This window comes from Canis lupus, chromosome 4 (assembly GCF_003254725.2).
Source record: "Canis lupus dingo isolate Sandy chromosome 4, ASM325472v2, whole genome shotgun sequence".
NCBI lineage: Eukaryota > Metazoa > Chordata > Mammalia > Carnivora > Canidae > Canis > Canis lupus.
In genome coordinates, this window is record NC_064246.1 from 19,396,204 (window position 1) to 19,875,468 (window position 479,265).

A 479,265-nucleotide genomic window follows, 5' to 3' on the forward strand; every position below is an offset into this window, starting at 1 on the left:
TTTATGCAGAGCCACATAATTATCAGTAAAGCTCGTACAGTGAAGATTTACCAAAAACTCCACAGATGAAACCAGTATTAAAGTTACCAAAAAAGTCTTCTCCAACAGAATCTTTTTCCTGTGGCTGTTCTTTTTCACATTCCTCCCCTTTTTTTTTTTTTGAAATCCTTTTCCTCGATAGCCTATCATTCACCGGAACACATCCTGCATATCCCTGCCTTAGGCTTTATCATTTCATCAGTTCCTTTACTCCCCACTTGAACTCATACCACATTTCCTTACACATTACAACTTCTGCAACTTTTTTCCAATAGCTTCTAAAACAATAGGTGGTAACTTAAAAAGAACTACTCCACTGTATGTTAATTATACTGGAATTAAAATCTTTAAAAATATATTTAATAAATAAATAAAAGAACTACTTGTTTGAGTTTTTGGCATTCTTGTTCTTAAAACGCTGAATTCAAAATAAAAAGAAGTAAAAAAATACATTAAAAAAAGAAAAAGAAGGCATTCGTTTATTAGCTCCACAGGCACTCTTAGAACAAATATTAGGGAGCCAAGAGAAAACGCAGGGTCCTGGGACTGTCAGAATCACTGATGAAAGGGGCTTAATTTTATATTATTTCTAAGGAAATCTGCAAATAATTGTATTTTCATGTAGCTTCCTTTAAAATGTGCATAATTGGCATTTCATTTATCTAAAGATTCTTAGTTGCTGACATACTGTCCTCCCAGATTTTTTTTAAAGCAGCTCTTTCCCCCCGGAGAATCTAGGAATAGCCTCTTTTCACACTGAAAACAAAGAGTAAGTTTTATGTCTCTCAATCCATCTTTTCTTGAATAAAGAATTCACTTGACACTTGCAAAATAGAAGTTTTTGTTTTAGACTCTTAATAATGAATGTTTTCCAAACCCAGACTGTTGAACTGAACCCAAGATAAGATATCCAAATTCTATTACGAGCCACTCTGCCCACACTGTAAAACCACAAATAAGTTACTTACCTGCTCTGTACCTCTCTTTCCCATCTGCAAAATGGAAATGAAAACCCATACTCTTTCTGTTTTTCAGGGTATATGTGAATTAAATGGATACAATCTGAAATGCTTCAAATTATATTGAACTTCTCATAGATAAAATACAAATACAACTACAGTATTCGGTGTTATCAAAACAATTAAATATTATAAGTATCTGAAAGATACTTTTAAAGAGCTCTGTAGAGGCTTTGTCTTGTTTTAATTGCCTCATTAAAAGGTAACCTCTGAGATAGGCTTCAGTTGAAGTATTTCCCACTACGGCCACAAGAGGTCCTCGTCCTAGCAATTCAAATCACGTCAGATTTGATGGGCAGAAACCTCACAATCCCCTATATTTATATCAGCTGGCTGAGAAAAAATACAGATCACCTATGTCAAGTTTCCATGGCTAACTATAGAGCAGCAGACAAAACCGGCGAAATCCGGCTTTCTCTGGGTGATCACTGAAGCATGCTGAACACTAAATAGTTTCTGTAAACTACATAGCCACCGTGTTTTGCACCCTGGCCCCCTTCCAGGTTTTTTAATTCCTTCTTGTAACCTTGCCCAGTCTTGTTCAGTATTTATTCTTCTTCCCTATTGACTTGTTTCCTTTCTTTATACTTCTCAAACTTTAAAATTTTGGCTCACACTCTTGCAAGCAAACAAAGGTTAGGGGTAAAGGAGATGGAAAAAAAAAAGAGAGAGAGAGAGAGAGAGAAGAGAGAGAATAAACCAGACCAGTAGTAGCAATCATCCTGAGGTAATCAAAAGTGTGTCTTTGGCCCCAAAGTCACTCAACTACATATACTGAGAAACCCCTTGATGTGGAGTCTATGTTAGGAGCCAGCTAGAACATCAGAGGCACAGAAGGGAGGCCTCCAAAAGAAAATATTTCCATCTGTATCAGCAGCCCCTCTTGGAAAATAAGCCCTCCAGGATACAATCAGTTCTTCAACTAGAATAAAATACCTTTTCTTCTTTTCATTAAAATACCTTAAAGAATGAATTTAGCTTTTGCATGAACCATGAGTCCATTTTATTCTATACATGATACCTTAAAATGTTTCAGACAATTTCAGGTTGAGGTTTCAAAAAATTATGTGATTTTCTGAACAGTTATAACACTTTTCAGCATGCGTTTTAAAGCTAAGGATGGGACACCTGGGTGGCTCAGTGGTTGAGCGTCTGCCTTCGGCTCAGGGCCTGATCCCAGAGTCCTGGGATTGAGTCCCACAGCAGGCTCCCTACAGGGAGCCTGCTTCTCCCACTGCCTATGTCTCTGCCTCTCTCTCTGTGTCTCTCATAAGTAAATAAATAAGAATCTTTAAAAAATAAAATAAAATAAAGCTAAGGATAATTTGTCTGTGATACATAAAATTATCTTATTCCAAAAATGTGTGATAAATAGTTCTGGCACTTTGTCAGGTGTTTTAGATGAAACTAAATGAATCTGCTCCTGTTTCAAAGGTATTTTATGCTGCAACAACAACAACAACAACAACAACAACATGTTTCTCAACTCTCCCTTCCCACTTACCCTGTAATTAGCTACTAACCAACTCTCCTGTTTCAAAGACAAAAAACAGAAGCCACCTGGGAAGATGCCCCATTGCCTTCTCATCATCAAATCTACAAAACCACAAGCACTGAGTCCCACCTTCTCTGGGTTCCCTCCTACTACAATGTAAGCAGTACCCTTGCTCCTATCAAAGACTAATAATCTCTTCTCTTCTGGATCCCTTCTCCCCTGCCCCCCACAAGGACTCTGCTCCTTCATTATCACTTCATGTACCACATTATCACCCTTTCTCTAATGATCCACACAAAAATATGCCACAAGACCTCTAACTTAAAAATAGCCAACAAAAACATTAGCTTCACTCTAGGGCTCCTCCTAGCTTCTGCTACCTTCATCAAAATACTTCCCAAATAAGCTACTTACCGTAATTACCTACATTTTCAACTGTCAATCACTCCATAACTCATTTCTGTCCCCTTCCCTGCCCTGAGGGCTATTTTTAAGTCTACTACCAAGTTCTGTGTGGCCAAATCCATACTGTCACCTCAGGGGTATCTCATCCAATCCTACAGCTTTAAAAGAGATCTGTAATAAGATGCCAAGTGGGATTTCTCAATTGTGCAGAATTGGCAACTAAGCTCAAAATAAAAGAGACTTAAGCCATCTGTGTACATTGCATGCTAACGAATTTCCAATATTTGAAGACAGACACCTCATTTAGGGCTAAGACGCAGTTAAGAAAAGAGCTACATGATCTTGGCCTCCTGTCTCTTCTCCTAGCCCTAACACTACAGAAAAAGTCAGGGGATTGAAAAGTTGGAGGAACAAGGCCGACTAGATCTCTCCTCTTGAGAGATACCAAATACAGAGATACCAGAACAGGAGCAGTGAAAAAAATCAATCTTGTCCCGTCCCATTTCTAAGTCTCTTGAGAAGATATCTGGTCAGTGCTGAAGGAAAAGGAGATGAGATTTAAACTGGAATAAAGTACAAGTTTTAAAATGGACTACACCACCTTTAAAGCACTGTACTAAGTGGTAGGAAAATTATGGAACCTACTCAATATGTCATTCAAGAATGAGAAAGGGAGAAGCAACAGACCAAAGTGACATCAGACACTGGAGAGGCAAATTAGCTCACCAGATATGCCAATCATACATCCATTTGCTAAAGAATTCCAAATTTGTATCCCCAATCTGGACCTCGCTCATGAGCCCCAGAGGTATACATCCAACGGCCTTCTCCATTTGTTTAGCTAAAAGACATTTCAAACTTATTATGTCCCAAAAACGAGCTTTTGATTATGCCTCTCAAATCTACTTCTGTCATTCATATCCTAGTAATTGGTATCATCTCCTAAATGCTTAAGCCAAAACCTAGGAATCATCATTCATCCATTCTTTTCCCTCACAATCATCAAGAATTTCCACTAATCCTACTTCCAAAAGTTATCTTTAACATATCCACTTCTCCCTATCTCCTCTGCCCCTACTATTTTAAGGCATCTGCAATCTATTCTCCACAAAGTATTTAAATGATCTTCCAGAATACAGCTCAGCTCATGTTATTCTCCTGCTTATTATCATACAATGCCTTCTTACTACTCATAGTAAAAAAAAAAAAAAAAAGTCCAAGTTCTTTGATAAATCTAAAAGGCTCTCCGTGATCTGGCTCCCGTCAACCTCTTCCAACCTCTTCCACTTCGACTTTCAGTACTCTCCCCCATTCATTGACTTCAATTATATTTTTTTTAATATTTTATTTTATTTATTCATGAGAGACACAGAGAGAGAGGCAGGGACACAGGCAGAGGGAGAAGCAGGGTCCATGCAGGGAGCCCGATGCGGGACTCGATCCCAGGACTCCAAGATTACGCCCTGGGCCAAAGGCAGGGGCTAAACCACTGAGCTACCCAGGAATCCCCTATTTTCTATTCATAAGATACCCAAGCTTATTTTCCTTAGGACTGCACTTACTGTTCCTCTGCCTGAAATAATTTCCTCCCAACTATTTATATGTCTGGCTCATTTTCATCCTTCACCTTCTCAGGGAGGTATTACCTGATTACCTTATCTCACTACCCCTGTCACTTAACACAACCTTGCATATTTATTTGTTTGTTTACTTATTCTGTCTTCACTTGAGAATAAAAGCTAAGGGCAGTGGCATAGTCCCTAATGGTACAGCATTTGCAAATTAATTTAGCATATGCAAATTAACTTAATAAAATGTGAAGCATCAATAGCTATGGGATTTCAAAGGATTGAAAGATGCTCTAGAAGAGGACGATCCAGGAATTTTTCCTGGAGTGAGTTACATTAGCCTTCATGCAGAAATAAAAAATACCAGCAAAATACAAGAACAATGTTTTATTACTTTTATTTATCAAATATCCCTCAAATCCACTGCACCTCCATCTTTACAGCTACTACCCAGCCCTAATAAAAACAAAGCCTCAGGGCACCTGGGTGGCTCAGTTGGTTAAGTGTCTGCCTTCAGCTCAGGTCATGATCCCAGGGTCCTAGGATTTAGCCCCATACTGAGCTCCCTGCTCAGCGGGGAGCCTGCTTCTCCCTTCACCCTCACTTCATTCATGCTCTCAATCGCTCAGTCCTTATCTCTCTTTCAAATAAATAAAATCTTTAAAATAAATAAATAAGATAAAATATCTCAATTTAACTATTTCAGAACTATCAAAATTGACACATCAACTTCATTGCCTTCATGATAAGAGGGACAAAAATGAATGTTTTCTCATTAATTTTTCTTATTTAATTTTCTCAGAGTGCCATGTTTCAACTTTGACAGCCCATCTTGCTGTTAGTCAATAACCTTAACAAGCACAGTAATTACAGTCAATCATGTCTGCTTTAGTACATTGATTACTTTGTTATTTCTTTTTCAACTTGTTAATGAAAATTCCCAGCACAGACCTTCTTGGTGACATTTCTTTTATTAATTAACCATCCTATCATCCCTTGAATATATTAATCAACCACAGGATCTAGTATTGATGGTTCTAAGAACAACTTGCTCTTGCAGCTTTGAAAATCACAATCATTTTCAGAGATACAGAACATCTAGAAAGAAATCAACATTTACTGTCATTCAACTTGCCTTTTTGTTTCATATTATTTAAACAGATGTAATTATTGTATGTAACTATTGGTCAAATTATTTAATACAAGAGATGTATTTAAATATACTTAATTTTTACTTGATATAGCTTTTATTTTTTAAAAGATTTATTTATTTATTTATTTTAGAGGGAAAGAAAGCGCATGAGTGGGGGATGGGGCAGATGGAGAGGGAGAGACAGACAGACAGACTTTGCACTGAGTGTGGAGCCCAATGCCAAGCTTGATCTCACAACCCCAAATCATGACCTGAGCCAAAAATCAAGAGTCAGAGATGCTTGACTGAGCCACCCAGGTGCCCCTTTGATACAGCTTTTTTTTTTTTTGATACAGCTTTTAATATGCTAGAGAAATTGTCTTATCTTTGTGAATGTAACATCAAAAGCTAATAGTAAATAATGTAAATAACAAGTAATATAGCATCTTAGCCTAGAGGCCCTCAACAAGGAACACAGTAATATTGATATCATTTAAAAGATAGAATCATTTCTGGCCTCCTAAGAGTACTAGGTTAAATCTATCTTTGAGGCAAATTGTCTCTCTGTTCTGAAAAAAAAAACAATATGGTAAATTTTCTGGTTGTACAAATACACAAAAGCTAGTCTCACCTAAAATGTGAAGAAGAAAATGACTACTGTTTTATTTTTTTTTTAATTTTTACTTATTATTTATGATAGTCAGAGAGAGAGAGAGAGAGAGAGGCGCAGACACAGGCAGAGGGAGAAGGAGAAGCAGGCTCCATGCACCAGGAGCCCGATGTGGGATTCGATCCCAGGTCTCCAGGATCGCGCCCTGGGCCAAAAGCAGATGCTAAGCCGCTGCGCCACCCAGGGATCCTGAAACTGTTTTTTTAAAGAAGCAATAAAAATCTGTAGCGACATACCTTAATGAATTTCTCTGTATAAAACAGTAGTCAGGGATCCCTAGGTGGTACAGCGGTTTAGCGCCTGCCTTTGGCCCAGGGGCGATCCTGGAGACCTGGGATCGAATCCCACGTCGGGCTCCCGGTGCATGGAGCCTGCTTCTCTCCCTCTGCCTGTGTCTCCACCTCTCTCTCTCTGTGTGTGTGACTATCATAAATAAATAAAAATTTTAAAAAAAAAGAGAGAGAGAACAGTTTCTTTTCCCTTGATGGATTTTTATGGTTCTTAAACCCATCAGAACACCCTCTTTATAAAATAAGTGTTTTCCATGTCCTTTTTTAATATCTAAAATGAAATTCATAGTTACTAACTACACATTAACCATCTATATTGAATCTTTAAAAACACATTTAAAAAAAAATAAAAATAAAAACACATTTTATATAGAAACTTAAGTTCTATACATTTTAAGTATTTACATAAATTATATATTTGTATTTCATTACACAAATGCTCAGTCCCACACTGGAACACATGATGAAAGTCACTTTTCTCCTTAAGCATAGAATCACTGTGAATGTGATACTTAAAAATGTAAATTGATATGGATGTGCTGTGTTGGTAATTCAAATATCTACAGCTGCTTTGCAACAGTGACAAGATTTTTTCTGAAATGGTGAACAATCCCCCATATAATACAGAACAAAACAAGAACAATCTTCCTTTGATATACCCAAGCGCAATCTTCCTTAGATATTCTCAAGTGCATTCCTAGAAAAATCAGTATATATTAAAACTATGCAAAAAAAGTTAGTGTTTAGAAGTTCTACCAGAGTTAAGTTCTAGGCTTAGAAATTTATAAATGGGACCCACATGAAGTCCAGTGGGATTTCTGAAACTTGCTTGGGCTGTGGGACAATTCATTTTAGAGGAGTTTCACACATTGCAAAATCTGTAAGCTTCTTTGGCTCAAGCCAATTAAATGCCAAATGAGCCGGACACTACATGACAACCAAAACTACCTGCCCTAGGGTGAAGGTGAAGAGACGGGACTTGAGAATCACTGCTGTAAACATTCCGTGTTTATAAGAGCCCCAGGGCTGAAATGAATTTAGATAGATAGATAGATAGATAGATAGATAGATAGATAGATAGATAGATAGATAGATGAGAGTAGGTAGGTAGGTAGGTAGGTAGGTAGGTAGGTAGATAGATGATAGATAGAAAAGTAAATTTTGTAAAAAGTCCTAACTAAAATGGCATTGCACAACTTAGAATGGACTACTATAGTCCCAAACATGGTCTTAAAAAGAATAAGTCAGATTTCTAAAAAATGTATTGAAGACAGTTATGGTAATTGCCTAGAGGAGAGGAGAGAATGGGCAGTACCCACAAGGCCAGACTTTATCCTATAAGTAAGGGAGTGAGGTTTCTGTGAAAATACTGGATATTTCCACTGTTACTTACTCTGGGGAAGAAGTTGAACCTAGGACAGGAATGAGAACTGGAAAGTCAAGTTTTTAGCTGAAAATGCCAGGGGAGGGGAATCCCTTTCTCTGGGAAGTCCATGATTTGGGAGCCTGGACTCCAGATAGAAAGGAAAAGCCCGATAGTATCCCACAGTGAAAAGACAAGCTGACATGTTCATAACTGGTAGACAGAAACAAGGTAGAGAAACACTTTTAAGGATGCCTTAAAAATGACTCAGAACTTGGACCAGAGAATACTGAGCATAGCCCCAGTAATTATTTATCTGTATGTGTTTTTACCGTAATTATTGTGTTATCTTTATCATGCCTCTTTCTGTTAAACTCTGGTTAAAATGCTAGGCTGTGGAAAATTAAGAAAAGCATCTGTTTTCTAATTCAGAGCTTTGCACAGTGGCAGTATCATAGCCAATGAGGTTTTTCCGAGGCGCGATTATTGCTAATTGTTTTCTAATTCAGATGGAATACTGATCTGGAGAACATGAGCAAAAGCAACAATGCAACACATGACAAAGTGTCTAACACAGAAAAACATGGTAGGGCTCTTCATAAATATAATTGAGAGAGTTCTGGGGATGACTCAGATATAGCCAAGAAAGACTTTAAGAGGCTGATTTCTGGCATTAAAACAATGGGGACAAGGTGGGCCTGGCTGGCTCAGTCCCTATAGTGTGCAACTCTTGATCTCAGGCTTTTAAGTTTGAGCCCCCCGTTAGATGTAGAGATTACTTTAAAATAAAATATTTCTTAAAAAGGTGGGGGGAGCTGCCAGGGTAGCTCAGTTGACTGGGCTTTAGACTCTTGATTTTGGCTCAAGTCATGATCTCTGGGTCCTGAGATCAAGGCCCTCATGGGGCTCCAAGCTCAGCAGGGAGTCTGCTTGGGTCTGCCTGTCTGTCTGTCTGTCTCTCTCTCTCTGAGTCCCTCTGCCCAGTACATGATCTCTCTCTCTCTCAAAAAAAAAACCTAAAAAAAAAAAAAAAAAAAAAAAAAAAAAGACAATGGAATCTTGAGCTATTGAAATCTAGATATTTAAAAGAATATGTGACCTTATCTTATAAAACATGGTAATTCGGACATATCGAATAACATACAGTTAAGTCTTCAAGAAATGGTAGCTATATATACTCATGTTAACTATTAGTAAATGGTATATAGTTCACGTTGTATTTTAGGCAAACTCTACCTCAACTTTAGCAGTGAGCAAGCACAAGAAAGAGAAAGGACCAAGCAACAATATTGAGCAAGCAAGAATTAAGGCTAGAGGAACTGACCAAATGATAGGCCAAATCCCAAAGAGACCCAGACAGCAGCCCAACAAGTTGTTTGGGGGTGAGGAGGATACAGCAAATTTGTACTTAGCTAGGACCAGTTACAATGTCCAACAATCTAGAAAGTGGGGCGCTGCAGCAGAAATCTTCCCCAGCAGTGTGATTCTATGCTAGGTGGCAGTGATGCCCTATTTCAGGTGGTTCATCTGGGAACTGCTAAGTATTAGGCAGGGAATTAGAGCCCCAGCCAAGTGCACGGGGTCAAAACTCAGTCACCCAGATTGAATAAACATGGTGGAGACTTAGAAGGAAGGTTGTCATTCAATGGATACATCAGATATGGGAAATTCCAGATTCCATCTATGAATAGGATTTGTTTGGGAACTGGGATGGATCCGACCAAGGCCGTGGATTGCAAATGTCAGTATCAATACAAGTGAAGAAGTTTGAGATAGACATTCTTTACATATTGCAGGTTTAGTTTTTCTCAAATAATACATGCAAACACTTATTATGTCCAGAGCTATAAGAACCCTTTTCATATATTCTTGAGGGTAGGCATCTTAACTGACCAGCGAGTCAGCTCGATAAACAGAACCTTTACTATACAGCCCCTGGATATGAATGATCCTTATGGGTTTTTTTTCAGTATGCTATTCTTTTCAATAACAAAAACATAAGAGTTCAGTGTTTTATTACTAGAATTCATGTTATCAAATATGTTAACATGATGTTTAAACCAGGAATTTTTGCTTCAGAAATTACGTGATAGCAGCTAAGCATTAGAGATTTTAAGGTACTTATTAAAGGACCTAGTTAGTACCATGGATTCAAAAATAAAGAAAATCTCAGTAGCTGAAAAACTAAAGACCATAACTCACAGACATCTTCTAATTCTGATTGCTAATTGTGAATTTAAATAAGTTAAAACTTCTGGGGCACCTGGGTGGCTCTGCCAGTTAAGGATCTTCTCTTGGTTTCAGCTTAAGTCATGATTTCAGGGTCATGAGCTCAAGCCCAGAGTCGTGCTCTGTGCTCAGTGCACAGTCTGCTTGAGATTCTCTGCCTCCTGTCTTCCCTGCCCCCCCATCCCTCTCATGCATGCCATGTGTGCTCTCTCTTTCTAAAATAGATTTTTTAAATCTAGCCAAGTTAAAACTTCTATTAACAATCTTAATTGTTTCCTCTTGTTAATAAACAGAGTTAATATTTTATCTTGGAAACTAAGACAAACACTAAGAACTAAATTTTTAAAATTCAGTACAGGGCTTTACATCTAGCAGCATTTCTCAGAATCTCAGACTATTCACTAGTTTGACAAATGTTCAGAGAAAAAGAGTGACAAGGAAGGTTAGTAACAGATAAAAGAGGTAATGAGAGAATTCTTTTCTAGTAAGACTAGACCAGTTCTAGTTTTTGTTCCTCTTTTTCTAAAGAAGGTGAGGCAAAGCATGAATCATGTCATATAGTTTTTGCTATCCTCCTTGCTCTCTTTGAATTTTTACAGATGCCTCAACTATACAAATAATTCACAGCTACCAACCTCAAAGGAGGAAATAATGTAAGGATGCTATCTATCCCCAAATAAGAAACTGTCAAGGAGAAAGAGGTTTAATTAGAGATGTAGCTTTGAGACTATTATTGATATTTTGTCTTTATTCCTTTACCGAATGGAAAGAAACCATAGCAGAGACCTATGACTAAGTAGTAGAAGCACTAAAACTTCTAGAAATGTTCTCTCAAGGAAATAAAAATAATGAATACCTAAATTTCATCAAAGTTGTTTTATATGATCCCTTATCCCTTATAAAACACCTATAAAGACCTTTTAAAGGACTTCATGGGGGCAGCCCCGGTGGCACAGTGGTTTAGCACCTGCCTTTGCCCCAGGGTGTGATCCTGGAGACCTAGGATCGAGTCCCACATCAGGTTCCCTGCATGGAGCCTGCTTCTCCCTCTGCTTCTCTCTCTCTCTGTTTCTTGTGAATAGATAAATAAAATCTTTAAATAATAATCAAAATAAAATAAAAAAGGACTTCATGGTTCCATTATTTAAGTTTATATTTTCACATTTCTCACCAGGACACCTGTACCCCAATGTTTATAGCAGCCATGTCCACAATAGCCAAACTGTGGAAGGAGCCTCGGTGTCCATCGAAAGATGAATGGAAAAAGAAGATGTGGTCTATGTATACAATGGAATATTCCTCAGCCATTAGAAACAACAAATACCCACCATTTGCTTCGACGTGGAGGGACCTGGAAGGTATTATGCTGAGTGAAATAAGTCAATCGGAAAAGGACAAACATATGGTCTCATTCATTTGGGGAATATAAAACATAGTGAAAGGGAATAAAGGGGAAAGGAGAAAAAAATGAGTGGGAAATATCAGAAAGGGAGACAGAACATGAGAGACTCCTAACTCTGGGAAATGAACAAGGGGTAGTGGAAGGGGAGGTGGGCAGGGGGTTGGGGTGACTGAGTGATGGGCACTGAGGGGGGCACTTCGCGGGATGAGCACTGGGTGTTATGCTATATGTTGGTAAATTGAACTCCAATAAAAAAAATTTTTTAAAGTTTATATTTTCACATTTCTAATGTTAAATATTCATTGAATGAATTCACATATTTGATCATGTCTTTTCAATGTTTATGAGCTTTATTAAGATCTTTTCTGTGGGTTTCTTATGACACAAAAACACTACATAACCCAGAGTTTTACTTGAAGGAAGAGAAGCCTACCTGGCTGGCTCAGTCAGAAAAGCATGTGACTCTTGATCTCAAGGTCATGAGTTTGAGCCTCACACTGGGTATAGAGATTACTTATATAAATGAAACTTAAAAAAAAGAAGAAGGGAGAGAAACAACTACATTTGCCCCCTAAATTCTTAAACAACTAATGCCACAAGGCCCACGATCCAAAATAGTAGCTTCATTGTGAATAAATGCTTTTTAGTCTATTTTTCAAAATACTATAAACCAAGTATCACTGTATCAGATACTTCCAGTGCCCTGCCCACACAAGTTCAGCTTCATTTGTGATTCCAATCACAGTGGGGAAGATAGTTCCTGGAGGGCCACAACAACACCACCTCATCACTATCACACTTCATATCTTTCACTGGCTGCCCCAGGGCTTTTACAATGCCACAGATGATACAGGGAGCCCACTCAGTATATGCATATCCCTACAGATTTGGAGGAGTGAGTGCTCAACCAGTGAGGGCCAAGAACAACTAATAGACTATTGCTCCTTCTAGTTGACCCATAGGTTAAGAACTCTAAGGGGCATCAAGCCCCAAACAGGGCTCAGCAGTGAATTTGATATTGCAGGCTTATCCTACATTACCCTTTCCTCTTTTCATCACTCTGCCCGGTCCCTCATCCCTACTCCCTGCTGTAGGAGTAAATAAACTACCTAATAAACTACTTAGACACAAGTCTCAGTCTTTTTTCTTTTGGGAAGAATCTAAGCCAAGACCATTTATACCAGGAGTGGGCCTAGAAAGCAGACCCTTAGGATGGTACTTTTGAACAGGATCACTCACAGTCCAGATGGAAATGAGAGCCCTTTGCTGGTGATAAGCCCTAACATATGACAGACAGTTCACTAGTGTGGATTAAGACATAGTACAAGTGAAAGAGCTGATTGTGAGCATCTATTCCCAATTCTGCATTCAGTGACATCACACAAGTAATTTAAGAACAGCCATAGTTGTAAGTATTTACACCACAAAAACTGGCAGAAACTACAAATCAAGGTTTCCCCACCATTAGCATTCTACTGAAAGGCCTGGATAGTTGAGAAAAGGCACTAACTAGCAGATTCCTTGCTGTATAGAATTTTGGCCGAGACTCCAGTTTTCTGCTTCCTTCTTTCCATACTCCCATTTTTAGAGGTACCTGGTCAGTACCCTTTCCAGATTCTATGCCCAAATCACGAAATCCCAAGACTATTCCTGTTCCTATGGCACAAAGCAGAAGCTTCTAGTATGAACAGCTCTTATCCAAGTACACAAAGAATACTTTTAGCAATTAGAAAATTCCTTTAATAGTAAGGCTTGAGAAAGTTTCTAAATACGTATTATATTGCAGTCTGCCAAGGCTCAGGTGAAAATTCTATAAACACAAAAGGGTAATATAAATTAATCATATTCTATTTTTTATAAAATTTGTATCATCTGTACTCCCACTACAACCTATTTTCAACTTTTTACTTTCTCAGGGCACATACTATTTGATACGACATGGATTTATAGCCTGCATGTGTCATTTAACTATACACTCACCTAATAGAAATATTAATTTATTATATTGTTCATATATAATAAGATCTATCTGATATACTGTAAGAACAAGACACTTATCATTTGTCACACATCAGAGTACTCTAAGTCCAGAACAGAAAACAGTGATAGTTAATATTTTAACAGAACCATGATAACCAAGGAGGGGAGAAAAGGGTGGGGATGGGAAATGGCAGATGAGAGAGGGGAAATGAGAGATGTGGGATGGAGATGGGAGATGATAAAGATGCAGATGATGGAGATGGGAGTGGGAGATGAAGGTGATAGAAATGTAGTTTTAGGAAAACTTGAACTTCATAAGAACAAGACTATCTTTATACATTCAAGTTGTCTTTCATTCATGTCAGCTGAGCTTTAAAGTTTTCTTCCTTAGTGGACTCTACATTTCTCACTAAATTCATTCCAATTTATTTCCTCTTTTGTTACAATCTAAGTTTGATTTTTATCTTTCTTCCCTTTACAATCTAAGTTTGATTTTTATCTTTCTTCCCTTTACAATCTAAGTTTGATTTTTATCTTTCTTCCCTTTACTCTCAGGTCAGTTTACAGCAAGTATCACTCCTGGTCTGTGCACAGCCTCTCTCTTGTTATTTTCTTTTTAATTTTTTAAAAGATTTTATTTATTTATAGAGGGAGAGAGGGCACATGAGTAGGAATGGGGCAGAGGATAGAATCTCAAGAGACTCCATGCTGAGCACAGAGCTCGATGCAGGTTTCGATCTCAAAACCCTGAGATCATAACCTGAGTTGAAATCAAGGGTCAGATGCTTAACTGACTGAGCCACCCAGGTGCCCCTCTTGTTACTTTCTTTTATAACTTGAGACCCTTCTCTTTCCCCACATCCTCAGAGGCAACTACCCTAATATACCCAAAGTATATCTTTGTGTTTGTATTTGTTCTGGAAAAATGTGCATTGTTTAGTATCAATATATTTTAATTCACATAAATGGTATTGGTGTCATATATCTCATTATTTCATGAGATATATGGTTCTTGGCATCATAATTTTATCATTCGTTTCTGTATATGTGTTTTTCATTTCTAATTCCTGTATAAATCTCCATGGTGTGCATCTACCATATTTAAACTCTCTACTTTCACTGTAATAGACACTCAACTTGCCTTCAACTCCCCTACCATAAAAAACGTTGCAACAAATACTCCTGTGGTAGTAATTAGGAGAATGTTATGTACTATAACAAACAAACCCAAAATTTCGTGCTTAACAAAATAGATTTATTTCTTGCTCTCATACATGTCCGATATACATGTTCCTGGAAGGTGAATCTCTTTCCTTCATGTGGTGGTACAGACAGATTACAAAATTTGCCCAAAATCACACAGTAAATAGTATAGCCAAAATTCAAAACTAAGTTGTCTCATTACAGAATCTGAGCTTTTAATCACCCTGCTATGCACGTTTCTTCATGGACATGTGTGAGAATTTGTAGTGATATCTTTTTTATATATTAAGATCTCATATTGCACCAGATATTAAATTATTGTCCCTCGGATTCAAATCTACTGCTCCTTTACTTTGCTTTGTGATATTGTAGCTGGAACCCAGCTAATTATTACCCTTTGTCAGCTGGCTTACTTTTAGGTTCTTCCAAGGACACTGGAAGGCAAGAGAGTACATAGAATTCCCTTCTCCCTATTTCCTTGCGATTTATACAGCTCAGCCCAGCAATGGTTCTTCATTCTATCAGCAATGGCTCTTCCAGTGTCAGCTCCTTTATACTCCCAGAGGTGACCTCTCTGTAACCCCTCTTCCTGGCAGTACTCTCCCATCAGATGACTGAATCCCAGCTCCATCAGGACCTGCTCCATGCCTGAGAATTCTAAGAACTCCAACCTCTTCCCTTTGTTCTCCCAGGGGTGTTTCCTCTCATTTGGTCTGTTTTCTAGCCATCCAACACAATATAGCCATTGCCCAAGAGTGAATTATTTTTATTGAACCTCCTAGTATGTTTTCTGATTTCTTGACTAGACTCTGACTGATGTACATATGCAGTCGATTCTTGTTAATTATGCAATAAAGTCACCACAAACACTGAATTAGCAATACTGAACCATTGATCCTAGGAGAAATATGGTTCCTATAAATCTGCAGTCACAATATTTCTGGTACAATCAATACTTAACCTAATTTTGTGTGTGTCTCTGTTTAAAGATACCTTAGTTAATATATATTGTTAATTATGAACATTGAGCTCTCAGTTAACAGCACCATATAACATGTCTGAATGAAATTATATGACACAAATATTTTTCCAGAAAGCACATCACAACCTCCCTGTGCTTAAGAACACTAGACAGCACTTCAACACTATGCATCGAGGCCATTTTAAACAATGAGGTCACCATCAAAACACACAAAAATGCAGAAAACTTGGCTCTAAACAGACTGCAAATAGGATACATGTATAGTATGAGCACTGAAACAAGAAGAGCATCACTTTGTTCAGCTGGAAACATGCTTCTGCTCATCAGGCAACTCAAATTCTTCTCAATTCTACACACATTGGTGAATGACTGCAGAAGCACTGTGAATATCGATTTAGGTTTAAGAACAAGTTTTAGCAAGCCGATGAATTTGCAATATAGAATCTGTGAAGAGTGAGAATCAACTAACATACATAGCCTATCTCCAAAATCTCTAAGCTGTTTCATTGTGTAATACTGTGGCTTTTAAATATGTCTTAATACTTCATTTGATTTCATCTCATAAATCTTCACCCTTTGCTTTTTTTTTAAGGCTAATTTAGTTAACATTTATCAAATCCCTGAAAAAATACAACTATAATTTTAATTGGAATTGCAATTAATCTGTACACTCTTTTTTTAAAAGATTTATTTATTTATGATAGACATAGAGAGAGAGAGGCAGAGACACAGGCAGAGGGAGAAGCAGGCTCCATCCCGGGAGCCCAATGCGGAACTCAATGCAGAGACTCTAGGATCACGCCAAAGGCAGGCACTAGACTGCTGAGCCACCCAGGAATCCCCAATCTGTACACTCATTAAGAGAGAATTGACATATATTTATTAAGTTGTCATATCCAATAGGGGACATCCCTCCATTTATTTGGCTAATTTTGTCTTAGTGTTTCAAAGTTTTTGCCATTTAGATTTTGTATATTCTAGATACTTGAGAGATATTTTATATTGCGAATGAATTATTTAATTACATTTTCTAGTTGGTTATGACAAGTGTAAAGAAAACTATTAATGTTTAGAAGCTGATCTCACATTTGGCAATCTTGCAGGCCTTTCCTTCACTTTCCATTTCTCAGTTTATTTCTATGTCATCTATAAAGGATGTCCCTCCCTTTCTCTCAGACATACTAGCCTGGACCACCCTGCTAAATTTGTTTCCTTTCTTCAAAGCCAGATCAAACACTACCTTCTTGACAAGTCTTACCTAATTGCCTGGCCTCACAAGCAATCATCAACCAGCCCTCCTTGCTTTCCACCCAAGTTGAATGCCAAGTTAAAGGTCCTACCACATGCTTCTACAGCACTTTCTACATACTTCTGTTAAACTACTCAGCACACTATTGAAATTACTTGTTTCCATATTTCTCCCCCAAAATATAAACTCTTAAGAAGATATACTCTATCATAGCTTTCTCATGCTTATACACCTAGCACAAAGCATGGTACCTACCACTAACACTCATGCAACAACTGGGTAAGTGAATCAAGTGAGTAGGCCAAAATGTTGCACACTTCCCAGCATATGTAGAAAACAAATCAGTATTAATATAATCACTCATATGAGTAACTCATGTTAAACAGGTTTCTCAAATTCAATATATATATATGCACAAAATCCCTAAAATTATGCACAATGAAAATAAAACCCATCATACTTCCTTTTTTTTCAATTAGTACCTTGAGTTATGATGCTTAAAGACTAAGCAAGTTCGCAGATTGCAAAGGAAACACTGAATGTGCTTATAATCAGGGATCCCTGGGTGGCTCAGAGGTTTAGCACCTGCCACTGGCTCAAGGTGTGTTCCTGGAGTCCTGGGATCAAGTCCTGCATCGGGCTCTCAGCATGGAGCCTGCTTCTCCCTCTGCCTGTGTCTCTGCCTCTCTCTCTCTCTCTGTCTCTCATAAATAAATAAAATATTTTTTAAATGTGCTTATATTTAATAGCCTACTAATATATACATTTCCCCACAAATTTCTAGGAAATCTGTATTATAAAAACAGTGAAAATACAAGTATTCTACAAAAGACAACTTTCTCTGAAATAATTTTCAATTCTAAAACAAAAAAAATAAATATGAATCTGAGATAACATCTTCTTAAAACATTTTTTCCATAAATATTTAAAATTTGTCACTTTAAAGTTAAATTTAACTGTGGGATAAAGTAAAGCAAATTTTCCACTAACACAAAATATAAACAATAAAAAATTATTAGTCACAAAAATTAAGGACTAAAAACTAGGAGTCTCAGCAAACTACAAAAATGGTTGTAGACTTAAACAAACACTAATAGTACATTGTAATTGTAATAACTGATAGTTATTGAGGATTTATTATGTCAGACACTATACTAGCACTTCAGATATAATGTAATGCTCACATCTATAAATTATAAATTGTATAGAATGCAATGTTCATATCTATAAATTAGATACTATTAGACTATTAGATGAGAAAACCTAAGCTCCAAGGGATTTATTTGCCAAAGACACAAAGCTAATAAGTGGAGATGTGGTTTATCTGACTCTACAGATCCTCTATTAACCGCTAAGCTCAAGTAAGCAAGTGCCTCTATCCTGAGATTAAAGGCAAGGAAAGCTTTCTGCCCCTGGACACTGCTGAGTAAGCATCATTAAAGTCTCCCCTCCCACCACTGTCATGTCTAAGTCAGAGTCTCCCAAAGAGCCTGAGCAGCTGCGGAAGCTCTTCATCAGAGTTTTGAGCTTTGAAACAACCAACAGAAGTCTGAGGAACCCTCTTGAGCAATGGGGAACACTTACCAACTGCATGGTCATGAGAGATCCAGACACCAAGTGCTCCAGAGGCTTTGGCTTTGTCACCTATGCCACTGTGGAGGAGGTGGATCCAGCCATGAATACAAGGCCACACAAGGTGGATGGAAGAGTTGTGGAAACAAAGAGGGCTGGCTGTCTCAAGAGAAGATTCTCAAAGACCTGGTGCCCATTTAACTGTGAAAAAGATTTTTGTTGGTGGCATTAAAGAAGACACTGAAGAACATCATCTAAGAGATTATTTTGAACAGTATAGGAAAATTGAAGTGATTGAGATCGTGACTGACCGAGGCAGTGGCAAAAAAGAGGTTTTGCTTTTGTGACATTTGATGACCATGACTCTGTAGACAAGATTGTCATTCAAAAAAATTATACTGTGAATGGCCACAATTATGAAGTAAAGAAAGCCCTATCGAAGTAAGAGATGGCTAGTGCTTCATCCAGCCAAAGAGGCCAAAGTGGTTCTGGAAACTTTGATGGTGGTCGTGGAGGTGGTTTTGATGGGAATGACAACTTTGGTTGTGGAGGGAACTTCACTGGTTGAGGTGGCTTCGGTGGCAGTCGAGGTGGTGGTGGATACAGCGGCAGTGGGGATGGCTATAACGGATTTGGTAATGATGGAAGCAACTCTGGAGGTGGTGGAACCTATAACGACTTTGGCAATTACAACAATAAATCCTCAAACTTTGGACCCCTGAAAGGAGGAAATTTTGGAGGCAGAAGCTCTGGCCCCTATGGTGGTGGAGGTCAATACTTTGCCAAACCACGAAACCAAGGTGGCTGTCGCATTCCAACAGCAGCAGCAGCAGCTATGGCAATGACAGAAGGTTTTAATTACTGCTAGGAAACAAAGCTTAGCAGGAGAGGAGAGACAGAGAAGTGACAGGGAAGCTACAGGTTACAACAGATTTGTGAACTCAGCCAAGCACAGTGGTGGCAGGGCCTAGCTGCTACAAAGAAGACATGTTTTAGACAATACTCATGTGTATGCGCAAAATACTCGAGGACTGTAATTGTGACTAATTGTATAACAGGTTATTTTAGTTTCCAGTTCTGCGGAAAGTGTAAAGCATTCCAACAAAGGGTTTTAATGTAGATTTTTTTTTTGCACCCATGCTGTTGATTGCTAAATGTAATAGTCTGATCATGACGCTGAATAAATGTGTCTTAAAAAAAAAAAGGCAAAGAAAAGCTCATCAGACCCAAAATATCTTCTTCGATTGCTTATCTTAGTCCCCAAATTCCTGCTTTTAAAGGGCTTCCCAGTAGAGTCTGTGAAAGACTGAAAATATTTAAAGGAAGGAATCAAAAAGGACCAGAATGAAGGAGTGCCTGGGTGGCTTAGTGAGTTAAGCATTCAGCTCTTGGTTTTGGCTTAGGTCATGATCTTAGGGTTGTGGGATCGAGCCCCACAGTCATCAGGCTCCTCAGGCTCCTTGCTCAGCATGGAGCCTACTTAAGATTCTCTCTCCTTCTCTCCCTCTGCCCCTCCCCTCACCCTGCACTTCTGTGCTCACTCACACATCCTCTCTAAAAAAAAAAAGACCAGAGCAGCCAAGGCCAATAAACTGAGGTGATGAAAAAGCATGAAATGAAAAATAGAAAATTCTAATAGATTAACATTCTTAAGCAGCCACTATTGCCTGATTTACAGTTTTAATAAATTTGTCTATGCCTCTGGACATAGACATGACAGGACATTAGTAAGTATATACAAAGATAATATAGTAGGCAAAAAACTGTTTCCCCATACTTTCTTCTAAAAATCCACAAATGTGGAAAACAAGAAGATGAAATTATGAACTATTAAGCAGTCTTTCAATATTGTTTACCAAGTATTTTTAATGACATGGTTTTTCCATAATATTAAGTCCAAATTCTTTTGCCATAATGTTAAGGCCAAAAAAGACCAAAGTTTAAAATTGTATAGATATTTTCTAAAATTTGCAGAAGTATATACAGAAAAAAGGCTTGAAAGAAATGTTGAGAGAAGGTAAATTTTTTTCAGAGGGGAAGAAGAGAGAGAAAAGGAGAAGGAGAGAAAGAATCTTAAGCAGGTTCCACACTCAGGGCAGAACCCAACTCGGGGCTCAATTTCACAACCTGAGATCATGACCTGACCCAAAATCAAAAGTCGGATGCTTAACTGACTGAGCCACCCAGGTACCCCAAGAGAAGGTAATTTTAATTTTTTTTCTTTCATTTTTATCTTTACATGCAATTTTGGCCAAAAAAAAACACTAAAGGACACCCTATTACACCTAATATAGTGGTTTCCAAACTAAAATTGGGTCCTACATCAGAACCACATGGAGGGCTGCTGGACGTTACCCCGAGAGTTTCTAAATTAGTACACAGATACTGCATTTCTTTTTTTTAAGATTTTATTTATTTATTTGAGAGAACGTACATGCATGCAGGAGGGAAGGGCAGAAAGAGAAACCCAAGCAGATGCCACACTCAGCTCAGAGCCCAACACGGGGCTCGATCTCATGACCCTGAGATCATAACCTGAGCTGAAACCAAAAGTCAGACTGCTCAACTGACTGCACTATCAAGGTACCCCAGATATTGCATTACTAACAAACTCCCAGGTGATGCCAATGCTGCGGTTCCAGGAACGGCACTTTGAGAACCACTTATCTAAATAATTACATATGTGAATATATTTATATACATACATTTAATTAACATGTAATTTTATTTTATCATTTTATTTATTATGTTATCTGTTATTATTTTCTATTTATTTACACTCTGTAATTATTAATAATTACACCTGTGTGCTAATTTATAACACTCCATAGTTAAATTTGTTAGATCTACCTGTTGTTACGTGGTATTTTATTCCACACTAAAACAAAACAAAACAAAAAAGATAGGCCATGTTTATATGTGACTGACAGAATGGGACAACAAATCTGGCTCACCTACTACCCATGACTAACCTGGCAAAAGCTGGCAAGAGTGTGCTGAGAGAATGTTTCTTCCTTTGAAGTTTCATTATTAATATCTAAATGTTACCAAATAAACAAAGAGTTTTTAATATGAAAAGCAGGAATGCAAAGGGACTCTTAATTTTTAAAATAGGGGGGAAATGAAAAGATAAAAGGAGTCTCTGGGGGATCCCTGGGTGGCGCAGCGGTTTGGCGCCTGTCTTTGGCCCAGGGCGCGATCCTGGAGACCTAGGATCGAATCCCATGTCGGGCTCCCGGTGCATGGAGCCTGCTTCTCCCTCTGCCTGTGTCTCTGCCTCTCTCTCTCTCTCTCTCTCTCTCTCTCTCTCTGTGAGACTATCATAAAGTTTAAAAAAAAAAGTAGTCTCTGGCAGTTCTCCTACTCTTTTTTCTCACTGCCTCTCTAAAGGTACCCAGAAATTATTCTCCAAGAAACCCCAGCCACTTTAAGTTCTATTCAAAAGAGAATCTCACTGAGTGAAGTAAGTCAATCGGAGAAGGACAAACAGTGTATGTTCTCATTCATTTGGGGAATATAAGTGACAGTGAAGGGGAATATAAGGGAAAGGAGAAGAAAAAGACTCCTAACTCGGGGAAACGAACTAGGGGTGGTGGAAGGGGAGGAGGGTGGGGGGTGGGGGTGACTGGGGGACGGGCACTGAGGGGGGCACTTGACGGGATGAGCAATGGGTGTTATTCTGTATGTTGGTAAATTGAACACCAATAAAAAATTAATTAATTTAAAAAAAACAAAAACAAAAACAAAAGAGAATCTCCATCACAGAATGACAAGATGATCATCCTACAGCATGTGACAAATGGCAGCATAATGTGCTGGTGGAAAAAACGGAAACATTTATAGATCTATTAACTTATTGGTTAAATGAACCATTTCTTCATGAGATTTACTTACTCTAAAGTTCTTTGGCAGTACATTTCTAAATATTCTAAAACAAAAACAAAAAATACAATCTAATTTTCCGAATACTATATTCTAGTTTAACTCCTACATTGTAATTCAAAAAACATGATAGGCAGGAATTTTGTGATTTTTCTGGTAAGAAAACTATAAACTGTGTACCGTGTAATTTGAAGGAACTGAATAGTCAAAATATAATAATTTGCCTTATTTCCTAAATGACTACTGATATATTAAGACTAAATATGAAAGCCACCATACAAGTTTATGTTCTAAGAAAAGAATCAGTATCAATATTTGGCAATCCTTTCGGGGTGATGATATGTTTTGGAACTACACAGAGGTAGTGTTTGCACAACGTTGTAAATGTACTAAATGCCACTGAATTGTTCACTTTACAATGGCTAATTTTATTTTTTGGACTTGCCTGTCTTTGCAATAGCTTGCACATCCCAAATTGCAACTGTGATTCTCTGCTACTCCCAAATAAACCCATTTTACTGATTTAAAAAAAAAATTACAACAGTATTGACCATATTCCCCATGCTGTACTTTTCATCCCTGTGACTTATTTACTTTTTTTTTAAGATTTTATTTATTTATTCATGAGAGACACAGAAGGAAAGAGGCAGAGACATAGGCAGGGGGAAAAGCTGGCTGGCTCCATGCAGGGAGTCTGATGTGGGACTCCAGGATCACACCCTGAACCAAACACAGACACTTAACCGCTGAGCCACCGAGGCATCCCGTGTGACTTATTTACAATTGGAAGTTTGTTCCTCCTAATCTCCTTTTTCTATTTCACCCATCCCCCATCCCCATCCCCTCTGGTAACCCACTTGTTCTCTACATTTATGAGTCTGTTAATCTTTGTTCATTTGTTTTGTTTTTTAGATTCCACATATGAGTGAAATCATATGGTATTCATCTTTCTCCATCTGACTTATTTCACCTAGTATAAAACTCTTTAAGTCCATTGCATTGTTACAAATGGTAAGATTTCATCCTTTTTATGGTTGGATATTATTATATTGTGTATATGTACCACATCTTCTTCATCCATTCATATATTGATGGATACTTAGGTGTATCTGTACCTTGGCTACTGTAAATAATGATACAATAAGCATAGCAGTGCTTTTGTCTCTTATACTAGTTTGCATTTTTAAAAAAAGATTTTGTTTATCATTTATTTTAGAAAGACAGTGTGAGCTGAGGAGATGGGGAGGGACCGGGCGAGAAGGAGAGACTCTCAAGCAGACTGTGTGCAGAGCATTAGGCTCAATCTCATGACCCTGAGATTATGACGAGCCAAAACCAAGAGTCAGATGTTTAAACCGACTGAGCCACTCATGTGCCCTATATTAGTTTGCTTTTAACAAGTGTTTCTATTGGGGGGCCTGGGTGGTACAGTGGTTGAGTATCTGCCTTTGGCTCAGGTTGTGATCTCAGGGTCCTAGATCGAGTCCCACATCAGGCTCCTTGCAGACAGCCTGCTTCTCCCTCAGCCTATGTCTCTGCCTCTCTCTCTGACTCTCATGAATAAACAAAGTATTAAAAAAAAAAAACAACAAGCATTTGTATCATTAGATAAAAAAAGTAAAATGTATTTACAGATTTCTATGATACCAACCATTGGACTTGTATTTTAAAAATCAAACAGGGGTCCCTGAATGGTTCAGTCAGTTAAGCATCTACCTTCAGTTCAGGTCATGATCTCAGGGTCCTGGGAGTCTCATCTGGGAGCCTGCTTTTCCTTCTCTCTCTCTGCCCCTCCCCCTACTCATGCACACACACATACCTGCTCTCTAACAAATGAAATATTTTAAAAATAAAATAAAAATCAAACAAAAGTAGTATGTTATATAAAATAAGTATCTAAATGTGCTTAAATTAAAACATGCTTATAATACTTAGTCATTTAAGTTAAAATCTTGTTTGAGAGGGGTACCTCGTGGTTCAGTGGTTGAGCATCTGCCGTTGGCTTGGGCTGTGGTCCCCAGGTCCTGGGATCAAGTACCGCATGAGGCTCCCCACAGGGAGCCTGCTTCTCCCCCTGCCTGTGCCTCAGTCTCTCTCTGTCTCTCATGAATAAATAAAATCTAAAAAAAAAAAAATCTTATTTGAGTATCTAAATGGGATGTGGTCTTAGAAAAAAAAGTGAAAAGAAAAGAAAAAAGTGTAATAAAAATCACAGTTTTTCACAAAATCACAAAAATCATAATCCTTACACCATTAATCCTCTGATCAGTAAAAACTTCATGTTAGTAATTTCACCTAACCTGAGAAGTCCTTTTAGCATGTTATAAGCACTTCTCATTGACATAACTTTCTAATTAAAAATGCCAAATGCGTTTTAGGATAAAAAAGAAATGCAACTCTCCATTTCAAAGCTCATCAGCAACAGAATGGCCCTAAATCTTACTATATATTTACTTGAATAATGAGGCAATAACACAAAAATGGGCGGTTTTGTGATCAAGATAGAGCATGAAATTAGATAAAATATCTTTTAACATACTATCTCACAACATATAACTTTCTCATTATTTTTTCATTTGTCCACATGACTCTATGAGACCTGAGTGTTAAAACTATGCAACATGACTTAATAAGAAAATATTAAAAATTAGGCTAAAGATGACAAATTGAGCACAGCCTTATCTTGTCTTCCTCTCAAGTCTCCATTAAAATTATAGAATTGGACAAACAAATTGAGCTCCTAAATGATCAGACAGCAAACACACCAAACCTGGAACACTGTTTATGGGGGAAATGCTCAGATATAGTAACAGTAGTAGGTTCACAGTCGCCAGCTGCCCATTACATAACTGAAAATATAACCCATTAGGTATACAGTGTACGTACTCTTTCAAGAAGAAAAAAATTAAATAATGCAGAAAGGATTGTAATGAGTTATCCATGTACCTATATGAGTTTTTTTTATTTAAAAAAATAATAAAATAAAAAAATAGTTAAGGTCAGCTTTAGAAAAGCAGAGATTAAAAAATAAAGTGGCCCACATAAATTTTCTTTGAAAAATTGCTACCATAGTTCCAATTGATAAGATTTGATTTTTCCCAAAAGGGTTCCAAGTCAAATCATGATAAATCTATTTAAAAGTATCAAATCTATCTGAATGTGGCATTTCAAATATAATACATCTATTATAGAATTCTGGATTCCTCAACACTCACCCTCCATTCCTAGATCTCCTATCCTCCTATTCCTAGATCACACCCAAATCCCACCTTTGTGCCTTTATTCAACATTAAAGAGGCTGACCTCCAAGAGAGGAGCCACAGGGAGAACTTCTGGTGGTACGCATCCCCTTCTATTCAAAACAATTCAATTCTGGCCCTAAATGTGTACTTGCCACTCAGCAAAATAAGAACTGGACTCGCCTTCCTTGGGAAGTACGTAATTGGACACATCTTCCTTAGGAAAGAGTTTAACAACAACTTTTGTTATTGGAGCATGTTCCCCACAAATACCCTACTACTAGCCCCTTACCACTCCAAGTGTCTTATTCCTTCCTACCATATTTACTTTTCTTCCTGAGAGGCATTCTGGAAAATGGACGTTCTCCATCCTACTACACTGCCACTGATGTTTTATTAACACTTATAAGTAAACATTCTGCGCAGCTCCATGGTGGCCAGAACCTAAATTTGGTTCTGGTCTTGAGAGATTAAAAATATAAAAGAAGCCGTGTGCAAGCCTTCAGGAACTTTCTCTTTCCGTGAAAAGGCTGCACCTGGACCATTCAGAGGGAGACAGATTTTTCAGAAAATACTTAACTTCCACCAGAGAATTTATTTTAACATCTCATAACAACCACACTGAAACTCCTTTTATTATTTCCTAGCTTAAACTCTTCCAGGTGCAGGAACTCTTTCAGTTCCTTCTATCCTCTATGTAATATCCACGCAGAGACCTGAGACCTTATTAAATAACCCTTTCCCTTTCTCTTTTTCTGGCCAATCAATTAAAAACTCACTTAACCTTTGTTCAAATATTAAATCTACATTTTAATTAATTCAAATTAACGTTCCTATTTTTTTTTAATTTTTATTTATTTATGATAGAGAGAGAGAGAGAGAGAGAGGCAGAGACACAGGCAGAGGGAGAAGCAGGCTCCACGCACCGGGAGCCCAACATGGGATTCGATCCCGGGTCTCCAGGATCGCGCCCTGGGCCAAAGGCAGGCGCCAAACCGCTGCGCCACCCAGGGATCCCGTTCCTATTTTTTTTTAATATGAAACTAAGAACCACATGAAGATGAAACACCTGATTGTGGTCAGAATCAGTGCACAAATGGGACTGAAATATGAACAATCATATTACATGTTCTGAATCTGGAAGTGAGAGTTGAATAATCTGCTGTTGTTGGAAATTCAAGTCAAATATACAAAAATTGAGTACTTATCCAGGACAAGATTCCAGCAAGGACAAATAAAAGAAAAAAAAAGAGTCAAAAACTATCTCCTGAAAAAGTGAATAATCTAGCAGAAGAAAATAGTATGAGGGATTTTACTTATTACATTAAAAGATAATTAACACTGACATTAAATAATTAAAACAATAAGAAGATACTATTTCTTGCTTATTGTTGAAGATTTAAAAGAATGATAAGAGTGTGGGCATAAGAAAGTCAAGAGTAGGGGATCCCTGAGTGGCTCAGGGGTTTGGCGCCTGCCCCTTTGGCCCAGGGCATGATCCTGGAGTCCCAGGATCAAGTCCCACGTCAGACTCCCTGCATGGAGCCTGCTTCTCCCTCTGCCTGTGTCTCTGCCTCTCTCTCTCTGTGTCTCTCATGAATAAATAAATAAAATCTCTTTAAAAAAAAAAAAAAGAAAGAAAGTCAAGAGTATAGAGATACAGATACTAAGACACTTTTGGTGTAAATACAAATTTTGTGTGTGTGTGTGTGTGTGTGTGTGTGTAAATACAAATTGAGAAAACATCTCTCAAGGGCAACCTGGCAACACATACCAAATCTTGAATAGACCAGTTACCGCAAAGAAACTGGAATCAGTAATCCAAACACTCCCAACAAACAAAAGTCTAGGGCCTGGGACACCTAGGTGGCTCAGCAGTTAGCATCTGCCTTTGACTCAGGGTGCAATTCCAGGGTCCTGGGATCGAGTCCCACATCGGGCTCCCTGCATGGAACCTGCTTCTCCCTCTTCCTGGGTCTCTGCCTCTCTCTGTATGTCTCTCATGAATAAACAAATAAAAATCTTTAAAAAAAAAAAAAAGCCCGGGGCCAGATGGTTTCACAGGTGAATTCTACCAATCATTTAATGACGAGTTAATACCTATTCTTCTCTAACTATTCTGAAATATAGAAAATGAAGGAAAAATTACAAATTCATTCTATGAAGTCAGCACTACCCTAATACCAAAACCAGAAAAGACACCACCAAAGAGAGAGGGAGACTACAAACCAGTATCTCTGATGAACATAGGTATAAAATTCCTTAACAAAATATCAGCAAACCAAATTCAACAATATATTGAAAAAATCACTCACTACAATGAAGTGGAATTTATTCCTGAGTTGCAAAGGTTGTTCAATATTGGCAAATCAATCACGTGATTGATACATCACATCAATAATGGAAAGGATAAGAACCATATGATCACTTCAATTTTCAATGGTGCAGAAAAAACCTTTAACAAAGTACAACATCCATTATTGATAAAAACCCTCAACAAGGTAGGTTTAGAGGAAACATACATCAACATAATAAAGGCCATCTATGAAAAACCCACAGCTAACAGTCATCCTCAATTGGGAAAAAACTTTCCCCTAAAATCAAGAACAAAACAAGGACATCAACTCTTAGCACTTTTATTTCACATAACACTGAAAGTCTTGGCCACAGTAGTCAGCCAAGAAAAGAAATAAAAGGCATCCAAATCAGTAAGGAAGAAGTAAAACTTTCACTATTATCAGATAACGTGATGCTATATATAGAGAACCCAGAAGACTCCACCAAAAAACTTACCAGAACTGATAAGCAAATTCAGTAAAGATGCAATATACAAAATAAACATACAGAAATCTGTTGCATTTTTATATACCAATAAAGAAGCAGCAGAAAGAGAAATCAAGAAAACGAACCCATTTACAATCACACCAAAATAATAAGATAACTAGGAATAAACCTAATCAAAGACCTATTCTCTGAAAACTATAAAATGCTGATGAAATAAATTGAGTGCAACACAAAGAAATGGAAAGACATTCCATGTTCATGGATTGGAAGAACAAATATTGTTAAAATGTCTGTACTACCAAAAGCAATCTACATAATTTAATGCAATTCCTATGAAAATACCAATGGCATTTTTCACGAACTAGAAACAACAATCCTAAAATTTGTATGGAACCACAAAAGACCTTGAATAGACAAAGCAATCTTGAAAAAGAAAAGCAAAGCCAGAGGCATCACAATTCCAGACTTCAGGTTAAATTACAAAGCTGTAGGCATCGAGACAGTATGCTACTGGCATATAGATCAATGGAAAACAGAAAAGAAAATCCAGAAATAAACCCCCACATATATGGTCAATTAATCTTCAACAAAGCAGGAAAGACTCTCCAATGTATAAAAGATAATCTCTTTGACAAATGGTGTTGGGAAAACCAGACAGCTACAAGCAAAAAGATAGAACTGAACCACTTTCTTACACCAAACACAAAAATGAACTCAAAATAGATTAAAGATCTAAATGTGAGACTTAAAACCATAAAAATCATAGAAGAGAGCAAAGGCAGTAATTCTCTGACAGTAACCATAGCAGCTTTTTTCTAAATAGGTTCCTTACGGCAAGGGAAATAAAAGCAAAATAAATTATTGGGGACTACATCAAAGTAAAAAGCTGCTCAGCAAAGGAAACAATCAACAAAACTGAAAGACAAATTATGGAATAGGAGAAGATATTTACAAATGACATATCTATGAATGAATGACATCTTAATGAATGAATGACTTCATTCATATACATCATTTAAGAAACAAAACAAATAAGCAAAGGGGGGAAAAGAGCAAGAGAGAGAGACAAACCAAGAAACAGACTCTTTTTTTTTTTAATATTTTATTTATTCATGAGAGACAGAGAGAGAGAGAGAGAGAGAGGCAGAGACACAGGCAGAGAGAAGCAGGCTCCATGCATCAATTTTATTGACACTTTTTTAAAAAGATCTTATTTATTTACTCATGAGACACAGAGAGAGAGAGAGAGGCAGAGACACGAGTAGGCTCCATGCAGGGAGCCCAACATGGGACTTGATCCCAGGTCTCCAGGATCACACCCTGGACCCAAGGCAGCACTAAACCGCTGAGCCACCCAGGCTGCCCAAGAAACAGACTCTTAACTAGGGAGAAAAACTGATGGTTACCAAGGGAAATTGGTTGGGGGGACAGGTATAATAGGTTATGGGTATTTTTTTTTTTTTTTAAAGATTTTTTTTTTTTAATTTTTTTTTTTTTTTTTTTTTTTATTTGTGATAGTCACAGAGAGAGAGAGAATGAGGCAGAGGGAGAAGCAGGCTCCATGCACCGGGAGCCCGACGTGGGATTCGATCCCGGGTCTCCAGGATCGCGCCCTGGGCCAAAGGCAGGCACCAAACCGCTGCGCCACCCAGGGATCCCAGGTTATGGGTATTAAGGAATGCACTTGTCATGATGAACATTGGGTGATTAAAAACTCTAAAAAACTATTAATATATCAAATTTATTGCATACTTTAAAGTCTAATACCATTTTTAAAAATCCTGATGCCACCAATAAAGTTCTGTTCTAATAAAAAAAAAAAAAAGAAAGAAAATGAGGGCAGCCCAGGTAGCTCAGCAGTTTAGCACTGCCTTCAGCCGAGGGCCTGATCCTGGAGATGGGGATTGAGTCCCATGTCAGGCTCCCTGCATGGAGCCTACTTCTCCCTCTGTCTGTGTCTCTGCCTCTCTCTCTCTCTCTCTCTCTCTGTGTGTCTCTCATGAATAAATACATAAAATCTTTAAAAAGAAAAAGAAAAGACTATTCCATTTGTCTTGATTCTATTTCTTAATTCTTAATTGGCATGGCATTAGGGGACCAAGTAGGTAGGAAAATCCCATAAATAAGTTGTGCTATGCTGAGTAAGATATATATCTCTAGTCTTCCTCAAATATATATGTGTAAGTAACATAATGACTATAAAGCAACCCCCAATTAATTGCTTAGGCTTCAAATGTACAGTCATTCACAATGCAGCAATTCCATATTTCCATTATTTTTCATGATACCTGTAGCTTACCAGCTAAACCTTCATTAGGGTTTTGTTGCCAACAACTTAGTAAATTTTTTTGACCAACCTGAATTAAGTCCTCTTACATAAATTGTCTAAAATGGATAGCTAGAGTTATTCTGCAATCAGCACAGGATTAAATTCAAGAACCCTGAAGGATGGCTAAGACTAAAAATTCTGCAGTTGTTGCCAACTCTATTTCTTTCAAATGAGGTACAAAAGCACATAAGGCAGCCAAAGTAAAATTTCCAGACTCTGATCACCTCTCATTGATTACTATGTATGTGTTTGGTGTGGGATGTCCATAAAAATACAATTGTGTAACAGAAAGAACGGGGATTTAGAGATGATGGGATTGGCCCAGCTTGAGTTATGTGGTAGGCAGGATTCTAAGATGCCCCCAAGATCCCTGCCCCCAGCTAAATGTATTCACCCTATAAAATCCCTCTTACTTGAGCTGGATTTGTGAACATGGTGCAATAGTCACTTCTGTGATTACCTTATATTTCATAAAACTCCACTGGAATAAACTAGAGAGTAATTCTTATGATGGCCACATGATAAGGGACAGCCTCTAGCAGCTGAGTGGTCCTCCACTGACAGCCAACAAGTAGTGATCTTGGAAGAGGACCCCAAACCTTAGATAAGATCAAAGTCCCTGTCATCACCTTGAGATCTGGTCAGACCCTGAACAGACAACCCAGTCAACCCATGACCACACCCATGAGCACATTCTTGACACACAGAAACTGCGATATAATAAATTCATGTTGCTTTAAGGCACTAAACTTGTTGTAATTTGTTATGTAGCAACCAAAAAACAATGTAAGTCACATGCCTACCCCTACCCCTTGACCAGAAGAGGGTGAGATATCTTGATTAACAGCTGAAGAAAAGCTGTATCCAATCGAAGAGGAGCGGTCCTCTTTAAGCACAACTGAAGCATCATCGTCAGTTGAGAGGATGGATACTGGAATAAAAAAGAATCAGAACTCACCTGCCACAATATATGCGATATCTGACATCTCATAGGCCTTTAAATTTCAACTCACAACTCTCCCCTACTATTGCCTCTGTCTACGGCTATATATACCCACTTCTTTATCTACATGCCACTGGGCCAGAGACTTTTTTGTTGTTGTTGTTGTTTAAAATAATTTTTTATTGCCCAAGATATTCTTTTTCTTGTGTCTTATTTTGTTTGTTTTCTTTTCCTTTTTTTTTTAATTTCTTTTCATTGGGAGTTCAATTTGCCAACATATAGCATAACACCCAGTGCTCATCCCATCAAGTGCCCACCTCAGTGCCCGTCACCCAGTCACCCCCACCCCCCACCTACCTCCCTTTCCACCACCCCTTGTTCGTTTCCCAGAGTTAGGAGTCCCTCATGTTCTGTCTCCCTCTCTGATATTTCCCACTCATTTTCTCTCTTTTCCCTTTTATTCCCTTTCACCATTTTTTATATTCCCCAAATAAATGGACCATATAATGTTTGTCCTTCTCCGATTGACTTATTTCACTCAGCATAATACCCTCTAGTTCCATCCACGTCAAAGCAAATGGTGGGTATTTGTCATTTCTAATGGCTGAGTAATATTCCATTGTATACATAGACCACATCTTCTTTATCTATTCATCTTTCGATGGACACCGAGGCTCCTTCCACATTTTGGCTATTGTGGACATGGCTGCTATAAACATTGGGGTGCACGTGTCCCGGCGTTTCATTGCATCTATATCTTTGGGGTAAATCCACTGGACCAGAGACTAACAAAGAATACATGAAGGTGTCCAAATCTAGTAAGAACACTGCACTAATACAACTAATTACAGTCTTGAATCTACCATTAATTAGTTACATGACCTTGGGCAAACCATTCATGGACCACAGTTTCCTGTCTGTCTGTATTGGACTAGCTTTAATGTCTCTTCCAACATTAAAACTATGATTTTTTTTAATTCAAAAATAAAACCACCAAAATAATTCAAAATAAATTGTGATTGCTATAAAAAGAATCCATCTGCTCCTAAACACATGCCCCATCCCCCTCAGTATTCTGCCTCTGAAAGCAATACCGAGAAAGGTTTTTAAAGAAAGCCACAAGATACTTGCCTTCCACACCAAATTAGCTTACTATAAACTACCATATAAAAGAATCTGAGGTTAGTAAAGAGGAGAAGGCAATCAGAATCACCAGGGGATCTTTACAGAGTAAAATGTTCATGGTTGAAAATCAATGTTTTATGATGTTACTGTCATGAATCATAATACATTTGTTATAATTACATTGGACCCATGTATTTTTTTCCCTTAGCTGCCACTCACTGCATTACACAGTAATGCTAAAGACCTAAGATTGCATCTAAAAGAATTCATTTGTAAATTCACACTTTTTGAAAACCTATCATAATTTTATCTCTTGGCTCATTTTTGCAATATGATAAATCAGAAAAAAAGGCAATTTCATTTATTAGCTCAAGCAAGCTGAAAATCAAACATTAATGCAGATGTTTCACTTCTGAAATTTTGCAAAAAAAAAAATTAATCACGGTCATTCTCACCAAATACACATTTACTTTATAATAGATTCTTTGCCTTTGCAGTCTTCCCCTTCCCCCAAAATTAAACCAGAAAATGAGCATGAAACCTTCTGAGATTTTTTTTGGTTAAACTATTTTAACCATAATCAATTCCCATTACTATCAAGCTTTTTTTTTCTTTTCTTTTTTTAAAGATTTTATCCATTCACTCATGAGAGCCAGAGACATTGGCAGAGGGAGAAGCAGGCTCCCTGTGAGGAGCCCCATGTGGGACTCGATTCCAGGACCTGGGGATCAGGCCCTGAGCTGGAGACAGACGTCCAGCCGCTGAGCCAGCCCGCGGTCCCTGCTGTCAAGCTTTTAAGCAAATCAGGAGAATTCCTAAGAGGGGAAGGGGGGTTAAGGAAGAGAAACAACTTCCAGTGAATATTATCATTCAACTCCACAGGAAAAAAAAAAAAAAATTTAAAGATTTCCAAATCAAGATACAACTAATGAAACAGTATAATTAGATGATAGGTTATCTCAGAGTACATGTAGAATCCAAGAAAAGGATTAAAGAACAGAAATCTATTTCTTCTTGGATAGTCTCTACTGGAAAAGTGCTAAATAAAGTTCACATATATGATAAAATTTATGCCTGGGATCGTTGGAAATAACTCTGTTCCCGTATGGTAGTCATAGAGAAACTGGGACCGTTCCTGTGGCCTTGCCAAAATGAAAAACAAAAGATAAAAAGTCTAAAAACAATCCCAAACCAGATAAAAAAAAAAAATCATATAATTCTTAAGTATTTTGTTCCCCTTCCGCAATTAAATCAGTTTAGACCCTCAGCACCATAATTTCGGTCTGAGAAACGGTGTTGAAAGGTCTCAAGAAGATTCACCCATCGTGAGTCCCTTGCCATTCAGGTTTCCAGAAGGCAAGGATTTGCCTACTTGATTTCTTTTTTTTTTTTCTTTTATTTTTTTAATAAATTTATTTTTTATTGTTGTTCAATTTACCAACATACAGAATAACACCCAGTGCTCATCCCGTCAAGTGCCCCCTCAGTGCCCGTCACCCATTCACCCCCACCTCCCGCCCTCCTCCCCTTCCACCACCCCTAGTTCGTTTCCCAGAGTTAGGAGTCTCTATGTTCTGTCTCCCTTTCTGATATTTCCCACACATTTCTTCTCCCTTCCCTTATTTTCCCTTTCACTATTATTTATATTCCCCAAATGAATGAGAACATATAATGTTTGTCCTTCTCCGACTGACTTACTTCACTCAGCATAATACCCTCCAGTTCCATCCACGTTGAAGCAAATGGTGGGTATTTGTCGTTTCTAATGGCTGAGTAATATTCCATTGTGTACATAGACCACATCTACCTGATTTCACACTGGGAGATTAGATGGTGAAGTTTCTTTCCAGGAACAGTTTTAGAATTGTAAAAGTTTGAATTTTAAAAGAAATTTAGAAATGTTGTGAAAGGTTCCTTTTTTTTTTTTTTAACCCAAATCGTGCATCAACAGCTAGAACTTGCAGGGGGGAGGTGGGAGGTGGGAGGTGGGAGGTGGGAGGTGGGAGGTGGGGGGTGGGGGAGGTGAGGGGTGGGAGGGACGGGAGGGTCCGCGCGCGCGGGGAAGCGGCTGCGCATGCGCCCCGGAGCCCGCCGCGCTGAGCCCGTCTCCCGAGTCGTACTCCGGACCCGCCGGTTCTGAGAACGTTAACGGAGTTAGCTCAAAAATAGGATCTAGCGCTTGCAAGGGAGAAGACTCATGGTATTTAAAGGTAGAAAGCAGACCTAATACGCAGAACTTGATTCTCAAACCACGTGCAAGGCTCCTCAATACTTGAGAGAGCTGAGACCACACCTAGAGCCCGGTTTCTCGCCGCAGGGCTCAGCAGGAAAAGGGCCCTCGGGGGAAGAATGGAAGAGGACCGCCCGGGAGGGGCTCGGGCAGCAGAAGCCACAGACGGCGGCCCGGCCCCTCGCGTCTCCCTCCCCTGCGCACAAAGACGACGGCTCACGGCCACCCCCACGGAAAGGCGGAAATTTTCCAGAGCGCAGGCCCGCAGCACTGAATAGGATAGGTCTTTGTTTCACGGCTAATCTCCATTACCTAACGAGGAAGTGGGAGGGCAAAAACCAGGTCCGCCACCACTAGGCAAGCAACTTTGCGATTTTCGGAGCTCAGCGAAGGGAAGAAAGGTTTCCCAGACCTTCTACTTAGAGGAGTTTAAACTACTTAAGGGAGTTTCTGTTAACTTCTGTTTTCACGGTATTCCTCACGCAATTCGAGCGGACGGCCCCTGACGGCTCTGAACCGAGCTGGGGAGTTTGGCGGCTCCGCCCTTTGGTGGCCGTGGCGCGCCTGCGCGCACGCATTGCACTAAAGTGTCTCTGCGTTTCCCTCGCCTCCGTGGCAGCGATGGCCGAGTGGTTAAGGCGTTGGACTTGAAATCCAATGGGGTCTCCCCGCGCAGGTTCGAACCCTGCTCGCTGCGGAAGCGGGTGGCTTCTCTTTTCCTTTTTCAATATATGCTATTAAGTAATAGTCCTTGCTCTAACTGCTGCATTCCCTTCCTGCTGGCTTAATGGCTCACCTACAGAGACGTTTAATATGTTAAAGAAAAAAAAAAAAAAAAAGAAAGAAAAGCCATTAAATGTGAGTGCTGCAAAGGTACACAGTTTACGCTAAAGGGAAAAAACAAAAATCCTCCTTTGTCCTAACTGGCAAGGTGATGGTTTTAGAATTCTGTTCCTCAATGTGAAAAAAAAAAAAAAAAAAAAAGTTGGCAAAATAAAAATAAATACTGGCGCAATTTTTGTAGCTATCACAGCCCAAACAAGCTATCATATTAAAACTGATAGCAAATGAGGGGATGGGTTAAAAAGATGAGCACAGGGTGATGTATGGAAGTGTTGAATCACTGTATCGTACACCTGAAACAAAACACTGTATGTGGACTATATTGGAATTAAAATAAAAACTTTTAAAAATTTAAAAAAACAAACCTGATGCCAAGGCTAAAGCTACTTCTTCTACAATGCCAGAATCAACATCAACAGTTCCCCCCACTGTATCCAAAAGTGGTAGGAAGATGGGAAATAAGAATGTTTAAAAGTGTGACTTCTAAAGCATGACAGATACATCCACAGAATGGAACACTGCATGTGGCCACTAAAATGACAGTGATGACCAGAAAAGACCTTCTCAGTTTTGCCAAATGCAAAATGTTGCACAGACTGGAAAACAATATATAAAATCACATTTTTGTAAAACTATCTATAGAATCATTTTTGTGGAATGAATGGGAGAAAAGACTGAATGGTGGCTGGAAAGAAATAATCAAAATGTTAGCATTAGATATCTCTGGGTAGTGGAATCTGGGAAGATTTTAATATTTTTAACAGATACATTTTTGCTTAACTGAGTTTTCTAAAATTTTTATTTTGACTGAGTGTTTTTTAATAATAAAAGAATGTAGGAGGTTAGTCTTTGAGACTGTACACATCCCCTTCCTGCTCCTTTTCACCCACTTTCACAATCTTCCTCCCACTCCAGGCTTTCCAGGTGCTCTTATGGAGTTCCCTAACATCTCAATGCTGGGGATAGTTTTCTGTGGTGCCTGAAGGAGATTCCACACACATTGCCCCCATCCCATGTGACACCTGGCTGAACATATACACTTACCATATCCACATCTTCAATCCATCCTCTCTGCCCAATCCTACCTCTTCTGGCCCCCTCATCGAAGTCACTTCTCAATGGCTGTATTGGCTTCCTAGCTGGTCTCCTTCCCTCTTTCAGTCAGGATCACATTTCAGCTGCAAATAACAGAAAATCCAACTCTAGTGACTTAAAAACACACAGGGCGTGTCTCAAGAAATCAGGAAGTAGGCAAGTCTCAGATGACAGAGGGAACAACGCTCTTTCTATCATCTTGTTCTGCCATTTTAATGCATAGGCCTGGTCCCCTGCTTGTTGTCTCTTCACCCTAAGATGGTTGCTATACCTCCAGAGCTCACATCTGTTCAGCTAGGAAAGGAAGAGACAAGAACCCTCAGTTTGTGTCTCGTTTACTTGAACTGTGTAACATGGCTGTCACTAGCTACAAGGAACTCTAGCTGAGTATAGAGCTACCCAAATCAAAATTGGAATTTTCAGAGGTAAGGAAGACACATGGATACTGAGTGGATAACTAACTGAATCTGCCACACCCACACCCCTCTAACTGGGAAGTCAAACATGTAGGCATAAAGCCTTCAAAACAAGTCCCCCTCTCTGCCTTCCCAGCCCCCTTCCCTGTCTCCCTTCTCCTTTTGAGTTATTAGCAGGCCTCCCAGCACTGCATGCTAGGTCATGCCTTTGAACCTTTCTACATATTCACATACAAGTACCTGGGATATTTTTCTCTTGCCTTCATCCTTCTCCCCTCATTAGGAAAATAGGGCCGCCCATCATTTGAACTCCCCTTCTAGTTAGAGGACTTTCTCTCTTTTTGAATCTAGGTATGAGGCTGCAATCCATCCTCCTGCCCCATCATAGAAGCTGAAAAAAACACATATTTACTTTTCAGGATTAACCTCGGAGCTAGGGAAGCAGACAATCAGATGTGCCCACCTGCAACTTTCAACCAGAGACCAGAGTCATTAATGCAAAGAGGCAGGGAGGGTGAGGATCCAACCTGGTGATAAGCAGAGGCCTTGGTGGCAACCACAAGCATTACTAACAGCTGCAGGGCCAAGGTTACAATTGGTTCAGCATCAGTGACACTACTGTCTATACCAGACTGGTTTTGTGGTGTCATTCTGAAATGATCTTGGACTGTGCCTTACTCCTCTCCCATTCTCCAAAAGTAGCTTTGCAGCCTCCCTGGTAATTCTATGAACTATTCAAAATCCTTACAGTAAGTTTTCTGCTTAAATCAGCCCCAGGCTTCCCCTTCCCCCCCAACCGCAGATATATCTTCCCTCCTCACCCCACCATCACCTGATAGAAACTCATGTTTTCTTTTCAAGTATCATCTTGGGGGTAAAGCATTCCTGCAATCCCCCAGGCTGACTCATAAGACCCTTTTATATTCTCCTATTCCCTATTATAGCAAAGACCATGTTGAAATATTTCTGTCTGGTTGCCTGTCTCCCCACTAAGTGCTATTTCCCTGCAAATATATAAAGGGGTCGTGTCTCTCATCTTCATAGCCTGCCTGGCACAGAAAAGACACTCAATAAATTTGGGGTGAAGAGCTAAATAAATATGCAAGTTAAGCACACAAAACCACCCTCTGCCCTAAGAATCTCCCAGAAAAGGGGATGGAGGAGGACAACAGCCATTTTCCTCTTGAGAGACATTAATCTTTGTCTATGAGTTAATATATAGTATCCTCCTCTCAGAAAATTTTTAAGAGAAGAGAGAACAGAACCCCAACAATGGGGGCACCTGGGTGGCTCAGCAGTTAAGCGTCTGCCTTTGGCTCAGGTCAGTAATCCTGAGGCCTGGCGATCAAGTCCCACATCAAGCTCCCTGAGGTGAGCCTGCTTCTCCCTCTGCCTTATGTCTCTGCCTTATGTCTCTGCCTCTCTTTCTGTGTCTTTCATGAATAGATAATAAAATATTTAAAAAACAGTATATCCCTACTTGCCTTCCCTTTTCTTATTTTTGCCTCACCTTCTTTTACTTTTTCTTCCATTCCCTTGTCTTCTAGCACTAAAAGAGCAGATTTGAGCCAGGAAGCAAAAGCACCTGCACCACCTTCCTCTCCATGGGTCAACTCCCATGCCCATTTCCCTGAGAGTGGTTCACTTTCACTCTGGCCTCCATATAACCCGATCTTAGCTCTCTCCATGACAGAGAATCAGAGAGAGGAAAATCCATGGCGGATTTTAGAGGGGAGATGTGGCAGAGGTTCTGCAGTGCATTCCTCAGAGGAAGGACACTACTTTGACTTCTCTTTTCCATGTTTCTCTTCTCCCGAGTCCTCTAACCCCTTCACATTCCTGCGTGTCCCCTGGAGCCTGCTTTCTCCAATCCAGCTTTACAAAATGCATGATCCTGAAATTGCCCCTCCAGATCTCAACTTTTTCACTTTTTTATGGCACAGAGCAATTCTCTGTGCATTGGCATCAGTGTGCCCAGCCATCAAAGCCTCCCCTTAGAAGGCAGAGGAGGTTATAAATATGACACCGAAGTCTCCTTTTTCTCTAAATGTTTCTCTACTCACTTGTATAAATAAAAGATAAATCCTGAAACTTCCCAGAATCCAAAGGTTTTAAATGTAAATAGACTAAGGTGAATTTTTTCAAATGCAGAACTCATAATCATTCCTTCCCTTCTATTTTTTTTTTTTTTTTTTTTTTTTTAATTTTTATTTATTTATGATAGTCACAGAGAGAGAGAGAGAGAGGCGCAGAGACACAGGCAGAGGGAGAAGCAGGCTCCATGCACCGGGAGCCCGACGTGGGATTCGATCCCGGGTCTCCAGGATCGCGCCCTGGGCCAAAGGCAGGCGCCAAACCGCTGCGCCACCCAGGGATCCCCATTCCTTCCCTTCTAAATCCAAGTCCTTCTCCATGTTCTTCACCCAGTTAGTGGCATCTCCAGCCATGGAGCTGGACACACCCACTTGGACTCACCCTGATACTCCCTGTTCTTCACCACATTTCCTATCCTACTCAAATGCCAGTAAGTTTGCCCAGAGTATACTCAGAATCCACTGTGTTCCAAATCTACCTCTATCACCCAGTCTAAATCAAATGACCTCCCCCACTCCTTCCACTACTTCTCAGTCTCTTGTCTTCCATTCTTCCTCTCTTTCAATCTGTTGTCCATTAAAATTTTTTTTTCTTTAAAATGCACATTTGATCTTATAACCTGCCTCCTGAAAACCCTTCTGGGGATTCCCATGTGCTCTTAACACAGACTAAAATCCTTAGCATGAATCCATGCCTTCCAGTGATCCAACCAGCACACCTATTAGGTATCTCCCATTCGTTCTCTAGCCAAATGTATTGTCCTTTCTTTTAGTTCCTTGAAGAAACCAAACTCTTTCTCAGCTTAGGACTTTAACACATGTTCCAATGTCATCCTCCCCTTTAAATTGGTCAGGTCCCTTTCTTATGTGATTCCATACCATTTTATTCTCTCTTTTTTTTTTTTTCACAACACTTACCATACTATGTATTACATTAGTATGAATATTTGCTTGGTTTCTCCTTGCGTGTGAACATGTGTATGGGGTGTATTGTGTATGTGCATTTAACCACTAGATCTCCTTATCTTGTATTTAATGAGCCCTCAATAAATAATTTTGTTGAACAAATTTTGTGTCTGGGAAAGTCAGAGAGCAAGAGGTCTCAGAATACCTGAAGTACTGGGAAATAGAGTCTCTAGTGAGGGTGGGTAGACTCTGCTTTCCTTCAACTTTGGGAGATGAATCAAAACTGTGCCTGAAGAGATTTGTGCTCTGACTGCATAGATCAGTGGGAATATTGCAGCTAAGCCACCTGATATATTGCAGTACTGTTTAGTGTGATTTATGAAGCTGTTATTTTGTTTTAACACATCATGTTCATTGTAAAGGAATTTCATCCCCAGAGGTTTCATTAATGGAGGCATTGTTGTGTAGTGAGGCAGTGGAAAAGGGATTGAGAGACACGGCTGGCATAGGACACGTATAAAGCTTGTATTCCAAGTCCCTCTGGTTTTGACAAGCCCTCCAGGTCCACTTTTGGAGGTCTTGCTCTCCAGTGTTCCATGTTCCCAAGAACACCTGCTCTTGGGCCCTCTCTACATACTAGAATACAAACAACTAGTAGAGATAGCTAACCCTAGCCCCTGCAGAGTTAAAGAGATGGAAGTTCCAATACTGGAATTTTCAGATGACGTGTTCTATTTGAAGCACTGATGGAAAAAAAAAAAAAAAAAAACTTAGGAGCTTTCAGCTCTTATTCTAAAGACTAGATTCCTTCCCAGCCTACACAAAATTGATCAGTCAGGTTCACCCAAGCTAATAGATTGGATGTCATGGGAAGTGAGTTATTTCCATTTCCTCTCCACTCTCCCTGACATCTACTGATCTGTGTTAGGTCTGGGGACACACTTTCAGAGATTGGACTCTGAGACCTAAGGATGGGATGTGATAGACTTAGATTTACCTTCACTGCTTTTTCTGGCACTGGGCTGCCTCAGGAGGCATGAGAGTAAGGCCAGGTCTCCTTTGACATCTCTAGGCCATTCAGAAGACTCCAGTGACAGAGAACATCGCCCATGGGCTTTATGCTCTTTATACTCTCTGCTGTTTGGATAGAGAAGAGTGAGGGTTGGTAAGTTCACATGGGTACTGAGGTAGTCCACAGCCTTCACCTGGTTAACTCATAAGTCCCCTGGTCCCATTCCAGAGTCCTTTGTTCCTTCACACCACATTTGTCCCCAAAGACTTTTAGGAAATATCCCAAACATATTCATCTAAGACAAGATTCTCAGAATATTTGTCCAGTGAGGGAACTTTAGACACAATTTACCTGACAGCACAAGTCATTCCAAGAGATGAGAATATACAGTGTCCATATAAAAGGTACTAATCTCCCAGATGTTAAGACACATACATTAGTGGAGACACTTCACGCCATTTTCTGAGCTCCAACCATAGGCCAGGCACTGTGATAAGTGCTTGACATACATTATCTCACTTAACTCTTAAAACAGGTCACAGCTAGTGTGCTGCTGAGGAGCGGAAGATGAGATCGCAGGCTGTTACTTAACTTCCTCTTTACCCAGAGCAGGTCCTTCATAAAGATATTTGGGATTATCCTGAGGGAGCCACTGGACAGAAATAAAAGAGGCTATTTAATTCATGTTACTGGAGTGGAACTTTCTATGCTTTATTGTGTCTCTGAGCTGGACTGTCTCTCTGAACTGAGCAAGTTCCCTGGGAGTTGATGTACAAAGCTGCCCAGAGCTGGCTCTGGCCAGGGACATGTTCAGGACTTTATGAGGCCCTTCTCTCGGAGGCTTGGGGTTACTTTGACATTCTCTCCTAGCGGGGCTTTATGCCTTTTATAGTTCATTATTGGTTTCACAAATATCATTTCCCAGCCTGTGTTACATTCCTTCTTCCAACTCCAGTTCATCCCAGTTTTTTTTAAGATTTTATTTATTTATTTATGAGAGACACAGAGACACACAGAGAGAGGCAGAGACGTAGGGAGAGGCAGGCTCCCTACAGTGAGCCCAATGCAGGACTTGATCCCAGGACCCCAGGATCACACCTGGTGCCAAAGGCAGATGCTCAACCACTGAGCTCAACCAGGTGCCCCATCCCAATTTTTAATTATATCATATTAATTTGCTTACTGAACAGATAATATATTTTCATGATTCAAAATCACAATGACTCCCTCCTCCCCCTGTCCTCCTGCCACCAACGTCTGGTGCACCACCAATTACCAGTTTCTCATCATTTATTTCTATGCCTTCTTTATGTACATGCAAGAATATACATAGCTTTTATACACACGTTAGCATACTATACAAAATGTTCCGAACCTTCCTTTGTTATTTTAAAATATATCCTGAACATCTTTCTGTATAAAGAGCTTTCTCATTAAAAACGGCCTCTGCTAACTGAAATGCCCTCAGCAGCTAGAGCTCACTGCCTCAGAATAAAAAGACTATGACTTATTTAACCAAATCCCTATTTATGATAATTAAAATTATTTCCAATCTTTTGATTTTACGGGAAAAAAATGTTTCAAAGAAAATCTTGTATCCATGACATTTTCTAAAGCAGGGATCTTAGTCCCAGTCATCTACCGTCATGCAGAATTGAGAGAAAGGAGTCAGGCCTTTTGTGCAAGTATCAGGAATTGGGCACAAGAAATCACAGTGGCCGACCACTGTGATCACTAAAAACATAAGCTAACCTCAATAAAACTGAAAAGGATAATAAATAAAAGTATAGTAGTATAGTACAAACAAATGCCCTAGAAAGAAAGAAGAAGCTCTCCTCTCTGCTAATCTATTCTATTTCCAGGAAAAAGGAAGGGGCAAAAGTGAAAGTGCTCATTGACCTTGTATCATCTCAAATGAGTGAGTTCTTGGAAACTCTTTTCTTCCTCTTCCTGTCTCCTCTCTGTCCTTATCTCCATATTCTAGAAACTACTGGACTTCATAGAATTTTTATTAACAGTTCAAGATGCTTCAGTAATAATTCCTGTGACCACAGCCTCTGCTTACTCAAATGCTCTTAGGGTGTAGAATTCACTGCCTTTGGCCATAAAAAAGAGCAACAAAGTCTGGATTACAAGGAATGCAGGTATGGAACCTTCGCTGCATAATGACAAAGGTTACTTATAAGGAAAGAGAATGATGGGAGGTCCACAGGACCAACTGTCAGTTAGTTACTGCTTCTACTTGCCAAACCCTTCAGGGGTGAGATGTATGACTTGGATTTTTTTCAGTACTTACGTTAATATGGCACAGTCCCAATGCCTTTGCAAGACTGACTTGAGGGTGGATTCTTGTTAGAAATGAATTTATTTCTAAAATTCAGGCAAAGAGGTTCACAGACACTCTTATCTATTACTTTCCTTGTTCTTCTTTTTGCCATGAAAATTAGACAATATATCGTTCAGATCTACTTGTGACAATTTGATTTTCATTTACATTCATCCAGGCTTGAAAAATGACCGCTGCTCAGGCAGATTGATGCTTCCTGAGCCACTCTTTTCTAACATATATTAATATATCAATACCACCTTCACGTAGAATGTCTTTCTAAATTATTCTTTGTTTTCCCCCCAGTGCTATTTAAGCTTCATTTAAAAACAAAAGCAAAAACAAAATCCCTCTAACCATTTTTCTCAAGATTGTCTCTATAAAACATCCAGCCTGCTGCTGACGAGGCCATATCTTCATATTTCAATTTTTTAGTCGCTCTTTTTTTATTATCTATTATTATTACTACAGCATTTGAGAATTTCTCATGGTGGGGGGGGATGTTTGGCCACTGGAAAAATAGAGATTCTCATCTTTCCAGCTTAAACCCACCACACAGCTGTAACATTTCCTAGTTATGACCCTTCTGCAATGTCAGATTCCGGTGAGCACTAGTCACTTTATAAAAATAATAAAAGTATCAAAACACTGGGATCTGTTTTAAAATGTAGGTTTTATGCTTCTATCTCATGAAAGAAGATGTCAATTGAAAGACACTTTCCCCAATAAAAAATAAATAAATAAAAGAATCTTTGAAAAAAAGAAAGAGAAAGAAAGAAAGAAAGAAAGAAAGAAAGAAGAAGAAAGAAAGAAAGAAAGAAAGAAAGAAAGAAAGAAAGAAAGAAAGAAAGAAGAGAGAAAGATGCTTTCCATAGTGTTCTTTCTTTAAGTTAAGTATATGGCATTTCCCCTATGCTTCTACATATGCATATGAAAATGCTTCCAAATGGGCACCTGCACCCCAAAATGTTCATAGCAGCAATGTTCACAATAGCCAAACTGTGGAAGGAGCCGAGATGTCCATCAACATAAAAATGGATAAAGAAGATGTGGTGGACCATTTGCTTTGACGTGGATGGAACTGGAGGGTATTATGCTGAGTGAAATAAGTCAATCGGAGAGGGACAAACATTGTATGGTCTCATTCATTTGGGGAATATAAAAAATAGTGAAAGGGAATAAAGGGGAAAGGAGAAAAAATGAGCAGGAAATATCAGGGAGGGAGACAGAACAGGAGAGACTCCTAACTCTGGGAAATGAACTAGGGGTGGTGGAAGGGGAGGTGGGTGGGTGGTGGGGGTGACTGGGTGATGGGCACTGAGGGGGGCACTTGAAGGGATGAGCACTGGGTGTTATTCTATATGTTGGCAAATTGAACACCAATAAAAAATAAATTTATAAATAAAAAAAGATGTGGTGGATATATGTAATGGAATATTACTGAGCCATCAAAATGGATGAAATCTTACCATTTACATCAATGTGGATGGAACTGGAGGGTATATGCTGAGCAAAATAAGTCAACCAGAGAAAGACAAATATATGGTTTCATTCATATGTGGAATATAAGAAACAGTGCAAAGGATCATAGGGGAAGGGAGGGAAACAGGAATGGAAAGAAATCAGAGAGGGAGACAAACCATGAGAGACTCTTAACTGTAGGAACAAACATAGGAAGGGAGGTGGGTAGAGGGATGGGGTAGCCGAGTGATGGGCATTAAGGAGGGCATGTCGTGTGATAAGCCCTGGGTGTTATATGAAACTGATGAATTACTGAACTCTACAGCTGAAACTAATGATATACTATATGCTGACTAATTTAAGTTAAAAAATAAAATGTAGGTGTTAGGGGTGGCTGGCTGGCTCAGTTGATGGACCATGTAACTCTTGATCTCAGGATTGTAAGTTTGAGTCCCATGTTGGGTGTAGAGACTACTTAAAAATAAATAAATAAATAAATAAATAAATCCATCTTTAAAAAATAAATAAATAAAATGTAGGTTTTATTATTATTCAGGTATGAGGAAGTCAACAGATCAGAAGATTGCCACTGAAAGGAAAGTCCGTTAGTCACAGCTCCCAAGAGGAGAGGGCATGCCACACAGCAGAGGCAATGCAGGAGGCACTGGGTCTGTCTGGAGCAAGGGGGTAATACAGGCTAGAGTCTTTATTTTGGTTTCAAAATAAAGTGGGTTTAAGATTGGCTAGTTTGAATGATTTCTGCAGGCTCTGAAACCTAGGAGCTGTCTCTTTTTATCTGGTACCTGTCCCTGGGGCAGGGCGATAAGGGCAGGGGAATAGTGACCTTGAGTGTGAGAGCTTGAGGAAGGAGGTGGTAGGGTGCGGGCTCAGGATTGATTTAAACACTGATAGTATTTACAAGAGGCACAAGAGCAGGTGAATTGTTTCCTGTCTCTAGGAGTTGGCTAGCCAAGGGAGGTTTAGTAAGGTCTCATGGGCCAAAGCATCAGAAATGCAGAAAATAAAAAGGCGTGATTAATATAGCATCAGTCATTATCTCAGCAGGAAGCAGAAGGCACACTCAATTTAGGACAATTCTACGTGAGTTTTTCTTTTTTTCTATATGGGTTTAGTGAACAATCTACAAAGGAATGGAGAGGGTATAGAGAACCCACAGGGACAGAAGAGCTGTCACCATTCCTAAGAGAGGAAGGAGCAGCCACTGGAACCCAGAAGAAAAGTTCTGAAAAGAGGGCTGCCCTAGAAGAGCAGCGACCTCCTTTTAGGGGACACAAGTGGTTCAAGGTGATCCTGCAAGGGGGTGGTGCATCTCCCCATTCTTCTCCCTCCCTCTGCTCCCTGGCTGGGCCTACCCATTAACCAAATGCAACTGGCCAGCCTCTGCAGCTCAGGACAGCAGAAGGTGGGTCTGAGGGACAAACAGAAATAGCCAGGACTCTGCCTTATGTAAAACTTGGAAGCAGTGTGAAAATGGAGAGGCAAAGAAACAACCAGGTCTAGAGTCTTTTTTGCACCATCACGGCAACTAGCAAATGCTTCTTGGGAGAATCTTTCTCCTACATTAGCCCAAAGCTGCCATCTTGTGGCCATCTGAGGAATGGTGACTTGGCCTTACAGATTTGAAGAACCATTTTTTAGGGGTCATGCGAATGTATTGCTGGGAGGAAAACTCTACATTTCATTGTCATACTTTCCAACACTTTTTAGTCTGGGTAGAACACAGTTTGAATTATTTTGGAAGTGGAATAGAAAAGATTCCACTCAAAGAAGCATAGAAGTTTAGAATAGAAACAATCCTAAAAACCACCTTGTAAAGAAATAGCCAGGCAATTTGTAAGACTAGTCCACCAAAATGCCAGTCTTAATGTCTCATTCTGCAAAAGTCACTGTATATCAGATTACACGTTTGTCACCTGATAACTTTGCATCGTGAAACCCTCCTTGTTCCTGAAATGGAATCACCCCCAAGGAAAGACCTCACTCTATAGTCACTGCAAAAACCAAACTGCATGCGTTTGAAGTGCTTCCTCTGGCTCATTTTTCTTCAGGGCTTCAACTGTTACATGCATATCTGTAGTTCTGATGTCTTCCCTTGAGCAAAGAAAAATCCTTCTTCCAAGTCCTTGTTAAACATCGATAGTACTCTGTCGCTTTCTTGTTTCCTCTCTGAAACCAATTGTAAGGCTTAACTCTCATCACTAAAAAGCACAAAACTTTTGACACACTCAGAAAAATCGACCCCGGGGAAGCACTTTCGTTATCCTCGACACAGTTTTGGGCATTGTACCAAGTGCAGAACTAATGTCAAGCACCGTGAGATAGAGCCTCTGGGAGGGGAGACACTGATCCCCAAATAGTATATGGAAGAGAGGTACCGGCCAGAGTCCAGAGAAGAGTTAAAAACAGTTACATGCAATCAAATGACTTCTTCGGTAGCCACTCTGAAAGATTTACTATAAATGCAATATTGTTGTGGCAAGCTACTTCTGTTGAGCATTTACTAAGTGAGAAGCCAGAAGTTCAGTGAGGGGATCCCTGCTGAACAAGAGGGTCCCTGCCTCAAGGAGCTCATGATTCTGTGGCAGTGACCAATGGTAACCAATGGCAAATGGGATAAATGCCTGCTAGAGTAGGAACAAGTTGGTTCAGGTGCTAAAGGAGCCCCTGAGCCAGTGTAAGGTAAACAAGGAAGGTAGGTTTACTGGAGTAACCCAGCCCCCTTGCTTTACTGAGAAGAAAAGAAGTCTGTCATATTTTACGACTCGCCCAGTAATATCTCCGGGTTAGATAATGGTATGGCCAAGACCAAAAAATAGGTCTTCTGGCCTGAAGAAGGAACTCATCATCCCCCAGAGAAGTATGGTTTATTTGGGGCCCCGCAAGGGGGCCTGATGAAGCAGCATAAAATTGGTGAGGTAGTTTATGCATTTGTCTAGTTTTCTGAAAATCCATCCTTCTTTACTTCCACCTCAACCTCACACTCTTGGATTTTTAGTTCTGAGTTGTTCTCTTTATTCAGAGTAACTGAGCATCATGCCCAAGGTGGACACATAGTGAAGGTATTTAGATGAAGATGGAAGAGGAAGCAGAGAAGGAAAAAAGAGTTTAAGAGAGGGAAGTGGGTGATATTTATTATTTTAATTTTTTATTAATTTCCCAGGACTTCCATAACAAAGAACCACAAACTGGGTGACTTGTCTTAAAAAAATTATTCTCCCACAGTTCTGGAGGCTAGAAATTAAAGTATAGGCAGAGTCATGCGCCCTCTGAAGACTAGAAAGGAGACTTCTTTTTTTTTTTTTTTTTTGGAAAGGAGACTTCTTCCTTGCCTCTTCCCAACCTCTGGGGTCGGCTGTCCGCGTTCCTTGGCATGTACCTGTGTCACTCCAGTCTCCGCCTCTGCCAGTCATGTGGCATTCCCCCTATGCATCTCTGTCCAAACTCCCCTCTTCCTCCCTGGTCTTCATGGAGATGTAATTGCATAAGATTAAGGTGTACAATGTGTTGATTTCATATACCTATATGTTGCAAAATGATTACGACCAGGGTGTTAACTCACACCTCCATCATGTCACATAATTGCCATTTCTTTTTCGTGGTGAGAACCTTGAAGATCTACTCTCTTAACAACTGTCAAGTATACAATACAGTATTATTTTTTTAAGATTTTATTTATTTATTCATGAGAGACCCAGAGAGAGGCAGAGACACAGGCAGAGGGAGAAGCAGGTTCCTCCCATGCTCAACGCTGAGCCACCCGGGGGTCCCAATACAGTATTATTAACTATAATTACTTGTGGTATATTAGATTCCCTTTAACTTATTTGTCTTATATAAGTTATATAAGACAAACTGGAAGTTTGTACCTTTCGACCAACATCCCATTTCCCCCACCTCCACCCCCAGCCTTGGTAAACACTCTCTTACTCTGTTTCTATGAGTTCAGCTTTTTTGGATTCCACATATGGATTATATCATAGAGTATTTGTCTTTCTTCATCTGACTTATTTCACTTAGCATAATACCCTCAGGTTTCATCCATGTGTTGGAGATGGCAGGATTTCCTTCACTTTTATGGCTGAATCATATTTCTATGTTTGTGTGTGTGTGTGTGTGTGTGTATCATAACTTCTTTATCCATTCATCTATTGACAGACAAGTTGTTTCCATATCTTGCCTGTTGTGAATAATGCTACAATAAATATAGGAGTGCAGATACCTCTTTGAGATCTTGTTTCCATTTCCTTTGGATATACACCCAAAAGTAGCAGGATTGCTGGATTATATGTTAGTTTTATTTTATTTATTTTATTTATTTTATTTATTTTTTATTTATTTTTTTGAGAGAGAGAAAGTGCATGCGCGTGAGTGTGCAGGGTAGGAGGGGCTTGCAGAGAGAGAACCCCAAGCAGGCTCCATGCCCAGTACAGAGCCTGACCTGGGGCTCAATCTCACAACCCTGATATCATAACCTAAGCCAAAATCAAGAGTCAGACATTTAACCGACTGAGCCACTCAAGCACCCTGGTAGTTTTATTTCTAATATCTTGAGGAACCCCTGTACTGTTTTCCATAGGGCTGTACCAATTTACATTCCCAACAATGCATCAGACTTTCCTTTTAACCACATCCTCACCAAATCTTTTTTTTTTTTTTACATCCTCACCAAATCTTGTTATTGCTTTTGTCTTTTTTATAATAGCCATTCTAACAGGTGTGAGGTGATAGCTTATTGGGTTTTAATTTGTATTTCCCTAATGATTAGTGATGCTGCATACTGTCTTGTGTTAACCTGTTGGCCATTTGTATGTCTGATTTGAAAAATTGTCTATTCAGTTCCCCTGCCCATTTTTAGCAGAATTATTTGGGTTTTTGTTTTGTTTTTAAGATTTTATTTATCTATTCATGACAGACAGAGAGAGAGGCAGAGACACAGGCAGAAGGAGAAGCAGGCTCCATACAGGGAGCCTGATGTGGGACTCGATCCCAGGACCCCAGGATCATACCCTGAGCCGAAGGCCGACACTCAACCGCTGAGTCAACCAGGTGTCCCTATTTGGGGTTTTGAAGTTATAGGAGTTCTTTACATATTTTGAATATTAACTCATTATCAGGAATTGCCTTGCAAATATTTTCTCCCATCCTATAGGTTATGTTTTCATCTTATTGATTCTTTTGCTGAGCAGAAGCTTTTTAGTTTGACATAGTCCCAGTTACTATTTTTGATTCTGTTGTTTGTGTTTAATGTCCTATCCAAAAAATAATTGCCAAGATCAATGTTAAGGAGTTTCTTTCCCATATTTTCTTTCAGAAGTTTCACAGTTGAAAGTCTTATGTTCAAATCTGTAATCAATTTCAAGTTCATTTTTGTGAGTGATATAAGACAGAGATCCCATTTCATTCTTCTGCATGCAGTCATCCAGTTTTCCCAACACCATTTACTAAGAAACAATCCTTTTCCTATTGAGTATTCACAGCTTTCTTGTCAAATATTAGTTGGCCATATAAGTTTCCCCCTTCTTATAAAGACACGCCAGTCATATTGCATTAGGACTAATGACCTCATTTTTGCTTGATTTCATGTGGAAAGTCCCTATTTTCCAAATGAGGTCTCACTCAGAGATTCTAGGAGTTATGACTTTAACATACCTTTTTAAGGACTCAATTCAACCAATAACATAGAGTATTTCAAACAAATACATATGCAAACATATTAAGAAATAGAGTCTAGCATAATGAAACCCCATGTACCTACTACCTGGGTTCAACAATTTTAAGTACACAGCCAATCATATTTCATCTGTACCTCATCCACTCCCTCCCTTCCTAGGTTATTTTCAAGCAAATCTCAGACTTCTTAGCATTTCATCCATAAATATCTGATGCACCTCTAAAAATAAGGATTTATTTTAATGTAACCAAAATATCATTATCATATCTAAAAATGTGAATTATTAATATCCAGTTAGTGTTCAAATTTCCAATCCTTTCACAAATCATCTCAGTTTTCTTTAACCCTAAGTTTGAATCAGAATCCAAGTAAGGTTCTGAGTCATTGATGTTTAAACTACCTTCCTAGGAAGTGGGTTAACAATCTCAGCATCTTTATTCTCCCTCTGGTTGGTTGAGCACTGGGTGATTTTGAATATAAAAAGAGAACTGAATTTTAAGTAGATGGAGGGAGATCTAAGCAGGGGAGAAGAGGGAATGAAAAGACAATGGGGAGTAGGAAGAGATTCAAGAAGAAGATTTAGATCCAGGGGACACAAGACTAGGCAAGAGGAGCCTGGGGATAAAGGAAAGTGGCCCAAATAGTGGTGGGAAGTGGCTACCAGACAGAGTATGAGAACAAGGAAGTCTGATAAATAACTTTTTATACCTTATACATAAGCTATCCAGAAGTTTTCTCTTTCTAAACACAACAAGCATTGTCAGGTCTCTAACCTATTCCTCACACTACTCTCTCTCACTCCTATCCCAGCTCTTCAGCCTGGAGAACTCCTGCACATCCTTTAAAACCCATCTCAAATATCCATATATGTGTGACAACCTCTCTGACCTTTCCCCCCCTCAAAGTTGATTCAACTCCTTTATATACCATTCCATAGGGCTTTGGACACACCTCTACTAGAGCACCCCACAAATTATACTATCATTACCTTAATTCATGTCTGAGTGTCCCACCAAGCTGTGGACTCTCTGAGGCAGAGGAGCAATGTTGCTTCTCTTTGTACCCTCAGTCCCCGGCACAGAGCATTCAACAAATGCTTACAGAGTGAAAGAAAAATTAGAGGACAAGAAAGAAAAGAACAAAAGGGAAGGGAAAACAAAGATAAATCGAAAAAAGAGAAGAAATAAGAAATAGTGACAAGAAAGGGGGAAATACACAAGGCAAACAGTTGATCTGGGCAAGCCAGAACCACACAGCTTGATTTTCAGGTCACAACACCAAGGTCAAATCAGATGTTCAGTAATGCTGAATCAGCTGTTTAGTAATCAAAATTTAAGACACATAAAAATCCAGAATTCTACATTCTTAACAATAAAACTGTCTAGTGTAGCCAGGGCCTAACCATGGTACCCATTGGCTGGATGTGAACATGCTTTCCCAGTTTACACAGAGCCCAGTACTCCCCACAGTAGCCCCGGCATGGAGGCTGAGTCTCACTGGCCACTTGCCATTGTGCTTGTGCTCATTGCTCTCGTATATATGACATACTTCATTATTTGCTTTACCTGCCTGGCCCTTTTTTTATTATTTATTTATTTATTTACTTATTTATTTACTTATTTATTTAATTTATTTGACAGAGAGAGAGAGAGAGAGAGAACACAAGTAGGCAGAGCAGCAAGCAGAGGGAGAGAGAGAAGCAGGCACCCCATTGAGCAGGGAGCTCAATCCAGGACTCGATCCTAGGACCCTGGGATCATGACCTGAGCCAAAAGCAGACGCTTAACCAACTGAACCCCCCAGATGCCCTGTCTGACTCTTTTAAACATTAGTTTGTCACCCTTATCTCAGGCAATGCGCGCCATCTAGATGCTCTGTGGCTACAAAAAAAAAAATACAGTAATAATTATTCTAGAGGGATGTCTGGGTGGCTCAGTGGTTGAGCGTCTGCCTTTGGCCCAAGGTGTGTTCCTGGAGTCCCGGGAACGAGTCCCACATCGGGCTCCCTGGGAGGAGCCTGCTTCTCCCTCTGCCTGTGTCTCTGCCTGTGTGTCTCTCATGAATAAATAAATAAATAAAATCTTTTAAAAATAATAGCCATTATTATTATTGCTCTAGAGATGCACTATCCAATAGAACTTTCTGAGATGATAGAAATGTTCTGTAATCTATACTGTCCAATACAGTAACCACTAGCCACATATGGCACTTGAGCACTTGAAGTATGGCTAATGTGACTGATGAACTGTATTTCTAGTATTATTTCATTTTAACTAATTTAATTTTAATTTTTAAAAAATATTGTATTTATTTATTTGAGAGACAGAACACGGATGCGGTGAGGGGCAGAGGGAGAAGCAGTCTCCCTGCTGAGCAGGGAGCCCAATGCGGGGCTTCATTCCAGGAGAGTGTGATCATGACCTGAGCTGAAGGTAAATGCCCAGCCAACTGAGCCACCCAGACACTTCTAATTTTAATTTTAATAGCCACATAAGGCTAATAGCTACTGTATTAGAGATGCAGTGCTAGGGCAATGCTTCTCAAGATTTACCATGCATAGAAATACCTGGAGATCTTGTTAAAACATAGGTTATAATTTAGCATATCCAGAATGGGGCACAAGATTCTTCATGTCTATGTTCCCAGGTGATGTTGATGATTCTGGGCTTTAGACCACACTTTGGGGAGCAGAATTCTAAAATGGTATTGCTCAAACTTTAGCATCCACAGATCCTGTGGAAATTTCAGAAGGTTTCCAAACAGCTTCCTGGGCCTTATCCCTCATAGGTTCTGATTCCATAGATCTGAGGTGGGGTCCAGTAATGTACATTTGTATCAAGTTCCTGAATGATGCTGGAGCACTACTCTAGAGATTGGGAAGGTGTTGGGAAAAAAGTTTTAGTCACTCTGATTTTCTTTCCCAACTGCTACTGTTATTAGTTAATATTTTTTAATAGTTAATATTTGTGTCCTAAATCAAGGTAGCTACTATCCCATTTTACTGATGAGGAAGAGACACACGGAAGATAGTGAACTCGTCCAAGGCTTTGTTTTGTTTTAAGGATTTTATTATTTATTCATGAGAGACACAGAGAGAGGGAGAGGCAGAGACACAAGCAGAGGGAGAAGCAGACTCCCCACGGGGAGCCCAATGCGGGACTCAATCCCCAGAACCCAGGATCATGCCCTGAGCTGCTGAGCCACCCAGGAGTCCCTGACTTGTCCAAGGTTATACTGATGGTTAAGTGGTGTCTCCAGAGCCACCATCTTAACCACATATTTCACCAAGAATGACGTCACCATGAATGTCTGCCAGTGTAGTGTCCTTGCCTTGATGCATAGACTCCCTGATTCCTTGACTTTAGACCAGAAGAGAAGAATTAAAACCAGAACAGTCTGGCTTGGGTTCATAATTTTCCTGGGTTCATTTCATTTCCTGCATACAATGAGGTTTATATTTCCTCATTTTACAAAGGAGGAAATAGGCTCAAAGAAATAAAAGTGAAGGACCTGCCTTGGGCCACATAGCCAATCACATCTCTGAGTATTATCTGTGAACAACCTTCACATCAGCTTTTTTTCCTGTATCAGCATTTCTTTCTAAATTTTTCAGTCCCACATTTTGATTGTTTAAGCACTGATGGAATTTCTAGAACTGAGCATTTTTGCTGGCTGCTACTGGTGGAGACACATCACTCTCCCCTCTCCACATCCCCCACCCCTGACAGAATCTGTCCTCCTCTGCCCACGTGATCCTTTTTCCACAAGTGGGGGAAGAAAAGCATTTGGATGAGCCAATGTGAGAAAAGAGAAGGACTGGTGAGGGAGCTAGGTCTGTGCTCCACGTTAGGTGGGTGAATCAAGATCTGTGACAACTTGGTTCAGGGGGAGTCCCAGGTGCTAGAAGACTTCTAGACAAGCCTAGTGAGAAGGTAAACTGCAGGCTCTGCAGAACTTTCTTTCTGTTGGCAGGTGCTCAAAGCCTGGTGGGCGAAGATGAAGACAAGAGAGCCTAGGGGAAGTGGAGAGATGGCTGTAATCACAGATCTGTTTGGGAGCCCAAATGGAGTGCCCTTGGCATCATGGGGAGCTCCAGAACTAACTAGGGGCATGGAACGGAGAGCTACAGTGTCCTATATATGGGTAGAGCCATCAACACATTAACCATTTCACCTCTAATCCGTATGTGTTTAAGCTATCATGGCTCTCAACCTTACCTGCACTTGAGCATTACCTGGAGTTATCAAATCCCAATGCTGAAGGCATGCCCAGACCAATTAAATCCAAACCTCCACGATAGGACCTAGGCATTAGGTCCAGTTGACTTCATGTTTCCCAGCTGACTTCAAGATTGAAAACCAACAGCTTCAGAAAAAAATACAATAATGTTTTCCATTCTATTGCAGTTTTTAGAATGTAACAAAAGCTACAATTTCCTCAAGAAAATGAGGGTAGTTGTGAAATTCAAACAAGAATCATAAGAAAAGGCTCTGGACACTGTCAAAGGTGGGAATCACTATTATTATTGTTATTATTATTATTATTAAGACTCTAAGGAGCTGGCAAGTATTTAATATATTAAATATAAGAATGTGTAACATACTCTACTCTGAAGACATATCAGCGTTGTCTCCAGAGGTGCAATGGTATCAAGAATGGCATGAAATTTAGCTGAATGTAGAAAGATAACTGAGGTGTGTGGAGCTGGTATATGCAGTGATACACCTACTTAACTGTAATCTCTCCCTTTTTATCTCTGCCCTTTTACTTAAAAGAACAGTAAGGAAGAAATAATATTAGAAAGAAGGATGGAGGGGCAGCCCAAGTGGCTCAGCGGTTTAGCGCCACCAGGATGGAGTCCCACGTCAGGCTCCCTGCATGGAGCCTGCTTCTCCCTCTGCCTGTGTCTCTCTGCCTCTCTCTCCCTCTCTCTGTGTCTCTCATGAATAAATAAAATCAAGGAAGGAAGGAAGGAAGGAAGGAAGGAAGGAAGGAAGGAAGGAAGGAAGGAAGGAAAGAAGGAAAGAAGGAAAGAAGGAAAGAAGGAAAGAAGAAGGAAAGAAGGAAAGAAGGAAAGAAGGAAGGGGCACCTGGGTGGCTCAGTTGGTTAAGCGGCTGCCTTAGGCTCAGGTCACGATCCTAGAATCCTGGAATCGAGTCTTGCATTGGGCTCCCGGCTCAGCGAGGAGTCTGCTTCTCCCTCCTCCTCTGCCACTCCCTCCTGCTTGTGCTCTATCTCTCTCAAATGAATTTTTTTTTTAAATCTTAAAAAAAAAAAAAAAAAAAGAAAGAAAGAAGGATGGAGAAGACACATCCTCTTCTACACATCCTCTTCTCTGCCTTCCTGGTCCTCACTAGTCCGTGATTTTTGCACCACATACTCCTCCTCACTTCCACTGTCCTGGCCCCCCGGTCCTGGGCAGAGATCCTGGGTTCTACAAATATGGAGAGATTCATATTTTCAGCCACAGGTAAAAGAAACTGGATCAGAGAGCTCAAGTGATTTTCCCTAAATTCCACAGGTTAGAACAAGAGAAGTATCTAGTTCTCCATAAAACCTAGCCTAGATTCCACTATGAAAACATTCTCACCAAACAGCTAATTAATACAAGAAATTGTCAAAGCAAAGACATTGGAAGAAATGAAAGAGCCTGGATGGGAGGAGAAAGGATGAGAAGGAGCTGCCTGCTACAAAATATTCTGCCTCAAGGAAGGTGAGACGACACAGGCAGCTGAGAAGTAATAATGCTGAAGACACAGCCATACTGATGCATATCACAAAACCTGAAATTGAAGGGAACTGAAGCCTTTCATTGTGACACATTTCATCATTTTCTCAGTAATTGCATCAGTTTTATAATTTCTTCCATCACTGACTCCCCAGTGGTCCTGGCATCTCCTCGTCCAGGATGTGGAGGTGGCGGGTAATGGTGTTTGCCTCCAGGAAATTAAAGACCCCTCTCAATAACTGCATTAGTCATCGGCACTTGCTGCTGTGATTGATCTTGTAACCACCATCAGATCTGGGCACAGAAAGGATATGAAAATTCATAAGTAGGAAAACAATGTTATCTTCCCCTGAGCCAGCTCGATCTTTGTAAGAAGTGTCTACAAGTGGTTTTTTTGGTGGTGTTGTTTTTTTTTTTTTTTTTTTTTTTTTTTTTTTTGCATTTCTAATTTGCTCATCAAGGGGCATACTTTTGACAGGCTGGGATACAGCCATTCAGGACTGGAAACTATTTGGGATCACAGGAAATTGCGAATTCTGTCTAGATTTTCCAGAGTTGCTCTGTTGAGTTCCCTGTTGCTCCATTACTTAAAGGAGCAAAATATTTCAGAATTATATTTCAACATTCCAGGACGCCCAGAAGGCAGGGAGCCATAACACCAAAAAAATACTCTGTTCTCTCTCTGGCTCCGTGAGAAGTTACTGGAAGAAAAGTATACTCTGGTTTTCTTACTGCTTTATATGTTGGTCACCCCCTGATAGCAGGGGCTTGGGGAGGTGATGGGTACACTGTTCCATAAGCAGAATGCCTCAAGCTGAGCCACTCAACAATTGTGGCCTAGATTAAAAAACAAAACAAAACAAAACTGTAGGCAGCAATCCCAATGAACAAACACTGTTTTCTGGGTTTTCCAATCCAATGGCCCTAAGAAACTTGACAAATTGCATCAGTTGTTTGTTTAAGAACATGATAATCAAATTCTAAATATATCTACTTATTCTTTGATCCAGTCCAGTGCTCACTTTTTACCCTACAGGTGTACTTCACATGCAAGAAATACTAAGTACAAAGCAATTCATTACAGAGTTATTTGTGATTGGAAAAAAAAAATGTAGGGGCACCTCAGTGCCTCAGTAGCTGAGCATCTGCCTTCAGCTCAGGTTGTGATCCCAGGGTCCTGGGATTGAGTCCCGCATCAGGCTTCTTCCAAGGAGTCTGCTTCTCCTTCTGCCTATGTCTCTGCCTCTCTCTCTCTCTATGGGTCTCATGAATAAATACATAAAATCTTAAAAAAAAACAAAAAAAGAGAGAGAGAGAGAGATGGCCTAAGAATTTAATAAATTTAATGTAAAACTATCTTTTAACCAGTTTGCTAGGCCATGAAGTTGTCATAATCCAAAATAAATGGCTTTGAAAATATGCTGCTATATATACATCTGACTGTGGTCATGCTAGACACACTGGAGAATTCAAACAAATTATTGAAGAAAACTTGTCCAGTTTTCACCTTGTTTTTCCTTCAAAGAGAAAAACTATATTATCAAAGCACTGTCCCCTCACTTTATAAACTTTGAGCTGAGGAAAATATGTAATTGTTTAAGAATAAAAGGCCTCCTACTAAGTTATGTGGGATCAAGTATATAAAGTTTTATGTCAATTGTGACCCATCATAAACCCACATCCAAGAAGAGCTATTTCCCATTTCTTATTGGAGGTTTCAGGCCATCACGGGAGAGAAAAGTAAACAAGAGCTGGTCTCGATCTTGTCAATAACTGGGAAAATGCAACTGTAATAAAAACAAAGTGGACTGTAGGAGTAGGGGTGATTTTCCCCTAGACAAGCACTAAAAGTCATCAATGCTATAAATTAGTCTGGTGGAAAAAGAGAAAAAAAAATGAATACCCTGATTCTTAGATTCAAAAATTCTCTTATTTGATCTCTTATCTAGTATTTATTTGAGGGCCCACCTAAGCCATACAGACCTATGACAGGCAATTGTAGTCCAAAAGCTCATTTTATTGACTTAACATGCTATATTTTTCACCACAGGGACATATCTGGTGAGCTGCTAAGGCTGTAGAGGCCAACCACCACCCCTGGCCCCAGCAATGCACTGTGGCCTGATGTTCTCTGACTGCTTCCTGACCTTCTACCAGACCCAGGGGTCCCCAACCAGGCCTCCCCTGAGACACTAATTCTGTGGAGGAGAGCTCCATGGCCAGCTTGGCTGAGCTTGAGATTCATTCCTCCTCATGCCACCTCCTAAACAGGTCCTTAGTCTTTCGGGTGGAGCGCAGAGCAGAAGGAGAGGGCAAAAAAATAATCCTAAGCAGGTTCCATATCCAGTGCGGAGCCTGACTCAAGGTTCAATCTCACAACCCTGAGATCATGACCTGAGCTGAAACCAAGGGTCAAATGCTTAACTGACTGAGCCACCCAGGTGCCCCTGACCCTTAGTCTTTTAATGTTCTTTGAATAAACACTTTGTTTTCCAATAAAACTACAAAAAGAAAAAAAACCCTTAAAAAATACTTCATTTCTATTTTTGAAGTAAAATTTGCAGATCTGTAACAATGCCAAATCACATTTTACTGAGGCGGTAAAAATGTTAATAGAAATAATTCTCTAAACAGCTGGCCCTGATTTTTTGGATTTGACAAAAGGGTAAAAATTCAAATAAAATTTAAGGAACCAACACAAGGTTGTATTTGTTTTGTTTTGTTTGGTTTTGTTTTGTTTTGTTTTGTTTAAGTTTTCATCCAAAAGAAAAAAAGTTTTCGTCTATGTTATGGACTAAATTGTATTCCTCCAAAACTCATATGTTGAACTCCTAATCCCCCTTACCTTAGAATGTAACCTTATTTGGAGATAAGGTTTTAAAGAGGTGAATATGTTAAAAGGAAGCATATAGAGTGGGGCTTTAATCCAATATGACTGGCATCCTCATAGAGGAAACAGAAGTACCAGGGATGTGTGTGCACACAGAAAAGTCATGTGAAGACACTCTGAAAAGGCAGCAAGCCGAGAAGAAAGGTCTCAGGAAAAAAACAAACAAACCTGCAGACACCTTGATCTTGTACTTCTAGCCTCCAGAACTGTTAGAAGCATTGTTTAAACCACTCCATCTATATATTTTGTTATGGCAGCCCTTGCAAATTAGCTCTATTTACCATGATACTATTTCATAAAAGGAAGCACATTTTAAACCACAAAGGACATAAGTTCTAATAATGAAGCTTTAATTTTTTTTAAAGATTTTATCTATTTATTCATAGAGACACACAGAGAGAGGCAGAGAGACAGGCAGAGGGAGAAGCAGGCTCCACGCAGAGAGCCTGACGTGGGACTCGATCCAGGGTCTCCAGGATCACGCCCTGGGCTGCAGGCGGTGCTAAACCACTGCACCACCAGGGCTGCCCAATAAGGTAGCTTTAAAAAAAAGTTCCCATATTCTTTTTTTTCTCATTTTGCTATATACACCAGTGAAAACTCTGTCACTGACTAAAAAACCCCTGCTCTAATATTATTTTTCTTTGGGGTACCTGGGTGGCTCAGTCAGTTGAACGTCTGCCTTTGGTTCAGGTCATGATCAAGTCCTGCCTCAGGGAGCATGCTTCTGCTTCTCATTCTCCTGTAGCCTCTCCCCCTTGCTTGTAAGCTCTCGCTCCCTCTCTCAAATAAATAATGTTTTTAAAAATGAATGAATAAAATAAAATTGTTTTTCTTCTTAATTTTTCATTCACTTGTTTGGAAACTAAAAAATAACCACAGACTACACACGACCATCAATAACTTCAACCTAGCAGATATGTTCTCACTGTGAGAACATAGTTTATAAACATATCACTTGCTATATATAACAAAAGAAATCTTATAAAAACATATTTTCTCAAATAAATAACCTTTTCAATTTATGATTATTAAAATTAAAATAGAAATATCTACTGAAATTATTTTCAAAATACAGTTAATTTTTAAGTTCATCATGAAATTTGGGAAATTATTTATTTTACTATGGGATTTAGACAAGTAATTTCACATTTCATTTTTTTTTTAAGATTTTATTTATTTATTTGACAGAGAGTACAAGCAGAGGGAGAAGCAGAGGAAGAGGGAGAAGCAGGCTCTCTGCTGAGCAGGGAACCCAATGCAGAGCTCAATCCCAGGACCCTGCGATCATGACCTAAGCTGAAGGCAGATGTTTAACTGACAGATCCACACAGGTGCCCCTCACATTTCATTTTAAGTCAAAAGTCAGAAAATATTTCTTGTACATCAGCACTGAGAGATTACAGTATATTTAAGAATTATTTAAATACAGAGAGAGTTTTTTTTAATGGAATTCTATAAATAACACTAATAGGAAAACACATACCATACAAGCTACTTTGGATCTAAGAGCCTTAATTCATTCAAATATTGAAAGAAACTAGTCTGAAATTTTTCTCATTCATAAAACACATTGTGATAGAATGGGTTCAAGGATGGAGGAATCAATCGGTACTGATACACAAACATGACAGAGAAATATAACATTGTTAAGACTTAAAGACTTGCTGGCAGCACAGAAGATGGTCTTGCTTTCTCTCTCTCTCCTATTGAGCAGGCACTTTTCATATTTCATAGTTTCTGAACTTCCTCAGGAGTTCTGAGGGAGCATCCCCAGACCAGCGGAAACGAAGGTGCCAAGAGTTCACATTTGAAAAACCTTTAAAGCACAGAAGAGAAGATTTTAAAATCAGAGAGGTAGGAAAAGAAAAGTCACAGTGTCATGTCAAAATAGCTTGCTGATAAGATTTCACTAAAATAAATAAAATGTAAGGGTAAGTCTTTAATATGGATTATTAGTATCTTATATAAACTGATTATCTTAAGCAGATTTTTTAATCCTTTTTCCTGCACACACATACTTTTATTTGGTGCACTCATTCAGTCATTTGTAAAGAAACACTTATCTAGCACCTATTACGTATTGCCAGGCTCTGTGCTGTGTACTGTGAGACAGCAGTGCATATCTCCTGACAGGGGTAACAGAAGAATCCACCAAACTATTAATGTAGAAAAAAAAAAATGGAGGGAAACAAGAGAATGGAAGACCAGAGAAAGGCATTCAGTGTGGACTAGAAAGAATAAAGGTAAAAATTTCTGGAAGGAAATCACATTCAAAGTGACCATGAGTAGGAATTAGCTAGACCAGGGAATCTCAAACTTCCATATGCATAGTAATTATCTGGAGATCTTGTTATACTGGAGAGTCTGATTCTGGACGTCTGGGGTGGAGCTTGAGATTCTGGATTTCTATGTTGATCCAAGTTGATCTGGACAACTTGATTCAAGTAGTCCCCAATCTCCACCTCTATCCCACCCTGTCCCCTTACCCTACTTTTTTTTTTTTTTTTTGCTTTTTTTTCTATAAAACCCTTGTGAATATCTGATATTAAATATTCATTTATTTATATATTACATATGGAGAGGCCCCACTAAAAAAAAAAAAGAAAGGGCACTGTTGGTGGGAATGTGAACTGGTACAGCAACTCTGGAAAACTGTGTGGAGGTTCCTCAAAGAGTTAAAAATAGAGCTACCCTACAACCCAGCAATTGCACTACTGGGTATTTACCCCAAAGATACAGATGCAGTGAAACACCGGGACACCTGCACCCCAATGTTTACAGCAGCAATGTCCACAATAATGAAACTGTGAAAGGAGCCTCAATGTCCATTGACAGATGAGTGGATAAAGAGGATGTGGTGTATATATACAATAAAATATTACTCAGACATTAGAAACAACAAATACCCAACATTTGCTTCGACGTGGATGGAACTAGAGGGTATTATGCTGAATGAAGTAAGTCAATTGGAGAAGGACAATCATTGTATGGTTTCACTCATACAGGGAATATAAGAAATAGTGAAAGGGATTATACGGGAAAGGAGGGAAAATGAGTGAGAAAAATTAGAGAGGGTGACAAAACATGAGAGACTCCTAACTCTGGGAAACAAACAAGGGTAGTGGAAGGGGAGGTGGGCAGGGGATGGGGTGACTGGGTGACGGGCACTGAGGGGGGCACTTGACAGGATCAGCACTGGGTGTCATACTATATGTTAGCAAATCAAACCTCAATTAAAAAAAAAGGAAGGGACTTCTTAGTGATCACAAAATGTAACTAAAATGAGGAATAGATCTCAGATTTCTTTTTCCTTTCAATTTATCTATTTTGATTTTTATTTATTTTTATTTTTTTCAGGGGTTGGGGGGGCCTGGGTGGCTCAGCCAGTTAAGCATCTGCCTTCAGCTCAGGTCATGATCCCAGGGTCCTGAGATGGAGTCCTACATCTCTTCTCCCTCTCCCTCTGCTCCCCCTGCTGGTGTGCTCTCTCTGTGTGTCAAATAAATAAATAAAATCTTTTAAAAAAAAATAAATAAAGTAAAATTTTATTTATTTTTTGAGTAGGAAGTATATTCACATGGCTACAATTCAAAAGGCACAAAGAGTACATGCTCCAAAAGTCTTCCACCCTTCCACTCTTCTGATGTTTCCAAAAGACAAATTTGCTACCGGTTGCCTGCCTATCTTTCCAGAGATAGTACAGGTATATACAAATACATGCATACATTCTCCAACACCACCTTCTCATCCCTTCTTTAACCTAAATCCTAACATATGGTCCCCTATTCTGTTTTTTCACTTTTTGTTTCTAATATAGCTTGATGTTTGCTCTTTATCAGTATATGAAGAGCTTTCTCATGCTCTCTTACAGCAGAGTATTCTGTTGTATGATACACAAAAACTCAACCCTACTGAGGGGCATTTATTTGTTATTCTGCAGTGAATAACATGGCACACATGTCATTTGGTACATAGGTGGTCTGTAGGATAAAATTTGTGGAAGTAGCATCAAAGCCTTTGTGCAGGGGCACCTGGGTGGCTCCGTTGGTTGAATCTTGGCTCAGGTCCTGAGATGGAGCCTCACATCCTGCTCCCTGCTCAGTGAGGAGCCTGATTCTCCCTCTTCCTCCGCCCCCTTCCCCAGCACTGCTTATGCTCTTTCTCTCATGATCTCTCTCAAATAAATGGATAAAATATTTTTAAAAAATCATTGTGCATTTGTAGTTTTAATAGACATTGCCAAACAGTTCTCCATAAAGCTTGACCCAGCAGCAGTTGTTTTCCTTCACCCTCATTAACACCATGTTAACAAACTTAGTAACCTTTGCCAGGCTAATGAACACGAAACAGTGTGGTTTTAATTTGCCTTTCTCTTAGTATGAGTGAGTTTAAGCATCTTTTCATATGTTTCAAGGCTATTTGTGTATTTTCTCTTCTGTGAACTATCTGTTCATTTCCTTTGTTCATTTTTTTTACTGAATGGTTGATCTAATGTCTCACTGATTCATAGGAGCATACATTAAGAGAATTGCTAATTACATTTTGCTAATTACATTGAGATTAAACATCTTTTCAGATGTTTAAGAGCCACTGTATTTTCTCTCCTAAACTATTTATAGAGTTTCCCTCCTATCAACAAGAATTAATTTATATATGGATGAAAGAACCTCATGTGCATAAATGCTTAATAATAAAAGGATATTTATAGATGCCTCTAATCGTGGGAATTTGGACACTTCACTTGAAAGGAAATTGGAAACAACTTTCAAACAGCTGTCGTAAGGAAAAGGTTAACAGTAAAAGATCTCTAGAAATACAAATAATTTATTCCACAAGAGTAAGGTTTCTTTCATTCTAAACAACTTTGTTAAAAACTAGAGAAAAGAAAAAAATAATAAAATAAAATAAAATAAAATAAAATAAAATAAAAAAATAAAAAACTAGAGAAAAGGTCATTTTTCTTCTCTACTAGAGGGAAGGTAAACTGACAAAAGTTTTCTTGCTGGCAATTTTGGCAAAATTTATCAAACTCATTAAAAAGTTTAAACCTTTAACCCAATAATTCTACTTCTAGAAATTTATCCTAAGGGAATAACCACTGATGTGCTCAAGGGTTTAACTATAAGAATATTTATCATGACATCATTTATAAATGTTTTTTAAAATCAAGAAACAATCTAAATCTCCAGCAATAGGGCAGCCCAGGTGGCTCAGCGGTTTAATGCCTGCCTTCAGCCCAGGGTATGATCCTGGAGTCCTGGGATCGAGTCTCACATCGGGCTCCCTGCATGGAGCCTGCTTCTCCCTCTGCCTATGTCTCTGCCTCTCTCTGTGCGTCTCTCATGAATAAATAAATAAAATCTAAGAAAAAAAAATCTCCAGCAATAGAAAGTTGGTTAAAAGTCTTTGATATAGTCATTAATAATTTTTTAATATTTATGGAAAAATAGAAAAATTCTTATAACATATTGCTGACAGATAGTTACAAAACAGTTTATACAGTTTGATCTCATTCCTAAATTCATTATTGCATAGATATTTACATAAAATTTTTGGAAAGTCTACAAGGAATTTTGGAAAGTCTAACAAGGAAATAGTTGGAATAGATGTTTTTCATTTTTGATACTTTTTAAAAATCTATATTTTCTTATTACTCTGCAATGAATTCCTTGTGTCTTTTTTTTTAAGATTTTATTTATTTGAGAGAGAGAGAGCATGAACAGGGGAGAGGCAGAGGGAGAAGCAGACTTCCTGCTGAGTGCAGAGCCCGAGGATGCAGGCTCTATCACAGGACCCTGAGATCATGACCTGAGCTGAAGTCAGATGCTCAACTAACTGAGCTACCCAGGTGCCTCCCTTGTGCCTTTTTTTATGTTAATACTATTGTATATTACAGAATAATATACAAAATATGCTTCCATTGATATTTTAAAATATTATCTAAATATCTAGTCAGAAAAATACACACAGAACAGTTGTCAATGATTGTCTTAAGAAGATGATCTGTTGGGCAGCCTGGGTGGCTCAGCAGTTTAGTGCTGCCTTCAGCCCAGGGCCTGATCCTGGAGACCTGGGATCAAGTCCCACATCAGGCTCCCTGCATAGAGCCTGCTTCTCCCTCTGCCTGTGTCTCTGCCTCTCTCTCCCTCTCTCTCTCTGTGACTCTCATGGATAAATAAATAAAATCTTAAAAAAAAAAAAAAAAGAAAAGAAAAGACGATCTATTTGTACTATCTTTAGAATTATCAGAGAAAACAAATTTTAGAATTTCCCTTTTGGGAAAAAGCAAAAGGAAATTTCTGACAACTGTAATTGAAATACACACACACAAACACACACAATATGTACAGTATGATCCGCTTAGTTTTAGATATACTGACAAATATAAAAATATAGCAAAAGATCAATAATAGATATGTCTCTAGGTGCTAAGATTACAAGTTGTATTTTCTACCTTTTATTTGACCACATTTCTCACATTTCTACTGTAAATATACTTGTTATTTCATAGTTTGAAAAATGGCATTTTCTAGTTTAGGTTCCAATAGAAACAGACCCCCAAACAAGAATTCAAATGTAAGTGGCTAGTTCGTTTTTTAGTAGGCTCCACATCCAATATAGGGCTTGAACTCATGACCCCAAGATTAAGAGCTGGATGCTCTATTGACTGAGCCAGATAGGCTCATAAGTGGCAAATTTAAAAAAATGATTCACGGAGGCCCTGGTAAAAAAGTAGGGAAAGGAATCAAGTTTATAAAAGGTACATTATCATGCAAGTTGCTACCCTGGGCAACTGGAGTTTGATTGCACTAAAGACCCTTGGAAGACAACATAAAAACCCCTCAGAGTTATCCAGTTGGAGAAGTTATCCAGTTGGAGAAGTAAAGGAGCCTCCCACTGGCATTCATCAATAGCTGATGGCTACATCCAAAGGGTGTTTATTTTTTTTTTTCAAAGGGTGTTTATTCCCTAGCACTAAAGCCAGGGAATAAACCGGCTCAATTGCCAGAGAAAGCCCTCTGGTAGAAACTAGAGAGTTGACAAAGGGAAGGTAGATGTCCAGAACCTATAGCAGCACACGTCTGCAACATATGATCTTCTTTTTTTTAATTTCAGAATGTTATACAAACTATTTTATTCTAGAATTGCATTTATCAGAAGTTATATTTATTGCATATTTGAATAGGAAGAAAGGAAAACTGAGATTGTTTCAAACATCAGTTTTCAGAGACTGTGCTCCATATTTTACTGGTTGTAGTGAAGAGTCAGAAGAGGATGTGGAATATTTGATAGATGTTCATCACAGAAGAGGCATCAAAAGGCAAACTCCAGGGAGCCCGGGTGGCTCAGCAGTTTAGTGCCGCCTTCAGTCCAGGGTGTGATCCTGGAGACCCGGGATTGAGGCCCACATCAGGCTTCCTGCATGAAGCCTGCTTTTCCCTCTGCCTGTGTCTCTGTCTCTCATAAATAAATAAATAAATAAATAAATAAATAAATAAATAAATAAATAAATAAATAAAATCTTCAAAAAAAAAAGGCAAACTCCAAAGTAAATATCAACCACTGCTTGAGGAAATTATTAAAATATGCTGTAAAGGTATGTGAGAAGTCACTCTGGACTCGGTAAAGCTGACATGAATAATATTTCTTAAATGTTGATGTTACAGAAATTTACAGTAAAATAAAGTTACAAACAATCACACAATTGCAGTTTGGTATATAAACTCCAAATGTAAGGTGCTACTCATTACACCCAATAATCTCTTAAATGGCATTAAGAAAATACTGGTAAATGAAGCTTTTCGTAAAATCTCATAATTCTTCTCCAACAACAGCTTCTCAGAACAATGATCCTCCTGTACCACTCCCCGACCTCATTCCTTGGTCACAGTAAGAGAATACACCTCACCATGTGAGGGCATCCAAACTGACATCACAGGGGCACCTGGGTAGCTCAGTTGTTGAGCAACTGCCTTTGGCTCAGGTCGTGATCTCAGGGTCCTGGGATGGGTCCCGCATCTGGCTCCCCACAGGGAGCTTGCTTCTGTCTCTGCCTCTCTCTCTGCCTCTCTCATGAATAAATAAATAAAATATTTTAAAAAATAAACAACTGACATCACACTGTATTGCACACCTGAAACTAACACAACACTGTATGTTAACTACACTGGAATTTATAATAATAAAATAGGAGTAAAAAAAAACTGATACCAAAATTTATTCTGAGTAAATTATAATAGATTTATCCTCTGGAATACTTATCTGCTATTTAAAAGAATGAGTTAATTCTAAATGTAAGAGTCTAAGGAGAAGCCCCATAATAATAAATGCCAATACCAAAAAAAAAAAAAAAAAAAAAAAAGCACCTACCATGTACCTGGTCTAAATATCTTACATATTTTATTTACTACTCAGAAAAACCCTTAGGAGGTAGACACTAATATTTCGGCCATATAATAAGAAAACACAGATACAGAGAGGTTAACTCACTTGCCTAGGGTCACACAACTCATCAGTGGAAAAGCAGAGACCTGGTTCCAGAATAACATAGAAAAATGAGCACAGTATAATGCCATTCTTTATTTTGAAAGCCCTCATAAGTGAATGTATATTTGTATATGCTTGTTTTAGCATAGAGAAAAATGTGGAAGGAGACGCACTTGGGCATCTGCATTGGTTACTTCAGGAAACAGAAGCAAAGAACTATGGGAGGCTGGGGTAGACACTAAGTCACTGTCTATATATGAGTCTTTGAATTTTCTAATAACAGCTCCTATTACTTTGGGGTGTTTTAAATATAAAAATAATTAATTTTTTAAAGGAAGAGAAAATTTCATGGAGTCTGCTGGGAGGGATTCCAGTGGGGCTCCCAGCCTCATGCCTGAATCTCTGACATAATCAGCTGCCCCTACCCCTCCAGTTTGGGTAAACTCAGTCTAGGTCTGAATCTGAAACAGAGTCAGAGGGAGGCCCCAGGGGTTCAGGAAGCACAGATCTGAACATTCCAGGCTGAATAGAAAAACATTTTTATGTTTGCCTACGTGTGCCTGTGCGTAGGTGTTTGTTCTCGTGTATTTGCTTAAAACTGTTTTTTTTTTTCCGAAATTCGGGCTTCTGCTTTGATCAGTTTGTTACATTATAACCATTCCCAGTTATAAGGCTGATGCAACCAACCATTTGCAGACTCCACAAAAGGAAATCTTGAGTAACCAGCAGAGACACCTGAACCACACCCTAAGAATCTTTATCCTAGCAAGTAATGAGCATATAGAAGTTCTCCCCAAAGAGAGATTTCAAGTGACTATTTCTAGAAAGACTAATTCACCATAAATTAACTGTCTTCTTTTTCTTTTTTCAGTAAAGATTCAAGGATTCAAGGACTTTCAGGAGCCTTTGGTTTAAAGGCTAAATTCTAAAGAGGTGTGGAATCACAACCCTGAGAATCAAGCAAGAATCTGCAGGACAGTGACAGGGTGTGAATATAACACATCTAGACGAGATCAACACAGTGGGATGGCTAGAGACACAAAGAAATGATAATCATGGCTGACATTAACCCAAGACCTGCTTGGTAGGTTAATCACTGTGCTACGAATTTTGCACAGATCTCAACTACTCCTCATGATAACTCTATGAGAAGGTACCATTATGATCTTGATTTTATAGATGAGGAAACTGAAATCTAGAGAAGTTAATTAACTTGTACCAAGTAATACAGATCATAAGTAGTAGAGCTAGGATGTGAACCCAGGTGGTGTGTAGCTTGGGAGCTTAACCTCTATAATGCTCTGCTTCAGTGGATCTGTATATCACTCAGAATGTCTACAGAGCTACTTGCAGATAAGGTACCTTCTCCAGCTGGTGCAATGCCTTACAAAAAGACTCTGAAGCCAAAATACCTTCATTCAGGTCCCCCCCCCCCCCGGCTGTATACAACTTGTACAGCTTTGAGAAAATTACTCAACCTCTCCAGATGTCAGTTTTCTCATTTGTAAAATAAGAATAATATTGGTACCAACCTCACAAGCTTGTAGTGAAGATTAAATAAATTAACGTATATAAAATGAATATTAAACAAGATAATACATGTCACGTAACGTACACAAAGAACATTCCTATACATAGGAAACACCCAATAAATGGCAGTATTATTTCAGAATAACAAAAATGCCCCAAATCTTCCCTTGCAAGGAATGTATTGAGGAATGTGTCTTCCAGTTTCTGTGTCAGTGCTAAGTAAGCAATCCTTAAATTTGGCACTATTGTTTAGTTGGAAAAGGTTGAGAATAAATACAGTATAAACCAAGCCCTTTAATTTCAGAAATTCTTTGTCTGCAAAGCTACATGACTTGACTTACTTGGAGAATCAGGATTTTGTGGGGAGAATGACTTCTCCAAGGACTTGGATTCTTCTTGCTCCATTTTCTCTGTGGTTGAGCCCAGCTCCTCTTTCTTGATTTCTCTTTGCTTGTTCCATTCCTCATTTTCAATCGTTTTGGTAAGACTCTGGTCAGATTCTTCCAGCATCAGGTCTTTTTTACCTCTGACAGCCCAGTGCATTGACTACATTAATTAAAGCAGACACATAATATAAACATTATATAGTATTCCATATTTAAAGTTCGATATGTGATAAAATCTGACATAGTATTATGAATTTTTCTGTAGGTTTTATTTCAAAATAAAAATGTTAATTTTGGGGTGCCTGGCTTGCTCAGTCAGTGGAGCAGGTGAGTCTCGATCTCAGGGTGGTGGGTTTGAGCCCTGGGTTGGGCCAAGAAAGAAAAAGAAAAAGAAAGAAAAAGAAAAGAAAAAGAAAAAGAAAAAGAAAGAAAAAGAAAGCCCTTCTGTTGGCCGGGAAGGAAAGAAAAGAAAAAAAAGAAAGAAAAGAAAAGAAAAGAAAAAAGAAAAGAAAAGAAAGAAAAGAGAAAGAAAAAAAAAGAAAGAAAAAGAAAGAAAGAAGAAAGAAAGAAAGAAAGAAAGAAAGAAAGAAAGAAAGAAAGAAAGAAAGAAAGAAAGAAAGAGGTGCCCGGATATTCCAGTCGGTTAAGTGGCTGACTCTTGATTTCAGTTGAGGTCATGATCTCAGGGTCCTTGGATAGAGTCCCATGTCAGGCTCCAGGCTCAGCCAAGGAGTCAAGTCGGCTTGTGGATTCACTCTCTCTCTCCCTCTGCCCCTCCCCCTGCTTGTGCTGGCTCTCTCTCTCTCTCTAAAAGAAAAGAAAGAAAGAAAGAAAGAAAGAAAGAAAGAAAGAAAGAAAGAAAGAAAGAAAAGAAAAGAAAAGAAAAGAAAAGAAAAGAAAAGAAAAGAAAAGAAAAGAAAAGAAAAGAAAAGAAAAGAAAAGAAAAGAAAGAAAAGAAAAGAAAAGAAAAGAAAAGAAAAGAAAGAAAAGAAAAGAAAAGAAAGAAAAGAAAGAAAAGAAAAGAGAAGAGATACAGAAAGAGATGGTATGCCTGGCTGGCTCAGATGGTAGAGCATGCAACTCTTAATCTCAGGGTTGTGAGATCAAGCCCCAGGCTAAGTAAGGAGAATCCTGAAAAAATAAAATCTTTAAGAGGCACCTGGGTGGCTCAGTAGGTTGGTTGTCTGAATCTTGGTTTTGACTCAAGTCATGATCTCAGGATCATAGGATCGAGACCTGGGGGATCCCTGGGTGGCTCAGCAGTTTAGCACCTGACTTGGGCTTAGGGCGTGATCCTGGAGTCCTGGGATCAAGTCCCGCATTGGGCTCCCTGCATGGAGTCTGCTTCTCCTTCTGCCTGTGTCTCTGCCTCTCTCTTTCTCTGTGTCTCTCATGAATAAATAAATAAAATCTTTTTTTTAATTTATTTTTTATTGGTGTTCAATTTACCAACATACACAATAAACCCCAGTGCCCGTCACCCATTCACTCCCACCCCCCGCCCTCCTCCCCTTCTACCACCCCTAGTTCGTTTCCCAGAGTTAGGAGTCTTTACATTCTGTCTCCCTTTCTGATATTTCCCACACATTTCTTCTCCCTTCCCTTATATTCCCTTTCACTATTATTTATATTCCCCACATGAATGAGAACATATAATGTTTGTCCTTCTCCGACTGACTTACTTCACTCAGCATAATACCCTCCAGTTTCACTCAGCATAATACCCTCCAGAATAAAATCTTTAAAAAAAAAAAAAAAAGGATTGAGACCTGCATGGGGCTCCACTCGGCAGGGAGTCTGCTTGGGATTGTCCTTCTACCTCTGCCCCTATCTCCACCTCACTCTTTAAAATAAATAAATCTTTTTAAAAATAAACATGAAATCTTTTTTAATGTTAATTTTAGGGGTGCCTGGGTGCTCAGTCGGTTAAACATCTGCCTTCAGCTCAGGTTATGATCTCAGGGTCCTGGGACGGAGCCCCATGTCAGACTCTGCTCCCCAGGGACTCTGCTTCTCCCTCTCCCTCTGCCCCTCCCCCAACTCAAGGTTGCTCACTCACTCATTCTCTTTTTTAAAAAATGTTTATTTTTGAAAAGGGCAGTAGCCTCAGCTGATGCAAAAAATAATCTGCTTTTGGTCTGATTGGTTTGGTTCTGCTGTTGGTTAGTTTGGTTTCTTCCTTTTCCTGCATGTGCACAGAGTAAAAGAGGCTGGCCAGTGGCTTTCTCTGTAGAGGGAAAGGATATTGGAAAGGTCAGTGAAAAATAGAAAGTAAGAAACTCAAGAATTCAGGGCCCAGAGAGCTGAAAATGTGGTCTGTAAACATTACAGGTCAGTTAGGTACAGGTCTTGTACCGTGTATTTACTTTGTGCCCTGGTACTTTTGTCTTGAAATAAAAGTGCCTGCTATTTTCCTTAGATGGTGTTGAGGATTAATGACTTACCTACAGTAAATGCTTTGATAACCATCAAGCAATTGTGAGATAATAGTTTTACTCATCCATCCACTTTATAAGAATAAAATATTTTATCATCAGACCTCTGTATCTGCTGATCCCAATGAAAGAAATACACAAGGGAAAAATCCAAACTGCATCTAACCTCATATACAGGCACCTCTCATGCTTTGTACTTCAATCAAAGGACTAATATAAGAGCAATGCTAAGCAACCTGATTTACAGGGACACAATTAGGGCTTATTTCTGTGTTCACAGATTGTATTTCTCAGATTCCCTAAGATACTGATTTAACAACACTCAACATCAAGCAAACTAGTATGGAATGACTCGGTTCAATAGAATGATCATCAATAGAGACACCTGGGTGGCTCAGTGGTTGAGCGCCTGCCTTCAGCCCAGGGCCTGATCCTGGAATCCCAGGATCGAGTCCCACATTGGGCTCCCTGCATGGAGCCTGCTTCTCCCCCTGCTGTGTCTCTGCCCCTCTTGCTCATGAATAAATAAATAAAATCTTTAAAAAAATGATCAATAAAAATATCAAATGATAGTAGTTGACAGAGACTGAGAGGGAGATTAGGAAGAGGACAGTCTGTACAGCAAAATAATGAACTGCACCGGACAGAGTACCATTGTGTGTAGGGGGTGAACCAACACTAAACAGACACTAAGCCTGGGGGCAAAAGCCACTGTCCTACAGTCCATGAAATTGGTATGTTGTCTATTCTATCTTCTCAATTAACTTGTTTACCAGCTTTCCCTGATGTGTTTTTTCCCTTAGGAAGTTCCAGTCATTTTTTTAAAATTCTGGACTTTGGGGCACCTGGGTGGCTTAGTGGTTAAATGTCTGCCTTCAGCTCAGGTCATGATCCCAGGGTCCTGGGATGGAGCCCCGCGTCAGATTCCCTGCTCCTTGGGGAGCCTGCTTCTCCCTCTCCCTCTCTCTCTCCCCCTGCTCATGCTCTGTCTCTCTCTCTCTCTCTCCCCAAATAAATACATAAAATCTTTAATATAAATAAAGTAATTAATTTAATATAATTTAATTCTAGACCTTGGTTAACAATAAAAAATTGTGCCTACAAGCCAGTAAATATTAAGTAGACAAATAGAAAAAATAAACAAATAGAAAAAAATCAATTGACTCATGTGAGCCATGGATCAGTTGAACAACTATTCAAAATTGATTAGTTGTTATTATTCTGGATCAATAGAAGTAAATTATTTGCTTGTCTGGGTGATCTTTGACCTGCTTTTGGATAACATTCAATTAGGACTGACTGCCTTCTGAACAGGTCCAGAAGGTGCTTCCCATCTGACTGGGGAAAGTGCAACCACACAGGCATAGTAGGAAGCTTCCCTAGTCATTTTTAGCCAACTGGACTCACCCCAAGGACACCTCACCAAGCCCAGGAACCAAGAAACAATCAGTAGACAAACAGACCCATATGAGGGTAACTGGCAGTCCCAACAAGCCCTATAAGAAGCAATCAATTTGTCAAACAATCAATTCACCAAAAATGCATTTCTATTAACTCTTTTTTAAAAGATTTTATTTATTTGAGGGACAAAGAGTGTGCATGAGCAGGGGGAGGAGCAGAGAGAGAGGGAGAAGCAGACTCTCCTCTGAGCACAGAGCCTTATGTGGGGCTCAACTCGGGACTCCACACAGGGACTCAGGGCTTAGGGCTTGACACCAGGACCCTGAGATCACGACCTGAGCCCAACTCAGACGCTTAACAACTGAGCCACCCAGCACCCCTCTATTAATTCTTTATAAAATGTACAGCAACGGATATGACATGACAGTTATAACAGTTTATAAGAATTTTTCTCAGCACTTTATTTTAAGATTTTATTTATTTGTTTATTCATGAGAGGCACAGAGAGAGGGCAGAGACAGAGGTAGAGACAGAAGCAGACTCTCTGTGGGGAGCCCGATACAGGATTTGATCCCAAGACCCTGGGATCACCACCTGAGCCAAAGGCAGACACTCAACTACTAAGCCACCCAGGCGCCCCAACCAGCACTGTGATTGTGGCTTTGCTACAACCATTTTCTCACAGGCATCCTAAAGCCATTCTGCCACATATTTCAGAACTAGAGAAAAAACATTTCATACCCTGGATCCTTTGGGGTAAAACTATTTAGCATGACAGCAGTGAATTTCCCTACGATCCTTTTAGCTAGAAAGATCTCTGTTTTCAAACTATCCCAAGACTCAAGGGCCACAGTAACTGAAAACCTCACTCCATATCTCTTTTTTAAAACCAACATCACATATCTAAACTTAAATTTCCAGGACGCCTCGGTGGCTCAGTGGTTGAACATCTGCCTTTGGCTCAGGATGTGATCCTAGGATCCAGGGTTGAATCCCACATGGGGCTCTTTGTGGGGAGCCTGCTTCTCCTTCTTCCTGTGTCTCTACCTCTTTCTCTGTGTCTCTCATGAATAAATAAATAAAATCTTTATAAATAAATAAATAAATATTTTTCAAATTAAAATGTCAGGAGAAGGGTGCCTGGGTGTTTCATTCATTAAGCGTCCAACTTTTTTTTTTTTTTAATTCACGAGAGACCGAGAGAGAGAGAGAGAGACAGAGAGACAGAGACAGAGACAGACACAGGCAGAGGGAGAAGCAGGCTCCATGTGAGGAGCCCGACGTGGGACGTGATCCGGGGACTCCAGGATCAGGCCCTGGGCTGAAGGAGGCGCTAAACCGCTGAGCCACCTGGGCTGCCCAGAGTCCAACTTTTGATTTCAGCTCAGGTCTTATCTCAGGGTGGTGGGATCAAGCCCCCTATCCACACCCGTGCCCTCGTTGGCTCTAAGCTCTGTGAGGAATCTGTTTAAGATCCCCTTACTCCCTCTGCCCCTCCCTCTCTGTCTGCCTGCCTGTCTCTCTCTTTCTTTCTAAAAAAAAAAGAACTATCAAGAGAGGGGGATCCCTGGGTGGCTCAGCAGTTTAGCACCTGCCTTCAGCCCAGGGCATGATCCTGGAGTCCCCAGATCACGTCCCACATCAGGCTCCTCACATGGAGCCTGCTTCTCCCTCTGCCCATGTCTCTGCCTCTCTCTGTGTGTCTCTCCTGAATAAATAAATAAAATATTAAAAACAAAAAAGAACTATCAGGAAAAACTTCTAAAAAGGAAAAGGAAAATAAATAGCTAGTAAAGTGACAGAGACTTGGTGTGGGGAAAAAAATACAGTTTCATCACTCTGGGATCATAGAAATCTGTCACCCCTGAAGTTGTGCCCATTTGAAGAATTCTCCCAAAGGAAATTCCTGTGATATGAACTATATGTGATGCTGCAAAAGTGCATTAGGATTTGTCCTGCCTTGAAGGTACAGAGACTAATATTGTTCTCACCAATTCTTCTCCTTCTAGAGGGATTATACTGCTTCAATAAAAAGCAGAAACACAGAGTTGGTGATGTAAAGGGTAGGATTTTAGGAGATTTAACAATCTACAAAGGTATAGGGCAAACAAACATGCATATGTGTTTCAGATAAATGTCACCTAAAATAAATCCTTTTTTAAAAAAAGATTTTATTTATTTATTCATGAGAGACACAGAGAGAAAGAGGCAGAGACAGAGGCAGAGGGAGAGGGAGAAGCAGGCTCCATGCAGGGAGCCCAATGTGGGACTTGATCCCCGGACTGCGGCATCACACCCTGAACTGAAAACAGATGCTCAACCACCAAGCCACCCAGGCATCCCTAAATTCTTAGTTGTAATCATTTTAGTCAGATGGCATATGTAACATACCTCACCCAAACACCCTAAGAATGATGTTTATCTACAAAAGGAGAAACAACGATCTCTTTAGATGATGAACAATGTTAGCATCATAATTGCTATTAATTTCTCTAAGTGGGGACGGTGAAAGGATGAGCAAATCCACTCACACAGAAAACAATAACTCAATGTTATAGACAGAGGTGAGGCTTTCACTTGTAGGGCTTAGAAGAGAAAGGAATGAGAAGAAATTTACAGAAAGTCTATTTAGGGGGATCCCTGGGTGGCTCAGCGGTTTAGCACCTGCCTTTGGCCCAAGGCGCAATCCTGGAGTCCCGGGATCGAGTCCAGCGTCGGGCTCCCAGCATGGAGCCTGCTTCTCCCTCCTCCTGTGTCTCTGCCTCTCTCTCTCTCTCTACGTCTATCATAAATAAATAAATCTTTAAAAAAAAAACACAAAACCTGTGAGACTTGGCATCAAGGATTCAAGTCCATGGAGAAAGAGAAACAAAAGCAAATCAAAAACAACAAGATTTTGCCCAAAGAAGCGTGTATGTTTAAAAAAAAAAAATCACTGCTGATTTAAAGCATAAAAATGCTTCTTATCATTTTTGTACCATTAATAAAAATAAATCTCAAACCAAATGCTGGCCCAGCATACTATTTCAATTTTTTTTTAATTTTTATTTATTTATGATAGTAACAGAGAGACAGAGAGAGAGAGAGAGGCAGAGACACAGGCAGAGGGAGAAGCAGGCTCCATGCACCGGGATCCCGACGTGGGATTCGATCCCGGGTCTCCAGGATCGCGCCCTGGGCCAAAGGCAGGCGCCAAACCACTGCATCACCCAGGGTTCCCACTATTTCAATTTTATTGACAAGACAATTGGTGCAGACAGTAATATCTAAAATATTATTATTGTAAGACCTCAAACAGTCCGTAGTTAGGCTAAATTCAAAGCAGAAATGGCATGTTTGGAGACAGAAAATTAGCATTTTTTTTAAAGATTTTCTTTATTTATTTGAAAGAGAATGTATACACATGAGTGGGGTGGAGAGCCAAGGGAGAGGGAGAAGCAGACTCCCCAAAGAGCAGGGAGCCTCATGTGGGGCTTGATCCCAGATTCCTGGGATCATGACCTGAGCCAAAGGCTGATGCTTAACCCACTGAGCCACCCAGGAGCCCCAAAATTAGCATTTTAAGGAAAGACATCAGCCATTTATATTAGAAGAGAAATTTGGAGAAAAGTTTTTGAGAAATCCACAGCAAATTTGATATTAGTGGTTAAGATTAGGTTCAGTGGGTCATCGGGACACCTAAGTGGCTCAGCGGTTGAGTGTCTGCCTTTGGCTCGGGGTATGATACTGGAGGTCTGGGATCGCGTCCCACATTGGACTCCCTGCATGGAGCCTGCTTCTCCCTCTGCCTATGTCTCTGCCTCTCTCTTTCTGTGTCACTTATGAATAAATAAATAAAACTTTTAAAAAAAAGTTCAGTGGGTCATCAAAAAACAACAACAATAACAACAACAAAGTATAAATCAAAAGACATTCACATAGCTAAGGTCACTAATTCAGTTGCAGTTACAATGTGTCACACTCAGAAGAATGGAAATATGGTGATTCACATCTCTTAAATTATAGCCCTTCAGGTTTACATTTAGATTTCCTTCTTGGGGATCCCTGGGTGGCTCAGTTGGTTGAGCATCTGCCTTCAGCTTACGTCGTGATCCTGGGGTATCAAGTCCCACATCGGGCTCCCTGTATGGAGCCTGCTTCTCCCTCTGCCTATGTCTCTGCCTCTCTCTGTGTGTCTCTCATGAATAAATAAGACCTTTTTTAAAAAAGAATCAATTTAAAATAATTTGCTGCTTTCTTTAATTAATCAGGCTCTGTTTTTTATGGAATTTACAAGCCTTGAGAAGAGAATATGACAATATGAACTAAAAAGATGGAAGAGATGAATTTGCCTTGGTTCAAAATTCAGCAGTATTATATGAGCAACATGAGAAGCAGTTACCAGAATGTATAAAATAATAAATGATAACAAGAAGTGAAGATATTGAATCAAACAACCAAAGAGATTGACAATTGTAGTCATGAGCTCTTCTGGTGCTGATCCATTGAATTCTCTTTCACAGGATTTATGAACAAAGTTGTATCCAGATTCTAACAGCTTCTTGGTCTTCTCCCTCCTATTGCCTACTAATTTTTTAAGCTACTATGTGAGTCGAATACATGAGCAGCCTGAGCTTCATGAATTCACTTCATCCCAGGGAGAAACCTACCGTTTTCACCGATTCACTCAAAGCTTCCCACTGCTGAAATGGCATCGATATCTGGCTCCTCCGCCAGTGGTCATAGCGGGCACGACTCTCTGTATTAGTCAGAATATCCTTTGCCTTCTGCAGTTTCTGAAAAGTCTCCACTGGAAAACAAATCAAAGATGAGCACTTCTTTCTTGAAGGACTTATTTTAAACTCCTTAAACTCCCAGGCAAAGTGATTTCACTGAAATATGTCTGTTGTTTACTCACTATGTGACCTTGGGCCAGTTCACCTCTTCAAGCTTTAGTTTCCTCACTTGCAGAGTGAATCACAAGGATAAGTGAGATCACATATGTAAAGTGCCTGGCTCACAGTTTATCCACTCTTTTTACTGAGCTCCAGTGATATGCCACATGCTAGTCCAGGTGCTGATGATACAGGTGAGAACAGTAGACATGAACTACTTAGGTATTAACATTTATAAAGAACAAAAAAATTTCAGTTTTGTCTCCTAGGGAAAAAACTACCTTTGCTAGTGGTAATTGTGAGCAAGGGTAGTGATCAGTCTAGAGGAACAGTGTAAATGAAGATTCTAAAGCAGGAAGGAGCATAGTGATTTAGAGAAAGTAGAGAATGCCATTGTGGGGATCCCTGGGTGAGTCAGTGGTTTAGCGCCTGCCTTCGGCTCACAGCATGATCCTGGAGTCGCGGGATCGAGTCCCACATCAGGCTCCCGGCATGGAGCCTGCTTCTCCATCTGCCTGTGTCTCTGTCTGTGTGTGTGTGTGTGTCTTTCATGAATAAATAAATAAAATCTTTTTTAAAAAAAAAAAGAATAAAATACTAAGAAAAAATGTTAATAAAAGAACTGCAAGACTTACATACATTGAAAACTATAAGGGGATCCCTGGGTGGCGCAGCAGTTTGGCGCCTGCCTTTGGCCCAGGGCGCGATCCTGGAGACCCAGGATCGAATCCCACATCAGGCTCCCGGTGCATGGAGCCTGCTTCTCCCTCTGCCTATGTCTCTGCCTCTCTCTCTCTCTCTCTCTATGTGACTATCATAAATAAATAAAATAAAAATAAATAAATAAATAAATAAATAAATAAATAAATAAATAAAACACTGTTGAAAGAAATTAAATATCTAAATAAATAAAGAGATCTCCATTTTCATGGATCAGAAGACCTAACATTGGTACTCCAACTGCACTATAGATTTAATGCAATCTGTCAAAATCCCAGGTGCCTTTTTTGCAGAAATTGACAAGTGGATCCTAAAAATCCATATGCACATGCAAGGGACTCAGGATAGTCAAAACAAACTTAGAAAATAAAAACAAAGTTGGAAAAACTCACACTTCCCAATTTAAAACTTTCTACAACACTACAATAATGAAAACAGTGTGGTACTGGCATCAGAATAAACATAAATAAATAGGATATTGAGAGTCTAGAAATAAACCCTCAAATTTACAGTCAATTGGTTTTTTCTTTTTTTAAAGATTTTATTTTTAAGTAATCTTAACACTCAACATGGGGCTCAAACTCACAACCCCAAGATAAAGAGTTATATGCTCCACTGACTGAGCCAGCCAGACACCCAAAGCCAACTGGTTTTCTACAAGATCATTCAACTGGGGGAAAAAATCATCTTTTTGGAGTGCTTGGACAGCTCAGTTGGCTGAGCATCTGACTCTTTATTTCAGCTCAGGTCATAACCTCAGGGTTGTGGGACTGAGCCCAGTGTCAGGCTCCACACTCAGCACAGAGTCTGCTTGGAGTTCTCTCCCTTTATCTTCCTCTCCTCATGCACTCTCTCTTTCTCTCTCTCTCTCAAATAAATAAATAAAATCTTCAAAAAAATCATCTTTTCAACACGTGGTGCTGGGACACCTATAACAGAATGAAGTTCGGGGTGCCTTGATGGCTCAGTCAATTAAGTGTCCAACTCTTGATCTCAGCTCAGGTATTTTTTTAAGATGTATTTACTTATTTGACAGAAAGAGAGAGAGAGAAAGCATGTGCGCATAGGGAGAGGCAGTGGGAGAGGGAGAGAATCTCAAGCAGACTCCCTGCTAAGCATGGAACCCAACATGGGGCTCAATCCCACAACCAATCTCAGCTCAGGTCATGAGTTCAAGCCCCAAATTGGGTTCCACATAAGGTATAGAACTTACTTTTTTAAAAAATGAAGTTGGATCCCTACCTCATACCATATACAAATATTAACTCAAAATAGATCACAGATCTGCACTTGATCTTAACCAAAATGCTGAGAAGTGATAAAATGGATCACAGATCTAAATGTACAAGCTAAAACTATAAAACTCAGAGAAAATATACAGGAATAAATGTTTATGACCTTGGATTTGGCAATAGCTCTTTATATATGACACCAAAAGCAAGAGCACAAACGACAAAAGAAAAAAAAAACAGAAAATTGTACTTCATCAAAACTGAACATTCTGTACTTCAAAGAACATCATCAAGAAAGTAAATAAATAAATAAATAAATAAAAATAAAAAATAAATAAAAAAGAAAGTAAAAATAAAAGCTATGGAATGGAAGAAAATATTTGCAAATGATAGATGTGATGAGGGATTTCTATCTAAAATTATAAAGAACTCATAACTCAATAAGAAGACTAATAGCCCAATTTAAAAGTTAGTAATGGAGGGATCCCTGGGTGGCGCAGCGGTTTGGCGCCTGCCTTTGGCCCAGGGCGCGATCCTGGAGACCCGGGATCGAATCCCACATTGGGCTCCCGGTGCATGGAGCCTGCTTCTCCCTCGGCCTGTGTCTCTGCCTCTCTTTCTCTCTGTGACTATCATAAATAAATAAAAATTGAAAAAATATAAAAAAAAAAAAAAAAAAAAAAAAAAAAAATAAAAGTTAGTAATGGGGGATCCCTGGGTGGCTCAGCAGTTCAGTGCCTGCCTTTGGACTGAGGTGTGGTCCTGGAGTCTTGGGATCGAATCCCACATCGGGCTCCCTGCATGGAGCCTGCTTCTCCCTCTGCCTGTGTCTCTGCCCCTCTCTCTCTGTGTCTCTCATGAATAAATAAATAAAGTCTTTAAAAAAAAAAAAGAATTCCAACCCTAAATATATACTCAGGAGAATTGAAAACATATGTCCACACAAAAACCTATATGTGAATATCCATAGTAATATTATATATACTAGCCATGAAGTCAAAACAACTCAAATTTCCATCAATTGCTAGTTGGATAAACAAATGTGGTATACAGATATAATGAAATTATCATTCAGCTACAAAATAAATGAAGTACTGATATATGCAACAAAATGGATGAGCCTTGAAAACACTCTAATAAATGAAAGACAGCACTCACAAAAGGCCACATATTGTATGATTCCATTGATATAAAATATGCAGAATAAATGAGGGGCACCTGGGTGGCTCAGCTGGTTATCCATCCAACTCTTAATTTCAGCTCAGGTCATGATCTCAGGGTTGTGGGATCAAGCCCCAAGTCAGGCTCCATGATCAGTAGGGAGTCTGCTTGAGATTCTCTTTGTCTCCCTCTCCCTCTGCCCCTCCTCCTTCTCTAAAATAAATAAATAAATCTTTTTTAAAAATAGATGAATCTGTAGAGAGTAAGTAGATTATGGTTACCAGGGGTTGGGCAGGGGGAAATGGGAAATAATTGCTAATGAGTACAGGGTTTCTTTCTTTTTCACAACAATCGTATAAGGTGGATATTATTATTATTATTATTATTATTATTATTATTATTATTATTCCCATCTTACAGAATCCAAGACTGAAGAAGTTGATGTAACTTTCCCAAAGTCTCAAAATTTCAAGGGATGGAGCCACAAATCAAACCAAGCCTGCCAGGTTCCCCGGCTGGTGCTCTCCACTTGACTGCCTTTCTCCTCCTTCCATTTTCCTGCAATGGATATTACCTTCCAACCCCCACTTTCTCCTCCACCTCCAGGGCTAATAAAATGTAATCATTCACCAATAACATCCAATTTTTGCCCTTGAGAACCTCAGAGTCTAGTAAGGAAGCAGACATATAAACAAATCATTTCAATTACAAGGTGATATCGAGGCAAGACTAGTTCTGTTTGGGAAGTCAGAAAATATTTCAGTAGTTTTCTTGGAGTCATCCTTGACTTTTACTCTCACATCTCACTTCTAATCCCTTAGCAAACTCTATTGGCTCTACTTTTAAAATATATCTAAGATCTGACCCGTTAGGGCCACTTCCACTACCATCATTCTTGTTCAAACCACCATCTTCTCTTGGTTGGAGTATTATACTAGGTTCTCAACTGATCTCCCTGCCTTTGCCTCAGTCTGCTTACTACACAGCAGTCAGAGAGATCTTTTAAAAAACAACATTGCTCTTCTGCTCAAAATGACTTTTAATGACTTCCCACTTCTCTTAGAGTAAAAGTGAAAATTTCTACCATCAGTGGCATGGCTAATAGTTCTGACATGCTCTGCCACCCTCTACCTTCTCTTCCTTCTCTGACTTCATTTTCTTCTACTTTCCCCATCTCCTCTTGCTACAGCTATAGGATCTCCCCTGATACATCTTGAGTACACCAAGCGCACTCCAGCCCTAGGACCTTGGCACTTACTGTCCTTTCTATAAAGAATACTTTTAAACTCAGGCATTCATATAGCTGACTTCCTTCAGCTATCATCTCAAATGCTGTCTTGTAGAGGGGGTCTTCCCTGACTATGCTATATAAAATGACTGCCTACCAGCCCCACGCCTTTGTCTCCCTTGACTTGCATTACTTTTCTTTATAATACTTGCCCTCAGCCATTGTGTAATTTTTTTATGATCTGTCTCCTCAACCATAATACAAACTCTGTGAAAACAGAGGCTTTATCTGTTTTGTTCTCTGTTGTATCCTTTGCACAGAAACAGTATGGGATGTGCTCAAAAAAGTCTTTGTTCAATGAATCAATGAGTGAATGCTTCCTATTTTGAATGTGAATATATCTTTATCTTTCTATACAGTGCTACTCCCTTGAGTGCCAATCACCAAAGAAATGACACATATCATTTAAATATTTTGTGAATTAGGAATATTTTAATACCATCAATGGGAAAACTAACTTAAATTGCCCTGATAGTGTTCAAAAATACCTCATGGTGAAGGGTGCCTGGGTGGCTCAGTTGCTTAAGCACCTGAATCTTGTTTCCAGCTCTGGGTCATGATCCCAAGGTCGTGGGGTTTAGCCCTGCACCCTGCTCCATTGTCAGTGTGAGTCTGCTTGAGGTTCTCTCTCTCTCCCTCTCCCTTTGCCCTTCACCCTGCTCGCATGCACTCATGCATTCTCTCTCTCTCTCTCTCTCTCTCTCTCTCATTCTCTCTCAAAATAAATAAATAAATAAAATCTTAAAAAAAAAAAAAGAACCCTTAGAAGTAGTCAAGAGTCTCTCAAACCATTGTTGTGGCAAATGTTCAGTCGGCACTGACAGTATTGAAAATACTGAAGTACTTCTGTACCCCAGGTGGTAAAGAATTGCTATTCCTGAACCCCAGTCCTCCGAACACCACCATTTTAAGTGTTTCCCCAGCAACCAGAGATACTCCTTGCCACAGCAGGGTTTCTCCAAGACCCTGCTTCAAAGCTGGACAGCACAGTATCTAATAGGCCATTAACTATTTTTTGAAAAAAATATTTTATTCATCCATTCATGAGAGACACAGAGAGAGAGAGAGAGAGAGAGAGGAGAGGTGCAGAGACACAAGCAAAGGGAGAAGCAGGTTCTGCGCAGGGAGCCCAACGTGGGACTCGATCCCAAGTCTCCAGGATCAGGCCCTGGGCCGAAGGCGGTGCTAAACCACTGAGCCACCAGGGCTGCCCCGCCATTAACTATTTAATATGACCACTGGAGGTGGTAGTGATTAGTGGGTTAAAGAGAAGACTTTAAAGATGGAGCTACTGAAAGCTATAGGAAACTAAACAAACTAATAAGCAGCATCTTGCCATAGCAGCTCACTCCAGTGACTAATCCTTCCTACTGCTGACAACAATTAAATATCCCACTTACAAATAAGATGTCACTTTTTCCAACAGGAATAAAAAGCTCATTAAATTATCACCATGGATGCACACGCCAGTTACTATTACAGCAGCATTTATAAAGATTTACATATTTATCTATGAGTCACTTTTTCTTTGCACATTATTCCTAGCCTGTTTTCCAGAGTCTCCAGAATGAAAGAAGCCTGCTTGGGATTATTCTGATATCAATCCCTCAACAACAATTGATAAGCAGAAAGCTAAAATACTTTATCTTTCCTGATCAGTGGCCTTTCCTTGTTCCATCCTCTCTACCACCTTTAATAAAAATGAGATTGTGTTTATATTTGTCCTTTAATATATCAGCTAACCAAATGAGTCACACAAGATAAACATTTACCAGTTCTGGGAAGAGAGATCTCATTTACAAGCTTATATGAGCAAATGATGCTAGGACCTCTGAGAGACATTCCTTTTTAACTCCTAGGTCTACTCTGAAAATACAGAGGTTCTTTAAAAATCGTATTTCACAATAGAATTTGTATTATTATAGTCGTACCTTAAATGTAGGCCTCTTACAATTACTTGAAAAATATTAATAAAAATATGATGTCAGAAAAATGCTTTGAAAAAAACCTGGAGGAAAATATACCACTGTTAATAGTGGTTCTCTGGCAGGGAATGATAAGAACAGACTTTCACTTTCAAGATTATTTATTACTGTATGCTATTTTTATTCAAAGGGGAAAAAAGCAATAGTTTTTAAAGTGGGAAAGCATAGAGACATGGAAAGGTATCAGTTAGCAAGGACAAGGAGCTCTCCTTCAACTATCCACATGTCTTTGAAGCCTACAAATAAATAACAAAAAATACCATCTCACAGATCCTTATTTTAGTCTGAAATCCCTTTCTTCCAGGTCGGAGAGAAGTTACTAAAGCATTGGCCTGAAACAGTTACCATCATGTGTACACACAGGACTGGCATGAGCAGGAGCTTTTTTTTTTTTTTTTTAAAGATTTATATATTTATTTATTCATGATAGACATAGAGAGAGACAGAGAGGCAGAGACACAGGCAGAGGGAGAAGCAGGCTCCATGCCGGGAGCCCAACACAGGACTCGACCCCGGGACTCCAGGACTGCACCCTGGGCCAAAGGCAGGTGCCAAACCTTGCTAAGCCACCCAGGGATTTCCAATCAGGAGCTTTTAACTCAGTGACACAATTTCTACAGCATAGAAAGTAGTCCTGCCTACATCACTGACACCTGAAGAGAAGAGATTTCTAAAAGTCTAAAATCCTAGAATTTAGAATTTTTTTTTAAAAATGAAAAGGATAAAGAGCTAATGCTTACTTACAAAAAAGAGAATTATCCCATTTTATTAAATTTTTCTGTTGTGGGGGCCTGGGTGTCTGTCGTTTTAAGCCTCCAACTCTTGATTTTGCCTCAGGTCATGATCTCAGGTTCATGAGATTGAGCCCTACTGTGCTCCATAATGGGTGAGGAGCCTGCCAGCAACCCCTGCCCGCCCATCCCACTTTTGTGCATAGATACACATATGATCTCTCTAAGAAAAAAAAAATGTATCTTGGAATGCTGCGTAAAAATAAGAAAAGAAAATGGATCCCTGGGTGGCGCAGCGGTTTGGCGCCTGCCTTTGGCCCAGGGCGCGATCCTGGAGACCCGGGATCGAATCCCACATCGGGCTCCCAGTGCATGGAGCCTGCTTCTCCCTCTGCCTGTGTCTCTGCCTCTCTTTCTCTCTCTGTGACTATCATAAAATAAAAAATAAATTAAAAAAAAAAGTCCACTGATTCATAATTGCCAACATTCATTGAGCTACTCTTGCATGCAAGATACCTCATTTAGTCTTCACATCAGATGCATGAAGCAATGTACTACTAGTCTACCACTTTTCCTATGAGAATGCTGAGGCTCAAAGAGATTGCCCAAGGTCAATTAGCTCATCAATTGGAGCTAGAAGCAATCCAGACAGACAAGACTGTGTTCCATATCTACCACTCCATCATGCTAACAAATTAGTAATTTCATTGGAAATGACTGAGACTACACTTAATGGACCAAAAAGGTATACATACAAGTTTAATTTCTCCTACAAGCAGTTGCTCTATAAGCTTTCACTTCGATGAAATATGTTTCAAAATCTGCCCAACATATTCTGGATTTCTGCCAAACTAAAATTCAGCATCTGGGGACACCTGGGTGGTTCAGTGGTTGAGCATCTGCCTTCAGCTCAGGGCATGATCTTGCGGCCAGGGATCGAGTCCCACATCAGGCTCCTTACTGGGACCCTGCTTCTCCCTCTGCCTATGTCTCTGCCTCTCTTTCTCTGTGTCTCTCATGAATTAAAAAATAAAATAAGGGATCCCTGGGTGGCTCAGCGGTTTAGCGCCTGCCTTTGGCCCAGGGCACAATCCTGGAGTCCCGGGATCGAGTCCCACGTCGGGCTCTCAGCATGGAGCCTGCTTCTCCCTCCTCCTGTTTCTCTGCCTCTCTCTCTCTCTCTCTCTCTCTCTCATAAATAAATAAATCTTTTAAAAAAATAAAATAATAAAAAATAAAATTTAGCATCTGGGTGAATTTTTAATATTTTATTTTTTAAAAGATGTATATATTTGAGATGGCTGAGTGGCTCAGCAGTTGATGGTCTGCCTTCAGCTCAGGTCATGATCCTGGGGTCCCAGGATTGAGTCCCACATCAGGCTTCCTGCATGGAACCTGCTTCTCCCTCTGTCCATGTCTCTGCCCCTCTCTCTCTCTCATGAATAAATAAATAAAATCTTTAAAAAAAAAAAAAAGATGTATATATTTTACCTGAGGAGAGAGAACACACACACGGGAGCAGGATTGGGACAGAGGGAGAGGGAGAGGTAGACAATCTCAAGGACTCCCTGCTGAGCGCAGAGCTCGAGGCAGGGCTTGATCTCACAACCCTGAGATCATAACCTGAGCTGAAATCAAAGTCAGACATTTAACCAACTAAGCCACCCAGGTACCCCATTTAATATTTTAAAATATTGTTATCAGTACCCTTAATCCTTCTTCAAGTGTTATAAAAAAACACTTAAATTTTCAGAAAGTCATATTAATTCAAATTGAGTAAATGGGTGCTTAAACAGATTTGAAAATAATTTCTACCCACAGGTTGAATCCTCTATCAACTGCAAGCCTGACAGGGGAGGATATTGATGTCTGTGTACCTATCATTTTAAGCAATATTTACAGTTCAGTGTTTCTCTGAACAAGAAGCCATGAGGTAGCCCATACATGAAAACTCCCATCACTATGGCAACCAGAAATGGCAATGATTGCCCAGTGATTCATTGTGTATCCCAAATAGAAATTGTTTGCCAAGGACAGAGAAACAACTCACAGCCATGCTTTTCCTGGAAAAGAATCCAGTTAAAGAATAACCTGGGGTAGTGGTTGTTTTTAAGTGTTTATCAATTTTCTATACATTTATGTTAGGGCATCTATCTTTTTTTTAAGATTTATTTATCTGAGAAAGAGTGCAAGCTGGAGGAGAAGAGGCTGAGAAAGGACAGAGAGATTCCTCAGGCAGACTCCCCACTGAGCTCGGAGCCCCATGCAAACTTAATCCCAGGACTCCAAGAACAAGACCTGAGCCAAAATGAAGAGCTGGCTGCTCAACCAACTGAGCCACCAGGTGTTCCAGGATGTCTACCTTAATAGTAACTCTAGTTCAAAGAGGTAATTAATATGTTTCCTAAATAAATGTTCAGGAACTCATTCATTAAGTCATTCAATAAATGATGTGCACAAAGTAAGTGTCCTCCATGGTAGTAGGTGCTCTATGAGGTGTCGGGCATATTACTATGAACAAGATAGCAGGAAGCCTGTCTTACTGACTTTTCATTATGACTAACAAGCAAATACGCAATAAGGAGATGACATGATACACAGTTTGCTGCCTGTCGTATAGGGTGCTCTGGGTAGCTGGGCCACACGATTTCCCAAAGGAAGTGATGGCTAAGCTGAAACCTGACACAGGAGCATAACCTAAACAATCAAAGCAAAGCAGCGAGGTGTGCAAGCCTCAGAGGGAGCCAGACAGAGGAAGCAGCAGGCATAAAGGTCTGAAGTGCAGGGCACCTGGGTGGCTCAGTTGGTTAAGTGTCCATCTCTGGACTTTGGGTCAGGTCTTGATCTCCCAGGGTCATGGGATCAAGCCCTGCATCAGGCTCTGTGCTAGGGGTTCAGCCTGCTTAAGATTCTCTCTTCTTCTGCCCCTCCCCTCACCCCCTAAGCCCCTCAACAGATGTGCTCACTCTCTCTCTGTCTCTAAAGAATAAAAGTTCTGAAGAGTAGAAAACAGAGCCAAGGCTGTGTGGCAGAAACATGGGGTTGTGGGCATAGTGGTGGAAATGGAGAGATGGGGAGAGGTAGAGAGCACATGAAGGGGCTTGTATCTATAGGCCCAGCAATGACAAAGAAGGAACTATTACTACATGTACAAAATGGGCAAATACCACAGACATAATGTAAAGCAAAAGAAGTCACACCCAAAGGAGTATATACTGTATTCCATTTGTGTGAAAGTCAAAGCCACACAAAACTAATCAATGATAATAGAGATCCAAAAATGGAAAGGATGCTGACTTTGAAGAGGATGTGAAAAGGGACCTCTGGGGTGCCAGAAATATTCCACATATTCCTCTGAGTAGTGGTTAAACTGGTTATATAGACAAAAATGTATCAAGTTTATATTTACAGTCTGTTCACATTGCCTTAAACAAACTATGCCTTAATAAAAAGAGTAAAAATCCAATGAGCAAAAGTAATAGTTAAGTCTAACAAAAAATGACTCCATATATTAGAAAATGACCTGGTTCTACAAATCAAAGGGATAAATGATTTCCAGAGAAAATTTTTTTTTTTTTTTTTTTTTTATTTATGATAGTCAGAGAGAGAGAGAGGCACAGAGACACAGGCAGAGGGAGAAGCAGGCTCCATGCACCGGGAGCCCGACGTGGGACTCGATCCCGGGTCTCCAGGATCGCGCCCTGGGCCAAAGGCAGGCGCCAAACCGCTGCGCCACCCAGGGATCCCGATTTCCAGAGAAAATTAATAAAGAGCTTTAATGCTACAGATGACTTTTCTAGTGAAGAGGAGTTTGGATCTTATCATTTGTGCAATGTGGATTAAGACAGGGCTTAATCAGGGCAGCCCTGGTGGCTCAGTGGTTTAGCACCACCTTTGGCCCAGGGTGGAATCCTGGAGACCCAGGATCAAGTCCCATGTCGGGATCCCTGCATGGAGCCTGCTTCTCCCTCTGCCTGTGTCTCTGCCTCTCTCTCTATGTCTCTCATGCATAAATAAATAAAATCTTAAAAAAAAAAAGATGGGTCTTAATCATATTTTCCTTATAGAAAAGTCACATACATATACATACAACACACAAACCTATAGTATGCACATATAGTAAATACAATCATCTAATTTAAGATAGTATTACCCACCCTGAGGATAAAATCAGAGTAGAAATACACAAAAGACTTCAACTGCATTCATAAAGTTCTTGTTTGTGTGTTTGTTTGTTTGTTTGTTTAGAGAGACAGACAGCATGCATGTGCAAGTGGAGAGGGGCAGAGAGAGAAGGAGAGAGAGAATCCTAAGCAAGTTCCATGCTCAGCACAGAGCCCAATGTGAGGCTCAATTCCCCCCCCCCCCAATCTGAGCCAAAACCAAGAGTCAGAGGCTTAACCAACTGAGCCACCCAGGTGCCCCTGCAGGAGTAAAGTTTTAAGCTAGGTATACATATATGGGCATTTGCTGTAGTATTCTTATGCCTTTTTGTACCTATTAAATATTTCATTTTTTCCATGATTAAAAAGAAATCCACTACCTGCAGTGTGAAGCTATTAGAGGAGTGATGTAGAGATCCAGGCATGAAATGATAAACTCACTACTCTTGGGACTGTGAAGATGGAGGGAAGAGGACCTCCAGGAGAGAAATGTGGAAGGAAAATCACCAGGATTTGGTAATTGACCGGATGTAGACATAGGGGAGAGAAAGGAGATAGGTTTCTGCTTGAACAACTGAATGGATGCTGGTGCCATTTATTAAGATGGGGAAACAGGAAAAAAAAATAAAAATAATAAAAAATAAATAATAAATTTTTAAAAAGATGGGGAAACAGAAAAATAAGCAAGATTTTAGAGTGAGAGGAAAACAATGAGTTCAATTTCTGACAGGGCGACTTTGGAACATCTCCAAATGGAGATGTCTAAGAAGCAGTCAAAACTAGAATCTGAAGATAGGAATGAGAACCAAGTTAAGGACAGATTTGGGAGCCATTAACAAAGATCCACTGATTGAAACCACAGATTTGGACAAGACTCCAGAGAGAAAGTGGGGAGTAAGTCCAAAAGAGTTTAGGAGGGAAACTTAGGGCAAATTGAGAAGGAGTCACAACAAAGAGCAGCCCAAGAGTTTGGAGGAAAAGTATGAGCATGTATGTTGGTATCTAAGAGAAAAGGGTGATTCAAAGAGGCATGATCAACAGTGCCAATTTCTGATGCAAACACAGGGAAGATAAAAACTAAAAAGTAACTGTTGGATTTGGCAGCCAGGAAGTCCTCAGTGACTATTAGAGCCACTTCCAAGAAAGGTGAGGAGGAAGTCAGACTGGGATAAATTGAAAATTGGTAAAGGAAAATAGAGATATCAACAGTGAACTTCTTTTTCAGGAAGTTTGGCTCTAAAAGGAAAGAGAGAAATAGAAGAGGAGCAGGAGGGAGACAGGCTGATTCGTATTAATTCAAGCCAAGATACACAAAAGCCTTTATGTCAAAATTCATGTTTTCCTTTAAAGATTGTATTTATTTAGTTGACAGAGAGAGAGAGATAGCAAGAGAGAGAGAGAGAAAGAGAGAGAGCATGAGCAGTGGGGAGAGGGAGAAATAGGCTCCCTGCTTAGCAGGGGGGCTCAATCTCAGGACCCTAGGATCATGACCTGAATCGAAGGCAGCTGCTTAATCAACTGAGCAACCCAGGCAAACCTTTGATGTCAAAATTTATGATAATGGAACTTAAATTATGATAAAGAAAAAAACAAAAGTATGAATATGTTTTCAGGTTACATATTCAATTCCCCAAGAATGAAGAAAATACAACAAGGTTCTCATTAAGACAATCACTTGGTTACAAACATACTTAAGATATGTTAACATCAAGAGCTGGTGAATTAAAGCATAAAATGGATAAATTTTAAACCAGGAAGTAGCACGTTAGGGCAAAGAAAAATGGATGCTAAATGCTATTGGAGAAAAGACCCTATAAGGTCCCTCCCCTCCTGCCACCCAATAGTGCAAAAACATTCTTTGGTATTGAATGAAAGAATAAGTTTGAGCATAACATACAAAAGGAAATTAAGTTACTATTCAGTAGCTTTTGGTTCTAGATGCTATTCATTTTCGTGGAAAACAGATATTATTAAATATTTACCAGCTTTGGAGTTTTCAGGATGCTTGTCAGGGTGACATTCCAAAGCTCTGACTTTAAATTCTGCCAGGATTTGTTCAACCTAAAACAAAAATCGATGTTTAAAATAAGGAATCCAGCTTAAATGGCATAAAGGAAGAAGTTGGGCATCATTCCTTCTCAAAACAGCCATGATCAACCCAACATTTTATTTTGATCCTTATATTTGTATTTTGACTTTTTACTCTAAGAAATAATTTCCTCCATAATGAAACTCAGAAAGCACCCAGTAAAAACTTCTATGCAAACAGCAGTCCATGATCACAATTTAATTTGCTGCTGCATTTAGATGATAGCCCAAGACACCTATGAGCTTAATATATTTAAATGTCAAAAATAGAACGGTTTATCCTAAGAATACATAAATTAGACATATTCACTCATCTGAGTTCTTCATGTTTTTTCATCATCTGACTTCTTCAAAAGATGCTTAGCCATCATTCATTATTCAAGGATGCCTGTCTAGTTTATAAATTATCCATTATAAAATTCCCTCTTTCTGCCTTTTGCCCCCTCCATTTTCTTTATTAAGAATTTCATGATTTTTTAAAAAGGACAGAATTCAAATCTGTTAATTATGTTACCAACTAACAGTGTGGCTAGAGATTTTGACTGGGGGGAGAAAGAAACTTGAGCCCAAACTAACATGAAGCTTGAGAGGCATTTTGATTTGATTTGATTTCACTCAGCCCTCTAATCTTTGTTATACTTCATCATCAACCTGTCTTTGTTACTTGAATTCCAATGACAGCAGCAGAAGACAACAGTGGTTATGTGGCTTGTTTTATTTTTTTTAAGATTTTATTTATTTATTTGAGAGAGAAAGAACACCAGCGGTGGGGAGGGGTGGAGGGAGAAGCAGGGAATCCAATGTGGGGCTGGATCCCAAGACCCTGAGATCATGACCCAAGATGAAGGCAGATGCTTAACTGACTGGGCCACCCAGGCGCCCCTGATTGCTTCATTTTAAAATCCAGTTCTGTCCCAAGACTTTAGGCAAGTTATGTAACTTCCATGTGCCTTGGTTTCCTCATCTTTACACTATATGATCAATAGAAATAAGGCATTTAACACAAAGCCTGATCATAGTAAGACTTCAATAATAATAGCTAAAACCAAAAGTCAGTGGTTAACTAACTTGTCTGAAATCATTTAGCTAGTTACTTAAAAAAATGAATTTTTTGTTAACCAAGCAGTTGGACTTCAAATCCAATAATCTCAACCACTCAACTGTTTTATATGGCTGAATTCTTCAGGCTTATGGACCTATTATCAAGTTCCATATTTACTATCCACAAATTAATGAAAGCAAATTACCTCTTGTTTGAGAAACAAATTCTCAAGCAGCTCAGCTTAATATTGTCATAAGACTCATGGAAAAAACATAAATTTATCAGTTCCGTGTTATTTTTAATTTTCAAAAAAAAATTCTTCACATTTATAAGGCCAGGCTGTATTAGATAAGCGTATACATTAAGTACCCAGACTAATAACTATTCTTTTCTGTGTTAAGCATCTACTGAGAATCTCTTGGGATAACAGGAAGGGATAGACTTCCTGTTAAGAACTGTAATTAAGGGGCAGCCCGGGTGGCTCAGCGGTTTAGTGCCTGCCTTCAGCCTAGGGTGTGATCCTGGAGATCCGGGATTGAGTCCCACATCAGGCTCCCTGCATGGAGCCTGCTTCTCCCTCTGCCTGTGTCTCTGCCTCTCTCTCTGTGTCTCTCATGAATAAGTAAATTTAAAAAAATCTTAAAAAAAAAAAAACTGTAATTAAGGGATGCTGGGTGGCTCAGCGGTTGATCATCTGCCTTCAGCTCAGGGCATGACCCTGGAGTCCCAGGATCGAGTTTAAATTTTTATTACTCAGACATTAAAAATGACAAATACCCACCATTTTCTTCAACGTGGATGGAACTGGAGGGTATTATGCTGAGTGAAATAACTCAATTGGATAAGGACAAACATTATATGTTCTCATTCATTTGGGGAATATAAATAATAGTGAAAGGGAATAGAAGGGAAGGGAGAAGAAATGGGTAGGAAATATCAGAAAGGGAGACAGAACATAAAGACTCCTAACTCTGGGAAACGAACTAGGGGTGGTAGAAGGGGAAGAGGGTAGGGGGTGGGGGTGAATGGGTGACGGGCACTGAGGGGGGCACTTGACGGGATGAGCACTGGGTGTTATTCTGTATGTTGGCAAATTGAACACCAATAAAAAATAAATTTATTATTAAAAATAATAATAATAAAAAAATTAAATAAAATACTAGGGCAGCTGGGTGGCTCAGTGGTTGAGCTTCTGCCTTTGGCTCAGACTGTGATCCCAGGGTCCTCGGATTGAGCAGGGAGTCTGCTTCTCCCTCTGCCTATCTATGTCTCTGTGTCTCACATGAATAAATAAAGAAGATCTTTAAAATAAAATAAATTTTAAAATATTAAAAATCCTAAAGATTCTAGTAGTATAAGCATTTTTTAATTATTTATGAATATTCACAATCTCTCTTTGATAAAGTTTATATCAATACAGAACAAAAAGTAAAAGCCACTTTACTACTTATCCCCCCCGAAAAACAGGTTTCACTCTTCAAGATACATTTTTTGCACACTTATATACATATGTATGTATATATATGTGTATATATATATATTGGAGGATTTTAATAAGATAAATAGGTAAAATTATACATATATATCAAAGGTAGAAAATTTGGAGAGTGTTTATTGTTGTTATTTTCTTTTTTCATTCCTATCACATTAGGAAACATTCTAGTATTAGCCCATGGAAGCAAATGTTTCAAAATGGTTCATTCTCAACAGTGCTAACGTATGTGATTGTTAGTTTCTTCTTTATATTTTCTCTTTTTTTAATTTTATTTTAATTTTTTATTGCAGTTCAATTTGCCAACATATAGCATAACATCCAGTGCTCATCCCTCGAAGTGCCCCTCTCAGTGCCCATCACCCAGTCACCCCAACCCCCCACCCACTTCCCCTCCCACTACCCCTTGTTCATTTCCCAGAGTTAGGTGTCTCTCATGTTTTGTCACCCTCACTGATATTTTCACTCATTTTCTCTCCTTTCCCTTTATTCCTTTTCACTAATTTTTATATTCCCCAAATGAATGAGACCATATAATGTTTGTCCTTACTTTGCTAATTTTATATTTTAAAAAATTAAGAATACTCCATAACTGTCTTTCATTACTCTTTATAGTTTTAGTATCACAAAATTTATCATGAGTCTCCTATATAGGGCTGGTTCTGGATAAACCAACTAGTAAAGTGGGTTAGTTTGTCTTGTGAATGTTCTATTTATCTCCTGGCATCCACCCCATGTGCCTGTGCCGACTGCAGCCCATGGACAAATGAGGCTCGCCATGTCAAGGTCCACTGAATCCTGCCTTCTTGATCCAATGCCCAATGGTCTGGAAAACTGCCTATTATGCTGGCCAGTAAACATACAAACAAATGTTCAACTTTACTCATAATCAAATAAATCAAAACATCCAAGTCATGAGAATGACCAGTGTCATTGAAAGTGCAAAGAAATAAACATTTCTATATTCTCCCAGTGAAAATGCAATTTCTTGGAAATATGTGTGTATATGATAGAATTAGATATATATCAATACATATACTCTTCAATACAGCAATTCCAATTCTAGGAATTTGTCTAAGAAGACAGAGGTGGGAAAATTATTTAGTTATAAGAAGGTTCAATGAATAAAATGTTCTAATTTTTTTTTTTAGATTTTATTTATTTATTCATGAGAGACACAGAGAGAGGCAGAGATATAGGCAGAGGGAGAAACAGGCTCCATGCAGGGAGCCTGATGTGGGACGTGGGACTCGATCCCTGAATTTGGATCACACCCTGAGCCAAAGGCAGCCGCTCAACCGCTGAGCCACCCAGGGGTTCCAAATGTTATAAATTTTAAACAAAAACTTATGTGCCCAGTAATAAGACTTAAGTTAATTGAAATATTGCTATAGACTAAGATATCTTGCAGTCATTAAAAAATCATCTTGTAGAAGACTTTTAACAATCTAAGAAACATTATGTAACATATTTCTAGGAGGAAATATAAACTACAAAGCATTAAATGATAAATTTTACCTTAAAAGGGATTATGTAATATATATGTATATAATAACAATAATAATAAATAGCTAATATTTATTGAGACTTACTATATGCCAGGCACTGTTCTAAGCACTGTGCATATAGCATCTCATTTAATTCCCACAACAACTCTGAGGTGGACACTGCTATTATTCCCATTCTACAGATTAGATAACACATCAATACAGCATATGTGCACACATAGATATGTCATACTCTCAGATTTTAAGCATTTAGGTTAACATTTTTCTCTGTTTTCTCTTCATATTCCACATTTCTTATTGAAAATATATTAGTTTTAGAAGTTAAACTTGAAAACTTAAAAACTTATCTTTTCCAGAGTCTATTAGCACAATATTTTGATCTATGTTAGGAAATACTCTAGTACAGAATAACCACTAATCTGATTTCCACTTAGATGGATCCTTTCCAACTTTCCCTGGCCACACAAATGCCTGGTCTCTCCCTCCATGTGTCTAAATTTTGACCCGGTAAGATCACTTCAAGCCTCATCTCTTCTCTGAAATCTTTTCAGATATTCTTCCTTTAATTCCTGTTGCGCTTATAAATAGCATCTCATAGCACCATACTTATTTTTTCTCAAATTATTTCCTTTATATTAGCTTTGACTCCTCAGCTGGATGCCAAGTTTCTTACACACTATTTCTCACCTTTTTGCTTTGTTTTGTCTTACTCCCATTACTTCCAGTACTGGCCCTATGCCAAGTGTTGAATAAATACTTGATTATTGACTGACAGATATTCTTTAAATAACATGATTATAGCATAATAGGACCTTTCTGAAAATTATGATTTATTCATCAAAATAATGAACTGATTCTAGTGATGGAAACTGATACGCTGTAGAAAAGAGAAGATTCATTTTAATAAGTGAGTTAATAAGTATCCATCATTTCAATTAACTTAGCATGAAATTGGATTTTTCCCATAAAACCCCCAATATTAGCAATATCTCTGAAATAAACTCCATAAGATGATCCTACATCATTCTAATCAAAAGATAATTAAAACATGAGCTAGAGAACCAACTTGAGCCACAAAATATATAACGGCAGTATTGTGTTACAATCCATAAAATACAATAACTTTAATCCATGGTGACAAAAAATAGTTGAATAAATAAATGTGGGAGAAAAAATAACTTTTCTTTACAGAAGAATTCTGAATAATAAATGTAAAATGAATGAGGAAAATAGGAAGTCACCATTAGGCAAACACCATAGTAGTAATTGTTACGGGCAAGATATGCCAAAGGATGCTAACTAAAATCAGTTGGTGAAAGTCTGCGGAGACACACTACAGTCTCAAAAAATGACCATCAACAATATTTTTTCATGACAAAAGGGAAACTAACAACTCTACAGGGCAAAAACAAGGCAGAAGAAACATGACAGACACCACCTTGACTATGTGTTCGGGTCAGTAAGACATATCAACATCATGTAGCCCAGATGTGATACACTGACAAAGGTATAATATCACTTCGGCAGTCTTCTTTCCAAAAACACATAACTTCAGTCTAATCAGGAGAAAACCTGAGACAAACCAAACTGAGGGACTTTCTAAAAAATAACTGATCATTACTTTTCAAAGTGTCCAGATCATGAAAGACAAGGAAGGTGTGTGAAATTGTCACTGTGGAGAAAAATCAAGGAAATGAGACAACTAAGTGTAAGAAAGGATTCTAGCTTGGATCTTGGAAGAGAAAACGGACACTAGTAGAGAAACTGATGAAATTAGAATGAGACCTATCCTTTAGATCAGAGGTTGACTAACTCTGGCCCGAAGGCCAAAGCTGGGCTGCCCCTGTTTTTTTAAATAAAGTTTTATTGGAAAATAGTCATCATCATTCATTTTACATATTATCTATGGCTACTTTCTTGCACTACTAGCAGAACTGAGTGGCTGTGATAGAGGCCATAAGTCCTGCAAAGTCTAAAATGTCCCCTAGCTCAAAAAAAGTGAGGGTGCCTGGGTGGCTCAGTAACTTAGGTATCAGACCCTTAATCTCTGCTCAGGTCTTTTTTTTTTAAGATTTTATTTATTTGTTCATGAGAGACACAGAGAGAGAGGCAGAGACACAGGCAGAGGGAGAAGCGGGCTCCACACAGGGAGCCTGGTGTGGGACTCGATCCCAGGACTCCAGGATCACTCCTTGGGCTGAAGGCAGACGCTAAACTGCTGAGCCACCCAGGGATCCTCTGCTCAGGTCTTCTTGATCTTGGAATCATGAGTTCAAGTCCTGCACTGGGCTGCATGCTGGGCATAGAGCCTACTTAAAAAAAAAATAAATAACAAATATAACATAACATAACATAACATAACATAACATAACATAACATAACATAAGATGTTTGCTATCTCAGGACTAGTACCGGGGTGAGACAAGCAGAACACCTAGATTTAAAGAGGTACTCTCTCTTTCTTAGGTTTCTGCACGTGCACAACCCTAAGAGTTAGTGCCTCCTTAAATGTTGTGTCCTAAGTGCCTTGCATGCCTCACCCTAGTCCTGACTCTATCTGGTCCTTTACAAAAAAAAAAAAAAATGCTTGCTGGCCCATGGTTAATACTATTGTGCCAAAGCTAATTTTCTGATTTGTATTCTTTTACTGTGCATGATAACTCTAAATATAATGTTAATATTAAGGGAAGCTGGATGCATATATATACACATATAGAAACTCTGTAATATTTTTGCAACTTTTCTATAAATCAAAAATTACTCAAATAGATGGAGCACAGAGGATTTTTAGAGTAGTGAAACTATTATGTATGATAAATGTCATTATACACTTGTCCAAACATATAGAATGTACAACCCCAAGAGTGAACCATAATGCAAACTATGGACTTTGCATGACAGTAATGTGTCAGTGTAGGTTCATCAGTTGTAACAAGTGAACCACTCTAGTAGAGATGTTGATAACAGCGAGGCTATGCATGAGTGGAGGGAAGAAGTATAGGGGAAAGCTCTATGACTTTTGCGCAATTTTGCTATGAATCTAAAACTACTCTTAAAAAGTCTATTAAAGGGACACCTTGGTGGCTCAGTCAGTTAAGCGTCTGCCTCCAGCTCAGGTCATTACCCCAGGGTCCTGAGATCGAGCCCTACATTAGGCAACCAAGCCTGCTTCTCCCTCTACCCCCTGCTTATGCTATCTTTCCCAAATAAATAAATTAAATATTTTTTAAGTCAATTAAAAATCATTTAATGGGGAGGCCCCTGGGTGGCCCAGTCAGTTAAACGTCTGTCTTGGGCTCAGATTGTGATATTGGGGTCCTGGGATCCCCCTGTGTTGGGCTCCCTGCTCAGCGGGGACTCTGTTTCTCTCTCTTCTCTGCCTGCCACTCCCCTGCTTGTGCTCTCTCTCTCTCTGTCAAATAGAAAAAAATATTTATTAATTTTTTTAAAGATTTTATTCATTTATTCATGAGAGACAGAGAGGCAGAGACATAGGCAGAGGGAGAAGCAAGCTCCCCAGAGGGAGCCTGATGCAGGACTTAATCCCAGGACCCAAGGATCACGACCTGAACCAAAGTAGATGCTTAACTGCTGAGCCACCCAGGCATCCCAATAAATAAAATCTTTTTTTAAAAAAAGTAATGTGCAGTCCAGGTGGCTCAGCAGTTTAGGGCTGCCTTCAGCCCAGGGCGTGATCCTGGAGGCCTGGGATCAAGTCCCACGTTGGGTTCCCTGCATGGACCCTGCTTCACCCTCTGCCTGTGTCTCTGCACCTCTGTGTGTGTGTGTGTGTGTGTCCCTCATGAATAAATAAAATCTTTAAAAATAAATAAATAAATAAATAAATAAATAAATAAATAAATAAATAAATAAATAAATAAATAATCTTTAAAAGTCATTTGGAGAAACCTGACTGGCTCAATTGGTAGAGCATACGACTCTTGAGCTTGAGGTCATAAGTTCAAGCCCCAGGTTGGGCATCAAGCTTACTGCACAAAAAAAAAAAAAATTTAACAGAAAATATTCATTGATATGTCAATTATAGAATAGTCCAAATTTACAAGGTTCCAAGTCTACAATTACTGTGAGGCCAAAATCACCCACATACACAACTTACTATGTCCCAGGCACTGTTATAAGCATGTTATTTATCATATATCATTTAATCCCCATAACAACTCTATGAGATGGGTACTATTATTACCCCCATTTGCAGATTAGGAAACAAAGGCATAGAAAAGTTAAACCATTTTCCCAAGGTTACATAACTAGTAAACAGTAAGACTTAAACCCAGGTGGCCTAAAAAAAAATAATAAACCCAGATGGTCTGAAGTCAATAAGAAAGAGAACTAGAAACAAAAAATAAGTATCTCCATTTATCAAGTTTATGCTCAATTTTCAAGTCTGTGAAATCTTGAAATCAAGATGCCTTATCATTGCTACTGAAATGGTGACCAAATATCAAAAAATCAAGTAAGATATAAACCAGAGAAGATGCTTTACACCACTGGTGTGTGGTGTATGCATTAGTAAAGACTTTAGATTTTATAACATGTGTCTTTTGTGTAAAATCTAGTTCAAGGCAAAAAAAGCTGACTAAGGATCCCTGGGTGGCGCAGCGGTTTGGCGCCTGCCTTTGACCCAGGGCGCGATCCTGGAGACCCGGGATCGAATCCCACATCGGGCTCCCGGTGCATGGAGCCTGCTTCTCCCTCTGCCTGTGTCTCTGCCTCTCTCTCTCTCACTGTGTGCCTATCATAAATAAATTAAAAAAATAAAAAAAAATGTTAAAAAAAAAAAAAAAAAAGCTGACTAACTTGAAATCAACCTTCTCCAGTAAATGTTTTTGAAATGAGGGTATGTTGTTTTCTACTCAACAGTGTGGAAATCCTCATGGGATTTATATATGTCATTTCTTCAATTTTCAACAGAAGCTTGAAATTGTAAGAACTAAAAAAAAAAAAAAAAAAAAAGAAATTGTAAGAACTATATACTAGAGGAACCTGGGTGGCTCAGTCGGTTAAGAGTCTGCGGTTAAGAGTCTGCCTTCAGCTCAGGTCATGATACCAAAGTCCTGGGGTGAAGTCCCGGGTCTGGCTCCCCATTTGGCTGGAAGTCTGCTTCTTCCTCTGCCTCTCTCCCACTCATGCTTATTCTCTCTCTCTCTCTCTCTCTCTCTCCCTCTATTTGCTCTCTCAAATAAATAAACAAAATCTTTTTTTAAAAAAATCAGAAAAAAGAACTATATACTAAAGCAAAAGTATTATATGTGTGTGTGTCTACACAGTTGTTATAAATAGAATCAAAATATTAAGTTGCTTTGAAACTATAACTGCTAAATTGCTTTTGAGTATGAATAGTTCTGGTCAACTTTTTAAAGCATCAAATCAAGGAATATTTGAAGTAAAAGAAACCATCCAATACAAATCAAGTAAAGGAAATGTCACACTAAATATTCAAAAAATGGAATTAAAATATTTTTAGGGGGGCTGGCCTGACTCAGTCAGTAGAGCATGTGACTCTTAATTTTGGAGGTGAGTTCAAGCCCCACACTGGGTGTAGAGATTACTTACAAATAAAAAAATTTAAGATTTTATTTATTTATTTGACAGAGAGCACAAGAAGGGAGAGCAGCAGTCAGAGGGAGAGGGAGCAGCAGGCTCCTTGCTCAGGGAACTCAATTGCAGGGTTCAATCCCAGGATGCTGGGTTCATGACCTGAGCTGATGGCAGACACTTAGCTGACTGAGTCACCCAGGCACCCCCAAAATAAAATATTTTTAAATGGGAAAGATATATATGAAAAAAGGGGAAAGATACATATAAAAGGAATTGACAAAATTGTGACAGATCATTTCATTTTAAATAACTGATTGTAATCCTAAACATGCTATGTCATTGACAGAATCAGTAAAGAAGGAATAGCAAGACAATGCTTTCATTCTCCTTTTACTATATGCCACAGTACATACATGGAAGTATGACATAATTGGTAACTAAATTGCTGGCTATAATGAAAGAGACTGTTATAAACATTATTCATAAACAATAGGATTTTTTTTAGTCTATTCAAAACTAATCCTCCTTCTTTGTAGACTGAGTAAACAATAATATAACTATAAAAGACTGACTAAAAGGGTCTAGAGATTTATTATGGGGATATAATGACCCTTATTTTATAACTCAGCATGACAATGGTTTTTAATCCAAATTGTGAAGCTTATCAAGGTAAATTACGTTTCTTTGATTTTAAAAATCTTCAAAAATTATTTGGCAATAGTACAATTCATAACACAGATGGTAAAAATTGTAATAAATGTTCTCCATTGCTATAAGTAAATCACCACCAAAGTAAACAAGAATAACATATTATCCTAAAGAAGAAATATGCAACTAAAAGAGTATTATAACCTGGGCTGTGTGTGTGTGTGTGTGTGTGTGTGTGTGTATTTACCTACAAGATACTTAATATAGGGCAGCCCCGGTGGCACAGCAGTTTGGCGCCACCTGCAGCGCAGTATGTGATCCTGGAGACCCGGGATCGAGTCCCATGTTGGGCTCCTTGCATGGAGCCTGCTTCTCCCTCTGCCTGTGTCTCTGCCTCTCTCTCTGTGTGTCTCTCATGAATAAATACATAAATTCTTTAAAAAAAAAAAAAGATACTTAAGATAACTCCCTCAGTGTGATGAAGATAGAGATTTTAATCCTTTACATCCAACGTCACATCCTATTTTCCATACAAAATTAAGCACATTTTGTTACTAAACTCTAGCCTTATGAAACAAAGATAAATAAAAAAGTATTTTGCTTTAAAATATTTTAATATTAATAGCTGGGAGTGGCCAACGGCCTGCAGAGCAACATGCCTAAGTTTTATTGTGACTACTGCGACACATACCTCACCCATGACTCTCCATCTGTGAGAAAGACACACTGCAGTGGTAGGAAACACAAAGAGAATGTGAAAGACTACTATCAGAAATGGATGGAAGAGCAGGCTCAGAGCCTGATCGACAAAACAACCGCTGCATTTCAACAAGGAAAGATACCTCCTACTCCATTCTCTGCTCCTCCTCCTGAAGGGGCAATGATCCCACCTCCCCCCAGTCTCCCGGGTCCTCCTCGCCCTGGTATGATGCCAGCCCCCCATATGGGGGGCCCTCCCATGATGCCAATGATGGGCCCTCCTCCTCCTGGGATGATGCCAGTGGGACCTGGTTCTCAGCATGGGCCTCCTGCTCACCTTTCCTACAACTCTGAACAAACGCTTAGTGCTCCTGGAATGAGGCCACCTATGGGAGGCCATATGCCAATGATGCCTGGGCCCCCAATGATGAGACCTCCTGCTCGTCCCATGATGGTGCCCACTCGGCCAGGAATGACTCGACCAGACAGATAAGGAGAGACAGGAACCTCTTTATATTCATTTTATATTACTTGTTCTACTTCACCAGGAGATCATGGTGCTGTGACTCTGGGTGTTTTCTAACAGCATGACAAGGAAGACTTGCTTCCCCTTCCTATTGAGAATAGTTTTTGCAGGGGAGTAGTGAGACAAAAAAAAAGGCAATTTTCATTTGTATTGTGAAATGTGAAAATAAAATTGTCAACTGTTTTAGTTAAAAAATATATATTTTTTTAATATTAATAGCTATATTTTAGTAATAAAATAAAACATTTTAATAATTATTATATAAAATATATCTAATAATTGAAATGTACTTCTTACTCATCTCAATAGTATTTAAAACATTGAAAAACTAGGAATAAATGAAATATTTAACATTAAGGGAATAATCAATTGTAATACAACAATAAAGTGAAATGTTTAGCATTAAAATATTTATGAAGAGTGTTTAATAACATGGAAATGTTATGATGTTATAACATTATAAATGTTATAATGTTATAATGTTAGTGGATAAAAAGCCAGAATCAACAAGTAACATATGTTATCTTCCCAAACATGTCTTAAAAAATATATATATATATAGGAAAAACACTGAAGATTAATAAACAAAACATTAATTAATAAACAAAATATTAATAGTGTTACCTTTGGGAAATAGAATTATAGGAGTTTTCCATAATTTAAAAAACTTTAGCAACCTTCATCATTGTCTATGTGACCCTTTAAAGACATTATTTCAATGTAGATCAAGTGAACAACTACAGCATTTTCACGCATTGTGTTTCAGAAATCACCCTTTTAAGTAACTTCTCTCACATGATTTTAAAATGTTAACATAAAAGGATGTTTCTTGATTTATATAATTTAACTGCTCATATAAAAATACATATTTTAATTAAACATTTTAAAAACACTAATTACTATAAAATTATATTTCAAAAAAAAGAAAATTATATTTCATCTCAATTTTGGTATAAATTACCATAACAAAGCTATAGCTTATGTATTCTGTGAAATATTGCCAACAACATTACAATAAAATTTCAAATACATATTTTTTAGTGTATTTGAAATAAGTCTATGGCCATGTGCCAGAATACACATACTCAATCAGAAACATCTATAAAATCACAAAAGGACATTATCCAAATAAAGACCCAAGCTTTAAACCCTTAACTGTCTCTAAGCCAAATGTGCTTTAAAATAATATAAGGTTAGGTTTTTAGGCAATGTGACTAAAAGTACAGAGTTACAACCTTAAATAAAAACTTGAAAAAGAACATTATCCACTGTCTTACCGAAGACAGTTCATCACATCCTAGTAGCATGTAGTAATCTTCAGTGTCTTCTGACCTGTAATTCAGAATTGCATCCATTTCGGTTACTAAATCAGCTTCTCTTCCCTCTGAAATAAGAGACAGAATAAGCTGTGAATTAATCAGAAAAGCCTTTTTAAATCTGGTTCTCAGCAGCACGTTCCAAACAGCAGTAACTAGATTTAAGGCTGGCCACAGTCAATACACCATATGTCATCCTAGACCTTTGTAAACTCTACCCTTCATTGGCTGTTTGCAGAAGAGAAAAGAACAGGCCACGTGCCTACCTGTTGCAATGCTGTCTGGGATCTGTAGTTTGAGTTTATGTAAATAATGCATTTGAACCATTCTTTTTTTTTTTTTTTTTTTTTTTAAGATTTCATTTAACTTGAGAGCGAGAGAGAAAGCACAAGCAGGGGGGAGCAACAGAGGGAGAAGGAGAAGCAGACCCCTGCTAAGCAGAGAGCCCGACACAGGTCTTGATCCCAAGACCCTGAAATCATGATCTGAGCCAAGGGTAGACACTTAACCAACTGAGCCACCCAGGCACCCTGAAACATTCATTTTATGGGTTGACAAAGTCTGTCCATTTTTATGTACTCCCCAAATTAGCCATTTCTCCATTTCTTTTTTTTTTTAAGATTGTATTTATTTATTCATGAGAGACACACACAGAGAGAGGCAGAGACATAGGCAGAGGGAGAAGCAGGCTCCTCGCAGGGAACCCGATGTGGGAACTCAATCCCCGGAACCCAGGATCACAACCCGAGCCAAAGGCAGCTCAACCACTAAACCACCTAGTGCCCCTCCATTTCTTGTATATTTTTATCTTTTTTCCTTTATTTTTTTAAGAGATAGAAGAAAATTCGAAGCAATACAATAAAACTCTCAGAATTTGTTAAATCTGGGTAGTGGGTGTTTTTCTGAGACTATTTTAGACTATTTCATAATGTTTTAAATAGTTTAAGCATAGAAGGAAGTAGACAAGGAGAAAAAATTCTCAATCATTTGATAGTGTGTTCATTAAACAAATATTTATTGAGAACCTGTTCTGCGTCCAGTGTGATTGTGGGAAAAGGTGTGGTAAGTCAGTTGGTTCTTAACAAGCTTACATTTTGTTGGAGGAAGACAGACAAGAAACATGCAAACAAACAAGATCAATTAAAATAGTGATTTATACTATGAAGGAAATAAAATAGGGCAGTAAGAAGAAGAACTGTATGATGACCAGGTTTGGTTCACTGTACCTTTGCTCCTGAGCTGGTTCTCTCCAGACTCAAAAGTGTGTCTGGTGCAAAGTGTGTTCAGGGAATATGTTTCAGTTCACTGTGGCCCTAGGATACACAGGTCAGATCTAGGATTTAGAGAAGGTGAGTAGTCACAGACGGAACATTTTAACCATCTTAACCCTTTAAACATTACCTTGAAAAAAGAAATGTTTTCATGGAGCTCACCTATATGCATCTTCTTTAAAATTTATTTTGGAAAAGAAATAAAGCACTGAAGCACCATTCTTACAAAACCTTCATTATATATCCTCTCTTACTAAATTTCTGTATGGAATTTTAAAATAAAGGATAGCTATTTCTGTTTTGGAAACTTTACATCCCTTGGGGTATTTAGACGCTTATTTGGAAATCACAAAATGCTGATTAGAATAACTAACAGCTGAGTGAAGTAAGTCAGTCGGAGAAGGACAAACATTATATGTTCTCATTCATTTGGGGAATATAAATAATAGTGAAAGGGAATATAAGGGAAGGGAGAAGAAATGTGTGGGAAATATCAGAAAGGGAGACAGAACGTAAAGACTGCTAACTCTGGGAAACGAACTAGGGGTGGTAGAAGGGGAGGAGGGTGGGGGGTGGGAGTGAATGGGTGACGGGCACTGGGGATTATTCTGTATGTTAGTAAATTGAACACCAATAAAAAAAATTTAAAAAAATCTAAAAAAAAATAGAATAACTAACAAACAGCCTTCAAATAATGTAAAGTTGCTGCTATGGAAAATAGGGTAGTAAGTCCTCAAAAAATTAAACCTAGAATTACCATATGATGCAGCAATTCCACTTCTGGTTATTTACCCAAAAAAATTGAAAGCAAGGACTTGAGCAGGTATTTGCACACCCATGTTCATAGTATCATTATTCACAACAGCCAAAAGATAGAAACAACCCAAGTGTCTGAAACAGGAAAAAATAAAACACAATATAGCAGTGCCTGGGTGCTCAGTCAGTTCAAAAGCATTTGCCTTCGGCTCAGGTCAGGATCCCAGGGTCCTGGGTTCAAACCCCGAGTCGGACTCCCTGCTCAGAGGGGAGTCTGCTTCCCCTTCTCCCCCTGCCGCTCGCCATGCTTGTGCTCTCTCTCTTTGTTAAATAAATAAATAAAATCCTTCAAAAAATAAAATGATGTAGAAACATACATAATATCTGGGAAATGTTCATATTCCAATTTTTTGGTGAAAAAAAATTACAAACCAGTATGTATTATGTAAAAACTCACTGAGCACGAAGACTCAGTGGGTAAAAGTCTTACCTCAATCTAAACAGGAAAAATAGGGCAGCCCAGGTAGCTCAGTGGTTTAGCGCCACCTTCAGCCCAGGGCCTGCTCCTGGAGGCCAGGGATCCAGTCCCACGTCAGGCTCCCTGCATGGAGCCTGCTTCTCCCTCTGCCTGTGTCTCTGCCTCTTTTCTCTCTGTGTGTATCTCATGTATAAATACATAAAATCTTTAAATAAATAAATAAATAAATAAATAAATAAATAAATAAATAAATGGAAAAATATAAAATTAAAAATTTTAAATATGTATGGTACAATATCAGTTTTATAAATATGTTATGTATATTGATAAAATATGAAAAAGCATATATACCAAAACAGACCATTATCACTACATAATGGGGTCACAGATAGTTTACATTTTATTCTTCTTACTCATCTCCATTTGCTAAGATAAACATGTATTATTCTTTTAATTAAAAAGGAGCAATAAAAATAAAAATTAAAAAGGAGCAATAAAAAACAAATCAGTAAAAACTGCAAAATGCCAAACATCACACAGCTATTTACAGACTTAATAGAAATGACAATTCAGAGTTTGTTCTTCAGGTGGTTTGATTTAGTTTGGTTTGTTGCATTCCCCACTGCAGCTATGTAGTTAGTCAATTTACTCATCCTGGGAAGCTAACATTGTGCTGTAGAGTTGACAAAGAATAAAATGATCTCTGCCATCACAGGGCGGCCCCTCTCTCAGGTATCTGGACTACTATCCATTCCAACCGGTACGTCCAATTGTTGTATCTTGGGAAAGACTCCTTGCTTACAGGAATCATAATGCAAGGTAAACAATGCCAAACCCTTCTCCTTATTCCTAAATGATATTTATACTCCAGAACTTCTTTTAAGGGTAAAGTATTGCACTGCTATATCCACACTAAAGCTGTGATCAAAAATAGCAAAATAGCATGGGGCGCCTGGGTGGCTCAGGTCATTCTCAGGGTCCTGAGATAGAGCCCTCCATTGGGCTTTCTGTTCAACGGGGAGTCTGCTTCTCCCTCTCCCTCTGTGCACTTTCTCTCTCTCATATGCATGCGCTCTCTCTCTCAAGTAAATAAATAAATATTTTTTAAAAAATAACAAAATGGCAAAAATATACCATGTACTATGTAGAATACACCATATACCATAGACCTCAATAAGCCAACTCTAAGTTCCATCAAAAGACAATCCAAAAAAATTAAGTAAGTTTGAGTCCAAATATGTATATATATTACATACAATTATTATAGTGCCTATATTATAATCAAATGCCTACACATAATACTTTCATTATTTAGTTACATACAAAATGATCAAATGATCTCACAATTTTTTTTTTGATCTCACAATATTTAACTTTTAAAATTTCCTTTAACTTACATGTTTTAAATCATATATTATGAAATAAATGTAAGTTTACAAGTACAAGGCATCTACCTTTTTTTCTAGAGGATGATATTGGGGGCAGCCTGGGTGGCTCAGTGGTTTAGCGCTGCCTTCAGTCCAGGGTGTGATCTTGGAGACCCAGGATTGAGTCCCACGTAGGGCTCCCTGCATGAAGCCCGCTTCTCCCCCTGCCTGTGTCTGTGTCTCTCATGAATAAATAAATAAAATCTTTAAAAATAAATAAATAAAAAATAAAGGATGATATTTGGAAAAACTTTGCCTTATATCTGAACATACATGATACTTTTTCAATTTGGGAATCCTACTTCAATAATTCTCATGTTTTAAAATCATTTTCATAAATTTTTTCTCTTAAGTTATATATTATTTAGAAAAGTTTTCATTCCTTATTTTAATAAATATTAGCAGTCTTTTGGGGCATTGTTCAGAAAAAGTAATAATACAAGATAACCAGATATTCTGAGAATAGTTGGAGTGCCACTTATTTATTTCTACTCTTTCCCAAAATTAACCTCCAAACCTGCCATGGCATCTCATTATAGGGTTTGTTTTTATTTTTTTTAATTTTTATTTATTTATGATAGTCACAGAGAGAGAAAGAGAGAGAGGCAGAGACATAGGCAGAGGGAGAAGCAGGCTCCATGCACCGGGAGCCCGATGTGGGATTCGATCCCGGGTCTCCAGGATCGCGCCCTGGGCCAAAGGCAGGCGCCAAACCGCTGCACCACCCAGGGATCCCTAGGGTTTGTTTTTAATGTTCATTGGGGTTTTCTCCCCAACAAAGGTAACAAAAATCATGTTGGGACCTCTGGTTAGTATTTGGAGAAATGATAAATGATAAAGCTAGAACCATTTCTCCTTATGCCAAAATAAATTACATACAATCAAATAACCCAGAAGCCATAGAAAAATTAACCAATATGAGTATATCATTTTCTTTTTAAGTAGCCTCCACACCCAGCATGGAGCCCAACTCGGAGCTTGAGCTCACAACGGTGCGATCAAGACCTAAGCTGATATCAAGAGTCCATGGCCTTAACCAACTGAGGCACCCAGACCCTCCAATGTGAGTATATCAATAGTAAGTGCATTTTTGTGGCAAAAAAAAAAAAAGAAAAAACCAGCAAAATCAGAAAGTTAACAATGTGCAAGGAGAACAATTTCATAATTCTCAGACAAAAGACTAACTTCCTTAATTTACAAAAAGTGCAAACAAATTAGTAAGAAAAAAACTAACAACCCAGTAGAAAATTGGGCCGAGAATATGGATACTTTTAGAAATATAGATGGCCAATATACGTTAAGAGTATCACCTCATTTATAACTATGAAACTGCTAATCAAAAGAAAATAAATTGTTCACCTTTCAGGAAAGTGGAATTTGTAAAGTTTGATAATACCCAACACTAGTGAAAAAGTAAACACACTCATACATTAATGGATAAGAGTGTATATTGGCACAATTTGGCAAATTGGTGGTAATTAAGATTTATAAAGCTGTATCTTCTTAACCAGGCAATTTTGTCTCCATGAATTTACCCTGTGGATTTACACCAAAATATGTTCAAGGTGATCACTGCAACATTCTTTGCAACAGAAAAAAATCAGAAACAACTAAAATGTCCCTCGATGGACCGGAGAAGAAGATGGCAGTAGATGAATAAATTATGGTATTTGCAGAATAAACTACTATACAGTCATTAAAAAGAGTAAGATAGCTTTCTCTGCAAGTACGGAAAGATCTTCTAAGATGGATTATCAAATGAAAAGGGAAGTTTGAGAAGCATATTATAGCATTATCACTTTTGTGCAATTATACATATTGCACCTTATATCTTCTTTTAAAGCTGGTGTTTGGGACGCGTGGGTGGTTCAGTGGTTGAGCGTCTGCCCTCCACCCACGGCGTGATCCTGGAGACCCGGGATTGAACCCCACGTCGGGCTCCCTGCATGGAACGTGCTTCTTCCTCTGCCTGTGTCTCTGCCTCTCTCTCTCTCTCTCTCTCTCTGCGTATCTCATGAATAAATAAATAAAATATTTTTTTAAAAATAAGAGAAATAAAAAGCTGGTGTTTTTCTTCTTAGATGGGCAGGTACAGAAGAGAGGCTTTTAGTTTCCGTTCATACCTTTCTGAACTGTTGGTACCAAGTCCAAGTAGCCACACCACCAGTTTTGGTTTTTTGTGCTTTTTAGTATTCTAAAAGAGCAACTACCATTTGTTTTATTTACATATAGTTACTGAAAAAAAACTTTCAAAATACATACTCCAAAACACATAGTAGTAATTATGTAGAACTTGTTAACAGACTTACAGTTCTTTGCACCTCAAGACTCTGAGTCAGACGCCCAACCCCAGAACCAACCGCAGAAAAAATACCCAATCTCCTCTGGCACCTGGAGGCGTCGCCCACCCCCGGGACTACAACTCCCACGAGGCACTGCGGGACTGGCGTAAAGGGCGTCGCCGGAAGTCCCAGTTACGTCCCGCCTCCAGGAACCATCCCTTCGAAAGTGTTTTTGGTGTTTGTTTTGTTGGGAGTTGGGGGGTTAGTTTGGGGGGAGGTTGTTTGCTTGTTTTTTAAGATTTTTATTTATTTATTCATGAGAGACACGGGGGCGGGGAGCAGGGACACAGGCAGAGGGAGAAGCAGGCTCCATGCAGGGAGCCCGACGCGGGACTCGAACCCGGGTCTCCAGGATCATGCCCTGGGCCGAAGGCGGCGCCAAACCGCTGAGCCAACCGCGGATCCCCGGGTTTTGTTTTTTGTTGCTTTTTTTTTTTTTTAAATCAAATGCTCTAGTCTTTAAGTGGCAAGGGGAAAAGGAGCTAAAGGTCGTGGAAACCAGAGGAAACCTAGAAGTTCTGACTACAAGCCCCAGAAGCGCCGAGCGAGAAGAGAAATTAGGCAGCAGATCGGCGGGCTCCGCGCAGCCCCGAGCGCTTCTCGGCCTGGCCGCTCTCCGGCCTCGCGGCTTCCCTCCAGTCTCGCGCCAGATTTCTGTCGTGCTAAACAAAATCGGCACTTTTCCATGGCGGTTTTTGGCGACCCGAGCTTTCATCTTAGGTTTAGTAACCCGGCTTCCAGAAACTGCCTTTACCCCTTCGTCTTGATTTCCCACGACGCCCCGCCCCGCCCCCGGCTCAGGCTCAGGCTCAGGCTCAGGCTCAGGCTCAGGCTGGGATCCCGCGCGCCACTGGTGCGCTGTTAGGCCTCCGCGCGGCCAGGCTCTAGCCTGCGTGTTCCCGCGGGAAGGACCGAGCCCGCCAGGACCTTAGCCTCACCTGTGTCCGCGTCACCTGGTCGTCCCCTCCTGGCTGTGAGAGCGAAGCGGGCTTTGGAGAGCAGTGCAGGATGTTGAAAGGAGTCTTTCTGTTAAATCAGACATACAGGGATCCCTGGGTGGCGCAGCGGTTTGGCGCCTGCCTTTGCCCCAGGGCGTGATCCTGGAGACCCGGGATCGAATCCCACATCGGGCTCCCGGTGCATGGAGCCTGCTTCTCCCTCTGCCTGTGTCTCTGCCTCTCTCTCTCTCTGTATCTGTCATAAATAAATAAAATATTAAAAAAAAAAAAATAAAAAAAAAATAAATCAGACATACAGTCGAATTTGTGAAACATCCTTTAAAGGCTGTTGAAAAAAAATTAAAAAAAAAAAAAAGGCTGTTGAAAAAAATAATAAAATAATAAAAAAATAAAGGTTGTTGAAACATTGCTTTGAAGCTTTAATCTGTGATCCCATTCCTTTTTTTTTTTTTTTTTTTTTTTTAATTTTTTGTGATCCCGTTCCTAATAGTATAGGGAGGGATATGGATAGTGGGAAGGTTATGCGTGTTGGGGGAAGAGGGGTATGTGGAAACTATACTCAATTTTGCTGTGAACCTAAAACTAAAAAGGAAAGCTTTTATTAATTTAGGAAAGTAAAAAAAAAAAAAAAATTAGAAAAGTAATAGCAAGAACAGGTAATGTAGGGCAGCCCGGGTGGCTCAGCAGTTTGGCGCCGCCTTCAACCCAGGGTGTGACCCTGGAGACCCCGGATCGAGTCCCACGTCCCGCTACCTGCATAAAGCCTGCTTCTCCCTTTGCCTGTGTGTGTGTGTCTCTCTCTCTACTCTGTGTCTCTCATGAATAAATAAAATCTTAAAAAAAAAAAGAGAACAGGAAGTGTAATAACCCATATTGAGCTCCTACTCTGTGCTAACAGTAAAGCTGGGGTTTGAGCGCTGCTGTGTCTGACTCCTGAGCCCATAGAGAAGAAAATGCATAAAAACGCTACATTAAATTATCCAGCCAGAATTTTGGTGTATTGGAAAATGCACACGACAAGGCTGTTAGGAGACCTGATTTCTAGCATCAGCTCTCCACTGGCTCCTTGTAGAGCCATACTTCCTTGATTTGTGCCAGAGCAATGATTCCCAACCGTAAAGGCTTCCCCTGAATCATCTGGTGACCTGGTTCAAGGCCAGCTTCTGCTTCAGGATATCTGGGTGTGGTTTGAGATTCTCCGTATTTGACAAGCCCCCAATGAGGTCCCTGTTGATCCAGGGATCACACTCCAAGTAGCAAAAGGACTCGCTCTAACACTGGAGCACTCTTATACTCAGTAGTTCTTTCCCCTTTAACTTTATGGCCTTTACTCTCAAGGAATTATGAAAGGATTGTCAAAAAGGAGAGTAAATAAAAATGCCTCTCTCAAGACACAAAAATAAAAAATAACTTTTTAAACTATGGTAAAAATGCCTCTAGAAAGATACACAAGAAACTCATAAGAGCATCTGCCTTCAGAGAGGGGGACTAAATGCCCAAGTATAGGAATGGTAGGTAAATTTTACTATATACTTTTATATCTGTGGAATTTTCACTATTCTGTATGTATTTTCCATTTTTAAAAAATTATTTATTTTAATGATCATAAAGTGGTTAATATGCCATTTGTTAGTAAACAAAGAAGTCATCAAGTTATTGGTTTCTATTACTCTAACAGATTTATTTTAAACAATAAAATTCATTAAATAGTCACTTGATAATGTTTGGGAAACAAGCACTTAAATATGTTACTGAAGGAGGTGCCTGGCTGGCTCAGTCAGTGGAGCATACAACTCTTTTTTTTTTTTTTTTTTTTTTTTAGATTTTATTTATTTACTCCTGAGAGACACAGAGAGAGAGGCAGAGACATAGGCAGAGGGAGAAGCAGGCTCTTCACAGGGAGCCAGATGCAGACTCGATCCTGGAACCCGGGGATCACACCCTGAGCCGAGGGCAAATGCTCAACCACTGAGCAACCAGGCATCCTATGAGCCACCTGAGCATCCCAGAGCATGCAACTCTTGATCTTGGGGTTGTGATTTTGAGCCTGCATTGGGTGTAGAGATTACTTAAAACATCTTGTAAAAAAAAAAAAAAAATAAGTCCCTGGTATTTCAGCTTTTTTCCCCTTCTCAAATAGAATTGCATTGGAGGGGCAGCCCCGGTGGCGCAGCGGTTTATCGCTGCCTGCAGCCCGGGGTGTGATCCTGGGGACCGGGAATCGAGTCCCACATCGGGCTCCTTGCATGGAGCCTGCTTCTCCCTCTGCCTGTGTCTCTGCCTCTGTGTGTTTGTGTGTGTGTGTGTGTGTGTCTCTCACGAATAAATAAAAAAAGTCTTAAAAAAAAAAAAAAGCATTGCAATGGAGCATACAGTAATCAAATCAGATATGATGATCACTTTAAAAAGTAGTGTCTTGGGGATCCCTGGGTGGCTCAGCAGTTTAGCTCCTGCCTTTGGCCCGGGGCTCGATCCTGGAGTCTCGGGATCGAGTCCCACGTCAGGCTCCCGGCATGGAGCCTGCTTCTCCCTCCTCCTGTCTCTGCCTCTCTCTCTCTCTCTCTCTCTATGTCTATCATAAATAAATAAACAAATAAATAAAGTAGTGTCTTAAGGACATGAAACTGGGCCAAATCATCCATGTGATAACTCCTGGCAGTAAGATCTGTGATTCTCTGACCCTATGAGTCCTGACTCCCAGAACATACACAAGGATCTTCTAGTGTGGCTACACATCAAAATCACTTTGTGAATATATCTATACACACACACATACATATGTATACAAATATACAGGGCAACCTGGGTGGCTCAGCGGTTTAGTGCTGCCTTTAGCCCAAGGTCTGATCCTGGAGACCTGGGATTGAGTCCCACATCCGGCTCCCTGCATGGAGCCTCCTTCTCCCTCTGCCTGTGTCTCTGTGCCCCCCTCTCTCTCATGAATAAATAAATATACATATGTGTATATACATATACCTACACACATACCAATGCTAGGACCATCCTGTAGTCTGAATTAAAAAGGAGGTTCTGTGGGTATGGCATGAGTATTTTGCAAAGTTTCTCTCAGTGATTCTAATGTGCAGCGAACCTACACTGAGGATATTAATCTGAGGATTATTACTCGGGCAAATTAATGGAATAAAAACAAGAAACTTTCATTATTTTTTAAATTTTATTTATTTTTTAAGTAATCTCTGCACACAAAGTAGGGTTGAACTCAAAACCCCAAGTTCAAGAGTTGCTTGCTCTACAGACTAAGCCAGCCCAGCATCCCCAAAACAAGCAATTTCAATTAATATTTTCTATGTCCTAGGCCCCCTTCTCTTTGGTGAATTCAGAAAATCATTTTGGTTTTGTAGTAAATTCACAGACACTATGTGATTCTGTGAAAGCCCAAGCTGCCAAATGAATGTTTGCCAAAAGGAATTGAAATCTAAGTATAGAGTAATACTCATGAGCAGCTTCATGGCTCAGCACAAATTCTTTGAGTACATGGTGTGTACCTACCACTGTGGAAGATCTAAAAAGAATCTGTTTTAGTGGTTCCTCACAAGAAACTTGCATTGCAATTAAAGAGACAAGATTGGCATCCCTGGGTGGCGCAGTGGTTTGGCGCCTGCCTTTGGCCCAGGGCACGATCCTGGAGACCCGGGATCGAATCCCATGTCGGGCTCTCGGTGCATGGAGCCTGCTTCTCCCTCTGCCAGTGTCTCTGCCTCTCTCTCTCTCTCTGTGACTATCATAAATAAATTAAAAAAAAAAGAAAAAAAAATAAAGAGACAAGATTGAACTTGTGACTCACAGATCAAGTCAGGCCTACCAAACCATGTACCTAATAATACATGAATTAGCTGCTAACATTTTAAAATTGGGCAGCTAAATATTTAAACTTTACATAAAACTCTAGGCTTCTGTTTCCTTTGAGACATTGGAAGATCTGACAATTTGGGGTTCACTTGGCATTCCCAGTGGCAACATTTGCCTGGAGCTAAACTGGGACTACCCCCTTTAGATGGGGCCTATGCTATGGTGTCAAGGTCTCCTGACTCCTTGTCATTTGTTGACACTGAAGCCAAGTGTGAGTTGCCAGGCATTATTCACTCACATTTTTATCATAAAGAGAAAAGAAATATTTAGAATAAGGAAAGAAATATTTTAAAATATTTCTTGATCCCTATTTTTATCAAATGTGGAACAATGAAAGATAGAGAAAGAAGGCCCTATTTCAAGAAAAACAAGAGGAGGGCAGCCCAGGTGGCTCAGCGGTTTAGTGTCGCCTTCAGCCCAGGGCATGATCCTGGAGACCTAGGATCGAGTCCCACATCGGGCTCCCTGCATGGAGCCTGCTTCTCCCTCTGCCTGAGTCTGTGCCTCTCTCTCTCTCTCTCTCTCTCTCTCTCTCTCTGTGCATCTCTAATGAATAAATAAAAATCTTTAAAAAAAAAAAAAAGAAAGAAAAACAAGAGGACATAATCCTTTGAGAAAATACAAAGTGTAGTATCAAGTTCTCTGCACTCACATTCTGATCCCTATACACATCTGAGTTTATGACCCATGATCTACACTGATTAAAATATATATGTAATATCTATCTAAGTAAACAATATATTCAAATATAGGTAACTGATTAAATATATGTGGTCTAGAGTCAGACAGGGATTCAATATCAAGCTACTATTTACCAGCCATGATCCTACAGTATGGGCCTGTGTCTTAGGTAGCCCCTCTCCATCTTTCTAAGGGTAGTGATGATAGCAAATACCTCACAGTTGATTTGAGGATTGAAAAAGGTAACATGAATTAACATGGTATCTGGTACCCAGTGACAGCTCCCTAAATGTCAGCTATTTTTATCCTGGCCAGGAGGTACTAAGGGGTGAGCAAGAAATGGACAAAGCATGTTGCTGGGGAACATGTGTAGAAGGGGTGAGCTGACCAAGATGGGGAGAGAGACATAACTTATCCAGGTGGAGACAAGACAGGGAAGTATAGGCCTCAGCAAAGGCTCAGAAGAGATGCTGACCAGGCCCTGGATGTTTAAGTTATACAGTTGCAAAACAACTGAACTGCAGCATTTTCTTCACGTTTTAATTTTAAAATCTGAAGGTTTTGCTGGATCCTGCTTCATTATGTACAATAAGTGACTGTAACAATCACTGTAGAGATTTTGGAGTTTTTCTCCACCCACAATTTGTCAAGAATTACACAATTTCAAGAATTTAAACTCTAACTTTGTCAGAGTTTTCCTTCAAGATTTTTTTAACTCTCACTGTAGGATGCTTGAACCTGGACACCGTTACCAGCAGTACCTCAGGACTACCACTAGAGGGACCAGAACCAAAGGAATCATCAAGCTTCCAGGTACAGTATTCATTTTACTAGATTTCTACTCAACATTCTGCATTAAAACAAAACAACCCACCTTTTTTTTTTTAACCCACCTTTTTTTGAAGCACCTTTCTTATTTTATTCATTTTTATATACTTTAAGAAATTTGGACTCCTCTTGAAGATAGAAAATTTAAAGAATCCCCAATACCCACCCACAAAACAGCCACTTAATAATGTTGAGATTCTTGTGTGTCCTTCAAATATTTGCAACTTATGTATAAACATAAGTTTTACATAACATAATACATATGTATTATTCTATTATTTCAAACCATGATTTGTCCCCTGACTACCACTCTGACTTCATCTTCTACCAACTTCCCCTGTTACACAGACTGTATCCAGATCTTCAAACTTGCCAACGTGTTCCAGTCTCAGGACCTTTGCACTCACTACACTATTTTCCTAGACCACTCTTTTCCCACATCCTCCTTATTCAGATGTCAGCTCATTTGTCACTTCCTCAGGCTTTTTGTGACATCCATCAAATAACTATTTCTCAAATCAGTCTCTGTTACCTTTGCTTATTTATGTGCTTGCATACCTACTCACTACTAAAATGTAGTCTTTATGTTAGCCAGAGCCTTGGCTGCCTTGTTTACTTCCATATCCCTAGATTCTAGAACATGTATTAGGAACTTAAAAGTATTGTTAACTAAATAAATGTAAAGGTGTTATACATACTATCCTGCAACTTGTTTTCTCACTTAATGTATCTTGCATAAGTTATTTTTACATTTGTGGATGAACTTTATTCTTTTATTTCAGTTATCTTAATTTTAATTTAATTTTTTAGGTTAGATATTGACATGGCTCAAAAATAAAACAATATAAAAAGGTATTCAGCAAAAAATCTCACATTCACTTCTATCATCTACCTAGTTCCCACTTAACGAGATTATCATTTGCATTCGTTTGTTGTGTATCCTTTTTTAAAGATTTTATTTATTTTTATTTTTATAATTTATTTATTTATTTATGTTTGTTTGTTTATTTATTTATTTGACAGGGAGAGAGAGAGAGCACAAATAAGGGGAACAGGAGCGGAACAGGCTTCCTTCTGCTAAGCAGGAAGCCCAAGGTGGGGCATAATCTCAGCACCTCAGGATCATGACCTGAGCTGAAGGCAAGTGCTTAATGAACTGGGCCACCCAGGTACCCCTATTGTGTATACTTCTTTATGCAAATACACATATTCTTATTCATATTCTTATTTTTATTTTCTTCCCTTTTCACACAAAATAGTAACATGTTATGTATACTCTTTCTATACTTTCATTCATTTAACCAAACACAAACCCATAATTTACATGGATTTATTTTACTTAGCACTCTATTAATGGACTTTTAGTTGTTTTCAGTTTTTAATGATCTTTTTTCAATTGTACTGTTACAATAATTATTTTAATGCTCAATAAATGTATAGCAGAATCAATCCCTGGAAGTGGAATGACAAAATCAAAAGGTGTTTGTATATTGAATCATAAATGATCTTACCAAACCTCCCTCCAGGAATATCACCTCAATTTATACTCCCAACAGTGTACAGGAGTGCTAACCTCCCCACACTTTTGCCCGTGATAACTATTGACTTGAAAATGTTTGCCAAAAAAAAAAAAAAGGAAATGTTTGCCAATCTGATGGATGAAAAATGGTTGCTCACTACTGTTCTGATTCTCATTTCTTTATTTACGAATGAAGTTGAACATCTTTTGTATTTTAAAAATAGCTTTATTGATGTACATCTTACATATCATATAATTCACTCACTTAAAGTGTATTTAGCATATTTACATTAGGCTCCCTGTTCAGCAAGGAGCCTGTTTCTTCCTCTCCCTCTGCCCCTACCCTGGCTTGTGGGCATCGTATGTATTCTCTCTCTCTCTTTTTTAAAGATTTTGTTTATTTATTCATGAGAGACAGAGAGAGAGAGGCAGAGACACAGGCAGAGGGAAAAGCAGGCTCCATGCAGAAGCCTGACATGGGACTCCGGGATCACACTCTGGGCTGAAGGCAGGTGCTGAGCTGCTGAGCCATCCAGGGATTCCCTCTCTTGTTTGTTTGTTTGTTTGTTTTTTAAGATTTTATTTATTTATTCATGAGAGACACAGAGAGAGACAGAGGCAGAGACACAGGCAGAGGGAGAAGCAGGCTCCATGCAAGGAGCCCAAAGCTGGACTGGATCCCGGGAATCCAGGATCACGCCTTGACGCTCAACCATTGAGCCACCCAGGCGTCCCTCTGGTGCTTCAAATTAATAAATGCCAGTTGTGGTCTCCAGTTAGTGTGACTATGGAAAATTCTCTCCTGTATTTCCAAGTGCTGCATGGAGGTGAGGTGGTCCTGACGAAATCTTCTATAGTTTATAAATGAGGAAACAGGGGCAGCCCGGGTTGCTCAGCGGTTTGGTGCTGCCTTCAGCCCAGGGTGTGATCCTGGAAACCTGGAATCAAGTCCTGCATCAGGCACCCTGCACGGAACCTGATTTTCCCTCTGTGTCTCTGCCCCTGTGTGTGTGTGTGTGTGTGTGTGTGTGTGTGTGTGTCTCGTGAGTAAATAATTTTTCAAAAAAATTTAAAAAATAAAAAATAAATAAATGAGGAAACGGGTACAGAGAAGTCACTGAGTGAGGAGCTCTGACTTCTTCCCATGTTCTTTCCATTGTTGCTCCTTGCTCTCACTACTCAAGGTTAAAGAAGTAGCAATTCTCCCTTGGAATCTATCCTTACTGCCCACATCTTTCTTGCCTTTCTTTTCTTTTTAAGATTTTATTTATTTATTCATAGACACAGAGAGAGAGAGAGAGGCAGAGACACAGACAGAGGGAGAAGCAGGCTCCATGCAGGGAGCCGGATGTGGGACTCGATTCTGGGTCTCCAGGATCACACCCCAGGCTGCAGGCGGCGCCAAACCGCTGCGCCACCGGGGCTGCCCTTGCCTTTCTTTTCTATCCCTTTTTTCCCATTTGGCAATTCAATAGGCTCGAGTCCAATTAAAACATTTCATCCACTTATTTTATTTTTTTTTTAATTTTTATCTATTTATGATAGTCACAGAGAGAGAGAGAGAGAGGCAGAGACACAGGCAGAGGGAGAAGCAGGCTCCATGCACCGGGAGCCCGACGTGGGATTCAATCCCGGGTCTCCAGGATCGCGCCCTGGGCCAAAGGCAGGCGCCAAACCGCTGCGCCACCCAGGGATCCCACTGCGCCACCCAGGGATCCCCATCCACTTATTTTAACACATATTTATTGGATCTCTGATATATTTCAGGCTCTGGTCTAGGGTCTAGAAACAATGGTGAACCAGACATGGCCGTGACCCTGGTGGCCAAAGTGAGGGAGATGAACAATTTTGTTTATTTTTTTCAAGAAAATATTAAATCGTTTATTGATTACACATGATAATGGACTATACACAAGCTTTAAATTTTTTATTTATTTATTTTTTTTATGATAGGCACACAGTGAGAGAGAGAGGCAGAGACACAGGCAGAGGGAGAAGCAGGCTCCAGGCACCGGGAGCCCGATGTGGGATTCGATCCGGGTCTCCAGGATCGCGCCCTGGGCCAAAGGCAGGCGCTAAACCACTGCGCCACCCAGGGATCCTTATACACAAGCTTTAATCCCATCTATCATTTTATCTGATACCATACTTCAATTTAGATATATTACATAGGATGTGCCAACAATCATAATAACCAGATAAACTCCAGGACTTTTCTTGGGTGACCCTTTTAATGGTGAACTCCAGGTCACAACACATCAACTGTCAGTTCAACCACACCAAGGTTTGTGGAGACAATGGCTTCTGTGCCCAAGCAGGTGGCAAATAAATTTCGAATGGAACCTGGCATCACCCTGAAGGAATTCTAACTTCACACTGTTGGGGTAGTTTACCAAGATGGCTTCAGAGTAGACTAACTTTACGCAGCACATTTAAAAAAAGACACATTTATTCAGCGTCATGATCAGACTATTACATTTAAATTTTTTTTTTTTTTTAATTTTTATTTATTTATGATAGTCACAGAGAGAGAGAGAGAGGCAGAGACATAGGCAGAGGGAGAAGCAGGCTCCATGCACCGGGAGCCTGATGTGGGATTCGATCCTGGGTCTCCAGGATCGCGCCCTGGGCCAAAGGCAGGCGCCAAACCGCTGCGCCACCCAGGGATCCCCAGACTATTACATTTAGCAATCAACAGCACGGGTGCAAAAAAGAAATCTACATTAAAACCCTTTGTTGGAATGCTTTACACGTTCCACAGAACAGAAACTAAAATAGCCTGTTATACAATTAGTCACAAATACAGTCCTCAAGTATTTTGCGCATACACATGAGTTGTCTAAACCATGTCTTCTTTGTAGCAGCTAGGCCCTGCCACCACTGTGCTTGGCTGAGTTCACAAATCTGTTGTAACCTGTAGCTTCCCTGTCACTTCTCTGTCTCTCCTCTCCTGCTAAGCTTTGTTTCCTAGCAGTAATTGAAACCTTCTGCCACTGCCATAGCTGCTGCTGCTGCTGCTGCTGTTAGAACCGCCACAGCCACCTTGGTTTCGTGGTTTGGCAAAGTATTGACCTCCACCACCATAGGGGCCAGAGCTTCTGCCTCCAAAATTTCCTCCTTTCAGGGGTCCAAAGTTTGAGGATTTATTGTTGTAATTGCCAAAGTCGTTATAGCTTCCGCCACCTCCAAAGTTGCTACCATCATTACCAAATCCGTGATAGCCATCCCCACTGCCATCATATCCACCACCACCTTGACTGCCACTGAAGCCACCTCGACCACTGATGTTCCCTCCACAACCAAAGTTGTCATTCCCACCAAAACCACCTCCATGACAACCACCAAAGTTTCCAGAACCACTTCGTCCTCTTTGGCTGGATGAAGCACTAACCATCTCTTGCTTAGATAGGGCTTTCCTTACTTCACAGTTGTGATATTTTTCACAGTATATTTTTTTATGACAATCTTGTCTATAGAGTCATGGTCATCAAATGTCACAAAAGCAAAACCTCTCTTTTTGCCACTACCTCGGTCAGTCACAATCTCAATCACTTCAATTTTCCCATACTGTTCAAAATAATCTTTTTTTTTTTAAGATTTTATTTATTTACTCATGAGAGACACACACAGAGAGAGGCAGAGACACAGGCAGAAGGAGAAGCAGGCTCCATGCAGAGAGCCCAATGTGGGACTCGATCCAGGGTCTCCAGGATCACGCCCTGGGCTGAAGGCAGGCACTAAACTGCTGAGCCACCTGGGTTGCCCTCAAAATAATCTTTTTTTTTTTTTTTTTTTTTTAAGAATTTACTTATTCATGAGAAACACAGAGAGAGAGGCAGAGACACAGGCAGAAGGAGAAGCAAGCTCCATGCAGGGAGCCTGATGTGGGACTCGATCCCAGGTCTCCAGGATCACGCCCTGGGCCGAAAGCAGAGGCTCAACTGCTGAGCCACCCAAGTGTCCCTCAAAATAATCTCTTAAATGATGTTCTTCAGTGCCTTCTATAATGCCACCAACAAAAATCTTTTTCACAGTTAAGTGGGCACCAGGTCTTTAAGAATCTTCTCTTGAGACAGCCCTCTTTGGTTCCACAACTCTTCCATCCACCTTGTGTGGCCTTGTATTCATGGCTGCATCCACCTCTTCCACGGTGGCATACGTGACAAACCCCAAGCCTCTAGAGTGCTTGGTGTTTGGATCTCTCATTGCCACCCAGTCCGTAAGCGTTCCCCATTGCTCAAAATGGCTCCTCAGGCTCTCATTGGTTGTTTCAAAGCTCAAACCTCTGATGAAGAGCTTCCACAGCTGCTCAGGCTCTTTGGGAGACTCTGACTTAGACATGACGGCGCTGGGAGGGGAGACTTTACCGATGCTTATTCGGTGGCGTCCAGGGGCAGAAAGAAAGATGAACAATTTTAAAGTTGAATAAACACACATAGGTAATTTTTTTTTTAAAGATTTTATTTATTCATGAGAGACAGAGAGAGAGAGAGAGAGGCAGAGACACAGGCAGAGGAAGAAGCAGGCTCCATGCAGGAAGCCTGATGCAGGACTCGATCCCGGGTCTCCAGGATCATGCCCTAGGCTGAAGGCAGCGCTAAACCACTGAGCCACCAGGGCTGCCCATGGGTAATTATTAATGTGATAGTGGCAGAAATGAAAAGGACAAAGGAGAACATAATTTAGAATTGGGGCACCAGGGAATACCTCTGAGAGGAAGTAACATTTAAGATGATGCCCAAAGGCCAATAGGACTGAAGAGGAACAGAGATGAGCAAAGACTCTGAGTAAGAAGATGCTGGGAAAGACCAGTGTGAATAGAACACCATTATAAATGAGCACAGCCTAGAGCCTGCAGATGGTGTTAAGAGGACTAAGAGGGATACAAGGCCTTGCTAGCCACAAGGGGGAGTCTGGAGTTTATTCCAGGAGTAATAGGGAGCCATTAAAGATTTTGAGCAGAGGATTGACAAGATCCAATTTGTGTTTTCGATTTTTAAAGATAAGGGGCACCTGGGTGGCTCTGTCTGTTAAGCAGCCAACTCTTTGTTTCAGCTCAAGTCTTGATCTCAGTGTCCTCAGATGAGCCTCCCTCTAACTCGGAGCTTAGTGGGGAGCCTGCTAGAAAACACTCTCTTCCTCTCCTGCTGCCCCTTCCTCTGCTCTATGTGCTCTCTCTCTCTCTCAAATAAATAAATACATAAATGAATCCTTAAATTTTTAAAGATCCGAGGTGCCTGGCTGGCTTAGTTGAAAGAGCATATGACTCTTGATCTCAGGGTCATGAATTCAAGCCCCACATTGGCTGTAAAGATTACTTAAGTAAACTTTTAAAATAAAAAATAAATTTTAAAAGAGCACTGTGAACGAGTGCACGATGGGAGATTTCATTTCAGCGAAGTTCAATAACTGATCTAGGGTAATGAAAGTCAGAAAAGCAGGTCCTTATGGGGAGAGTGGCAGGGCTGACTATGAGAGCATAAAGAAAATTCTGGGGTCACAGCTACACAGGTGTATTCATTTACCAAAACTCATCAGAATGTTAATATCTGTGCATTTTACTGCATGTACATTTTACCTTGATTAAAAAAAAAAAAATCATTCTGGCTGCAGTTTCTTAAACGAAGCAGTTTTGTCAAGAGCGAGTCTGTTTCCTGGCCCCGGTTCTTGAGCTCGGTCAAGAAAGAATTCGAAGACAAACTCTTAAGCAAGCTAATGTTTGTACAGCAGTTATGTGAAGGTATCCTCCGGAGATAGAAGAGTGGGCAGGTCAGGGGAGGGTGAGGGAGGAGCTACACCAAGGGGATCAGGCCTGTCTTTCCTTTTTTCCCCCTCTTTTTAAAGCAATCTCTATGCCAAACCTGAGCTCAACCTCACAACCCCCAAAACCAAGAGTCTCAGGCTGTACTGACTCAGCCAGCCAGGAATGCTCCTTTTTATGTTTAAATAGGTTAAGGGTCATAGCCAGGACAGTTCCTGACCAAGGTTGCAACCAATGATCTGACTCCTCCTATCGGTTGGGAGGGGCAGTTCGGGGCCCTACAGGATCCTCGTCCCAACTGGGACCTTACCACCGCTTTCCCTTCCTACCATGCTGGGGGGGGGGAGGGGTCAAAACCACAATGTAAACATATTATAAGGAAGCAATATATTACTTTAGGGCAGTGGCCATAGGGAAGAGGGCAGGCATGTCCCCTAGGGTCTGCCCCAGCTGCTTGGAACTTGGTTTCTGCCCTTTTATCAGAGGGATAGCGCTTGTTCCCTGCTTGTATCTAATTACCTACTCTGTCACTGTCAGGGTTCAAACTACATAAAATTGAGGTTATAGAAATTGTTTTTAAACCAAGGCCCAGAAAGATTAATAACTTAGAGTCTCCCAGGCCTCAAAGTACCATTTAGTTCATTTAAGACTACTATGCTCTAGGGGAATCCTTGGGTGGCTCAGCGGTTTGGAGACTGCCTTTGGCCCAGGGCGCGATCCTGGAGTCCCACGTCGGGATCCCGGCATGGAGCCTGCTTCTCCCTCCTCCTGTGTCTCTGCCTCTCTCTTTCTCTCTGTGTCTATCATAAATAAAAATAAATAAATAAATCTTAAAAAAAAATAATACTACTGTGCTCTAGAAGCAAAAAGGAAGAGGGTAAAGTCAACTACTAAATATGAAGAAATGCTTTCTACATAGTTCCTAAATATTGATTATACTCTAATATCATATCTACTCCTAAATTTTATTGCCGACTAAAGCATATGTTTTGACTTCTAAACAGAATATTTTAACTTAAATTCAGTGAGTGTCCAAGAGCTGGGCTTCCCAGCTCTCTAAAAGTGGGGCTTCACACCGTATTGGGATCAGCTGAGCAGCTTTAAAAATATTAACACCTGGACCCCTCCCCAGAGATTCCAATGTAAACTAGTCTGGGGGACGACCTCGGCATTCAGATTTTTAACCACTCCAAGGCTGAAAGGTTGCCAAAGTTGGAAATCCCTGCCTACCCAGTTCCACCTGGATTCCATTCCTCTATCTTTAAAATGACTCCCATCAAAGATTGCCTGAGCGTTTTTGCATAATAAGGGCCCTGGAAACTGCCATTGACTTCTTTTGGATTATGTAAAGATAACTTTAAGACCTTACATTAAGATTTAGATTTTGGTATTTTCTCAATCCCCAAGTCTCAAACGGTTTTATTGCGGACCTGAAATCGGCTCTCCAGCGCCCCACCCCCATTTTTGGAGCTCTGAGGCCATGATTACATCTACCCTTCTGGATATCTTCTTGTGGTTCATTCAGTGCCCCATTCCCCTTGGCAAAGCAGAGTTTGCTTTTGAGTGTGTTTTCTGACCCTCTTCCAGCTTGCTGGGTTAAAATTTTTTGTCTCCTAAAAATGAGTGGGAAATATCAGAAAGGGAGACGGAACATGAGAGACTCCTAACTCTGGGAAACGAACTAGGGATGGTGGAGGGGGAGGTGGGCGGGTGGTGGGGGTCACTGGGTGAGGGGCACTGAGGGGGGCACTTGATGGAATGAGCACTGGGTGTTATTCTATATGTTGGCAAATTGAACACCAATAAAAAATAAATTTATAAAAAAATTTTAAAAATTAAAAAATTAAAACTTCTCTATAATAAAGGGAAAAAAATTTTTTTTGTCTCCTTTATCCAGTTCTCTCAGGTCTAAAAGGGATGGAATTAATGAGGGAAGAATAAACCATTCGTCCTCTTTCCTCTTCACCCAGAAGGCTAGATGGGAAAGTAGGAGAACTGCAAATCCCAATTCAATGGGGGCAGTACAGACCAATTACATTCTAGCCTCAGGCAAACCAAAACTACCTCCTTCCATCCTATTGTGCATTTTTTTTTAAGGTATACTAATGTTTTCTCCTACACTCCCCGCTCAAATCTCCTTCAACTTGTTCAGGATTTCTGAAATTGCCTCATTTCCACCATGTATGTACAGTTTCCTGACAATACTTATTTGTCAATCACCTTCCAAGTTCCAGATGAAACATCTCCAAGTCCCCATGTTTAATTTACAGAATACAGTGCTCCCCGTAAAACACAATCAACTGTACTACAGTACTTTTCTTCCTTGGGCAGTGCAGTTGCATTGTTTAAGAATCCGTATCATAGGGATCCCTGGGTGGCGCAGCGGTTTAGTGCCTGCCTTTGGCCCAGGGCACAATCCCGGAGACCCGGGATCGAATCTCACGTCGGGCTCCCGGTACATGGAGCCTGCTTCTCCCTCTGCCTGTGTCTCTGCCTCTCTCTCTCTGTGACTATCATAAATAAATTAAAAAAAAAAAAAAAGATTTAAAAAAAGAATCTGTATCATGAAACGGTGAGATCCTGTGACATAAGAATATTAAATATTCTTTTGAATATGTAAATATGGAGATAATACAAACTTCCTAAGTTAAAAAATTCAATAATACATGATTTCAGAGTCAGGGAGCTGGGTCAATTGCAAATATTGTTGGTACATAAGCCGCTAAACAAAGATCATTTTGCTGTAGATATTTGTCCAAATTAGTCTTAAAAAACACAATGTTTGGGGCACCTGGGTGGCTCAGTGGTTGAGCGTCTGCCTTTGGCTAAGGTTGTGATCACAGGGTCCCGGATTGAGTCCCATATCAGGTTCCTTGCAGGGAGCCTGCTTCTCCCTCTGCCTATGTCTCTGCCTCTCTCTGTGTGTCTCTTATGAATTAAAAAAAAAAAAAAAAAAAAAGAACCATGATGTTTGAATTGATGTGAGATCTTCAGGAGCATAGAAGATGTTATTTATTTTATTTTATTTTTATTTTTTTAGAAGATGTTATTTAAAACGAAATGATTCTGTTTGAACTTTCTGTACATGAGTCCATTTTCCCAACTGGACTGTGAGTCCCTGAAACTCAGGAACCTGGCCTCTCATATCAGCAACCCCTTCCCTCAAAGAACCACAGAACTTTAGCAAGGTGGATGTTCAACAAATCTGTGTTGGATTTGTAGTGCTTAGACGATAGTGGTTCTATTCACATGGTAATTTCTGAAGTAATGTGGTGATAAAAAGATGGCCTCTGGGAAATAAATGTAAGGGAGAATTATGAAGCAAGAATCGGACTGGTTATCCCACTCTCTCCAGGCAGAGGGACACTTTCTAGCAGACCAGAGTCTCCTGTGCCCAGTGAAAGGCCATTGTCTACTTTTCTATTACCTGCCTCACCCAGTGTTAAGGGAGGACTGGAGGGAATAAAGATCATAAGATACAGTCACTGACCAGGATTAATTTACATTCTAGGGCCGAGGTCTTCAAACTGGAGTACTGGGAGATTTGCCAGGGGATATGTAGGTGCATATAATGTAAGAAAATTGTATTCCCAATAAAATCTTTACTGTTTTTTAAATATTTTATTTATTTATTCACGAGAGACACAGAGAGAGGCAGAGACACAGGCAGAGGGAGAAGCAGGCTCCTTGCAGGGAGCCCAATGTGGGACTCCATTCCAGGACCCCAGGATCATGCCCTGAGCCAAAGGTAGATGCTCACCGCTCTATTACCCAGGCGTCCCCCCAATAAAATCTTAAAAAAAATAATAAAGGTACCTCGACTATACCCTTCAGTAGCCTGATTCAGACTATCCTTATCCATATCCTTTCATGACAGCATTTCTCCTACCTCACAAAGAGGTCACTCACTACCCATCTCTGTCCCAAATACTACTGCCCTGTAACATCTCCAATGTGACAACTTCTTAAGATGCCATACAAATGGACAATGGAAAATGGCCCAATTTAACGTTCAGTCAAAATAGCATAAACCCTCCGTAGCTTCTTGCTATTCCCAGACTTAAACATATTTCTGCTAAGGGTGGATCACTAATTTATAAAAGGGGTGTACTGGCCTTGGCCTTGGCCTTGGGATGTTCTGAAATCAGTGTGGATGGTGGAAGCAATGACGGTTCTGGTTTAACCTAATTTCTTTCATCCTTCAACTATTGTCCAATAATGCACTGTTCATGAAGGAAAGCCTGGGAAAAGCAAAGAGAACTTCAGTTCTAGAACAATCTAGACTATTGAAAGGCTTAAAATAACTTATTATGAATTTAAGTTTGTTTTTTGTTTGTTTTTTGTTTTTATAGAGGGCAGCGCAGAGCCTGACCGGAGGCTTGAGCTCACGACCCTGAGATCAGGCCCTGATCTGAAATCAAGAGTCAGATGCTTAACCAACAGCCACCCAGATACCCCTGAATTTAAGTTTTAAAAATTATCTTCATCTGTTACAGCATTAATCCCCAGGATGTGTCATTAGCTGGAAAGAAAATACAATTGAGTAGTTGAAGTAGTAGAAGTTAGTAAGACTGATTCTTTTATTTTTTTTTTAAGATTTTATTTATTTATTCATGAGAGACAGAGAGAGGCACAGACACGGGCAGAGGGAGAAGCAGAGGGAGAAGCAGGCTCCATGCAAGAAGCCCGATGTGGGACTCAATCCCGGGTCTCCAGAATCATGCCCCGGGCCAAAGGCAGGCACTAAATCGCTAAGCCACCCAGGGATCCACAGGACTGATTCTTTTATTTTATTTTATTTTTTTATGATAGTCACAGAGAGAGAGAGAGAGAGAGAGAGAGGCAGAGACACAGGCAGAGGGAGAAGCAGGCTCCATGCACCGGGAGCCCGACGTGGGATTGATCCCGGGTCTCCAGGATCACACCCTGGGCCAAAGGCAGGCGCCAAACCGCTGCACCACCCAGGGATCCCAAGACTGATTCTTTTAAATGAAACTAGAAAGTTTCCTTGAAATACCAATTTTTTTTTTTTTTTTTTTTTTTAGTAAATATTCCACCAAGGTAGAGCTCAGTAGCATGACCCAGAGATCAAGTCACATGCTTTACTGACTGAACTAGCCAGGTACCCCTAGAGTACCAAATTCTTCAAGTTTTTGACACTGGATAAAACCCACAGGTGAATATTTTGCATAATTTATTTTAGATTCTGTGTGGATTATTAAATACCATAGTTACCACGTTAAATCACATCAAAAATATTTCGCATTAAATCACATCAAAAATATTTCTTCCCTTACTACAGGCCATCTGGGTAAGTTTCCTATGTTTCATGAAAAGTTACTATGAGAGGCACCTGGGTAGGTCAGTCATGCCTTCAGTTCAGGTCATGATCTCAGGGTCTTGGCATGGAGACCCACATTGGGCTCCCTGCTTAGTAGGAGTCTGCTTCTCCCTCTGCCCCCTTCTCCTGCTCCTGCGTGCTTGCTCTCTCTCTGAAAAAAATAAATAAAATCTTTAAAAAAAAAAAAAAAGAGAGAGAGAGAGAGAAGAAAGGTTATCATGAACCACAGACTCCATAGCTCTAAACAGCATAGTTATTGCTGCAGTTTCCATAGGTCAAGAGTCCTGGCAGGGGATCCCTGGGTGGCGCAGCGGTTTGGCGCCTGTCTTTGGCCCAGGGCACGATCCTGGAGACCCGGGATCGAATCCCACATCGGGCTCCCGGTGCATGGAGCCTGCTTCTCCCTCTGCCTGTGTGTGTCTCTGCCTCTCTCTCTCTCACTGTGTGCCTATCATAAATAAATAAAATTTAAAAAAAAAAAAAAAATTAAAAAAAAAAAAAAAAAAAAAAAGAGTCCTGGCAGGGTTTGACTGTATCTGCTACTCAGGGTCCCACAGTCCACAGTCAAGGTGTAGTCAGGGAGTCTGATCTCATCTGAGGCTTGGGGTCCTAAAGCTCACCGTTTGTTGGCAGAATTCAGTTTGGTGGTTGTAGGACAGAGGTCCTAGATATCTTGCTTATGTCAGCTGCTCCTAGAGACCCCTGCCGTTCCCCATCAGGTGGCCAGCTCACAAACTCCCTCACTGCGGGAGAGCTTACTTCCTGGAAGCCAGCAGGAGAATCTCTCCAGTGGGCTACACAAGGTTTATAGAAAGTGACTTAATCAAAGGAGTAACCATCCCATTGCAATTACAGGCCCCGCCTACATGGGGGGTGGGGGGAGCAGGGATGATAGATGCTGCAGGGCAGGAATATCTTTGAATGTTTTGCCCACCCCACCATTTTCATCTCATTGCTATTTTTGAAATGTTTAAAATTTTTTGCTCTCTATTACCAAAAAACAAAATTATATTTTACTGGCTAGAGCAGCTGATTAATTTCTTGCATTATATCACTTCCTCTTTTTTGCTAAAATACACAGGGAAAATGTGATGATGTGTCCAGAAAAATTAATAGAATGATTTAGGATCCATCTTTAAGTAATGGAATTCTTTAATAATCCTTATTTAATTATTCCTTAAAAACAATATCGGAGGGATGCCTGGGTGGCTCAGTGGTTGAGCATCTGCCTTTGGCTCAAGTCGTGATCCTGTCCCCCCCCCCCCCCCCCCCCCGTCTTTCATGAATAAATAAATAAAATATGTATATAGTGGATACTTTGTAAAATTGAAGACCTAATACACAAAACCTTAAGGGGCACCTGGGTGGCTCAGTGGTTGAGCGTCTGTCTTTGGCTCAGGTTGTCATTCTGAGGTCTTGGGATTGAGAGGTCCTGGGATCAAGTCTCACATCAGGCTCTCTACAGGGAGCCTGCTTCTCCCTCTGCCTGTGTCTCTGCCTTTCTCTCTGTGTCTCTCGTGAATAAATAAATAAAATCTTTAAAAAGAAATAAAAGAAATCTTAATATCCTTACAAAGCTTATCACCAAACAGGCGAGATAATACAAATGCACAAATAACTATTATAATGCTGGATGTGTAAAATAAAATAAAATCACACCAGTTTCTATAGAAATATTCAAAACTGAAAATAAGTGAAGATTTCAAGGTAGAATTAATATGACAGGTAAAGCTAAAAACCAGGGCCCAATAAGGCTTTTTTTTTCCCCCAATAAGGTTTTAAATCAAACATATTTGATATTACTTAAACCGATAAAATTAGGTAGAAATATCAGAGGGCTTCATACAAGAGGTGTAAGTGGCAAAGATGTTTCCAAGAAAACATCATGACCTGGATTTCTGTCTATTTCTTAATACTTCAGGAGCTGGCCTGATAATCATGGCATACCTTGATTTTGCCCAGAGGACTTCGTTATCTTCGAGGTGAGCCAGTGCTCTCTTTGGAAACCTAAAAGGTAAATACAAAGCTCCTTCACCAGTTCTTCCTCAGAGGGTTTATGCTATTAGCACAGAATCTCATGTACTAATCTGAAGTTAGCTTGGAATATTTATCATTTAACCCCAAAGAAATTTCTGCCACATGAAGCCCAGGACATGATCAATAGACAAAAGCAGATCATTTTGCTCTCTACTATTATCTCTCAGGTATGGGGTAATATTTGGAATGAGTAAATACCATTCAAGGGCTTCCCACCATTAGGAATTGGGAGTGATAGAAGAGAATATTACTCATCCTAGTTTCCTCTGTTGAGTTTCATCTGGCTCTTCTTTGAGACACTAGTACCAAAACTTACTCGGCTAAATAAAGTTACATTGTATTAATGATTATGAAACTTTTGATTCATTAAAAAAAACATTTCTTGAACTCCAATGCTAATGCTAGACATTGGGTCAAAAGTTGAAGCCGAAAGTGAAAAAAAAATAAGTAGTTGTTGACCTTACATAGTGGAAAAGAGGAGATACTCATTCAAGTTCTTTCTTTTTTTTAAATTATTTTTTAAGATTTTATTTATTTATTCATGAGAATACACAGAGAGGAGAAAGAGAGAGAGAGGCAGAGACACAAGCAGAGGGAGAAGCAGGCTTCATGCAAGGAGCCTGACATAGGACTTAATTCCCCGTCTCCAGGATCACTCCTTGGGCTGAAGGTGGCGCTAAAAAAGCCATCCGGGCTGAGCCAGATGGCTGCCTTTTTTTTTTTTTTTTTTTTTTTTTTTAAGATTTTATTTATTCATGAGAGACACAGAGAGAGAGGCAGGCTCTATGCTGGGAGCCCAAAGTGGGACTCAATCCCGGGACTTGATCCCGGGACTCTAGGATCATGCCCTGGGGCGAAGGCAGGCGCTAAACAGCTGAGCCACCCAGGGATCCCCACTCATTCAAGTTCTTGTGACATTATTAATTACATATCTTTTGGGGTGTCTGGGTGGCTCAGCAGTTGAGCATCTGTCTTTGGTTCAGGCCGTCATTCTGAGGTCCTGGGATTGAGAGGTCCTGGGATCAAGTTCCACATCAGGCTCTCTGCAGGAAGCCTGCTTCTCCCTCTGCCTGTGTCTCTGCCTCTCTGTGTGTGTCTCTCATGAATAAGTAAATAAAATCTTAAAAAAGAATTCATATCTTTTAAAAAATACGTATCTTTAAAATTCTACTTACACATTAAATTATTTAGAGAAGTAACAGTTTGTATCTTAGTAATTTGTGAATTGATCTTATGAAAAATGAATGATTAAGTATTTTTTTGTTTCTTCATTTTTCTTTATTTTTTATTGAGGTATCATTGACATATTAGTTTCAGTTATATAATATAATGATACATGTATATATTGATACATTGTGAAATAATCATCATAAGTCTTGTTAACATCTGTCATCCACACATAGTTACAGATATTTTTCTTGTGATGAGAACTTTCAAGATCTACCCTCTTAGCAACTTCCAAATATATAATATAATATTGTTAACTATAGTCACCATGCTGTACAGTACATTGCCCAGGACTTGTTTATTTTATCACTAGATGTTTGTATTGACCACCTTTAAAATCTTATTTGGCTGCTTTTAGTAACTTATTTTATAGGACAAATCTTTATAAATTTTTTTTCATTTTTCATTTTTTAAAAATTTAAATATTAAAAAAAAATTTAAATATTGTTGATATGCAATGTTACATTAGTTTCAGGTGTACAACATAATGATTCAATAAAATTAAACGTTACATTATGCTCACAACAAGTATAGCCCTTATAAAATGTTTTTATAATTTTATAAGTTATCACACTGTGTATTAACATCATTTCTTGTTAAGAAATGAGGACTTGGGGGGCATCCCTAGGTGGCTCAGTAGTTTAGCAACTGTCTTCCGCCCAGGGCATGATCCTGGAGTCCCAGAATTGAGTCCCACATCGGGCTTCCTGCATGGGGCCTGCTTCTCCCTCTGCCTATCTCTCTCTCTGTCTCTCATGAATAAATAAGTAAAATTTTTTTTTTTAGTAAAATCTTTTAAAAAAATATTTAAATGTGGGATCCCTGGGTGGCGCAGCGGTTTGGCGCCTGCCTTTGGCCCAGGGCGCGATCCTGGAGACCCGGGATCGAATCCCACATCGGGCTCCCGGTGCATGGAGCCTGCTTCTCCCTCTGCCTATGTCTCTGCCTCTCTCTCTCTCTCTGTGACTATCATAAATAAATAAAAATTAAAAAAAATATATTTAAATGTAAAAACCAAGACAGCGTAAGTTTTATTATATTGATTATACTTTGAAATGATATGATATTTTAATATGTTAATCTAAATGAAATACATTATTACATTAATTTTGTCTGTTTTAATTTTTTTTAGTATGGCTACTGAAAAAATTAGAATTATGTATGTGACTCACATTCTATTTCTACTGGACATCATTACTCTGTACATTGGGCTAAATTTGGAATTTCAAAGTTTTGACAAATATATTCAAGCTGCTTAATAAGATAGAAGAATGTTACAAAAATGTATTGACTTAACAATATTTAATATTCTAATCTTTTTTTATATATATATTTTATTTATTTATTCCTGAGAGACACACAGAGAGAGAGAGGCAGAGACACAGGCAGAGGGAGAAGCAGGGAGCCTGACATGGAACTTGATCCTGGGTCCCCAGGATCACACCGTGGGCTGAAGGTGGCGCTAAACCACTGGGCCACTGGGGCTACCCATAATCTTTCTTTAATAAACAAAATGTCTCCTATAGAAGAAAATTGGATACAATTATATATTTATTTGTCAGTCTTGCTGAATCTTCTCACAAAATGAGAAAGTGAATGACACTAATCATTGAGTAACAAATCTTTTTGAAGATCAAGTAGTTTCTAATTCTTTCCTTCCAAAATCCAAAGGAAGAACTAGTCAAATTGTCAGCTATTAGATCATTAAGAATAATTTTTGAAAATAGAAAGTATGTGATTTTTGGCACATAAGTAGGAAGAAGTTGAAAGAATTGGGTGACAGCAATAACAAAATTCCTTTCATTTTCAACTACTTAGGTATGTGGACAAGGTTTTTCAGAGCTGATTGATGCTGAACCTCTCTCATTCTAGTCATAATATTCATTCTGTAGATGCTTAAATTATTTTTTTAAAGAATTATTTATTTATTTATGATAGACATAGAGTGAGAGAGAGAGAGAGAGAGAGAGAGAGAGAGGCAGAGTATGTCACAGTCAGAGGGAGAAGCAGGCTCCATGCCGGGAGCCCGATGTGGGACTTGATCCCGGGACTCGAGGATCGCGCCCTGGGCCAAAGGCAGGCGCCAAACCGCTGAGCCACCCAGGGATCCCCTAGATGCTTAAATTAATTGAAAAAAATTTTCTTTTTTTTTTTGTTTTTTTTTTTTAATTTTTATTTACTTATGATAGCCACACACAGAGAGAGAGAGAGGCAGAGACACAGGCAGAGGGAGAAGCAGGCTCCATTCACCGGGAGCCCAACATGGGATTCGATCCCGGGCCTCCAGGATCGTGCCCTGGGCCAAAGGCAGGTGCCAAACCGCTGCGCCACCCAGGGATCCCGAGAAAAATTTTCATACTGATTTGTGTCATTAGGTATACAATTCCAATACAAATTTTTTCTTAATAATTATCAGAATTGGGTAGCATGGGTGGCTCAGCAGTTTAGCACCTTCAGCGTGATCCTGGAGACCCAGGATCAGGTCCCACGTCGGGCTCCCTGCATGGAGCCTGCTTCTCCCTCCACCTGTGTCTCTGCCTCTCTCTCTCTCTCTCTCTCTGTGTGTCTCATGAATAAATAAACAAATTTTAAAAAATCTTAAAAATAAAAAAATAAAAAATAATAATTATCAGAATTATATTGTTATTTTGTTAAATTGCATAATAATAATGCTAACAATAGTTCATTCCAGAAGAAATGTTTTTAAAACTCAAGTGTTTTTTTTAATGAAGTGTGTGTGTGTGTATACATATATATATATATACACACACACACACACACACATTTATATAAATAAATAATACAGACATACAGAGATGTGATATGGGATCAATCCATAAAATACTTCAAGAGTTCTGGTTTCTGGTCCTGGCCAAGATAGAGTAATCCCACTACAGCCCATCTTTCTCAATGATTACAACTAAAAATTCTGGACAAAATATAGAAAGTAACTACTTGAGGACACTTAAAACATAGTAGCAGGTAGATTGGGGAGGAGAACCAAAGGGGAAGGACATACACAGTTTCCAATATTTCTCCTCTTTTATCTCTTTGCTTTGACTCCAAGATGGCTATAGCACATAACAGCACAAGTGGTACAGGCATCAAAACCTAGAGAAATCCTGTATTTCTGGTCAGACTACCAGGAAAGGGGGTTCCTGCAAGCAAGAGAGTGTGGAGGAATCTTTCTTGTTTTTTCTTTTTTTTTCTTTTGCCTGACCCCAGGACAACCCCAGTCACAGAGCTGTATTGCAGTGGCAGTGGCACAGCCTTTTAAAATGTCCAGCAAGAGGGGTGCCTGGGTGGCTTAGTTGGTTCAGTGTCTGACCCTTGATCTCAGGGTTGTGAGTTCAAGCTCCAAGGTGGAGCCTACTTGAAAATAAAAAATAAAATAAAATAAAATAAAATAAAATCTCAGATAGGATGCCATCTGGGTGGCCCAGTGGTTGAGTGCCTGCCTTTGTCTCAGGGTGTGATCCTGGGATACCGTATCTAGTCCCACATTGGGCTCCCTGTGGGGGAGCCTGCTTCTCCCTCTGCCTGTGTCTCTGCCTCTGTGTGTGTGTGTGTGTCTCATGAATAAATAAATAAATCTTTAAAAATAAATAAATGAATAAAACTCTCAGTGCACCTTGGTAGCTCAGTTGGTTAGGCATCTGCCTTCATCTCTGATCATGAACCCAAGGTCCTGGGATAAGGCTCCCTCATTAGTGGGGAGTCTGCTTCTCCCTCTCTCTCTAACCCTAAACCCTGCTCATGCTCTTGCTGTATTTCTCTCTCAAATGAATAAATTAAAAAAAAATCTAAAAACAACTCTCAGCAAACTAGGGATAAAAGAAACTTCCTTCTTCTGAGAGAGAAAGTCTACAAAACATTGCAGCTAATATTACACATAATAGGAAAGACTAAATGTTTCTTCCTAATATATGAAGAAGACAAAGATGTCTGCTCTCATTACTCGCATTAAACATTGTATTGGAAATTATAACCCATACAATAAGGCAAGAACAGGAAAAGGCATACTGATTTGAAAAGAAAGAATAAAACAGTCTCTAATCTCAGATAACGTGATTGTCTATGTAGACAATATCAAATAATCTACTAAAAAACTGTTAGAACCAGAGGTTCCGGGGATCCCTGGGTGGCTCAGTGGTTTGGCGCCTGCCTTTGGCCCAGGGTGTGATCCTGGAGTCCCGGGATCGAGTCCCACATCAGGCTACTGGCATGAAGCCTGCTCCTGTGTCTCTGCCTCTCTCTCTCTCTCTCTCTCTCTCTGTCTATCATAAATAAATAAATAAATCTTTAAAAAAAAAAAAAAGAACCAGGGGTGCCTAGGTGGCTCAGTTCATTAAGCATTTGCCTTTGGCTCAGGTTGTGATCCTGGAGTCCTGGGATGGAGCCCCGTATCAGGCTCCCTGCTCAGTGTGGAGCCTGTTTCTCCCTCTCCCTTTGCGCCTCCCCCTGCTCATGATCTCTTTCTCTCAAATAAATAAATAAAATCTGAAAACAAACAAAAAAGCACCTCCTAGAACCAGTGAGTTTAGTAAAGTCATAGATTACTAGCTTAACATTAAAATTCAAATGTTTTTTTCTTTTAAAGATTACTTACTTCTTTATTTTTATTTAACTGAGAGAGAGAGCACGCGAGTGCGCACCTGCACAACTGGGGGTGGGGGGTGGGGGGACAGGGAGCAGCAGGCAGAGGGAGAGGGAGAAGCAGGCTCTCTGTTCCTTGGGGTCATGACCTGAGTGGAAGGCAGTGGCCCCATCAACTATATTTTTATATTCTAGGAATGACCAATTAGAATTTGAAATTTTAAAAAGTACCCATAGCCCACCAAAAATGAGATATTTAGGTTTATCTAACAAAATATGTGCAAGATCTATATACTGTGGGACGCCTGGGTGGCTCAGTGGTTAAGCATCTGCCTTTGGCTCAGGTCATGATCCCAGGGTCCTGGAACTGAATCCTGCATCAGGCTCCCTGCAAGGAGTCTGCTTCTCCCTCTGCCTATGAATCTGCTTCTCTTCTCTGTGTCTCTCATGAATAAATAAATACAAATCTTAAAACAAACAAACAAACAAACAAACAAAACTAGCCCAAATGAAGTGGACTTAAATGTAAGTGAACAACTACAAAACTTCTGGAAGAGGGCAGACCGGGTGGCTCAGCGGTTAAGCGCCACCTTCAGCCCAGGGCCTGATCCTGGAGACCGGGGATAGAGTCCCAAGAGTCCCACGTCAGGCTCCCTGCATGGAGCCTGCTTCTCCCTCTGCCTGTGTCTCTGCCTCTCTCTTGCTCTTTCTGTGTCTCTCAAGAATAAATAAATAAAATCTTAAAAAAAAAAAAAAACTTCTGGAAGAAAAATGTAAGAAAATATTTGTGGCCTTTGGTTAAGCAAAGAGTTAGATATAATACCAACAACAAAACTCATAAAAGAAAAAATTGATAAATTGATCCTTAGTAATATTAAAAAGTTCTGCTCCATAAAGAGATCCAGTTAAGAGAATGAAAGACAAACTGCAGACTAGGATAAATATTTGCAAATCACATATCCAACAAAGGACTTTAATCCGAAATATATAGAGATCTTATAAGACACAGCAAAACACTATGACAAAAAAGCCAAGAATATACAGTAGGGAAAGGATAGTTTCTTCAATAAATGGTATTGGGAAAACTGGACAGCCACATGCAAAAAATAAAACTGGACCACTATCTTTTACCATACATAATTTCAACTCAAAATGGATTAAAGACTTGAACATAAAACTTAAACCATAAACTTCCTAGATGAAAACATAAGGGGAGTAAAGCTCCTAGACAACAGTCTTAGAGATGATTTTTTTAAAAGATTTTATTTATTTATTCATGACAGACAGAGAGAGAGAGAGAGAGAGAGAGAGAGAGAAGCAGAGACATAGGCAGAGGGAGAGGGAGAAGCAGGCTCCATGCAGGGAGCCCAATGTGGGACTCAGTGTGGGACTCGATGTGGGACTTGATGTGGGACTCGATGTGGGACTTGATCCCGGGTCTCCAGGATCACACCCTGGGCTGAAGGTGGCGCTAAACCACTGGGCCACCGGGGCTGCCCTAGAGATGATTTTTTAGATTTGACACCAATAGCAAAGGCAACAAAAGCAAAAACAAACAAGTGGGACTATATCAAACTAAAAGCCTTCTGTATAGCAAGGAAAACCATCAATGAGATGAAAAGGTAACCTATGGAATAGAAAAAAAATTCATAAATCATATATCTGATAAGAGGTTACTATCCAAAATATGTATTTAAAAAAAGTAAAAAAGGGGATCCCTGGGTGGCACAGTGGTTTAGCACCTGCCTTTGGCCCTGGGTGCGATCCTGGAGACCTGGGATTGAGTCCCACGTCGGGCTATCCTGCATGAAGCCTGCTTCTCCCTCTGCCTGTGTCTCTGCCTCTCTCCCTCTCTCTGTGTGACTATCATGAATAAATAAATAAAATCTTTAAAAAAAAAAAAAGTAAAAAATAAACTCATACAACTAAAAACCCCCATAATTTATTTTATTTTTATTTTTTAAGAGAGTTCATTTATTTATTCATGAGAGACACAGAGAGAGATGGGGCAGAGACATAGGCAGAGAGAGAAGCAGGCTCCATGCAGGGAGCCTGATGTGGGACTTGATACCAGGACCCAAGGATTATGCCCTGGGCCGAAGGCAGGCGCTCAACCGCTGAGCCACCCAGGAGTCCCCTCTGCCCATTTTTAATTTTTATTTTATTTATTTTTTTTAAAATTAATTTATTATTTTTATTATGTTTTAAGATTTTATTTATTTATTCATGACAGACACAGAGAGAGAGAGAGAGAGAGAGACGCAGAGACACAGGCAAAGGAAGAAGCAGGCTCCATGCAGGGAGCCTGACATGGGACTCAATCCTGGGTCTCCAGGATCACGCCCTGGGCCAACGGCAGGCACCAAACCCCTGAGCCACCCTGGCTGCCCCACCTCTGCCCATTTTTTAATTCAATTGTTTGTGAGGGGACATCTGGGTGACTCAGCGGTTGAGTGTCTGCCTTTGCCCCACCATGTGGTCCCAGAGTTCTGGGACTGAGTCCCACATCGAGCTCCTACATGGACCTTGCTTCTCCCTCTGCCTATGTCTCTGCCTCTCTCTGTGTCTCTCATGAATAAATAAATAAAATCTAAAAAAAAAAAAAAAAAGAGAGACTGGACAGAGGATCTGAATAGATATTTTTCCAAAAAAAAAAAAAAAACCATACAGATGGCCAAGAGGTACATGAAAAAGTGTTCAACATCACTCACCATCAGGGAAATGCAAATCAAAACCACAAAGAGATATCACCTCACACCTGTTAGAATGACTATCATCAAAAAGATAAGCAATAGGGATGCCTGGGTGGCTCAGGCAATAGGGCCACCTGAGGGTCTGCCTTCGGCTCAGAGCAAGATCCCAGAGTCCCAGGATCGAGTCCTGCATTGGGCTTCCTGCACGGAGCCTGTTTCTCCCTCTGCCTATGTCTCTGCCTCTCTCTCTCTGTCTCTCTCTGTGTCTCTCATGAATAAATAAATAAAATCTTAAGAAAAAGATAAACAATAATAAGTGTTGGCAAAGATGTGGAGAAATGGGAACCCTTGTGTACATTTAGGAATGCAGCTACAATAGAAAACATAATGGATGTTCCTCAAAAAAGTGAAAATAGAACTAACAAATAATCTAGCAATTCCACTTTTGGATATTTATCCATAGAAAACGAAATCACTATCTCAAAAGGTATCTGCACACTCATATTTACTGAAGCATTATTTACTGCAGCAAAAACAAGGAAACAACCTAAGTGTTCACTGAGGGATGAATGGATAAAGAAAATGTGAAAATATGATATATGTGGAATATTACTCAGCCATAAAAAAAGAAAATCCTGCAACAACATGGATGGACCTTGAGGATGTTATGCTAAATGAAAGAAGTCAGAAAAAAGATTAGTATTGTAGGATTTCATTTACATGTGAAATCTAAAACCAAACCAAATTCTTTTTTTTTTTTTTTAAGATTTCATTTGTTTATTCATGAGAGACACAGAGACACAGGCAGAAGAAGAAGTAGGCTCCCTGCAGGAGCCTGATGTGGGACTCGATCCCAGGACCCTGGGATCACGACCTGAACCAAAGGCAGATACTCAACCACTGAGCCACCCCAGCGCCCCCAAACCAAATTCATAAAAACAGAACAGATTAATGGTTACCAGAAGCAGGGGGTAGGCAAAATGAGTGAAGGTGGTCAAAAGGCATAAACTTCCAGTTATAAGTCCTGGGGATGTAATGTATAGCATGGTGACTATAGTTAACAAAACTGTATTATATATTTGAAAATTGCTAAGAAAGTAAATCTAAAAGTTCTAGGATCACACGCTGAGCCAAAGGCAGATGCTCAAATGCTGAGCCACCCAGGTACCCCTAAAAGTTCTCATCACACACATACATGCAAAATTTTGTGACTTTGTATAGTGGTAAATGTTAACAAAACTCATTCTGGTAATCATTTTGGAATATATGCATATATCAAATCATTATGGTGTACACCTAAAACTAATACAATGGTATATGTCAATTATAGCTCAGTAAAAAAAAGAGAGAAGAAAACAAACAACCCAATACAAAGAACAAGACTGATAAATTAGCCTACATAAGATTAAGGCTTTTGTTCATCAAAAGACACCATAGAAGAGGTGGATCCATTCCATTGAAAGCTAGATAGAAACTTTTTTTTAACTTTTTTTTTTTAAGATTTATTTACTCATTGTGAGAGAGAAGGCAAATGGAGAGACAGAGAGAACCTCAAGCAGACTCTCTGCTGAGCATGGCACCGGATGCCAGTCTTGATCTCATGACTGTGATCATGACCTGAGCTGAAATCAAGAGTCAGATGCTTAGCTAACTGAGCCACTCAGGAGCCCTGGAAACTCTTTACAAAGTTATAATGAGTGGACTTTCCCCTACATTGACTACCTGAGTCACACTATAAGAAGCAACAATATCTCCACCATCTGCTCAGTAGCTACAAAGCAGCAACCATGTGTGAATGTATCTCCATCCATGTTGGCCAGGCTGGTGTCCAAATTGATAATGTCTGCTGGGATAAGACCATTGTGGGAGGAGATGACTCTTTTAACACCTTCTTCAGTGAGATGTTTGCTGGCAAGCATGTGCCCAGGGTGATATTTGTAGACCTGGAACTCAAGAGTCATTGATGAAATTTGCATTAGCACCTACTGCCACCTCTTCCACCCTGAGCAGTTCTTCATTGGCAAGGAAGATGCTGCCGATAACTATTTCTGAGGGCACTACATCATTGGCAAGGAGATAATTGACTTTGCCTTAGACCAAATTTGGAAACTGGGCAACCAGTGCACAGGTCTTCAGGGCTTCTTGATATTCCATAGCTTTGGAGGGGGAATTGGTTCTGGGTTCACCTCCCTGCTGATGGAATGTCTCTTTTGATTGTGGCAAGAAGTCCAAGCTGAACTTCTCCATTTACCCAACTACCCTGGGTTTCCATAGCTATCTTTGAGCCCTAAGATTCCATCCTCACTGCCCACACCACCCTGGAGCACTCTGATTGGGCCTTCATGGTAGACAATGAGGCCAACTATGACATGTATTGTAGAAACCTCCATATTGAACTTCCAAACCACACTAACCTAAATAGGTTGATAGGTCAAATTGTGTCCTCCATCACTGCTTCCCTCAAATTTGATGGGGCCCTGAATGTTCATCTGAGAGAATTCCAGACCAAAGTGGTGCCCTATCCCCACATCCACTCCCTCTGGCCACATATGCTTCTATCATCTCTGCTGAGAAAGCCTACCATGAACAGCTTGCTGTAGCAGAGATCACCAATGCATGCTTTGAGCCAGCCAACCGGATGGTGAAATGTGACCCTTGTCATGGTAAATACATGGCTTCCTGGACATTGTACCATGGTGAGGTGGTTCCCAAAGATGTCAATGTTGCCATTGCCACTGTCGAGATCAAGCATATCGGGATCCCTGGGTGGCGCAGCAGTTTGGCTCCTGCCTTTGGCCCAGGGCGCGATCCTGGAGACCTGGGATCAAATCCCACATTGGGCTCCCGGTGCATGGAGCCTGCTTCTCCCTCTGCCTGTGTCTCTGCCTCTCTCTCTCTCTGTATGACTGTCACAAAAAAGAAAAAGAAAAAAAAAATCAAGCATATCATCCAGTTTGTGGACTAGTGCCTGCCTGGCTTCAAAGTTGGCATTAATTGCCACCCTCCCACTGTGAGACCTGGTGCAAACCTGGCCAAATTACAGTGAGCTGTGAGCATGCTGAGCAACATCACAGCCATTGCTGAGGCCTGGGCTCATCTGGACCACAAATCTGACCTGATGTATGCCAAGTGTGCTTTTGTTCACTGATATGTGGCTGAGGGCAAGGGGAACGAAGAGTTTTCTGAGGCCTGTGAGGACATGGCTACCCTTGAGAAGAATTATGAGAAGGTTGGTGTGGATTCTATAAGAGGAGAAGGTGAAGAAGAAGAAGAATACTAAAGTTAAAAATGTCACAAAGGTGGGACACTTGGGTGGCTCAGTCTGTTAAGTTTTCAGCTCTTGATTTGGGCTTAGTAAGTCATGATCTCAGGATTGTGAGATCAAGCCCCAAGTTAGGCTCTGAGCTCAGTGGGGAGTCTGTTTGAGATTCTCTCCCTCTCCCCTCCACTTGTTTGCTCTCTTTCTCTCTCAAAAAAATAATTCTTTTTTTTTTTAATTTTTTTTATTATTATTTATTTATGATAGTCATACAGAGAGAGAGAGAGAGGCAGAGACACAGGCAGAGGGAGAAGCAGGCTCCATGCACCGGGAGCCTGATGTGGGATTCGATCCCGGGTCTCCAGGATCGCGCCCCGGGCCAAAGACAGGCGCTAAACTGCTGCACCACCCAGGGATCCCTTTTTTTTTTTAATAATTTGGCACTTGACTATCATGGTGCCCTCTTTTTTTTTTTTTAAGATTTATTTATTTATTTATGATAGACAGAGAGAGAGCGAGAGAGAGAGAAAGAGGCAGAGATACGGGCAGAGGAAGAAGCAGGCTCCATGCTGGGAGCCTGACAAGGGACTCGATCTCGGGACTCCAGGATCATGCCCTGGGCCAAAGGCAGGCGCCAAACCGCTGAGCACCCAGAGATCCCCAATAATTCTTGTTTTTTTTAAATATTTTTTTCTCTCTCTTTTCCTCTGCTGCTCACCCCACAACAACCACAACAACAACAAAAATATCACAAAGGTACTGCTTTTACAGGGAGACTTATTCTGTTTTGAACATTGAAAATTTATACTCCAATCAGTTAATTTGTATGTGGCAGCATGTACTCTCATATACAATAACTGACCTATACTTTAAAAAATGATGATTTGTTATGGACGCAAATTGTGCATTTCTCTGGAGGGTTTGAATAAAGTATTTCATGTCTTAAAACTTATAATGAGTAGATCCTCATCATCGTCTTTTTTTTTTTAATTTTTATTTATTTATAATAGTCACACAGAGAGAGAGAGAGAGAGAGGCAGAGACACAGGCAGAGGGAGAAGCAGGCTCCATGCACCGGAAGCCTGACGTGGGATTCGATCCCGGGTCTCCAGGATCGCGCCCCGGGCCAAAGGCAGGCGCTAAACCGCTGCACCACCCAGGGATCCCTCATTGTCTTTTGTCTGCCCTCAACTTTATTCTGTCACCTTGAAGGATATAATTTCCCAGGATTCCTGGTTTGTAGCCACTTGACTCTTTTTAGGTAGTTGAATGGGACAAGGAGTAGTGTCTATTCCAGGACTGGCCCATAAAACCTTTCAACAGATATTAGTTACTTAATTTCCTTTGCCTGTCCAGTGGTAGAGCTATAAGATAGAACTCTTGCTCACTTTTCAAAGGAAAGTTGACCCCAAAAGCCACCTGATGAAGAACAGTGGTATAGGATTGTTATATGAATGAGAAGTTTTGTTGCATGTAGCCATTGGAATCCATGGATTATTATTATAGCAATTAGTCTACCCTAATACAAATCTAACAGTGGCTTTCTTACTATGTTTTTTTAGCACCCTAAATCTTCTTAGTGATGTCTTGAGAGATGTTGTGGTGGGAACTTGGGTCGTCTGCTTCAAAGAGAACAGCCTTCTTTTTTTTTTTTTTAAAGATTTTATTTATTTATTCATGAGAGACACACAGAGAGAGAGAGAGTGAGGCAGAGACACAGGCAGAGGGAGAAGCAGGCTCCATGCAGAAGCCCGATGTGGGACTCGATCCCGGGACTCCAGGATCATGCCTTGGACCAAAGGCAGGTGCCAAACCGCTGAGCCACCCAGGGATCCCCGAGAACAGCCTTCTGTTTATGTATTTAAGATATGTAATATATGACATACTAACACACGCATGTATGATATTTAGTGATGCACATGGTGAAGGCTTCAGAGCACACAAAAGATTTTACAGTAAAAAAAAACAAAAACAAAACTCCTTTATACCTTTGCCTTTCAGTCTCCCATTTGCCCCCCCGAAGCAATTTCTGGGAGTTTACCCATTTCCTGAGTTTAAGTGATAATTTACGTACATATAAACATATGTACTGGTTAAATGTTTAACCAGTCCCTCACTCGTGGACAATTAGTGTATTTCCAACTTTTTGCTAACAAACAATGGCACAGTGAATGTTCTTGCATATATGTTATTTTACATGTATGCAAGAATATCTCTAAAATACATTTCTAGAATTGGAATTGTCAGATTAAAAGGCATATGCATTTTACATTTTGATAAATAGTGCCAAATTGCCCTCCATGCGGTTGTACCAATTTGCATTTTTTTTCGAATTTACATTTTTACTATTACTATACAAGTGGGCCTGGCTCTTCACATCCTTTTTTTTTTTTTTTTTAAGATTTTATTTATTTATTCATGAGAACACAGAGAGAGAGAGAGAGAGAGAGAGAGGCAGAGACACAGACAGAGAGAGAAGCAGGCTCCAAGCAGGGATCCCGACGTGGGACTCGATCCTGAGTCCCCAGGATCACGCCCTGGGCTTAAGGCAGTGCTAAAGTGCTGAGCCACCCGGGCTGCCCACTTCGTATCCTTTTCAATGTAACATATGGTCACATTTTGATTCCTTACTACCTTGATATGTGAAAAATAGCATTTCATTGTGAATTTATAAGTGAGGTTTTACATCTTTCACATATTTATTTTCGTCTTTCCTTTCTCTTTCACATGTTTAAAAGCTACTTGCGGGCACCCGGGTGGCTCAGTGGTTTAGCATCGCCTTCAGCCCAGGGTATGATCCTGGATACCCAGGATTGAGTCCCACATCGGGCTCCCTGCATGGAGCCTGCTTCTCCCTCTGCCTGTGTCTCTGCCTCTCTCTCTCTCTCTCTCTCTCTATGTGTCACTCATGAATAAATAAATAAAATCTTAAAAAAAAAAAGCTACTTGCATTCCCTTTTCTGTGAACTCTTTATCTTATTGTTTTTTTTTTTTTTTATAGAGTTTCATTTTTTTTTTTTAAATTTTTATTTATTTATGATAGTCACACAGAGAGAGAGAGAGAGGCAGAGACACAGGCAGAGGGAGAAGCAGGCTCCATGCACCGAGAGCCCGACGTGGGATTCGATCCCGGGTCTCCAGGATCGCGCCCTGGGCCAAAGGCAGGCCCAAACCGCTGCGCCACCCAGGGATCCCTCTTTATCTTATTGTTGAAAGTCCTTTAATACATATTAAAAGAAATGTATCTGTATTTTGTAATAGAGTTAAGATCATTGAACAGATAAATTCTGCTGCTAAAAACCAAAGTTTGAGAATCACTCTCTATGCTACTTTTCTTTTTTCTTTCTTTCTTTTTTTTTTTTAAGTAATCTCTATACCCAACATGGGGCTTTGAACTCACAAGCCCAAGATCAAGAGTTAGGTGCTCTACCAACTGAACCAGCCAGGCACCCCACTGCCTATGCTACTTTTTAACCCAACCTTGCTAATAAAAGCTTGCCCCTTCATCCCCTTGGGAATCTTTGTCCCTTAGAGTCTCGACCAGTACTACTTGTCCTTATGGTTGAAATCCTAGGACAAAGTTTCTCAATTGTGTCACTGCTCTCATTTTGGCTGGAAAATTCTTTGTTGTTGGGGGCTGCCCTCTGTATTAAAGAATGTTTAGTAGTATCATTAGCCTCTATCTGCTGAATGTCAGTAGTCCATCTCTCCCTCCTCCATGGAGTTATGACAACCAAAAAAATGTCTTCAGATTGTCAAAATTCCTCTGGAGGATAGGGGGCAAAATTACCCCAGTTGAGAACCACTGGTCTAGGTCTTTATATTGTTGGAGGAAGGCAGGCTGCACTACTGTTACTATTTGCTTTAGTTTGGATATCCCACACATCTACCCAAATGGTATTTGATAATGTATAGAATACTAAGTTTTGCATGGAAGTACAATACTTATGTTATAAACTAATCAAAAAGACAAAATAAAGGGGCACCTGGGCGGTTCAGATGGGTGGGTGTATGCCTTTGGCTCAGGTCATGATCTCCAGGTCCTAGGGTCGAGCCCCACAGTCAGGATCACAGCTTGGTGGGGAATCAGCCTCTCCTTCTCCCCCTGCCTGTGCTCTTTTTGTCTATCTGTCTCTCAAATGAATAAATAAAAAAAATCTTTTAAAGAAGACTAATATACACGAAACCATCAATAACATCTGCCAAACTTGTGGTTATACCTAGCAAATTTAAAAACAAGCAATAGAAGACAGGAAAGTCAGCCACCACTTAAGCCTCAGAGGGTAGGAGGGGCTTGATGAAATCTCCAGAACCCAGAGTGTAGCACTCAGGTTGTAGGTTTGCTTTGTTTTGTTTTAAGATTTTATTTATTTATTCATGAGAGACACAGAGTGAGAGGCAGAGACACAGGAAGAGGGAGAAGCAGGCTCCCTACAGGAAGCCCAGTGGGGGACTCGATCTTTTGACCCCAGGATCAGGGCATGAGAGAAGGCAGACGCTCAACTGCTGAGCCACCCAGGAGTCCCTAGGTTGTAGTTCCAAAAAATGGTTCCATTTTTCTTTTAATTATTATTTATTTTAAATTATTATATTGACTAGTAAATCAGTATATATCATACTTATTATCATATATTACACAAATTATTATATACTATACCTTTATTATATCTATATATTATATTTATTAAATTAAATATTTCATTAAAAATCATTTACTTATATATATGAATGCTCATTTTAATGTGTGAAATTTTAGCAAGGAACATTTATTGACGTGTCCTCGATTCTTTTATGCCTACCCTCTCTATCAAGGATATTAAAATGTTAACATTTTGACAAGTAACTTTCCATACTTTTCCCAAGCCTCTATACCCATACTTATAGAGCTTATAAATAGGTGTGTGTATAGGTATATAGAGGTTTTAAAAATAAGGGGTAATTATTGAATAAAAAAAAGATCAGGAGCAGCCCGGGTGGCTCAGGGGTTTAGCGCTGCCTTTGGCCCAGGGTGTGGCTGGAGACCCGGGGTCAGGCTCCCTGCATGGAGCCTGTTTCTCCCTCTGCCTTGTGTCTCTGCCTTTCTCTCTGTGTGTCTCTCATGAATGAATAAATAAAATCTTAAAAAAATAAAAAAATTAAAAAAGATCATAATATACACATTTTTGTACAACATGCTTTGTCATATAAACATTTCTCAAGATCAGTTATAGATCTTCTCAATGATTGCATAATAGGCCATAGTAGGTGTACACCATAATTTGATCAAGTTTTCCTATTGAAGACATCTGGATTGTTACTTTACTTTTTTCTCTGCAACATCAATACCATAATAAACATTCTTGCAGTCATAGTCTTACATTTTTATTTTGTTAAGATAAATGGGATTTTGGATTGAAATGTACGTGTGTATTTATAATTTTAATAAATATTCCAGATTACTTTCCAATACTCTGATAGCAATGCATACCTATGAGAGTATCAGTTTCTCCATAGCTTGGTAAACAATAGATGGTAACAATAAAATTTGTTTGATTTACCTATTAAGAAGTGAAAAATGGTACCTCATTTTACTTGCATCTCTCTGACTTCTAATAAATTTGAACATATTTTAAATTTTTGGATAGTCAAATGTATATTTTATTTTTTTAGATATTTTATTTATTTATTTGAGAGAGAGAGACAGAGATAGCTAGAAAGAGCAAGAGCAGGGAGCAGAGCTCCACTGAGCAGGGAGGGAGCCTGACATGCGGCTAGATCCCAGGACCCTGGGATCAGGACCTGAGCCACCCGGGTGCACTCTCTCAATTTTTTTAAACATAAACTGTTTTATTTTGTAGGTTTTTGTTGTTCTTGTTGTTAAGTAATCTCTACACCCAAGCTGGGGCTTAAACTCAGAACCTCAAGATTAGGAATGCCTGGGTGGCTCAGCAGTTGAGCATCTGCCTTAGCTCAGGGTGTGATCCTGGGGGTCCCATGATTGAGTCCCACATCAGGGTCCCTGCAGGGAGCCTGTGTCTCCCTCTGCCTATGTCTCTGCCTCTCTTTCTGTGTATCTCTCATGAATAAATAAATAAAATCTAAAAAAAAAAAAATTCCAAGATTAAGAGTTACATGCTGTTAACTGAGCCAGCCAAGTACCCCAAATTTTCTCCCAATTTTGATGGGATACTGACTCTAAACATTTCATATATTACATTCCCACCAATGTGGTTGAGAATCAATTTATGAAATATTTTATAGGGTAAGGAAGAGAAAGTAGAGGGGAGAACATGTACTGAAGAGTATCAGCCAGGAATGGTGAGGTGCCTATGTAGTTAGGAATTGGGGAGAGTGTTGGAGGGAAGGAAGGACAACAAGATTCAGTCACCAATTGGTTAGAAGGCATCAATCTGAAGGAACACTTCAAATATGATTCCAGGGCTTCAAGAACAAAAGGGATCACTGTTGGAAATGAAAAGTGACTAGTATGGAAAGTTTCTCAGTTTAATTTGAAGTGCAACGACTTTTGGATTTAAAGATTTTTTAAAAATTTATTTATTTAAAGATTTATTTATTTTAGGGAGGGAGAGAGAGAGAGCGCACAAGCAAGCACATATGTGAGCACCAGCACCAGTGAGCTAGGAAGGGGCAGAGGAAGAGAATCTCAAGCTGCCTCCAACGGAGTGGGGAGCCCCAGGTAGGGCTGGCTGTATCTCACCACCCTGAAATCAAGACCTGAGCAGAAACCAAGAGTCAGAGGCTTAACCAAACTACCCAGGCATGCCCAACTTTTGGATTTGGATGGGACCTTAGAGATACATTTCCAACATTCTTTTTTTTTTTTTTTTTTTAAAGAATGAAGAAACAGGGTGCCCTGGGTGGCGCAGGTCATGATTCCAGGGTCCTGGGATCTAGCTTCCTGTTGGGCTCCCTGCTCAGCAGGGAACCTGCTTTTCCCTCTCCCTCTGTTGCTGGCCCTGCTCTGCTCCCTTAAGCACACGCCCTCTCTCAAATAAGTAAAATCTTTTTTTTTTTTTTTTTTTTTTAAGAAAGGAAATAAATTGCTTGCCTAAATTTTCACAATTGGCTCAGTATAGGCAGGCCCCATGGTTTACTATAAACTTGGAGAGGTCCTTTAGGCAGTTTTTAAAAAATTTTTAAAAAAGATTTTATTCATTCATTCATGATAGAGAGAGAGAGGGGGGTGGGGTGGGGTGGGGGGGCAGAGACAGGCAGAGGGAGAAGCAGGCTCCATGCAGGGAGCCCGATGCAGGACTCCTCATCCCCGGGCCCCAGGATCACATACCCTGGGCAAAAGGCAGGCGCTAAACCACTTAGCCACCCAGGGATCCCCATTTTTTTTTCCTTTATTTTTATTTATTTATTTTTTTTACCCACAGTTCTAGAATTTAATTTTATTGTAGTACATTAAGAGTCATGTATGCCAGGAAAGCCAGTAATATTCATAAGCTTAGTAGTTCACCACAGTTTTAGAAAGCACATAATACATTCAAATAAGGCATTACAGAAAGTTTTGTAAAGAATTAAATGTGTCCTGCAATCCTTTTTAAAAAAAGCCTTGGTCCATTCTGAAAGATCAACATTGAATTTTTAAAAATCAAAAGAAAAGTTTTTTCCCACAAAAATACACGAAGAACCACTTGCTGGCATTTATATTTTGAGTGCCTGGGATAACAGGCCGGTGTTCAAAGGCAGTTCATAACAGGTTGTACCAGGACTCGTTGCATCTGATTTAGCACCAAGTAAGAGTAAATATCCCACTGAAGATGTAGCTGATTTTTTCATCCACCTCTCATCGCCCCACTCTTCCTGCCTTTTTTTCCTTTAGATAGTTCTAATGCCACACTGCACAGGTGGTAGATGCCCTACCAAACATTGGCTCTAGATCTGCCATGTATTATTGGAGTCTTTAGTTAAGACTAGATGTAGAGTGACAGTGCTCTGGAATTTCAGGAAAGTGGAAAGTAGAAGGGCTTCTAGTATGCAAGGAACTTCATTCATTCATTCATTCATTCATTCATTCATTCATTCATTCATTCATGGACTGGTATTTTTGAGCTACTCCTCACTTTACATCTATCTTCTAGCTTATCAGTATAGGTCTTACAACCCTACAAATGTTACCATTTTAAAGATGAGAACATTGCCTATAGAAAGGCTAAATTGCTCATGCTAGTAGGTGAGAATCTCAAATTCCAACGCAAAGTCCCAAGCGTAGACCCGCCAAGTCATCATGTTCGTTCTGCTCTTTGCGAATGGCCCACTTGACCCGATGCGTTCAGAAGGAATTCAAGACACCTTTGCAGCCCAGGTGGTGCCAGAAAACAAACAGGCTGATCCCCGGCGCCCCAGGTCAGGGGTTTTCAGGGGGAACACATGCCTTTAAGGATGACAATTCACATCACCCTACAAGTGATGGGGCTGGGGGGGGGGGGGCAGTCAGCTAGAGACAGGAGCAAGAAGTAGGAAGAGGAGCCAAGAGGAGCTGTCACACTGGTGTGAGGATGAGGAGTGAAGTCTTTTATCCTCCACTTAGGCTGGTGGACACGACTATCCAGCGTGCGAAGCTCGGCCTGGGCCAGCTTCATTCCTCATCGTTTCTCAGGAACTAAGTTTTAACCCTTTACCTTAAACCTGGAAAAGACTAAAGCAAGCGAGCCGTGCGCTTCAGACTTCAGCGGAAACTCGCAGGGGGAACCAAAAACTTGGGCCGGCCGGGCGACAGCGACGCGAGGCCGGTTTCGAAGAGCGGCCGGGAGCCGGGCGAGCGCGGCGGCCGGACGCGCCTGCCGCAGAGGGTGGGTGGGGCCGCGCTTCCTCCCAGCCCACGCCGCCTCCGCCCGCCACGTGACCCGCCGTGTTGTGGTCCGGCCCGCGTGGGTGGCGGGAGCGGCGGGAGGGCGGGAGGGCGGGGGCGACGGGGCCGGGTCACGTGACGGGGTTTAAATCTCCCGCAGCCGGAGCCGCGGGGGCGCCAGTGCCGCGAGTCGAGCGGGAGCAGAGGAGGCGAGGGAGGAGGGCCAGAGAGGCAGTTGGAAGATGGCGGACGAGGCGGCGCTCGCCCTTCAGCCCGGCGGCTCCCCCTCGGCGGTGGCGGCCGAGAGGGAGGCCGCGTCGCCGCCCGCCGGGGAGCCACTCCGCAAGAGGCCGCGGAGAGACTGTCCTGGCCTGGGGCGGAGCCCAGGCGAGCCCGGCGGGGCGGCCCCTGAGCGGGAGGTGCCGGCGGCGACCGGGGGCTGCTCCGCGGCGGCCGCGGCGCTGTGGCGGGAGGCGGCGGCGGGCGGGGAGCGGGAGGCCCAGGCGGCGGCGGCGGCGGCCGGAGAAGGAGACAATGGGCCGGGCCTACAGGGCCTCTCCCGCGAGCCGCCGCCGGCCGACGACTTCGACGACGACGACGACGACGACGAGGGCGAAGAGGAGGAAGAGGCGGCGGCGGCGGCGGCGATTGGGTACCGAGGTGCGCAGGGCGCGGGCGGCTGGGACTGCGCATCCCCTCCTCCCTCTCTGGGGCCCCTTGCGGTGTAGGGCTTTGGGGGCTCCGGGGGGCGGGCTGGGGGCTCAGGTCTGGCCTGCGGCGCCCCCTTCCCACCGCGGGCCTCGGCTGCGCTCCTCCCCGGCTGCCGGCGGGGCTGCGGGAGCGGCCCGCGCACCCCCTCCCTCCGCTCCCTTTTTCCCTCCCTCCGCCGCCCGCCTGCGCGGCTTTGCGCTTTGCGCAGCCGCCGGGCCGCGAAGCTCCCGCAGTTGGTTTTAAAGTAAGTTTCTCTCTCCTCCTACTCTCTTAGCTTATTGCCTTTGTTTAACATCTTTCGCTTTTCCGTATCCCCGCTTCCTTGCACACGTAAGTCTGCAACTTTTGCCCGTCCCTTTTCATCAACCTTTTGCAGTTGTCTTTGCAAACTGATACACCTGTGCAATTCACGGCTTTTTTTTTTTTTTTTGAGGGCCTTTATTTTTAAATTTTAAGGAGCAAAGCTATTTCTAAAGTCATAACCCACAAAATTTGAGAAGCATCGCTAAATTTCTGAAATGTTGCAATGAATGCGTATTGGGAGACTGATAGTACTTTAAGACTAGTAAAGTAGGCTTTTTTCTTTTCTTTTTTTAAAACATAAGATTGTATTTATTCATGAGAGAGAGAGAGGCAGAGACATAGAGGGAAAAGCAGGTTCTCTGCGGGGAGCATGATGGGATCCCAGGACCCCGGGATCACGACCTGAGCAGGTTCTCTGCGGGGAGCATAGGGGATCCCAGGACCCCGGGATCACGACCTGAGCCAAAGGTGGACTCTCCACCAACTGAGCCATCCAGGCGCCCCAATAGTACTTTTTTTTCCTAATTATATATACTTAGAATGTTTTTTAGATTAGATATAATTTTGCGTGTATGTGCGTATCTGATAACCCTGAGACACAAACTCATTTTTGTTGTTGTTGTTATGTTAAAGCAGATGTGTTAGTTGTGTATGTCATATCATCGTTGAGAGTTTTCATATTTTTCAGTCTGAGGAGTTTCTGTCGTGAATGTTCGTCTTTACCAGTAAATTCAATCTGGAGCATTTGATCATAGAAGTGCATTAAGTTCTTGATTAGTAAATCACTTATTGATTTCTGTAAACAGTTTAATATGGGAAACGAATAATGCAAATATATCTTTGGAAGTCTAGTATTATGTAAGAGAAGGGCAAATAATTGTCATGAATTTGAATGATTTCTGTTACATTTTTGACCAGTTTCATGAATTCCCATTACTTGTGATCAATAAGTTCAGTTTAGATTACCACTCTGTGTTTTGATTAAGTAAACCTAACTTATTCCTAGATTTTCATGAGCTGAAAGTTTTAAGATTCGGTGCAGAATGTGTAAAGATGTGCATATATGGCTCTTAGAATGGTGCAAGCTGACCCAGTAGGAAGTTTTTAACCTAGGTACTATGAATGAATGTTCAGTGGTTTATTCAGTGAAAGTCATTGCATCATAACTGTTACAGATTTGTATACATTTTATTTTATTTTATTTTATTTTATTTTTAAAGATCTTATTTATTCATGAGAGAGAGAGGCAGAGACACAGGCAGAGGGAGAAGCCGGCTCCTTGCAGGGAGCCCGACGTGTGGGACTCGATCCCGGGTCTCCAGGATCACGCCCTGGGCTGAAGGTGGCGCTAAACCGCTGAGCCACCCGGGGTACCCAGATCTGTATACATTTTAGAGGCAGATTGTTTCATCAGCCTTTAGTTACTTTGGTTTCTTTTGCAGATAACCTTCTGTTTGATGATGAAATAATCACCAACGGTTTTCATTCCTGTGAAAGTGATGAGGATGATAGAGCCTCACATGCAAGCTCTAGTGACTGGACTCCAAGGCCCCGGATAGGTACGGTTTCAGAGCTCTTTTTCTTTTTTGTATTTTTTTATGTCAATTAAAAATAGTTTTCTGTACCCTTATAACTTGATGAGGTTTTTAGGTGCTTCTTGAGATTTAGTGTCAGCTTGTGTTTCTACGGAAGGTCTAGTACTTTGTTCTTTTTGGTTTTAAACAGTTTAAGCCCCTGGAAGCTGGCCTCTGGTATTTCTCAATCAGGTCCTTCTCACACCACCAGTTCTTTTCACTTGTACCTCTCTGTGTGGAGTGCTTTTTCTCCAGCGTATCTTGCACTCTCTCAATTCAAGTCTGTTTTTTTTCTTTTCCTTAATACTTAATCACTTTTTTTTTAAGATTTTATTTCTTTATTCGTGAAAATACACAGGAGAGAGAGAGGCAGAGACACAGGCAGAAGGAGAAGCAGGCTTCATTCAGGGAGCCTGACATGGGACTCGATCCCGGGTCTCCAGGATCAGGCCCTGCCTGGGCTGTGCTAAACCGCTGAGCCACCCAGGCTGCCCCTTAATCACCTCTTAATAAGCTCTGTATCTTAAACATTTTTTATTTCCTGTACTAGAATGTAAGCCCCACAGGGGCAGGGATTTTTGACTGGTATACTGTTTTGTCAGTATTTAGAAAAGTGCCTGGCCCACAGTTTGTGCTCAATATTAAGTATGTTGTTGAAATGGGAAAGTGTTTTGAAGTAGAGAACACCATGAGATTTTTATACCAAAGTTATAACATGATCATATTGAAAATGGTCTCTTTCTTTTTCTTTTTTTTTTTTTGAGAATGGTCTTTTTCTTAATGTGCTCTTCTTCTTTTAAAAGTACCTTGACTCGGGATCCCTGGGTGGCGCAGCGGTTTGGCGCCTGCCTTTGGCCCAGGGCGCGATCCTGGAGACCCGGGATCGAATCCCACGTCAGGCTCCCGGTGCATGGAGCCTGCTTCTCCCTCTGCCTGTGTCTCTGCCTCTCTCTCTCTCACTGTGTGCCTATCATAAATAAATAAAAAATTTAAAAAAAAAAAAAAAAAAAAAAAAATAAAAGTACCTTGACTCTTTAAACAGTGGTGATTAGTTCCTCCTTAGTGTCTGTAATGTTCACTCTATTTTTGGTTTTCTGAAACTAGGAAACTAAGAAATTTCAGGGTAAAAATTATTAATATTCAAAACATCGGTATGCCATTTTGGGAGATTGGTTAAGATCAAATTAAAGATTGTTACTGGAAAAAAAAAGATTAAAAAAAAAAGATTGTTACTGGAAAAATTTAAAAAGTAATTATGTATAGATTTCCTGTGGGCTTTTTGGGACTGGTACCTTTTCCTTTATTGATTGGTAAAACTGATTTGTAGAACTATTTTGTACACACTGTTATTAGTGTGTATTCTAGATCTTAGCCATAGAAATTTAATTCTGGTAGGTTTTTTTCTCTTATTTTATTCAATATTGTACTAGAGGTTCTAAATATTACAATAGACAAAAACAAAAGGAATCTATTAGAAAGGCAGCTATAAAGCTGTTATTTGCAATAGACCAGATTAAGTAGAAATTTTGATGGAATGTTAAAAAAAGCCTACCAAAATTAAGTGATTAGAGCAAAGGTATAGGGTATTAATTAAGTACTTAGTAAATGAAGATGATTATTACCAGTATTTGAATAATTGGTGTTGTAGTCTTTTGACCCAAATCAACTTAACATACTAAGTTTTTAAGTATCACATGACAAATATTTTTTTGAAAGAAAATATTAAATGATCTGAAGAGTAAATTATAGTTTTATTTTTAGAAACAGGAGAAAAGAGGCTGGATTTAAGAGCTCTAAGAGCAGGTACAACTCTTGATCTCCTTAATTTCCTTGGGAGAGAGTAGTCACTAGCTCTAAAAAAACGAAATACCTATATATTTCATTTTCCTTGCAAAAAAACTTTAAAGATTGCTAATTCATTACTTTAGAAAATGAGATTTTTGAATGACTTAAAGGTGGATTAGATCTAATTCTTTTCTCTCTTATGTAGGTCCATATACTTTTGTTCAGCAACATCTCATGATTGGCACAGATCCACGAACAATTCTTAAAGATTTACTACCAGAAACAATTCCTCCACCTGAATTGGATGATATGACACTGTGGCAGATTGTTATTAATATCCTTTCAGAACCACCAAAAAGGAAGAAAAGAAAAGATATTAATACAATTGAAGATGCTGTGAAATTACTGCAAGAGTGCAAAAAAATAATAGTTCTAACTGGAGCTGGGGTATGTAAGATGTAATAAAACACTAGTAAAAGGGCGAGGTGGTGTGTGATTTTTTTCTTAGCCTTTTCCAAGTCAGAAACATTTTTTGGTTAGAAGAATTTATCCTAACATGATAATGGGAATTTGCATTTGGAAACCATGAAAAGTGCTGCAGCAGTTGTTAAATTGGTTCATTTCTTTAAAAACTTCTCCAATAAACTTAGGAAGTATTTGTTTGTTAACAGTACATGGAGTTAGGAAAGGGTTTTTTACTTATAGTATTCTGCTACAGCTCCTAAAGGAGATGCAGGTAATTCGGTTTGCATAAACTGGATCAGGGTCTGCTGGAAAAATTGGGTCTTTGTTCCATCTTTCTGGGGGAAACCAGGAACCTAATTAGTGTTCACAAGTAAATAACTTAAGTTGGGAAGGCAACAGGTTCCTGCCTCCTCTCCATTTTTTTTTTTTTTTTTAATTTTATTTATTTACTCATGAGAGACACAGGCAGAGGGAGAAGCAGGCTCCATGCAGGGAGCCCGACGTGGGACTCGATCCCAGGTCTCCAGCATCCCACCCTGGGCTGAAGGCAGGCGCTAAATCGCTGAGCCACCCGGGCTGCCCCCCCCCCCTTATTTTATTTTATTTTATTTTATTTTATTTTATTTTATTTTATTTTATTTTATTTTTTATTATATTTTATATTTTATATTTTATTTTATTATTTATTTTTTAAAGGTTTTATTTATTTATTCATGAGAGACCCAGAGAAGAGAGAGAGAGAGAGGCAGAGACACAGGCAGAGGGAGAAGCAGGCTCCATGCAGGGAGCCTGATGTGGGACTCGATCCTGGGTCTCTCCAGGATCAGGCCCTGGGCTGAAGGTAGCGCTAAACCTCTGAGCTGCCAGGGCTGCTCACCCCCCCCCCATTTTAATTTAAGGTGATGTGAATATGGTGGCTTGATGTGTGGGCATTGGCCTCACTTTGGGTTTGTACTTAGCTACCTAGGGCCATTGTGTGTTGAATACAGAATATGTTACGTGTTAGTGACCTAGGGTGATTGTTGGAGTAAAATTCAGTCCTGCATTTTGCCATTTTGAGTTAAGGCAGAGTGCTATTTAATCATAAATGATTGTCAAGAATAGTTCTGCCTTGTTCACAGATGTGATTTAGTCAAATTAGTTTTATCTGAGGTCAGAGTGGAGTCAACTGATAAAATTGTGAAACAATAAGTTAGTTGACTTCTGAAATTCCTATTTGAAATGTCAGTTAAGAATTAAAATACTAAAAAAAAAAGAAAATTAAAATACTGGGGACGTCTGGGTGGCTCAGCGTTCCAGCATCTACCTTTGGCTCACGGCTCCTGGAGTTTGGGGATCGGGTCCCACATTGGGCTCCCTGCATGGAGCCTCCTGCTTCTCCCTCTGCCTGAGTCTCTGCCTCTCTGTGTCTCTCATGAATAAATAAATAGAATATTAAAAAAATTATTGTACAATAGAGTTTTTAAAGAAAATACAGGAATTTAATATTCTTGAAGTAGTAGAACCCTGACCAGATGACATTTTTGTTTTTGCAAATATGTGACTGATAGAGAATCTTGCCTGCTTTGTAGTTAAAATAATTTGAAATGATTTATTTACTCTGTTCTCAAATTGCAGTTGCTTTTTTTTTTTATTTTTTTTATTTATGATAGTCACAGAGAGAGAGAGAGAGGCAGAGACACAGGCAGAGGGAGAAGCAGGCTCCATGCACCGGGAGCCCGATGTGGGATTCCAGGATCGCGCCCTGGGCCAAAGGCAGGCGCCAAACCGCTGCGCCACCCAGGGATCCCTCAAATTGCAGTTGCTTTCATTCATTGATTAAATGCTTAAAGGTTTAAAATTAGCCAGAAAAAAAATTAGCCTGACTTAAAATTCCTTACCCCATTATGATTGGAAAATATGGTGGATTTCATTATACTGCTTTTTGGTGTTTGTTATATTTGAATTTGAAATTAGAGTAGGGAAAAAAAAATAAATTGGAGTAGGGCAGTATTTTTGTTCCCTCAAGTTTTAAAGCAAAATATTTTTCAATTCTTCCCCTAATTATATGATGAAAGAACTAGTAATTATAAACATAGAGATAGAAGATTTAATTGTACAAATTATGCCATGCATATTTCAGGTTTCTGTTTCTTGTGGAATACCTGACTTCAGGTCAAGAGATGGTATTTATGCTCGCCTTGCAATAGACTTCCCAGACCTTCCAGATCCTCAAGCAATGTTTGACATTGAATATTTCAGAAAGGATCCAAGACCATTCTTCAAGTTTGCAAAGGTACTATGAAATCTTCTAGTTATTCTTTGGCTTTCTCTCATGAAAATGTATTCTATTCGCATTGGGGGTTCTTACGTTTACCATTCATGGTCTAGTAAATTGGGTAGTAGGACTGTGATAGAGTAAGATCATTGAAATAAAGTCATTTCAGTCAGAATTTTCTGATTCCCAGAAGAGGCTCTATCAGTTACGTTTCATTTTAGGATTGGGCTTATTTTTAAAGAAGAGACTACTTCTGTCTTTCAAGTTTGCATTTTAGTAATGGCCTTTATATCGTTCAGGCTATTTTAGAGATTAGTAGACCATATGAAATTAACAGCACTTTGATTTTTAATATTTTTTATGAATCATAAAGGTTGTAATCTCTGCTTTGGTGTGTTTTTTGTTTTTTTTTTTTTTTTAAAGATTTTATTTATTTATTCATAGAAACACAGAGAGAGAATGAGAGGCAGAGACCCAGGCAGAGGGAGAAGCAGGCTCCATGCAGAGAGCCTGACTTGGGACTTGATCCAGGATCTCCAGGATCATGCCCTGGGCTGCAGGCAGCGCTAAACCGCTGCGCCACCGGGGCTGCCCTGGTGTGTTTTTTAGTAGCCAGGTTTAACACATGAGGATATGCCTGAAAAATTTGTGATTGGGGATGAAGATTCTTAGGTTGCATGATGTTAGCCAAGTTTGCTTTACATTGTTTTAGAGTTTCTTGAGCCTGCACTGTCTTAATCCAGAATCCTCTAGTTACATGGGTCTGCTAAGTACTTAAGTATATTCAGATGTGATATAAGTGTGGAAGACACCAGATCCTGGAAACATAGTACGGAAAATAATATTGTTATATATTATTAACAAATACTGATTATATGTAGAAATAATATTGTATTTGATATTGGATCAGAAATTATGATGATTTCGTGCTTTTAGTGTGGTTACTAGGAAATCTAAATTGTGTGTACATGGCTCACATATTTCTATTGGGCAGGTCTGTTGTAATAAAGTTTGAGATTGTTACACCATACCCAGGAGATTTTAGTCATTAGAAAATTTTATTTTTTTTATTCTATAGTTTAATCCTATGGAAATAAATTATAAAATTGTTGCTAAGCTTTGGTATATTTTTTAACGATCTTTTGTATTATTGATTAGTTTTTCATAAATCTAGAAATTAAATGAAACTGAATTTTAATTAAAAAGTGCTATTTTCAAACCATATAGTCTTTTTTTTTTTCAAAGATTTTAGTTTATTCATAGAGAGAGAGAGAGAGGCAGAGACACAGGCAGAGGGTGAAGCAGGCTCCATGCAGGGAACCAGACGTGGGACTTGATCCTGGGTCTCCAGGATCACACCTCGGGCTGCAGGCAGCGCTAAACTGCTGCGCCACGGGGGCTGCCCACCATATAGTCTTTTTATATAACTCAGAAAAGTTTAACATTTCACTGCTAGTAGTAGTACACGATTTTTGAAGAACAATGAAATACCACATAATTCTAGGTTTCTTGAATTGGACCTAGGTCACTTACTTAATAGCTCTAGTTAGCGGAATCAACCCTTAGAAGGCCAGCAAGTAACTAGAAATTACTTTGATCTTATTATTTGATGATAAAAGTTGATTCACTGGTACATTTATATAATGCTTACTAGATTTATACTGTAAATTCTGTGTTCTGAGAAGAAACATGTTGCCCAAACTAACTTAGCTTTTTTCCTTAAGTATATATTAAATTGCCTAGTAAAGTAGTAACCTGATACTTGGAAAAATGTGGTAACTGAGAATTGAAACAGCAAGGGTAAGAAACCTTAGTTGTCTAATGTCCAAACTGAGTATTCAGTTTAGCTTAAACTAGCTTGGACATGGAAGAATCTGTAGAAGCAATTCAGAATTACTCTGCTAAAGACAAACTGTAGGAGGAACTTAAAAAAAATGCACCTAACTGAAATCTAGACTGCATAAGAGAAAATAAGTGAGTTATAGTAAAAAATGGCACACTGTTATTAACAGTTATAATGTTTTTAATCACCTATATACATCTTTCATGCCACCTGGGAGAAGTTTGGAGGGGCAGCATTTTTCTCTTCTATAAAAGTTTTAAGAATTTGTCTATTTAGTTTAATGAAGTGAAAAAAAGTTGAGTCACTTAAAGTACATCCTTTTTCAGTTTTGTTTATATAAGTTTAATTCTGCATGATTGAGTGTTCATTAAGTTATGTTGAGAGCCAAATATATTAACCTTTGTAACTGCTACTCATATAGAATTGTTATACTTTAATTCTCACATTAGGAACTGTCTAAACAAATGCTTTTAGGTCTCGAAGTAGCACTTAAAATTGATAGTAATGGTAACAGATTGAGTTAATTTGGGCCTAAAAATGAATAGGAAAAGCTTAAGGGGAAATAAGGACAAAGAATGAAAGATCATTTACAGAAATGGAGAATGAGGAGAATGTATAAATATTCCACAGTTTTTTTTACTAGAATCTTTATTTTTTTATTTTTTTAAAAAATTATTTATTCATAGAGAACACAGAGAGAGAGAGAGGCAGAGACACAGGCAGAGGGAGAAGCAGGCTCCATGCAGGGAACCCAATGTGGAACTCGATCCCGGGTCTCCAGGATCACACCCTGGGCTGCAGGTGGTGCTAAACCGCTGTGCCACCAGGGCTGCCCAAACTTCGTATTTTTTTTTGAATGTTTTATTTATTTATTTATGAGAGACACAGAGAGAAAGAGAAGAGAGGCAGAGACACTGGCAGAGGGAGAAGCAGGCCCCATGCCCGCAGCCCGATGAGGGACTCGATCCCGGATCCTGGGATCACGCCCTGAGCCAAAGGCAGATGCTCAACCATTGAGCCACCCAGGCGTCTAGAATCTTTAAATATTACATAAATAAAATACTCATAACCTAAAATTTTTTTATCAGTTTCTCTAAATGGGCAGAAAGTTCATAAAGATGGTTTATGATTTTGGCCTGTTAGTGAATTTAATATGACACCATGAAAAGAGTAAATATTACTGGTGAAATTTAGACATTTTGGAAGGAAGGAGTTTCTACACATGTATTGAGGCAATGATTATATATAATTATTGAGAAGAAACATTTCATTTAGAGGGGAAATTCCAAGTAAAGGAAAAGTGTGTTGAAGAGATTATTGGCCCATTAGAGTAGTTTCTTACCCAATTGACATTTTGGGATGGATAATTCTTTGCTGTCAGGAGCTGTCCTATGCATTGTAGGATACCTAGCAGCATTCCTGGCCTTTTCCCACTAAATGTGATTAATAACACTGTCACACCCAGTCTTGACACTCAGAAAAATGCCTCCAGACATTGCTCAAATGTCCCCTGTAAAATTGTTTCCTCTTTGAGCACCACTGTATTATACAGTGTGCCTACCTGTGGTTTATCTTTTTGAATCCTGGTGTATAAGGAAAAATTAAGCCTAACATTAAAGCTGTATAACCGTGTTTTTTTTTTTTTAAAGATTTTATTTATTTATTCATGAGACAGAGAGAGAGAGAGAGAGAGAGAGAGGCAGAAACACAGGCAGAGGGAGAAGCAGGCTCCATGCAAGGAGCCTGACATGGGACTCGATCCCAGGTCTTCAGGATCAGGCCCTGGGCTGAAGGCGGCACTAAACCGCTGAGCCACCCGGGCTGCCCCGTATAACTGTGTTCTGAACCATTATCCTCCTGCATGGTAAGGATTTGGATTGATAGTGAGTTGTGGTCGTGGTTCTCAGGAGTCTGATATGGTTAGAAAGGAGTGGCTGTATTAAGAGTCAAGGTGAAACTGAGAATGTACAAATAACTTTGTTGTTGAAAAGGACTGTGTTCAGAGAATATAGATGTTATCCCATATTGAATTCAGTGAATGCCCTTTAACCTAAAGTGATTAAAAGTCAAGAAAAAGTAGAGGGAGAGATTAAACTGAATTTTATTAACTTACTTCCAAACATCTTTAAATTTTATTCAGTACATTACTGCTTTATTGATAATGTGTAAACATACCAGATCCTGTAGTTATAAAGTTAAGGAATCTTAAAACCAGTTCATTACCTGAAAATCAAAAAATGCAAGTCAGAAAAAGCTATATAGTCCCATTCATCTGAAGACAGGGATAATACCTATATGTATGTAGGTTACATATGTATAAATGCATCTATAGTTTTATACCTGGATGTATATAATTATATGAATGGGCTCTTTTGCCTACTGCTTTGGATTTGTAGTCTTTGTATTTAATGAACTTTTTCTGTCAGATATTATAATGGTTATAATGTTCATCAATGGTACTGTAATTCTACAAATGTGTATTTTGGGTGTTTCCTACTTTCTTTTATTGTAAATAGTGTTGCTGTGAATGTCCTTTTTGGTGTGTTTCCAATGTTGTTAGGATAAATTCCTGAAAGTGCAGTTGCTAAGGGTTTTGAATCATTGCTACCTGGAAAGGTAGAATAAAATATACTATCAGAAGTGTTTTGGGATGCTTGGGTGGCTCAGCGGTTGGGCGTCTGCCTTCAGCTCGGGGCATGATCCTGGAGTCCCAGGATCAAGTCCCACGTCGGGCTCTCTGCGTGGAGCCTGCTTCTCCCTCTGCCTCTCTCTTTCTCTGTGTCTCTCATGAGTAAATAAAATCTTAAAAAAAAAAAAGTGTTTTAGAAGGCTGATTTTTAGCATGCCCCTCTCCCCTACATACCCCAAAAACCCTCCATAGTACACTATTAGCATTAAAATACTTTAAAGAAAAGCACATGCACATGTGTGTATTGTATATATGGTTTAAGAAATTCTTTTTTTTTTTTTAAAGATTTTATTTATTCATTCATGAGAGAGAGAGAGAGAGAGAGAGGCAGAGGGAGAGGTAGGTTCCACAGGGAGCCTGATGTGGGACTCAATCTCGGGACTCCAGGATCACACCCTGAGCCGAAGGCAGGTGCCAAACCGCTGAGCCACCCAGGGATCCCCTGGTTTAAGAAATTCTAACAGTACAAAACATGTTAGTTGGCCTCCCCCTTCAGTCTTCTCTACCTCTAATCTCTTCAGAGATTACCATGGTAAGATAATTTCTTGGGTTTCCTTCCAGGAAAAAAAAAAAAAAGAAGTAAACTTGTTTGTATATATAGGTGAGGGGCATTATTTGTAGGTTTCCAGTATTTTGAAAATAATTACCAACAGAATCATACACCTTTTTCTCTACTTTGCTTTTTATTCCCTGCTTAATATTCTTGGAAATAGTTTCATAATGGCACTTAACAGATATACATTATTATTATTATTTTTAAAGATCTTATTTATTAGAGAGCACAGGCAGAGGGAGAAGCAGACTCCCTGCTGAGCAGGGAGCCCCATGAGGGGCTTGATCCCAGGACTCTTGAGATCATGACCTGAGCTGAAGGCAGATGCTTAACCGACTGAACCACCTAGGCACCCCGGTACACCTCATTTTTACAATAAGGCTGCATAGTATACTACAATATATTTAGTCAGTTTCCTATTAATGGATATCTAGAGTTGTTTTTAAGGCAGTTAAAACTATCAGTTTAATAAATAAAAATGAGCGTCTTCTTGTATTACTGTTTTATTGTGGTTTATTAGTGTAGAGGACTACTTTTTACTACTGGCCAAATGCGTATTTTTGAGTTGCCTATTCGTAGCTGTTCTTTTCCATTGGGATGCTTTTCTTTTTGCTACTGATTTGTGGATACATCATGTATATTTGAAGACTTTTTATGTTAGTTGGTGATTGGAATTCCAGGTTGCAGTAATCCCATGAAGATGTGCACAATGAAGTGTATTTCCTAGACTGGTTTTACAGGACTAGCTTGCAGTACATAATAGTGGTGCCTATTAACTTAAAAGAGAAATCAGAAACTTAATTTTGAGGGATCAAATTTGAAAAAGATGGTCTTTTACTAGAATTTTAGTGGTAAAGTGATAAAGAGTCATAGTGATAAAGAGCCATATTTTGTTGTCAAAACTGGATTTGAATGATAACTCTGCTACCTACTGGCTCTTGTGACTTTTGGCAAGTTATTTCTGTGCTTTGGTTTTTTCATTTGCAAAATGGGAATGCATATGTCTATAGTAGAGTCAGCAAACCTTTCCAGTATAGGGCCAGATAGTAAATACGATTTTCTTTGTAAACCATATAGGAACTCTCATATTTTTTTTTTTTTTTTTTTTTACTTTTTGAGCCTTTTAAAATGTAAAAACCCGAGTCCTCAGCCTGGTCTAAAGCATTATAACATAAATAAAGGTGTTAAGCCTGGTACATGCTAAAAGTTCCATTAAGTGGTCACTAATAGCTTAACTAATTGAAATTCTCTTGTGTTTATTTCTGGATACATTTGTGTAGAAGCATTCCTTTTTTTTTTTTTTTTTAAGATTTTATTTATTCATAGAGAGGGGTGGGGGGTAGAGACACAGGCAGAGGGAGAAGCAAGCTCCATACAGGAAGCCCAGGTCTCCAGGATCACACCCCAGGCTGCAGGCGGCGCTAAACCGCTGTGCCACTGGGCTGCCCAGTGCATCTTTTTAATAGCATTTAAAGCATTTGGTCCCAGTTCTGCTTCCATTCTAATCTGTAAGTTACCCCTTGGGCAGTAACAGAATGTCCCAGCCCACGTGATTGTATTGTTATCCTTTTTTTTTTTTAAGATTTTATTTATTTATTCATAGAGATACAGAGAGAGGAGAGAAAGAGAGAGAGAGAGAGAGAGAGAAGCAGGCTCCATGCAGAGAGCCTGACGTGGAACTCGATCCAGGGTCTCCAGGATCACACCATGGGCTGCAGGCAGCACTAAACCGCTGTGCCACGGGGGCTGCCCCTGTATTGTTATCCTAATAGTACTTAGGATATTGAGATTTGTCTTACTTAGAACAGGGTTAGCTAGCATGTCAAACATAGGAGATCAGTCCATACCTTTGTGACTTTTTTTAAAGGTTTATTTGAGAGAGCAAGCGAGCATGAGTTAGGGGGAGAGAGGCAGAGGGAGAGAGAGAGAAGCAGACTCTTTGCTGAGCGTGGAGTCCAGGACACTAAGATCATGACCTGAGCTGAAGTTAGATGCTTATCTGACTGAGCCACCTAGGCACCCAATTCATACTTTTATCTGAAAGTTATCCCCAGCCCATTTGGTTTTTAGCTGTCTTCACGGTAAGAGCATGAGGACAGTCTTTTACCAGAATCTTTAAAAATTACATAAATAAAATACTCATAACCTAAAATTTTTAGGAGAAGTTTCCGTTAATAGTCCTTCCAGGGTAATTTCTTTTCCATTATTTCAGATTATATCCCTTAGTTTGAATGTAGTATTTGAATCTAATGACTCAGTCACGGTCTACTGTATATTCAAAAGAAAATAGACAAAGTTAAGATTCAAATCACTTAGGTTCTAACATAAAATACAGGCTTATAAGATAAATTATTCATAAGTTCTCCCCAACTACAGGAATTGATTTGTAACGTTAAGGGCTAAATTACCCTGAACTGTTATGGATTAGGTATGATGGGAAACTGGAGTGTGGAGTTGAACTACTGTCCTACATATTTTTTTTTTCCACACATTTTTTTTTAAAGATTTTATCATTTATTCATGAGAGACAGAGAGGCAGAGACACAGGCAGAGGGAGAAGCAGGCCCCCCATGCATGGAGCCCGATGTGATACTTGATCCCGGGTCTCCAGGATCATGCCCCGGGCTGAATGCAGGCACTAAACCGCTGAGCCACCCGGGGATCCCCATTTTTGTGTTTCTTACCTTCCTCTTTAAGAAGGAATGGGGAAGGGGCTCCTGGCTAGCTCAAAGTTCAAGTCCTAGCTCATTAGAGCATGCAACTCTTGATTGAACTCTTGAGCATGAACCTTGAGAGGTGGTTCAAAGTTCAAGTCCTGTGTTGGGTGTGGAGCCAACTTTAGTATATGTGCTGCTAAAGTGAGCACAGTGAAGCCTACTTTAAAGAATATCTATATCTATGAAGGAAATGGGGGATGAGGAGACACAGAAAAGTTCATACTAGGAGGGTAGAGTCTTGTTACTCTTGTTGCTCTGGAGGTAGTCATTTGTTCATGTTACGAGTTTGGCATGCTATTCTTATTTTGCTTATTAACTTAGAACTTATTTTTGTCTGTAACCTAGCATATTAGAATATTTGTTGTAAAAATATATTTTTTAAAATAAAAATCCATTTCCAGAAAGAGAGAGCTTAGTAAAATAACTATGATGATTAATCCTTTAAACGTCCTAAAACAAAGCATCCTGGAGAGAAGACAGTGGTTAGTATAGCATGATGCAAGTGCAGTGGTTCAAAACATAATGCGGCTTTCGGTTTTCTATAAATATAGCTTAAATAAGCCCTTTACTTGTTACTACTTTTTATATGCATTTCTGTTTCTTATGTTGTAATGTTGTCAATGAAATTCATGAGAAAAATTTGAATGTGAGGTAGAATTTTTTTTTTATTTTTTTTTAAATTTTTTATTTTTGTATAACCTTTTCAGTAGCATATGGACATATGTAGGGTGGTAGTTATAATGAGATCTGCTGATTATATTTACCTGAAAGGTATCCCTGTAGGTAGTTTTTTTAAAACTTGAAATATTAGTTTTTTAAAATTTGAAATATTAAATAGGTTAAAAGTAAAGTCATCTATAATCTTACTAAACTTTCTTTTTTTTTTTTTAAACTTTCTTGTATAATGTCAGAAGTTGAAAGTTTCCTCACCTGTTTATAGCTTGTTTGCATTCTTCTTGATGTTTGTATGAACTTACTGTATACATGTGCATATAATTTCCATTTTTGCTTAATAACAAAACAACAAAAAACTCTACACACTGGTGACTAACTTGCTTTTTTTCACATTGAACCATTGAACCATTTTCCAGGTCAGTACATTTAGACCTCTCACGTTCATTTTAATGGCTGCATACTCCACTATTATGGATGCACTGTATTTCTACAACCAGTCCCCTATTCCCACAGACAACAACTGTGTCTGATTTTTTGTTAGCATTGTAATAGGTTAGAGGCTGTAATGAATGGTAAGGAAGTAGGTAGCATTACTACTTAAAAAAAAAAAAAGTAGAGAAGAAAACTTCCTTTGCCATAGTCACTAAATGAAATTTAATAAAAACACTGTCAAAAGTTGAGAGGACCAAAATTGATACTTTTTCTCTGATCTTTTTGCCATGTGTATATCTGAATTCTTTGTTTTTAAAGAAGAAACAGCATTGAAGCATTATTTGGGGGGAAAAACACACACACAAAATCCAGCAACTCAGCATTCATGAGCAACTCTATACTATACCAGTATGTGCCTGTGCAGTGGAAGGAAAACAATTTTGGTAAGGAAATAAAACTTTAGCTTTAAACTTCCAACAGGTTGATATTTATAATGAATGATAAATGAACAACTTTTAATATTGTGTTTGACAGTGCCTTTTAGTTTTTAAAAGAAGTCACCATATCTTTGGTATCTTTAATTTCAACTTTTATTTTTTCTTAAAAACAAAAACAAAAAAACAAAAACAACAAACCCTGAATTTGCAGCCAACAAAAAATTAGATATATTCTCAGGTGTGTATTTCTTCTGACTTTATTAAAAAAAAACCCTGTTAACATTTATTAGAGATGGTTATGGGTTGACTTTTTCCTTCAAGGGGCAAGTTCACTAATTGCTGAGTTTATGCATATTACAGCAGCAATCCTTTTGTAGGTGTGTGTTGCAACCATCTAGATGCTTTGAGATGCTCATGTATTTTTTAATTTATTTATATATGGGGGACTATCATTGGTAGTTTTTTGGTTAAACCTAAACGTGACATGTATTATACTTATTTCTTTACTGTAATCTTTTTTCTGCCTTTTGCATTATATAGGAAATCTATCCCGGACAGTTCCAACCATCTCTCTGTCACAAATTCATAGCCTTGTCAGATAAGGAAGGAAAACTACTTCGGAACTATACTCAGAACATAGATACACTGGAACAGGTTGCAGGAATCCAAAGGATAATTCAGTGTCATGGTTAGTAACCTCAGAGTTGATTTCTTTTATTTAGTTTTATAGGAAAAAATAGGATTAGAAAGTAGGCTGCTTTCCTGAAATGGAAATTTAGTCATGTTATCTGATTAGTTGTAGATAAGTTTTAAAAAATGGGGTGCAAAAAATTTAAACCAGAATTATTGGCCTTGATACTTAATTGTACAAAATATCAGCTTAATGTCCTATTGTGTTTCAAAAGGTTTAGTGGTTGTATTCCATTAAATTCTTCTAAATAACCTCCTTTGATTACAAAAGTAATACTAACTCATGTAAGAAAAATATGACCTGTTTAGTTTATGAAACCAAAGGAATGGGGTAATTCAGATGTATAGAATTTAGATATTTAGAAGACTTTCCAATCTAAAACAACAAGTAGGAGAAGACCATTTTCTTACGTTTTTTATGTATAACTGTTAATTAAGCTAAGGTCATACAATTACAACCTTCCAACTCTGCAGATTTTAACTTTCAAGGAATTGGTTTATTTCATTGAAAGACCATCTTTAGGAAGTGTCACTATGTCAACATCTCAATAATTGAGGATTGGATTCTGTCTGTATTTTAATTATTTATTCCTGAGTTTCCCCTGTGGAGTGTCAATTCTCTTTTCTGGTGTCAAACTTTATAATCTTTGTGGTATGTTTAAAGAAATAGAAATCTTTTTTAGCGGTGCATGTGTTGTTTTTTAGGTTCCTTTGCAACAGCATCTTGCCTGATTTGTAAATACAAAGTAGACTGTGAAGCTGTACGAGGAGATATTTTTAATCAGGTAATTTATCACCTGTATTTTAGAAATTGTGCATATCTGTGATCTGTTTCTTCTTTTGCTTTCACATTTTTCTTATTTATTTTTTTTTCTGAAAGTTTGTGATACAGAAAGATCCAGGAAGATAATGTTAGCATTGCGAATTCTGATGATCTATACGAGAACCTTTTAATCCCTTAAGTTGAAAACATTGCTCTATAAATAATGTCTCTAAAATGATGAAATTGGCTTCTTAATATCTAAGTTAAAAGCCCAAATCATAAGTGAAGTGTTGGATATATTAGAGTTTCTCAAAAAAAAAAAAAAGTCTCTCTTACTTTCCCTTTTTAGTGCCTGTCAGATTCTGAATCTTAAATTTAGTTTTTGGTAATCCTTTAAAATATTTAAAAAGTTATTATAAAAGGTATTTCATGTATGATCACTGTCCCCAAAACACAAATTCAGGAAAATAATGACAGAGAATAAAAATCATCCCGATATAAATTACATGTGCTTAGCTGTATATATAGTTAATTATACATAATTATGAGTGGAGAATAGCATATTAAAAAGGGATAATTTCTTACGTTTTTTAAAGGATTAAGTCCTGTGCATACATATATACAGATGCTTGATCTGCTGTGGACTCTTAAATATCAAATGTAGGTGTCTTCCTGGACATTATAATAGCTACATACTCAGATATTAACATCTTTGTATTTGATCGTATGTTGATAAAGTCATTTGGCATTGCCATTGAGAGTTGTATCCAGTTTTCCCTATTACTTATCCACAGCTTTTCTGTTTTCTTCGGTAATTTTTTTCCCCTAAGTATTTAAGTACACGGCCCTTTTTCATATGCTTCCACACTTCAGCTTGAAAACACATCTTTTTTTTATGTGGGAATTCTAGTTTTTTAAGTTTTTAATTTTAATTCTACTGTAGTTAACATACAGTATTAGTTTCAGGTGTACAATATAGTGATTCAGCTTGATAATTTTGAAATGTGTTCTTGCGAAGTGTGTAAATGTTGACTATTTCTAACTTGGGCTTTCCCCCTCCCCCCAATCTCAACCAAAATCTGGAACACGTAGGTGGTTCCTCGTTGTCCTAGGTGCCCAGCTGATGAGCCACTTGCTATCATGAAACCAGAGATTGTCTTTTTTGGTGAAAATTTACCAGAGCAGTTTCATAGAGCCATGAAGTATGACAAAGACGAAGTTGATCTCCTCATTGTAATTGGGTCTTCCCTGAAAGTAAGACCAGTAGCACTAATTCCAAGTAAGTAGCTGATGATTTTTAGAGAATATTTCTGTATAGATGGCCATAGGTTGTGGGGTTTGTACAGTGGACCCAATGATCTTATTCTCTTTCAGGTTAAAGAGTGGTGAAGAGCCAAACTTTACTTTTTAGCTGATACTCAACATTCACGAAGATTGGTTAATATGACATTTTGATGTAGGGGGTGTGGGAGAGGCTTATCAAAGCAGAAGTAATGTCAAGTTGTGATGTGTATGAAAAATTAAGACAAAGGGAAATAGTTCAACTTTTAGCAGAATGTATTTTTTATATGACAGGAGTTAGCTTCAGCTAATTCACCTATGCTTAGGAAACAGTCCTTAATTTTTGTTATTTCTAGTCTTAGATTATAGTTTATCTTTCAAATTTAGTTGATATTAGGTTTAATAAGTTCAAATGTATAGCTAGATATGAATGTAATCTATAGAATTGTAATATGTTAGAGAATTTGGGGGCTCAATATAGTCTTGTTTTTATAAGAATAACAGTCATGTTTTAGGGCGCCTGGGTGGCTCGGTTGGTTGGGCATCTGACGCTTGATTTCAGCTCAGAACATGATCTCCGGGTCATGAGGTCTGGTCCTGTATCAGGTTCTGTGCTGGGTGTGGAGCCTGCTTAGGATTCTCTGTCTCACAAAAGTAACAGTCATGCCTTGTCCTAAACATTGTATGTGGGGGATGCTTGGGTGGCTCAGTGGTTGAGCATCTGCCTTCGGCTCAGGATGTGATCTCAGAGTTCAGGGATTGAATCCCGCATTGGGCTCTTGTATGGAGCTTGCTTTTCCTCCTCCTGCCTATGTCTTTCTGCCTTTCCCTGTGTTTTTCATAAATAAATAAATAAAGCCTTCAAAAAGAAATCATTGTATGTGGATCAGTTTTACCTATAAGGGTGTTTGTATATGAAAATGCTCAAATACAATTTTAAGTCCTGTTTACTCTCAGGAATATTTAACATGTACTCTCATATTATTTCTTTTCTCCCTCTAGTGAGGAAGCAAGGGGAGAGGAAGTTAGAGGGGACTAATTCATTAACATCAGGTGTGCCCTAAAGATGAGAGAAGAGAGGAGAGAGAGAATATTGAACTTTTAAGGATTTTATTATTTTAGAGCATGTGAGAGCAGAAGGAAGGAAGAGGAGGAGGGAGAAGGAGGGGAAAAAGAATCTCAAGCAGACACCTGTGCTAAGTGCAGAGACCCACATGGACTGATCTCCGATCCGGAGATGACCACCTGAGCCAAAACCAAGAGTTGGATGCTTAACTGACTGCGCCACCCAAAATATCAATCTCTTAATCAGAGAATTAAATTAGAATCCTACACGAGCAATCATAGAGCCAGAGCAAACAGTTGGAAGAAACAGGAGTTCAGCTCTACAATTCTGTATCTTTTCCCTACCAATATGTAATGGCTTTATCAGTTTCAGTCGTTTCCCCAAAAGAGCTGTGAAATTCTTTGTCAGTAGAATATAGGATAATTTGTAATGAAATTTAATGAATAAACTCCTTCATTTTTGAGTATTTTTTTTCTCTTTAAAGGTAAGCAATTTTTTTTTTAAGCAGAGAAATTTTTAAAAGATTTTTATTTATTTATTCATGAGAGACAGAGAGAAGCAGAGACACAGGCAGAGGGAGAAGCAGGCTCCACGCAGGGAGCCTAACATGGGACTCCATCCTGGGTCTCCAGCATCACACCCTGAGCTGCAGGTGGCACTAAACCGCTGCGCCACTGGGGCTGCCTGAGAAATTCTTTTTTTTTTTTTTTTTTCAAGATTTTATTTATTTACCCATGAGAGACCCAGAGAGAGAGAGGCAGAGACATAGGCAGAGGGAGAAGCTGGCTCTGTGCAGGAAGCCCCATGTGGGACTCAATCCAGGGACTCCAGGATCACACCCTGGTCCACAGGCAGGCACTAAACCGCTGAGCCCCCTAGGCGTCCCGAAAATCTTAAAAGCTTTCTGTGGGGCAGTATAATAGTGTGTTGCTAATAGGCAAAGGTGTAATTTTTTAAAGATGTAAGATACAGGTATATAATAGTGGAAAATAGACTTAAATGAATTTCCACATGCTAGATCAGGAGCTGTTTTGATAGAATATCACTATGTGCCAAGAGCTTTTCTTTTTCCTTTTTTTTTTTTTTCCTCTGAATTCAAGAGCTTTTCTATGCGCTTGACAACCTTGAAAAAGTACTGTTATCTCTATTATGTAGACAAGGAAAGTGAGGTACAGGGTAGAAGAGTCTGAGAAGATTGCTCAGAAATAATCAGGTGATGGGAAACAGGACCTGAAATTTTATGAAGATGCTTAACTAATGTTTATTTGATATCTTGATAAAATGTGATTGCTTGGTTGAGTAGTAGTGGTGCATTTCTTTTTTCATTATAGGGAGCATGTTAGATTCTTGTGTAAAACATCTGTTGTGGCTTTCTTAAGTTAGCTTCCTTCCCTTTTTCTAATGTATCTTTCATCTTTCTTTTAGGTTCCATACCCCATGAAGTGCCTCAGATATTAATAAATAGAGAACCTTTGCCTCATCTGCATTTTGATGTAGAGCTTCTTGGAGACTGTGATGTCATAATAAATGAATTATGTCATAGGTTAGGTGGTGAATATGCCAAACTTTGCTGCAACCCTGTAAAGCTTTCAGAAATCACTGAAAAGCCTCCACGAACACAAAAAGAGTTGGCTCATTTGTCAGAGTTGCCACCCACACCTCTTAATATTTCAGAAGACTCCAGTTCACCGGAAAGAACTTCACCACCAGATTCTTCAGTGATTGTTACGCTTTTAGACGAAGCAACTAAGAGTAATGTTGATGATCCCGGTGTGTCCGAATCAAGAGATTGTATGGAAGAAAAATCACAGGAAGGACAGAATTCTATTAGGAACATTGAAAGTGTCACTGAACATCTGGAAAGTCCGGATTTGAAGAATGTTGGCTGTAATACTGGGGAGAAAAATGAAAGAACTTCAGTTGCTGACCCGGTGAGGAAGTGCTGGCCAGCTAGACTTGCAAAGGAGCAGATTAGCAAACGGCTTGATGGTAAGGAAATGCTGAAGGTATAATTATTTTACCGTTTTGAAGGTATACTTATTTTAACAAAATATTTCCAAGATATAAGCAATTTTTGCAAGGTCACTGATAAGGTAGCTTTATTTATAGCTAAATCAATAGTTGTGTTTAGAGAAACTGTAAAATTGAGAATTTAAGCTAGAGAAAGGATAAACAGTGGTATCTTACAATAAACCAAGGGAAGAAATAGTGTGTTTAAGTCTTCTCTGTATCTTGTGTTTCTTCAGGGAATGAGAAGGTAAGCACTGAATTGAGAAGAAAATTGGGAAATCTATTGTGCTCTGCCATTGTCTGGTGAGCTTTAGCTGGTAAAACTGATGACTGAGATTTGGGTATGGTTACCAGAGGGCAGCTGTTTTATTTTATATACATTATTTGATTTTAATCTCAGAGAAGCAGGAACTATTATTACTTAATTGCTGTTGGTGGGGATACTGAAGGCTGTAGGGGTTAAGTACCCTGTGCAAGGTAACAGAACATGGAAGAGCCAAACTGGATTCCAGGTCTATCCTCAGGGCCTGTCCTCTTAACCACTATGCTCTGTTGTCTCAAATCTAGAAAACATCTTTGATCCTTCTCAATAGAATACTAGGAATAACAGGTACCTAGTTTTTTGTTTTAATTGAAATATAGTTAACATGCAAGAGTACCGCATAGAGATTATATACCTTAGGAAATGCCTACATGATAAGTGTAGTACTGTCATCATACAAAGTTACTACAACATTCTACCCTCCCTTCCTCTTTGGCAACCACCAGTTCTCTTTGAGTCTGTTTTGTTTTTTAGATTCCACATATAGAGGAAACCATATGGTATTTGTCTTTCTCTATTTTTTTCCATTTGAAAGTAGTCATTTATTAACTGACCAGATTACAAAAATAATCATGGCAGATACCTTAGTTCATCTTTCTAATAATAGCCTATTGATCTGGTCTTCCCTGTTGCGAGCATCTCCACTTTCTACAAAATGAGTGGTCTTTTTCTTCATTCCACCGCGTGGAAAAGATAATTTGAAGGGCCATAAAAAGTTTTTCGCTTCTTTGAAACGTTTTCCTACGGTATAGATCTCATGAATCAGATCCTCCATGCAGATGCCATATTTACCAAGAGATTGGGCAATCAATGTGTTATCTGTCAGGGCAAGTTGATTCCTGTTGATCTTGCCATAACCACGCTTGTAGATCAATTCATTCACTGACTTCAGGTTTGGGTACCCCCATGCTATATATGCTATAATTCTTAGCATGTTAACTGAAGCCTCGTTGAGCTTAACAAAGGTGCCATTGAAGATCTGGCAAAGGCGAAGAAGCTGCAACACCTTTCGAACCTTTGGGCTCACACCATTGATACCTCTGATCCTGATGACAAATGCCAACTTGGGTTCTGCAGGCACGTAGAAGTTGCCAGCTTTTCTTGCCATCCTCGCCATTTGAATCTGTTCTGTACATCTGCCTGTATTCCTGTGGTAATGCTTAGCTTTTTCATAGATAAGCTTCCTCCTTGCCTTTGGAAGCATCTTTTGGGCAAACGTTTTTCTCAGACGATCTTCAACTCTGCGAAATTCCTTCGCTTTTTCTTAAGGACTTCTGGCACAGCAGGAACCTTCTTCTCTTCTGCACCCTCCGTGGATCCAGCCGGAAAAGAGTTGACTTCCTTTGCATGACATCCTCTAGGTCCATCTTTCACAAAAAGCAAGATTTTATTCTTTTTTTTTATGGCTGAGTAATATTCTATTGGAGATATATGTGTATATATATATATTTTAAGATCTCATCCATTTTTCATGAGACACACAGAGAGAGGAGCAGAGACACAGGCAGAGGGAGAAGCAGGCTCCATGCAGGGAACCTGATGTGAGACTCATCCCAGGACCCCAGGATCACGCCCTGGGCCAAAGGCAGGTGCTAAACTGCTGAGCCACCCAGGCGTCCCTCCATTGGGTATATACAACACATCATCTTTACTCCTTTATTGATGGACATTTAGGATGCTTCCATATCTTGACTGTTGTAAGTAAATACTTAAGTGAACATAGAGGTACACAGATCTTTTCAAATTAGCTTTTTGCTTTTTTTTAATTTTGAGAGAAAGCATGAGCAGCAGGGTCAGGGACAGAGGGCTGAGCAGAGAGCCTGACGTGGGGGTCAATCCCGGAACTCAAGGATCATGACCCAAGTTGAAGGCAGAGTTTAACAGACTGAGCCATCCAGGTGCCCCATGTGTTTTGCTTTCTTTGAAGGAAAATACCCAGAAGTAGAATGGCTGGATTTATTTTTATTTCTAGGTTTCTGTTTCTGTTTAAAGATTTTATTTATTCATTCATGAGAGATACAGGCAGAGGGAGAAGCAGGCTCCATGCACCGGGAGCCCGACGTGGGATTCGATCCCGGGTCTCCAGGACCGCGCCCTGGGCCAAAGGCAGGCACCAAACCACTGAGCCACCCAGGGATCCCAGCCACCCAGGGATCCCTGTTTCTGACTTAAGGAACTTCCATATTGTTTTCCATAGTGGCTGCACCAATGTACATTCCCACCAGCTGTTCACGAGGGTCCCTTTTTTTCCATATTTGTGCCAACACTTGATATTTCTTGTCTTTTTGATAATAGCCATTCTGTCAAGTGTTAGGTCATCTCATTGAGGTTTCATTCTGCATTTCCCTGATGGTTAGTCATGTTGAGCATCTTCATGTGTCTGTTGGCCATCTGTATATTGTCTTTGGGAAAAATGTCTATTTGGAGTCTCTGTCCATTTTTTCTTAAGATTTTATTTTTAAATAATCTCTACACCCAGTATGGGGCTCACACTCAACAGCCCTGAGATCAAGAGTCACATTTTCCACCGACTGAGCAAGCTAGGTGCCCCTATTCCAGGCCTCTGCCCATTTTTTAATCCAGTTGGGTGTTTTTTATAGGAGTTTTTGTAGAATCTGGATGTTTACCTTTACTTGGACCTGTCATTTGCCAAGTATCTTCTCCCAGTCAGTAGGTTTCCTTCATGTGTAAAATTTTAGTTTGATGTAGTCCCAGTTTTGTTTTTTTTAAAGATTGTATTTATTCATGAGAGACACAGAGAAGCAGAGACATAGGCAGAGGGAGAGAAGCAGGCTCCATGCAGGAGCCCCATGCGGGACTCGATCTTGGAACTCTGGGATCACGACCTGAGCTGAAGGCAGATGCTCAGCCACTGAGCCACCTAGGCATCGCAGTGTAGTTCGTTTTAATTTTCAGGTCTTTCATGTATTTTGTGTTTATTTTTGTGTGTGGTGGTATGAAATGGTTGAGTTTCATTCAGTGTGGAGCTTTCTAGTTTTCCTAACACCATTGATTGAATAGACTGTCTTTTCCACATTGCATATTCTTGCCACCTTTGTCATAAATTAATTGACCAATAAGTCTGGGTTTATTTCTGGGCTCTGTCTTCTTTTCCGTAGATTTATGTGTTTTATTTTTGTGCTAATACCATACAGTTTTGATTACTGTAGCTTTGTAGAATAGTTTGAAATCAAGGAGCATGATCCCTCCTGTTTTGTTCCTTGTCAAAATTGCTTTGGCTGTTTGGGGTCATTGTTCCATACCCATTGTTCCATACCCATTGTTCCAGTTCTGTGAAAAATGGTACTGGTATTTTGATAGGGATTGCATTGAATCTATAGATTATTTTGGATAATAATATATGTTACTGGGATCCCTGGGTGGCGCAGCGGTTTGGCGCCTGCCTTTGGCCCAGGGCGCGATCCTGGAGACCCGGGATCGAATCCCACGTCGGGCTCCCGGTGCATGGAGCCTGCTTCTCCCTCTGCCTGTGTCTCTGCCTCTCTCTCTCTCTCTCTCTCTGTGACTATCATAAATAAATAAATAAATTTAAAAAAATGTTACTAAAAAAAATGTTACTAATAAAATGTGGACATTTTAATAGTAACAATTACAATGTGTTTAAATTTGTGTTTTCTTCAGTTTCTTTTCATCAGTGTCTTACAGTTCTCAGAATATAGGTCTTTTACCTCCTTGGTTAAAATTATTTCTAGGTCTTTTAGTCTTTGATGGCAGCTATAAATAGGATTGCTTAATTTCCCCTTCTGCTACTTCATTATTAGTGTATAGAAAGACAACACACACACATACACACACACACAAAAAGACAACACCTAGGGACTGGGCAGCCCCGGCAGCCCCGGTGGCCCAGCAGTTTGGCGCCACCTTCGGCCAGGGTGTGATCCTAGAGTCCCATGTCGGGCTCCCTGCTTGGAGCCTGCTTCTCCCTCTGCCTGTCTCTCTCTCTCTTTTTCTCGGTCTCTCATGAATAAATAAATAAAATCTTTAAAAAAAAAACCACACATAGGAACTCTATACCAAGTAGTAGGGTGAAAAATCCTATTAAAAAAAAATTATAAAAAAAAAAAATTCTTAGGGCACCTGGGTGGTTCAGTGGTTGAGCATCTATCTGCCTTTGGCTCAGGCCAGGATCCCTGGGTCCTGGGATCGAGTTTCACATGAGGCTCCCTGTGGAGGGCAGCCAGGGTGGCTCAGCGGTTTAGCGCCACCTTTGGCCCACGGCGTGCTCCTGGAGTCCTGGGACCAAGTCCCACGTTGGGCTCCCTGCATGAAGCCTACTTCTCCCTTTGCCTATGTCTCTGTGTGTCTCATGAATAAATAAAATCTTAAAAAATTCTTAGACATAACAATCTTGTACAACTTAAAACATTTCTATCCCATTCCATTTACAATATATGGTATAAACTGACATTTTATGTCAATATATTACTACTTGTTCTAATTATTTGTTTATTTGAATAAGCCATTGTGCCTTTTCCATACCAGGCAGGCTGTTTTAAGTTCTGGATATACAGTGATCAGTCTGTTAATGTTTGTGTATAATTATAAAAATAGCTGATTAAACAAAATAGATCTTAAGAACTATAGATGCTACTTGGAGGGGATTATATAATATAGAAGGTTTTCCAAAACCTAACTTATGACTTTGGTCTTGAACAGTAAGTAAGGAGTTAAAATAGGGGACATCTTCCCAGGAGAAACTAGGCAAAGCATAATTCCACCCTCCTCCCCTGTATTCTCTCTCTCTCTCTAAAATAAATTTTTAGAAAAATGGGAATAGGGCACCTGGGTGGCTCATTGGTTGAGGTCTGCCTTTGGCTCAGGTTGTGATCCCAGGGTCCTGGGATAGAGTCCCGTATCAGGTTCCCCACAGGAAGCCTGCTTTTTCCCGGTCTCTGCCTCTCTCTGTGTGTCTCTCATGAATAAATTTAAATCTTAAAAAGAGAATAAAATAGCATACACTTCAGCATTGTGAGAATTTAAAAAGGTAACATGTAGAGTGTAAAATTCCAGCTGTTAGAAACGAATTACCACAGTAGTCCTTAAATTTTTTACTGTGATTTTTCTGTTGGTAAGATCAAGGCTGAAAAGAAAGTGGGAGCGTATATGAGGCAAACTTTAATAAATCTGTCTTGATGGTTCCCAAGAAGAGGCAGAACCAAACAGAGATTCAAGGGCTGAGAAATAATGTTCATCAAAGGGGCTAACGCAGAATGAAAATAATATTTTAGGGCAACTGGGTGACTCAGTGGTTGAGCATCTGTATGCTTTTGGCTCAGGTTGTAATCCTGCTGTCCTGGGATCGAGTCCCACGGGGAGCCTGCTTCTCCCTCTGTCTGTATGTCTCTGCCTCACTCTTTGTCTCTCTCGTGAATAAATAAAATCTTAAGCATTTTTTAGAAGCATGGGCCGGGATCCCTGGGTGGCGCAGCGGTTTGGCGCCTGCCTTTGGCCCAGGGCGCAATCCTGGAGACCCGGGATCGAATCCCACGTCGGGCTCCCGGTGCATGGGGCCTGCTTCTCCCTCTACCTATGTCTGCCTCTCTCTCTCTCTCTCTCTGTGTGACTATCATAAATAAATAAAAATTAAAAAAAAAAAACTTAAAAAAAATTGAAGCATGGGCCAAAAACTATAGAAAAGTGGACACAGCCATGTGCAAGGACCCCTTAAAAGAATGTTAAATTCCAGATAGGTTTTTCTGTTAGCAGCTAGAATACAGGTACTCTTATCCAATCATGGAAATTAATATTAAATAGCTAAGAAAACTGAAGAGTACTGTGTATTTTTTGAAAATAGAAGGAAACGTGGTTTTCACACTGTAATTTGTGATGTAGTGGAATGTGAAATCAATTTTGTGGATTCATATCAGGATTTTTATACACCCATATTAGGTTGTTGTAAAGTGAGAACCTGGGTCATGATCTTACAAAGTTTGAAAGCCATTTTAAAGAGAAACCTAGGTATATCTTCAGATAAGATCTACTTCAGATCAATTATTAGCAGCCAGGCTTTTGTGAATCCTTCTGGCATATGGTACAATAAATATGACATTTATTATAAGAAACAGAGGAGTTAGAAGTTACTCTTTCTTATGAATTCAAAGGTAGAAAACATTTCACCATTAATATATTTATTTTTAAAAGATTTTATTTATTCATGAAACACACACACAGAGGCAGAGAGACACAGGCAGAGGGAGAAGCAGGCTCCATGCAGGGAGCCTGATGCAGGACTCAATCTGGGTCTCCAGGATCACGCCCTGGGCTGAAGGTGGCGCTAAACCGCTGAGCCACTGGGCTGCCCTCACCATTAATATTTAAAGTTCCTACTAACAGGTGCTGTTAACCTGGACCCATAGCTTAGGGGAGAGAGAATTGTCCTTACCAACAAAGGTCACATCTTAAACTGTGAATGCAAATTTGAGAGGGAATTGGGGTTTAACATCCAATGCTAGATCAGTGTTTCTCATACTTGAATATGTCTAGGATTCAGATTCAGTAGGTGGGTGGTGGGGTTTGAGAGTCTAACTTTTCCTGTGATGCCATTGCTGCAAACTACACGTTTAAATAGGTGGTGAAGCCATTATGGAATCAAACCTTTTAATTCTAGGTTCATAAAGTTAAATAAAAATAATGAAGGTGTCTTGAAGATAGAATACGGGCGTTAGAGAAGTTCTATTCAGTGAACATGAATTGAGTAATGTAGGCCGGCCTTGATATTTTAGGTCATGAGATCTGTTCAGAGGATTTGATTAAGTAACCCTTCATTGAACATAGTTCTTTACTTTTCCAGATGAGGAAATTGAGGCATAGAGCTTAATTCCCCAAATTTATAAAGCTGGTTGGTGGCAGAACTAAGATTTGCAGCTAGGAGTGAGCACTTAGCAGCTTGTTTTTGAAGAACGCTACAGTAATAAGCCCCCTTGTAATGATGCTCAGGTTTAAAAGGCAGAGCTGGAACCTATAATCAGACTGTGTTAAAAAACTGGGAGTAACTTACCATTTCACTTTTATTACTGTATTTCAGGTAACCAGTATCTCTTTTTACCACCAAATCGTTACATTTTCCATGGCGCTGAGGTATATTCAGACTCTGAAGATGACGTCTTATCCTCTAGTTCTTGTGGCAGTAACAGTGATAGTGGAACCTGCCAGAGTCCAAGTTTAGAAGAACACTTGGAGGATGAAAGTGAGATTGAAGAATTTTACAATGGTTTGGAAGATGAAGCTGATGTCAATGAGAGAGCTGGAGGAACTGGATTTGGAATTGATGGAGGTGATCAAGAGGCAGTCAATGAAGCTATATCCATGAAACAGGAAGCAACAGATACTAACTATCCATCAAACAAATCATAATGTAGTAATTGTCCAGGTACAGGAATTGTTCCACCAGCATTAGGAATTTCAGCATGTCAAAATGAATGTTTACTTGTGAATTCAACAGAGCAAGGAAACCAGAAAGGTGTAATATTTATAGACTGGTAAATTAGATTGTTTTTTCATGGATAATTTTTAACTTCTTATTTCTGTACTTGTACACTCAACACTAACTTTTTTTAAAAGAAGGGTACTAAGTATCTTTAATCACATGTTGGTCAAGACTTTTCTTTTAAAGGTTCATTTGTATGATACATCCATATGTATATATAATTTTGTTCTTGCCTAGTGAATTTCAACATTTTAAAGTTTTCAAAAAGCCATTGGAATGTTAAATTAATGTAAAGGGAACAGCTTATCTAGACCAAAGAATGGTATTTTCACACTTTTCTTTGTAACATTGAATGGTTTGAACTCCTTAAATGTCTGTTCTGCTAAACTTTTGATTCTTTATTAGCACACAATTACCTATTTTTAAACACTGGCATTTTCCAAAACTTGTGGCAGCTAACTTTTTAAAAATTTCATGACATGCAGTATGTATAGAGGGAAGTCAACAATATGTGGGAGAGCACTTAGTTGTCCTTGCTTTTTAAAGTAAGACTTGGTGCTAAGAGTTTCAGGAATACTGTATTGTTGAAGATGGCTTTTGTACTTCCTGTGGACATGTAGTAATGTCTATATTGGCTCCTAAAACTAAGCTGAAAAAAAATAAATGCTTTGGAAATGTTTCAATTGCTTTAGAAACAATAGTCCCTGCCTGGGTACCCTTAGTTTCAAGAATATTTGCCCTTGTTTAAATACCTATCACTGTGGTAGAGCTTGCATTGCTTCTTTCCCACAAGTATTAAACTGCCCATATGTGAATATGCAAAGCCTTTATGAATCTATAATAATGGTACTTCATCTGGGGAGAGTGTAATATTTTGGACCGCTGCTTTTCTTTTCCCTTAATGAGGAGAGCAACAGGCCACTGATTACGGTTCCAAAGTACTGAGATGTTAATTATAACTCAGCCAGTAAGTACATGTCTCCTGTTGGGAGGATTTGTGTAATAGACATCAAACTGCTAGCCTGGTATTATGAAGATGAACATGGTAATAACTTTTAATAGAATAGTTAATAAATGAAACTAGTTCCTATAACATCTTTATTTAAAAGCTTAGCCTGCCTTAAAACTAGAGATCAAACTTTGTCAACTGCAGAAGCTTCTTAGCCTTTCAAAAAAAAGTTCATACTTTATAAAATTGCACAGAGCAATTTTCCACACCTTCCCCCACATTACTCCCACATTATAAAGTATTCTTCCTAATGTTGCTTTAGTATTTATTACAGTTTTAAAAAAGGGTTTGAAATATAGCTGTTCTTTAAGGATAAAATATCCAGCCAGGACCATTACTGCCAGAGAGAAAAATTTTATTGAATGGCCATTATTTCCCTACTTTGAAGATGTTTCAATCTGAATTTATTTGGCTACACTAAAGAATGCAGTATATTTAGTTTTCCATTTGCATGATGTGTGTTTGTGCTATAGATGATATTTTAAATTGAAAAATTTGTTTTAAATTATTTTTACAGTGAAGACTGTTTTCAGCTCTTTTTATATTGTACATAGTCTTTTATGTAATCTACTGGCATATGTTTTGTAGACTGTTTAATGACTGGATATCTTCCTCCAACTTTTGAAATACAAAACCAGTGTTTTATACTTGTACACTGTTTTAAAAAGTCTATTAAAATTGTCATTTGACTTTTTTGTTAAATTACATCGCTCAAGGTATAAAATTTTAAAGAGAATTTGTACACCTTTGAGGGCCATATTAAGATGCTTCTCACATTTTTTCATTCTACTTATGAGTCTAACCAGAATAATAAGCAAACACTGATACTGCAGATTGTAGGAGTTGTGTCCTCCCCAAAAGTTTCAAAACTAATATTTCAATCTTAAGCCCCAAGAGCCTTTGTTAGGTGAAAGAGAGGCAAGGCAAGGCCCGAACTTGACATATGAAAGACCGGACATAGGCTTAGCACTTTGGGATTGGGGAGACCAGCATAGTGGAATCGTAGTGAACTCGAGTTTATGTGCTATAAAAGCTGTGAAAGTCTAATGCTTCATGGATAAGACAAGTTTTTTATTTTTTATTTTTATTTTTTTTTTTTTAATTTTTTTTTTTTTTATTTATTTATTCATGATAGTCACAGAGAGAGAGAGAGGCAGAGACACAGGCAGAGGGAGAAGCAGGCTCCATGCACCGGGGGCCCGATGTGGGATTCGATCCCGGGTCTCCAGGATCGCGCCCTGGGCCAAAGGCAGGCGCCAAACCGCTGCGCCACCCAGGGATCCCGACAAGTTTTTTAATACACAGGAAGGTGTGGACAAAAAATGGAGACCACATTTGGTATGAAGTTTTCAAGGCTGATCTGCAACCTTAGTCCATCAAGTTTGAGTGACAACGTACTGTTAAAACAGCCAGGGACATGCCCCTTCGAAAGTATATGTAATGAATAAAACCTTGACTGGCAGTTTCCTTATCTCAGGACTCTTGCCTTCCTCACCAGTGTACTTTTTTTTTTTTTTTTTTTAAGATTTTATTTATTTAGTCATGAGCGACACAGAGAGGCAGAGACACAGGCAGAGGGAGAAGCAGGCTCCATGCAAGGAGCCAGATGTGGGACTCCATCCCGGGTCTCCAGGATCACACCCTGGGCTGCAGGCGGTGCCAAACTGCTGCGCCACCGGGGCTTCCCACCAGTGAACTTTTGAAGTGAATTTTAAAGTAGTACTCTGCCCTGGTATGTCCGGTTATCACTAGAACTACCTGTAAAATCTCGTCCTCAGATATAAAAATAAGGAACAGTGACTTCATTCGCTATATGCAAAAAATGGGAAGGCAGTTTATACCTTGAAAGGTGGTGGTGGTCATTTTAAGTAGTTAAGTATTTGTTCTTAATTTTTATTTGAAAGAAGTCTTAACTCCTAGACTTGTAACCTCGAAGGGGAGTGTGTATAGTATGCACACCATAAGCTCTCCTCAGAAATGAACAAAGTCTAAAGTCTTAAGCTAGGGTGTTTCCAGAAATACAGAGGAAAAGTCTAATGACCTCTCCTACCCCAACCATAGTTGCCTGGGCATCACCCCTTAGAACATTTAATTAGCGTAAGTAGGCCTGTGCATAGTTTTAAAAAAAGGTATTTCCAGGGGATTCAAAGGTATAGCAAGGGTTGAGAGAAAAACAAAAAACAGGAGTTCCCTTCTTCATGTAACATTCCATTCCAGGGGGGGCAGCTGGCCTCACTGGAAGGTAGACTTCCAGGAAACAGACTACTCTCCATTCGTCTCTAGAAGTAGTTCACCAATTAGCAAACATTGGCAAGAATAGCTACTGAAATAGGGTGAATTCCTTAGTGTAAACCTCCATAAGGAGTATGGATGGCTAAAGTGCAAAAGAAAATGGGGAGTTGGGAAGTGGCTGTGAACAGGAACATCTGCCCTTGCTCTCAGCTTGCCATTCGCTCTTCAAGGCAAAGACTGCCCTATTATACTTAGAAGACTTGTTAAACTAAATGCGGTAAAAACCAAATGTAAGAAAAGCCAGGACTTAACTGAATCCAGGAGCTACAAACACATAATCGCTCTTACTAGATCTGAATGGAAGCCAGATATTTTCTCGTTTACAGTCAACTCCATTATAGTCCTTACAATTTAGTGAACTCAGTATTTTGCTTACCTTTTAATCTACAAAGCTCAAGATATTTTTGCTATTTTTTAAACTAGGCTCCACACCCATTGTGGAGTCCACTGCAGAGCTGGAACTCGAGACCCTGAGATCAAGGCTTGAAACTGGGCCACCCAGGCACCCCTCTTGCTATTTTTTAAAGGAAATAACTTGAACACTCTTAAATGGTATTTTAGTTTTCCACCATTAATCTCCTTATTAATGCTACTTACTGTATGTCTGCAGCAACAGAGGGAGGAGAAGAGTATCAGACTTACCTAAATTAAGCCTTGTACTGTTGTGCTTCTGGATAAGAAGCCAGGTTCTTGTTAAAATATTTGTTCAATGAAATCCATCTGTATTAATCCAAAGTGGCTATTTCACAGATCAGCTACATAAGCATAGACATTACTAAAGAGAAAAATCATATGACATATACACATTCATGTGTTTTCAATGTGAACAATCACTACCGTCAAGAAATGGATGCACAGGGAAACAGTATAAAAAAGTGAGTTTTCAGAGGGAGACTGTTACTTTGTGCTCAATTATCATATGTGAGAATACTGTTAAGGGCTTCCATCTATATGAAGAGATACCTATGGCTTACTACTGGGAGTTCTTAAGTTAAATTGAAAAGTATAGGTCCAAAATCCCTTCTCCAAAAACCTTGGGCTCATTTGCATTTTGGGATTATGAATGTTTATGAAATTTTTATTTTTAAAATTGTTATTTTTTTTTAGAGATTTTAATTTATTCATGAGAGACACACAGAGAGAGGCAGAGACACCAGCAGAGGGAGACGCAGGTTCCATGCAAGGAGCCTGGTGTGGGCCTCAGTCTGGGGTCTCTAGGATCACGCCCTGGGCTGAAGGTGGTGCTAAACCACTTAGCCACCTGGGCTGCTCCTGAATGTTAATGAAATTTTTAAAGCGCCCTACCGAGTCTGAGGAGCACCTAAGCTCAAACACTAAGAAGTAAAGCAAACCTAGTAATACCACAGTAAAAAGTACAAATAGTCCCATATAATATAAAAGCCTCAACAATTCAAGTTTTGCTGCAAAATGAGATATGCAAACTATTTTCAGAGGAGTTATGGACTCTGGAATATAGCTAAGAAAATTGGAGACCTCTGTAAAACAAATTCTGTGTGGGAACAGAAATAATCCAAAATTTAAAAGACCTTTCCTTGAGACATTGAGGAATCTGGAATTTTCTATGAGAACCACTGAAAGGTTAAATATTAAACCAATAAATCTTTATTACTTAAACATTTCACGGCATTTTAAAAAATAAATTTAAAAAATAAATATTTGCATTATAGCAGAAAGTCACATGTGTTGCATCAACTCACTGTTACAGTTCATCACAAGAGATAACTAAGCATCAGCACCATAAAAATCGTGTTAAGATTTGTTTCTAAAAATTCAAGGAAATCATTCTAAAGCATTGAAAATTCTGAAATAAATACCAACCTGCAGCATCAGTAGTTTTTGGAAGCTATAAGCCAGCAGTTGGTTCTCCTAGTAGCCAGTTTCTATTCTTGGCAGCTATAGGACTTTTTTCCAGTACTAAATATTAAGCTTTCTGATAACCTCCCATTTATCAGTAGCATCTCCAGGTTCACAAAAGCAAAGAACTACAAGTTATTTAGATAATTCCTATCTGTAATTTAGATTTGCACAAGGATATTTATTCTAGTAAAAAAGCAAAAACTGTTTCATCATGCTAATTTTTTGCTTTTATAGATTCTCAATAAGATTTAATCATAATTATTAAACCTTTTAAATGTCAGCTCAGTTCAATTACAACCATAGAAACTGTACTGGTATCAGAACATAACTATTTTATTACAAAACTTAACATTATTTACAAAATGAAAAAATAATTGAATGACTATTGCAGGCCAAAGATAAAGGTTTTTCACTCAGTGATTGAAAATTAAGCAACATTTCCATGCATTCACACACCAGATCATTTGTGAAATATGCAAACTCTTAAAATTCATGTTAGTAAAACTTCAATGTATTCACAATACTTGTATGTTTATTGGAAGATGGCAAAAAAAAATCCATGGTTCTGTACATTAAGTCTAATATTAACACAGTTTGTTCATTTTCCTTTAATATTTTTTGGCTTTCATGAATACTCATAGCATTGAACATTTTGCAAGTAAGAATTATTATAAGTACCTCTGTCACCTTGCTGAATTCATCACCACAAGAAAAACACAAATAATTAGTTTAATGCTTTTGCAATAAACTGATTAGTTATTTCCAAAGTTATATTAAACTGAAGCCTTCATTATGATCAATTGCTTGAATCAGCTTAGAGCGTAGAGTTTCTTTTTCGGTGTATTTTGGAAGATCCAGAAGATTAAAACAGGTATGGGAAACTGGGAGATATTCCTCACCACCTCCTGTTGACTGGATGACTAGTTTTAGACTCTTCATACCAAGAATAGGTATTCGATCACTACCTGTCAAAAATACTACCAAGAAAAAAAATCATTCAGCCAACCACTTTTATCAAAACAGTGTGGAGTACCAAGGTACTTAGTACTATCACCATGGCAAACCTTTACATTAATTTTTGTTTTTAAAAAGATTTTATTTATTCATGAGACACAGGCAGAGAGGCAGGCAAAAGGAGAAGCAGGCTCCCAGTGGGGGAGCCTGATGCAGGACCAGATCCCAGAACCCTGGGATCAAGCCCTGAAGCCAGAGGCAGACACTCAACCACTGTACCATCCAGGCATCCCTACATTAACATGTAATGTGGAAGCCTAACCAGATTTATGGAAGCATGATTTGAGACATACTAATTATGCATCCATACAATATTTTTTCTTTAAAAGTGTAATCTTAATGTTAGCACTTAAAAAATGTTTGATGAATAAATGACTATTATTCTTGACAAAACATTTGAGAGCCATTCTTTTGGGAATAGCCATTTAGTCTATATATCAAATACAAAATGTAGGTTTGATTATTATTCCCCTTTTAATGTGTTTTTGGGCATTTTTGAACAAAAATTTATAATGGACAGCCAAAACTCAAATCACTTGAATGACGTGTCATTCTTAGAATATACAAAATAATCTAAGATTCACATTTCAACTGTCAAAAAGGGATTGACCAAAAGATTCTTGGCGATAGCAGGAATATCAAAGGGAGTGTCATTTCCTGATGAATGGATAAAGATGTGGTGTATACACACAATGTAATATTATTCAGCCATTTTAAAAAATGAAATCTTACTTTCAAAGACATGCATGGAGCTAGAGAGTATTATGTTAAGCGAAATAAGTCAGAGAATGACAAACCACATGATCTCACTCATATGTGGAATTTAGGAAAGAAAACAGATGAATATATGGGAAAGGGGGAAAGAAAAAGGAGAGAGGAAAACAAGCCCTAAGTGACTCTTAATAGAGAACTGAGGGTTGGAAGGGAAGCGGGTGAGGGATGGGCTAAATGGGTTATGGGTATTGAGGAGGGCACTTGTTTTGATGAACACCAAGAATTGTATGTAAGTGATGAAGCACTGAGTTCTACTCTCGAAACCAATATTGAGCTGTACGTTAACTAACAAAATTTAAGTAAAAAAAACCCCACAAACACAGGGAGTGTTATTTCAATTAGAACCCACATCTGACAGATGAAAGACACATAAAAATTAGGATATAAATAAGTACTAAGTCCTAGAAAAAGTTCTATTTTCTACAGAAATCCCCAAAGTTTTGATATGGAAGCCAAAAGAAAAAAAAAGGAAAAAAGCTATCCTCTAAAGATCTTTTTAGAAATTCTACAAGGAATTACAACCCCAATTGATTGTAATCAGTGTTACAGTTTGTTTTCATTTGAAAGAACCAATTTTATTTGAGGCAAATTGAATGTAGCTTTCAAAACAAAACATAATAATGCAAATCAAAAATTCACTCAAATTGAAAATTAACAACAGTACCTTGGAATAATACTATAAGGAAAGAACCTTATCCAACAAACTGAATCAACTAATCTCCTATGAAAATAAGTTTAATAGTTAATTCAATTTCCCATAAAACAAAGTACAGTTAGAAATACTTACACAGAAATTGTTTTTTCTTTTCCAATGGTAATTCATGAAATACTTCCCAAAAAATTTTTATCGTTGGATGCTCTGCCCAATACTCCCCTTTGTATTCTGTATTCTAAAACAACATAATCTTTCATTAATATTAAGTGATGTTAGTTTTGTCTTGTATCTGACAGATTTTCTTGGTAGTCAAGTGTCTATAATGGCCCTGAATGATCTGTCTCCTGCTTGCTTGTGTAGCCCCTCCCACAGTGTATAGGCCTGACTATGTAATCATTAAGATACTGTGGGTAGGAGAAATACATGACTTCTGAGGCTAAATCATAAAAGACTCTGTGGCTTCAACCTCTTTTTGACCATTCACTCTGGGGAGAGCCAGGTGCTATTTCAAGAGGACAATTATAGAGCCCTATGGAGGGATCTTTGTGGTGAGACACAAGGCTTTTAGTCAATAATCTTGTGAGTGAGCCATCCTAAAAGGGTATCTATCCTTAATCAAGCCTTCTGATGACTAAAGCACCAATCAGTATCTTGACTGCAACCTCATGAGAGACTGCTAAGTTAAAAGCACCCAGCTAAAGCCTTCCTGAAATTCTAACTCACAGAAAGCGAGAAAATAAATGTTCACTGCTACTTTTAAGCCATTGAATTTTTAAAAACATTACACTTTTTTTTTTTTTTTTTTTTTTTTTAATTTCATGACAGACAGAGAGGCATAGACATAGGCAGAGGGAGAAGCAGGGTTCCTCTAGGGAACCTGATGCAGGACTGGATCACCAGACCCTGGGATCATGCCCTGGGCTGAAGGCAGATGCTCAACCACTGAGCCACCAGGTGTCCCTTAAGCCACTAAACTTTGGGGTAATCTGCAGCAATGGAGCTAGGGTACTTCTCTTTAAAAAATATACTAGCATTAAGAGAAAAGTTGTGGTAGAGAGAAGCACATTAGTAAATCTTAAACTGTAAAGTGCTCTCTAAAATTCAGCCACTGGGGCGCCTAGGTGGCTCAGTCGGTTAAGTGCCTGCCTTCAGCTCAGGTCATGATCCCAGGGTCCTGGGGTTGATTCGCATCAGGATTCTAGCTCAGGGGGGAGCCTGTTTCTCCCTCTCTTTCTGCTCCCCATCCCTCGCTCCTGCTCTAATAAATAAAAAATCTTTATACAATAAAATCCAGCCACAGTTGGCCTTAACTTTTAGTTCTTAACAAGAACCTTCCAGCATTAGGGCCCTTGGACACACTGTTCCCTCAACCTAGACCTATTTTAGATATATCCATCCTCCTTCTTGCTTTGTTCATCAGGCTAATTTCTACTTATCCTTTAGGACTCAGGTTAAATGTCACCAAATTCACTCATGATTCATTCAACACAGTTTTAGTCAAAATCTGGAGCCCTTGGGGAAACTGCAGTGTACAAAGTCCTTACTTACCCTGTAAGAGACTACCATCTACTCAGAGGCTTTCCCAGATTTGTGTATAAGTTCCTCTTTATATACTATTCACTGAACACTCTTCCTTTGTATTCATCAGAGTTTTTTTTTTTTTTTAAGATTATTTATTCGTGAGAGACACAGAAGGAGAGAGAGAGGCAGAGACACAGGCAGAGGGAGAAGCAGGCTCCATGCAGGGAGCCTAATGTGGGACTCGATCCCAGGTCTCCAGGATCACGCCCCGGGCTGAAGGCGGTGCTAAACCGCTGAGCCACTGGGGCTGCCCTCATCAGAGTTAAATTATTTCATGTCTACCATATTACAGGGCAAAAATCACATTTCAATCTTATTTATTGAGGTCTCTCTAATGTCTTGCATGTTACTAAGTATCTGTAGGGGCTCAATAAGTATTTGCTGCTAATGGCCTTCTTAAATTTTGGGCTATTTGTAGCCATGATTATCTCAATAACTAATCTCTTAAAATCTACAAAATATTTGCTATTTATTTGTAAACAGGTTTGGAGAAAATGGCTGAAATTCTAGCAACCAGTTAATGGATTAATGAATATGAATTATAGTCTGTGAGCATGTTAGTAGGGAATGAAAGAAGGATGGCTAAAGTTTTTTTCCTTTTTATTTTTATTTTATTTTTTTTTAATTTTTATTTTTTTTTAATTTTTATTTATTTATGATAGTCACAGAGAGAGAAAGAGAGGCAGAGACACAGGCAGAGAGAAGCAGGCTCCATGCACCGGGAGCCCGACGTGGGAATCGATCCTGGGTCTCCAGGATCGCACCCTAGGCCAAAGGCAGGCGCCAAACCGCTGCGCCACCCAGGGATTCCAGTTTTTTTCCTTTTTAAAAAAAACTTCTAAATGCTTCTGGGGAAATATGTACACAGTCCTGATGAAAGAAAGCATTTAAAATCACAAATCATAATTACTGAAATTAAAATGAATCACATATACAAGGGAAGAAATCAAATATACTAAGTACACTAACTAAACCATCTTACTGAATATTTCTATCAAGTGAGGTTTTAAGTACTTACTGAGTGCTCTTCTGTGCTCTGGGAATATAGTAGTGAACAAAGAGACAAAATCCTACCTTCATGGCGCTTACAATGTAGTTGGGGAAGGAGCCACAGATGGTAAAAGACAAGTCAAATTCAAAGAGAAAATAAAGCAGGGAAGGGAGACAGGGTATGGGTGTGGGTGTATATGCACACTCAATTTTAGGTAAGTTAGCCATTAAAGGTCTCTGAGAAGGTATAAAGACAAAGGAAGTAAGAGAAAGAACTCTTTTGGAATTATCAAGGTGAAAAGAGTTCCAAGCACAGGGAATAGTTAATAGAAAGGCCCCAAGACTGGCTCTGCAAAGAGGCCATTAAGGCTGAAGTAGTTTAAGTGAGAAGAATGACAGGAGAGGAAGCTAAAAGGACAAATTGTGTAGGATGTAAAGTGTGATGAGAAGCCATTGTATCTTTTTCATTTTAGGGTGATTGGAGGTGGAATCCATTTCCACTGGGGTCTCCTTAAAGTCAGTACAGCTTTCTTCTCTTTAGCAGATCAATTTAACCCCAAAAAAGAAATCTTCACTTTCCTTCCTGAAGGATTTAAGCTTGCCTATCAGCTTTCCTCAGTTCTTCTTGGTTTCCCAGATTCTGTGGCTCTCCCTAGAGTTGTCCTTTGCTGGGTCAGAGATAGAACCTGAGGAATCTAACAATCTCTTAAATTAGCTCTGAAGTAATTCTATTGCTTTTAACCTAACCAAGCATACTGCCACTACAGCAACACAATGTACCAATTCCTGAGCCTTTTAGAAATTTCAGGGTGTGAAATGGGTTGCCTCTTAAAAACCCTCTCAGGAGGCTTAGAATTCCATTTTCTTTGCTTTATTTATTTATTTTTTTAAAATTTTTATTTATTTATGATAGTCACAGAGAGAGAGAGAGAGAGAGAGAGAGAGAGAGAGAGGCAGAGACATAGGCAGAGGGAGAAGCAGGCTCCATGCACCCGGAGCCCGACGTGGGATTCGATCCCGGGTCTCCAGGATCGCGCCCTGGGCCAAAGGCAGGCGCTAAACCGCTGCGCCACACAGGGATCCCCATTTTCTTTGCTTTAATCATTCATCAACTTATCCATGCATTTTCTGTCTTCCAAAACTATTTTTTCCCTTGGTTAATAATATTTTTAGACTATATTTAGAAATATTTATATTTAGAAATATTTAGAAATATATATTTAAAAGACTTCATTTATTTATTCGAGAGAGAGAGAGAAAGGCAGAGGGAGAAGCAGACTCCATGCTTGATGCAGGACTCGATCCTGGGACTCCAAGATCACGCCCTGGGCCGAAGGCAGGTGCTCAACCACTGAGACACCCAGGCGTCCCTCTCTATTTCTATTTTCATTCCTTTATTGTCATTCTAGTGAGATTTTGGAAAGGAAGAGAGATAAACGTGTTTATTCTAGTATGTTCAACTAGAAGTCATAATTATTTAAATTAAAAAATGTATTCCTTAAATTATTACATAGTAAAATTAGCTTTTTCTGGTTCTAGGACTTTTAAGCACATGTACAGACTTGTATACCTACCACATCAGGATACTGAACACTTCCATCACCCCAAAGAACTCTCTTGTGTTACCCTCTGCTGTCACAAAGTCCCTCCATCCCTAGTCTTTTCAAAAAGTCCTATACATGGAATTTTAAAGTATATAACCCTTTGAGATTGGCTTCCTCACACTACATAGGACTCTAAGAGTCATCCCTGTTGCTGTATATATCATTAGTGTATTCCTTTTTATTGCTCAGTAGTATTCTACTGTATGGATATACCCTAGGTTGGTTTATCCATTCACTCAATGAAGGACATCTGGGTTGTTTCTACTTTTTGACATGTTTGCAGATTTTTAAAAATAAAATAAAAAAAAAATTGTGGTAAAATACCTGTAACAAAGTTTACCATCTTAAACTCTTTTTAAATGTACAGTTTGGTGGCATTAAATCACTTCACACCATTATGCAACCATCACTACCATCCAGCTCCAGAATTCTTCATTCAGCTAAACTCAAACTCTGAACTCATTAAACAGTAATGCCCCATCTCCCCTTGTTTACAGATTTTTGTGTGAATATGACTTAATATCTTAGAGTGGAACTGCTAGGTCATGTAGTAAGTACATATTTAACTTTATAAGAAAATGTCAAACTGAAAAAAAAAAAAAAAAAAAAAGAAAATATCAAACTGTTCCCAAAGTGGCCATACCATTTGTATTTCCACCAGCAATGTATGAAAGTTCCCAATGCTTTGTATCCAACTATTAATGCAAAAAAATCTATCAGAGATTGCTAGATTACAAAGATGGGAAAAGTTATGAATCAAATTTGCATACATCTTTCTCAAAGCTGATCTAACCTAGCACTTTTTATTCAATGTTTATCTGAAGAAATACCTGAGAGTTCTTTGTATAGAGAAGGAGGAAAAGAAAAAAGTTGTTTAAAAATTCCCAATCTTCTTCCTAAAGATCCCTTTATTGGCTAAGGCACTAGTAATGAAGATCATGAAGATTATTTACTTTCTGCTAAAAAATTTAATATTGAGAGTAATCACAAAACAAAACAAAACAAAACAAAAAACAATGACCTTAAAGCAATGTGTGTGCTTTGCATAATGGTTTTCCTATGATTGGGCAGAATGAAAACTTAAGTTTTAGCTGAGACCTTTATCTGACCTCTGTCATAAAGGACATTTTTCCAATGAAAACTATCACTACCACAAGTACAAAAATCTAGTATCTAATTCATATACAACTAAAATTCATTGTGGAGTAAGAAGAGTACAGTGTTTTCCTATAAAAAGGACTGCAATAAATAGTGTAAAGTGGAAAACAGTAAGTGAGAGAGCAAATTTTCCATCAACAAGACCATATTTTCCTTTTGCTTTTCCATTAAAACAATTTTATAGATTTGTTTTCCCCTACCTTTTCCAGTTCCTTCCAATCATAATTTGTGTTTCCAATAACCATTGCTTGTAGTTCATTTGGCTGGAAGAGCTGAAGGACCTTTCCTCCACAGACCTTATGAAAGCCCGCATGAAAAGCATCAAACAAGGAAGCCACTGATTTATTGAATATGTAATCCACATAAGCATCAACAAACTCCTGCCTAGAAATGAAAAGGCATACATGACATAGAATATAAAAATAATTTTTTAATGGAGAATGTAGTCTTATTATAAGTTTGAGTGCTCCGTACTTTTTGCTACTCATATTTAAAACTGAGAAAATATGAGTAAGATTCTTAAGGGACAAAGTGTTTATGGACAAGTTTATTATTCTTTCTAGACAAAAATCCAGTATAAACTAGTAGGCATGTAGACTTAATCTATCATTCATAGCCTAATGTAAATGAGGTTATTCTGAGGTAAAATGTCATTTCCTAATGGGAAGAATGATGATGCAAATGTCTATCAAAATAATTTTTAAATACTCACAAATTATTGAGATTTATATGCACCATTCCACATGTAGCCCTAAAAAGAATCATCTGTCAAAAAATATCAGGTGATGAAAAAATGAGAGCTCTGGGATTCAGACTAATGAGACAAGTTACAGTCTGTTTCTCCTTGAGTTTCAATGAATCTGAAAAGAAAATTTCTTTTAAGTACCCTCTATGCCCAAGATGCAGCTTGAACTCATGACCCTGAGATTAAGAGTCACATGGTCTACCAACTGAGCAAGCCAGGTATCCCAGCAAAATTCATTTTAAAAACTAAATACCCAAAAGGGTTATTAAGCATTCAAAAGGATAATCATTAAAGATTATAAGCACAGTTTCTTTTCAAAAGTAAGTGCGTATACATATATGTAGCCATATGCACACAAACACTTCTGATGCTTTTTCCTGCCATGATACAAAAGGAAACTGTAAAAAAAAAAAAAAAAAAAAAAAAAAAGGTTCCTTTATCCAGTAATTAGCACTACAGTTTTATTCATTTTGTTCTGTTAACTACAAACATTTTATGCAGCTATCTGGTCAAATAATAAGAATGGGTACCAGAAAATTTCAGTATTTTATATGTCTGTCTTCCAAATTAAAAAGGATAATTCTATAAGTGAGAATACTGGCAAATTCAGTTATCCATAGGTAATTTTCTTAGCAATTATAAAATAATTCCAAGTGAATTTACATTAAAAAAAAAAAAGGTTAAAGGAAGCCATTGTAATATGAAATTAGGCAGGCCTAAGGAAAAATAAATAACATATGTTATTAGGTTCTGATGAAAAAGCAGCAGATAATTTTGGTATGCATAATTTTATAATTCATTTAACTGGAAAGTGAAATTTATCTGTACAAATGCCTTAAACACAAAAGGCTAAATTGTTTTATATGCTAACATTTTTATCTTCAATACTTTCATTAACTAAGATTGGTAATACAAACATAAAAATTCTTTAAATTATTTCTAAACTAGACTTAAAAAACTAGAGACTTTAAAAGTAGAAAAAAATCCTTCTAAATCACAAAGTTTTTCAAAACCAGTATTTTTTTAAAGAGTTAGATCTAATTTTTTCACATTATTTTAAAAACAGCTTTATTTTTAATGAAATAAGACATATGCACAGTTTAAAATGTCAAATAGTAATATTCCTAACAGCCAACATTTACTGAGCACGTGCATGTGCTAAGTACTATTCTAAGCATCTTAGAATTATTGCCTCATTTAATCCTCAAAATAACCCTATGAAATAGGTACAATTTATCATCCCATTTTACAGAAAAGGAGACTGAGGCATGGAGACATAGACTAATTTACCTACAGTTACACAGTTTCTAAGTAGCAGAACCAGGATTATAACCATTTGGATAAAGTCCCTGAAAACAGCCAATAAGCTAACATTGTCTAAAGAACTGTAACGCAGTAGAAGAGAATGAAGCAGTTCTGTCTTGCAACTTTTCCATTAGAAATTCTTGATATTCGAAGGCAAATACTTAACTTTTTGCTATTCCTTCTGATATTTACCTTCAAACTTTAACAACCTAATTATAGTTATTCCTTAATTTTCAATTTAAAATATAATCTAATAAACTGAGTATTGTGAAAGGTGAGAATTTACATTTTACTTAATTGCCCCACTCTCACTGTCTCCCCAAAAGCTCCCATTATAACAATTTTGGTTCACTATCTGCTGTTAAAATTTTTATGATTATAAATATTATTCAGAATTAAGCTAGAGTATTTTAGTTACCTGCCTTTTCTTAAAAAGAACTTTTGCTAAAAAAAAAAAAAAAAAGAACCTTTGCTTCCGTAATTTACTACTACATTCCTAACTTCAACAGAAGTGTCAATCTCCTTTAGATTCATTCAACTCCAGGGAGGATCAGTTATATTTTTCTCCTGGAGCCTTCCATCCTCTTGATTTACCCACATTGGTTGCTCTTTCTTGCAGAAGGATTCCTCCTTGCCTCTCTTCTATACTGGATCCTGTTTTTTTGAATCTCATGTCTTTCTCTTTCTTAATTTAATTTCCTTGTTTAGTAGAACACATCCTTTAACTTCCTGAGAAAACTGCACTGGAAGTAGATTTCTCTGAGATTCTGGATGTATGAAGATGTTTTTACATACACTCACATACTTGATAATTTTGATATAGAATTCTAAGTTAAAAAAATATTTTTTTTCCCCAGATTTTGATCTCCTGTCTTCAATGTCATTCTTTAGAAGTTTGACGTTATTTGATTCTTAATTCTTTGTACATGGTGCGCTTTTTTACCCTGAGATTCTGAAAATCCTATTTTGCCTTGGTATTTTTTGTTTGTTTTTTTACTTTCCATTCTCTCAATTTTAAAGGCATGTCTTTTAAGGCATATTACTCAATTCTGGCAAGTTTTTTTGTACCATTTCTTCAACAATTTTCTCAGGGAATTTTTTTCAGTTTTTAATTGAAATTTTTTAATTGAATTTTTGAAGTTTAAGTGAATAATTTTTAATCCATATAGATGAGAATACTGTTTTCAGTTTCTTTTGAAGTTTTGTTCTTCATCCTGCATCATTTCTCTTTTCTTACCATTCTTTTCAACTGTTTTGGTTTTTCCTTAATTGGTATCAATTTTTGGCTATCCATTCATATATAAAAGTAAGGCAGTTTATCCAAAGAATCCTTCAGTACACAGCGTCAAGGACCTGGAGCTGTAGATTCATTCTACTTGTTTTCAGCTCTGCCTCTTACCCCCAGCTGTGCCTAACTGTACTCAAATCCAATATGGTCTCCTCACCCACTCCCCAACATATCCAAAGTCCCTTCAGTTCAATCTCCCCAGAAGATAAATTTCCAATCTTCTGCCCAGGTCAGAACGGAGAAATTGCCAGAGTACTACGTTAATTAAAATGGGTTTCTAACTGCTTTGAAAACAGAAATCTTTCTGTTTCCAGCATTCCCCTACGCCCCATACACTTTTTTTTTTTTAGCCCCATTTAGCCCCATACACTTCTAACGTTTTTTATTCTCAATACCCCAAGCTTTTGTTCACCAGTATAAACTGGCTGCTTTCTTGGCTCCTCCCAGTCCATCTTATGTTGCTGCTGTCTCTGGTTAAAGTTAGTTACCCTGTTTTCTAGTTTCCAAAAATGTGTTTGCTGTTCTCCCCTTTTCCTTCTCTGTGTTTTGCTTATGATCTTTTTGTCCCAAACTTTAGTAATGTCTTAAAGAGATTTCAGAAGCAAAAGGCAGTTACTTCCTTACTAACCATTCAAAAAGTAAGTTTTATCTGAGTAAAAATTTAAGGCTATGACAGGATTCTATATACAGAAGAAAAATGCCTACGGAATCTTATTACTACCACTGATGCTGCTATAATTCACTTACCGATTTTGTTTGTTAACAGCTGTGTCTGCACCATTTAGAACCAGCTCTTTCACTTCTGTTGCACCAAAGTTTTCAACTGTGATCTATTAATTTAAATTTTTAAAAAAAGTCAATGTCAGACTCAAAACTTCTTAGATTTTAATAACCTGTTATTATATTCTACCTTTCTCTCATTAAATATAAGAATAAAGTTGAGGTAAAATTCTGCTACTATCATAAGCTTATCTGTGAATTCTGCGTAAGACTACAACTAGAAATTTTCATCCTCTGTAGTTAGTCCTACCGTGACTAATTACAAACCAAGTGTTTAGTTAGTTAAGATCAAGAAAGTATTTATCATGTGTAAAACTTTAGAACAATCACTACAGGAGTAAAATATTAGAAATAATGTTTTCATTATACGCATGACAGAATCAAGTGTCAAATGTATGCAGTCCAGACCAGCTACACATTCTTCTCACATGACAGCTACTCCTGTGTTCCTAATACCTGCCTTGTTTGCATTCTTGATCACAGGTGGTTTTTCAAAGTTTGCTATTAATTGGATTTATAAAGACAGTCAATTATTTTGAAACATTTTCTTTCCCTTACTGGTCTAATTTTCCTATTAATATTACCATTCCCACCTTTTATCTTTTCTCTTTCTATCCCCTCTTTTTGGAATATTACCCTCTTCTATTAAAACTTTTTTTGGTACCAGCTATTTATAAAACATCGCGGTGGCATTGGGATGGCAAGAGATGAATAAATCCCCTGCTGTGGAATTCACCATCTAGTTAAGGAGGAGAAATGTGTTATGTAAACAACTTCTTATAATAAAATAAATGCTGTAATAGAGACATGAACAAAATGCTATCAGACCACAGAAAAAACCCACTGATTTCTAAGCGGAGGAAGTATGAAAGACCTTGAGGAAGAAATGTCATTTGAAAAGCACCTAGAAAGATGAATAGGGCTCTCAAAAGATTGACCAGGGATTTCTGACTGAGCAAAGAGATTGGATAGGATTGATATGAGAGTAAATATCAACTTCTGAAAATGTATGGCCCTAAAAAACAGGAAGCTAAGGTATGAAAGAATACTGTGTGTCATGATAAAATTTGGTATGATTGGCGGGATGCAACATAAGTCAGAAAGAAAGTCAGATTACATATGTCCTTGAGGCCCATTCTAGAGCTATTACTATGCAAGCATTAAAGAGCCACTGAAAATTTTCGGGAGAGAAATGGTAGTGGGAAGGAATGTTTAAATTACCATTAATATATTAAGCATTCATAAACTTGGTGATTGATAAATTAGAAATTATATTGCTTGGAACCCAATGTTTCAGTCCGTTGAGATAATCAATAAAGATTAAAAAATAATTGGTATCATTAAAAGTGAAATTGAAGAATCAAATCATTAAAACCAACCATTCAGTTGAACAAGGGAACTCAAAATTTCATAGTAAATAGAAAAAAGCCAAAGGGGATGTTTTTTCTTGAAAAAAAAAATTAAAAAAAATTAAAATAAACTCAATTATTTCATCTTAAATCTACCAAATTTTCTTACAACTGTACTATGTGCCAATTCTTAAAATGATCAAAAATGGCTAAACTTTTTTTGCAGGGGCATGTAATTCTTTTGGCAAACTGTGGGATAGCAGAATATGGTTATCTGTCAGATTTGATCACAAGATCATAAAGAGGACTATTTGAGGGGAAAGCAAACAAATACAAAAGTTTTTGAAAAGAAAACCAAAGATTTTTATCATTTTCCCAAGAGTCTAATTTATAATATTCAAATCTTTCCATTCTGAAGTGTCTTCTTATAATCCTTGCTGATTTTCTCTTCTTTGCCAACTGTCTACTTTTGCCAGATCCTGGTTTCTCAATGGCTTTGCACATGGATGGGTAAGTTATTCAACATCCCCTTTCAAAGAATTAACAAAATTCTGTATTTCTGACAAGATTTGCAATTTCATTTTCCAAATAACATTCCAACATATTTGCATTTGACTGTAGTATGTCATTTCAAAAGTAAGATAAATGGGCAAGGATAAATAGTAGTATGAAGCAGAAAGACATGTCTGAGTAGGAATTAATCTTTTAAGTGGCAAGTTCATTACTGAATATTCTAGAGTCCAGTAACCTTTGCTTCTCTAAACATTCTTATAATTGCAGACTCAAAAAAACAAATACTTGAATAAAGAGGTCTTCTTGTATTTGTAAAGGATCTTTAGCATAATAATAGAGCACTAGGCTTTGAAGCCACAGACCTGGATATACATATTATTTCTCACATGTAATGATTGTTTTTTCAGTTTTCTTCATCTATAAAATAAGGATAATAATACTAATCTCATAGGACTATTATGAGGATTAAATGAAATAATGTACGTACTGTGACTAGAATATAGTTAATGCTCAATAAATGTTAGCAAAAGGGTTAAAAATTCCACCCATCAAAATAAAACAAAAACCATAAGGCACAGCTGTTAAGTAAAAGGGATGATAAGCAATCAGGCTATTCTGTCTTTCCATCTTACCGTAAAATTAAGACAAAATGTTTCCTCAACATCGTCTTCTGGATAATCCAGTAATTGCTGCATGCTTCTGCAAAACAATATACATGTTTCTTTGAGGTAAAACATTGTTGGTATTTTGACTATTTTGGTTACAAATAAATGTATTTCTCATTCATTCTTGATAAAATCCTTATTAATCTGTACTTTTATATTTGTTTCAGAATGGCAGATGTACAATGAGCAATTGTACAACAGTTAATGAACAATTATGAAGAAAAAAATCACTCTAAGGTTTTTCTCTCTTCTGAATACAAAAGGCATGTATCCATCCATTTTCAACATTTGTTCTTACTTATATACAGTTTTTAAAAATATATATATATATACAGTTTTTATTCCATTTAATGTAACAAATAAAAAGAAACTTTACATATTCCATCTAGGAATGAAGATAATCAGAAGTCCAAATGAATAAATTAACTACTTTCAGGAAACATTATCTCTGTAAGTTTATTATCCAATATTTGCAAAATATTCTTAAATTACTAAAAATTTAGCAAATGGTTCTATACATAGAAGTCTTTTAGTAGAGAATTTTGGATCTGAGTGACACAAAGAATTCTCCAATATCAGAACAGCATTTTGTTTATTTTGGAAATACAAAAAGAACAAAATACAATTATTCCTAAAAGGAAAGCTTTCTGTACCTTTTCCATTCCCTATTACCTAAACCCTTGTCACTTTTTATTACTAACCTCCCAACATCAGGCACTAGTTCCTTCAAATCATCCAAGGATGGCTTCTTTTTCAGCAGTTTCTTATATAAAGCCAAAGGAAAGTGGAGGTCCACAATAGTAAAATTATAAATTGCTAATCCACAGATAACACCAATCAAATGAAACAAATCACTGTCTTCAAATGTCTAAAAGTAAAAGACGACGACTTGTTAAAATAATAAATTTTTCTGATGACAAAAACACATACTTGTAGTAGAAAATTTTGAAGACACAGAAAAAAGTAATGAATAACAAGAAAAAAGCCCATTCTCAATCACATCTCCCTGGGATAATATCACTATTAGTATTTCTGCACAGTCCCATCTAATATATTTTCTAAGACAAAATTAAGACCTAGCTAAAAATGTATAACTTCACAAGTAGCTTTTTTTCCCCTGGAAATACAAGCATTTCCACATCATTAAGCATTAAATTAATAAATGAAATGACTACTAGAACATTTAATCTGATTTAAATAATTATACACACTCAAAATTTGGAAAACAAAAAGCATAAAGAAAAATGAATGCCTGTAATGCAATTACTTAGAAACGATTTAAAAAGTATTTTTATGTACTTCTATCCACTGTAAGTTCAAAAAATAATTTAAAAACATTATATAATGTTAAGGTTTTCTTTTTCTAATCGTATTTTCTTGAGTCATTAAATATTATTCTAGAACATGATTTTTATTTATGTAATTTTACTTTTTTATTTTTTAAGATATGCTCCACAGCCTGCAATGGAGCCCAATGCGGGGCTTGAACTCAGGACCCTGAGATCAAGACCTGAGCGAGATTAAGAGTTGGATGCTCAACTGCGCTACCCAGCGGCCCCATAGAACATGATTTTTAATGGTTGCAGATCACTCATATAAAAGTACCAAGGTCTGCTAAATTAGCTATTTTACTATAGTTGGACATTTATATTATTAAAACACTGAAAATCACAATGCTTATTTCCCTCTATCTTTAGAAAAGAAATATATGGTCAGGGCAGCCTGGGTGGCTCAGCGGTTTGGCCCTTGCCTTTGGCCCAGGGCGTGATCCTGGAGACCCCGGATAGAGTCCCCCATTGGGCTCCCTGCATGGGGCCTGCTTCTCTCTCTGCCCGTGTCTCTGTGCCTCCCTCTCTCTTTGTATGTCTCTCATGAATAAATAAATAAAATCTTAAAAAAAAAAAAAAAGAAATATATGGTCATGGCAAATTCAGTGAGCATGATAGTTAAGAGGAAAACTTTTTTTTTTTGGTCAGATTTGAGCCTCCAGACCTGGTTCTTTCACTATCTAGCCTCAGTGTTTTTGTTTTGTAGGATTTTGTTTCAGAGAGAGTGAGCAAGAGAGAGTGCACAGGTGGTAGGAGGAGCAGAGGGAGAGGGAGAAGCAGACTTCCCAATGAGGAAGGAGCCTGATGTGGGGCTCCATCCCAGGACCCTGAAACCATGACCTGAGCTGAAGGCAGATGCTTATTGAACTGAGCCACCCAGGTGCCCCATAACTTCAGTGTTTTTAAAGATATAAACAGTATCTCAGGGTATCTGGGTGGCTCAGTCTGTTAAATGTCTGCTTTCAGCTCAGATCATAATCCCGGAGTCCCAAAACTGAGCCCTGCCTCAGGCTGCCTGCTCAGTAGGGAATGTGCTTCTCCCTCTCCTTCTGCTCCTTTCCCAACTCTCTCTCTCTCTCTCTCTCTCACAAATAAAATCTTTTAAAAAACCCCAGTATTTATCTCATAAGATTGTTGTAGCCTAGTTCCTGCAGCATATAGTAAAGGCACAATACATGTTAGTTATTTCAACTAGCTAATAATATTCAAAATAAGATGGTATCATTTCTTCATATCTATATCTATATATGTTTTTAAAGATTCTATTTATTCATTTATTTTAGAGAGTGAGCAAGCATGCACGAGTGGGTGCATGTGCAAGCAGGGGGAGGGGCAGAGGTGCAGGGAGAGGGAGAGAATCTCAAGCAGACTCAGCACTGAGCATGGAGCCCCAAGTGGAGCTGATTCTCAACAATCCTGAGTTCATGACCTGAGTCAAAACCAAGAGTTGGATGCTTAGCAGACTGAGCCACCCAGGGCACCCCACCATTTCTGCATATATTTTTGCCCACAGTTCGGAATATTTGCTTAGGATAAATTCTACTTTGTAAGACTTTCCAAGTCAAATGACAGTTAAGCATACCCCCAAACTGTTTCTGTTCACACCTACTCCAATTTATACTGCCATTTGTAGTCCAGGAAAATGTGTATCTCTCCACATTTATACACACATTTGAAATGTGTGTATACAAACAAACACACATTTCTGAGTTAAGAAATGAAAACTTGGGGCACCTGGGTGGCTCAGTCAGTTAAGTGCCAGACTGTTAATTTCAGTTCAGGTCATAATCTCAGTGTTGTAAGATCAACCTCCCTGTCAGGCTCCATGCTAGGTGGGGAGACTGCTTAAGATCCTCTCTTCCTCTCTCTGCCCTTTCCCGCTCCCCTTCCCTTTCTCTCTCTCTCTCCCTCTCTTAAAAAAAATATATGAAAAGAAAACTTGTTTTGGCATGTATTTCTATTAATGATACTGAAAATCAGGGATTTGTGTATATTTGTAAATTCCTCGTTGTATTCTTGGCCCATTTATCTTTCGGAGGCTAGTGTTTTCTTTCTTTTTTTTTTGGGGGGGGCAAAAAGAGGATTTTATTAAAGGATGGGGACACAATCTGTGGGCAGAAAGAGCTGCTGCCCCTAGTGTTTTCTTATATATTTACATTTGAATTCTTTATATACCAGGAGTATTACTCTGTCATATTTGTTACATATATCCCAGTCTGCTATACACTTTTTAATAATCTTTTTTTTTTTACTTTTTAATAGTCTTAAGTTACGTATAAATGTCACATCTTCCCCCAGGGGTGAAATTAATCTTTTTCCTCTATGATGTCCTATACTGTAAGTTTAGAAAGTCCTTCTTAAATAGGAAGGACTGAAAAATGTGTTAATCTCTCCTCCTCCTGAAATTCCTATAAGAATAAAGGAATAAAAATAACATAAACCCACAAGAAAAGAGAATAGGGGATAGTTTTAATATCACTAAAGAGATGTTGATATTTTAAAATATGAAAAGTAGATGGATACTGGTAATTGATTCAATTCAGTATGGCAGAAGAAACTGAAACAGCAATTTGTTAAGAGAAAAGCCAATGAAAAACAAGCTAATTTGTACTTAAGGCTCAGGAACTGGAAGTACTAAAAAAATACCTTTAAAGTTAAGTAGACCAGCTAGCTCAGTTGGTAAAATGTAAGACTCTGAAGTCAGAGGTACTCAAGTAGGGTTGAAGATACAATGGGTGGTGACAAGTCCCTTGCTCTTCTGGAAAGGATGAGCCAAAGTGGCTCTGGATTCTGAGACAGGTGATACATAGAAGCAAGGGTATCAAAGAGTTCAAGGGGATTAATAAGAGATACAGTTATAAGTCACAGGGATATAAAAAACTATAGCAGAGGGAATATAGTCAATTTTATTTTAATAACTTTGTATGGTGACAGATGGTAACTACACTTATCATGGTGAGCAAGTACTGTATATCATGCTAAATCACTGTTATATACCTGAAACTAATATAATTTGAAGGTCAACTATACTTCAAAAACAATTTAAAAACTTAAGTGCCTGCGTGACTTGGTTGCTTAAGGGTCTGCCTTTGGCTCAAGTCACGATCTCAGGGTGTTGGGATCGAGCGCCACATGGGGCTCTTCCAGGAGTCTGCCTCTCCTCTTCCCTCTGCCCCTCCCCTTCACTTGTTCTCTTTCTCTCAAATAATAAATAAAATCTTAAAAAAAAAAAAAAACTTAAAGTGTAAAATACACACACAAAAAGAGGATTAAATGAGGGTATGTATAAGTTAACAATGAGAATCCTAGCTTCCCTTTCCAGGGTTCAGAACAGTACTAAAGCACTGGCAGCCAACCAAAGAGTAAAAAAACTACACATGCTGACAATTGAGGGTTCCCCCTTGAAATGTCTCTACCTAATCACTCTATGAATGGGGTCTATAAATCATAAATATGTATGGCCAGGGGATCCTGGGTAGCTGAGTCAGTTAAGTGTCTGACTCTTGATCTTAAGGGTTGTGAGTTTACCATGTTGGGTTCCATGCTGAGCATGGCATCTACTTGGGGAAAAAAAAGAAAAAAAGGTGTATGACCCAAAGAGTAGCTTTTAGTGTCATGTTCTTTTTTTTTTTTTTAAAGATTTTATTTATTTATTTATGAGAGACACACAGAGAGAGAGAGAGAGAGAGAGAGAGAGAGGCAGAGACACAGGCAGAGGGAGAAGCAGGCTCCATGCAGGGAGCCCGACGTAGGACTCGATCCAAGGTCTCCAGGACCACACCCCAGGCTGAAGGCGGCACTAAACTGCTGAGCCACGGGGCTGCCCTAGTGTCATGTTCTTAAATGTGAATAAAAAGCCAAGGATCAAAAGAAAAAGACAAAAGAAAAGAAACCTGGAGGAATAACTGGTACTATGGAGAAAAAATTCTGTCAACAAAAAAAGTGTCCAGTATTCACCAAAAATTTATGAGGCATGCAAAAAAAGAATATGGTCCATTCATAAGAAAAAAGTCATATAAATTGTTAGGTCTCATCTAGTAAATCCAGACACTGGATTTACTAGATAAGACTTAATTTTTTTTAAAGATTTTATTTATTTATTTATTTTTTTTGGGGGGGTAAGCACAAGAAGGAGGGAATGGCAGAGGGAGAAGAAGCAGGCTCCCCATTGAGCAGGGAGCCCAATGTGGGGCTCAATCGTAGGGCCCCGGGATCATGATCTGAGCCAAAGGTAGACATTTAACCAACAAAACCACAAAGGCACCCTAGTGAAGACTTCAAATCAAGTGTTTTGTTTTGTTTTAAAGATTTTATTTATTTATTTATTCATGAGAGACACACAGAGAGCGGCAGAGACACAGGCAGAGGGAGAAGCAGGCTCCATGCAGGGAGCCTGACATGGGACTCGATTCCGGGTCTCCAGGATCATGCCCTGGGCTGAATGTGGCACTAAACCACTGAGCCACTCGGGCTGCCCTCAAATCAACTGTTTTAAATAGGCTCAAATAGCTAAAGGAAACTATGGGCGCAGGAGGTGCGGGGAGAGAACAGAATAACAATGTCTCATCAAAAAGAGAATATCAATAAAGAAATAGAAATTATGGAAAAGCAGCAAGCCAAAATTCTGGAAAAGTACAATAACTGAAACAAAAAATTCAGTATAAGGGTATAAGAAATTTGAGCCGCCAGAAAAGAGAACCAACAAACTTGAAGATAGGTCAACTGAGATCATCTACTTTGTGGGACAGCAGTAAGAAAAAAGAATGAAGAAATACAAAGAGGGGGGCACCTGGTTGGCTCAGTGGTTGAGTGTCTCTGCCTCTCTGTGTCTCTTTCATGAAAAAATAAATAATCTTAAAAAAAAAGAAATATGAATAAGTTCCTACAAGACCTATGGGACACCATCAAGTGTACAATCATACAAACAGCAGAGTCCCACAAGGAGAGGAGACATAAAGAATATTTGAAGAAATGTTTGAAAACTTCCTAAATTTGACAAGAGACATAAATCTTACATCCAAGGAGCTCAATAAACTTCATTTATGACATACCTGGGATCCATATTCAGGCACATTTTAATCTAAGTGTTGAAAGTCAATTATAAAGAGTATTGAAAGCAGCAAAAGAGAAGCAACTCATCACATAGTAAGGATCCTCAATGAGACTAACAGTTAATTTCTAATTAGAAACTATCTGTGCCAAAAGGCAGTAGGATGACATATTTAAAGGGCTGAAAGAAAAAAACTGTCAAACAAGAATTTTACATTCAGGAAATCTCAGAAAAAGAAAAACTGAGAGTTTGTTGCTACTAAACCTTCCTTATAAGAAATGCTAAAGTCCATCAGCTGAAAGGAAAGGATGCTACACAGTAACTCAAAGTCATAGAAATAAAGGAACTCTGTGAAAGGTAGCTACATATAAAAGTTAAAATTATTGTATTTGATTTGTAATCTTTCTCTTTAAATGGTTTAAAACTGGGATCCCTGGGTGGCGCAGCGGTTTGGTGCCTGCCTTTGGCCCAGGGCACGATCCTGGAGACCCGGGATCGAATCCCACGTCGGGCTCCCGGTGCATGGAGCCTGCTTCTCCCTCTGCCTGTGTCTCTGCCTCTCTCTCTCTCTCTGTGTGACTATCATAAATAAAAAATTAAAAGAAGATTTAAAAAAAAAATAAATGGTTTAAAACTCAAATGCATAAAATAATTCTAAATCTGCATTAATGGGCACGCAATGTATAAAGCTGTAAGGTGTGACAATAACAAAGAGAAAGGAACAGAGCTGTTCTAGGAGCAAAGTTTCAGTATATTACTGAAGCTGGTACTGATTCAAACTAGACTTGGAATTGTAACCCTCAGAGCATCAACTAAAGAAATTATATATATGTGTGTGTGTATATATATTTTTTTGAAATGAGAAAGGAATCAAAACAATATACTAGACCAAAAAAATCAACTAAACCCCCAAAAAGGTGGCAATTAGGAGGAAGATATATGACTTACAGAAAACAAACAGTAAAATGGCAGAAGTGCTTCCTTATTAATAATAGCTTAAGGGGCACCTGTGTGGCTCAGTTGCTTAAGTGTCTGCCTTTGGCTCAGGTCATGATCCCAGAGTCCTGGGATTGAGCCCTGCATTGGGCTCCATGCTCAGCAAGGAGTCTGCTTTCTTTCTTCTCTTCTCCTTGCTTTCTCTCTCAAATAAATAAAATCTTAATATAATGTTCAATAGGTCAGGTGTATTCAATACATGTAGAGTTATAAAATTTCCAACTTACAATGGGTTTATTGGAACATAACCCCATTGTAAGTCTAGGAAGATTTATATATGCTGTCTACATTTATATATGCTAAATCCAAAAAGATACTAGATTGAAAGTCAAAGTTTGAAAAATGATATGCCATGTAAATAATAACCAAAGAGAGCTGAGCGGCTATACTAATATCAGGCAAAATAGACTTTAAATCAAAAACATCAATTCATCAATAAGATATAACCTTTACAAAACATCTAGATACCTCACAATATAATATCAACACAGATCAAGTAAAAACTGATACAACTAAGGGGAGAAATACAGCTCTAAAATAACAGTTGGAAGCTTTAATATCCCACTCATAGTAACAGATACAACTATCACACAGAAGATCACTAAGGAAATAGAGAACTTGAACACTACTATAAGATAACCAGATCTAACAGATAGCTACAGAACATTCCATTCCACAACAGAATACATTCTTCTCAAGTGCATATGGAACATTTTCCAGGAGATACCTTATGTTAGGTCAAAAACTAAGCCTTAGTAAGTTTAAAAGACTAAAATCATTAAAAAAAAAATTTTTCAGACCACAATGGAATGAAATTAGAAATCAACAACAGAAGGAAATATAGAGACAGGGTGCCTGGCTGGCTCATTTGGTGGAGTGTGCAACTCTTAATCCTGGAGTTGGAGGTTGGAGTCCTACACGGGTTGTAGAGATTACTTAAAAATAAAATCTTAAAAAAAAAAAGGAAATACAGAGATTTCAAAGATGTGAAAATTAACACACTCTTAAACAACCAATGTGTCAAAGGAGGTATCACAATATAAAAACTTATAGGATACAGGAAAAGCAGTATTCATAGGGAAATATATAGTCATATACATACTAAAAAAGAAAAAATATCTCACACCAATAACCAAACTTTATATCCTAAAGAATTACAAAAAGAAGAGCAAACTAAACCCAAAGCTACTACAGAGAGAGACCAATGAAGATTCAAGTGGAGATAAATAAAGAGTAGAAAAACAATACATAGAAGCAACAAAATCAAAAGTTGATTGTTCCAAAAGATAACATTCTAGATAGCTAGAATGACCAACAAAAAAAGAAAGACTCACATTACTAAAATCAGGATTGAAAATAGGAACATCAACCATCGTCCTTACAGGGGCACCTGGGTGGCTCAGTAGCTGAGCCTCTGCCTTTGGCTCAGGTCATGATCCCAGGGTCCTGGGAAAAAGTCCTGCAACAGGCTACCCACAGGGAACCTGCTTCTCCTTCTGCCTGTGTTTTTCATGAATAAATAAAGTCTTAAAAAAAAAAAACAAACCCAAAAACCTATCGTCATTGCAGAAATAAAAAGGATTGTAAGACAATACAAAAAGGATTATAAGGGAATACAACTGTATGACAACAAAACAAATAATCTAGATGAAATGGACAAATTTCTAGGAATATTCAAATTATCAAACTGATACCAGAAGAAAATCTAAAAGAAAATTTTTTTTAAAGAAATCTAGAAAATCTAAAAAGACCCAAGCACACACCCCCCCCCCCCCCACCACCGACCAATCTATAACAAGGAACTGAATCACTAATAAAAAAACTTCCAGGGGTACCTGGCTGGCTCAGTTGATTAAGTATCTGATTTTGGCTTGGGTTGTGATCTCGGGGTCCTGGGATTAAGCCCTGCATTGGGCTACCTGCACAGTGGGGAGTCTGTCCTCTGACCCCCCTGCTCATGCGCTCTCTCAAATAAATAAATACAATTTTTTTAAGAAAAACAACCCCCAAACAAAAAAAACCTTCCAACAGGGGCACCTGGGTGGCTCAGTTGGTTAAACGTCTCAACTCTTGCTTTCAGTTCAGGTCATGATCTTAGGGTTACAGGATCCAGCCCTGTGTGGGGCTCTGCACTCACTCAGTGGGGAGTTTGCTTGGGATTTTCTCTCTCCTCTCCTTCCCCTGCCATGAATGCTCTGTCTCTCTTTATCAAATAAGTAAATAAAACCTTACAAAACAAAACAAAAACTTCAAACAAAAAAGCCTAGGACCAGATTCTACCAAACATTTCAAGAATAATTAACATCAATGTTTCCTCTTCTAAGAAATGGAAGAAGGGAATACAAGAAATGGAGGATGAGGGAACATTTTCTAATGTATCTGTGAGGTCAAACTACCATGACACCAAAGATCGACAAAAGCATCACAAACACCAAAAAGAAAACTGTAGACCAGTATCCTTAACAAAGATGGAAAAATCATCAACAGAACACAAGCAAACTGAATCCCACAGCAAAATAAAAGGATTACACACCATGACCAAGTAGGCTTTCCTCAAGAATACAAGGTGGCTCAACATAAGAAAATGCACCAATATAATACATCACATTTATGGAATGAAGGAAGGAAACTACATGATCATCCTGATGTAGAAAAAGCATCTGACAAAATCCCACTCTCTTCCATGATAATATACTCAACAAACTAGACATAGAAGATAACCTCCTTAAAGTGACAAAAGTGAAAAACCCAAAGCTAACATCCCACTCAGATCAGGAACAAGAAAAGCAAGTCCACTCTTACCACTTGTATTTGACAGTGTACTGGAAGTTCTAGCCAGGGCAATTAGGCAAGAAAAAGAAATAAAGGTATCTAAATTGGAAGGAAAGAAGTAAAATTAAATCTATTGCATTTATGGATGCCATGATCTCATATAAAGAAAATCCTAAAGAATCCACAAAACAATCTAGTAGAGCTGATAAATAAATTCAGCAAAGTTGCATAATACAAAATCAACATTCAAAAAGCAGCTGTATTTCTTTTTTTTAAGCAGTTGTATTTCTATATCGTAGCAATGAAAAAACCAAAAATAAAATTTATGAAAAAGTTCAATTTATGACAGCATCAAAAAGAACAAAATATTTATTCAATACCTTCTTCATCAAACTCTTAATGTCCTTTTTTTGCAGAAATGACAAGCTAACCATAAATTCATACAAAATTTCAAGAGATCCCTAACATTCAAAACAATCTTGAATGAGAAGAACAGTTGGAGGACTCATACAATTCAATGTCAAAACCTACTGCAAAGCTACAGTAAACAAAACTGTGTGGTACTGGCATAAGGACAGACATATACATCACTGGAATAAAACTGAGGTCCAGGAATAAATCCATATTTCTGCAATTAATTTTCAACAAAGGTGCCAAGACTAGTCAATAAGGAAAGAATAGCCTTTTTAACAAACAATGGTGGGACAACTAGTTATTCACATACGAAGAATGAATCTGAACTCTTACCTCACACTATAGACAAAAATTAACTCAAAATGGATCAAAGACCTCTAACAGGTAAAATTGTAAAACTCTTATAAGAAAATCCAGAGGGGTAAATCTTAATGACTTTGCAACAGTCAGCGGTTTCTTAGTTATGACACCAAAAGCACAGGCAACAAAAGAAAAAAATAGATAAGAGGATCCCTGGGTGGCTCAGCGGTTCAGCATCCTTTGGCCCAGGGCGTGGTCCTGGAGTCCCGGGATCGAGTCCCATGTCAGGCTCCCTGCATGGAGCCTGCTTCTCCCTCTGCCTGTGTCTCTGCCTCTCTCTCTCTGTCTATCATGAATAAATAAATAAAAATCTTAAAAAAAAAAAGAAAAAGAAAAAAATAGATATGGAAACCCTGGGTGGCTCAGTGGTTTAGCGCCTGCCTTCGGCCCAGGGCGTGGTCCTGGAGTCCCGGGATCGAGTCCCATGTCAGGCTCCCTGCATGGAGCCTGCTTCTCCCTGTGCCTGTGTCTCTGCCTCTCTCTCTCTTTCATGAATAAATAAAATCTTAAAAAAAAAAAAAAGATAAAAAAGACTTCAACAAAACTTAAAACTATGGGTCAAAAGATATTACCAAGAAAGTGAAAAGACAACCCATAAATTGGGAGAGAATATTTGCAAATCTTACATTTGATAAGAATCTAGTATCCAGAATATATAAGGAAGTCTTAAAACTCAACAGCAAAAAGACAATGTAATTTAAAAATGAGAAGAGGACTTAAAAAGACATTTTGCTTAAAGCATATAACAAATGGCCAAATAAGCACATCCCTGGCCATTAGAGAAATGCAATTCAACACCACAATGAGATGCTATTTCATACTCACTATATTATTAAGAAATAAACTAAATATATTTTTGAAATATAATTTTAAAAAAAGGAAAATAGCAAATGTTGGAAAACAGTTTGGTGGTTCCTTAAAAAGTCAAACTAAATTATAACATGACCCAGCAATTCCACTCCTAGGTATACACCCAATTAAGTGCAGTGTGCAAACATAAACTTGTACGTAAACGTTCATAGCAGCATTATTCATAACATTTTATCAAAAGAGTTAAACAACCCAAATGTCTATCGACTGATGAAACATAAACAAAATATGGTATTTCCATACAAATGAATATTCTTCAACTACAAAATGGAATGAAGTATTGATATATGGTACAGCATGGATGAACCTTGGAAATATGTTAAGTGAAAAGAAGCTAGCCACAAAAGGCCACATATTATATATGACTCCATTTATAGCAAATATCAAGAATAGACAAATCCATAAGACAGAGTAGAGTAGTGGTTGTTGGGCTGGAGGGAAAAGGAAGTGGAGAGTAACTGCTTAAGGTGTACAGGTTTCCTGTTGAGGTGATGAAATGTTCTGGAACTAGACAGTCATGATGGTTGCACAACACTGTTAATGTACTGAATACTACTGATTTGTACCTTAAAAAATTCTTAAAATTGTCAATTTTGTTATATGAATTTTACTTCATCAAAAAAAAATTATAAAGAACATATGGCCCTCTGCTTTCTCCCTCTCCTTGTCAGGACTGAGCTTTTAGCCAGCAAGGAAGACAACTGACTACATACGTGGTAGATTTGAGTAAATATCTTCAAGATGATAGCTATGCCCTTACTCACTGGTGATTTAAGTCACATAAAATGAAAAAGGAGGCTACAGAAAATTCTGGTGTTTGAATAGAATTAGAGGTATCAGGGGGTGCCTGGGTGGCTCAGCTGGTTAAGCACCTGCCTTTGGTTCAGGTCATGATCTCAGGGTCCTGGGATTGAGCCCTTTGTGGAGCTCCCTGCTCAGCTCGGGAGTCTGTTTCTCCTGCCAAGTTGTGCACGTGCTCTCTCTCAAATAAATAAAATCTTGAGAAAAAAGAATTAGAAGTATCAGTATGATCTCATGGTTGGAAACCATATGTATGTTGGAACCATACATGAGATGTATGTGTATATACATTCATATAACTCCTAGTTCTGCCTGCTGAGAACCTGAAAGCAGTGACTCCCTCGTAGCAATGAGTACACTTAGGATCCAGAGCATGGTTTCTAAATTCCATTTTCACCTGAAGAAGTCAGGGCTTTTAAGGAGAAATGGCTACTGCCAGGACTGGGGTAATCACAAGAAGAGCCTAGAATGTATGTTTTCACTACATGTAAAGAATCAGGGGCACCTGGGTGGTTCAGTTGGTTAAACATCTGCCTTCAGCTCAGGTCATGATCCCAAGTCCTGGGATCGAGCCCCGAGTTGGGTGTGCTGTTCAGTGGAGAGTCTGTTTTTCCCTCTGCCTCCTTCCCCCTGCTCATGCTCATGCTCTTTCTCTCTCTCTGATAAATAAAAACCTAAAATAAATAAACAAATAAATGTAAATAATTAATTAAGGAAAAATGGGGACATGTAGAAAGTACACAAAGGAGGAACCAATTCAACAGGGCTCCCATTGGCTACATCAAGATATAACTAAAAAGGTCTTACAGAAATCCAAAATAAAGCTTAAGACTGCCCCTCCCCTGAGTTCAAAACATTACCTCTCTATAGAACTGAACAAAGGCCCACAGAACTCTTTGTGTTCCTAGTAAAAGAGGCCTCCATTCCATGTACCCTCTCAAATTCTCTCTGCCACACCGTTAACAAACTATCCCTAAGAGACTAAGCCAAGGAGGAGACCATAATTCGATCAGATTGTCCACCTACCTTGGAGGCTATCAGTATTATTCCACCATGCCTTACGTGCTTGTTTATCAACATAGGAAGCCTCAAACTCATAGATTATCCCTAATCCCAACTCCATGTGGCATTGTATTGGCCCTTAAATCTGACACAATCCTTTTTTTTTTTTTTTTAAATCTGACATAATCTTATCACCATTCTTCCTCCATCAAATCCTTTTACTTGCCCTGGAACTCACAATCTATCATTTAGAAAACTGCCCACATCCTAAACTTCTCTCCAAATTTTCCTTCCTTTTATAAATGAATAAGACTGTCTTCTGAGGACATGATTTCTCCTATAGCTCTTATAAATGGTGTTTGTTTTCTCTTCTAACCCCTCATACAACTAGGCATAGAAGTAAATTCCTGGTTTTTCACTCCTTCTAGACCTCCTTTCATTTGCCTTCCTAAAATCTCCAGATCCTCTGAAACACAGGATGATGGACCACATCCCATGCTACTGCTCTATTATTTGACTGTGTTGCTTTCCTGCAGGGTACACTCAAGAATGAAAAAATACCAACCTGCAAAAACAATAAAGTTTGCTAATTTGAAACGTGTGAGAAACATTAATGTGTTCTGATGACTCTGAGTTCAAAAGTTTATAATTTTCCAAAATGTAATAAAGCAAATCTCTGAATATGTAATAACTTTTATTTACTGAGTCAACTTGACACATATGGGTATATATCCACAGGTGTATACACAGAATAATTTAGATGGTTGGACCTCACCTTATCAGAAAACCAAATGAGCCTGGAATCTTCATAATACCTAAACATGCCATATTTAGGATCCAACAATTCTCTCATGATGAGCAAGAAAAATTCTTTGCGTACTCCTCCTGCATCAACAGCATCTTCTCCAACAAATATAACCTAAAGTAGCATAATGCAAAAACTGAATGTAAAGAAATGTAAGTATATTCTGGAGAGCCCATAACATTTAATTTATTACAATAAATGCTCAACAATTCATAGTTTAAAAATAGTTTTATTTATTAAGTTTCAAAGATACATATTAAAACTTTTTAATTTTCTAAAAGTATGAACTGCTGAGCATATACTGTATGTAATATATACAGAAATGTTAAATTACCTTGAGTGGCTTTTTGTAGTCTATATTCTTTGTTTTCCTAAGGACTTCCATTGCATCTCCTACAATATTTTCTCTACGTACAACTAGAATTAAGCAGGGATTCACAGATTCAATCACTGGGAGGAAAAGAGAGGAGACATTCTGTCTGTGGGCCTGGTCAATAGCCATCTAGAAAACAAAAGATTAAAATTTAAATAGCAATGCTATAAAGAAGCTAATGTGACTGGGCAGGTTAATGTCTATCTATCAATTATAATCTTATATTTATAATTCTATTATAGTATATATACTACTAAATTCACAGAGGACCTAACACAGTATCTAGTAGAGCATAAGAGCTTATTAAACTGTATTCTCAGCATAAAGAGTGTCCTTTTGAATGTTTTTATATTGAAGTGTAACTAATGATACCATTTAGCAAGCATGAAAGTCTTAAATGGTAAATCTGAACACTGCTGTTTCTCAACAAATAACTGGCACCAAGAGTGAGGAGTAAAAGAAAACAGCATTAAAACAACCTCTAATGAGAATAAGGAAGAATCTGGCTGAAGACTTTCATAGAAATGCATCTAGTAGAGTGATCATTGCATCTGCTCATAAACCAAGCATTTGGCTTTTACCATTTAAAACCTTTTTTTTTTTTTTAAAAAAAGGTTTTCCCTGTGTTCTTGTTCTATACTATATACTATAGTATACTATACTGAGTATACTATACTATATTAACTGAGTATACTATACTATACTAATTCTAATTCTCTCTGCCACACCGTTAACAAACTATCCCTAAGAGACTAAGCCAAGGAGGAGACCATAATTCGATCAGATTGTCCACCTACCTATATTAACTGAGGCATTATTGTTTTAACAACCACCATCAAAAAACTGGCTTGCCAGCTGTTAGTATAAACCCTACCAAAATATTTATTTCTTCTGTTGATGAAAATGGATATATGGATAGAAGCACATCTCTGAAATTCCCCTAGTAATTATGATTTAAAAATCTGGAGGCATGTAAAATACCAAATGTATTTATTTTAAAGGAATGAAAATAGCTATCAAAATTGGGTACAGGGATAATTTTTTAAGGCATTTTTAGAATTTTAAGTGCTCAAGGTTTCTTTCCATCATTCTCTTAGTCCTTACCTTCTATAGTCTGACATTCTACACTAGAAAATAAAACTCAAAAGCTTTTTAATTTACAGGCTCAAAAGATAAAGTAAATCTATCGTAGCTCTCAAAGTCACAAAATATAAAACATTAAAAAAAAACCCTCATTATAAATGAAAAAGTGTTCAACATAAAACATAGCAGGTTGGGGGAGAAGGGAGAGGGAGGAGCAGATGATGACCAATCTTAGGAAAACGCCTTATTTATTATTAAAAGCTTTCTTCAAGGAAACTTCATATCCTCCCTCTTAACTAAAGTGATGCCTCTTCCTTTATATCACCTCACCTCTAGCTACCTCCAACTTTTACCAAGTATATAAATATGAAGTATATAATGAAGCAAGATTTGAAATAAACCAGTGTTTGTGAAGTAAACTAGAAAAACTGTTTATAAAGATTGCATATTTCTATAATCAAAAAGGCTTATAACTTTTTTAAAGATACAACACAATTAAAGGCTAAACTATTGTATTTTCACTTAAATACATAAAGTAGCCCTCATAAGAACATACATGTCATATACAACAGTCCTCTTTTTAAGGTAGCAAAGATACTTTGCAAAAGACAGACCACTGAGGTATAGAATGTTCCCAGGGATTGCTGATTATAGGCAAACTTCAAATATTTATTTTTAAAAAAACTTTACAGAAAACAATTCAAAAACCATCCTCAAATCAGATTAGTATTAAACTATATTTTACCTGCATCTGTAAGACTGCATCTGTTTGTAACAGAGTAGTTTTTGCTTGGGCATCAAATACAAATGGATATGTGCAGATTGTAACAGGGATATCTGCCAACTGGAAATAAAAAATTAATTTGTTAGTACAAATTGATTTGTGATGTATTTTTTTGTATATACTATTATTTCTTTTAAAACTGATCACATTCTGGTTTATTCACCTACATGTTGTTCAGGAATTATAAATAAAACATTGCCTACTTCCAAAATATGGAATTTTTACTGATAATCAGATGAGGCATGGAATAACCCCAATTCCCAATAACCCCAATTTTAGGAGGGAATTATATACTTGAAAGTCCATCTAATTGTAAATTACAAGTATCTTTTGGTTAGCATATATTAACCCCAAGATCCAGCGAATTATTCGGCTGCAAATATTTTCTAAAACTGGGGGCTCTTGGGATGCCTGGGTGGCTTAGTCAGTTAAGCATGCAACTCTTGATTTTAGCGCAGGTCATGATCTTGGAACTGTGAGAAAAAGCCCTGCATCAGGCTCTGTACTGGGCATAGAACCCACTTAAGATTCTCTTTCTTGGGTGCCTGGGTGGCTCAGCGGTTAAACATCTGCCTTTGGCTCACATCATAGTCCCACGATCCTGGGATAGAGTGCCACATCAGTCTCCTTGCAGGGAGTCGGCTTCTCTCTCTGCCTAGGTCTCTGCCTCTTTCTCTGTGTCTCTCATGAATAAATAAGTAAAATCTTAAAAAAAAAAAAAAAAGGATTCGCTCTCTCCCTCTCCCTCTTAAAAATAAAACAAAACTGGGCATTCCTATGTTAAATACATTACCCAGTTCTTATATATTAGTACTCTAGCAACTGAGGCCAATGATAAAAGCAATCTGATTATTCATTCATTTAACAGATATTTATTGATGCCAGTAGAGAGCCAACATTACTGTAAGTCCAACAATCTTTCTTTCATTTAATCTACAAAATAAAGCACCACAAGTATTATTTTCTATTAACCTTTAAAGTCGAAAAAACTGACCTATTATTATCATTATTACAACTTAATCACTTTACAATTATTTATCATAGAAAGTAATACGGTGATTGTTAAGTATTTTAACAATGCAGAAAAATACAAAGAACTATGAATTTCCAGCCAGATTCTTGCAGTTGGAAGAGGACGTATTCCTACCATCTACCCAACAGGGCAATGTTGTTGTGTCAGCTCTGAAACAGAGCCCCTGCTGTAAGGTTTGTTTGTTTGTTTGTTTCTTCTCTCTTTTTTTTTTTTTGCTGTACTGTTTCTAGTGAAAACAATATATCATGAAATAACCCACTCCTTAAGTGCCTAGGAAGTTCTTTTTATTAAGTCTGAATTCCCATTTCTATACATCACTATGCATTATTCATTTTGTATTTCAGTCTTCATTGCAGGGAGGCATATATGTTTTAAAATATTTCAAGTCCCCAAGCTCTTTTTTCCACAGTAAACATTCCCAGTTTTTCCAGCCATCCTGAAAATAATATGGTTTCTAGCCCTTCTTCATTCTAACTGCCTTTTAAATGTATTTTATCTAAGTCTCTCTTAACAAAAACAAACAAAATAATCCAATAGGACTCAATCAATATTGCTATGATAAGACTACCAACTCTTTGTTAACAACACGTAAGACAGCAGGCTGAGTTATATTAACCTTAAATTATCATTCTTCACTATTTTTCATACAACAATTTTTACCTTGATCCTGTATTTGTGTCACTACCTTCTGACAGCAGAAAAGTAATTTCACTACTCTGAAACTCAAAATGAATGACATGATTTCTAAGGTTTGCTCTGGTTCCAAAAGTCTATGATTTCATAATTTTATGTGCTACTTCTATGTGAAGATGAGGAAGCAAACAATAGTAAGCCTATACAATTAAGTTAATTCTAAATGTTTCACTGGTTCAAGTGCTGGGGGAAAAAACAAAAGAAAACAATAAAACCTAAAGTCTGTAACAGAAATATAAAAGAAGTACTATTTATTAACAAGCTCAAGTGTTAAAAAGGTGGTTCAGGTTTGCTGATAATGTAAACCAAAATGTTAGAACTTTGTATGTTAAGATAGTATATTATACAAAGTAAGGAAGATGACCATAATGAGTTCATTTAACTTTGAGTATCAATTACTAGTTTCAAAAAAATTGAAAATCATTTTAGTTCTGTAATATAAAATATTTCCTGCCTTGCTAGGTAAACATTTGTCAGATTTTAAAAGTTTGCCTTTTTAAAATTATTATTACAAAGGACACGTATTAACTTTATACTGGAAGATTTTAGAGAATAGAAACTATTTTAACACAAATATTGTTAAAAGGCATCATGTAGGTGTAATAATGTTAACTAAAACAGGTTTTACTTTTCTTTAGAAAATTCTTCTGAAATGTTATGTACAATTCATATATACTCATTTAAAAATTTATATACATACATATAAATTTAAAAGTCACACAAAACAGGAATCTTTTGCTCTCCTGTCACTTAAGACAAAACAGAGTGTATCTTACTCTGAACATGAGACTTCAATACACCAAACTTACCTCAGTTAATCCATGGTTGACATCCTAAGACAGCAGTGCAGAATGTAACAGTAATGAGGAAAGAGCAATGTTAGTGTCCAAATTTAACTATTTCTATTCAAAGTAGCATTTCATATATTTTGCTACAGCAGAACACTGAATTAATGAAGTAGACCAAAATATACCTACAACAAAACTTACCCTTTCCACGTGCACCTTATGTATCTATATCTACAAAAATAAGAACTTTGTTTCATGTATCTTGTGGTCACAAAGTTATCAAGGCTTGAACATAATGAAATCTGGCTTTAGCAACTAAGCACCCCATTTGTAGAGTTTAGGTAGAATAGGGAAACTAAATGTACACCTGACTTGGTTTTGAAGATACAATTTTATGTCTGTTTCTCCACCTGGAAAATGGGAAAAAATATTCCCTAGACCTCAGGACTTGATTAATCTTGACAAAATGTCTGAAAAGTGTTTTGTAGATTAAAAGGCTATATGTAAACAAAGCGAAGAAAATTAAGTTGTCAGTTGTTTTAACCAACTGATTTTAATTTATGTGCTTCTCCTATAATAAACTGTAAACATCAGTGTAACAGTTGTCAGTGAGTTTTGTGAGAACTTATAGCAAATTACTGAACTAAAGGTGGTGTGGGGAACCCCCCAAACTTGCAGTTGGTGCCAGAAGTAAGGGCAGTCTTCTGTGGACTAAGTATATTTTCACTTTGTATTTTGCTAAATGCTCACATGCCTCAGGGGTACCTTTGGGGAAGCTTTAAGATATGAACAAGGAGGACTTGGTTCTCTCACTATATTGTGCTCGATAAAGTCGGAGCAGTATGAACATAAGCAAGATATGATTCCATACCAATCCTATTCAGAAAAAGGTAATTACTGATAATATTTTCTTCCAAAAAATTCAGAGTACCAAGTTATCACTACATAAGTGCCTCTACTGGTGGTGTTAACAAAACACATTTAGAAGATGTACTGCAGAGAAAGACTTTTAGATTACACTCAGCTTAATTTGAAATCAACTTAACAGGAACATCTGACATTCTTTTATAGTATATCCTGTGGAACATTTTAAAAGTGCTATTATTACTACAAAAGTCTAAACAAGCAAAGAAACACGTCTCAATATTTTCTGACTATCTATAGCCTGATTTGATAACTATAGTAGATATCAAGACAGTTTATATCATGGGAGATAATTTTTTCTTAAGTAAATAATAAAACATTATTTTACTATACACACTTTTTATTACTATATATAATTAGATAAAGGTGCTATGCATATCATTATGCACTGAGGAGGTCAGTAAGATTGTTAGAATTTATGGTGTGACTAAACCATACTAAAGTAGAACCTATATTTGATTGTAAGCTGGAAGAAATACAGGAAATAATGGGATATGTACAAAACTTGAAAAAAGGCTTTTAGATATCAAATAGGATAATTCTCTAGGAGAACAGCATCAAAGAGTAAACCAGATTAAAATCATTATCAGAAATTTCAATTTAAGGGTCAAGGATATGAGACAAAAGCTCAAACACTTTTAAAAAGGTAAATGCAAGAAGAAAAAAAAGCAAATGCTTAAAAGAGCATGGATGAACTCTTCCAGGAAATACTAGGGTTGCAAGGTAGTTGTTATTAGTTGCAAACCTGTTTCAATCAAAGTTGTATTTCCAAGGGAATTTTAAAAGGAAAACAAAGTGGGGGTTGGAGGCAGGCGATCATAAAACACATGAGGTCAAATTAAAAGTCTATTGCTAAAAATTCAACATTTCATTGGCTCCAAATCCACATACTCAAGCATTTGTTGACTGTTTTTAGAGTCAGAGTCCTGAAATTGGGACAAGGCATGCCTAATTTTAGTTACTCAATGCCCCAGAAGCTGGAGTGAGAAAGGCTTGAAGAAATGTTCTAAAGTCAGGTTCTCATGGTCTAACGCAGACTTCACTAAGGCTGCTTTTAACACCAATGGTTAATGATGGTTCCAGTTGGTCACAGACAAAAAGAGCTCCTTGGCACATTTTAGTTTCAACTAATTTCTTATGGTAAAACATTATGCCATTCCTGGTGTCATCTTCATTTAATGATATAACACAGGATTACTCTAAGAAGGCATAAAGAGGGGATATTGAAGTTAATGAAGTAATTCCAGTAAATATGAAAGGTCCTGGTGAATAGATAGAAATAAAAAGATAACTTCTAAAACATGAGGGAAATGGAAATCTATGAACATAATTTGGTAATCCAATGTTTAAGGAGTCAGTCCAAAAGTTCAGTCAGCAAATATTAATGCCATTAAAAAAAACATAAGGGAGCTTTAAAAAAGATGAACTTTACTTGGAAATATTATAGTTGCAGGCGAGCACAAATGTACTTTTTTGGTTTTTATTAAATGAGAACAAAATTCAAACCCAGAAGTACTGATGTATCTTTTCTAAACTGGTCTCCCCAACACTTTTATCAGTCTATCTTTCTACTTTACTAGTGAACAGGTCATGTTGCTAGCTCAGCACTGTCCACAGTTAAAGTACAACTTAACTCCAGAGAACAAATACACTGATGATTTATATATACAGCACAACTAATATCAAAATATATGATTTATGACTTAAAAAAATATGTACTACAGCACCAGAGACTATAAAAATCTCATCAATTTACCATGAATCTTCATTAGGATCTACTTGTAACTGACATGCCTTACACAGGTAAACATTTCTTGAAATAAATATGTAGTTTAAAAAATGTGTAACATGAATCATACAGTACTTTAAACAAGCAGACCCAGCATATACCTTTCTATACTTCATTCTAAGTCAATTTTTACTAAATATTGATACATATGTACAGAAAGTAGAAGTATAAGAAAGAGAAGAAAAGAGCGCACAGATCAGTAGCAACCACTAAAGTATTTTCAACTTAAAAGCAAAGTTAAAAAAAGGTAAGGAAATACACAACTGAGAATAGTACCTAGAAAGTGGAGAAAAATCAAGTATCAGAGGAGAAAGAGAACCCATGTGCCATTTTATTTTGTCAAGAGATTAGCCATAAAAGGAGAAATATAGATAAAAAGCGAAAAGGAATTCAAATGAAAAAAGTTGCATACACCAAGATCACAGCCTTGAAAAAACAAAAAACAGAGAAGCTTATATAGTAACCAGCAGGAGTAGGAGGATCAAGAAAAAAACTTCATAAAAACATGTAAAAAGAGTTAGGTTAAAAGGACAGAAATGAAAGGGGATGAAGTGAAAAGTTAGAAGTCTCAGCAGTACAAAAGCAGTACAAACATTAGAAGGAAAGCAAAGAACTTCACAGAATTAGTTTTTAGTGTTTAGGGATCAGGAAAGTGTTTATCTGTTGGATTCTTAAAATCTTTGGGGGAAAAAGGAAATGGGAGAAAAAATATCTTCAAAGATTATATATAGCATGAAGACAAATAAAGTAAAAGCAAAAAAACTTCCTTGCAATATTTAGAACAAGTTATATATATATGTATATATATACACATATACACTATACACATGTGTATATCCATAAATAAATAAAACTTACAGATATATATGCCTTATAACTCATAGTAATTATGTTTTATCAAAGACTATTTTATGCTTCTACACTGAAGCAATGGAATTCATGATTGTAACTCTTATTCAATAGTAGTATACATAGTATACAAGTGTATATACATATACATATGTATATACACACACATATATGTATATACAAATACACATACAAACACATCCATATCATCACAAAATAGCATGTGAGTATCTTCAGGATAGATTCTTTAAAATCTTACTTAGAGCTGTTAATGTAATAGTTCAGCATAGCATCAGGATTAATACTGTAAATACTATAAATATGAATTCTATTAAAAAGTCCCAGGAGTGGACTTAGCAGTGGTTTAGCGCCGCCTGCAGCCCAGGGCCTGATCCTGGAGACCCTGGATCGAGTCCCACATCAGGCCCTCTGCATGGAGCCTGCTTCTCCCTCTGCCTGTGTCTCTGCCTCTCTTTCTCTCTCTCTCTCTCTCTCTCTCTCTGTGTCTCTATGAATAAATAAATAAAATCTTAAAAAAAAAAAGTCCCAGGAAAAAATTCTTTAGAGTTATGTGTAAATGTGAAAGTACCTTAAACTCTCTCAAAGAAAGCTTTGTGAAATCCAAAGTCACAATATAAATTAATGAACTTTATAAGAGTTGCACAAAGATCTTTAAAGTAAATGCCAGCTCTCCATTCCCAAATGTAGATTAGAAGAACCCAAATCATAGGTTCTACATTCTGATTTCTAAGATGTGATATTAAACCCACTATGCAAATTAAATAAAGGAACAAGCTTTCACTGCTACAGCCACCTATTCAATATGTGATACAATATGTGATACAATATGTGATACAAGTATGTGTCTACAAATGAAGAAAAAGGAAAAGCTTATGGCTGAAAGAACAGAGTAATAGAGAGCAATTATCAAGCAGAGCAAACATACAATCTGAAGAGAATGAGAAGCAGTGAGGAAAAGCCCAGAATAGGAAAGTAGTCCTATACCGCCTCCCTCTTAACAGAAAACTCTAGCACTGAAATACCTCCTAAGGAAATTCAATTTGAAATGACCACAGCTATATACCAAGAAGAGCTTGGATACAGGCCCAACAAACTTAAAAGTACACATTCAAACCACAGCTTTTCCACAAAGTACAACGATAACCACAAACTAAAACATCCTATTAGATTTGCACTTGTCCAACTTAAGAACACAAATAGTTTATGACCTACATATTAGATATAAATTCAAATGGCAAAGGGTAGTATCTAATTCTTAGTGATACAAGAAGATAGCACTCTTTCTTAAGATAGTTTCTCAAACAAGCCTTGCAGATCCAAGGGATATATATTTTAGGGTGGCCTATGAGTGCTCTGAATTTTTAATTTTAGTGTTTTCATACCAGAGTTTTAAAAAACTGACTAAAAAATATAAATTTAGAATAATCCATTTATAATCCCAGTATTACCATGAAACTTCAAGGGTTGTAATAGTTGTAAACATAGCCAAACCAGCACCAAACAGGAAGGATCTCTATGTTTAGGACTTCATGCATAAATGATATACTTGATGAGTGAAGGCCAAATGAATATGACATCTCATTCTAAAAGCAAATGTTTCATTGTAGTTCAAATAGAGAAAGGCAGCAAGATAACTGTTACTAGACACTGCAGTATAGAGGCTACTGCCAAACTGACAGCCTGTGTATAGACAGCCAGCAATAACCATCATTTTACCAAGAATTAACTGTGTCAAGAACTTTCCTAAGTACTTTATATAGATCATATCCAATTAACCTTCTCAGGAGCTCTATAAGGTAGGTACTATTATCCCTAACTTACAGAAAAAGAATGAGTAATTTCTCCAAGGATATAGAGTAAATGCTAAGGGGCGATCTGAATCCAGGTACTCTTATGTTACACTACTTTCTCATCATATTTAAGTTGTGAAGTGAGATTTCTGATCATCAAAATGCAATTATCCTCCATACTAAATATTAATTTGAGTTTTAAATTTGTAGTGTTATTTATAATTTATAAATTTGTTATGGTTTTAGAGTTCTTTTAAAATCTAAGCCTCAGGAGGGATGCCTGGGTGGCTCAGCAGTTGAGCAACTGCCTTCGGCTCAGGGCATGATCCCAGAGTTCCGGAACTAAGTCCCACATTGGGCTCCCTGTGAGGAGCCTGCTTCTCCCTCTGCCTATGTCTCTGCCTTCTCTCTGTCTCTCTCATGAATAAATAAAACCTTAAAAAAACGTAAATAAAATCTAGGCACCAGGAGTTTAGAACTAGTTTAGTGTTTGTATATATTAAAATAAGACAGTCAGGGACGCCTGGGTGGCTCAGTGGTTGAGTGTATGCCTTTGGCTCAGGGCATGATCCTGCAGTCCTGGAATTGAGTCCCACATCGGACTCCGTGCATGGAGCCTGCTCTTCCCTTGCCTACATCTCTGCCTTTCTCTCTCTCATAAATAAATAAATAAAATAAAAATAAAGACAATCATAAATAACGTAAGTGAATGCTGGACTTCTTAGAAATTGTTTTACTATAGGGGCAGCCCAGGTGGCTCAGGGGTTTAGCACCACCTTCAGCCCAGGGCCTGATCCTGGAGACCTGGGATCGCATCCCACATCGGGCTCCCTGCATGGAGCCTGTTTCTCCCTCTGCCTGTGTCTCTGCCTCCCCCCACTCTCTGTCTCTCATGAATAAATAAAATCTTAAAAAAAAAAAAAGATTTTCCCTCAAACCAATAAATTTATATATAAAAAAAAAAGAAATTGTTTTACTTTAAAATGGGCCACATCACTTCAGCTTCAAAAATACTGCTCAAAGATCTAGGATAACCTAAATTGTTGTGTCTGGGCTTCTATGCAGTTAAGATTCCAACCCTCGGGGACGCCTCAGTGGCTCAGTGGTTAAGCGTCTGCCTTTGGCCCAGGGCGTGATCCTGGAGGCCCGGGATTGAGTCTCACATCGGGCTCCCTGCATGCAGCCTGCTTCTCCCTCTGCCTGTGTCTCTGCCTCTCTCTCTGTGTGTCTCTCATGAATAAATAAATGAAATCTTAAAAAAAAAAAAAAGCATTATTTGAAGAGCAACTTATCATGTGAGGATAATATTAATAATAGTTAATATTTATTTAAAAAAAAGATTCCAACCCTCTGATGGCTTATCTTAACACCTTAGGTAAAATCCAAGTTCTTTTTTTTTTTTTAAATCCAAGTTCTTAATCTTAAATTTACCAAACCCTCCATGATTTGGTGCCTGTCCATTTCTCTTATCCTTTCCCAGAACTCTCCCCACTCCCATCTTTTAACCATACTGGCCTCTTCCTCTCCTCCTTCAAAAATGTCAAGCTTGTTCTCACCTAAGGTCTTTTACTAGATATTCATTTTTCTTGAAATCCTCTTTGCTTTGATCTTATGTTGCTGCTTCTAGTCACTTAGACAATAACCCATACTTCATCAGGCAGGACTTTTCCGATTATCCAATTGCAAAAAACAAACCAGTCTTTATTTTAATTCTCTATAGAGTGCATGTCATTAGCTAATATTTTTTGCTTTACTGGATTACTGTCTATTTTGCCAACCAGATTATAAACTGCATAGTACACGGCCCTTCTCTGTCTGGTTAATCACTGTTATTTCCAATACCTAAATTGATGCCAGTCACTGGAGGTTCTCAATATACTCAGTATTTGTTCAATGAGCAAATGAGTAGACCTAAATCTGTAGAAAGGCTACAAACTTGACCCAGACTCCCAATGATTCTTGGGGAAAAAAATCAACAAGTCTCTCCCTATCAAGATGCATATACCTAGGAAAGCAAAAGATGTTCTAGAAGTGACCTGATTCCTACAGATGAGAGTACTCTAAAATTAGCATGCACTAATTACACTGCCATTCAAAAACTACTTTATGTTTTTGATGCATACTACACATATTCCAGACACTATTAAATCCAGAAGTGCTGGTGAATAAACTTACAGAGTGCTTATCCACAAGGAGCTTGCAGCTGGTGTCTAGCAAGCAGTGAAAGACTACTTGCCTTTTACAATTGCTACACACATATTGCTTAAATTATCTACTTCACGGGGAAAAAAAGTTGGTTTCAAGTATACTTCAATGGTTAGCAAATCTGTTTTTTTAGTATTTTATTTAAATTCAATTTGCCAACATATAACACCCAGTGCTCATCCAATCAAGTGCCCTCCTTAGTGCTCATCACCCAGTTACCCCATCCCCCCACAATCCTCCCTTTCTGTAACCCTTTGTTTCCCAGAGTTAGGAGTCTGTCTCTCATGGTTTGTCTTCCTCTCTAATTTTTCCCCACTCAGTTTCCCTCCTTTCCCTTAAAAAATATGGAATGCTTCATGAATTTGCGTGTCATCCTTGCACAGGGGCTATGCTAATCTTTTCTGTATCGTTCCAATTTTAGTATATGTGCTGCTGAAGTGAGCAGAGCAAATCTGTTTTAGATCTTAACCACTTACCCAGTTCTATATTAAAATTTTGTGTCTAAATGAAGCTTTATAAAGACTATTATTTTAATGGGACATGAAGTGTCTAGTTACTAGAGACTTAACCACATGGGAAGAAGTATGTACACATGGTGATATATGTCAAAACTCTGAAATAAAATTAAACACGGGGGGGGGAAATTAAATCAAAATGACTGTCTTTGGATAATTCTGAGATATTAATCTCACAATAGTAATACATTCTTAGAGTTTCACTATCAGGGATTCCAGTATTCTCAATATGAGAGAATTAAGAGGCAACCTCAAGGAAAATACGTGAAAGTTAAAAATCCATGTCACCTTTGTTTTTTTTTTAGTTTGCTTTGGCTTTGGTAATAAGAGTGGAATGTTTACTTATAAATACTGCATAATAAATAGTTATTCCTTCCCAATGTGTTTTTATTTCAAAAATAAGTTTGAATAAAAGCTCTGAAAAAACACTGGCGTCTCAAAAACAAGCAACTCTTTCTTTTCTGTGAGAATAAATGATACATAAAAATGAAAGTATAAAATGCAACAGGAAACATACCATTCCATAGGCCTGCTGTTGGACCCAGTTGATATAATCATTCCTTATGTCTATCAATTCTTGTACTTCATGTATATAAAATTTATCATACTGTATAATCTGTCCCGTTTTCTCATTTACCTATAAAAAAAAAGTATAATTAAGTTTAACTAGTACCTAATACAAAGAATAAAAAATATTTAAATAGAAAAAGTCTTGAGATTTCTTTTTTTTTTTTTAGTTTTGAGATTTCTTAGCCAATTTTCTCTATCTATAAAAAAATTTACTGAGTACCTAATATATACAAAATGCTAGTTAAGTGCTATGTGAGACATAAAGATGTCTAGGATGGAACATCTGTATTCAGTACCTAAAAATCTATTAAAAAAAGAAAAATATTTCTGTAACCATCACATGAGATTTGTACCATTAAAGAATATATACTATATATAGACTAGAATCTCTAAGAACTTTTGCTTGGGGAATAGGAATTAAATAATAATAGCTAATGCTTGTTAAGTGTTACTCTGTACTGATCTATGAATAAAACTGAGAGGTGACATTTGGGTAGGACACAAAAAATGGAGAGAAACCAAATCACTACCCTTAGAAATAATTTACTAACTGCAAAGGGAAAAACAAATCTTTGCAGTGGAGAGCATTACCTTAACTGAGTGATCAAACCAATCACCACCAATGCTGAGACAACCAAATATAATGTTCTTGCTGATATAATCCAAGAGGAAGTACAGGCATCATCCATGACACAGAAAAATATTTAACCTGAATCTAATCAAGTCTCTTGATCTTAATTCTAGTTCATAGGTAATACTAGGGATAAAGGAACAAATTAAACATCACCAGAAGGAAACAATCAAATATTCTGATTGTAGGGTTTTCATAAGAAGACTGGCCAGGAGTTTCCAAACAGTTAAGGCAATGGGATAAAAAAGTGGGGGTTGTTATAAATTAAAAGATAAATAGAAATATTCCAGTATTGGATATAGTAGCAAACTATATGTCACACTAACCTCCTGATAATAACAATTATAAACTCTGGACATTATATAAAAACTCAACAATTTGAAAACACTGGAGTTCAACCAAAAGTAAGCAAAAACAGGGAAGGACACAATCTTTCAAAGAAACATGTGTGATACACATTTTTGCCCAAGGGATTGCTTCCAAATCAGCATCAGGGGTGGGGGTAAGAGCTCAAGTACAAAGCAGCCGTTTTACCAGACAGAAGAGTGAAATGTCACAAAGTAAGGCAGCCAATGTGGCAGACAATGAGGAAGAAAAATCCCAAAAAGGAATCCAAAGGGTGAAGCCATAAAACCAGGATGTAAATTCCCCACACCCCCATCTTTGGTTAATTCTTTTTTTAAAATGCATTTTTATTTATTTTTTATTTTTTAAAGGTTTTATTTATTTATTCACGAGAGACAGAGAGCGAGAGAGAGGCAGAGACATAGGCAGAGAAATAGGCAGAGGGAGAAGCAGGCTCCATGCAGGGAGCCCGACGTGGGACTCGATCCCGGGTCTCCAGGATCACGCCCTGGGCTGAAGGCAGCACTAAACCGCTGAGCCACCCACCCAAGCTGCCCTAAAATGCATTTTTAAAAATTTCTCTGTCTTTCTCAGATAAATAAATTTTTTATTTATTTAATAATAAAACATTATTATTAGACAGAGAGAGAGAGAGAGAGAGAGAGAGAGACCGCAAGTGAACATCAGCAGGGGGAGGGGCAGAGCTGAAGAGGAAAGCTCCCAGCTGAGCAGGAAGCCCCAACATGGGGCTTGATCCCAGGGCCCCAGGATCCAGGATCATGACCTGAGCAGAAGGTAGCCACTTAACAGACTGAGACACCCAGGCACCCTGCTTTGGCTAACTCTTAAATTATGAGTGCACAAGGTGAGACTGGGGGGTGGGGAGGTGAAGAGATACACAATCCAGTGAAAGCAGAACCTGGGAGGCTACACTTAGACATCAAGACAAGCATTTCTAAAGGAAAAAAATGCACATTTGGGAGGCATAATGATAAAAGGATTAATTTATCAAGAAGTCATAACAATTCCAAGTAACAGTGCTTCAAAATACATGAAGGAAGAATTAACAAAATTTGTTGGTAAATTTTAACATCCTCTCTTGATAACTGATAGAATAAAATAGACAAAACTACCAAGCACCACAGATCTGAGTAACAATTTCAACCAACCTGAACTCACCATAATAGAATATCCCACCCAGTAACTGTACATAGAACATATACTAAAATACTAAAGTAAAAGATCCTGGACCATAAAACAAGTCTTTATAAATACATTTAAAAGAATCCAAGGTATAAGAAGTATTGTTCTTGGACTACAAGGGAATTAAACTAAGTCAGTAACTAAAAGATATCTGGAAAATCCTAGCACACTGGAATCTAAACAAAACACCTCTAAATTACCCAAAACTTCTCTTGAATCTATCAGAGAGCTAAAGCCATAAGATAATCAATCAAGTAGCCTGAATGACAAGGATTGGCAGATAGTTCCAAAGAGAAACAGAATGCCAGAAATGGGTCACCTGTGGCAAAGCAAGAAGATACCACTGTCAAGCAAGCAGGGAAGAAGAAATCACTTAAAACTGTAAGAAACTGCTTAAAGCTGAGTATGGGGGATCCCTGGGTGCAGCGGTTTGGTGCCTGCCTTTGGCCCAGGGCGCGATCCTGGAGACCCGGGATGGAATCCCACGTCAGGCTCCTGGTGCATGGAGCCTGCTTCTCCCTCTGCCTATGTCTCTGCCTCTCTCTTTCTCTCTGTATGCCTATCATAAATAAAGTTAGGAAAAAAAAAAAAAAAAGCTGAGTATGGGATAGCTTGACAGCATAAAACCGCTTGGTGCCCCAGATAGTTTCCACTCACTCACAGAGTTTTTTTGCACACACCTCCACTGGGTAGTCATGAGGATGACTAGGAACAGGGCAAAAGATCATGAGTCTCTTCCAGTGGTGCAAGGAACTGGCTGCCACTGTGAAAGGAAAGAAGGCCTGTCACCCTGTCCAAATTCTTCTTTCATATATTTATAGAGAAAAAGTCTTAAATCACTGAGGAAAGTGAAGGAAATTCCATGCCCTGTTTTTGGAGAAGGTAAAAAAAAACCTTCACCTCAATAGGAGGAATGGGGGCAAGAAGAGTCCCAAGCCCAGAATCTTCTAACAGTATGAGGACTAGAGGACCTGCTGAGGGAGGGATCAGAAACTCTGAGAAAGTCCCACCCTGAGGTCCAGGCATACATAATCACCTATGATCAATGCTATATAATAACAATAAAGAACATTTTCTGTGTTCACTCCTCTGTTAACCTAAAAAACACTGAGTAACCAGCAGGACCAGTTTACCACTGAGGCAGGGCAAGGGTGAGAAGAGAAATCCCTCTATCAGGCATACAGAGCAGAATACAAACACTGAGAAAAAAACTGATATTTCACCTCTGTTCTTTTTTTTTTTTTTTTTTTTTTTTTTTTTCACCTCTGTTCTAAGCATCAGGCAGCATTAGAGGAATCTGAAGCCTCTGGTACAATGAAGGTAACTACAGCAAAATAAAAATTTAATCCCAGTTTAACTCTTGACTAGACTGACTTAAGTCCCTACACTGACAGCTGCACAGAAGAGGCGAACCCATTTATAGGCTTTAAATCTATTTACCCCCGCCTTTACTATTTTACAGACAACCAAATATTATGAGACATACAAAAAAAGCAAATAAGCAAAACAAAACAATCAAACAAAAACCACACACACAAGTCACAGAAATCAACAGAGCCAGACTCAAAGATAACTCAGATGATGGAGCAAGGCAACAGAGGTTTTACAAAAATATTCTGAACTTAATGAAAATAGAAATACAGCATATGAAAATGTGGGGTGCTGGTCAAACAGCGCATAAAAGAAAACTTAGCATTAAACAATCCTGTTAGAAAAAAAGGAATAAAACCTGTGATCTAAGCCTCTCTTTCAAGGATGTAAAAAAACGAGCAAATTAAAGAAAAATCAAGTAGAGAAAAAAGGATATAAAGAGCAGAAATTGATGAAAGAGAAAATAAAAACACTAGGGAAAAAAATCAATGAAAGTAACTGCTTTATGGAACTATCAATAAAGTTGATAAGACTCTGAGAAAAGGGGAGAAGAGAGAAATCACCACTATCAGGAATGAAAAAGGGGACATCACCACACAGGCATACATAAACATCACCATATTGGCTTACCAAAACTGACTCAAGAAGAAACAGAAAACATGAATTACACTGTTTATTTTTATTTAAATTCAATTAATTAAAATATAATTTATTATTGGTTTCAGAGGTAGAGGTCATGATTCATCAGTCTTATATAATACCCAATGCTCATTACATCACATACCCTCCTAATGTTCATCACCCAGTTACCCATTCCCACACCCCTACCCAATTTATTTTAAAATTTAATATGACATTTTTAAATTTCCCAAAAGAAAACTCCAGTCTAAGATGGTTTCACTGGTGAATTCTATAAAATATTTAAGGAAGAAATAATACCAATCTTAAACTCAGAAAAGAGAGAAAGAGGGATTATTTCTTAATTCATTTTATGAAGCTAGAGTAACCTTGATAATAAAAAAGTTGATGACAATATGAGAAACAAAAATTATCAGATCAATATCCCTCATGAATATAGATATAAAATCTTCAGTAAAGTATTAGCAAATTAAACCCAACAGTATGTATAAAGTATAACATATAATGCCTAAGTGGAACTTATCCCAGGAATGCAAGATGGGTATAATATTCAAATATCAATGGATTTTACTACATTTGAGGAAAAAAATGCAGAGAAGAAAAAAAAAAAGCCTTGTTCATCTCAATAGATGCACAGAAATGCATATAACAATATTCAGCAACTCTTCACAATAAACACTCCAAGCAGAATAGGAATAGAAAGGGACACTTCTTCAAATTGATAAAGCCCACCTAAAAAAAACCCACAAATACTCTACAGCTACCATCATACTTAGTAACAAAATACTGAATGCTTTCTAAGATTAGGAACTAGGCAAGATATCCACTGTAACCAACATTATACTAGAAGTCTTAGTCAATGAAGGAAGAAAATAACATGCTGTGTACATAAAAAATTCAAATGAATCTGTAAGAGAATTACTGAAACTAATTTAATTTACCAGGGTCACGGGGTATAAGGTCAATACACAAAACACAAATGAATTTCTCCCTACCAGCAATAAACTGGAAAAATTTTTTAAAAATGTATTTCAAGGGGATCCCTGGGTGGCGCAGCGGTTTGGCGCCTGCCTTTAGCCCAGGGCGCGATCCTGGAGACCCGGGATCGAGTCCCACATCGGGCTCCCGGTGCATGGAGCCTGCTTCTCCCTCTGCCTGTGTCTCTCTGCCTCTCTCTCTTTCTGTAACTATCATAAATAAATAAAAATTTTAAAAGAATTAAAAATATTTAAACAAAATGTATTTCATTACAACGGCAACAAAAACAAAATATTTAGGAATAAATTTAACAAAAGATGTTTCAGATCTCAGAACTACAAAACACTGCTGATAGAAAATAGAGATCCAAATATATAAAGAGAGCTACTTAGTTCACAGACAGTAAAAGACTCAACAAATGCAAAAGATACAAAATTTGACTGGACTCCACAGTTTTTTAAAAAGCAGCAACAAAAAAAAATTTGGTACAAAAGAAGAAATCTGAATATGCCTGGATAGCCAGATAGATGATATTACAGAATTACAGTTAAATTTCCTTAAGAAAAGTAACAGTATTGCTGTTATGCAGGAAAATACCCAAGAAGAGAAATGCTAAGGTGATATCAGGATTTACTTTCAAACGACAAGAAAAAAGTATATACATATACATATGTAAAAGCAAATGTGACAGCAAGTTAATTTCTGAATCTAGAATGGAGGGCATGTATGTGTATGTGTTTCGTTTGTCTTTCAATGTTTCTTTATATATAAAGTTAGTCAAAATAAAAATTGAATAGTAAAGTGAATGAAAAGGATTTCAAAGAAAGTTTGAGGAAGAAAATTCTAGGCAGAGAATAGCATGAGCTAAAAGAAAAATTCCATAGAGAAATTAGGTTTTAGAGTCAATAAATGATAGAATGATATTTTATTAAAATTTTCTATTGACAGTGTGAAGAATAGTCAAAAATAAGTACAAAGGCTAGTGGTAGGGAAATAAATAAAATATTAAAGACTCAAGATTTCTAGATAATAAAAAAGAATGCAGAGGCTGTGGTAGCTAATTGATAACAAAAGAGTCAAAGCCAAGTTCAAAATTCAAGCATGACTAATTGAAAAACAAATGCTGGCAACACAAATATATAGAAGTCAGGAAAAGGTGACAGTTTTGGTAGGAGAGAAGAGCTGGAAGTATGAGAAATTTGGTATTAAATCTTTTTTAATTTTAAAATGATGGCAAGACTGACAAGAAGCTCAAGAGGAAGGTTTGCCTAAAACACCTAACTGAGAACATTTTCTTTAAAGAAGACAAACCTAAAAAAAAAAAAAAAAAAAAAAAAAAAAAAAAAAATAAGACAAACCTGTGGCAGGAGATGAGACAGAGGTAGAAAGGGCCAATAAACAAAATAAACAAAGAGGGCCAAATGCAGACCACTAAGAAAGATGCCACATTTAGAAGAAAATAAAATATCAAAAGAAACAACTTTTAAGCTCACAACAAACTAAATAAAACTAGCTAAATATCGTATAAAATATAACGAAAGTACTTGGTTTAGGAACAAAAGAAATCACTTAGTAGAGGTATAAATCTATGAGACAGTGCTTGTGTCCAAACAAGCACTCTAGAACCATGAGATGAATGAATGGACAAATAAAATGAGAAACAGATTATCTATCTATCAATCTATCTATATCTACACATAGTTTGTGCCTCTGATGGCACTTTACATTTTCACCAAAATGCAGATTTTTACCTTAAAATCCATTCAGATGTTATGTTGCACTAATAAAATAATAATAGGTATCATTATGGACCACTTACTAAGTAACATCATGTACATTACCTAGTTTAATCCTTAAAACAACTCTACAAAATAGCTACTATTACTACCATCATATAGATGAATATATACTAAGGCTTGGAGTTCAAGAGTCTTAACCAAGGTCACAAAGCTAACAGAGCCAGAAATCTAACATGGGCCTCTGCAATATGCATGCACTTTAAAAAAAATATACATTTTTAGGCATTTTCGGGGTGCCTAGGTGGCTCAGTCCATAAATTGCCAATTCATGATTTAGGCTCAGGTCATGATCGCAGCAGGGTCATGAGCTGGAGCCTTGTGTGGGGCTCTGCTCCAGCAGGGAACCAGCTTGTGATTCTCTCCCTCTGCCCCTCCCTGAGCTCTCTCTCAGATAAATAAATAAATCTTTAAAAAGAAAATAATGCTTTTCAAAGTTGATACTTTTAATCCCTCTATTCGGTGACAAAAGCACCCTGAGCTCTTTTTTTTCATTGTTTTATTAAATTTATATCTGTGGTCAGGATACACGTTTGGGAGCCTGACTAGGTTTTGTAAAACTCCTATTCCTGGCTTTCAAACAAAAAGATACTTAGCTTATACATGGAGATCAAAACCTTCATCCAAGAGCAGTGGTCAGCAAACTATAGCCTGTGGGCCAAATTGTGCCCATAGACTGTTTTTATAAGTAAAGTTTTACTGGAAAGTAGCTATGAATATCCATTTACATATTGTCTACAGTCTAGTTTAGAACTTTTTTTTTTATTTTAAGAGTTGAGTAATTTCAAGAGACCATATGGCTTGCAAAGTGTAAAATATTACTACCTGGCCCTTTACAAGTAAAGTTTGTAGGCCCTTGCCCTAGCATCTTTAGTCAAGCTCTTTCTACTAAAAAATAAAACATACACAATAATTACATAGAAATCTCTTCAGCTTTTCCCTGTCCAATATTTATGTTTGTAAATATACACACCAACTTTTAATCACATTGGACTCTAAAATTTAGTAAGCCTGGTACAAAATGAGCCACATCTCACTGACCTCTGATATATATTTTTATCTTAAATATTTCAGATTTTAAAAGTAAACTGTAGTTTCCTTCACAAATAGCAACCAATGTTTGCAGTTTGTAATATCCTACAGATAAATGTTTTTGAAAAGAAGTGCTATGTTAGAATAAAAATTAACAATTTAGAAACCATTTGGTTCATAAACAAATTTCAGTCAAATTTACACTTGGGGGAAAATTATGGCTGATACTTAACTTAGTCACAATGATTTAACAACTAAAGAGAAAATCAGTTAACACTGCTTTTAAAAACAGGGAAATTAGACATTGAACAACAAGACTAATCTAAAAGACCTGCATACATATATAATGATATACTTAGAAAATCAACAGTTTTAAAAATAAATTTAAAAAAAATATAAAAATACATTTGTGTGGTAGATAACACTGACATTTTCTGGAGGAAGCCTTCTTCCTTTCTTCTTCAGAGTTATGAGCCCTCTTACGTGTTCTCACAGCACCCTTAATTTTCCTTAATCTAGCACTCACCAAGCTATGTATCAAATGTTTATTTACTTGTATGTATATAACTGCTTTATATTTATAACCTCAACAAGGGCAGAAATCACATCTTTTCCTCATCGCTGCATCCCTAATACACTGATAAGCATATAGCAGGCACTCAGTAAATATTTGTGAAATGAATAAAAAAGAAGAAATCACAAGTTCAAAACAACCTATACATTATTATTGCCTAAAATATACAAAATAAAATCTATATGTTTGATCATAATACTTATTTCACATTTTCATTACTGTTTAGTAGTATTCTGGTTTACAAACCTCAGTTCAGAGGTGGTGTATGTTTAGTATATATGTGTGCCTGGTCTGTTTGGTTTATTAAGGGTTCCCTATAAAAAAACAAACAAACCACAAAACAAAACTGAAAATCACTGATTTAGAAGGTAGCATGATATGTAGCAATTAGGCTATGGAGACCAAATCAGTCTTCTCTTTAGGTACATCAGACTCTACAATGTACTGTGTCAAAACTCAAAAACTACTAAATAACCAAATGACTTGCCAATAAACTCATGTATCTAGTAATATATCCATTCCTGACAGCAAGTACCAAAGCTATCTTTCTTATAATACCATTTGGAACACTGGGAATGATTTTTACTTAAAAGCTTTTGAAAGGACATGACATAAGGGAGGAACAAGTCATCCATATATCTTAAAATGATTAGTAAACACACAGTCCAGTTCTCTAGCTCCTAATCTGGTTCCTAATCCTTGTCAAGAAGGCAACTGTTTGAGGAAACTTCTAATTTTCAACCATGGAGCAGAGAGAAGGAATATATACACAGCTGTCAGACAGAAGGTGTCTTTGAAAAAACAAATTTCTGATAAGCAACTTGGGTTTCACTAAAGATGAAAATGAATCATCCTAATAGTTAATGTCCACAAATACCTATTTATGGCAGATTAGGACCAAGGAAAGTTTTCTCCAAAGTAAGGAGCAGGAGAAAGATAAATGATTGCCCTAAAGACCCCCAGTAAGAGATGCTTCAGACATTAATATCATTATCATTCTGCTTCTGAGTATATAACAACTTCAAACAACAAACCCATTTCCTCATAACCCAATAAATCAAACTGAAAGTAGCTGTTTCCCATCCAAATAGTGGTAGTGTTGGTTAATAAAATGAGTCTAGATGTATGATTGTAGATTACATGAATTCTTATGAATGTAGATTACATATATTGTATAATTAGAATAATACATTAATCCTGGGAAACTATCAAGGCTAGTAATCCTTATTGTATAGATCATTTTTCCATTTACATATATGATAAAAAAGACTTGTTTAAAATCACACTGGAAGCAGCAAAAAATGGTCTTTTAATAATAAAATGCTATCTACAATTATTTAAGTATGCCTACAGATATAGGGGCATAAAATAAAAGCAAATCCTCTTCTAAACATGTTCTATTACTATACCTGCGGATAGAGAAATACATTAGAAGCAGCAGGGGCTTTGGAAGTAGATTTGGATTTCAACTCTGCTACTTACTAGTTTATGACCTTTGACATTTAGATTAAAGGGCAAAATATAAACTATTCAGAATTTACTAAGTTAAATGAAGAATATATGTAAAGTGCTCACACGAATTAATGTTCAAAGGAGGTTCTAATTCTGGTCACTGTTAAAATGATTTCCCCATCCCTTTTAGCCAGCAAGAAGAAGGATCCTAGTATCTCAAGTACAGCTCCATCAAAAAAGTCTCTGGAGATGGAGCCCCATAGGGTTCTAGCTCAGTAGAAGTTGAGGCTTCTGAACTAGGCAAAGCACTTTAAGCTAATTGCTCAAGTTCTGTCTTTAATTATGAAGAAAAGTTCAACTTCCCCTCCTTCTCCCACCTTCCCTTTAACTTGTGGTAAAAGACACAGCTAAGGAAAACAATTATTTTTTAAAGAGGTAATAAAGATAAGTAGATAAAGAAGTGAGAGAGTGAATAATTATTTGGCAATAGAGTCCAACTGACAAAGGATGGTTCACTGAAGTAAAAGGAAAAGAGAATCCAGAGGTTAGAAAAAAAATCTAGTTAATCTCTTGAATCCTAGACAAACGGCATACAGAAAAGTAGAGACTCATCCTATGAAGACATAGGATCTTAACAGCATTTTACTGCAGAATCCAATTAACCCTAAAATGCTGGAAGAAAGTCTTATTCCAGGAAAGGCAAGTTTAAGAATGATTTGTTTCCCATGGGAAGAAATGGCAATCATCTCATCAATTATAATAAGAGAAATGACTATTTTACTAGGAATCTTGAAAATACTCAATACCAAAGAAAAAAGTAAATAAGGAAAAAAGGAAATACCCAGGAACTACACTGAAAGAATAAGCAGTACTATCTCTTTTATTCATTTCCCTTAGTACTAGGGAAAAAGGGTCTGAAAATGCTAAAGAAGCTATTAAGGAGAGGAAACTAAAGATTAGGTTTGTTTGGGTTTTTCAGTCATTCTAGAGATAAGAAACATGCTTCTCCCTTACGTCATGTCTCCCAAAATAGCTTCTCAAGAATACCAAATGGCATAACAGAGATATACCTACCAGCTGTCAGGGATGTCTCAAATCCATCTTTAATGAAACAGCTGAGACTCTACTTCTTCCCATAACTTTGAACTGCTACAAGTGTAAAGGTTACTATTTGTTACACTGGGAAGAAGGGCAGGAAAGAACAATAGGCAAATTAATGAATTATATATGGTTCCAATTTCAAGTTAGTCGTTTATTTCAAATGAAACATTCTACTTCGATTGAAACCATTAATACCCAATAGCAAAGAACTTGAGTTTAAATGTTCATCATCACAACCAGGATGCAAATCTCTCTCATATGATAACCACATATAAATGACAAAACTATATTTAAACTAATAAATTATGTTCTTCAAAGGGAAATGTTAAGTAGAATTCTAATTCATTAGTATGCTATTGTTCTGCCCAACTACAGACAAGTTACCTACAAATGCCTAACAGAGCTCCAACTTTTTTTTTTTTTTTTTCAGAAAAACTTAGGTAACTTTTCCAAATATCTTTAATCTATATCTCTTACGCTAACCTAAACCTATAATATTAACGATAAAATAAACATCATCAATCTGTTAGCATCAATGAGGAAAGAGGAAAATAAAAGAACTATTGGACATACCTTATGCAATATTTCTAAAACCTTTAATGCAGTATGAAGAAAACTGTTGAAAATTCTTCTTTCAGAAGGGGGAATGCCGATCTTGTAGAGTTTCAAAAGATGTACCACAACTTCCTTAAAAAGTTCTACAATCTTGAGGAATAGTGGAGGTTCAAGTACTGACCACCAGTTTTCTGTTATTAAAGGGTAAATATACAAATAAAATGAATTTTTTTTTAAATCACAATTTTCAAAATCACACAAGACTTTTCTTCTAAAAGCAGTGGTCTTAACCCTTTCAAAATTTCACAAAGACATAAAAAACACAGTATTTTATGTAACATTTCTACCATTTACAGATACCATCTACTTTCAAGTTAAAGAATACTGTTCTACAAGCTCTTAGAAGCAAAAATAAAGTAGGAAAGGTCTACTGAATGTATTTCTTGGCTTCTTAAATTACATTTAAAAACTCATTACTATACCTAATATTAAAATCAGTTATTAAAAAGTACTTTGGGGGATGGGGACACTCGGTTAGCTCCATAGGAATAGCACATGACTTTTGATTGTGGGGTCGAGAGTTCATGTCCCATGTTAGATGTACAGATTACTAAAAATAATAAACTTAAAAACTCATACCACACCTTAAAAAAAAGGTCCTCTGAAAGTAAGAATTTTAATTTTTAAACACTCTAAAATCCCAATATTAGGGATCTTTCCAAGTTTTATTTTCCAATTTAACATAAAGTTGAAATATTGTGAAGCACCACTTTTAAAATGCAAGGTACTCTTGAAAAATGGATACAGAAAATAATGTATTCTTCCCCATATTCACTATGCTTGTAGTTATTAACTACAAACACCATAATCCTATGAAGCAGATAGAAATACTAGGATTTCTGACAACATGGAAACAATATTCTTATGAATACTGCTTCACTTTTATTCACTATCTCAGAATCAAGGATTTTTTTTTTAAGATTTTATTTATTTATTCATGACAGAGAGAGAGAGAGAGACAGGCAGAGGGAGAAGCAGACTCTGTGCCGGGAGCCTGACGTGGGACTCGATCCCGGGTCTCCAGGATCACACCCTGGGCTGAAGGAGGCCCTAAACCGCTGGGCCACCGGGGCTGCCCAGAATCAAGGATTCTACTCCTTGCTTGCTACTTCCTCTGTTCACTCTCAGCCTAAAACTTTTTGTACTGATTTTATGACTTCTATATATCTTAGTTTTACTAACCAATAAATACTATCAGGAAGGGAAGTATTGGGTTAAATGTAGCAAGCAAACTGTAATGGCCAGGAGACAGAGATGAAATCTATAAAACTTGAAAACTAAGGCTGAGAAAAATTTAGGGCAAAAAATTGCAGCAGATAGAACAATAAGATCAGATTAGTGGTAGACTCTCATCTACATGTAGAGAAATAAAATCAAACATTGGGAAATTAGCAAGTGAGAGATATACAAGGCAAAGAATTAACAGAGCTCAAAGAGGATTTAATATCCATGTCTGTTCAGTTTTAAATTGTTCCTCCTACTTTCTTTAATAGCAAGACCAAGGGGATGAAGGAAGGAAAACAGTTTTTATCTTTCCAGATACTGTCTCTACTGTTGTATTTGATTAAATTTTAATATTTACAAGCTTTGCCTCTAATAACTAGCATGATTAGAAAAAAGCAATGAAAGGAAAAACAAGTTCATTTTTCTATAAGACAATGTCAAATAAGCAGGGTAGCAAAATTTAAGTCAGCAAAAAATTAAAAACTTATTAGCATTTTCATTTAAAAAGTTACAAAAGAAAAAAAATACTAAAAATCCTTACCAAGTACTTTCAGTGGTGCCTTTTCTAGATTTACAAGAGCTGTACCAAAGGGAATTGCTATTGTTGTGAAATTGTTGGAATCACTCATCAGGGGACATTCTGGTAGAGTAAGATAAAACCTCAATGCTTCAACATCAGGTAAGGAACTAGTCAGTTTAGGAATAAGATTCTTTTCCAAACTAGCTGCCACCTATATTTTGACAAAAAGTAAAACCTACTTTATTTAAAATGAATGTACTTTCAAAAAAGAAGAAGGAGAAAAATCATAAACACAGCAAACATGAAATGGTAAAAAATATATGTATTACAATGAATCACTGAATGTACTTTGAAGCACAGTGAAAATGTCTAAGAATTGCTAAGAGCATTTTAAAAATCTTGTCTCAAACTCTATAGCTATACCTATATAAAGACTTAACCAACACTGTAATGTTAAGTAAAGGTTTACTCAAATATCTGGAAAGATTTATAGATATTTGATAGCTAAATTATAAATGTTCTAAAATAAAACCTTATTTTAATTCTTATATTAGCTTATATAATAAAATAATAGAAAATACATCATAATGAAGCATTTGAAACTGAAGTTAATTAGGCTATAAATATACAAAGTAACATAGAATGTAAAGTTCAACAGGCTACATGACACAAATATAAAATACTTTAAAAACAAACCTGCTGAGATATCTGAGGATGATCAGGTTGTATAAGTTTGTGGAATAAAAGCCTAGCAGCATTCATATCAACCCCTGAAAACTTGGTGCCTGTTCTATAGTGATCATCATTGCTATAAAAGAAAAAAAAACAAAAAAAGGAGACAGAGAGAAGGAAAATAATAAAATCTTAAAGTTATTTCACTTATTTATTACTTAATACAATAAATTTGAAAAATTCTGCATACCAAAGAATTACCACTTACCTAACAGCTAGAAAACTTCCATTTAGACAGCCAGAGGAAGAAAATGTTCCATCTATTTCACTAAAAAGAAAGTCAAAAATCCCCGAATCACAAAATGAAAAATCTACTGTTCATTTTTTCTTTTTAATAAAAATACTTAATACTTAATACCACAGAGCATTCCTCTAACCAATACTCAACTAGTATAAATCAGAATTTTATAAATTATTAAAGATTAAGTAACACTTGATAAAAGTATTAATTGCTGTTTACCCTAGACTTTCTCATTACTTTCATCCTCTGATTCATTAAACAAATCTGATGTTCTTTCCTTTTTGTTTTAAGCCTACAGCACCCAGTATTCTCAGGTGGTCTCCCACCCAAGTATTAACCAGTCTTAACCCTACTTAATTAGCTTCTAAAATCAAATGAGATTAGGCGCATTCAGGATGGTATGACCCTAGACACAAAGCTAATGTTGCTAATTTCTTTTTTTACATAAACATATACATTTAATTTTCTTAATTACACATAGTGGTAAATCTAATCTAGGATGTTACCCTTTTAAGGTCTATACTTTGGGCTTTTAAGAAAAATTTTAATTTGGAAAAACCATCTATACTTAAAAAAGCAGCTTATCAGATATAGTCCTTCATCTCCAAAACCAATGCCACCTGCAACAATAGAAAACTCTAAGTACTAAACAAGTTCATCTATAAGCAAAATATTCAAGAAAGAAGTAATATTTAAATCTTTTAGGGAGTATAAAAGTTAAAAGACAGTGACCACTAGGAAGCCTGAAGTAACATTATTTCAAACCCAATCCTAAAGTGATTGTATTTAGCATTTTAAATTATCAATTAACATTATGTATATGAAAGAATTTCAACGTACATAAATTTAAGAGATCTCTTAAAATATCCATGATTATAGAAATTCTAGACATTTAAACTTACGTATGTAAACCATTTGGTGAATGATTTTTTTTTTTTTTTTTTTTGGTGAGTCATATTAATGAAGTATTTATTTAAATAAAAACCTCTGGGGCACCTGGGTGGCTCAGTGACTGAGCATCGATTTGCCTTTGGCTCAAGCATCGATTTGCCTTTGGCTCAAGTCGTTATCCTGGGGTCCTGGGATTGAGTACTGCAGCAGGCTCCCTGTATCTCCCTGCTTTTCCCTCTGCCTATGTCTCTGCCTCTTTCTCTCTCTCTCATGAATAAATAAAATCTTGAAAAAAAAAAAACCTTCTAAGTACAAGATACCCTACCATGGAGATAAGAGGTTTTGTTTGTGTTGTGTAAGTAAAATGTTTTTCTTACTTGGCTATCTCCACAGGAAACCTCCCAGATGGGTAGCTCAGCCATTTTTGAATTAGAGTTTCATTCACAGTCCAGATCTGCTTTGAAGGATCAGGACATCTAAAGTCATCTGGTGGCCCACAGTTCTAAATTTAAAATAGGCAGATTAGTCAGAGAGAAGATATATATGACTTAAACCAAGACACATTTCCACTATGTATTTGTTTTAACAGAGTGTATCTCTATTAAAATACTTGAAACAATACTTATCAACTGGATCAGAAAAATTCTGTAGACTTGGGGGCAAAAAAATTTAAGGCAATTACTTTGTAACACACAAAGAACATTAACATGGGCTTTAAAAATTCTTCAAAACCATTTCAGCTTAGTAATTATTTGTATGACTACTGTTACCTGGGGATTAGAGTAATGTGAAAAGCTTTGATCTCCACCTGAGAAAATTCTTTTCACACAGAAATATTCTTCAGAATCTATAAAAAAAAAAAAACAAAATGTAAAGAAATTCAAGGTTTACATGACATTTTTCAGAACATCAAATATGCTTTTGTGTTTTCTCTTAATCATCTAACTCAATTAGACCTTCCATTCAGCCATTCAATGATATAAACTGACTTGGAATGTTTTGATTACTATGGAAATGAGGCTCACCGAGTGATACACATTGAATGATTCCAGAAGCCTAAGCAGCACTTAGTAAGTTTACAAATCTTTCTTCTAGCCTGTCAAAAAAGTGGTGTTTTCTAGTCTATGTGTTATCTCAATATATTTTAATTTAACCTGAAGATGATATAAAAATTGCATGAATGGTATATAAAAAAACAGCTCAGAATAAAATAAAAATTAAGAACATTCATTTTTTAAAAGAATGACAACAAAAAAAGTAACTGTTAAAGCTTGAGTAAAATATTCATTAATGCAAAATTATTTTCTCTTAATATAGCTGTACAAAAGTAAGATGACACACACAGCTCTTCACTGGAAACCAGTTATCAATAAAACCCAAATCCAGGGACACCTGGCTGATGCAGTCAGTTAAGCTCTGACTCTTGGTTTCAGCTCAGGTCGTGATCTAAGGGTCATGAGATCAAGCTCTGCCATCATTGGACTTCTTGTTCAGTGGGAGTCTGCTTAAGCCTCTCCCCTACTCTGTATCTATCTACCTCCCTCAAAAAAATCTTAAAAAAAAAAAACAAATCTAGTCCGAAAAAATTAATAAGCAAATTTAGTAGCAGTAAAGTTAAGGCAATAAAGTTCTTTTTCAAAAAGATATTCAAAGCCTCTCCTTTTCTTCTTTTTGGCTTCTCAAAATGGAAAAGAGTTTCTATTATCAAAAGTACTGCTGGGGGAAAAAATGTACTGCTGGGCTAGTACTTAGAGGTATCACATATCAAAACATCAAAGCTCAATACTGTAACCTAAGGCTCATTATTTCCAATAATAATACATTCTGTCATCCTACTCCTGACCACCCCCCCCAACCCTTTAGTTGACTAATTCTTTACCTTGCGTTATTGTGATCATGGCTGCTACAGAATTATAAATTCTTTTTCTTTTTAAAGATTTTTATTTATTTATTCATCAGAGACACAGAAAGAGAGAGGCAGAGGGGAGAAGCAGGCTCCACACAGGAAGCCCAATGCAGGACTCGGTCCTAGAACTCCAGGACCATACCCCGAGCTGAAGGCAGATTCACTCAACTGCTGAGCCACCCAGGCATCCCCAGAATTATAAATCCTTAAGGAATTTAAGTATTATTGCCATAATATTGAGAAAGGCTTTCCTATGTTCATTTGTTTGTTTTTTTAAGTAATCTCTATACTCAATGTGGGGCTCGAACTCACAACCCTGATATCAAGAGCTTCATGCTCTTTCAAATGAGACAGCCAGGAGCCTCAAGGGTTTTCTGATGTTTAAATCAGAAAATTATTTTCTTGTCTTAAGAACTTTTGAACATTTTATTCTTTATTCCCTTTATAATTTAGTGTACACTACTAGGTTAGGATCTAAACTGACCTTTTCTCCCCAATTTTCATGTGTTGAGTAATTCTCCCCTTCTCAGGTCAGTGATACCTTGTTTTATTTTTTTTATTTTTATTTAAAAAAATATTTTATTTATTCATGAGACACGTTGAGAGAGAGAAACAGAGAGAGAGAGAGAGAGAGAGAGAGAGAGAGAGAGAGAGGTGGAGACACAGGAGTCACAGGCAGAGGGAGAAGCAGGCTCCATGCAGGAAGCCTGATGTGGGACTTGATCCCGGGACTCCAGGATCACGCCTTGGGCTGAAGGCAGGCGCTCAACCACTGAGCCACCCAGAGATCCCCGATACTTTGTTTTAAAGTTATAAAAATGTATTACCTCTTCTACCCATAACCATAGCGCTAAACAACACTGATACTCTTCTCTACCAAAAGTGTTCTCTACGACCTTCTCAATATAAATCTCCAAGAACCATTATCAAGCAACTAGAGTATGAACTTGAAATAAAGCTTATATACAATCCCTACATGGAATTCCCACCCCCAGACTTTCCATTAAATTATAATGATCTCAATATCTATGTAGATACCAGTAATCTGATTTTTTAGTTTTATATAATACATATTGCCATATCTAGGAAAGCTATTTCACAGTCTCCTTGCTCTTTACAAAATACTTTTTTTTTTTTTTTTTTTTACAAAATACTTTTTATATTGTCAGAAAAAATTGTGAAGACTTTGAAGTGGGGCCCCTGCGCCTTCCTTCCCCTCCGATTACTAAGCTCTGATTAGAGGACACTTCAGGAATATTTCCACCTGAAAGGTGTCACTGAGCTACTTAATATTCCGCTAATTGTACTTCTATGTAGTAGCAATACTGACAGAAATACAACTATGTACAATTTTTTTAAAAAGATTTTATTTATTTGAGAGAGAGAGCCTGAAGAGCACAAGCAAAGGGAGGGGCAGAGGGAGAGAGAGAGGCAGGCTGAATAGGGAGACCAACCTAGGGTTGAATTTCAGATCATGATCTGAGCAGAAGGCAGACGCTTAACCAGCTGAGCCACCCACGTGCCCTTGTAAGTGCTTTTGATTTACAAGGAAAAGATGTAGTTTCTTATGGTCTCTGAATTCCTTCATACTTTTAGGACATTCAGGACCCCAAATAGCTTCTTAAACAGAGTTTAAGGGGTAAAAAGCACTAATACTTACTGTATTCAAATTTAAAATTAAGAACAAATTTTTTAAAGGTTTATTTATCTTGAAGAGAGAGAAAGCATCAGAGCGGGGGTGAAGGGCAGAGGAGAGAATTCTCAAGTAGACTCCCACTGAGTGTGGAGCCCAATGCAGGGCTCGATTCCAGGACCTTGAGATTATGACAAGCTGAAATCAAGAGTCGGATGCTTAACCAACTGAACCACCCAGTGCCCCTATAACTGAAAATTTTAAAATACTGATCCATTTAAAGATCAGCAATAATGAACACACTCCATGTTAACAAAGATAAGATTTTAGTATTAATACAAATGTCATTTTGAGTTCACAGACCCTCTAACATAACACCACGATCCTGAAGCAAGCCCATTTGTTTTTGAATATGAAAGAACATAAATGAAGACAATGTGGCAAGTGAATTTCATTTGCCGTTTTTTTTTTTTTAAGATCTTATTTATTTATTCATGAGAGAGAGAGAGAGAGGCAGAGACACAGGCAGAGAGAGAAGCAGGCTTCCCACAGGGACAGCCTAATGTGGGACTTGATCCTAGGACCCAGGATGACACCCTGAGCCGAAGGCAGAGGGTCAACCACTGAGCCACCCATTTTAAAATTTTAATTTTAAAACCTCCTTACCTTGGTTTATATTTGACTCTGAAAGAAGCTATAAAATGTGTTAGTATCTTAGGGTGTGCTCCCATGGTTTACTGATTGATGCCTTCACCTATGATATAAAATGTTATTCTTTACTTTTATGTGTGTAATCTGTTAGCAAAAATTATGTGTCTTATTAGAATAGTTTTCGATGCGTTATGTTGACTTTATTGTTTTTCATTATTTAAGGGGGGAAAATCAAATGTCCCTTAGTTTTAAAAGAGTCAAAAAGTTCTTTTCAATCTCATTACCCTCTACATTTATTTTGAAATCTTTTACTGTTACTTTAATAAAAGATAACTAAATATTGTTTCTAGCATCAATAATCGTATCTTAACAAAGTGTTCAAATCTCCTCTCACAATTTCTTTGATTTTTGCCTTCCTTTATGGGTTTGTTTCCCAAAAATTCATATGTTGAAGTCCTAACTCCCAGTTAACTCAGGATATAACTGTATTTAGAGATAGAGCCTTTTAAAGAGGTGATGAAGGTAAAATGAGGCTGTTAGGGTAGGGCCCTAATTCAATATACCTGGTTGTCCTTATAATAAAGGGAAAAGATGCATACACAGAAAAAAAGCCATGTGAGGACATAGGAAAAGGGAGTCATCACTAGCCAAGGAGAGAGGCCTCAGAAGAAACCAAAACTGCTGACATGATACCTTGATCATAGGCTTCTAGCTGCCAATCTGTGAGAAAATAAATTTCTGTTTTTTAAGCCACCCAGTCTGTGGTATTTTTTATGGCAGCTCTAGCAAACTAATACGATCTGCAAAATTATATCCTAAACAAAAAAATAAAACTTCTAAGATACTTTTTATGTATTAGTGAAAATATCTTTGAAATATCCCAAAGAGGCCTTGGAGAATCACAAAAGTTGTTTTATTACATAAGAAGAGATGCCAGAAATAATCAAGTTTGTATGACATGTTACTATTTTAAGAGTTGCATAAAAAGAGATGTCAAATCAGAAAAGATACTTTATCTTCGCTAAGTTAAATTTATATGGTAAAATGTAATTAATATAAATATTATAGGGGAATCCCCGGGTGGCTCAGCGGTTTAGCGCCTGCCTTTGGCCCAGGGCGCGATCCTGGAGTCCTGGGATCGAGTCCCACGTCGGGCTCCCGACATGGAGCCTGCTTCTCCCTCCTCCTGTGTCTCTGCCTCTCTTTCTCTCTCTATGTCTATCATAAATAAATAAATCTTTAAAAATAAATAAATAAATAAATATCTTAAAAGCCCCTGGATATTTGTCAATATCCCTGCTTTCATTATGTTTCAATATGAAGTAAAACACAATTCAAAACTTTTGAAATTGCTAATTTTCCTATATTTATCAAAGTTCTGGTCCTAATTTCAGTTATTATTTAACTGTTATTTTAAATGTTTTGTGGTATATTCTTACTGCTTTAATTCACATCTAGTATCTCCTTGGTTTGCAAATGGTTTGTAAGTATTTCAGACTTACCCAGGAAGTCTTATAAAAAATACTGATGCCGGGACACCTGGGCGGTTCAGCGGTTGAGCATCTGTCTTTGGCTCAGGATGTGATCCTGGAGTCCTGGGATCGAGTCCCGCATCAGGCTCCCTGCACGGAGCCTGCTTCTCCCTCTGCCTGTGTCTCTGCCTCTCTCTCTGTATCTCTCATGAATAAACACAATCTTTTTTAAAAAAAATACCGATGCCTAACTTATTCAATCTCTTCACTTGATATTCCTGGTGTTATTCCTGGTACATTAGGTATCAGGATTATGTTATATCTCAACATTTTTTCATCTATAAGAAGTTAAGAGTCCTCTACATTTATTTAAAGATTTTTAAAAAATATTATTTATTCATAATTTTTTATTTATATATTTTTTAAAGTTGCTAAGTAGTTTATGAAACTGCTAATCCAAAATCCAACAGACTTAAGAACACTTTACACTGGAATGAACAAACTGATGAAGAAAATTTATTGTGGTTATCTGTTTAGAATAACGTTTAATTTTGTTTTATTTTTTTTAAGATTTTATTTATTTATTCATGATAGACACACAGAAAGAGTTAATTTTGTTTTAATATTGTTTTTTGAATATATAAGGGAACTATTTGTCCTTCTAAAGGTATCTAATTCATAATTTTGTAAATTCTGCTTTGTTAAGCTGAAATGAAACACAGAGACAGCAACAGAGATAGTGAGAGAGAGCACAAGAGGGGAAAAAAGGGAGAAGCAGGCTCCCCACTGAGCCGGAAGTCTGATGCAGGGCTTGATCTCACGAGCCTGGGATCATGACCTGAGCTGAAGGCAGACACTTAATTGACTGAGCCACCCAGGTGCCCCAAAATGAAACATTTAAAAATGGTATTTCCCTCTGCCTCACTTCAACTTGCCAGTATCTCCTGGAAAACAGCTTGTATTCTGGTCTGGCATCCCAATTTTTGTGGCTCTGCCCAGGGACCTCTAGGTCACCTGGCTTTGGAGGCCAATAGGGCTTATATTCACAGATTTCATAGGACTGTAATCAACAGAAAAAAAAGAGTTCTTGAACAGCTACCACCTCTAGGATATAGCAAGAGACAATGTAAGGAGATGTTCAATCTTTCTGTGAGAGTCCTCTTAGTTTATCTTTGTAGCTGTGGCCTGAGAGGCAGGCTTCTAATTACAAACAGGTCTAAGGGTCTACTGTAATCCTCTCCAGAAACCTCAGAAGGAGGGCCTTATTCTCTGTGCTTTCCCTCGGCTACTTTCCAGAGTACCATTACCTCCCAGAGGGGAGCTGTATACACATCCAGTGCCCTGGTTTTTGTGGCTGCCACCTAGTGGATGCCCTTTGATTGCCTGGCTGTGGTGGACTGCGATACTTGTATTCTGGGAACAGGGATCCAAAGAGATCAAAGAGACAGTTCTTAGCTGGCTATCATCTTCCAGCCACAGCACAAACAGCAGACTGAAATATATCCCCAGTCTTTCTGTGAAAAAGGCCTACTTGCATGTTCTGGAGCTTCTAACTTAGGGACTGGCTTCTGGTTTAACATACATCTAGTGACTTAACTAAGGTGATCTCTGGGGATTAAGGCTAGCAGATACCATCTTTGCCCTGTCCCTCTGCATTACTATGAGTCACTGCTATCTCCTGGAAAGGAGGATGGACCATTGTCTGGTGTACTGATTTTCATGGCTACTGCCCAAGCAACCCTTCTAGGCTCTCCGGTGCCTAGTGGGACTTTCACATATGGCCCCCACAGGACCGTACATATTTATTTGCATACTTTAAAAGCTACTGCCTGAGAATCTGCCTTCCAATCAGCCTGAATCTAGTTGCTCCCTGAGATCCTCTCATTTGGGACACCCACAGGCCTTGGCACACTCTCAATTACTAGGAGCCACTAAAAATGAAAGACTGCTTAGACAATCACAAAGGTTTGAGAGACAACCAAGAGCTAGGGTAGGGTTGAACCCATATTACAAAACTATAAATAATCAAAACAATATGGTATTGGCATAAAAACACTTAGACCAATGGAATAGAAAAGAGAGTCCAGAAATAAACCCACACATATATGGTCAATTAATTTATGACAAAGGAGCCAAGAATACACAACGGGAGCCCAGGGAGCAGACAGCGTAGTCTGAGGATCCCCTTGGTTGCACCGGGAGAAGGAGTTCCCCTGCTTGAAGTGCATTTGGTAGAGGTGATACAGTTTTTGTTTTTGTGGATACAGAAAAAGCAATTCTCTTATTTTATTTTTAAATTTTCTACATATTTTTGTAATTTTTAATTTTCTTTTTTGTCTCTCAAGCTTCTCTTAACAAGCAGATCAAAACATACCTAACTTCCTTTATTTTTTTAATTTAAAATTTTTTATTTTATTTTGCTTTATTTATTTATCTATTTAACTTATTCACCCCAAAAGAAAGAATAGGAAGAAATGATGGCCAGGGATTTAATCAATATAAATATAAGTAAGAACTTAAATTCTGAACTAGAATTTCAAACAATTATAAGAATACGAGCTGGGCTCGAAAAAAGCATAGAAGACACTAGAGAATCCCTTACTGCAGAGATAAAAGACCTAAAAGCTAGTCAAGTTGAAACTAAAAATGCTATAACTGAAACGAAAACCCAAATGGATGCCATAACAAGGACAGATGAAGCAGAGATGATCAGTGATATTGAAGATACAATTACAGAAACTAATGAAGCTGAAAAGAAGAGAGAAACAAAGACGATGGATCACAAAGACAGACTTAGGGAACTCAGTGACTTATTAAAACGTAATAACATTTGTATCATAGGACTCCAAGAATGAGGAGAAGAGAGAAAAAGGGGCAGAAGGTTTATTTGAAATTACAGCAGAACACTTCCCTTAAGTAATCTGGGGCAGGACACAGACATCAAAATTCAAGAAGTAAAGAGAACTCCTATTAAATTCAACAAAAGCTGGCCATTGCCAAAGCATATCATAGTCAAATTCACAAAATACACAGACAAGGAAAGAATCTTGAAAGAAGCAAGGGAAAAAAGTCCTTAACCTACAAGGGAAGACAGATCAGGATTGCAGTAGATCTGTCCATGGACATCTAACAGGCTTGAAGAGAATGGCTGGATATATTCAACGTGCTGAATGGGAAAGACATGTAGCCAAGAATAATTTATCCTGCAAGGCTATCATCCAAAATAGAAGGAAAGATTAAGAATTTCCCAAGCAAACAAAAACTAAAGGAGTTTCTGACTATTACACTAGCTCTGCAAGATATATTAAGGCGGACTCTGAGTGGCGGAAAAAGCTACCAAAAGCAACAAAAACTAGAAAGGAACAGAGAACATCACCAGAAACACTAACTTTACAGGTAACACAATGGAACTAAATCCTTTTCTTTCAATAATCACTTTTGAATTGTAAATGGACTACATGCTACAATCGAAAGACCTAGGATATTAGAATGAATAAAAAAACCAATAACAATTGATTACAAAAGGTTCATTTTAGACCTAAAGACCCACTCGGAAACTCTGTACCCATTAAATAACTCCTTGTTCTCTCCTTCCCCAAGTCCTTGGTAACCACTGTGCTACTTTCTGTCTCTGTACATATGACTGTTCTAAGTATATCGTATAAGAGTGGTCATATGATATATTGTCCTTTTGTGTCCGGCTCTTTTGACTTAGCATATTTGCAAGGTTCATCCACGTTGTTGCATGGATCAAAAACTCCTTTTTATGGCTAATTTTCGATTACATGCATATACCACATTTTTTTCATCGATTCATCTGTTGATGGATACTTGAGGTGTTTACACCTTTTGGGTACTGTGAATGATAATTTTTTCAATAAAACTGAATTGCAGCGGAACAACTAATCTTAAAATTCCATTTCCTTTCCCATTTGAATACAAATAACTTCAAGGCACACTGTTTCAAGGATAACAAAATACACCTCTAAGTGACTAAACTTTACAAATATACAAATATTGATTCCTTACAATATTCATGCTGCTTTAAATTATAAAATCTCTTTGTTATGTTATTAACAGTGCTTTTCATGAAAGAAACTAATATAGTAAAACATCAACATGCCATTAAGGGCATAAGAACAGTATTACTAAAATAAATGCATGTTCTAAACCTAATAGTGACTGGAAGAAAATAAAGACATATACAAAATACAAAATGAAACAGAAACAAGAAAAAAGTGTATCGTATTCTGACTTTTGCTAAATAAAAGCATAACTGAGATAGTCTTTTAGTTACATAAATAAATAAATAAATAAATAACCTCAAGGTCATTAAAAAAAAATTATGGACCTTTTCAAATATCAACTTTCGCTGTATGCTCATCACTAAGTAAAACCTCAGCAGATCCCTCAGTCTCACAATTCAAGGAAAAATCCCAAAGAAACTCAGACACAGAAATGAACAAAGAAGAAAACCCTGAAGAATAATTTAGGATGATAAAGGAAATATACGTATTTTTAAAAAGCATATTTTAGTTGCAGCATGTTAAGAAGTAAATAAGAAAACAGCACTCAAAATATTTCAAACTCTTTAGTAAATTAGTACCAATAAAAAAAATAACCAGATCTACTGAAAAAAACAATAGAGAATAAAAATAAATCACACCATGTGGCTAAAGCAGCAGCCATATAAAAACAAATTAAAAAAATTAATACTCTGAATAGGTAATATATCCATATGATTCAAATTTCAAAAAAAATAGAAATTGTTTGGACGCCTGAGTGGCTCAGAGGTTGGGCATTTGCCTTTGGCTTAGGGCATGATCCCAGAGTCCCAGAAGCGAGTCCCACATCAGGCTCCCTGCATGGAGCCTGCCTCTCTGTCTCTCTGTGTCTCTCATCAATAAATAAATAAAATCTTTGAAAGAAAATAGAAATTGTTATATATTTTCAAGTTCTGCATATACCCAAGTAAATTGAAAGCAGGGTCTTCAAGAGATATTTGGTACACCCATGTTTTTACATGATAGTCACAAAAGGTAGAAACAATCCACGTGTCTACCAACAGATGAGCAGATAAACAAAATGTGGCATACATGTATAAAATGTTATTCAGTTTTAAAAAGGAAAAAAATCCTGGCACATGCTATAACATGGATAGACCCTTAAACACATCATGCTAAATTTATGAAATAAGTCAGTCACAAAAAAGACAAATACTGTATGATTCCACTTACATGAGGTATATATAGTCATATCAAATACATAGACTGAACGTAGAATAGTGTTTGCCAGCTAGTGAGAGTGAATGCAGAGTTGCTGTTTAATGAATACAGAATTTTACTTTTATAAGATGAAGAGTTCTAGAGACTAGTTGCACAACAATGTGAACGTACTGAACACTACTGAACTGTACACCTTAAATGGTTAAGTTCGTAAGTTTTATGTTATGTGTATTTTACACATAACAAAACATTCCGGGCCTACTAACATCTAGCCACCACCCAAGTTCCCATATGTCCAGCCCTCTGAAACCACGTTTACTACTTTATTTATCATGAGCTTCCTTATGTATAAATAAGCAAGTATAAACAAATTCAGCAAATGTATATGCTATTTTGTATCTTGCTCTTTTCATTAAACAATATTATTTTGGAATTCTTTCACTTCAAACACAGCAAACTTCATCATTTAAGAGGTACATTTTAACAATAAATTTAATGTGTAGCAAATCTTTAATATAAGAAAACTTACCAATATCTGGTGGACACTGCCCATTATAAGGGAACCAATTTCCTTTCACAGTAAAAGGACTTTTCCTGTTGCTTGTTGAACCAGTTCCTAGCTGCCCATTACCACCAAGTCCAAAAGAATAAATTCGTCCTGATGAAGGAACAAAAGCAGAAGTGTGCTGCCTAGAGTAAAATGATAGAAAATCTCAGACTTAATGTCACCTTCCAAATAACTTACATTAAGAAAACCACACAAATATTAACTGGTATAATTCTTCTCTTTCAAAATACATTAACAAAACCATTATAGTTCTAAAATTTTCTGTACATACTATTTATTAAAAGTCTTATTCTACACTGAATGAATTCTCTACCACGTACGTAGGCTGCATAAGCATGACCCAGAAAATTTCCACAGATGTCCAAATTTAAAAAGGCCCACATCTATACTAGAATCCCTTATAAGGGATGGTTCAACATAAGAGGTAGCATCTAACTATACTGTCCAAGTTCTCCCCTTCCCTTCCCTCTAACATTCTAGCCTAAAGCTATCGTCTATGAGGGCCCACCATCTGGACATCAATCAGAAGTTTTACAATAAGAACTGGGCAAGAAATCCAGTACCAATCAGGTGTGTGTGTGTGTGTGTGTATGTGTAACAAACAACACATAAATATATTCTTCTAAAGAAACTGATGCTTGGGATGCCTGGGTGGTTCAATGATTGAGCCCATCTGCCTTCAGCTCAGGGCGTGATCCTGGAGTACTAAGATTGAGTCCCATATCGGGCTCCCTACATGGAGCCTGCTTCTCCCTCTGCCTATGTTTCTGCCTCTCTCTTTGTGTCTCTCTCATGAATAAATAAATAAATAAAATCTTTAAGAAAAAAAAAGAAAAGAAACTGATGCTTATGCACTCAGGCTCCTTTGGAGGTAGCAGAGTAAAGCCAACCTAAGAAACTGCAGACCTGAAGATGAAAAACCCACTAATCAGTGAACCTATGGAACTCCGTCTGATGTTTCACCACTGTATATTTAGGAACACTATATGTTTGGATTAAAGATGATTATCCAGCTCAGGCCTTCTGTTCCTCCATCTCAGGTCTGACTGTTTCAAACAAGTCTGGCAAATTCCTAAGTGTTATTTTTATAAATACTATCTGTCTCACATTTATTCAATTATTTTCTCCTTGATAGTATTACACAAATGTTGCAACTTTCCAATATATCCTACCAGTCTCTTAATCTCTCTTGTATACCCATGCCCCTTTGTGTTTAATTTCTTTGGATGTTTTACAAATCATTACTTTTCTTTTTAGCAGTATATCCAACTTGTTTTAATTACCCACTTTATTTTTAAATTTCAATGATAATGTTTCATCCCATTTCTAGAAGTATTTTTTTAACCCCAAATTTGCCACCCTGTTATTTCATTTAAAACCCGTTATACACCGTGAAATTTAATATATACACAACAATCCAGGATGATTTTGACAAGCCCCAAACTCACCTAAGGACAGTCCTGTGATTACAAATTCATAGAGGAGATTCAAGACAGAAACTAAACCAAGAACAGGAAGTCTCCTTATGCCAACAAGGGAATATTTCATGATGAACTCTTTCCATGATGTAATTTTAATTGGAGGAGATAGTTTCTCAGGCCTCACTAATGCTTCTATCAGTTCTTAGGTCTCATCTCCTGTCCCAAACTCCTTTGCCCTCTATGGTATATTATCAAAAGTGCCAAAATTATTCCTCTCGCTATACCCATTATGCTTACACTATGACTTTTGCAACTGTTTCTCATCAAGTTGGGGAATCTATTTCTCCATGTCTGACATCTAGGCTCTAACCTCTGGCTTGCTTTGAATACAGAATGGGGCAGAAATGACAGCATACCTGATCTAATATTATGCCTTACAAGTGGCTTTGCATTCTTTCCCTCTCTCTCTTTAGGACCTCCGTTCCACTATCATGAGACTAATCCAAAATTAGCATGTAAAGGATGACATACAACCTGGAGCAGAGACAAGCTGTCCCAGCTAAGACCTTGCCAAACCACCCAGCTCTTAGCCAGATAATCAGCTGATGAACTAAATCCAGCTAAGACGAGAACTAGCCAGCTGAAACTAGCTCAAATTACCAAATCAAAGAACTATTAGGAAACAACCATTTTAAGCCACTATGTTTTAGGGTGGTTTGTTTAGCAATATAAGCTAATTAATATATTATCCACCCTGGCAAATTCTTTCAGGGCACCTCCAAAGTCAGTTCAAACAAACACTAGTGGTTCCCAGATTTGTTTTTGCCCTTTGGCATTCCCTTTAGTTCCTGGCAAACTAATCTGTTTTTTAAAAGGTGTTTTGATTCAAAAAGGCTTTCAAGTTATCTAGTCTCCCATATTACTGAAAAACTAAGTAGAAACTAACAACCATTTTACCTTTGAGCCAAGGGCAGTAAGAATTTTTTAACCAAGGATACTCTTTTAACAAATGAGATGTTACATGGAATCCCAGCATATAAAAAAAAAACCAAACTGGTCTGCTTGAAGGATTTAACATTGCCCAGTCTGTCTCCTCAGGAAGCAACCACTGTGACATCGCGAAAGAACATACAGTTTAAAAATTATTGCAGTACTGGGATGTCTGGGTCGCTTAGTGGTTAGGCATCTGTCTGCCTTTGGCTCAGGGCATGATCCTGAAGTCCTGGGATCAAGTCCCACATCGGGCTGCCTGCATGGAGCCTGCTTCTCCTTCTATGTCTCTGCCGGTCTCTCTCTCGGTCTCTCTCCCTCTCTCTCTGTGTCTCTCGTGAATAAATAAAATCTTAAAAAAAAAATTACTGCAATACTAGTTCATTAAACTCCTCTTCAAAATGGTATACCAAAGGAGTGGTTCTTAACCCTTGCTGCACAGTGGAATCACCTAGGGGGTTAATCTGATAATAACACACATTTCTAAAAACTCTCTGGAAGAAAAAGAGCACTATGAACAAAATTTAGCAGAAAAAAAAAGAAATAGTGGGATGCCTGGGTGGCTCAGTGATGGAGCCTGCTTCTCCTCCCTCTGCCTATGTCTCTGCCTCTCTCTGTCTCTCATGGAAAAATAAATAAAATCTTAAAAAAAAAGAAAAAGATCCTAAAGATTTCAGGTATGAAATTAACACACACAAGAATGTAGAACTGTGCTTAATAGTTGCTTAGTGTCCACGAAATAAAAGCCAAGCTTGAAAACTGAAAGACAACTAGAAATACTAAAGAAAAAAAAAAATTTTTTTTATTTTTTTATTTTTTATTTATTTATGATAATCACAGAGAGACAGAGAGAGAGAGGCAGAGACATAGGCAGAGGGAGAAGCAGGCTCCATGCACCGGGAGCCTGATGTGGGATTCGATCCCGGGTCTCCAGAATCGCGCCCTGGGCCAAAGGCAGGCGCCAAACCGCTGCGCCACCCAGGGATCCCAAAGAAAAAAAATTTTTGATTTTAAAAAGAACCAGTTAGAAATACTAGAACTAAAAAGCCAAAATAACTGAAATCAAGGTCATGAAGGACAGGTTTAAGATAGGTCATGAAGGAGACAGCATAAGAACAGGCTGAAACACAAATCATAAAAACAATCAAGAAAGCAGCAAAAAGGGTAAAAAATATAGAAAATGAAGAATAAGGCTACAAGGCAGATTGAGAAGACTCAATACACATCTGGAATCCCATGAAGAAAGGAGAAGGTATATCTAAAGAGATATTAGCTTAGAATTCCCTATACTGATCAAAGATATTATTCTACAGATTCAAGAAGCCTCATCAGAAAATGAGGAAATCATACCTTGACAAATGAAAGCAAAATGGGGGAAAGATAAAAAAGAAACACATTACCTTCAAAGGAGCAACATACTGATTAATAGCTATTTTCTCCACAACAACCAAGCCAAAAGAAAATAGAATGTTATCTTCAAAGCAGGAAGTAATTACCAAGCTAGACAAGATCATTCAAGAATGAAGGTGAAATAAAACATTTTTAGATACATAAAAGGGCCTATAAATTTACTTAAAGAAAATTCCAGAGGGTATTCAGACAAAAGGAATTAGAAAATATGAAGAATGGAGGGAAAAAAAGATAGTAAATATACAGGCATTTCTAAATGTACATTGACTATACGAAGCAACATTTTTATGAAGTTTAATACACAGATTAATTTTAAATACTCCCCTCAAATTTTTTGGAGAATATGGACAGGCTGATATTAAAATTTTTATGAAAGTAAAAAGCCAAAACAATGCAAGCATTCTTTTTTTTTTAATAAAGATTTTATTCATTTATTTGAGAGGAAGAGAGTGCATGGGGCACGGGGGTGGGAGAAGACTCCCCAGTGAGCAGGGAGCCCACTGTGGGGCTCAATCCTAGGACCCTGAAATCATGACCTGAGCCAAAGACAGATGCTTAACTTAATGAGCCACCCAGGCACCCCAGCCCAAGCATTCTTGACGGATACGATGAACAAAGATCTGCTTTATTCCAAACAGCAGAATTATAGTGTCGTAAAATTTATATAGTGTGAAAGTGGCACAGGGATATAGAAATTGAAGGAATAATGGGCAGCCCCAGTAGCTCAGGGGTTTAGCGCTGTCTTCAGCCTAGGACGTGATCCTGGAGGCCTGGAATCAAGTCCCACATCAGGCTCCCTGCATGGAGCCTGCTTCTACCTCTGCCTGTGTCTCTGCCTCTCTCTCTCTCTCTCTCTGTGTCTCTCATGAATAAATAAGTAAAATCTTAAAAAAAAAAAAAAAAAAACTGAAGGAATAAGATACAGACCACAGAAGACAGATCTGTGTTTATATGAAACTTAACTTACAGCAACAGTGGCACTAAAGAGGAGGGTGAAGGAATTTTCAAAAAGCAATGAAAGGATGATTCTAAGAAGATGGCAGAGTAGGAAGCACCAGGAATCTGACTCCCCACCTAGACAACATTTGCACTGACAGAATCTGTCTGTAACTCTTTTAGAACTCTTGAGACTATTAAAGGCTTTCAATTTCCAGGGGAAGGCTTAGGTAGTAAATTCTAATGAATTTTGGCCAATCTCAACCTGTAGCAGAGCCCTGTGACGGGGAGCCATCCTTACTCCAGGAGTTGCTTGTACACAGCTTAAGGGAGTCAGAGTTGGTTGGCAACAAGGACCTTGTCCTTATTTTTGAGATTGGGACTCTTGATTGTAGATCAAGGAGATGTAGACACAAAGGTAGGTGAGCCACCGTTGTTGCCCCACCGTTCCGAGTCCTTCTCTTCTAGCTAAGAGACTTCCAGAGGATTTAAAAAGCTAGTGCCTTTTTCCATTTTATTTTTTATTTTTTTATTATTTTATTTATTTATTTATTCATGAGACACACACATAGGCAGAGGGAGAAGCAGGCTCCAAGCAGGGAGCCTGATATGGGACTTGATCCCGGGACTCCAGGATCACACCCTGGGCTGAAGGCAGGCGCTAAACTGCTGAGCCACCCAGGCATCCCCCCTTTTCCATTTTAATTTCTTCTCCCCTCACCCTTCATTTCTTTTTCCCCTTCTCAGAGTCTGACATTTGAAATTTAGAACATTTGCTTTGAATGTACAGAGGAATTTAGAAACTCACTGTGCCTGTCCAGGAAGAGGAGCAGGCTCAGAAAAGACCGGAGAAGACCTTACATTTATACCTCAAGGCTTATGTGTCCCTGCCACAGAGTCAACTTATGACAATCAGCACTGCTGGGGATTTACCTGAAAGATACAGGTGCAGTGAAACAGCAGGACACCTGCAACCTGATGTTTATAGCAGCACTGTCCACAATTGCCAAACTGTGGAAGGAGCCTCGGTGTCCATTGAAAGATGAATGGATAAAGAAGATGTGGTCTATGTATACAATGGAGTATTACTCAGCCATTAGAAACGACAAATACCCACCATTTGCTTCAACGTGGATGGAACTGGGTATTATGCTGAGTGAAGTCAATCGGAGGACAAACATTACATGTCTCATTCATTTGGGGAATATAAAAAATAGTGAAAGGTAATAAAGGGAAAAAGAGAGAAAATGATTGGGAAATATCAGAGAGGGTGACAGAACATGAGAGACACCAGACTCTGGGAAATGAACAAGGGGTGGTGGAAGGGAGGTGGGGGGGGGTTGGGGTGACTGGGTGACGGGCACTGAGGGGGGGCACTTGACGGGATGAGCACTGGGTGTTATGCTATATGCAAAAAAACCCCAGCAAACCCTGGAAAACAGAGAGAATCTGATGTCCAGAGCCACAATTAGGCTCAAATGTTCAGTTAAAACAAACAAACAAACAAACAAACCCACAGGGCTTACAAAGAAATTGTGAAATGCAGCCCATTAAAAGGAAAACAGTATTAACCAACATGGGTATGCAAAATGATACAGCCACTGTGGAAGGCAGTTTGGTGGTTTCTTACAAAACTAAACATACTATTACAATAAGATTCAGTAATTATGCTCCTCATTATTTATCCAAAGTTGTTAAAGAGCTGTATCCACACAAAAACCTGCACACAGACATTTTTAGCTATTTTATTCATAACTGCCAAACCTTGGAAACAAACAACATGTTCTTCAGTAGGTAAATGTTTAAACAAATTGATACATCCAGATAATAAAATATTATTCAGTACTAAAAAAAAAAAAAAAATCAGTGACCAACCCATGAAAACTGAAGGAACCATACATAAATGCATATTACTAAGTGGAAGAAGTCAATCTGAGAAAGTTATATACTGTATGATTCCAACTCTACAGTATTCTGGAAAAGACAAAACTAAGAGTAAAAAGATCAGTGGCTGCCATGGGTTAGGGGAGGTGGAAGGGATGAATAGGTAGATCATAGAGGAATTTTATGACCGTGAAATTACTCTATGCAATACTGTAATAGTGTGGATACACGTCATTATACATTTATCTGAACTCACAGGGTGTATAACACCAAGAATGAATCCCTAATATAAACTATGTTCATCTGATAATGATTTGGCAATGTAAATTCATTAAGTGGGACAAATATATCACTTTGGTGGAGGATGTTGATAATGGAAGAGTCTATACGTGTGTGCAAGTTCAATGGAAATATCTGTATCTTCCACCTAATTTTGTTGTATCTTCCACCTAATTTTTGTCTAACTTCTGTAAAAAAGAAAGTCTATTTAAAAAAAAAAAACGCACAGAAACTGGGGTGCCTGGGTGACTCCAACTCTTGGTTTCAGCTCTGACTGTGATCTCATGGTCATGAGATCAAGCCCCATGTTGGGCTCTGCACTCAGTGGGGAGTGTGCTTGAGATTCGAGATTCTCTCTCTCCCTTTGTCCCTGCTCCCACTTACTCTCTCTGAAATAAATAAAATCCTAAGAAAAAAAAAAAACAAGAGAAACTGTCTCCAAGAAAGACCAGATGAAAAATCTTAACAGACAAAAACTAAAACAATTATCTTAAAGATATTCAAATAACTAAAAGAAGGTAAAGAAAAAGTCAAGAAAACAATATATAAACAAAAATGTAAAAATCAATAAAAAAACAGAAAACACAAAAACAAACCAAAAAATTTTGGAGCTGAAAAGCACAATGACTAAAATGAAAAACTCACTAGAGGGACTCAAAAGCAGATTTGAGTGGGCAGAAAAACAAATGAGGGAACTGGAAATTAGAAAGAAAAAAGACTAAAGTTGAAGAGAAACTAAGGGATCTATGGGATATCATCAAGTGGACCAACATAGGTACTATGGAAGTTCTAAAAGGTAAAAAGCTAAAGAGAGAGAACCTTGAAGAAATAATGGCCAAAAACTTCCCAAATCTGATGAAAAACATAAGGATCCAAGAAACTCAATGAACTCCAAAAGGATGAACTGAAAGAGACCCACACTAAGATACATTACAATCAATCAATTTGTCCAAAGATAAAAGAAGAGGGATGCCTGGCTGGTTCAGCGGTTGAGCGTCTGCCTTCGGCTCAGGGCATGATCCCCAGATCCCGGGAAAGAGTCTCATACCTGGCTCCCTGTGGGGAGCCTGCTTCTCCCTCTATGTCTCTGCCTCTCTCTGTGCCTCTCATGAATAAATAAAATTTTTAAATTACAAAAAAAAAGATAAAAGAAGAAATATGATAGCATCAAGAGAGAAATGACTTGTCATAACTAAGGGATCTTTAATAAGAGTATGAGATTCTTCACGAGAAACTCTGGATGTCAGAACAGACTGGGCTAACATAGTCAAAGTGCTTAAAAAAATAAACTAGAATTCAACCAAGAATCTAATGTCTGGCAAACTGTCCTTTGAAAGTGAGGGAGGAATTAAGACATTTATATATAAACAAGAGCTGAGGAAATTTGTTATCACTAGACCTACCCTGCCAGAAATGCTAAAAAGAATCCTAAAGGTTGAAATGAAAGAACATCATACAGTAACTCAAAGCTGCATGATAAAATAAAGATCTTTGTAAAGGTAAACACATGGATGTTTATAAAGGCTAGCATTATACTTCTATTTACAAGTTATTTTGTTTTCTTAAGAGACTGATGCATAAACAACATATTTCTGAATACACAATGTATAAATAAGTTATTTTGTGAAATCAATAACTGAAAGGAGGTGGGGATAAAGCTACATAGGGGCAAAGTTTTTTATGTTATTAAGGTTAACCTGGTATCAATTTGAATTAGTATTATAACTTCAGGATATTAAATGTAATCACCATGGTAACCACAAAGAAAGTAGCTATAGAATATACAGAGAAGGAAATTAAAACATCTCACTGCAAAAAAAACAACATAAAAGGAGACAATAAATCCAGGAATTGAGAGACAAGAAGCAAAGAGCAAAATGATGAAAGTCCCTACATCTCAGTAATTACCTGTAAGTGGATTAAGCTGTCCACTCAAAAGACAGAGACTGGCAGAATGGATAATAAAACATGATCCAACTATATATTATTTACAAGAGATACAAATAGGCTAAGAGTGAAAAGATGGAAAAAGATATTTCATGCCAACAACCAAAAGAGAGCAGGGTAGCCATAATAGTTTTTTTAAAAAGATTATTTATTTATTTATTCATAAGAGACACAGAGAGGCAGAGACATAGACAGAGGGAGAAGCAGGCTCCCCAGAGGAGCCTGATGCAGGACTTGATCCCAGGACCCTGGGTCATGCCCTGAGCCAAAGGCAGATGCACAACTCCTGAGCCACCCAGGTGCCCCAGACAACATAGATTTTATTTTTTTTTAAAGATTTTATTTATGCATGAGAGACACAGACACACACACACACACACACACACACACACACACACACAAACACAGGCAGAGGGAGAAGGAGGCTCCACGCAGGGAGCCCAACATGGGACTCGATCCCGGGACTCCAGGATCACACCCTGGGCCGAAGGCAGGAGCTTAACCACTAAGCCACTCAGGGATACCCAGCAAAATAGATTTTAAATAAAAAAAAGGTTATAAGAGACAAAGGACATTATATTTTAACAAAAAGCTCCATACAGCAAAAGGATAACAAAAACATTTACACATCTTATAAAAGACCATCAAAATATATGAAGCAAAAACTGAATTAAAGGGAGAAATTATTCTACAATATGGTAGGAGACTTTAATAACCCTGCTCTCAATAATAGAATAACCACACAGAAGTAAGGAAACAGAGGACCTGAACAACACAATTAAGTCAACTAGATGTAACAGGGCACACACTACCCAATGACAACATACACATTCTTCTCAAATGCACATGGGGCATTGTCCATGTTAGACCCTATGTTAGGCCAGAAAGTAAGTCTAAATAGATTTTAAAAGATAGACATCATACAAAGTATCTTTTATAACCACAAAAGGAGGACATTAGCAATCAGTAACAAAGAAATTAGAAAATTCACAAATTTGTGGAAATTCAACAACATACTTTTTTTTTCAACAACATACTTTTAAATGACCTATGAATCAAAGAAATCACAAGACTTAAGAGAATGAAACACAACATATCAAAACAAAAGATGCGGGGGAAAAAAGTGCTAAGGGGGAAATTTACATTAAAAAACATGAAAGATCTTGGGGTGTCTGGTGGTTAAGTTGGTTGAGCGTCCAAATCTTGATCTCAGCTCAAGTCTTGATCTCAGGGCTCTGGGTTCAAGCCTCGCACTGGGCTCCATGCTGGCCATGGAGCCTACCTAAAAAAGACAAAAACAAAACAAAACAAAAACAAACAAAACAAAACAAAAAATACAAGAAAGAGCTCATGTGCACAACCCAACTTGACAATATAAGGTCCTAAACAAACCACCAAACCACCTAACTAAACACAACGCTGGCAGAAGAAAGAAAATAATAAAGATGAGAGTTGATATAAATGGAATAGAAAATAGAAAAATAGCAAAAGTCAATGGAACTAAAAATTGGTTTTACAAAGATCAACAAAATTGACAAAACTTTTGCTAATTTGACTAAGAAAGAAGAAATTAGAATCAGAATAAAAGTGGGGGGGGGTGTGTGTCCCTGAGTGGCTCAGAGGTTTGGCGCCTGCCTTCAGCCCAGGGCGTGATCCTGGAGTCTGGGATCGAGTCCCGTGTCGGGCTCCCTGCATGGAGCCTGCTTCTCCCTCTGCCTCTCTCTCTCTGTGTCTGTCATGAATAAATAAATAAATAAAATCTTAAAAAAAAAAAAAGTGGGGGCACTACTACTTATGCTGCCAAAATAAAAAGGATCGTAAGAGAGTACTTTAAACAGTTCTTTGCCAACAAATTAGATGATTTAGATGAAATAGACAAAATCCTAGAAATACAAAACCTACTAATACTAAATCACAAAAAAATAAGAAACCACAACAGATCTGTAAATGGTAAAACAACTGAAACAATAATAAAAAATCTCCCAACAAAGAAAAGCTTTACACCAATGGCTTCATTTGTGACTTCTACCAAACATTTAAAGAATCAACACCAATCCTATTCACACACCGCCCCCTCCCAAAAAAAAGTTGAAGAGGTACAACTTTCTAATTCATTCCATGAGGTCAGCATTGTCCTGATATCAAAGTCAGACAAGGACACTACACAAAGCTACAGACCATTATCCCTTATGGGTACTGATGCAAAAACTCTCAATAGAACATTAGCAAACAGAATTCAGTAGTATATTGAAAAAACTAAATGGGATGCAGAGATGGTTCAGGATATGCAAATTGATCAGTGTTAATTTACAAGGCTAAGACAATGAAGAAAAAACCCACACCATCATTTCAATAAAAAAATCAACAAATTTGATACTATTTTATGATAAAAACACTAAAAAAGTACCAATAAAAGAAAATTATCTCTGGGCAGCTCAGGTGGCTCAGTGGTTTAGCATCGCCTTCAGCCCAGGGCCTGATCGAGTCCCACGTCAGGCTCCCTGCATGGAGCCTGCTTCCCCCTCTGCCTGTGTCTCTGCCTCCCTGTGTGTGTGTGTCTCTCATGAATAAATAAATAAAATCTTAAAAAAAAAAGAAAAGAAAATTATATCTCAACATAATAAAAGCCATATATGAAAAACCCACCACAAACATCATACTCGATGGTAAAAGATTGAAAGCTTTTCCTCTAAGAACAGGAATGAGACAAGGATCCTACTTTGAATACTTCTATTCAACGTAATACTAGAAGTTCCAGCAAGAAAAAGAAATAAAAGGCACCTAAATTGAAAAGGAAGTAAAATTATTTCTGTGTAGAGATGATACGACCTTATATGCAAAAAACCTTAGAGATTCCACACAAAAGAACTATCAGAAATATAAAAGACACCGAAGCAGCAGGATACAAAATTAACATGCAAAAATGAGTTCCATTTCCATACACTAATAACGAAAAATCCAAAAAAAACTTTAAAAGACATATGATGAAAACTACAAAAAGATTACTGGAATAAATTAGAGACATAAATGGGGAGATATCTCATGTTCGTGGACTGGAAGACTTACTACTGTTAAGATGTCAACATTTCCCAAAGTGATCTACAGATTCAATTCAACCTGTATCAAATCATGGAAATGCAAATTAAAATCATGATTAAGGAACACTATATACCCAAGAGATTAGCAAAAATTTCAAAGTGTGACAATACCAAATGGGCACAAGGACACAGAGTGTCAGGAATTCTCATACAATATTAATAGAAATGTAAATTGATATAATCATTCTGGTAAACAGAGTGACATTAACCTGCAAAATTCAAGGTAAGTATCCTCTATGACTCAACAATCCTGTTTTAGGTAAATACTTAGAGATATGAAGGTTTATGTATATCATATAACAAATGTTCAAAACATTATTTGTAATTGCCAAAAACTGGAAGCACCCAAACAGCTGCCAGTAACAGAATGAGCAAATAATTATATACACATATAACTGAATAAAATACAGCAATACTCTATGATGGAAAACTACATCTTCACATATATAGATAATCATATAAGTAGCATGTTAAAAAAGTCACCAAAGACTACCTACAGTGTGATTTCATGTATTTGAAGTTAACAGTTGGCAAAATTGAATCCTACTGTATATGGATATATACTACATATAAAAAATTAAGCTAAGTGGTTAAAACCCAAAGTACATTTTGTTTTTGGGAATCTACCTAATTTAACCCACCAAAGGTGAAGCTCAATTTCAAAGCTGTGACTTTTCTATTTACTCTCAAGAACTGGGAACCAATATTCCAATTCAACTTTTATCAATAACAATTGGTTACTGGTAAAATAACTAGCTGTTAAATAATTAATTAGCTGCTAATAATCAGCTGCTCAATTTCCTCATTCTTTAAATAAAAAAAGGTGGAAAAGAAAAAGAGGATTTGTACTTTCCCTTTAAGTGTGATGTTATGTACAACAAATATTACATATTCAATATTAATGTCTTTGCCCAGATAAATTTGTTTCAAATAGAGAAACGTAAAATAATCAGTATAAAAGATGTTCTCCTATTACTCCTTAGCAGCAAATTAAGCATTTAGGGAAGAATGTTTTTATCTTAGATTCCTAAACTGCTAAACAATTTGTTAAAAAAAAAAAAAAATTCCCTACTTTCAGCTAGGAACTGCCATCTTCTAGTAATCTGCAAAATGACCAACACAAAGGGAAAAAGGAGGGACACCCCTATTATGTTCTCTAGGCCTTTTAGAAGATATAGAATTATTCCTTTGGCCACATATATGCAAATCCACAAGAAAGGTTATACTGTAGATATCAAGGGGACAGGCACTATTCAAAAAGGAATGTCCTGGGACACCTGGGTGGCTCAGTGGTTGAGCGTCTGCCTTTGGCTTAGGGCGTGATCCTTGAGTCCCTCATTGGGCTCCGCATGGAGCCTGCTTCTCGGTCTGCCTATGTCTCTGCCTCTCTTTCTGTGTCTCTCATGAATAAATAAATAAAAATCTTTAAAAAAAGGAATGTCCTACAAATATTTCAATAATCAAGTCTACAATGTTACCCACCATGCTCTTGGCACTGTTATAAATAAACAAGGGCAAGATTCTTTTTGTCTAAAAAATTTTTGTGTGTACTGAAAATGAAAACATTAAGCACTCTGAGAGCCAAGATACCGCTTCCTGAAACACAGAAAGAAAAATGATCAGAAAAAAAGAAAGCCAAAGAAAAAAATACTTGAGTTCAACTGAAGTGCCAGCCTGCTCCACCCAGAGAAGTACATTTTGTGCAAACCAATGGAAAGAAGCTTCAGCTGCTGGAACCCACTCCCTATAAATTCATGACCAAAAACGTGTAAAAAAATAAAAGGCCTCTGGACTGTCAAAAAAAGAATCCTAATAACTGAGTTATGGAGAGTAAGATATTCTCTTATATAATAGCTTACCTTCCACAAGCAATCTGAGTAACAATGCTTCCCATAAGTTCAAAAACTTTCCGTGGGTTTATTTCATGACTGGTAGAGTTATGACCCAACTGACCATACCCTCCAGCTCCAAAAGTAAAGACGCCACCTTCCTAAAAAATAAATAAATAAATAAATAAATAAATAAATAAATAAATAAAGACAAAACCCTTTATAATTAGAAGGCTTGATAAAATAATCTTTAAGAAAACAGGTTACATCTTTAATATATGGAGTCAATTTTTCTCTTCTATTGTCTTCACAATTTAGGTGATAGCTGAGTTTTCAAGGTAAAATGACTTAAAACTAAGAGAATTCCAGGTTATTTTCACATATTTTAAAAGTACTTAATTATGTCCTTGTCATATTTAGTTGAAGCTATTGTTAAAGAGATACTAATAATTTTTTTGCATTGCCTTTCATGATCATTATATTCTTGTTGAATCCCAAGTACACACCCATAAAATATCACAAAACCTAAAAATGGTATCTTCAGTTTTCAAACTCGTTATGCTTTTGACATAAAGACTCTGCAGAAAGATTGTAATTAAACCAGAGTGCACAAATATAGCTATTTTTAACACATAGTTGCTACAATATACAGTTGACCCTCAAACAAAGCAGGGAGGGAGGGGTGTTAAGCCCTTGATGCAGTCAAAAATCCACATACAACTTTTGCTTCCCCCAAAAGTTAACTACTAATAGCCTACTTCTGACTGAAAGCTTTACTGATAACATAAACAATACCTAACTTAGCTTTTTTGGTATTTCTAGGCTACACAGTTTACCTGTGTTTTCAAACTGTTGCAAATCTCCAAAAACTTTACCAAAAAAGATCTGTGAATATGTGGACCCATTCAGTTCAAACCTGTGTTGTTCAAGGGTCTACTATATATCGTCTTTAAAAAACTTATGGTAAAAATGTACAACTGGATAAGGTTATGTATAAAAAAGTAATTTGTGATGACAGCTTAACACAAGTACAATTACTGTTTTTCAATTCAACTGCTTTTCTTCAGAGCTGTATCTGTATATACAATTTTATATCCTGCTTTCATCATTTAATAGTGTAAGTATATATACTACTATTTAAGGAAATTGGTTTTTCTTTTTTAAACTTTTCATCATGGAAAAATTCAATTATACGAAAGTAAAGACATGTATATACAAATATAAATACAAATATAATAAATAAATAAATACATACATACATACATACGTACATACAAATATATATACATACATCATCATATAACCATCACTTGGCTTTAACCACCAGCAAAAGTTAAATAACCTTGTTTCATCAATGCCCCTCCCGTTTTCCTTTTTCAGGGTACTTTAAAGCAAAAAAGAAAAAAGTATTGGAGTACTTTAAAATAAACTGGTCATCAAATCATTTCATCTATAAATGTGTTAAGTATCCTTAATGGCATATGCCTCTCACACATATAAATGTGTAACTAATATCGTTATCGACTTACAAAATTAATTTTCTTTTTTTGATAGAAATGGCAAAAATGTCCATTTTTATTTATGATTTTTGTAACTGGTATCATTTTTTCCAGGTTTATTTAGGTATGATTGAACTGACAAATGAAACTGTATATATTTCAAGTATACAACGGGATTAGACATATGTATGCATTGTGAAACGACTACCACAAAGAAGTTAATTAACACATCCACCATCTACTTTTGTTAAGAATGCTTCAGATCTACTCTCCTGGCAAATTTCAGGCATAGAATACAGTACTGTTAATTATAGTCACCACGCTGTACATCAAATCTTGCTTCAGAATTTACTCATAAGAGAAAGTCTGTACCCTTAACCAATTTCCCACTTCCTCTATAGACACCACTCCCTAGCCCCTGGGGCAAACAACATTTCTACAAATTTGACTTTTTAAAAAGATTCCCCATATAAATAATAGTATTTGTCTTTCTCTAGCTTAATTCACTTATAATAATGTTATTATGAACCTCCAGGTTCATCCATGTTGTAAATGGATGCAAATACAAGTATTCCTTTTTTTCTGGCTTAATATTATTCCTTTGTGTATATACAACATACATTTTCTTTATCCATTCATCTGGTAATGGACACTCAAGTTGTTTATTGGCTACTGTGAAAAATGTTACAATGTACATGGGAGTGGAATTATTTCTTCATGAATCTGTTTTTATTTCATTCAGATAATATACCTAGAAGTGGGATTTCCTGGATCATATAGCCCCATGTATCATTTTTGGAAAAACCTCCATATTGTTTTCTATTTGCACCAGTTTACATTCCCACCAGCAGTGACAAGGGTTCCCCTTTTCTTCACATCCTCACCAATACTTGTCCTTTGTCTTTTTTAACAGTCACTCTAACAGATGTCCTTTGTCTTTTTTAACAGTCACTCTAACAGGTTATGTTACCTCACTGAGGTTTTGATTTGAGTTTTGCTGATGGATCATGATGCTAACATGAGGCACCTTTTCATGTACCTGTTGCCCTTTTATTATTATATTCTTTAGGAAAGTACCTATTCAAGGTCTTTGCCCATTTTTAAACCAGATTATTTGGGTTTTTAGCCATTGAGTTATAGTTTCTTTTATATTTTGGGCATTAACTCCTTATCAGATAAATGGTCTGCTAATATTTTCTCTCGTTCCACAGGCTACTTTTTCATTTTGTTGATGTGTCCTCTGCTATGCAAAAACTTTTTTCATTTGTAGTTCCACCTATTTTTTTTTCCTTTTGTTACTTGTGCTTTTAGTGTCATACCCATAAAATTACCAAGACCAATGTCAATGGGCTTTTCACTCCATGTGTTCGTCTAGGAGTTTGTTTCAGGTCTTACATTTATGCCTTTAATCCATTTTGAGTTACATTTTGTTAATGGTAAAAATAGGGATCCAATTTCTTCTGCATATATTGTTTTCCCAACACCATTTATTGAAGAGACCAAACTTTCCCATTGTGTTTTGTCAGTGTCTTGTCACTGATTAGTTAAACATTAGTTTATATGTGGGTTTATTTCTGGGCTATCTACTGTTTGGTCTATGTGTGTTTTTATGCCAGTACTATGCTGTTTTGATTACTATAGCTTTGTAATATAGTTTGAAATCAGGAGCTTGATGCTCCAGCTTTGCTGTTCTTTCTCAAGATTGCTTTGGCTATTCTAGGTCTTTTGTGATTCCATATGAATTTCAGGATGGTCTGTTCTATTTCTGTGAAAAATGGCACTGGACCTTTGACAGGGGTTACACTGAATCTGTGGATCACTTTCAGTAGTATGAACACTTTAACAAAATGAATTATTCCAATCCAAGAATATGCAGTATCTTTCCATTTCTTTGCGTCCTCTTCAATTTTTCATTGATGTGTTACATGGTTTTCAGTGAAAGACCTCTTCCACTCCTGAGTTAAATTTATTCCTCAGTATTTTGTTTTTCATGATATTATAAATGGGACTGCTTTCGTAATTTCTCTTCCAGAGTTTGTTCTTATAGAAATGCAATCGATTTTTGTACGTTGACTCTGTATCCTGCAACTTTACCGAATTCATTTATTAGTTCAAACAGAGTTTTGGTAGTCTTAAGGGCTTTCTATATATAATATTATGTCATCTGCAAACAGACCATTTTAGTTTTTCCTAATTTGGATGCCTTTTATTTCTTTTTCTTTACTATAATCACTCTAGCTAGGATTTTCAGTACTATCCTGAATAGAGGTGATGAGGGTGTGCAACCCTGTCTTATTCTTGATCTTACAGGAAGAACTTTCAGCTTTCCACCACTGAATATGAGGTTAGCTGTAGGCTTGTCATTTATGGCCTTTATAATGTTAAGGCATATTCCTTCCTCCTATACTTTATTGAGAAATTTTATCATGAAAGGATGCTGAATTTCACCAAATGCATTTCCTGGATCTATTAGGATGATCATATTACTTTTAACCTTGATTCTATTAATGTGGTGTTGACTGATTTGCAGATAGTTAAACCATTCTTTACATCCCAGGGATAAATCCCACTTGGTCATGGCATGTGATCGTTTTAATGTACTGTTACATTTGGTTTGCTAGTATTTGGTTAAGGAGTTTTGCACCTATGTCCACCAGGGATATTGGCCTATTATTTTATGTTCTTGTAGAGTCTTTGTGTGGCTTTGGTATGAATATAATAGTGGCCTCATAAAATGCATTTATAAGTGTTTCCTATTTTTTTGAAGAGTTTGTAATGGATTGGCATTATTTATTGAATGGTAGAACTCACCAGTGAAGCCATCTGGTCCTGGGGTTTTTTGTTGTTGTTGATGGGTGATTTTTTTTTTTTTAATTTTTATTTATTTATGATAGTCACAGAGAGAGAGAGAGAGAGGCAGAGACATAGGCAGAGGGAGAAGCAGGCTCCATGCACTGGGAGCCTGATGTGGGATTCGATCCCGGGTCTCCAGAATCGCGCCCTGGGCCAAAGGCGGGCGCCAAACCGCTGCGCCACCCAGGGATCCCTGATGGGTGATTTTTGATTAGTGATTCAATCTCCTTACAAGTTAAAGGTCTGTTTAGGTTCTCTACTTCATGATTCAGCCTTGGTAGTTCAGATATTTCTAGGAATTTATCCTTTTCATCTATGTTATACAATTTGTTGGCATGTGATTGTTCATAGTAGTTTCTTATAATCCTTTTATTTGTGTAATATCAGTTGTAATGTCTCCCAGTTTTTATCCTGGGTCTTTCTTCTTGGTTTCCCTAAAAATACATTGATTTTTTTTTTTATTATCTTTTCAGGAAAACAGTTCTTAGTTTTACTGATCTTATGTATTTAAGTCTCTATTTCTGCTTTGACCTTTGTTATTTTCTTCCTTCTGCTAACTCTGGGCTTAGTTTGGTTTTCTTTTTCCCTAGTTCCTGGAAGTATAAAGGTTGTCTTTTGAGATCTTTTTTTTTCTTAATGTAGCTGTTTATTGCTATAAACACTTTACTGGATATGTGGTGTATAGCTGTTTTTGTTGGATCCCATAAGTTTTGGTATATTGTGCTTCCATTTTCACTTGTCTCAAGATGTTTTTTTTTTATTTCCCTTTCATTTCTTTTTTGACCCACTGATTGTTCAGGAGCATGCTTTTAAAAAATTTCCACACATCTGCAAATTTCTTTGCTCTCCTCCAATTATTGATTCATACCATTTCAATACCATTGTCATTGGAAATGATACTTGATATGATTTCAAGCTTTTTAAATTTATTAGGACTTGTTTTATGATCTAACATATCTCTCCCGCAGAATATTCTATTGCGTGCTTGAGAAGAACATATATGTGCTGCTGTTGGATGGAATGCACTGTATATCTGTTAGGTCTGTTTGGTAGAAAGTGTAGCTCAAGTCCTATGCTTCCTCCTTGACTTTCCATAAGGATGAACTATTTGTTGTTCAAAGTGGGGTACTGGAGTCTCCTACTATTACTGCTATTTCTGTTTCAGCTCTGTTAATATTTGCTTAACATTATGTAGGTTCTCTTATGTTGGATGCATATATAAATATAGTTGTTATACCCTCTTCAGGAAATGACCCTTTTAATTTTAATTTCTTAATATCTGATACTGAGGCCATGTTAAATCTTGCTCATTATTTTATTACCTCACATCCAAGTGTATGTCTGGTTGGTAATATTAAAAATAAGTGGCTTAATAAGTTTCACAGCCTAATCCATTGACATTACAGTTAATGTTTCAATCTTCCTCTTGCTTCATGTTAGGGAGTATAAAATGGAAATTTTCTAATCTTATTATTTCTTCCAGATTTATCAGTTGGAATTTTTCTATAGATAACTTAACTCCTCACTATTGTTACTCTGAAATACAATCTGCAAATAGGAGGCAGGAGAAATATCTCTTTCTCATTTACTAATTTTTTAAAAAATGAGTTGTTGTCCTAGCAACCTTCAAAGATAAGCAATGAAGTTTGCTTTGTACTGACTTGAGGAATAAGAATATCATATGGAAGTCACGGATTTTTATATATTTGATATATTTCCATTTATTTCCATCATTATTTCTTTTTGTGAAAACTCCTGGATGTTGTCCCCCCTGACATGACCTTAGTCCCCTTCCTTGTAATACACAATACCCAAGGCTGTTCTTAGACTTCTTTTTTTCCCCTCGTATATGAAATTAGACTCTTCTCTAAGAAGCCCTGGTTATTTTTCATATTGAGTCTACAACAATCAAGGGATGCTCATTGCTTCCAGAATGTACATGGCTAATTACTTCTAGAACCATTAGTAGTCATGACCAAAAAAAATTTTTTAGAAGAGTATGAGTTCATAATGATACTCATGATTAAAAGTAAAGATCACAAGATTTTAATTTAATTCCTATTGTTTTATAACCTTTTATCTTAAGCTGAAAATCATAGTTTTAGTCTAATGACAGTAAAGTACTTATTTGCTTTATCCTGTCCTGTATGTAATATATTGAGAATAAAACTATCAATTTTATTACTAACAATAATAAGACTACAGAAGGGAGTTGAAAATTTTTGTGTGAATTCATTTTATCTTCAGGCTATTTTCCACTAGTGATATACAAAAAAATATTGTATTTTAAATATTGTATTTTAATTCTTTTGTAGTTATGCCACTAGTATTTTTTTTACTTTCAATTTTTAAGAATTGCTTAAAAACATATGTTTGCTTTTTAATTATGTGTAACACTTTACAGGTTCTAAAGTCAAAACTATAAAGCAAAGTACATTTGATCTAGTTATTAAATTTTTAAAAATATAAATGCCATGTAACATGTTCATCTTTTATCCCTGCTTAAAGGACAACTATTCTGTACCTTCCTTTTACTTACCAATATATCCTAAAGATATTCCACAGCATAATACCAGATCTTCCTGTTTTACAAGTCCGTATGGTTACCACAGTTTATCTAACTAGCTGCTACTGAAGGACATCTGCATTCTTTCATTCTCTTGCTATTGAAATAACGCCACAATAAATGGCTTTGTGTATATATAATTTCCTATCTTTGGGACAGATTCTTAAAAGTACAATTGCTAAGTCAAAAGATATAAATATATATGACTTGCATAATGAATTTATAAGTGAACTTGAAAAAATCTGACATCTTTATGATAGTGTGTTCAAACCCATTAACATACATGTCTTTACAGTTCTGGTTTTTTAAAGTCTGTTTTTAAATTCCTAAGGTCGGTTTTGCATAAAGAAAATGCTTTGTAAAGCAATCCTAATTTATCTGCAAAAAGTTCTTCCAGAAAAACAAAAGATATGTGGATATGGAACTATATTCTAACTTAAATCAAGGGAAAACAAAGTATTTTCCTGTTAGGATATTTAAAACTATCTGATTTTGGTAAAAATAATATACACCAAAAATTCAAGGGAACAAGTATCACCAGCTACTATCTTGAGAGGAATATAGAATATTAGCATTAAAAAAAACTCAATAGATATAAATAGTTATATATCCTGGGAAAATAAGATAAGTGGTTATTTGAAGGGCTGAATTTGATAAGCATTAACATTGTGAGTCTTTCTACCAAAGTTAGTGCTAAGGAATAATATACAAAATATTTTTTACTATTATTTCAACATAGCCTTATGTCTTCTAACTCTCCATGACAGAAAAGAATGACTAGATTTATAATTTGCCAACATGAGTTAATAAGACTTTAGTAATTACGTTTGTAATTTGAATGACAAAAATCAATAAAATATGGTAAGATTAATAGCTAAAAGTTCCTTACTAAAAAGCAAGTAACGTAAATTATTCAGAATTAACTTTTATAATGAGTCATCATATTTTTAAAGTACTCTGAGTACACCATACTTGATAGTGACTAAGAATAACTCTTATCAAAAAAAAAAATTTGTTTTTAAATTCCCAATGTGGGAGTGTGTAGAATTTTGTGTGTGTAGAAGTTTGATTAGAAGCTAATTTTTTCTTGCTAATTTTATCTGCTATGCAGAATGAAGATAAAGAAGCAAAAACATTAATTTCTAATTCAGCCAATAAATAACATGCCCGTTCCTTTATGTTAACACAACTATAATAAATAATATTCCTGGTAAAGGTTAGTTTAATGTTTTTATTTTCATTTTACTTTTCTAATCACTAGAGAACTACACAGTCCTGATCATGAAATGGCACATACCCAAGAAAGTTACAGGACATAGTTAAAACCATTAATAAGATTGTGATGAAAGCTCCTTATAGCTGCTTGCATAATACTTAGCCTATGGTTAACAGATACATTACTCTCTATTACTTGTTATACAGTATTTATAAGCCAAATGGGAATTAAAATTAGGTAATTATGCAATATAAATGGGATTGAAACACATAGAATGTCAAGTCTAACAAACTAAAAAGGAATTTTTTTCCATTCAAAATATTAAACAGTATTTCAAATGAAGCTGAGAAATTCAACAAAACATCACATTTAATAGCAGATCATAATTCATATTTCATAACATAAAACAAAGTTGAAAATTAAGGTAAACTGTTTTTGACAAGTAATAATCTAGTTCTTGTCTTCAAGATAAATTACTTTTTAGACATCAATAACATTCCAGTTTTAATGTAATTATCATGAAAACATTCACTAATTATAAATAACTACCATGAGTAATAATAAAGAAGTTTTATAGGAGTACAATACCTTGGTTAGTGCTGCAGTATGATCTTCTCCACAACAAATATAAACTATTTTCTGAGTTCTTAGTGACTTTAGTAAATTAGGAACATACCTATCTGAAAATTCCAACAAGAGACGTTAACGGTATTTTTTAAGTTAAAACTCTTCTAAAATGTGTTTCTTCTATAGCTTCCCAAGCTCAGTAGACAGTGATAAATAATTTTAACTGTGATTCAGTGATTTGGTAGTACAAGCCTACTTAATTGGGTTCCCAGGTCTTTCTATTCATGTTGCTGTGATAAAGGAGGGTTTTAAAAAGTAATTTAAGTGTTAATCTGCCTTAACACCAATCTGCAGAGGACTAGAAATCAAGTAATTTCAAAGCTATTTGACTGCTTCTAATATCATTCTTTATATTCACCTCACGATAATTAAGCTCACAGAATTCTATTTAAATACTTGAAAATTATACTTTCCGCTATTTTGTAGCAGAAAAGAAATATGTCCTAATCTGACATATTTTTCTTATGCAGAACAAAATATTTTAAAATTCTGAGTATTATTTATCATTACCAGTTGTTACTAGACCAACAACTCACTTTTGTTCACTTAAGTCAGGACAATTATGTTGAATTTTATGATATTAGTTTTTGTATTTCAGATATTTCCATCTGCACTAATGTAGTTATGAAAATCAGTTCAAAACTAACTTGTTTCAAATAATAACTTTTAAAATTCAAATTGCTTATTTTCAAACTCTAAATCAATGTTAAAAGTGAAGCCCAAAATAAAGATTTAATGATTCAGATTATTTTAATATTTCCTTGAAAAACTCAAATAGATTAACAGTTCATATTACCTTCCAGAATAATTCTACAACTTCTTTCACCAATGGTGGCCAATGATGTGATCACCAATTGAAGTAATGTTTTTCACAACTTCCTTTTAATGAATATCTAACAAAGATTTTTACCCAGATATACTTCTTAGAGTTTATTTTGTAATAAAAAGATATTTCTTTAGCATTCCCACCATCCCTTAAAAGTATTTTCAAATGGAATTTTTAGGTAAACCTCTCAACCCCTTCTCCACATCAGGGAAGATTTGGGTACATTTCTTTATGACATTAAGACTCACTGGTCCATCTCAAAAGATCATTTCTTTTTAAGTACATTTTTCTATAAATGATGACAACCTACCATTTTCATCATTAAGACCTAGTTGACCAAATTTGTTGCGTCCCCATCCAAAAATAGCTCCAGAAAGGGTGAGTACAAAACTATGGGCTCCTCCTGCTGCAACTTGCATGAAAGGAATTCCAAGCAAAGACTTAATCAGCTGTGGTGAAGCTTGCTTTTTACAGTCAATGCCTAAACCCAACTGGCCATATTTATTCTGTCCCCAACAGAAGACTTCACTCGCTGTAAAACAGAAATTACAAAATTAACTATTTTCCTCACACATACAAAAATTTCATTTGAAGATCATCAGTTATTTGGGGACATTCTCCCTCTTACCAAATGGAAATACATATTTCCCCTTATTAAGTTTAAATCTTATATGGAAACATAATACCACCTAAAAGAACATTCTGTATTAGTATACTTTAAGTTTGACTTACTAATGAATGGTAAGTCACATGACTGAGGGTAATCTCATTTCCTTACATTCCTTAAGATAGGACTATTTTTTAATATTTACATCTCAGTTTTATTCTATGATTAATCCCAAGAGGCACTCAACCAGGCTCAAGGCTTCAGTTATTATATACTGATCACATTCAAAATTTTATCACTAGACCAGACATCTCTTCATGAGCAAACAACTCATGTATCCAATCGTTTATCTGATATCTACACTTGGATATTACAAAGGCACCTCCAGTTCAGCGTGTTCCAAACAATTTATGACCCCCACACTACCTTCCATATCTGGACCTACTCTCAGTATTCTTCATCTCAGTAAATGATATTATAACTGATTCAATAGTACAAGCTCTAAACATACAGAGTCATCTTGAACTCTTCTCTCTTATACACAGATTGGTATCAATCTATCATGTATCACCACATAATATACAGTTTTCCTTCTAAAGAAAAATATGGCAAACAGATCTACTACTCACCATCTCACCTGGTTCCTATAATAGTTCTCTCTGCTTGTCATTTTTGCTCCTCCAACTGCCACTCTTTTTTGCAACTTTAGATATCTTATTTTTTTTTAAACAATGGTACTAATAACTTTTTAAAATTCATACTATAAAATAGTATACACTTAAAAGTAAATTTTAGTCTAAAATTAGACCCCAGGTACTCTTCCAAGAGACAACTATTCTTATCAATTACTGGTATATACTTCCAGAAATATTTTATGGACATACTAGCAGACAACTGTATATTTACATGGAGATATTAAAATGTAGATATGATAATGTGGCTCACCTGAAAAAAAGGTATCAGAGCCTTCCCTTCCCTTAATACCAAGATAAGCACTTTTAACAAGGCCTATGATGTTCTATATAATCTACCTATATTTCCAAGCTCATTTCATACCAATCTCTTCCCTCACTCACTATACTCGAGTGAGACTTGTCTTCCTTTACATTCTCCAATGCCCATTTCTCACATGCTTGCAGTGTGCGTGTATCCCTCTGTGTAGACCTCCCCCCCATGCTTTGTCAAGTTCAGTTCCACTCTCTCCCAGTAAGAAGCTTTCCCTGGTGGGACGCCTGGGTGGCTCAGCAGTTGAGGGTCTGCCTTTGGCTCAGGGCGTGATCCCGGGCTCCAAGGATCAAGTCCCACATTGGGCTCCCTGCGTGGCCTGCTTTTCCCTCAGTCTCTGCCTCTTTCTGTCTCTCATGAATAAATAAATAAAATCTTAAAAAAAGAAGCTTTCCCTGGTCACCCAGATTAAGTTCAGTCTCCCTGTTTTATGTTCTAAATATCCTAAACTTTTTTTTTTAAGATTTTATTTATTTATTCATGAGAGACACACAGAGAGAGAGAGAGAGAGAGAGAGAGAGAGAGAGAGAGAGAGAGAGGCAGAGACAGGCAGAGGGAGAAGCAGGCGCCATGCAAGGACCCCAGTGTGGGACTTGATCCTGAGACTCCAGGATCACACCCTGGGCCAAAGGTGGCGCTAAATGCTGAGCCACCTGGGCTGCCCCTTTTTTTTTTTTTTTTTTAGGATTTTATAAACTTTTATCTTTGTAGTCCTTTTTCACGGTATGTAAGTACATTGTTATTTATATGAATATGACTGTACTGTTCTTCATTCCTATTGCACTTTACTATGACCTTGACCAAAACTATTTTTTCTGTCTCAAACTAGTTATTTATCTGCACCCTCCACTAGATGGTACAGTCCTTAAAATAATTCTCTCTGCTTATCACTTAGGCTCCTCCCACTGCTTCTCTGTTTGCAACTGTATTATCTTACCTTTATTTCCCCACAGCTCTGGCCTGGTGCTAGACATTTAATGAGTTAAATAATAATAATGAAGCTCCTGGAACTTATTTTTTAAATGGTAAAAAACCAATATGGTAACCTATGCTACAATCCTTAGCTGGCAAATGAAAAAGTTAAAAGAAGAAGCAAAAACAAACAAACCTAATAGAATGCTTAGCATTCTTTGTTTTTATTCACATAAAGTCTGAGATCAAATGAGATTGGGCAAGTTATAAACTTCCTCCATCTATGAAGGTATAGGATTTAGTGAACTATAGAACAATTAGACACAAAAATCAATTCCATGTTTAGATACTAGCAATAACTTGAAAATGATTCAAAAATATAAAATAATAAAAAAAATCATTTGATATCTAGGGAAAAAGTAGTAAAAGATGTATAAGACCACTCCACAGAAAACAACAAAATGCTATAAAGAAAAGTTGAAAGATTTTAAAAGATAGAACATGTTCAAGAATTGAAAGAATCAATATTGTAAAAATTTTCTTAAAACTGATTTATGGACAATGTAATCTCAATCAAAATCACAATAGTTTGTGTGCCTATGAAGACTGACAAGCTAATTCTAAAATGTATGTGGATATAAAAAGGATCAAAAAGAACCAGGACAATCTTGAATTTCAAGAACAGGGGATCCCTGGGTGGCTCAGTGGTTTAGTGCCTGCCTTCGGCCCAGGGCATGATCCTGGAGTCCCAGGATCAAGTTCCACATCAGGGTTCCTGCATGAAGCCTGCTTCTGCTTCTCCCTCTGCCTGTCTCTGCCTCTTTCTCTCTGTGTCTCTCATGAATAAATAAATAAAATCTTAAACAAACAAAGTTGGAGAGCTTTCTGCTAAATTCAAGTATCCAGTAATAAAACTGAAAAGGGGTAAGAAAATTAAAATAATGCTTACCTTTAGAAAGTGCAAGTGAATGATAGTAACCGCAAGCAACCTGTACTATCTGGATATCTGACAAACTTTTAATATTTCTAGAAAATAAGAAAAGACATCAAAATCAGTTAATTCCATGTAACAAATGGTTACTGAATACTATTTATTAATGCCACTTATTGACCACCTACTATGTGCAAGTAGTTTCCTACTGACCTAGCAGTTTATTCTATTTTTTATATAAGTCCATTTTACCCAATTATTTATGCTAACATCGTGAACAAAATCGAATGTAAAAAATTAAGAGGTGTAATGAGAAAGTACTTTGAAAAAATTATTTAGGCAAACTATATTCACACCCTCAAGTATTCCTTACAATGCTTTTATAATTCAGATATTTTCTTTTATCAAAAGAAATCTTTAGCTCAAAGTGTAAAACCTAGCAATCTATTTGTAAGACAAATGAACATGATCTAATTTGTCTAAAATTGGTGTTTGGCCTAGTTTAATTCATGCTCTCTAGCAGGTTTCTTAAGAACCAACAGGGATTCCTATCATACCATGCTAACAATTCGCAATTTATGAAACCCCTTCCTTCTGAGTTATCCTTTTCCTTTACATCTTAATCGGTTTATATTAAACTTAATTCTTCACTGGAGAAATTTAATAAATTAGTATTTATTATGATCACTGATATGTTCAGTCATATTTCTGCCATCTTGCATTTTTTCCTTATATTTTTATAATTTCTTCCCCCCCTTTCTGATTTTTCCTTAATATAATTCTAAAGGCTCATTATTAAAGCACTATGAAAATCAAGTAACTTTGTGCATCAATCATGCCAAGTGTTTCTTATGTAGTTCCCCTTCTCCTGGTCATTCTGTTTTTCCTGAATGAATGCTTTCAAGATAAAAAGGGGGGAGGAAACATAATATGTTTCTTATTTCCCTTTACCTGATACTGCCACCTGACCTGATTCTGCCATATGAGAGTCCGGAGCAAGTTCTGACCAGAGTGTCGATACCCATGATTTTCGGGAGGCAGCTTCAGCAAATCAAATTTTGAGTAGGAGAAAGGAGAGTTACTCTAATTCCATATTGTTGTATTAAAAATATTTTTATTTAGTGGATATGTTCTTAACTACAAAACCTGATAGTTGCACTGCTATAATTTAGCAGAATCCAACAAGTTAGCAGGATCCAATGCATCTTCAGATTTTTTAAATGTAGCAAAATGCCACTTTTTTGCAATTAGCAAAATCAAATACTACCAATGCAAAAACAGGAATAAAAAAGTACATGGATATGTACAATTGTGCTAAAGTTACTGAACATTTACTGTTACTGTTTATGCATATTAGGCACATGATATACTGACCAATGAACTATATTATATATTTTTAAACTATATTGACCATTTTTAAAAACTTGTTTCAGGTATCAACTCCAAGTAAAACATTTCAAATACTATACTCTCATAGCACCTTATGCTTTTTCCTTTACAGCGTTTATCACTGTTAATTACTAGCGTATTTATTCATTTAATTATTACTAGTGTACTCTTCTAAGTAATAAGCTCTATAGAAGTAGACTCTGTGTCTTACTCCCATAGACTCCCCAGGACTTACCACATTGCCTGGCAAAAAATATGTAATGAATACACTGTTAAAGGATGAGTTTATAGAGTCTTCGAAGCTTTAGTATTAAACTATTCAGAAAGTCTGTCCCTAAAACTTCTAAATTTGCATAGCAATTTATACTCAGTGACTTTTACAGTTCTAAAATTATCCTAAGGCCTGGAATACAGCATAAATGCTAATTTCTGGGCAGCCCAGGTGGTTCAGCGGTTTAGCGTCGCCTTCAGCCCAGGGCGTGATCCTGGAGACCCAGGATCAAGTCCCATGTCAGGCTCCCTGCACGGAGCCTGCTTGTCCTTCCACCTGTGTCTCTGCCTCTCTCTCTGCCTCTCTCTCTCGCTCATGAATAAATAAAATCTTAAAAAGAAAAAAAAAAGCTAATTTCTTTAGCCATGTCTGCTACAGTGACAAGGAAATATTTTTCTATGGTATTACCATTAAGAAAAAAATTAACTTTCATCTCCATGTAAATTAATATACTAAAGATTTGGGGTGGGATCCCTGGGTGGCGCAGCGGTTTGGCGCCTGCCTTTGGCCCAGGGCGCGATCCTGGAGACCCGGGATCAAGTCCCACGTCGGGCTCCCGGTGCATGGAGCCTGCTTCTCCCTCGGCCTATGTCTCTGCCTCTCTCTCTCTCCGTGACTATCATAAATAAATAAAAATTGAAAAAAAAAAAAAGATTTGGGGAGCTGAAGGAAGATATGTTTTTCTTCCCTTCTTTTTAGCTTACAGGAATGAAAAAGAAAGAAAAATACTGAATGGTAAAAAGCTACCATGTTAGTTCCCCATGTCCCATTTTTCCTAAAGAGATAAATTAGAAAATTCTTTTTTTTTTTTTAAGATTTTATTCATTCATTCATGAGATACACAGAGAGAGAGGCAGAGAGAGAGAGAAGCAGGCTCCATGCAGTGAGCCTGACGTCGGACTCGATCATGGGTCTCCAGGATCATGCCCTGGGCCGAAGGCAGGCGCCAAACCGCTGAGCCACTCAGGCATCCCCAAATTAGAAAATTCTTAATGTATTTTTAAAAACTCATCAAAAGTAATTCTCCTTAAGTAAAAAGGCTTATGTAAATGTTTAATTGTTTTCAATTTTTTTTAATGATTCAAATGTAGTTAAATAAGCCAGAATAAGTTTTGTAAATAAAAATACATACTTATATACACACACACACACATACATACACACTACATGAAGATTCCTAATTCATCAGAACTATGAAGAAAAAAATCGTAATTCAGACATCTAGGGTCAACATTTTCTAACTGCTTATAAATAAGAAATAACTCCCTGAAGTTTAGAGTATATCAAACACTTTAAATGGCCATTACATCACTAAATGATGCACTGTAAAGAACTGAATCATTTCTTTACTGAATTTTGAAAGATGTCTAAAATTTGTAGAACAGTTAATAAACCTGGAAATAAGATTTTGTACTCCCCTCTCTTGGAAAGTCTGTCAAAATATACTGTACTGTTATACTTTCCAATTTAACGTACAGGGGCATTAGAGGCAGAAACCAGGTGCTTCCAGTTGTTTGTGAAGTTAAAATTCCAACAACTGTTAACAAAGACCAGTGAAAATTTTTGATTATATAATTTAAAATTTCAGAACTAAAACATTAACTATTTTACCAATTTCAAATTCAACAAGGTGTTTACATTAAGTACAGCTTTTTTATGTCAATTATACCTTAATAAAGTGATTTTTAAAATATATTTTTACCAATAAAACATTAACAATTTTCTACTTCCTACTGAAGCCACAACTTCCTTACTGATTTGAGAAATCTTAGCACCAATTCCTCTTTGAATTTTGAAAAATTTACACTAACAATCTAGTCTCTACCATTAAAAAATACTTTTTCTTTTTAATCTAAAATTGTTATATGTTCAGAGTTGAGTGAAATCAAGAAAATAAATTTTCCTTTTGACCAAGCTGACAAGTCAAACATATTAGTTTCTACAATCCAGAAATAGCTGTACTCACAAGGATCATGTTATACCACTCTGTGATGTTTTTTATTGCATATGTCCAAGAAATAGGACTTCAAAAAAATTTTACAACTTTATTGCCAACAACTGGTTTTCCAAAGTTTGCATGGAAAAGTATTTCCACTGACTCAAACTAAAACATAGTAAAATTAGGCTTAATTTTTTTTTATAAAGGCATAACATATATTCCACCTAAAAAGAAAATAACTAGGCAGAAATGCAGGTCTACAAAAGAAACTCTTAAAATATAGTGAACAAGTTGAGGGTTTGGAGGAGAGCCAGGTGGGGGGAGGAGTAATTGGGTGACAGGCATTAAGGAGGGCACTTGATATACTGAGCACTGGGTGTTACACCCAACTGATGAATCACTAAATTCTACCCCCAAAACTAATGCTACACTATATGTGAACAAACCTGAATTTAAATAAAGTTCTGAAAGAAAAAAAAAAGAAAGAAATGCAGATCTACAGAGACCAGCATTAGTATTGAATAATTTGTCTTTCCCCAAGTAGTTCTTTCAAAACCAGATAAAATTAGAAGTAAAGATTATCAAAGTAGCAACAGTTTCAAATATAATCTATCATTAATTTTACATTCTTCTTTCATTTTAAAGTGTTGCTGAATTTATTTATATTTATTTATTTTTTGTTGTTGTTGCTGAATTTAAATACTCTTCTCCACTGGCATAAAAATGGACTTTGTTCTCAAGAAAGTACAGCCTAATGTGAATCCTCACTTTTCTGACCATTTTTACTAAAATTATAAACACTAATTTTTAAAAAATTTACAGATAGTTGAGCTTCTTCCTGTCTTCTATACATGTTTTATTCAAAACAAATGCAATATTTACAAAGTTGACTGACAACTCTAAGCATATAGAAAAAGGCTTGAATCTAACAGTGATTTGGTACTACAATTTAAAAGAAAAAATAAAAGAAAAAATCACTGGCAGTGTTTCATAAAAATATATTTCTATGTCGTATATTGATCATATGATTTTCAGAAAAAATTGTTCTTAAGAGTAAGTTGTTTTGATATAAAGATGAAGTAAGTTGTATCAGGATATCATAATATCATCTGTTCTGGATGAACTCAGTGGGGCTCCACTGAAGGCTTACCAACAAAAATACATGAAGAAAAACTCTAGCTATAGAGGACTTTTAGACTAAAATACTGAGAGTTTGTGAGGACTATCCCAGACTCTTAGGTCTTACCAAGGCCACTCTTTGCTGACCTAAATAGCTTTCTGAAGACATGGCAATTAGTGCCAGCCACAGTAAAGGAGACTTTTAAAACCTCAGTGGGTAAGACCAAACAGCAATCTGTGAAAAAGATCCTCTCACCCATCAACATTGCTAGGTGTAGCCTTCCCTAGCAACATGCTCTAGAACAGGAGACTTTTTTTGTGCTGGCCTCTTTCTTTTGTGCTGGCAGGAGGATTATCAGCTCTCAGTTGGCTAAGCCATCCCTCCCTAGTATCAAGTCATATAAAGGTATGTACCTCACCTAAATTTATCATCTCCTCCTGCTTGAAACAAGAGTATGATTTATCTATCATCAGTTTGGAGTATGTTATTTATTCCATATGCTACTGGCTTGTGAAATTCCTGCAGTAAACCTGTGTTAAATAGATGGCTGGCAAAGACAAACTCAGTCTCTACTCATGATTTTCCCAAAACAAAATATACTGAAATACTAAACTGCCCTTTAACACATGAAAATATCAGTAAAAACTATATAATCATCACAAATCGAATCAGTCCATTGAAAAATGAGTACGCTGAACAGGAGAAAGGCCTTACCATAGAGCTTAAAAATTAACACATGCATTTAGCAAATACAAAAACATACAAACTTAAACCAAATGACTCAAATAAGATTTCTTTCGGGTCCCCATCCAGGTTCATGAAATAATAAAGTCACAAACACATAATTTATTATAGGACACTGTTCAAGTAAACTGTCATATAATAAAATTTTCTCCTTATAATTACTTTCTTTCCATTTACTAAGCATCTATAGATCACTGACTGAAATTGAAATCCCCAATACTAGAAGAGCAACAAAAATGTACTTATGATTTTAAGGAACCAGTAAAGTAAATACAAAAGAAATTAGAAAGTTTTGACATAAATCATGGTTCTGAGAATGCTGATTTAGAAAATCTCATACATAAACCCTTTTTTAATCACAGAAAATACAAAAATTTTAAGAATCTTAAATTAAAAATCCCACTCCACAACAATTATTTGTGGGAGGAAATACAATCAGTAGAGGATATGATAAATGTGAGGTCACTATGTTTCTATGAATGCTTTGTATTATTATCTAGCCAAAAGCCATTTGGTTGCAAATTATCATTTTCTGAAACAAATCAAAATTGAAAGGACTAAAAAAATTCAATTTATTTAGCTTAAGGAAAAAAAAGTTTTCTCCCAAGAGCACCATCATTATAAGACATTGAAAGCAAAATGGGAGTTGTATTTGTTATTTAATTGTTGTAACAGAAGAAATAAAGGGAAAAAAATTTGTTTGGAGAGTTCTGTGGAATTTAGTTACAAGGTCAATCAAGGAAACATGTGAATATAATGTATCCACAAGTCTCAACAGACAGTTTTTACTAGAAGAAAGATAAAACATGAAACTAAAGACCAAAAAAAACTTTTAATAAATTAAAACAAACACTCTAAATAAATGCTTTTAAGTTCTCAATAAACATACATGAGGAAAGGTCATATGCTTATTACTAAAGGAACTAGCTAGCCTTCCTAGTTAAAAAAAACTCATTTCTAATAATAGTTTCTGTTCTGAATTAGATTATTTGTCCTGGTGTTCCATTTTCTTATCCTAGTAAGTTACATCCTATTTCTTAAACCAGACAAACATTACCAATGATAAGTTAAAAACAAAATTTCTAAATGTGTGTAAAAATAACTCTACCTAGATTTATATCTAAAATTAGTTTAATACCTTGTTTCTCTGGAGAGTTCTCTTTTGTCCCTATAACTATTACTAGAAAGAAAGAACAAGAGTTTAAGGAAGCAAGAATTTGAATAATTTAAAAAACAAAGTGTGATTAATGTATTATTTCTGTATTTAAAATAAATTGGCTACTTTTCTTTAAATATATTTTTACCTAAATATGTTCAAGCTCTTATAATTTTTAATATTAAAACAATGGCCATGCCCTATGTAAATCTCTAAGACTACAACACTAATGAGGTGTTTATTTTTTAATTTTGAAATAATTCTATGATGAATTAGTGCTTAACAAATTAAATCATGGCCACTACACTTTATAAAAATTGGAAATTGAATTATTTTTATACTAAGTATGTGGGGTGTTTCTATATTCAAAAAAAAAACAATAAAAAACAAGATAGAGAAAGATGTAAGCAACGAATATTTAATAAATCTTTCAATAGCTGGGGTAGTCACGATTCTAGAATTAGTTTAAATTAGCCTAAACCACTTTAAAATTTTAGTAGGAAAATATTTATAATAAAGTACATATTCCCCATCCCTTTTCTTTACAAACAAATAATTTTGGGGGAAAATATGTAGTACATAAAAAAAAGCACTCAGCTCAAATTAAAGGTAAGAATCTACCTAGAAAACTTCCTTAAGAACTCAAAAGGGAGAAATAATTAGGTATCAACTCTTAAATACCATAGTAAGAATAACTAAGTAACAAATTTATTATAAAAAGATTGTTAAAGACCTCTTTTGGTCACCTTTGTTACCTGGGTACTCTGATACATTCCTCTGATCCTAGCAGGCCAAGCTGTCCATCAGAATCGAGACCCCATGCATACACCTGGCCTTTGTCATTTAGAGCTAATGTATGAGCTTCTCCACATGAAACAGCTACGATATTTTGGGCATCCAGGGCAACAACCTGCTCTACAGAAATCAAGAAGAGAGACATTACATTTTAGTTTTGAACTACTAATGACAATAAAACATTCTTCGTCTTGTACAAAAAAGCTTAAGAAAATGATAAAATACAAACTACAGACTAAGTGTAACACTAGTTACTTTAAAAAATTTAACAAGTATGTGCCATATAAAATTCTCATTGTGGTAAATACAGATATATATTCTGGGGCATAAGCAACTCAAAATATTAAGTTTGGACATTAAGTTTTGAACATTAAGTTGGAACATTTTGGAGAAGAAGTGAAAAGTTTATAAAATTTCTCTCAAAGTGCTCTTCATTTAAAGCCATTACCAATAACAGAAGAGTCCAGCTGAAAAAAGAATCATTTAAACATCCTGGGCCAAATTATTTAATAATGAAATCATAATTGACATATACTACTATGGAGTGATTCTGAAATTAATAATCTGAATTGGCAATTTCTGATAGAAAAGCAAATTCTTTACAAATCTCATAAATAGTGCTACTAGATATGCTGAAGAGAGAACTTTTCGAAGCAATGTACCATAACAAACAGGTTTCAGTTTATGGACTGCCATTTTAACATCAAAGATATAAAAATCCCATATGTGGCTAAAATGTGTTCAAGTTTTAAACCAGAAAATAATTTAGAATACTGTTCCTTCCTAAGACTGTCAGTAGCTATTGACAAACCAGTAAACAAAGTGCAATTGATTCTTTAGTCTCCTTAAGATGTGTAAGGTCTGTCAGTTTTTTTACTACTACTATGACATGGTTTAAGATATCACTTATAATAAGCCCTTTAATTTCAGCTTACTAAAAAAGCTATAATTTCTGTCTTCAATAAACTGAAAGCTGAAGAGTTGTTAAATTGAATCAGAGTTTTCTTCTGAAACACACTTTAGCTCATGTACAAATGCAGATATTCAATAAAGAAACCAATTGCATCGAAAAAGTTTAAATCCCCATGTCTAGAGAATTTCAAATTCTATCTAGATTACTACCCTTGCATTTTGGGGTAGGATGTTAGCCCTATTAGCCTCTAAGAATCTGTACAACTCTAATGCTCTAATGGTACCACTTAAAGTACTTACCTTAAAGTACTATTGAGTTAGTAACTTGTGAAGATGGTGAACAGTATGTAGAAGTTCATTATACTTATCTTTTGCTATTTATATATATTTTGTGTATGTTTTTATGAAATTATATTGTAGGAACAAAGAAAACAAGCAAACAAAAAGAACAAAATGTAACACACTGCCCCCCCCAAAAAAAATCAAGAAAAAGTAGGACATTATTTGTTTACACCAAAACATCACCATAAATCTTAATTATAAAGAAGGCAGGCCTGTTCTCTTTCACAGAGGCCCCAGAAATAAGTCAACGTCTCTCCAAGACAGTAAAGAGCAGAAAATGACAAGATGACAAGACAAATGAGTAAAGACTGGATGGTACAATAGCAAATGAAGAGTACTTTAGATAGCAACGGCTATAAAGTCAAAGACACCAAAATTCAAAACAAAGAAATGATAATCTTTACGGAAACACAACGAGAATAAAACATTTCTAGCCCTCAATGAGTTTACAGTTTACAGAAAAACAAGTGAGATAAGGATTGTGATTAAATGCTAAAATAAAGATATACACAAAAAGCACCATGGGAATATGAGATACTTATTAAAACCTTAAAAGACAGTAGGAAGAATTCTGGAAGACAGTAACACTTAACACCAAATCCTGAGCTGAGGAACGAGGAAGAGATTCCATGCAGCCATTTGAGAAAATTCTTATAACAAAACTAATCAAAAACAAAGTTTAAAGACAAATAAGAAAAATGGAAAAAATGTTACTCATACCTCAAAGAAATAATCTCCCTAATTTTTAAAGACTTAGTTGGAAAAAAAAAAGACCAGTAATTTAATGAAAAGTGGACAAAAGATGTTAACTGATATACAGTTCACAGAAAAAGAAACAGAAACTGCCCTTAATCATATGAAAAGATGTTCAACTTCATTGATGAGAGAAATGTAAATCCAAACTACATTTAGAAGCCAATAATATGTTCACTTAGAAATGTATAAAACCATACACTTAGAATTTTGTACTTTTCCATACAGGTTATCCTTTAGGCATCAAAGTTTACATTTTTCAAGAGAATAAGAAGAAAAGCCACAGAATGGGAAAAAATATTTGCAAAAGATGGATCTAATAAAAAACTACCCAAAATATATAAAAAATTCCTACAACTCAACAGCAAGAAAATAAATAGCCCATTAAAAAACAGGCAAAAGAACTGGACAGACACACCTCACCAAGTAAGATACACAGATGGCAAAGTAAGCCAATGAAAGGATGTTCTACATTGTATGTCATCAGGGAATTGCAAATTAAAATGAGATACCACTATACACCTTATTAAATGGCCCAGATTGCTGGAAAGGATAGAGAGCAACAGAAACTCTCATTTGCTGCTGGAGGATATGCAAAATGATACAAGCCACTTTTGAAGACAATTTGGTAGTTGCTTACAAAACTAAACATATTCTTATCATATGACCCAGCAATCACACTCCTTGATATTCCCCAAAGGAGCTGAAAACTTATGCCAACACAAAAACCTACACAATAGATGTTTACAGCATCTTTATCCATAATTGCTAAAACATGGAAACAACCAAAATGTCTTAAATAGTAAATAAAGCGTTGTACATCCAGATGATAGAATATTATTGAAATAAAATGGAATAAGCTATCAAACCATGAGAAGACATGGAAGACACTTAAGTGCATATTCCTAAGTAAAAAGAAGCCAATCTGAAAAGGCTACAATTCTGTATGATTCCAAATACATAACATTCTGGAAAAGCCAAAAATTTGAAGACAGTAAAAAGTTTAGTGGTTGCTGGAGGTTGGGGGAAGAGAGGGATGAACAGGCCAAGCAGAGTGTTTTTTTGTTTTTTTTTTTAAGACTTATTTATTTATTCATGAGAGACACAGACTGAGATAGAGGCAGAGCCATAGGCAGAGGGAGAAACAGGCTTCTTGCAGGGAGTGATCCCGGATCCCAAGATCACGACCTGAGCCAAAGGCAGGCGCCCAACAGCTGAGCCACCCAGGCGTCCTAGAGCAGAGTGTTTTTAAGGTAGTAAATAAAACTATTCTGTATGATACCATTACTATTCTGTACAATAATATATATCATTATGCATTTGTCAAAACCCATAGATTGCACAACACAAAGAGTGAACCCTAATGAAACTACAAACTTCAGATGATGTCACTGTAGGTTCGTTTATGGCGGTAAATGTGCCACTGTGGTATAAGATGTGGATAATGGGGAAGATTGTGCATGTGTGGGGATGAAGTATATAGGAATTGTGCTTTCTGCTCAGTTTTGCTGTGAACCTAAAACCACTCTAAAAAAATAGTTTATTAATTTAAAAAGTTTATGACTATAACAAAACTCACACACCAAGATACTACTTTTCACAAAAATCCCGAAGTTTGATAACAATCTGTTGGAGGAAAAAAAGCACTCACCTATTATCAGTATATGATAATAGAGGTGTAAAACAGAACATCCTTTATGGAGAGAAATGTGGCAATACCTAACAAAACATGCATTTACCTTCTGGACCCACCAATTCCATTTCCACGGAATTATCTTACAGTAGCAGAATATGCCATTTAGGCATAGGATTATTTTGAACTCAAAGACATTTTAAGAAGAAATAGATACAAGTAAAGCTCTCTGCCCTCTCCCTATTTGCCTAAAAGGATGACATAAATAATGTAAAGATGCCACTCTTTCCCTATCAAGAAAGACAGAAGTCAATCACCAGAGACAACTCTAAACCCTGTCAGCTCAGAGATGGCACCAGAAAAACCTACGAAACTTTCCTAAATAGCTCTTATCTTCCATTAGTTTCCCCACATATTTAACCTTCCCATTTTGCCACCTTAGAAACTCAGTCCTTTTTGTTACTTCTCTAAAAATTTACTGTTCTTTTAAGATGCTATATAAGCCCATGTTCTATCACCTGAGTTACTCATCACAGAAAGCTCCCATGTGTAAGCTCAGCACGTTAATAAATTTGTTTTTTCTCTTGTTAATCTTGTCTTTTGTCTAGAGAGAGCCTAGCTAGAGAACCTAGAAAGGTAGAGTAGAAATACGTGTGTGTGTTTATGTCTGTTATGTGTGAACCTGTGTATTTATACATACTTGCACCACTGTATAAAAATTAAAAAAGACTGGAAGTATTCCAAATAGCCATCAATAAAGGATTCCATCTACAGATTGGAATATTATACAAAATAATAATAAGGAAACTCTACATATCAATATGTAGATATAGAAAGATCTCAGGGGTATATTAGCAAAAAGAAAAAAAAATCAAGATGTGCAATACTGTATGATTTAAGATGTAAGAATAAGTATATTCATATTTGCTTATATCTACATAAAGAAACTTTGAAAAGACACAAAAAACCCTATTAAGCATATTTTAGGTGATGCAGGAGGAGGGGGAAATACAGTATTCAAATTTAAGAGCAAAACTTCCCAATGTCTATTTATATTACCTTGATTTTTGAATCATGTGAATATATTGCCTATTTCAAACAAAAAAATAAAACTTAATACATCAGTAGAGAAAATAGTTAAAGTCATGTATTAAAAACCAGTGTTTTCTTTTCAAAACTGATCTGAACTCTTTATTTAATTATTTTCTGGGCAGCCCCGATGGCCCAGCAATTTAGCGTCGCCTTCTGCCCAGGGCGTGATCCTGGAGACCCGGGATTGAGTCCCACGTCAGGCTCCCTGCATGGAGCCTGCTTCTCCCTCTGCCTGTTTTTCTCCCACTCTCTCATAAATAAATAAATAAATCTTTAAAAAAATTATTTTCTACATACTAAAAACTTAAGACAAATAATCTTGGTTTTTTCAGAATTTTAGTCCCATCAAATTACTGAGATACCTATTTTGAGAATAGATAGCTACTTCAGAAATACATTATTAAACATAACAACACAATTATTATAACTAATTTGATTAGACCTGAAATGTCTCAGTATACCACTGATCTGACTTTCTAGCATACTGAGAGCGGGGGTTGGGTTGAGGCAATTCATTTTGATGAGTCATTGAGAAAAACTAAGTAATTTAAAAAATTTGTACAGGGAAGTTATAAGTTTGGTATGTTTGTTGTCTGAGAACAACATTCCAATGTACGAAACAGTGGTATACTGAGACATTTCACATCTAATCAAATTAAATGGTTGAATGCTCAAAACAAGATGGCCTGAAAACAGAATCCATGATAAGCAAGAATGAAGGAGGAATAAAAGAACCCAGCAGGGATCCCTGGGTGGCGCAGCGGTTTGGCGCCTGCCTTTGGCCCAGGGCACGATCCTGGAGACCCAGGATCGAATCCCACATCAGGCTCCCAGTGTATGGAGCCTGCTTCTCCCTCTGCCTGTGTCTCTGCCTCTCTCTCTCTCTGTGACTATCATAAATAAATAAAAATTAAAAAAAAAAAAAAGAACCCAGCAAAACAAAAAAATTCACTAGAAGCCCAACTCAATGATGCCATGTGTGAGAAAGAAAACAAAATTCATACCAAACCCAACAGCTAACACTTATTATTTACTATGTACCAAGTACTATGCTATTAAGTGTTAATCACCAAGCTACATTTGCCTTTCAAGGCCAAGTTAACACAGAAAAGGGAGGAGTAAGAAGGATTTAAATTCACTTCAACTAGGATAAGTATGAATACATAAGGTAAAAACTGGAAGTAAAGGAAAAACTTGCCAAACAAGCCCATTAAACAGTTGATTCCTTTGATAGAGAGAGGCTACAAGATGATGTTGGAACTATGAATGTATGACGCTAAACCTGATGCTAAAGTTTTAATAATGCCACATCATCGGTAGTCAATCGTAGTTCAGAAAGTAAATTATCCCTTTAGAAAAATATATAAACAGGGACGCCTGGGGGGCTCAGTGGTTGAGTGTCTGCTTTTGGCTCAGGGTATGATTCTGGAATTCAGGGATCGAGTCCCGCATCGGGCTCCCTGCATGGAGCCTGCTTCTCCTCCCTCTGCCTATGTCTCTACCTCTCTCTGAGTCTCTTGTGAATAAATTAGTAAATAAAATCTTTATATATATAGACACACACACACACACATACAGATTAAGTATGTGTAAATGTTAACTGTTAGTCACTGTGTTATTCATTCCATCTTTTTATGCTTCAAATGTGCAATAAAAAGTTTGAGAAAAGTAACACTGTGTTCGTATCAGTATTTATGGTTCACCAGAACAATTAGTTTGGGAAGGCACAAAAAAGGCAAACAAATTATAAGTTGTGGGGGATTACCTTGAGAAAGAAAAAAATACATTATTCAGAGACAGGAGCAAAAACAGAAAAGATAATGAACTAGAAACATGTCACATATCAATCTTGTAAATATTGAAAACATATATTCTAAATATATCTCTAATAGGTATAAGTTCATTACTTCTGGTTGTTCTTATATTTACATCGTTAAAATGCTGTATTTTTGAAAACTAATGCTGCATTATTTTAGTAAAGAGGAAAAGGCCATAATCTTTACTCCATACATGCAAATAGTCACTTTTAGACTTCTAAAAGCCAACTAAAATGTTCAACCTACTAACAGTTTTTCTACATCATCTATTTCCTCCTAATTACCTCTGAATGTGTATCTGACTTCAGTTATTTGTTCATAAACTGCATCAAATAAATTTTGTTGCACACATATTGTAAAAGAATACTGCTGCACATCCTTCTAACAATACAGGATAGATCCAGATTCTTGCTGGAAAATGTTACATGATAAAATCCTTCCCATTAAATAACAGGATAAAAACATCCTATTTCCTTTGGGACTAAGAAATACATTAGTCAATTCTTGATTTTGTGAAAATTTACGCAGAATATTATCTCCAGACTCACTGTTTGAGTTCATTTATATGACCAATTTCATTATAATCATACAGTGATGATATTTACCTTCACCCTGCAATTTGTCTAGTAATTGTGAAATTTCTTCCTCTATCAATTTTGTGTCATTATGGACAGAAATGAAAAATTTTGCATTCTCAATTTAGCATTTGTACTTAATGAAAGCTACAAAGAGAAATAAAAGCTACAAAGACAGTGACTCCAGACTTCTTTTATATTTTCTTAGACGCTAGTACAAAACTCTGCACAATATATGAAGAAAACGGATGTTAAATATTGATTATTTATTTCATAGCACCATCCTTCTAGGAAACTCCATCATTGTTCCACTTACAATTTTAGTCTGTTTATTTTAGTCTACTTGGAAATACAATCAATTCTCATTACTGGCAATAGTTATGTTTATAAAGCCACCACAAATGCTTATTTAGCAAATACTGAAACACTGCTCCCAGGGAAAATACAGGGTTAGGCTTCTGCAAGCCTCTGATTATATTTTCATGAACTGATCAACACATAACCTTGTTTAATGTGTGTTTCTGCTTAAAGACATCTTATGATTAATATATATATTGTTGATTCACTAACATTGAATTCACAGCCAACAACACTATAACTCATGCCTCAATGTATTATCTAGTAGGGAACATCACAGTGTTCTTATGCTAGAACACCAAATAGCACTTCAGTACTACCTCAGAGGGCATTTTAAACAGTGAAATCACCAAAAGTACAAAAATGCAAAATCTGTGGTACTAAATATACTGTAAAAAGTGTACTTGTTTACAGAATGAGAGCTGAAACAAGAAAGCAGAGCACTGTTTTGTAGAACTTTGGCTGGGAACGTGCACATCAGGAGACTCAACTATTTTGCAGCTTTGCATATGTGCATGTCCAGGAATGACCAGAAAATGCCCATTAGTATTAACTGACTACAACCTAGTCAGGTCGATTTAATAACAGTACACATATATACCTCTTCTTAGACAATCAATCACAAAATACACAAGATTAGTAGTCTTTTGCTAGCCAGGGTTTAAACCTGATACTAAGATATAATCATCAGGGGGCACCTGGATGGCTCAGTCAGGTAAGCATCTGACTTGAGTTTCAGCTCAGGTCATGATCTCATGGATTGCAAGATTAAGCCCTGCAGGTGCACTCCACATTCAAACGGGGAGTCTGCTTGAGGATTCCCTCCCTCTGCCTCTCCCCCCAACAACATGTGCACACTCGCTCTCAAATAAATGTTTTCTAAAAACATATAATTAATAATATGCTCTGAAAATCTTGTAAACAAAAAATACTAAGAGTAAAGAATGCATTGCCTTTTGGATCTAAAGGTAATACATACTACAGAAACATCATTAGTAACATATTCACAACTACCATCTCTTAAAAGCAGCTTCTTATTCAAAATTCTAAAACAGCTAATTTGAAGGAAAATATGTACATTATGTTACTCTCCAGCCTCTTTCACCAATAGATCTCAAAATCTTGTTGTTAAGAGTATGATTTGTGTTCTCCCAAAATGCTTATGTTTAAGTACTAATCCCCAGTACCTTGCTTGGAATGATGTGACCTTACTTGGAAACAGGGTCACTGAGGATATATTTAGAGAGGATGAAGTCATATGGGAGTAGGGTAGACCTCTAATCCTCAAAAGAGGAAATATGGTCATAGTCACACCATGTGAAGAAATGCTTAATATTGACAGCAAACCACCAGAAGCTAGGAAAGAGCCTGGAATAGATCCTTCCCTTATAAACTTTAGAAGAAATAAACTCTGCTATCACCTTGATTTTGGATTTCTAGCAAGTAGATCAAATAATGCATTTCTGTTATTTAAGCTACCTGGTTTGCAATACTTTGCTATGGCAACCCTAGCAAATGAAGACACTAGAATAAATATTTTCAAGTTCAAATCATTTTTGTCAAGTTGGCCATGTATTACCATCTCTGTTTTAAAGGCAAACCATAGGAACGCCTGGGTAGCTCAGCAGTTGGGCATCTGCCTTCAGTTCAGGGCGTGATCTTGGAGTCCCAGGATTGGAGTCTCACATCGGGCTTCCCGTGGGGAACCTGCTTCTCCCTCTGCCTATGTCTCTGCCTCTCTACCTCTCGGTGTCTCTCATGAATAAATAAATAAAATCTTAAAAAAAAAATCAGTAAATAAAGGCAAACCATAGAAAGAAATAACTTATATTGAATAATTCATCACAGATAAACTTGATCTTAAAATTTAGAAATTTCTAGTTCATAATTACATTATTACCATGCCAAAAGATTAAAATAAATGGAAGAAAAAGTTTTTTAAATTTTATTTATTTATTCATGAAGAGACACAGAGAGAGAGGCAGAGACGTAGGCAGAGGGAGAAGCAGGCTTCCGGCAGACAGCCTGATGCAGGACTTGATCCCAGGACCCTGGAATCATGACCTGAGCCAAAGGTAGATGCTCAAACACTGTGCCCCTATTTAGTTCTTAACATGCATGCCTTACAACCAAGAAATGTTCCTTTTAGGAATTTATTGTAAACTAATGTTTATTGAATCACATTTTGTAACTAGGAAAAAACAACAGGAAATAATCTGATTTTCAGTAACAGGTAGGTAAATAAATTATGAAATATCCAGGTAAAAGGAATTGATGCTTTCATTAAAAAAAAAAAAAAAATGTCTATTGTGGTGCCTGGGTGGCTCAGTTGATTGGGTGTCCAACTCTTGATTTCAGCTCAGGTCATGGTCTCAGGGTTGTAGGATAGAGCCCAACTGGCTCCATACTCAGCATGGAGTCGTCTAGAGATTCTCTCCCTCTCTCTCTGCCACACCCCCACACATGTGCTCATTCTTGAAGTCTTTAAAAAAACAAAAAGAATGTCTACTAACATGAAAACTAGAAATATATTAAATGAAAAAGTGAAACCACAAAGCTTTTGTATATATGTACAGAATTATGTATTTTTATACAGATACAAAAGGTAGGAAAATGTAAACAATAGTAGTCATCTTTAGAATGTAGGGATAAAAGTGGCTTCCACTTTTTTAAATCACATATTTCTAGGACTTAAAAAACAAGCCATGATAAGTGAAGAGTGAAGATAAATTTCTGATATCTAAATTTAAAATTCAATTGAGGAGTGTGGGGGCAGCCCCGGTGGCGCAGCGGTTTAGCGCCGCCTGCAGCCCCAGGCCTGATCCTGGAGACCCTGGGATTGAGTCCCACGTCAGGCTCCCTGCATGGGGCCTGCTTCTCCCTCTGCCTGTGTCTCTGCCTCTCTCTCTGTCTCTATGAATAAATAAATAAATAAAATCTTTAAAAAAAAAAATTGAGGAGTGTGTGGGTGGTTCAATCTAAGCATCTGCCTTTGACTCAGGTCATGATCCCAGGATCCTGGGATGGAGCCCTACATCCTGGCTCCCTGCTCAGTGGGGAAGCCTACCTCTCCCTCTCCCACTGCTTGTGTGCACATGTGCATGCACTCTCTCTCAAATAAATGAAAAAAAAAATTTTTTTAAGATTTTTATTTATTTATTTGACAGAGAGAGAGCATAAGCAGGAGGAAAAGAAGAGGGAGAGGAAGAGGCATGCTCCCCACTGTGCAGGGAGCCCAATTTGGGACTCTATCCCAGGACCTGACCTGACCTGAAGGCAGAAGCTTAACCAACTGAGCCACCTAGGCACCCCTAAATGAAATCTAAAAAAAAAAAAAAAAAAAAAAAAAAACCAAAATACAAAACTTCAAATGAATTTTTCCATAGAAAATGTTACAAAGGTCTGTTAAATATAATTACTGATAGATTATAATACTTAGGTATTATCATTTTAAGATTATTTTGAAAATCTACTTGTGATATCTAGCAATATTTCCATAAGTAAAGAAAAATGTACGGTTTTTAAAAACACCATTCATAAATCAGGGACTGTCTGGTTTAAGAGTACAATTACAAGCCATGATCCTAAGTCCACAATTAATCTTAATTCTTAATGTGGTCAATGAGTTTAATGAAGTTCTACACATATTTTTAATAGGAAAAAAAGAATGAATTCCAACAAAGGCTAACTATCAATCTGTTGATGTTCAAGTTATCAAGGTCTAAAAAAACAATAGTTATGAATAGCAATAAGCGTAACAATTTGATAACAAAAAACTGAGTTCTAAAGGAATAAACTTTTAAATAGTTAATTTTAAAAAACATCATTTCAACTTCTTACTAAAAGTTTAATTCTGTCAGAGTTTAAGTTTCAAAATCCTCTGTCCTACCATGCCTCATTAGTTGCTAAAAATATGTTTCCTTTTCCCTTCTCTCTGAATAACTCAAAACTCTAACTAGAGCAATGGAAAGCACACTTAAAATCCATCTCTAAAAATTTAAAGTTTACAAAATACCATACCATGAAATTTAAAAAGTACTGTATAATTTCATTTTTATTTTAAAATATGGCACACACAGCCTAATATATATGCAGAAAAAATACTGAGAAAGTAAGTACCAAATTGTTAATACTGGTTATCTACAGTGGCTTTTTTTTCTTTTACCATTCTTTAATAGTTTAAATAACTGTGTAGTTGATACACTTTACGATTTTAACTTTCTAAAGATGAAGACATTACTTGGGATTAATGAACAGCACCAATAAATAATTCAGAGCGCTTTCTTCCCTCTTTATATATAACCACAGGACTAATTTTGTTACAGAGATAATAACCAAAGGCTACTTCACTCACTCAAGGCATATACTTCTCTATTCCTAAAGTGAAATTACTGTTTATTGACACTTTTTAAAGGATCTGTAATGTAATGCACATAATGATAAAAAAATTAAGAATTAAAGAAATAAAACATGTAAACTAAATAGGGGATCCCTGGGTGGCGCAGCGGTTTAGCGCCTGCCTTTGGCCCAGGGCGCGATCCTGAAGACCCGGGATTGAGTCCCACGTCGGGCTCCCGGTGCGTGGAGCCTGTTTCTCCCTCTGCCTATGTCTCTGCCTCTCTCTCTGTCTCTCTGTGTGACTATCATAAATAAACAAAAATTTAAATTAAATAAAAACTAAAACTAAAAATTAAATGAAAATGTTTATTTTCTAAAATTACCACCAATAGGAATTTGGAATGGTATAACCAGCAGTCACCAAAACATTTTAATGATTCCCTAATAAAATCTAGTTAACATAAAGTAATTTACATGCCTTAGTTGACAGCCGACAATAAAATAATGTTCTTATGGAGATACAACGAATTAGATTACAAAATTCTTCATAATAGATGTGTTTACAAGTTCATACCCTTTTTATGCATTCTATTACATAAGATGTAAAGTCAACATATGCAGTTTATTATATGCCTAACATTGTGTTAAGTACTTTATTTAATTTCATTTAATCCTCATAACACCATGAAGCAGGTGTACCATCATCCCTACTTCACAGACAAAGGCACTAACATAAACGTTTCCCTAATTTATTGAACTGCTGTCGTTTTAATATTTAAATAACAAGGTTATGTTTTAATAACTTATTTTCAAAATATACTTAAAATTTTTTAAATATTTAGGGCTTTTTAATACTTTTTCTTTAGAAAACTCCTTTCTGGGGTCAGAAAGGTTGAGCGTACAACTATGATTTTGGCCCAGGTCATGGTCTCAGGGTTGTGAGATTGAGCCCATGACAGCTCGGTGCTTAGCACAGAGTCTGCTTGAGATTCTCTCTCTCCTTCTTCCCTTCTGCCCCTCCCTTCCCTGACTGCACGAAATAAATAAATAAAATCTTAAAAAAAGAAAAGTCCTTGCTGGATGTCTAGGAACCATTGAAACTAATGCTTTGAAGAGAAAAGGAGAAGTTGATATATAAAGACCCCAACATAAATATAATATAAATCAAATAGTTGCTTTACTTTCTTTTTAAAACAAGCAAGAATGAACCCTCAGAATATACTAACAGAGTTTTTATTGTGTTTTCTTAGATTCTTTGTATATTTGAATGACATCCACTCATCATAGGGCCAATTACATTAACTATATTTTCTTGTTTTCTGTATTCTTGAGGTTGGTATTTGGGGAGCAGCAGGACAGATGCTTCCAGAAGAGGTGGCCCTTCCTAGGGCTAGTGAATTCGTAAAGATAACAACTTGTCCACCAGCATGCCTTTCATATGCAAACCAACCAGTCCAAAATTTATACCACCAACTACCTCCTTATCTAACTCACACACATAAGCCAGTAATTCTCTTACCTTGAATTACCCCAGGGCCACGTACCAGGAAACTAAAAACCAATCCTACAGCCCAAAGCCTGGAGGAATTAACCAATTAGCCAATCCAAACTTTATTCTGCCCAGTCTTGCCCTTCTCAAGGAAATCCCTACAAAGGCCATGATCTAAGATCTCACCTGTGCTCTTGTCTTCTGCCTCTTGACTACCCTACTGTTCTCCCCTATGGCTGTGTATTTGCTGTAATCTGAATATAATAAACTTATTCCAACCTCATTCTTGTTTCCTCTTATGGCCACACGGACTTTATCATACCAAATCCAACTTGTGTACATTCTTCCAATTTCCAATTTTACAATTTTGGTTGTAACAGAGCTGATGGCCATCAAGTTCATTAAGAGTCTATAATTTTCTTCTCTTCCTATGGTACATCCAATAAAATACAATGATCAAGTGTTTATTCAACAAACCCTGGGTTTCATCTGTGTGTACCAGTGTTGTCACTATGTAGTGATAAAGATATATAAAGGTTTCTACCTTTTAGGAACTGACATAGTAGAGAAGATTTTTATCCAAATAATTCTATACAACAGGAAAACAGAAATGCAAGTTATTAAATTACTGAATGCCAGGTAACTACACAAATGATACTGCACAAATATTTGACTTGAGTTCTTACAAGAGTGATCTTGAAGATGTAGGATAATCCTTCAGCTAGGCAAGATTCAAGAGACAGAAATGGAAATATGCCAGAGAATAACCCGGAATTTCAAAAAGGATGAATTAGTGCAGGGAGATCAGTAGAAAAGCTATTGCCACAGTTTTTGCATTGATAGTAATAGTCTAATTAGAATAAAACAAAAAAATTAGTTTAAGATAGGAGAAACCTAAGGGTCTGAGAATTTTGGGTTGTTTTTTTAAGATTTTTAAGATTTATTTTTTCATGAGAGACACAGAGAAGCAGAGACATAGAGGGAGAAGCAGGCTCCTCGCAGGGAGCCCAACACGGGACTCAATTCTCGGACCTGGGATCACACTGAGCCAAAGGCAGACACTCAACTACCGAGCCACCTAGGCGTCCTAGGTCTGAGAGTTTAAAATAACTGGCTCAACACCAAATATTTAACCATTTGCAAAAAAAGAAAGAAAGAAAAAAGAAAAATAAAAGTTACTAAACAAAAACAGAAACAACCCAAACAAACAAACAAAAACCCCACAAACGATCAGTAAGATTTGGCAAATGAGTCAATGTCGGTGCTATAGGCTAAAAAGCAGACCCTAAGGTGAATCTACGGTTTGAACCTAAATAAGTTCAAGAAACTTTAATAGGGACACCTGGGTGTCTCAGCAGTTGAGCATCTGCCTTTGTTTTTTTGTTTTTTTATTTTTATTTTTATTTATTTATGATAGAGAGAGAGAGAGAGGCAGAGACACAGGCAGAGGGAGAAGCAGGCTCCATGCACCGGGAGACCGATGTGGGATTCGATCCCGGGTCTCCAGGATCACGCCCTGGGCCAAAGGCAGGCGCCAAACCGCTGCGCCACCCAGGGATCCCGAGCATCTGCCTTTGACTCAGGGCAGGACCCTGGAGTCCCGGGATCGAGTCCCACATCAGGCTTCCCGCATGGAGCCTGCTTCTCTCCCTCTGCCTCTCTCTGCCTCTCTGTGTCCCTCATGAATAAATAAATAAAATCTTAAAAAAAAAAAAAAAAGAAAAGAAACTTTAATAAACAAGGAAAAGTTGTTTTTGTAGTCTGTCTTGGAGAGATGGAGATAGCTAACTTAAGTACAACTGTTTCCATTTAAAATGTTCCTTTTTGGGACGCCCGAGTGGGTCAGCAGTTTAGCACTTGCCTTCAGCCCAGGGTGTGATCCTGGAGTCCCAGGATCAAGTCCCATGTCCAGCTCCCTGCATGGAGCCTGTTTCTCCCTCTGCCTGTGTCTCTGTCTCTTTCTCTCTCTCTGTGTCTCTCATGAATAAATAAATAAAATCTTTAAAAAATAAAATTAAAATAAAATAAATGTTCCTTTTTTTCCATTTTATCAGTTTCATAACTTCAGAAATATGTATTTTTGGCTTTCTTTTTCCTATAGTCAAACACCATATAAACAGTGGATGCCCTATTAACATATTTATATACTATGCAGATAAATGTAGGCACATTGGTGTTAAAATAACTACAAATGCTAAGAGGAGCAAAGTGTAACCAAAAGCATTTAGTTTAAGCATCAGTCTGTCATTTTAGGAGGGGCAGAATTTAAAATTTAAATTTTATGTACTTATCACAGGAACAAAAAGGGATCTTTAATTCTTTTATTTTTCTGTATCATTTTATCTCTAAAGTCTGATGGTAAAGGAATCCAATTCATTTTATATCTTGCTCCAATGGAGCATTACCTCTAAGTATCACATACATTTTCTTGAAATTTTGGCATAATTTTGAAAATTTGGCATGTAAGCTCCAAGAAAGTAATAGAAGACAGAAGTATTTTCATGTTTAATGCAATATGAGAGACATAGTAGGAAGACACGTTTGTTGAATAAATACCTAAAGTTCAGTTATAAGTAAAAAAGATGTGCATTGTCTATCTAAAGACAAATATGGAAACAGCATATAGTCTACTTCAGTGTAAGGCAGACCTAAAATTAATTTCCCATTCTAATACTAATGGTAGTTTTCCTTTAAGAAACATTTAGAACTCTCACCACATACCAGGGAGTATTCTTTTCACTTTATATGTTATCTCACTTAATCATTACAACCACCCTAAGAATGTAGCATGATTATTCTAACAGAAGTGAATACTCAGGCACAGAAAGGCTAAGCAATGTGCCCAAGATAACAGAGCTAAGAAGTAACAGAGTCAGAATTTGTACCCAAGCACTCTAATTCCAGAGCCTATTTGAAAATGATGATAGTATATTTATGTTATTAAAAAAAAAAAAAGTATGCAGTGAAAATCTAGGTCCACTATCCATTACCCTATATCAACCTAGTTCACACCCCTGATCTTACACCTCTGCACCAAGGTAACAGCTATTATAAGACGTATATATCACTCCAGGGTAAATGCATCTACAAGCAAATACAAACACAAACTTTTTCATATTTTATCCAAAATATAGCTTTCTATAACAACGTTCTATACCATGCTCTTTTTACTTCATGATGTATCATAGAGACCTTCACATATTGTCAACTACATAGTATTGTATCACATTGACTGAATAAACAACAATTTTACCAGTTCTCAACAACCACAAGGTTGTTTACAAGGTTTTGCAACTATAAATAATGTTGCAGGGCAGCCCGTGGTGGCTCAGCGGTTTGGCGACGCCTTCAGCCCGGGGTGTGGTCCTGGGGACCCGAGATCGGGTCCCACGTCGGGCTCCCTGCATGGAGCTGGCTTCTCCCTCTGCCTGTGTCTCTGCCTCTCTCTCTGTGTGTCTCTCATGAATAAATAAAATCTTAAAAAAATAATAATAAATAATGTTGCAGTAATATGCCACTGTGTTATTTTGTACAGACAAAAATGGAGCTATGAGAGAGAGCTATATTCTTGTGGTTTTGTTTTTTTTTTAAGATTTTATTTATTTATTCATGAGAGAGACTGAGACATAGGCAGAGGGAGAAGCAGGCTCCCCACTGGGAGCCCGATGCAGGAATTGAGCCCAGAACCCCAGGACCACAACCTGAGCCAAAGGCAAATCAACCACTGAGCCACCCAGGCCCCTATTCTTATGCGTCTTGAAAAAAGGGTAGGTACACTTGCAATTCTAACATATGTTGGCAAAATACCCCCATAGTGTTTATCAATTTATACTAACAACCTATGAACACTTGTTTACGGACAGCCTCACCAGAGAGTACACAGCAGTCCCCTCCCCTTATTTGCAGGGGATACATCCTAAGGCCTAGTAGATTTCATCTTGAAACCATGGATAATAATGAACACTGTATATACTGTTTTCTCTATACATACATAACATTTAATTTGTAAATGAGGCACAGTAAGAGATTAATAGTAAAGTAGAACAATGATAACATACTGTCATAAAAGTTACGTGAATGGTCTCACCCTCTCTCAAAACATCTTATTGTAATGTACTCACCCTTCTGTGAGATGTACTGATGAGATGAAGTGAGGTGAATGAGGTAGGCATTGTGACAAAGCATTAGACAACTACTGGCCTCCTGACAACATCAAGACGACCATCTGCTTCTAGACCGGCAGATGACTGTGGGTAACTGAAACCTCTGAAAGTAAAACTCTGGCTGGGAGGTGAAGGGGCCATTGTATTATCTAAGTTAAGGATTTTTGCTAACCTGTTATGTAAAAAATGGTACCTCAGTGTAGCTTCTGCCATTCTCTTTAATACAAGTGAGGCTGAAGAACATTTAAGAGTCATTTGTATTTCCTTTTTTTTTTTTAAAAAAAGATTTTATTTATTTATTCATGAGAGACACAGAGAGAGAGAGAGGTAGAGACACAGGCGGAGGGAGAAGCAGGCTCCGTGCAGGGAGACTGACTTGGAACTCGATCCCGGGTCTCCAGGATTAGGCCCTGGGCCGAAGGCAGGCGCTCAACTGCTGAGCCACTGGGGATCCCTGTATTTCCCTTTTGTGAACTAACCATGTTGCTACCGGACTGTTTTCATCTTGTCAATTTCTGGGAGTGCTTTATATCCAGAAAATTAGCGTTTTGACTATAGTGAGTCAAATATTTTCCCATTTATCTTTTAACCTGTTTACAGTAATTTCTATCTGGCAAAATTTTTTTCATGTGGTTACTTTTCTGTGCCTCCCTCACAATTCAGTCAGAAAGGCTTTCCTGACTCCAAAATAATAAACAAATTTGTCCATGTTTTCTTTGAGCACATTTATCATTAGTCTTTACATTTAAATATTTGATTCATTTGGAATTTATCCAAATATATATATGGCATGAGGTAGTAATCCAATTTTCTTTGTTCCCTGGATGATGCTTCTACTTATTCTAAGATTATCAACAGCTACACTTGGAATTTTTCCCCCATTGATTTGAGGTGATTTAGGTCTATGTCTGGGCTTTATATTCTTTTAACACACCTATTTGTGAGGCAATTTTAACTATTTAAAGACATTAAAATAAGTTACATATTTCTGTTATTTTTCAGAGTTTCCCTAGTTGCTTTATTTTTCCATAACAACTAAATCCATTTATCTAGTTCCCTCAAAAACCAAAACAAAACAAAACACCACTTGGTATTTTTGTTAGGATCACCTCAAGTTGACAAATTAACTTTAGAGAAAAGTGACAGATTTGTTTAGGTTGACTAATCCTACCCAACACGGTTTCCATTTGTTTAAAATTTTTGTGTCCCTCAGAAATGCTTTCAAGTCTTCTTCATATAGGTCTGGTACACTTCTTGGGTTATATTCCTGGGTCATTTCATCTTTCTCTTGCTAATATAAATAGTGTATTTTCTTCCACTGTTGACATCTAATTGGTTCTTGTTTCCATTACATTTTAACCTTGATTGGGGCAAGTTTTTAGCCTCTTGAATTTTTATTTCCCTCACCAGCAAGACTGAGCTAGTATGTCCTTTGCAGGGTGGTTTTATGATTCTGGGATAAAGTATAAAGGACTTAGCTCAGCGCCCGGCACATAACGGTGGTTACCATTATTATTTTTAAATACCAGCATTCCCATACCTAAGTAATATATTCCAAGTAATATTTCTAGTTAAATTTCTCTCCAGTTAAGTATGAGGTTTGTATCTTTCTTCTCCCCCTTACACTGCCATACCAACTTCTAACATATTCCCTTTCCTCTGTATTTCCAGTTACAGAGGAAACTGGAACTCAACTCCCCAACTCAGTGTAGAAATAGACCTATGTTCAGACAGAGGTAACACCAACCTGTCAGGCTTTTACCTAATTACTCTCCAGAAGATAAGTATAGGTCTATTAAGTCCATTTCTGTTAGAATGCCTAGGTATGAAATCTATAGATAAGCAATAACTGGATCAAAAACCAAAGTATATATGTGCTAATTGATAAATACTTGGGAGCAACTGTGGAAAGCAATCTAAGCTCCACTTTACTCTCGTCATATCATACAAAAAAAAATCACAAGCTTCTTCAAATAACTTATAAGTAAGGCAGCATTCCTCCAATTGTTTTCAGATGCTCCTAATCCTGCTCCTCTTTTAGCCTTATGCTATTCCTTCCCCATTCTCATTTCCCTTTCACAAAAGCAACAGCATATCTGAGGACACATTTCCTAGGAGCTCTTGCCTACATGCTAACACATATGCAATATATAGTTAAAATTATTTCAGCTATTAGTGGAATCAAAAAGTAACTTTTATGTGATTGCATCTTGTGATTTCAAAAACTTTGCTTCCAGTGAAATCTAGAAGGAAGTCATAAAATCAGGCACAATTAACAGGTTTGTGTTAAGCAAAAACAAGCAAACGAACCTATTAATAAAATTCAAATGAGTGGGCTATATGATGGTACCTGGCAAATAAATGTTTCAATTTTACAGAAATATTACATCACCAGGTACTTTAAATAGTCCCTACAAAACACAAAATTAAGTACTGTTAACAGATTACTAGTTACTCAAGTAAATAGGTTGCAATCAGGGAGAAATTTACAGTTGAAATGTTAGCCTACTTTGAACTGAAGAGGAAAAAAAAAAACTGGAAATAAAACATCTCATGCTGTTAGCACTAATCTTTCTCCCCACTTACAATACTGAATTTCTTATTGATCACTGAATATTGTTATCAAGTTCAAAACAAAATTCACTTCACTCTATCTTTACTCCCCTCCTAAAACAAAACAATTAACATTCCTTTTCCTGGATTCCACATTTCTATTAATTACTAACTCAACCTAGAACCACACCTGGCTCCCCCCATACCCTGCTTGTTCACTTCCATTTGGTTAACCAAAGCCTGTCCATTCAGCCTCCCCTAATCTCTCCTTGATTTAATAGCTCCTTTGTATTAAAGGGCCATAATTAGAGCCTAACTGATTTCTTTACCTCTAAATTCTCTCCCCTCCTCTCCAGCACGAAAAACCTGATTAATTTTCATCCCAAAGTATCAGTGGACATCCACCTTAAAATTAAATTCAAGCTCCCTAATTTGATTAATTCTACAGTCTGAGCACAATTTATCTTCCTAACCTTCTTGCTCATTATTCTCAGACATTTTAGTTAAATAGACTACTATTCCCTCAAAAGGCCTCCAATTTGCCTAATTGCCATTTGAACTGCTTTACCTATAAAGTTCTTATTCTTTCCTCCTTGAAATACTATACATCCTTGAAATACTATAATATTATATATCATATATTATCTTCCCTATAGAAACTCACCTACAATCCACTCCATTCCAAATGGTTACAATATTCCTCCGTACACAACAGTAATCTGGTTATGCATCTTCTAACACTTAGTACATTTTGTATGCATTTCTGCATTTGTTTTATCTTCCTTTCTGGATCTTTAAATGATATTCATCACAGTATAATCAAAAGCTTGTCAAATGAATACATTTTTAAAACTCATTTACAAATATCTTTTTAGCTTATCAACTTTGTAGAGTGAAGCACAACTATGCTTAATTTTAAAATAAATTCAGTTACCATATCTTCTAGAATTGCTAAAATTATTCTTTTTCCTACAGAAACTAACAAATGCAAATAAAGACTAAGTTGATATATACATACATGGTATCATAATTTATAACAAAAATCTGGAAATAAATTCCAAAAAAACAGAACACAAATGTTGGTACATTTAAATGATGAAGTGTTAAACTATCATTAACAATATCCCTAAGTAATATTTTAAAACATGGGGAAATACTTATTAATATTTATTAAAGTATTATTCAATTATTAGTAAAACAAAAAACTGAGATATAAGAACATACGCCTACTCTGATCACACACATATATGAGTATAGAAAAAGTCTTAAATGACAATAGTACTTATCTATGCATGATAGTATTATGGTTGATTTTTACTTGCCTATATTTTTCAAATTCTCTACCGAGAACACGAAATACTTTCATAATTAGAAAAGAATTATAAACTAAAAATGTGTTATTTCAGAATAGCAGAACACCTAGCAAAGGAATAAAATAAAACTAAACTCAGATATCAATAAAGAATTAGAATATTTTAAAATATGTGAAAAACACATTATTATTAAAGGACTCTAGAATATTTTAAGGTCAACAAAAGCTAAACTAAACTTCTGCCATCCTAGAACTGGAGAAAAAAAGAATAATTCCATGCAAATAAAATATTATGGTTTGAAGACTGAGTCACTAATATTCAAGAAACTTCCCTTTTAAATAATAACTCCAATAACACATTCATACACAGCACAGGTTTTTCTCACATGTAAAGTAACTATCACAATTCATTAAAATAATTATATATCTTAATAAATAATTATTGCCTTCTTAATTCCATCAGCATGAAAGAAATCCATGGAAGCTGAAAGGAGATAAATCATGGGCTCTTTAATATGGTTTCTTCATTAGTGCTTCCCACTTTTCTACTAACAATCCTAGCACAAAAAAGCCCCTGTAACAATACATGAATGCATGTCCTTTATTAGGTTTTCTTTAATATGTACCGGTACCTGATACATACCCAAATACCTGATATGCTTTCTAGCCTAGGAAAACTAAATATCTATGAAGTGAGACTTATTTCTTCAAAGCAATTTAAAAAATACATGGGGTCTGTAAGAAATAAGCTTTAATAGCACTACATATTTGTATGACATATTGGGAACACAGAACCCTAAAAACACTTACCAAGATGATGGAAACTAACCACCTAAGCTTTCACCTGCAACAACCTAGGAACTCCCCAAACCGCAAAACTGAAATCTACCATACTCCTGTTCTTTCAAGGAAAGCAAATCGTTCACTACCAATCAGATAAAAAATATCAACATACCAAACACACACAAAAAAAATCACTGGTTCTAAGCCTCTATTTGTTAGACTGCTCAGATTAGGCATCTACTACTATAACTGTCTTCTTTGTGGGTTAAAGGTTTTATAAAGCATTCATCAAACCAATGCATCCTACAAAGAGATACATGGCAGACTTGATAAAATATAACTAATCCAAGTTCCAATATTGACACCAAATCCACCACACCTGGAAATTACTATGGATCTTGGATAGTAGCATAGCATAGCATAAGACAACAAAGGGAAATAGAATGTGATATATAACAGAAGAAAGAGAAAAGACTAGGTGTTACCATAGTTGTTTGTTTAAATATTCTTCATACCACACAAGGTTATAATGAAGTACCAAAGTGGTAACACAATGCAAACATCTTGGTAAAATAATGATTTATTTTAAAAGGCCATCACATAAAATGGCAAAGAAACAAATTAGTATTTGATCTTCCTTAAATAGAAGATATTACTGTAAATAATTCTAAACATAAGAACAATTTAGTGAATAAGGTAGGTGACTGGTAGACTTAAATTTTCAGATTCAATTTATAGATGTTCACCAGTCACCTGCTGTTTTGACAAGTTACTTACCAACTTGTGCTGCCATTTCTCCGTAAATTTATCCCCTAAGGGTGAGGATAATTCTTGCAAATTGTGTCACAAGCATTTTGAAAGGAACCATGAGTTATTGTGTAATGCTCTTGAAATTCCTCAGATGTAGGGTCCTACACAAAGTAAAGTATTATTATACATCTCTCTAACAGTAGTCATCTGTTTGCATTATGATTTTTCTTTCCTACCCTTGACACTGTGATTCTTGGGCACTAACCTTCCTCAAAGTAAAGTGTCCAAAACAAGCCTCCATTCCTGTCCCAAGTAATTACTTTTTTCAAGTCTTCATATCATCCACATCCTTCTCATCCTTAGAAGGTATCATGAAAACTAAGAGTTATAAAACAAAATAAGCTTCTTTGATATTATATGCTTTGGTTTAATAAGAAATATGTGGGATAATTTGGTATTTTTAATCTTCTCTCAAAGTGAGTAATTTTATTTCACATATTTATACATTTATTTTCCTATTATTTTAAATTGACTATATTTTAAGGAGTTCATGTAAAGATTTATGTTTTATGAACAGAGAGAGCAAGTCAGAAAATGATGAAGCAAAAAGGCAAGCATGTAACTACTGCTATATGACCAAAATGCTTTCATTGGACTGACCTTACAGTAGAAATCACCATTTTGGGATATAGGAAACAATCAATGCTCATCATCTTTACAACTTCTGTAGAAGAGTTGAACATAAGCTACAACATGTTTATCATACTATTTAAAACTTTATCTGCCGCTGACTTTGCAAATCAAGCTAGTCTTCAGTTCAGGAATAAAATATATATATTTGAATTTTTAGTTTATGTTGGCACGATATTACATCCTGAAAACACAACGCTCAACCTTCTTATATAGTTCCTAAAATGGTTTCTTTCTGAATTTACACATCAGAAGGGAGGAGATAGTAAAACATGGTATCTTCATTGTGTAACATTGATTATAATAGAGTAAAATTTTAAGAGTTTTTTTTTTTTTTAAACCTCAGAATTACATTAAAATACTGATGGAAACTAGTTTCCTCCTAGATGAATAAACATTGTTTCATCATCTAAATATGGCATGGGAAAACCTTCATGGGATAAAGATAAAACCACAGGATTTAGAGTGCTCCCTTAACATTGTTAGCCTACTAACTGTCAGTCTTTTAATCTCATTTTACTTCAGTTTTCCTCATTTGTAAAATGGGGACTATAACACCTGTCCTAGCTACAAGACTGTTATGAGGATTAAATGAGATAATCTAACTGAAAGAACTCTGTAAACCATGAAAAGCTATCAAACAATCATCTCTAAGAGGACTACATCATATTATTTACAAATTTATGGTCAAAAAATATTTAGTACTGTTTCTAACATGAAACAAATGGAAGTAGATGTGCAAAACATTAGGACTATGGTTACCAAAAATAATACCTATTATTGAATATACAATGAACAAATGATCTTGTTAAAAAAAAAAAAGTACACTTCCTATACTTAAAATATTCAGAAATGAATTTGGAAGGAAATATAAAACAATTTACTTAGATAAACCAGTCTAGCATATTAAAGATCAGATATATTTACCTGTTAGCTATGAATTAAGAAATGAAGAGCCACTAGCTATAAAAGAGTTTTAAAAAATTTTTATGAAGGAAAAATACATACACAAAAGTGAAACAGATGTTCACCCCTCTGGAAATTATCAAAAAGAGCTCATAGTGATAGCAAGGGGCATACATATACAAGAGAACGGAGATGAACATGGACACAATCTGTACTCTTGGTATATAATAAAGAGTATCAGTGAGCCTTTCCTATGTGGTTCCTAAAATTTTCAGGATGGAAACCTCTCCCAATAGGTAGGCTGAATCTATTTACTACAGTATAACTCTCAAGATTAGCTTATCCTTAATGAATGAAGCCACCTTTCTCTTTCACTCCTTATTACAAAATATTTAATATGTTTATAAAGCCAGTTATCAATAAGGAAACAATTCCTAGCTCCCTCCTTTCTATATTCTTTGTCAGTTCAAAGCTCTGATGAAATGAATTATGTTTATTACATGGTTCTAGAAAATCAGACTCACTCAATTAACAGAAAACTTTAAAACCAATTAAATAAGAACTCCTTACCTTCCAATTCAGGTCTCAAACTCACAAATTTAAAAAAAAAAAAAAAAAGTTGGGGAAGGAGTACATTTAAATCATTAAAGATTTATTCCCAAGGGAAATAATTTTATTTAAAAACATTAGAGGTTTCCACTCAAACACCTTAAATCAAAACTGAGGTTAAAAAAGTCCCTATCAGAGCAACTGCTACCTTTTGAACTTTTACTTTCTCCTAACTCTCTAATTCAGATATACTTCAATGTGTTGCTGAACCTGGATTTCCAGTAAAAAGCTTTTCTCAAGATCAGGCTCCTCTCCTATACAACTAAAAACTATTTCAGTTCCAGACTTACTGACTACATATGTGATCAGTGGTTGAATTAAAATTAAGACTTTATTTTCTTCCAGAAATCTTCAACCTACCCCACAATGACATTTCCTATTATTTAAATTTCCCAGTTTCAGGGACACTATCATATCATGTCAACTTTCAATCTTCTCCAGCTATTTCATTTATGTATGCCACATCTCCCAAATCAGGCTGTAAATTTTTCGAAGACAAAATTCATGACTTTTTCACTTTTCTGGTCCATAAATGTACCCAGGACAATACGGCAATCCTGAAGAGGTACTGAAAGTTAGGTAAACCCACCCTCCCAACTTTATATTACCAAATAACGTTTCCAAAATAAATCAATACGGTGATATAAATGTCACAATGCAATCATCACAATGTCAACATGACCACAAAAAACCCTCTTCTGGCTAGTTAAGTTTCTCAGAATCTTACCTACAGAGTTAAAAGCTGATAAAGACACATCCTACTAATGCAGTGTCTACCCTGTCCTGGACACAAAACAGATGCTCAGTAACATTTAAAAAATTTAAACTTTAGTAAATTTCAGTAACCATATTACCAATTTCTTTGTACTGGCTTTGTACCTTTTACTTGTCCTGTGGCCTGTCAGAAATTACTAAAGCAATACAGAGATATATGTTCAATTATTTCTGTTGAGCATGTCAAGTATAAAAAAGGCAATAGCCCCAAAACCATGAAAATCTTAACTTGAGGCAGCATTCCAAGCTAAGCAAAAAAAGTAAAGGATACATCCGCCTCTGAAGCAGTGATAGCAAATACATATCAATAAATTACCATTGTCTACACACCACAACCTCAATACCTAAGATTATGAAATTCTGGTAAGATTCCATAAAACATTCTTAGTGAGGTAGAATATAAGACAGCTGCCACTTTAGCTTGAATTATGCAATTATTAAACCTACTGTATTAAAGGACTGCTACCATTCATCCAAAAGATTTAAATTACAAATTAAGGCAGAAGGAAAAAGATTAAGATCCTACCAAAAAGAAAGGATGGAAACTATACAGGATTTACAAGTTAGAAAGGTGAGGTTTGGCATGGTAGTGAGATGATATGGAAGATGAATAACATGCTTTAATTTAATATTTAATATTTTACTATTTTATACCTACATTTACCTCTCAAAAGTAGACTAACAATAGAAGCCACTTAAATAATGAAGTGGTAAAGAAAAATAATTCCATAGAAAATACTTAAGTGCCATTATTGTTAAAGTTAAAAGAAGAAACTATAAATCAGTACAGCGGAGGCCCTATCTGAATTTACCACCTTAAAAATTAACTTTTAGTAATCATAATTAAGAGCAAAATTCACTTAACAGTATTTCTAAGTGTGGTAATAATCTTATTTTAAAATACGTCTGTATATCTAGAAAGAGAACATGATGTGTGAACAAATCCCTCAAAATTCTCGTTATACACTAAAAATTATTCTACATTTGGCTTATACAGCAACTACAAAATCAGGACATATTATAGTCACAAAACTTTTAATAGCTAGTGCTTCTACTTGAAAGTAGGAAATTAGGGGAATAAAAGATATTTCTAACTAAACCAAATAAAATCTTGTATTTAAAATACAACAATAGGGAGAACAATAGGAAAATTAGGATATATTTTAGGCAAGCTTCCATCTTATTTACTTTTCTTTCTGATGTATTGAAAATAACACGATAGATCATGCATTTAAAATCTGCCAAGGTAGCTGAATAGTACTTATTAAACAGGACCTACATATATGCTCTATACCTATATAATCTGTCCAAAAGAAAAGGTATCCACATGGCATGCTGAATTTTCTCTATTGTTTTACATAATAATTACATTCTAAAACCAAAGCTTCATACAATAAGGGTTTATAACAACAGTTTAAAAAAATAGAAACCACGAAGTAATTGAAGTACTTAGAAGCATGCAAATGTAAAGGATATATTTAACTCCAGCTCTGCTTTTAAAGCTTAATAAAAAAACATAGGTCTAGTACTAAAGAAATTCCTTGACATTTCAAACTTAGATGATATAATTATTAGAGCAAACAAAATTTTCAACTTACCTGGTTTCTTTCTGGATTTTTCATGACCCAGCTGTCCTAGATCATTACATCCACATGTGTACACTGTTCCATCATCCAGGACAAATACAGTATGTCTGAGTCCACATCCCACATCTCGGACCTTTTTATTTATAAAAAAGTCACTTTTTCTGGGCTCTAGTACAATTTCTTCATCAATTCCACCCAAACCTAGCTGTCCAAAAGATGCATTTCCCCAGCACAACATGTTTGTAATTCTTTTGGTCTTCCAGTTTCAATAAAAACCTTCCTTCTGAAACACTGGAAAGTTGGAGGTATCCCTATGTCTGAAGAGATACAAAAAAAGTTAATATGACTTCAAGGAAAACACGTATAATTATTCTCTCAAGGGCTATGCTACAGTAATTACTGCATAGTAAACATGGAACCTATTTTATCAGATGCTACATAAGTATCATCCGGTTTCAGAAACCAAACAACTGTATTTTTAGAAATATATAGAATCATTTACAAAAAAATTCTCTCCACAATTCTTTGCAAAATTTAAAACTTATTACTAGAGTTGCTACCTTGTGAAATCATTTCACTCTGAGCAAGAAATAAAACATCTACCCACTACCCCCAAATCAATATATACACAGTGAAAAACTGTGCCAACTACACAAACAAAACCCTGCAATCCCCCTCAAAGCCTAACATAATTAAGCCTTTAAATACCCACCTCTGCATCAGCAAACTGAAGTTATTTGTAACAGAAATAAAACCAATAATGGAAACTTTAAACTTCCCACAATTTATATAATCTTCCAATTATTCACACTAACACACCCTACAGAACAGCACGGTTCTCTCTTCAAACCTCAATCTTAAGACAATCGCCTCCCAAGACATTTTACAGATCAAAATAGTAATACTCCTACCTCATCACTTAATTTTAAAACTAAACCCACGTAATTACATACTCACAAAAGAAAATACGCGGTTTAAATATCAAGATGCTCTCCCCAATCCAACATTTTCTATTACGAATGGTAACTCTGACTGAAAAATATTTCCCGTGGGCAATCTGTATCTATCTACACCTCTGAGACAAGTATTTGGAAACGGGGAGGAAAAAAAAAAAAAAAAACTGCAAATAACCCCAGTACTGCCGATTTTTCAAGAACAGGAATGGGGGGATGGGGCATTAATAGTCTGGTGGCGAAATCTGTAGAACTTTCCAGTACACTGAAGATTTCTTCCCTTGTAAAGACGCCTATCAAAGAGTCCATTTCATGCAAACCCACACAGATTTTTAAACACATCACGTTACTAAATAACAATTACAGAAAGTCAGCCTTATTCCCGCTGTAGTCACCCACATTCCTTACACAGAACCTGAGAAGTTTCAAAATCCAACTTTCCTACGTTCGGGCTAGCTATTACCAAAGCTGTCCATTCCATGACCTATCCATTCAGAAAAGTTTGGTTTTATTCTTTTGGGACATCGGAACTCGATGGTTCCCAAGAGTTCTGCATTGTCTAACCTTTTTTTTTTTTTTTTTTTTAAGAATAGAGGACAGAAAAATACCTCAAATATTTCAGCGCATGAGGGTTAATCATCCTTTTCTTTTAAAAAGTCAGAAGATATGAAAAAGGCGTCCTCTCGCTAGCAACAGGTAGGGGAATGAGAAGCACTTTATTCCCATCATCCCCCGAACAGGCACTCGGATCAGCTCACGGGAACCAGGAGAGAGAAATCGTCCGTACACACCCAGCCCCGCGGGCCGATCGGCCAACCACGGCAGCCGCCCGCTCGCAGCAGCCGCAGAGGCCACCGACAGGGTCCGCAGTTCGGCGGCCCTCAATCCGAGGGAGGCCCTTCCCCAAGGAGGTGCGACATTCCAGCCCCCCGGCCCGAGATCCCCCACCGTCCGCGCCGCGCCCCCCGCCCCCCACCCTGAGGAAGCGCTGAGAAAGCACCCAGCGCCAAGCCGGCCTGTATCCGCCCGGCCCGGCCTGCCCCCTCCCTAACGCCGTCACACGCCCCCGAACCCACCGGGGCAACGACTCACCCAGCCCCTCACGGCAGGGGAAGCCCAGGGCGACGGGGGGCGGCGCCTCCCCAGAGAGTGAGGCAGCGCGGCAGCTGAGGCAAGCGGCAGCTGAGGCAAGTCTCCAGCTCCTGGACCTTCCTCCTTCAGCCGCCGGCGACGAACACCAGAGCTGCTCCGGCGTCCGTGCTGCTGCTCCGCGGCTCCCCTCCTTGGCTCCTGTGAAACTTTACCGGGTACCTAGAGAAAAACAGCAGCCGCCGCTGTCCAGTCCAGAGACAGCCGTCAGCGACCCGGATGGAGCGGGCGGGGAGGGACAGGCGGCAAGCGGGGCGGAGAGCGCGAGGGGTGGGGAGAGTTGGGGAAGAGACTGGGGAGGAGAAGGGAAAGGGGGAAGGTAGGTAGGCGGGGAGGGGGAGGGGCAGGCCGGAAGTGAGCTACGGAGCACGCGCACGAGCCCGCCCACTTCCCGGTCCACGCGCCTGCGCTGGAATCCTCCCAGGGCACCTCGACTCGCGCGCCTGCGCAGTGTTGCTGCTTTGCGTTGCTTGGAGGAAAATGCCAAATACAGAAGTTGGAGTTGGCCAAGGCGGTTGGGAGTGTTTTGCGTGTCTTGTAACAAAGGTTCTGCGCGCTGAATGGCATTTTGGTGAAGAAAAATCTCTCCGTTTGCTGGTTTGGCTTTCTCCCTAGAGGCTCCAGTCTATTAGGTCATGCTTCCTTTTTCCAAAGAGAATTTGGAGTGGCAGATACACATCACAAATCCGAATACAAAGACGGGTGAAACCTTTTCTTATACCCTTAGCCTCAACGGGAGCTAATCTGAGGATGCCAGGTATATTCATAGCAATGACTGAACCAGCTGGCAAATGTATCCGCCCCACCAGTTCAGGCTCCTGGTGTGATGGCTGCAATCGCTTTCTGCGCTCTGCCTGAAAGATACACTACACAGTGCAGGGCCTCCTTCATTCAGAGAAAATTAAGCAGTGCATGTGACTGGAGTCCTTGCTTCATAAAAACGGAATCTGGCTTTCCTAGGGCAGTGTTCATAACAGTCTCTTAAAAATGAAAACTTGAAACAAGGTACTCCTGAAATTTTGCTAGACTTTGCTAGAACCTGTGACATCAGAGTGAATGTTGAGAGCTCAGGAAGCTTTCCTCAATAAACCACGTTTCTTTATTTCATTGAAAAATCAATTTCAGATTAGGAAATGTCTGTGCTAGAATGTGTATGTGTATTATTTTCTCACAGCTGCCATGACAAAGTATCATTAATTGGATGAATTAAAACAGATTTGCTGTCTCACAGTTATGGAGACTGGAAGTTGGCAATCAGTGTTGCAGCAGGATTGGTTCTCTCTTGAGGTCTCCGAGGAGGATACTCTCCATACATTTTTAACTTCTGGGGGTTGCTGACAATCTTTGGTATTTCTTCATTTGCCGATGCATCACTCTAATCTCTGCCTCCATCTCTGTATGATGTTCTTCCTGGTGTGTCCATGTCCAAATTTCCCTTTTATAAGGACACCATTCATTGGGTTAAGGTCCACCCTGATCCATTATGACCTCTTTTTAACTGAATTACATCTGCAAAGACCCTCTTTCCAAATAAGGTCACATTTTCAGGTACTAGAATTTAGAGAGAAGCATATCTTTGGGGGATTCAATTCAACCCACAACAATGTATTATAGAAACAAGCATAAAAATGTCAAGATACTTAAGTAAAGAAGGCATAATTTCCATATTGGGAGTGGTGGGATACTAACAAAAACATACTTTGTTTTTATTTTGATAGCTTCATTGCCCTGGACTTTTGTTGTCTTTTTTACCTTAAGGATTTGATGTCTCAATATATCATTAAAGGGGGAAATTGTGGGATATGATATCTTTAAGATGTGTACTTGACATTGCAACAAATAAACACTAAAACTTGAGTGGCTTAATTTAATGGAAGTATATTTTCTTTTATATTTTAACAGCCCAATTGAGTGTTCCTAATGAGTGATGAAACTGATTTCTAGGAACCTTGGGAGATGGAGGCACAGGGAGCTCCTTAAAACCCTTGTTGGGGAGATGCCACATACCACTTCTGCACCAATAACATTTGCAAGAACCACATACCTAGATACAAAGGACCTGGGAAACACTACAGTCTGAGTTCCCAGGTACTTCTTTTTTTTTTAAGATCTTATTTATTTATTTATTTGAGAGAGAGAGAATGCAAGAGCACAAGCAGTGGAGAGAGAAAAGCAGGCTACCCATCAAGCAGGGTGCCCAGTGCGGTGCTCAGTCCCAGGACCCTGATCTTTTTTAAAGCAGTTCTTTTTTTTTTTAATTTTCATTTATTTATTTATGATAGTCACAGAGAGAGAGAGAGGCAGAGACACAGGCAGAGGGAGAAGCAGGCTCCATGCACCGGGAGCCCGACGTGGGATTCGATCCCGGGTCTCCAGGATCGCGCCCTGGGCCAAAGGCAGGCGCCATACCGCTGCACCACCCAGGGATCCCCCCAGGACCCTGATCTTGACCTGAGCTGAAGGCAGATGCTTAACTGACTGAGCCACCCAGGCACCCTGCCAGGTGCTCCTTTATGGAAGAGAAAGCATGAATTAGTGGACAGCTATCCCTGCCATATGGATGCATCTTTGGAATATTTTTAAAGATGAGTCTTGCTTGTTAGAAAGTGGAAGGACATTTCTAGATTTTTTTTTAACCTTATAAACCTATGAAACTATGGTGCAAGATCTTAGAAAACAACCTTTAAGTTAAGACAGGTGTCGGTTCAGAGGGTAGTTTGGATAATGTAAATTTGTTGTATAAAAGCAGCATGAGATAAATGAGTATGGCCTCTGGTGCTGGTTTCTATGGATTCAGAGCCTGAGGCTACAGACCATCTCAGGCTTCTGTCCTTCTATCTTCTCAAAGATACCTAAAGACATTTATTAATGGTCTGTTTTACAGAAAATTACTTCTCAATCACAATTTCTATAGGTGGGGAATGTTGATGATCCATATTTCACTGGGTTGTGAGGATTTAATAAGGTAACATGTACAGTGCACTGTACCTGGCAAGTGTTTAGAAGTTATTACTATTTAGCATTTCATCTCACCAATAATGATGTAATTTTAATTTAGAAGAAATGTAAAATACCTTTTACGTATTGTGTTATTTTCATTAATAATAATAATAATAATGCCCAGACTGTTGAAAGACCATAAAATATTCATTCTGTCACACTCTACCCTTTTTTCCTTTCCATCCAGACACACTGCTTGCACTGGATCTCACCTCACTTCCATTTATGTCTCTACTGGTCACTTCTCTAGTCTTCCTTGACCATCCTATCCATATACTACCCTCAACTCTCTAGAATCTTACCATGCTTTTTTTTATTTCATATCCATGATCACTACCTGATATTTTATTGTATAATACATAAAGGTATAATATTTATTATATTGCATGTCATATATTGATATCTTTTAAAATAATCAATTATATACAATCTGTATATACAGCTTGCCTTGAATAGCACAAGTTTGAACTGTATGAGTCCACTTACATGAATTCCTCATGATAAAGTACTGTAAATGTATTTTCCTTATGACTTTTTACTTTTTAAATTTTCTTTTCCGTAGCTTACTTTATTGTAGAAATACAGTATATAGTACATATAACATACAAAATATGTGTTAATCAACTGTTGATGTTATTGGTAAGGCTTCTGGTCAACAGTAGGCTAGTAATTAAGTATTTGGGGAAGTCAAAAGTTATACATGGATTCTGCAGGTGACCCGTAACCCCTACATTGTTCAAGGGTCAGCTGTGTTATATAGGAAGATATATAACTTTTGTCTCCTCCACTGCAATGAAAACTCCATAAAGGCAGGAATTTTGTCTGTTTTACTCAGCGCTCTATTCTAAGTATCTTGAACAGTTCCTAATCTACAGCAAGTACTCAAAAAAATTATTGAATTAATTTATTAATAGTATTGGTAGCATAAATTATCACAACCTTTTTATCAATAAATTTGCCAGTAATATTTCAAGAGCTAGTAAATTTCACTCAGCAATAGTTAACAATATTTGTTATGAGACATTGTACTAAACTATTTATCTGTATTATATTGCACCTGGACTCTGTCCTAAGAAAATACAAGATGTAGTCAACAAATCTTTATTGTGAGCACCCACTGTGTGCCATGTCCCAATTCTAATAGGAAAAATAGATAAAAACAAAGAGGCAGCAAATAAAATTATGAACAAAGATTTTTATTGTGATATTGTGATTTCTAGTAGCAAAAGTTAAAAACAACCTAAATTCCAAAAAATGGAGAAATGGAATGTGTGCAAATGTTAATCTTTTTATTGTTCACTTTGATAGAATTTGTCACCAATTGCTGCCAAATCATAGGTTCTGCCGTGAGGGGACAACTGGACAAACCTCCTTCAGCCATTTTCCCCACTCCTGCCTTCCAAGTTCAGAGTGTTCAATTAAGCAGTTACCCATCTACATTTACTTCAGCCCCTCAGTGAGTCCCTCCATCTTTTCATCCAATTTCATGGGCCTAGTGTTTATCTCATCTTCTTGGTCTTTGACCTAGCATTATGGCCTCAGCCTGAAATGTACAAAAGGCAGGCAGATCTGTAAGATTCTTGAACAAATCAATACTGAACACCTACTCTTGTGCTGTCTTCCCTCTTCTAGTAAGATATATATAAAACAAGTAGGCACCGAATAAAAGTACTTCAAACTGTAAAAATATCAAGGAGATAAATAAAAGATAGAAATGGAGAATAGAGTAAGTCATTGAAATAGAATGGACAGTGAAGGCTTCAATAGAGGAGTTACTATTAAAATTGAAAACAGGAGCACCTGGGTGGCTCAGTCAGTTATGCATCTGCCTTTGGCTCAAATCATGATCCCAGGGTCCTGGGATGGAGCCCTGCATCAGGCTCTCTGTTCCACGGGGAGCCTGATTCTCCCTTTCCATCTGCCTGCCGCTCCCCCTGCTTGTGTTTGTTCTCTCTCTCACACACACACACACAAATAAATAAATAAATAAAATCTAAAAACAAAAAACAAAAACAAAAAACGAAGAGAAGGGTCAAGCCTTATGGAAAGAGAGATGAGAAAACATTCTAAATGGAGGAAGCAAAGTGAAGCCTTTGAGGGAGGAAGGAACTTGGCATTTTCCAGGAATTGAAAGAAAATCAGAGTAGATGGAGTTCAGGGGCATGAGATATGTTTGATGATAGTCAGAGGCTAGGTCAAGTAGATCATATTAAAGGGTTTTATTGCAACTATTGTTCAAGAGGGTTAAGCCAGGAGAGAGGGGCAACAATTTTAAGTGTTAAAAAGATTACTTTTGGGGACATCTGGGTGGCTCAGTTGGTTGAGCATCTGACTTTTGGTTTTGGCTCAGATCATGATCTTGGGGTCTTGAGATCAAGCCCTACATTGGGCTCTGCACTCAGCGGGGAGTCTACTGGAGATTCTCTCCCTCTGGCCCCCCATCCCCACTCCTTCTCAAATAAATAAATAAATCTTGAAAAAGAAAAAGGTGACTTTTGCTGCTGAAGTGGACAGGACTGCTGAAGTAGAGGAGGGTGAAGTGGATGAAGTTACTTAGGAGGCTTTGCAATAATTCAAGTGAATTAATAGTGGTGGGGACTACAATAGTGGTGATGGTGGTAAAGTGAAGAAAATAGGTTCAAAACATACTTTTGGGGATAGGACTAACAGGGTTGCAATGGATGGTTTGTAGGGGATCAGAAAACAGGAGGAATGTTGGGTGATCACCACTAGTTTTCTGACTTGACATTTACAAATATGAGGATGGCTGTTGAGGGAAGAGAGAAGACACGTTTTCACTAGGAGAAATTGTGTTTCATTTTGATTTTAAGTTTGAAAAATCAAGAATCTGTTTCTGTATTCATTTGGTAGGGCTCCCATAACAAAATATCACAGACTAGGTGGCATAAACAACAGAAAATTATTTTCTCTAAATTCTGGAGGCTAGAAGTCAGACACCAAGGTGTTGACAGTTTTGGTTTCTTCCAAGACCTCTCCTTGGTTTACAGATTGCCTCCTTCTCCCTGGCTGATCACAGGGCCATTCCTTGGTCCCTGTGTTCTCTGTGTCCTAGTCTCCTTGTAAAGACACTGGTCATATAGGGTTGGGGCTCACCCATTTAAACTCAGTCTACTTTAATTCTTTAAAGCTCTATTTCAGGGGTGACTGGGTGGCTCAGTGAGTTAAGTGTCTGCCTTCAACTTGGGTCATGATCCTGGAGTCCTGGGATCAAGCCCCAAGTTGTACTCCCTGCTCGGTGGAAATCCTGCTTCTTCCCCTACCTGCTTCTGCTTGTGCATATTTTCTCTCTCTCTCTCTCTCTCTCTCTCTGTGTCAAATAAATAAAATATTTTTAAAATAATAAAAAATTTAAAAATAAGGCCCTGTCTCCAAATATGGCCATATTCTGAGGTACTGGGGGTTAGATTTCAGGATATGATTTTGGGAAGACATAATTGAGCCCTTAAATGTTTTTTTTAATTGCATTATAAAAAGTCTTTCTTCTGTTATCTTAGTTGTGTATGAGCCTAGCCCAAAGTGAGTGAGATAGAAGAAAAAGCTCTCTTTTTTAAAAAAAGATTTTATTTATTTATTCATGAGAGACAGAGAGAGGCAGAGACATAGACAGAGGAAGAAACAGTCTCCCCGCGGGGACCCCAATGTGGGACTCGATCCTGAAACTCCAGGATCATGACCTAAACTGAAGGCAGATGCTCAACCGCTGAGCCACCCAGGTGTCCCAGAAAACACGCTCTTTTGCCACATAGATGAGAAAACACAGGAGAAAATTCTGGCCCTTCTTTTTAATTCAAGCAAAAGCATTTTATTGATAATATTATATGTTATGATATATGCTATCTAATCTACAACATTAAGAGTAATAATTCTGAATATTTATTATAGAATATTTCTCAACTGTCAGTGTCAGAACTATGCTAACCTCCTTTCTTGCTTCAAATATACATTCCGGCTTCAGTTACTTTCTCAGTATCCCAGCATGAATCAGTAGTAAATGTTCATGTTATGAGTATCTGAAATATTTTTAAATGCTATTTTTTATAACTCTAAAAATCTTTGTGTTTGCTTTTCACCCCCTAATTACCAGAATTCAGCTAGCATTCAAATAGACATAAGCCCGAAAATCACATGTAATGTGGTCCTTGACCAGTATGTGGGGATGTGTCCATGCCTTTGAAATTACAGTGCAATTACTCCAGTTACTACACTTTCTAAACAGAAAGTTATCAAAACATCGTGGAGTTTTTTATGTGTCGATGGTGGCAAAAACAAAAATTGTTAAAACTTAACTGTGTGATAAACTATACTTTAAAATTAATTTTATCCTGAAGCAATCAGAAGATGAGGATTCTGTGAGTCCAATTAATAATGAACATCACCAAAGCAACAGAATGTGAAGTATGGGATCTATACTTCTATGAATCTTTTAAATCTATGTTTTCTTAAAAACAAAAACAAAGTAGCAATAAAGAGGAAGAATCTCAACTATTAGAACTTAACAGTTAAAGTTTTGGGCAGCAAATGGAGTTATTTTGTTGCTACTGATTTCAGAGTCTTACAAAGATATTTGAGGTTGGGAAGTTCCAATTTAGCTGTTAGAAATATGAAATCTGGGAAATTTGATTTATTTTGTCCCTTGTCCCAGGTCCTACACCAAGCTATCATTAATATAACCATCAAGTCAAAGGGCAAGATTATATATGTATGTATATAGAAACACATATGCACACACATACATATATACATACATAGACATATTTTTTTGTAAGTGTATATTTTTAAGTGACATGTCTCACTGCCCTCAAACAGGATCAGGACTAAAACTAATTATAACTACAGGTTTGTGTCAAATTAACAGTACTACTTCTTTGAACACAAATTAGCTGCAGCATGATTATCTCCATCTATTGAATCCTTTAATAATAACTTGCAAAGTAATGGTATAAAAGAAACAGCATTGCTGTGCATCCTAATCAACTATCACTTTTTATAAGGAGAACTGACAACATATTTTAAGAGTGTTAAAAATCTTATGAAGGCAGCACAGAGAACTGCAAAATTAAGGAAAAACTTTTTAAACTCCCCCTCAAAAAACCATAAATAAATAAACAAACTCCCCCTCAATGCTCATACGACCCATGTACTCTAGAACCAACTGTTGGTTGTCTTCAGCATACAGATAACTTTCATACTTATTGATTAGCAAATTTTTAAAAATGTGTGCTGCTACTCATAGTTTTTTTGGGAAAAATAAAAAATATATAACTGGGATCCAGAAATAAAACAGACATTTTTGTGGGCAGATTTTCATTAGAATTTGAAAATGTGTTCTTATAGTCTCAATGTAAGATCTTATAGCCTGAAGGAACAGTTGAGAGTAGTGACTAGGCAGGACAGAGTGTTCCTAGAAGACAAATTATAGTTGCCACCTCCACATTGCCTAAATACGGTTTAAACACATTAAAATGACAGAAATGTTTGTCCAAGAAGAATGTCATGCAGTTCAAGCTTGTTTTACTTTTTTTTTTTGCAATATTTTTTTATTGGAGTTCAGTTTGCCAACATATAGCATATCACCCAGTGCTCATCCTGTCAAGTGCCCCCCTCAGTGCCCATCACCCAGTCACCCCAACCCCCTGCCCACCTCCCTTTCCACTACACCTTGTTCAAGCCTGTTTTACTTTTAAAAAGGAGAGAGAGAAATTACTCTTTGTAAACATAGGGATATGAAAAGTGGAAGTGTTGTGTGCCGTTTACACAAACAACTTCGTCTGTTCGATCAGTTTCAATCAAACTGTTCCCGTTCGCAAGTTCTGATATCGTTGACAATAAAATAGAAATCCTGTGGAATGGTGAACGTTAAACTTGATCTTAGTGTGGAAAACATCTTTTTAAAATGCAAGGTACAGGATCCCTGGGTGGCTCAGCGGTTTAGCGCCTGTCTTTGGCCCAGGGTGCGATCCTGGGACCCCAGGATTGAGTCCCATGTCGGGCTCCTGGCATGGAGCCTGTCTCTCCCTCTGCCTGTGTATTTGCCTCTCTCTCTCTCTATGTCTATCACAAATAAATAAAATATTTTTTTTATTTTTTATTTTTAAATAAAATATTTTTAAAAAGAATAAAAAATAAATAAAATGTAAGGTACTGCATCATCAGAGAATGTAATTACACACTAAATCTATGGTAAGGTAAAAAAACTTTATCATCTGTGTCTAACTTAGTTACAAATAGACTGGGTAAAGATTTAATGTAAAAACTTCTGCTTAAAATCTAAATTTGTTTAGTATGGGTAATTGTCATTTAAAAATTAAAATAGTCTTTATTTTAAAATATTAATGCTTATTGTTGGTAATTCAAACATACGAAGAAGAAAATAACCATCAGAAATACCTCCTTAGGAGATACACATGGCTAACATTTTATTGAATATCATTCTGATATTTTCCCTACTCCAAAGTATATTTTACATACATTAAGGTCAATGTAAGTTTACCTAATGGATCTTGAGCTTTGTAGCCTATTTTTTTTACTCAACAGGGTGCCAAAGACATCTTCCCAAGTATTGGGTTGCTAAGGACCTCTTTCCAAGTATTAGGGACTTAAAGTTCATGTAGAAGACATGCCCAGACCATGAAACTACAGGACCAATTATCCACAAATCTGAATAAATAATATGTTCAGTCTTCTCTTGTTCAAGTCAAATAAAATCTTTTTTTCTAGTGTTATGAAGTAGAATTGACATGTAACATTGTGTAAGTTTAAGGTGTACAATGTAATGATTTGATATATGTATGTATTGTGAAATGATTACCACAATAAGAGAAACACCTACATTCTCTCAAAAAAAAATCCTATTAACTTGAATGTATGCGGATTTATCTTATTACACTGATATTCATCATCTGTGTTTTCACCCCTGGAATTGGCTTCTTCGGGTTCTTCAACCCTTCTGGCTCCACAGAATGGCAAAATGTTGGGGTGCCTGGGTGGCTCAGTGGTTGAGCATATGCCTTTGACTCAGGTAGTGATCCTGGGTTCTGGGATTGAGTTCTGCATCAGGCTCCCTGTGGGGATCCTCTGCCTATGCCTCTATCTCCATCTCTCTGTCTCTCTCTCTCTCTGTCTCTGTTTCCCATGATTTAAAAAAAAAAATAGCAAAATGTTTATGGGAATATAAAGGAGAGCCTTGAGATACTGCTTAGCATATCCATCTTGTCTACTACCTTTGTATATTTGTATCATTTAAGTTAATAAGCAATTTGGTTATAACAATAACACATGAAGACATAGTTGCTTTGCTTTGTGGCCATAATTATTCAAACTTTCATCCCTCCTACCATTACCTCAGTTCTAATTATCCAACCTGGACTTCTGCCATAGCCTGTCCTGGCTTTTTGGTTCATCCACACAACCACTGGGGTGATATTTCTAAAATGCAGATTTGATCATATCTCCTTATAATTTTTTATCATCTAGGCATTTAACATGCTATGTAATCAAGTCTTTACCCCCCTCTGCAACCTCATCCCTACCACATCCTCCAAATCAAACCTTTATTTTATGAGCTATGAAAAATTCTCATACCTTCCCACAGTTTCATGTTTTTTTTTTTTAAAGATTTTACTTATTTATTCATGAGAGGCACAGAGAGAGAGAGATTGAGAGAGAGAGAGAGAGAAAGAGAGAGAGAGAGAGAGGCAGAAACACAGGCAGAGGGAGAAGCAGGCTCCATACAGGGAGCCCGATGTGGGACTCGATCCCGGGTCTCCAGGATCACTCCCTGGGCCGAAGGCAGGTGCTAAACCACTGGGCCACCAGGGCTGCCTTCATGTTGTTTCTTTAACGTAGGGAAATTATCATTTTTCAAGATTCAGCTTAATCAGTACTTTCCTGTGAAGACTTGGGAGAACTCAGTCCTCTGTTGTAGAACTTGCCATTTTACAACATAATCAATTGCCTGTCTTCTCCCTCACTAGGTCAGGTCAAGGTCAGGAACTTGGATCTTTTCACCCTTGTATCCCCAAGAATGAATAAATATAAATTATTTCATATTAGTCAGAAGCTCTAGTTGGCATAATTTTTATCTTTGAATAATAAAACATGAGAGAGAAATTGTTAGGAAATCTTTCAAAACAATGTCTCCAGGGAAAAAGTTTTTCTTTGTTTAGATTATAATCTTTCTAAAGGAGGGGCCTGTATTATACTCTTTTTAAATTTTTTTCCAATGTCTGGGAGAGTACTATGTTCATAGAATAATCTGAAGTCCATTTTTAATGATGTATATTGAAATATCTTGTAAGTTCTTTGATGACAGGAGCTTTGCCTTATTGATTTTTATATTCCTAGGTTGTAACTGAGAGCACAGAACACAGCAGAAGTTTGATAAATCTGTTATCAAGATTACATTAACGAAACACACATCTGCTTTGCTTCTTATTGTACCTCTATGACCTAAGGCAACATCTCTTTTTAAATAATTTTATTTTTTTAAATTTTAATTCTAGTATAACATACAGGAATGTATTAGTTTCAGGTATACAACATAGTATATAATAATTCTATATATTATTAGGTGCTCATCAAGGGAAGTGTCCTCTTGATCGTCTTCATCTATTTCACCCATCCCTAAGACAACATCTTACCCACAGTAAAAACCCAGTAAATATTTTTTAGATAAATATGATTTGGAATCTGGCTATTGGAAGGACAACTAAAGTCAAATGCAAAAAAGTTTTCCGTGTTCCCTTGGATTCAGGAATAAATTCAGATTAGAATAAGTGTAATTGTGAAAGATATTTTATTTATTACCATGAAAGAGCTCAACACCACGGAGGTGGGGAGGTGGAGGAGAAGAGAAAGAAGTTGGAAACAAACAAGTGAGACTCAGAGGAGAAAATAGCTCCTCCGAGGGGAGCCACATGCTCTGATACCCATGGCAGCCGCATGAGGAAGCAACCTAAAATTAGCAGAATGGGCAAGCCCAGGGAGGGAAAGCCACAGCAGCTCTCCCTGCCCTCAACAAGTGAGGTGAAGGGCCCAGAGCCCTGGGGGAACCCTCCTTAGCCTGTGGAGCTCCACTGCATTTCATGCCAGGTAAGGCTCTTCCTTGGAACTCACCTTGGGATAAAAAGCAAGAGACTTCTTAAGGGGATGTCCAGACAATTGAAAGATTTAATATTGCCTAGTAATGAGGTACCTCTAGGAATCTAATGATTAAGAGAGCAGTAAAAGTATTCCTTATATCTGACTTTACATAAAGTATTCAACTGAACCACCCCTTTTTACCTTGTTGAATTGAGGCTCTCTGAGGTATGTAGATGCTGAGATTTGGGTTTTTTTAATAAAGTGTTGAAGTAAAGGGAGGTGGCTGTCCTAAAAAAATTGTAAAACCATGCTTGCAAGAGGAATGAGGAAAAGATCCCTCACAGTGGCATAAGAAAAAGGATGAGCTACTGTAGAGCCAAAAAGGAAAGATTAGCGAGAACACAAATAGGACTACAGTGTGCATTTTTCACAGATAAAGTACAGAGTTGTTGAGCTGACTGAGGGGAGACAACAGAATTCTGGAGGGGGCCAGGATTATCTCAGTGTTATTATTTCATAACAGGAGATCAGTGATTTATTTTATGATGCACATATATTATTCCCAGTGGGGGTATTCATCTATCACTCTCCATGGTTCCTGTAAGTTCCTATTTTCTGTAGATTTCCTATTATCTGTAGATTTTATATTATCTATTGCTTTTGGAAGTTATAAGTTTTTATCATTTATTAATGATAAAAACCTCTAGTGCTACTAAAAGGGTGTCTCACATGGTTGATTTGAGGGATTGCGCAATTGGATAGGAGAAATTCAGAACTACTTAAAATTACAGCGGTATTGAGATATAATTCACATACCATACAATTAACCTATTTAATGTGTACAATACAGTGTTTTTTAAAGTATATTTACAGAATTCTGCAACCATTGCTGCCATCAATTTTAGAACATTTTGTCACCTCCCCAACTAAAAAAAAGCCCCCCCAAAAACAAACCAAGCAAACAAAAAAAACCCCATCCTATACCGAAAAGCAGTCACTCCTCGTTTCATCCAACATTTCCCTCCCCCACAGCCCTAGGATCTACTTTCTGTTTCTATAGATTTGCCTTTTCTGAACATTTTATTTATTGCATATGATTTCATTATTCAATCATACAATATGTAGTCTTCTGTGATTTTTTTTTTGGTGGGGGTAATGTTTAAGTGTGCAGCTACAAAGAAAAGAACCCTCTTCTATTGGGAGTATTAAGTGTCGGTTCATCCTAAAAGAGACTTGTCATTGCCTCCAGTCTCCATTTATGAGCATTTATAACCCATTACTCTAAGATTATTCATTTATAGTGGCACTTCAGTGCTATATATAATCATGTAATTAATAAATGTTTGTCTATCACTTTTATTAAATGATAATCTTGGATATAACCTGATGGGATAAGTGCATCCATTCAGGATATCATTAGATGGTATATCCTAAGGTTTGGTAAACAATAATAAATAAAGTAAGATGTAGTATGTCTAAAACATTGGCAGGTATTAGATTCTCAGAAAATAGCCATATATTCTTCTATGCCACTTTCAATGTCAAACATTTAATTACTAAACATACAGAGCAGATTTGAAGAAACTCTTAACCTAGCAGAGGGCTTTAAACATACTAGTTACTCAATAAATGCTTATTAAAATAGGGAAGGGAGTATTTTACAGCTATAATATTATTTCATAAAGGCTGTGGAAAACAGTTTCATATGCTGGACTAGGAGGCACCAATTGTAATTTCAATTTCAAGTTCAGGCTGATATCAACTGCAGTCTTAGACAACTGACTTACTTTCTCTGATCCTCAATTTATCTACAACTCCAGACTGAGAATGATATGCTGGATCATAGCTAAAATGCCATCCCCGTTGTTCATACTGTGGAAATATCTTAAGGCAAGGTCTTCAAGACACTTCTGCCCTATATTTATTTCATGCTAAAGGTCACACACTGAGTTATAGGATTGCTCCTTAGGGAAGTCCAGTTGGTTGTCCTAAGATCTTGCAGCTTATAATTACCTTGGTAAAATCACCAGATTCTATCACCTGATCTTCAGCTGTCAAAGCTCAGGAACCTAATTTGTTTTTCAAAATTTCTTTTACTGATCCATCCTTTAGCAAAGTACTTACCCTATCCAAATGTTCACAAAAGTCATACAGCATCCACAATTCCAATTTGTTAATTTACAAGAAAGATGGCTTTTTGACAAATCAAAGGTGATGTTCTCCTATCAACTTACTTTTTCTCTGCAAGGAAATCTATTTTAAAAAAAAAAACTAAATTGAAATCAGAATACTGCTATGTGGAACATTCGTGAAGCACATGAAGATTTAGAAAACTGCTTTCAGCCTTGCTATAATTCACTGTATTTACTTTTCAAGTATTATAAAGGATTGGAGCAAAACAGGTAATTGGCCACGGCATTTCGCAGTGTTGGCCTGGGACTCCCAGTACCACTGTCAGGATCAGGTAAAGGCTCTCTTGGATAAATGCTGCTGATTCTTCTTTGATTTCTCTTTCCTACTTGTCATTTTGATTACTTCCTCAGATATAGATGTAGGTGTAGATGCAGATAAAATGTAGCCACATATTTATATTTATATACACATACATTTGGTAGATAGATAACACCAATTAGGTGATATCCAAATTTTGCTATTTTTTTTCCTTCGGGTGTTCTTCAAGCTTTTTTTTTCCTTTTTGTCTTGAGGGGAGACTATTGTTTTTCTCTTTATAAATATAATACATGCGTATATATAAAATATTTGCTTAGTAGAAGTATTTAAAAAGTATTAAAAAGTACAACCAAGGGGATCCCTGGGTGGCTCAGCGGTTTAGTGCCTGCCTTCTGCCCGGGGCATGATCCTGGAGTCCTGGAATCGAGTCTCGTATCGGGCTCCCTGCATGGAGCCTGCTTCTCCCTCTGCCTGTGTCTCTTGCCTCTCTCTTTCTGTGTGTGTGTGTGTGTGTGTGTGTGTGTGTGTGTGCCATGCATAAATAAATTAAATCTTAAAAAAAAAAAGGTACAACCAAGAAAAAAATGTGAGAGAAAATCCCCCATAATTCCACTTCCTAGATATAACCGTTTAACATTTAGGAATATTTTACTCCAGAACTTTAAAAAATAAAACAGAGGCATATTATAAACACTGTTTTGGTGACTTTTAAGAAAAATTTTATATATCATTATTATCTTTTGATGTTAAAAATGTATGCTGTTTTTTAATTTTTGCTGCTACAAACAGTTCTTTATGAACATCCTTATAAATATATTGGAATGATAGTTGTTCTTTTCTTAAATTTACATATATTAGTCAGAGTATGTTGATTTTCTATTTTAATTTTCTGAGTGTTAGAGGTGCTCTACTGATGCCTCCATGTGTTTCCTAAAATATAAAATTCTTTTTTAGCCCTTCTTAAAAAAAAAGATTTTACTTATTTATTTGAGAATGAAAGAGAAGAGAGGAGCAGATGGGGAGGGAGCAAGACAAGCGGACTCCACACTGAGCATGGAGGCCCTCTATCTCATGACCGGAGATCATGACCTGACCGGAAACCAACAGTTGGCTGCTTAACTAACTGAGCCACCCAGGCGCCCCAGTATAAAATTCTATCATATTTATATATCACTTCTAAAGATTTTTTTGTTTCTATATCACATTTAGATTTTAAATACTTTATATATTATACTTATATTCATAATCTCTTGAAACAAAATATTTTTCTCAGTTTTCAGTAACTGAAAAAATAAGTTAACTAAAGCATATAGCATGATTTGCTCAAGGTCACATAGCTAAAGAGAGAGCTGGAGCTAGAACTTGCTTTTTTCCTTAGGTCAATGATTTCCGACTTGTGAGTAAGACCCCTGGACAACCATGAAACAATTGTAAAGGGTCCGCAAATGCATGTGTACATCGAACATTGTGTGAAAACAGAATAAACATATTACTTACTAGTATTACCAGTAATAAAACATAAATTTGTTGGAAATAAATATTAATGATTGCTTTTGTCATTACGTATTTTTAAATCAATGGGTAAAAAATTATCATCACTTAAGAAATCCACATTTAAAAAAAAGATTTTATTTATTTATCATGAAAGACACACAGAGAGAGGCAGAGACATAGGCAGAGGGAGAAGCAGGTTCCCTGCAGGGACCCTGATGTGAGACTTGATCCCAGGATCCTGGGATCACAACCTGAGCTGAAGGCAGACACTCAACCACTGAACAACCCAAGTCCCCCTACAACACTTTTTAAAAAAGATTATTTATTTATGTAAGAGAGAGAGCATAAGCAGGGGGACGAGGAGGGTCAGAGGAAGGGTCATAGGAACAGAGAGAAACAGACCCTCCACTGAGCAGGGAGCCTGATGTAGGGCTCCATCCCAGGACTCCAAGATCATGACCCAAGTGGAAAGCAGACACTTAGCCAACTGGACCACCCAGGTGCCCCAAGAGATCCACAACATTTTAAATGTGTCCTTATACTTAAAAGAATTAGGAAACTACTTTCGGCCTTGCTGTAGTTCACTGTATTTGCTTTTCAAGTATTATAAAACGGCTTAGAACTCTTGACAAAGCTATAAAAATATGGCCAGCAGTATTTTTTCACAAATAAAATTCCCCTTGTGAGATGTAAATTGTGCTGCCCTAAGATAATCGTACTGTGTCTTGTTCTTTAGAACTTTCAAAGAAAACAAAACAAAATAGGTGGTTGTAACTGTGTAAAGATGTAAGACATGAAAGGAGGTGAGACATGAAAGGTATGCCAATAACTCTTTCTTGCCATCATTTGCAGACGTGTCCTGGACACTGGCAAGGTAGAAGATCCAATCATAAATCACATCACAGACTGGAGGCCCCTGCCTCTCATCTCAAGTATGAGCCATTTCACAACTCTACAGACTCAGTACTTAGAACTAGCCCAACATAGACTCTTAAAGCAGAACCTTTATGTTTAAGAAACTGATCAGAAATGAACAGTTTAAGGAATTTCCCCCGAAGCTTTCTTTAGAAAGTTTTGAATATTCTTAATAGGTTACCTGGAACTATAAGTGGTCATATTTATGGGAACAGAAGGTAAAATGATTGTCAGGGGCTGGGTACAAAGGGGAATGGGGAGTTATTGTTTAATGAGTCCAGAGTTTCAGTTTTGCAAGATGAAAAAGTTGTGAAGATGGAAGGTAGTGATGATCATGCAACATAAATGTACTTACCACTACAGAGCTATGCACTTAAAATGGTTAAAATGGTACGTTTTATGTCACATATATTTTACCACATTTAAAAATAAATAAATTTTTTAAATAAATAAAAATTTTTAAAAAAGAATATGTTATGTAGAGATGGGATTTTGAAATAGATTTTTTGACTAGGACTTTTACTTAGAATGTCAAAATAGAACAGAATTATGCTAGGACATTTAATTTCTTTTTGTATGAATTTGATTCAGAGATGGATAAAAGATACTTATACTTCTTTTTTTTTTAAGCTTTATTTATTTATTTGAGAGATAGCATAAGTGGGAGGGGCAAAGGGAGAAGGAGAAAGAATTTCAGACTCTGTGCCAAGCACAGAGCCCAATATGGGGCTCGATCTCACCACCTGAGCTGAAACCAAGAGTTCAACACTTAATCAACTGCACCACCCAGGGGCCCCAAGATATTGATACTTCTAATAATTCCTAAATCCTATGTATGTGGACACAGTTCACCAAAACTTGAAGATAAATAAAATAATAGAGATCTATGTAAATAATAACACTCAGATTGTTTTCTAGTAGTGAGTTGCTGTGTAACTAAGGTGATTATTCTTTCTGTATATCAGTTTCCTCATATGTAAAACATGAGTATTAAAACATTTGCCGACAGGACTCTGATGAGAAGTCACTAACAAAAAATAATAAAATACGTTTCAGATACAGTGTTAATACATAAAAGCATTTAAATAATAAGATTTAAAATATAACTATTCTTTATATTTGACATCTGCTCCAGTCCATCATCATTTCCATTCCAGCATTTACTTAATAGCTCTAAATCTGCTTTATCTTACTCTGCATGGTCTTCCTATGCATTCAGCCTTAGTCTATTAGATAATTCAGAATCATGGAAATGTTAAGATATTCCTCACTTCCCTAGCTTTCTCCTGTCTAAATTACTTAACCTTAACAATTCTTTTGTTAACCTAAGCTGAATATCAGTCTTATGCTAACATTCTTTTTTAGATCATATTAGAAATAAGATACTTACCAGTACCCTTAATTATTATTTTCTTGTCATAAAGCACATACCATAAGAGTGGATATACTGCTCTGATATTTGTCACCACTCTACTTATTTGGCTAAAGAAGTCTCGTTTGATACCTGGGTTGTCAGATCAAATTATAATTTAAATCCTTTAGCTATGTTTAGCCCCTTGGCAATGGGTGAGTTGAGAATTTAGAATTCAGAAGCAGATGGTTCAGGAGCATGGTAACTAGATATGAAGCATTTTACCTCTATGTCATTGGTTTGAATCTGAACACGGTTGATCACTGTTGGTGTTCTATACAAGATGTAAGTGATCTGATTTGAATCTCTGATGAACAGCACCCCATGTTACAAAAACTCATCACTCTTGGCACTAATTGGCATTCTTGTTGTCAGCGTCAGGAAAGAAGCCAAGGACTGAATCAGTCTGGAAACCTGAACTGCTGCTGTGTCTGAGTCATCAGTCTAGGTGGCCCATTCAGCCTTTGGCCTTTCCTTAGGGTTTACAGTTTAGCTCAACTGTGTCTCCTTCACTCCCTGGAACTTCACAAAGCTAGATTAACAGATAAATAATTAAAATATATCTTTTTATAATAAAAATGGCAAACATTTATGGGCCACTTTCTAGAAGCCAGGCATTGTTCTAAGGGTATTAACTCCATTAATTCTCAGAGCAATCCTATGATGTAAATACTATTATTTTCCCCACTTTTTAGAGATTAGGAAACTGGGATTAAATAACTTGCCTAAGGCTTCTCACATAAGTGGTTAAGTTGGAAGCTGACTCTCAATAGAATTATTCTCTTCCTAATTATAGCATTTATTTGATTTTTTTTACCATATTACTTTACCATTTATATATTTTTTAAATTCTGTGTTTAAACCAAACAAGATATATTAATGTCTCAACTTTTTTTTCTTATATTTTTAAAGATTTTATTTATTGATTCATGAGAGACACAGAAAGTGAGGCAGAGACATAGGCAGAGGGAGAAGCAAGCCCCCGCAGGGAGCCCATTGCGGGACTCAGTCCCAGGATCCCAGGATCACACCTTAATAATGTCTCAACTTTAAAATTTTTCATCTTTCTGTACTAGTTATTTTTTTTCTGAAAGAGGTGATGAATCTTTCTTGAATTTGATTCATGTGCATCATTATTCTGATTTTAAGGTAAAGATCTTGATTTTACAATGGCTTTTTTGCTCATCTACATTTTCATTGTTTGAACTAAACATTACCTGTTGGAAACATTCTCTCACTTTACCTTTCTAAATTAATAGAGAATAGATAAATAAAATAAACCTCTACCAACTACTCCATCCCAGTGCAAATGTACTAAATCTCCTACTTACTATTCATACAAAATAAGAAGGCAGGTAAGAATTTTAAAAAATCTGGGTCTCTATTTTAAGAAATTTCCCAATAGTGAGGGAGAAAGTTTTTAATACTTTGAAATGAATGACCATTAAAATAAAGTTCATGAACAATTAGATCATTTTAATGAATAAAACAGATTTATTGGTTCTCATAACTAGTTTTCTTAAGACTTAGTAAATATTATTTGCTATAATGACCAGGTAGAAATAAAAAGGAATCTATCACCACTTTTTTCTTTTCTTTGCCATCTATCATCAGTTACTCAAAGCAAGTTGTCTCATTTGGCACATACTTATTGCTCCAATTTTGCTAACAGTTAAAACTGGAAGTATCCCCCAAAATAGCTGTTACTGAACTAAGTTAATAATGTAAACTTGGTAATCAGGATTTTACTGCTAATATATATCTACATGTAGTATGGGCATTCTAGTGGTTAATTTTCCTCTGTAAAAAATAATCAGAATAAAGACTTTAAGCTGTCTTAAAAGTATGTCATTTTGGTTTGGATTTTGTTGTTTTTATTAAGCCTAATAACAAACATGTAATTGTAAATGACTTAAAAAGATGAAATGCTGGGGCACCTGGGTGGGTCAGTAGGTTAAGCGTCTGGTTATGATCCCAAGGTCCTGGGATTGAATCCCACATCCTGGCTCCCAGCTCAGCAGGTAGTCTGCTTCTCCTTCTCCCTCTGCCCCTCCTGCCTGCTCATGTGCACGTGCACTCTCTCTCAGTCTCGGAATAAATAAAATCTTTTTTAAAAAGATGAAATGCTAAGTAAACATCTACCTAAAATATGGTAACCATCTGATCTCTCATGCCTAATTTCACTATGATTAGTAATTTGCAGATACAGATGCACAGAAGGAATTGTCCACTATATATTGTTGCTTCCATTGCTTTAAGTTGTTTCTGTGACTGGTTAGAGATTATGAATCATCAATTTCTGGTGACTTGGAAGGGCTTTGGAGCAAGTCACTAAATGAACATAATCCCAATAACACTGGAGGTCTCCTTGTTACTCTACATCTTCTTTTTTCCAAATTGATTCCTAAAGGCATTACTAACAGCGTGGATTCCTCTGAAAGGTAGTGTGATATAATAGAGAAGAGCTTGGGCTTTGGCGTCATGTAGATCTGGGTGTGAATCACAGCTTTGAGTGGCCCTGTGCAAATTCTTTCTCTGATCTTTAGTTTCCTCCTCCATAAAAACAGGATAATAATATAGTATATCTTGGACAATCTCAAGGTATACTTCCTGAGACTTTTTCAGATCCCTGAATTTGCAAAACCACAGTACCATATAATTTTTTCAGTTTCATCCTCCATAAAATGGGGATAATGACCCATACTTCCTGGTTGTTATATTAAATTAAATTATGTATTAAATATTAACAACAAAGCTTGGTTGATGTGGACACTGAGCTGGGTCAGCTAGGATCACACAGAGAGCTAACTCATTCTGGCTTATCTGCCTTTCAGGAAGTCCAATTTGGAGTCAGTCCCAAATAGATGACATTTTAATCTAAATGAGAGAATATTTTAAGTGTACTGTTTATTTCTGTGAAAATAGGAAGCTCTGTATGTGACTTGAACTCAAATCCCCAAAACCAAGGCATGAGAGTGGATGGAAGTGCCTCTCAGTGATGAGCAATTGGGTCTGAAAACCCAGACTCAAAGAAGCAGTCTATGGAAGCCAAAGGAGTTTGATTTTATAGAGTGAACAGAAAGCAAGGACCTGATATAAAGCAAAGGTTATAAAACGGTTAAAAGGGGGGAGGGGCAACAAAAATTACTAAAACTAAGCCAGTTCAAGAGGATGCAAAAGTATGAAAGTGCCTCTATGGAGCACCTCGGGAAAACTCTTAGGCAAGTTTGGGCAAGCTCCAAGCCTTTTCCGAAAGCAAGGGTACCCCATATCAGTTAACTCAGGAATTGTGAGCATCCACTGAGCCAAAGCACGTAGTTCCTTACTTGATGACTGAATGCAATGAACATCTAATCATTTTTGGCTCCCTTCTTCAGTTGAATTGATTCTTAATAGTATTTCTGTGTTTAATATCATAACCACCAATGACAAATCAGTTAATCTTGCTGAGAGTTTAGGTCATTTAATCTTTCCTGGAACACAATAAATGTTCTGTAAGTATTTGTAGAATTGAGTGAGTAATATAGGACAACTCAACAATTAATGCATCATCTTACAGCGTGCTATGGACAAGTATTTATTAAGTGCCTATTTTTTTCTATGTTATGAGATTGAAACTGTTCGGCCTATAGATAACTTTTTTATAGCTGCAATTCTCAAGGTTTTGATCTACTTAAATAGATAAAGCATAAATACCGAAATGAAAAAAATAGTTTAATTCAGCAATATGAGAAATGTTGTGATCACTAGTTGTTTAATCATAATAATTTGAAGAACACAGTAAACAAATCAGGGAGGAAAAGAAAGGTAAGGACATATTAGTGAAACTTTTTAGAGACAGGATTTGTGTAGAAGAAGGGCAAATATTTTATATGATTGAGGTGATCACTTTTCTGTTTATACTCTTTTCTTATTCTTGGTTGAAATTTGTACAAAATTGTCAGACAAGTGGTCCATCTACAAATAGATTTATCCCCTACTCAGTTTACACGCAAATTTTTGTGTTTAATTTCTCTATGACATTATATGTTTACTCATCCCTTTTATTGACATTATCACCCACATTTTGAATTAAACCTTATTGGCTAGGCCAGAAATAAAAGGAAAGTATGTCTAAGATATTAACAGACTAGGTTTTAACGATCCATTTTCAGTTTGGAATGAAGAACAATTGAGTGATGAGCAGAATGAATAAAAAGGTAAAACAAAAAAAGATTTTCCAAGTCTGCCTATACTAAAGTATGCTGCTTTTATTTGACAGGAAGTTTATGAAAGCAAGAAACACCAAATGAGTAGATCCATTTACAAATAAAAATGTAAATTGGTTAGGGTGTAAAATACCAATTCCTTCTGAGTTTTTCATGGTTTATATTCTCAGCTCTTTCTCTGTAACCTACTCGCCAGAAAGTTGCTTCCATTCCACATTTGCTAATTTCATGATAGGTTTCATGTAATAAGATGATAAATCCTCAGAAATGTGTATCAGGGGACGCCTGGGTGGCTCAGCAGTGGTTGAGCATCTGCCTTGGGCCCAGGGCATGATCCCAGAGTCCTGGGATCAGTCCCGCATTGGGCTCCCTGTGAGAAGCCTGCTTCTCCTGCCTATGTCTCTGCCTCTCTCTCTCTTTCTCTCTGTCTCTCGTGAATAAATAAGTAAAATCTTAAAAGAGAGAGAGAGAGAGAAGAAATGTGTATTGGGCCTTGCTGTTTCAAAGAATTTTACTAAATCTTTGTTGAGAAAGTAGCCCTAGATTAGTCACATACTATTTTTCTGTTCTCTTCTTGCTTCTGAGAAAGTAGCCCTAGATTAGTCACATACTATTTTTCTGTTCTCTTCTTGCTTCTGTAAAAGAAACATTAAATTCCCAAAATCAGATTCATAGCTTGAATCCTTGTTCATCGATACATATAAAAATAATGGTGAATTTTCTCCTTTGGGTGATTTCTGATAAAAAATTTTAAAAAATTAACCTGCATAATTACTCTTTATGGGAAGGCAGTAGGAGCCAATAAAAAGATATTGATTTTAGTGATTCATCACTTTCACATAACATCCAGCGCTCATCACAAGTGCCCTCCTTACTACCACATTACCCATTTAGCCCATCCCACACCTGCCTCCCTCCATCAACCCCAGTTTGTTCTCTATAGTTAAGAGTCTCTTGAAGTGCTTAGATGGTTCAGTCACTTAAGTGTCCAACTCTTGATTTCAGCTCAGGTCATGTATGATCTCAGGGTCCTGAGATCAAGCCCTGTGTCAGGCTCTCCGCTCAGTGGGAAGTCTGCTTTGAGATTCCCCCTCTTCTTCTCCCCCTACCCCTCACCACCTGCCCCAAACACACCACTCGTGTGCTCTCTTTCTCTCTCTCCAAAATAAATACATCTTTAAAAAAAATAGTCTCTTATGGTTTGCTTCTCTCTCTTCCCCCCTTCCTCTGTGTTCATCAGTTTTGTTTCTTTAATTTCATACATAAGTGAAATCATATGGTATTTATCTTTAAAAGAGAATTTGTTTTAAACTAAAATGCCTAGATGTGAATTCACCCAGCTGTGCAGCTCCCTGGTTGGGTAACTTTGAGAAAACTAAACTTCTTTTATTTATTTATTTATTTATTTATTTATTTATTTATTTATTTATACTAAACTTCTTTCAGGCTTAGTTTCCTCCTCGTAAATTCCAAGTTAACAGTACTTTGTAGAGTTGCTCTGAGTATAAAATAAGAGTTAACTTAGGGTACCCCTGGCTTAGAGTACGCTTGGAAGAAATGCTAATTCCCATTTCCTTTCTTTCACATCATTAGTGTTAATGCGATTATCTGGGTCATGCATAAGAACACTGAACTTTGTTTTTGGCTTTCTGAGATGTCGGTGCTACCCAAAAATAGAATCTGAGTGGAATCACCCAGAGCCTGCATACTGGCATTTAAGATATTCAGTGCTAACATTAAAAAGAGAGAATATTTCAACTGTTGTTTTCCTATCCCTAACTTGCAAAATGTTTATTGACCCATATCGAAGTGCTGAGAAGTAACACCAGAGCATTTAAATTTACATTCAAAAGAGCAAAACTCTTAAATTGTCTCAGCAAAATGACTACCATAAATAGAAACCAAAACATAGGTCTGTCAAAGCATTCAGACTCTCTTCTAATGCCCTACCTTTCAGCATTAATACTCAATGCTTCGTTGTACCTATCAATTCATGTTCTCAGCTAAAATATTGCCGATAGAGTGTATCTGAAAGCATTTGCCTTTTTTCCTTCTGTATTTTCTCTTCTTTTGTTTGTTGAGTCATCCAAAAAAACTTCAGAGTTGGTTCCAGTCAGAAAAATTATAAACTTAAAATTCTATGTAACATTCCTCTAAAATACTTACTAAAAGAGAATATGTTTTTTGTTCATTTTAATCCTTATTTTTTCACAAATACCTTAGAAATGTCACCATTTAAATATCTGAAGTGGTTATGAGCATAGACATAAGAGTTAACCTTATGTTTCATCCTGGCTCAGTCACTCACTTGTGTGACATTGGACAAATTTTTGACCTCTAAACCTCAAGTTTTCATCTGTAGAATTCAAACAGTACCTACTTCATAGACTGTTGGAGGAACAGGGAAATAAAGCACAATATTCATAAAGAGGTTAGCTTACTACCTAGCACACAGCTAGGAATATTAACTTATTTCTACTGAGATGATGTGTGTTATATGTGTGTTAATACATGTGTGTTATGTGTCTGTTAATATAATGTGGTGCGAGAAGGGAATCAATTGTACACCTCAGGATTACATACTCGATACCAATTGTTTTGAATTTCTTCAGTAACATAGTATTAATCACAGATGCTCTTTTTTAAAATTCTGGGAAGCAGATTTTCTTATTGGAAATAATACTTTCTAAAAAATATATACGTTGATATGTTCTCCATATCAAAAGCACAAGTAAAGAAAGTCATATTGTATTTTCATGGAAACCACACTGCAAAGCTTTAATCTAATTACCCTAAAATTGGAGGAGTACACATTATTATTATAATAATTAATTGTGTTCCCATATTGACTTTAATAAATGTATTAACCATATTCTTAGTTTTGTATCAAATAAAAGCATTTACACATGTCATACGCAACCTGTGTATATATATTTTGCCCATATTTATGCTTTATTCTTTAAAATTCCTTCCTTATTGTCCTTTTCATCTAAGGAAAGACCAAGAAAGTCTATTTCCTTAGTCATCTTAGTCATTATCCGCCCCCACCATCCCTCCAGGCTAAGAACATTGTGCAGACTGAGTTATTAAAGTTGATCTGAAAGAGCAATCTGTTCTAAATGACTGTCCCTGGATCCACCACGGAACCCTGTAAATACCCTTCATTACTCTGGCGGGGTAGTATCACATTACCTTCATGATACTTCTGTGGCTGACACAAGTTAGGCAGTGAGATTTGGACTTTGGATGATCCTGGTTGATTGATATAGGAATGGTGCTTCTCCTCCAGGTAACCACAAATTTACTTCTCAGGATAATGTTTTAAAATAGGTATTCTGTTTATAGCTTCAAAAAATGTTTTTAGTTTTTAAAACTAAGGCTTTGGACTTAGAGCTTTTTTAATGTTTTTGGTTTTGGTTTTAGTTTTAGGTAAGCATTTTCAATACCGTTTAGATGAAAAAGAAGTTTCTTAAGAATTTAATTGTATTCCTCAATAACATTGTATCATGGAGTTTGTATAAGACCCTCTATAATCCACCATATATATATCGTTTGGGATCGTTTTTCTTTGATTGAGTATTTTTCTCATAAACAAAAGTTAGGAAATACATGTCTCTGTTCTTTAAAAATAAGATACAGAGGGGGTTTTGTTCTCATCTGATACTAGAGGGGAGTAAGTCAATACAAACCTATGAACTTTAAGCAAAATTTTTTGAAAGTTTGGTATATATGAGCAATTTCTTTTAAAGAATTAAAATCTATAGCAATATGAAAAAATAGGAAATATAAAATTTTACATGAATCTACTAGCACAGAATTCTTGCATTCTTCTCCAAGTGAAGACTTCCTCTGTCATAGATATTTAGGTTCCTTGGTATTCCTGTGGATCATCCCAGTGTGAGTAAATTGTTTCTGTAGCTGAGTGACTGAATTAAGAAAACAGCTGAAGGCAAGCTCAGGATCATGTTCAAACCACAATAAACACATGTGTTGGATGAGCCACTCAACTTTATGGGGAAGGCTTAAGACATGTAACCTTGTGTTTATTTATCATTTATGAAATTTCTTTTTAATTATGTTGGAATATTTTTTAAAGTTTTAAAAATTAATTTTTGTATCAATAAACTCTGGTAAAATTTGAACTAGTAAGTGTGTGGTACAATGTTTATATAAGTACTACAATGATATTCAAGATAGAGGCTGTAAAAAAAAAGATAGAGGCTGTGTTACTTGGAAGAAAAAAACTAATTTTATTTTATTTTATCTTTTAAAAGATTTTTAGATTAATTAATTAATCATTCATTCATTCATGAGAGACACACAGAGAGAGGCAGAGACATAGGCAGAGGGAGAGGGAAAAGCAGGCTCCTTGCAGGGGGCCTGATGTGGGACTCGATTTCCGGACCCGGGATCACACCTTGAGCCGAAGGCAGATGCTCAACCACTGAACCACCCAGACATCCCGAAAAAACTAATTTAAAAATACCAGAATATAGAACACAAATTTGATGTATTGTAAGCAAGGTATTCACAATTGCTGAATATTATTTATTTTAAATATTTACATGCAGCTTTTTTTTCAGTGTTCAAAGAATTTTGTACACTGTCTTATCATGGCATAGTTTATATGGAAGTAGAAATGTGTTCATTTACAATATGTGCACACATTTCCCTTTGGAAGGTCAAATTGTAATACACCTATTTTTACCTGAAATAGAAGTTGCACTTTTCCACATCCCTAAAGAAGACCTAGCAGCAGTTATATTAGTTAGGTCTCAAGTTAGGTCTTAGTTAGGTCTCTATCTGAGTGGAATGGGAGGGAGTTTATTTATTTATTTATTTATTTATTTATTTAGAAAAGGGGAGAAAAGTTTTTTTTTTTCCCTCTTTTCTTTTAAGATTTTAAAATTTAGATAAGAGTTTCGGGGGAGGGGGGAGAGAGAATCTCAAGCAGACTCCCCACTGAGCACTGATCCTAGTGCAAGGCTAGATTCCACAATCACAAGATTATGACCTGAGCTGAAATCAAGAGTCTGGTGCTTAACTGACTGAGCCACCCAGGCACCCCAAAATCTTATCTTTAAATAAGAAATTGTAGGAGCATCCACATAAATAGAAAATGCAGAAATACAATTAAGTAGTCTTGAGGTTGGTATCAGCACAGGATTAGGTAAGAGACCAAAGGAATCTGTCATTAAAGATCTGGACTACAACGTTTCAGGATCCCTGGGTGGTGCAGTGGTTTAGCGCCTGCCTTTGGCCCAGGGCACGATCCTGGAGACCCGGGATCGAATCCCACGTCGGGCTCCTGGTGCATGGAGCCTGCTTTTCCCTCTGCCTGTGTCTCTGCCTCACTCTCTCTCTCTCTGTGTGACTATCATAAATAAATAAAAATTTTTAAAAAATTAAAAAAAAAAAAAGATCTGGACTATTGTGGTAATAAAAACAGCCTGCCTGCATAATTCAGTTCTTTTTATACCTTTTCTCCTCCTCAGTAATACTACTTTTAACCTGAGTTATTGAAAAGTTTTCCTCAATTTTTTTCACTCTGCTTGTGTGAATAGAACTCTATAAAAAAGTAGTGAAATCTCTGATGTGATCACAATAAACAAATTTTATATCTATTCAATATACAATAGGTGGTCTCAAAATGACTGATTTGGGTAAAAAGATCTCTTGGTGAATTCCATAAGGTAAAGAATTTTGGTATATTTTAGGTACTGCTTTATACCTAGTACCGGGCACATAGTAGGCATTAGGTAAATATTTGTTGAATGAATGAATGGGAAGAATTCCTACAAACTGTTGAGTGATTTAATTAAGAATCTAGATGTAAACTAAAAATTTCATGCTATACAAATCTAAGAATGATCCTTTTAAATAATAACCTGTGACATTTACCTAAATTTTCAAAACCCAGGCTTCTGCCAAGATTTAATGATGTTACAGCACACTTAATCTGTACCAAGCAATGGAATTAACTTCTTTTTCCCCAAATTTCATTCTGAAAATGTATGAAATTAATATAAAAAAACCTATACTTTGACAAAGGAGTTTTTTGAGCAGATGTTGGTTTGGTTAAGCATTCTTTTTTATTGATTGGTAATGCTTGTGAGAGAAGACATCTTAGCATAGACCTTTTCAAGCAATATACAAAAATGTTATTCCAGATACTAATACTGGGTTTACTCTCAGGCTGATGGTTTTTTCCTCTCCATTTTTTTTTTTGTTTGTTTTTGTGATCTCTAATTAACACCTTTTAATGTTAAATATCTTCTCTACTTTTGCTTAGCTTTTGGATGAACAGTGAAAAAACTCTCCACTTTTAAATGTTAAGCCTCAGCTTTATATGGTTTCTCACAGCTTAATTTCCTAAAATGTATCTATCAGTGATTAAATGACAGTAAATTTTCATTAAAATTAAAGTTCCTAAAAATTAAAAATTTTGATGTATTCAAAAATAATGCCATTTTCTTTGACAGATGGAACATGGTGTCATGAAATTAGTTAGTATTAACTCCACACATAAATCAATAAAGAACTTAGGCCTCTAGCTAGAAGTGAAATTCTATAGGTAGAAAAACTGATTGACCCCCACCACCCATAGGTGCTGTCCTGCTGTGGAATCCCTTTGCTCAGTTTTCTCCTGTCCAATCAGGTGGAATGTTTCACAGGCACATGGTTTATACAGCTCAAAATAACTTGGGACCTGTGAGCTGACAAATGCTCTGGCTCCGGTGGTGACAGGTTGTCCAGCTTCTTACAGCCATCTTCACTGAAACTAAGGTTAACTCCTCACTCTCTATGGACGGCTGCTCTCAATTTCCAAGCGTGTGAAGAATTTTCTTTTTCTCCTGTGCTTTCATCTAAAAGTTCTCCTTGGATAATTATCATCACAGTGGATTGCCTGGGTTGGACATTCTCATCTGAGTCAACTAAAAAAAGAAAGGTAATATTCAGATTTAAGATCTCAAGTGTGTTTTGATAATGGGGCACTGACAATGGGAAAAAGGGATATTTCAGAGACCTAGTTACTGTTGTTTAGAGTGAAACCTAGGATAGCTTCCTAATTATGTATGATGGGACACAAAATTTTGTGAAAAATAAAGTTTTCTACATGTAAAGATTTTGGAGGGGATTATTGATGAGACAGAGATCAAAGCCTTCTTGGGTCCTAAGGAAAAATACCTCAACAGAGGAAGTTGTGTCATGTTACATACAACATTGGCATTTCCACAATTCACTTATTAAAATAATGGTTTTTGTATAGAGAATATGTGTGCAATGCCTATTTCCTTTTTAAAGGAAATCAAATCTAAAATAATATGACTATAGTTAAAGACTTCATTTAAATTTTTTTTTTATCATGTAAAAGGATATGCTTGCTATATTTAGTGTTGGGAGATCTGCTCCCTGGATTAATGTACACAACAGCTGCAGAAAGTCTTGCTCAAAGGACATTGCTCTTTCTTTCTCCTTTCTCTCACACACACACACACACTCTCTCTCTCTCTTCAACTGCATCAGAAAGACACTTGACAGTCAGTGGCAAGTGTTTGGCCTGGTACACTGCACTATTAGCAGTAATTAGATGCACATCTTGAATTATATTTTAAAACCATATAAGCAAAGAAAAAGAGAACATGGATTAATCTGTATTTCCATTCCCCCAAAGTGAACATTACAGCAATGGTGCTAAGAAATTTTACTATTTTATCAACAGATTCTTACTCACACTTGTTAAAGACACTAGAATCAATCAGTTTGAAAGAAACAAAACACCTATCCAGTTTCCTTTCTGAAAAAAATATGGTTCAATTATTTTCACATTGATAATGACTAAATGAATTCTACAAACTCTAAATAAAGAACTTGTCACAACTTTTCAGTCTCTCCTTAATAATGACTCTTAAGTTCATATAAAATCCATAATCCTTTTCTAAGAAATTGAGAATGTCTATACTTAAAGCTATAATAAACATATTTTTAAACAAAAATTAAGATACGCTGTCTGACACATGATTTGAAAATAAACAAAATGTTTAAAATCAAGGCCATTCCAGGAAATATGAAATATATGCACATTATACTTATTTTGTCAGTAGACAAAATTATAGCCATTACAGAATCTTATAATAACAGACTATGAAACAAACAGTTGGATACTATCCAAATTCTGGGAGTTTGTCTCTATTCCCACTTATAGAATATGGCAAATGCTATTGGAACTCATACTAATGTGTTAAAGCCCCAGTTCTATATATCTGTAATTTAGAATACAGGCTCTATTACATGTTTCTATTACAATGTACTTGGTCCATGCAGTGGAATAGACTCAGAACCACAATTCACGGACACCAAAAATTGAATGGGTTTTTAACCCAGGTTGGATTTTAGAATTCATAGAGATGGCTTTTCAAATTAACTTTTGAAGAAATGGAACAGATGACAAATCGCATTTTATGGTGAAAGGGCTTTATTTTTTTAAAAGATTTTATTTATTTATTCATAAGAGACACAGAGAGAAGCAGAAACATAGACAGAGGGAGAAGCAGGCTCCCTGGGGGTAGCCTGATGTGGGACTCAATTCCAGGACCCCGGGGTCACAACCTGAGCCAAAGACAGATGCTCATCCACTGAACCACCCAGGCGCCCCCATGAAGAGCTTTAATAATCTAAGGTGACAGCTAAAGTTTTCAACCATTAATTCCTTATATGTAATAGGAACAATGAACTCAGCTTGCTAACTTGAAAATACAAGACAAATGATCCTGCTAACCCCAGAATAATTACAGTAGTTTCCTTCATTGACATTGAGATTTGTCAAAGGCATTGCTTGTCATCTGGTGTCATTGCCTGTAACAAGACCAAAAAAAAAAAAAAAAGAACAAATTAACTTTTTTCCTCTCTTAGGAGATATAGAAGAATCAAGCACCATGGAGATATTTTCTTAAATTTCTATGGTGCTTCATACTTGACAAAGAGCTTTTAGAACTGCTAGGGCATTGCACTTTTGCTTAAAGGGAACAACTCAAGTGCAGACAGAATAGTTTGTTTAAAAATTTAAGAGGATATATTCAGCAAATACATTTTTTTTTTGGTGGACATAAAAGCTTGTATGACTATTTACTTGCAGTCACCAGAGTTTGTAGAACTCATCTATAACCAGAGTCACCTTGACAAGCTCTGCACAGGCTGTGTGTTACATAGATCTCTACTTGGAGTCACAGTGCACTATACCCTGTGGGAGGGGTCCAGCACAGCCTTCTCACCAACAACCACATCTTCAGATCCTGGCCTCTTGGGGTACTTGCTCTTCTCTCAATCTAGCAAGCATGTTATGTCAATGTAATTTGGAAAGTTATCTTTTTCAAATCCTTCCTTCATCACCTAGAAAATTGACAGGCTGAAGAGGGATGAAAATGTTCTATTTTTATATATATATTTCTCTTATTTAAAATGAATCTTTGAGTTAATGAGATTGATAATGTTCTCTCATTTTTGATCTCCTGTTTAAGAGCTAAGTTGGTGAGATCTTGAGAGTAATATAAAACCTCATTTTTGTGACTACCACCAAACCCTTTGTAAAAGATCCTAGGTGCCTGCAGTCCTCTTGCTCACTTTTCAGGAGCCTTTCCACATGTTGTAGAGTTTACTTTTACATAATTTCTTAGCTGTCAAGGTTAAGTACTAACTTTGGGCTCTGACTTCAGTATCCTTTTCTCTAGCACTTTGCTACATGCTTATCCTGTTCTGTATTCAAAAGCATATGAAAGTATGTTTCATAGAAGCCAATCTCTTTTCTCCCACTCAAACTAAATCTTTACTTTCTTTCCCACCTTCCCACCTTTACCAATTCATTTAAAACAATAATCAGAGAATGGTTTACTCACCTTTGGCCTCTTACTTAAAAATATTTTCCTTCCTTAGCCTCTGTCCTTTAAGGAATGTCCCTAATGAAACAGATTTCTACTGTTTCTCTTGTGTATTAGCTCTGCTTTGCCACTTTAGTTTGACATTCTCTTCTAATGTGTACATTTGTCTGTATTTGTTTTTATCTGCTGTTTTTCCATATTGCCATTGACATGTTTCCATATATTTCATGTTTTTATTCTGATAATGCGACAGATACTAACTTATTAAATCACGAATGTCACTCACACCAAAAATACACTAGAAATAAAAGTAAGATAAGTGGGATCACTATAATAGTAAGGGGATGGAAACTGTAACAATGAAGGATTTATCTCGAAGTGCATCTATCTGCAGCCAAACTTTTAAAAGATGGTTTGCAGCCAACTCTCTAGGACTAGTTCCTATGTAATGGGATTTGGTTCTTGGCCCAGCAAGTTTCTCCAAAAGAACTAAGTTAGATACTTCTATTGTGTGGGACACCATGGGACAGAGAAGGCAAGACAAATAGGTCAATACCAGCATTAAAGAGAGGAAGTAAAACTTAATTTTGGTGATTCTTCCCCTAAAGAAAATTCTAGTTATAATAATTACACACCAGCAGAAAATTATTACTTTAAATTGCATAATGTTCTACATTGTTTAAAGTGCTTTCACAAACAAACCTATGAAGTAAGTGGGGCAGTTGTGCTCCTCCTCAGTTTAGAGATGAATTGCTTAAAGATGTCTTATCTTGTCCTATTCCAGCTCTCTAGATGAATAAGTATTAAATATTAAGCTATTTTTACACTTACGTAAAACCAGATTTGTTTTTTCATTTAAATATCTAATGATACTTCATAGCCAGAAAACTTCAGCATTTATGTTTGAGTCCAAATTACTTCATATTAGGTTTTGCCAATTCTCTGGTCAATACCCCAGTTTAAATATTCATATTATAACCCAAAGATGAATGTATTACCACATGATATTTCCAGCAAGGTTTTCTTAGAGCCTACAAAAGAGTAGTGCTCAGTTAACATGAGTTGAAAAATATGCCCAAAGGTATCAACATCAAGTTTTGTTATTATGAACCAGACCCTTAATTTTCAGCAAGTTCTCAGGGCAGATCCTCTCTCCAGGAGAAATCTTAGGGGAGAAAATAGAGCTATTCAGCAAAGTAAAGAACATTCAATAAACCTTCTATGTCACCAAATTAGTTTATATGATTTACTAAAGTCTGTCTTGATTATTGATGCCACATTAACTGTTTCATTTCCAACCTAGGACAATTTCAACTTCACCATGGTTTGTTTCCAAGAACAATTATTCATTCTTATTTTTTGAAAGTGGCATTAAATCTGTTTCAGTTTTGTAAGAAGCTGAAAAAAGGAAACAAAGTCCAATGTCACTCTGAACACCTCAGATGAAACGTCCAAGAGAATTCTTAATTTCCTTTCCTGAAACCTGCTTGTCCAAGTAAATAATTCCACCACTCACCTAGTTGCTTGGGCCCTAAATAATGGAGTCACCATTGGCTTTGCTCTTTTTCTCATATGTTTCAGTCCATTAATAATTTATACTGGCTCTACTTTTTTAAAAAAATACCTCCAATCTGATCATTTCTCACCATGTCACTGGTACCGTTCATTGATCCAAGCCACCATCATCTCTTGCATAGCATATTGCAATAGTCTCCTAGCTGATGTGCTTGTCTCACACTTGCTCCCTTCAACTTGATTCCTTGCATAGCAGCCACAATTAAATGTTTTCAAATCTATGTCATCTGGTTCTCAGAACTATAAAATGCTTTCCCATTTAAATATGTAATAAGATTCAAAGTCCTTCCCATGGTCTGCAAGGCCTCACATGATCTTGGTACTTTTGTGACTCCTTTTTCTTCTACTCTTCTTTTTCATTCACCTCTTGGCACACTGGGCTTGGCTTAAACACAGCAAACATTTACTTCTCTTCACCTTGACACTTCTCAGAAACATTCTTCTCTCCCCAACATGGTTATATAGCTAACTTCTCCACTACATTAGAAGATATGCCTGATCTTCTTAGCTAAAATAGCATACCTTCCTCTCTCCCCCTTCATTCTCTATTCCCTTGCCTTACTTATTTTTCTTCTAAACATTTGTCTTAAAAAAATAAAATAAAATAAAATAAACATTTGTCTTCTCCACTAGAATGTCCAACTTCATGAGGGTAGGGACTTTGTCATTTGTTTACTGCTGAATCCATAGCACCTAGAATGGTGCCTGGTACATAGTAGATGCTCAGTAGATATTTATCGAATGAATAAATGAAAGCTAAATTATCCATAACAGCATTTGGGCTTTTTAAAAGTATAAATTTTAAAATTAAAAAAAAAAAAAGGGGATCCCTGGGTGGCGCAGCAGTTTGGCGCCTGCCTTTGGCCCAGAGAGCAATCCTGGAGACCCAGGATCGAATCCCACATCGGGCTTCCGGTGCATGGAGCCTGCTTCTCCCTCTGCCTGTGTCTCTGCCTCTCTCTCTTTCTCTCTCTGTGACTATCATAAATAAATAAAAATAAAAAAAAAATAAAAAAAATAAAAGTATAAATTTTTTTGGTAAACAGATAGTTTTTACATTAATGCTTGAAAGGGAAAATGTTACATTTTCTTATTTCCTATTGTAAGTGATATTTATCAGCTTAACAATTTATATGTACGTTTTCATCTGAGAACCATCTGAAACAAAATTGTTGTTATCCCATTTGAAGGATGAGAATAATTGAGATTCAAATGCCTTAAATGAATTGCTCAAGATAACACAGTTAATTAGTGTTGGAGTTAGGATTCAGATCCAGGTTTCTGATTATGTTCTTTGACACATATGTTCCATATGTTCTTTGATACTTCTGGTATAAAAAGAAGGAATAATTCCAAAAATAAATTTTCTTTTGGAAGTCACCTTGAAGTTATTACTGCTTTTACCAGCTGATATTTTTCTTTATGTCTATAAATTTTCTTTGTAAATATGATTTCTGTTTATCTGTCTTACTTTATCTTGCAATTAAAATAAAAGATAAGCAACAATAGGTTTAGCAGGAAATTCTAATGAACAAAAGAATTCAATAGATATTTATTGATCACTTTCTATGTGCTATATGTGCACAGAGATGATGGTATACAAAAACAAAGTGAGGGATACAGAAAAGTAAATAGGCAAATTTAATATATTGTGATAAGTGCTTTGTTTGGGGAGCACACTGCAGAGGTACCCAACCCAGAACAAAGAAGAAATTCCACAGTGATGTCTCAGTTAAGAACTGAAGACCATGTAGAACTTGGCCCAGTAAGGTAGGGAAGGGAGGTGGGGACAGGGAGCAGCCTAAGTAAAGAAAATACATAGAAAGACCTGCAGGCAGCACAGTTCATTCATGAGACTACATGTATTTCAATAGAAGATAGATGGTGCTGAATGAACTACAAATCTAGAGTTCAGTTGCTCTTCAACCACTTTACTAGTTCTACTTCCATTTTTTATAGTATGTCAGTATAATTGTTATATAATAATAATAATAGTAACTATTATTTATTGAGCATTTACTAAATGCCAAGAGCATTTAATCATCACTTCAACCTATGAGATGGCTAGTGTTATTATTCCTTATAGAGGTTAAGTGACTTTGTTGAATTTATTGAGTCAGAAAGTGTCAGAACTGGGTTCTGAGCCACATCTATCTAACTTCCAAATTTTAGATAATAAATACACTACATTAAAGAACATTAAATGAATTAATTAAACATTAATTAAATTAAAACCTTAAAGCAATTCTTTATTTTGAATACTTGAAAGTATTATCATAATAATTTCTTTTTTTTTTAATTTTTATTTATTTATGATAGTCACAGAGAGAGAGAGAGAGAGAGAGAGGCAGAGGGAGAAGCAGGCTCCATGCACCGGGAGCCCGACGTGGGACTCGATCCCGAATCTCCAGGATCGCGCCCTGGGCCAAAGGCAGGCGCTAAACCGCTGCGCCACCCAGGGATCCCCCTCATAATAATTTCTTATGATCAGGAACACATTTACACCTCAATTGGCTTCAGAACAGGTATAGGTATACATTTACACCTCAATTGGCCTCTTTTCTTTAAAAAAGAAAAAGATTGGTTACAGAGAGCAGTGATTACTTTTTATAAGTATTTTCTTTCTTATTTCCACCGTAAATATAAAGTTCTTAAAAGTTTTTCAACATTAACATCACCTTTGCTTAAATATTGTTTTTCACTAGCATCGTTTGAGTGTCCATTGACAGGGGCTGGCCCTGTTTTATGGGCTTTGCATTCATGATGTTATTAATCCTCAGTCCCCTAGAAATTAGATATTATCCATGTTTTACAGATGAGGAATCCAAAGCTCAGAAAAGTAAATAATTTCCTCAAAGTCACTTGACTGCTAAGTGTTCATGAAACCAGAATCTGAAAACCAACCTGATTCCAAGGTCAATTCTCATTCCATGTTGCTGTGAGATAAAAGCCATCTTAGAATACAAAATTAGAGATGAAGTTACATTAAAATACAATATACAGTAATGTTCAACTAATAGAGAATGATACTGATTTATAAACTATTTAATTTTCCCCTTTACATTTAAATACAGTTGGCCCTTGAACAACATAGGTTTGAACAGTGTGTGGGTCCACTTATACATGGATTGTTTTAGATTTTTAAAAAATACAGTACAGTGCTGTAATGCATTTTCTCTTCTTTATGATTTTTTAAAGGTTTTATTTATTTATTCATGAGAGACACAGAGAGAGGGGCAGAGACACAGGCAGAGGGAGAAGCAGGCTCCATGTAGGGAGCCGGATGTGGGACTTGATCCTGGGTCTCCAGGACCACGCCAAGGACTGGTGGCGCTACACCGCTGAGCCACGGGGGCTGCCCTATTAATTGCATTTTAAAATAGCAATTTGCACCTTATACATATCTTCCAACTCTTCTCTTATATAGTAAATGCACAATGAGACAAATTTTCAATTGATATATCAATTACACTTTCATATACTATTTTGTATATCATTTATAGTCCTACCAAGTTTAAAATAACCAGATAGCTTTATTTAGTATAATTTAATTAACTAATTTCTTATTGAATGTAGTTCTAATTTTTTAGTACTATCATCTTTGTGATGAATATCTTTGTAAATAAATCTTTGTACTCATCCAACACCTTATCATTTTTAATTTATCTTTAAGGCACAATAGATTTCACCCAACAAATGACTCCAGTAATGGCAATTTCAGGCTGTAACTAGCATATGGGATAATATTTGGCTGTAGGTGATCCTTTTAGCCATTTCTAATTGCTCTCTCAAGGTGACTGCTTATATTGACAATTTAGAGGTTAGTTTTGGGTAGCTCTCTAAAAATTTGAGAAGTTCCTAGGAAGCTTTCTATATGATGTAAGTGAGGCTGTCATATAAGCGAAAGGAACGAACTGAAACAAAAGTTTGTCATAGAATCATAAAACTTAAAAATATTTAGATTACTTTCTTCTCCATCTTTCCAGCACAAGGCCTAGCACATAGTAGCCAAGAATGGCAAATGGTCTTCATCTCTATTACCATCTCTGATTGATTGGTGGTTACTGAAGGAGTAATGTTAAGAAAGTCAAGATCCATGGGAAGAACACTGTATACTGTTAGCTATGTCTTTTAAGAAAAGACAGAAGTTAACAGCCTACAGGTCACAAGTTTGCCATCCCTCTAATAAATTTGTGATTAAATAAATGATAAAATGTTAATAATATAAAATTGCTTTGTATTACCAAACTCTCTAGTCCAGGGGCTTTGAACTAAAGTTACTGTAGTATTTCTTAATGTTTTAAAAATCATTTATTTTTTGAATCAGTAATATCTTGGTACAATTAACACTCTAAAGTCAGGAAAGGTACACAGTGAATTACAGTATAGGATGTCCTTTCTTGAGCCTCATTTCCCTATCTCCTATGTCCCCTCTTCACCAATGTTAACATAAGAGATTTTTTAAAATCTAGGCTCTAACTCATATATTTGTAGAAATTAAATTAATTATACCTGATTTGAAAAGGCTAAATCACTATACGTTTCAAGAACAGATTGAACTTATAAACAACATTGAATTTAAACAACTTGTCTCTAGTCAAAAAACAAAAGCATTACTTATTTTCATGGACTGGATTAAACTGATGTTTTCAGTTACTAAGATTATGTTGTCAGTATCTTTTTCTTCTGTTTCAAAGAATTTAGTCATTAGTTTAACAATTATTTATTGGGATCAAAGTCCTTGCATTGGTGGTAGTTATATTCTAATGGGAGGGAAATCACAAGCTTCTCAAAATGCACACCCCAGATATTTCTCATGGACATAAGTGGTACTGAGAAAACTAAACTGAGTAAAAAGGGTAGGCTGAAAGGAGATTGCCTTCTTATGTTGGGCCCTAAAGAAGGAACCACCACGGAGAGAATAGATGGCTGGATAATTGAAGGAAGATGAGAAGTAAGTCACACAGCATTGTCAGAAAAAGCACTCCAGACACAGGTAATGACAAGTGCAAATGTTCTGAGGCATTTCAGATGTGACTTGAGAATATTTCAGAAAGGGCAGCCCCGGTGGCTCAGCGGTTTGGCGCCACCTTCAGCCCAGGTGTGATCCTGGAGACCCCGATCAAGTTCCGCCCCGATCGAGTCCCACGTCGAGCTTCCTGCATGGAGCCTGCTTTTCCCTCTGCCTCTCTCTCGCATTCTCTCTCTCTCTCTCTCTCTCATGAGTAAATAAATAAAATTAAAGAAATATATTTCAGAAATAATAAGAAACCAGTGTGGGTAAAACGGAATGAAAAAGTCTTGAAACAATAAGAGATAAAGTCAGTTTATGCAGGGCTTTTAGGAATGAAATGAAAAATTGCTGTTGTCATTATCTTTTAATTTCTATTATACTATTGCATTCAAGATGAAGAGGAGAGTACAGACAGCAAATCTCTGTGTATGAAAGATTTTCATAACTAAAAGGCCTTTACAGATATTATCAAAATTATGCTTAGAAATTTCATTTAATATCACTATAGTTACATTATAGCTTTCACTGTTGAACTTGTATTAAGAACTTAATAGAATGGTTATCATCCATGTTTTTATTTTATAGTTTAGGGCAATCTCATTCAGTTCCTCTTTATTTTACAATTTGGGGTTAATCTTTAAGTCTTTAATGTAAATTTTGTACAAGTATCAAAATTAGGCAATTTTTCAATTTCAAAATTTAAGTTCCTAAGAATCCATCATACTTATAGACTTGTTATTCTTTAGAAATGACCCAACTTTTGTTATTATTGTTATTTTGTGACAGTATGCAAGACGACAGCATAGAAGCTTCTACTTCCATATCTCAGCTTCTAAGAGAGAGCTATTTAGCAGAAACGAGGCATCGGGGAAACAATGAGAGGAGTCGAGCAGAACCTTCCTCCAACCCTTTCCACTTTGTCAATCCTTCTGGAGCTGCTGAGGGAGGAGGAGGCCAAGATGACCTTCCAGATCTTTCAGCTTTCCTGAGCCAAGAAGAATTAGATGAAAGTGTCAATCTGGCAAGATTGGCAATCAATCACGATCCTTTGGAGAAAGCAGATGAAGCTCAAGCTAGAAAACGTCTTTCATCTGATCAAATGAAACACTCACCTAAATCAAGTTTTGACCCAAACTTCTGTCAGGATAACTCTCGAGATCCTACCAGCTCTAAAGAGAGCCCCCAGGAGGCAAAAAGGCCACAGTATAGTTCGGAAACCCAGTCCAAAAAAGTATTCTTAAATAAGGCTGCTGATTTCATTGAAGAGCTGTCCTCCCTTTTCAAAGCCCATAGCTCCAAAAGGATTAGACCTCGTGCCTGCAAAAACCACAAGAGTAAACTGGAATCTCAAAACAAACTTATGCAGGAAAATAGCTCCAGTTTGTCAGATATCTCAGAAAGAAGAGAAAGATCTTCTGTTCCCATCCCTATCCCTGCAGATACTAGGGATAATGAAGTGAATCACGCCCTTGAAAGACAGGAAGCTAAGAGGCGCGAAGCTGAGCGGGCTGCCAGCGAGGCAGCTGGTGGAGACACCACCCCCGGGTCTTCCCCTTCATCTTTGTACTACGAAGAACCTCTGGGGCAACCTCCTCGGTTCACTCAAAAGTTACGGAGCAGAGAAGTTCCAGAAGGAACCAGAGTACAGTTGGATTGCATAGTGGTAGGAATCCCACCTCCTCAAGTAAGGTAAAAATGTCCCATTAGCAATGTTTGGTGATTGCTTTCCATCTACCCTGATCCTCCTAAGTTTATCTTTTAAGCATGTGGTTTCAAAAATTATATACTCCTTTTGGATGAAAAGTCCGAGTCTAACATAGCACTTCCGATAGGAATATAATAGTAGCCATATTATGCAATTAAAATTTTTTGAGTAGCCATATTTTTAAAAAGTAAAAAGAACCGGGTAAAATTGACTTTATAAATATGTATCATATTATCAATATATTATGATATTATCATTTCAACAGGTAATCAACATGGAAATTATTAGTAGATATCTGTTGTGACTTCTACAGTTATAACAACACATCTCAATTTGGCTGCTTAAATTTTCCTAGGAAATACTTAATCTGCATTTAGATTCCATAACATTTACACTTGAAAAAATAGCTTGACATACTCGAGTTGTTCCTTTCAAAATTTCCTAACAGTGGAATTATCAGTTTTAAAATTTAAGTTAATTAAAATTAAATATAATTCAAAATTCAGATCCTTGGTTGCACCAGTCACATTTCAGGTACCCAATACCAAATGTGGCCAGTGACTGTGGTATTGGACAGTGCAGGTCTACAGCCCGAAGCTTAAAAAAAAAGAAAGTATTTAGGATTTAGACTCAATGAATACCTGTGATATTTTTTCAGTTTTAAAGAAAGCCAAATGATAGAATAAAGACTAATAGAAAAAAGATAGAATAAGGTTGTAGTTAGGTAAGATCAGTTTAGAGATTCATTTTACATGCGTTGTATTTATTATGAGCTTAGTGATAACAGCTTAATGAATACTATTCTCCATAATGCTCAAGTCTTTGCCTAACAATGACTAATAAGTAGAGAGAATATTAATCTTTTAAGTGCTTATCAGTTAGCTTTTCTTTGAAGCAAATGAAGCTTAAGCTTCAGGGCTCCTCATTTACATAAACTATGCCAAATTTTGTGGTCTAATTTTATTTCATTTTTTAAAGGGGCCTTTCCACATTTATGAGCGCCAGGCCCAACAAACCTGGATCTGGCCTCAGCCCCAGGGTGACCTTTGCGAACTCTAATATTACAGTGTAAGAATATGTGAATAAAGTGCTTTAGTGTGTTGCTTTTGTAGAGAATTACTGGTATTTAGAGTCCTGTTACAGTCACTTTGCCTTCCCAACCATTTTTACTAGTAGAATATGACTTCATTACTATCTAACATTTACTCAAGGTGTAAACAGAGCTTTGTCTTTTTCTTACACAGTATTTATATCATGGGACAGTAATAGTATTAATAATAATGGTTTTATTTATATTTGCATATTGATTCAAGAGATTCTAGTCCAAAGACATATTTATATGTTGAATTTTGCTTTTCAAAGGCAACATAATACACTATTAAATAGTATTTCTACAATGGTATATATACTACTATCTAGTTACCCAAATGAACTCCTTGAGGGCAAGGGTTTTCCTTTGCAACTTGAGCACCTTTGTATCTGCTTTGTATCTTTCTAGCCCATAGTAGTCACTAAGAAATGTTTAGTAAACTAATGCATAAAGAAACAGGAAAACAAGAAACTTAATTTAGATTTAAATCAGGAGTGAGTCATTTGGCCTAAGACATGACCAAGGGTTGAAATTGTATGACACAGGGCAGTGCCTACCCTTCTATTCTAAGCATACCTGATGACATTCTCTAGAAGTCTAGTTGGTAATGCTGCTGAGACTTCACAGCACCATAATAGGAACCTCTCAGTGACTTCTGGTCAGTCTAAGTAAGCTGGTGAGCACTCAAGTTCTAGTACACACACAGCTTCCTTAGTTTAGTCCTGTCCAACCCACTAATCCTGAACATAGAATGGACCAAAAAATCCACAAAAACTAGACCAGATCATTCAAGACTGATTCTCCCCATTTCTGGACTGTGACAATCTCAGATACAAAAAAAGAATTCAGTGTTCCTATGAGAAAAATCAGCCAGGAAGAATTGTAAGATATCTATTCCCCCCAAAACAAAGTAATCTGGTGGTCACTCGAAAACTACTTAATCAACCAACTACAAATTTACAAATATAAAAATGAAAAAAGATGTACACAGCTCTATGTAGCAATACTAATTTTACCTGAAAGAATTTCCTTACTAGTAGAATTCATGCCTGTATCCCAACCACTGGTTTGGTGCCAGAAAATTCCTAGGTATTCACTAGTTTCTGAATGAATTAGTACTTAATTTCGTGATTGCAATCATATTGTGAAAAGTTTAGAATTTTCCAGGTAGACTATTAGCTGTGATTATTTTCCTAAGCCCAGAGTTTACATGACTCTAATTAACTGGACAGCAAATACATATTTAGCTTTTACTATGTGCTCTGCACTGTGACTATTGCAATGACAGAGACAATATAAGATGTGTCCCCACCCTCCAGGAGCTTATAATTCAATTAAAGAAATCATCCAAATTTCTATAGTACAAAACCGTAAGAACTATTGGGCTTCAGAGAAGGGTTGCAGGACTAGAAAGATCAAAGAAGGCTTCAAACATGTAGAGGGTGAAGGAGTGAGAGGATTTAAAAAGAAATCTACTCATTTATTCATGCATTTATTCATTCAACAAATACCTATTAAATTACTAAAATGACTCACTGGGAGTACAAAACAACTGTGAGCTATTAGAGGTCAGGGACCTTGTTTTGAAACCATGTCTAAAACTATTCTGAGAGGGTACCTCACAATCTAAAAGAGCAATCAAGCAGGCATGTAATCAAAACATTGCAATATTGTATGATAAGGGCTGTAACAGAAGTATATATAGAACACAACAGCATCTCAAAGAAAGATGTGATTATCTTGCCCAGAGGGCAGGATAAAGAAAGCATTCCCACAGGAGGTGCCTTTAGTTTGAGGAGACTAAGGGTGGAGTAGAAAGCAAGTGCAAAGGTCTAAAGACAAGTGTTTTCAAAGAACTGTGAGTACTTGGCTATGTGAAGAACATGGGTAATAGGTGAGCAAAGATGAGAGTAAAGATTGAAGAAGTAGGCAGAGGGATGGGTCCCTAACTTTAGCCCAGGTCAACTTAACATGTTTATATAAAGGCGCAGATGCTGGAAGAGTAATGTTTTTATATGACAGGGAGGAGACTGACCTAACCTGAAAAGACAGTAGAGCTAGATGATTTTGATGCCTTGAAAGCAAAGCAGAATGGTTCAGACTTGGTTGCAAAACCACCTGGAAACCATTTATAAGGTTGTGTCTAGGGAAGTACCAAGATGAAAGGGAGCATTTAAGTAGAATTAGTCTGAAAGAATGCATTAGACTTGAAAAGAATGGAACCAGTAGGCTATTTAGGAAGCTGCAGAAGATAATCCCAGGTGTCAGATGCTCCAATTGATTTGAATGGGAAGCAGTGGGAAAGCAGAGAAAAGATGGGAGTGAGCAAGATTTAGAAGAAAAGAAATCAAGCCAAACTTGATCACGGACTATCAGATAGGAGGGATGAGTAAAAAAGGTGACTCCACATGTTCGAAGTCAGGTACGTGAGAGAATATTGGGGTCAATAGTAAGGACTAAGAAAATGGGAGAAGTGGCTAATTTATGGTGGAGGGTGATGCTTTGAGTCTGAGAAGACCAAAAGATGATATTCAATAGGCAGTTGGACATACAGGACTGAAGGTCAAAGGAGAGGGTAGTGGAACTGGAGACATTCCAAGGAATGACCTGGACACTGGGAAATCTGGACACAATATCTCTCTAATTACAAAGGGACTATATATAAACAGGTAACACTTGGAACTAATTTCTACTAGTGCCAAACTGGAGTAGTGTTTTCCAATCTTCTTTTAGCAGTAACTTCTCCTCCCATCTTCCAGCAACCAATCTGTTACATGTTATCCCCACCCCCACCCCAAACACACACACATATTTTTTTAAGGATAAAATTAGAGCTTTTGAGACTGAAGAACCCCACCCCCACCCCAAACACACACACATATTTTTTTAAGGATAAAATTAGAGCTTTTGAGACTGAAGAACCTGTAACACTTAGGCATCCCCATAGAAGCTAGGAACACAGATTCTGATCCAGAGGCTACCTTAAAAATGCATTAAAATAATAATGAGACATTTTGGTTTTCCATGTAGGAATGCGACAGTCAATAAGAGAAATATCCTTTTGACTATTTTTTTTTCCTTTTGACTATTTTTGCAAGAAAATGTAATAAGCAGGGCAGCCCGGGTGGCTCAGCGGTTTAGCGCCGCCTTCAGCCAGGGGCGTGATCCTGGAGTTCAGGATCGAGTCCCGCGTGGGGCTCCCTGCATGGCGCCTACTTCTCCTTCTGCCTGTGTCTCTGCCCGCCCCCACCCGTCTCTCACAAATAAATAAATAAAATCTAAAAAAAAAAAAAGGAAAATCTAATAAGCATACCCAGCAACTAAAGACTGACCTTGTATCTGTGTGCCTGTCTGTGTAATCAATATTTTATCCATGTTTTGTGACTCAGTTTTAGCAAACTGAGAAATCGTTTTTGGTATATTTGTTGATTTCCAAGTTAATTGGGCAGAAATTGTTTTGTTTTGTAGAGGCGAGATCCTATATCACCGAAGGTAGCATTTTTAAAAAGCTTGTTAATTTTGGACATAGCTTCATTGAAAGAGTTGCCTTAGAAAATGAATTACATTCATGCATCACCCACACATGAAAGAGTATGCAGGAATTCACAGCAAATGGCCATGATCCCTTTTTGTATCCTGACTTCAAATTCTTTTCCTAGGAATGTACAGCTGGGTCACACTAAGTATGTTTGCTTATACACAACCTTCTGAAGCAGCACAAATTTACCCTTTATAGACATCAATGCCAGCTTTGGCTATTTCGTTTTGCTATTGTTACTTCTAGACATTGGCCTGCAAGTGATGTGCTCAGGAAATAAATTAGTTACAAAGACAAAGGGTATTTTATTTGTTTGTTTGTTTGTTTATTTTTATAGATTTTATTTATTTATTCATGAGAGACATAGAGAGAGACAGGCACAGAGGCATAGGCAGAGGGAGAAGCCGGCTCCATCCAGGGAGCCTGACATGGGACTTGATCCCAGGTCTCCAGGATCCCACCCTGGGCTGAAGGCGGCGCTAACCACTGAGCCCCCGGGGCTGCCCCGACAAAGGGTATTTTAAAAGATACAGAGGAATTATAAAAATATTATTATAAATAGTTATAGATGATATATGGTGTCAAATATTATACAAATATTTTGAAATATTACATTATTTAGGGCATTTTTCATCTACCTTTTGGGAAAATCTAGATGCCTTCATTCATTCATTTATCCAATCAATAGGAGGGCCTACTATGTGCCATGTATTGTTATAGGCAGTAAGATTAAAGCAGAAAACCAGAAAAATTCCCTGCCATCATGGAGCTTAGGGTCTAGTAAGGAATGCAGACAATAAACAAAAATTCCCCAAATTATTACATAATTACAATTGTGATAAATGTGATAAAGGAGGGTGCAGATAATGAAGGCACCAAACCCTATAGATAGGCTGAGGAAGGTTTCCTTAAAAGACGGTATTTAAGCTGAGAAATGAAAGATCTCTAGGAGTTAGCCCAGCAAAGTTGGGCTTGGGGAAAGTGTTGTATGGTGAGGGAGCAGCAAATTGGAAGCTCTTAAGGCTGCAAGACCATTGTTGATTTTAAGGAATTGAAGGAACTGATGTTATCAGAACACAGAGTGAGGAGGAAACGGTTTGAGTAAGTCCAGAGAGGGGGTAGAGGCTACATTTGAGAGCCTCCTAGAATACACTACTCAAAGTGGGTTCCTGGTCAGCATCATCTGGGATCTTAGTGGATAGCAAATTTGCAGGTTCCACGTTATAGCTAGTGAATCAGGATCTCTGAAAGAGAGGGCCAGACATCTGTGGTTTAACAAACTGCTGTCTGCCTCTATGCTGAGAATTTTTGCAATTTCTTCGGAAACATCCTCTATGGAAGGGACCTTCCCCACACTCAGTTCCCTGACCTAGATGTTGAAATCTCCAGGTAACATTTTAGCACCTGCTTCTCAGTTCTCACTCCAACAGTACACTCCTCACACTCTTTCTGTTGGAGTCACCTCACCCTAGTAAGTGATTATTTGAGCTGAGATGTATTTTGAGGTGGAACACCAGGCTCACTTCTGCGAAGTCCACTTGGCCCATGGGAAAACCTATATCTTTAACCCATAAACATTGGAAATTTAGACTGCTACCATTGAAGCCCTCTCTCCTTGTCCTTCCCTCTTGGGCAATACTAAACATCCTTTCACCTTAAAAGGTTTTGAGGCAAGAATTGGGTATAAGCCTCTGTACCCCCACAGACTCCAGAGGCTAGAAGTCAGGCTCTCTAAGGGCTTCTTCTTTTTTTTTTTTTTTTTTTCTCTAAGGGCTTCTATAGAAGTCCCTGCCACTTACCTACCAACTTCTTTTCATCAGTATCTGGACTTCATATACACTCCCAAAGTGGACAAGGATCACCAAACTGAATTGTTTTGAATTATCTAAAGTATATTTTGAACAGATACTGAAGAATATATATAGATGTATGTGTGTGTGTGTTCATGAGATAAGAATAATAGCACAAACATCCGTGTGCCCACATTACCATTATTTTTAAGACTGCTGTCTTTCTAATCTTATCCCTTCCTCCCCTCTTAGAAGTAACCACTAACTCAAATCCTGTGTTTCCTCTTTAAGTTTTTCTTAACAGTTTTTCTTCATAGTTTTACAACATATTTTTATGTTCCTAAACAATGTTAGGTATGGAAGTATTTACAGGTGAAATGACACAAAATCTTGGACTTCTATTAAAATAAGTCAATGTGGGAAAAAGTAGAGAATATAAAAGATATACATTTGCCATTCGTTGATGATTTGTTGAAACTAAGTGATATGTGCATGGTGTTTCATTATATAGTGTCTTTGAATATGTTTGACAGTTTCTATTTAAAAAGTTCTTAAAAATAATATTAGTGAAATTTACATATTTAAAAATGTTTATATAACATTTTGGAATCATGGAATTCCAAAATCATGGAATCGTGGAATCATGATATATATATTCTTCTGCTGCTTGAATTTTTCCTCCAAAACCTATATCCATGGTGTTGCATGTAACTCTAATTTACCTCATTTTCATCACCGTAGAGCATTTCACTGTAAGGCTAGAAGATTGTATGATCGATATACATTTGGGTTGTTTCCAGTTTTTTTCCTAATATGAACAATGTTATTATAAATGTTCTGATACATTCTCTTGGTACTTAAGTGTGTCAAACATGGAATTGCTGATGGAGTCTGTACAACTTCAACATTATAATAATACCAATTTTTTCCAAAGGAATTATTTCAATTTGCATTCCCACCTATATTATATAAGAGTTCTGGTTGTTCTTTATCATTGCCAATAAGGATATTATTATTATCAGACTTCTAAATGTTTGCCAATTGGATAGATATGAAGTGTTATCTTGTTGTGATTTTAATTTTCATTTCTATAGTTATTGATGAAGTAGACAATTCTAAAAAATATGTTTATTGACCATTCAGGGTTCACTTCTGTAAAGGGCTTCTTTACATCTTTCACTCACTTTTCTATCAATTTGTTTTTTTTCTTATTAATTTGTAAGACTAAAAAAAAAAGAAATTTGTAAGACTTCTAAAAATGTGATTAAGATACCAACCATATGACATATTGACATATATATTATGAAAATATCCTTTCCTGGTTTGATTTGCCTTCTTATCTCCTCTATGGTATCTTTAATAATTAGATATTTTTAACTTTAGCATAAAATTAATTTTTTTATGGTTTGGTTTTTATAGTACGTGTCCAGCTTAAGAAATTTTTCCTAACCTCAAAGTAAGATATTCTTATATATTGTCTTCTAAAAGTTTTATAATTTTGTCTTTCACATTTAGGTTTTTAATCCATTTAAAGTTGATTTTTGTGTATGGTGTAAAGCAGAGAATCCATTTCAATTATTTTTTGAATGGATAACCAATTGTTTCAGCTCCAGTTTATTGTAAAGGGTATTTCCTCCCACTGACCTATAATGCCAGCTCCATCTAAGTCAAAATTCCATAAACATGTGGATTTAGCTCTGGGCTTTCTATTCCTTTCCTGTCATTTATTTATTTCATTGCCATAGAGTTTTCATAATTCATATTTCTAGCTTTTTCCTTTTAAGGATTTTTAGTTCTTCTTGGTGTTTTCCTCTACAATATGCATTTTAGAACCATCTTGTCAAATACCATAAGAATTTTTTTAATTTATTAAGATTTGGGGGACTGCACTAAATCTGTAGGTCAATTTAGGGAGAATTTGACATCTTTAAAATATTGAGGCTTTGGGTCCCCTGGGTGGCTCTGTCGGTTATGCTTCTGACTCTTGATTTCAGTTCAGGTCATGATCTCAGGGTTGTGAGATCCAGCCCCACATTGGGCTCTGCACTTGCTAGGGAGTTGACCTGAGATTCTCTCTTTACCTCTCCCTTTGCCTCTTTGCCCTCTCATTCTCTCTCTCTCTCTCTCTCTCAAAATAAATAAATAGATCTTTTTAAAAACTAAAATAGGGCAAACCGGGTAGCTCAGGGGTTTAGCGCCGCCTTCAGCCCAGGGTGTGATCCTGGAGACCCTGGATCGAGTCCCGCCCCAGATGGAGTCCCACGTCAGGCTCCCTGCATGGAGACTGCCTGTGTCTCTGCCTCTCTCTCTCTCTGTCTCTCATGAATAAATAAATAAAATCTTAAAAAAAAAAAAACTAAAATAATATATTGATGTTTCATATTCAGGGTCATACTATATTTCCCCATCTATTTAGATTACCTAAGTAATAAGCCTCAATAATTTTTTCTGAGTCTTAACAAATCTTTAGCTAGATTTATCCATAAGTACCTCATTTTCATACTATATAGATGATAGTTTTTTTAAAAAATTGCTTCTATGTTTGTTATATAGAGAAATGCAATCAACTGTTGTATATTGGCTTTTCTAACCAACAACCTTGCTACATTCTAGAGATTTTCTATAATTTGGGAGCAGCATTCTTCCTTTCTGGTCCTGTATCTTATATTTCATTTTCTTGGCTTATTGAACTGGCTAAGCCCTCCAGTACAATGTTGAAAAGAAATAATGACACTAGGTATTCTAGTCTTGTTTATCTTAAAGGCGATACTTTCCATTTTTCACCCTGACATAAGATTTTGTTGTAGGTTTCTTTTAGGAAGAGTAAGACTTTTTTTTAAATCCTGAGTGGATGTGGAATTTTATAAAACATTTTTCTGCATCTATTGAAATCATTATATGATTTTCCCTTTATTCCTTGATATGGTAAAGAATATTTATTTTATTTATTTTATAATGTTAAGGCAAATTTGATTTCTTGGAATAAACAAAATCAACACCATCAAAGTGGTTCCAAATTGAATGAATAGAAAAATTTATTCTGAAAGAAAGATTAACATAGTAAACAGAAGAAAAGAAAAAAAATTATACTTTAAAATATACAATATTGCAAAGATTCGAGTACGTTTTATCAACAAAAGTAAAAAATTTAGTATGCTCATTTGTTTATTCATTCAATAAAAATTCGTTCAGCACTCACTGTGCAACAGGAACTATTCCAGGCACTTGAAATTCATTAGTAGATAAAGCAAAGTTTCCTGTCATATTCTATTTTAGTTGTGATGAAGGAAATAGATGATACACAGTAAATTTAATAAAAAAGTAAAATTATGTAGTAATTTAGTAACAAGTACTATCAGAAAAAGCAAAGGTAAGAATTCCAGAAGGAAACAATAAAAAGTTTCCAATCAGCCCTACCCTACTCCTTTAAAAATTATCTTAGGGATCATTTTCATTTTCACTTTATTAATCCTCACTTTTATTATTAAAATTGGCTAGGTCTTGGTATCTTGGTATTTACCAAGTGCTTACTTATGTTTTTCTTAAGTTACCAATAAGTTTCCATCTGGAAGAACTCAGTAAATTTTAATAAAATTTCAAACATAGGCATATCCTCCCCCTTGTACTCCCACAGCCCTGTGATCGAAATACATCCTGGTCATGAACACTTGAGTTTGTTAACTCAGTAGCAAACAGGATGTACAAAACACCAAATTGTGTTGCAAAAACCAACATAAGTTTGAGTTTTATTAAAAAAATGTCTACTATTATCTTATTGTTCCATATAATCCAGAGTCCAGTGCACTCTGCCTGGGGAAGAGTAACTTTACTACATGGAGAAAGCTGAGGATGTCATGAAGTAAAAATACTACCTTTGTCTCTTTTAGGCCCTACACCCTTCACATAGGAGATCGGCATTCTTAGACAAAGCTGGGTAAACGCAATTCAAGGAAAGTTCTTTTTTACCCCCAAACTTCTTGAAAAGTGAAAGCAAAACAGGCTTGATGTTATAATAATCCTAATTTGAATTCACTCATTTAACATCTATACAGCAAACATTTTTTGGAGCAGCTCTGATGTGTCATCCACTGTGCCAGGAATCAAATAAACAAGTGATAAACAAAACAAACATGATTACCTCCGCCCTGTGGTGTTTACTGTTCAGTAAGGGAGAGAAATATTAAACAATTAAATCTACAAACCACTGTATAATTGTAAGGGATATCTAGGTTAGCAAAGGAAACAAACATGGAGAGGGAATAATGAATAATAAGAGGTAGGATAGGGACATTGGAAAGGCTGGGGCAGGGCTAAAGAAATGGTCTGAGTAATCATCCTTTTAATGAGCATTATTGCTGGTGAGTCAGAATAACACATCCAAATTACATTTAGAAGTTGTTAATGTGCTAAAGCAATGAGTCATAACATTTATCCAAGTCATATTTTTGATAAAATAGTAACCTAACAGCAGTAACCAAAAATCCAGTTTTATCTGAAAAATGCGTTTCTTCAGCGTCTTCAGTCCCAGGCTTGGTAGCTAACCAAATGAGCAGATCTGGCAAGCTGTCCTGAGTGCATGAAAGCTGGGTCCTTCTTTTTCATTTGACCTGCCTTATTTTCCCAGATCACTGACTCATTTCTGCTGAGCCATGAATCACGTCTGGCACCACTGTCATTCTGTGTCATGAGGCTTTGGCGTTCTAAAACATGTACCTTGGGCAGGGCATTTCTGTGAAAGCATTCCCTAACATGGATAGATGTTTGAAGAGAGTGTGTTTCCCTTCTTATCCTCAAAAGTCTTCTGGGTAGCTGGATAAATTTTAATACTTTTTTAGAAGACAGCCTGACCAGTGCATTATTTCTGAGTGGGTCATGGTGTTAAAGTCAGAGTGACGGTTACTGATTATTCTTTGGGACTGGCTGAAGATCTCTTGCCATCTGAGTAGGACAAAAACGCTTCTGACAGAGAGTTTGGGCATTTGAATCATTCCACTTATCGCCTTCTGGCTGTCCAATTGCTCTAGATGTTTCCACTCTCGTTTTGGTAAGGAAGAAAAACATTAACTAAAGAAATAACATAACCTTATAATGTTTATATAAGAGAAGGTATTTGTTTATTTGTTTTGAAATAGTTATTCCTATTTACTTTATCAAATTAATACAAGTACAGTGCTTACAAAGTCAAATAACATTAAAGAACAGACCAATTTCAACTTTTTGCAGTTTCCTGTCTATTTACCTCTAGATTTCTAAATAATACTCCAGTAGTTCTCATACTTTTTTGTTCTCAGGACCGTTTTACAGTCTTAAAAGTTACCAAAGCCCAAAAGAGGTTTTGTCTATGTGAGTTATATCTATAATTATCATATTAAAAATTAAAACTGGGGAGTGCCTGGCTGGCTCAGTCAACTAAGAATCTACCTTTGGCTCAGGTTATGATCCCAGGGTCCTGGGATTGAGCCCCGCATCTGGCTCCCTGCTCAGTGAAATGTCTGCTTCTTCTCCCTCTGCCTGCAGCTCTCCCTGTTTGTGGTCTGTCACTCTCTCTTTTCAAATAAATAAATAAAATCTTTAAAAAAAAAAAAAGGAAATTAAAACTGAGAAATATTTTAAGTAGTTATTTCTTACTCATTTTTAAGTAACCATAATGAACATGCTAATATAAATAATTTTATGAAAAATAACTACTTTCCAAAAAAAATTTAATGAGAAGAGTAGCATTCTTTTCTATTTCTTGCAAATCTCCTTAATGTCTAACTAAATAGAAGAGTGCTAAGATACTCATATTTGTTTCTACATTCAGTTTGGTGTAATATGCTGTTTGGGTTGAAGTAAACTTTAAAATCTGGCCTTGTCCAGGTATGTAATTGGAAACAGAACAAATATTTCAGTGGCTTTTTCGAATAATGTGGCTATTCCTGCTTAGTACTACATCAAAATTCATCTAGCAGTGGTTTCTAGAAGATTAGTCACAATGTGAAATCTGAAACCATACCAATGAACTTTTGTACTCTGCTATACTAAAACCCTTTGTACATCTTGAACTTTGAATGGATAGTATCATGCACTGGTAATCTGGAAAATGAGTAATGCAGATTTTCCAAATATTGACACATTTTATTATTTAATATTTAAAAAACACATTTGTTAATATCATCATTTGGTTTTATCAAAAAGTAAGTATGGTACTTCCCCTTTAAGTATGGGGAAACCCTAAATTCCAGTGGGGGATACAAGTTTTCCAAAACTTTAATTTTTCCTTGAAAGCTCCAATTTTTTCATTGGCAATAAAAGTATCAGTTATTTTTACTTGAAACAACAGGTTTATCTCATTCATTTCTGAGAAAACATCTGCCAGATACCCAAGTCTGAATAACCATAATTTGTCATTATTCTTTCAAGTTCAATTATGGTTTCATGCATTTAATGCTTAGTTCCACTAAAAAAAAAAATCACACAAGAAATGTGTAGAAATGCTTTATGCTACTTTCCACTTCACCACCCAGAATGTTAGAAAGATATGGCTGAGATTGAATGAAAGTCATAATTTGCACTGCTTCACTGAGGACATTTTTAAGTGAATTTGAAATTAAAATTTTTTAAAAAATATTTTATTTATTTATTCATGAGATAGAGAGAGAGAGAGAGGCAGAGACTCAGGCAGAGGGAGAAGCAGGGACCCCGATGTGGGACTCAATCCCGGGACCCCACAAATCACGACTTGAGCCAAAGGCAGACGCCCAACCGCTGAGCCACCCAGGTGTCCCCTGAAATTTTTTCTTTTAACTGAGTGTGTGGAAGTGAGGAACACAGTGACCATAAGTCAATTTTTGGCAGTGCCTTGATTTTTACTCCTAAGCACCACAGCTTTACTCACTGTTTTTTTTTTTTTTTTTTGCACCATCAGTATAAATGTAAACACAGTGAAAAGGCAAATATTTTATTTCATTTAAGATTTTTATTTATTTATTCGTGAGAGACACAGAGAGAGAGAGAGAGAGAGGCAGAGACATAGGCAGAGGGAGAAGCAGGCTCCACACAAGGAGCCCGATGTAGGACTCCATCTCAGGACTCCAGGATCATGCCCTGGGCAGAAGGCAGGCACTAAACCTCTGAGCCACCCAGGCATCACAGCAAATATTTTAATACTCTATAAAAATAGCTTTGTCTTCATGGAAAGTGAACTACACTTTGAGAATCACTGTGTTCTGATTGTACTACTGTTGCTTGGCATATTGATACTATTTTCTGTTGACTTCTGATTCCTGAAGATGGCGGTTCAGCACCCCTTTACTAAACCAGCACCTTTGTTGCTATGTTCCTTCACTACCTCAATATAATCAAATTACAGTGTTGTTTAAAAAATATTTTATGTGTGGCGCCTGAGTGGCTGTTGGTCAACTTTTGATTTCAGCTCAGGTCATGATCTCAGGGTTGTGAGATCTACCTGGTGTCTGGCCCACTCTCTCCATCTCTCTTTTAAATAAATAAGTAAATAAGTAAGTAAGTAAATGAATAAATAAATAAATAAAATTTAATGTTTACTTTCTTCTTACTATGTATTATTCACTGACAATCAGGTAGAGTAAAATGACTGTTTCATTGCTTGTACAACTTTCTTTTTTTGACCTGGAATTGATTACTGTCTTGTGTTTTATTTTGTTGTTGTTGTTTTTTATGTGCTTAGTTTTGTGGTCCTATCACAAATTTGTCTCAATTCTCCAATACATTTGTAAAATATCTCTTAAATATTCTATTTCATGCAGTTGAACCATGAGGCCCATTTGTTTCTCTCCAGAGAAATCTCTCCAGAACCCTTCTTCCTCTTGTTCTACTATGAAGCAGCTGCTCCTGCAGCCAGTCACTCAGCCTTTTCCTAGGGCATCCTCAGACTTTCAGAAGACAGGATGCAATCTGCCGAGGGGATCTCCATGCTTGTTTCCCAAACTTGAAATCAGTTACTCTATTTTAAGTTCTCTTCCCCGTTATTAGTGTGTTTTCACACCTCAAACTTAGGTCTCCAAATTCCGACTTATAGGTTTGTGCAGCACAAATTGGCTTCCTTCATTGACATCCTGAAACAGACACTTGATTTTCAGATTTTTCAACTCTCCTGGCTCTTCAATATCCTTTCCACTTTCCAAAAGGTTTTGAGGTCTCAGTCTGCTCTTGTCTCCCTTCTCATTGTTTTGGTTCTTCTGCTTTTATACCTTTTAAAAATTCCTTTATTCTCATTTTAGGGACATTTCAGGAGGGGAGTAAAGATAAATACGTGTAGGATACCTGGGTGGCTCAGCAATTGAGTGTCTGCCTTTGGCTCAGGGCATGGTCCTAGAGTGCTGGGGTCGAGTCCCACATCAGGGTTCCTGCATGGAGCTTGCTTCTCCCTCTGCCTATGTCTCTGCCTCTCTCTCTGTGTCTCTCATGAATAAATAAATAAAATATTTTTTAAAAAGATAAACACGTGCTTAATATATTATGTTTGGATGTTCACTGTTTGTACTTAGAAATACACACGCTCTCAGGGTTTGCTATATAAACTCCTCAGGGTTTTTTTTTTTTTTTTAGATTTTATTTATTTATTTGAGAGAGAGAGAGACAAATAAGGGGAGGGGCAGAAGGAAAGGGAGAAGCAGACTCCTCGCTGAGCAGGGAGCCCTATGTGGGGCTTGATCCTAGGACCCTGAGATCATGACCTGAGCCAAAGGCAGACACTTAACTGACTGAGCCACCCAGGTGCCCTCTAAACTACTCTAGGTCTTTTTTTTTTTTTTTTCAAAACCTAATTTTTAAAGATTTTATTTATTTGATTTTTTTAATTTTTATTTATTTATGATAGTCACACAGAGAGAGAGAGAGAGAGAGAGGCAGAGACACAGGCAGAAGGAGAAGCAGGCTCCATGCACCGGGAGCCCGACGTGGGATTCGATCCCGGGTCTCCAGGATCGCGCCCTGGGCCAAAGGCAGGCGCTAAACCACTGCGCCATCCAGGGATCCCACTACTCTAGGTCTTACTGAGATTTATGCCTTGGGAGATTTTATTAGCCCATTTCAGCAGCTACATATATTAGCACTGTCACAACAGATCAAAAATTGGCATAGAATTTGATAAGTTTAACAATAAAATTCTTACAAAATATTAATTATCAGTCCTGTCTGTCATTTGGTCTTTCAACAAATCCAACATATGTTTTCTGAGTACCTGCCATGTATCAGGGCACTGTCGTAGGTGTTGAGATTACATTACTAATAAGGTCCTGTCACGGACTTTACAATCTAGTGGCTGGGGTAGAGAGTACAAACAATAGCAAAGTGAACTGACTTCAGATAATTTCAGATAACAAGTACTGTGAATACAACAAAAGAGGGTAGCATGATAGTGTCTGAGGCTAAGGGGGCTACGTTAGGAAGAGGGCCGGGGAAGGCATCCTCGAGGATGTGACATTTGAGCTGAGGCCTGCTTGACTGATGAGAAGGACCTATCTTTGCAAAGATCTGGGGAAAAGAGAATTTCAGGAAGAACAAAAACCCCTAACATGGAAAATAGTTCAATGTGTTCGCAAAGTAGATAAAAGACCAGTGTGGTTGGAACATAATGAAGAGAGAGTGGCAGGAGAAGGTATCCAGAAGTCAGGGCTTAGAAAGACAGATTTGATTGTAATACCAAATAGAGGTGATATTTGAAATTATGAGATAAGATGGCCAGAGGAGAGTGTCTATAGAGAACTGTACGAGGCACTGTGCATGTTGCAAGAGCATATGAAGCACTGTCCCTACCTTCAAAGAATTGACAATCTGGTCAGATTGGTGGGAGAAGATACATTCCCCAAATAGAGAATAATAAAGACAATGTATCACCAAGCCTTGCATGACATAGCACAGGTTTTTAAAAAAAGAAGTGAAGTTAGAAGAAAGTAAGTGAAGTCAGAAAAAAAAGTGAAGGTAGAAAAAAGTAATAATTTTTTGTATAGGAGATGATATCTGAGCCAAACTGATAGATGAGTTATATTTGCAGCAGCTGAAAGGCAGAAGAAGAGAATCTTAGATAGAAAAAACATGAGCAGAGACTTGAATGTTGGGGTAACTATGACATATTTTTGGAAGAGTAGAGAAAAGCTTGACTTTTCAAATCAAGAAGTAATCGAACGGGTGAATTGCTTTGGAATCTTGCTTTATTAATGGTGAGAGGGAGAGAGTAAAACACTGAATGGTTAGAACTGAAATTATAGTAAAGATTAACAATTGCCAGGATTCCTTGATTTTTGACATTGAATAGTCCTAACACCTTCTCACTTAATTACTTTTTATTATGATGTTGATGAATAATCATTATTTCAAAAAATGAAAACAATATAAAAAGGGGTACACTGAGATATCTCCCTCCTATCCGTGTTCATCCACCTTATTTTCCCTCCTTCCCAGTAGGGAGCCAGCTTTGATTTTCATTTCAATCTTACCAGTTTTCTTTATACAAATGCAAACAACATGATTATATCTTATTTTTTGCACCCCTGTGCTAGTTTCCTTGGGCTATTGTAACAAAGTGCCACAAACTGGGTGAAATAAACTCTGTTTTGGAGGTTAGAAGTCCAAAACCGAAGTGTCACCAGGACCATACTCTCTTTGAGACTCTTGGCAGACTTCTTTCTCATCTCTTCTGGCTCATGGTGGTGGCTGTCAGGCCTTGGCATTCCTTGGCTTGTAGCTGCCTCACTCCAATCCCTGCCTCTGCCATCAAATGCCATTCTCTCTGTGTCTCTGTCTTCACATAGGATTTTCCTCTTCTTAAAGAACCCCATTCATACTGGATTAGGACCTATCCTAGTAGTTTCATTGTAACTAGATTGTGTCTGAAAAGACCCTATTTCCAAATAAGGTCATATTCCCAAGTACTGGGGCTTAGGACTTCAACATATCCTTTGAGAAAGGATAATTCAACCCGAAACAACCCACATTTTTTTTTACATAAATATTCCATATTCACTATTCTGTACCTCCCTGTTAAATTTTTAATTATATATCTTGTGGTTCTTTCCATATCAATGCACAGTGATCTTTCTCAATCTCTTTATACAGTTGCATAGTGTTCCATTATGTGGCTGTATCAGTTTGTTTCATAAGACCCCTAGCTATGGACACTGAAGTTGTTTCCAGTCTTTCACTACTTAAATGAGTAATGTGTGCATTTGCCATTTTGTATGCAAGCAAGTGTATCTGTGTGAAAGATTCCCATAAGTGGAATTGTTGGGTCAAAAGATGAACACATCTGTAATTTTGGCAGATATTGCCATATTCTTTTAATAGGGGTTGTACTATTTGCATTCATACTAACAGTGGATGACACTCATCAAACTTTTAGAGTTTTGCTAACATGTTACATGAGAAATTGTATTTCTTTATTGTTTTTATGTCTTTTTCTCTTTTTATGCACCTCTACATTTTTAAATATTTATTTATTTATTTATTTGAGAGAGAGAGAGAGAGAGTGCACATGCACATGCACATGCAAGCAGCATGAAGGCAAAGAGAGGGAAGGGCAGAGAAAGAGAACTCCAGCAGACTCCCCACTGATCAGGGATCCCAATGTGGGGCTAGATTCCACAACCCCAAGATCATGACCTGAGCCAAAATGAATAGTCAGATGCTTAACTGACTGAGCCATCCTTAACTGACTGAGCCATCCAGGCACCACTAAACATTGTTGTATGTATTATTTTATGTAAATTCTTAGCCAAAAAAAAACTATAACAAAAATTTCTAACCTCAGATATATAGATCAAAATAAAATACCAACCTATAGAAACAATCTTAGGTTATTAGCCACTGTGGTGCCAATACTGAAGAATATGACCCATCCTCATTACTCTGACAACTCAAGTAATGGAACAAAATAATTTTCATTTAGCTAGGTTAGATGCAATCTGATAGTTGGGAATGAGTGCATTCAACCTCATGAAATTTTAATATCCCTTAGATTCTCTCCAAATAAGAAAAGGAACATTTACTTAACACATAGTATAGGCAGCTATACATCTTTTTAGGAGAAGCCAAATTCCACCTCAAAGACCCTTCTCCTTGTGATCATTTGTATTTGCTTTCTCATCCATCTTCTTTCAGTTGTATCATTCTTTTTTTTTTTTTTTAAGATTTTACTTATTTATTTTAGAGAGAAAAAGAGAGTGCAAGAGCAGGGGGAGGAGCAGAGAAAGAGGGACAAACAGATTCTGTGCTGAGCGTGGAGCCTGACTCAGTGCTCCATCGCACAACCCTGAGTTCATGACCTGAGCCAAAGCCAAGAGTCAGGCACTTGACCGACTGAGCCACCCAGGTGCCCCACTCAGTTGTATCATTGTTAATATGAGCCACTTTCTAATTTCCTGAATAAAGTGTCAGTATAGTCTGAATACTGATAACTTTTCTCATTGTTATAATCAAATTATATCATTTAATGTTCTGATTCCAAGTTTTCACAGTTTTCTTCTTAGTGAACATCTGGAGCATCTATGTAATTAATTTTCACACTTCAGTCATGTGCAATATTTCCTTCTTTGCAGGTGGTACTGTGAAGGCAAGGAGCTTGAAAATTCCCCAGACATTCATATTGTCCAGGCAGGAAATCTGCATTCACTGACCATTGCTGAAGCCTTCGAAGAAGACACAGGACGCTATTCCTGCTTTGCTTCTAACATCTATGGGACAGATTCAACCTCTGCCGAGATTTATATAGAAGGTAAAACAAGATACTCTTAGAGCATAGCACTTACTGGTAAGACATATACTTATAATAAATATTTATCGAAGGCCTATGGTACCACCACACTCTTCTAGGCAGTGGGGGACAATAGTAGTGAAACAAGTAGACAAAAGTTCATGGACAGATGGAATTTACACTTCAATGAGAGAGATAAAAAATAAATGAGATAAATAAATAAAATATGTAATATGGGAGGTATATGAAATGGTTCTGATTACCAATTCCAATACGTGTGCAGTGTGTGAGGTTGGGTATCCTACAGCTTAACTCACTATTTACCTGGATACAGTGTCAGATCTAAGAGGTTAAGGGCTTAGTTCTACAAGACTGCTCCTGCCTCACTTCAGATGCCAATCACAAGTATTAGGTCCCCCAAGTTATCCACAACTTCTATCTCACTTAGCTACAAATCAGAGGTTTCAACAACCCCCTCTTTGAGTTCAATTAATTTGCTAGAGTGCTTACAGAACTCAGGGAGACACTTATTTATATTCACCAGCTTATTAAAAGATATGATAGAGGATCCAGATGAACAGCCACATGAAAAGATAGATAGGGTGAGGTCTGAGAAGGTCTGGGGTGCATTGAGCTTCTATACCTGCTGAGTTGAGGTGTGCCTACACTGGATGTATTTGCCAACCTGGAAGCTCTTCATACTGCTGGGATTTTATGGAAGCTTCCTCATGTAGCATGATCAATTATTATCTCCATTTCCTACCCCCTCTTCCTTCTCAGTAGGATGGCAGATAGGGCTGAAAATTCGGAGCTTCTAATCATGGCTTGGTTTTTCTGGTGACCAGCCCTCATTTAGGAACCATCTAGAGTCACCTCATTAGAACAAAAGATGCTCTTGTGCTCTTATGATTTAGGAGTTTATAAGAGTTTTAGGAGCCCTGAGGGGTTCAAAGACAAATATTAGAATAAGATATGTTCATGACTTAGGAAATTATAAGAGTATTAGCAGCGCATGCATGTGTATGGGTGTGGAGTGGGGCTGCAATTCTACAGATAGGGTGGTCAGGGAATACTTCACTAATCAGGTGACATATGAGTGAATCCCTGGAAAAAAAGGGAGGGAGCCACAAGTATATTCAAGGGAAAACCACTCCAGGTGGAGAAATCACTAAGTACACACCGTGAGGTGGAAGTGAGCCTGTGTTTAAGTATAGAGATGAACCAATGTGGCCAGGATGGAGCAAAACAAGGTAAAAAATAACAGATGAAGTCAGAAGTCCAAGATGGGGTAGAGGTGGGAGGATGCAGGTGAGCAGATTGTATTGGTCTTTGCAGGTCATTGTAAGGACTTTGGCTTTTACTCTGAGGGAGATGAGAAGCTGTAGAGGATTCTGAGCAGAAATGTGACCCAAGCTGGCTTAGCTTTTAATGGGGTTACCCTGGTTCCTGGTAGAGAATATACCTCAGAGAGTCAAGGATACAGGCAGGGAGACTATTTGGGAGCATTGAAAGGCATTTACATCAGTGTCAAATTTACATGACTAATTTTAGGGACAAAATCAATTTGTGTTTCTTATGTATCTGCCTAAGTTTTTGTTCCATTTTATCTCATCTCTGAGTTTTTCTGAGGACTATTTTTTAGCACTTTTATCATCTATAATACCTTTTGTATGCCTTGGTTTTAGCATTTAAATATTGTATTATTTTGGTATAAGGGCTCATTCACCAACTAGATTGTAAAGCTGGGAGTGTTTCATTCTTTTTTATAACTTTAATACCTTAGGTATTACCAAATACATAGTGAATTTTTGATAAACATTTATTGAATATATGCATGAATAATGACAATAATGAATAATGCATGATAGAAGTGTGTTGCATGTTTTTATCCTCAAATTTTTAGAGTACAATAAATACCTCCAGATTTAGCCCAGTTATATCTTCCTGGAATTCACTATCTTGAGAAGTAAATCCAAGATCAAAGCTTTTCTATCAGTGCTGAGATTGGATTGCTGATTTTTTAAATTTCTGGCAACAGAGCTTCAAACACCCCCACTCCCAAGATGAAGTATGACTTGTTAATATTAGGGCTGGGCGGAAGAGCATCCACCTACACCTGCAATGTTTAGAATCCAATGTAATCCCTCCTTTTATTTAATCTGTGTAGGCCAAGAGCAAGAGGATTTACGGACAGCATAAAATGTCTGCAAAAACTGCTCTGTTAGAGGCATCGGCAGGTGTTTTATATACCAGAACATGTGGCATTTGGGCCAGTTAATTTGAACTTTGTCGCTAACTAGCCATATGACCTTGAGTGAGTCCTTCAACTACTTAGGGTCTATTTTCTTATTTGTAAAATTGGGTGTTATTGTAGAAAATCACTGAGTTCATATCTAGGTCTAAAGTCCCATAGGTCTTCAAATGCCTAGAAACTAGTTTAAAAAATTATCATCTTAAAGATTTCATGTCTTGTTTTTACTTTTCCAGGGGTTTCTTCTTCTGACTCAGAAGGGGACCCTAACAAGGAAGAGATGAATCGGTAATTCTAATTTCTATCTTATAGCTTTAACATTCTCAGATCCTGAGAAAGCTGCTAATTGGTTTAGTAGAACTTGAAAAGGGTAGACCTCAAGAAATACGTATTGAGTGGATTTAGAGAACTCTACTTCTTTTGCTTTAAGTCTTGTCTAACAGATGAATTTTAATATTCCTAATATTTTAAAAATGTGATATCACTTATCATCATACTTATATCATCATGCTATATCATATTTATATCTATAAAGTAAAACGCAAATAGCCCAGTGCTTCAAAAAAAATCTTGTTTTGTGACTAAATAATAATATTCATAAGGACACAAAACCTGGTTAACCTAAATTATATGTGCGAGTGATCTGAGTAAGTCATAAGCATTTTGTTAAACAATTATACCAAATACTGAACAAAGATATCCTCCATTCTTTAATTTCCCCAACCATCAACTAAGCACCTACTCTATACCAGATGCTTCATTAGACGCAATGGATAATAAGAAAAATCAGATGCTTCCTACCTGTGAGACGTTCACAGTCTACTAGAGGGAAATATATAACAAATATAGCAAGAGATATATGCCAAGCATATAGACAGTAAAAGTAATAAAGTGTAATAGACTATGATGTAACCATGAGCAGGATATATAGGCCTTGGTACAAAGGTCTCTTAATTGTTTGGAGAAGGAATGAGAGATCAGGAAAGGCTTCACAGAGTTGGTGACCTTGAGCTGAGTCTTAAAAGAACAGTAGGTGGACACCCCCAAACAAGGAAGGAAAAAGCATTTTCAGGTAAAGGAAGCTGTGACAGAGGGATGGGACCTGAAAACAGATAGAACATCCATTCCCTGAGATCACCTGAAACAAACAGCAACATTTGGAAGACTGGTTAGAGCTGTTGACTGTGTTTGCAAATTCTGTCCTCCCCTACAGAGGGAAAGCGCCTTAAGGGCAGAGGTCATGTCTTATTCTTTAAAATCCTTTGCGTGTGCTTACCTTGGATCAATAATTTGCTTTTAGCTTTTGTGCAGATATGAAAACTCATAACCAGAGTAAACAATTTCTCCCGTTTAATTCTCTTCCTTATTCTCGTGGCTTTGGTGCAATTCCTCCTTCTTTCCTGACTCTTTGTGCCAGTCACCTCCTTACAGTTGCTCCAGCCCTTTTCTCTCTTTTACAGTCTCCAAACTACAACCAGTTATTCTCTAAAAGATAATTCTGATCCTATTATTTCCCTGACTTAAAAAAAATATTATCTATGGGAAAATAAAAACCAAGCACAAAATGAACAACATTAAAAAAATTTAACATGACATATAAAGCCTGATTGAGTAGAGTATTAATGTGGCTTTTCTGACATCTCAGGCTCTCTACACTGCTCCCATCTCACTCAAGCAATGTACATCATTGCTTAATGTACATACACTCCTATGTATTCTTCAAGGCCCAGTCAAGTTCTCTAATAAACTCCTCCTCCATTGCACATTTCTTACTTCTTCCTCAAGGCTCTCATAACATGGTTTACAAGCCTACTGGGTAGGAATTTTGATATACAAATTTAAGCAAGAAATATTTCAGTTGATTATTTTCTTTAAATATGCTTTTGGTAGATAGGATTTTTTTTAAAAATATTTTTATTTATTTATTCAAGAGAGACACAGAGAGAGAGAGAGAGACAAGAGACACAGGCAGAGGGAGGAGCAGGCTCCTCGCAGGAAGCCCGATGTGGGACTTGATCCCAGATCTCCAGGATCACGCCCTGGGCTGAAGGTGGCGCTAAATTGCTGAGCCACCTGGGCGGCCCGGTAGGTAGGATTTAGCTTCAGTTCTGTGTAAAGGACACCAAAATAATAGTAACTTAACACAGATATTTATTTCCCATTTACATAAACATATGGATTTGGCTGATAGAGTGGCTCTACATTTCACTGGGTTCCAGTTGGCTTCTAGCTTCGTCTCACATCTTAGTCTTAGGAAGGAATAAAGGGCATTCCCACTCCCTTCTTAAGATCATTCTCCTTAGATAACATACATCACTATCCTTCAAGTCCCATGACCAGAGAGAAGTCATGTGGCCATACCTTGCTTAATGATGGTCAGGAAATCCAATCTTTACTTGGAATGGTCATGTAAAGAAATCAGGAATTCTATTATTACAGAAGAAAAAAATGGATTCTTTGGGGACACTGATAGTTTGTATATCACTATATAATTCTGCTTCTGAGACCCCACCCTTCTTGGCTGGGAAAAAATTCAATCATTCATTGTGGGGCATCCCTTTCCCCCTCCATAGCTGTGCAGATGATAGATATAGACATAGTCATAATGTTTATATTAAACTGCTCCAAACATCTTACACGAGTTACCTTATTTAATCCTTACAAAGTAAGAATTATTATTTACCCATTTTAGAGATGAAGAAGCTGAGGCAGAAGGAGGTAACAGCTGGACAAAAGGGAAGCCCATCCTGTCATTAATCCCTACAGAATATGGGTGGGAAACCTAGGTCCCAGACCTCAAGGTCCTATCAAGTCCAGCGCTTTGTTGCTTCCCGACCCGCTTGGTACTGATATCTTTAATAAGACAGGGAACCCCTCTGAACTCTGGTTCTCCCTCTTGTCAGGTTCTCGGACAAGATTCTCAGACCTCTCTCTTCTCCACAGCAAAACCAAAATAATCTCCCTTCCACAGTTTTCTTATGAATATTTCCTGGCTCTTTTGCTCTTCAAATAATAATTTAATTTGCATAAACTTGAAGAACTTGTTGACTCAGGCTATTTCTGCTTTCTGCCATGCCAAAATCCCACAAGCAACGGTTTATAGCTGGCCTTTTACTTGGAAGGGAAGGGGGAGGAAAAATACAGAGGACAACAACAACAAAAATCTCAAAAAAATTATCTTCTGCACTTGTCTTGAATCTCAGTTAGTTATGAATGTGCCTGTGTCCCCAGCTGAGAGTAACTAACTCAAGGACTCTAGTGGCATGTTATCATCTTCCTGTTGACACTATCAAAGTGTGTAGCAAAGAAGTGTAAGCATTTGCAGAATATTGTTGAACAAAGATTTTTTATTACACCTAACTGTGAGAAGTGATGAGATTATTAGCTTTTCTGAAAGAATTTTCGTAAGCAATGATAAGTCTGTTTTAAAATCTATATTTTAATTATTTCTCAGAATCCAGAAGCCTAAAGAAGTGTCATCTGCTCCCACTACTTCTGCAGCCATTCCTTCAGCAGCACCCAAAGCCCATAATGTGGTGGCCCAGCCCAGTGTATCAACCATCCAAAAGGTACAAGAAACACAAGTGCCATGGACTGTGACGGGCAGGCACTGTGACCATGCCCACCTTGTATGGCATGATTGTATTCTCCTCTGTCACAGCTTCATGACTTTGGGCAATATGCTTCCATGGTCATGATAATTGCGATGTACTTCTGATGTAGGCTATCAGCGTTTCCTATTGTTTTGGGTACATATTCTCTAGCTTCATAGGCAAATTTCACGGGAAAAGAAACTCTTTATAAATTATTTTGTAATATGATATTCCAGCTTAATGAAGGGCATTGATTATGTATACAAAGAGTTGCCAGCTCTCCTACTGGCCTAGGCAGGAAACTCTGTATCATGTAACTCAGCTTCTTGGAGCTGCAAATAATTCTACTTTCTAAGATACAACTACCATGAAATGAGTTTTTAGAAAGGATTAAATCCTCTCATCCTTAATGATGATGATGATAATGATGATGATGATGATGATGATATTGTAAAAACATTCAAAAGATACAGAAGTATACTCGATAAAAATCTTGGTCAAGGTACTACTCCCATGCCCCGACTCCTCCAGGGTACCTTTTGTTAATAGTTTCTAGCAGACAGTTTCACGCGTTTTCTATGCATGTGTAGGAATATATATATATATAATATTTTAAAAATGTGAAATCACACTAATCTAAACACATTTGTAATATGTTATTGATATATTTATTTATGTATAAGTAAACATATTGATCTATGACTTTAAAAAAAAGTTCAAACAGTTTCTTATTTAATCCATTTGGTAATGCAGAGGGGTCACATTTTAGTTCTAATCCAGTAGTTTTCAAGCTGTGATCTGTGGAGACCTGGATTTTATGGAACTTCCTCAGAGGTTTAAGGTTATTTACAGGCAATAGAGCTTTCTTTGTGTGTTGAGGGTGGGCAGCACTTATTTACAACCACTGTGACCCCTCCTGGAAACCAAATCATTAGAATCATCATGTTATATTAGAATTGAACAGCAAGTTATAAGAGCAGATTTAACAAATGAAAACAAAAACGAAAAACAAAAAACAACCACCATTACCTAGAAAGAAATACAAGCAGTTCAGCATAAAGTCTGAAGTCTGTGATTCATAGACTTAGAAAATAACAGTCTTGGTTTTAGATTAATTGGAGGCACCAAATTCTGTAGATTTGTTCTATCTATCATCTAGGTAGTAATCATGGTGACAATGAATCTATTGTTGATTCCCTTCTAATAGTGTCAGAGCCCTACCAACTATCTGCAAGGATTGGATGGAAAACCTATCATTGCAGCTCCTGTGTTTACAAAGGTAATCAAAATATTACTTCTTTCTGTCATGGGTTTAAACATACCATACTACTCATACAAAATTGTTGGATCCCAGGTTTCCTGATTTAGCTTAGGGTTTTGGTCTTTTATAAGTACAGTGTAGGTTTGGGGGTTTTGGGTAGTTGTTACTATGTCACTACAAGTTCCAGATTTCTAATAACTTGTTTGCATAATGAGAGGAATGTCTTCCCCACTCACCACATTGATCTCTACAGCCATATTCTTGCTGTTAAATACAATAGCCATACCTGGGGGTCAGATGGTAAGTTTCCAACCACTCACTACTGCAGAGGTTTCTCTGGACTTTCAGAGGAATCAGGTTGCAGGCACATGTCTTTGGTGTTCAAGGAGATGGGAGTTAAATGCTCTTAGGAGGCTTAACAGAAAGGAACACACTAGGACAAAGAATTCTCTTTTTCTATTCCACGGTATCAACTGTTGCGGTGGCATCAAATTCTGGGTCTCGTAGTCTTTGTATTTAGAACTGGAAAATTTACTCACCACTTTCGCTTACAAATGAAAACACAAGGGAGGGCCAAGGACATGAAGCAGTTTATCCAATGTCATAAAGCTAGTTAGTAGCAGAATCCAGACTAGAAACAAGTTCTCCCAATTCCCAGTTGATTATTCCTTCCTTTATATAACATAGATTTTGTTTATGTGTTGCCCAAGACAACAAATTTAAAAGTGAAAATTGAGTCACATTTGATTTTTTTTTTTTTTGGTATTATGAAGACCACATGAATGGACTCTGTACCTGGAATATAGATTATTGTTTGTATGAACGCCAAACTTAGGCCCAAAGAGATCTTGTCCTGTCAGAGGTATGCTTTAGTTTAGAGCAGTGGTTCTCAATCTGAGTTAACTTTATCTCCTTGAGGGGCATTTTTAATGTTTGTAAATATTGGTGGTTGTCACAACAGGGAGATTATGCTGTTGGCATCCAGAGATGCTGCTAAATGTCTTCTAATGCATAGAATGACAGCCTTCTATGTGGTGTTCTGACTGAGTGGGGGCAAGTGGGTGTGAGTGATGAAAGAAATCACCCAAAGCAAAAGAAAGGAGATAGAAGTTTATTGACTACACTGCAAGGGAGCAGCAGGCAGGACAGCAAAGAAGAAACTATCTAGGACAAGGCAATAGTGAGGGGGTGTAGTTATAGAGTGGAGTGAGGGCATATGGGGTTTTCTCTTTTTTGGTAATCTTAGGAACTGTGCCAGGTAGTAAGTAGCCCATTGGTTGGTTAGGAACTATGGCTTACTGAGCCTGTTTGCACTGAGCTCGGTGGTTGCTGTCACCCTTCTGCTTTGGTCAAGTTTCTATTGCTCAAGCTTATTGCTCAAAAGCAGCTTCTACACCTCCCACAATAAAGAATTCTCTGGCCCAAATTATCAATAGTCCTGAGGCTGAAAAATCATGGTTCAAACCAAAATGGCAAAAACGGTATATTTCCCAATGACTATTAACCCTAAAGGAAGAGCTAAATGCAAAACTTCCGTGGAAACATCAGTTTTAGGAAAGTTCCATCATATCGGTTCATCCAAAATGGTTTTCCAAAATCAAGCAGAGTCTAGATTGAGACACATTTATCCATATCAGTTGGGCAGACATTCTTATGGGAAGCAAGATGCCTTTTGATTTTTCGGGTTTGTTTCTTATAATCTGCTTTTGGAATTTCAGCCTTGCTATTTTCAAAGACTTGACATAGGAAAGCAACATGTTTGTGACTTGGAGAATATAAGACTTTGGTGAAGAGTTATAAGTGGACCTTTGAATAGGGGTGTGTGTGTGTGTGTCTGCGTGTGCGTAATACAGCCAATAGTGCTACCTCTAATTGTCTCTTATTTCAGTAAGTCATCTAGTCTTAGAGCTTAAGTGCTGCAGAATTGGGACTTTTTAAAAAGATTTAATTTATTTATTTGAGAGAGAGCAAGAAAGAGAGTACGAGTAGGGGTGAGGGGCAGCAGGAGAAAGAGAAGCAGACTCCCCACTGAGCAGGGAGCCCAAAGTGGGGCCAGTCCCAGGAGTCTGGGATCATGACCCGAGCCAAAGGCAGATGCTTACTCTACTGAGCTACCCAGGTGCCCTGAATCAGAATATTTTAATTTTTCATGCCCTTTTGTCACACCCTAACGACAGTGCTGACTCTTCAAGGCAACTAAACTATAAAATAATTTATACCCAGTCCCAGCTGAAATCTCCTCTCTCCTCTTCCTCACCACCACCTGCTCAGCCAGACACCAGACAAGTGTCCTTGTCTCCTTCTACTCACTTTCAAAGCTTCCCAGGTATTCTGTCTTCCCTGCATCTGCATCCCCAGTGCATAACTTTTGTACATATAGCCACTAATAAAGCCATTTGCTTTTGTGTCCCTTCCAAGCACCTCAAAGGCTCTAATAGCTAGATAGAAGTCCATGAAGGAAATAATAGGTCCAAAGCTCTTTTTATTATTCCAATAAATCCAATAGGACTTTAGTGCTTACTTTTTACATTTAATTTTCATGGGCTACACAGCAAATATCATTCTCAATGGGGAAGCACTGGGAGCCTTTCCCCTAAGATCAGGAACAAGACAGGGATGTCCACTCTCACCACTGCTATTCAACATAGTACTGGAAGTCCTAGCCTCAGCAATCAGACAACAAAAAGACATTAAAGGCATTCAAATTGGCAAAGAAGAAGTCAAACTCTCCCTCTTCGTCGATGACATGATACTCTACATAGAAAACCCAAAAGCCTCCACCCCAAGATTGCTAGAACTCATACAGCAATTTGGTAGCGTGACAGGATACAAAATCAATGCCCAGAAGTCAGTGGCATTTCTATACACTAACAATGAGACTGAAGAAAGAGAAATTAAGGAGTCAATCCCATTTACAATTGCACCCAAAAGCATAAGATACCTAGGACTAAACCTAACCAAAGAGGTTAAGGATCTATACCCTAAAAACTATAGAACACTTCTGAAAGAAATTGAGGAAGACACAAAGAGATGGAAAAATATTCCATGCTCATGGATTGGAAGAATTAATATTGTGAAAATGTCAATGTTACCCAGGGCAATTTACACGTTTAATGCAATCCCTATCAAAATACCATGGACTTTATTTATTTTAAGATTTGTGTGGAATCAGAAAAGACCCCGAATAGCCAGGGGAATTTTAAAAAAGAAAACCATATCTGGGGGCATCACAATGCCAGATTTCAGGTTGTACTACAAAGCTGTGGTCATCAAGACAGTGTGGTACTGGCACAAAAACAGACACATAGATCAGTGGAACAGAATAGAGAATCCAGAAGTGGACCCTGAACTTTATGGGCAACTAATATTCGATAAAGGAGGAAAGACTATCCATTGGAAGAAAGACAGTCTCTTCAATAAATGGTGCTGGGAAAATTGGACATCCACATGCAGAAGAATGAAACTAGACCACTCTCTTTCACCATATACAAAGATAAACTCAAAATGGATGAAAGATCTAAATGTGAGACAAGATTCCATCAAAATCCTAGAGGAGAACACAGGCAACACCCTTTCTGAACTCGGCCACAGTAACTTCTTGCAAGATACATCCACGAAGGCAAAAGAAACAAAAGCAAAAATGAACTATTGGGACTTCATCAAGATAACAAGCTTTTACACAGCAAAGGATACAGTCAACAAAACTAAAAGACAACCTACAGAATGGGAGAAGATATTTGCAAATGACATATCAGATAAAGGGCTAGTTTCCAAGATCTATAAAGAACTTATTAAACTCAACACCAAAGAAACAAACAATCCAATCATGAAATGGGCAAAAGACATGAAGAGAAATCTCACAGAGGAAGACATAGACATGGCCAACATGCACATGAGAAAATGCTCTGCATCACTTGCCATCAGGGAAATACAAATCAAAACCACAATGAGATACCACCTCACACCAGTGAGAATGGGGAAAATTAACAAGGCAGGAAACCACAAATGTTGGAGAGGATGTGGAGAAAAGGGAACCCTCTTACACTGTTGGTGGGAATGTGAACTGGTGCAGCCACTCTGGAAAACTGTGTGGAGGTTCCTCAAAGAGTTAAAAATAGACCTGCCCTACGAGCCAGCAATTGCACTGTTGGAGATTTACCTCAAAGATTCAGATGCAATGAAACACCAGGACACCTGCACCCCAATGTTTATAGCAGCAATGTCCACAATAGCCAAACTGTGGAAGGAGCCTCGGTGTCCATCGAAAGATGAATGGATAAAGAAGATGTGGTTTATATATACAATGGAATATTACTCAGCCATTAGAAATGACAAATACCCACCATTTGCTTCAACGTGGATGGAACTGGAGGGTATTATGCTGAGTGAAGTAAGTCAATCAGAGAAGGACAGTGTATGTTCTCATTCATTTGGGGAATATAAATAATAGTGAAAGGGAATATAAGGGAAGGGAGAAGAAATGTGTGGGAAATACCAGAAAGGGAGACAGAACATAAAGACTCCTAACTCTGGGAAACGAACTAGGGGTGGTGGAAGGGGAGGAGGGCGGGGGGTGGGGGTGAATGGGTGACGGGCACTGAGGGGGGCACTTGACGGGATGAGCACTGGGTGTTATTCTGTATGTTGGCAAATTGAACACCAATAAAAAATTAATTTATTAAAAATAATAATAATTTTCATGGGCTAGTCAAAAGAACAGGTTTAGCTGCTTTTGTGTGATGATTCTAATACCTCCTTGCAATTAGATACTTTAATTGGCAGATTCATATTTGCTTTGACAAAGAAAAATGGGAAAATGAATTAATCATTAGTTACATCCTGGTAAACTAATTATAACTTGAAAATATCATAGGTCCAAATGCATTTAATATACCTAGCTTTGCCTACTCTACCTTAAACATGCTCGGAACACTTACATTAGCCTGCAAAATGGGCAAAATCACCTTATACAAAGCCTATGTTATAATAAAGTGTTGCATATCTCATATCATTTGTTGAATACTGTACTGAAAGTGAAAAACAGAAAAGTTGTATGGGTATAAAATGGTTGGCATGGTATATCGGTTGTATGCCTTTGTGACTGCGTGGCTGACTGGAAGCTGTGACTCACTGCTCCTGTCTATCATCACAAGAGGGGATCATACCACACATTGCTAGGCCAGTAAAAGATAAAAAACTCAAAATTTGAAATACAATTTCTACTGAATGGGTATCACTTTGGCACCATTGATAAAGTTGAAAAATCATAAGTTGAGCTATCCTAAGTCGGGAACCATCTGTGTATACTGTTTGTTAGATAAATCTCCAAAAACATTAGATCCATAGTAGGAAAATAGTCCTTAGTACAAAGACCCAAACTCTGAATAGGTTTTCTCAGCCCTCAGGATATGTGCTTTTGCCTCCGTAAATGGGATCAGAATCGTTCAGACACCCGGCACAAGGATAGGCTATGGCTCAGATTCCAGAGAGACTTATCAGCAACGGTGTGCTTGTGTTTGTTTCCACCAGTGAGGGCAGAACTGAGGTCATAGTTATTGCCAGTGTCAGAAAATTTCTGAGTCAGGGCTACTGATGTTGTTAATCACATGGCCTGAGCCATGATAACTGATCATATGCAAATGTTTGTTTGGATTGTTCCTGCTTTATTTATTTCTTTAGGGACTTCTGGCATTCCAACCCCTATGACTCATTTTCTATACTGCCCAACAAAGCATTTCTTTGCCAGTAATGGCAAGGAGCCATTTTTCTAAAGCAAAAATTAGAGAGCAGAGTCTTATTTAACTCCTTGTGTCTCCTTTGGTGATAAGGAAGTACTAGTATTATCTTCTTTTTAAAGAAAGTTAAAATGAAAAGGAGGGTTGACCAGCAAAACAATGATAGTTTAAGAACTACCGTATGCTAGTTCATTGCTCTACTCATAGATGATATCTATATTTTAAAATATTTTATGGAAATAGACTATCCTCCATCTTCTATACAGTATCAAAAGCACTTTCACTCTATTTATGGGGGAGAAAACAGCTCTCACACTTCTTGAGTGCGAAGGGAGGTAGATGATCAAATTAGGTTAGAATCTTCCTGCTATCGCTGCTCCCACTCCAACAGCAGCTGCCCTGGCCGGCTTTCAAGGCTGCAGCAGCTCTGGCTCCAGCTGCTTCAGCAGTAATTTGAAGAGTGCAAGGGGGCAGGGGAAGTGAGAATTTGAAGAGTACTTCATTATATAATAGCAGAAACAGGAAAACCCTGAAATAACTGGGCCAGTGGCCGGATCCAGATTTCTAAAGATTACGTGGGCCCCCTTTCCCAACCCAACAATTCCCAACCCAACAATTCCAGAAACTTTTCTGGGTTAACTGTTGCTCTGGGCACCTGAGGGTCCTCAGTCAAACAGTTCTTTATTCATAAAAACTTCTTTGATCCAACTGCAGCCTAAAGCACTATACACATTTACTTTCAGCCTATCTCTTTTAAGGTGCACAAATATTAACTGGATTTAAAAAGGAATGAATGGGGTGAACCTGGGTGGTTGAGTCAGTTAAGCCTCTGACTCTTGATTTTGGCTGTGAGATCAAGCTGGCTTCGGGCTCCTTGGGCTCATGCTGGGTGCAGAGCTACTTAAGATTTCCTCTCTCCCTCCTGCTTTGCCCTTACCCCCTCACCCCTCTCAAGAAAGAAAGAAAGAAAGAAAGAAAGAAAGAAAGAAAGAAAGAAGAAAGAAAAGTAAAATGACAGTATGAACCTTGTAGCTGACATCTTTTAACCAGTAAGGGAGTTTTCTCAGGGTAATCCCTATTTTATATTTGTGGGTATGAATCTACTAAATACAAACTCTGTCCTTTCAACTCATATTTAAAGTACCTGACATAGTGCTTGGCACAAAGCAGACACATAGTAATATTTATTCTGTCGTGAATAACTTCCATTTCTGCTAACTAAAGAATTTTTGCTTTCATTGCCTCGTGGCTTCAGAGTATCTTTAGGAGGCATAGAGGGGAAAAAAAGTCCCATATCAAATGGCTGTGGAAGAAATGCTTCTCGAGGCTCTGTGCTGTCAAGTCACCTACAAAGAATGTCTTCCCAGATGATCTGTATGGTGATGACACACAAGACAGATTTGCACTTTGGATACTGTTTACCTCAGGAGGTTGTAGACCTTTCATTATAGTTCCTTTAGTCCAAATCTGTAATTCCTAGTTAAGACTAACTAAATCTTTGCTAGTTGAGGAATGTGTTTCATTTATCTTACTCATCTTCGGTGAAGTCCAGATGATTATGATCAGATCTGCAGATATTGTGCTGTTCATAACAGCCTAAGACCTACTCCTGTGTTGAACGTGGCACCATCTGCACCGTGTTCAAATGGTCTGATTGATTTGGACCCTGGTGTGAGTCAGCTCCTTCTCGTGAGACTTTTATAGAAAAGCACAGTTTTCAGCAGTAACAACTATCATCATCCTTCAAAGTATGACTTTCAGTAACTTTTTCTAAGTGGCTTATAAAATGACCCTTGGCACCTCTCTTACTAAGTATTGATAACGTATCAACTGGAATGAGTTTCCATCTCATATCACAGACACTTAGCAGGCATATTATATACACTAAAGTATCTGAGGTATTTGGGCGGGACTCTCAAATAGAACACAGGTCTTGACCTTCAAAGTCAAATGAATAATTGCAAAATGAATAATGTTGGTCTCAACTGCGAGCAACATAGTCTCTCATGGATATCCTCTTGCAAGCAAGGCTTTAGGGTAACCTTTACGGATTGAGAACTAGCTGATGTATCTGAACTGAACTGCAAGCCATGTCAGAACATGTAGACTGACCTCATTCTTCTTACATTCACTTAAAAAATATGTCATATTTAATTTATTCAATCCCTTCTGCCCCCATCAACATTTTTTTTTCTTGGTCTATTTTTCTAATTTGTTTGCCTCAGGAATGAAACTCTATTTTGTATGAATCCCAGGGAAATGTCTGACTGCCATTAAAATTTTTACTAGCCCTTAAAGCTGCCGCTTTAGCACAGAATTCGCTTGGATGCCAGGAGCACCCAAGACTCCTTGACGTTCCCTGCTTACTAAGAACATTCTTTTCTTGTCACTAGAAGTTGTTGTTTGGGGTGGACAAAGAATAACAAGGTGGGATTTTTTTTTTAAGATTTTATTTATTTATTCATGAGAGAGAGAGAGAGAGAGAGAGACACAGGCAGAGGGAGAAGCAGGCTCCATGCAGGGAGCCTCACGTGGGACTCCATTCCAGGTCTCCAGGATCAGGCCCTGGGCCGAAGGTGGCGCCAAACCACTGAGCCACCCGGGCTGCCCTTGTGTGGGTTTTTTGTAATTGTTGTTATCAATAGTTCCTTATCAGTTCAGAGACCCCTCTGTGCAAATCTCATCTTGAATTACTTCAGCAAATTTGGGAGTGCAAAAAAAACAAAAAACAAAAAACAAACAAACAAAAAAAACACTAATGTTGAACTATAGTGCCCCCTGGCTTTCACAATATCAACTTACATACCTCTGAGGTAAAAGTCATCCACTATATATAGCTAAAGCTGTGTAGTCATCCCCACCCTTATATATTCCTTAGACAAATGTCATAAATATGATGAGGCCATGCCATGCACAAACTATCATAAATTGTTCTTAAAATAACTATAAATAATCACAGAATATTTATAACAGTGAATGACAAAAGCAAAAAAATAACTAAATGCCAGCTTTCCCCTTCTCTGATGAAGGAGCCAATATTTTCTTTATGCAGACCCCCAAATACTAATAGTAGAAAGCCTTGCAGCTAACAGACCTTGTGGAGGAAGTTAATCATAATCATTCCATGTTTATAATGTTTGCACCAACACTAAAAATAATAAGATGAAAAAAAACTAATAATATGCCCAAAGACATGCCAAAGAAGAATTTAATAATCAAATGAAGCACCAGGGGTACCTGGGCAGCTCAGTCAGTTAAGCATCAGACTCTTGGTTTCAGCTCAGGTCATGATCTCAGGGTCATGGGATTGAGCCCTGCCTCAGACTCAGCTCTTAGCTTGAAATCTGCTTGAGAGAGTCTCTCTCTCCCCTTTCCCTCCAACTGTGCACTCTTGTGCTCACTCTCTCTCTCTCAGTGCAAATAAAGTACCAACTACACAAAAGAATGTGTGACTTTAAGCTCACAAATCATGAGTGAAAGACTGGTTATGAATGGAAACTTTGAGTGCCATTCTTCAGGAGAGTCTATTATAGAATATATTCATATGCTACAGTTCAAAGTGGCTTTGTTGGGGTATCTGGGTGGTTCAGTTGGTTAAGCGTCTGACTCTTGATCTCATCTTAGATCCTGATCTCAGAGATGTGAGTTCAAGCCCCACATTGGGCTCTGTTCTGGGTGTAGAGCCTACTTCTGACAAACAAACAAAAAACCAAAGTGCTTTTGTAAACCTTTTTTCCATGGATGTATGGAAAAGCATTTAACAATGCTTTCATATTTTGCCATGACATAAGATTCCACTTGTGACTATGATTTTATAGAGATTGTCATTGTTTATATACCTCAACAGATCATTGAAGCAGCTATACTGTAAAGAACACATAAGGAAAACAAGATAACAAAAATCAATTTCCAGGACTACAGTATGTAAATAAGACAAACCCAGGAAAATAGAATCAGTTATTTGAGCCACAGAGATGTTATACCTCATGAACGGTGACATTCTTGTGTGGAAAGATACATTACCACCATGTTGACTACACCTAGTAGATACTCCTGCAGATTTCTTAAATTGTTATTATTTCTGGAAACCAAACTCCCCTTGGGCATTTAAGAACAGAAGTACTTAGGGACGCCTGGGTGGCTCAGCAATTGAGCGTCTGCCTTTGGCTCAGGGCGTGATCCTAGGTTCAGGGATTGAGTCCCACATCAGACTTCCTGTGAGGAGCCTGCTTCTCCCTCTGTCTATGTCTTTGCCTCTCTCACCGTGTCTCTCATGAATAGATACAATCTTAAAAAAAAAAAAAAAAAAGAGCAGAAGTACTTTATCAAAAGTTAGCATTTTTCCAAACCCTCAAAATGTGTCACCAAGTATTTAATAAAGTTGTCTGGCACTGCAACAGAGAGGAAAAGGAAGAGGATAAAGGATAGTGAGGGAAAAGCTTCATATGGGCTCAGATGATTCTATCTTCAAAAATAGACTTGATGAATATCCACAGAATTAAAACTGCTGGAGATGTAGATTTGGAGAAAATCCAGATACGAAGGTGATAGTATCTTTTTCTAAAATTTAGCACTGGGACTAGATTCCAAAAATGTATAGTTTTTAGCTCTAACAATATTCTTCTCATTACAGATGTTACAAAATTTATCAGCCTCTGAAGGTCAGCTGGTTGTCTTTGAATGCAGAGTAAAAGGAGCTCCATCTCCTAAAGTTGAGTGGTATAGAGAAGGGACCTTGATAGAAGATTCTCCAGATTTTAGAATTTTACAGAAAAGTAAGTTGATACCTTAAAATTATTTTCCTGATAGTTAATTTTTATAAATGTATTGTAGTCGTTCATTTCTATAACTTTTTAACAACTAATTTAAAATATAATTAAGAGAATAAAAGAAGAACTACTTGTAATCATAATCCTCCAAACTAGACCCTATTAATATTATGTCGTCTATTCTCCAAAAGTTTCTCCATGCATGTGTTTTACAAAAATAAAAATAAATCATACACTTTTTTGTAAATTGATTTCTTTCACTCAACATTTCATGAACACCTTTTCATGTTAATAAATATACTTTAAAAACAAATCGACACAATCAATTTTATATTTACTTAATCTGTTGTTGAATACTTAGACTGTTTGCAAATTCTTTTATTTTGTAAACTGCTTCAATGCATTTAAAAGAAAAATTATTTGTATCTATAGACTAGAGTACCTGATTGGCTTAGTCAGTAGAGTGCCTGATTGGCTTAGTCAGTAGAGTATGTGACTCTTGATCTCAAGGTTGTGGATTCAAGCCCCATGTTGAGTGTAGAGATTACTTAAAAATAAAATCTTAAAAAAATAGAATAAAGAGTACTAGAATTGCTACTATAAATCCACCCTGTTTTAGGCTTTCAATAGGTATTGCCAAATGCCAGCCCAAAGGATTGAGCTAAATTGAGGATAATCACATAATTGATCATCCAATCTGGGACACTTTCAGAGTGAAAGAGACTGCTATTAATAATTACAAAGAGATCCCAGGAATAAATCAGGTCTATCCCAAATGAATGTTCTAGCTTTATTCTACTACAACCAGCAATATATGCGAATGCCATTTGTCTCATACCTTCATTAACAATGGGTATTAAAGTTTTTTAATCTTCACTAATTTTATAGACCGCAAATGGGAACACTTGTTTCAATCTATACTTCACTAATTAGATGTGGGGTGGAGCTTTTTCTCATGTTTATTGGATCTTTGTATTTCTTTATTTTTAAATTACCTGATCATATCCTTTGCTCATTTTCATATTGAAGTTTTGTTCTTTTTTACTGTAAGAATTATTTATATATCCAAGTGGTCTCTTCTTTCTCTTATCATGTACTTCTTTCACCTTGACCCATTTTGGTTATAAAATACATTGTAATTTGTTTACTTTTTTGTTAATTTGTCTCTGCCTGTCACTGATATATGAGTCAAACTGCTCTCATATTTAACAACAGTAGCAGCAACAATAATATAATCTGAATGCCATTTAAACTGAGAAAAAAAAACTACCAGTTTGAAAGATTGTAACGAAGTCCAACTCTTATGAATGCCTGTAATTGAACACCTATATTCAGTACCGTGCTGGCACTTTCAGGATGCCAAAGAATTTTAAGATAAAGAACCTGCTCTCTTGTTCTCTGTCCTGAGGCTCTTAATATTGGAAACCTCAGAGCAGGAGATAATAGTGTACATTTTATTAGGATGTGAGAATCCAAAGCTGAAAATGAGCTCTTAATCTTCACAAACTTTGTTTCAGGTGAAGCTGAATGGGTACCAGTAAAAAAAAAAAAAAAAAAAAAAGGTTCCTGAATCCCTAACCCAGTAACTTTTCCTTACCTAAGTAAGGCTTTAAATGTCCCAAGTGGAAGTCAGGTATGTCCCAAGATGTGGCAACATTTGGTTAACAGCTCTCTTGCTACCCTTCTGTGACAACTGTCCTGTCCCTGTCGAGGTCATTGGTGCTTTACTTCCACACTTACAGAACTAATCTTATTAAATCACGCATGAGTATACAAGACATTGAAATTCTATAGGAAGCTTCTGATGAAAATATAACCTCTTGGTAAGATAAATGCTTGAAGCTTTCTTTTTTTTTTCTTTTAGAACCTCGATCCATGGCAGAACCAGGTAAAGATTATTTTAACTTTGTTGGCATGTGATCAGTGGTTGTATATAATATATATAAATCAGTGATTATATAGATAGTATATAAATAATAAAACATATTGAAGTTACACTGGTGTCAAGAAAAAGTGAAAAATAAGGTTTTAGAAACAAGATTCCAACCAACTCTAGCTATTATTGTAGGAGAAGGAAAGGAGGGGAGCACATGCAAATGTGAAATTTATATTTCATACTGAATATGAATGCAGTTAGTTCTCGGTTTGTAAGTGATGTTTCTTTGGAATATTTTCTCTCTCTTTTTGGCCCCTACACCTGACCTCCCAAAACTTGGCAGAGCAATTTCCATGACGCTAGATCAATTCTAATTCCCTAGCTTATGTATCTTAAGACATCAGATTTTGAACTTTGCAGAATCAATAAAACGTCCATGTTGTTATTAGATTTGGTTGGGAAGACACCAGATGACATGGGAGTGACAGTAGGTGAAGCTCTTACCTCTAGAAAATACAAGTTACTCAAAAGCCACAGCGTAAACATCTGAAAGCGTTCTCTGTGATCAACCTGGGAAATTAGATTGTATTTGTACCCCTGAGTAAGAATGATGGTTTGGGGTTTTATTATTATAATTCTTTCTTCTGAGAACTGAATGGAAAAGCATTCCAGAAATAGACATGGAACATCCATATCGCATAGCCCTACACTAGGGCCTTGAGGATACGTAGAAAAGAACAGAGCAGTCTTATTCTTGCATTGCTTATAGTGGAGTGGTGTTTTTCCCCTTTAAAATATTTCACATTTTGACACTTTTGTCCAGACCAGGCTTTTCAATAGGCAATTTCATACACAAAATCCTTTCAGAGTCACCCAAAAGGGGTCCCTTCCCAAAACAAGTGCTGCCTTTCCCAGCTCCATGATCTAAAATTTCTTAGCCAGGGAGTTCTTCCTCCATCTTGTATATGCAAATACTCTTTGGAGACAGAATACTTTATCTGGCAGGTACAATGTAGTGGGAATAAATTAATCAGATCATTTTCTAAAAGTGGCTGTTGAAAGCTGAGAGTAGAAATGTTTGGGAAGGGGAACAGAGAGAACAGAGAGAAGGAAGACCAATGGCTCAGAAAAAGTACAGAGAGGCACCAAAACCAAACTTTGCTTCTCCATCATTTAGGATACTTGGCAGCAAGTGAAGAAGACCTAACTAAAAGTGGCTTAAGCATTAGGGAAGTGTATTTTCTCACATAGCAAGATGTCCTGAGAACTGTCTTGAGATTAGATGATTTAGTATGTCTACGATCATTGGGAGGCAAGCCTTTTTTTCATTTCCCATTCCACTGTCTTCAGGCTTAGGCTTGTATTACCCATCTACCCAAGACAGTTGCCACAGTTCTGAGTCTTGCATGCAGACAGAACAGTGCAGAGGCAAAATTAGGGAACGAAACTCTTTTATTCTCTTCAAAGAGCAAGGAAAACTTTCTCATGATCTCCCCAAGAGACTTTCCCTCCTATTTCATTGACTGAAATTGTGTGGTGCATGCCATCACTTCACAAAAATAGAGCTTAGCATGACCAATCATGATTCACCACCTGAGACTGGGAGATGCCAAGTTGCTTTGAAGAATGTGATCCCCCCCAAGGAGGGTGGACAAAATGAGAATTCTATTAGGAAGGAGGAAGGAGGATGAAGAGCTATGGAGCAGGTACTCAACACCACCTGCCGTGGCTGCCTGTCCAGTCTTCCCAGAAGCTGGGCAACTAATTCAATTCAGTTATAATGAAAGCAGTGAGATACCAAGTCCCTCCTAATCCAACTATGCTTTTGTTAACTTTGTTTTTAGTGTCAGGTCCACTGAGTGATAATTGATAGTTTATTCTACTGTTCTATACTTCTCTTCCTTAGCTGTTAAGGAGTATCTAACTATAATAATTTTAGGGATTAATCATGTGGTTCAATCTGAGAATCAATATTTCTTGCCCAGTTTTAAATTGTGGCCTTCATTTAAAATTACCTCAGCGCAAAAGTTCCCCATGGACATAATGAGAGACCTAGACTTAAAAATATTTTATTAATCCTTTTATTTTGCACAAATCTCCTTTTGCTTAAACTCCTAACTTGTTTTTGTGAATTGTAAGTTTACTGTTTCTCAGTTCTATTTTTGTCATCTGGATTGCTGACATAAAAACAAAATAATCTGGGAATTCACAATATATTAAGATATAATATTATTGTAAAATCCTCTTGTCAATAGTCAATGTGGAGTTTTCTGTTCTACATTCTTTGATTCATTTAGCCTATTCATCAGTCAATCCAATCAGATAATTGTTTGGACTAAGTATTTTCAATCAACTAATAGAATCAACTTCTTATATTGACTTTTGTAGAATCATCGTCTGATATCAGTAAATTTTTTAATTTCATTTCCCAATTTAAGTCAGTAACCATTCTGTTATACTGATATTTAGAGGAGATTTGTACTTTGGTCATTGCTGAGGTGTTTGCAGAAGATTCTGGGTGCTTCACATGTACTGCAAGCAACAAATACGGCACAGTATCAAGCATTGCCCAGCTTGATGTAAGAGGTAAGGGTTCGGGGCAGCCCGGGTGGCTCAGCGGTTTGGCACCACCTTCAGCCCAGGATGTGATCCTGGAGACTCGGGATCGAGTCCCGCATTAGGCTCCCTGCGTGGAGCCTGCTTCTCCCTCTGCCTGTGTCTCTGACTCTCTCTCTGTGTCTTTCATGAATAAATAAATAAAATCTTTAAAAAAAAAAGAGGTAAGGGTGCCTGAAAGCCCAGAACAGTTTAGACTAGGGAACAATATCCAATTTTCAATTTCTTATTATGTTTATGACCACCACCATCACCCATTATCCTGCTGTTATCTATTATATTCCCTAAGAAAACATATCCTTGGTCTTTTATAAATTTCTCATATTCTTTCCAAAATGGTACTTAGATTTTTAGTTTAGTGGGGGTTTTTTTGTTTTGTTTTTTGGTTTTTTGGTTGTTTTTTTTTTTATCCTCATCATTCTTTAATGCCCCAGATTATGGTTACAGTTTTTGACAAATATTCTCCCATCAGCATACTCATCTGATTTGGATACATGCCCCAGCTCACAGTTATAATCTTCTCTGGATCTTCTTGAATAAGGCTAACAGCTCAGGTCCTATTGTTGTCCTTTCAGGAAATGAAGACCTCAGAAATAATGGGTCTCTTCACTCAGCCAATTCCACCACCAACCTGGCTGTTATTGAGCAACAACCATCCCCACCCAACCCAGAGCCTCCTTCTGTGGAACAACCACCTAAACCCAAACTCGAAGGAGTTCTGGTGAACCACAATGAGCCCCGGTCCAGTTCAAGGATTGGGCTCCGTGTGCACTTCAACCTGCCTGAAGATGACAAAGGAAGTGAAGCTTCTTCTGAGGGTGGCATGGTGACCACCAGCCAGACCAGGCCTGATTCTTTCCCGGAGAGATTCAATGGACAGGCAGCAAAAATCCCTGAGCCTTCGTCACCTGTCAAAGAACCCCCTCCAGTTCTGGCCAAACCCAAACTGTAAGTAAAAATTAGAATGGATGACCAAGGGTACCCGTGAGCTTCACTGAATCTGCCCTTAAAAGTAATGTGCCTGAATGGGACACCTGGGTGGTTCAGTTGGTTAAGCATCCAGGTCTTGATCTCAGGGTTGTGGGTTCAAGCCCTGCATCAGCCTCCATGCAGGGCATGAAGCCTATTTTAAAAAGGGGGGGAGCTAAAAAAGTGAATTACAGAATGAGAAAATACAATTTAAATGCTTTGCAAACCATAAATCCTTACATCGATGCTAATATACTATCACTACCATCCTTACTGTTAAATATTCTACCTCTGAATATTTATATCAGCTGCCCTAAACTAGCTGATAAAGATGTTTGTCTAACATTAGAGGCTCCAGCTGAAGCACTTCTACACTCTTCTTATAAAACCCTTTCTTGCATCTAATAATCCATATAGTCTGTAATTTTATTTTTATGCTTCTAATTTGTGCTTTAAGTGAAGCTTTTGTAGTCATGGTGGAAGAGATATTTAGTACTTTTTCGACTATTTTTTGCTATTGCTAGATAGACTATAGTAGCCACAGTAGGTTTTGTATAATATAATGGGGATGAAAGAATGGGGAGTCAAAATTTTCAGACTCACTTTGGGGCCTGATGTGGTGTCACCCTAACCCGCTAGAGAGCCTCCATTAGATGCAATGTTTAATGTTCATCCCTAATAATGCAAACACAGAACATGATACTACTACTGTTCTGTTTGATCCGCACGTCAAAATTATGAAAAATTATATTTATAATCACATAAACCTTTAAATGTCAACATTAAAATCTATAGTAACAGTACTCCCATCATGTGTTTCTCAGTGCAGAACACAAGATGTTCATTGGAAGCAAGTCATGTCGTTTAGTTTTATATTCTTCTCACTACCACATAAGACAAAATCCTGGGCACATAATTAAAAACATGCCTCTTGGAAAACCACGTCCAAAAATGTCTCTGTCCCCTGAAAGTTCTGCTGGTCTTACTTTAGTAGAAATCTACTAAAGTAAAAAGAGGGAAGAAATTATTGTAGGGAAATAGGCAGGAATGTGGACCAAAAGGCAGCCATGCCCTGCCTAGAGAAGGATAACCCAAGCCTGTCCACCACTCAATTCTCTGCCTTGAGCACCTCCTTCTTCTTTGCATATCCTCTCGGCTCCTCCCCCTTAGAAGACTCATCAGTTCACACCTGGTCCATCATGGCCTGTCCCATTCTATGATTTGTGTCAAGTTCTACTGCTAATTAAATCATTCATAGGAGCTCAATTCCAAATACCAGTTGGGCAGCCTGGGCAGGTACAGAGGATTTATGTGTGGAGGAAAGAAGAGTCAAATGGACTAAATCAGAACTGTGAAGGGCCATGGGGTGAGGGGTGGGAGCATTTATCAGAAAAGGGAGTTTTGAGAACAGGAAATCCAAAACCATTTCTTCAGGAACTGCCTTCTTTCTTTGTAGGGCCTCCTATTACCCAGGGACTATTAGGAATGTCAGTTAGGATTAGGTTTAGCTTCATGTTGCAGAAAACCCAGACAAATGGTGGGTTAAACACATGAGGGTTTTCCTCTTAAATAAAGGAATTAGGGGGATCCCTGGGTGGCTCAGCGGTTTAGCGCCTGCCTTCAACCCAGGGCCTGATCCTGGAGACCCAGGATCGAATCCCATATCAGGCTCCCTGCATGGAGCCTGCTTCTCTCTGCCTGTGTCTCTGCCTCTCTCTCTCTCTCTCTCTCTCTCTGTGTGTGTTTGTCTCATGAATAAATAAATAAAATATTTAAAAATAAATAAATAAATAAATAAAAAATAAATAAATAAATAAATAAAAATAGAGGAATTAGGCAGTCTGGGGCTGTTATAGTGGCTCCACAGGACTAACAACCTTGTCTCCTGTCTTTCTGCTCTGCCACCTTCAGTATTGGCTTCTTCTCCAGGTCCCCTCGTGGTCAGCATGGCTGATAGTGGTCAGGATGGCTGATAGTGGTCTGATGTCAGACTCCTTTTAGGGAGTCTTCTTAGGTCTTACCCAAAAATCTTGTGCTTGTGACTCAACTTAGTCACATGGTATACTAACTGCAAAGGAGACGAGGAAGTGTAGTCTTTGGCTGCATATGTTGCCTCCATGAATAAAATCAAGTCTTTTACAAATGGAAGAATTAAGCAGTCAGCCAACAGTAACTGCCACATTAGACTTTCAATGAATATAATAATTCTTGCTACTAAATTATGTAGTGACACCCTCTACAAATCCCAGTCCTCTGCACTATATAATTCTTTAATCTTTTTTTGCCTTCCTAAAGTTTTCTCTTAATTGTGTGTATATAGGTTTGTATTAGTAGAGGAATAAATATATTTGTACATGTGCACACATACACTCACGAGTCCTTTGGGGACCCATCTACAGCATTTTCTTACTAGTTTTGACCTCACTGGTTTTAATCTTTTAGGTTTTGCATTAAAATGTATTGACTCTAGGAATAATCTTGAGGATACGATTTTCTGCTTGTTCCTTCAATTTGCCATTTATACAGAAAATAGACATAGTTCTTACAGATCCTAAAACTGCAAGAGAAAGAGAAACTGTCATTTTTAAACATTGTATCATCCAAGCCTAGATAATTCAGACTTTGAGATTTTCAACTTGAATTCAAGCTGTCTAGAGCAGTGATTCTTCATCCTAGCTACATTCTCTAATAAAATGTAGAGCTTTTAAAAAAATATTTATGCCTTCCATCCCAACTAAATCAGAATCCTTCCACAGATTATTTTAATATTCAGCCATTTTGGAAACTACTGGTCTAAAGTTGGAAAGTCTGGGATACAACCCTTTATCATTCCACCCCACCCCATACAAACACCCCTCCACACCCAACAGAAAACAATAACTAACATTTAAAGTGAGGAAAATGTCAGACAAAAATCAGAATGTACTGGGAAAGCCTATGTTTTGGGGACAAGTGTTTCTTTAGAGTAGTGGTTCTCAGTCCCAGATGCCTGAGAAAACCACCTAGAGCCTTGCTATTCATAGCATGGGCATCCCCTGGGAGCTTGATAGAAATGCAGACTCATGTCCCACTCCAGACTTGAATCAGAAATAGGGGTGGGGCTGGGTGAACAAAATCTGCATTTCAACAGCCCTGCAGAGGCTTCTGAGGCTCACTAAAGTTTAAGAACCACTGACCTACTTTTTAAAAGATAGTAATAACTAAGCCTGGATGTTTTCCCGGGCCAACTGACTCTCTGAGCAAACAAACCTCAATTATTGAGGTTTGTTTGTCTTTTACGCTCTGTGGGTGATTCTAGTGTGTAGCCAGCATGGTAGCCACTGTTAAAACCACAGCTAAAAGCCAAGTGCAGAGACATGTTTACTCAGAATTAGTTATCCTAATCAGTGATGTGCTGGCAGATGTTTTAACAACGGGTGGAGACGGGGAAGCCCATAGCATTTGCCAATTTTCTCCCACCGTGTTCTATTTCAAGCTGTTAAAGAAAGGTCATTAACTGGGAATTGGAATGAGATGTGCACAGTCGGCTCTCTAGAGCAGTCCAGAACGGGCTCCAGCACACACTGCCCCAAATTTTTGTTGCCAAAATTGCTTTCAAAAATACTTGATACTTGATCCCAAGTTTGTTTTGTTGTTTGATCATTAAGCCTGTTTTATTTCAACAGTTCAAAATCCCTAAGAAATTACTTTGTATCTCAGAAACCACAAGAGGCATCCTTATAATTTGGAAACTCTAATTTTCATTCTTAGAAATCTTGAAATTAATATTTGTAGTTTAGAAACTAAAAAGTAAAAGAGCCACCATTTATTGATTACTTATATGTGGTAGGCAATTTATCAATTTTCACAACAGTGTTGAGACGTTAGTTATTCTTATTTTATTTATGAGGGAATTGGGTCAGAAAAAGTGTAGAAGCTACCCAAAGCCACACAGATAATGAGTGGCAGAGCCAGGATTAGGACCTAAGTCTGTCTGTCTGTAGAAACCATATTCTTGAGCATTATGCTTAAATTATGTGTGTGGCAATGGACAAGATATATTCAGGTAACCCAAGAGAGATGATAAATCTGCCTGGGTAATGATGTCAACTTGAAAACTGATAAAAGAAACCTTGGGTATAAACCTGATTTCAGATATCCTCATGACAACAAGAAAAGAGCAGCTGAGCTTATAACAATTTATGATAGGCAGTTACTTTGAATTAGAGATGTTACTCAGGATTTTAGAACTGGTAGCCGTTGTAATTAATTTTCTCTTCCTTTCTTCTTTCATTGCAGTAGATAAGTTCCACATGTTATCTGTAAATAACCAGTGGTTATTTATGTCATATGTATGTATAATAAGATTTTTGAGTCCTGAATAGCTTGTACTATCTCATGCATATTCATATCTCCTACACAGCCTATCAAAGTAAACACAGAAGATTCAATAAAAGTTTGTCGAGTAATGGAATTGACACCCAATGTAATGAATAAGAGAATCCAAACAACTGTTTTAAATCCCTTCTGAAACAAGACTAATAAAATGAGAGGGGGAAAAAACAACCTTGTTCAAACAAAAAGAGACATTATTTCCAAGTGAATTCTTCCAGAAACTCAGATAATCAAAACAATTTGACACTGTATCTCATATATCATTATGTTTAAGACTTGTGACCCTCTATAATCCAATGTATTGCATTGGATGATAAGGGCTAATGTGCCTTGGGAAGCCTTACTTAAAGTAAAAAGCTAGTTCTTAGTTTTTATTCAGTGAGAACTAAAGGAAACAAGAATCAATCAATACCAAATGACTTCCTGCCCCCTTTTATCATCCTTATCTTTCTAAGCTTACTTACTTGTCATATACTACTTTTTCTGTTTCCCTAAGCACAATAAAACATTTCTGCAAAATCATTCATGTAAACTACTCTATGCAGAGATGTCCTGAAAACCATATAGCATTATTTTCTGGCTATAGCAATCACAGAATGTGACCTGACAAATATGAAATCCATTAAAATCTAAAGATTTCTGTATTTTCATTCTATTGACTAAGTTAACACAGAAACAATACTAATTGTATATATTTTTATTTTTCTAAGGATAATCTAACAAAGTTATTTCTGTTTCTCTTGGTCGCTGAATCTTTCCTCTATGATGAAACTAAAAGGTTTAATTAATTTTTAATTATATCACTTTATTCTCTCAGCTTAAAACTTCTAAAAAGGAGAGAGAGATAAGAAAGTTACTATACCAAGTGGCTAACACTTCTGAATTCTTAGTTTAACTCAAAACAAGAATTTTCATAGATGAGTAGAATGATTGCAGCCATTTGACAGCAAATAGGGTCTGTTTGTGAAGTTACTTTTCCATATATTGTGTATCAGAAATGTTACTGAAAGAAAGGAAAAAGATCTTAAACTCCAAGAATTCAGAAAAATCAACGTTTGGAGAACCTCCTGATTCAACTTTATTATCACTGGTGTTGTTGACCTTCCTGATGCTATAAAAATACTGAACTTTTCATTTTTAATAGATCTCATGTTCAGCAGATCACCTATGTTACAGCAGCAATCTATGTTTCCAAAGAATGTAAAGCTGTGGTAGATTTGAAACACCAGTCTTCCTTGTGGAATTTCCTGTTGTTATTCATTTGAGGGTAAATACTTCTAAACAGCAAAGTTTAGCAGCCCTGATGACTTTATGCGTATAAGATTTTTAGAGATTTTCATTTTCCATTTTCTTTCTTAAGAAATAATTAACCAGGGGCACTTAGGTTGAGTGTCCAACACTTGATTTTGGCTCAACCTCCACTCGGGCTTGCTCCCTCTTTAGTGGAGTCTCCTCTCCCTCTCCTTCTTCCTTCTGCCCCTCCCCACTGTGGTTGCTTGCTCTTTCTCTCTCAAATAAATAAACAAATCTTAAAAAAAATAATTAACCATTTTATTAAGATAAATAGATTGTAGGCAAATCATATAATGTTTCTGCAACTCAGCTTCCTACGAAAGAAAAAAGTACTTCCAGCTTTTCTTCTTTCCCCTTAGGAACAATTAAAGTCTAAGGCAATGTTTCTTTTCTTTTCTTTTCTTTCCTTTTCTTTTTTCTTTTCTTTTCTTTTCTTTTTTAATTTTTAAAAATTTTTTGAAATTTAAATTCAATTTGCCAACATGTAACACCCAGCGCTCATCACATCACATGTAAGGCAATGTTTCTAACTAGGGTGGCCATATAATCTACCATTCAAACCCTGATATTTTTTAAAGTAAAAGAGCATTATTAATAATTATGCCAGGAAAACAGGCATAAACCAAGACTCGAGGATGTATTGGGACATATGATCACCTTATCTATAATGCTTTGTTGTTGAGAGAGGATTAGAAACACCAAGACACATCCAGCAGCTTTATTAAGGTTTGCTTTAAAATGAGGCAAAATGGGGGCACCTGGTGGCTTAGTTGGTTAAGCATCTGCCTTCAGCTCAGATTGTGATCTCAAATCTCAATCTCAGGGTCCTAGGATTGAGCCTGGTGTCGGGCTCCCCACTCAGTGGTGAAACTCTTTTTTAAACTCTTTTTTAAAATAAATAAATAAATTGAAGCAGAATGAAGAATACAACACACTCAGTTACTTATGTCGCTGCCTTCTGTCCCAAAGCTGAGATACAGTTTGCTCCTACCAGAACTTTAGGCACTCCCAACAGAGGAGCATTGTTTCAATTTCTTTTCCTAACTTATAAACACTCTAGAATTGGGCTGCCATGTTGTAGGGTCACAACACAAAGAATATAATGTAAACGATGCCTTTTGGAGCTGTGCGTTATGAGGGCTTTTCCCCTTTTCCTCACAAACAGATTTAGAAAGGAGAAACAGCTCACAAAGAATTGATGAGCTCCTTCCTGGCAACTCTGGTTGTGTGTTCTGAGTCAGCATAAAGTTATAAATAGCCTGTATACACATTTTATTTTTAAGATTTTATTTATTTATTCATGAGAGACACAGAGGCAGAGACAGAGGCAGAGGCAGATGGAGAAGCAGGTTCCCTATGGGGAGCCCTATGCAGGACTCGATCCCAGGACTCCGGGATCATGCCCTGAGTGGAAGGTAGACGCTCAACCACTGAGCCAGGTGGCACCCAGGTGCCCCTACACATTTTCTGATGAGTGAGGTCAAGGGTGACAGATTTCCCTTCTTTCTCTCCCCACTCTCGTGTGCAGTGATTCCAGTCAGCTGCAACAGCTTCACAACCAAGTCTTACTGGAACAACAGCAGTTGCAAAACCCGTCTCCTTCATCTCCTAAGGAGTTTCCTTTCCACATGAGCGTTTTGAACTCCACTGCTTCCCCGGCGGTGACAGCGTCCGGCAAGCAGGTGAAGGCCCCACCGGCACAGACATTCAGCCTGGCCCGGCCCAAGCATTTCTTCCCTTCTCCAAGTGCCACCGCAGCAGCAGCAAGCGCGTCCCCTTCCAGCTCTCCAGTGTTCACCCTGAGCGGCACACCTCAAACCATTCAGAGGACAGTGAGCAAAGAGAGCCTCTTACTTTCTCACCCCTCCATGCAAACCAAATCTTTGGGAGGAGCGTCCATCCAAAGCGAGCCACCCCCTCCGGCTCCCATAGAGCCAGCACAACCACCACTCACATTTGCTGTCTCCAGTGGAAACCAGTTTCAGCCTCGCTGTGTTTCCCCAGCTCCAGTCTCTCCTACCAGCCGGATTCAGAACCCGGTGGCTTTCCTCAGCTCAGTCCTGCCTTCTCTCCCTGCCATCCCGCCCACTAATGCCATGGGGCTGCCCAGAAGTGCACCATCTGTGTAAGTGTCATTAAGATCTCTGAAGTAAAAGATGTCACTTAAGAAAGGACCTATGCCTAGAATAGCTTCATCTGGGACAGGACTCTCATTGAGTGGATTCCTAGATAACCCTCATAGACACTAAACGGATTTTGAACACTTTAGAGCAAAGGGCATGATTACTTTAAATCATTTTCAATAACTTAAATACTGAAAACCCCTCTACAAACACAGATTCTCTGTGCAGTGCTCAACGTTGGGGCCTAAGTGCCTGATGACTCCTGGTATCTGACTGCCATTTCAGCCACCCTGATTCCTAGGCTTTCGGGTACTGGCAAGGGCTTTTCATGGGTGTGTCAGCTGTGACTTTATTTTACAGGCCATCCCAGGGACTAATGAAGAAAAACACAAAGTCTCCCCAACCAGTGAATGATGATTACATTCGTGAAACTAAGAATGCAGTGATTCTAGACTTGGGGAAAAAAATGAATTTCAGTGATGTCAGATCAAACCAGCAGGTAAGATTGTTGGGCTCAAATGGTTTATTGGAATTTCAATACAAGAAATACAATTTCACTTAATTCAGTCCTTGGATGGTTGGGCCACCAGACCTCAGTGAGGCTGACCCTGCAGTGTTAGAAGATAGAGCATAGATTAACCAAAGGTCATACAGGAAACTCACCTACATGGATCTACCGTTCTTGATTACTCCAGTAGTTAATTCAATGTAACTGTTTATATGTTTTTATGTAGGATGAAATATGTTAAGGAAAGAGAGATTAGATAGTCTGTTGGCCATTCCAGCAACCCTCAGCTCAGTATTGACAAACACCATCACATCTTTGATATATTTCAATGTATGAGAAGATCTAGATTGAAATGAACTCTAGGGTTCCACGCTGTCCTTTATTTGACTTCTACAATCTAAGGTGCTAGAGGTCTATTCACCAGTTCCTTTCAATCTTTACATTCAACATCAGTTGAATCATGTAAAATAGCCATTAGTCAATATCCTGTGGTTCAACCCACACAACTCTTTGCTCACTAGTGAGTGTTCACACTGAAGGAGAGAAAGAAAAGCCATAAGTGAGCATCAAATTAAAAAAAAATAGACTATTTTGTTATTTGAGCTATTTACTTTTACATTTCATAACATGATTATTTTTAAAAATGTATTACTTTTTAATAACCAAACTCTTGATTTATTTCCCAAGGTGGAAACTGATAAAATCTAATTTGAAACATAACACAATATTTCAGTCAAAAGTATATGCCAAATATTGTAGAATTTGTAGCATAAGTAATCCCTGGAAACAAGGCTCCAGATTTTCCTGACCATATGCTGTTTTCCTTAGTGTTTCTGTCCTTTACCTCCAGTGGAGCCATGGATATACAGTATTTTACAACTGTGCTGTATGTTGGGCAATTTTTACTAAGTAGATTCTTTTGAAAATGTGCTGCTTAAAATCTTTTTCAGTTTGACTTTAAATTATTGAATCGAAGAAGAACAGTTAAACTCGCTATAATTGAGTACTTTTTCCTGTATTGTTTCACCAAATTACATATGTTTCTGGGAGGCAAATGCCAAGGCAACTATTCTTCTCTCTTCCATCTTCTAAATGGAGAAATGGAGGCACAGTTGTCAAACTGTCAGTGTTAGAACTAAAGCTGGAGGCCTGGTCTCCAGGACACCACATTTTCCCTGCAACTGTGCAGCCTTTTACAGTTTTATGGCAATTACCTGTAAGCCCCATAAATGTTGCTCTGTCTGATGCAGATTTGCTTTCCTGTAACACTGTCATCACATATGTGGTTGTTAATCCTTCTAAGTGTCACTGAAATCGGAGCTGTGTTCAGCCTATGTCTTTTATAACTCAGAGAGGGAGCAATTAAAAGCCTGTAAAAATGATACCAGGTGGGATCCCTGGGTGGCGCAGCAGTTTGGCGCCTGCCTTTGGCCCAGGGCACGATCCTGGAGACCCAGGATCGAATCCCACATCGGGCTCCTGGTGCATGGAGTCTGCTTCTCCCTCTGCCTATGTCTCTGCCTCTCTCTCTCTCTCTGTGACTATCATAAATAAATAAAAAAATTTTAAAAAATGATACCAGGTCAGCACACAAGCTGTTTGATTTTACTTTTATAGTTACTCTGTAGGTAGATCCATGCTAATCTGCTGTCCAACTCCAGCAAAGTAGGGTTTTTCTCCTAATTACCTGAAACGTGAGCATATGTAAACATGAACTTCTATGAATTGAATGTCATAATCCTGATAGAGCTCATTATTAAGCTTCCATCATGAATTAACTCCAAGGCTAATAGAAGGGACTAGGAGCAGTTTCAAAAAGCATCTCAATACTCTCCATTTGAATATCTGTGACGTGCATCAGTGTTCTTCTAAGAATCATTAGTCTGAGAATTGCTATGGTGGTTTAGTTACAGAATTGGTCCTAGACTGAGTTCTATGCCATGAATAAGAAAACCAAGCTGCATAAATGCAATTCTGGAAACTAAGGATCTGTCTAAGATGGAAAGTTTGCATTAGGTTGGTAGATGTTGATTCTGAGTAAGTTTGGGGAATAAAAGGATGACCACATTATAATACTGTTCTGTCATTGTTGCCTTGGGAAATGATAGTGAAGATGTTGCAGAGAACTGTCTAAAATGTATTGTGGCCTATTGATGAAGTTAGAAGAAGAAAATTTGCTTGGGAAAGTGGAAAAACAATCATAAAGAAACACTTGCCTATTGATAGCCATCTATATCTGTAGTCTGGGGACAGAGGAATCAAAATGATCAGTTTTATCATTCCCATATTAGCCTGTACATATGAAGGGGAAGAAAATTATTTCTTCTGAAGAGTATGCATCTGTTTTTGTTTTATTTTGCTTTGAAAACTTTTAGATCTGAAAGTTGGACTCTTACCCATTTTATTCCTAGCAAATGAAGAACAGCAACCTTTTAGAACATGTGTGTGGTCTAACCTCATTCCACTATGCTGAGCATGGAAATAAATCAGAGGTCCTTGAACAATGAATATTGACTATAGACAATTTCCTCCCCAGAACTCAAACTTATAAATTAACGTTTTAGAATATGGGTTTTCTTTGACATATCTACCACTTTGTATTATCATAACTGTAATATTTCAGCATTTACCTTCTAACTCATTTTATATAACATTTCTAAATAGCAATTAACATTTGCTTGTTGATTCTTAGAACATTGTGTGACACAAAGGTTCATATTTATCTGGCTAGCTTTCTAAACTGACAGTGAAGTTTCTTTGAATTGATGATAAGTTGAATTGACACGAGAGGTACCCAGCCTCTAGATTTTAGGCTACATTATTCCTTATTTTGAAGTGTATCATTCACCACCAGTGGATCTTCAGTGGACAACAATAAACATAAATGGTTTAGGATAGCAAGGTGAATCTGAGAAGTCAAAGGAACATAGGATCACAAAATATAATAATGAATGTTTCCTGACCAATTATTTTAATTCACACATGACTTAACATGATTTTCTTTACCCAGTATATATTTGGTAACTGTTAATTTCTAAACACACACACACACACACACACACACACACACACACACACACACACACACAGAGTCTTATTTCAGCTTTCCTCCTTGACCTCATTTCTCTGGAAACATTCCCATCACTTTATTCTGCTCATTCCCCCCAACACACTTTTTAAATTAATGCTTCTTTAAAACTGTCTGTGGTTCCCAGATACTGCCAAAAGAAAAAAATATGCACCTAATTCTTGCTATACTTTTTGTTCCTCTAATCTTCTTCTCTAAGCTGCTTAGTCCTTTCTTCTACCTAAAGCATACCTCTTTCATCTCTTACTATGAACTCTTTATGAAAATCCTATTTTTGGGATCCCTGGGTGGCTCAGCGGTTTGGCGCCTGCCTTTGGCCCAGGGTGCGATCCTGGAGTCCCGGGATCGAGTCCCGCGTCGGGCTCCTGGCATGGAGCCTGCTTCTCCCTCCTCCTTTGTCTCTGCCTCTCTCTCTGTCTATCATAAATAAATAAATAAATCTTTAAAAAAAAAAAAAAAAGAAAATCCTATTTTGTGAGTCTTGCCATCATTCCTTTTCTAATAAGAATTCCACACAGCCATTGACCTTAGGTTGCTTATTTGGGGCACAGTAGAACCTTGGGATAGTGAAGTATCCCCATGTCATCTGCCATAGGCCCACCCAGGATACACCAGTTATAATCTCCCTAAGAGCTGGAATTGGTGGATGTCTTAATCATTGCTGCACCCCTGTTGTGTCTGGCACAGAGTAGGTACAGAATATGTGCTGAATTAGTACATGGTTATGGGATTTACATTAGTTTCATATAAAATAATGAGACTTTCGACCAAATAGAAAATTTTGGATTTGTGGCCTATCTATGGAAAATATCTCACTTGACTATATAGATTCTGATTATGCCTAATTATGGATACTACCCTATGATAATAATCCATTTCACTCAATAGATTAAAAAGATGAAAACATTGAAAGTAAGCGAAACTCTGGTGTTAACTGAATGTCAGTTTCAGACAGAAAAACATTCTCTCCTTTGGGCACAGACATCACTTACAAGCATCTGATGCAAAAACTGCTGCTTTTACTGACAAAGGGATAAGGCAAGGGGAAAGGGAGATTGCAGCATAAATTCAGTCCTGGGAATTCAAAGCCTGTGTCCACCAGCAGTAGATCAGTAGGACAACCTTTCTGCAAACAGTGAAGAAAGCACTTAAATTTAATTCCTACATATTGCTTTTATTTGCAAATTTCTTTACAAAATCTGAGTCCCATCAGTTGTGACTTGGAATGACAATCTTGATTTATGTGTAATCAGGGTAGTTATCCTTGTGATAACCAACTTTTAGTTGCAAAGCACTACAAAAAGAGGTCAATTTCTTCTTTGGGGATGGTATACATCTTTGGTAACCGCTCAGGAATAAAGATTCAGTGCTTTAGCAACAGGCGACGTACCCCTGTCACACAACTGTATGGTTTCCAACTGCATGTTCCTGTTTCCCATTTCCCAAATATTTGTGAAACCTTTATGGGAATTCCTTGATTTACAGCATTCTTATTTTGTTGCTGATTTGCAATTTATACATTATATACTTGGTAAATTAAACAAGTATGTCTAAAAAAATTTTTTTTTCTCCCAGTATCCCTTTGAATTTATTGAGTGGGACTATTTCTCCTGCTCTAGCAATATCAAACCTAAGGCAGTCAGTCTCAAAACAGTTTTGGCCCATCTAGTTCTTTAAGGTTCTATGGTAACTTTGTTGTGAAATAGTCTTGACTCAGTAGCACAAAATTTCCAGTCCTTGTAGTAACCAACACTGTAATCCTTATTCAGAAATATAACACCACACACAAATACTCCCATCCATACCCCCACGCTGCAGAGACTGTTATAAATGGTGAACCTAAAGCCAGGAAGGGAAGTATGGCCAGCTTCTCTCTTTTTTGCTTCATCCTCCCCCGCTTTACTACACTGTTCCATACTCCCTTTTCCAGCCACAGAGAGACAAAATCTGACCCCATAGTGGCTTTGTCTTGTATGTGGCCCATGTGTGCAGGATGGAACCTATCACAAGTCCTCTGCCCTGACACAATGCAGCTTGCCCAGTGACAAAAAGCTGCCTCACTCCTCGCTTTAGCTCTTTTAGGCAGGAGTCAGATATTAACCCATTGTAGAAAACAAAACAAGCTCTCCAGATGGATCCATTTAATCTCCCTTGCTGAGCTTAAAGTGAAGGCAGGTACCCTTGGAGTAGAGGAGGAGGTAGGAGCTGCAGAGACACAATAACTTTTTCCAAAGTCCTCTCACTGGATCTTCCTCCTTGCTTCTTTGTAGAGGAGGAGGTGAGGGGTTTAGATGGTCTAGCCTGTCTGTAAGCACCTGCTTTTGAAATTTCTGGGGAATAGTTTGTCTGCCAATTCACTTGTTTTTTTTATATCTAGCCCATCTTTGTGCCTCGATAAAAACTTCCAGTTAAGATCTGGTTGCTACTGTGTCCTCAGTACCTAGTTATGAGTAGTATTTTTTAAATAACTCAGTGAGTGTTCTGTTTCCATCACCTCCCAATTTGCTATACTGATAAAATAATAAATATATAACCAATATGCATACCTTTATAGTAAGACAAAATGTGCATATTTTCATCATAGTGCTTCTGTAGTTCCTTGGATCAAATCAATTCAAATATTTATAAACTCCGTAAAGTCAGGCCGCAACTTGGTCAAATCAAGTTTGGAATACATGGAGACAATGTGGTATTTATATTCTCAGGCAGGCACTTGAGGCCTCATATATATCATCCATTGTATTCCTGAAGGTTAAGTATAATCATAACTTACCACTATGTATAATAACCCTTCTTTGGGAAAATTACTTCATACTTTCAAAATAGAATTTCAGGAATTCATCTCTCCCTATAATAACTCTGACAATCTATTTAGCCAGGAAGTTACCAGCCCTTACATGTCTGGCAGAAGCTTCAGGAAAGATGCTTTAATTTAGAGCAAGAGCTCCATTAGACAATGACTAGAGGTGGTATGGAAAGAACTGGGGGGAAAAAAAAGGAAAGGACTAGGAATTTGGGGACTTAAATAAAATAAGATGAGAAGCCGTAGAAGGCTAAGACATCCCTCGTGCCACCCTCACAAAAACTCTGAGGTTTCCTGAACTTTAGGATCAGTGTGTGAGGTTTGAGAACTATGTGAATTATTCTGTTTGGATGTAATTTTCAAAATAATAAAGCCTCTATTTAACACCTACTTCATATGTAAGGGAATAAAATGACTCATTGGTTTTAATCCTCAATATCCCAGAAAATAAACAAATGTGTTAAAAAGAAAAATAATATATAATCAGAAGCATAAATGCAATTCAAGAAAGAAGAAATATATATTCTTCATGTGATTTTAAACTGGCAAGTCTTCTCGGCCTTTTGGCTAAGATCAAGTGTAAACTGGCAAGACTAAAATATTTCACATTTGGGAGATCATTAAATGTATTTATGGAAAATATAGTCATTGTGTGAAGTATTAGATTGAATCATATGAAATTCTATATTTTTGACCTACAAAAAGGTCAGCCTCATATAGTTTGGTCTACTAGGTAGCTGGAAGCTTTGTCAACTTTTTAAAAAATTCCTATAATATATAAAATAGTCTTAATACTTTTAAACTAGGTTTCAAATTAATGGAAGTGGACAATTTTTTACTTTAACTGGTTTGAATTATCTGATTAAAAATTAATAAGCTAACTGAAGATTAATCATTTTCTCTACCCTGAAGAGCTGTGGGTTTATTTTGCTTACCCACTGTGAGATGTGGCCAAGAAAGGAGGATTTAAAATTGGGTTCAAGAAATTGAAACCAAGAAACACCTGATTTCTGTATTTCTGTTTCCTAAGTTCCAATTCTACACAAATTCAGGTGATAATATGTATAAGATAATAACTAAAGGGCATGAGTAATGTGATTTAATAGCTTGAGAATACATTTTATGAGTCCTGAATGCAATCACTCTGCGTAAGACTGGAGGCAGATGTGTATCATCCATGTACTTCCGAATTCTATTTCAGGAACATCCTAGTGCTGTCTCCATGGTGCTCACCTAAATTATGAAATTGTGGTTAACTAGAGTCACAAGCTTAACAGAAGGTCTTACCTTCAGCCCAAAGCCATGGCTCAGGAGTCCTCAAAGATGCAGTTGGAACAAGTGATTGCCCCCATGTCATCCATGTATTCACTCATTCTTCAGATACTCACTGAGCATCTGCCACAAGGCAGACACCATTCCATGTTCTGTTGATATAGTGAGAAGCAAGATAAACAAGATCTTTGCACTTGTGGAGCTAACATTCTAACCCTTAGAGATATTCAGTCGCTCAATCAATAAACAAACAAGAAATATACTAGATAGTAACCAGTACTGTGCAGAGAATTTGAATGGAGAGTTCATTTACATGAAGTGGACTGGGAAGGCTGCTTTGAGGAGGTGACATTTAAGCTTGATAGTATTCAGCAGGGAGAAGGAATGACAGGAATTCAGGACAAGTCCTAGATTCAGAGTTTAACTTGGTACACTCAAAGTGTGGTCTGAGGTCCTGTGGCAATCTGTAAGCTATCACCTCTCCACCTTGACATAAGTACAGAAACTGAGAGTAACCATTAAGAAATCTTCATAGCAATTTGACAGAAAAATTTTATTTACCTATTAAATATAATAATTTTGCATGCCTCCTAAATTACATTTTTGCTATGAATTCATTTTTATTTTACTTTATAAAACTATGCATTGGAAATTTTTTAAAACCTGGTTTTCACCAAAAATAGTGTGAGAAACACTGGCTTAACTACTCAACAATTGGATGAATAGTGGCATGATTTCCTGATTTGGGGAAGAGCAGGGTAAGAACATTTCTGGGAGACAGAAACAAAATGTGTATTGTTTGGATGATGCTAAGTTTGAGATGTCCATTGGGTGCCCAAGCCATGATATAGAATCAATCACTGGGCATATGAGTCTCATGATGTACAGTAGATCATTGAGTATATGAGTTTTGAGGAAAGCTCAGGCTTGAAGATATGGATTTGGGTCATCAGCATACAGAAGATAATGAAGCTGTGAAATGGGATGAGACCACCTACCTAGGACTAGGAGCTAGGAAAGGAGACTGATAAGGATCAGCTTAAGAAAGAAAGGGAAAACCAATATGGTGTTGTGAAAACAAACAGAAGAAAATATTTCAAAAAGGAGGAAGTAGCCATCTTTGCCTAATGCTGCTGAGGGGTCAGGTAAGAAAAGATTAGTAGCAATTGGATTTGGCAAATTTGGAGACCCTGACAATCTCAGTGGAACAGTGAGAACACAAGCCTCATTGGAGTATATTAGCAAAAGAGTGGGTAACAAGGAAATTATCCTGTAACAATACAAAATTACTTCAGGTAGGTTTGTTGTGGTAGGCGTAGAGAGATGCAATGAAGATGATGTGAAGTAAAAGATTTATTCAAGACAGGTTTCATCAAGTATACAGATGGGAACGTGCAGAATAGATAGGAAGTTGGTAATGGAGGCATGCATCAGAATGCAGTTCAGAATAGTTTTTCCATATTACCAGATAAGAAGTTCTACATATTGAAATGGACATTAATACTAGAAATGGAAATTACATTCCATCTTCATTTCTCTACAGGATGCTACTGGGGCTCCATACTCAAGGTGAGGAATCAGGATTCACTAAGGCAGTTTGGGATTATAGTAGAGACATTGACATCTCCTTTAGTGCTCCATGGTGAGGAACTGGAAATGGAATATGTTTGGTTTATTGGGTTTCCATGATATATATTTAATATCTGAATCTAAAAAGTTCCATCCTCAAATTATACTCATAGTCATCCTCTTTCTCACCCATAGAACTGAAATTGAAACATATTTGCCATTTTGACAGGAGTACAAAATTTCAAGCTTTGAGCAGAGGCTGATGAATGAAATAGAGTTTCGCTTGGAACGTACCCCTGTTGATGAATCAGATGATGAAATCCAACATGATGAGATCCCCACGGGCAAGTGTATTGCTCCCATCTTTGACAAAAGACTTAAGCATTTCCGGGTTACAGAAGGCTCTCCAGTGACATTTACTTGCAAAATTGTTGGAATACCAGTTCCAAAGGTAGGAGAAGATGACCAGTTGGTTGCCCAACCAACAACACAGAGCTGTAGACGGTGCCTTAATGAAAGTTTTGTCAGATTCTAGGGAAGTATCTACAGAGGGAATAAAAACTACTGCCAGAAAACTAACAAAGCCTAGATAATTTTACTAAAAAGAGAGAGTCAGAGATAGGATCATTAAATAATTAGGCCAAAAATAAATCAGATTTATGGGTAAGTTAGAATTTTAATACAAGTTTAAAATAAACTTCTTAGTCATGATCTTCCATTTTGGGCTATTGATTCTCTCAACCACCAAACTCACCAAACTGATATTTTTCTTTTTACTTAACATTTATTGAATACCCACAAAGTGCCTGTTGTTGCACAAAGTGAGCTATATTTGTATTATGACTATTAGGTTGGTAAATGCTGAAAATGTCATATCGTTATTACTGGCTGCTGAAAAATCTTATGAGTCACCAGATTTTTTTGGCAGTCAGCTGAAAGAAGGATTTACACCTGGTATGGCTGTGGTAGGGGATCTCTCTGCTCTACTTTCAAAAACATTAGCATGGTGTTATCATGTATGGTTAGGTAACCAGGAAATGTGAAGAAGAACAGCTGCAGCCAGTATTTTAACCCCCTATCTTTGAGATATCTCCTTGATACATGCAGAATTCAACATGAAAAATATACTTACTTAAATTTTAGCCAGATGAGAAATTTAACAAGTGACTCCTGGCTTCCTTCCACTTGGTATAATAAACCATACTATCCTTTCAAGTAAGGTGAGCTATTGTAGACTCTCAGATCTGTGACTGCAGAAGACTTGAGCTTGTAAACAGGATAATGGGGGGGGGGGGCGGAATTCACACTCCTGGCTTTCATTATTTTGCCTCTGAAGACATGTCTGGTCCTTGGGGTGGCTTTTTAAGTAATTATGAAGTACAATAGAAACAGTCAAAAGCTTGATCTTGATCCTAAATTATACAGAATTTTTGACTTATGTATTGTGTATGTACAAGTGCAGGAGCATATTATATAGTCATTTTTAATATATATTTTTCTAAGTGCTTTATAAGGGATGGGGCACTTGTAGAGATGACTATCAGTCCTTGCCTCACCCTACTTCCTACTTCATCATCCTCAAAAGATGTACAGAACAGTGTATGTTCTCCTCGATTAACTCTCATTGCAGGTTTACTGGTTCAAAGATGGGAAGCAGATATCAAAGAGAAATGAGCACTGCAAAATGAGGCGAGAAGGAGATGGGACGTGCTCTCTGCACATCGACTCCACCACCAGTGATGACGATGGCAACTACACTATCATGGCTGCCAACCCCCAGGTGGAGAAGCAGGGTTCTGCGCTGTGCTGCACTCTGAGGAAGGAGAACTTGATGTCATTGTGAATGAGACCTTGAGAAGTGCCAATTACTAAGGATTGCTGAGGAAAATGAATGAGAAGCATTGTGATTGTGTGTAACTAGAGCACAGTATCACAGCTTAAAAGACCAGTTAGCCATTGATGGGTCACTCAACCCTTCAGCCTTTGTCAAAGGAGATTTGTAGTATCTGTTCACTATATCCCAGATGTATTGGGCTAAATCATATGGTTATCAACTCATTCACTCTCTTGAAGAGTCTATAAATCATTCTACCAAAGAATGATTTGTTTTGTTCTTTAGAAAATAAGCAAATTATTCCAAAAACACTTGTCAATATTCCTCAAAATCATAATGTCTTTTTTTTTTTTTGGTAAAAGTTGGAAAGCCATAATATTTCACTTTCCTTTTCTGAATGAGATCAAGACTTAAAATTCCCCTAAAAGTCATGGTGGCAGAATAAATATCTTCAACCACGATTAGAATACAAACTATAGAACTATAATTTCTATTCTCACCCATTCTTCTTATTAAAAATGTTAGTTTTGAGGATAATCTCTATTAAGAAAAGTATAAAATACTTGGCCACAGTCTCTGCATGTGGCTGCAGATAATGTTAAGTGCACAAGAATTCAGATTTGTTTACATCTGTGCTCTATTCATTTCTCAGCTCAAAATGAAAGTCTCCATAATATTCTTTAAATTCCTCCCTGGAATATTAACAGTGATCTAAGGAGTCATATTTTATTGTTTTCATTCCCACCCCCAAGTTTTTGTCCTCAGAATAGTTAGCAAAAGGTTCATAATGCTCCAGTCCAGAAAAAAATTCATATAAATTGAAAAAAAATGTGGAAATCTCTTATTTTTGTTTCTCAGGGGAGAATCAGCTGTTCAGGCCACTTGATGGTCCAAAGTTTGCCCATTCGCAGTCGACTAACATCTGCTGGTCAGTCTCACAGGTAAAGACAGTAAGAATCTCCCTTCTCTAGCTCCTCCCAAACATCCGCCCACCACAATAAACATCAAAGTATTGGTCTACAAATTGTTACATAAAGTGCAGTTCTGCACCTGTAGCATCAACATTCCTTGGGAGCCTGTTGTAAATGTGGAATCCCAAGCCCCACCCCAGACCTACTGAATCAGAAAGCGCATTATAGGGCAGCTCGGGTGGCTCAGAGGTTTAGCGCCGCCTTCAGCCCAGGGCGCGATCCTGGAGACCCGGAATCGAATCCCACGTCGGGCTCCCGGTGCATGGAGCCTGTTTCTCCCTCTGCCTGTGTCTCTGCCTCTCTCTCCCCTTTCTGTGTATTCTCATGAATAAATAAATAAAATCTTGAAAAGAAATAAAGTACATTATAATAAGATCCCTAGGTGATTTGTGAGCACATTACATTTGAGATGCAGTGGTCTGTCATATACTCTTAATGGCTCAAAATTTGTAACCATCAGTAGCACCTGTGCAGATAATATATAAACCAGAATCTTTGAATTAAATTACCATATTTTCTTTAATAAAACAGAAACTGGGGACGCCTGAGTGGCTCAGCAGTTGAGGATCTCTGCCTTTGGCTCAGGGTGTGATCCTGGAGTCTCAGGATCAAGTCCCACATCGGGCTCCCTGTGGGAGCCTGCTTCTCCCTCTGCCTATGTCTCTGCCTCTCTCTGTGTGTTTCTCGTGAATAAATAAAATCTTTTAAGAAATAATACAACAGAAACTGTTAATGGGTATATGTATATAGGTCAAATATTTTTGTTGTTGTCCCCGGTATAACAATTGTCTCTAATATAGCAATTGGCTTTATTCCTCTCTGATTTTACTAACCGTTAAGAATTAAGAGCCTGGCTTCCCCTTGAGTCTTATGGTGCCATGAAGTCTTAGCAAAGCATTCCATAGTTGCTGACATGGATAAATTATATTTGACTTACCAAAGGAGCAAAAATAGTGACCCATGGTTCAGATACAGTATTTCATCACTGCTGCAACTATACCTTCTTCTTCATTTTTTTTCCTCAGGAACAGCTGTTACTGTTGGTCAGTCTTAACCAGTTTAAGTTCATGACCATCTTTAATGGTCTGCCATAATTTATAGCCAGGTTAAATTTTATTACTCAGAGACACAGGGATTGCAGCTGCCTTGTTCTGGGTAATAAACAGGACTTGTCTTTTGGCTCTCATTTGAGATTCAGCTTGAATACTGATTTATTTGTTTATTTTGAAACTTTTGAACAACTGGTCAAAGCCAAGGCAAGGGGAGCTGAGCTACTTAACCCAGAATGACTTCAGAGAGAAAGAAGCTAAAGCCTGTTTATTTTATTACAGATCTCATAAGATAATCCTACAGTGTATGAGATGCTTACCACTTTGCTTTTTTACATAAGCTTCACACCATTATTTATTATTTTATTATTTGTTTACAACCTCCTTCCTCACCCCACCCCCAAAATATCTGTTCTCTGGACTCTATAACCAGGCCTAAATGCTTGCTGTTTTAAGTTTATAGATTGGAGGTTTTTTTGTTTTGTTTTGTTTTGTTTAGATTGGAGGTTTTTTAAAGATTTCATTTATTTATTCATGAGAGACACAGAGACCTAGGCAGAGGGAGAGGCAGGCTCCCTGTGGGGAGCCCAATGTGAGACTTAATCGCAGGACCCTGGGATCACACCCTGAGCCAAAGGCAGACACTCAACCACTGAGACACCCAAGGGCCCCTATAGATTGGTTTCTATGTTTAATGCCTGAACATGCTTGTTTTTATAGAGGAAGGTCCCGAGTACAAGAAAGAGACAAAGAGCCCCTACAGGAACGCTTTTTCCGACCGCATTTCCTGCAGGCTCCTGGGGATATGGTAGCTCACGAGGGGCGCCTCTGTCGGTTGGACTGTAAGGTAGACTCTAATACCTATCCTTGGTTCCAGCTCTGTTCACATTTTGCATTTGTTTTTTTTGTTTTTTTTTTTTTTTTACTTATTTTTGTCTGTATTCGTTTTGTGTCTTGTTTTGTTTAGCGAAAGGGGGACTGGGGAAGGGAGAAAGATCACTTCTTTTCTCACAAGGCTTTTTCAGAGCATTTAATACCCGTCAAAAGAATTTCATGGAATTTTTAAGTCTCTATATCTTAATAAAATTACATTGGTATTGTATCAAGTTAACTCTTCATCTGTAAAAGACAACCAAAAAGTGATATAAGTCCCTGGAAAGTCTTTATTACTATAAAGCCAACAGTGTGATTTTTGCATCCTTGATGTGAATTTCTATGATATATATATATAGATTGAAAAAATTAGTCATGAAAAGATAGCTCCACGGTAGTTTATGAAAATGGGAGTTGGTTTCTCAGACTAATCAACATCCACCACCTTTAGCTATTCTACATGCTAATTCTTCAATCAGAAACTATGTTCAGTTGAGGAGCATGAATATCTCTCAATATGAAGAGAAATTTAAGTCACCTCTTCTATCCCAGACAAAGATGCAGAATGCTATGGGAATTTTAGATGCTAATTAGTAAAGGTTTGAGATTAAGCATCCGTGGAGTCCACTTCTCTAGGTGGTTCTTACTCTGCCAATGGCTGCCTAAATAATATTTGAGATTGATTGTTACTTCTTCCATCCTACACCCAAAAAGATACCCATTCCAGGTCCCATCCCCAGAGATTCTGATTTAATATAGCAAGTGAACATTGAGATTTTCAAATGCAACCCACATGATTATAACACACAGCAAGGTTTGAGAATTCTAATTTAATGTCTTCCCTTTCCTTGGCTGCCTCTTGCTTATCATGTAAGCAATATATATAAACAATATATATCCAAATATCCTGGCAACAGAGCTGCAGAATGTCTGCAGACACCAAGGGGGATGGCATCCACACCGACAATGTAAGCAAAATATCATCTGTGAAACTAACTCTGCAGGCCTTTTTTATCTATTCATTTAGATTTTTTTTATTTCTTATTTATGCTAATCTAGAATATATTCATCACTCAAATTTGGGTCAAAATCCTATACAGTTTAAATTAATTTGGCAATTCATCCAGCCCCTCTTGTCCTAATGCCTCTGAGGAGAGGTTTTTATCCACCCCATGATTTTTCTCACTATCTCTGGTGCCAGAAGAGGATGAAGAATTCAACCACCAAATAAATCTGCCTGTCATCGGTCTGTCATTTGCCTCAGCTGTCCTGTTGTTTATTAGGTGAGTGGCTTACCGCCCCCAGAACTGACGTGGCTGCTCAATGGCCAACCTGTGCTACCAGACGCCTCCCACAAGATGTTGGTCAGGGAGACTGGAGTCCACTCTCTGCTCATTGACCCGCTCACCCAACGTGATGCAGGGACCTATACATGCGTTGCTACCAACAAAACTGGCCAGAATTCCTTTAGTCTGGAGCTCACTGTAGTAGGTAAGGTTTGCAGCTGGGACCCCTAACTCCCTTCAAAGTTATTGCCCAAATATGCACAGCCTCTGACACAATTCCTTAGTCCTTTGCCCAAGTTTAATCAAGTTAAACTTTAACCAAGCTTAATCTCAGTTTCTCCTTCGCTGTAGTAAGGACCATATTTTCTACATTGCTTTCAAAGACATATCAGTAAACACATAATGTGGTATGTTGTGCATACAACATGTAATAAATCGGAGTCATTGTAATAGTTAATCAATTAATTAGTATATTGACTACCAATAAATTCAAGTCCCTTGCCCCACAGTTCATCACTCCTGGAACATACCAGGATCTTGCCCCTACCCCAAGCATCTATGCCATTGCTTCACTGATCCTTCTACCTGGAATACCCTTCTTTGCCTAGGAACCTCCTAGTTACTCTCTAAGGCTTAATTCAAATGTCACCCCAGAGGCATATCCTCCTCTGTTTCCATAGCACTTAGAAAAGGAGGGACTCTTTAGAGTACTTGCAACCTTCCTGTAACTGCCTTCCATGTAAACTTTGCCTTCCTGAAGAGACTGTAAGCTTCTAAAGTCAGACATTTTGACTCTTTCTGTATATTTCCAGTTGTCTGACTCGGTGCCTGGAACATGCACGGTGCTCAACAAGTGTTAGTTGATAACTAAACAAACAAACCTTTACCTTAGAAGATTATATAAACAAAACACTGTCATGCCTACAAATAAGGACAACAAGTCATCATTACTTGGTTGATACCAGCCCTCAAGGCAGGGGTCCAGACAGAATTAGATTTCAGAATACACGAATTCTAGTGCTGAACTTGCTCCCATGTTTGGCCCTTACCAGAAACCAGGTGGGGTTCAGCATGCTATCCTCTCTCTAGACTAGTGGCTGCTTACCCCATATATCCTTTTCTTTTTCTCACTAATTTTTTTCTTACCCAACAGAGTAGGAAAAGCTCATTCTACAAGGATGTATTGATTGTAAGCTTTTACTTTTCCCCCACTATTTTGCCAATATTGACTCTGGAATCCTGATATATGAGGTATCTTTGCCTTATCTAGTTCTGGCCCCCTCTCATTAAAAAGTCTCCTTAGGAAGCATAATTTGCACTGTAATGTACTTCTGGGACGCCTGACTAACTTACTCAGAGGAGCATGCAACTCTTGGTCTCTGGGTTGTGAGTTCGAGCCCCACTTTGAGTGTAGCTATTATTTGAATAAATAAAACTTAAGAAAAAGTAGTATATTTCTTTTCTGTAGCTATAAACGTCTTCAAAATAAAAGTTGAGGGAAAATTAATATACCTTCTACAAAATAAACTCCTCTAGAAAATAAAAAGCATATATTCAGTACATAAAATCTATTGTTTTTCAAAATTTTAAAAAAAATTTACTGCTGAGAATAAAAGAAACTTCTTAAATTTCACACCCACCATTCGCATCCCCTGTGAGCAACTCAGATCCCTTACCCTCTCATACAATATGCAAAGAGGTTCTCTCATGCCTCTTTAAATCACTTCCAGAGCTTTTGTCAAGGCAATGATCTTCACTTAGAGCTGTGGGAAGTGTTCTGAAGAGGAGGTAAAATGGGTAGGCGCCCACTCTGCTAAATTCCAGGGCTGTATGAGTTTGAAGCATGGACCCCAGGGTACTTAATATTCAAACAAGGATGGCCCTTCTCTCATTCAGCCAAAGAGGTGAAGAAAGCACCTGTGATCCTAGAGAAACTGCAGAACAGTGGAGTTCCTGAAGGCCACCCCGTGAGGCTGGAGTGCCGAGTGATAGGCATGCCGCCACCCGTGTTCTACTGGAAGAAGGACAACGAGACCATCCCTTTCACTCGAGAGAGAATCAGGTATAGTCTGCTCTCATGTTCAAAGGGACTTCCAAGCTCAGTAGGGCTTGCTGGGCACCCAAATAAGTCTGCTGTCTTTTAAATCTGGCATCTTTCACTCAGCATGATGCATTTGAGTTTCATCTGTGTTATCGTGCATATCAAGAATTTATTCCTTTTTGTTCCTGAAGGGTAGTCCATGTCTCAAAGTTTGGGGTTCTTTTAAAATATTTTATTTATTTACTTCTCAGAAAGAAAGACAGAGTGTGCACAAGCAGGGGGAGCAGCAGGCAGAGGGAGAAGCAGGCTCCCTGCTGAGCAAGGAGCCTGATGCAGGGCTCAATCACAGGACCCCAGGATCATGACCTGAACCAAAGGCAGATGCTTAACCGACTGAGCCACCTAGGCACCCCGAGTGTCCTAAAGTTTTAAAACTTTAAGTTTTGGGAGGATTAATTAGCAGGGGTTTTTATTTTAAATTCAGTATAGTTAACGTTCAGTGTTACATGAGTTTCAGGTGTACAATATAGTGATTTAACAATTCTATACATTATTAAGTGCTCAAGATAAATTTATCCTATCACCTTTTTCACTCATCCCTCTACTCATCTCCCCTCTGGTGACCATGTGTTTGTTCTCTACAATTAAGAGTCTGGTGTGTGTTTTGGTTTGTCTCTTTTTTCCCTTTGTTCCTTTGTTTTTTCTTAAATTCCACATATGAATGAAATATTATGATATGTCTTTCTCTGGCTGACTTATTTCATTTGGCATTATATCCTCTAGATCCATTCATGTTGTTGCAAATGGTAAGATTTTATTCTTTTATGGCTGAGTAATATTACACACACACACGCACACACACACACATCTTCTATATTCGTTCATCAACCTATGGACATATGGATTACTTCTATATCTTGGCTATTGTAAATAGTGCTGCAATAAACATGAGGGTATATATATCCTTTCAGATTAGTATTTTTGCTTTCTTTGCACAAAAACCCAGTCAGTAGTGGAATAACTGGATCATACAGTGATTCTGTTTTTTAATTTTTTGAGGAGCCTCCATACTGTTTTCCACAGTGGCCATAGCAGTTTTTAGTCCCACCAAAAGTGCATTAGGGTTCCTTTTTCTCCATACCCTTGCCAATGCTTATTGTTTCTTGTGTTGGTTTTACCCATTCTGACAGGTGTGAGGTGAAATATCTTATTGTGGTTTTGATTTGCATTTCCCTGATGATGTGATGTTGAGCCTCTTTTCATGTGTCTGTTGGCCATCTGTATGTCTTCCTTGGAGAAATGTCTGCTCATGTCCTCTGCTCATTATTAAATTGGACTATTTGGCTTTTTGTGTGTTGAGTTGTATTAAGTTCTTTATATTTTTTGGATACTAACCTTTTATCAGATATGTCATATGCAAATATCTTCTCCCACTCAGTAGGCTATCTTTTAGTTTTGTTGATTGTTTCCTTTGCTGTTCAGAAGCTTTTTATTTTGATGTAGTCCCAATAGCTTATTTTTGCTTTTGTTTTCTTTGCCTCAGGAGATGTATCTAGAAAAATGTTGCTATGGCTAATGTCAGAGAAGTTACTGTCTGTGCTCTCTTCTAGGATTTTTATGGTTTCAGGTCTCATATTATGTCCTGAATCCATTTTGAGTTTATTTTTGCATGTGGTGTTAGAAAGTGGTCCAGTTTCATTCTTTTGCATGTAGCTATCCAGTCTTCCTAACACCATTTGTTGAAGAGACTGTCTTTTCCCCATTGTATATTCTTGCCTCCTGTGTCAAGATTAATTTACCATACAATTGTGGGTTTACTTCTGGGCACTCTATTCTGTTCCATTAACCTATTGGTCTATATTTGTGTCAGCATCATACTGTTTTGATTACTACAGCTTTGTAGTATAACTTTAAATCTGTGATTATGATACCTCCATTTCTGTTTTTCTTTTCAAGATTACTTCAGCTATTTGGGGTTTTCTGTGGTTCCATTCAAATTTTAGGATCATTTGTTCTAGTTCAGTGACAAATGCCATTGGTACTTTGATAGGGATTGCACTAAATCTGTAGATTGCTTTGGATAGTATGGACCTTTTAAGAAAAAGAAAGAAAGAAAGAGAAAGAAAGAAAGAAAGAAAGAAAGAAAGAAAGAAAGAAAGAAAGAAAGGAAAGAAAGAAAGAAAGAAAGAAAGAAAGAAAGAAAGAAGAAAGAAAGGAAAAGAGAAGAAAAGAAAAAACTGCAGGCCAATATCTCTAATGAACATAGATGCAAAAACCCTCAACAAAATATTAACAAGCTAAATCCAACAATACATTAAAAAAATCATTCACCATGATCAAGCGGGATTTATTCCTGAGTTGCAAGGGTGGTTCAATATTCATAAATCATTCAATGTGATATGTCACATAAACAAGAGAAAGAACAAAACCATATGATCATTTCAATAGATGCAGAAAAAGCATTTTACAAAGTACAACTTGTATTCGCGATAAAAATTCTCAACATAATAAAAGCCCATATATGAAAAACCCACAGCAGACACCATAATCAATGGTGAAAAACTGAAAGCTTTTCCCTAAGGTTAAGAATAAGTCAAGGATGTCCACTCTCACTGCGGGCAGACACTCAACCACTGAGCCACCCAGGTGCCCTGATAATTACTTTAAGCTGATTGCCCTATCCCTCCCAGTAAGGTCAGGGAGAAGGGAAACACTGCCCTGGTGGATTTGCCCCAAGAATTTCCCTGAGCCCTGAACTGCTCCAGGCTTTTTCTGCCCCCAGATTCAATGGATATGTACTCTTTTTCCTCCAGTATGCACCAGGATACAACAGGCTATGTCTGCCTCCTCATTCAGCCAGCCAAGAAATCCGACGCTGGATGGTACACGTTGTCAGCCAAGAATGAAGCTGGTATCGTGTCGTGCACTGCGAGGTTGGATATATACGGTAGGTGTAATGTCTTCAGTGAAACATCTGTGTGTGATAGGCAGCTTTAAAAACATTTTTTTAAGGATAGGCATAATATGTTTCCAATACTGAATTGATTAGATTATATTTAGTGCTTAAACAATGGATTTTTAAAATCATTTCATCCTAATCACCTCAGGGCTTTTGTACACTTTTGCATTTTACTATGAGCTTAAGCTTCTTAAAAAATGTCTTTTAATACTAGAAATTACAGCGTTTTAACTGTGTTTGAGTTAACTGTGTCAGAGTTTAACTGTGTTTGTGCTTCTGATCATCCAACATCTCTTGCTGTCTTCTTAATACCATGGGCCACCCACCCATTGGAACTCCCTCTCCACTGCCTGTCATTCCGCCCAGCCAAACCTCCCCCCAGCAGAATTTTCCTGTCCTCATTCATTTGTTAATTCACTCTACAAATATTTATTGTGCCAGTCTCACAACCAGACTTATAATAGAGAGCTGTCCTAATAAAAATATCAAATGGTGTTTGTATACTGACTTGTAATTTACAAAATGGTACCTTTTAGCCCTCCCAAACAAGTATTGCAATTGTTGTCACCCTCATTTAAATGCTGAGGAAATTGAGACTCTGGAAGTTTAAGTATCTAAAGCCAGGATGCAAATCCAGGTTTTTGAATCTTTCCTTTGAGCCATGTTTCTAATTTTCAAAAGAATTTAACAACTTAATCTTTATTAATGTATTTATGTACCCTACTCCTCTCCTCTATACTTTTGACATTAACTGGTATTTTTGGAGACATATTCCTTAATTCAAAAGGGTGATTCTTTTTTTTTCCTCTCCTTTAAATTTTTTTATTTTTAAAAAAATAATGCAATAATTAATAAATTTCTTATTCATTACTGGTTCAACATGATTAACTAGAATAGTAAATAAGAGTCACTGTGCCTAGAATCTGAGGTCCCTGCTATTCATGAGTGCATACTAGGTATACCCCTTTTTTAGGACCATTACGGGAGAGAGCTTGGCCTGCTATTTTCCTCCAATATTTGGAGGAAATATATTAACTTTCTGATTTTTCCCTTATCCTTGGACTTGAAAAGAAATTCAAATGTGAGGGAAGCTGACTCTAATGTTCTTTCCCCTGGTGAGGGAGGGCGAGAGAGAGGCCATTGATATATTTAACCTAACCTAAGTCCCTTATTCATTTCATCCACTTCACCATGACAGAGGGAAATAGGTCTCCAACTAAGAAACTCAGTACCATTAAGCCCTGAAACTGATAAGTCTTGTCCCAATCCTGCCCTCCACTTCCCAGTTCCGTTTTTCTGGGCTCACCTCTCTCGGGCTCCTGTCTCCATTGAGCAGCACCAACAATAGGGTGCTATTTCCTCAGTTGGGACCTGGGAGTGGAAAAGGGGGTTGGAAGAATTAGGCTAAAATCAATCCCCTACTCCCTCACCACCACCACCACCACCACCACCACCACCACCACCACCACCACTTCCTGCCTGTCTAAGGGATAGCAGGTAGGGTCCCCTCTCTCATCCAAAGTAGGGCTTCTAACAGAAGAGGTTAAAAGGTATGGAGCAGAGACTGGACTATTCACTGTGGCCTTACTGAGTGCCTACTCTTCAGTGGAATTGCTAGAAGTTTTGTCCTCACTTTCGTAGCTTTCAAAATTTGATCTTATCAATTCAGTCAGAGGTATTTAGACTCTAAAAAACTGAATAAGGAAATCAATAAAGGTCCAGTTTAAAAATCAGAATGCTAAATAGATCCATAGCTTTCTAGGATCTGGAGCATCCATGTTCCCCACCTGATGCTCCCCCCTTCTCCACATTAGGGCCCCTGGAAACCTAAACAATCAGAAGCTTGTTTGATAATTTTTGAATCAGACACAACAGCAAAGACAAAGCAGTTTGGATGGATATTTTCATTCAGACCGTGTTCAAGCCTAGGGACCACCTCTGCTAAAAACAGGGTCTCCTTTAGACGATACTTGCTGAACATGGAAATTGTAACAGATGCTCTTATGTCCCTGAACCATGGTTGATTGCACATAAGTTACTTTTCAGTCTTCTTGCTATAATTCATTAAAATCTGATTAGGGTGGTGGGTAGTTAGTGGTTGATGAGTGATTAGGGTATAGGATAGGTACTTCTCAGAGGTCTGGACCCATCTTTTGGCTGCCATTACCTCAGGTTTCTTGTCGCTACTTTCTGAGGTACCTTCCTTGAGAGCCTACAGCTCTTTCTACGCTGTCCCTGGAAGACCCCATACTAGGTCAGTGTGAGGGGACCTAAGAGGAGATATTTTGACAATTCACCCTAGTCAGCCACTTTTATAGTCCCAGATTGTGGGTTTCAGAATTAGGAGTATAAGACATCACCAAGTGCAATTTGCCCATTCCTGGCAGAGAAGGAAAGATTTTATTGTTCTTTTGCAAATCACACATTTCAGACCCGGATAATATTTCACAGCAAGTATTGGAATGAGAACAGAAAACATCCCCGCACTGTACCCACTAGAATGCATTCCTTTGATCGTAACATATTATTTGGTCCATTTCCCAGCTCAATGGCACCAGCAGATCCCACCACCCATGTCCGTCCGGCCCAGTGGCAGTCGCTACGGATCCCTCACCAGCAAAGGACTTGACATTTTCTCTGCCTTCTCCTCCATGGAAAGCTCAATGGTGTATTCATGCTCTTCGCGGAGTGTAGTGGAGAGTGATGAACTTTAGGAATGTCTGGGTGCCAGCTGTGTATGGGGGCAGACTGTGGAGGGGGAAGGAGGACAAGCCAGACACAGTGGTTTCCAAGCAACTGGATTTGAGTAAGTTCTCATGCTGCTGGACCCTTGGCAAGAAGTGCTTTGAATAAGTCGGCTGTGGACTCTTGCAGTCTCAGCTGGGGGAAGGATTTGGGCTGTGCCTTTTAAAGATTCCAACAAAAATGTGAGAAGATGATACAGATGAACCAAAGATGTCATAAAGTCATCCACTGCTTTGGGAAAAAGCTAGCATGCTCCCCTGCCCCTTGCTATGTTAGGGATATTTAGGCCCTACTAGGAGCAATGAGGGGCCATATGCTTGGGCTGAAAGGGGTTAGACAGTAGTGACCTTAGGTATCACCAACTCACCAAACAATGCAAAGGAAAAAGGTGGGGAGGTCTCCATTGCCTATCATCAATTACGTCCATAGCAGTCATTTTGATGGATTCACTTAATCCGCTTCTACTTAGCCTTAAGAGATCATGCCATACAACTCACAAATGTGGAGAAGCACTTTTGATTTACTTATCCTGAGTGTACTGAGCCATATTATAAGGTGCCAAAATGTGCTTGAGCTACAAAAAAAAAAAAAAAAAAAATCACTGAAACACTCAATATTGCACAGTGCACTTGTTCTATAGCCAAAACAAGGCCCCATTAGTCTGTCTGCACCATTTTCTTTTGGATATAATGGTGAGTGGTTTTTCTTTCTGACTTTATACATCCTAAATTCTAGAATGAAAAGGTTTTTAGTAAACCAACCAAAAAGAAATCTGTGGGGTCACTTTTAAAACTACTAGCTTCAGTTGCCCTTGCAAAATACGTAAGAGTTGTCATCATCTGCCACTCCTCTCTCCCCAAAAGTCTGGAAGTGTATGAGGCAGTGAGGGAGGAAGAGATGCAAACAAGGAGAGGAAGTGATTGGAGAATGTTGTTTTTCACTTGCCCTAGAAGAGCAGTGGGTGTGGAAGGAGAGGTCTTTAATAGGTATGAACTGTTTTTGAGGTCATTCGTTTGCATTTTCTATATAGAAAATATCATGCTAACCAGGAAAGTGGAAGGAAAAGGGAATATGCATCTTTATTCTAAGCCACCTATTCAAAACCTGCCTCTTAAGGAATTTTTAGACAAGTTCACTGCAATTATCCCCAGTGCCTAAATGAGTGCTTAGCACCACATAGACATTCAATAGATATTTGTTGGATGAATGAATCTTATATTAAAGAAATCTGCAATTCGTACAGCAGTCCAAAAATTACCCTGGGAATGGTCATCACAGCACAGTGTGCTCCAGACCCACCTGTGAAATGAATTGGAGATGTCTGTTACCATCCTTATGCCCAAGTGTCTGGTGTTCTCAGGCACCCTCAGGTGGCATCTTACTCAAATGAACAAATAGAGTAATTGTTTAGAAAGGCTTGAAATTTTCTTCACTTCGAGGCAAGGATTTCCAGTACAAAAAAAAAATAAATTCATTCACTCAAAAAAATCATTTGTTTGTCTACTCTGTATAAGATGCTATGCTAGAGACTTATGAATAAGACACAGTCCCTGACCTCAGGGAGCTTACAATCTAGTACGGGACGTAAGATGTAAGGCATAAAGAGTGCTGCTTTGAGGGGCGGGAATCTATTCTTTATCAAATAGAAGTTTCTAGTACTTTCCATCTGATATATTTTATGATTCTAAAATCATCTTAGTATTTTCAATCCTTATTTCTTAATGAGATAAAATGCCATAGGTTACATCCTTAAGAAGTAAAGGTTTCAGTCAATTATGCAGTGAAACTATTAGATTTGGTTTCCTTTTTTCATGTATTCAGGAACAATACTAAAAATACAGGTAACTGTAATGAAATAGTATATGTTTCATACAGAATGCATCCTATAAAATGTTCTGTTTCCATATTGGCTTCTATTATGAAATATCTTCTAGCCAAAGAGACCTGCAGAATTGTCCCTTCACAGTCTACACTTGACCTCCCCATCACATCTGTTTCTGTAAACCCTAAAGAGTCCTCCCAAGAAAGGATATTTTTCTCCTCTATATGTCTTCACTTTCCGAATACTTTTTATCTGCTGCCTTTCAGTGTCCAGCAGAGAATTAGGATAAATATTAAATTTGGCCACTGGATGGCGCTGTCTAACCTAAAATATAAGAAACCTAAAAATTCCTGAAGTGCAGGTACTGGATTATGTCAATGCAGGATTTCTGAACCTTAGCATTACTGACATTTTGGGGTGGATGATTCTTCATTGCAGGGGACGTCCTGTGCAGTGTAGGATGTTTGGTAGCATCATTGGCCTCTAACTAGATGCCAGTAGTATTGTGGCCCATCCCCAGGTTGTGGCCACCCAAAGTCTCCAGATAGTGCCATATTTCCTAGGAAGCAGAATCCTCCACTGTGTTGCACACGAATCAGTGCCTTGCTCTTAGAATTCCATTAGAAGTCAATTATGATGAGGGATACTTATATAAGAAATTTGGGTTCTACTGAATATATTTGGACTCAACACATCCAAAATCAGGTTCATCATCTTCCCTTTCATAAACCATTCTTCAGCCTCGCTTCATGATTTCTATTAATGACACTATCACATTCCTAGCAATCCAAATAAAAAGCAACCAAGTCATTTTTTGCTTCCTCTAGCCAATCGATTAACAGATCCCTTTAATTCTAACTCTATTATTTCTTTTACATTCATCCTGTTCTTTCCATCCTGCTGTAGTTCTACAGTACAGACTTGCATTACTTTGTTAATTTCCCTCAATATTTCTGACTTCAACCATAATAAAGGACTTCTAAGTGGCCTTTCTGCCTCAGTTCCTGCCATTTCTCCCACTCAAATCTAGCCCAGATCCATGTCAGCATTTTCTTCCTGAAGTACTGCCCCACTCATATTATTCTCCAATTTCAAACCCCTATTCACTTCCTGGAGCCAAATCAGGTACCAGCTCTTCTGCCCTATGATATTCAAAGCCTGTTCCAATATGATCCCAAAGCTTTTCAACCCATTCCTCAGAAGATACACCCAGTATGGCAGCAAACACGGGCCCTTGCTTTCCAGCTACATGACTCTCTTTGGCTCTACCTGGAAGGTCCTCTCCCCAACCTCCACCTATGGCAATCTTGTCTGTTCCAATCCATCTGAAATGCCACTGCCTCTGCAAAATATTTTCTGATCCCCCAGGCCCCACCCAAATACAATTCTACTTTCTTTGAAAACTTATAGCAAGTTTCTTGAATCTGGAAGAAGATGACCTTGTGTAGTATTTTATACAAAACATAGCCTCTGTATACTTGCCTGCCCCCTCCCCTTGCACTAGCCAGTCTTGCCCACACTAGGTTTTAGCTACTGTTGGTATGGACTGTGTCAAAAGTTAGTTATGTACCTTATACAGAGTAGGTACTCAATAAATATTCATTGACCTAAATTGAACTTTAAAATTCAGTTATGTAAGTCAGTATGTTTCTATATAGTGAATTGAGTCTAGAGCAGTGGTTCTTAACCTGGGCTGCATATCGGAATCTCCTGGGGAGCTTTAAAAAAATCTCAATACCCAGGCCACAACCCCAAATCAAACCCTGAATTGTGGTATAAGCATCAGTATTTTTTTAAAGCTTCCCAGGTGATTCCAAAGAACAGCTAAGATTGAGAAGAATAATTTCAGCACTCACCCGGAAAAGTCCGGAGGGATGCAGATGACATAAAACTGTAGTTTTGGCCCTGGTGAAGAATATAACTTCCCCCTTGTGGCACATGCAGAGCATGCCTAGAAAGTAGAAATAAACACATGCTTTGGCCTTGTTAGACTCTACTATTTTGTGCAACATGTAGCATCCATGAACCCCCAGAGGAAGCTCAAAAATCTGCAAAAATGGACCAGGGAAAGAGGGAAAGTTGGTGTAATTTGTCTGGCCCTTTGTTCCTAAAAGCCATACAGGTTCCATAAGCACTTTTCTCTCCAAACAACTTGAAGGGCTTTTCATAACTTGATTAGTCATGGAAATGGGGATCAAAAGGGAAATAGAGAAAGAAAATGCACCATTTAAATGAAACATAGCACCTTTTTGAAACATAGCACCCTTCACTAAAGGAAGGTCTTTCATCAGAATTACCAAATAGTGAAACTGGTATCACTGCATCTTTCTCTTTATTCCTCCTGTAATTTTTGTAAGCATCCAATGAGAAATTAAATGGCTGAGAGACGAGCAGTAGATAGAGCCAGAGCTCTGAATTAAACTTACCACGGAGAATAACTCCCAGAGGAGTCAAAAACTGACTTTTGTAGAGACAGGTTAATTTGGATAATCTTCAAATGATAAATGGGTTGCTTGCCAAATGTTCGCTTACAAATTGGTTGTTTAAAACTCAGAATATATTTCCTTACACACATAACACCCAATGTTAGATTCCCAAGTGGACTCAGTAAAGTCCATTCAGTTCATGACTGAGTTATACTATTTATTACCCCTGATTAGGTTATGGTCCCAAGAACAGGATCCAGGCAAATTAGCCAATAAAAGAAGAGAGACGACTTCCTCCTTTTTTTGTATCTATGATGTGTCAAAGCTAACATGTGTCGAAGGTCCTTTCTGCATCTATCCCCCATTCTGTGTTTTTCTCCCTAGATGCCCTGTGCTCCCCCTCTATGGTAACACATCCCATCTCAGCCTTTCAGCATGCTTCATGCTCCAAAATGACCTAACTCCAGTTCCAGGCATCTTGGCCCAATGGTGAGAAGAAAGCAGTCCAACTGAACAAATTCTGAATGCCTGAGAGAGTCTTTTAACTTCACAGAGGGGCTGCATTTTTTAAAGCAGCTGCCTTTTAATTCCTATCAACTTCTAATTGACAGAATTGCTGACAAAGTAAAAAAAAAAAAAATCAGGTTGGGAGAGGTCTAGAAAACTAACTGGATCAGACATCCAAATTGTTGTTGTTGATCACAGCTTCCTTCTGTCCTCTTCCTCCCCACACACTCCCAAAGTACCTTCCAAGCTGAGATCCTGGCCTAAGTCTGTCTGTATAAGGGCCATTTTTAAGTTGGTTGTAAACTCAAAGGCAAATTTCTAATGACCTTTATTCAAGGTCCCTTCAAGGGTCCTTGGGTAACCTGGTCTCAAAGTATCTCTGCTGATGGTTTAGTAGAAAAATCAATGTGCCTTACCAGTAAGACAAACAGTTACTTAGATTACAATAAGCTTGTTGAAGTCCTTTTTACCACTAATTGCCTTTTCTTGTTTTATGTGGATCAATATTTCAGAAAGTTAATTGCTGAAACATTGCTTGAAGAATGCCAAGCATCTTCTAAACTTTGACAATGCAGTGGTCATCAGTATGCTAAAAAAGTTGCTAATACTATGTTTTTAAAAATCTGTGCAGTGCAAAAAAAATGCATATTTGTTGAAAATATGTTTGCCTCTTATTTCTATTAGTTAGCATACTTGGTAATATAGAATGATAAACAGGCTGCCTTTTGTTAACATGTAAATAATGGCCACCTTAAACTCCAAAACGCAATAGCCTTGGAATTGCAAGAAATAGAGAAAGAACACACTTTTCAATCCTCTGAGAATTGTGCTGTAAATGCTGAGAGTAAGCATAAAGAGAATGGCTGTAATGTAGAGGCCTATAAACACAAATTTGCTAGAATATTTTAACATGAGTGGACAGAAAATGTTTCCCTAATAAGAAAAATTAAAAGATTTCAATATGATTTAACAATAAATATTTTAAGGCTGAAATAAATGTATTTTTTTTAATATAAAGAAAACAGTTCTAGTTTCCAGGTTTAAAGATGATTTTTTGATGATGATTCAACCAATTTTTTAATGTACGAATATATTTGACACTTAAATGATTTTTAAAAATTGTTCTTATCCAAATTGTATAAATTACAACATGAATTATAAGTTGGTTAAATACCAACAGAAAGATAACTAGGTTTTAATCTTCCTAAAATATCAGCAAATCCACTAGACTTCTTATAGTATGTTCTTTAACACTCTAAGATAAAAATTCATTCTAAAATAATAAAATAAAATAAAATTTAACCCCAATGATTCATTTCAACCATGGGAAAGATGAGGGTGGAGAGGCTTGATGAGTTTAGACTGGAAATTAATGGAGATACAACAAGAGATGTTTTGGGATGCCTGGCTGGTTCAGTTGGTGGAGCATGCAACTCTTGATCATGGAGTTGTGAGTTCGGGCCCCATGTTGGGTGTAGAGATTACTTAAAAATAAAATATTTTTAAAAAGAGCATTGGGGAAGGGATGCAGACTCCCCATTGAGCAGGAAGCCCAATGCTGGACTCTATCCCAGGACCCTGGAATCATGACCTGAACCACTGACTGAGCCACCCAGGTGCCCCTCAAAAAAGAGGTGTTTTAATACCCATAAGAAACATGTTACTTTCATATAGTATGGTAAGAGTGAATTACTCAATGTTCCAAAATTCCAAAGAACCTGATGTTTCTCACAGATTCAGTGTTATCTGCAAACTAGCAGATTCTTGTAATTTTCCCATAATTAACAATGCAAGAATTCAGCAAACTATATGCTAGTATTTATTGACTATAGCAGTCACTACCAAAGGATTACTAAATGTGTATGTGTACAGAGTATAATGGTTTTACTGTGTTTAAGGAGAGTTAAAACCCTAAAATAATTCAAATTAAACCATTTGCATATTTGCATGCAATTGCATTTTTTAACACACGTAGATAAATTAAATTTTACTTTTTCAGTATTTTCATTTCAGAGACACCTTATCTTCTATTCTGATTTTCACTTACTTTTTCCAATCTTTAGCATTAAGTTTCTGAACCTAACCTCCTCTCTTTGTTACCTTTCTGTTAAGATAGAAAATCTATAAAATACTTCATAGCATTAGGAGAGCTCTTTATTTCTAGGAATTCTTAGGTAGATTTCTAGGAATTCAGGGGGGATTTTAATAACTCAGATGAATTTCAGACACATTCTGATTTTTCCATAACTCTGAGGTCTGTTTCTTTACCTGTAAAATAAACAAAATACTTGATTGAAACTTTCCCAGTATGGATAAACAAATATTTATGAAGAATTTACTTTAGAGACTGAAAAAATGGTAATAGCAGTTTTTTATTCCCTAGGAAGCATTTAAAATATTTTTCTCCAAAGTAAGTAAATTTGCTTTAAAGATTCACATTTCTCTCCTGCCCCACTATTTTGTAGTACATAATGGTGAAATCTTCTTCCAAGATAGTATGCAGTTAAAAAAAGAATCTAACAAAAAAATCAAATGAATTCAAGAAATATTCCATCCACTTTCTGCAGGCAGATTCCAGAAACATTTATTTTGGCATAGGTACAATAGCCTACAGGAACTCTGACTCCTGTGTCCACAATGAAGCTAGTGGAAATAATGACTCTGCAGCTCACAAAGAAAGAGCAAAGGAGTTCTTGTATTCTTTTCTGGCTTAAGCAGTTTAGGTCAACTTCATTGTACTATTCAAGACCCCAGTGATAAAAACGTTCCATGCTAGCACATCAATGGCTTTATGTTGAAATGAATCAACTTTAGGATAACAGATACGGATCCACAAAAATGAGCATAGCTCTTGGCCTCTATTTTTGCATTCTCAGCTCATCAAGTCTGAATTTAACCCCAATGATTCATTTCAACCATGAGGACTGACAAAGGATGTACGTATGCCCACAGGCATGTACACACAGGCTTCAACTGAGGTATAGAGCACCCACAGCTAATATAATTCAATCAGAATCAAGAGACACCTCTTACAAACATGGTGTGCTTCCATCTTAGGAAGCTTGAGTCAACTTATTTTCTAAAGTATATTTTTGGTTATTGAAATCCTAATGGCGAAACCATTATAGCAACCATTTTGAAATGTGTGAAATACATAAACTGTATGTTTTGTTTCCATTACTAAAAGCAATTAACGGATCTTGGCTTTTTTTTCCTGTTCTTCTGCATCGTGCATGTTAGATATTCTGTGGAACTGAAAACAAGTGATCGCTTAAGCCCAAATGTTTGTGAGCAAAAACTGTCTTTCTTCAGAAGGTATATGGTACTGTATTCTGGTAGACCAGTCATCTCCATGACATTGTTACTGTTTGTTGGGGGTTGTTTTTGTTTGGAAATTTTGCAATTAGAAGAAGAAAAAATAAGAATTAAGAACCAGTATTTAATTAAACCTGGATATTTTAAAAAGCAATTTAGAGGATGTGATGGACTGTTTCTTTATTCATTAAATAAAATTTTATTTATTCTCAATTAATTGTTGGGTTTGTTTTGCTTTGTATTTTGGATCCAGATGATGTAGTGAGATAGGTAAATTCTTGTTCTCAGTGGTTTTCTTTCAGCTCAGGTATTTTTTGGATACACTGCCAGTTTAAAATAGCAATCTCAAAGACCTGTGTTACTTCAATAAAACAATTGTTAAAGCTTGTACCCACTTGTATTCATGACTTATACCCATGTAAGAAGACAGACCATATGTTTATGATTTTGATCACTTTGAAATTGTTATGGGTGAAATTGTTTTCACCCATAGGTAGCAAAAAGAGGTATCTTTAGTGATGCCTGAGCAGAGAGCAGAGGTTAGCCAAATTCAGTCCAAAAACAACACTTTGCTTTTACTGTAAGATGGCAAAATTTAAGTAACTGAGCCTTAATTGTTGAATTCTACAGTTCTACTAACCACAACCCAAATACATTCTATCTGGCTCATATCTAACAGAAATTTTAGATCTTCATTAGTACAAAGGCCACCTCAATAACTAAGAAGCTGGTTGTATTGGATGTTATGAAAGATAGCCTGATCCTTCTTAATATCTGCAAATACCAAAAGTTGGAAGTCAATATAGTTTCTGGTAATGAGGTAAGTGGTGTCATCTTAGTGATGTCACAGTACACATTGTTCAGTTAAGTGTTTTTTGTTTTTTGTTTTGTTTTGTTTTGTTTTGTAGTTAAGTGGTTCTTAATAATGACAGCAATCATCTGGGGAGAATTTTAAACTATCTACGCCCAAGTCTCACCTTGGAGCAGTTAAATCAATTCTTGAACTGGAGGTCCCAGACTTGGTATTTTTTTCAAGACTTCTAGGTATGATTCTGGTGAGTGGACAGGGTTGAGAACCACTGGCTTGGTTGGCCTTTCCCAACTTGATAGCTCTCTTCATATATGGTTCTTCAAGACTTCTGACCCTGGGGTTTGGGGATTCAGCCTCCAGCTAGCACCTAGGAAGAGCCCAAATGTATAACTGATCAAACTGAAAACCTGCCCAGGGTAGTCTTCTTTTATTATTTAATGTCCCCTCTTAAGAGTTCTAATGGCATATGTTAGTGGTACTACACTGTTAAAGCATTCAGCTATACTCTGTTTAAAGTCTTTTTAAAGTCTCTGCTTATTGATTAGTATATTTGTGTTCTTCTTGGCTGCACACCCAAGGACAAGAGTGGTGCTGAGTAAGCCTGGATGTGGGTAGGTGCTTGATAATATTTGTTGATTTTTTTATAAAAGGGAGCCCAGGTAAAAGAATATTTTTCAATTTCAATATGTCCTGTTGTCAAATTAGAAAGAACACAGATTTTTCAAAGGTGGACAATATAGAATACTGTAGCAACTCTTAGGTGTTTTGGTAATCTACAATCTGTTATGTATAATAACATACAAATCTAGGGATCCCTGGGTGGCGCAGCAGTTTGGCGCCTGCCTTTGGCCCGGGGCGCGATCCTGGAGACCCGGGATCGAATCCCATGTCAGGCTCCCAGTGCATGGAGCCTGCTTCTCCCTCTGCCTATGTCTCTGCCTCTCTCTCTCTATCTGTGTGTGACTATCATAAATAAATAAAAATTAAAAAATAATAATAACATACAAATCTTAACTTCAAAAAGATTTTATGCTTGTGCTATCCAAGTTCTACTACATAAATCATAATGGATTTCCCAATGTATAGTTTTTGGAGTTTTATCAAAGACTGGATTTGCTCACTGAGATCCATTTACTTTTCCCTCAAGTGTCTTCCAGGAAAAAATAGTACATCAAGTGGGGTGGATAGCTTAGGGATTTGGTAAGAACTAAATTGCTTCCAGAGGGGATCCTGGAAGCTCAACAGTTTAGCGCCTGCCTTCCGCCCAGGGTGTGATCCTGGAGTCCTGGGATCGAGTCCCACATCGGGCTCCCTGCATGGAGCCTGCTTCTCCCTCTGCCTGTGTTTCTGCCTTTCTCTCTGTGTCTCTCATGAATAAATAAATAAAATCTTAAAAAAAATACGTAAATAAATTGCTTCCAGAGATTTCAGAAACACAGAACAGGCAGTCATAGACAAAATATTTAACAGATAGATTCCCATTCTTTTTGGAGAATGGGGATGAGGAAGAAAAAGCATGGGATTAGAACGCCACCATTTTAATTAAATTGTTCCATTTCATTAAGAAATTACTGTTAATAACAAAAAAGTAATATTTATTGAGAGTTTATTCTATCCCTCTACAGAAATAAAAATGAAAAGCACAGTTCTCTTTTACAAGGCATTTATAGTCTAGAGAGTGGGATATAAACTCTACCGGAAAAATGACTCCATCTTACTATATTTTTGAGAACTTTCCTGATTAATACATTTTTTGGTACTGAATTTACTCATTCTCAAACTCTAAAAATTTACTGGGTTATTAACAAAGCATTCTGAGTCTAAATAATAAATTATTATGCCCAACGAGTACAGAAGGCAGATGCCCAGAGACTTGCCATTCCTTCAAGTGCACACTGCAGTGTGGAGTGTGGCCAGAAAGAAGCCCTGGCATCATCTCTTCTAGAGCTGCGTAGTGTGAGCTATAGTGTCTTCTAAGAGCCTAAATGTTTTAGTCTCTAATTTGTAGTGAGGAAGCAAAGTCCTGAGCCTCCTCAGTTTCAAATATCAGAAGGAAAGGGAAATGCAGCATTGGCTTCTCAAAGCTTTCTAGATATAACACTTGTGATTTTATAAGTTTACATTTATGCCCTAGGGAAGACAATTTCACTCATTACAAACCAAATGGATTTTGATAATTAGGGACAACTAAGAAAGTAAAAATACAATGGAGACTTTCTATAAGATAAATTGCGACTAGGTGGCTGCATCTGATGTTAGGCATTGGAATCCATGATAAGTTTGGGGGATGTCACTGTTGTTCCTGTTGACTTGTGAAAATTGCCAAATGCACACATAACTTAAGAGTCCTGCCTTTTCTAGTTATTATTTCTAATTATTATTCCTTCTAATAATGCGTGCAGTGCTGATGACCACCAAGTCACTCTTTATTTTAAGGGTTTGGTTTATTCATCCAATGGTTAAGCAAATTTATAAAAGTAATTCAAATACCAATACCATGCATATTATTTTGCTCTAATCTTGATTAGCTTTGATGGTAGTGATGCCCTTTTTGCTCCTTTTAATCAGAAATCACTTACATAAGCAACATTTTAAGATTTCTCTGTGCTGGTCATATTTATATATATAATATTAACATATATATATTCCTATATAGGGCAGCCCTGGTGGCTCAGCGGTTTCGTGCCGCCTTCGGCCTGGGGTGTGATCCTGGAGACCCTGGATTGAGTCTCACGACCGGCTCCCTGCATGGAGCCTGCTTCTCTACCCGTGTCTCTGCCTCTGTGTGTGTGTGTGTGTGTGTGTGTCTGTCATGAATAAATAAAATCTTTTTTTTAAAAAAAGTATATATTCCTATATAGGAACAAATATGTATTTTGGGTACTTGTAAGGAATTAGTAGTAATTGGCTTAAATAAAATATTGAGGAATTGTGTATCTACTTACTTAAAAGCTAAATATTATTTTGACTAATTTAATCTTTAAAAAACCATGAAAAATATATCTACATTTCCAGGTTCACAGAGAAAGTTCTCAAATTAATTACTTGTACACTCTCATCAGCTTGTCCTTTTTTTTTTTTTTTTTTTTTTTTTTACAAAAGGGCACATTTGCCAATTGATGCAATTAAATTTAAACATTCAACATCTTTATTACTCAGGGAAGCACTCAATACCATCGCTCCCAAACAGGCCTTTATTGCCATCAGGAAACTAGCAGGGCACTTGGCATGAAAAACAAACCCACATTTTTATTTATATATTACAAAATCTATTTTTAATAATGTATACATTAAAAAATACAGAGACTCTAGCCCATGTACTCTAGCAAAAGGAAAGTATGAACTACTTCATGCATACACACACAATGCACTAAGCATAAATACATTTACACGACGGGAAGGTAATTGTTTTAAGCACACACAAGTGATGGATATTCCAACTTCATCCGAACAGGTCAGACTCACAAAGTTTAAGAAGCTGATCGTTTCTCGGAGGACTGAAACTGCATTATAGCCTAATCCTATTTTTTTAAAGTTGTGTTCCCTCAAAGTAGTCCCCCCCCCCAAAAAAAAGGGAGGAGGGGGCATTATTTTCACAGCAATCAAAACCATTCACAAGATCCATTAATGAAATCTACAAGATACTAATAAAGAGGAAAGAGAAAGGCAATAAAATCGTGTCCGTAAGACCGGTGATGCAAATAAAAGCAACCTGAGAGTCTGCTGTTTTATCCTAAGGGTGCATCCGAGGCCACCTGCTGGAGCTCCGTCCCCGGGCATCGCACCCTGGCAGGCCCGGCGCCCTAGCTGGCCATCTGGAAGGGCTCCGGCTGGAAGCCGAAGAGCCTCTGGCCGTAGGGCTCGCTCTCACTCGGCAGCTTGGCGCCCGCAAACGGCAGGTAGTGGTCGCGGCCAAAGTGCTCGCAGTGGAGACTGACCCAGTCCCGCTCCGAGCCGAATCGCTCGGCCTCGGCCAGGATACGGGTCAGAGCCATGATGTAGCTCAGCGCCATCTGCAGGGTCTCATACTTGGACAGCTTTTTATCCTGGCCCCACTGGGGCACCACCCTGCGCAGGCGGTCGAAGGCCGTGTTGAGCCCCTGCATGCGGCGGCGCTCGCGCGCGTTGGCCGCCAGGCGCCTGCGCGCCGCGCTCTCCAGCCGCCCGGCCCCCGCGCACGCGCCGGCGCACTGGGCGCCGCCTGCGCACGGGGCTGCGGCGCGCGCTCCCGCCGCGGGGGACCCGGGCTTGCAGGACTTCATCCCCCGGCCGCGGGGAGCGGGGCGCTGAGCTCGCTCGCCCGCTCGGGGCCTGCGCGCGAGCCGGTCTACGGAGCCGCTTCCCCAACGTGGCTCTGCTGAGCGAGTAAGTCATGCACGGAGCCGACCTGCGTGGAGTCAGAGTTTACAGTGGGGAGCGCGCCACCCCGCCTCGCGGTACTGGATAAACCAGATTGACGTCTCTCCGCTTGCTCGAGTTTAGGGGGAAACTAAGGTGCTGAAGACAAAGTCATTCTTTCCCCCAACGTGAAGTTGGAAAAAGAGAAGGGAACCTTCTTGCTGCGGAGTTTGGTGTGGCCGGTTTGGGCAGGGTCTTTCGGGTCCTCTGGGAAAGCACGAGACTTCTTTTTTTCAGGAAGACGAGATCTTTCCAGATGCTCAGAGAGGGAGAAGGAGCGCTTTTTCCCCCCGCAGTCGCTGTTGGAGAGTTGCTGGATGCAGCTTTGAAGGAGGAGGATTTATAGCCGAGGGCGGAGGGAGGGAACAGGTGGTGGCAGGTGGGCGGGCGTCCCTCGGCTTCCATCTCAGCACCTTCCTACCCTGGGAACTGCAGGGGGGAAGGGGGACGACGCACAGCAAAATCCTGACACTACAGCCTTCGTCTGTTGAAGTTCCTCCAAAGCTATGTCCAACAGTAACACACCATCTGGAGTGGCCTGGCTGTCCCCGAAAGAATAGCGGGGTGGGGGTGGGGAAAGAGCTGGGTCCATCTTTTCCCATATCGACGGGCAGCTTACATATCAAAAAAAAAAAAAACGGGACCGATGTTTTAAAATTATTGGAAATTATTTGTGTGAACATGTTGGTCTCGGAATTAATGAGCTATATTAGAAGCTCAAGAAGATTTAGCTTTGTCAAGATGTATGACAATTTTGGTTAATGCTGGCCTAATGTATTGACATTTTTATTCTAGCTATTAAGTAAGTCGGGACAAGTGAGCAGGTCCTAATATTGCAGACCTGGAATTTTACTGTGCAAATGATTTGGCTGTGTTCTGCAGAATAATTTATTGTAACATATCAAAAGATATTAATGGTATATCGAAAAATATTTTTCTGATTATATAGTTGGATTGCATGAGTTTGGATACTTAGGCAAATTAACTCAAGATTTATACTCCGTTTCCCTTGAAAGAGGTTCATAGATGTTTTGGGTACATATATTGAGATGATTATTATTTAATTTGACATTTAAATCTAATAAAACCAATCAGAATGCACATATATGTGCAAAATGGAAACGTCTAAGTAATTTGTGAGATTTAAAAGAATAAGTCCAAAAAAATAAGAAAATAAAATAAAAGAATAAGTCCTAGTGAAGGAATTTCCCCCCCCCCCCATAAAACTGTAAATATTTCACACTCTGTGAATGTTTCAGTTATATAAGCTGTCCTCAGGAACAATAACAAAGAATGATTTCCACTATTGATAATGATCTGATTTATACAGAGAACCCATTAACTTGATTCTCTCATCACAGCTTTTTTCTAGCTCGTAAGGAAGAGTAAAGTGGCAAAGAAACCAGCTCCAAATAGATTCAAGCCAGGATCATTTCTGGAATCTTCAGGAATACCAAGTATGTCTCTCTCCTTTTGAAATACGGATTATATCAGCATATTTCTCAGATATTTTTTGTTTAATTCAGTTTTCAACAAACTCACAATCAGTCCTCTTACTATAACTCTCTTCCCTCACCATTGCCTCAGACTAAAATCCTATTGTGAATGCTCTGACTCCCAAGTCCAGTCTTCCCATAAATAGTTGATTAACCCCAGCTGAAGCAATGACAGTGAAATGAAGTTGAGTAACACGAAGACAATAGGATGCGATTGAACACTAATGATATCCAGTGTGACAGATGTTGAACACAGACTTTTGTGTGGAGCCACTCAGCTCTGTTACTCTGAGTCCTGATAGTCTTAGTCAGGAATGGTAGTCCTGTGATAGGAAAGACAGTTATTTCATCATCAAAATGTCAAATATATTTTTTGAATTTTTATGGAAATCTGCCCTATTAATCCTATTATTTTTCATGTTCATTTATCTCATCCATTTCCCCTAAGGAGCCTCTTCTGTGATACTCTTTGGAATGTTCCTCCACAAAACATACTATGCACTTATTCTGGAGTACTACTGATCAAACTGCTAATAAGATGCATGATTTTTAATAAATAAATAAATATTTTTTATAAAAGATGCATGAGGGATCCCTGGGTGGCGCAGCGGTTTGGCGCCTGCCTTTGGCCCAGGGCGCGATCCTGGAGACCCGGGATCGAATCCCACGTTGGGCTCCTGGTGCATGGAGCCTGCTTCTCCCTCTGCCTGTGTCTCTGCTTCTCTCTCTCTCTCTCTCTGTGACTATCACAAATAAAAAAAATAATAATAATTAAAAAAATAAATAAATAAAAGATGCATGATCTTTCAGGCCACGTATTAATGTTTGGAGAGATTATAGCCTGTGCACCAAGAGAATCAATAGCACAATTTGAAGAGAAAAAGGAAAAATACCAGTATACACACAGCACATAAGAACATAAACGAACAGATATCTATGACGTGAAATCGATCCAGGATAGAAAATATTACTGTAATAAAAGGGCCTTAGGCGGCATATAGTGTGTACAGTAAGACATTTCCCAAATGTATTCTGAAGGACAATTTATTAGTACTACAAAGAGGGTATTGGAGAAAGGATTTCATTGTCAAGTAAGTTTGGGAAACATATCCACTATCTCTTCCTTGGAGAAGCATGAAGCAAAATTGGTATAGTAAAGTTTTTGCAAAGTCCTAAGGTACAGAAACCTAGACCTTTTTGAACACAGAACGCTTTTTTCCTAGAAAAACCTTTCACAAAGTTCCTTGGAATACACTTTTTCAAACCTGCTCTAGTACCTCCCATATATTTTATAAAGGAGACAGTGAGATATAGAAACTAAACACTATGCTCAGGGGTATTAAGCAACTTAATGACTGTATTAAAATCTCCTATATCCTTTGATTTTAGAGGCTTTCAAATTACAAGATCACTTAATACAAGCTACTCAGTTTACAGTGGGGCAACTGAGATCCACCAGTGACTTCCCAAAGTCAGACAAGCCAATAGTAAAGGTTTCAGTAATAAAATTAGAAATTTTGTGCTTAACAGAGAGTGTTATTTATTTTATAATCCTAATTTCGGGCAGCCCGGGTGGCTTAGCAGTTCAGTGCCGCCTTCAGCCCAGGGCGTGATCTTGGAGACCCAGGATCGAGTCCCATGTCAGACTCCCTGCATGGAGCCTGCTTCTCCCTCTGCCTGTGTCTCTGCCTCTCTCTCTCTCTCTCTCTCTCTCTCTCTCTCTCTCTCTCTTTCTCTCTCACACATGAATAAATAAATAAAATCTTTAAAAATATATATATATATAATCCTAATTTCTAGCACAGTGCCTAGTCAATAAAAGGTAATGAATGACACAAATGGAATGGCTAGAAAAATAAATTAGGTAAATGATAGATGTTAATCAGAAAGAGTGCATTCCTACTGAATAACCCATATAAAGGATTTGCTTTCCCTCATATTGTAAAGAATATACTCATTAGCTCCACATTTTGAATGCAAAATTGCAAAGAAGCAATTTACTTACTAAAAAATACAGCCATTTGAGCCAGAAGAACATGCATGTCAGAAACTTCCACAATGTTTCTATACTGAGGGTATGATCCTACCAGGTGAACTGGCAGTTACTGTATGTCTCAGGGTTGGCCTGATTTCAAAACTGGCAGATGGAGATGGGGCAGGGTGAGGTGGGGGGGGGGGGCAGAGAATAGAAAGAGCTTACACCTGTAGGAGTAGAAAAATAGGAGAAACACTATTTTAGAGGAAAGATGACAAGGATACAGGGGTTCCTGTACCAGGCTCCAGACATGATTACCTATCTCCAGAAAGTATGGGCTCACCTTAGTGCCCCAGGTGATTCTCCAACCCTCATCACTTCACATACTGCTTGAAAATTCTGGCTGGACAGTCTAATTTGGTTTCTCATCGCCATGAACCAGACTGACTTGCATGGTTTGGGCTCCACATTCACTCTTCTCCATCGTGGATCTTAGCCTCCTCTTAGCATCTGGTGTAAACACCATCTTTGGAGTCAGTTTTGAGTCCTGTGTCTCCTGTCAACTAGCTTTGTGCTCTTGCACAAATCACTTCTATTTTTCCATCTGCAAAGTGGAATCATGATACCTACCTCACAGGGCAGTAGAGAGCATTAAATGAGACTCTAGCTATAAAGGACCCTGCCTGGTCCCTAAGAAAGTCACTCTTTAAATGACAGCTAGGGCAGCGGTTTAGCGCCGCCCGGCAGCCTGGGGTGTGATCCTGGAGACTGGGGATCAAGTCCCACGTCAGGCTTTCCGCATGGAGCCTGCTTCTCCCTCTGCCTGTGTCTCTGCCTCCCTCTCTCTCTCTCTCTCTCTCTCTCTCTCTGTGTCTCTCATGAATAAATAAATAAAACCTTTTAAAAAAATAAATGACAGCTAATACTCCATGCTGTGAATAGTTTTTACAAATGATAATGAAAATGAACTTAAGGAATAATTTTTTAATCTTTTACACATAAAGCTACAGTTAGCCATGTGCGAATCCCAGCTGTACAAACTTGGGCAACTTACTTAACTTCTCTATGCCTCTTAACTTTATTTGTTAAAAAGAGGGTTAATAATAGAGCCAATCTTACAGACTGGTATGAGAATTGGATAGTTACTCTTTGTAAACACTTAGATCTGTGCTTGGCATACAATTAAAGCAGTATAGGTGCTTGTTTGGGTAAATAGAATGACCTATGGCAGTTCAGTTTCGGGCAGCCCGGGTGGCTTAGCCACCCCTCCTTTCTGCTCATTTTTGCTTTATTTTCCTGCTTTTCCATAGAGAGAACAGGAGCAGGGAGAGAAGAGTAAATTCAAAGGAGTTCCTCTTCCCTTTTGTTGCTCAGAACCTTATTGGGCAGTAAGTTTGGTGATTTCATTATAGTTTGATGTTCAATTTTATGGTTACAGACACATATTTTAAAGTGTTAATGTTCAGGGGATGCTCTATTTTTCCAGTGACTGGAATATTTGCATTCACCATCCAGGGCCTTCCCTTCCTAGAACGGAGGTATTTGAGAAGACAAGTCAATAATCATGATTTCTTTTCATGGGTCTAGAAGCAGAACAAAGGGAATCAATCTGAGGGATGTGCTGCACTGTTCTATGGTAAATTTGGGCCAGAAGCTGTGTTTCTCAGAGTGCCCTTCCCTGTATAGTTCTGGATTTGAGGTAGGCAAAAGGAAGTTACGTGAGCTTTGGGAAGCAGAAGAGAAGCCACCATGCTCTGAACATCATTATAGGTTAGAGGCCATGAAAGATAGTCACAGAGGTGCAAGTGGATTCCAGTTTGTTCTTGAACTTTTTCATTGTGTATCTACTCTCCCCTCCTGACTGCCAGCTCTACTGAGCAATACCTACCCACCCAGTGTTATTTCAGTGGCTGGATATACATGCCTTCCAGACCTCCGTGCAAGCTCTCACTCTTTCACCAAAGCCAAGGGCTGCTTAGTGACTATTATTTGATGCTTCAACAACCCTTGCTGGACCCTTGCATTCTTAGCTCCTTCCTGGTGTAAGTCGTCACCTTTGTAATGAGTTCCTTCTTCCATAATCTGCACCGTGGCTCTGTTTCCCTGGTTGAACCCTGACGGGTACAAGGAATCTTTTATCTAGGCAACAGCAAAGTCACAGAACCTATGCATCCCAGCGAAGACCCTCTACACTGATGCCTCCTTGTCTGTGTGTTCACCAGTAATTACTATTTCCATCTGTTCAGTCCTGTGCCAGACAACATCAGGGTTAAGACAGCCATTAGCCTAATGGAATTCACAATCCAGTTGTGGAGATAAGACCCAACACATCAGAAAACTAACCCTGAGTAGTAAACCAGGGTTATGGTCTCCAAACAGCACACAAGATAGTCCATTAGAATATGTGAAAAGATTAGAAATTCTGCTGATACTTATTTTACCTCATTTAAAAAAAAATTCTATCCTAGGATCTATTTATAGTATACAAAATATAAAAACATTTATATATGAGTATGTACTTTGCTTTTTTTTTCTGATAGCAGTATATGATCAGAAAAGCTGGGACCACTGTCCTAGGCATGAAGCAGTACATGATTAGTACCATTAGGAGCTCAGAGCAGAGAGATGTTACCATGCTCTGGAGGAAGAAGGATTTCAGCTGGTGACCCCACCTCTCTGACATCATCTCGTACTGCTGCCCCCTCAAAAGGATGCTCCTCCTCCACTTCCCATGCTTACCCCCACCTTGGGGCTTCTTCCCTGATTACTCCCTTGGCCTCAAATGCAGTTTCTCCAGATCTTCCCTGGCTGGCTTGGTTGTATCATTCAACTCCTGTTTTATCCAGAGTTTTATGTCCTTAGCTGCTTGTTTGGCAAGTCCAGGAATTCAGAATTTTCCTCTTTACTGTATCTCCAGTATAGTAGAATTGTGTCTAGCACAAAACAGATGCTCAAGAAATATTGATTGAAGAAAAAAAAGAAGGGAGGAGGAAATGATAGACCAAGGGACCACACACACAAAGGGAGAATAGACACTGTTCCCCTAGGAAGATAGCTCTTTCTCTTCCTGCTAATACAGACTCTTTGGGGGGGGGGGGGGGGGGGGGGCGGGGAACTGTCCTCCAAAAGCAGTGGCAACAGACCTGCTGCTTTTGTGTCTGCTCTGAAATTGTGGTATTCGCTGTTTCACAGTAAGCAGGTGGCTTACTTCCCCAAAGGGTGGCTCTCATTACAATCCAGGTTTCAGGCAGTACCTGAGTCAGCTCAGAGTAAAAGCCCAGAGGTCTTGCTGGCCCAGGCCAGCCGCTGATACCTGCTCCCTGCCCCCAGGGGGAAGTGGTTTTCTCTCAATTTTAGTTGGTGTTGCTTTTTTGTTTCCTTGTGCAGTTTCAGCAACTTGGCTGAACAAATTTTTCTAAATGTCCAAAGACTTCGGTCTTTTAATTCTGTATTCCTGTTCCTCCTCACCATCATGTTTGATTCTTACTTCCCTGTCTGTGCCCCAGCCTCCTACTGACCTCCACTGAGCAGGGAGCAAAAGGATAGCATGCCAGCTGACCAGGTATCTGTATAAGATTCCTGGCGGTGACTAAGTGGAATCCAGCACTGGTAGCCATAGGAGTATATACACTTTCTATTCATTTGACAACCATATCTCAATTTGTTTCATGGTTTCAAACTTTCATTCCTTTATTCAACAAATATTTATTGAAGTCACTGTGTGCCAGGCACTAGAAATAGCGTTGACCATACTGCAAAAATCTCTACCACCGTGAATATTTAAAACTGGTATTGTTGGTCTCTGTTTATGAATTTGTTTCCTGTTTCTCCAGATAGGTTAAAAGTTCTTTGAGGGAAGGGGCAAATTTCAGATACCTGGGTCTTGCAAGAGTGTTGGATAAATATGTATTTGCTCCTTGGTTGACTGAAGTTTTTATTCAGGCTGACCTTACACCAAAGAAACCAATATCATCACCATAATAAAGTAATGCCTTGAGAAAATGCCAAGTGTTTACCAGGTGTTAATTCCTATCTTCACAATACCCTTTGAGTAGAGACTGTTATAATCTTCATTTTGTGGCCAAGAAAACTGAGGGCCCTGATAAAACCAAACTCATAGCCAGTGAGTAGACTTGAAACCCAGTTCTTTCTCCCTAGAGCCCATGCTCTGTGCTGTACTGGGCCCTGTCTGGAAGACCTGTGATGTTAGGGACAGGGCCTTAGTTGCCCCAAGTGCCTAGAATTATGACCAGCACATAGCAGTTGTTCATTAAAGTTCAGAGGACTAAGGGTCTGCTTTAACCTACATATACCTCCCTAGCCCCAGGACTTGACCACTTCCACATTTCACCATACCTACAGCTTCTTGTTTCTGCATCTCTTCACGTATCAGATTCTTAGAAGTCAGTACCAGATGACAGAGTCTAACTTTTCAATACCCCTGTGACCCTGGACTTCTGACCATCCCCCTCATAGGCCAAGTTCACCAGAGTCAGCTCTTCCAACCCTGGTGCTCCATTGCTTGCTTGCATGTTTATCTCCTCTTCAGTGACCTAGGCAACTGAGCACCCTGTGCTTTGCCAGTCATGCAACCATGCTGCTGACTGCATTGCTCAGATGACAAGTGATGCCCTCAGCCCCTCCCTCCACACATCTGTCCTAATCCTCAGTGGCTAATGTGCACTTTCCATGTAATTTGTCACTGTAAGTCACTTGAATCACTTAGCAAATTTGCTTTGCTACTAACTGACAAATACTGAATTGCACTCCAGGAAACATAGGTTCATGGCTCCATGCCCCCTGATGGTATGCAGGATGCAAGAAGTCATCTCGGATGGAAGCCAAAAATTTACTTAAATACTTGATAACTTTAGGCCAAGAAATATCCCTAGAACACAAGTTTTCTGCAGAAGCCCATTATGAGAACCTCTTACCAATTCAATCTCCCCAGTGTCCTCAGACTCGAGTGGGTCAGAGGAATTCCAGAGTGTGACTTTAGCCTCCAGTGCTTCCTTTCTCTCATGCCTTACTTTACCCAGAAAATCAGCTTTATTGGTATCTCAAAAAGTATTCTGAAACTGTTACCCTTCAACTAAGAAAAGGAAATTCTGGCTTCAACAAAGCTATATAGGCATTTTACCTGAGTACTCTTCAGAGCTTTCACTATGATCATGGTCTTTCTCAGCATGAGATACACAGAGTTCCCAAATTATGTGGCCATGGAAACTCTTCATCTCAGAGGTTATCCAGAGAGCAGTGTCCACACACAAAAATTTTGGAAAATACAAGCTGAATCCATAATCTTACATTTAAGGAAAAAGCCTCCTTAAAACATTTTAGTGTTTGATTTAAAAAAAAAAAATATCTGTATATCTTGGAGTGCCTGGGTAGCTCCATCGGTTAAGCATCTGCCTTCAGCTCAGGTTATGATCTCAGGGTCCTGGGATTGAGCCCCACCCTGATCAATAGGGAGTCTGCTTCTCCCTCTCTCTCACCCTTCGCCCTGCATGTCTCACCTCCTCTCTCTCAAATAAATAAAAAATAAATTTTAAAAAAATCTATATATCTTTACAACTCAAAAGTTTAACTTGCAATTTTGAAATTAATGAACTAATTCCTTCTCCTATATTCTAGTCATTCTTTTGAGTCCTGAAGATTTCCCTAATAAAGTTACTTGAGAGCATGTAAATTTTCTGGCAATGCCAATGGTGAGATGAATGTGCTGGGAGAAGTATGTTAAAGCTGGAAAAATTTTCAGGGCAAAAAACTGTCGGGAAGATAATCAGAGGTTCACTGCTCAGCCAGGTGGAAATTTGACTGTAATTAAAGGGACACAGAAAAGGAGAGGAGTGCCAGTAGAGAGAAGGGCATTGGCGGCAGGGTCAGATTCAATCTGTCCTAACCCAAAGTTATTGCCCAAAGCTTAGTGGTAGACCTCATGCCTGCAAATAACCTACCTCTGTTATTTGAATGCTTCTAATTATTGTCCAGTTGACCAACTAAAAAGAGTTGGAGACAGAATCAGACACTGTATGCCTCCTAATGGAAAAACACAGCACCTAGTATATCTGCTAAAAAATTGAACCTGAATGTTATTAGGCCTCTATATCTAACAATAAACTTGTATGACATTTAGGAGACAGAGAAACATGTTAAGAGATACCATGGGAAGACAGTGAGCAAAATCCAGAATTGAAAGTCTAAATAGGACAATAACTGGTTTATCAACAAATATACTGCATGAGAAAAAAGGAAAATCAAAGTGGGAACCTATGGAATTATGAGACAAGAACCATATCAACCATATGTAAGGTGTGGATTTTGTTTGGATCCTGATTCAAATAAACCAATTTTACAAACATTTATGAGGCAATGGGGGAAATTTGGACACTTATTGCATATTTAATAATAAAGAATTAATAATAATTTATTATTAGCAAGTTATTTTAGATTCAATAGGTAACATGGTTACATTATTTAAGTCCTCATATTTTAGAGATACATTCTGAAATATTTATAAATGAAATTATATGTGGAATTTGCTTCAAAATAATCTAGGACAGAGAGAAACAGGTAGAAGTATAGGTGAAACAAGATTGCCATTGATTTAATAATTGTTGAAGCTGGGTGATGGGCATATTGTGGTTCATTATACTATTCTTCCTGTCTGAAATTCTGCAAAATACAAAGTAATAAAAAGTGGGGTGTCATGAGTTGATCATACCATATGAGCTCCTGAAATTAGAAAAAATTAGTCAATAGAAAATTTCCATTTCAGGGTTATATTGGGTGATCCTTCAGAAATGAGGACATAATTCAGAACAAGAGCAGTGTGTCTTTAGGTACTAGTGGTCAGCATCAGTGCTTTGGGGACAAGGAGGTGACCCTCTTTGCACTTCAGTCAAACCACAAAATCTGCTTCTAGATTCCCAGAAGTTAATCCAACCCTTTTCTGGTTTTATCCAAGATACACCTAGCTGCTTCTTCCTGGTCTGATCCTAATCCCTTTATCTACCAAGTGGGGAGGAAAGGAGGGCTGAAGACAGAGAGACAAATGGAGGGCCCAAGAGTCCTCAAGGGGGGAACTCCATAAGAAGATTCTAACACTAATTTATGACATGGAAACATGAAAACTCCAGGAAGCATGGAGGAAGTTTTGGTGAATCATATGGTCTATGGTAAGCTAAAACAGTACCACTGACATTCTGAATGGCTCCTACAGAAGTGAGAATGGATTGTGCTAAGGGTAGCCATCTAGGAGGAGCTTGATCATAGCCATGGGGAGAGGATGAACTACATGGCCAGAAAAGAGAATAAATTGAACAGGCCCTAACAAGAACTCGTGTCTTTAGCTCTGCTATGGAGTTAACCAACCCTTGGTGATATCATGTGGAAAGTCTCCCTATTTGAAGGACCTGGGAGAGAAACTTTGATATTTTGCTCTGGGATTTTGCCTACCTTCAGAGTTGTCATTGATAAAAGGACCCAACCTCGAATTTGGGTCCTCAGGGGAAGCTCTTCAGAGAAGATGGAGGAGCTAAAGCTTTCCCAGTCTGAATCAGCACCCAAACATGGATTAGAAGGTTGGGTCCTATGGAAGAAGCCATCTCTAGTAATAACAATAGGAAACCCATGGCCTGCTTCACCAGATGATTGGCATAGCTGAGGCTGTTCCAGTTCATCACTGAAGTTAATATTGTAATTCCTAAAGAATAAAATGGAGGCACCTGGATGGCTCAGTCAGAAGAGCATATGACTCTTGGTCTCAGGGTTGTTAGGAGCCCCATGTTGTATGTAGAGAGTACTTAAGTAAAACTTTCTTAAAAACTAAAAAAAAAAAAAAGTACTTGGCTTTATATATTTGTGCAGATTAAATGAGCCTAGGATCCTTGTCCAGAGATCGTTGACATTTGAAGAATTAACACTCCAGTGTCACTTATTCTTGAGAAAGCCCACTTGGTCATTTTGTGTAGGCATGAATTAAATCCCAGGCTTCCAGACATAGATGTAAACCATTAGCCAAGGAACAAATCCAGCTGGTTAACCACATGGTACATGCATCTCCATGTAGCCTTCTAGGTCTCATGATTGAAGACCCCTTTTATGAGGGAAATTCTATGTTATGATGATATTCTCAAGGTTGGAAAACCCAAAAGTTTTGGGTTAAACCACTTGCAAACATCACAAGCCTACTGTACAAAACTCACCTCTCTCTGCCTCTTTTTAAAAAGTTTTCAGTAAGGGGCACCTGGGTGGCTCAGTTAAGTGTCTGCCTTTGGTTCAGGTCCTAGGGTCCTGGGATCCAGGCCTTTGAGGGCTCCAGGCCTTTGAGAGTGAAGAGCCTGCTTCTCTCTCTCCCCACCCCTCTGCTTGTGCTGTCTCTCTGTCTCTCTCTCTCTCACACAAATAAGAAAATGCTATTAGATAGATGATAGATAGATAGATAGATAGATAGATAGATAGATAGATTTCAGTACGAAACAGTATTGCTGAAGGTAATTGTAGAAGAAAAAGGAAAACAGAACCAGTCTTTTTTTTTTTAAGATTTTATTTATTTATTCATGAGAGACAGAGAGAGGCAGAGACATAGGCAGAGGGAGATGCAGGCTCCCCACAGGGAGCCCGATGAGGGATTGGTCTGAGGACAACAGGATTAAGCCCTGAGCTAAAGGCAGTCAGTCAACCACTGAGCCACCCAGGCATCTCCAGAGCCAGTCTTTAAGGAAAAAGGAGACAAATGAAATGGGGAATGGTTGACTAAATCAAAGGAAGCTTAACCAGTTCTCTGGCAGATGAATGAATGTAGGTGACCTGGGACCTTAGGAGCCTTTGCTCTTGGTCCTAGAGCAGTACCATGAGATAGCTCTGCTCCAGCCCTCTTGTCTATTCCAGTCAAGTTTTTAAATACCCCCGGGGACACCTGGGTGGCTCAGTGGTTGAGCATCTTCCTTTGGTTTAGGGCATGATCCCAGGGTCCCAGGATCAAGTCCTGAATTGGGCTCCCTGCAGGGAGCCTGCTTCTTCCTCTGCCTATGTCTCCTTTCTCTCTCTCTTTCTCTCTCTGTCTGTCTCTCTGTCTCTCTGTCTCTCATGAATAAATAAATAAAATCTTGAAAAAAACAAAGTTTTCAAATACCCAGGAGAGAGAATTGGCCTGACAAGCCTGTCAAGTGTCTTTAGCAACGAGGTCATTGGGGGTTGGTAGTGAGCCAGAAGCCACTGCAGTTTGTGTCTGTTAGTGAAAGGGGAACCCTTTCATCTTGCCCCAATAATGGGGATTCAGCTGAAGCTATAGATAAAGGGAAGAAGTAACCAGGCATCTCAGGAAAGCTTTAGTTTGGGCTGTAGCACAGTTCTCTGACCACCACTGCTCTCCGGTCATCTAAGAGAGTTGGCCCTTCTTCCCTTGCCCTCTTCCCCCAGCTGCATTCAGAAGCAGGGTTCCTGGTCCCTGTTCCCTTGGTGTCCATTGCAATGAAACTGCCTCTGATGGGGGAAAGGAAAGCTTGGGGTACATATGGCCAGGTAGGCCCATCTCCATCAGAGTTTTGGCCATGAAGAAAGCAGCCCTATCCCCAGCAACACAAAAGTTTTTCTTCCTGAGCCATCACTTAATCCTGATTACCCAGCTCCCTTGGGGGAATGATTTACCTGAGAAACATGACAGAAGCTGTTGCCATGACTACTGCTGGGTTCCCTGGAGTTTGGGTTTTGATAGGACCAGAGACTGGCATGAAGTGGTCCTAATGCAAGAACTCATTCATTACAGAGTAAACTAAAATATGTGCCTGGATCTTCATCTCTGTGTTGAAAAACAAGAAAGGCTAATAAGTCTGAACAACAGAGAAAGGAACAACTTAAAGACTTCCCAAAAAAAAAAAAAAAAAGACTTCCCATACAACCTTAAGACTATAGACTTCAATAGTAAAAATGTTATCATTCAAGATTTTAAAACCAGCACTACTCATTCAGTTCCTGCCTATTTATTTAACATCTATCTTATTCATATTTGGCTGGAATTTTCATTATTACCTATATTGTCATTTTTAGTACCTGAGATTTATTAAAAGTGCACCAATGTACCAGGTACCATACTAAACCCTTGCAACATGTTATTTCATCCTCTAACTAGCCCAGTGAGATGGATATTATTATTGTCTTCATCTTACAGATGAAAATGAGGCCCAGAACTGTTAGAAACTTGTCCCAATGTCCTTCCGCTGGTGAGTGGTGGAACCTGAATTTGTCTGACTGCAGAACATAACCTAAACATAACACTGTAAAATCTGTGTCAGTCCAAAGAATACTAGCCTGCTTAACATTGAGTCAGAACATTGAACATAATGATTTGATATTGCCACATGCAGGGGAACCCACATGTCTCCCTCAGGCTGGAGACAATGTGGTAGGCTTTGGGGCCTTACATGTATTGCATTTGTGGTCAGACCTCCAGACTTGGATAAATAGCAGCTAACTGGCTTAGCCTGAAACCAGGTTCCAACCCTAGCCTCTAGTAAACAAACTCTTCAATTCAATTTATTGATGGGCATCAAAGACATCAGACTCCATTGGAACAATCCTGGGAGGCTGCTCTGAGCTCTGCCCTTCCCATTAGGGGCTGTAAGTTTGTGCAAACAACCATAAAATTAAACCCACCCAGGGAGGGACATTGATTTCCAATTGGCATAGTTCGCCAGATGCTGTTTGGTCTAAGAACTGCTTGACCTCTACTAGTGACGCCACCTGCCCTTGGCTTTACAGGGTGTGTTCCCAGCAGGGAAGGCCTCTCCACTAATGCTTGCTACTGGAACTTGGGCTGAAGGCGTGGTGGGTTCCCCATATGTTGCAGGGGAGAGGCCAGCCACACCCGAGTTTGGATTCACCCTCTTATCCAACCCTAGGACTAAAGCTGCCCCCAGGAGATTACAGACGCTGCCACCCTCAACTAATTAAATAGGTGGCCTCCTGCTGCTAAAAGGGAATGAGGGCGGAAAGACAGAGGATGCCTGATTTAACTAGGACCTGGGTAAGTAGCTCAGCAGCCGGACCCAGAAATCATTGATGCGTGCCTAAATGGTCTCTAATGGTTATGGGTGGTTCTAGGCCTGAGACCTGGAGTTCTGCTTATTTTCAGCTTGCTTTGTATTTTTCAGATCTTATAGTCCAAAACTTTTATTACAGAAGCTTTACACGTTATTAAAAACAATATTGCCTATCAATGAGTATATCTTACAATTGTTATCACACACCTATCCTTGTGTTAAAGCATTGGAGTAAAAGTAACTATTCAGAGACACTATTTTTTTCTCATGGAACAACCTGAGGATGATTCCAGCACTTCTTACACATGTGCACATGCCACACACAGACACACATGTACAATGTGCACATGTACTGTGCACAGAGCAGACTTCGGATACAAAGCTAAATGTTTGTGTGAATTACCAGTGCTACATCTAAATGTCCATGCAATTATGTTTACGTAAAAACTAAAATGGTTTAGATTAAGGAAAGAAACCTTTCAGTTTTTCAGGAGTTCAGCCCACAAGTGAGTTATTAGTTGCTCTTGTTTTCCATTCTGTTTTGCTACAAATCACTTAAAAGGAAAGAGGACCTGAGAGGCAAAGAGGAAGACAGTTGTAATAATAGGAAATTGGACTAAATTAAAATGATACTAAGTCACAGCACAACTTGGCCTCTTTGCCACCAACTTTTGACATTCTAATTAGGGTAAATGGTTATGCAAATCTAGTCTGTCACTCAAGTACCCCCTAGCCAGAGTGTCTGTAATTGTTTAAGTGAGGACTGTTGATGGCGTAATTAAAGCTCTCCTAAAAATTAATTGGGAATTGGAGGACAACCTCCAAAGATGCCCTAATTTGTGGTCAGCCCGGCACAGCTGTCCTTTTGTCCTGCCCGCCACCAGGACGCCTTGAGTTTCCCCATCAAGTATAATAGAATGTGACACTTGAGGTGTTCTCAAGCCTTGGTCCACAAGATGGAGTGGCAGATAGACCAACAGGAGTCTGCAGCACCCAGGGTCACCTCCTGGGCAGGTTCAGCTGAGGAAACAGGGTTTCAGATGAATCCAAACGTGGAGCACCAAACACCTGGGTTTCGGGGTGTATATGAAACAAAACTGGTCACGAGTTTGCTAAATATTAAAGCTGCATAATGAATATGGGTTAGAGGGGACAGGAAGGAGTAACTGTAGTATTTGCTTTGCTTTTGTGCATTTAAAATTGTTTTCATAATACAAAAAATTTAATGCATACACTGCTATTAAATTAATTAAACAAGGAAGCCACAAGACTGAAGTGGTTCTAATGCCTTAGCTGCCTATATAAGCAAACTAAGACCTAAGCCTGTAAGAGCCTCAAGGTTAAGAAGTCAAAACCTGAGGACAACCAATCATAAACAGCCAACTAGGCTTTCCCAAATAATGCAACTGCTTAATCTGTAGCCAATCAAATAATTTACTTGCTCAGCTTCCAAGTCTTTTCTATAAAAGTTTGGTCCATAGCTCCTCTTGGAACATTTGCAACCACTTCTGATTTGGCACTGCCAGACTGGAACTAATTTTTGTTCAAACTTAAAATGTTTAATATGCCTCAGTTTATCTTTTAAAACTACCAGAAAAACTTACCACCATGAGGAGGAAGTTCTTAGTAGTGAAAATCAACTTATGGTTATACTCTTAAAGGAGAAGAGTCAGCTGAGTGAAGTAAGTCAGTCGGAGAAGGACAAACATTATATGTTCTCATTCATTTGGGGAATATAAATAATAGTGAAAGGGAATATAAGGGAAGGGAGAAGAAATGTGTGGGAAATATCAGAAAGGGAGACAGAACGTAAAGACTGCTAACTCTGGGAAACGAACTAGGGGTGGTAGAAGGGGAGGAGGACGGGGTGGGGGAGTGAATGGGTGATGGGCACTGGGGGTTATTCTGTATGTTGGTAAATTGAACACCAATAAAAAATAAATTTAAAAAAAAAGGGGAAGAGTCAGAGTAACTGATTCTAAAAATGAGTATGCTGTTCTAGTACTTCTTTTTTTAAGATTTTATTTATTTATTGAGAGAGAGAAAATCTTAGACTCTTGTTAAGTTCAGTGCCCAGCTCTGGGCTCAATCTCACACCCTGAGATCATGATCCCAGTTGACAAAAGTCAGATGCTTAATGGACTGAGCCACCCAGGTGCCCCTATTCTAGTACTTCTTCTCACATCCAACACATCCCCATATCCAGCCTGACTCTTCCTAGTTTTGCTCTACCTGGGAATAAAGAGCAAGAAATGAGGGAAACCTAGGAGAGAAATGGGGCCAGGTGAGAGATGGACAAGGGGAAACTGGCTGAGTGGGTGTCATGAATGAGCTCCCCAGGTGAGCCTGGGTGGCTCAGTAAGGTAAACATCCAACTCTTGATTTTGGCTCAGGTCATGATCTCAAGGTTGTGAGATTGAACCCCACACAGGTGCCATGTTGGGCATGGAGCCTGTTTAAGACTCTCTCTCTACCTGCTCCCCTCCCCACTTAAAAAAAAATGAGACCCCCCCAAAAAAAAAATGAGACCCCCATATAATCTATCCAGAGGAGAATTGAGAGTTGATTATAGATTAACTCCATGTCATAAAAAAACCAATACAATCCCATTTAACTTAAAAAGAAAAATAACTTGGGGCCCCTGGGTGGCTCAGTCAGTTGAGCATCTGACTCTTGCTTTCCGCTCAGATCATGATCTCAGGGTTGTGAGATCAAACCTGACAAAGGGCTCCATGTGCTTGGGATTCTCTCTCTCTCTCACTCTCAAAAAAAATAAATCTTTTTTTTTTAAAGAAAAAATAAGGGAAGGGGGAAGAAATGTGTGGGAAATATCAGAAAGGGAGACAGAACGTAAAGACTGCTAACTCTGGGAAACGAACTAGGGGTGGTAGAAGGGGAGGAGGGCGGGGGGTGGGAGTGAATGGGTGACGGGCACTGGGTGTTATTCTGTATGTTAGTAAATTGAACACCAATAAAAAAAAAAAAAGTTTACCCATAAAAAAAATAAAAAATAAAAAAATAAAAAAAAAATAAAGAAATATAACAAATTTAAAAAATAAATGCGTGATAGTTAAGGGCAAATTCTCTCATGATTAACAAGCCTGCCTTGGCTTTCATGAGTTAAAATGCAGTGGAGGAAGCAGTTGGTAGCTTCAGTCCTATAGGCAGAGATTTCTGAAAGACAAGGAGCCTCTTGGCTACAGGAATTATAGTGAGGATAACTGCAGGCCTTGGAGATCACCTATCTTCCCCCAACAAAATGATGTTTTTTCCTTACCTTTTAGATGTATCCATGTCTGGGTGACAGTAATTAATGAGCTAGTAAAAAGCTGCCCCAGCCAATGTTTCCTAACTTTGTTAGGGAAACTGTAGAGAACCAGTGTGGGCTAATTAATTGGTCCTCGGGTAGTACCTAAATCAAATGTGTCTTGGGTAACCTGGGAAGCCGGAGTCTCCTCTTTCTTGAGAATCAATCAGTGCAAGATTGATGAAGGGCTGCTAAGGTCAGGCTTAGAAACACAAAACCATCTGCCAACTCTCTAGGGCTGGTACCTGCAATAGAGCAATTTTAGAAGAACAGGTGTTCACTTTTAACTTACCTCTTCTTTTCTTTTATGCTGAAATCATGATTTTAGCTAGAAAGAGCCTCCAGTTGGTTGATGAAATTCACAAACTGTCTATTGTAACTTAAAATAACCTGGCCCAGAGGTATTGTGATAACCTCAACTGGCTCTTGCACAAAGTCATAAACCACTCAACTCTGACAGTAGCTGCTCTGGCCTCTCCAGAAGCTTTTGAGAGCATAGTGACTTCAAGGTATTGCCTTAAAAGGTCTGCTATAAACTGAATATTTATGTCTCCCCAAAATTTACATATTGAAACTTAAACTCCAATGTGATAGTATTTGGAGGTAAGGACTTTGGGAGGTAATTAAACCATGAGTATACAGCCATCACGAATGGGATTAATGCCCTTATAATAGAGACCCTAGGGGCACCAGGGTGGCTTAGTGGTTGAGCATCTGCCTTTGGCTCAGGGCCTGACCCTGGGGTCCTAGGATTGAGTTCTGCATCAGGCTCCCTACAGGGAGTCTGCTTCTCCCTCTGCCTATGTCTCTGCCTCACTCCGTGTCTCTCATGAATAAATAAATAAAATATTTTTTAAAAAGAGAGAAAGACCATAAAGATCTCCCTTGTCCCCTCTAACATGTATAGACTACCATCTATGAACCAGGAAGCAGGGTGTTACCAGACATCAAATCTACCAGCACCTTCATCTTGCACTCCAGAACTCTGAGAAAGAAATGTTTGCTATTTATAAGCCACCTAGTCTATGGCATTTTTGGTTACCCCAGCCCAAACAAATGAAGACAAAGAGCTAAGCCAGGGAACACTGCTTCTCTTTTTAAGTGTGGTACAAATCCAATCTGGCTTGTCCACTTTGCAGAGTATGTTTGAGAGCCCACATGTCCTTAAAAGCTGACACTTAAATGTTTGTTTCTGGTTCCTGGAAAGTATCTTCTGATTCATCAGGCTAGGAACATTTTCAAAAGTCTTTGATGATGATCTATAAGCATATCCATCTTTTAGTTGATGATAGTCCAATGACTGGAGCTGTCCTTTCTATATAAGAAAAATCTTTTTTTAATTCAGGATTTACAAGTTTCCTTCTTTTATTTTTTTTTAAGATTTTATTTATTTATTCATGAAAGACACAGAGCTGAGAGAGGCAGAAACACAGGCAGAGAAAGAAGCAGGCTCCATGCAGGGAGCCTGATGTGGGACTCGATCCCAGGATTCCAGGATCACACCCTGGGCCAAAGGCAGGCGCTAAACCGCTGAGCTACCCAGGGATTCCCAAGTTTCCTTCTTTTAAATGAAGGTAGTTCTTGTTCCGCTAACCATTTATGTTCCAATTTCCCAAGAATATGGGAAGTTTTCTAATACACCCACGTGGTAGGTTGTATTGTTCCAAAGATGACTATAGCCAAGTACATTACATTTCATAGGCTCTTATTATAATGTGACATCAACAGCCCTCCATCAAGAGGTGGGATTTGTGTTCCCACCCCATGAGCCTGAACTGACCTTTGTAAATGCCTTGACCAGTAGAATGTAACAGAAGTAAAACCATGTGACTAATACGGTCATAAAAGGTAATGCAGCTTCCACTTGGCTCTCTCAGGGCCTTGGAGACCAAGCTAGAATGGAGGAAGTCCAGCTACCGTAAACCTGCCATGTTGGAAACATCATATGGAAAGACTATAAAGATGAAGGGGTTCAGTCGGTTAGGCAACTGACTCTTGATTTCCCCTCAGGTCATGATTTTGGGATCATGGCATCAAGCCGCATGTTGGGCTCCATGCTCAGCATGGAGTCTTCTTGTCCCTCTCCCTCTTCTCCTCCCCCCCACTTGTACTTTCTCTCTTGCTGTCTCTAAAATAAATAAATAAATCTTTAAAAAAAAAAAAAAGATAAGGATATCCAAGGAGCCCTACCTATTCCAGCTCCCAACTGTTTGAGTGTTCCCAACACAGGTTTCAACAAGTCTTCATGGTCATAGCCCTGCATTTGGCACCAAATGGAATATAAACAAGTCTTCCCCAGCTATGTTCTGTGCAAATTTCTGGCCCACAGAAACTGTGAGCACAAGAGGTTTTTATATCTCTAAATTTGAGGGTCATTTGTAATAAAGGATAGTAGCCAGAACAACTCTGGTTGTTCTAGGGATCTTCCTTGACTGGAGGGCATTAGATTTGTCATCACATAGCCTGATTTTGAATCCAAATCTAACCATCTTACTAACTGAGTAAACTTAAGCAAGTTAGAATCCTTTCTGAGCATTGCTTTCCTCATCCATAAAATGAGCATAATAATGACCTCCTTGATAATACATCAAATTTTTAAAAAGCAAGACACATAATAGTGTGGTAAGCTACCATTAGTGTGAGACTACGTATATAAACACATACGCACATACACAAACCCATATTACTACATTTGTGCTACATAACATGACCGGAAGAATGTGAATTGGTGGCAGTGATTGTCCCTGAGGAGGGAAAAGGTAGACTAGTGAGGATCAGAGGTGGAAGAAAAATTTAGTGTATAGACTTAATAAATAGACTTTGCAGTACTTGAATCTTTTACAAGTGTTTGTATTAACTATTTCAGCGATAATTTGGAAGAATATCTTCAGGAACTCAAGAATAAGAAAAAAATTCTTAAGATACAAAATGCATATATGATAGAGGGGAGGAAAGTGGTAAATTCAGCTGCATTATTTGTTTATCAAAAGACAGGAGAGAGTGAAAAGATAAGCCCTAGTATAAGCAAAGAAAGATATTTGTAACACCTATGACTAGCAAATGACTTGTATTCAGAATTCCTACAAATCAATAAGTAAAGTGCCCAATAGAAAAATGGGCAATGAATTTGAAAAGATGTTTCATAATAACAAGAAGTAGAAATTGCCAATAAACTAAAATATGTTCAACTTCACTAATAAACTAGACATGCAAATTAAAACTTCAATGAGACATTTGTAACCCACCCACTAGATTGGCAAAAAAATGTTAAAAACCTGACCATACCAAGGGTTGGTGAGGATGTGACATTATGGAAACTATTGTGTGGGAGGGAGGGGGTCTGTAAATTGGTACAACTGTTTTGGAAACCAGTTAGGTGGTACCTATAAAAGCTGAAGATATGCATAGCCCATGATCCAGCAAGCCTGCCACTGGGTACCTACCACAGAGAAAATTTTGCAATGTGTACATTGAATTCATAAAGAAGAATATTCATGGCAGCATTTTTGGCAAAAACTAAAATAAGAAACAACTAAATACATAAACTGTGATATGTTCGTTCAGTAGAATGCTATGACATTTGTATGTCCATTTGTAAGACAAATTATGGCTGCACATAAAAATGTAGATGATTCTCATAAACATTATGGAGCAAAGAAGCAAGACATGAAAGAACACATGTAGAATGATTTCATTTGTGTAAAGTTTGAAAATACACTATTTTGGAAGAATACATACACAGGTACTAAAATTATAAAGAAAAGCAAGGGAGTGGTTATATAGAAATCAAATAGTGGTTACCTCTGGAAGAAAGGAGAGTTTTAAAATGAGAAAAAAAGGAGTCTTATAATAGGGAAAGGGAACATGAGGACCTTCTGAGGTGCTGGCAGTGTTCTATTTCTTGATCTGGGGTGATTATGTGGATATTTGCAATAAATTATTTGTTAAACTATACATATGTTCTCCAAATTTATGTTATATTTGCAATAAAAATGTGAAATATTTTTAGAGCTAGATCTTATGTTTTTATTTTTTTAATTCCAGTATAATTAACAGAGTATTATACTAGTTTCAAGTGTACAATATAATGATTCACCAATTCTATACATTACTAAGTGCTCATCGTGATGACTGTACTCTTAATCTTTGACCTATTTCACCCTTTCTCCACCTATCTTCCCTCTTGTAGCCATCAGTCTGTTCTCTGTAGTTAAGAGTATGTTTTGCAGTTATCTTTTTTTTTTCTTTGTTCACTTTTTTTGTTTCTTAAGTTCTACACATGAGTGAAATCATTTAATATTTGTTTCTCCTTGATGACTTATTTCACTTAGCATTATACCCTCTAGGTGGATCTATGTTGTTGCAAATGGCAGAATTTCATTCTTTTGTGGCTAATATTCCAGTGTGTGTTTGTGTGTGTACATCTCCTTTACTCATTTATTTATCAGTGGACACATGGGTTGCTAAAAATGTGAGAAAACTTTAAAGCTCAGAAAGAGAACATAGAATCTACAGAAAATTTTAATATATGACAGAACAGGAATTTCATTTCCATGGGATAAACTGTTCAGTTCATTTCAGGATGGATGGATGGATGATTTAGTAAGTATTACTGGCAATCAACCAAAATAAAATATCTCTATGTACAAAAATAAATGTCAGATGGATTTTTAAAAACTGAATGTAAAAAAAAAAAACTGAATGTAAAAATTAAAGTATTAAAGATCTTGGAAGAAAATTTAGGAGACCGTATATACCACCTATGCTGTAGGGAAGATTTTTCTAACGAAAAGTGGAAGCTCAGAAGCTATTAAAGAAGTAATACAGGGGTACCTGGGTGGTTCAGTCAGTTAAGTGACTGCCTTCAGCTCAGGTTGTAATCCCAGGGTCCTGGCATAGAGCCCCAGGTCAGAAAAACCTACTAAGAGGGGAGTCTGCTTCTCCCTCTCCCTCTCCCCCCCTTCCCCACCCTCCCACTCATGCTCGCTCTCTCACACTGTCTCAAATAAATACAATCTTTTCTTTAAAAAAAAAAAAGTAATACATGTTTGACTACATAAATACTTTAAACTTGTTTGATGAAAGTCACTGAGACAAAATATTGGGGAGAATATCTCCGTACCTATAACAGGTAAAGGTCACAATAGTGTTTCTGCAAACTGATAATAAAATGCAATTGAAAATAGGCAAAATAGGGGCACCTGGGTGGCTCAGTGGTTGAGGATCTGCCTTTGGGTCAGGTCGTGATCCTGGGGCCCTGGGGTCCAGTCCCTCATCAGGCTCCCCACAGGGAGCCTGCTTCTCTCTCTGCCTATATCTCTGTCTCTCTCTCTGTGTCTCTCATGAATAAATAAAATCTTTTTTTAAAAAAGGCAAAAGGGCAGCCTGGGTGGCTCAGCGGTTTAGTGCCGACTTCAGCCCAGGGCCTGATCCTGGAGACCCGGGATCGAGTCCCACGTCAGGCTCCCTGCATGGAGACTGTGTCTCTGCCTCTCTCTCGCTCTTGTGCGTGCTCTCTCTCTCTCTCTCTGTATGTCTCATGAATAAATAAAAATCTTTTATAAATAAATAAATAAATAAAAGCAAAATACATAAAGAGTTTAGAGAAGAGAAAGTATAAATGGCAAGTAAATATTTCAAAAGATGCTTAACTTCCCTAATCAGGTAAATGCAAGTTAAGTAACAATGAGCTATCATTAGCAAAATTCTGCCAATGGGTTTGTGGTAAAAAGGATGCAGTGTTAGTGGCCACTTGAATAGCTATAGCCTTTTTTTGGAGAGCTATCTGACAATATCTACTAAAATGAAAAATACATTCTTCAAACTGGAAATTCCTCTCTCAGCCTACTCTCAAGAAATAAAAGTACCAAGACATTAAAAAATACAATAAATTTGCTCTCTTGTAGTACAGCTTGTAATGGTAAAAATCTGGAAATAAAGTAAAAGATCTAACATAGATTGAGAGGACTGATCAAATAAATTGTGGAACAGCTATTATGTGGAAAAATGTTCAACCATTTGAAAGAATAAGCTGGAGAATGAGCTAAAAGATCTAAAGCGGTTGACTGTGGCATGAAAAAAAGAAAGATGCCGAGGGGTATATCATGCCATTATTTTACAACAAACATATAAAATCAAAATTATATGTGTGTGTGTATATAAGCTGATGGATTATATGATCATGGGGACAAGTATGGAAGAATATACCAGATTATCAATAACCATTTCCTGCGGTGGGGAATGGGGAAGGAAGGAGTGACAGTTGGAGAGAAAAGGAAAAAGACTCCTGTAGGAGCGCTGACAGCACCACCTCCATCTTTGGCCCTCCATCTTGGTCTCCCTCTGGTGCTCACATGGCGTCACTTTAGATAACAACCTGGGACCTTACCACCAAGCCTCTCACTCCATCAAAGCTGAGGATTAAGGTCCAGGTAGCAGCAGAGAAGAGGGTCAGAGAATAGTTTCGGAGTGCCCTGCCCCCTCTACTGCCCCGTCATGAAGTTACCCTCAATAAAACTCCGTATCAGTGGTGTGGAGTGGCTTGCTTCATTTTTCCATTTTCTGTATTAAAGTGACTTCTCAGTCTGGAAGATACATTATTGACCCTCCTCTACTTTGTAGAGGCACACAGATGCCGATGGGACCCAGGGTTCAGAATCCAAGGAAGGGAAGAAGGGCATTCATGTAATGAGGGTGGTAACCTGAGATGGGAGACAGAGCCCAAGCAGGGAGAACAGGGCTTCCCTGCAGGATATGGGGTGGAGAAATGGGAGATGGTTATAAACGGGGCACGGATCAAATAAGTAAATGTATTAATGATGATGGAAGGAACTTTTCACTGTTGGTGAAGGGAGTTACAAATAGAGAAAAAGGCTGGCAATGTTGGATTAGAATTGGAGATATTCATTTGAATGCATGCTTTTCAGGATAGATAGAGAGATGATAGACAGATGGGTATAGAAATAAATATATTAGGGCACCCGGGTGGCTCAGTTGATTAGTGTCTGCCTTCAGCTCAGGTCATGATCTCAGGGTCCTGAGATGGAGCCCCTCTTCAGGCTCTCTGCTCAGAGGAGTGTGCTTCTCCTTCTCCCTCTGCCTCTCCCCCCTGCTTGTGCTCACTGGCTCTATTTCTCTGTCAAATAAATAAAACTTTTTAAAAAAAGAAATAAATATGTGTGCAAAAAGATATATATGTAAATCAAACCACCAAGCTATATACTTAAAATTTATATAGTGATATATGTCAATTATTTCTCAATAAAACTGGATAAAAACCATTTATTCCCTAACTCTATCCACTGAGAGGCTGGAGCAGCAATACCCAAGAGATATAACAACTAGATCCTGGCTTCTTTTTTTTTTATTTTTATTTTTATTTTTTTTTTTTAATTTTTATTTATTTATGATAGTCACACAGAGAGAGAGAGAGGCAGAGACACAGGCAGAGGGAGAAGCAGGCTCCAGGCACCGGGAGCCCGACGTGGGATTCGATCCCGGGTGTCCAGGATCGCGCCCTGGGCCAAAGGCAGGCGCCAAACCACTGCGCCACCCAGGGATCCCAGATCCTGGCTTCTAAATGTAATTTTGTACTAGAAGGAATCAGGGCTCCTTGGAGAAATGGCTGATTCCAAATCTGGGGCATAGAAAGTACAAGATGAACTGGAATATCTTATGTGCCAGAAGGCAAGGAAATATTCAAAAAATGATGTGGACAAAAGCCAGCTTGAATGGGCTCTTTCTGGCCAAATTTGGGATAATTTGAGTATCAAAGCAAATACAATAATAAATTATAGTTCATTATATAATATAGAAAGCCATGAATCCATAGAAATATTAAAAAATGAATGAATAAAGTTGAAAGTTTGTTGAGAAACAGGGTATTTAAATGGTTTTAAAGTACTCCTCCACACAAAATGCTTATTAACTACAAAGGGGAAAAGAGTAACTATAAAGTGAAGAAATCTAGCAGACAGCACCTTAATCAGATAATCAGAGTGAAGGTCATCAGTCCTAGGGCTGATCAAAATCAGGTACCATCCAAATAGGATTGCAAAGAGGACACATTGTCACCTCTGTGATATTGCTGAAATAGATGCCCATCTTGAAACTAACTACTAAAAGGCTTTACACGAACCCAAATTGAGGGACATTTCACACAAAGACTCGTCTATAATCCTCAAAAATGTTACTGTTATGAATGTCAATGAAAGACTGAACAACTTACTCGGACTAAAGACCAAAGAGACTTGAAAAACTAATGGAACATGTGATTTAAGACTGGATCCTTGCTATCAAGAGCATATGGTTGTTGTGGACTGTTGTGAAACATGAATCAGGTCTGAAGATAAATGAAAAGTAGTGTTATCCGAGTTAGCTTCCAGATTTTGATGATTTTATTGTATGCATTTAAGAAAAGGTCCTTGTTGGGGCACCTGGGTGACTCAGTCGGTTAAGTGTCTGACTTTAGCTCAGGTCATGATCTTGGAGTCCTGGGATCAAGCCTGACATTGGTCTCCGTGCTCAGCGGGGAGTCTGCTTCTCCCTTTCCCTTTGCCCCTCCCCTGCCCCCCACCCCCAATTCAAGGTCTCTGTCTCAAATAATAAATAAAATCTTTTAAAAAAGAAAATATCCTTGCTCTCAGGAAATACTAAAGTATTTGGGATAATGGAGTATCAGCTCAACAACTTAATTCTTGAATATTTCAGGGGGAATCACTTTTGTATTGAAAATTTTCTGTAAGTTTATTTCAACAGAAAAAGAGGATAATGCCAAAGAGAGAAAAATAATAAACACAGGCATCTAATTTAGCTCAATTCCAAACACCACTGAATTAAAATAAAGGTATTTTTAAAAATATTTTGTTGTGGTTACATAAATATAACCTAAAACTGGCCATGTAACCCATTTTTTTCTGTTTTAAAGAATGTTTATTTTGCACACTTTATTGGCACTTACCCATTTAACCCATTTTAACTGCACAACTCAGTGGCATTGAATTCATTCACAGTGTTGGGTAACTGTTATGGACTGAATGTTTGTTCCCTCCAAATTCATAGGTTGAAGCCCTAATCTGCAACATGAGGTATTTGGGGTGGGAAGTAATTAGAATTAGATTAGGTCAGGAGGCTGGGGCCCTCGTAATGATATTCATACCCTTATAAGAAGACAGATCTCTGTCTCCGTGTGCCTGCATGAAAGAAAGCCCACATGAGCACACAGCAAAAAAGCAGCTTTCTACAAGTCAGGAAGAGAATTCTCATCAGGAACCAAATCTGCCAACACTTTGATCTTGGAATTCCCAGCCTCCAGAACTGGAAGAAATAAATTTCTGTTCTTGAAGCTGCCCACTCTATGGTATTTCATTATAGCAGATGCAACCCTTTACTACTACCTATTTCCCAAACTGTTTCATCATCCTTAAACAGAAACTCTGTCACCATTAAATAATAACTCATCATTCTCCCCTTCCCCCAGCTCCTGGTAACCTAATTTACTTCCTGTCACTATGAATTTTCCTATTCTAGATAGTTAACATCTGTAAAACGACATAATATTTGTCCTTTTGTGTCTGGCTGATTTCACATAATGTAATGATTTCAAGGTCCATCCATGGTGTAGCACATATCAGAAATTCCTTCCTTTCCTAGGGCTGAATGACTTTGAATTTTCTGTATATGCCAGTTTGGTTTGTCCATTCGTCTGCTGATGCACAATTGGGTTGTTTCCACCTTTTGGCTAGGGTGAACAATGCTGCTATGAGCATTGCTATACACGTATGTGCTGAGTCACTGTTTTCAGTTCTTTTGGGTACTTACCTAGGAATTGAATTACTGGGTCATATGGGAAAGATACTTTTTTTTTAAAAGGCATAGTTCACAAGGATCAAGAGAATAGTGAGGAGTAATAACAATACCATTTTGGAAGCTAAAAAGAAACAAGTGGTAATCAACTGAACTGAACTGAGAATCAGATTCTACACTGGCAGTAGGGAAAGAAAAGAACCATGACTGGGTCCTCAAAAAGCTCAGGAACCAGTAGCACTAAGTACCCCTGAAATTTGGAGGTGAGAGTGGTGTAAATAAGATAAGGCGAGGGTACTGGAAGAACAGGACTGGTTAAAAGACAAATAAGAAGTGGTTATAGAAGGGTACCTGGGTGGCTCAATTGGTCAAGTGTCTGACTCTTGATTTCGGCTGAGGTCATGATCTCAGGGTCATGAGATTGAGTCCGAAACAGGCTCCTTACTGGGCATGCAGCCTGCTGAAGAGTCTCTCTTTCTCTCTCCCTCTGCCTCTCCCCCACCTATGGGTGTGCTCTTTCAAAAAAAAAAAAAAGTGGTTATAAAATATCCAATTGGGACCACCATAAAGTGACTGGTATCAAATTAAAGGCCTGCTGTTAAAAAAAAAATTTTTTTTAATTAAAAACCTGGACAAAATGGGCAGCCCCGGTGGCCTAGCGGTTTAGCGCCACCTTCAGCCCGGGGTGTGATCCTGGGATCCTGGAATCAAGTCCCATATCGGGCTCCCTGCATGGAGCCTGCTTCTCCCTTTGCCTGTGTCTCTGCCTCTCTCTCTCTCTCTCTCATGAATAAATAAAAAATCTTTTTAAAAAATTTTAAAACCATTTCCCCTTATTTAGCTATCCTTAAGTTTCCCTGTTGCTCCTTTGCCTGAACAGTCCCATTTCTTTCTCTGCTCCAATAGCACAAGGCTGTGAATCTGCTTACTGTGATTTAATGCAGAGTGTTCATGGTCTCTAAGAGTTCACAACCTCCCCCCACCCCTCATCTGATGTTCTCTGGAACAAAGGACTGGTGTGTGATTTTTACTCTCTCTGCTGTAAGTCCCATCCCATCAATCAATGGTTTCTGTTTAGCAAAGACTCAGGATAGCAGTTTGTATGTGTGAAAAACAGAAAATAGCAGAAAACAGTCCTCCCCTTTAACAGAATGTCACTGGAGTACTATACACTTTGATATGGGGATCAGTTCCTCCTGGAAAAGATTGTAACATTAATTTGCATTGAATGATTAACATTGCCAAGCCAACCTCCTAATTTTGCATAAAACAAAGTTTGCTTTGGATCCCCTAAAAATTTGTGTTTCTTATTCTTGCAGGTCTCAGCAGCCCAACTTGTTTTGCATATGGTTGCATGTTTAATTAGCGGTCCTTCTGTGTCTGCAATTAGCACTGTGATGATTAATAAAATAACTCCTTTAAAGCTCCATTTAGCTAGCAGAACTGCACAATCAGGTATAATTAATTCATCATTAATAAATCATGGCTGATTAACTAATCTGTTTATTACCAACACATTACTGAACAGCTCCCACCTGAGCACAGCTAATTTTTCTATGCCCAACAGAACTGGAAGCTAATAAAACCGCCACCACAACAGCTCCTCCAAAACTGCATTGAGCAGCAAGTATATTGATATGGTCAGGGAGATGTTGAAGCAATGTACAAGTAATGTGATCAAGCTGCATACAGTTACTGCTTTGGAGGGAAGAAAGCAATGGCTACATCTGGAAGCCTGAACACCAGTGATTCTCAAACTTCAATATGCACTGGGATCACCTGGAGGGCCTGTTAAAAAAACAGATTTCTGTTCCCCACCTCCAGAGCTTCTTATTTGGTAGGTCTGGGAAGGGGGCCAAGAATTTGCTTTTCCAACAAGCTCCCAAGTGATGCAGATGCTGCTTGACCACACTTGGAGAACCACAGTTCTACCCTTTCACATAGACGGGGGATGACTCACAATTGCCATGATTCCCAAGTCCTTTCTATAGATTTTAATAGTTTAAAACAACAACAACAACAAGAATAGATTTCCATATTATTCATCTGTCCTTGTGCTTACATGCTATCTCTTCAACTGGACTGATAGTGTAAGAATTACCTTATTTCTCTCTCTGCCCTCACAAAACCTAACAATTACTTTCTAGATGTAGAAACTTGTCGACAAAATGCAGACCTGCTTTGTGTATTCATCTCTGAATCTTTGCTCATGCCCCTGTTTTTCTAAGCCCTGCTCTTCAATACTCCTCTGGCTATGCCATAGTACTCGGTGTCTATGCCATATGTAGGCCCTAATCACCGACCAGCACAAGTGCTCATTATCTTGTCATGAAAGGATGAGTCTGGTCTCCCCAGTTAAAGTCCCCAAGGAGCTCTGTAAGCTCCCTCTCTAATCTTCTTTGCAGCTTATCCTACAGCTCTCTACCCCTCCAGCTTCTAGCACAGTGTCTAATACACAGGAGACAGCAAATTGCTTTTTACCAAACATGTCAGATTGCTGAACAGCAGATCTGACCCACAGGCTGCAAATTCAGATCCCAGCTGGGCACCGACTTTGCAGAATGCATAGGACCAACAGCAAGGGGGATTTCTACCCTGAAGAACTTGGAAGAAGCAAATAATCTAACCTCTGAGAGTTAGACCATAAATATATATATATAACAACATTTTAAAAGCATATCAGAGAAGGAAAAAAACAAGGCCAGATTAAGCTGTGGTTCTCACTTGGGTGATTGATTTTGCACCCTGCCCCTACTTCAGGGGTATTGGGCAATGTCTGACAACATTAAGGGAATGAAATAGCTTGACTATAATCTGATCTGATTGAAGTGGAAAGACGGGGCCTGTTGGCAATGGAAGCCCTGGGAAAGGTTGTTCAGGGAGACAAGCATCAGAAAGGCCCAGCCAAGCTGGATCTAGGAGAAATCTCCAATTTTTAAAAATATGACACAGGGAAATAGACACATTAACTGGACATTCAATAATACTAAGTAATGATTTCTAATTCTTAAATGCTATAATGGTTTTCTATTGCTGTGTAATTTACCACAAATTTAGTCTTTTAAAACAACACACATTTGTTGTTTTGCTGTTTTGGTGGGTCAGGAGTCCAGGCATGGTTTAGCTGGGTCCTCTGCAAGGCTGAAATCAAGGTGTTAGGGCTGGGTTCTCTGCAACTGAACGGAAAGATCTGCTTCCAAGCCGCTCAGGTTGTTGGTAGAAATCAGTTCATTGCTGTTGTAGGACTGAGAGCCTCCTCACTCTGGTCCTAGCTGTTGGCTAGAGGCTCCCTTCAGCTTCCAAAGGCTTCTCTAACACAGTACTTTGCTTCCTCCAAATGAGCAAGGGAGAGATTCCAGCAAGACTGATGTGACAGCCTTATATGAGTAACACAATCATGGAATCATTTACACATAATCACATGTATCCCAAAGTATCTTTGCCTTAGAGGCAAGTAACACTCAAAGGGAAGTGATTATACAAAGGCATGAACACAAAGAAGCAGAAATTATGGGGTTACTTTAAGAGTCTGTGTACCATAGATGTGATACTGGTATTGAAGTAACTGTTTGTTTTTAAGATTTTATTTATTTATTCATGAGAGACAGAAAGAGAGAGAGAGAGAGAGAGAGAGGCAGAGACACAGGCAGAGAGAGAGAAACAGGCTTCACACAGGGAGCCTGACATGGGACTCAATCCCGGGTCTCTAGGATCAGGCCCTGGGCTGAGGGCGGCGCTAAACCGCTGAGCCACCAGGGCTGCCCTGTTTGTTTTTTTTTAATTGAGGTATAGTTGACATGGTTACTTTCTTTAAAAGCCCTTATATGTTAGGGCTAAATACTGAAATACTTGCCAATGAAAGTATATGTGATGTCTGTCAATGGGTTTGCTTCA

The 479,265-nt window shown here is 37.8% G+C and overlaps 7 protein-coding genes, 2 non-coding genes and 3 pseudogenes across 34 annotated transcripts; 6 read left to right on the forward strand and 6 right to left on the reverse strand.

Annotated features, from left to right (window-relative positions):
* Positions 1–8,413: 8,413 nt before the first annotated feature.
* Positions 8,414–8,533, forward strand: LOC112652063 (U4 spliceosomal RNA; annotated as a pseudogene).
* A 27,212-nt stretch (positions 8,534–35,745) lies between these two features.
* On the forward strand, positions 35,746–35,827 carry TRNAS-UGA (transfer RNA serine (anticodon UGA)). The gene has a single exon. It is a non-coding gene; the product is annotated as a tRNA-Ser (tRNA).
* A 24,095-nt stretch (positions 35,828–59,922) lies between these two features.
* DNAJC12 (DnaJ heat shock protein family (Hsp40) member C12) lies at positions 59,923–112,098 on the reverse strand. 4 transcript variants are annotated; one of them, XM_025434781.3, is made up of 7 exons: positions 111,109–111,205; positions 106,094–106,200; positions 104,829–104,935; positions 91,972–92,050; positions 78,485–78,624; positions 69,955–70,159; positions 59,923–61,412 (listed from the first exon to the last, which is right to left on the reverse strand). In XM_025434781.3, exons 3-7 carry the CDS (start codon positions 104,904–104,906, stop codon positions 61,318–61,320), a joined length of 597 nt encoding a protein of 198 aa, XP_025290566.1. In that variant the 5' UTR covers positions 104,907–104,935; positions 106,094–106,200; positions 111,109–111,205; the 3' UTR covers positions 59,923–61,317. The 4 variants fall into 4 exon arrangements, with proteins under 4 accessions (XP_025290566.1, XP_035571250.1, XP_035571251.1 ...); XM_035715357.2 differs by having other exon boundaries at positions 106,094–106,180; positions 111,109–111,162; XM_035715358.2 differs by lacking the exons at positions 106,094–106,200; positions 111,109–111,205 and adding an exon at positions 112,080–112,098.
* On the forward strand, positions 102,958–103,734 carry LOC112651502 (U1 small nuclear ribonucleoprotein C-like). The gene has a single exon (XM_035715359.2). The coding sequence runs from the start codon at positions 102,982–102,984 to the stop codon at positions 103,516–103,518; it is 537 nt and encodes a 178-aa protein (XP_035571252.2). The 5' UTR covers positions 102,958–102,981; the 3' UTR covers positions 103,519–103,734.
* A 9,635-nt stretch (positions 112,099–121,733) lies between the features above and the next one.
* Positions 121,734–123,369, reverse strand: LOC112652000 (heterogeneous nuclear ribonucleoprotein A1-like; annotated as a pseudogene).
* Positions 123,370–142,440: 19,071 nt separating this feature from the next.
* On the forward strand, positions 142,441–143,933 carry LOC112651735 (tubulin alpha-1A chain-like; annotated as a pseudogene).
* An 8,956-nt stretch (positions 143,934–152,889) lies between these two features.
* Positions 152,890–185,212, forward strand: SIRT1 (sirtuin 1). 4 transcript variants are annotated; one of them, XM_035715361.2, is made up of 10 exons: positions 152,890–153,369; positions 155,166–155,282; positions 157,288–157,529; positions 159,670–159,822; positions 169,691–169,838; positions 170,546–170,625; positions 171,696–171,882; positions 174,376–174,939; positions 182,331–182,675; positions 185,047–185,212. In XM_035715361.2, exons 1-9 carry the CDS (start codon positions 152,952–152,954, stop codon positions 182,657–182,659), a joined length of 2,238 nt encoding a protein of 745 aa, XP_035571254.2. In that variant the 5' UTR covers positions 152,890–152,951; the 3' UTR covers positions 182,660–182,675; positions 185,047–185,212. The 4 variants fall into 4 exon arrangements, with proteins under 4 accessions (XP_035571254.2, XP_025290265.2, XP_025290266.1 ...); XM_025434480.3 differs by lacking the exon at positions 185,047–185,212 and having other exon boundaries at positions 152,891–153,369; positions 182,331–184,430; XM_025434481.2 differs by lacking the exons at positions 152,890–153,369; positions 185,047–185,212 and adding an exon at positions 153,646–153,664 and having other exon boundaries at positions 182,331–184,430.
* LOC125754947 (60S ribosomal protein L7-like) lies at positions 161,034–176,603 on the reverse strand. The gene has a single exon (XM_049108995.1). It carries the CDS (start codon positions 176,484–176,486, stop codon positions 175,872–175,874), a length of 615 nt encoding a protein of 204 aa, XP_048964952.1. The 5' UTR covers positions 176,487–176,603; the 3' UTR covers positions 161,034–175,871.
* A 2,421-nt stretch (positions 185,213–187,633) lies between the features above and the next one.
* HERC4 (HECT and RLD domain containing E3 ubiquitin protein ligase 4) lies at positions 187,634–321,078 on the reverse strand. 15 transcript variants are annotated; one of them, XM_035715360.2, is made up of 28 exons: positions 320,677–321,061; positions 320,193–320,270; positions 318,644–318,948; positions 291,158–291,317; positions 290,385–290,426; positions 284,735–284,824; positions 283,802–283,878; positions 280,639–280,860; positions 279,464–279,555; positions 270,772–270,902; positions 256,909–257,069; positions 246,263–246,339; positions 245,870–245,994; positions 244,569–244,628; positions 244,325–244,436; positions 243,650–243,839; positions 241,843–242,015; positions 230,095–230,214; positions 221,506–221,529; positions 218,932–219,030; positions 217,065–217,232; positions 216,701–216,844; positions 203,034–203,200; positions 202,300–202,366; positions 199,773–199,855; positions 195,888–196,071; positions 190,487–190,589; positions 187,634–188,888 (listed from the first exon to the last, which is right to left on the reverse strand). In XM_035715360.2, the coding sequence occupies exons 3-28, from the start codon at positions 318,867–318,869 to the stop codon at positions 188,680–188,682; spliced, it is 3,306 nt and encodes a 1,101-aa protein (XP_035571253.1). In that variant the 5' UTR covers positions 318,870–318,948; positions 320,193–320,270; positions 320,677–321,061; the 3' UTR covers positions 187,634–188,679. The 15 variants fall into 15 exon arrangements, with proteins under 15 accessions (XP_035571253.1, XP_048964938.1, XP_048964939.1 ...); XM_049108981.1 differs by lacking the exon at positions 320,193–320,270; XM_049108982.1 differs by lacking the exon at positions 320,193–320,270 and having other exon boundaries at positions 284,753–284,824; positions 320,677–321,060.
* Positions 229,401–229,507, reverse strand: LOC112652071 (U6 spliceosomal RNA). Its single transcript, XR_003131223.1, has one exon. It is a non-coding gene; the product is annotated as a U6 spliceosomal RNA (small nuclear RNA).
* Positions 321,079–332,681: 11,603 nt separating the features above from the next.
* Positions 332,682–442,755, forward strand: MYPN (myopalladin). 5 transcript variants are annotated; one of them, XM_035715362.2, is made up of 21 exons: positions 346,510–346,603; positions 349,973–350,263; positions 360,565–361,467; positions 380,456–380,631; positions 383,098–383,149; positions 386,316–386,430; positions 387,662–387,733; positions 398,084–398,225; positions 400,084–400,107; positions 402,565–402,681; positions 403,287–403,659; positions 410,876–411,472; positions 411,831–411,969; positions 420,940–421,161; positions 422,341–422,490; positions 423,403–423,485; positions 425,285–425,411; positions 426,721–426,928; positions 428,620–428,785; positions 431,578–431,711; positions 434,268–442,755. In XM_035715362.2, exons 3-21 carry the CDS (start codon positions 360,566–360,568, stop codon positions 434,435–434,437), a joined length of 3,969 nt encoding a protein of 1,322 aa, XP_035571255.1. In that variant the 5' UTR covers positions 346,510–346,603; positions 349,973–350,263; position 360,565; the 3' UTR covers positions 434,438–442,755. The 5 variants fall into 5 exon arrangements, with proteins under 5 accessions (XP_025290287.1, XP_035571258.1, XP_035571257.1 ...); XM_035715363.2 differs by having other exon boundaries at positions 346,532–346,603; positions 349,922–350,263; XM_025434502.3 differs by lacking the exons at positions 346,510–346,603; positions 349,973–350,263 and adding an exon at positions 332,682–332,844.
* Positions 431,091–447,611, reverse strand: ATOH7 (atonal bHLH transcription factor 7). Of its 2 annotated transcripts, XM_025434505.3 has the most exons (6): positions 447,062–447,611; positions 443,516–443,716; positions 438,147–438,241; positions 434,836–435,042; positions 433,030–433,094; positions 431,091–431,738 (listed from the first exon to the last, which is right to left on the reverse strand). In XM_025434505.3, exon 1 carries the CDS (start codon positions 447,609–447,611, stop codon positions 447,153–447,155), a length of 459 nt encoding a protein of 152 aa, XP_025290290.1. In that variant the 3' UTR covers positions 431,091–431,738; positions 433,030–433,094; positions 434,836–435,042; positions 438,147–438,241; positions 443,516–443,716; positions 447,062–447,152. The 2 variants fall into 2 exon arrangements, with proteins under 2 accessions (XP_025290290.1, XP_025290289.1); XM_025434504.3 differs by having other exon boundaries at positions 434,836–441,491.
* Positions 447,612–479,265: the final 31,654 nt, after the last annotated feature.

What these genes read in the sequence shown, in the direction of transcription:
- LOC112651502 (XM_035715359.2), top strand. Translation starts at nt 102,982, where the DNA reads ATGCCTAAGTTTTATTGTGACTACTGCGACACATACCTCACCCATGAC.
- DNAJC12 (XM_035715358.2), bottom strand. Translation starts at nt 104,906, where the DNA reads ATGGATGCAATTCTGAATTACAGGTCAGAAGACACTGAAGATTACTAC. An exon ending in TCCTGAAAACTCCAAAGCTG is followed by an intron (nt 78,625 to 91,971) that starts GTAAATATTTAA and finishes TTTGTTTTCCAG; the next exon opens with TGGAGACTTTTCAGAAACTG. An exon ending in ACAAAATCCTGATTCTCCAA is followed by an intron (nt 61,413 to 69,954) that starts GTAAGTCAAGTC and finishes TGTGCTTTAAAG; the next exon opens with GTTTTTCAAATGTGAACTCT.
- SIRT1 (XM_035715361.2), top strand. Translation starts at nt 152,952, where the DNA reads ATGGCGGACGAGGCGGCGCTCGCCCTTCAGCCCGGCGGCTCCCCCTCG. An exon ending in GGCGGCGATTGGGTACCGAG is followed by an intron (nt 153,370 to 155,165) that starts GTGCGCAGGGCG and finishes TTTCTTTTGCAG; the next exon opens with ATAACCTTCTGTTTGATGAT. An exon ending in GACTCCAAGGCCCCGGATAG is followed by an intron (nt 155,283 to 157,287) that starts GTACGGTTTCAG and finishes TCTCTTATGTAG; the next exon opens with GTCCATATACTTTTGTTCAG.
- LOC125754947 (XM_049108995.1), bottom strand. Translation starts at nt 176,486, where the DNA reads ATGCTTCCAAAGGCAAGGAGGAAGCTTATCTATGAAAAAGCTAAGCAT.
- HERC4 (XM_049108981.1), bottom strand. Translation starts at nt 318,869, where the DNA reads ATGTTGTGCTGGGGAAATGCATCTTTTGGACAGCTAGGTTTGGGTGGA. An exon ending in TTTCCTGTGGAGATAGCCAA is followed by an intron (nt 244,629 to 245,869) that starts GTAAGAAAAACA and finishes CTTTCTTTTTAG; the next exon opens with TGAAATAGATGGAACATTTT. An exon ending in TTTTAGAAATATTGCATAAG is followed by an intron (nt 230,215 to 241,842) that starts GTATGTCCAATA and finishes TTTTTTTTATAG; the next exon opens with GTAAATGAGAAAACGGGACA.
- MYPN (XM_025434502.3), top strand. Translation starts at nt 360,566, where the DNA reads ATGCAAGACGACAGCATAGAAGCTTCTACTTCCATATCTCAGCTTCTA. An exon ending in TGCCGAGATTTATATAGAAG is followed by an intron (nt 380,632 to 383,097) that starts GTAAAACAAGAT and finishes TTACTTTTCCAG; the next exon opens with GGGTTTCTTCTTCTGACTCA. An exon ending in TGCCCAGCTTGATGTAAGAG is followed by an intron (nt 402,682 to 403,286) that starts GTAAGGGTTCGG and finishes TTGTCCTTTCAG; the next exon opens with GAAATGAAGACCTCAGAAAT.
- ATOH7 (XM_025434505.3), bottom strand. Translation starts at nt 447,611, where the DNA reads ATGAAGTCCTGCAAGCCCGGGTCCCCCGCGGCGGGAGCGCGCGCCGCA.